The 549,597-nt window shown below is 40.3% G+C and overlaps 4 protein-coding genes, 1 long non-coding RNA gene and 1 pseudogene across 11 annotated transcripts; 2 read left to right on the forward strand and 4 right to left on the reverse strand.

Annotated features, from left to right (window-relative positions):
- Positions 1-3,900: 3,900 nt before the first annotated feature.
- On the reverse strand, positions 3,901-99,497 carry ASAH2 (N-acylsphingosine amidohydrolase 2). 3 transcript variants are annotated; one of them, XM_036026945.1, is made up of 21 exons: positions 99,344-99,497; positions 69,277-69,408; positions 65,941-66,164; positions 63,957-64,106; positions 59,333-59,509; positions 57,894-58,021; positions 56,666-56,743; positions 43,901-44,021; positions 41,856-41,981; positions 38,504-38,590; positions 36,710-36,814; positions 36,493-36,574; positions 25,205-25,320; positions 23,772-23,866; positions 22,104-22,143; positions 21,212-21,307; positions 18,538-18,633; positions 16,370-16,516; positions 10,785-10,844; positions 8,002-8,090; positions 3,901-6,026 (listed from the first exon to the last, which is right to left on the reverse strand). In XM_036026945.1, the coding sequence occupies exons 2-21, from the start codon at positions 69,401-69,403 to the stop codon at positions 5,837-5,839; spliced, it is 2,334 nt and encodes a 777-aa protein (XP_035882838.1). In that variant the 5' UTR covers positions 69,404-69,408; positions 99,344-99,497; the 3' UTR covers positions 3,901-5,836. The 3 variants fall into 3 exon arrangements, with proteins under 3 accessions (XP_035882838.1, XP_028368776.1, XP_035882839.1); XM_028512975.2 differs by lacking the exon at positions 99,344-99,497 and adding an exon at positions 72,451-72,710; XM_036026946.1 differs by lacking the exon at positions 99,344-99,497 and adding an exon at positions 70,293-70,314.
- Positions 99,498-115,983: 16,486 nt separating this feature from the next.
- Positions 115,984-401,983, reverse strand: SGMS1 (sphingomyelin synthase 1). Of its 2 annotated transcripts, XM_028511456.2 has the most exons (10): positions 401,734-401,983; positions 365,066-365,161; positions 303,104-303,194; positions 251,834-251,976; positions 224,883-224,963; positions 155,220-156,072; positions 138,622-138,739; positions 122,153-122,306; positions 118,375-118,541; positions 115,984-117,697 (listed from the first exon to the last, which is right to left on the reverse strand). In XM_028511456.2, the coding sequence occupies exons 6-10, from the start codon at positions 155,840-155,842 to the stop codon at positions 117,518-117,520; spliced, it is 1,242 nt and encodes a 413-aa protein (XP_028367257.1). In that variant the 5' UTR covers positions 155,843-156,072; positions 224,883-224,963; positions 251,834-251,976; positions 303,104-303,194; positions 365,066-365,161; positions 401,734-401,983; the 3' UTR covers positions 115,984-117,517. The 2 variants fall into 2 exon arrangements, with proteins under 2 accessions (XP_028367257.1, XP_035882840.1); XM_036026947.1 differs by lacking the exons at positions 224,883-224,963; positions 251,834-251,976; positions 303,104-303,194; positions 365,066-365,161; positions 401,734-401,983 and adding an exon at positions 211,187-211,525.
- On the forward strand, positions 313,511-316,630 carry LOC114497084 (annotated as a pseudogene).
- On the forward strand, positions 400,981-404,196 carry LOC118500846. The gene is made up of 2 exons (XM_036026948.1): positions 400,981-401,222; positions 402,534-404,196. The coding sequence occupies exons 1-2, from the start codon at positions 401,121-401,123 to the stop codon at positions 403,245-403,247; spliced, it is 816 nt and encodes a 271-aa protein (XP_035882841.1). The 5' UTR covers positions 400,981-401,120; the 3' UTR covers positions 403,248-404,196.
- Positions 404,197-456,813: 52,617 nt separating this feature from the next.
- LOC118500847 lies at positions 456,814-458,759 on the reverse strand. The gene is made up of 2 exons (XR_004903432.1): positions 457,663-458,759; positions 456,814-457,165 (listed from the first exon to the last, which is right to left on the reverse strand). It is a non-coding gene; the product is annotated as an uncharacterized LOC118500847 (long non-coding RNA).
- Positions 458,760-524,264: 65,505 nt separating this feature from the next.
- Positions 524,265-528,174, reverse strand: LOC118500848 (rho-associated protein kinase 1-like). 4 transcript variants are annotated; one of them, XM_036026951.1, is made up of 3 exons: positions 527,854-528,174; positions 527,415-527,484; positions 524,265-526,493 (listed from the first exon to the last, which is right to left on the reverse strand). In XM_036026951.1, the coding sequence occupies exons 1-3, from the start codon at positions 528,136-528,138 to the stop codon at positions 524,767-524,769; spliced, it is 2,082 nt and encodes a 693-aa protein (XP_035882844.1). In that variant the 5' UTR covers positions 528,139-528,174; the 3' UTR covers positions 524,265-524,766. The 4 variants fall into 4 exon arrangements, with proteins under 4 accessions (XP_035882844.1, XP_035882843.1, XP_035882845.1 ...); XM_036026950.1 differs by having other exon boundaries at positions 524,267-526,515; positions 527,437-528,174; XM_036026952.1 differs by having other exon boundaries at positions 524,267-525,938; positions 527,415-528,174.
- Between the last annotated feature and the right edge of the window lie 21,423 nt (positions 528,175-549,597).

Below are 549,597 nucleotides of genomic sequence, written 5' to 3' on the forward strand. Positions count from 1 at the left end.
GTTGGCATCAACTATACTAAGTTATTGAAATTCCACTTAAGGATATATGGGGTCTGTCCTTAAAGTATCCAGCCACGCACTATGAAAATTACAGACATTTATTGAAAAAGATACAAAATACAAAAAAAAACATTGTACATAGGACAATGAAATCTCAGTCCCCTTCTAAGTAGGCACCTTGAGACCTCATACAGTTTTCTCAGTTGCCATCAGCTACCCTATCATATTTTCCTGAATCTCATTAATAGTCTGAAAGTTCTTCCCTTTCAAAGGTGATTTTAGTTTTGGGAAAAGCCCAAAGTCACAGGGTGCCAAATCTGCCCTATGGAGGCACTGAGTCACCTGGGTGCTTTGATATTTTGCCAAAAAACTCTGCACGAGACAGGATACATGAGTGTGTGCATTGTTGTGATGAGGCTGCCAATCACCAGGTTCCCATAGCTGTGGCCTTCTGAATCATCTGAATAGTTTCCAAAGAGAAATGTTCAAGCTTAATGCAAAATTCAATGCAGATTCATTGCTCTACTCAGTCATTTTGAATGCTATGGTCACACAGTACACATGCTCACTCAATGGCATCTACTGCCCCCACTGACTACTACAGTGAAGTCATCACTGTTCACTCCAATCCACTCTCCTTGGCTGCCAGGTTACATCGAGGTAGCACAAACAGTTCTTTTTATATTAACAATGGTAGGACTTTTTCCAGACATACCTCATTTTTCTTTGCATTTTCATATGGGTTTTTTGGCCATTTAGGGGGTGGGGTGGGTCTCTGTTGGACTTTATGCCAAGCTTACAATTGCTCTTGGATTTTAAGTTACTGTGTTCATTTAACTTTGCCTGGTCTTATGTAAAAGGTGAATCTGTTGTATTGGATAGGAAAGTTATAATAAAACAGAGAATACAATCAACCCAATCTTTTCTAACACCTGAAGGGTGGTAGATCTGTTTTCCTCTGGTTGATGTTGAGCCAATAACCCAGGCTTCTATTTTGCTCATTATCCTAAGACACAGACAGAAAAAAATGAACAGAAGCTGAGTATCTGATAATTTGAAATTATACTTGCCAAGGTACTTTAAGTTTATGTGGGTGGGTCCATTTTTTAGTATTTATACATACTTATAACATACAAATGCCTGCCCTGTATTTATAGACTCCATCTAAAGGGATAGAATGGTCCTTATTGGCTGCATTTGCCAAATTAGTAAGCATAAAAAAAGAGAGAAATCAAGATTGGAAATATAAGATGGACAGAAGCAAAAGAAGTCTTTTCATAAAGCAAATTCCAAGAGACAGGGTTACCACCCATGAACACAGAACTGGCTGACACCCAGTTTGGTTCACTAGAAACCAAAACCAGTATCCTTGTTTATAAAAGTTGTGTTTCATTAGTATAGTAACAGGGAAATATATTCAAGCCCTCTATGTTATAAATGAATCTCAAGAGAGAAAATGTTAATACAAATGTAAAACCAAATTGCTATTTAGAAAGGCAAAGTTCAGTGCGACATCTCGGACCACTTTTCCCTCATACTCTCTATAGCCTTGATAAACTATTTGGTATCCATCTACCTAGAATAGTCTACTTGTCCTGCACACATGCATGTATATATACACACACACACTTACCTTTCTCCTAGCTGTCATATCCTTTAGACCCTAGTTTAAATGTTATTTCTTCCAGGAAATTTACCACACTATCACCATGATCATGTGAGGTGTTAGACCATCTCTAACACCCTAAATTACTGTCACAGTATGGGTCACCCCATACAGAATTGCCTGTTTACCTGTCTGCTTCTTCTATTAACTGCTAAGCTCCTTGATGGCAGCAATTTGCTATGCCTTCATCATTATTCTATCTTTGGGCCTTAGCATAATGCCTGCCACTCAGTATATTATCAGTATAGAGGTGCTCAATGTAAATTTCCTGAATGAATGCATACATTTTGCAATACAGAAAGTAAGTACTGTCATCATTAGGGTACTAAGATGTGGTCTTTTCTAAACTACATTTCCTAGAATAAAACTAGCTCCAATCATTTCAAAGAGCCATTAAGTTGGATAGTGATATGATGGTTTGCCTTTTGCGGTCACCATTAAGGCTGGTCACAAACAGACTGCTCTATCCTTTACCCATAAGATGTGAAAACTGATTTGTATCGCATCCAGGTGGAAGGTTTAAGAGCTGGTGCATGATTCCCCATGTTCACATCCCCCAATCCTGGAAGCATATATCCCTGTTCCTTAAATCAAAAAAGTAGGCTTTGAATGAGAGCCTCCATCAGCCTGAGTTCCTGCTGACAAGATGTAGAATAGCTGACCTTGATGACCATATAATGGGATTGAGAAGTAAATTTCTAAAGGTGCAGCACAACAAACATATTTGGGCTGACACACTCAGAGAACAGCTACTTCCACCATCTCTTCTTTCTTGTTGTGAGAATTCACCTCCCTGTCTAGAGGCTAAAAATACCATCATAACACAGTTCTGGATAAGAAAATATAAGGGAAATTCTACTTGTGATTCTACAGATATTTTCTTCCTTCCAATAAATTGGTTCTAAGAATTCTTCTCTTCCTTTTTGCTGCTTCATGCAATTGTATGAAGACACATGGTAGCCCCAGGCATCTTTCAACTGAGGGGATAAAACTAAGAGTTAAAGTTAATATATTAAGAGAAAAGGCCACAGACTCAAAGATATAAAGCAGGATGACAGCCAAAGGTGGGGAGGCTTGGGGTGAAAGGATCGAGCAAAAAAGAAAAAGGATTTATGGACATGGACAACCATGTGGTGATTGCAGGGGGGAGTGGTATATAAGGGGGTTAAATGGTAATGGAAAAAAATGTGATAAAAATTTTTAAGTCATAAAAATAAAAATAAAATTATAGCTCAATAACCTATTTTTTAAAAAGTAGAAGTTCAGCCAGAATAAAAAAAAGGAATGGTTATACTTACATATCTTTAGTTGATTAAAAAAAATAAGCCACTGACGACATTGAGTGGCTACCCCAAACCTGAAGTTGTCATCTATGCTGCAGGATATTGTAAATGATTTTAGTGTTTGGGTCCCTGTTGATCAGGAATAGTTTCTTAGTTATAGCTGAATGAATTCTAACCAATCCTGTGGTAAATATGCAAGTTTCCCTCTCTGGTTTTCCATACAACACAAATTCTCAAAAGCCACTATAAAAGGTCAGATCAGGATACCTGGGAACCAAAAACACTATTTGGAAGAACTAGAGACATGAAAAAAATCATGTAACGTTGAAATCTTCTGGCTAAAGATTACCCATATACAAATATTAGAAAAGGACGTGCACTTACTTATACTGGAGAAGAATTAAGAGAGTAAATGGGAAAGCCCTGGCTGGTGTAGCTCAGTGGATTGAGCATGGGCTGTGAACCAAAGCATCGCAGGTTTGATTCCCAGTCAGGGCAAATGCCTGGGTTGCAGGCCATGGCCCCCAGCAACCGCACATTGATGTTGCTCCCTGTCTCTCTTTCTCCCTCCCCTCCCTCTCTAAAAATAAATGAATAAAATCTTAAAAAAAAAAGAGAGCAAATGGGAAAAAGATATTCACAAGTACATTCATTCTTAGCCTCTTTGTTTAGAATTGGTTTATAAAACAAGTTTACAATTAACTGCCTGCCCAGGAAACTCTCAGTTGCCCTAGTTGTAAAAAGTGTCAACCATATGTATTTTGCCAGCAGTAACTCTTTGGAGGGCAGGAAGGAACTAATGAAGTGGTTCCCTGATGTCTGGGTGGGTTACTTACACCGGTCATTTCTATTGCTTTCCAACCTAATTTACAGGAGATCCATCACCATTTGTTCCACCTCTTAAAAAGAAAAAAAAAGTGTTAATTTTCTTCATCACCTTCCATTAGAAAATACTTTCCCAAGGGTAATTATTTTATTAAACATTCTGTTCAATATTGACAATTTATATAGTACTCATTGAAAAATATAGAGGGATCATACAGTACTTTTCAAAGAAGTCACAGCATCCTTAAAACTAGAGTGAATGGAGTACAACAAGTAAAACACAGACACTTTGACACCAGAATCAAAATCTCCAAAAGAATTCTTCCTCCTATCTAACCCCTCCCTCAGTTTCCACATTCTCCATCAGGTTCAGGGGATTTTTCCACATGGTTTGGCTCCAAAGAGCCACAGACACAGATTGAATCTGTGTTTTGACATTGACAGATCAGATCAGCCTCTTTATGGTGTCCTTTCATGCTCCAGCAAATCACTGTGGTACCTGTAATGCAGAGTGCTGACTCATCAAAAAGTGTTCTAGGTTCATATCATTGCGTGTTCAAATCTTACATACATGGATGTTAATATTATCATTACAATACCATTACTATTTCAAACTTTAAAGTTTGCTTTTGAAATAAAGGTTGATTCTTCCCTAAATTGCTGAATGTTTTACACACATTCAAAAGCACGACTTGGTTTTTGGAAGTTTATTTTACAGGCTGCGAGCTCCTAGTTAACTTGGATAACTTTAAATGCAATTAATACTGCCAGGCAATCAATATCATATTGTCATATCTCATTCTTTGGGACATTAGGTTGAGTATGTCTTAATGCCCCAAAATAACTTCAAAATAGCTTTTTCCAAATTGTCTGGAGTCTCTTCCTCCAAGATTAGAGTACCCAACACAGAAGATATATGAGAAGTGACTTGAAGATCACTGATTTTTAAATGCCTACCCAGAATTTGTGTATTGAATTGATTATTTTCTCCTTCAAAAAAACCAGTCACCTTTGACACTTACACATACATCCCAAATATGATCTCACTAACTGAGCTCACTATCACTGTACCATACATTTGTACAATGCTGAGTATGAGCATAAGCCTTAATATTTTATTACTGAATGGGTCCATGAGTGAGTGCGTGAGCGATTAAAGAACAAATAAAGTGAATTTAGAGCCTCCCCTTTGAGGACTCCCTTCCAAGTCAATATCACTTTTTTAAGATCTACACTAATAGCAACGATTTGTGGTAAATTTGATTAGTGAAAGTAGTCAAATTCACTGAGAAGAAGTCTTGGGACTAAGAGACACAATTTAGTGGGATAAGGGCACTTGGGGAAACACAAGACATGATCAAAATATCACATCTCACTTTCCGTCAGTGGGCTCGAAGGCAATTCCAGAAATGATCTGAGCATCAACAACAAACCTGGATTGGGCATATGAGCCACAGAGTGACTGCTTTGAGTGGCTATGCTCAATATAGAAAAACTGGCATGCTAATTTTCATGCTACTTTCTCTAACTGGGCTTATATATTTATCGTCATTGTTCATATGATATTTTTTAATGTGGCTGGGGGAAATGTCCAATAGCTTCATGCTAATCTTAAATTTATAAAATTTCATTTTCCCAACTGTAAAATGAAGGCCCAAACTAAATGATCTCTTTAAACTTTTCCAGTGCTAACATTCAATAATTCTATAAATAAATAGTCTAAAGTTTGTTCACACATCTTCAACCACTCTTACTAACATTTCCGAGGTTTTATGTTGGGGGAACTATTGCTTTAAACAGTCACAAGTTCCCAAGGGAAATCATGCTGTAGACCATGAGGTACAAAACTACTAGAGCAAGGTAAATGGAACACACACCCATCACACACATGCACACACCCACACACACATGCACACACCCACAACACACCTGTGTCCCATTAGCAGTAAACTTCAAACTGGGGAAACTATACAGTCATCATACTGGCTTACACTCATATGAAATCAGATATGTAATTTATACAGAGCAAATGCTATCCTTTAAATGCTGTGACAACTTTTCACTAAGTAGTTGCAACTTCAAAAGCAGAGGAAGTGCTTTCAAATGAAAGTATGACAGCGGGCTTGAGAAACTCCTGCTTCCGAATGTGTCCAAAGTATCTTATTCTGTAGATTCCAGGCTGGGCAGTGTCTGGAATATGCCATTGTATCGTTGCATTGCTATGACCCAGTAATCCCTTGTGCCAATAGAAACTGTTGGTAGGAAACAAAAAAAACAAACCAGATTTTACTCTTACAAAATGTGTGGTTAGAAAAAATATGATTACTCATTACATGAACATTCAAGGAGTACCTACCATAAGCAAGGCACTAGTCTAGATATTCAGAGTATAGCAATGAACAAACCAGACATAAATACTTAGTTTCTAGATTCTAGAACCTAGAAGAAGACTTTCAAGGAATAGCCATTTGTAGAAATACCTTTGTTTGATCCACCTTTCTAACTACCTAAACTCAGTCCATCCCAGGAAATCTTACCTGATGATATTCATAACACAGATGTCTCTTGCTTTAGAACTCCTATACCATCCTTTTAGCTCTTGTCATCTTGTGCTTCAACTGACACTTCTTTTCACATCTAGATTCATTTGTTAAAATATATATTTCATGAGCATATGTGCTAGCCTCTATTCTGAGGATACACTAATGAGCAAGATAAATATGGTCTTAAGTTTCGTGGAGCAAGACAGACATGGTCCACAGTTTCTGTGTTTCTCGGTGATAGAAGAAAGGCAATAAGCAAATAAACCACAAATGATTTTTAAAATGATATGTGACATGAAGAAAGTAGGGGCAGAAGTATTTCTAAGGAGATATCATTTAAACTGAACCCACAGATGTTTAGAGGAAGAACATTCTAAGCAGGGGAGACAGAGAGTGCAAAGTATCTGAAGTGGGAGTAAACTTGGTACAGCCAAGGAACAGGATGCAGGTCAGTGGAATTGGGGAATGGTAAACTGTGGGAGTATGGCTGAGATGATAGAAACAGATGGAGTCGGACACATTGGTCCTTATAGACCATGACACAGTGTTCAGATACTCTTCAGGATACAGGGAAATAGTGTGGGCCAACAGACTAATAGCCTCAGTTAAGTAGAGAGTAAATCCCCTGAGGTATGGATGTACTTGACATTCTGTGTTTCTCGGCAATGAGTCCTGTGCTCTCAACAAACAGTGATGGCAATGCTGCTGCTGAGCAAGGCAGAGAGGTATATGTAATCTCAGTGTTGACTGCTGTTCTGATTTGGGCTTTTGAAAATAAGTCACCCCTCTTTACTCTCTGTATAACCTTATGCTAACAATAAATATGTATTTATTACTTGTTTCTAAATCACCTAGACCCAGGAGTCTTTAAGATCAGAGGAGAAAGCATGCCCATACTTATGTATGTCTATCAAACGGGCCACAACTCAGTCAAATCTCTATTTTCGGTCAACCACGTGAGCCAAACCAACACACAAATAATCACTTTGTTTAAGGTTATCTGAATTAGAAACCAATTGCCTGATTTTTTCCCACTTCCATGCCAGTGTCCTGTGGCAAAATTTGTAAACTAAGGAACAGAAACATTTTCTTATTTTAGACACACTTTTAAATCTTCACAATATCTACTCAGCTCAGGCACTATATGTGGTTACAAAAGCTACGGCAGTAGGGCCCTGGGAAGAAACTCCATGAGCATATTTCCTTCTTGAGTCAGTAAGACTGCAACACTCAGGCTCTTGTGTTTTCATCATTTGAGTGAAGAATCATTGACCACATCCAAACACATGACACATGTTGGGTATAGACTCGTTATTTTTTCAGAAGGAATGTCAGGCTCTACAGAGATATCTCATTGCCTTCACCCAGCACCCATTTCAACCAATTTGCAAGAAGGCTAGACAGCTTTTAGGAGTAATGTCTTTGACCACGGGAAAAAATTAACAGATGTTTATAAGAATGGAAGCCATAACCTCCTTAGCACCTAATCTTACAAAAGCATACATCACAGTTTTATAGAAAAATAGAATTGAAGTCTAATAAATCAACCAAATATGGCCAGACAGCTGGGAACTTGACATCGTTAATATCATGTACTGAGCCAGTCTTCCCATTTGTCTTCCCTACATCACTAACAAGCTGTTTTCAAGGCTCAAAAGACAAAATATTCAATAGACATGCTCACCGAGTCTCCCAGGAGGCATCATTATGTACCACCTGCCATCCCATTGAAGAATTCTCATATTTCTCCACAGTGAGGAAAGTCTGATGGGTCTGAAATGCAATTAATACACCTGATCAGACACTTAATGGTCACAGAAGCAATGTGTCTGTCAAGACACCCCTTGCTGACTTCGTGTTAACCTTCCAGTACCTCGAGTAAAAATGTGTCAACATTTCATCCAAACTCTTAGGTGTTCCTCTTAATATTCTATGCAATATTTTCATGATGTTAGTCTATTCAGTGTATTAAAATCCATGACTTTTTTAAGAAAATTGAATAATGCATAATTTCAGAGCTGATAGCAAATTTTGGAAATTAGGGCAGAGAAGAGACAAAATAAACTTTGATGTTTAAAAAAGGCATAAGTCAAACCTTTTCACAGCATGTATATTGATCTATGTTCCAAGAGTTTCTGTAGTCACCTCACAGTTTAGGAGAGAAAATGGGAAAGCCTCCTCATCTTTCTATCTCCAGGTATATGCATTATTAGTAAATATACCTCCCCCAGTGAAAAAATTGAAAAGAATGTATAAATCCTCTTTGTCCTGGGGTGCTAAAAGAAATTCCTATATTTCATCATGCATTTCTAGAAAGCTCATCATAAGCAAGTTTTATTTTCCCATTGGAAAATTGCTATAATAAATTGTTTTAGACCAAGAATTTGGCTTCAAATAAAGCACATATTTGAATAATATAACAAATCAAAAGATATACAGCTATCAATCTCCTTTTTTTCCAAAAAAATCTTTATATTGTGGCCCTTAAGGGCATGGCTTATGTCTAATTCACACCTTTGTTCTTCGCAGCACATTATACCTGCCATTTACAGGTATTCAAATAAACTTTTATGAATGGATCACTTAATTGCATCTGTGACAAAAGATTGTTTCAAATATTTTTCTAGTTATTCAACTGATGTATTATATTCAATAAGGAAATTTTCATAACCACAGTGACTTGTAAAGAGAACTACTTCTGGCCATTTAGGGCAGAGGAATATTGGGGAGTGTTGGATGGGGTAGAAAACAGAGTGGGCCTTTGTTCCTGAGTCTGGAGTACAGACCAGAGACCAAGTCTAGGCCACTGCACCTCTGAATCATACGACTATCCTTCCCCCGCCTCCCAGCCTTAATCACCTCCAGATACGCAATTAGTTAATGCAAGTTACTTAACCTTTCCAGGCCTAAATAAAATTGGGATGATAAAATGTAACTCATTGGATGGTAGAAAACATTATATTCAACTCATGTGGTGATGTATATAAAGTACTTTAGAGTAATACCTGCGAATAGTGATCATTCGATAGTGGTGAGGATATGATAATTGTTATTAATAAAGGGTATGAGAAATTGTTTTGTGCCCAGTCCCAGAAGCTTCTTAGAGATTAATTTTACTCTCACTATAGCATTTTAAGAATTTTTTTCTTTTGCTTCTTTGTGGCAATAATGATGATAGTATTAATATTTCTTCACCCTAAGGAAATCAAATAGCAGCTAAACCTACAGTTTTACTACAACACTTGGCTATCCTCAGAAAAGTAATGTGATGAGCATGTAAATATTCTGGCACGGCTTGAACACCTAGAGAAGTTATTTCAAACAGGTGTTAATTATCCAAGCATCAGAACATTTTTCCCCAATGCCCTTTTGACAATGTCATATTGCTGCAATTGTTATCAACAGCAATAATAATATTTTAATGAACACAAATGGAAAGGTTCCTTTAGAAAAGAGCTATTTTGGGGTGTGACAATGGACCCAAGAAAGTATGGCTTATCAACAGAGTGAACATATCCTCAGCCACGGTAAAAACAAATCTGACCTTGAAATCACTTTCATATACCCTTCTTCCTCTATATTTCTTTATTCTTTGAATTTTTATGACTAGAATATGTCTGTTTACTGCTTGTGTACTTATAAGAACATTCTAAGAGAGCTGCAGAGGAGTAAAATCACTTCATTTTATTCATAGATATTATATATACAAAGATATATACATAGAATATCTATCTGTATATATACTTTATCATACATATGTAATTAAACAAAAATATAAAATGATACATAACAAACTATTAACAGTGATTACCTCTAAAAAGGTTTATGAATAGAGGGGCCTTTCACATTCTATCTTAAGCACTCCTATATTATCTGTTCTTATATTACACCTGTCATTTTTCAAAATTAATAAATAACTAGTATGGCCAGTAGCAAAGAACAGGGAAACTCAGAGTGCAAGACAAAGTAAAGCGCATGGGTCCGGGCTCCCAGCCTGGAGCACACCCCACGCAGGATTCCATGGTCACTCCACCAGAGTAGAGGCAGGGCTGGGCAGTGGAGCATGAGGAGAGGAACCAAAGAGGAAGTAAGGAGGAAGCAAAGGAACACTTCATTCTTCACCCTTGGATTATTTTTCTAAATTTAGTGGAATTTCTAAATTGGAATACATAAATGGGATTTTACTCAAATTTACATCTCAACAGACAAGGCAGTTCCCCATACATTGTGTTATATGTGGTCCTAAGTAAAGACAGTTAAAGGTTTCCTGTGTGCTTTTTACCAGGCTCAATTCCACATTAACTGTTCCCACTGAAAATTTTCTCACACCTACAAAATTTGATGAAAAAAGATGTAAAGCATGTTGGGACATTTTGTCTTCCTGTTGTTAATCTCTAAAGCAATATTCAAATGAATGAAAGGCTAAAAGGTGCATTTAAATTTGTAAAAAGAATCATTGATTCTTACCCGGTTTTCTGCTGAATTCTTTGGGTTAGCGCCTACAAATGTAACTTCAGCAACATCTCCCTGAAAACAAAAATTTATTTTATGAGTTCTAATAAAAGTGTTTTTGCTGTGCATAGCTTTGGGCCATTATTTATGAAATATTCTAGGATTTGGGGTACCTGTATATATTTTATTCTATTTAATCAAGTGATTATCTTCTGTGAATATTAGATATAATACCCTCCCAACAATGGATACAGGTATCTTTGGCCAGCAAATTGCTTCAAAATTTTTGCCAATGAATTTTCCCCTGGTGGACTCAGGTATCAATGAAGATGCAGAGCTACAGTTTATATTTATGACAGCACATTAAAGTGTCTTCTTCAGCCTTTGACATTTTCTTGTACCTCCCTCCCACACACATGTAGGAGGTGGACTAAATTAAATAAGAGCAGTCGAAACTTTCCATGGATGACTTACACATATAAGATACAAGATGGAGTGACAGGGTGTGCATTTACCTTACCTTATACATCCATAAAGGTATTTTTAACATAGCAAACAAATAAATGTGTTCCCATTGCTTACCATGGTACACAAGACTCTTTACAGATAAGTTTCCACCCACTCTTCCACCTTAACACATTGTTTGCGGGTAGTTTTTATCGCACACTCTACTACCAGTCAACAGAAAACGTATAAATATGTTTCCCGCATGCAATGTGTTAAGCTCTCTCCCATCTGTACACCCCAGAGCTGGTGAGTACTCCTACTCACCCTCTAAGACCTAGCTCACATTAAAAACACTTTTTAAATAAAAACTTTCCACAGATTCAGAATCAGTGTTGACCCTCTGAACAGAGACAATGTGCTGCTCAACCATGGACTTTGCTGTTGACTCTGGATTACTGTCATAAATTCATTTTATCTCCTTTGACTCATTCTCAACAGTGATATTACCAAATTAGCCAATTTTACCAACAGTTAGCAAAATGTGCCAACAACAATCAATTAGAATCTCCTGAAAAAATCCATGTATCATTTATAAGAGCAATTGGCTCTTCAGCCAGTATTATGGTTTATTTAAAAACTAAACATTATTTCTGGTACCTGGTTAGCCAGATTATCCTAATCCTAAAAGTATTCTTCTCCTGGATATTTTTTTACATTCACAATTCCCTGTTTACTCATTCACCTTAACTATGAAAAACAACCCCACTACAAATCCAAAATGCCAATTCAAAAGGAAGGGAGATAATGAGGGAAATAAGGGAAAGGGTCTTCAAGAAACATGTATAAAGAACCCATGGACAAAGCCAAAGGGGGGAAGGATGGAGGGTGGGAGGTGGGGGTGGGTGGGGCGGGGGAAGTGGTGGTGGGAAAATGGAGACAACTGTACTTGAACAACAGTAAAAAAAAGGAAGGGGTATAGGCATTTCTGCCATGACCGAATGGAGGTCAGTATGTCCTCTCCCCCAAAAAGCAACCACATATGTGGACAGAACCATCAAAACTAACCATCTTGGCACTTCTGATATCAACCAAAAACTGAAAAATACTTATTCCTTAAAACTACTAAACTTAAGGGAAAAAGAGCACAAGTCTTTGGTATTCTTAACAGGGTTGCCCCCATCCTCCTGGCACTATAATTCAACCAGAGTGGGGAAGGCCATGAAATCAGCAGCTTTCCTCTGCAGCCGAAAGGCACTCACTTGATTTGGAACAAACGCTGAGGGTTAATGGCCAAACTGGTGGACTAGTCAGGGATTTAAGAGTGTCTGGGGGAAGTAAAATAACCAGTGTTCTTGATAAGCTCTCCTCCTATCCTGGATTGATCGGAGGCTATTAGCATTCACACAAAAGACCAGACTGGGCCCAAAACCACCCACACATCCCTGTCCAACGGAGCCTTTGTGGAGATAACAGAGGAAACATAAGAGAGCCCAGTGGAAATTAAAAGCTGTGGAAAACTGGAAAATAGTCTGAAGTTTAAATATACACACCAGCTGACGTAAATCTATCAACAGAGATTGAAATTCTTATTCCCAGAGGTGTCTAAGCACAAACTCAAACCAACATCTGGCTGAACATTAAGTGATATAATCACAGGGTCAACTCCATGAGAGCCAGACTTAAAAATACAACAAAGAATAAAAAAAAAAGAACTGAGCAGATAATAGCAGTCACACATTGCAAGAGAGACAGACTTTACTAACTTAGTCAAGTTTTAAATGAGCAAGCAAAAAAAATAAATAATTCTGTAATTGAGAGGTAAAGCTAGAGTTGCCACAATGTATCAAAAAATGTCCAGTATTCAACAAAATGTTATGATATGTACACACAAGAAATTAGCAGCCACACTAAGCGAAAAAAAGCAGAAACTAAAACTGCCTCTCTGTGACCCACATCTTGTGTTAGCAGTCAAAGTCTTTAAAACAGCTGTTATAAAGTGTTCTAAGAACTAATATAAATCATGTTTAGAGAATTAAAGGAAAGTGGGATGATAATGACTTAACAAATAAAGAACCTCAATGAAGAGAAGTAATTAAAAAAAGCAATTGGAAATTTTGGAGTTGAAAATCACAACAATGAAATGAAAAATCACTACATGGGCTTAATATCAAATGTGAGATGACAGAGGAAAGGGCAGTTGAACTAGAATGCATCAATATAAAGTGTCCTATCTGAAGAATAGAGAGAAGATAAGATTAGAGAAAAATTAGCAGAGCCTCAGAAACATATGGAACAACATCAACAAAACCAAAATTCATGAAATAGAAGCCCTAGAAATACAGAAAAGAGATAAAAGGACAAAAATTTTTGAAGACATAATGACCGAAAACTTCCCAAATTTGACAAACATTACCTTACAGATCCAAGGAACTGTACAAATCCCAAGTAGGATACACACAAAGTATTTCACATTTAGATACATTGTAGCAAACTTGTGGCAGAAGGAAAAAGTATCTTGAAAGCAGCAAAAGAAAAATGATTCATTACCTACAGGGAGGAATACTATAAGATTAACAACTGACCTCTCATTAGAGAGTGATGGACAGAAAACAATAGGATAACATATTCAAAGTGATAAAAGAAAAAATATTCTCAACCAAGAAAGCAATCTAACTATTCGTCAAAGATAAAGAAAAAAATAAAGACATTCCAGATAAACAAAAGTTGAAAGAATTTCTTGCTGGCAAACTGTCATAAAAAATAATACTAAAGGAAGTCCTCCAGGCTGAAAGGTAATGATGCTACATATTAATTCAAATTCTTTTTTTAAAAAGATTTTATTTCTTTTTAGAGAGAGGAGAAAGGAAGGAGAAAGAGAGGAAGAGAAACATCAATGTGTGATTGTTTCTCGTGTGCCCCCTTGTGGGGACCTGGCTGCAACACAGGCATATGCCTTCACTGGGAATCGAACAAGTGATCCTTTGGTTCACAGGCTGGCACTCAATCCACTGAGACACACCAGCCAGGGTAATTCAAATTCTTAAAAGAAATAAACAGCACTAGAACTGGTCAATATGTGGGTAAATCAGTATTGTATGGAGGTAATTTTCCATAGGCATAGATTGTATAAAACAAAAATTAAAATGCTGTATTATTTCATTTTCATATAAATATAATACTGTGGGAGGCCGCTCTACGTGGCATGGGCCCAGCTCCCACTGGGAGATGTATAGGACCCACGCCCACGGATAGGCTTTCCCATGGGGAATCAGGCCTGCAGTGTACCTAGGCCGCTATGAGTCTTGCTTTTTGCTAAAACTCCCTCACCCTGAATTGAGGACATTTACTGCAAAGCAACTTCCTAAAATCCATGCTAAACCTTCCAAGGATGAGTGTAACAGGTCCAACTACTTTTGCCTTTTCATTTGCAAATATTCCTCTTCTGTGATGTGATTACCAACATCCTCTCCTTTGTTTTCTGTATCAAGTAACCACCTAAAGGGAGCCTGTGCATAGTTAATCAGGACCTTCTTGTAATGTGCCCAGTAAGACAATAAAAGCTCATTGGAGCAAGGGCCAAGGCTTTTGCTCCCCTTGAGAGAAAAGCCATGCTGTCCCTTTTCCTCTACCAGATTTGGTAATCCATGTGAATGTCTTATTTTCATCCATAATTACATGGACCCCACAAGCCAGGGTCCACATCATAATACATGTGATAATATCACAAAGATGGGAAAGGGAAAAGAGATATATTGGACAAATCTTTTTATGTTTTTTGGAATTAAATTGTTATATTGAAGTAGGTTGTAATTAGTTAAGATGCATATTATAGATCTGAGAAAATAAGATACTATATATATATATCTGGCCTCTGCACCCAAATTCTTAGAAAAAAACAGATATCTAAACACAACAGAAAATCTGAATAGGCCTAAACCAGCTAAAGGAAATGAATTAGTAATTTAAAATTTTGTCATATAGGGAAGCCCAGGTTCATATGGCTTTGGTGATAAATCTCATCAGATATTTAAAGAAGAAATTATACCAATCTTCTGCACACGTGTGCAGAAAATCAGGAGGGAACACTTCCTCACTCATTCCTTGAGACCAGAGTGACCCCGACAAAGACAACATATGAAAAGAGTCAGCAAGTATCCCTCATGGGGACGAGCACAAAAGTTTTAGCAAAACATTACCAAACCAAATTCAACAACACATAAAAATGATTATATACCATTCCTAATGAATGCTTATTTAATATCTGAAAGTCAACTAATGCAATATACCATATTAATGGAACGCAAAACAAAAAACCTCATGATCATCTCAGTAGTTAGAGAAAAGCATCCAAAAAAAAAAAAATCCAATACCCACTTCTCGCAAAAACTCTCAACAAATCAGCAAGAGAAGGAAATAGAAAGAATCCTAAAGAACAAAAGTCACACTTAATGACTGAGCACTTTTCCTCCAAGGATTAGAAACAAGACAAGGATGGCCAGTGTTACAGCTTCTATTCAACATTGTTTTTGAAAATTCTAGCCAGTGCAATAAGAGGGGAAAAACTAAAGGTATCCAAAAAAAGGAATCCAAAAAGCAATCACTAGACCTGTTTTTATTCACAGATAACACCATATTATATGTAGAAATGTTTAAGGACTCCAACTCCCCCCCCCAAAAATCTATTAAAGCTAATACATAATTTAGCACACTTGAAGGACATTGTATGTAGGTCAGAGGATAGTTAATATAAAATAATAGTGGTATAAATCGTGATTCATTTCTATGTGCCTTTCCTGTCCTTGATTTAAAAGACAACTTTTCTGAGTTCTAATGAATGATTCCATGACCATCCATTTAAGAAGCAAAGGAATAATTTGGATTTTAGACATTCAGTTTTACATCATTACCACCTGGAAAATAATTACTTCCCCATTATCACATTTGCAGAGCCTCTGCAGAGATAAGAATGATTACCAAAATTATTGTTGCTAACAGCTGATGATCTGTGGCATCATCAGAGGCAGATGCTGCCGTTGACAACATCTCTCCCCTCCTGCCCCCATTCCCAAACCCCCCACCCCACCCCTGCCTGCCTGTTCATCCACAAACACAGGCTTCTCTGAAATATTCCAAGATCTCTTTGTGAATCTTACCACTCTGTACTTTGGATTCAATGGCTGCAGAACATCCCCAAAATTCTTGCCTATTGGTGCTTTGTCCGCAATATTAGGAATTAATGGAATTATCAGTTGTTTGAAAAATGGAGGCTCTGGACCTCTGCTCAGATTGGCTACTGTGTCCTAAAACAGAGAACATTCACTTAAGGAGGGCACATTGTAGAGGCAAAGACACTTTTCCAAGATCCCAATTCCCAGAAAAACCTTCATTAAAGGAATCCATCCATCCCTCCTTCTCTGCCTCCAAGACCTATCTACTTTGACAAAATGTGAGGGGAGGTTTGCTAAAATGTGAGCCTACATGCGCATAATTTAAACTTTTGTCACTAGAAGAAAGTTTTGCTCATAGCAACACTTTCACTCCCCCAAGCAGTGTAGTTCAGTGATGGGAGTGTAAGCATGGAAGCAAGCTACACAGCTTCAGATTCTAGGCCAACCAATTTCTACCTGTGTGACTCTGAAAAGCCTTTGATAACATGATAAGCCTTTGTAACATGACACCATAATCATTCTTCTAATTTTTAAAAAAGTGTTGAGCCTCTTTTATCTAGAATCAGTACCAAGGTTTTTCCCTAAATTCTCCTCTGTGCTGATTAAATAATATAATAAATATCTTTTTAATTTAAAGGTTAAGGTCTGTCTGTATCCTGACTGTTATAATTTGTGTTTTCCACAAAATTTGCCACCTTCCATAATGTCATCAAAATGCTAAATCTAATGCAAAAACCTCAAATTTAAATAGCCCTTTATAGGTATTTAATGTACTTTCATAATTACTTTATATAGTTAATCTTTACAATAGGATGTAACCAGTTATCATTTCCATTTTACAAATGAGAATATAGGCTCAGAGATACTCAGTAGTTTTTTTAAGATCATGTAGCTAGTCTTAGATACATAACCATGAAATTCTGTGAAATGAGTTTCCACAAAATGACTCATACTTTTATTCTTAAATATCACTATAAAACTTGAGAAATCTATTTCTGTGGGAAGAGCTATAGACCTATGCCTACAAAGAAAGTTTATACTTTTCCTGTATAATTTGAATATTCTACAAGTAGTTACAGCTTCTATGAGGAAAAATAAAATAGTTCTTTGAAAAAAGTGTCAAACCTAAAATTAAAAACATTATGATGAAACAATTAAACTATATCCTAATACCTTGTATTGAAACTTCGAACACACAATAAGCACCTAATTAGGTAGAGGCATATGACATTGCCAGTCTTCAACTGTTTGACCTATAGAAACAGTAACGTCCTTTGTTTCTGTTTAACATCTCCAAGCTCTTTCTTTGAAAGGCATTTATTATCTTTGCTATGTTGTAACTGTTTCACAGCCTTGTTGGGGCTTGCCTGGTATTACACAATGGTCTGTTTATGATTTTAACTCTTTATCCTGCTTGTTGACTAATAATCTGACAACAGAGTACAGCCTCATAAATAACTGTTTTCAAAGGAAAGATTTCCACAAGTGGAGTTCCTTTAGGTCAAGTTGCTTAAGTGTGAGTATCTTAGGTAGATATAATATGGATGTGCATTCACACGTACTGTTGAACTTCATCAAATCTAAGATTCTATTGAACTATATTGAACTATAACAACTATTATTATTTTTGAACCACCAAGAAAGTAAAATCATGCCACCAGTTATAATTGTAAGACTCCTCTGATTGGAAGATGCATTTCTATTTCAGAGATGTAATAACAGGAAAAATGGGCATTTCAGAATTGATGACCCACTCAGCTCTTGAAGTGACTGGAGAGAAGCTAACCAGGATTAGAGAGTGCTTGTTCACCTCCTGTTTCTAATTACAATAAGCCCGATCACTTGTCATCTCTGAGCCTATTTGCTCATCTGAAAAATAGGGAAAAAGTGATGTCTTCCATACTTCACATGATTGTGAGGATAATATAATGCATATGAAAAAAGCTGTCACAACCAAAAGGCATTTACTGAATCTAAAATTACTGTTTCATTTCTTAGGAATGCCTCATAGCCATATATATATATATATATATATATCATTTTTTTAAATATAAAGGTTTTTTTAAAAACTGTATACTCACAGCTAAGGTTCTTCTTTGCTTCCCTCTGTATCCCCTACCCCTGAGACGCACATGCACACAGTTTTTGATTACCGTAGCAATGGCCTTAGCAAGGACTCTGAAGAGCTGGATGTAAGCAGACAGAGTGTGTGGTCCATAAATTGTGGATGCCGCCTCATACCGCTGAACCTGCAGGAAAGACAGGGTCATGTTGTACACCAGTCTGCATATCTCAATGCATTTACAGAGGTGTCCCACCTTAGGAGAGGAGTAGTGCTTGGATATCTCACATAGTTCAAACTGGCATAATTCAAGATTAATTATGACAAAGGGAAGGGGCATTTTCAATTCCCAGCTAAAGTGCATGGCTCCCATCAACTACTTATTAAAGTCAGTGGGTTCTCCTAGCTGATGCCATTTGGACTGTCAGCCCATTTAATCCGAAAGCAGTCCATTTAATCTACTAGCTTCTGAGTTTATGTCTGTGAGTTTTAAGTACTTGTAATGTAAACACTTCCCCCAAGGATACACTAGGAGAAAAAAGTGAAGAAAAATGATTCATAGTAACTCCTGAATAAATTGGGTGCTGAGAGTACAATCTAGAGGAAAAAACATTTCACCCATCAGAGAGCTATAAAATAGAACCCAACACATTCTGTTTACCCAAGCTCCAAGCCCTCAGCTGTTTCACAGGAACCTGAAATTCATCAAATCTAATATGGAACTCATTGCTCCAAATACACTAGCTTTCCCTGCAACATTCTTCATCTCAGTGAATGCCATCCTTCCAGTCTCCCACACCAGGGTCAGCTGGCAGTCATAAGGTTCCTCTCGCCCCCTCATCCTGTGTCCTATGAGTCTGCAAGTCAACATTCCTTAAAATCTCTTGAATCCTTTCATTTTGCTCTCTCTGCTGCTTTTACCTTGATCACACCCTTACCTCTCACCACAGTCATAACTACATCTTGTTAATCAGTTCCGTCTCCACGCTTGCCCTTCTAATTCATTTTCTGTACTGCCATCCTAGTGAGCTTTCTAAATCACAGATTTAATCAGAGAATTCCTTTCTTTGAATTCTGCGGGTTTCCCAAAACCTTCTTTATTGAGTCAAAGCTCTGTAGCACAGCGTAAAAATCTCCGACTAACCCCTGCCTTTCACTCTAGCCCATCTCATAACCTTCATTGTGCTTATTCCACGAAACTCAACTAATTATGAACTCTTACTTGTACTAAGTCTGCCCCTCTGGACCTTGGTGTATGTAGCTCCCTCAGTATGAAACACCTTCCCAAACATGTATTTGCCTAATTAGCCCTTACTCAATCTTAAGAACTCAGACAGATGTTACATCCTCCAAAGAATCTGCCAGTCCCCACGCTCAAACACTTAGTCTACACTGGTGCTCTTTTTCTTTTTTTCATACCACCTTGTGCATCCCTTTCACAACAGCATACGTTCCAGTGAATGGGGAGGCAGGTTCTTATTCACTGTCATGCCCAGATATTGGCTAGTACTGTACATCCCCAACACATATCTGTGGAATGGGTGAATGAGTAAATTAACTAATATTAATACTTGCAGGAGCATGTCCCTGAACCAGGAGATAAGGATGTAGGGGTTCCTAAACTTATTTGGGCCATGAACATCTCTGGTTATCTGTTGAGGCCTATGAACCCCTCTCAGATTAATATTTCTAAATACATAAAATATAATGCATGCATTGACAAAGAAGGCTGATCAAATTAAAATACATGAATCAAACAACAATAAACCAATTTTATGACAGAGTACTATTTGTACTTCTTTATTGAATAACAAGATCTAGTGGCAGGTTTAATAACTACTTGATTTTAAAATAGTGATGAGAGTAAAAGATATTTTCAGATCTTAAATAATTCTGCATGAAAAATATCTGTGGTTCCTATTAGTGATGAAGTCAGAGATCTACTAATATTGTCATTTGTTATCTACATCCATAACTGGAGGAAATGATAAATAATAAATAGCTACAGATAAATTAAAAATGAATAAATGAAAAATTATTCCCATCCAAGTCTACCTCAATTCAACAAAATCCTAGAAAGCAGAGAGACCTGTGACAAAGTCAACAGAGGGCACAGAGCAGGTTCCACTGCGGGGATCACTGGACATTTACCACGGGGTAGATTACATGCCTGGGTATAGATGCAGACACATTAGAAAGCATTAATTGTGTGACTCTGAACTCTCCCATGTTAACTACTATTGTTAAAAAGTAGTTGGTCTACTCTCTGTGCTATTTGTAAACAAAGAAACACTACTAGCCAGCAGCCTCCACTAAATCTCTGAGACTCTGTTTCTTAATCTATACCATGAATATAATAATAAATACCCTGCTCCAGGGTTTATTGTGAGGATTAATTAAGATCACATTTGCAAGGTGTTTAGCTAGTGCATTCAATAAGTAGCAGCTCTCAGTGGGAGTTTTCCCAGGTTCTGCAGAAACATCCTGGATAGAGTTAGGAATACTGTATGCCACAACCTAGTGCTCCTGACAAAAAAAATTATTTCAGGAAAAGTGAAAGTCAGTGAGACTAGATTTCTAATCTGAACTTGAAAATGGTAAACCTGGAACTACAAATACAACCTCTAGTTTATCCTTCTCTTATTCGTTCTAACACAAAATTATCTCTCAAAAATGTGATTAAGGCTAGAAAGAAAATTTGCATTTGATACAATAGTCTCAGCCAGGGTATATTTCACCTAAATGATAAAAAAGTTGTACTTTACCTGGTATTCTTCATAGGTGGTAATGTAATGTGTGTATACATTGCTTAGACCCGAAATAACCACAGTCATATTCTGCATCCCATAAGTTGCAAACTCCTGAGAGAGGGAGAGGCAGAGCCCAGTAAAATTACTCTTCATCTTCAAGTGTATTATCATCCCAGTTATACTTAACATACAATCACAGATATGCATCGTTAGTGTAAGATGTCTCACTTAACAATAGTCTCCCTAATGATCACAATGGCCTGGGAATGCAGACCGATCCAGGGCCCTGGATAAAAGGGACAGCCGTAACTCTGCACTACAGCTGGACAAGTCAATGGCTCTGTGAACATCTTAATGATTACATTGACAGATGTAGAATCTTCCTTTACTAAAATAAAGATATTTTATCAATTTCCTAAAAAGCATAATGGGAGGTTACTAACTGAAGACAATGGTTATTTCCAAGTCCAAGGTAATAAGATATGTGTTGATTATGTCATTTTAGAACCATTTATAATACTTCCTGAATATAAAGAAAATCATAATTATAGATAAAATGCATAATCCTCAGCATGTGTTAGATTTTATTTATATAAACCCATAATATACTAAGGTACAAAGGGATTATTTACTACTTAAATCATAAAACCATTATTAATTTTTTAATTATCAATATATAAATACCAATAAAATATTTTTAACCTGACTATAGTTCCCTTCTTTATATTTTTGAATTTGTTCTTATACCATCAATATTTCACATTTACCTCTAGCCATTGCTTTCAAGAAGTATAAAACTCTAGTCATTCTAGTACAGATTAATTTAAAAGGTAACATCATATGGACAGGAAATTCTTTTCTCTTCACCAAATATAAATGCATAGATGTTATTTGATTTTTAACTTACTGCTTTAATTGCCTCCCGAAATCTTCGCCCAGACATGGTCCTGAGTAAAGGGAACAGAATTATCTAAGTGTTTTCTTATTTCAAATGAATGCAAAGTACACAGAGTGGCTTGTAGTAGAAGCCTAAAAGTTACCCACACAACTGTGTACTTATCACACAATTGTAGAGTGTGTGGGAACTCAAAGGCAAAGCAAGCTAAAGTTGAGCTTTTTTTCCTGACTGTCATATCTTCAAAACAAATTCTAAAATGAAAACAGATAACTTGAAGGAGGGAAAAGGAATCAATGAGTATCACTGGCAAAGGATCATGATCATTTTCCATTCATTGATTCAACAAAATATATGTTACATTCTACGTCAATAAGAGCTAAGGCAAGTAGAGAGTGTACTCTCCCTGCCTTCAAAGAACTTACATTCATTAATTTAATCCTTCATAAAACTCTGAGCACCTACTGCATACCAGGCCCACTTCAGCAGTATGAAGCTAACATTCTAGGGAGGGAAGATGGCCAATAAGCAAATGAAACAGTGAGATGACAATAAGTCCTATGAGGAACATAAGGTAGGGTAAAGGATGAAAGGGAATGGTGGTGGTCGCTGTGGTGGTGGTGGTGGTGGAGGTGGTGCTGCTGACACTGACACTGTAGCGATGTGGTGGTGGTGGAAGCCAGGGTGGTGGTGGAAGCGGCCCTGTGTGAAGACGATGTCACATAGTATAAGCAGAACTGGCATCTCCATTAGAGATCTGAGTGGAGAACTGAAGGAATAAAAGAGTTGGCCAAGGGATTACTGGAGACTAAGTGTTTCAGGCAGAAGGAACCATTAAGACAGGAGCATGTTTGGTGAGTCTGGGGACTGCAGTGAAGCCCAAGTGGCTAAAGGAAGGAAGGGGAGAGGGAGAGTCATATGAAATCAGACCAGAGGGCCCTGTAGGATACTATAAGGGTTTGAGGATTTACTGGAGTGAGATGGGAAGCCAGTAGAGGGTTTTGAGCAGGACCCAGCTTAACTTGTGTTTTAAAGGGATTCCTCCAGCTATGGTATTGATAAAACACCATAGAGAAGTAAGGGAGGAAGCAAGAAGGTGAGATAGGGAGAAATAATGCTGGTTTAGACTAGAGGGGTATGGGGCATTGGGGAAGTAACAGAAAGTGTTAGGTAGAACACACAGGATTTGCTGAAGGATAGAAAGTGGTAGAAACTGAAAAAGAGAGAATTCAGGAATAACTCCAAGATTTAGGGCCTGAGCAACAGAAAAGCTATGAAATTGCTTTTTACTAAGATAGGAAAGACTGACCAAAGTCTTTAAACATTTGATTTTAAACATTCTTTCATGCTTCTAAAACCTAAACTGATTGTTTTCAAAATCTGTACTTAATATTATTTCAAGTCTTTCTACTGATATCATAATTCACCACATCATTTTAATTAGAAATGCTAAGCTTTCAAGTTTTTATGTTTGCTTCAAGTTACACACTAGTAACAAGCATAGAAAGGTGTATTCTTCAGGGGTCCCACAAAGAGGGTGGGAATATTTGTTAATGTTGGCAAATACAGTACAGTGAACTACAAAGGAGTCAGAATCATTTGCCCATGATAAGGGATTCCAACAGAAATACACACCCAATAATTACATTTTTAACTGCAAAATAAAAAATAAGAACTTACGTAAACTCCCCAGGGATGGCAGTTATGGCCAAGGACCCAAGAGTAATAATCTGAACATCAACAATATCTGGGTGCCAGGGGTGAGGTTTTGACAGCTAAGAACCCAAAACATGAACACTGCGTTAGGAATATTATGACTGCTGTGGTCAAGAGATCTGTGATGATCACAGAAGTTTCTTTAGTGAAGATAAAAATGTTTCCAGCTTTTTTTGGTGTCTTATCCTACTATCACAGATTCTGTTTCTAATTCATGATGTGACACTCAATATTCTATCTAATCAGAACATGTGAATGTTGAATGTCAATGCCCCATTAACCTGGACTCATTTTCTCATCGGTGAAGTTTTGGTGGATTTGTCACTGTGAAACCACAATGTGTGACATGACCAAGGATTCTCCCAGAGTACCGTGGTGACTGTCCTCACAATGGAATGACTCATTCCATTGTTTGAAATAGCTCAACTTGCTAATTTCTCTTTCTACTCTAATAGCACTTTAAGTTGTTAGTTACCTAGTCTCGCCTTACCTTCCAAGTTTTCTCCAAGAGAATCTATCCCTTTCCAAATTAGTGTAGAATCTCCCTCTCTATTCCTTTCCTTTCCTCTTTCTTCTTACTGAAGAATTTTTCATTGAATATTAGAGGAGAAAAAAAACCTCTTTAAAAATTATTTTCTACATCAGCAGTTCATATCATAAGCACTGGCATCACATTTTGATACTTGGGACATGAAAATCCATGTTCCAAAGGAGTACTGAAAGAATATTGCTTTAGTTAATAACATTGTTTGATCTGTGAGAAAGTTGAGATATGAACACATTCCTTTTTATATACACTGAAATGTTTTTCTCTGCAGAGAATTCTGTGTGAATTTCTGTCCTGGAGATAACATAAGTGAATTTTAAATAAAACAAACGTTATTTTTATTCTTCCTTTTTCAGTGTTCCAACTGTTTCAGTTTTTTATCAAAAATTCAAAGTTAATTGAATAAAAAATGTTAAAAAAATTTAAAAAGATTTAAGCCCTGGCTGGCGTAGCTCAGTGGATTGAGCGCGGGCTGTGAACCAAAGTGTCGCAGGTTCAATTCCCAGTCAGGGTACATGCCTGGGTTGCAGGCCATGACCCCCAGCAACTGCACATTGATGTTTCTCTCTCTCTCTTTCTCCCTCCCTTCCCACTCTAAAAATAAATAAAATAAAAATCTTTAAAAAAAGATTTAAAAAAGGAAGCACACAAACAAAAATTCCAAGTTAAAATATTTAATAATCATACCAGTTATTTTTAGACTCATAGCATCTATACTTTTGATAAATATTTTGATGTAGGAATATCTGAATAAGACCTCCCATGCCAATAGAGATCTGCCATTCACATCCAACAATTCATAAATTTAAAAAAGCAGCATACTAATTTCATGATGACAAAAATGGTTTACCTCTCCAGTGTGAACAAGGACTGGCTTTGGCTTGTGACACTCTTTAATTTCGTCAGATGGCTTCCCCAAGATCTGATCACGAATAGTTTCCCAGAACGGATCCGTTACCGTTGTCCCTATTAGGAATGTTTTAATAATTATGATTCCAGCCCTTTGAAAAGTGTCATCATTTTGACAAATATTGAACAATGCTCTTAGGAGTTTCAGAGATTCTATTAAGGCTGTTATTTAATGATCCTGAACAGTCTGAAAAATAGAAGAAGCAAAATTTCCTGTGCTTCCTAAAATAAGAGTTGTTACTTAATTAGACCTTCATGTGGTTGATAGAATGAAAGAATATATTTTGCTCAACATCCTTAGAGTTTTGTTTCTATTCCTCTCCTGCATTTCAAATAAAAATAATACGATGTAATTAGCTATAGATTTTACCATTTTGAAAACTAAAAATGACACCTCCAACTTCAAGTACCAGTTGTTTGGCTATAGTCCCTGAAAGAGCCTCTCTCAAATCCCCACTTAATTATCTGTACACACACACAATCAGTAAAAAACAAAAAGCTGGCCTAAAGTCCATAATATAGGGAAAAGTTATGTTGACTACAAAACCTATAAACTTAGATTCTATAATCCATTCAGGAAATATAACAAGTTATAAATACATGTGGACCTAATGAAAGAGCATCCAAAGTACATAAACCAAAACTGACAGAAAGGAAAGGAGGAAGAGAACCAATAATAACAGTTGGAACTTCAAGAATCCTGTCAGTAGCAGATGGAACAACTAGTCAGAAGATCAACAAGGGAGTAGAAAACGTGAGCACACCTAGCAGATTCCTACAGGTAACTGTATCAACAACATAATATACATTCTTCTAAGCGCAAATGAAACATTATCCAGGATAGACCATATGCTGTCCATAAACCAAAGGTCAGTAAGTTTTAAAGCAGATAAACAACACAAAGTATGTTTTCTAACTACAGTGTAATGAAATTACAGAAATAAATAACAGAAGAGTATTTGGGAAACTCACAAATATTTGGACATTAAACAACATAATCATAAATAGCTAATGATCAAGGAATAAATCAAAAGAAAATATAAAAAACACTTTCAGATGAATGCAGATGAAGACAATATACCAAACCTCATGGGATGCAATAAAATAGCACTGAGGGAAATTTATAGTTTTAAAAATCCAGACTAAGAAAGGAGAGTGACAACAGCAAATGTAAGAGTAGAAAATATTGGCCTTTGCCCTCCCCCCAACAAAAAGATAACAATTAGACAGCTATTCACAGATGAAAATAGCCCTGGGAGTGCTCAAGAGTCCAGTTAAGAACCTACAGCCATGCAGTGGAGCAAAACACCAGAATAACCACACAGAAAGTATCAATGGTGAGATTAGCATGGCCAAGACATATAAAGACAGCTAGGAACAAAGAGGAAGGGCCAGGGCTATCAGTATCAGCCACTCAGCAGGTGCCATCATGGAGTTCAGTGCCCTGCTCTGTGGAGGGCCCCAGCAATCCCTGCTGCTGAGAATCACAACAGTCTCCCAGCACTTTTCACAGCAGAGGACCCTGTTGTGTTCTTTGGCACAGACCCCAGCAGCCTGCTCCACAGAGGACACCAGCAGCTTCTATGATTGGAGTAACCAGAGGCCATCGCCATCATGGACCCTGAGGGAGAGAGATGCTCTGGTACCTCCCTCATAAGGAACTGCAACTGTACTGCCCTGGGACCAAGGCTGTTAGCCCCCATTCCAAACTCCACACATGCCCTTGACCCTAGAGCCCTGGCTGCTTCACACCCATCTTTGTTTCGGACCCCAACAGTGACCTCACTGTGTGTGCCTGTGCTCTAGACCCAAATCTGCAGCGACTCTACATGAACCTGCATCTCAGATGCTGCAGCTACCACCACACCACTACCGTACGCTATTCATTGTCCTGGACCACAGAGCCACTGTCCTCTGCAAGTGCATGTGTCCCAGTCCCCAGCTCTGTGGCTGTTCCACCTGTGCACACACCTAAGGCACAGAATTACTGATGGCAAGTCATTGCCCTAGACCCTGGAGCTGCTCTTGCTCCATAAGTACACATACTCCAGGTCTCAGGTCTGTCATTGTTCCATGGGTGCCCAAGCATCAGACAGCAGTGCCACCACCACCACGAGGGCAACTACAAGCCAAACCTAGCACCAACGGAGATACCCTTGGACAAGACATCCCTCACAGGAGAAAAAGAGATGAGGAGTTCTCAGCAGCACTCACGGCAGTGGCAGATGCCCATAAGCTTTGCCTGTGAAGACACATGCCATCTTTACCAATACTGACCTAAGCTGACAGAGCTACATGGAGATTATGTCATTTATATGGCATACCCTAGAGCTAGAACTGAAACAGCTCACCCAGCCACAGGTGAAGGCCTTTTCCCACCAGAACCAGCCTGTAAACTCTGGAAGAGGTAACTGCTCCAACAAATGCACAGACAAATCACAAGGCTACAAAAATAACAAAAGGAAACATGACATCTACAAAGGAACATCACAATTTCCCAACGGTCACCCCCAAAGAAGTGGAGAGCTACAAATTGCCAAGGAATTCAAGGTAATCATTTTAAAGAAGCTCAGCAAGCTACAAGAGAACACAGATAGACAACTTAAGAAAGTCAGGGAAAATAAAAATTTATGAACAAAATGAGAAATTTAATAGAAAGACAGAAATTATTTTTAAAAAAGAACTAAACAAAAATTCTGGAGCCAAAGCACACAATGAATGAAGTGAATAATACAATAAAGAGTATTAACAGCAGATTTGATCAAGCAGAATCTGTCAGCTCAAAGATAAGTCATTTAAAATTATCTAATCAGAGTAGAAAAAGGAATGAAAAGAGTTAAGAGAGCCTACATGAATTATTGGACATTAAAGGCTAAAGGAAGTTCTTCAACCTGAAATGCAAGAATGCTTTCAGTACATAAGAGATATAAAAGTATAAAACTCACTGGAAAGGGAAGTACACAGTTAAATTTAGAATAATATTGTAATGGTGATGTGTAAATCACTTAACTCTGGTATTAAACTCAAAAGGCAAAAGCATTAGAAATAACTAAGAGCACAGTAATTTATTAGTGCATACACAATATTGAAAAAATATGACATTAAAACATAAAAAAATGGGGAGAGAAGGTAAAAGGGTAGTTTTCTGTGCAATTGAAGTTAAACTATCAACCTAAAATATAAGATGTTTTCCATAAGCTTCATGATAACCAAAAACTAAATACCTGTAGTAAACAAAAGACAAAGAAATTATACCGCTACTAAAAATAATATCACAAAGGAAGACAAAAAGGGAGAAAGAAAGGAACAGGGAACTACAAAACTGACAGAAAATGACTAATAAGATGGCATTAGTAAGTCCTCACCTATAAATAATTACTTTGAATGGAAATAAATTCTCCATACAAATGATATAGAGTGACTGAATGGATAATAGACAAGACCCAACTAATGACAGTATGTCCTCCTGTCTAATCAGTATCCCCCTCCCCCAATTAAAAAAAAAGTCCCATGTAGAACAATTAGGCAAGAAAAAGATATAGAAGACACCCAAATTGGAAAGAAAGAAAGCAAAATTGTCAGACAGAGAAAGACAAATACTATATGTTCTCATTTATATGTGGTATCCATAAAACCAAAACTCATAGAGAGGAGAGTAAAATGGTGGTTGTCAGGGGGTGGGGTGTGAGGGGAAATTTTGGGCAAAGGGTACAAACTTCTAGCTATAAGATAAATGAGTTCTTGGAAAATAACATAAAGCATTATGACTATAATTATCAATACTACTTAAATATTTGAAAGTCATTAAGAGAATACAGCTTACATGTTATCACAACAATAATAAGGTAATGATGTGAGAGGATGGAGGTGTTTAACCTTATTGTGGTATCATTTTACAATATATATGTACTTATCATCACATTATATACCTTAAATATGCATATATGTCAAAAATATATCACTGAAGATAAAAAAGAAACCTCATAGTCAAACTGATGATAACCAAAAATTAAAAGAGAAACCTTGAAAGAAGCTGAATATTTAAATACCCATGGATTTCTAATCAGAAACCACCAGATGACAAAATACCATCTTTAAAGAAAGAAACTACCAACTAAGAATTCTATATTGAGAGAATATCATTCAGGAATGAGGCAAAATAAAAACATTCTTGAAGGACAATTGGGAGAATTGGTGACTAGCACACTTACTCTTAAAGAACTGACATTCTTCAGGCTAAAAGGAAATATTATTATATAAATAAATCTAAGATGAAAAAGAGTAATAAAAGTGGTAAATATGTGGTAAATGTAAAGGACCCTATTCTTGAAAACACATATTACTGTTGAAATGGGTATCAAATATCTGTTGCAGTTTTCAATGCATGTAAATATAATATACATGAAAATTATAAAGAGAAGAGAGGAAAACAAAAAGTGTTTCTGAGAGGACAAGACTAGTTTTTAGTTTGTACTAATTTTACATCAGTTAAACTGTAGCTGTAAGAAAAGTAACTAGGCTTGGGGTCAAGATGGAGGTATAGGTAAACACGCTTCGCCTCCTCACACAACTACAGAAAAAATTACAACTATACCTCAAAACAAATAACACCAGGCCACAGGGAAAACAGGAAGTCCTTCATTCACATGTGGTGGGTAAAAATAGGAAGGGATACCTCAGAAGCAAAGGATCCCAGCCCCAGGCCAGACCACACAGCCCAGGGTTCCAACACCAGGAAGATAAAGGCCCATAATTTCTGGCTGTAAAAAGCAGAGGAGGTCTGGGCGGCAGAAGAAATTGTCAGATTACCAGGAGACTCCTCTTAAAAGGCCCAAATGGACTTAGGACTTACACAGACTCACCCCACTCTGGGATTCAGCACCAGGGCAACAGCTGGAAGGGCAACAATAACATATACAGAGTAAGTGAAGTGACTGGAAATAAGATGAGTGCTCAGCAAACCTCCAGAAGCCAGGAAGTGGCACCATCCCCTCTCTGAGCCCTCCTCCTACACAGAGCCACAAAGCAGTGAAATGGGTCTCCCCACTCTGGCTATTACCTAAGGCTCCATGGCACACAAATTACAAGTGCCTTTTCTCTAACAATCATGCTACTAAGACAGGGAGTCAAAGTAGTTCTACCTAATACACAGAAACAAATACAGAAAGGCTGCCAAATTGAGGAGACAAAGAAACATGGCCCAAATGAAAGAACAGAACAAACCCCCAGAAAAAAAACTAAACAACACAGACATGACCAACCAAACAGGTGCAGAGTTCAAAACATTGGTTATCAGGATGCTCAAAGAACTCATTAAGTATGGCAACAGCATAAAAAAAGACCCAGGAAGAAATGAAGGTTACTTTAAGTGCAGTGAAGAAAAATCTGCAGGGGTGTCCAACCTGAGACCCATGAGCCACATGTAGCTCAGGATGGCTATGAATGTGATCCAACACAAAGTCATAAAGTTACTTAAGACATTATGAGACTTTGTTGTCATCACATTTCACAATGTATTTAATGTGTTGCCCCAGACAACTCTTCCTCTTCCAGTGTGGCCCAAAGATGCCAAAAGTTTGGACGTCTCTGTAGATTCTATAGGGAACCAGCAATGGAGGGGATGACACCAAGATTCAAAACAACAAACTGAAACATAAGAAAGAAACAAGCATTCAACCACCACGACAAGAAGAAAAAAGAATTAAAAAAAAAATGAGGATAGTATAAGGAGCCTCTGGGACATCTACAAACATACCTCCAAATCATAGGGATGCCAGAAGGAGAAAAGAAAGAGCAAGAAATTAAAAACTTACTTGAAAAAATGATAAAAGAAAACTTCTCTAATTTGGTGAGGAAAATAGACATCCAAGGCCAGGAAGCACAGAGTCCCAAACAAGTTGGACACAAAGAGGACCACCCAAGACACATCATAATTAAAATGACAAATGTTAAAGATAAAAAATCTTAAAAGCAGCAAGAATAAAGAAGAGAATTGCCTACAAAAGAGTACCCATAGACTGTCAGCTGATTTTTCAAAAGAAAATTTTCAGACAAGAAGGGACTGCCAAGACATATTCAAAGTGATGAAAAGGAAGGACCTACAACCAAGATTACTTTATCCCACAAAGCTATCATTTAGAATTAAAGGGCAGATAAAGTGTTTCCCAGACAAGATAAAGCTAAATGAGTTCATCATTACCAAGCCATTATTACATAAAATGTTAAGGACACTTACTTAAGAAAAAGATGAAAATCAAAATTATGAACAATTAAAATGACAACAAAGTCACAATTATCAACAACTGAATCTAAAAACCAAACTAAGCAAATAACCAGAACAGCAACAGAATCATAGATATAGAGCTCATTTGGAGGGTTATCAGTTGGGATAGGGAAGGGGGATGATGAGGGGAAAGATGCAGGGATTATGAAGCATAATTGGAGGTACAAAACAGACAGAGGGATGTTAAGAATAATATAGGAGATGGAGAAGTCAAAGAAGTCACGTGTATGACCCATGGACATGAACTAAGTGTGGGGGTATTGCTGGAGGGAATGGAGGTACACAGTAGAGGGTGCAAAGGGAGAAAAATTGGTACTACTATAATAGGATAATCAATAAAATATATTTTAAAAAAGAAAAATAACTAACCTATGGGAAAACTGCATCTTCATTACTTCAAATGTGTAATTTGAGTCTAAATGTTTCTGTGATTAAAAACAACTATACTCTTTCCAACAGATGATAGAACTGAATTAACAGGGAAATATTTAGTTAACAATGTTTAATTAAATTATTCATTGACAAAGAAAAGGTCAATAAAATGTATAAATTTTAGCTAGAGTAAACAAAATAAAAAGAGAAAAGACTCAAATTATAAGACTCAGAAATGAGAGAACACTTCACTTCTGGCCTTAGTGAAATAAAAAGGATCTGTATACTGTGAGTAAATTATATGCCAATAAATTAGAAAACTTTGGTAAAATGAACATATTTCTAGAAAGACACAAATTGTTAAAAACTGACTTAAGTATATATAGTCTCACTAGGTGGGTAAAAAGTAAAGAAGCTGAGTTAAAAATCACTCCAAAGAATTGCTCAGCTCAGATGATGTCACTGCTGAATTCAACAAACATCTAAAGAACAATAAATAGCAGCTCTTCAAAAACTCTTCCAAAAAAATAAAAGAAGAAACACTTCCCAACTCATGGTATGATGCCAGTATTACCTTGATACAAAAGTGAAGACATCATAACAAAATGAAATTATAAATCAATACAAATTACAAATATGTACACAAAAATCCACAACAAAATACTGGCAAAGTGAATCCAGAAATATATAAAAAATATTATATACCATGACTAACTGGGACTTATCCCAGAAATGCAAGATTGGTTTAACATCCAAAAATTTATGAATGTAATAAATCATTTTAATAAAAAACAAAAATCACATGATCATCCCAATAGATGCAGGAAAAGCATTTGACAAAAATCCAATTCCATTTCACGATAACACTCAACAAAATAGATATAGAAAGGGATGTCTTCAACTTGATAAAAAAAAAACCCCACAGCCTATGTCACAATGATGAATGACTGATTGTTCTCCTACTATCAGAAACAATACAAAGATGTTCACCCTTGCCACTCCTAGTCAACACTGTAGTGGAGATTGTAGCCAGGGAAATTAGGCAAGAAAAGGAAATTAAAAGCATCTAGATTTTAAAGGAACAATAAAAACTATTTCTATTTGCAGATTAAATGATCTTATATATAGAAAACCCTAAGTAATCCACTAAAAAATTATTAAAACTAATAATCCAGTTCAGCAAAGTCATAGGATATAAGATCAATATGCAAAATCAATTGCATTTCCATACACCTTCAGTGAACAATCCACAAATAAAATTAATAAACAATTTGATTTACATCAAAAAGAAAAAATACTTAGAGATAAAAAATAAAAGAAGTGTAAAATTTATACATTGAAAACTACACAATACTGTTAAAAAAGTAAAGATCTAAATAAATGAAAAACATTTATATTTAGGGATTATAAGACTTAAAATTGTTAAGGTTGCAATACCCCCAATTAAATCTACAGATTCAATGCAGTTTCTATCAGAATGTCAGCTTACTTCTTTTTAGAAATTGGGAAGTGGATTCCAAAATTCATATGGAATTGCAATTGCAGAGGACTCAGAATAGTCAAAACAATCTGAGAGGAAAAAAAAGTAGAACTCACATGTCCTGGTTTCAAAATTTGCTACAAAGCAACAGTAATCAAGAAAGGGTAGTACCACTACAGGATACAGACATACAAGTCAACAGAACAGAAATGGGAATCCAAAAATAAAACCATGTGTCTATGGTCAGTTGATTTTCAATGAGTGTACCAAGAATTATTACTTATTTATCAACAGGTAAATAAAACAGTCTTTCTAGGAATAATGCTGGGATAGATAGATAGCCACAAGCAAAAGAATGAGGTCTGACCCTCTGACCCTTACCTCAAATCATATGCAAAAGTTAACTCAAAATTGATCAAAATTTAAATGTAAGAGCTAAAACTATAAAACTCTTAGAAAGGAACAGGGGTATGTCTTCATGACATCAGATTTAGCAAAAGATTCTTAGATATGATACCAGCAGCATGAGTAACAAAAGAAAAAAATAGATCATTTGACCTCATCAATATTGAAAACTGTTGCACTTCAAAGGACACAATCAAGAAAGTGAAAACAAACTCATAGGATGGGAGAAAATACTTGTAAATCATATACTGACAAAGAATTTCCATACAGAATATGTAAAGGACTCTTACAACTCAATAATAAAAAGACAAATAGTCAATTTAAAAGTGAGGAAAATATATGAATAGACATTTTCCAAGAAATATATACAAACAGCCAATAAACACATGACAATACACTAAGCATAATTAATCATTAGGGAAATACGAATCACAACCATGAGGAGATACCAATCCATACTCAATAGGGTGAGTAGAATAAAAAAGTCATCAATAAATCAAACAGCAAGTATTGTGGAGAAAAGGGAACCCTTGTGCACTGTTGGTGGGAATGCTGGTTGGCGCAGCCACTGTGGAAAGCAGTATGGTATTATGTCAAAATATTAAAAATGGAACTGCCTTATGACTTAGTGATTCAACTTCTGGGAATATATCTGAAGAACCCTGAAACTCTAATTGAAAAGAATATAGGGACCCCCATATTCATTGCATTATTTCCAATAGGCAAGACTTGGAAGCAGCTCAAGTGTCCATCAGTAGATGAGTGGATTAAAAAGCTGTGGTACATGTCACAACAGAATACTAATCAGCTGTAAAAAAGAAGGAAATCTTACCTTTTGTGACAGCATGGATGGACCTGGAGAATACTATACTAAGTAAAATAAGCCAGTCAGAGAAAGAAAAGTACCATATGATTTCACTCATAGGTGGAATCTAATGAACAAAGTAAACTAACATACAAAATAGAAACAAGCTCACAGATACAGAGAACAGACTAACAGGTGTCAGAGGGGAGGGGGGTTGGGGAGCTGGGTGAAAAGGTGAAGAGATTTAAGTAAAAAAAAAGCCAGAGAATAACAGGTATTGATAAGGATGTAGAAAAATCAGAACCCCCAAAACATCGGCTGGAGCCCTGGCTGGTGTGGCTCAATGTATTTGAGTGCCAGCCTGCAAATCAAAGGGTCACTGATTCCATTCCCAGTCAGGGCACATGCCTGGGTTGTGGACCAGGTCCCCAGTAGGGGGTGCACAAGAAGCAACCACACATTGATGTTTGTCTCCCTTTTTCTCCCTCTCTTCCCCTCTCTAAAAATAAATAAAATATATATATCTTTTAATTGGCTGGAAATGATAAATAGCACAGCCACTTTGGAAATAGTCTCACATGATTAAACATAAAGTTACCATGTGATCTAGCAATTTCACCTTTAGGTATATATTCAAGAGGCAAAATGAAATCACATGCCCAGACAAAAACTTACACATGAACATTTGTAACAGCATAACTCACAAAAGCCAAAAAGTGAAACAACCCAAATGTCCATCAGCTAGGGAATGCATAAACAAAATCTGGTAAAACCATGCAGTGAAATATTCACTCATAAAAAAAGGAGTGAAGTAATGATGCATGGTACAACATAGAAGAACCTTGAAACCATGATGCTAAATGAAAAAGGGCAACACAAAATGCTACATAGTTTATGATCCCATTTATAGGAAATGTCCAAAATAAGAAAATATAGAGACAGAACGATTAATAGTTACTTAGGTTTGGGAGATTTGGGGACTAGGGAGTTGTAATAACTAAAGAGCATAGGGTTCCTTCCTGAGGTATTGAAAATGTTCTAAAATCAATTGTGGTGATAGTTGCACACATCTGTGAATATATTAAAAACTAGTGAACTGTAATATTTTCAATGGACAAATTGTATGGCATGTGAATTATACCTCAATAAAGCTATTAAAAATTATTGTTTTAGAAAATTAGACCAATGTGGATGAAATATTATGAGGAAAGATGGTGTCAAATATATCCAATTGGAACTATATTAATTAATGTTTTAATTAATGGTTCCAAAATATACATACATAAAAGATGAGAATGAAATAAGACATACTGTTTCCTATAGATGATATCCCTTCTTTTTTTTTTTACTTTCTGTACTTTACAATGACTATTATTACAATAATAATCAGGATAAAATTATAAAACCTAAAATAATCAGTTATAAATTTGTGGAAATACACACAGAGAGGACCTGGGACCACATGCATTAGGCTCCTAAAGGCCTTTGCCCTCTGCCCTGAGGAATTTTGGCTTCAATAAAGGAATAAGGAAAAGAGAGACACTAATTAACAAGTTGGAAGAGCTGACTTAAAGGTACAGGGACAAGTCCCCTTTGCACCCCCAACTCCACCCCTGCCCAAGGACAATTTAAAAGTATTCATTCATAGACTACAACACATACAGAATTTGTCTCTGATTCTATTTGAATCCGTGGAAAGCTGAGTTACAAAAGACACCTGTGCCTGGGAAATCTAGCTGTCATGCACAAACCTGGAATATCTGCACACCCCAGAATTTAGAAATAAAAATAGAAATTCTATTGGCCTCAAGTAAACTCTCTTAGGAGACACAACCTTGAAGATTCAGAACCTGGAACCACAGAGTTCATTAGACTGCACCTCACCCTGCGTAAAATTGAAGGTCCCAGCTCCATCAATGGTGCCAGCTGCGAAACTGTAGCCCAGTGCTGGTTTACATGTTTTTACCTAAAGGAAAGATTTGAAAAACAAAATGGAAACAAGGAAAGATCAAAAGAAACGGAAGTTAAACTTCCACTAATAATGAGATCAGCCCAGAGCTTTACTGTTGTGGCATAAACAATGTGACTCAGAGACACTTACAGCATGCGTGGAATTGAGCAAGACCGTAACATCCGTCATGTTCACCCACTGGTGAGCTGAAATCACTGGTCCAGTTAACTCCTGGGAGGCCAGGGTATACAGATCCTAGAAAACGCACAGTGGCTAACTGTTATGAGCAAAAAGCTAAAATGAGTACTACCCCTGTACCCAATAAGCCCCGGTTTGGAGAAGGATCTGCCAGCTGAGTTTGGTTTTGCTGGCTGCTTAGAAATAGCCACTGCCCATGTGGGTGTGGGACCTCTCTACCAACTGTTGCTTCCCTGACAATTGAAGGCCCTGGATGGCTGACTTGTGTCTATTCCCCGCCCCCCACCCCAGATGAAAGAGTAGTGATACAGGATGTGGCACAAAAGGCCCCAGCCTCGCTTGAAAGACAGTCAAAAAAAATTAAGATTAGAAGTAAGAGGGTCAAATTACTCTCTTTGCCAAAACAAGCACTTATCATTAGGCATTGTCAGAATCGTAGAGACCTCCGCAGGGCCGGGGCCTGAGGCTGGCTTGAAAGACTTCAGGCCCCACTTAATCTGCATAAACTCCCCTAACACCCCACCCACTCTTTGATGGTCCTTTTTTGTTCGATATGGTCAATTTATGTGAGTCAAAACATGTTTCAAAATATTTGTTTGTATTGATCTGTCATACAATATAGCTAAATCCTGCTTCAGCACAAGTCCCTTTGCCTGACACACAACTCATTTCCACGCAGCCTCCATCACTGTTTCAGCAGCCACCTGGGAGCTCTCAAGACAAGTGAGGCCAGCTGCAGCCTGCCTCCCCTGATAACAGGGACGTTTTGCCTTGCTGAGAAAAGAATGCAGAATGTGGGACAAACCTCTGTGGCTCCCAGGCCCTGAGAGGTAACAAAATTTCTGCGACCAAATTGTGTCACAGGTGCACTCCCTAAATAGAATCTGTTAATTGAGAGCAATCCACTGATAATACCACAGTAATTAAAAAGAAACCACAGCAATTAGGGCTGGCTAGTGTCTGATGTTATAAAAGGTGCTTTTGTTCTTCCTTAATTCCTCCTGAAACATTTTACAGCCCTTGGAACAAAATATTTACTTACACACAAACACTTAAGTGTGTGTACACAACGAAAGTATAGGTCAGCTATAAAAAGGAAGGGATTTAACTATCTTTATCAGAGATATCTCAGCTCTCCAGCTCACACTTTGTCTTTTCAATCAGAAATCTATCTCCATAAAAGCTGACACATAACATGGAACAAAATGGAAGATAAAATTTACGAGAGGGAGGAGGGTAGAGTAAATCAGCAATCTCACTGGACATGAGGTTCTAGAACGTATTTGAATCCAAATTGCAAGAGAGTGAGCTGTGCTACTCGGCTTTGCCACCTTGCTGAAGGAAAAGTTAAGAAGTGTCTAAGTGATTTGGCAGGCAAAGCCCTGGTGACTTCTGAGACTTTGGAAATCTGGTCATGTCTGACAGCACAGGAATTGAAAACCCTACAGTCTGTGTACCATCTCACTGTCCAAGGCAACCACTCTGGATGAAGTAAAATGTTTTCCTGATGACTTGGTTTTAATTGTACTTCCTGTGAGCAGTTGGACAGAGCAGTCAGAGAGATTCCTGTGTGGCTTGTGAAAGGAACCTTCCTAACTGCCACGTAACAGCATCCAGTCTTCCCGAGTCCTTGGTGCAGCTTGAGCTCTTGTCTTCCTTACAATTATTGACTTCCTAATGAACAACGTTGGTAGATTTTCAAGAACAGCTTAAATGAAGATGGAAGAAGCTGGGTGCCCAGCTTACCTTTGCTTTCTGGTACAGGGTCCGTCCTATGATCTGCGTGCTGTCAAGCATATCCTGCCCAGGCCCTGTAGCCATGCACATGGTAGGCTGGAACAAAATGAGACATGATATGTTCTTAGCAAAAAAAGGCAATTACTTTAAGAAACAGAAAATTACAAGTGAATTTAAGTAAATATATTTTAAGATACAGTCTAGTATTTCTTTTCAGATAGTCTCTCAATTTAAATATTAAGAAAAACAAAACTGTTCATTAAATTGGAGTAGCAAATATCTTTAGAAATCATCTATTACAGCACCTACTTTTAAAAATAAAAATATAAGGCTCAGGTGTGTTAGAGGATTTTCCAAAGACTATACAGGTAGCTGAGACCTAAAGCCATGTGTCTCCACTCACTGCACATGTCTGCTTGCTTGTTCTTGCTTGTGGTTCTTGCCCATGATCACCTTAAATTGAAATTCAATTAAAAGTATATTGGAAGAACTAACTGAGCCTTGGGGAAAAAACACAGTAAATAAATCTGACTCTATACCTTACTTCTTACATCAGAAATTTTTTAGATTAATTAGATATTTAAATATTATAAATGAAGCCAGAAGTATTAAAATTATGAGTGAATATATTTTAAAGTCTGAAGGGTATGGAAGACTCTTCTAAAATTATATAGAACAGGTTTAATAAATCTGACAACTTAAACACTCTAAACATTCATATGGAAAACCAAAACCTAAGTAAGGCTAAAGATAACTGGTAAATGTGGGAAAAAGGGATTGCACTATTTATGACAAACTAAGCCTTTAAAATATTAGGAACTTTAAAGTCAGCAAGAAAAAGTATCTTTATTAATACCTTCTGATTTATCCATACTGAGTTATCTCTTATTTGTAGTAAAAAAGTCCTATCTGTATATCAAAATCATCACATTGTAACCTTAAAATTAAACAATGCCATGTGTAAATTCTATCTCAATAAAGCTGGAAAAACATAAAAGTAAAAAATCATCATAATGGGTGCATGATGAAATACAGGGGAAAAAAGGTAATTCACAAAAAAGAAATGTAAATATCCATTCAACATAAAAATATGTTCAATCTCACAAATAATCAAATATAAATTTAAGCTGCAAAGAGAACTCTGCATATTGTGTTGGTAACAGTTGAAAGACTGACAGTCCCGGGGTTGGTGAGAGATCAGGACACTGCCGCTGGGTCTCTGTGGGTGGAAACGTGACTGAGGGAGCATTTGGGCAAGGCGTAGCCTGTGTTGGGGGCGGGGATGAAGGAAGAAAGTAGGCAGGAAAAGAAAATACATCCGCAGGGGACTGGTTAACTGTGGTACTTAAAACTGAAAATTACAGAGTGATTTTAAATGATGTTTTAAAGTATATTTGCTGGAAATAAGGAAGCAGGTTATAACTAAAAGTACATGATCCACTTATGTAAAATTTTACATGTATATATGTGATGGACGCATAAAAAGTTGTCTGGAAAGAAACTCATTAAAATTTCAACTGACTGTGGGGTAAGAGGGTACTCCTTTACATAGTTTTATTTTTTCTGAAATTTTACAAATTGTTTGAATTATAACAAGCATATATCTATTCCTAAAAAAATATTAAAAATTTTTTTTTAAAGAAACCACATTAAAGCAGACAACATGGCACCTTTCGCCACATTTCCCTCTTTCTCCTTCTTATGTGGACCCTGACTTCGTTCAGAAAGCCACCTCCCCTCGCAGCCAGTGGTCCCATTCCTAGTTCATGATTAGTCTAACATGATCACAGCCATGCCCTGCACCTCACTGAAGATTGGTCAGAACTCCAGACTAAGCCAGTCTGGAACATACCATTCCCCAGCACCTGTTTGGGTCCAGGGATGGGCATGTGACATAAACTGTCTCCACTCAGATAGGAGAGAATTTTTCCATCCGGCAAACACACTGGAAGTGAATTCAATGCATTGAGGGGAGCAGAGAAAAACAGAATTCTATTGAGGAAGGGGTATGATTTTATGGTAATTTTCCTATTATAAAGTAATCTATGCTCATTGTAGGAGAAAAACAAGATGTATACATAGAAAAATAATAAATAAAAATAACTAGAATAAAACCTACTTATAATAGTACCAAAAAGAGAAAACCATAGTCAATAATTCAATGTGTTTTACTTTGTCTTTTTACTATGATACATTGATTTTCAAAATTGCAACATAATGCATATTCAATATTAAATACTGATTTTTTTAGTCAACATTATGTGTTATGAGCTTTTCCCCACATTAAGTATTTCAACAGAAGACATTAAGATTAGTTGATGTATACTCTATTGCATATAAGTACAACTTTTGAACCATTTCTTCTGTGAATTTTGGAATTCAATAGGTAATCATCAAAGCTTGTGAATTAATAGTGTGTGAAAATTTTGCAATAAAGGGTAATGAAAGAACATTTTCTATATAAAAGTAGTAATATATACTAGAAGAGTATAATTGCTAAACCTATATTGCTCATGGGGTTGATTGGAATAGAATAAATAGCCCAGAAATAGTGTTTAATAAAAGTAGTATCACAGATGAAATGTTCTTTAAATACAAAGAGTAAGAACCCAGAAACGAGCATCTGTTCATTTAGATGAAAAATCTGAGTGGGCTTCAGGGAGGGGGAAGCTGTTACATAAATGATGGCACAGCCTTGTTTAGCTTTAAAACTTACCACACAGACCTACAGAGAGTCATAAAACAAAGATGAAGATAAATTGAGTGGAAAACTCAAATCCTGGACCAATAAAAAATCAATAAATGAGTTATAAAATGTTGTTTATGGCTACATATACAAATACATATGAAGATAGTACATCAGCAACTTCTGGAAAGGGTAGAGGGGGGAGTAGAGGGTGGTAAATAGGGACTTTCACTTTTTACCACTCTATGCTCTATCTTGTCTGAGTTTTTACAGCATGATTTTGTAATTTTCAAAGAAAAGAGGCTGATCTTATATTTTAAAAAAATCTATAGACTTCATAATCAGTGAGAAATGTGTCAGGCAGGGAGTTTTGGGTACTAGCCTGTGACTGCAGAAATACCAAGGCAAAACATAGCAGACTGTCCAAATTTGGGGAAGGATAGTTAATCTCTGACATTTACTAAATTGTCTCACCATTCAAAAAACTTCATAATCATATGGAAAATTATAACTTTAGCCAACTGAAATTTAGTGGGTGCTTTTGAGAAGAGCAGATAATAGAGATTAAGTAGGCCAGAGTATTCTTGAGGAAAACATACTTGTAAACTAATGATGACTATTTAAACATAAAATATAGATGAAATACAAAAACAGATTCATGTCATAATTACCTACCCCACCGATGGGACAAGTGCTGTTGACGTTTTCACAGGATTCTCCCGTGTTGACACAGTGTGGGCCAAGAATATTGGGGGACACGTCTCCTAGATTTGATGAAGCAAAAGCTGCTACGAACGGTCCCTGCCAAAAGAACAGCCAGTTGCCTTTTATTCTTTATTCCCATGACTTCAATTAAAAATGCAAACATTCAGTCTGCTTTGGTGAACTATTCAAAATCATTTGCACAAAATAAAAAGAAGAGTGTACAATATTCTGAGAAAATGTCTTACTCCTGAAAAGGCTCACATTACTGTGAGTGTACATATTATTATTACTCATGACATTCCAATTACCAATAGAGCTGTTTCAAGCAGGACAGTTTCAAATTTGTGCCTCAAACAGAAGCATTTTCACGAGGAACACAGGTACAGCAACAAATTACAAAATGCTGAAACGACAGTCTTGTCTCTGGTGGTGTACACAGAGCTCCAAGGAGCATTTGCCCTATAAAAATAAATATCCTATTGGCTTAAAAAGACAAGAGTGAATCCAGATTTTCCTGCCATAAAACTAAACCTAAATATAGCATCCACTATCCAGGCTTGAGCTTCTGCCTCTTTTCTCTCTCTCTTCAACCTGAAGTGACAATACATAACCTTTTAGAATGATGCAAGGCATTAACCTCAACTCACTGGTCTACCATTCCAGTTTTTCTTTGAGTGGGTAGGGGTCAAATTATTCCAAGTGACAATTTTTCCTTAAATTTTATTGAATTTATTGGGGTAACACTGGTTAATAAAATTATATAGGTTTCAAGTGTATAATTCTATAATACAGCACCTGTATATAGTGTGTGTACCATGCAAAGCCCAGTCTCCTTCCGTCATCATTTACCACCCCCTTTACCCTCTCCTACCTGCCCCCACCCCTCTTTCCCTCTGGTAACCCTACTGTTGTTGGTGTCTATGAGTTTTGTTTTGTTTTTTTTTTGCTTAATCCCTTTACCTTTTTCTCCCAGACCTTTAACCCTCTCCCCTCTGACAGCTGTCACTCTGTTCTCTGTACCTATGAGTCCATTTCTATTTTGTTTGTTTATACCATTCCTTCTTTAATGTCATAAATTTCCTTCAAAAAAGAGATAAGCAAGTATCAGAAATTATGATGCTAAAAAGAGTATTTATTTCAAAATACCTAGAACCCAGCCAGTGATCGTAAATAAGAACCTCTTTTCTTTTTTCCTAAAACACAGGCTAAAATGAAAAAATATACGTTTTGTCAAGAAAGGAGCTACAAGATCAGAGCAGATGCTCTCAGGGTCAATATCTTTATAACAGAGCATTATTCTAGTCGAGGGCCTGGGGCTCTCACCCTATCATATATTCTTCTGCATTCAGGGCTTAGATGCTGGTGTCAAGCGTAGCAGGGTCCCTCCTCTCATTTATCTCTCTGTGGTCTCTACTTTACAGACTTGAGCAGCTTCCTGGTGTGCAGGGCTGGATTCCTGGTTCCTATATCTGGTCCTGTCACTCACTGTGTTTCAAAGTTACAAACAAGTCTAATGGATGAGGGTTGTCTCTGATTTAAGCCTTATTACAGGAAAGTAGAACAAAGCTCCTGAAAGAAATTCACTATTAAGAGGAAAGCCTGGACCATGAAAAGGATGTGTCACCTGTCCTCATTCAGGTTCTTACACCATTAAGAAGATGTTTAATACTTTTGTAACTCTGAAAACAAAAGTAAGCATCAATACATTTATCATATTTCCAAATCTGATTAAAAAACTACTATATATATATTGCAAAAATCTGGAACTTGCCCTTTTTTATCCAACTAATTATGAAGCCATCAATATAAGTAGATTCTGACACAAAGTTTATTTGTCATTTTGAACTTTCTTTCCCTATTTAGGAAAGATAGAAAATTCTTTTTATTCAAGCATATCAGTATGTAATGTCCATAAGACACTTCACTCTGAAAATCTGAATCAGCTATTCTGAACAGTGCATGAATGATGATCCTCAATGGATTGAGATAAAGTTTTCATTAACATAAATTCTCACCTGTCCAGGTAGGTATCCTGTGTTCTTATCTTGCTCGAAAAGGTAAGATGCATAGCCCATATTGTCACTGTTCACGAGGTGGTTGGTGTTGTTCATGCTAACTGGGTGGATGGCAAACCAGCTGTAACAGAGCCAGAAGCCCCAAGTTAATGAAGAGAGTCAGATAACTGGGGCCGAAATGATGGCTGGGAACTCACATTTTCCCCAGAAGAAGAAAAAAAAAAACATTTAATGACAGGCATTCCACATGTAGGTTCTTTCATTGTTAATGAGCTCAAATTATTTATAGTATAGTCAAGAAGTCAATTTACTTAAAGATATGCAACTATTTTTATAAATATTTCATCATCATCATCTTCATCATTAGCTTTTAACAAAACCAAGGCTTGGTAGTTATCAGATGGAACTAAAGATTGTATAGGCATTGACTTTGTCCTTCAAGACAGGCACTCATATAATAATTATTCAAATCAATACAATCTATTTCAACTAGACATTTATTGGGAGTCTGCTGTATGCCACACACTGAATAAATTGATGTTTACTTTCAGAATCTTAAAGAGACAAAGATGTAAACAAATGGTGTTAATACAGTGTGACAAAGGTTATATAAAGTGTTTGGGGGACATGGACAACTAGCAAGTAATTCTTAAGGGCATTCCAGGAAGAAAGAACAGCAGAGTCACTGCATGGAGGTGTGAAAGAGGATGCTATGCATAATTCAACATAGCCTAATGCTTGCTAATACCTTAAGTGCAGAGCGACACAGTTTACACATTAATGTCACATCTGTTACTTTATCTGAACTTCACAACGACCCTGAGAGATGGGCTGCTAATACCTCCACTCTGCAAGTTGTCTCAGAGAAGCAAAACAGTGGCCCACTTGTCACAGAGGATCAAGATTCAAGTTTGGGTCTTGTGACACCCTGTCCAGTGGCCTTTATAGGATCAAACCTCCACACAGGTGAAAAAGATATTGCTATGATAAAATGCTGTAGAGTAGATTAATTGGAGTGATCAAGAAAAGAGACATGTCAAATCATAAAGTTTTAAGCTAATGAACAAGTCTTTTTTTAATCTTATTAATTCTTAGCTGAAAATTTTTAAACATTTCAGCTTACATTCTCACCTAAGTGATGCAGTACAGAAAACTGAACTTTCACCTAATGACTGGGCATGTTTTTGGACTTCAAGAGCATCACTCAGGATTCAGTTCTCATCGCCCAACAGATGAATGTGTAGGTCAGAGGTGGCCAGCACAAGGCCCATCGGGGCTGGGTCAGCAACACAAATGCCAGAAGCTGGTTCGTGTAGTAGGGACCGGAGAGGGCTGTGGGGATCTGGAGGCACTCACCCGGGCTGGGCTAACGGCCGCAGTCTCCACTGCGCTGCCGCCGAGTGCTGCCTTATGGGGGTGTACAGCAGGGCTGCCAGATCTTCCCATTTTTTCAAAAGAAACTACAAACCCATGTTTTTGTGAAATGTTGTCTATTTAAAAATTCTTACAGAAATAGCACGGAAACAAAGGAGGTTTCTTGGTTGTTTAGAACACAGCTAACTCCTCTCTATGTTTCTTGGGGTTTAACACAATGCCAACCACACACTTGGCTAATAAGGTCATGTCGATTGAATGGCACAAGCTCCATCTCTTAGTCCTTATGCATTCTGCTCTGGTCACCGTGACTATCCACTATCTGGACACACTGTGCTTTGTCCCATCGTCACACCTTTGCAATTGGAATGACTTTTCCCCAGTGGTCCCCCTGCCAGGTTCCTATTCATCTTTTAAGATCCAGTTCAAATATCACATCCTCTGTGAAGCATTTCTTAAGGGCAAGATGATGCTCATTCATCTCTATGTCCCCAGCAGCTGGCACAGAGTCAAAGCTAACAGAATGCATATTGAATGCATACAGAATGCATGCACCACTGTACAACTGTTACAAATCAAAAGACTTACAACATGTAGCCAACAAACAGATTTTGTGAACTGTGTTTAAATTCCGATTCAAACAAAATAACTGTAAAAGACTTTATTGATGCAATCTGGGAAAACAACACAGGTTGGGTTTTAAGAAATCAATTTTTTATCTGCTGGTTGTAATAATGGATTATAGTTTATTTTTATATTTATGAGTGAAATGATATAATATCTGTCATTTGTTTTTAAATACTTTAGTAAAACACAATGAAACAGAATGTCAGAATATTGCTAAATATTGAAGCTGAATAAGAGTTACGTGGAAATTTACTAATCACTGTAAATAGGTATAGATTTGAAAATTTTCATAACAGTTTTTTATTTCATCTTCACATCTACTTCAATTTTTTTTAAAACAGTGTAAGGCCAAATCACCAGCCTATAGGCTGAATTCAGTCTCCAAAGTGTGTATTTGCCATTGTGCAAACACATAGAAATTTAGGTCAAAAGTAGATCTAAGATCATCCCCTAGAACTTACTTACAAAGTTTCTAAATTTTCAAAAACCTTTATATTAGTTTATGTTTTGTGGTTTGTCTCTTTCCCCTAAAACTTAAGTTCCAGGAGAAGTTCTACTTACGTAGTGCTTTTCAGTTAGTTGGAGTCTGCTTTTTTGTAGTTTTACTCTCTTTAAAAATGGGGTGGTAGCCAGGACAACTCCATGGCTCCCCAACCAAAATATTTCCATCTAATACAATTGTACTGAGGCCAGGCAGACTGAGCCAAACCGCAGCCTCTCCAGTGCAATCAAAGTAAAACTGTACAACTGTATCAAAGCTGACTGTCATTTAGCACTCATGAGATGAAGGGGTTTCCAAACAGGATGCTGTTTTATTCTCACAAGAACCCATTGAGTCAGAAACTATCATTATCCTCATCTGACAGCTAAGGAAAAGAGGTCTCAGAGTGATGATGTAACCAGACCAAGGCCCCGGGGGTGTGAGTCAATAAGCAGGACTATGAACCCAGGTTCACCAGACCATAAAGCCCATGTTCTTATCTGTTACAGGATACTGGCTCCGTCCCTCTGTTCATTCACTTTCTCATTCAATATGCATTCTGTTAGCTTTGACTCTGTGCCAGCTGCTGGGGACATAGAGATGAACGAGCATCATCTTGCCCTTAAGAAATGCTTCACAGAGGATGTGATATTTGAACTGGATCTTAAAAGATGAATAGGAACCTGGCAAGGGGACCACTGGGGAAAAGTCATTCATTGCAAAGGTGTGACGATGGGACAAAGCACAGTGTGTCCAGATAGTGGATAGTCACGGTGGTCAGAGCAGAATGCATAAGGACTAAGAGATGGAGCTTGTGCCATTCAATCGACATGACCTTATTAGCCAAGCGTGTGGTTGGCATTGTGTTAAACCCCAAGAAACATAGAGAGGAGTTAGCTGTGTTCTAAACAACCAAGAAACCACAATCTATGAAGAAACCACAATCTATGAAGAAAGTAAATGCTAAGAACATTGGTATACTAATTAGACTACAAAATTGAATTCTTATTTATTTCATTGAGTTATTTTCACTTATTTTAGGCCTTAAAAATTAAACTTTTTCTCTACAAAAGTGAAAAAGCAAGTATTTAAGAAGTATTTAAATTTCAGAATAAGAAGCTGCTGTATTTGTCTTCCTCTGCCCTTTGAAATATATGCTATTAAAATATCAGGCTTGTCACAGCAACAAAAGGACTATGGTAATAGGTGTATATGTATGAAGATATAAAGAAAGGTGGTCATTTTAATTTAAGAAGGCTGCACTCACAACTTGTTTTATCTGGTCAGAAATGTATTCATCAAAGCCAAGTTCAAAAGAGAGGAAGAAAGGTTTAGGTAGTTTCATAAGAAATTAGAATATAGACATAAAAGAATGAATATGTCCCTGTCAGTGAACATTTTAAAATGATGATTATGTCACAGCTGGGATGCACAAGAGGAAGCAGGCTCGGCTTCAGTCAGCGTGATGTACTCAAGGTACCGAGGAAACACAAGAGTTGAGATTTTTATCCTAGTTTGTAGCAAAGTTAGTTAAAACTTCTGGTTCTCTGTTTCCTGAGACTGAAAAACAATACCTTTTCAACTATACTTTGTGAAACAACAAACAGCAAGTTAATATAAAATATTATAGTCATTTTCTACTCCTATGTAATTGAGGCATTTGGAGCAAAAGATTTCTAGGGCCTCTTTTAATTCAGACATTGTGTGCTTCCTGCTCTGAAACATTTTAAAAAAAAAGTCAAATGCAAAAATCAAGCTTCTTAAATATTCTAAAATAGTAGCAAACCCACCCTACGTTCCATTCGCTCAGACCTGAGCCACCATGTCCCACATGCAGAAAGGCGGCTAACAGAGCAGGTAAGTGGAAGCTGAAATCCAGCCCCTGCTCAGCTCACTGACCTAGGCACCTTGGTCGTCCAAGGGAAGGGAGTGCCTGTGTGTGATTTACACCAAGGTCCACTATGCTAGCTGTCACCCTCTCCAACCTAAATGTCCACTAATAGGGAAGGAGAATAATATAGATCTAGTCAAACGTAGTGCTGTTTATCAAGATGTATGATAACATGGGAGTTCTTTGGATAAATACATGTCTATCAGGACCTCAACATGTGATCTTATTTGCAAATACAGTTTTTAGAAATGTAATTAAGGTAAAGAGCAAGTGAGATCACATTGGCTTAGGTTGAGCCCTAAATCCAAGGTCTGGTTACCTAATAAGAAGAGAAAAGGAACAGAAAGACACGCAGAGACTTGGAGAAGTAGCTGATGTAAAGATGAAGGCAGAGACTGATTGACATGATGTGTCTGCAAGCCAAGGATTGCTAGAAACTGCCAGAAAGAGGCATGTGACAGGCTTTCCCTCAGAGTCTCCAGAAGAACCAACCCTGCCAACACCTGCATTTTGAACTTCTGGCCTCTTGACCTGTCAGAGTATTCATTTCTGTTGTTTTGAGCCAGCCAGTCTGTAGTAATTTGTTCTGTCAGCCCTAAGAAATGAATGCAGAGGTCATACATTTTAGTGGCTAAGAGTATATAGCTCTGGAGTCAGACACAAGTTGCTTAATTTGTTGGAACCTCAGTGTTTCAACCTATGTTATAAAGATAATAGCAGTATCTACATCACGGCATTTGACAATTAAAGAAACAAATACATCTAAATTGCTAAAGTCTAAAGACTGGTCCACACTAAGGGTGGAATAAGTCATCATTACAATGATGTTGATGATGCTGATACTGATACTTCCGCAGATGATGATGATGATGATGGAAAAAGAGATACGAAGCTCTAAATGTGTGTGCATATATATCTCTTAAGACTAATACAATGTTAAAATATATGGTATGTGAGTTTGTGTATATTCAACATATGTATATTCAACTTACATGATATAGGCATGAAATAATTACATGAGAAAACCCTGTCTCTGGGGGCAGAGACTTGAAGGCTTACAAAATACCCATGTGCCAGATCCTAGCCACTAGATGGGGAAAAGGATTGGGGTCCTGGGTGGAAAAGATGAAGGGATCAAGAAATTCAAATTGGTAGTCACAGCATGGTTACAGAAACGTAGATTACAGCACCGGGAATAATATCATGATAACTCCGAGTAGGGTTGGGTGGGTTGGGGGTGGGGGGGGGGGGGGAGGAACCTGTCCGTAAAGTACATAACTTACTTACCACTATGCTGTACATAAACTAATACAGAATAATACTGAATATAAACTGCAATTGAAAAATAAAAGTGAAAAATAAAAAAATAATTTGAAAATTATCCGTGGCTCCTCTGTTTCCCAGTCCTACCAGCAGGGCAGAGCATGGAGGTAGCTCTGGGGAACAACATGTGTACAAAAGGACCACCCAGTTTTCATCAGACTTTGTGTGAATGGGAAAGAAGTCTTCACTGTGTTAAGCCATGAGAATTTCACATTGTCTGTGGCGACACTTGCAATTAAGTACCCTGATTAACACACCTTTTTTTACCTCCCTCACAGTCAGTCCTCACCTGCCCTGCTACAAACTGTTTGGGGGAGAGGAAAGGGCATTTGAGGGGGAGGAAAGGGCATTTTGGGGGGAGGAAAGGGTGTTTGCGGGGGAAGAAAGGGTATTTGGTCCTACCACACTGGAAAGGTTATTGGGCCCAGAATTTTACCCATCAGGTGACCTGAGTTTTAAACAAGTCCAAGCAATGAATACATACCAGCTCTCTCAGATTAAAGAAAGACAACAAGGGGTTAGCCAGAGGAGCTAAGGTCCAGGAAAACTTAATGGCCAGAATCCTGGAGAATCTTTCTACCATCATTGCTCCAGAGCATAAACTAATATAAGTACACTCTCAACTATTTCTTATCTTCAAAAATCCTGGATGAAAACTCCCTACTTGATAAAGTTATTAGAAAGGTGTCTGGTTTGAGTGAATCCCATTAAGTTATTATAGTCAAAATTCTTGTATCCTAAGTGATAGGATTAAGCTATCAACAGAAGTAAAAGAAGAAATGGTCAATAAGAGTATTTTTTAATTTAGCTTAACTAGAAACTGAAGAAAGGAGAACAATAGCAATTTGGCTTTTTGGGTCTCTTTCTTAACAACAGTTGAAAAGTGTGATAACACCGAGACTGGCAGGAGCACGGGACACGACACTGCTCGTGTTCAGGCAGCAGGAATGTAAACCCGCAAACCTTTTCAGAGGGCCATTTGGCAGTTTATGAGAAAAGCCTTAATAATAAGCATTCCTCTTTGGCTCAGCAATCCCATTTCTAAGGACTTAGCTTAAGGAAACCATTGGCAGATACATACCTACTCAAGAATGCTTATTACGGTGTATTTTATAATGGAAAAAAACTATAAATATCAAATGATTGCTGGTTAGCTAAACTCATTATCATGCATATAATGAAATACAGCCATTGTTAAATGGTGATTTAAAAAACACTAAGCAGCATTGAAAAATATTCATAGGGCATCTCTAAATGAAAAAATGTTTCCAAACTGCATATACAATAAAGCATCACTTTTTAAAATTAAAAGATGTGAATATGATTAGGGAAAAGGTCTAAAAGGCTATGTAACAAAATGTTAATAGACATCATCAAGTTCCAGGATTACCACATCATTTTAAAAAAACACCGCTTGATACACCAGCAGAGAACTATTACTATAATGTAACTACGGACTCCAGGTGATGACGACATGTCATTGCGGGTTCATCACGTACAGCAAGTGCACTGCTCTGGTGTGAGCCGCTCACAGTGCTGACAGTCAGGGTCGGTGTGCATGTTGGGAGTCAAGGGGTATGTGGGACATCTTTGTACTTTCTGTGAACCTCAAACTGCTGTAAGAAATAAAATCTAAAAAAAAAAAAAAAAGATTCCAGTCCTGGCTCAGTGTCACTTCTTCTGTCTTCGTTCAACAAAGCAGTCCCAGGGCCAGGCAAGTTTCAAGGGCCAAAGAAATCATCTTTACCCCTCGATGAGTCATGTCATAGTCACTTTGTATAGAAAATATGAGATGAGAGTTCTTGTGGCCAGCTTTGGAAACTACAATCTGCCGTTTAAAGATTTTTTAAAAAATCTCTATAAACCCTAAAATGGTAAGCAGTGTGGGGAAAGAAGCATTAGAAGAGTGAGACAAAAGCACAAAGTAAAATGCAATAGAAAAAAAATCTAGATGTATAATAATCATTATATCTGACTCAACTCACTCATTAAAAGGAAAAGATCATCAAAGTAAAAACAGACTCTTATAACTATAAGAGTATACTTATATACTCTTGTATGGTTGTATATAACTATACAACATTCATAAGAGGTACCTCAAAAATGTAATAACAAAGAAAAGTTGAATAGAAAAACATATATGGCAAATTCTGACCTGCACAGAAATGAGTTAGTTATTTTGACATGAAAGTACATAGGCTTTGAGACAAAAAAAAATTATTAGACATAGTCACTACCAAAAAAAAAAAAACACTTGATAGTCTCAGTATATGGAGATAATATTGGTAATATTTTTTCACAGTATTTTTAAGTTTCTAGTGTCAGAAACCAAGCCAGCATGCACATTTATAGAATGACCTGAGTCGTGCGTATTTATTATATGCCCCATATAGAGAAATGGGTAGAAGAGAATGTACCTGAATATTAACTCTGATTGACTTGATGAAGTATAACTGAGTTAATTTTTCTTTTTTTCTACTTTCCTATATTTTTCTAGTTTTCTCTAGCGAGTACATAGTATTTTTATACTGGGGGAAAATTTGGAAAAAATAGCAACCTTCTAAATCTCTTTGGATTAAGAACTCTCCAGATACCCAACAATCAAGGAAGTCCAATGTCTTCTACCAGTCACGATAACTGAGTTTTATGGCTTTAGTTTCTACAAGTGCGACAAATTAAATTAACAAGCGTGACTCACCTCTGTTATCAATGAGCCCTTACTAAGCATCTTCACTTTGTGGGACGATAGATCAGACACAGGATGAAAGCTCACTGTACAACCCAGGCCCGTGCTCCCCTGGGGAGAACACAGAGAGCTGATAGGAATGGTGGAGCAGGAAGATAGCAACGAACTTCACAGCAACATACAAGGGGCAGAACAGGAAAGAGAAATTCAGGGACGGATAGGAATAGAGACCAGGGCTTCACAAACCGCCTAATGCTAAGGCAGAAGGTATAAAGACAAGGTGAGATGGAGAAAAGAGGAGAGGTTAAGAATAGCCAGCGAAAGGCAGCCACTGAGGTTTCCCCATTGGTTATCTGAGTGGGGTTAAGTAGAATGATGACAGTAGGATAGAGAGCCACAGGGAACAGACGGTGTGACATTATAACTCAAGAAGTCACAGTCTGGGATGGTAGAGATTTACACACACATGTGCACACCACGTGTAAGTTCCATAAGCCAATGTCATTCAAATAAATTAGTGTAACTTCATAAATTGAATTTTTCTAAGTGTACACAAATTATTCAAGTAGCTTAAACAAATCACTTGTCCCTCTTGTTTTTTTTTTTTAATCTGCCTTTAAAGGGCCACCTTCCATGAGCCTTTCTGTAAGAATGAAAGGATTTTCAGTGTATAAAACAGGAGGTGATGGAGCAATTATTCAAACACCTGCTCATACCTTTCTTACAGCTCTGACACACAGAAGCCGTGTCATACCAACTGCCAGCAGGCTGACAGAGTACCAAAAAAAGAAAAAAAACATAAGAGTCCATGCCTCTCCTGCAAACTCAAGGAAGAAAACTTTGCAGAAGCAAAGGAACAAACGAAGGAAAGACAAGTGAGACAAAGCCTAACCTGTTGCACAGTGCTTGAGGGAATGAGCCGCTGCCACAGCCGCCTGCACCACGGGGTTGGCTGCTTGAGCAGTGGCTCTCCACCAATCTGAGCTGCCATTCAGATTACCTGCCCTTATGACTTCCCCTTTGACGCAGACATCTGAAACCTCTTTGTTTTCTCATCATAGTCTCTTCATATACATGTCATTTTACTACATCAGCATCTCTTAAGTCTCTTCCACTGGATGACAAACTCATTCTATAAGGGTGCCTTCGAGAGGCTTTCAAAGGGGATTTTGTAAATGCCACACAGCTTACACCTTGACTCAGAATTCAAAACATTCCAAACATGTTCTCCACATCTGGAGAACATCCATTGACCATCTCTACATAAGGAAGTACCAGGAAAAAGGATAGGATTTCCATTAGATCAATTGGAGCAAATAGTGGCCTCACATTTGTAGAAGACTTACTGGTCTATGAGATAGCTTTGTGCACATATTCTGTTTCATTCCTCAAGGTGTTATCACTCTTCCTAGCCCTTAAAGAGTCCTCCACTCCCAACCCCAGCTGAAAACACTTTAATGATTTTCTGTTCCCTTTGAATATAAAGACCAGAATCCTTATCATAGTATCTAGTTTCTACCTCTGACTTCATCTCACAATGCCCTTTGCACTTCAGCCATGCAGAACTTTTATCAGTTCCTCAGATGGGCCTCAGGACTTTTTACACATCTCTGTTGAAAGTTCTCCACTTCGCATTCTGCCAGTTAATTCCTATGCAGCTCCGTGGCCAGTTCCTCAGAGAAGCCTTCCCAGTCTGCCTGACCAGGTCAAATCTCCTCAAGATGCCTTCCTTTCTTAGTACTTAATCCAATTATAATTATGCATGGATTTGTATGACTGTTTGAATACCCTTCATCTCTACCAGTAGACTGTGAGTTCTATAGAGGTAGCAACTACATCTATTTTTTGCTCAGTTCATGACACATGTATTCCACAATACTGAGTGAATGAATAAATGAATAATCTGTGTTGAGAAATGTTAAATTTGCATTTGATAAATTCAGAAACTGAGTCTCATAGAGTATAAAGTATTTGCTCAAGGAGTACAGAATACAGGTGTTTGATTCCAAGGTAATTCCAAGGTATTTGGTTTCTAATTTCAAGGCCAGGAAGTGTATCACTCCAAGGACTAGGAAGGGTTGCATGGCACATAGTATTGATAGGTGCCTGGTGCAGACTAGTTGAACGAAGAAATGGAAACAAAATAAAAGTAGAAAGGAATAAATTATGAACTTCTATATTGTTTTCTGTGTGAAGAAAATTCTCTTGGCTCTGATGTGGGACAGGTCACCTCACCTTTTTAGGCCTTCGCTAAAGTTTCAGCTAGATTATCTCTGTACTCTGCAAATCCAAGATTCTGTGTTTCCGAATTCCTCAGGCTTTGGATCCTAACAGCAGACTCCTACTTGTGGTGGCTGAGTTCCTTAGCAGCCTAAATTTGACTTTGTTTTGGCTCAGTTTTAATGTGTATAAAGAGCAATTTTCACTCTACAAGAGGCAACTGAAGGAACAATTACATCAAAGATAACATACAGTTATAGAAACAATAGAAGGCTATTTGAGCTTCCTGTCCCAATTACCCAACTATGAGACCCTTGAAGATAGGCCCATGACATATTTAACATAACAATCCTCCCCCACACAGCTGTGCACCTGACATTTAGAAAGTCTATTGAGTTAAATGTTAAGTAGCAACATTAGTAGATGAATTTATTGTGATAAAAGAATGAGTCCTATTATGTCAACCCATATAATAAAGTTTATTTTATCAGGGAGTTTTTAGTGTCCTCACTTTAAACCCAAAGAAGTAACGCCAATGCTATGAATTCAAGCACTCTGATGTGCCAATAATGGGGTTTTTAGAAGAGGTAGAATACTATTTCTTACCTCTTAGCTAAAATTATTAAACCTTTTTTTTCTGTCAGGCACAAAACAAGAGCTTTGCATGCATTATCTCATTTAATCTTCAAACAAATCCTATGAGTTATTATGCCTATTTTCAAGTAGAATGTTTGATTTATAAGTAAATAAGTTACTTTCCCAAGGCCACAGGGTTAATAAGTGGCAGGACTGGGATTTGACCAAGTCTTAAAATCTATACCTAAAACCTGACCTCCCTACCACTACGCTGTTCTCTCCCTAGTAACAGAGACAACCCTGGTATCTGAACTGCAAGTCATAGACTTTATTGTTTACCTTTACCCCTTATTACTTTTAATTTGTTGTGCATTTTACTCACATAGCAATTTTCACTTAAACATTTCATTATTCCACCTGGCAGAACCTCACCACCTTTACTAACACTTATTATCAACGATTTTAAGGATTCTCTATACCCCCCAATTTTAAAGATAAGAAAACTGAGACAGAGAGCTGTTACATACCTTGGCCCAAGTAACAGAGCCCAGGATGAGAGCCCAGAGTGGACCCAAGACATTTGACTCCAGCACCCGAGTGCTGACATACACCTTCTTAGGGCATTTCTGCATCACTTGGAAGTCTGACATCAAGGTGTCTCACACTGTTAGTCGCCCTTAGCCGGTCCAATGTCAGTGACCAAAATAAACTGTAAGTGTGAATGCCTCCTTTTTTCAAAGAAAATAATCCTCATGTTCTCTTGTTTATAAAAAGGTGCTAAAGTCAGTGCCAAGTTGTAATTTTATGTCATGTGCTTCCTTTAGGTGGTCTCAGTTCCGTTTTCGTCACTAATGAGCATTGTCCTGCATTAGACTTCACTTGCTCCTTTGAGGAAGACACGGGTGAATAATCTCGATTCCATATTCACTTGTCCCATTGGTCAGATTGCTTTTTGTTTTACTGAGAGATAATTATCTACCATCATGGAAGTTCCACATATAAAATCTTGATATAGTCATGAGCACTAACATTTACTAAGTCTTTTATATCACATGCCAGATGTTGTGAACTTCTTCACCCAGATGTCTTTTTATATAATCTTTTCATTAGCCCTGTTTTACAGTTTAACAGCTAAGCCCTGAGAGGCAGAGAGCCTTGCCATAGAGCCCATGGCTGGACCACAGATGTGTCTGATTCCTGGGTCTGGATTCTTCACCACTCAACTCAGCGATTTGCAACTGGTGTGCTACAAGAATTTTTAAAAACTTGCAATACCTGACTAGTCAGAGGCTTCTGAGTTCTTTTCCCTTAGATTAGCAAATAAAAAACTGACAATAGCCAACACAACCAGAGCCATCCAGTGTGAATGAATCAAAATTACACCTATTTTTTTGTCAGACCTGCAAAAACACATTTTTTGACCGCAGAATTTTCGTAGTTTATGCGTGCCATAAGATAAAAAATGTTGAAAATCATTGTCAACATGTTCTCATCCTCTACTGCCACCATTGTAACCTCTTCCCCACCCCCACCCTTGTAATTAAGTTATCCAGATAGAATTTTAAAAAATAAAAATAAACAGAGTACCTGATAAGGCCCAGATCATCTCCATTCAAATCTACCATTTTCAAGACTACCATTTCCTTGTCCGTATTTGAAGAATATCTAGTCACCAAAACAAAGGAATTTAGTCAGTTTTATGTTAGAGCCTGGGCACCATGTACGACAAACAGCAGAAACTGGCACAGAAACAAAAATTAACACTCGTGTCTGTAAGGTAAGCTCCCAGAGTCCCACGCTGCAGTCCTGTGCGCTGCACCCACGACCTCATTCCTCAGCTAAGGAAATGGTTTGCAACTGTGACCAGGGTTAGGGGTGTTAGATTGGCTAGCTGGCGGTGAAATACGCATTTTTATGTAATATACACAATATTATGCACATGAGTTTCTTACAAAAAGGACTTCTCTTTGAAATTTCTACTCATATCAAAGTTTAGTGGACTCTCTTAAAACCAGGAGGAAGTATGCAAAACCAAAGCATTCATTACGTGTGACTTAAATGTTCTTTCATGTCCTTTCAAGGGACAGCAAATTATATTTTCTTTTAAAAAATCAACTCTTTTGAAAGCTATTGAAAAATATGCAGACAAATGTAAAATGCCAAGTGGTCAGGTTGCACTGAGAAGTTCTTTTACACTACCGTGGTAGCCTCTTCTGTTGCAATCCTGGCTCCTCACTTTAAAAAAAGACAAAATAATCATCTTTCTTAGGTGTTCCATTCAAATATTCTCAATTATTCTAATTTTCTTTCTCATTCTTCCAGTTTTTTAATTCATTTATCTCCTCTCTCTTGCCACATTCTCTTGGGCTAAGATGAATTAATGTGAGTTACTCATTAACAAATACTTGTTATGCACATTTTTATTTCCATTTTACAGACAAAGAAATTGAGAGCCAATAAATTAACATAAATAAATCACTTATCATCACCACCATCTATATCCTAAAGATCACCCAGCTAGGAAGTGACAAAGCTCAGGTGAGACCACAGCTCTGTCAGACTCTGAAGCCTTTGAATCCCCACACTGACTCCCACAGCCCTCCACCTAGGGAGATACACATGTAGGTTGCTGTGTGTTTCTATGTTCACTTTTTATTTCTGCTTGTCTTAGATTATAAACATGTTTTTAAATTATTTCTCTTTAACACTCTTTTAGGATCCCACTATATACATCAAGTAACAACTCTGTTCTCAGATTTTGTTGCTGTTTCCTAAAGGAAACACAGGACGTCATTTTGATAATTACCCTGCTCACCTTGCTCGCTCTGATGGTGGGTTCTGAAGGTAAGAATGAGGGCTTCGGTTGATCTGTGTACCGTCCACGTTTCCTTTATTGATAAAGATTTTGCCTGGTTTCATATTTGTGTGTGCTATCTCAATGCTCTGTGGGTTAAAAAAAAAAAAAAAAAAGAGCTGTAATGTTGGAAATCCTGTTGGGGATAATGACTTAGTCAATACAAGCAGAAGAGACCTGTGGACAATTTCCGTGGCCTCCAACCTGTTCCCACCACAGGACAAAAGCTGGAGAACCACGCAGCTGGTGTCATTCTGGAGGTGTCACATGGCCTTCGGGTCTGAGACAGAAAAAGTGCCCTTTGCAGAGCAGCACAGAGCTGATCAGCCCCTGACGGCTGAGTCGGGCACAAGCTGCCATTCAGACGGCCCAAGTGGAAAACTCATCTCCGACAACCATGGGACAGGATTTGTTACCGTACAGGTATTTCCACCCTCCCTATTTTCTCTATCCCACACCCTTTAAGGCAGAGTTTTTCAAACTTTGAGACACACAGTTAGTTACACAGTTTCTGTCCAACCTTAATGCATATCAACATGCATAGCCTAAAATAAAGTTCAAAATGCGTTTTATGCACTATGATGCTTTCCAAATTTTTTTTTTGTTTTTTTATGCTTCTTGCAACCCATGAAATTGATCTCATAAAGCCATTTACAGATTATTGGCCACAGTTTGGAAACAGTACTGCAAAGAAATTTCGGCCTTTGCCAACTAGATTTCTGGATTTGGGGTGGGTGGGTGGTGGCAACTTTATAAGATAAAGTACAGAGAGACTAAACCTGAAAGGCAAAGGAATGAAGAAGAAAATATTAGCAAGGATCCTGTGCAAGGAAATATTAAACTGGAAGACCAGAGAGAGAGAAATAAAAATTAGGTACCAAAACCACAAACATGAAAAAAGTTTGGGGGTACTTATAGAAGCACCATGTCAGTCTAAAGCTGCTGTAGAGAACTTAAGAAATGAGGAATTGGTAAATTAGATCTTTTATATTCTTTAGAAAATACAAAGTAAGATTTGGAAATACAGGGAAAGATGGGGATTATTTGTAATTACTTTTGGTGCCTTGATGGGTTGGTGTCTTTTCATGTGACTTTGGGCAAGAACAGGCCATGTGGGGCCCTATAATCTGTAAGGGTCACATACAAAACATTCTGTCTCTTTAGACAATGGCATGAGGCTCACTGCCATAGAACCATGCTCCACAATCAACCAATGCCTCAGGCTTAACAGTCCACAACTCTGGACCAGAAGATACAAGGAGTCAGGAAGGGAGTAGGGCAGTAGGTGCTAAGACTGCATTCAGACCAAGATCCTAAAGGGACTGTCTCCATAGCACAGTCCTAAAGCACTGTGCACCCTGGGAAGGAATGGCTGCTGCTGTCTGTGGTTCTCTGCCTACCTTCATGATGCCAGTCACCATGTACTCAAAAGTTCGGTTGCTAAACCCTTCACTGGCGATCACAAACACGGTGTACTGGAAATACCCTGCTGGAGCCGAGTGTGTGTGAGTGCCACTCAGGATAACGTTGTCTCTTCTGTACAAGGAGCCATATTTCTGCTGCAGTCTGTTCAAGACCTTCAAGAAAGAAAGAGAAAAACTAAGAGGAGAAAGAAGAACATAGGAGCTTAGCATGAGAAAAGGCTCTAATGAGCCTCATCACTGATCCGTACCAATGACTTCCTTGTCAAGTGGCCCTTCGCTCTCTATCCCATCACAGTGTCTCTACGGTACATATACCATACTTTGCTGTGTATAACACGCACTTTTTTTGCCCAAATTTCTGAGGGAAAAAGAAGGATATGCATTATACATGGGTCATACTAATAATGCGTAAATATCGTAAATTTGTCACCAGTACATAAACTTTCTTGTACCTTGTATCTGTTCCTGTGTTTTGTAATTATTTGTTACATAAAATTTCTTGCACCATAATATGTTCAAAAATAAATTCTGAAATTCCTTTGTAATACAAAAAACGAGTATCTAAGTATAAAGAAATAAACAATTGAATTAAAAAATTAAAACTAAAGATTTTTTCCTGAAAGTTTGGGCCCAAAACATGGGAGTGCATTATACATGGCAAAAGATGGTAGCTTATATGGTATATATAACTTCAGTATATCATCATAGTAACAACAATTGCAATAGCTAACATTTTACAGAGTCTCGCTATGTGAAACACACAATGCTAGGTATTACATATATTATGTCATTTAAAAATCATTGCAATAAGTTCAAGAGGGTTGTATTTTTAACCTTGCCTTTTAGCTGGTAACATTGAAGCATACAGATGTTAACTCATTTTCCTACTGATGTAATAAATAGCACAGCCTGAATCCCAATCCAAGTCTCTCTAACTATAGTCTCTCTTACCCATTCATCTTTCCACACCAAACATTAATATCCAGGTACTGTTCTAACTAGGCATATATGAGGTTCCAACTCTGAAGAAGTTATTATTCGAATAAGAGAAAGATAATAAACAAAGAATAAAGAAGTAATATTATATAGTGATAAATGTTATAAAGCAAAATATTGCTGGGTAAGGGAAAAAAGGGTGTTTGATGTTAGTGAGGAAAGCTTTTTCCAAAGAGATTACCCTTCATCAGAGCCCTAAATGAAGAGAGCAATCTGGTCACACACTGCCTGGGGGGGAAAGCATTGTGGGAACAGTGAACAAATCGTGCAAAGTCCTCTTTACTGCCTCACTTCCCAAAATACACTCAGTCTTCCCTGACACAGATCATTACACTTACTGGTCTGGGGGAAGCCCACGCTGTGACCTAGTGACTCCCCAGCCATCCTGTGGAGAGGTCCCTGAGGAAAAGAACCTTTCTGTCAGCACTAACGTGCTGGCCATGTGGGTGAGCAACCTTAGAAGTAGACCCTTCAGCTACAGTCAAGCTTTCAGACAACTGCCATGAGTTCAACCTATGACACAGAGGTGTCATATAGTTGTTAGTTGTTAATTAATAAATGTGAACATATATATTGATTATATATATAGAACAGTGGCTGACTCATCATGGGAACTATGTTAAGTATTAGACTTTATGTCTATTAATTCCCAAATCTCATTAGCACATAATCTGACCTCTTGCCGTCAGGTCGTCTCACTGCCAGGACTTGCATGCCAGGCTCACACGACGTAGGGGAAATTCCCAAGCAGAGTCAAAACCCTTTCTGCAACTCCAGTTGCCCTGCATAGCTATTTCAGCCTTCCAACCCCTTGTCAAATCCCACTGTGTTAAATCCCCTCTGTTTGAAATGCCTAGTGTGATCACTGTTTTCCCAACAGGACCCTCACCAACAGGGCCTTGACATCCATGTGAACATTCGGCCATTTGTGTCCTCACCTCCAGTTCTAGCCTATTGCAATTCACCTCAAATATCACCCTCTGATTAATCACCCTCAGGCAAAATTCTGATTGCATCATTTTTCCATTCAAAAGTTTTCTAAGAATCCCCATCACCCACAGAATTTTTAAAAACCTGGCATCCCGGGACCTCTACAGTTATGACTAACACTGCTTCCAGGTCCATCTCCAATTACACGCCTGCATGTGTTCCAATGGAACTGACCTCTGTCCCTCCGGAGAAGAGTCTACGCTCCTCCCTTGCACCTCTCTGTGTTCGTGCCTTCCCTTCTATTTGACAGCTCTCCCTTCCCATGTTAACCATTTAAAATTCTGCCCATTCAAGTGTCACCTTCACTTTTAAATTTTCCCCTAATTTTTATTTCCTGAATCTCTGTGTGGTGGTTTTAAAATACTATGTGTCCACAAATTCTTTGATACTCCTGCCTTCAAGAGGTGAAAGTTAAGTTTGCTGCCCCCGAGAGTGAAGTGGATTGAGTGACTTGCTTCCAATGAGTCGGACAGGGTGAAGTGATGGTGTGCAGCTTCGGAGTCTGGGCTGTGAAGGGCACTGTGGCTTCTTCACTGCTCTTTCACTTGAATTAATTGCTGTCTCTGAGGAAAGTCAGTTGCTCTGTCATGAGGATAGGACGGGGGGGATGAGGCCTTCTCCCAGTAGCCACTTGGATGAATCTTCTTGAAAGTGAAACTTCCAGCCTCACTCAAGCCTTCAGGTGATTGTGTTCCTTGCCAACATCTTGATTTCAGATGCCCTAAGCAAGAAGCCCCTAGCTAGGCCACTCCCGAATCCCTGGTCCACAGAATGCGTAAGATAATAAATGCGGCTGTTTGAACCCACTATACTTTGGGGCTATTTGTTACTCAGTAGTATAACTAACACACCACTGAACTTTACTCCAGTGAATTCGTTATTTGCATATTTCTGTTATAGACCTTTCTTCTATTCCCCAGCTAGGTAGTGAGCTCATAAGTGGCATGGATTATGACTCACTTACCTGTGTGTCCCCCAAAATGACTGGCAAAGTGCCCTGCAAAAGGCAGGTTATCAATGCATTTTCCCTTCAACATAATAGAATAACATCACTTTTTAAAATGTAGGCTCTGGGCACCGGCCAATGTGGCTCAGTTGGCTGGAGCATCGTCCCATAACCAAAAGGTTTCAGGTTTGACTCCCAGTCAGGGCACACACCTGGGTTGTGGGTTCAATCCCTTCTCTGGGTGTGTACAAGATGCAACCAACTGATGCTTCTCTTTCACACTCATGTGTGTCTTTCTTCCTTCCTCTCTCTCGAAAAGCAATGAAAAAAATGTTCCTGGGTGAGGTTTTAAAAAATTAAATCAGAATATATGCTCTGGGATCAGGTATATATATGCTAAGAACCAAGCTTTACCATTTTCAACTGTGAATTTGGAAAAGTTAATTACTATCTTTAAGATTCTGTTTCCTTACCCACAAAACTGGGATAACAATAGACCCACATCAGTTTCGTTGTAAGTGTAGGGATGGGGAAAATACTGAATCCCCTCTCCCCATGTTTCCATAAATGGAAGAGGTTTCCATTCTACTCCCCAAGAGGGGGCGACACTGGAGAAATGCTTTTAGGCCCTCCTGTCACCCGTCTCACTAGATCCTTCACACAGTGGAAGGACAAGTGTTTAATAGGTGAAGTTGATAGAATATGACACTAAATATCAGATATTTAATGGTCACTGTTCTGGGTACTCCGGTCTCACCTCACCTCTTTCTTACTCATGAATATGCAAGCAGACATTAAAACATTCATTTTCCGTGACCTGATCTGAAGCAGAAAATACAAGTGGGTCAGGGCCTAGAAACTGGCTTAGAGACCGACCGGGAAGCCCATGTCCACTACTCTATTTCTCCTTCCCTTTCTCTCTCTGTATTCTCTCTGTCTCTCTGTTGCTCGCTCTCTCTCTCTCCCTCCCTCTCTCTGTCTTACAAGTCTCAGGTAGCCCAAGACACCTCTTCCATGCACCTTTCTGCTAAGCTCAATATTCCCCACAGGCAAGTAATAAAATCTAAATTTGGGGAAGAGCATAGAAGAGCCTGAAATATTCCACAATCCAGTTTAAAGATTATGAGAGCTGACTTATTCTCTTTAAATTTTATTATGGAAATTTTCAAACACACACAGAAATAATCAGAACAGTATAATGAAACCCCTGGGTCTGCCTATTGCCCAGCTTCAGCAGTTTATGGCCAACCTCATTTCAGAGTTGTATCCGTAATTCTCCTCTGGTTACTTATACCCATTGTCAGTTGTCTGAAAACTTGACGGAAGAGTTACTGATTAATTGACACTCTCAGATTTCTACAAGGAAGTTAAATGAGAGAATGTATGTGAAGCTCCCCTGGAACATAATAAGCTTTCGAAAAAACATTAGCGTTAATAATGATGACATGCCATCAGTGGAACTGAAAGCATACTTTGACCAGGATGATTTGGGATGGAAAAATGGGGATCACTCTCCTCACCTACCGCCTACTGGACTGACAAGAGCTTATAATGTTGTGGGTAGTAGGAATTTACTGGATGAAAAGTAGGAAGGATTAGCTACTCTCACAATTGCCCAGAGGCTTTTCTTTAAAATTGTGTCATTTCTTTTTCACATTAATCACTTACCTCCAGCCTCATGCGTTGGGACACCATGCCTATGTCGATGCTGACAAACACCATTCGATTTGACCCGTCAGGTTCCGCCATGACGAAAGCACGGCTGTACAACCTGGTGAGGAGGCCCCGTGCGTTCTGGCCACTCTTGCCGTAGCCCATCTGCAGAGGAAGAGAGAATCAGAGCCACTCCGCCTCACACAACCAGAAAGCAGGCTAGCCCATGGCGGAAAAGGCTGCCACTGCCGAAGAAGGACAAAGAGAAACAATCCACATAACACTGAAAGCTCTGAGTGAGATAATAACCTGTGTTTTCAAGAATAAAGGCAACATCATAAAAGAGGATTTACTCTTCTTTGTAGAAAAATATAAAGGCAAAGTAGTGATAAGCTTGACAGAGCTATTCACTGCTCCATGGGCGAAGGAGGGGCTGGCATGCCTCAGAATTTTGTTAACTGCACTGGAGACCTTTCAGGGCTTCTCTGGCGTTTGAAACAAAACCCTTTCTCTTGCCTGTCTAAGGTACTACACAAGGAAATAGCTCCCCTCCCACCATGCATGTGGCCCAGGAACATCCTGAAATTGAAGGCTCTCTCCCTTTGGTCACTTTGGTTGTTGGGGTGTGTGTGTGTGTGTGTGTGTGTGTGTGTGTGTGTGTGTTGGTCCATGATTTTAATTTTGTTTTATTTTTGTTTTTACTTTTTACCTAAAGAAAATGGTTTCTTTATGATTAAGTACTCTTTACTGGGTATACCTAACCCTGCATTCTCCCATGTTATCCCTCCCTAAGCCAAGTCAGTTCAAATACACCTGTCCTAGCCCCTTCTACCACCACATCATAAAACCCATCCTTAAAGTATACCCAGGCCTTCAGAATGCTCCCTCTGCTGCTTGCTTTACCCTCATATGAGTGTTTATTTAGGATTACATTCCAGAGTCAGTTTCCAGAACAGACAGCAGGGAATAGAGTTGACCCTTGAACAACATGGGTTTAAATGGTGCATGTCCACTTATGCATGAGTTTTTTCAATAAATACAGTCAGCCCTTCAGATCCACAGGTTTCACGTGCATGGACTCAACCAACTACCAAAAACAGTCTTTTTCCATTCCCAACCATGGGTCAAAAATACTGATTTTGATCTACAGTCTATTGAATCTGTCAATGCAAAGGGCCAATTATAGTTAAGTTTGGAGGGAGTTAAAAGCTACACATGAATGTTCAACTGCATGAGGGTTTGCACCCTAGCCCCCACATTGTTCAAGGGTCAACTATAATTCTTTGACTCTAAAGATCACTTGGTAGGAGGGAGACAATCCCATCAGATAACCTCCTGCTCTGATTTCCTAGGGAAGCACTGATATAAATTATATTACCGCCACTTAGTCAGGAAGATGCATGCTAGCAGCCAACAGGACACACCTAACACACTGAAGGGTTTCACTTGATGTCTCCAGTGTTGGGGGCCCAAGCTAGGTTTCCAGTTTCAACTAGCTAGAGTTGCCTACATTTTCCAAATGAGAGATTTAAATCCTTAAGTCTTCAGCCTAGAGGTTTTCTGGCTTCTCTTGAAAAAATTGTCAGATACAGCAACCCTGAGTCCACATTCTTACAGAGCAACAATAAGCTAGAGCCATGCACTTTCTAGTTGTACCATAATCCCCACAACTTCCTACTGTCCTCAGACTGAGGATCACTAGATATTTCTCATTTTCCACTGGCCTGCTTCAGTCATTTACAGTACCTGCTCATCCTCTGTAGTATTTGAGTTTCCCAGCCCTGCCAATTCATAAAAAATGGCCAACTGTCTTTACAAGGGAGCTGTAGTTAAATAAATGACTCCCTCTTCCTTATAGGACAATGTTCATAATGTTACATATCAGTGAAGTTAATAGAAAAGCAAGAAGATGATGCTATAATAATCAGTAGTAAATGTAGGGTTCAAAATAATAAAATCATCATTTCACAGTCTCTTTGAGGAGCCCTTGATTACCTACCATATTGATATCTGCTACTTGTCCTGTGCAGTCAGCTCGCCCAACACCAATATGGTAGCCACTGAAGTTCTGAAATAGAGGAGGCTCTGGGGTAGTAGGCACTGGGGACCCCTGGGTGGCTGTGGGAGTTGGTGTGAGTGTTGAGCCTTGAGGGACTGTGGAGTCCTGGATGGCTGGTGTGCTCCGGGTGGCCTGAGGGCTCTCAGTGGCTGGAAAACCGGAATCTAAAAACAGATTAAGACATTTGAGAAACAACCATTCAGCCCACTTATCTGTCAGCATCAGTTAGGACACTTAGGTTCACATTGCTAAGGAAAAGTCTTTGTATATTCTCTTAGATGTAAGGTACGTGGTAGAAAACATCTCAGAAATTTGCTTTATATCAATCCTAAGGATGATCTTTTTCAACTAATCAAGACACCCATCAAATGTCCTTCAGCTTCTCCTCACAAGCCATTCCTTGTCAAACTCATCATCCTTCTTCACTCACCATGCACTTCTGCACCAACCAAACAAATCAGGTGCCAGGTTTGTGGCATACAACCTACTAAACCCAGCCCCTGGGGATTCGCTTCTACCATTCTCTAAATCCAGAGCCCTTACTTCTTTCTGCTCCATGAACCAGTCTCCACTACCCCCATCAGAGTTGGTTCATTTCTATTACACCCACATCCAGCTCAACTCCTCATCTCTGAGATGCCACCCCAGCTGTCTGTACCCTGCTCTGATCTTCCTCAATCTTCTCAAGACTTTTATTCTTTTTCTTAAAGACTTATTCTCAATGCAACCTAGATCATTGTACACTTGTTGATATAGTTCTACCTTATATGTACATATATATACATATATGGTGACTCTCATATCACCATATATGTATATATACACACTATATTCTTTATATGTATGTGTGTATATCTAAAAATATATATGTATATAAATATACATATTATATATATATATTACATATGCACACAAATATGGTATATAGACTAAGTGGGCAGGTGCCAGAAACAAACATCCAGTTTTAAAACTGACTTTACATGCCCTGGCTGGTGTAGCTCATTGGATTGAGCCCGGGCTGCAAACCAAAGGGTTGCCGGTTCAATTCCGAGTCAGGGCACATGCCTGAGTTGCAGGCCAGATCCCTAGTGGGGGCCATGTGAGAGGCAACCACACATGATGTTTCTCTTCCTCTCTTTCTCCTTCCCTTCCCCTCTTTCTAAAAATAAAAAAATAAAGTAAAAATAAATTTAAAAAAATAAAAATAAAACTGACTTTACAGCCCTGGCTGGTATGGCTCATTGGATTGAGCACTGTCCTGTGAACCAAAGGGTCATTGGTTCAATTCCCAGTCAGGGCACGTGCCTGGGTTGTTATTCATGCCAGTGGGGGGCACATGAGAGGCAACCACACATTGAAAAATAAATAAAAAAATAGAAAACAAAAATAGAACTGACTTTACCAATTACTAACTGAACACGTTACTTAGGCTATTTCACCTCAGTTTTCTCATCTATAAAATAGAGAATAATAATACTCTGCTTTCTAGGGTTGTTTTGAACAATAAATATGTTAATGCATATTAAAAATGTAGAGCAATGTAGGCTGCCTTAAAGCTCTGGTTTTATTCATGTGTTTAGTCGTCTTACATATCCATCTTACTTGCTTTTTTGTTTTTGACCCAGGCAACAGCCAGAGGTGGCCAAGGCGGCAGATGTCAGTGCCTCAGGGCATTAGTGGTCAGGAAATACTGAGGCAAGAAATTAACAGCTACCTTATTATGGGATCCTAGAATTTTAGAGCTCAGAAACAATTTAGAAATCACTTCATCCAATCTCCTGTTTTACGTGCAAGAATACTAAACCCCAGAAAGTGGCTTAACAAAGATTCAAGGAGAGCCTATAATTAATCAGGTGCCCAAACCAGATCCTCCAGCTCAGAATCTGATGCGATTTCAGCCATATTCCAGATGGAGTTAGAAACTGTGTCTTCTCTTCCCCAAGCCCACATTCTCTACAAGACATTAGGTATTGCAAGAAAGGAAGCAGGAACCTTTGCTATTGCTTTATTGATGCCGATGTAGGAATGTGGTGCCAACCAAGGCAAAACATACACAGCCAAAGGCAAGGTCTTTGTGTTCTCAAAGTCCACCTCCCATCTCTGTAAAACAGTACTAAGATTAGCACCTACCTTTATGTGAGCTTTTGCCAAAAAAGTAACCTTTCAATAAACAGCAACTTCTACTGTGATGATAGTTACTGTAATTATTGATAACCAACCTGAGCCTTATTTTAAGAGCTAAAACTAAATAAGCCCTACAGATCCTTTCATTTCTAGCAGTCCAAGACCCTGCTCTGTCCACAGCTGGCACAGAGGATCTCTGGTCCTCTATGTTTACAGGGAATTCAAAGCACAGGACATGGTAGAAAATACACTTGAAAAGAGAGAAAACCACAGAAGAGAAAACTGAGGTGCAAACATGCCATCTTCTTCTCCGTTTGGTCTGAGTCCAGCCCTCCTTTTACTTTGGCCAAAGCACACAGTCCCCACTGTTTCTCTACTCATTTAACAGGTATAATATAGCCTAACATTGAAGTAGGGGCTTCATCAAAGACCTTTGACCCATTATTGCCTATAAATATAGCCTACATAGTTTTTAAAAGCTAAATTCATTTTTAACACTAAAAAAAAATCAAAAGATGTCTAAACATTCCAATGTCTAGCTTCTTGTGAAAACTCAGGAGAACTGAGTTCATGTTTATTATAACAGCAAACAGCTGGCACTCGGGGGGCATCTATGGACCCTCTGCACCCAAATCACAGCTGCCCCCATCCTACTTTACCTCCCCACTGGATCTCATTTATAGAGCTTAATTGGCCCTCCCAAGAATTTAGATTTAAGACCCTCTTCTTTAAGGCTTTTTAAAGAGTCACTGATAATCAATGGATCTTTTATTCACCTTTTGCCCCCAGGAAAAGTTGATACCAAAAAGAGGCAAAGGGTAGGAGAAGAGGATTGAGGCAAAATCTCACATCACTGGGCCTCGAAGAATTCTGATTTGTGCTTAGATCGGTGGAAAAATAGAAGATAAACAACTGCACACCAGATGCTGTCAACTGTGGGGGCAAAGGTAAACTTGATAAAAATTGCTATCAGTATAGAAAGAGCAATGTAATGTAAAGGTTAGGTGGCTACGCCAGGCATCATAAGTACACATTGAACTGTCCTGTCATCAGCATTATCAGCAGACACTATTTCTTGCCTCAGTGTCCCCAGTGATCAAGGAATTTGCTGCAGGCTGAGGTACAGCAGCCAAAAGAGCCCATGACACTTGCCTTTGTGATTTTCAATGGTCCCACTGGTGATAAACAGGAGGGTGAGAAGGGCCACTGTGATTGCGGTCATCATTACAAGGAGGAAAATCAGGAATGTCTCTAATACGGAGAAGGTACGTTTGGCCATTTTTCCTAAGAAAAAGCAGAGATAGAAGAGACAACAAAAGACAGAATCAAAAATTAAAATGCATTTTCTTCAAGCTGCCCAGGGTATCTTAGCTCTTTCATATGAATAGCCTATACCAGGCAAACACAAGAGCACACTCGCCACTAGTTCCATATCCCAAGCCCATTGCAGAGAAGACCAGTCAATTACAGAACTCTTTGATAAGTTCAGATGGGGTTTCCAAATCCTTATCAGCACAGTGCTCATCCTGGCATCCACTACTCATCATTTGGCATTGGCAACTAAGCAAAAATCTATTTGCATCCCTTGGCTACATCATTACTGCTTTCATTAATGGTGATGATGTTATTTATAGGTCTGTACATGGGTCTAGGTTGGAGCACTTCTGTCAATGGTAATGGCTGATCCACCCACACTGTTTGTACTTGTGAGAAGGTTTGCTAAGATGACAGCTTTACTCTGTCATTAAAGACAAGTAAAATTATCTTGTCCACATGGAAGTGAAATCCATACCTTTAGCATTTAAACTCCATGTTTCAACTTTAAATACTACCTGATAAGAAAATGGCATAAAAGGGGAGTGGGTTTTTGCATCACTGTCTCAAGAGAGGTGTTAATAAAATTTCCCTCTTCGGTGATAAGAAGGATCTCACACATTTTGCAAACCCTGTAGCAAAGGATGAAGATAAAAATAAAAATGCCCCTGTGCTCTACAAAAGAAGAAAATGTACTTGCAAATATTTAGGATATTTTCAAAGGAGAATTCATCATTACTCAGAGGGAGTATAGAAGGTAAGAAGTCATATAACAGGAAAAACTATATTGTGGTAGTTAAATATTAGATTCTGAAGTCTGACTCCAGAATTTAAATCTCATTTCTGCCACTTACTGCAGCTGAATTTGGGAAATCTCAATGAGCCTCAATTTCTCCATCCATAAATAGGAATGTGATGATGATAATTTTAGTACCTATCTTATAGAGTTCATATAAAAATAAGAGGAGATAATACAATAATAATTTGTTCCGTGGAATGTAATGTTTTCAAAATGTTGACATTCATCATTGGGCTCCAAAATGGCGAGGACTCTGTGCTCCTCACAGTCCTTAAAGGGAATTTATGTGACACGCTATTAAAGGGTTATTGGACTCACAGTGGAGACTTGAGAGCCCACTTTATTAACCCCTGCTTTAGGAAGCCTGAGCAATGAGATGGGATTGGAATCCCAAAACTTGTCCCCCACAAATGGTATTATGTGGCTAAGATGTTGCTACCCCCAAGAGTTGTAAATTGACAACAAACAGTTGTGTTTAGTATTGCCCAGACAATTTTTTTTGCTTCAGTTTGACTTAGTTGATAAAAGATAAATCTTATACTTTTTTATAGAGTGTACATTTACAAATCTGAAACTTCAAATTTTCTTTCAAAAATACTTCATAAAGTATGGCAACACTGAGCCAGCATTCCCATGTGCCAAGATTTTCAAAACTAAGTAGGTGCTGTTCCCTTTAGATGGGGAATGACTTCTCCAATCTGCCATAGTCCCTACCCAGTGGGTCTTGTCCATCTAAGTCAATGCCTATAGTCATTTTATTTTGCAACTCCTGCACTAGAGGTTAAAAATCAGTCTACCAGCAAATACTTCTGAGGTAGGGCTGAACTGGGGGCAGACAAAGAAACCAGGACATCTCCCCAAATTTCCTGGTTACTGGTAGGCTTTCCCCATCCATATCGCACCACCATCATTCCCTTCAATACCAGCAGCAGCAACAACTTAAAATTTAGGTTCTATACATAAAATTTAGATACAAATTAATCTGTATCTTGGTCCCAAGTTTTACTGACAGCTCCCAGAAGTCAGGAAGCACATCTAAGATATGCCTCTGAAACTTTGATGATCCAAGAGGTTTACTAGTCATTAGCTATTGTTTCAGTAGCAAAGTTCAAACCCAGTATATCTAGTTCATGCTCTAAGTTTTGGTTTCTATAAGCCTTTCTACTGGCCAAGACAGCTTCTGTACAAAAAAAAATGCAATTAAAAATGGATGACTGTCCTGGCTGGGTGGCTCCATTTGTTGGAGCATTGTCCTGTACACCAAGAGTTCAATACATCTGAACTTTTCAATACACCTGGTTGCAAGTTCAGTTCCTAGTCGGTGTACATGCCTGGGTTGTGGGTTCAATCATCATGTCAGGACAAGTATGGGAGGCAACCAATCAAAATCTCTGTCTCACATTGATGTTTCTCTCTCCTCCCTCCACCCCCCTCCCTTCCTCCCTCCCTTCCTCTCTCTAAAATCAATGAAAACATATCCTCAGTGTCAGTCATCAATTAAAAAAATATCAGTGACTGACAGCTGGACCTCCCAACCCCAGATAACCTACAGTCAGATTGTATATGTAAATGTGGCCATGTGGTAGGGATCTGTGTAACAAACAGACGTGATATAAAATCATGCTTTAAAAATATTTTTTAGTTTTTCTCTGTTGACTGATTACCACTACCAACCTTTCGCATAAGTCAACAGTAGGACCTGATTTAACAGTAGAGTTTCCACCTCTTACTTAGATTTCAGTGATGTACCTCAGGTGTTTCATCAGTCTTATTTTGTTGCCAGAATTATTGCCAACACATGACAATTCTTTTTGAACCCATTTTCACTGTCTATTTCTCATTAATGATTAAAATCTGAATTCAAAGTTTAAAGCAAATGCCTGTTCAGAAGGCAGATGAACCTTAGAGAGCTAAACCCAACAATTACATTTTAAAGGATTATACATCTTCTAATGGTTCCCAATTAATCTAGCAGAATCCTGAAAGGTCAATGATATGCCCCTAATGTGACAACAGAAAGCCACTTGTCACATGTTTCCCATGCTGAGGTCCCTATTTCTCAAGATTGTGAAAGTAAAAAGTAATAATTTGGCAAAGTAAGTTTCCAAAGCTAAGAAAAAGGTGTGAAGAGTTAGGGTTTCATCAAGATCTCTGAGGCAATAGATTACTCAGGATCCACCCTTCCCTTTCTAAGAAAATATAGGCATTCTTACCTTATTCAACCACTCAAAAGAATTTCTGCATTTAGTAAAGCAAGTGATGGTCCAGAATTGTGTTTCCTTTCCCTTGCACGTTGCTCAGCGAAGACTTCTCAGTGCTTTCTGACACATACGAAGAAAAGATTTTTCACAGTGATGTTCAAGAGAGTTAGAGTTCTCATTATCACAACTTTGTGGGCTTGGTACAAGGATAAGATTAAAGTGAATTGATAATAAGTGCTTATATGCAAACTCTCACCTGGGCTGACCTGATACTAAGGTGGAAGTTGCAGAGGGCCTACGGGACTGAAGGTCAGTTCTATGCAATGTCTACAAGCTGGATCACAAAAATCAAAGCAAAACAACCCAACAAACCACCTGCTTTATTCACTACTAGTCACTCAAACACATAGTAGACAGGACAGTGAGAACTAGGAGTTTCTGGGCAAGTGGAATGAAGGAACTGAAACAAAAAAAGTAAACAAAGCCATACAGTTTGAGCAACTTATAGCCAGCTGGTGAATCACAAGACCTTATCTTCCCTAACCGAGGACACGGGAGAGCAAATCGTTTATACCTCTCCACCCTAACCAAAGAATACATAGCTTAAAATCTCCCTGGTTTGGAAGAATTAAGAACAGAGACCCAATTAATGTCATTTATGCCAGCTAAACCCAAGGACAGATAAAGTCAGAGGAATAATAAAAACCCCGTTAAAAGTCAGACAGACCCAAGGTAAAAGCAAAACAGTATAACAGACCAAAAAATATTCCCAAGCTCACTCCCCACCCCTACGCTTGTTTTGACACATCAACATATTAAAAATGCATCTGGAAAGCTGATGAATATTCTGCTGAAACCCTCCCCTAAAACTCTCACCCACAGAGAGAAGATAAAAAGCCCTCAGAACAAAGATTCAGGGTGGTGCCCACACCCTTTCCAGACACGTTCTTCTTATTTCTTCCTCAGCTCTAAAGGCCCCCATGACACTTGCAGCCAAGGGAGCGGCGGGCAGTGGGCAGTGGGCAGCAGCAGCTCCTCCTGGGCTTACCCCCTGGTCCTGTCTCCAAGGCCCCTTTTTTCTGACTTCCCAGTGAGCAAACAGCAGCCCTGCCCTGGCTGCTCCTTTCCTGTCACATTTCTAGGGAGCCAAAGCAGGGCACCGCCTGTCTTTTTCCTGTTACTCTTTCTACCCTAAGTCCTTCCTTCATTTTACTGTCTTTTTTTATCAGTATAGAAGTCTTTGATTTTTTTCATACTTATGCCATGAATTCACAGGGAATGGGTACCAGAAGCTCAGACTCCTTTCCATTGGTTCTCACACGGTGCACTTCTCTGGACGGAGCAGGCTGACGCTTCAGCTGAACCCACGTGCCTTTCTCTTTAGCTTCCTTCTTTTTCTGACCATTCTCCTTCACATGTCTCAGGAAGCTCTCTCAACTCTCAGAGTGCTTAATATGCTCAATTCGTACATTAATTCTCTTGACTCTTAACTTGTTTGTTTACAACAATACCCACCACATGCTGGTGAGATTATTGAAGACAGTAAAACACTGGAAGTCTGTTGGAACTGCCATCTTCCAGTGTTTCATTGTCTTTAATAAACATTCTCTCAAAATCACCTGGACTTGTGTTGTGAAAACTTTCCTACACGATGTCAAGAACCCACACGCTACAGGCGGGCCTGAGGCAGGCTGGTCTCTGTCTGGCAACTATAGCCTGGGCTGTGGGCCCCCCTGGGCAATATTTATACCAATTTCAGAACAGAAAAGCATTTTCCATTTTTAGATTCTCACGTATAAATGAATGCAAAGTTTTAGATTATGAATGTGAATAACGAACATATAACAGAGTAAGAATGATGTACAATCATTAAAAATGGTATTGAAGAAAAAACTTAATGACATGAAAAATTACTAAGAATATTAGGTTATTTTAAGTTTATAAAAACATTTGATACCATTTGTGTAAAGTATACATTATTTATATAAGTGTGGTCAAACGGACTACAAGAAAAGTACACCAAAGCATTAAGAAGTAATTATCTGGTGTTAAGATTGTGGGTGGTTTTTGGTTTTTCTTTTTGTTTTTAATCTTTTGACTCATTATTTTCTATAATAGCCATGTAACACTTTTGTAATGGGAAAAATAAAATGTTTACCTTCTCTTGGAGAATATATACTACATAACAGCATGAAGTTAAACAATGGCCCAAAAGAGATGAAGAGAGGAAGAAATAGGCCAGACCCATCTGTTTTTCCAAGTAAACCCAAGCTGTCCAAGAAATAGTTTGAAGAAGACTGCACGGGCCACTTCATTCCTGGCAGAGTTTGTGGAGAAACCAGCCCTCAATGGTCCATCCCTCCCACCTTTCATTAGCATAATGATGAAAACAAATCTGAGGCAACACCCAATTCAAGAATATAATACAGATGGAATTGCTTCCTCCCCAGCCCTTATTCCCAGCCACCCCATTCCTGTTCCAGAGGCAATCACCACCCACCCATGTTTTGTAAATCTTTGCAAAATGATTGTATGCATATTTCTATGTCTTTTTGATACAACTAGCATAATTCTGCTTCCCTTCACTTAATGTACAGTAGAGAATACTGTAACTACATATAGAATGTATGTAGGCCTCATTCTTGTTAATGGCTGTGTAATATCTGGTTACATGATATATCTGTAAATTCCTAGAAGCTAAATTGCTGGGTCAAAGGGGAGCATTTAAAATTTTGCTTCAGACTTCCAGCCAAGATGGAGACATAGGTAGGCACACTGTGCCTCCTCACAACCAAAAGGACAACAACAAATTTAAAACCAAAAAAATCAACCAGAAATGCCAGAAAATCGAACTGTAGGGAAGTCTGACAACCAAGGAATTAAAGAAGAAACATTCATCCAGACTGGAAGGAGGGGCAGAGACGGGCAGCTGGGTGGAGAGGCCTTACGGTACGGTAGCGGCTGGCAGACCAGGCAAGCTGGTGGCGGGAGGACCGAGTGGCCCCACATTTGCTTGTGGATAAACCAGGAGGAACACTGGGGAATGAGACAGATCACACAACCCAGGATTCCAGCATGGGGAAATAAAAGCTCAAAACCTCTGGCTGAAAAAATCCATGGGGGTTGCAGTGCCAGGAGAAACTCTCAGCTTCACAGGAGAGTTTGTTGGAGACACCCACAGGGTCCTAGAATGTACACAAACCACCTACCTGGGAATCAGCACTAGAAGGGCCCAATTTGCTTGTGGGTAGTGGGGGAGGGGACTGGAAGCCACAGATTGCTGAGTGGGTCACATTTTTCCCTCTCAGACCCCTCCCCCACATACAGCACCACAACACAGTAACATCAGTTTCCCTGCCTGGTGAATACCTAAGGCTCTACCCCTTACTACATAACAGGTATGCCAAGACAAAAAAAAAAAATGGCCCAAATGAAAGAACAGATCAAGCTCCACAAAAACAACTAAGCAGTGAAAAGATAGCCAGCCTATCAGATGAAGAGTTCAAAACACTGATAATCAGGTTGCTCACAGAATTGGTTGAGTATGGTCACAAAATAGAGGAAAAAGTGAAGGCTATGAAGAGTGAAATAAAGGAAATGTACAAGAAACCAACAGTGATGGGAAGGAAACCAGGACTCAAATCAACAGTTTGGACCAGAAGGAAGAAATAAACATTCAACCAGAACAGAATGAAGAAACAAGGATTCAAAAAAATGAGGAGAGGCTTAAGGACCTACAGGACAACTTTAAATATTCCAACATCTGAATCATAGAGGTGCCAGAAGGAGAAGAGGAAGAGCAAAAATTTGGAAACTTATTTGAAAACATAATGAAGGAGAACTTCCCCAATCTGGCTAAGGAAATGGTCTTCCAGGAAATCTAGGAAGCTCAGAGAGTCCCAAAGAAGTTGGACCCAAAGAGGAACACACCAAGGTACATCATAATTACATTACCCAAGATTAAAGATAAGGAGAGAATCTAAAAAGCAGGCAGAGAAAAGGAGACAGTTACCTACAAAGGAGTTCCCATAAGGCTATCAGCTGATTTCTCAATAGAAACCTTGCAGGCAAGAAGGGACTGGAAAGAAGTATTTGAAGTCATGAAAGGCAAAGACCCACATCCAAAATTACTCTATTCAGCAAAGCTATCATTTAGAATGGAAAAGCAGATCAAGTGCTTCCCAGACAAGGTCAAATTGATGAGTTCACCATCACCAAGCCATTTTTATATGTTAAAGGGAATTATCTAAGAAGAAGATCAAAACTATGAATAGTAAAATGACAACAAACTCACAACTATCAAAAACCAAACCCAAGAAAAAATTAAAACAAAAACAACTAAGCAAACTAGACCAGGAACACAACCACAGAAATGGAGATCACATGGAGGGTTGTCAGTGGGGAAGGGCAGGTGGGGTGTGGGGGAAAAGGTACAGGGAATAAGTAACATAAATGGTAGGTAGAAAATAGACAGGGGAGGTTAAAAATAGTATAGAAAATGGAGAAGCCAAAGAACTTATATGTATGACCCATGGACATCCACTAAGATGAGGGGGAAATGCAGGTGGGAGAGGGTGTGCAGTGCAGGGGGGAATTAAGGGGAGAAAAAAGGGACAACTGTAATAGCATAATCAATAAAATATATTTAAATAAATAAATAAAATGTGCCAATATTTGCAAACAAACCTACATGAGGTCTGTGCCAGCATGTATCAAAATCTCTATTTTATACACCTCCACTAACAGGATAGCTCAGGCTCTCTGACCTTTGTCCTTTGACAGGTAAGAAAAAAGTGCTGTTTCCTCATGGTCTTCCTTTGCATTCTCTTCTGAATTAGGCCAAATGTAGTCATACATTTTTTAAAACAGAGATAACAGATATATATATGCCGCCTATATATACAGCACATAGTAATTAATGTATCTTAGCTACTTCTCTGCTATTGCAGAGGGGAATGGGTTAAACCAGCATTAAACAAGTTTTGTGTGGTGTTTATGTTAAAATTCTTGGTGTCAAGCAACAGGGACCAAACAGAGCTAACCTAAGGCAGAGGGAAAGCGAGAGAGAAGTAAATTCATTGGAAGGCAGGAAAAGAGATTTGAGATTCAGGCTCAGGAGGGCCAGAGACCCGGGCGGATCAGCGGGCCTAAGTGGTGGGAGCTATGGCACCATCTCTTTAGGGCGTCACCACTGAGAGGGATTCCCTCCAAGTACATGGTCTTTGTGCTATTCTACTCAGGATTTCATTCCCAAAACACAACATCTGACTGGTCTGATGTAGCTAGTACACTTGTCCCTTGCCTGAATGGACACATAAAAAGAAGTCCCAACAAGACCACCACACCGAAAGAGGAAAGAGTTGTTCTCCAAAATAAAATCAAGGCAGGTCATACAACAGATACCACAGGTGGCCTGCCATCAAATTTCCTTTTCCCTTGCAGTGGGACGGCCTCTGAATCGCCCTGTGGTCTCTCCCTGACCTCTCCCGACACCTCCCGTCCCCTGAAAAGGAGCCTTGCCATGCTCATTCACTGTGAGACCTGCTAGGTGACCCAAATATCTAGTCAGACAAGATCATTTGAAGCAGGGCTTTTGTAGACGACAATATCATAACATTCCATTTCCCCAGACAGCATTTGAAGGCCCATGCCTGAAAGCTAAGGGTGGGAATCAGGAAGACCCCGAGCACTGTGGCAAAGCCAGCAGGGGACGGTGGTGGGCCAGGGGGCTGCTGGTGCCCATCAGAACAGCCGACTGCTGTAGCCAGGAGTAAGGGTATCTTGAGGTGAAGGGAAGATACAATCACAGCAAACATTTTAACTTGTACGTATATTTTATTTCTGTCTGGATGGCCTTCAGATAAATCCTGTTGTAATAGGGAGGGTCTGGCCAGATCGCTGGGCAAAGTGGAAGGATCCCTGAGGTGGCAGGAAAGGCTGCGCACCCCAAACTGAGGGAGGAATTACAGGAAACCCCAAGGAGGCGAATTGAAGCCAGTCAGTGCATGACCATATCCCCGGGTGAGAGGAAACGAGACAGAACGTAAGCTCCACCCCCGGGCACCCTGTGTCCCCTGTGCAGGGCTAGGAAATACTCTTATGCACTTCCGGATGGTGGCAGCAGGGGAAGGGGCAGAGACACTGCACGGGCTGATGTGTGGTAGATGTTAGCCTGACTTGGCTGACAAGGTGGACACTCACACAGCACATAGGATTTTGGGGGAAATACTTTAAAATAAAGGGTATGCAGAAATTTTTTTGCCTTGCCCTCACTTGTACGGTCAGGAGCCAGCTCACAGAGGCCGAGCCTCACGCACGGGACACTTGCCTCACCAGTGCTGGGCCTGCAGGACCCTGAGGTCCTGTACCACATAGCACAGATCCTGGACCTCTCCCATTCTCTCGCTCTGAGAGAAGTGCACAGACTCATGGGCCAGAAATGTTTGCTGTCTCGGGGGTGGCAAGCAGCCTTGGGCACCAGGGCCCCTCGGACGGAGCCCCTAGCACAGCTGGTTGCAGTGATCTGGCAGTGTGCCCCAGCCCCAGGAGAGAGAGGAAGCTGGAGCAAGACAATAAAGACACTGGCTCCACAAGTGCACACTGCAGAGAGAGAGAGCCTGGAGCTGGAGAGACAGACACCCATCTGGTAGCAGCCTTGGGACCCAGGAGGATAGATAAGAATGAAGTGGAGTGTCTGGACGCTGATTCTGGTCCTGGGGCTGGTTGGCTTCTTTCTGTGTTTAGCAGAAGAAAACAGCTTGAAACCAGGGGATCCCTAGCTCCCCCAAATTGGACACCATTTTAATAAAAATCTTTTTCCTTCCCCAGCAATTATTGTGTTATGCTTGTGGACAGTGGTGGGAGGCCAAATCCGACTTTGTTCCGTAACACTGTTAGCTAGGATGATGGTGACTCTTTCTCTACCCTCCACCCCAAGACACTTGTTCATGAGCACACATTCTACCCATTTTCTGTGCCTGAGCCCACGAGAGCACAGGCACTGAAAAGGATGGTTAAAAATGAGCATGATCCAGCAATAGCTCCAGGATGCAAGCCAAAGTCTCCGGATTCCTAGACAAGACCTCTTGCCCTTCAGCAAACCCTTTTATCTACCGTGACTTGGACCCCGGCATGGCAGGCTCTGGGGGTGTGCAGGGCCAGGTGTTCACTCCTTATTAGCAAACGATAAAGCAAAGCTGTGTCTTCTGTCCCTTAACATCCTTTCAGAGGAAGGAACTACCCAGCACAAGGTAAAGGCAGCTGGGAAGAAACACAAACTGTATTCAAGTCAAAAGAATATTTCTTCGTAAACCCTAACTCCTTCATTGGCACCAAAAATTCTCTTAATATTTCACTTATGCCTGAAAGCTAAGGCCACATATGCTCCATGGCTGCATCCTCTCCCATTCTTTAATTCTTGGTGTAATTAAAGAGTAAGCCACTTTTTAAAAGTATGTAGTATTTCTCATATCACTCAGACTGTGTGGTCTCTACGTACTATTTCTTACTAAATGGAACAAGAGATCCTTGAAAAAATGGCTGGATCTGGGGCAGGAAATACATGAACTAAACCTACAATGCTTTTTAATTCCAGAAATCCAGGAAGTCATTGAGATGATCAGAATTGTGTCAAAAAGAACTAGAGCTTCGCACTAGCCAAAAGTAGGTCAATTTCAGCATCAAAATAACTAGGCCAAAATGGGTCAATTTGAGCCAAAAATAACTGCAATAGATTGAAGCAAATCAAATTTCCTAAATCCATGATGTCATAATGATACTTTTAAAAAATCCCTATTGATTAACTCAAAAGATGCTAGGGAATCCATTTGTTTTTTCTGAAAACTGGTAAGGAATAAAAGTGGGGGAAGAAGAAGTCAAGAATATACTCTGCTTTTCCTATATAAAAGTATCTTTGGAAAGCCAAATTGTTGATGAGGGATAGTTTCTCATAATCAAGGTACTTCAGCTAATAATAACAGAGGAATGATTGTCTTAGAATCTAAATGTTTTGCAAAGCCCTGTTGAACTGAGGGATCTAGGCAATGACCATCGATGGCTGGGTGCATATGTCACCATAAGAGAACCAGATATTGCAAGCCTCTGAATGCTTTACACAACATCACCTCTCAAGGGTTCTAATTAAACCAAATTGAATCAGACTCTGGATATAAGTACCTCTTTATAGGAAATACGAAAGACTATGGAATATGTTAGAGGACAATGTGGAGATACAGGAAGCAAAGTCCAGACCATGAGAGACTCTCTACAACAAATGACCTAGTTTCTTTAACAAAAAATTTGGAAGCAGAGAGGGGAAGAGCAGGAGGTGAAGGGGAACAAGGGGTGGGGAGTAGAGGGAAGGGAGGAGGAGAAGGAAAACAGTATGTGAAGGAAGACTGGAGAGGAGAGAGAAGGGCAAGGGAAGGAAAGGGCTCAAGACAGAGAGGAAAGCTGTAGGTTAAAAGAGGCTGAAGAGACATCAATCAACCATAAGACCAAACCATTGTTATTTGAAACTTGATTCAAACTGTTTTTTGACATTATGAGAGAATTGGGATAATTTGAGCACTGACTAAATATTTGATGATATTAAGGCATTATTGTTTTAAATGTTGTGGAATAACAATAAGGCATTATTGTTTAAATGTTAGTAGAACTTTTTTTAAAAAGTCCTTATTTTTTAATACATTCCAAAACTGGCAAAAAAAAATGCCAAAAGTGCAAAAATCTGACTGAGGGGTGGACGATGAACAGATGGAAGGACAGATGGATGGAAAATAAGCTTTGCTCTTGAATATGCCAGTGGACAGGAGAGGGGGGTTAAAAGCACTGTGGAAGATATTGTAGACTACTTCACTCAACACTCTTCTTAAACACATCTAGTGTACGGAGGCTGGACCATCATTTGCCTACCTTTCCAGATGTATTCAGTTGGCCAAGCAGTTCTTCTAGCTTTTTTTCATACAATGGCTCTAGCAGTGCTTAGTTGTCTTTAACTTTATTTGGAACAATTTTGTTAGATTGTATTATGACAGCTGTCCTATCAGCGTGCATTAAAAAAAACTTATCAAAATTGGTGAATTTTTGTGCAGCCATTTTAATATTAAAGATAAAAGAAAATATACATCATTTTCAGCATATTATGCTCGATTATTTCAAGAAAGGTTAAAATGCAACTGAAATGCAAAAAAAGATTTGTACAATATAAGGAGAAGGTGCTGTGACTAATTGAATGTGTCAAAAGTGGTTTGCAAACTTTCTTGGTACTATGGACATGTTGGCCAAATAATTCTTTCATATTTAGCAGCACCCCTGACCTCTACTCACTAGAAGCCAATAGAGGGAGATAGCTGACATACTCAAAATATCCAAATCAATAGTTACTGGTGAAAAATGAAAAATGTGTCTTTTATTTTACAGAAAAAACTAAGCGGATCTTTTAGTCAACCCAATACTTTAGGTTCCACCTTTCAGAAGTCCTAGTGTGAGACTTCACTTCAGAACTGAGTCATTTGGGAAGAGTGGCAGGGCCTGGGACATATTTTACTGGTTTGGGTTATGGCAGCATGGTGGCTGCTTCTAGATGCTGTAGCTGCTCCCGTATTCCATGACCATGACCAAGGCAGCCCATCCCTTAATGGCTCATTTCTGCAGTTTAAGTTGGGAAGTTGTTCCTTGAAGCTCAACCTCAATTCTTTGTCTTCAGCCTTCACAAAAATTCTGCAAGTTGTCTCTGTCCCTTAATATAATGGTCCCCAACATTTTTGGCTCCAGGTATCAGTTTCATAGAAGATAACTTTTCCACAGACATGGTGGGAGGGTGAGTAGGGGGATGGTTTCAGGATGATTCAAGTGCAATACATCAAGCTCACCTCCTGCTGTGCAACCCAAGTCCTAACAGGCCCGAACCAGTACCGGTCCACAGCCTGGAGGCTGGGAACTCCAGCCTTAATAAATCTCTTTCTTCTTAAGCTAGTTGGAACGGACTCTATTGTCTCCAACTGAGAACCTATCCACGCTAAACCTCACAAAAGTGAGCATTGGACCTCTCTTTGGAGAGTATATGCTTTCCGATCATTGGACACTGTGTATGCCTAGCTGCCTCTGGGAACATTTTAAAGTTAAAAGTGATGGGCAGCATGGCACAATAAATTTTCACTAGATCCAAAAAGAAATTAGTTTTAAGGCTAGCACAGGGCTGCCATCGTGGCACCTTACCACTTCACAAGTTTTGTAAAGGGATGAAAAACTCCTCTGAACCCCAAAGCAGTCTGATCATCAGTTGACTACTTATAGAATCATCTTTTCACTGGTCTCAGTTGAACCTTGACCTCAAATCACAAACAAGCAGTAAAAGAAAGAACAGAATCCCTTTTGTTCCAACCTGGAGAGATTGTTTCTTATCATACCCCTTCTGCACTCATCACATGTCAAGCCTGAAAATGTGCCCAGGTGATGTACTTCACTGCAGGTGGGAGCCCAAGTTCATTCTCTGAGGGAAGTCCCCACCCTACAGCGGCATGGGGTGGAGAGAGACAGTGCATCACAGAGGAGCACAGCGGAATCTTCTTCCGTCCTGGATTTACCGAGTCCGTGTTCTGGGTACTCCTGACAGCTCTGCCTTCCTCAGAGGACAGGATAGATGAACTATTCGAGAGCCACAGAGTGGGTCTCCCCAAATCTCTCCCAGCCCTACCTTCAACACAACAGGCAAAATGATAAAGTGAGACACCAAGGCTATGGGGAGTGCTGGAATGTGGAATCTGAAGATTGTGGCTTTTTTTTTTTTTTAGCTCAGTGACCTTCATTTTCCTTATTGCCCAAAGGCAGGCTAACAAAAACCTACCTTGCCATGAGAGTCACACAGACAACATTTTTTTTTAAAGTTCTTTGCCAGCATATGAATGAGTTATTGTATTAATTGGGCTGAATGTGGGTGCCCAAGAATGGTAACATTCATGCTCTTTAAATCTTACAGCATGGTTATTTTCTTGCTGTATTCTTCAGACTGGGTTCTAAAGTTCTCCCTATTAGCATTTGACAAACTCAGTCTTGGGGGAAAGAGTATCTTGTGGTTTTCAAAACACCCAAAGTGCTTAAAATTTAGAAATCGAATACCTCCCTTACTTCCCTACTGTTAGACAAACAGTGTGGGGCCACAGAACCTTTGCAGAGTATGTGGAAATTATTCTCTGATAATTTATCTTTTTCTAAACCCATAGATAAGAATTTATTGCATTTGGCAGTGACAAATTTGACCTGTTTGCCATACAAGATTATGAAAGCAGATTGGGGGAAAGTGGGCTGTAGCTGCATTTATCATTTTTTCAGGGACAGGGTGAGAGTATATTGTGATGTACTTCTTCCCCTCTACATAAATCTCAGGGGCTTAGCCTCTCCCACCTGCACCATGCACTATGGAAAAAGTACCACACTGTCCATTCACAAAACTTGGGAAAGAAAGGACCAAAAGAAGCATAAAGCAGCTTGCTTGTATCTAAGCCTGCCCAGCCTGACTCAATGTTCTCTCTGTCCAGTGGGGGAAAGGATGACCTGAGTGGAGCTGGGCATGAAAGCATATTGTCTTTCTTGTACTGGGCAGAACCAAGCCCAAGGAAGAATTGTGCTCAGTTAGAATTGTTCTCTTCCCTGCCTGGAGCAAATGTATGGCAGCCATTCACAGATGACCCTCCCCCACCACTAGATCAGCCAAAGAGCAAAAGGGACAGGGAAGCAGACCATCCCCATTCTGGAGAGTAAATGCATGCCATTGCTCACCTTCTCTGAGACAATATGCCTGACTCGTTCCCAAGGAATATCCATTGAACATGCAGGAGAAAGAGAAAAAAGTTCTTGCTCATATGCATCTACCTACCTAAAGACATAACACCTGCAGTAGGATTTAACATCCTGGGTCTGTCATTGATTTGGGATGATGCTAAGGGTTATGTGGCACCTGAAATACCCATGCTCAAAGGGTACAGCCAGTGAAACAAGAGGGGTTGTCTGCCTGATGCTCCCTCCACAGCGTGAAGGCCAGGACCAAGACTAGGTGTGAACCAAAAGCTGAGGCAGGGCTTGGGTCCTGAAGGGCAGAGGTTAGTATACAGAGTTCCTATCTAAGTTTATTGGGGTCCCCAGAATCAAAGGGGCCAGGTCAGGAGATAAAGCTAGAGCTCAGTGACAGGGGGAAACTACTCGGGAACCTCCAGCTTGCAGGAGCCAAAGACAGGATCCAACTGGAATATGGAGCTGAGACAGAGTCAGACAGGAATGAAGTCTAAGCTAAAGCAGATGAGGCAGATGAACAAAGGAGCTGGCGCTTGGGCAAAGACCCAAATCGCCCACAGGTACTGTTCATGACTCCATTTAATGGGTCAGTAGTTTAAAGAGACTCACATGGGTTGGGCTAGCTAATCAGGCCAGGGCATGAAAGATAACAACTTACTGAGCTATTACTGTGTAGACACATATCAAGCCAGAGCAAGAGGGATAGCCATCTTTTTAAAAATAAAAAATAAAATAAAATAAACTTATTGAACTCTTCGTTTGCTCTTACTTGTAATAACATCACATGAATTCACTCATTTAATACTTACAGTAATACCATAAGGATGGTACTATTCTTATCCCCATTTTACATTTGAGTTAAAAAGCAAACAAAAAAGGGGGGGGGATCCTAGAGAGGTAAAACAAATAGCCAAAGGTCCTACTACCAATAAGAGACCAAGCTGGGTTCAAACCCAAATCACGTGCCTTCAGATTCCTCTATCTTAACCATCAGCTGCACTATGCATCATAAGCAACTGCTTTTTACTAGTATTAATATACCTGATATTCTTAGAGTAACAACAAAATAATACCTAAAAGTAGTCAAAAACACAAAGCTCGTAAGAAGAGGAAATTGACTACTCATAGTCAGGGATTGTGAGAAGAGGTAGGGATTCTAAAGTCATCTAGTTCAACCCCTTTGTCATAGAGATAAAGATGTTACTTGCCCAAAGTCACTGCGGTGGAAACTTGCAGCCCTCATCCATAGCTGGTCCTCCTCTCCTCTGTGGGCATTCAGGAAGGACATTGGCTCCCTGGCAGTTACAGGTCAATGGGCTGTGTGTGGCAGTGAACAGGTGTCACTCTTGGGCTCAAGCATTTTAATGTGGAGGCATTTGAGAGGGGGTGTGAGTCCTTCCTGACCTCTCTTCCTCTGCTGTGGTGACCCTGATAGTTTCATGCCCCAGATGACATGTTACAAGATCTGTGAGTCACCACTGGGAGGAAATCTGGCTCAGGGAGTCATGAGGCCAGAAGCACACTTTGCATAAACAAGAAATAGGTGCTTATGCATTAAGCAACTAAGATTTAGAGGGGGTTTTTTGTTGTTCCTGAGCAAGCCCATTCCCCATACTCATTACATAGTCACCTAGTTATCACCAGCTAATGACCTGACTCCTTAGCTAAATTACAAATCTCCTTAAAATTTTTTTCAGTTCAATAAATTCCACAAATCGAATGGTTTTATTTCTGGATAACCACAGGCAGAATGATGAATTTGACCCTTATCTTTACCTCCCACAAAAACTAACTCAAAATGGATTAAAAACGGAACCATAATACCTGAAATTGTAAAACTCGTAAAAGAAAACATAGGGAAGAAGCTCCTTGACATTGGTCTTGGCAATGATTTTTTGGATATGACAAAGAGCACAAGCAACAAAAGCAGAAATTAATGTATGGGACTACATCTGATGAAAAGCATCTGCCCAGCAAAGAAAACAATGAAAATGCAAAGGCAATCTACAAAATGAAAGAAAATATGTGCAAACCACATGTCAGATAAGGGGTTAATATCCAAAATATATAAAGAACTCACACAACTCAATAACCAAATATAAATAACCTCATTAAAAAGTGGGCAGAGGAACTAAACAGACATTTTTTCCAAGGAAGACATTCAAATGGCGAACAGGTACATGAAAAGATGTTTAACACTGCATTTTGGAATATACTAAAATCTCTCTCTGATTCAGAGATCACATTTCATACAATCTCAACTCTAAGACATAGCTAAACATGAGAAATAAATATTTAGAAAACCCAGAAACTTATGAAATAAAGTCCAGGCATTTTACACTACACTAAGGGACTCTTAGGTTTATGTAGATCTTGGTGATTTTAATTTACATACAGTTCTAACCAACTGTTCTTTTTCTTCCAATCACAGGAAATTAGAATCCTTGAGGTTTCTAGAAGCAGACACACAGGTAGCAAAAGTTATAGCTGAAAGAAACTCACATGAAAAGGACTCAGCCCCTGACAGTAATCAGTGGTTGGAGTGACAACTTGTTCGTTTTTGTTTAACCATCCCTAAAACAGCAAAAGCATATGTAAAATATTGGGAAAAATTTCCTCCAAGATTTTTTATTCTTAAGTTCAGAGCTTAAAAGAAAGAACTCCAAGTTTTAAAGCTGCTGAAAATATAAAGAGGGAGACAGAGACACAGAGATAACTAGATTAATCCATTTCAAAATGCTACTGTGTTTTATTAAGGTGGGATTTGGGGAACTTTTATTTTCTGCATTTTACTTAATTATATTTAAAACTTTTCTGCAATAATTATGTATTACTTTTGTGGTAAAATCTAATTTTTTTAAATAATGAATGCAGGGCATGAAAAAGACATAGAGTAAATAATTCTTCAACTAAGTAAGCTAAAAAAGGATGTATGGAGTCTGCTGGTCCATTTTTATGCATCATCAAATGAAGAATAACTACTAAGTATATAGCTTATGTTCCTTTTCTCAGGTGTGTAAGATAGACCATGCTCACTTCAGACTCCATCTTGGCGGAGCACGTAAGTCAGTAGTACGATGCCATAGGACTTGTAGAAATAATGAGGCATTAACTTAGCCAGGATTAATAGAACAGAGCCAAGTTCCACCTGCTTATTCTCTTCACTAATGAGAAAACAGGCTGAGCTGCCTTTACATGTTTAGGGGAGCTGAACCTTGGATGCCCCATAAGAAATAAAGATTCTTGAGAACTGGACAGCTACGTGCAAAAAAATGAAACTCGAGCACCAACTTACACCATATACAAAAATAGATTCAAGGTGGATAAAAGACTTAAATATAAAACGTGACACCATTAAAGTCCTAGAAGAGAATGTAGGTAGGAAAATCTCAGATATTTCATGCAGAAACTTTTTTACTGACTTGTCTCCTAGAGCAAGGGACATAAAGGAAAGAATAAACAAATGGGACCTCATCAAAATAAAAAGCTTTTGCACAGCTAAAGAAAACAGTATCAAAATAAAAAGAGAACCAACTGTATGGGAAAACATATTTGCCATTGATACCTCAGACAAGGGTTTAATCTCCAAAATATATAAAGAACTTACACGACTCCACTCTAAGAAGACAAGTAACCCAGTTAAAAAATGGGCAAAGGACTTGAACAGACACTTCTCCAAGGAGGACATACAGAAAATCCAAAGACACATGAAACGATGCTCAATATTGCTAGCCATCAGAGAGATGCAGATTAAAACCACAATGAGATACCACTTCACACCAGTCAGAATGGCCATCATAAACAAAGCAACAAACAACAAGTGTTGGAAAGGCTGTGGAGAAAGGGGGTCCCTAGTGCATTGTTGGTGGGACTGCAGACTGGTACAACCACTACGGAAAGCAGTATGGAACTTCCTCAGAAAACTAAAAATGGATCTGCCTTTTGACCCGGCAATTCCACTGCTGGGACTATATCCTAAGAACACTGAAACACCAATACAAAAGAACCTTTGCACCCCGATGTTCATAGCAGCACAATTTACAATAGCTAGGTGCTGGAAGCAACCTAGATGCCCATCAGTTAATGAATGGATCAAAAAACTATGGTACATTTACACAATGGAATTCTATGCAGCAGAAAGAAGGAGCTCCTACCCTTTGCAACAGCATGGATAGAGCTGGAAAGCATTATGCTAAGCGAAACAAGCCAGGCAAGGGTTTAATCTCCAGGCAGTGAAAGACAAATACCACATGATATCACCTTTAACAGGAACCTAAACAACAAAACAAAAAAACAAGCAAAATATAACCAAAGACACTGAAATAGGGGATAGTCTTACAGTGACCATAGGGGAGAGAAGAGGGAATTTCAGAGGGGAATGGGTAGGGTTTACAGGAACAAATTTGGAGGACACATGGACAAAAACTAGGGGTGGGGGGTAATGGGGGGGAAGAGGGGAGGGTTGGGTGGGTGGGCTGGAATGGGAGTAGGTGAGAGAAAACTGTACTTGAACAATGATTAAAGTTTTAAAAAAAAGAAATAAAGATTCTTCTGAATTAGATCATTATATTGGTATTTACATAAGAGACTTGACACCACCAGGTAGCACAGAATGGTGACCGAGTTGTCACACCAGTTGCTCCATAAACTAGTCCAAAGGTAAAGATGTGATTGAAGACTACCATTTTTCCCATTCCAATGTGTCAATTTCAGGGTTGATACGTTCAAAAGATTTAACTACTGATTCAGCCGGGGCACTGACCAATTAGAACAGATGCCAGGGTAAATGACTGGTGTACCTATGCCAAGGCATTCCTGCTGAATGTCAACCCACCTTGGTGAGTTTCTTTTTAAAAGCTGGAATTATGAATTGGCTGGGGAGTTTCTTTATTCAAAGATCCAGTCATTGAGTTATAAGCCTCATAAGTAGAATAAGCTGTCATCAAAAAAAGAAAAAACCTCCAATCTCACCTCACCCTGCTAAAAAAATTACTTCAGTCCATCATGCAGGAGACAGGCTACCAACAGTAGATATTATGTAGACCCTTATAACACCATTAAAGGGGAAAATATCAGGAAACTGGCATGATGTTCCTGACAAGCCCTCCAGCATTGCTGAGTGAGGTTCCCTCCAGCCAAACCACAACTTCTGCCATAAGAAAACTGAATTATGATACAAAAGAAAATGTCTTACTCTAGTTTAGGCAGATTATGAGCCAAAACATCCTTTAAAAAAACCTTTGCAGGGAGAAAAGAAACACACCCAATTTGTAGAGGAGAAAAATGAGGCCATAAGCAATGCTTAAACTCTTACCCAGGAAGAGAGAGGTTGCCTACATCACGGTCATAGTGAGGGCGGAAATAAATGAGTGGAATACATGTATCAGCCACTCTCCCAAATGTTGAGTGCTTTACAGCAGGTAGGTAGCTAAGTGAAACTTGCAGATGTCTGCAACAGAACCACGCAGATGCACTGAGAGTGAGTGTTGAGGAGACAACAGGGACCAGTGAGGACCGTCACTGCCAGAGAGTGTGTGCCCATCTAAAGGGACAGCCACCTCTCACAGGTGCCATGAGGAATGAAAGCCCAGTGTTGATGGACCTTTCCATTTTTTAATGAAAAGCTGGTAAAATAGGTATTTGTCTTAAATTTCTTGATTTTCAATGTAAGCAAACAATTTTTAAAAGAGGTCAGCAACACTACGTGTGACAAACTGAATATACATCCAGGTCAAAAGTTTCAACTCCTGATTTAATCAACTGCTTCATTCAGAAATATTTGCTGAGTATCTATGGAATACCAGATACTATGTGAGACCTAAAGGATACACTTCATAAGGCGAAACTTCTGCCTTCAAAAATCTTATAATCACCCTGGCCAGTGTGGCTCAGTTGATTGGAGCATCATCCTATAACTGAAGGGTTGGGAGTTTGATCCCTGGTTTAGGTACACAGTTAGGTTGTGGGCTTGATCCCTAGTCAGGGCACACGAGGATTTAATCCTGATCTCCAGTCTGGGCACACACAGGAGGCATGCAGTTGATATTTCTCTCCCTTCCTCTTTCTCTAAAAGCAATGAAAAAAATGCCCCAGCATGTGTGACTCACTTGGCTGGAATATTTTCTACACACCAAAAGGGTGAAGGTTCGATTCCTGGTCAGGGCACATACCTAGGTTGTGGGTTTGATCCCCAGTGAGGACGTCTATGGGAGGCAACCAATAGATGTTTCTCTCTCTCTCTTCCATTTCCTCTCTAAAATCAATAAACCATTTAAAATTTTTTAAAAATAAATAAAAGCCATGGAAAAAAGTGTCCTCAGGTGAGGATTTTTAAAAATCTTGCAATCTAATGTATGACAGAGATGATTCCCAAATAATTATAGTACTGGACTGTTTGTGCCTTGTGGTGCATAACAGAGAATCCTAACCCAGACTTAAAGGGGGTCAAATGGCTTTGCCAAAGAGGTAATATTTAAGACCAGAAAGGTAGCTCTTAAACTAATATGTCAGTTAGCTCTGGCTGCATAACAAACTACTCCAAAACTTATTGCTTAAAATAAGAATTTGTTTAGCTCATGATTCTGTAGGCTAGCACTTCAGCTGGACCTAGCTGGGCAGTCAGCTGATCTGGATCTTCCTAATGCATCAGCAGGGAGCAGCTGGGTTGGTTGGGGGCTGGCCAGGAGCGGCTGGTATACGATGGCCTTTGCTGGGAAGCCCATCTCTGCTCCCCACAGGCTCTCATTTCCAGCAGGCAAGCCCAGGGTTGCACTCATGGCAGCTGGGCAACTTTCCAAGGGAACGAGTGGAAACACACAAGCCTTTCTGAGGACTGGGCTCAGAACTGGCACACAGTAACTTCCTCCGCACTGGACTGAAGCAAGTCCAAGTGCCACCATACTCAAGGGGAGGGAAAATGATCTCCACCTCTTGATAGGAAGTCACATTGCAGAAAGCATGGGTTCAGGGAAGGGTGGAGAAGTGTGGCCATTTTGACAACCTATCTCACTTGATAAGAAGGCACGGCAGGTGCAAAAGCCTGAAGGTAAGAGAGCAAATGGAGTTTGGGATGCTCCACGTTGTTTGGTCTGATAGAAGCAAAGAGGGCAAAGGAAGAACTGAGGAAAGACATGATGAGGATGATCAGAAGAAGCCAGTTCATGAAGGGCCTATCATGTATGCAGGCCAGTGAAACAGAGAGAATAATATAATTAATATAATATAATATAATATAATATAATATAATATAATACAAGGCTAAACATAGGCATCCTAAGGACAATGTTCTGGGGGCTCATAAGAAAGTAGATATATTTAGTTTGAAAAACTAGAGAAGCCTTCATGTAGGAGGTAGAAGTTAAGCTGAACTTCAAAGAATAAAAATTGTTTCCACGTAGAGATATAAAGGTGAAAGTTTCAGTATTAATTAGCTAAAGTACAGGGGAAGGAAAGCCCAAAATATCTACTGGTATAATAATAGTAAGCAGTGTGGTTTGGCAAAGTGGAGGGCAGCAGTTCTCAATTACTTTTGACCTTAACCTCCTGAAAGATGATGTTCGTGCATGAGACTCTCCCACATTCACATCCTGATTACGACGGTCAAGACAGAATGTGGTGTTACATAAGATCGCCAGGCTCCAGGTTATTACCTTGCCCTCTCTTGCCCACTGGTTCCTTATGACATTGAGTTTGAGAACCACAAATGTAAGCTTTCCTAGGGTAGCAATGAAAGATGTGGCTGAGAAGATATGTTAGGTTCTCAAACGCCAGGCTAATGAATGTTAACCTGGGGAAGGCAGTAATGAGCACTGAATGTTGTTGAGTGCAACAGAAACATAAACTGAGCAGCATTTTGCAAGCATGCACATAACCAAAGTGGATAAAATGGAGTAGACAGAAGCTGAAAGAGAATCTTTCTTTCCTATCTGCAGCTCATGGTAGGCAAGACTAATCAATAAGGGAAGCCCAGATAGGTCATCCAACTTCCTCCTAACTAGTGTTCTACTGGTACAGGAGGAGGTGGAGCTGAAAAACAAGTTGGAGCCAGACAGCTGCCCTGGGGCTAGAGATGGGCAAGCCTTGTAGAGGTGAGAGCCCTTCTGGGAGGGCAGCAGAGCCAGGTGGGGTGTGGAAATGAAAGCAGTGTGGGTGAAGTGTGTCCCTGGGGTTTGACACTTGCTCAGTTGCAAGGCGAAGGAGAGGGGAACACCAAACACCATTACAATTTTGTTAAGATTAGAGAGAACTGTGGTACCGTGAAGCAAAGAAAAGGAAACTTGGGAAAACAAACTATTTGTAAAGGTTAGAAGAAATGGATGAGGTTTGCGTGTTGAGTGTAAATACCAGTCCTGGAAGCATCAGAATGAGGGTCGAGGCTAAGGTTTGTAACTACAGCATTTCTTCCAAATTTCAGCAACATTGAAAGAATGTGTATAGGAGAGAAACAGACTCCTTCTTTCTCCTAAAAATATTGCGACATCATTCAAGGTTCTTGGCAAAACCCAGAATAGGAAGAAAGGTGAAAAAGTGGTTGGCAAAGAGATTTATTTTTCTTTTGCAAAGGAAACAAAGGAAAGAAATGATTCCTGTGTTGCATACTGGGCCTCAACCACACAAGTTGAAAGCTGGTTTCCTACTTCACCTTTCAACTTCTGCTCTGTCTGAAGTCCAGAGTTAATGAAACACATGGAAAACTGGATCAAATAACGATATCCATGCTCTGCTACCTTTAACTTGAGTTCATTTTTCACACAACAAATGTAGGGGCTCATGTTCATTGGAGAGGGGCTGAATTTCCATTGCAGGGAAATAATAAAGAGTTATGACTTAGAGTACAGGTTCTGGGTTAACATATCCTTGAGTTCAATCCCAACACTGCCCTCACCAGAAGAAGTCCCTCAACTTCTCTATGCATCTACTTCCTCATCTGTAAAATGGAGAGTATAATTGTATCCACATCTTAAGGTTGTTGCGAGGATTAATTGAGAAATACAGAGTGTTCAATTATTAAATATGATTCTTTCACAATTACCCTTACTCTTTTTTTGTATAGACACTCTTTCAAATGTTAATGAAGAGTTCCCCTTATACATTTATATCATCCATGGAGAGTTCTCACATTTTTTTAAAGGAAAATTTCCTTTAGTTTAGCATGAGTACATGAAGAGCTTCAAGAACCTGCTTATGAATGAATGACTCCTATGATAGGAACTTTTAGAGCCTTCCCCATTCCTTGAGGACATGATGCTAAGCAACAGAAAAAACATCAAGTCAATCTACTATTAGATGCCAGTCTTACCCAATCTCCCTGTATGTGAACTTCAAGAGACGGACTTCAACAAGTGACCTTCCACAGCTGGGTGTAACCCATTTCTTGTTTCTACTTCTACTACTCCCGAAAGGTAAGTAAGTGTTAGAACACTCTTTCGTTTCAGTGCCAAGGATTTACTTATAAATTCTTCCTCTTATTAATATAGTAACATAACTATGGGGTTATGGTTTAAATTAGCATCGATCAGGGATCTGACCATTTTGGAATGCGACAGTCTGCCCTGGACAGGTGACCTGGCCAGAGTACTCCTCCTCTGCAAACTTGGAGATTTGTTCTGTTAAGCAAACTAATCCTGGTTCTATCAAAATGTTCTACCACAAGACAAACTGATTTCTTTCTGAGGCTATTTTTTCTCCTAACGTTGTAAACCAGCACATGATTTCTTAACCAATTAACTTTCTGTGACACATATTGGCAGTGGTGTGCTGCTGAATGTCGAACAGCGGGATGTCCAGGAATAAAAAGCCCAGTGCATCATATTCGCCAATTCCTGTGGTGTAAATGCTCCTACCATGGCTGATTTCAGGCTACCATAGGAAGTCACTGAAAGTAAAGTTGGGGAGATCTGTGTACAATTGGTCTTGATGAGCCAATGTGAACTTCCTTCAACACACCATTGTCACTGCATAAAACCTCTCCTATGCCACCAAGTTTAGTCTCAAGGATAGTCTCATGTCAGTACTGTCCCTGGAGACAATGTGGAGCAGGAATTGAGACTGGATCCCCCAGGTGACTGGTAAAACCATATCCAGCTGGTACACATTGATTAGTTTTGCATCAGTAATACATTTCAAGCATTTTCTTTACATCAGTTGCTCTCCCCAGCCCAGAGTAGCCCACAAGAGCAATCAGGGAATGTGCATAGCAATAAAAACAATATTGAAAACAGTTCCAAGAGATTCTCTGAGGCCCACAGGGACATCATTTCTTGGCAGAATCCCAAGAAGCTCATGTTACCTCCTGGGCAGGCATTAAAGTTCTCCTTCAGTCACAGGTGCCGTTCTCTGCACTGCCCCCTTGTGGCTTTACTAGCTAACTAGCTGCCACATCTGGGGATGACTAACCCCTGACCACCTTCTTTCCTTCTCTTTCAGTATCGTACTGTCTCAGAAGCTCTTCTCAGCAAGGTATGAGGAAAAGCCTCATGAAGCTTATGCATGCATGTCATTGGACCCCACCTCTTTTGGAAAATGTGGGATACATTCCCTCATGCTGAATGAGAAGATAGCTATGTAGCACAACTTATTATAGTCATGGCCAAAGTGTCCCTTACTATAGGGAGACTGGGTGTCAGAGTTCTGTCTCTTGAGAGTGACCTCTAATTCAATTTCAGTGCTAGGGGGTGGTTCTTGTCCTCCCATTTTGGAGTCTTGATCCTGGGGATGGATAGCTGGCCATCTCAATGTTTCAATTACTGTGTTTTCCAAGGGAATGGACTCAACCCTAATGCTAGGAGAGCTTCTAGTGCCTGCCTCAGGAGATGGTCCAGATTAGTTTGCTTCCTTTCCTCCCTCTCAGCAGTGAATGTACGCTAGAGAATTTATACGTTCGCCGCTTTTCTCACCTACTGTTGACATGACCTTGTCTATAAGCAGATAAGCAGGCACTTCCTTCTCTGAGGGTGAAATGAAGAGCCTGGCGAAGTTCTCATTACAGAAAGGCTTTGGAAAGGTGCCAACTTGGAAGAACATTCAGAGTCAGCTCCTGGCATCTCTGCTTTAACCAATGAGGCAAGGTTTCTGGGTATCACTTGACAGCACAACTGTTTCCTTTGGCAAAGGTGATTGGAATGGGGACATGCCTGTCCTCGCCCTTCTGCATAAATCTACTTCACAGGACCGTGAAGGCAATACAGACATTGTGTGTGGCATTGCTGTGCAAACTGCAGAATGCTGAAAAGAAGTCAATGATCAGAACAGAGATCCCCCAGAGCTTATGGCTTAACCTATTTCTTTCTCTTAAACTTGACACACTCCTCTATCCTGGCACTCACTGTTTAATGAGTGTGTCTCGCTCTACTAGTCAGGTTGGTGTTTGAGTCCCATCCTACTCCTCTCTGTGCCACCAGCACCACCCCAGAAGTTTGCACACAGCTTCAAGGCAGCTCACAGTGCTAATGAGCTGCAGATGTAGGACTGGAATGCATATCTCTTGATCCCAACTGTAGTGATCACATCGTCTGGACACTTGATAGCTAATCAAAAAACGCCCAATGACAGAGGAAAAGAGACAGGGGCAGCCCTCGTACCTCAGCTGCCTGGAATTAGATCCTCACAGGGAGCCCCGCTCCCAGCTCCTCCCCTGCAGGGCAGACTTAGAAGACCACATTTCCCCCTGTGGTGCAGAGAGGCCAGTGCTGGGGAACTGATGGCATTGCTAGGGTTGAAGAGAGGTAGTCCCAGACCGGGGACAAATACTGGGTCCCAGCTAGAATGGGACGCCAGCCTGCTGTCCTCCTTGTTTCACAGAGGTCTCCAGAGGGCATGTGCACGGCACCTTTCTGCCTCACCTTCCAATTCTTCCCCCACAGGGATCCAGGAAAGCAACCCAGTGGCTCACCCTCCAGCCTTCCCTGACCTTTTCCCTTCTAAGCTTCCCTTAAGTTCTTCCTCTGCCTACACACCCTTTCCCTTCTTTCTTCTTAAGAGCACTTTCTCAGGCATCAGCATTTCAGCCCCAAAGCTGCCTCCTCTCTGCCCTCTGTGACCCTTTGATTCCTGCATCCACTGCCTCAAGCTGCAGCACTGATGGATCACGTTGAATGATGGCCCCCAGCGTCAGTGCCAGCCCTCCCACCAAACTGCACCCACACACACCTGGGGCCGAGATAATTTCTTCAGGATTTTGCCTAGCACAAGAAGAAATAGATCAGTCAGCAATTGTTGGATGAATAAAGCAATGAGTAATGTAGGAAAAATGCCTGCTGGGTACCTCTGTGAATAAACCCCCTCTTCTTCAACCCTCGCCTTACGAAAGCCTTGCTCTGCCACTGCACACCCAGTCTTCAGATCACTAGGCAACTAGGACATGCATCAAAGAAATCAACCAGCTGGCTCACAGAGGAGCAGGGCAGGGCTGAACGATGGGGCTGCAGGACGCTGAAATGCAGGGAAAGAGGAAGGATGCAGGAGGCACAGGACTAAGTGGAGAGTCTGGGCAGTCTGTGGGCAAAGGCCCCTGCTTCAGACAGGCTCATCTCACCAGTGATACACATCAGTGGTCTTCATGAGTTTCTGCTCACAAAAGCCCTAGAAGAATTTTTCTACTGTCTTTCACATTTGAAAACATGACATCTAAGGCTTTTTTATGCTTAAATACTTGCAAAATTTGTAGTATCGAATTTTTTGTATTGGGTTGGCCATACAGTCTGTTATGTTTTTTTCTGTGAAATAAAAGACACCCTTTTTCATTTTCACCAGTAACTTTATTGACTTGGATATTTTAAGTATGTCAGCTAACTTCCACTATCGGCTTCTAGTCGGTAGAGGCCAGGGTGCTGCTAAACATCTTCCCATGCATGAGACAGCCCCACAGCAAAGAATTATTTGGCCAAAACATCAATAGTACCAAGAAACTTTGCAAAACACTTTTGGCACATTGGATTAGTCACGGCATCTTCTGCATACACTGAACAAATTATTTTTCATTTCAGTTGCATTTTTACCTTTGTTGAGATAATCAAGCATAATATGCTGAAAATATTGTGTATTTTCTTCCACCTTCAATATTAAATGGCTGCACAAAAATTCACCAATCTTGGTGTGTTTTTTAAATGCACGCTGATGTGACAGCTGTCACAATACAATTGAACCAAGTTGTTTTGAATGAAGTAAAAGACAACTAAGAACTACTAGAGCCATCACACTCATGGAAAAAACATAACAAACTTTTTGGTCAAGCCAATATATTGTGCACATATTTTAAATATGTTTTAGGCAAAACCTTGCATGGCAAAATTGCACATTACATTCACAGACCCTGAAGAGCCAAACCAAACTCATTATCAAATCAGGCAGCAAAATCACAGTGACTGTTAGAAAATACCTACTTCATTTTTATTCCCAATACATGCATTCCTACACACCCCCCGCCCTCATGATAACCTTCTCGCTCCATTGCAATTCTAAGACGGAGAGAGAAGGCCCAAAGTCTTTGGCAGGAGTCGGAAACCTAGATGAAATCAGGCGTGTTCCGTTTCTGTTTGCTTAGCTCCTTCCTTCTGGGCGCTCCCTCTGTACCACCCGCACTGAAGCCCTGCCTTTGTGTTTTGCCCAGGAGATCCCTATATCCCTCGCAGCCACAAAGAGATCGTACGCCTATGGTGAGAGTCCAGCTCAGTGAGAAGTTTGCCTTTCTTTTCTGAAGCAGAACTCAGGTGAGTTCTCCTAACAAAAGAATTTTTGGAAACCAGTTCAAAGTGAAGTTGATGCTAATGATGCCGTGTGCCCTTCACCTGCACCCCAGTATACAATGCCCCCTATTGATAGATCTTGCTCTCACAGCCCAGCACCCCTATTCCCGGAGCTCAGTATTCTCAACCTGGCCCCCTTGGCCGCTACTGCAGCCCCCGCTCAGGTTCCCTCTGCTTGCCAGCCCCTGCCTCCAGAGCACAGTCTCCCAGTTCCTGGTTCTCACCACTTTCCCTTCATCCTAGAAAAACTGCACTGCTCAGGGAGAGTGATTTTAAAGAGGTATTTATATTATGGATGTATTAACGATCAATACCTGCCTAAGGTTTAAGGCAGTGTTTGCATTTTTTCAAAGAGAAACTAGTTTAGAAAACAGAGTTGGAAATTTGAGTGAGTATAAGAGAAGCTATGGTCCTGGGGGAGAAAATATTCTAGATGATCCCCAAACTTTAAGACCAGGTTTTATCACTGTGCTGGGAAGCAGTAACTTGGGATCTCAGCTTGACAAGTAGCGTTCCGGGTTTTAAATCTGCAGGAGTGCAAACCGGGGAAAGTCACCAGAGTCAGTCAGTTGGTGGGTGACGATGCAGTGACAGAGCAGAGAAGGAATGAGACCCAGACAAACTTTACTTCTTAAGTCCCAGTGCCCCTGGAAATGCCATCAAATCCAAGTCTTTGGGGATAGTTCCAATCTACTCTGAATCCCAGATACGTGTTAATCGGTAGAACAGGGAAAGACATCCAAGTGATGGAAAGGCCTGTGTGACCCAGTCAAGTAGACTCAAACAAAGAAAGGCTAGGATTCTAGAGGTTATTTCAGGTCGTGCTGCAGACACTTGAGACTAAAGCCATCAAGCTGTAAGAAAGAAAAAGACTATACCCAAGATGCTGCTGCTTTTACTCAAGCATATGGTAAATTTGGAGAAGTTTTCTCTTTAAGTCAAGGAAATGAATCTTGCTTTCCAAAATGGGGTAGGAAAATGGATCTCTGCCACTTGACTTCACCAAGTCAGCAAATAACTCTGCAAACCAAATCTGTATCTCTGAATGGAGATATGAAGATTTGCAGGAACAAAGCAGCCAAAAGATACCTTTTGAATTCCACTGTAACTGTGACATTCAAACGACCTGGCGATGCAGCACTGGAATTCAGAGAGAACGAAGAAAAGCTGCCGCTGCAAGCAGAAACATACATGAGTATGAAGAATCTGCTCCCCCCTCCGTCGTGATTACTCATTTTCATAATAAACAGCAGGCTAATAAACATCTCTTCCTTCTCAATGTCCAAAGGATCTTGTTTGCAAACATGAACAATGATTGCTTTGTTCTCTCGGGGGAAACCCCAAACACTATCAATCAAAGCAGAGCTACGTACCCAGACCTGCTGCAGCAGCTGCTTGTGCGAAAACCTCATGTCATTCCTCCAGCAAGCCGGAGCACTGGATGCTTTTAGATCCTCGGCCCCTGCTCCTCTGAGCAGTGCTGCAGGTTAACTCTTGGAGGCTGGATGCTCTAAGCAAGGAAGCCAAAGGCTCGCCAACTTAACTAATTGCGTGCTGACTCAGTCACGGGGCAGGACGCACTCCAGCTGAGCCTGCTCATGGGCAAACCCTTGCACCATCCTTGGAAGGTCACACCTGGAGTTCATCATTTTGCGCTGCACGTACACAGCTTGGGAAGGAGTTGTTCCTTTCCTCACACTGACCTGCTTCCCCTGTTTGATTTGGAGAATATTACTCCTCCACATCAGCTCCACATCACAGAGAGGAAGCTTTGCAGGACAGAGCAACACAGACATGTAAGTGAGGGCCATTTTGATTGAATGAATTCAGCCTGGGAGAGGGGGTGCCCCTGATGTTCTAGAAAGGTTGTAATTCGATGGAGGTAGTCGATCCATCAAGTTTGGGGAAGCAAATAAGACAGTGTTTACATTTTCCCTGGTATCCTTCTGGGGCAAAACTCAAACATCCATTTCCTGCAGTTTTGCAGTATTAAAAGGTATCATAGTGTTAAAACAAATCACATGATTACTTGGACCCCTGGGGGAAAAGGTCATACTTCTAACCCTTTGGGTCCCCAATTAGCTGGCAGCAAAGGCAGAGAAAAAATGCGAAGACTTTTAATATTCGATCAGCTCCTTGAATTCCACCAACATCACGTGCAGGAAGCACAGAAGTCCAGGATGCCTCATGCAAATGAGCACCGCTTTTCCAGTCATTGGTGAGTCACTTAGAATAGCAGATATAGAGGCAAAACTTTCCCCTTTTCCTAGGGCAAGTCTCTGTTTCTTCAGGCCATAAGAGAGCCCACTGTGGGACTTACAGGGAAAGAGAAGTCGGGTGTAAGGCAGGGAGGAGTGGAAATAGTGTCCAGTAGGAAATGCACTGTTGGAGGCAGGCAGGAAATGGACATGCAACCGTGTGGGAAACTGGGGTTGGGGGCTTACCACACACTCTTTTCTTCCCAGGGACTGGAGCTGCAAAGGTGCCGGCTGAGGTTTATTAGCTACTAATTGGTCTCCAAGGCTCTGGGGCCTCCTTTGCCTAAATGCCTTGGGGTCCTGCAAGCTCAGCAAAGAGAGTGCAAAGCCACCTGTGCCTAGAACACAGCCTGTAGACTGAATGTGTAATAATAAGAATGGTAATACTATAACAATAGCAGTACTGTATAACAATAGCAATACTGTAAGAGTACTGTAGCAATAGCTACTATGTTGAATGCTTTATGTTATGACGGCAAATGTGCCAAATGCCTTGCACAGTGGTTGGTCTGTAGCAAAGACTGCTAGATCTTCTACAAAATCTGTGTTCCTCTCTTCTTCCTCACTTCTGCTGCAGTCGGGAGTAGCCTTATAACTGAGGTCTGGCCAAAGGAAAGTGAGCAGAAGTGATACGCACCAGTTCCAGTCTTGGCTGATAAAACCTTCTACATGCGTGATCCTTGGGGCTCCAGATGCAGACTGGGAGGGAGATACCGACAGTGACCTTGTGATGTGTGCCCACCTGCCTGCAGTGAGCACGGAACGCTGCAGATGGTTCATCAAAACACGAGAAAGAACATACACAGAGACAACCAGGTCCTGTGGGGGAATAGGAACAGCAGGGCCACTCCTCACATGGGGAGCGCCTTGGCCACCCTCTCTCCTGGAGGGCGCCATGGCCACTCCTCACGTGGGGAGCACCTCGTGTCCATACCCAAGCAGATTTTTATTGAGAAAACGGAGTTAGTTTGTGGATTCACAGTCTGGCAGAAAAGATCAAAAGATGTAAACAACTTACAAAGGTGGGGGCAGGACTCCTGCTGAGAATCCGGGCAAGGTTTGGGGTTTTTAACATATTGCTTAAAGGGCTAGTTTTGGTTTCCTGTCTGTGCTTTTAAATTCCAAGATAATAACATCCTCCAGCAAACAGATCTCACAGGATCTTGCATATTCTATGACCCAGGCCTGATTACCCCGGGTGTCTGCCGTTTCTGGTCTGGGCTGTTTCGCCCCTGCAGGTCTCAGAAGACAAAGGCAGCCAGGAGACTTGGATTTCTCACATCCAAGAGCAAAGACTCAGGCTTTGACAAAGCCAAAGGGGGCAGGAGTTGATGTCTGACCACCCCTTCATTTCCACATGCCCATGAGTCTTATCCCTGTCATTCCTTCGTGAACACGTCTGTCTTAGATTCATTCTCTATCCAACAGAATTGTTACCCATCATTGGCTGACATTCAAGCCAGGGAAATAAGTTTTGTCTCCTTCGGTGGCTCCTGGTCCGGAGGTCTTTCACTCAGCCTAAGTCACGGGGGGTTACAGCTTCCTGAGACCAGGCAGGGTGGCCCCCAACAACCTTGGAGGTTTCAGAAAGAAGACAGTGCAAAGGCTCCATCAGCCTGAATGACCACATAGGGAGAGCTGCTGACCTTCTCAATTACTTCTAAATTATGGGAGGAAATTGGATGGCAACGTAAAAATGTGCTTTTCAAAATTCTTTTAGGGATAAGTAAGCATACAGTTTAAAGACCACTTGTCTCCAGAACAAAGACTAAACTCCTTACCAGGTATTCAAACTCGCCCCAGCCCAAGCCCTTTCCCTTATCTCTGTCTCTGATATTTCTCCTGGTCTCTTTATGGTTCCTAATTGCACCCGCCTTCCCCTACCCCTGCAACAACTGTTACCCTCCCCCAGACTCTCTCCCAACTTCTGCCCTCGCGGCCAAACCATACCTCACTGAGGCAGTGTGAAAACATGGCTGCAAATTCTTGACACTCCACTCATGAAAAAGTGCATGTCTCTGTCATCTCCCCTTGAATCTGGGCAGGCTGCTGACAGCTCGTGTCTGACAATTGAGACTGTGGAAGTGATGCCATGTGACTTCTGAGGCTGGGTCACAAAAGGCCGTGCAGCTTCTATGCTTCCGGGAACACTGACTAGCTCTTGGAACTGTTTAAAAAAAATAAACTGGTTACATTTTAAAGGCTTTATTCAGTGACTCATGAATCAGATAGCATCCAGTCTAGCAAACATGAGGGAGCTCCAAGGAGATGCCTCACATGAAGGACTTTTATAGGCAGAAGGAGGGAGGACAAGGGAGTTATGCTGGGCAAAACTCTGGTTGGTTATTGTAAAGTTGCTTTCCTATAGGGGATGTTAAGGGTGTATCAGGTGAATTACCTGACTCATGCTGACCGGGAAAGTCCCAACTGACTGACTAAAGATTCCATTTCTGGGAGAAACAAGACCGTAATAAAGTCTTGGTCTGATGACATGGATTTTAGTTAGCATAAGTGACTCCATGAACCCTAAGTCAGCTTGTAAGGAGTCTGGCAATACCAAAGCCACCAAACTGGAGAGACCACAAATAGGTGCTTCAGTCACAGTTCCAGCTGAACTCATCCTTCCAGCCATCCCCACGAAGTCACCAGATGAGCCAGTGAATCAGCCTTAGACTCCAAACCCTTCCAGCCACCAGCTGCATGCAAAGGAGTGAACTCCATCAGTGTACATGGAACAGAAGCATCACCCAGCCAAGCTCTGTCCAATTTCTGACCCAGAAGACCATCAGCCATAATGAAATTGTTGTCATTTTTAAGCCACTATGTTTGGAGGTGTTTGCTACATAGCAACTACACTGGTTTGCTACATAGCAACACCCTCCTTCAGGGCCCAAGACAGGGTCTATATTTTTTAAGGAACTTTCTCTGACCATTCTACTCACTTACATCTCTGAGTTGTCTGATCCTTTATGATTCTGGTCTTGAGGGTGTGTGTGTGTGTGTGTGTCTTTTAAAGGGAGTTGTCCTACTCTACCTAGAGTCCAAAACTCTTTTATTTCACTATATATATCTCTTTGTAGCACTTTACATAATAATGAGCAATTTTGTTGACTGATTAGGTTACTGCCCATGTAACTAAGCATATCTATAACTCTAAGGTGGAGGGGGGCGGCCCAGGAGTGTGGCACTTCCTGGGCACCAGAATCCTGACTCTAATGGTCAGGTAGTATTATCAAATCCAGCATGTATTCCTGCATTTATTACTTGCCTACTATTTGCCAGGCACTCTGTTAGGCCCTAATGATGGAGTACTGAACTGAACAAAACCCTTCTTTTCATGATGTTTCCATTCTAAGTGGAGAAAGACAAACAAAAAAAAATCAAATATAATTTATTGTCATGAGTGCAAAAAACAATGAAGCAAAATAAAAGGTGAGAGATGTTTGTGTTATGTAGTATAATCAGTGAGATCCCCTCTGATGGGGTGCATCTACCTGGACCCCTGAAGGAAGTGGGAAGAAAGTATAAGTCATGCTTATGCCTGGGTAAAAGCATTCTGGAAAAAAGGAGTAGCAAACATTAAGGTCCCCAGACAAAAGTGTACTTAGCAGGCTGAAGAAAGACAAACACCCAGGTTGACTTAACCAGGTTGAGAGCAGGGGAAGGAGCAGGTGCAAGCGCAGCCAAGGGTTGTGCACTGGCCGTGCAGGAGATGGAGGTCAGGGAAGCCTCACAGCTCAGGGTAAGGACTTTAGATCTTACTCCAAATGAGGCAGGAAGTCACTAGAGATTTGTGAGCAGAGCAGTGGCATGATCTGTTCTTTAGAAAGCTTATTGTACTATTTATCACCTGGATTCGATGAGGAACACACACTGCAGGGAGGCAAGTTTAAAAGCAGTGAGACCCATTTGGAGCATTTTGCAACATCCAAGCAAGAGACTGGGGCTAGAAGGCTAAACAGAAGCAGAGCTGATGTGAGGCGGACTAAGATGGGTGTGTTCTGAAGGCACGGCCAATAGGATTTCCTGGTGGTTTTAGAAGGATGAGAAAAAAATGAGTCCAGAATAATTTCAAAGCTTTCTAGACCAAAGAGCAGAGTTAACCTTGGCTAAGGTGGGGGAGAGAGTGAGAAAAGTAGGTTTGGTTGGAGAGAATCAAGCACTGGGCATCTCTGCAAAGGAATTCTGGGGGCATTCTTTAGCTCAAGACCTTTACAGAAATGACCTGTTGAGACTGGCTGGGAGGTAGCTAATATCTTCAAAAACAACAATAGAAAAAAGTGTACCCCAAAGGGTGACAGGTTTTCAGGTGGCACGGGGTAGACACTTTTTCTTCTGGTAATTATGTATTGACTTTTATGTGAATTAGAAATATAAATTACAGAGTGAGGCTAAACCAATTTTTTAAGGACTTTATTGGAAGAAAATGCTAATTAAATGCTAGTACAAGTGGGGAAAAATTATGTCAGCTATACACTAATGGGTGAACTTTGAATAACAACCAGTACCCAATTTAATATCCAACTAATGTATCTGTGAGGTCAGTCTCTGAGAAGAGAAGCCTTAGCCATTGAATCTGTTCTGATTCATCCAAGTGTGTATTCATTTACAGTTCCCTAATCATCTTCTAAGGTCCCTCACCACATTGATTTTTCACATGAGGTCTGCTCAGGGGTGGCGTGTCCTGTACCGAAGACCAAAACTAGCATTTGCACATTATTCTCACTCGGTGTTCATATACAATTGCTCAAAGGTTACTCAAATTGGAGATCCTGTAATTTGGTTCATTTCTAGAGAAGAACATGCCGGGTGCTGCCTTGCCCCCATCTCCTCACAGTTAAAGGTTGAGGCAGCTCTGCTCTCAAACTCCCGCAAGTGGCCCCATTTCAGGCTGCACGTGGCTCCCGGAACCCTGGGCATCCTCGGTGTCTGCCAGAGGAGGTTTGGGGAAGACAGAGAGGCCAGAAGAGAGAAGCTTGAGGAAGAGTGAGGGGTTTCTGATAGGAGAGTCTAATTTTGTTTTTGTAGAACATTCTTCCTTAAATGTTTGGCAGAATTCACCAGTGAACTCAACTGGGCCTCAAGTTTTGTCCTCTACTCTAGTGTTTGGATAATGTGTGACTCAGCTCCATTTCCTCAAGCCACCCTGACACAGGTGATGTTTCTTGATCTGCGGGCCAGTTACTCAGTTTGTGAAAACTAATCTGTATGTGCTCTTCTGTACGTGTGTGATACTTCAGTAAAGTTTATAAAAATATTCTTACTCTGTGAATTTATTTTAAAGTAGGTCTGATTCAAATGGACCGAAATAATGAAGATCATTACCAACTCACATAATGACTCCCAGGAGAGCAGCCGCAGGGCAGGTTTCAGGGTCCAGGGACATGGTTAAGGGCCAGTTTCTTCCCATGTGTCAGTCCTGTCCTCAGAGCTGCAGGGGTTCTGGATGTTAAATCTACACACAACTTGACCCCCAGGAAGGGGTATCTTCATCTGCGGGCCTCTTTTGAAGAGCAACACATTTCCTAGAAGCAGGTTTGTAATTTCCTAAAAATTAAACATTCATCTACCCTGTGACCCAGCAGTCCCACCCCTGGGTATTTGCCCATAAGAAATTAAAACATATAAATATACATACATGCAACACACACACACACACACACACACAAAGAACACATATACAGAAATATTCTCAGCTGCTTTATTCATAATATCCAGACCTTAGAAACAGTCTAGGTATCAATCTATAGAATAGTGAATAAATAAATTGTGGTACACTTATTCATTGAAATACTACTTATTAATAAAAAGGAGTAAGTTATCAATACAACCACATGTGGTAAATCTAAAAATGTTATGCAGAGTGAAATAAGTTACACACAAAAATATATGTATGTAGTACCTGGTGGGGAAAAAATCAATGGTGGAGAAAAAGGGTAGATGCTGTAGGTGTTTGTCTCTGGGAGTGGGAAAGTGAAGGGCTGGCGAGGTGACTGGGCAGGGGGCATAAAGGAGCTTTGTGGGAAGATGGTAATGTCCTATGTTATGACAGGTGTATTGTCAAATACATGCACCTGTGTGCATGCATTTGTCAGTACACAAACATAATATTATGCATTCCTTTGTCTATAAGCTTTCCCTAAAAAACTATGAGCAAATTTTGAATTTTAGTTAATGGTATGAATATCAAAGTATTTAGGGAGAAGTGAACTGATATCTCTAATTCAGTTTGAAATACATTCAAAATAAGAATATTGATACATGGACAAAACATAGACAAATGGATTGAGAGATGATAAACTGAGTTAATAAAATGATACATACTATATAGGTTCTTAATGTAAAATTCTGAAAAATGTAGTGAGCACTTAAAATTTTTTTCATAGTAAAATGTTAGGGGGGGAAGGGTGGTCACAAAAAGAGTTCAAGGTCAAATAAATTTTAAAAGTATTAGCTTAATGAAATAGGTTTTTTAAAGTAGGTTTCTTTGAGGGAAGATTTCTTAGAGCCTTAAATAGACTGGTATGAATGCTGAATGTATGCACGTGTGTGTGGGGCAGGGGGCGGAGAGAAAGGAGAACTGGGCGGCACAGAACGTCCTGTTGTCCGGGACCTAACGTCCACCTGCCCTCCAGGGGCTGCCACTCAAAGACCTCTCTCCCCTGGCCTTCAGCCCCGGTCCTACCAGCTCATTCCCCTTCAGTCCCGGGCATGGGAAACAAGCCGCTGTAAATCAAAACAGAACCCGGCAGGTCTTGACAGTGAGCTTGGCTGCCTCTCCTACTCTGACCTCCTTTAAACAGTAGGAAGAGTGCCATTAATTCCTCATCTTTTCTGTCGAATGAGAAAGACAAGGATTTGGGCCCTCTTCTTTCCCAAGAAAGAAAATGGATTTCCTAGAATTTGAGCAAATTCAACTGTTGTTACTGATTTTAATTGGTGATTAAGCCCTGAACATCTTGAGAAATTAAACCAGTTTTATAGCCCAAATCTCCAGGAAGCCAAATTGTCACAATTCTCCACACTCGCATGTGTTTAACTGACATTTCAGATACCTCCCTATCTATTTTGTGACTCTTTGTTCGAATTCCCTCTCGGTGAACGTTAACCGTTTGTGGGGGTAGTGTGTGCTGAGCACATGGACAATTCCTCTCCCGAAAGAACTGTGTTGCCACCGCCACCCCCCAGCTTCTGTGTGTGTTCTGTACAACTGGTGCAGAGAGTTTTGTAAGAACAAGGAACAACACCCTTCTGGCTACATTCCCTGTTTCAGTTCCTCTCCCTTGTCACAGTTGGAGCCCTGGGTGCTCCGGAACCAGGAACCTCAGGAGGAGAGGAAAAAAAAAAACCTCATTAGACAATCCCTTGGCTGGAGGATTCTGAGAAAGTTCTGTGAGTCATCTGGTGCCTGATGAAGAGCCCAGGCATGTGTTCCAGAATCCAGGGCCAGCAGTGCTTCCTGAGCGAACATGTGCCAGCAGCAATAACTGGACGTGATTCCTTTCAAGCCGTTTGCTTTACACGTTCATCCCCAGATCCCATGGAAAAACAGAGCTAGCAAACATGCTCAAGTTCTCCTGCCCACCTCTGCTATGAAGACTGCAAGGCTCATGGAGGCCTGTAAGGTCACCTGCTATGAGAAGGAAGTCTGTGCGGCAGATACACTGCACCCTCACTTCTTACCCCTGCCGGGGGCCACTGTGACAGTCTTACACCAGCCGAGGTCAAAAGTCATGCAGTGAATGCAATTTCCATAAACCTGGCAATGGTCTGACCGTGGCCTCTTTACCCTTAAAGCCAATGATTTCAGAGAAGCCTTCAAAATAAACATTTAGTTTAATAGATTGTGCTTTAAAAAATACACATACGTATGTTTTTTTCTGAAACCTTTTAAAATATCAGGGAGCACTGCTCACATCCCACATGGGAAACCCAGTGTGTGCCTTCCGTGGCCACAGGGTCTGTATTAGAAAAGGAATGCATGAAATCCCCTGCTGTGGCTGCAACCTGTCTTCCCGCCCCTCTCAGGCTGAGATAAATACCATTAGCAGGATGCAATTTGAGCGCTACCAGTCCTTCCACGTGACAGCACACAGCTGGCCAGGGTCACAGACTGCACCAATATATTGTGCTAGTCACACGTTTCTGTTTCATTACTACCCTGGCCTACCATGCAAGATGACAGTGTCACACTATTTCAGAGCCAGCCAACACTCAAGCAACCACTGTGTACATACGTCAGATATTCAGAACACTAGAGTGAGTATTTTACTGAAGGTAATAAGATGTCAATTGGTTCAGACTACTGGCAATGCAGGGTCCGGCAGAAGTAATGCCTGCTTGAGTGCTGGTAGGGTAATAATATGGGTGTACTAATTTATAGTTTTAATTTGAACATTTCACCTAAAATGTCATATGGTGTGCTCCAATGTGATATTGTTGTGTTACAGAATTACACGCTTACGATTTTGTAATAAAAGATTTTGTAATAAAAAGGGGGCGTTATTTGTCCAGGACCCTGTATATACTCAGAAGTTCAATCAAAGGCTGAGTCCAGGCTTGCTTTCTTACCCCATTTAGTTCTGTTTCTGGCTGGGGACACTCTTCTGATGGGGACTTCTTCCTTGGCTCCGCAGGAGCCTCATTTTCATCTCTCACGTTTCTCTTTAATGATGGTGTTTGTCTACTGAGCACTTGCACGCCTGCCTCGTCATTGCCCCACAGGACACAAGATGGGTAAAGTCATCCCTATTTTGTAAATGAGGAAAGCGGGGCCCAGAGGAAATTTGCCAAGGAGCAGTGCCTACAAGCAGCAGCTTGGATTCAAACCCACTTCTGAGTCCCCAGTCTGTGCACTAATGGGTATACCAAACTTCCTCTACTTTCTCCTGGGGTTTCTCCTGCCCCTAGGCAATTACTCATTCTTCCTGACACAATGGAGCTATTCATTCATTGCTCAGATCCTTTCAACGAAGAGCTTAGCCTATTTCCTCAGCAGGAGGTATTTCCTTTGAGCCCATCATTTCCCTCTTCACCCACTCCCCAAGTCTTTGGTTGTCACCAACAAGCACGTACTACACAATCCAGTCCAGTTTCTAGAGTTCATAGTTTCCATAGTCGCATGGTTTTTATTCTAAAGTGGCACAAAGGTACATTGTTACACTGATTTTAAGGGTTTCTACTTGAAAAAGTATGAATGAGGTTATTCCCAGAAATAGCATGGATTGGGATATTTAAGAGAATAATAACCCTTGCTACTTCCTACTGTAACCGGATGGAGCTGGGTTCAATTACTCATTCGTTGCCAGGCAAAAGACAACTCTGAGATGTTATGAGAAGGAATGTACTTTATTGCAAGCCAGCAGGCAAGGGCACAACGTTGGTAAGGGGGCATCAGTTTCCAAAGTGGTGTGTCCCCAAAGAATCTGATTCATCTTCACTCGGGGAAATCATGCATAAACAGTGAGGTGAGCTTTGTCATCACATGTATGGATGGGAACATGGCTGCCCATGCACAGTTAGTATGCCTGCACGTACACTGCATGTGAAAAATGGCAGAAAACCTCTGCCTCCAGGAAGGAGATATTAGTATTATTGATAATGAGGGTATAATGAGAATAGTTCATGAAGAGGTCAGTGCAGATTTCTTCAAGCTGCTTAGAGACTTAGATTTTTTCACGTGGTTTGACCCAGATCAGGGCTCTGGTCCTGCAAATCATCTGGGCTTATCCCCCAAAAAACAAGAAAAACAAACAACAAAACCCCAGTTCTGGCAATTGTCAATGTCAGGGATGGCATAGGTAGGGAAGAAAGTTTACCACTAATTAAGTCTAGCCCTTCTGTTAATCTCTTAGCAAATTACAGGATATGGTTACACTATCCTTGTAACATCCAGGGTGATCTAAGTGGGTTTACAGGTGATGAATTGTGAATAAAGGTTAGTGTATGGAAGGCTGCCTGCAAGGCTGTATACAAGGTCTGTCTAGAAAAAGTCCAACCATCCTTAACATAATGAGAATGGTTTGTATGACATCAATGTAACCTGGCAGCCAAGGAGAGTGGACTGGAATACACATGCCTGAACAATGACAACTCCGCTGTACTACTCAAGTGGGGGCAGTAGACGTCATGAGTGAACATGTGTACTGTGTGGCTGTCACATTCAAAATGTCTGAGTAGACCAATGAATCTGCACCAAATTTTGCATTAAGCTAGAAATTCCTGCACAGAAACTATATGATTCAGAAGGCCACAGCTATGGGCAACTGGTAACTGGCAACTTCATCATGATAACACACCCGTTCATGCATCATGTCTTGTGCAGAGTTTTTTGGTGAAACATCAAGTTGCCCAGGTGACTTGGCCCCCCTGCCCCCTGCCCAGATTGGCACCCTGCAACTTCTGGCTTTTCCCAAAACTAAAATCGCCTTTGAAAAGGAAGGGATTTCAGACCTTTGACAAGATTTAGGAAAATACAACAGGGCAGCTCATAGCAATTGTGGGGACTGTGTGGGGTCCTAAGGGGACTACCTTGAAGGGGACTGAGGTGTCATTGTCCTATGTACAATGTTTCTTGTATCTTCTTCAGTGTCTCTATTTTTTGTATTACATGGTTGCATACTTTCTAGACAGACCTCATCATATACGTTAGGTTATACCACTCACACTGAAAAATGCTTTGGGTCACCAAATTATTTAGAATTTATCCTAATCCAGCCTCCCCTCCCCCCAAAATGTTCATCAAAAGAATGAGAAGAAAGCAACTGACTAAATAGAAAATACTGTACAGCCAAATTTTGACATAAATATGCTAAGCATTCTGGATGAGTACCATCTGATATTTTCTTAGTGTCTTAAATTTTTTATAAGCAATCATATTTGTTACTAATTAATGTCCCTGGCAATTCTTTCCCAGGCACCAATGCGGATTATGCCACACTGCTCTCAAACTAGAGCAGTCAAGAGAAAGATATTCGGGAGCAGCTCTGAAGTTCGGGCTCTGCTTTAATGCTGGGCTGCATCCTAAGTCCTCTATAGAAGAGCACATTAAAAGCTCTGGCAAGTCTTACAGTCAAGAAACCTAGAAAATGGCCTGCAAGTTCCCAGTACAGTTCCCAGTACTAATTAGAAGACACTTGAATGTATCCCCTCCATTCTCCAACCCAATGTTAATTTTCCTCATGTCTGGACTGCTTGTGTGTTGAGAGTTTGACATCATTAAAGCAGACTCTAACAGCCACTTTTAGTTCTTCAATTGCTGTTAGAACACAAATGTATACATCCAGCCCTTAAAGACATTCTACAGATAACACCTTGTACATTGTCTCTCAAATTTACTTGACTATGAAAACTGGGTCACCAAGGCAGTTTCAACTTCAACATGTAAAGATCTTGAGAGTTATCATGCCCATCTTTACTAGAAAAAGTTGCCCTTGCCAGGTAGCTAGCTTTCTTGGTTGGAGCATCATCCTATACAACAAAAGGTTGCAGGTTCGATCCCCAGAGGCACCTACAAGGATGGGCATAGGTGGGGGACCATAAAACTGAATTGGTGAATGCCAAGTGTGGAGACACAAACCTACTAAAAGACAGGTTTAATCAGAAGACTATGGGGCACTGCCCTTGCCCTACATCTTACCATCACAGCAGTAGGACTCCACTATGAGAAACTGAAATACATCTAAAAGTTCTATGTGACAGACTCTCTTCAAGGATGGCCACTTAAGGAAGTCCAAAGTCAAGAGGGTGGAGGGGACAGAAGCAGGTACACTAGAGAAATCTGGAGCTTCTGGCACCAAATAGCTACAGTGAGCATTAAATACAGCCCAACTGCTAGACAGATTGACATAAATCTTTGCATTAAAGGCCTATTTACCTCAGTTCCTATTATCCAATACGACATGTTCATTGCTCAACAAAAATATACAAAGCATGGCCAAAGGTATGAAAAACCCAGTCTGAAGATAGAAAACAAGCATTAGAATAAGACTCAAATATGACACAGATGTTGAAATTACTAAAGAATTTAAAATAACTGATTAATATGTTAAGGGCTCTGATGGAAAAAGTTAACAACATGCAAGAAGAGATGGGTAATGTAAGTAAGGAAATGGAAATTTTAACAATCAAAAGAAAACGCTAGAAATTAAACACTGAAACAGAAATGAAGAATGCCTTTGATGGGCTCGTCAGACCGGACATGGCCAGGGAGAGAATCTGTGACCTTGAAGATACGTTCCTTGGCACCTTCCAAAGTAAAACAGAAGGAAAAAATTAAAAATGGAACATCCAAGAGCTGTGGTACAATTCCAAAAGGTGTAACATGCATAATGGGAACACTAGAAAGGCAAGAAAGAGAAAATGGAACAAGAAATATTTGAATTATTAATGGCTGAAAACTTTCCAAACTTAATGGCATACACCAAACGATAGATATAGGAAGATCAGAAAGCATAAAAAAGTAAATACAAAAAGAAAAAAACCCACACCCAAGCATGTCATTCAAATTGCAAAATACCAAAGATAAAGAAAACAAGTGAAAGAATCCAGAGAAAAAGAACATATTACCTATAAAGAAACAAGAATAAAATTACAGCTGACTTCTTTGGAGAAACAATGCAAACAAGAACGGACTAAAGTGAAATATTTCAAATGTCTAAAGAAAAAAAAAAACTAACCTAGAATTCTATATCAAGTAAAATCATCCTTCAAAAATGAAGTAGACCTTCTCAGACCATGGGAGAAAGGAATTCATCGCCAGCCAACCTGCCCTGCAAGGAACAGGAAGTTCTTCAGGCAGAAGGGAAATGACACAGGCTAGAAGCTTGGATCTACATAAAGAAAAGATCAGGGAAGAAAAAAATAAAGATAATTTTTTAAAATTATTCATAATAGATGTAAAAGATAACTGTTTAAAGTAGTAATAGTAACAATGTATTGGGTTATTACAGCATATGGATAAGTGAAATGACTAACAGCAAAGAGAAACTGGGACAGGAAAGAGAAACTGGGAACACTGTTACAAGATGCCTGCACCACACTTTTGGTGGTATGGTGTTACTTGAAGCAGGCTTAGATTGGGTAAAAATACATATTATGAACTCCGGGGCAACCATTAAAACTTTTTTTCAGCTGTGTTGAGGTATATATACTTTAAAATTCTTTTAAAGTATAATTGGCATGCTAAAAGATAAAATAGTATATAAAAAGAGATATAATGCTCAAAACTAGTGGAAGACAGAAAAAATGAAGGAAAATGATTGAAAAGAATTACAAATGTGGTAGATATTAATTCAAATGTATCAATTACAGTTTCAATGTGAAAGAAGTAAATATACTAATTAAGAGATTGTCAAATAGATTAAAAACAAGATGCAACTATATGCTTCCTATTCTTTCTATAAGAAATATACTTTCAAGACCCAGAGAGGTTAAAAATAAAGGGGTGGAGAAAGATATACCATGCTAACACTAATCAGAAGGAAGCTGGAGTATTTATCTCAACTTCAGACAGAGCAGACATCACCAGGAAGATCGTGGGAAACAAGGACAGAGATGATATAATGATATCGGGGCGGGCAGTTCCCCAATGTGTATTTCCTTAACAACAGGGATGGGAGGGGACTCTGGGCCAGCCCCCCTCTCCCACGTCAGAGACTTCCCTTATCTTCACCTGGAATGCATTCCTGCCCCCTGTAGCTACATGCATTGAGGTTGCATAGTCCTATAGATTCAACTCCCTTCTTTTTTTGCCTTGCTAAACTTAAAAAAAGACTCTGGACAATCTTATTGATGTCTGCCTTAAAATCTTCAGTAAACCTCTCCTAAGAATTCTCAAGACTTCTGAATATTTACAGTCACCAACCATGGTATGTTGATGGAATAATAGCTCCTACAAATAAGCGTTATTCCAATTGACTAAAATTACACATATTCTACCATGATTAACAAACCACAAATTCCTCTCAGAGTGTTTCTAAATTTGTAGCATGTATTTTCTCCATCATTAGATGCGAAACTATATCACCATAAGCACAGACTTCTCCCACTGCAGAGTCTTACTAAACAATTTAGGAAAACTCAGAGAACTGGAGGAGGAGGTGGGGCAGAAACCCCACTGAGGAGAGGGTAGAAACTTGGCCTTCAATCCTATTTTCACCACTTACCAGTTGCATGCCCTGGGAAACTTATTCAACACACCAGTCACCTCCTGTAAAATGGGGATGATAACTAACACTGAGGCTGTGGGAGGGGCAGCAGATAATACATGGAGAGTGTCCGAACTGTAAAGAGAGCAAAAGGAAGAGATACTGTCTAGGGCTTTGACTTACCAAAGGAAAGGACAAAAGAGCACATGTCCTCATCCGAGCAGGCATTATCAAGTCTATCACAGTTCTCCATAAGATTCTCCATTCTCCATGAGATCTCTCTTTGTCCCTCATGGGGCTTGCTGATTAGAGCGCCCGCCACAGAAATGTCAACTTACGAACCAGTGCAGTCAGGCATGAAGAGCAATCAGCAAGGGATCTCCTGGTACATACGTAGTAGGTAAACTTACAATAATAATTTTTTAAATCTATTTTGACTAAGAAAAAAGATCTTATTGTTAGCACTTGCCAATAATTCATTTTCATTACTCAGGTTCTGTTCACTTTTGGTACGCAACATAGAATAGTTGAAGTTAGTAAAAGGCTGTAACACTTAAATATAAACCTATACAAAAATTCTGCTCTATTTGCCTTAAGAGGCCACCACATCTTCTCTCCCTGAGACGTGTCTAAAGCTCCGCGCAGGAAACCTCCCATTTCTGGCTTCCTCAGACATTTGCTAACAAGGACAGGCCTCCTCTGTTAACGTTGTTCTGCCTTCACCACATCGGAGGAGCTTTTTTTCTTTTTGAAGTTATTTTGCTTTACCATTTATTGTCCAAGCACTAATGCATTTTCTCATTTCAGGTTTCCTTTTCCTTTCTCAACCAGAAAAGTGATACTACTGGGGAGTTACTAGGAAAAAAAAAGTGAAGTCAGTGACGTGATTGAGAATTAGAGAATTCAAAATCATTGGGGAACAGTGCTCTGTGGTTTGGATTTTACTTACCTGTGACGCTTTTTGTGTATAGTTAACCCTTGAACAACACGGGTTTGAACTGTGGGGGTCCACTTATAAGCAAATTAAAAAAAAGTCCTTGATTGCCTTGGATGCAAAGGGCTGTACAGTTATATATTTTCCATTGTGCAGGGGGTGGTGCTCCTACCTCCCGAATTGGTAAGGTTCAACTGTGTTTTTATTTTTTAATTTTTTAGAAGATTTTAATTATTTATTTTTAGAGACAAAGGGAGGAAAGAAGGAAGAGAGGGAGAGATACATCCGTATGTGAGAGAAACATTGATCAGCCTTTTCTCGCATGTCCCCATCTGGGACTTGGCTGGGGGCCTGGCCGGGAACCCAAGCATGTGCCCTGATGGCATTCGAACCAGAGACCACTCAGCTTGCAGGCCAGTGCTCAATCCACTGAGCCACACCCACCAGGGCTCAACTGTCTTTTTAAAAGTGCTCTCAACCTGCACAGGTTACTGAAGTTTGGTGCACATTTTTAGAAATCTCAAGGGAAAGAAAACATGCTTATTAAAGGCCCTATCTCGAAAAAACTCAATGAAGAAATTCTGAAACTTGAGTTTCTTACCTCGCTTTAATGACTTCACTTAGGACTTCTGTGAAGAACTTGAACACATTAGAAACAGCCATTTGTTTTTAAGTATCAGTTTTTATTAAAAAGTGCATTTTGATTAATTTACGATCTAGGTAGGCTGTTAAGATATCAGTATACTCTCTGGATAAACTTTACAAAGATTTAAAACAAACAAAATTTTAAAAGCCTTTTTATTTCCTTCACCATTATTGTTTTACAATACAAATATCACCTCGTGAACACACATACACACAAAAAAGCCCTACAGAAGAGAGTTCTGCCGCACACAACATACAGAATGGATATATATACTTCTTCATTCTTAAAAAACTATTTTGTTCTCCACATTGGCAAGTATAGAATACTTCCCCAAACATACGTATGTTAGGAGTAAAACTTAAAGAGTTACATGCAGTTTCTGCACATAGATATTTTAAAGAAATAGATCTCTTTTTTGTTGTTCACCAACAAAATTGTCGTGAGAGTATGGATAACTAATTCAAACCTTTCAAGTTTTAGTTAAGTGATCATTTTCAAAACTCGCTTTTTAAAAAAAGTATTCATGGCTGTTTTCATTGTATAGTTAAAACTGAACTACCAAGTAGAGAAAATAATTTAAGTGGCACAATGTCATTGCCACCTGCTCACAATATGGGAACAGGCTTGGACTTTCTAATTACACCCCCACCCCTTCTTTAATTCAAAGCAATTGAAAAACTGTAAGCAGCCTTCTGATTTAATTTAGCTATAAATGCAAAATTGAGTAGTGTATACATACATTTATATTTTCGTGGAATACTTTATATTAAATAAAAACATTTAAGATCGCCTACTGACCATACAATCAAGACAAGAAAGGCACTAGAAACATAGACAAATTTCTCTCCCAAGTAGCAGTTTTAAATTTTAACTCTCTTCTCTTTGACATGTAAAAATCTTTAAATTTGGTTTTCATAACATCATTTGAAAAATAAAGTTAGGAAATACTTAGAAAATCACTTTACAACAGAATCTTTTTTTTTGCACTTTTTGACACATTGTCTCTGCTGATTTTACAAAACCCAAAGTTACTAAACCTTTCTGTGTCTGTCATTTTTACTTGAATATTGGTGCAACAGGTAGAAAGATTTCAGAATCGAACCCCGTTCAGGTGCTTAGAAACCTTCATAGAGACATTTGCTAGAAAATGGCTTAGAGCCCAATCTTTGGGGCAAGAGATATGAAAAGTATGTTTTCCCAAGAAAATAATACACTTTATTTCCAGATGTGACTGGAAAGACCAGAACTTATGATATAAAAGCTCACATTTATGCTGTTGCATCATATACAAAGGAACGTGGTGGCTGCAGGTTATGTAAATCCCAAACTCATGAACAGGAAATGTGTCCAGTGCATGATAGGTGACATTTTCTTTATTGTTTCCAACGCAGGTCCTTTGGAGAGAAAAAAAGATCACAGTGCTGACCAGGTAACTCAATAGGTTAAGTCAAGGTAATTGTTGAAAGATAGTAGGATTAGGGAGGTGTTTATTTTATGGCATCTTCTCTCACGGAGTTCTTAGCACTTCGGACAGTTCCTCGTTCCCCCACTGTGTACAGCTGTTATGTGTCATTCGCCAACCGGCTATATTTCACTTGCCTCCTGAGGTGGACTACTGGCCAGGGGAAGGGCCAATGGTAAGATCGAGGTACAATTCCTTGGACATTCTTTTCAAAGTACTGAAACGGCCTGTACCACCACACCCTGGCCAAGAGGTTCATCTGGGAAGCTTCTTTTAGCACCTACATCAGTAAAGAAAGGAAAAACCGAGTCAGGAGGAACGATTAATTTCTTTCAGCCCCAAAAGGAATATACATATTTTTCTCATAATCCTTCACTTAAAGATCAAGTATTTTTTACATTATAGTTCACAAAGGGACGCAGACGGGCCCCACGCCCACCCACACACCCTGGTGGCACAGCCCTCACCTGTACCCTGGGAAAACACCCTCGCAGGAAAACAAGTAACTCCGATTCCAGGTGCGCAAGGGAAACTTGTGGCTTACTCAATCTCTTGTTTACAAATAAATACCTCGATTAGCCTTTCAGTTACTCACTCTTCTACAATTAAAATGCCCTAATTAAATGATTAAGTATTAAGCTGGTGAGGAGCCAAGGGTAGGAAGAGGGTAAGAATTCAAATCATGCAACAGGTGGGCACAGATTAGTAAATATTTTCAGAGACATTGAGAACATGATACTTGTTCTAAAAGGATGCATCTCCTATGTCATTATAACAGTTCTTGTTCATTTTTGATTCTCAAGTGGATCAGCATCACAAAAGAACATAATCTTATAGGTGACGATCCCTTAAGAGAAAACTAAGATATCTGTGCATTTTTTTGTATTTTTCGCTGCTGTGCTGGTTAACACCAACCCAGGAGCAACAGAAGCTAACAACACGAAGGGGGAAACTCACTTGCTGATTGGCCATAGTGTGGTACCACCAGAAGAGTCTCGTGGTGATGTAATACGCCACCACCACGTCCACAGTGTAGTGGTCATGCGCTAAGAGAATACAGAAGATTCCAACCACGCTGAGAAGCCAGCAAATCCAGTGGTACCACCAGAGTCGTCGAGGCGAATCTGAAAAAGAAGAGAAATTTGTAATAATCGTACTACTCAAATATCACCAAGGACACCCAACCACACCTCTGCAACTATTGTGAATGCAGTCACCTTGGGTCTTCCCTTCTGAAAACAAATCCCTTGGGCTATCATATCTAAGGGCATTAGCCTATCTGTAGCCAAGGTTAGGATGGAAGCATCTTATTTTATAAAGTGATTTTACTAGCTAATTCATATTTGGCTGTTACTTGACTCATATGTATGATGAAGTAAAAAAAATAAGGACAAATTAATGTATCATGATCCATTAAAAAAATTAAAAAGCTGCCAACAGATATTTAATTTACCTCTAAATAAGCTGGGGTTAATTCTTTATACATAAATCAATCCCTTGGTCTATAGATTTTTACACATGGACTAAGCAATTATCATTGATACAACTGCCTTACATGCTTTTCAAGCTCTGCAACAATACACTACCCTGAGAGTCTGTGAGATTTCCACTTCTGAAATACAAACAAGGGAGATTCCAAATGCCTGGGAATTCCAGTTCAAGTGCATTCCCAACGTCAGGGCCAGGGCCGTGCCAGATAAATACTTATCTGCACCTCCACTGGGAAAGACTGAGGAAGCGCCAAAATCTCAGTGTGGGCGTTTTGGCCTTATATTCTCCACAGATGGGCTTCAGAGGATCTGAAACTCTAGGCAGAAATATTGTTTGCATGTGGCCTACCCTCCCTCTCCGCCCCAGGGGATAACTTTCAGGATCTTATTGGATTCTCCAGCAGTCTAAGAATCAGTCATTCATTCAATCAATATCTATTGAGCAGGCACGACATGCCCGGGATAGGAACTGCTCTCGGTGATGAGATCAATGTACAAACCGGGCCAAGGGCCTGCCTTTGGGCAGAGGTCCCTTCCTAGTAGGGAACAGAAACAATAAACATAATCAGGACTAAAAAAGGAAGTTATACATGATGTTAGTGGTGCTGAATGGTATGGAAAAATAAAAAAAAGTTGAAAAGGATAAGCAAAATCAGAAGGGTGAAGGGTGGTTTGTAATTTTAAGTGAAGTAGTCAGGGTAGGGGTCTTGTTGTATGTACATGGCTCCATATTTCATTTCCAGAAAAATCTGTACTCAATACCTTAACAGTATAGCAACAAACAGTAGCTTCCATTCATTCTTTGTGTGAATATATTACAAGTGTGCATATATGACATCTATTTTAATCTTTACCACCTCTCCCTCACTGTGAAATAACTATCAGTATCTCATTTTAAAGATGTGGAAACCAAGACTTAGAAAGGTTAAATGTTTTCCCCAAGGTCACAGAGTAAGTGATAGCACTTGGGTTCAAAAATCAGAGTTTGTGACCCAATATGGGCATACTGCTTTATCTTCCAGAAGGATCTAATACCATGAAAAAATTTCAAGTACCAACCAGCAGGGGGCAGAAATCCCTCCCTCAGGGCTGCTGGCGTCAGGCCAATTCTTTTCCCATTTTCTAGGCCCAGTCATACCCTAGTACACGGGCTATACTGTGCCCTGACCATTCTGAATAGACATTGTTAGAATTCACCCTATTTGGTCACATGCTCAGTATATGACCCTTCTCTCTCTCTCAGTGCCCGGAAGCCCACCTTCTCTTCTGCCTGCCGTGTTCCCTTAGTTTTTTTTAAGACCAAAACTAGGCATTCACCCTTCAGTCTACCACCTGTCTCCTGAACACCCTCCAATCAATCCTGTTAACTGCTGACCCTTCTTTGCTAATCTCCCTCTGACCCCTCCGCTTCTCTCTGTCGCCCACGCCATCAGGGTGGTGCGTGCCACCACCAACTCCGTCCTGGGTGACAGCAGCAGACAGCCTCTTCACTTTGCTCTCCAGTCTGCACGCTCTCCAGTCTGCACGCTCTCCAGCCCATCTTGCAAGCTGCTGCGAGAGTGATTCCCCCCTCTAAAAACCGGGCAAGAGGGCACCGCCCCACGGGCACAGCCCTTCCATAGGCACCCATCTCAGTCAGACTCCTTCTGCTGGCTTAAGGTATGCTCGGTGATCTGGTTCCTCACCACCAGTTCATTCTCATTTCTCCTCATTCCCCCCCACTCTAAATTCCAGCCGTAGTAAACTTCCAATGTGCCACGCACTCCCCAGACACCTCCGGGCTGCAGTGAGGGTCCCTCCTCTGTGGTGTCGGCAACCTGGTTTACTGGCCACTCTTCACAGAACCTGCCTATGGGATGCTCACAGAGACTGCTGCTAACAGCAGAATACTGTACACAACTGAATTTTCTACAAGTAAATAAATGAACCATGTAATCTGCGGTTCATTTACAGCAGTGATTTTCAACCTTCTTCATCTCATGGCATATATAAACTAATTAGTAAAACCCTGTGGCCCACCAAAAAAAATATTTCTGTGGATTTGACAAAAAAATAGGTATAATTTTGATTTCTTTACACTGGTTGGCTATTGTTGTATTGGTTGTTGCTGTTTTTCTATTTGACAATCTAGGGGAAAAGAGGTCACTGCCCCTGACTGAATAGTCAGGTATTGCATGTTTTAAAAATTCTTGTGGCACACCACTTGAAAACTGCTAATTTGTAGTATTAACAATGCTACCAATTGCAATTAAAATGAACCAGAGTCTCATCTCAAAAACGTACTTGAGAGAAAAGTGGCAGAAGACTATATATATTGTGATACCATTTATGTAAATTTAAAAAACCAGAAAACGGTAACATACAGTACAGAAACATGCATGGAAGTGACAGAGGAAAACAGGAGGGGGAAGGGATGAAAAGCTTTAATCATATATTAACATTTGCTTTTGTATTTCATAATAAAATATTTTAAGTATGTTCTTTGCCTTTTTTATTTATTGATTTTTTTTGAGAGAGAGAGAAGGGAAGGGGGGGAGAGAAAGGGGGGAAGGAGGATAGAGGGAGAGGGAGAGGGAGAGGGAGAGAGAGAGGGAGAGGGAGAGAGAGAGGGAGAGAGAGAGGGGGGGCGAGAGCGAGAGGGAGAGAGAGAGAATCTATTTTGTTGTTCCACTTATGTATGTATTCATTGGTTTCTTCTTGTATGTGCCCTGACCAGGGATGCAACCTTGGTGTATCAGAACAATGCTCTAACCAACTGAGCTACCCAACCAGGGCCCATACATTTTTTAAAGGAACTTTCCCATTTAGTGTCTGCCTCACTTAGTGTTCCTGAGCCCACGGCTTCTATGAGGGTGCAGGCATCACCAACCCACCACTGTACTCTCAGTTGAGAGCACAGTGCCAGGTGCTTGAAAAAAATGGCTCCTGAGTGAACATATCATCTTCCATCACCCAAACAGGTCCAACACTAGGTTTTTGTGTCCTTGAGATTGCCTTCTGGCTCCTTCCAGCAGCTGTAAAGCACCCCAACGCTACAGCTGACACTTGAGGAAACAAGAGACTCCAGCCCAGAGGAGCAGTTCCTCCTTCCCACGCACATCTCCCCGGGGCCTGCAGAGCCCAGGCATCCTGGTGAGAGGGGGCACTGCCCTCCCTAGGCCCCGAGCCCTGCTTCAGCGGACCTTCCGTGGACCACAGGAAGTGGCAGGTGAGAAAATTCTAATGGAAGCCTGTTTTCGACTTACACTCTTTGATAAATAAGTAGGTGAGTGTGAGCATGACCGTGTGGCCGCTGTACAGATAGTCTCCACACATGTTATGAGAGCCAGTGATGGACAGGCCGCCACCAGCAATGAGCTTCATTATTCTCCGCAGCTGGGCTTCCCAGTCTCCAAAAAGCTGATGGGAAAAGAGAAAACAAGAATCATTACTAGCCCACATGAAAGTGTGCTATAATTACTATTTTTGTTTGGAACTGAACTTTGTGATATTGTGATTTATAATAAGAAATATATATTTGGTCTTTGTCCCTGTTCCTGGCACAGAGCTTCCAAACCCTTTGGAATTTCCTAAGTGATAAAAAAGATACAGGTGTCTTTTGTTATTCATAACAAGCCACTTTCGATCACACCTGAGTTTACCTTAATGAGCTGACTTTCAGACAGCCCCGGAGGGTGGTGCCAGAACCAACCAGGTGGTGAGAGGGTGAAAACTTGCTGTACACTTCCCTCCACGTCTGGGCTAATCGCCAGTGGCCAATGACTTAATTGATTAGCCTAATAAAGCCTCTGCAAATATCTCACAGGACCAGGTTTAGAGAGCTTCCGGGGCAGGGTGGGGGAGGTGAGCATGTGAGGAAACTGGGAGGGGGGACACCCCGGAGACAGCACAGCCCTTCCCGCTCACCCTGTCCTAGCACCCCTTCATCTGGCTTTTCCTGAGTCGTATCATTTCATAATAAACTTCCAATTCAGTCAGTAAATTGTATTCCTGAGTTCTGAGAGTCAACTCGAGCAAACTTTTTAAGCCAGAAGAAGAGGTCACGGGAACTTCTAATTTATAGCTAGTTGATGTGAAGCACAAGTGACCATCTGGACTCGTGATTGTCACCTGAAGAGGGAGGGCAGTCGGTGTCTTACTGAGCACTTAACCTGTGGGATCTGACCCAGGGTCCCAGTAGGTAGTGTCAGAATTGAGTTAGAGAGGGTTGCAGGATTGCTTCGTGTTGGGGAAAACGCCGGTCACACCAGGTCGTAGGAGAGTCCAGTGTGGTTATTGAGAGGGGAGCAGACACGCAGGAGTGCCTGCGTGTATTCAGACATAAACTCCCCCACCATGAAGTCTGTCCACTCAAGGTTTACTGCCAAGGTTCCTTGGGCAGCCCTTGGAAAGAAATCATTCTAGAGAAGAAGCATGCAGCTCACCCATTTATTTTTATTTTTATTACACTGATAGAGAAAGACCAACTGAGTTGCTCCTCTAACTGCCTTTGCAGGGGGCGGGAGGGGAGGAGTTAAAACTCTAGGGACAATGTAGAGCTATAGTTTCACATGCTTGGCCTAGGGGACTATTGCTATTGCTAGAGCAGCTGAAGGTTGGGGCATACAAATATACAGTTTCTCGCACGTGATTTTGGGGATCAAATTAAAACAAGGAACTGAGTAGGATGCACCTTCCATCTTCTGCAGTTATAAAGAATGAGCTGCATGTTTTTCCTTTTAATAAAAGTGAAACAAGCTTAAGAATAAATCTTCCCATCTCTGATACAAACCTAGGCTGGGTACTAGAGTAATAAGTGGCTTGACCAATTCCCTCACTGTGGCTTTCATTTGCTCCGTCAAATGAAAGGTCTGGCTGTCTATATTTTATGGTTGTCAGGACCCTTGTAAATTCTGGTTGGCCAATTTAATCACCACAATCCTGTTTCAACATTTAACTGATAATATTACAGCTTTGAAAAACATGTTTATATAAGTATAAATTCATTATAATTTTCCTTTAATTTTTTATGAAGACTTCTAGTTAAGGATGGCAGGCACAGAAGATGTGAACCTCCAAATTCAAAGGGATCACTGAATGCCCAGCTCAAGAGAAGAAAACAGACCTATATAGCAAGATTCAGCATCGTGGAATTTCAGCAACTGGGAGCAAAGAAGAAACCCTAAAGCTTCCACAGATTAAAAACAAGCTTCACGTGAAGGATACAGAGTCAGAAATGTTCAAAAGCAACACTGGAAAACAGTGAAGGCTTTGGGAAAATGCCTCCAAATTCTGAGGGAAAATGATTTCCAACTCAGAATTCTATACCCAGCCATATTATTAACTAAGCACAAACTAAGGATACAGTAAAGCCATTTTCATATACACAAGATTTCAAGTATGTACCACCTGTGTGTGTTCCTCAGGAAATTACAAAGGAAAGGAGTCAACGAAGGATTGGGACCCACTAGAACGCCCATAACAGGAGAGCTGAGAACTGCAGGTGGCCTAGAAAGTAAGCCTCCCAACTGGGCAAGCCGGAGTCTGGAGAGTTGTCTTGAAGGAGATGAGATTAACGGAACATTCAATGCCTCTGAAGGTACTGACAGGAGTCACAACGTGGGGGTGAGTACGTGCACAGAAAATGACTAACGTAAAAAGCACGGCAAAGCTAATTCTATAGGAAAGAAAATACTGTGCAGAAAAGGAAACTACATGACTTGGCGGGGAATAGCATTTACGAAACTGTAACTATGTAAACGCTGAGTATTGAGTCAGAGCAAGGACAAAAAGCTGCACTGGGAAGACAGAATAAGAAGCGTGAATGTGTGTGATTTATTGGTGGGGGGAGAGGGACAAGGGAAGGGTAAGGCACAGAGCACATGCAAGCGGGTGGGGGAGGGGCACGAAGACTCTAAATCCTGGCCTTCCACAGCAAGAAGAGAAACAGCCTATATTGGCAATCACAAAATATATTCCTGTGTCACTTAGAAACCTGAGAGTAAACACACACACACACACACACACACACACACACACACACTTTATAAAACAGAAATATGAATGTAAGTAAAATTGCAAGATTCTGTTAAGAGTTTCAAGAGTAGAAAAGTGGGTTGGAATAGGGTTAGGGGACTATTGTTTCTCATAACAGGTCCTGTATAACCATTTTATTTTTATTTTGCATGCATATATAAGCACACATATTTTTTAAAGTTTTAAATGGAAAGTTTGATCTAGCTCTGTGATAAGAATGGATGATACATAGAAGAAAATTACAGCAAAAAGCTAAGGTAATTCTTCATTTTATATTACTTCAAATTGTCCTTCCAAAACTCTGTGTTTTGAAAACTATAAATCATATTCTCAGGCAGCATCACCCCATAATTTGCCCTCCTATTTTAGCAGGAAAATGTTTGCGGGGAAACTGTATGTGTAGGGGAGGAGGGAGAAATTACGAGGTAAACTTGGCATTGAGGAAAAATAGCCAAAGATGAATGCCGCATTTCTTACAAGTGTTCTTAAAACTCCTAAGCTTGCTTTTAAAAATATCTTTCCATACTTGCCAAACCTCTGCAAGGGGGACCTCTCTTTAAGCTTAGCTAGGAATGGAAAAAAAAAAAGATTACAGCTATGTAAAAAATTTAATTATGTTTTGAAAAGCAAATAAAAGACAAATAACAAAACAATCAGAGCAGAAATAAGTTAACGTCTTCACTGTGCTCACAGCACACATAAATCAAGGGAAAAAACCACTCTAGGAAAACACAGTTTATCAAAGGACAAAGGATATGACCAGCTAAAGGCACAGACTCTGTCAAACAAATAGAAATGAAAATTAACATTAAGAGGAGTTCATTTTTCCCCATACCAAATTACCAAAGCCGATGGCAGGGCAGGTGCAATGCTCTCAGACAGCCCCTTTAAGAGGAGGGGCCATGGTAAATGCTGCAGCGGCAGAGCAAGAGGCGGAGGCAGTGGCCTCTACCAGCAGACAGGCTGGGCGAAAATCATGGCTCTTCTGCCCATCAGCGTGCGAGCCTAGGCAGCCCAACCCCTCTCAGCCTCAATTTCCTCATCTACAACTCAGGGGGTAGTACAGTTATTACAACTGGCAAAACCCTCTGCAAAAATAATCATTAATATTGATCAGCAATTGAAATAGCCATAACCTCTGACTCAGTTACATTGCCTCTAGGAGTTTGCCTCAAAGAAATGACCCCAAATATGAAGAAAAGCTTTATGTACAAATATCCCACTGCAACATTATTTATAAAAGCAACAAGCTGGCAACCACCTAAATGAGAGATGTTAAATGACTGTAGATGTTAAATGACTATTAGAAGCCAGGGCCAGAGCCAGTGGCATATGGGCAACATCAGGAGTCTGCTGTAAACACGCTCTCACCTGCTGAACCAACAGTCCAAACTGATTCAGATGCTCAGATTTCAAACTATAGTGATACAAAGGCACTAAACAAGGTTATAAATGCTTAATACATTATTAAAAATAAGTTTACAATGTTGCGTATTTTATATAACAAATATTTTCTTTCATTAAGGAGGAAAAACAAAACAATTGTTTGTTGTAACTATGTTTAAAAAACATGCACAGAAAAAGTCTAGAGTTGTGCACAGTGCATGTTAACAGGGTTTACATGGAAAACGCTAGGGTTTCTCCCAGGCTCTGTCCCGATGTGACTTCCGTTCCTGCTCCCTGGGTTAGAAACACAGGGATTCTCTAGGAGTTCTGCAGTTCTGGGGTTTAGCTGGCCTTTCAGTGTAGGCAGGAGATATGGAAAGAGGGAAAAAGAAGAAGAAGAAAAAAGGAAACTCATGGCTGGTTCTTTCATACTTCTCAGTTTGGATTCCTTTCCCAATTGGCCAGCTACCATTTTTCGGAGTCTTCAAAGAATGTTCCATCCATTCTGCTCAGTGTTATCTGGCTGCATTCAGTGGGAGTCAGGATGGAGTGTGCATACTCCATTGTGACTGGAACTGTAACCTCCCCATCGGCAGGCTTTCCGATGTTCATGTTTGATAGAGAGAGGTTCTGGGGGACATTGAGATCAACATTTTCTCAGTGGACAGACACTCAGAGTTGCAACAAGCGGGTCCAACAGCTACACTAGCATGTGAATTATAGTCTCCTAGGGTCATAGAAAAATCAGTTTTCAGTAAAAATAAAGCAAATTTCTTGGCTAAGAAATTAAGTAAAATGGCCACATCACTTAAGCAACAAACAGCACAGAAAGAAATTGAGAGCTGCAGCAGGTGGAAAAGGCTTCTGAATGGCACAAACCACTGTGTACAGTTCAAGTCGGTGAGTGAAAAAAACAGGTTTCTCAATGTATTTTTTCAATGCTGCCTAACAGAATCCTTTGATCGTAGTCTGCTTACCATCACTCCATGTGTGGAGAGCCTAGTACACTGACAAGCAGGGACATTCGCTGGGCTTTGCCCCCCACCAGCAGGACAGGGAGAACCAGAAAACAAAGCTCATTGATGCTGCATAAATCAATGGCTTCGGTCTAACTCTGACACAGGGTGGAAAGTATTAAAGAGTAGAAATGCCATCTAATTCAGTATCACCCTTGTACCTTCCCAATGCTTTATCTCACAGCAGCCCTGAAGAATCAGCAAGGCTTCCTGGGTCTCCTGGCTGTTCAGTGTCACAGCTGGGACGGTGACCCAAGTGCTCCGACCCCATGTATGTATGTACTGCTGCAAACTACATGCTGCCTGTGCACTGCCAGGCCCCTACAAGCCTGAATTAACCTGAAACGGGGTACTTATAAAGGACGGTACCTTACAGAGGTAATGTCCCACTATCACACACCATCCCAACAACCATGAACAGTCAGATGTCTCTCAAAGTAGTCATTCATTCATTCATTCATTCAATGAATCTGCCTACTATCACTAGGGCAAATAATTTTTTTTTTGTCTTATTCCTAAAGAACAATTTCCCTCCAAAACAGAAAACTCAAGACCATCCGTGACACACCAAGACAACTTAGGTGCTCTTACCGCCCAGACGAAGACCAGACCCGCTATGGGAATCAAGCATCAGGGAACAGGAGGATCAGTGGAACCCCTGACAACCCATATCCCCAGCAACTGAGAAACATCCGCCACACACTGTGGTTTCCCCTCAGCCTCAACTTCCCAAACAGCAAAGCTTCAAAACAGCAAATCTGTGCCACTTCCTCAATGTCCACTGCTCAGAACCTCCCACCCCCAAACCAATGATGGATACTTAAGAATGAACACGATTTAAGAAAACGTCCGTTAGCGTGACCTCGAAGCCCCCACGGGCAAGGCAGTGTGTTTATAAGTTTGCTTTCGATTCCCCAGCGGCAGTGAGAAGCTCAAAACTGCCGCTTATCTTTCCTCAAACCTTTTTACTGTTATTGGAACAGGCAGTAAAAAAGGAGGTGGTAGGGTGGTTTTATATTATCAAATGTTACCTTTGGTTTTTATACAAATCCCAACTTTCTAACAGGGTTTTCCTCTCCATGACCTCGCATACTCACAAGCTGCCAGGCGGTTAGCACGGATGTTATAACGTCCATTTTACAGACGAGCAAATGGACAGAGGCCACTTCTCTGTCTCACACAGTGACTCAGAGGAGCTCAGTCCCTCTCACCTAGAAAACCTTGCCTGGGGCCCTGCTGGGGCCACACAAACCCCTCCCCAGGCTGAACGACGAGCGCCTCTGGGCTCACTTTCTGTTGCTGTGCTAAGGGAGTCTAATCCACGTCACACGTCCTTTAAATCTAGATAGATACCTAAAGCAATATTTATTCATTATTCTCATTGTTTTCATGTTTTTCTCATCAATATTAGACTTCCCCGTCTCTATAAGAGTTATTTTCACGGAAATCTCTCATACACGAATCACCCGTTTTCTGCCTGCTTCTACAAAGTGCTTTCAGCTGGACGTGAACTTCCTCTGCCGCACACGGCGCTGGGCTGGACCCATTTCCAAAGTTCACCAGGTTGCCTTTCTCAGGAACAGCGGTGGTTGGAAACACAATCCCAGCCCCACTTTCGGGTGGCCCTGGACAAACCATTTTATTTATTTTAGTTTTAGTTCTCTTATCGGTGGTACCGCAGGAACACTTCCTCCTCCTCCGCCCTTGCTGACCAAAGCGAGACAATGTTTGTGAAAGTGACTGCTGAAAGTATGAAGTGCTCTACAAACTGAAGGCAGCATTATAATTACCAAGTGTTGGGGTCAATGTTTTTAGGGGTACAGTGTATGTGGGGGCAGGGGTGGGGGGCATTCCTGAAGTGAGAACTGAGGCCTAGCAGGCAACAAATGAAATTTGGATGGTTCTCCTTAAATACACAGTCCTCACAGATGTTCTTCTGTGATTAGGGGAGACATCTGAATTCTTCCTGCAGACTGTAATCACTTCACTTCTGGAAAGATTTAATTTTATCCACAAATATTATGTCCACCTCAGCTGATGCGAGGCAGAGAGATTCCAATGTGTACATCCTCTCAGAACTCATATATATGAGGGGGGATCCAAAAGAACCCAGAATTATCTTCTGGAGGGCAGATCCCTTGTAGTGCAGGCTTCCCCCATTAGGTGAGAGTTCACGGAACCCATCTGTATCAGTGAACCAGCTGGAGTAGTTGTGAGAGGCTGCATTCAGCTTCAGTGAATTTTCTTTTTGAAGACTCAATGTGTTTGCCCATTTCATGATGGGTGATTTACGAGCACACCTGCCCACACCACACTGAGTGCTCAGCAGTTTTTGACCAAAACAGCATGATCCCCCTGTTCATCCCATCTCAACCTGAGCACCATATTTTTTTTGTTTACCCAGATGAAAAAAGTCCTCAAAGGGAAACATTTTGTCGATGTGGAAGAGGCGAAAAAAAAAAAAGGCAGAAGCATTAAAAGGAATCAAAACTGAGAGTTCAAAAACTGTTTTGAACAGTGGAAAAAATGTCTCAATAGATGTATGACATCAAATGGAGAGTACTTCGAAGGTGACTGAAGTTTAAAACATGCAAGAATACACAATTTTTTATAAATAAATTCCATTTTGGGTGGTCCCCCTTGTATAATTTTGAAAAAACCTTTCCCTCCCACCAGTCTCTGAAAGATCGGGCTCTCTGTACCTCTCCATGATCAAATGTGCCCATCAATTCCCATAATCCCTATACTGGGCAGGCACTAGTCTTTTGGGTGGGGTCATCCCTAAGTAATCCCAACCAGCCTCCCTTCTCTCCAGTAAAAACTTTAAAATTTTCTCATGGCTTCTAGTAAAGAGACTTATCTCAGGCTTCATGAAATCTTGAATAAAGGTTATCTATGAATTTGCATTCACTCATATTCTTATTTGTCACATTAAAGAAATTCAGTATTTCAGTCAGGCAAGATTTGCCTTTAACAAAATTGTATTTGCTTTAGGTACTGACAGATTCTTTAGCTTACCTGATCATGAAGTGAAAGTTGAAAAAACAATTTCCCTCAGATTTCTGTATTGAAAATTTCTAAATCTAAAGAAGTGTACAATGAACGCCCATGGACCCTTCACCCGGACTCATCAATTACCAACACAATGCTCGTTTGCTTCTTTTCTGTCAACATTTTTCCTGGACCACCTGAGAATAAGTTGGATACACGATGACACATCACCCTTGTTTAAATGTAAAAACAAGGGCACTTTCCTCTATAATCAAATACATGAAATTTAACAATGATACAATACCATCACAGTTAATTGACAGCCTTATTCAGATTTCCAATAGTCTCAGCAATACCCTTTAGATGCAGGGGTGTCAACCTGCAGCCCCCCCGGCTGCATGCTGCTCGGGATGGCCATGAATGTAGCCAAACACAAAATCATAAACTGACTTAAAACATTCTGAGATTTGTTGTGATTATGTGCTGCAATGTATCTAATGTGTGGCCCAAGACAACTCTTCTTCCGGTGTGGCCCAGAGATGCCAAAAGGTTGGACACCCTTGCTAGAGCTTTCTCCCCGAGCCTGGAATCCAATCAGAGAATATGTGCTGAGGTTACTTATCAGACTCATTAATTTTTCTTAGTCTGCTACAGTTTCTTAGTCTTGTTTTCTTTTTTAGTGACTAACATTTTTGAAGAGTCCAGTCTGAGTCTGGTTTCTCTATAGAATGCTCCTCTGTTTTTTTCTGATTGTCTCCTTATGTTTAAATTCAGGTTGAATGTAATTGGCAGGAATATTACAGAAATGATGTGTCCTTATGTGCATCACATCCAGAAGCATCTGATATAGTTTCTCCTGCTACTGGTTCGATCCCTTGGCTAATGGGACAGTCTGTAAGATTACTCTCCTGAATATATACCTTTCCCCTTATGGTTAATAAACAATTTTGAAATCATGTAAACATATGGCTGCCAACCTTTCGCCTAAACTGTCAGCATTCATTGATAATTCTTGCTTGAATTATTACCACAGTAGTTGCAAAATGGTGACTTTCTATTTCTAATATTTCTTTTACATCTATTACCAGACTTTCTTTTCCCCCAATGCTGTTTTTTAAAAGATTTTATTTATTTACTTTTAGAGAGGGTAAGGGAGAAAGAAGAGGGAGGGAAACATCAGTGTGTGGTTGCCTCTCATGTGCCCCCTGCTGGGGACCTGACCTGTCCTCAACATAGTCAGCGTGTGCCCTGACTGGGAATCACACTGGCAACCCTTTGCTTCGCAGGCTGGTGCTCAATGCACTGAGCCACACCAGCCAGGGCCCACTACTAATGTTTAAAATGTGCTTAATTAACATATTGTGATGAATTACTGCCATTGTTTCATTGTAATGCTCAGCTTGTCTCAAACTTGGCCAGCGGGAGCCTCTCAAGCAAGACAGCGTGGTTTTTGCATGGACCCTGCCAGCCTTGGTGTCTGGGCGGTGCTGGAACCCCTCCTTCCTCAGGAGGAACGTCCCTTGCTCTGACACGTGGGTAATGCTTCCGGTGCAGCCATGCACTGTCACCTCTGGGGCTCTCTGGATTTCCTCAGTAAATGCTTTCCTTTTTAAATTCTTTTTATTTTAATCACCATTGACATTCAGTATTATATTAGTTTCACATGTGCAGCATGGTGTTTAGACATTTACATAACTTGTCTTCCAAACATAGCCCTCTCTACTTTGGTCTAGTCCTTCCTCACCTCTAATGCCGACAACCACATGCCTCAACTGTATCCTTCACGCAGAGTACCAAGAACCAAGATGCAGCCCACCTCTCTTCCTCTGCCACTCAGTACCACTAGGACCTGTGAGATGACAGGCAGAACTCTGAAGCAACTGCAAGTTCCTCTCACTGGCTGTTCTGAGGATTAAGCGCAAACACACACATTTAGAATCATACCTGGCACAAAACAGGTCCACAGGAACCTGGCACCACTCTAAAGTCTACCTCCTCCCTCCATCCCAAGCAGCTTCCTTTCTCTATCACCTCTCTGGAGAGGGGTCTAAAGACAGATGTGATCACATAACACTCCCTGCTGAACCCTTCCAGGCTTCCTACGGCCAACCTCCTTAGATAAAACCCAAACGCTCACCAAGCGTGACAAGACCCCTTACAATTGCCCACAGCTTGCCTCTCTGGCTTCATCTGCGGCCACTCCACCCATGTATAGGATCACATACAGGATCAGGCACATCTAACCCTACCTGCTCCCCAGGCTCTCTCACACCCTTCCAGTTGCTCCATCTGGCAAGCCCTTCCTCTCTTCAATCCCACTTGGCAAACTCCTACTCACCCGCGTTTGAGACTTGGCTCAGACGGCCCCGCCTTGGTGCAGCCAACACCCCCAGGGGAGTGTGCCACCTTCTTCCATGGCAACTGCCTAGGACAGGCAGGCCTGAGCGAGGCAGGGCAGCCTGGCAGTCACGTGTCTGGCATGGCTTTGGGATGCCCATTTGGGAGGGGTGGGGGTTCTTGTCTTATGTACTTATGTGCCCTCAATATTTACCCTGCACAGGACAGGTTCTCTAGAAATGTTTGTTCTGGAAACGAGCAACTTGCTTGTTTATCAAAAGAAGTCCCATCTACAAACTCCCTGCCTCACAGTCTGTGAGTGACAGCTTCCCTGGTGATTTCCCTTACATAAGAAAAGCATTTAGAAGTTTGGGTTTACAAAATTATGTCAAATGCATATATCAAATGTTAATTATACGAAAACATGAATAGGTATACATAAATCATAATCTGAAGCATGTAAAAAAATACAAATAAATAACTAATAAATCTACTAAAATATTAATTATAGATAGGACCTTGAGTGATTATAAGAATTTTCCTCTTTCTGTATTTTTTCAATAACTCTATAATAAATGTTTCTTTAAAATAGAAAAAGAACAATCTTTTTTAAGAGAAAGGAATAATTTGTGCATTTCTCTTTTTTTAAATCCCTAAAAAAGAAAGAAGACAGTAGAGAGAGAAATGGAAAGTCAAGAAGTGAACTGGAATGAGGAAGATTACTGGAAATTATATGTAACAAATAGTAAAAAATAAAAACGAACCAAAAGGAAAGTTATACTGGCAATAAGAAACTGGCAAACAGGAAATTAAGTAAAAATCAAACACTGACAATTTAAATTCCATTCCAATTTATAATTGACCAGGATGCCATGAAGCTACTTTGGTAATAGAATACAGGCTATATTCTGAAATACTGATAAGGCTGGCAGGAGTTAATCAGAATATTAAAATTTGTCAGCATGGAGGGCAACTTGAACAGTCAAGCTGCTACCTGAGAATGTAAGAAATAAAGAGCAATGAGTCTTTAGCCTTGTGAGACTGAACTCAGCCAGAAAGAGACCCTTCGGGCTGGTGACTGCCATATCGACGCTGAGCAGTGGATTAAAGGAGGTGCCTTCTTGATCTAATTTGTGTGATACAGGGAAACTGACAGTGACAGAAGAGAAAACGAAGGCCTTTCTGTTACTATGTTTGTATTTTATTTTCCACTGAACAACCTAGTTAACCTCAGATGCCACCCAAACATAAACCCTGTCCAACAGTGGGATATGTTCAAGTATGTTTGGGGAAATTAAAAACAAACAAACAAACAAACAAACAAGTCTTTTTCAAGTTCAAGAGAATCATTTCACTAAAAATACCATGCTGGATTAATGCATTAGCCAGCTAAGTACCCTGGCTGTAACATAACTCTTTTTGAAGGTTTTCAAATCTAAAGCTCACCATGGAGACCATAAAACAGAACCCAACATGCACCTCACTTTAATGCCTAGTCACTAGATTAATTCATATGATTACATATTATAATGGCAGTTGAAAAAGTAAACATTATTTCTTTTCTTGCATTAGCCTAATGGCTGTCAGTGTATCTGGTGCCTAGGTTTCCCGGCCCCCCTGCCTCTTCTGGAATTTGCTAAAACAAAAGAAAAAACACTTTGTACAGAAAACTTAGAACACCAAAGAATTCTCAAAGGTTTCTGCCTTGTTTTCTTTTGTTGTTTCTTAATGGAATTCTAAACAGTTGAACAAGATGACGAGAGGCTGTTTTCGAGTTTGCGCACATGACCCTGGGAGAAAAGCTGCGATGGGCTCATGGAGGTATGAGAGGAAGGCAGCATCCTGGGTCAGCCGGGCACTCCCGCACCCTGGGAAAGAAGACAAGAGCTTCCCAGCACTTCATAATCTAGGAACTGAACACACCTACTTCCCCTTCCCAGTGGTTATCTTCGTTGCAGTGGCATTTGATGGGAGGCTCACTTTTCTTCCTCACGTAATCATTTCACACAGCGATTATTTCTCCAAGCTATTAAATTTTGTAAAGTGAAGAGTACACCGCCATCAAATGAATGAGCAATAGGAACAATTTTCATAATTACTACTGTATACTCATTGTAACATTTTTCTTAGAAGCCATGCATCTTGAGTATTGGCATTGAGGGGAAAATTAAGTGTACTAATTATGGGGTTTAATATGATGGCAGAATCAAGTTTAAATTCACAAGACTGTGTTAAACAGAAAGTTGTATTCTAAAGCTCAATTCTCTTACCCTGTGGTTTAATGATAAACCACTGGGGTGGTTAGTCTGATGACCCACCAACTGATAGGCCTTAAGTGGTGTCTCTAATCTAGAAATAATACACAATTCTAGAAACATGGTACTAGTATGTCCTGTCTCTAGCCTTCCATCCATACCCACAGCTCTAACGGCCATGTAGATTACGATGAATCACAAAGAGTATTTAATTTCCAGCTCTAATTTTCCCCCCAGCTCCGGACCTCTGTTGCAAACTGTCCTGGACATCACCACTTAGATTACCTCACAAACCCCTCAAACTCTTTATGTGCTCAATCTGAAGTCATCAACTCCCTCTACCTCCTTCCCCCATAAGTATCACAGTAGTAAAACCCAATCGCCTTTGAAATCCTTCCTTTCTATCCTCATTACCTACATCAAATTTAGTACCAAATCGTATTGATTCAGTCACCTAAACATAGCTCAAATCTGTCTTCTCCTTTCTGCCCCTGGGACCCGTGGTTTAGCTTGAGGCCGTTATTACAGCATTTTACAAATGCTGGACGAATGAGTCTTGGCGTTGAAGCAACATGATGGCGCCAAGTTCTCTGATTCCAGTACAGCATTTTACATCGATAGAACCCCTGTGTATCGCTTTCTTTCACCTTCACATCCCTTCAGACACATAGAGTGTCATTAGCCCTGCTTTGCTAATAAAGGAACCAAGGACTAAGAAGCTAAATGCAGCTGCCACACAGCTAGTCAGTGACAGTACAAGATCATCCAAACTCTGACCTCAGTGTTCCTTCAACAACTGGGTAGGTTTGTATTTTTACAGGGTAGTAAGTTCCCACTCTAGGCAATGAGAGTGGGAACTTATTCAGAGAGAGGCTGATCAAGATCTGGTGGTGAGGATATTTGACAGACATCAAACAGAACACTGGACAGAATGACTTTCAGTGAGGTTCCTTTCAATTCTGAAACTCAGCCCTGGGTATGGCTCTCGAGTAGACAAAACACATGTCTGGGATCTCTCTCTAAGATAGTCTGTGCTACCCTCATGTCCCTTCTGACACTGTTCTCCAGTAGAGCCTCCTAGCTCTTGACTGATCACTGAATTTCTTAAGCGTGATCTGCCATTCCCTGGGGCAGCGCCAAGACTGAGAGGGCTTTTCTAACGCTCTGCCTAGCTTCAGAAACCAGTCTGCTTTACCTGTGAAGTGCTCTTGCCAAACAAGTTAAAATGGAATTGAATCAAGTCTCCAGAGCCAACTTCCTATTTAGAGGAAAGATGGAGGAAAGAGGAAGAAGTTAATTGACACTAGAAACAATAAGCAAACCCAGAATGTGGGATATTCTGCAGGACAAATGATCTGATCTCTGCAAGTTACTGACGGGGTAAAACAAGAAAGGAGGAGAAGACTGGTCTAGACTTAGAGACTTAGGAGACAGAAACAACTACATGTAAAGTAAAGGGGTCCTAATTTATACACACCGACTGGAAAAAAAGGCATTTAAGACAATCAAGGTACTCCAAGAACTTGTCATTGTGATACCAAAGAATTACTGTTAATCACATTGAATGTACCAACAGCATTAAAGTTATGCAATAAAATGTCCAAAAATTTTCAATGTACACAAAAGTATGTAGCATTAAGTGACACTGTCTTGGATTTAAAAATAAATACTTCAAGAGAAAAAAAAACAGAGGAAGCCAGGGTAAGCACACCTTGGTAATTGCAGAATCTGGGTGTTGGGTATATGGAAGTCCCTTATACCTTACATTAGTTTCTTTATTTGGAATTCATGCGAAAATTTTCAGAATAAAAACCTGTTTTCTGAATTCTTTTTCCAAGAATCCTGTTCTCCAAAAGAAATAACTAGATTTAATGAGTTTTAACTGATAATGTTTGCTAAGGGGTGTGCTAATATTTCACCCTCTCCTATATACTTTATTTAAAATTTCCAATTTCCAGAAGACCATCACAAAATGATGTTCCTACTCGGGATTTCTAGCAACACAATAATTAAATGACATGTTTGGGTTTCGTTTTGGCACGCACTTCCTGCTATTACATCTGCCTTTACCAAGAAAACCCACAAGCTATTTTTCAGTCATGGATCTTGGTTAGATATGCTGATGACTCACACTGACTCTCCGTGCCAGCGCTAACCGAGCCCGGGCTGGCCGGCAGCTGGGTGAAGCTGCAGAGGTCCTGAGAAGCAGCAAGGCTGGAGGGGGAGAGAGGCTACCCAGCATGATGCCGGGTCCACCTTCATCGTGGGCTTGGCCTGATCTCACATCTAGCTAAACTGGTGTGATGTGTTCAGTGATGGAGCAATCTCCCCATGCACGGACAGGCTTTTTTAAGGAGCTGAACTAAACTTAGACAAATATCCCAAGCAGTCAGCCTACTACCAAGAAAATATTACTTAACAAGCTAGCCTTCCAGCAAGAGTCTGTATCACTGGATCCTCAGTGATAACAAGGTATTTCCTGTAACCCAGGAGCTCCAAGGCAAGTGCTTGAGGGATTCCATTGAGAAGGAAGAAGATGTGAGGCTGGCTTCTCTGGGAGGCAAGGAAAGAGCAACGCGGGAGGCATGAGGAGCAGGACCGCTGACACAGACCCCGGCACCCAGGGAGCACTCATTCTTTCTGACGGCTTCTCCAGGGTCACGCAAACAGTTTGTAGAAAGACGGAAGGAGTAAAACAAGAAACCTGCTACCTCTCTGAGCACATACATGAGTACAAGAAAGAGGAACCACAGTGAGCCAAGAACTGAAAGGAATCCAAAGTTTCAAATGATAAAGACACCGTTTTAAAAATCCAAAGTCAATTTTTCAGGCCTTTTCCAGGGCTCTAGCAGAGAAAAAAAATACCTTTTCTGGAAGGAACAGAAGTCCACAGGGATGAACCAGAAAGGGCGCAGTGCAAAGAAATGCTTTCACACACACTGAAGTATTCCATATTTTTCCCCAATCAAATCAAGGAAACCAGTCCTTCTACTTCTTACTGCATTAAAGAGCTTCAGTGCAGGTAAACATTTGTAAAACCAAATCTTCTAATTATTTCATAAAGTTCCAATGATCTCAAGTTAAAATTAATCCAAGGCAAAGGTTACAGGCATGGAATGTTATGTGACCCTGATGGAAAGGTAGAGGCCGTAAGAGAGGACTGAAGTCTGTTTTAAAGAAAGGCTTCTGTCCTACTAGAGATGATCAGTGAGTCCCGCAAACTCTACCTCCAGAGAGTAGTGACCATGTTTGTGTGGGTGGAAAATGCAAGGAGACAGGAACGGTATCTCTTGGTCTGCTGTTACAGATCACCACCAATGGGATTAATAGAAAGAAGGAAAAAATACCATTTCAAACCAATTTTCCATCTAAGAGAGCGAAAGCCATCTAAAAACTTATGGATCTGTGTCAAGGGAACAAATGATATTTTAAAAATTTGGCAGTAAACCAAAGAGCTACACCCACACACAAAGCTTAACTGCTTCCAGCGCACTAACCAGACCACATATTTCCCCAGCTGGGAAGCGCTGGCAGGGTTCGGATATTCTGAGAAGGGTGGGGCCACCTAGCCATATTGCTCAGTACTGTTCCCAGATGAGGGTGGAGGGACTTGACTGTACTCTGAAGAAGTTTTCATCTTTGGCCTATGTCAAAGGACCCCTGAGCAAGACGAGAAACAAGCAAAACGGGAAATTACAGTGAGGAATGGTTTACCTTCGGAGAGCAGTTGAAATGCATACCAGGTACTGGGAGTGTAGTTACATACATTGTAATACACCGATACAGGTACAGCGTGCCAACTATGCAGAAAAATCTTCTGCTAATAATAGACCTAGAAAAAGGGAAAAACAGGGCAGACACTCAGTCACGAAATTCCGAAGGTTCATTCAAGTTTTCAATGACCCAATAAAACAAACAAACCCCCGAAACTACTTGAGAGCTTGAAATCAGAGTAACTACAGTTAATGGCAGGTTAAGGTGAGAATTTTGAGAAAGATGTGGTGGGTGTTTTTGAATGTTATCTTGCCAAAAGAGTTCCAGACACTCTACATTGCTACTCATTAGGCGTCGTGAGGCCTGAAACCTGAGTTGACGTTCAGCTGATGTATTAAGAGGGGCCTGTTCCGACCGACTGGTCAGAGCCCACTTGGCACCAGTGGATAAATATTCAAAGAGTATCTTTTCTGTCATTAGAGGGGAGATATTCACAAAACCAGAATGACATTTAAATGAGAATTCAAAACTTTTCTGAAATTTAATGAGCCAGTGCCACTGAACAATTTTATCTATACTCCTTGGACACTGATTCTCTTAGCCGATCTCTGAGGAAGCATGATGTCAGAAAAAAAAAAAGAGTATTCTGAATGACAGGATCCACCCCCACCACCCTGTCTGCTGTGTGGCCTTCCGATATGCTGCTGACATCTCTGAGTCTTAGTTCCCTAAGCTGTACATGGGATATAACAACATTAGAAAAACATATGAAAGATCCCTGTCACACACACACAATGGTAGCCATCAAAGGTACAGTTTATGTGGTAAATAACAAAATAAGCGAGATTTAGAAATAGAGTTCTTTTCCATTTCAAACTGATTGGTGGTTCTGATGAAATTATTTGACATGTATATGTTGAGTTTGGTAACTCCTCCTAATAACAAATTCCACATACCGAGGTTTACTCTGATTACACTGCCAACTTCAGTGTACGCTTCGACAAGAACATTTCTTTCCCCCCGTACGTCTACCCTGCGTCAGCACGGCAGGCCAGGATCACAGGCCTGTGGGTCTCCGCCTTCTCAGCTTGGGGAGTTCAAATTTTCCCTTGGCCTGGGGCGACTTGAGTTACATATACACAAACAATTTAGAAGCAGTGGACAGGCTTTCCTCTGAGGATATGAAGCATCTGATCCCACTCTACAACTGTATAGTGAGAGTAGTTCTACTTTTATGCTGGATAGATGTTCCTAGCGAAGTGTGGGAGCTCAAAGAGAATTTGTATCGTTTGTATTTTTTGTTTTAATAAGAGGAGGGAAGTGATATGTCACTCGTGCAATTAAAAATTTAAAAATAACCCATGCAATTATATTAGCATTTTATTCATGACTGTACAGTTCACGTAAGTCAATTACTTAGGGTGTATGGGTGCAGTCTGGGAGTTTTGTCTCCATTCCAGAAACAGGGTCAGACTGCTTACCATAGAGACCATCTTACTTCCTTTTAGAAAAGCTCTGTATTCCACCTCCAAGGAGGAGAATTTGTTCAGCACAAAGCTGCCTTATAAAGATATGTGCCTCCAATTTCAAGTATGACGAAAGCATGTTACAATTAAACAATATAAAGAAGGACAATACTAGAGAATAAGACTAGTCCATAAATGTCTTAACAAGAATACTTGAAATACAATTTAAATTGGAAGATGTAATTGTCATTTTTCTTAAAAAGAAAATGTCCTCTCCAGCCACGATCAAACAGAAATTACCTGCAATTTCACTTGAACTATACAAGAAACACCTCAGACAGAACATGCTAAGTTCAGGTCTATTCATCTCTTTAGAGGAAGAAACACAAGGAAATGACTGTTATCACTCAATTTTGGCCAAGAATACTATCTTAAAAACACTGCCTGTTTCACGATATACAAAGACACATACATACACACACGAATAACACACACCAATAACTATGTCCATATCTCAAACTTGAATCGCATGAGTAATAGTGAAAGGATTCAGAATTAATTGAGAATGAAGTATATTAAAAAATGACAAGGAATAAAAACCACACATCTTTTTACAAAAAAACTGGAAAGTAACACTGAAGAGTCAGTCACACTTACTACTGGATCTGAAGAAGTCAGGTGACTTCATCCCTGTGAATTTGTCAATGCTAACAACAAACATGGTGATAAGCTGGAAGTAGTTGTTTACAAAAATCTCCCGATCTTTGGCATTTACTCATTTCTTTTAAATTAAGCTTAGAATATCTTCAGTGTATAATGTTAAACAAGGATCACCAAGTGTAAATTTTAAAAAGCAGGATATACACGAGTTTCAAGAATTCTCTGCAATAAAGGTATTTATTTCACTAACCAAAGAATTTCCCACATTAGAATTCTTAATGGTTTAAAAAGTTCAAAATGTATTTTGTTTTGTTTTTTCAGTATTTAAAGTGATTAAAATGAGAGCTCCCAGGGAGGAACTGCCAGACTGCAGGCGACACCATGAAACCCCTATGATGACCGAAGAAGAGCCTCTTCCAGAGCCGCTGGAAGCTGGGGCCCCTGAAGGTTACCCTGACTGGAAGCTGCTGCCACCTGTCCCCAGGACAGCCCAGGGTGACACGGAAGGTGGCCCCCCACCTCCCTACACACACCTCAAGTGCATCTGCCCAAATGCCCTGACCGGAGAAGCCCACCTGCCTGTCCTGTTGCCGCCACAGGGACCCTTTCGACCAAACAGAGACCCTTTTGTTAAAAATAAATGCTACAATGCAACAACAGCAAAAAGCCATAGAAGAAATGTTAATGAGATATGACTAGAGATTAAACGAATGCCAAGAACAGGAGGCAGATTATAATTCTCAAAGACAATGGTGCTTTTCTCATATGGGACGCATCCCCTCTCATGTTAGAAAGAAGCCTGGTGCCCATCTGCTCACACTCTGCAAAGACTGTCACCCCACAGACCCTTGTATTCAGTCCCAGTTATCTGTTCTTCTTCCAGGCATTTGAGTGACAGGCTCATTAACACTTTTTCTGACAGAAGAGAAAAAGATACTTGTTAAATGTGATTAAAAAGAAGTATGAATAAAAGTGTCAGTACTTTATATGTAATTAGTAAGACTCGCCAGAACAGTACGTTATGTCCAATACAGGTGACTTTAATTTTATTATTTTTATTTTTTAAATACCCTTATTTAAAAAGGAAAAAGTACTCAGAACATGATTAAATACTACCAAAATTAGACTCAAAATAGTAGTACTACACTGTTTTTGGCATTTGGTACAATAGTCTCAAATTCCAAAACAAAAGAAAAGGAGTGAAAGAAATGAATATACTAAAAAGTAACATTAAGATACCAGGACATTATTTTGTTATCTGTTTCAACTGATCCACAGCCAGCACATAATGCAACACATTCGGTGCCCACAACTGGCCTGCAAGCTCTTTGTGGAAGAATATGGCCTTTAGAAACAAGCGGGTCCTGAAACACAGCAGTAGAATTCAGCAATGATTCCAACTGTAAGAGGGTTCAGAAGCAAGAGAGCACGCCTGACACAGAATCGGGGAGGTCCGAATCTCTGGAGCAATATTGAGGCCAGTGTGTTTCAGGCCAGTGTGTTTCAGGCCCCTGATTCAGGTCTATGCTTAGCTGTTCCAGTTTAAGCAACATGGACAAGGCATCCCTGAGCTTATCTTCATACACATGCTAGCTCCACCTTTAACAAAGACCTATTTGGTGACCCGGACCATCTCAATTAGTTACCTTGGAAATTAGTCTCCTCACCAGCAAAAGGAGGAAAAGGGTACCTTTTTCTTATGAATCAGAGAAATGCTATTGAGGTATTTCCCCAGGGTGTTATTGACAGCTACACTTTTGCCAAGTTTCTCCTACAGGCCAAGCTCTGCGCCGTTTCATTCTTATGACAACCTGCAATGCATGACTGTGATCCTTATATTATAGATGGGGAAACTGTGGTTTGGGGTTTAAGCTGAAATATAAATATATTACATAAGACAGAAAGATTCAGAAAATTGCTTCAAATTGTGTAAGAAACCCCAATTTTATTTTGACACTACACCACTGTATATCTATAGGCTAACAAACATTTATTGCATTTAAGTTACATTCCCAAATCTACTTAACTTGGACTTTTCACTGTGTTATATTTCATGTTGATGCAGAACTCTAAAAAGCATGCTTTCTGACAATAATTTAACTATAGTAGTTATTAAAGTACTGAAAAACCCTTCTAGACAGCCAACATTAAGTACACAGTGCTGTCCATCACTGTCCGCACAGTGGGCGCCCAGCTCGAGCCGCTCGCCACCTCCCGCGCCCGGGTGTAATCAGTCCTCTGAGCTGCCGCCTGCTTCTCAACGCCCTGCCTCACGTGAACTTCCACAACAACCTTCCGCCTGCTCTCCCTAAGTCCACTTCTGTCTGCTAAAATCCACTCCAGCCAGAATCATTTAGTTTGAAACGGTGAAACGGTGTATGCCCTTCCAAACTCTGCAGTGGCTGACAAGTGTATCCCGAATGAAATCCAAATCCTTCACCAAGCCCAGGAGGCCCTGGGTGCTCTGGCCGCCTCTCCTCAGTCTCACCTCCTGCTGCTCGCCCCATCACTCTAGAATCCCACTGCAGTCGGGGGCCTTTGGTGCTCTTTGAACACGCCACGCCAAGTCCCTCCTGCCTCAGGTAGGACCTTCGTGACAGCCATTCCCTCGGCCTGGACTCCTAGGACAATGCCTGTTGTCCAGGTCTCCGAGAGATCACCTACTTGGAAGAAGTTTCCTGGGGCTCGCTCTCTCACCTTCCTGTTTGAATTTCTTCATAGCCCTACTCTCCTGTCCAACCAACATTCTGTTGAAGTCAGAGTTTCTTACCTCTGCTTTCCTCCCTTTAATCCATAGGTGGCAAACGCAAGGCCCATGGGCCAAATCCGGCCCTCCACCTTGTTTTATCCAGCCCGGCACCTTGTTTCTACCTGAGAGCAGCGCCAAGCTCTCACTTAACTATTAAGGAACAGTTACATTTATACAGCCCTAAAATTACATTTGGCCCTTTGAAGGCAACTGTGAGGCTGATGTGGCCCTCCGTTAAAATGACTTTGACACCCCTGCTTTAATCCCTTGCCACTAAGCCCTTGGGTTCCCGGGGTCATGACAACTGCCCACCACTGTCTACTGAAGTTTCAAACTCCCAGGACTCCTGTCTACAGGACCCCAAGCTACCCCATTTGTCTCATCTTACAGACCTGACTCCCACTGCCTTGGGCAAAAGGAGCTATTCATTGTTCCCTAAAACACCATTTTTTTGCTTTTGCCCGCAAATACCTTTCCCTGGCCTCTACTGTTTCCCATCTGCTATCATGTATCCATATAGTCCACCTCCAATACTGCGTTGGCATGGAGGCTTCCAGATGTCCCTAAACAGAGCCACTTCATTCCCCAAATCATTTCCCAACTTTGTTTCTATGTTATGGCATTTTTAATGGTGAGACTGGCATCACCATTACAAACAGAGGGTCTCACTACTCCTGTTGGGGGCAGCTCTTCAGCAAAGACGTCCCCGGTCATCTTTTAGTCCTGGTGAGCCTCAGGATGGTACCCGTGATCCTGGCAATACCACACAGTTCTGTGCTGGAGAGCTTCGCTTCTTACTCCCTCTGATAATCCTTACCTTCTTTTTTCCATAAATGTTTGCCCTTCAAACGCTCCATACATCTCCCAGAATTAACCTGCCCTATCCTTCATGCTGCGTCTTTTTTGTATTTATATTTTAATTTACAACACTTGCTGAGATTGCAGTGTTCATTCATCAGGCTTGGACTGCACACTCCAGAGCCTGGACCTTGAGCTCTGCCGTCTTTCTCCTTTTCCCCCATCTCCACACTCCCCTTTCTACCCATCACAGGAGTCTCAACTGCTCCAGATGGTCAGTCATGAAAACCCAGGCTGAATTCGGTACTTCAGGAACGAAAATCCCAGGGCAAGGTTTGTAAAACAAGTGAAGGGAAAAGAATAAGTGCTGTAGAAGAAAGAGAAAAGGAAAAGTGTATGCTCTCCTAGGAGACCTGTAACTCATTTGCTGTTTCCTGTCTGCCCACACAGGGCAGACGGCACACACTGTGAGTCAGAGAATGAGACCTACCCGCGTACCCAGCCCAGAAATGCGCCTGTACCTGCCCAGAGCCTCTCTGCCTTTCAAAAATCCAACACAAAGGGATTTCACATCTCCGGTGATAATCATTTTAACCACGTTCCTATTTTATTATACCATTTCACAGAAGGAAAAACGGTGTAAAGAACTTGAATACTAAGGATGGGGCCAGAGTCAGTCAGTGAGAGAGTCACACAAAACCCAGGTCTCCAGACTTTCAATTAGCTACTCTTCACTAAATGGCCAAGTTTAAAAAAGGCAGTGGCTGCCCTGGCTGGTGTGGCTCAGTGGATCGGGTGCTGGCCTGCGAACCAGAGGGTCACCAGTTCAATTCCCAGTCAGGGAACATGCCTGGGTTGCGTGCCACATCCCCAGTAGGGGGCACTCAAGAGGCAACCACACAGTGATATTTCTCTCTCTTCTTCCCCTCTAAGAATAAAATAAATAAAATCTTTTTTAAAAGATTAAAAGGCAGTGGCTTAGATTCATTTTCTAAGCTCCACATAAAAGATTTGCAATACATTGCAATAGCTGATTACATTCCAGAAATTATCTATACTGGTCTAGGGAATTTGCAAAGTACAGATCACATTATAAAATTATCTCTGCTCAACTGACCTTTAAAAGAATATTATTTCCTGGGTTAAACATAGATTGTAACATGAGGTAAAGAAACAATGTTACTTTATAAGATCTGAAAGATAACATCAATATGATCTACCTGAGATAGTTATGAAAAATTAAAGTCAAGTATCATCCACAGACTGCTACATATGTATAGAACAAAAGGAGTTATATTTCTTGTTGGTATTTTAGGTTATGAACAAAAATAATATATATATGTATGTGTATATACATACACATGTTGTATATGGACATGTATGCATGTATATATGACACAAATATATACTATACAATGCAAATACATATATTTTTACCATGATCCTTCCTCATTCCTTCCCTTCATCAAAACTCACCCACTTTGAATCAGTCTTAGGGGCTTGTTCAATCACAGCTAGTGGAACTGAACAATAAACATTTGCTCTTGGGTTAAGGGATTAACCTTAATAGTAACACATTCTCATTTTTAATAGGTTTCTACAAACATAATAAGCATATATATCACCAGCAGTAGATAACATTTACTACATTCTAGGCACAATAACTAGCAATACTCAAAAATGTTAACTGCCACTATTTTTATTTATTTATTCAGATAACAAAACTATGTGTGTGGGCACTATTCTGGGCACTGGGAATACAGTAGTGAACAGAAGAGATAAAAAGCCTGCCTTGCAGTGCTTATGTTCTAGTGGAGAAGTCAGACAATAAACAAGATAAATAAAATACAGAGCAAGCTAGATACGAGCTGAAGGGTAAAACGAAGCGGGAGTGTCCTTTGGGCTAAGTTGGTCGGTCAGAGAAAGTATCCCTGTGTATGAGCGGTTAACCATGAGGATGTCTGTGGGAGAAGATTCCAAATTAGAGGCTGCACATGTGGTTTGCTGACCAGCTAGGGGGCCAAGGAGTGGAGGGCATGAGGACACGAGGCCTGAGAGGAAACAGGGCCGGGTCTTCTGGGATCTCCCTGGGCATGATGAGAAGTTGGGTCTTAAACCTGTATGAGGGGGGAGAAGACCAACCACTTACTCTAACAACAATACACTCTGTCTGCCAAGCTGACAAGTGACTTGAAGCAGGAACACAAACAGAGCAACGAGCAGGAGGTTCCTGCAAAAACCCACCTAAGAGATGACGGTGGTTAGACCTAGGGTAGCAACAGAAGTAGTGAGAAGTGGTGCGATTAACAGACAGACCGCATGTTAGGTGGAAACAAACAGCAAGAACAAAACCAAGGCGTTTGGCCCGAGAGCCAGGAAGAACAGAGACACTGCTCACTAAGATGGGGATGGGAGGGGGCAGGTCTGGGCACCAGGAGGATGCCAAGGACTCAGTCAAGTGCTCTGCACATATTCGCTCCCTCGATCCTCACAACAACGTTGAAACAGACACTACTTTATCATTCCCATCTTGTAGGTGAGGAAACAAGGCCACTACAGAAGTTAAGCAACTTAACCCAATTCTCTCAGTATCTTCAACTAGTAAGATTCACACTGGATGCTTAAGTGCTGACTAGCTGGCGGGGACAGATATGGTGACTTCTAAATCAAATCTCGAATAATTCAACAGACAGCCATGATGGCTTTGTTTTTGTTTTTTTTTTTTTAAGAGAGAGAGAGACGACCCCTGAGCATGCTACCAACTGGAAGGCAAACATGATACCATGTAAAAGTACACACATATATGAATCATGAATACATGAATATGCAGAAAAATATCAAAAGGGATATGAACCCAACTACTACCATTACCATTTATCCTTGGCAACATGTTAAGTAGTTTATTTTTTTCTTTTTGTTTACCTTTGTCTTCTAATCTGCCTACAAGCAAGAAGAATTAATTTTCTTTGGTGTTTTAAATAAAACTCAACTCACAAAAAACTAATTTATTGCAGCCATGCATTTTTTGGCTGCCTTCCTTATAATACTTATAGTAATTTAAAAGCCAAATTGCAGGAATTACTAAATTCAGGGTGAATCTATTTTGCCTACAATTCCTAGGGCTACACTACTATTTAGGTCTTGAGCCCTAAACTGGTAAAAAATTAGAAAAGGTGAAAGCAGGGAAGACCGATCAACAATGAGCTAATCTGAGGATACGAAGTGGACACAGTCTGGGACTAAGTCTGTCATCTATCCCATAGAGTGACTGTTCTTCCCCACTCCACATGATGCCACTGGTAAGGGAGGCGAGGCAGAGGCCTGCAAAGCCTCATGGGTCCAAACTGTGTGGGGACAGGACTGGGCAGGTTCCCAGGAACAGACAGAAGGCCAGATCTCAGCCCAAGCTCTACAGCGCAGATGGCTGCTGGGTCACAATTAATGGGAAATGAGAAAACGCATTAGAAACAGAGAGCACAAGCGTGAGGCTGGGCACTCCTGGTCAGTGGTCTTCAGCAGAAAATTGTGACTGGAGCTGGAAGCCAAGGAGATTTTCTAAATCGGTAGTGAGGAGGGCCCAGGCCACACCTAGGAAGTTACAGGAAGTTAAAGCAGTCAGTCAGGACAGAGCAAAGCCCGTTTCCCGCACACTAAGGTGGGACGCAAGATGTGACAGCTCTCGAGGTTGGCAGGTTCCACCTGTGCCCCGGAGGGTACATGACACAGAGACCTTATTGTGAAATGCTGAACTGATCTGCTTGTGCACGTTCTATCGGTCCTGTGTACATGGAATCTGTGCTCCTGTATCTGCTAAGAAAACGCTTTTCCAGAGGCACAGGTGCCTGTTAAACCAGGGCCCAGACAGGATCTATTTCGGCATTGGATTTATACCGAAGTGCCTTCAATCCCCAAGATATACCATGTAGAGCCTTGGGCAAGTCAACAGCTCCTCTGAGTCTCAGTCATCTTCACTGAGAGAGAGGGTAACTACTCATTTTGAGGGGCGACTGGATCAAATGCCACAAATGCATGTAAAAAAATTGTTACTCAAATATCAGCTGTGTGGAATCTGCCGTTTGAATGGAATGATAATGATTGTTGGTAACATGGATGAAAAGCAGCAGAAGAAAACAGACTTTGACTAAGCACATAACAGAAGCAGCTACATGTAGAGGGAGAAGGAGGGCAAGAGATGCTCCCTGACTCTCATCTGGCTTTATTGCTGGGGAGGAGTACGACAGCTTACCAACCAATTCAATAATGGGAAAGATGCACCCAAAAGCTGTGATAACATGTGGAATTTTTATCCTCATGAGTTTTATGCTTAGATAGAGTTTGAACAACACACACTTTCAAAAACTGAGATGTAGTCCTAGCCAGGTAGCTCGACTGGTTAGACGAGCATTGTTCCAATATGTCAAGATGGTGTGTTTGATCCCTGGTCAGGGCACATACAAGAAGCAACCAACGAATGCATCAATAACTGGAACAAAAATCAACATCTTTCTCTCTCTCAAATAAATTTTTAAAAAGACTGAGATGGCCCTGGCTGTGGTGGCTCAGTGGATTGAGTGCCAGCCTGCAAACCAAAGGGTTGCAGGTTCAATTCCCAGTCAGGGCACATGCCTGGGTTATGGGGCAGGTCCCTAGTTGGGGGTGCACAACAGGCAACCGCACACTGATGTTTCTCTCCCTGCCTTTCTCCCTCACTTCCCCTCTCTCTGAAAATAAATAAAATCTTTGAAATAAATTAAAAAACCTGAGAGATGTAACAATGAGAACAAATTCCTCAGAAGATAACCTTTACGCGGCTTTGCTTTTTTGCTCGCTTCTGAGTCCTTATCATGCAGTCTTCAGTAATTCTTGACAGATAATGTAAAGATGCCCTGAAGCTCCATTAGAGACTAGCCTTGTGGTCCACAGTATGAGGTCAATTTATAATAAAATGAACCTGCCTTAGAAAAAGGATCTTCTGGAACTTGCAAAACAAATTCTATTGAAGAGTAACCTGGAGAGACCTGTTTCTTATCAATGCTCTATACCAAGAGCTTTTAAGAACTTTACTTAATCACAACCATCAAAGACTTAAAAACAATTGGAAAAATGTTGACAATAACTGTGGTTATTAATTACCTAGGAGAGTAGAAGAGGAAAGAGATAAGTACATTGATCCAATCAGCTTAATGTGAAAAGAAGAGCTGATACAATTACAAGGGGGGTAAAATGGAAGATAGACGTTAGTAGAGAGTCTCCTCTGCTGAATAAAACAAAAACCAAAAATAATCAAATTATCAGCTAGAGCAGCAGTCACCAGTCAGCACAGGATTATGTCCTCGGAAATTGGATTCCATTCAGAGGGGAGAGCTAAATGCTGTACATAAACTTGCTTACGTTGGCAGATACCCACCTAACAAATGAGACCGCCATATCCAGAGCATTTACCAAAGGTTAAAATACAAAAACATCTTTTCCTAAGTGGTCTTCGGAGATACGATACGTGCTGCCGCCAAACATGTAAAAACCCGCCCCGGTCCTCTCGGAGTGTAGCCCCAGAAAAGCCACACTGGAAAACGGTATCTGTTGCTTCGAGTGGGACCGACGAAGCTCCTAGAACCGCTCCGAATACAGGTGTCCCGACACATCCTCAGCAGGGTCTGCCGACGCCATTTCCCTTCTCCAGGCCTCTCGCTTTCAGCATGGAAGCAATTTTCAAAGTACCTGCTCAGTGACTGTTCCACCGGTCTCTCTGTAACTCTACACGACTGTTCACGCCAGAATGTTTTACCTCATGCCCAATGCCTCAACCACTTAACTCTTTGCACCCCACCCCATATCCTAACTATCTGATCACTTTTTTCCTTTCTCTCCAAATCTTCTCACCACCAACGAGCCAATATATCCTGCAACATGAATTCATCCTACACAATCTGCCCCCTCGACTGACTTGCACTGCTTCTTCTGGGCAAATGTCTGATCCAAGAGAAAAGCCTTGGTATAAACACATACCAGCATATACACACGACACGGCTTTGCTCTGGAATAAAATATATTTGAGCAAAGTTGTGCAAGCTCCCAAATTAGTGAACTCTATATCCTCGTTAAATTCCATATAAAGCACAGGGATTCACAAAGAGACCCAAAAACCTCGCATGAGAGAGGTACTACCACAAAAGGCTATAAAAGATTAGCTGTAAATGCAACCGAAACTGTAACTTCTGCAGAGGTCATCCCTCCCCACCACCCCGGCACCCAATGTCTTCACCGGCCAAATGGTAACTGAGCCCAAGCTGCGGTCATTCGCACCTGGACGACAGCGACAGCGCCCTGACCAGGCCCCCGCTCCCACCCATGCTCCCCCTTCTCTACACAGCCATCAGAGTGATTTTGTAAAATTCAAATCTGCTCATATTCTTCTCTAAGGACTTATGTCACACTTGGAACAAAATCCAAACACTTCAGCCCTGGCTGACAAGGCCTGCCCGATCCATTGTCCACACCTTGTGACCTCCTGTGCCACACGTTGCCCCAGCTCCCTCTGCCACATGGTCCCTTAGCTGTTCTCAAGTCTCAGAGACTCCGGACTCTGCACTTGCTCTCTCTGTTTCCTGCCCAGACTGCTCTGGCCCCAAACACCTGTGTGGTCTCTGCCCTCATTTGTTTCAGGTGTCTGCTCAACTGCCACCTCATCAGAGGCCTCTTCAGACCCACTATCTAAAACACCACCCCTCCTCATTATCCCCCTCACTTCCTAACCTATTACAGGTCTTATTTTTCTTCATTTCCCTGATCACTACCAGGCACCGTATATCCATTTACTGTTGGCTTTAGCCTGGCTGGAAGGTAAGCTCCCCGAGGCATCAGAGCCTCTGCTCCCTATGGCACCACCAGGGTCTGGCGCACAGAAGGCTGCCCAGTAAGTACAAGTTGAATGGACAGATGAACTCTCCGTGCGCACTGTCTCTGTGTCAGGCTCTGCACGGGGCAGTGGGGCATAAAGATGAATGATGGATGGGATCCAGCCTTTTCTCCCGAGGAACTTACAGTCTGGCAGTGAAGGAGACATACACGAGGAGCAGAATGGAAGGTGATATGAGCTTTAAGTGGCTGAGGGAAACTGTGGAGTGAAGTAGCTGGCCTATGAGCTAGGCCAGATCAGGGCCAAACCGTGAAAACCCCGAGCTTCACGCTAAGGAACTGGGTCTCCACCTGGGGACCCATTATACATCACTAAGTAGGGATGGAAAGAGCTAATAAATCTGAAATTAGAATTGACTGAACTCGGTATTTGTATAAAAGGAACTGAGAAGTTCTAGGTTTCTAGGAAATGCCACTGCCTACACAGAAGAATAAGTTGGAAGGAAAAGATAACAAATCTGGTGTTAGGCCAAGTTGAGTTTTAGGGTCTACAAGCACCATCCTAAGTCATAATGGTTTCATTGGTGGTGAGAAAACCCTTGACTCGGAAGTTCTACAGTTCTGCTCCTTGGCCTTCCTCCTTGCCAGGTGTTTACAATGTCTTACTAGCCACACATGTATCACACGGAGGTGCCACGTGTTAGCCGCAATTTAACCATGCATGAGAAGTCCTCACCAAGTCTGCAAGTTTAACACAGTCTTTATCATGCTTTCTTAAAACAAGGGATACCTGTTTTGCAGTGAAGTCTGACACAAATGCAGAGATTTCCCAGGACTTTTTCCTAGTCAGTGGCTTGAAAGTCCAATTCTAAATGGGGAGACAACATTGTTTATAATTTTAAAAATCACAAAGTTCTCAAGGACAGGCATTATTGTTGCTTTCCACTTTGCAATGTCATGGAAATTCCACATGGATATATGTATATATGGACATATATACATACAGATATGGGGGAGTGATATGGAGGCAAAAAAAAAATTAAGTGCAAAAACAAAGCTTATGTTTACCAGTACAAGACAACTGCAGACAACGTAAGGACAGACCCGGATGTCACCACGTTACAAACTCCACACCGAGGTTTCCTAGCACCTCAAACATCTGGCCGAAGGTGCTGCTGTGGGGGGGACGGTGCCCAAATTCCAGAGATCTCATCTCTCAGTAAGTCATCCTCTACCATTTCTGATTCTACAGCCTCTGGGTCTTTGCTAAAAAGTAGAAAATACAGAAGCAAAAAGGAACAGGCTGCTTTTTAAAAGGGCTCCAAACAGGGATTACTGGCCAAACAGGTTTAACTGCGAGGAGTCGTGTGTGATGTGTGTCCTAAGTAGCGGACCTCCTGGTGGACACTGGGAAAAGCGTCAGGACTCGGAAGGGCCAAGAAGAAAAGGAGGGAGAGGTGACCTTTCTGTTCAACACAATATTTCATAACCAGAAGTCTCCATTTCGCCACCACGCTGGGTAAACAGAAATGTTGTGTTGCAACGAGGCATCTCTGACACGAGAGAACATTTCAGCCTTCTCTACAAGAGCTGGAAAAGGCAACCTGTCAATACCCAACACCTGTCCTCTTTCCTCTTACATGGCTGGGGTACCACACACACCGAAGAGGGGTTTCCAGGGGGCGAATGGGAAACAAGGGATATGCCCCAGTGGAAGGACAGGCGGTGGGATGCTCAGGGTTGTTGTGACAACACAAGGCTTCCACTTCCCATGGCCCTGTACCCATCAGCATGGAAGCCAGAGAGAGGCCTTTAAAGAATACCTAGTTACTTATGTGTCTTCAGGACAAAAAGACAAAAAAATTTTTAAAAATCGACCTGGCTGGCATAGCTCAGTGGATTGAGAGTGGGCTGCGAACCAAAGCATTGCAGGTTCAATTCCCAGTCAGGGCAGATGCCTGGGTTGCAGGCCATGGCCCCCAGCAACCACACATTGATGTTTCTCTCTCCCTCTCTTTCTCCCTCCCTTCCCTCTCTAAAAATAATAAAATCTTTAAAAAAATTTTTTTAAATCTCTGTAGGTGATATTTGGCCCATTCAATCTCATTAAAATAAAATAAAGCATAGTTGTACAGAACAATAGAAATCCTCTGCTCTAAGGTGCTCTTATTTCATCTGTGAGAAGAACCAGGTTCCTGAGGTTCAGTCACCCACGGCACCCAGCATGTTAGGGCCATGGCTGGGGTGGGAATCCAGGCTGCTGTGCCCCAGCCCTGGGTTAACTTTGTCCAAGGCAGAAAATCCACTGGTTCATTGCTTTTGAATAATGTAAATATACAAGTGACTAGAGTATTGGCAATAAGTACCAGTATAATACGAAATTATAAAGCTTAAAGCAAAACAGATATGAGGAAAAGTCCCTACTGAGAAAAATATAAACAGTAATATATTGTAAAGAAATTAGCCCTATTGTTAGGACACTTCTTCAGAACAAGAATAAATTATTTAAGTCACAGGGTTGTGAAAGATTTGGACTCATACGTGGTTTAACTTAACCAAAGTTATATTCTGGGTCAATAAATTATTTGCCTGCATGGAAAAATTATGCTGAAAAAAACAGAAGAGAAATTCCTGTAAACAAAACAACAAACATCAGGAAAAACTGAGAATATATAAGTTAGTTGACTTTGACTCTTTGGAGAAGAAAATACTGGCATTTTTTTCTAATGTGCTTTTAGAGAAAAAGAAGTTTAGAAGTTAAAAGTTTAAAAGTTAAAAACAGAAACTAAAGTTTGGCAGCCAAAAGAATGTAATTAATAAATTCGAAGCATCTCACATTCTAAAGCTTATTGCTATCTATTTAGCCTCATAAAACTAAAGCAAACCCAAAAGGTCTTCCAACAAATCAAATGCAGGCCAGATCATCATTTCTATTTCAAATTCAGTTAAAAGTCTAGGATTGCCAAGCCAGCCGGAAAGTAAACATTGGCCCCTTACACAACTTCCTTTACACAAATTAAGAGAGAGAGTTCTGGCAGAGTCAGGAATTGCTTTTATTTCCCTGTGCAGATATGTGATCGATAAGGTGAAAAAACAGTCCTTAGTGGAATACCAGGGAAATACCCATCATTTCTGTCCAAGTTCTGCATAAACTCTCTACATTTTCTTTTCCAGATTTGAGATGATTTCTGCAATAATGAACCATACTGTGGGTTAAGAAAAAGTCACTACAGAGAAGCTCAGTGCCTTAACAAACCAGTTTCCAACTCGCAAGCATGGAAGCTGTAAAGAAGTTCCAGCAACAGGAAAATCAGACAGTGATGATGAGGCACACCGGTGTGCGCTCGCTATGCAACGCAAGCAAACAGCTTGCCTGAGGGGATATATGTTGAGTTTAGAGCTAGGGATATGAAAGCCACTTTAGATTCACCGGAAGCTGAAAGAAGGCACCTACTAAAAACCCTGAAAAATGTGGATGGAGTAGCCACATACTGCTTTAGTGGCCACACATTCTAGATGGTGAAAAGCCACGAGGTTCATCTGCACTGCACCTGCCTAAACAAAGTCGCTCCCTGAGGGTACTGTTTTCCCAACAGCCTGAGCCACTCTGGAATAGCTGCTCTGAGCTCTATGCTTGAAACCTCCTGAAATGTGTGTTGCTAAGGTTCCAGATGTCTGACTCTGCTTGGGAAAACTATAGAGCCATTCAAGGTACTTAGGCCAACTGTCAAGGGTTTGTAGACGGGTTAACCCCACCAACAGTGGACAGTGGATCTGTGGTTCCACTCTCTGAAGGTGTCTGAGGGTTTCTCATGAAGTGAAAACAGAAGAACAGCATCTCTCACAATCCTGTTCACCATTCCGTACCAATCTTGTGTGAAACAGGCAATAAACATGGCATTTTCTTAAAGCTGCCAGAGCTTTAGTTGGTTATGTGGTTTTAAAAAAAGTGGGGGAGTAATATGCTTTGATTCCACTGCTTCGTAAACTGCATTTCCAAATAATGTGTGTTAAACATCTGCAGTGCAAACTCTGCAGTCATTGAATCTGAGAGCTTCTGCTTTACTTACTTGTATTTTAAGAGCAGCCACTGAATTAACCAGAGTCCTACGAGGATCATGCCATTAATTTCGCAAATAGAAAAGGCCCACTGCACCCGGTTAAAATGGTCAAAAAATGTGTCCGGGAGTGGAGGCTGCTTCTCCTTAGGAGGTACGCGTTCATGGACGACCGAAATCATCACTGTGGTGAGAACAAAACAGGAAAGTGCGTAAAGAAAGGCCAGAAAAGTCTTGCCCCACTCCATGGGGTACTGGGAGCGTTCTAGTTCTGGCATGGGGATCTTTATCATCTCCTTCCTATACCCGTTTGGCATCCCGTTGGGTTTGACCTTGATGCTGAAGCTGCCGTCAGGTGCGGGGGCGCCTGTGCCAATGCTCAGGTGCCCGTTGGCATGGCCGTTCTTGTGTTCTTCCATGTGGTGCTCCATTTTCAGGGTCTCTATCATGTCCAAGAGCCGCTGACCGTTGTCGGAGGACACTCGGCACAAGGGGGGTTTTGTGAAATCCTCCAGGGTTAGGGTGATCAAGTCCCGGCCTGTGAAGTGCTCCAGAGGCTCGCAGTATTCTGGCATGGCATTCTCCAGCAGCCAGTCTGCCACCTGCTTGGGTGACCAGTAAACCACCTCCTTCATTGTGCTGGCAGACAGCAAGCGGTCCCCAGCTTGCTCTCGGCGGGTCAGCAGTCACCGTGCCTACAGAGCAGGACTCGGGCCCTCCGCGGCGTGCTCATCCTGTCAGGCCTCATGACAGAGACTGGGGTGGCCAGAGGGTCGGGGCGGTTTTCAAACACCTCAGGCAGTTGTCTAGGGTTCTTGAGTGTCCGAGCCTTCATTTAGCTCATTTTTCAACAAGGTTCTTCCTTCTGTGGAGACAAGAGAAAAAGTCAAGATACTGGGACTTCCAGATCAATTCCCTCAAATGCAAAACCTTAATATGCGTAAGGAAAATGGAAAACCAGTTATTGATTAAGTCCAGTTTTCAAATATGTATTAGTTAGAGGAGCCACCGATTCCCCGGCTAGTCTTCCCTGAAAGAGCATTGCAGGGACCCGACGATGGATAAAGTTAGAGGGGAAATGTTTTCCAGCCTCCTCAATGGTGTATTTTCTAAGAAAAAAATTCAACACTGCTTTGGACACTGTGCAGCACAGGTCAGTGAATCTTTTGTGCTTCCTGGGACAACCTGAAAGGACACGGCAAGTGTGCATAATCTACCATCCTACCCAGTGAAGGACGTTTTAAAAGATACATAACACAGCAACTTAATAGATGCCATAGAAATGTTTAGCTTCAAGATAATTTCATCCAACAATTTTATATTCTTTCAAAGAAAAATAAAAAAAAGAATCCCTTTCCAAAATGTGCTTGCACCCCCAAATCTATAAAAAGAATTACAGATGCAGCTGCTTAGGCTAGAACGCAGGTAGAGTTTTCCCGTGGGCCAGGGTTTCCCCGGCTCTCCCACTGGACCCCTCTACCCCAGCTCACAGAGCATTTCGTGGAATCCCATGGTTCTAAAGTCAATGACCTGATTCAACTCCCTCATTTATAAATTTGGAAACTCAGTTCCAGGAAGGTCAAGGAACTTGCCCAGGGTCAAGAAGAAGCTGCACCGAAGAGCTGTAAGTTTTTATGTCCTAAAGTTCAATGTACTATTACGTGGCAATAACCAATTCACAGATGTGAATTAGGAGAGATTCAAAAAGGAGGACTGAAAATTTTATAAGTGTATGTAAGTGTAAATATACATTTAAATATAAATAATACATCTGCTCTTATTTAAACACAACGATGTTTAATGAACATAACACTGCATAAAACAACCAGCAAATACACACGTCACATATTGACCAAAATTAAACTTGATGACAGGCCTTGGGGTGTTGTCTGCTTTGCTCTCACCCATTTTTCTCTAATAAGCATGTCTTACTTTTGTAACAGTCGTTTAAAATTAAAAGCAAGTAAAGCAACTAAAGAATTTTTTTACCCTGAAGTTGCTTTTTTCCCCTCCAGTTATTGCTTTTAGGCTGTTTATTAAGAAACAAGACTTAGAATGAACCTTTGACCCTCTGCTCAAGAGATTCATACAGAGAAAGCTGCTTCGGGAATGAAGTCCTGGCAGGCTCACCTTCGTCTCACTTGAATTAAGTGTGATAATTAGAAAGGTTCCCGGGCTCTGTTAGCCCGGTGGCCCCTGTGTCCCATCGCTTCTGAGTTGCCCAGGACTCACCTGCCCTGTGTGTTACCCTCTTCCTCAAGGATTGGCACCCGTAACTCTCACTTCTGAAATCTAGGACACCTCGCCCACACTTTTCTCCTCTGTCCAAAATGTCTTATCTGCCTCATGTCGCCTGTCTTGGGAGTTTTTATGCCAATGTGAATTCCCCATGCACGTGTAGTAAAAACTTCATTTTCTCCTGTTAATGTGATCATTAGCCTTGCTTGGAAGAACTGAGAAGGTGAGAAGAAAAACCACTGTTTCCGGCCCCCACAGACAGAAAGTTAAAAATAATTACTTAGCGCTATCACAAAACTTGGTTGGGAATGTACCGTGGCCTCTAGCCAAAGACAGACCTCACTTTGACTCTCAGCATGTCCCACGCACACCCCTTAGGGGAGCTCTGGCTCATTCATCTGTAAAATGAGTAGAATCGAATGTCTCCTTGACATAGTTGTTGTTGGTGCATAAAAAACCAAATGTGGAAGTTGAGGATGCATAACTCAGCACTAACAGGGTTCTGTGGTGCCCACATCCCTTTTTCCCTTTCTTAAATTTTTTATCATCTGCGATGCTTACTGCCTGCTACGCCTCACTGTGAAAATGCCCTGCCCAACAGAGGGCTAACTTGTTTTTCCCCTCAGATGATGGATGTTGTATTAACGGCAAAAACACTTGCACAGATTTGCAGATTTAAGAGCTAGAAATTACTGATGGCAGAATTTCCCTAAATGTGTTTTGTGGAATAATAATCTGATAAAATGCTCCATGCTTTAAAAAAAAAATCCCAACCAGCCTGGGAGCCGCATGCTCAGATCTCCCTGATGACAGCAGTGCCCGTCAGCAGCTTCATGCTCCAGGAAATCATCCAGGAATGGAACTCTTTCCCCGGATTTCTCAAAATGACTTCAATAAGGCTCTCCGGGCCCCCGCACCCTTTTCTCCCCAGTACCTCCTATTAGCTCCCTATGTGGTACCTGAACTCAAGTCTCCTGATTTCAAAGTCCAAACTCGTCTCTACTGAACCCCCAAATCTGACTGTGGAGTAACGACGGACAGTGTGCTCGCTCCCAATCTCCCATTCCAAATGCCAACCAGTCAAATGGCAGTAAACTTAAAAGATATTCCAGACCTTGCCAAAGGGTGTGGCATTCTCTCTTCTGAGCGTCCACAGCGCTGTGCGCCTTTCCTGTGACACTCCCTTGTGGGCAAGTGGCTGTCTAGACACCTGCAGGTGCCTATGAGTGGCTGTGGAAGGGTTCAGTCTGGAGCATCCAAGTTTCATTCCCAGGGCTCAGAATGTGCTCAATCAGTATCAGCCCAATAACTCAAGAAATGTGCCCTGGGGTTTAATGGAAAATAAAGCTGCAGAAAACGCCCTGCTTTAAAACAATCTGCACAGTCGAGAAGAATCAGGTGGGCATTCTCTGGAGAGAAATATAGAGCCTACGAGAATCTCCGACCACTTCGGAACTGCTGCCGAGGAGCTGTGGTCATCACTAGCACTGCCCAGCATGCCGAGAAGACAGAAACACCAAAGGGGAGTCCCGGCATCTGACTCTAGGCTTCTCCCCACATACTCCTCAGTAGAGTTAGGGTAACAGCCAAAGGAACCCTCAACATCTTGAAGTGAAAAAACTCTCAAGAAAACTTCTTGGAATGTGAGGCCCAAGAAAATGAGCATGGGCTTTTCATGTAGGTTCTTCACTGTTCCCTTTGTCCAATGCAGGAAGTCTCCCGGGAGGGGAAACTCCCTCCAAACCACAACAACCAGACCAATGCCAAGGTGTTATTTCACTTCTCTCTGATGGGGAAACAGAGGAGAATAATCTCCTCTTAAGGCATAATAATCTTTAAAACAGAAAAGAAAATCAAGAGGCATGAAACAATCTAAGCCATCTTACACACGTGCACACACGCACACAAGCACACACACACACTCTCTCTCCCCCTTGTCCCCTGGCATTGCGGCCTCCATCCAAACGAAGGAACACTAATCTTGCAAAGGCAAGTCCATCAGGCAGTCTTTGATAGCCAGAGGAACTCTTAAAAGACAAGCAAGAGAAGTAAAAGGCTCCCAGTAATAACTAGGACAACAAAATTGTTTACTCCTGAAGAGAGTCCCGGTGCTTCCCCTCATGGTGGAATTCCCCATTTGCTCCCCTTCTTCAACCAGTCTGGGCTGTTCCTTAGTCTTTAAGGTCCTTCTCTGCAAAGCCTTTCCAGACCACCCCACTCCACCAGCCTCTCCCCTCCCTGGTTTCCCACATCACCACAATCTGCGACACACAGTATCATTCAACTGTCCCGTGTGCATGGTGTGGTAGAAAGAGCACCAGCCGTGTGAGTTATGGAGCCTGCAGTTGAGACCCAACTCAGCTACTCTGCTTCCTGACAAGGTCCTTGAACGTCTCCTAGTCTCAGTTCCTCTGGGAAATGGGATGACCAGCTACATACCTTGCCTCACGGGGACTGCTACTGCTATGGCACAGCAGTCATGGAAAAGGAATAAAAGATACTAATCACTCAAAGAAATATGTCTTGTTCTTTTCCTGATGTTCTGCTTCTTTTCTAACGCTCAACTGGGTCATAGTGACATGTCATAAATATTTGCTGAAAAATCCCATCCAAATGGCATTTTTAAAAGCCCAATCATTACGATACATGAGTAAAAACAGCCCTCCAAATTTCATGAGAAAACAATCCTTTATTTTTCAAGCAGGCTTTGGAGCTAGCAAATAAAGACATACATGCTGTTCTCCTGCAGCTGATGTTCTAATGGTACAAAAGGGAAAAAGCTCATTCTTACAGAAATAAACTGTTGGACAGCTTCACAGCACCTCAAAGGCCACTGCTAAAAGGTGCGGACTTAAGAGACCCCAGAGCCCAGCCGGAGATGGAGAGGTGAGAAAGTGACTCTCCCCTGGACTCACACACTCAATTCAGAATATACTTGGGCATTTATGAAAGAGGAAAGGCAAAGTGTTTCACATCCAGACCCAGAAGACTCTACATTAGGCTAGGCTCAGAAAACAGCTACTACTACCACCATCTGAAAAAGCCACCCAGAATCCATAACTGGGAAGATGTTAAGAAATCTCACACAACTCAAATCATTAGACATATTTCTCAGAATTGAGAGGAAATAATAAAAGTAGTAACTGTACATAAAATCTTTATCATAAAATATTACAGAATTTGAGAAACAGAAAAGGTGCCAGAGCTCTCGCTCATCTGGAACTTTTAGACCTAAGACAACTAAAGTCCAGCGAGACTGTGATTTGCCTAAAATCTCATACATAGCAAAAAGCTGGTCCTGGGGCTAGACAGAAACCCCAAATGCTCACCAGGGCTCTCCCACTGCAAATATCCAATAGCCTCGCAGATTTGGGCACAAACACAGGACAGTCTAACAAGTTTTAATTTTAAATAAAAGTATGGAGAGCAAGATGACAGCTGGTGAGGAAGCTAGTGGGTGGAGGGACTGAGCAAAAAGGAAAAAGGACTCATGGACATCAGTGTGGCAATTGCTGGGGGGAGAGGGTATAAGGAGTGTAAATGGTAATGGAGAAAATACAATAAAAATTAAATTTTAAAAAAGGGTAAGCAAGGGTTACCTGCTGTTCTATTAAAATTGTATTTCTTTGATTACAAAAAAAAAAAAAAAAAAACCCAACCATGTATGGCATTCAAAACGATAAAGGGCAGGAACACCAGCATATTCACTACAGATTCTAAGGCACCAGGGTTTTTCTATCAGGTCTAAACTAAGTAAAATATAAATTTGCCAAATATGATTTGGCTCCAACTCTTAAAATAGATTATTTCAGTTTTTAATGTTCTTAAAGCCATCAGATAATACGCCATGACACACTACATACTATTTAATTATCAAAGCCAGATCTCTAAAAACAGAAAAATAACTTAAAGCAATTATCCTTGTAATGAGAAAATAAACATTAACCAAGCAAAATCATTAAACAAATCATTAATATATATTCTTTCATCCTTATTCAAAAATAATCTAGTATATTATTTTGCTATCTAGCATTGTCTAGAAAGAAAACATGTGTAAACAAGAAACTAACATGAAATATATACTGAATACCAGTTTTCAAGAATTAGAATAGCATGAAATACACATTACAACCAGCCACGGGGTAATCGCTCAATAAACCTGCATTCTGAAGCCTGCTCTGTCATTAACTTAAACTCCAACCCCGGGGCCTCAGTTTCCTATTGTTGCAGAACAACAAGGGGACCAAGGGGGGCCGAGAGTGATATACTATTACCCGAAAGGAACCCCTCAGGTTCCTTATGTCTACCACCTTATAGGAAAGACATCTCTCAATGCCAGAGATTCGTGAAAAGGAAAGGAAATGTTTATTTAATGCTATACAAACTTAAAGTAGTGACCTAATGTCTTCATCAAAATCCCAAAGTCCCTTAAAACACCCACAAACACACACAGTCCTTCCTTTCCCCTTTGCCCAGTCTGGGATACCATGTCTCAGGAAAAGAAATAGAAGTCTGTGGCTCAGGCAGCCCCCAGTTCTTCCCAGTAATCCATCTCGGCTGGTAGGCCTCCCTCAGTTCCCAACACCATCAGCTGTGTCACCAGGATCTCTGCTAAAGCTGGGTGGTGGTTCCCCTTTCTAAAGTTGCGGGGATCCCCACTCTGACAAAGCTGAGTGGTTCTCCTTCCCAGGGCTCTGGGAGTCCCCACTTAGCCAAAACCGCATGGTTCTCTCTGCACAATGGCCGTGGGAGTCCCCACTCTGCTAAAGAATGAGTAGTTCTCTCATATGCCCACAGCTGCATGGTTCTCTCCAATGGTTGCCGCATCTGTGTTTAAATCCCCACGCCAATCTTCCTCTGCAGTCTCATTTCTGAGTCCTCCCACAATTGGCTACCCCTGCCAGCACTCTCAAATCCTTCCAGCTTTACTGGGCTGCCATCATGAGTCTGGGCAGGCGTGGCCCCATGCCATGGAGCCAATCTTCTCCAAGCTCCCACGCAGGCACTGTAACTCAGGGGACCTGCCCCCCAGTTACATCTTGGTGGGGAAGTTACTTCCATTCCCCCGGCTCAGAGCATGGCCACAGGTATTTAACATATCTTTGCAACCAGTTAAAGGTTAGAGATATGTTAAATGATTACACCAGAGGGTAGCTGCAAAGCTGTTGCTATGCAAAACAGCTCTCAATGGCCTTGCTCCATGTGTCCCTTCCCCCAACTCATACCTGTGGGGGTGGGGGTGAGGGTGAGGACATCCTAATATTTCCTGGACACCCTAAGTTCTAGGCCCCATTCCAAATCCCTATTTGGGGTCCCCCCTCTTGGCTGCACCCTGTTCCACTATGATGGAGTAATTTAGTCCTTCTGCTCATTCTAGTAGTAAGAGTTTATACAGACCTTATAGTGCTTTGGAAAACATGAAGAAATACATAAAAATGAAAGAAATTGTTAAATGATAATTTATTCTTCTTTGACAATTCGATGAACTGTTAACAGGGGTGCCATGAAATTAAGAATTGAATAAGAATTGAATTTTTACTATTTTTTTTTAAGGCATGATGGACCCAAGACGGAACAAACAAAACTGGCATGGCAGTTAAGAAACTACAGGGAAGTTCCGGATATTTCTAAATGCTGACAATGGCAAATGGAAGAAGGAAGTAGTGCACGCATAATGAACTTTATAAGCATAGAGTCAACTAAACCCTCTGCTTCAGGCATCAAATCTCTAAAAACAACAGCAAAAGTAACATGGGCATATACAGTATTTTACTCTACTACCTTACAAACTTAATCAAGATCAAAATCTGGCGAGCATGTAATATTTTGCTCAGACTTGTAATGGGAAACTACATGTGGGTACCTTGTTAAAGAACCATGCAAGTTAAGAGGTGATACTATTTTATTATGAAACAGATGAACTGCTTTTCTGTAAATGCTTCAAGTCCACAGAAAGGTCTTTATATCTACTAGAATTTGCACAAGAGTCAGAAATATATCCTAACACATCTTTTAGGGCAACGTAGCCCATTGAAATACTCATAAGGAAGGTTTTCAATTCTTCTCTAATTCAATTTAGATAGTTCCTGGATGCTTTTCTCCAAATTTAATCAGCTATAGATTTTTTGTTGTTATTTCACATTTAAAGAGGTACTTTAAATAGGCAGAATTCATAAAACTATATTTGCATGAAGAACAACAAGACAGCTAGAATAACAACCACACAGCCTCAGCTGAAGGACCTACTTATTTATTGCAGTCTCCAGTTGGGGAAATTTTAGATTACTTTCGATGCCTTAACCTTTAAATCACCTTTTATTTTTAAGTCGCTATCACGTGCAGCATTCACAATTCCACAGACTAAGCCTGGTTAGCAAATAAAATCAGCATTATGAAACAGATCCTTGAAGTAAGTATATGCTGACCTATTTTGCTTAGACACAAGAAAGAAGGGCATGCTGAAGTGTACATATTTGCCTTTCGGTACACTTTGGGCTGTTAGACTTTGGGCTGTTGAAAAGCCTCGTGTGACAACATCTTTCTATCTCCTCCACCCTTGTTTATTCAATGATATTTGATACTTAGATTTCACGCTATCTGAAATGTACTCCTTCTCAGCAGTTGCCCTGGACTTTCCTAATAGTCTCCCTCTCAAAATGACAAATTCCGATGTAGCACCCCTCGGTGCTCCAGAGAAAGAGATGATTTGATTGCTGACAAAATTAGTAGATACGACATATGGACAAGAAACCAGCCACATGAACTCTGTGCTATAACTCATCACCGTGGTTGTTCTCTGACAGCATGAAATGCAGAGCTGCTCCCTCTATTTCATGGAGAGTCCTACCATCAGCAAGACTAGCTAATTCTGTTTCCCATACTCCAAGCCTCCATTTGAGTCACTCTGTAATGGAATGTAAATATTTAGTAACCAGAAAATTCAAAGACTCATTTATTATGGCAAAAAATTAGGAACAGTCTAAAAGTTCTACTGTGGGAATTGATTAAATACATAATTACATAACTGGATATTAAGCCTCCACCAGCGACTGGGCAGAGATTGCAAAAGAGAATGATACTATTTTTGTAAACACACATGTATTATAAATATCCATAGGAAAAAAGCTAGAAGGTATGCATATCAATTTCTGTTACTTTGGTGATAAAATTATAAAATAATTTCATGGTTTATTTTTTCAGTATTTTCTATCAGTAATTCCTTGACACATGCGTGTTACTTGTGTTCAGTGAAGTGTTTTCTTTTAAGCAGATTCTGTGTTTTTAGACATGTAGGCTGCGATGTAAAATTAAAAGTAGATGCTTCTTATATTAGCTTTCTTTAAAAATATGAAATGGACTTGCAGATTTCTCTAAATAAGTGGAACCTTTGCCCTCTATGTATAATTAGGTTCCCAAATCCTCATACTCCCAAACATAAAAGTCCTGGGAGATGAGCCAAGTTGCCAACAAAAGTAAAGCTGAAACTTGAACCTAAGTGCATAAAGAAGTTCCAGTCTCAGATATTTCTTATCATTCAAGAAAACAACAACGAACCATCAGAATCACAACTGTTCTATCACCTACATTTTCTTCAATATCCATCTACTCACTCTACTGCCAAATGTAAAAGACCATTTGAAAACTCTGCCTTGTTGACATTACAATAAGGAAAAGTCTGGATAGCTCCAACGACAACTCTCAGTACAGCTTTCCCCTGGGGGGCTCAGTCTTAGACCCCAATTACCAAAACTCTGAAAATGAGCTATTCCCAACTCAATAGATTAAAGGCCTCACTTAACTCTGAAAACAGCAGGGCTGTTTTAATATTCATCTAGTTTATCTGTAGGCCTTGGACACAGACTCACTCGAGCAGCACTCAAGAATGTTAGGGCATAATCAGTTTCTAAAATCACAGGCTTTCAAGTCCAGCTGATGCGCACAGTGGTGATCTCATCTGCCTTCGGAGGCCTGGGAAAAGGATCTCTATCTCCCTGACATTCTATTCCGTTCTTTTCCTTCCTTCCCAGTCTGCTCTTTCAAAATAAGAACTAAAATCCTTTTGCTTTATGTTTGTTCAGCTGGAATAAAAAGACAGTGTGTACCTCTGAATCTATCTTACAAGTATATCCGGGACAATAAAAAAGTCAAATGGCTTAAAGAAGAAAATGAGGCCACACTTTGCTATCCTCCCTTGGTTTTTAAGAAACTTCAATGCAGTATTCTAAGGTATACTGGTAGCCTGGCTTACTTAAACTGACTTAGTTTACTCATCTGTAAAGTAAAACCACTTCTGCATTCCTGAGGGCTGTAATAAGGTTTAGAAATCTAAGATGGCATTGAGTACATGCATAATTACAGAAGCTGTTCTACGGGAGACAAAGTCCAGCTCATTCCTCTTTTCCTCTCTTTTTTGCAGAAATTTCAATAGTGGTCAGTTAAGAGACTGGAGAAGGGAGTGTGTGTGGAGGCTGGAGGCTGGGGAAGATGGTGGCAGGGCCAACATCAGAGGAAAGACATGCGGTCACCGCCCCACCATCCCTGGTTCCTGCCTCCTCCCCGTCTCTCCACATACCCCCAGGATAAGCAGGCGTGATAAAAACGGGTGTCTAGGGAAGTCACTTTACCAGGCTCTCAACTTCAGACGCCTTTAGGGAGCAGGCAAGTGAAGTCCAACTGGGTCACAAAGAACAGGGAATTGGGAGGATGAAGCAAACAGAACAAGGCAAGCCACACCCAGTGCAATTTAAATTTGAGTGTTTTAATGCAAAACAGACAAAAAACCATGCAAACTGAATCTGGCCCATGGGACTGCCATGTTGTGACTCTTTTGCTCCATCATCCACTATAGCTAATTGGCCACTAACTCCTGGAGATTCCTCCTTGAAAGCGCTCTCAAATCTCCTCCCCTTTTCCTGTCCCCATTTGCTTCTGCTTACGTTTCTGCCTCCTGTGTGGCTCAACTGCAATCTACCTCCATACCATTATCAGATGGGACGTTTTGTAAATAATATGATCTCCTCACTTGATGCGTAAGACCTGTGGTTGCTCCCAAAGCTCTCTGGACAATATTCAGACTCCCTGGCTTAGCACCAAGGCCTTCTACCATCCAGCCTATTTCATCACCTTTACCTTTCAGTCTTTGCCTACAAGTGATAGGGGACTCAAGACTTTGAAAACTTTAGCTTTGAGGCAGGAGATAGTCAGGAAGGAAGCTCCAGAGGCCCCCGCAGGGCTGAGGTAGAAAACCTCTATACATGACAAAGACCCCCTAAGACAGGTTGTTCCTGTTTACTGGGATAACTCTGAATCATAGAATGCGCCTGCGCGCTACCCGATTCATTATAATATCATTATAATGAAATAACATCGTGGGACTCCCTTCTCCAGTAGCCAATCAAGAAAATCATAGGAAACCACACATGCGCAGTAGCTTTGAAATCCAACTCCTTGTACCTGCGCAGGAAAAGCCCGCCAAAGATGAGCAAGGGGGCTTCTGCCCTATAAGAATAGAATCCCCCAGCCCACATGCCTCTTTTTCTCTGCTCAGAGCTGGCCCACTCCCGTGTCCTGTGGAGTGTACTATCACTTAATAAATCTTCCCCCTTTCTTTATGCTATAAACTTTGTGTGTTCGGTTCAATTCTTTGTCCTCGATCACTAAGAACCTGGTTACCTGTGCACACCTGTGACAGCTTCAGGTAAAAAGTTATGAGTCTAGCAAATAATGTGTATGTTAAAGCTTTTGTTTCAGAAACTACAGATAAGGCCCATCCTTGCTCCAGGGAAAAACAGCCGACCTCCTGAGGCACTGATAGAAGACTACCACCTGGGGACATCCGAACCTTTGTTCCAGGAGAGCAGACTGACCACCCCTCACCCTTGAGATCAGCTAACTGCCCAGGGCAGGAATGTTGCAGCTTCTAAATCTCAAAGCCCTCACCAGTCCTTGCTTGTCCTCCCCGACCCCCCTTATAAAAGATCTGGCCAGGAAAGAGAAGGGAAGATGGTTTGCTTGGGTATGAATCCGGCATCTTCTCGGATTACCGGCCATGTGAATAAAGCAACCCATAAAAGATTCAATCGCTGTCATTGCTTATTGGATTTGGTAGTGATAGGTGGTCCAAATGCCAGTGTCTTTTCCAGTTACACAAGCACTGGTACTGTGTTATACCCACACTCAACTGTGTAGTAGTTTCCTTCACCCCATTCATTCTACACCTTGCACGTCATTCTTTTCACCTACAATATCGTTCCAACCTTAAATTTTTGTCCTTCTTGGATTATCACCTTTAGAGAGCACAGTCTCACTGGTGTTGGAACCTAGAGAGCTTAACACAGTATACATTTAGTAAATGTCTATTGACCACGCGAATAAATGAATATGCAAAGGAGATGGCTTCGGGTTCTATAACATGGCCCCAGTGATGTATATCTTTTTTGTACACCAAGCATTTAAAAATCTATGTAAATATAACTGCTAAATTTTTAATACCATAATTCATTTCAAAATAAAGAGAGGGAACTTCCCATGCATAAAAAGAGAGGAATCTCAAAGCCAGAGTGGAAAGGATATAAGCTAACACTTGCAGCCCAGAGGGGTAACCAGCCTCGGACCTGGCGGCCAGGGGACAGGGTTTTAAGATCAAGCCTGGGCAGAAGACACAGCCTGAGGCCAGATCGAGGCAGGGAACTGGAACAAAGACCCTTGAATAAAGCAAGGATCCCTAAAGGACTAGAAACATTGAACCCATTTAGTTAGCACACAATAATGCAGATTCCAAATTGACACTACCTGCCAACACAAAAGGAAAGTAAATGCAAAATTGTCTCTCAGAGATCCTTCAACAAGCACGAGTTCACAGGACTCCCCGAGGGGGGCTGGGTAGGGGAAGTAACCTCTACTGAGGACAAATAAACAACTCAAAAGTATAAATCACGTGAGGAAATAATCCGCCCTGAGGTAGATTTGGCTGGTGTGACAAACAAGAAGTATACAAAATCATGAGCCTGAGAAAATACAGTAAGTATTTGAAGAGGCTGTGGATTGACTATTATTAAAGAGGTAAAAGAAAAAAAATCGAAACCATCATGAAAGAAAAAAAACATGATTATAAAACAAAAGGAAGAAGAGGACAGTTATGTTTAAATAAAATACAGAAAAATCCCAGGTTCCCCTCTTGGCCTGTAACCCACTGATACCTCAGGAGGAAAGGCGAGAAAGTGAAAGGTTAAAGGGAGGTCAAAAGGTAAAAGAAATCAAGCAAAAATCAAAAGTATATAAGTTTAAAGGCAATTAATGGGTTTTTTCAAACCTCAAAAACTCAAGCTCTCTAGCACCTACATATTCTTTTCAGTGGCAGTGGGTGGTGGTGGAAGAAAGGGGCAGAGGAAAAAAAACTGAATCCGGTCACTCAAAAGATGAATCAGATTTCAAAAAAGATGTCTAACTAAATACATGCATTAGTTTCCAATGCTTCTTAAAACTTCCCTGAAATGACAGTATAGGGATTAAAAATAAAAAAAGGTAAAGTGAATAAAGAAGAGGAGTTAGCAGCAACTGAATTTAGGAAATTGGGAAGCAGATGAACTAGTTAGCAATTTAGCAGACCCAAGAAAACTACCTAGAGCTAGCAGAGTGGAAAGGTGAGAAGTTATCTGATTTGCATAACACAAACCTTAAAAGGGTGAGGAATTGGTGGTACCAAGTACCTTACAAAATAGGGTGAAGGTGGAGCTAAAAATAGAACAATTGGTTGAAAGAAGTTACCTCCAGATTCTCACTTTGCACAGCTGAACAAGTGCCTCTCTCCCACTCACCAGCGAAGACTAGAAGCTTATTCTCTGGAAAAGGGAAATGGAGAGTCTAGACTAGGGCACCACACAGTTGAAAGCGGAAGAATTGTATTAAACACAAGAAATTAAATAAGAATTACAAAGAGATGCTTGCATGTCACCTTGGGTCTGCCCTTGCCCTTAACAGTTAATCGACATCCAAAATACTTGGAGCCAGAATGAAAACTTCCTGGTAGATGACAAGATACATTTCTACTGGAAACCCCAGACATTTTAAGAAAAAGTCCTAAGAACACTAATAGCAAAATCACACATACAACCTCCACTCATGCAATGTATGCTCAAGCATTGTTAGTGCTTCTTTAACATATGAATGCACAGCTAAAATTCAATGCTGAAATCCTAATAGGTAGGTCAGCCAGAGATCAAAACAAAAAGGAACTTGAAAAAACCAGAGTAAGAAAATGGTAATGTTAAAAAAGAAAAACTAACATTCTCAAAGACAATGTCCAGCAAGATCAAACTGGCACTAACACCCCCGCGCCCCCCAAAAAACACCCAGAGAATTCTAAAAACAGCTTTTGAAAATTCATCCTAAATATGAAAAACTCACCAGACACAACAGAAAATAAAGTTAAAAAATTAGAAATCAGAATATCAAGACAGAAAGATGGAAAATTGAGAGAAAAAGTAAGACATTAAAAGTAATCGAGGAAGTTCAGTATGTGAATAGTAGGAGCTCAAGAAAGAGCATGGGGAAAAAAAAAAAAAACAGAAAGAAGCCATAATCTAAAAAAGTAATTCAAGAAAGTTTCTCAAAACTCACAGGGACGTGAATTGCTGGAATGAGAGGGTTCATCAAGTGTCCAGGTGTTACCGGACAGGGCCTGCCCTGAGCAGGTCTGCCTCACGTCAGCTGTAGTGTGTGGGTTCTTGACCTCATGCAGGAAGGATTTCATAACACAAGTCCAGGTGACTATGAGGGTACGTTTATTAAAGCCGAGGACAGTGAAACAAGGAGGGCTTAGTACAGAGGAAGCAACAGGAGAGCCTAGGCTTGCTGCCTTAGCTCACTGGGAAGTCAGAAAAAAAAAGGGGCCTTAGGGACAGGTTCAGGGGATTAGCCCGGGACAAGCTGCCAGCTGCCCAGTGCCTTAGAGTTCAGGAGACTGCATGCCTGTGGGGAAAGGTGGGGGGGGGGGGGGGGGGCGGGGTAGGCAGTGGGGAGGGGAGAGTACAGTGGAGAAGGAAAAGGAAATGGTGCTGGCTACTCCCCAGATGGAGAGCTGGCATGCTGGGTCCTTTGTCTTAAGGCTTTAATTTCTTTCTTGAGGGTGGGAGTCTTAGGGGAGGTCTCAGGGGAGGCTTTCAGCAGAATATTCATCAATTCTCCAGGTGGGCCCTTTCACGGTCATGGTCTCCACTGATTGGTCAGTGACAGGGCAGGGGGTCTTTCATCACTGCAGTTGGTTCTGGCCTTGCCCACCTGGTTTTGCTACTTTTCTGGGCCTGGAGCTGAAATACAACTTAGGCCTAGATCAGGGGTGTCCAAACTTTTGGCATCTCTGGGCCACATTGGAAGAAGAGGAGTTGTCTTCGGCCATACATTAAATACATTGTGACATGTAATCACAAAAATATGTTTTAAGTATGTTTACGGTTTTGTGTTGGGCTGCATTCATAGCCATCCTGGGCATAATGCAGCCTGTGGGCTGCAGGTTGGACATCCCTGGCCTGGATGTTATCTCCAGGGAGGAAAGGCCAGGGGAGGCAAGTTTACCTGAGGGGTGAAGCCCTTGTTTTCCTGGTTTTGGCCCCTGCCAGGCACTCAGGTCTTGTGCCCTGGGGACTGTTTATACCTGGCTGTACATCGTTTGGCCACTGTGTTCAACTATCTGTCTCAGTTTTCCTGTTCCACTTGCCAATGAATTTTCCTAGCTTACTACTAACCTGAATCACAAGAACAATGGCTGAAAATACAAAATAATTTCTGTTATTATTATGCTGTATTATTTTAAAGGAAATGGGAAAAGAAATCTTAAAGAATGTTCCAGCTACCATCCTGCTTTTCACCACCTTGCATACGTTTTCCTCTGTCTTAAACCCCGACCACAGCATGTACTCTCCAGCCTTGGACTTCCTGATTAGTATTTCCGTCCCTGACCAGAAGAGCCAGTGGTGGCTTAAAAAAAAACTAGAGTGTCCTCTATTTGCCTAAAAGCAGGACATAAGTTTGTAAAAGTATTCCCCTTCTCCTCTGTAACAGGAAGGACAGCAGTTAATCACTGGAGACAGCATTAGACTCTTATCTGGCTAGAGGCTGGATCAGAGGAATCTAACAAACCTTGCTAAAAAAACTAGCATTTATCTACAATTAGTTTCCCTATATATTTGTCTTTACACATTTGCTGCCCCGGAAGCTTAAAGTCCTTTTCCTTTGTCTTGTCAGTTGCCTAAAACTTGTTTGTTTGTTTGTTAAGATTTTACATCAGCCCAAGTTCTTACCACACCTATGAGTTACTCACTGCTCCCATGTGTATGTTCCACAGGTATTAATAAACTTGTTTGCTTTTCTTTATTAATCCATTTTTTTTGCCTGATTCTGAAGGCGTGGCCAGAGAATCTAGGATGGGTAGAGGAAAAATATTTTTTTTTCTCTCTGAAGTATGCCAATGTATTGGATTGGCCAAAAAGTTCATTTGATTTTTTTTCTGTAAGATGGCTCTAGTAGCCCTTAGTTATCTTTAACTTCATCTGAAACAATTCAGTTAGATTATATTGTGACAGCTGTCATATCAGCATGTATAAAAAAACTTACCAAAATTAGTAAATATTTGTGCAGCCATTTTAATATTGAAGATGGAAGAAAATATTCAATATTTTGGGCATATTATGCTTTATTATCTCAAGAAAGGTAAAAACTCAACTGAAACACAAAAAAATGATTTGTACAGTTTATGACAACATTGCTGTGACTGGTTGAATGTGTCAAAAGTGATCTGTGAAATTTCGTACCAGAGATTTCTTGCTGGACAATGCTCCACAGTCAGGTAGGCCAGTTGAAGTTGACAGAAATCAAATTGAGACACTAATTGAGAACAATCAATGTTATACCACACAGAAGACTGCTGACATATCAAAATATCCACATCAATAAAGTTACTGGTGAAAATAAAAAAATGTGTCTTCTATGGAAAAAAGTCATATGGACTTTTTGGCCAACCCAACAGAATTTTTATTGTATTTTCAGTTACACTATTGTACTAGGCAATGCCTCTTTAATACTATGTAAATGATGAGAAGAACAGTGCCATACAATTTAGATACATTTTAAATAGAGTAACAATTTTTCCCAGATTTTCTAAGGCAGTTCAGATTTCAAATATGTTTTTGTCTTGTATGTCATTATAATGTCCTAGGAAATTTAATATTACAGTTTCTAGGCTACTTTTTTCCCAGAATGCTCCTGCTACTCAAAAGTAGTAAGAAATTATTACTTAGATCTATGCTCACTATTTTACTCAGAAGTGTGACCATTTTTAATAATGTATGAATTTTGGAAGATTTACTGGGGCCCCAATCATCACATAACAATGAAATGCAACTAATTATAGTATACCTTTGGTGTTTAAATTGGGACTGCCTAGTGTTACTAACAGGCTAAAAAAAAAATAAGAAAAAGAAACACGATTTACTGATTAGCATAAAATAAAAAATCTTATGTATAGTGAAGTATGTTTTTACAGTCCACTAAGGATTAGGAATACCCACTTAGCTGGGCAACTAAAGCTTTTCCATTTCAGCAAGAGAAAGTCTACCAAATTTCTTCTAAACTTACACTTAGAAAAATAAATTTAACTCACTGAGGTAAAGGAGAGCTAATTTAAGGAATGTGACCCTGGAGTCTAACACCATGTTTTAAAATTAGCAACAACTCACAGGTCCTGTAGAAGAAATCAAGTTCAAGTCTCTCTCCCCAAATAAAATACTAATACCTACTTTAATAGGTAGTGAGTTCAAACTATTTTCATACCAGGCACTTAGGTAGCATTCTGGGGGCTGAAGACACTGCCCACGTTCCCACCATGTCTGACCCTTCTCCCAGGAATGACTCCCTCTGTCTCCTTCCCTGGTCTTCCTCCTTCTGGGTTTTGAGGAAGCCAAGTGTAGATTTCCTGTATCTTTATCTCCATACTCAAAAAAGATCCATTAAGCACCATTTTTCTGACAACAATTATGCTGATTCTTAAAAATGAACACCTATCAACGCTTCAACTTCTCTCCAGGCACCACTGATCATGACTTCTTGGTTCTATCTGATCATTTCCCAAATTCCCAGGGCCCATCTCCACTGAGCTTCTTTATCACTTCGCTGCTGTTTAATAGCACCAAAGCTGAACTGCCTAGAAGGGAGGTTGGCCAGCGCTACAGCACAGGCTCAGGTCGTACAGGGACTACAGCGCTAGCTTTGGGCTAAGGTAGAATACCACAGGGGGGCAGCAGAAAGTCTATAAAACTACAGTTTCCCCGCAATGCCTCTCCTAAGCTGTAAAAGATTTTGGAGATATTTACCAAAAGATCCTAAGCCTAAGCAACACAACTAGGTCATGGAACTAAAAGAACTAGAGCCCTTAACCCATCAGCTAATGCTCCTTATATATGTACCTGCAACACAGCCATTACCCAAGTTTTTCAGGCAAACAGACTATGTGTCTGCGCCATCCTGAAATCCCATCTAAACAAGACCATGTCTAAGATGTAGGACCTCAGAGAAGTACAAAAGCCTACAGTTAAAGAGTGCATCATTTACCAGAAGGGCTAACCCTAAGACAATCACTGTAAATATTTATTCCTGCTCTCTATAAATCTTTAATAAGCTTTATTCTGACTTCTGTAACTAAGGCAACAAAATTAACCTTTGAAATTAATCAATGATGACAGTTGAACTATAAGGATGTTATATAAAATTACCAGAGTTGTAAAAAGAGTTAACAAAAGGTATATTAAAACAATTTTTTTAAAAAGTAAAAAATCTGAATAAACACAGCTACAGCTATTTTGCATTAGTTGAAATAAGTTCTTTACTCTTAAAAAACCCTGAATATGTATCACTGTGTTATATCATACTGAAATAAGTTCAAAATGAGTCATGAACAAAGTGTTCTCTGGAGTTCACACGCATTTATGAAGCCTATCACCTTAACAAACACGTGACAAGTGCACATAAACCACAGCTTTAAATGTAAAATACGGTCAAAATAAAACAGTCAAAATACTCAAGTGAAATTAAGACAAATTATAACACAGAACAAAATATTTTTTAACCTGTCACAGATCTCAAATATAAAGAGCTCTTAACATTCTGTTTAGAAAAAAACTTTAAACAAGGATTACAAATAGGTCATTCACACACACACACAAATACACAACAAATATGGAGCAAAAAAACCTCAATCTCATCAGTTAAAAAAATTTAAAACAATAGTAAGATGTCATTCTTCAGCTACTGAGTTGGTAGAGATGCAAAAGGACATAATTAAAAAGAACCAGTTTCACCAAGGGTTTGAGGCCTCCCAATTCCACCTCTGAAGCAATCATGAATCCGTTTACCTCTTTTCACTTCTCTGCAGCCCTGGTTCAGCCCAAACCACATTTCATCTGAAGCACTGCCACACCCTCCTCAACACCGTTCTGTGCTTACCATCACATCCAAACCCTGGCTGCCATCTCCACAGCACAGCAAAGAGAACTTCTTAAACTGTGATTTCCACGTCTGAAACCCTGCACTGCAGCTTCCCGCTACTCTTAGAATAAAATCCACACCCGTCACACAGCTTACGAGTCCCTTCCTGCCATTGTATAACAATGTACCGCACCGCACACCTCAACTACTCCAATCGAGTTTCAGTTCTAACTGCCTCAGGCCTTTGAGCACTTTACTACTGTTTTCCTCTGAACGCTTTCATCCTGTTCTTCACTGCTGGTTTCCACTCAGCTTTTAGGCCTCATTCCTATGTTATCTCCTCAGACAAGCCTTCCCTGAACATCTTATCTACCTCCTTTACTTTAGGACAGTCTTTCTGCCCTACCGGAAAGGAAGCTCCCGACAGAAGGCCCTTTGTTGGTCATTATCTTATCTCTAGGTGCATATTAATCAGTCAATGTAAATATTTGTTCCATGAATGAAAAAATAAATATTACAGAAGTAGTCAACTACATTGATTTTAAGAATATAGATCTTAATTCCAGGTCCTTTGCAGTATGAGATTAACCAGATTATCTTCTTTAAAAATCATTTCTCCCACCTATTAAAAAAGAATAATTCCATGAAGTATTTCATTTAAAAATAAGTGATTTTTTAACAAGAAATACAGTTTAAATCCTCAGATGGGAAAACATCTTTCCTTTAATCACACCATTTCTGTGGTTTGGACTTCGGTATAAACAGCTGTGAGCCCTCTTCGTCTCTGGAGGAACTAAATTTCTTAACCTGTAAAAGGAAGTGGCCATCCAACTGTTACACCTAAAGAGAAGATTCAGAGAAGTTCCTCAACTGACAGTCTTTGCTATGAGCAAGCTAAACAAAAAACATCTAGAATCAATGCTATATTATAAAACTCCAAAGTACTCAAATAAAACTGTATTTTCATATTTATATAATGATGAATTAAAATAAAAATATTTGAAGGGGTTTTTCCCCAAAACTGTATACAAAGCCATCTTCCACTTAAAATTCAACTCTTACACTTTTCAAAGTTACTAAAATCCTCTTCAGTACTATGTTAATCAGATTTTTAAGAGTATCCTAGTGGAAAATACAGCTCACATATGGAACCTTACAGGTATTTCCCAATAGCTTCTGAAGATGTAATAGCTTTTAGATACTTTATAGATGAGCTGTTCATTAACGTGCACTAGTAGCAGCTGAGACATTGGTTGGAATCAGAGAAGATTTCAGGCACATCTGAACAACAGAGTATCAAGACGGCATGTTCCCAATTATTCATTACCTAATAGGTTATGGTCACTGAAATAGAACTGCAGGTGTCACTGTCCTGAGTTATCTTTCTGATGCCCAGATCATGTCATGCTTATTTTCGCAAAATTCTGTATGTGATAACATCCAAACCATTTGCCAAAATGTCAGTTTCATATACGACAAGAACATCATGTTATCATAACCTGAAAAGGTGGCACGGCTCATTAAAATCGTCTCAAAATCTTGTCAAATGATCTAAAGGTGTAAACTGTGAGCTCAAACAAATTTGACTTTCAAATGTCAGTATAAAAGAGAAATAAGGAACCAGAGAAAAATACGGATTTAATTTGTAAAAGAACAAAACACTAGTCATGAAGATCAAAACTGGAAAAATGACTAAGAACAGCATTTATGTACTACATCTGGGGGAACAGAATCTCTCAATAACGGAGGGTAAAATTTAGCACAAAATGGCTTTTCAAATTATTTCTGAAAACATTCTTACCATTAAATAACAGAGTCAGTCTCCTAGTGTCTATTCCTCATCTTAATCATGTTCCATACCTACGCAAGAAGAATCAAGCTACACCCATAATAAAAGATCCTCATGACACACACGAAGTTCTGCCTGTATAGAGCTAAGCGTGTACAATAGTGAGGTCCTGTTCACTAAAGGAACTCCACGATCAACGTTCAAATAACAGATTATCAAAGCACTCTGGCAAAGAGGCACATCAATTTCACTAGAGACAGCTCAAATGTATCCTCCATTTATCATCCTAACAAGCTTTTCTCTTTGGTATAAACAGAGCCAGCACTGATGAGCTAAGGACTGAAAACTGTATATATTTATAAAAGCCAAATCATTAAATCAAAATAAAACCAAACGTGAAGCACCCACATCTCAGGCATTTTGAGAGTCACGAGGATTCATCCACCATGGTTCCTGCCTAACAAGGTTAAAATGCTCAAAACCCAAACTCCTGTTCTTCTCTAAACCTCCTCCTTCTGCATGCCTTCTTCGGCTTAGCAAACTGCAATTCCATCTTACCATTTGCTGTGGCAAAGACTCTTAGCTGGTGTTCCCTCCCTCCTTCTGACCAATCCATTAGGGCCAATTCTATCAGATGTAAGACCCACTCAAAGGAGGATTTGTGTATTAATCAGAAACTTTCAGTCAGAAGTACTCTACACTTGAGTAAAAACATATAGTCAGACCTAAAAATTTCAGTGCACTAGTACAGCACCTAGCACAGAATAGGCCCTAATAAATATTCGTTGAATGGATGAATGAATGAAATTAATCATTACTGGTATGGAAATCTGAGCCCTTAATCCTAATTAATACCTCAGTACACAGTCGATGGTTCTTTATCCATCATTAAGGAACATCAAATCAGTATCCAGAAGAACGGGAGAACAAATCCACAAGGATTAAACTTGGAGTTACTTTATTATTCCCAAATGATTAAGGAGGATTTTTGTTTCTAACACTCATTACCGTATTGAGTACCAAAACTTAAAGCACTATGTTTTACTGACAATGAACCATTTGTGATCCAGGTTGGGAGCAGAAAACACACTGAGGTAGAATATGTGGAAAAAGTGTCCAAGAGTGGAATAGGAGATAAATACAAATAATGGATGCTAAGATTGAATATAGGCAAAACAATAAAAATTAGTTAAGACTGTTATAACCTTCATGTAAGGCAATGTTTTACTTTTTATCCAAATCTATAACACATTCCTTGTGTCCCAGAAACTCCATTTCTAATAATATCACTTACAGAAACATTAACAAATGAGTCAAGATATATGTTCAAAAATGTTCACAGCAGTCCTATTTATACAGCAGAATTTTCCAAAGCACCTAAACATTCATCAGCGTGGTTTGGGTAAATGAACCTGATTCCTCCTCACAACAGAATGCCATGTGGTCATTGGAAACAAGAGGTGTCACTGTCCATACTGACATGTCTGTGATGCAGAAATCTACATGATTTTCATTCAAGTATATATTTTCCTATATACAGTGAGGGGCAAAAGTCAGCTTACAGTTGTGAGTACATGAAACAGTTTATTCTTGTATCATTACTTATTACTTATTCTATTATCTTCCATACAAACAGCTGTAAATCTACTCTTGCCCCACTCTGTGTACACGTATTTGTATGGATAAGCATTAGAAGTCTGGAAGTATACACAACACGGAGGCTAAGAGGGAACAGGAATGCAGAATTCGTGTGGGTAAGGAAATTGCACTCATTTATACATGATATATATGCAATAATTGTGTAGAATACAGTGCCTTTTTATAAAAAATCAAGGTTAGAGAGAGAGCAAAAGGAAAAGGATAAAGAGAACAAAATGGAAGAACGATTACCAAAGTATTCTCAAGTCCAGAGTTACATCTGTCCTTTTAAATATAAATGGCCATGTGGGGACAGCTGTCCAACCAGGCAGTCATGATATTCACCTTTGCCTGCAGCCCCATTTCCTAGGGTTTCCACTCCCCAGCCTCTTTGGAAACAAATGCCTCCTGGGTCCTGCCCCAACCTGGCTGGCAGTGGCAATTCTAAGAGCAAAAGAGAAGAAAACCGGAGGGAAGAAGAAGCAGGAGAGCAGCTCCCACCCCTCCTTTCCTAACCCTCTGCAGGCACAGCTATTCAGTCCGGGAGCTGAGTCCCTGCACTCAGCCCAAGCCCTGACTGGCTTAAGTGACAGAATTCCCTGCAGACTCACTGAGCCTTAGCAAGCCTAAGAAAGCCCCGCCAACAAAGACCTAGCACAGTCACCAAAATAAACCTTTCTCTTTCCATCCTGGCCTTGAATTTAAAAGGAGACGGTTTCTAGAATGCAGACTTTCTTAGCCTCTCTCCTTTCTGACGCTGCACGCAGTAAAAACATGACCAGCAGAAGAACACCATCACACGGCACGGGGCTAGCTAGGTCCGGGACGTGCCCCAGGGAACCCAGACTACAGAGAGATGTGGACTTCCTTGGATTCTCCAGGTTCCTGGGCTCTTGGCCAGCCTGTTCTCAGAATCAGTAGAGGAGTCTCCAAGCCACTGCTGCCCTGGCTCATCCTTCTGCCAGAGGCTGCAATAGAATGAGGTCTGATCTACTCAAGGGACCATTCAGAACCTCTTCCCCAAACATTATGTATTTGTACCCCAATCTGCCACCTCCCTAGACCACCTGTGCTATTATTTACTTAATAGAGCTCTCCAAACTGGTTCTCTGTTTTGTAAACCAATTCTTGTCCTAATCAACAATATTTATGAAAACAGATGTTTAATGTGCTGGCTACTTTTTTAAACCAGTGAACATTAAAACAAACATATAACTGAGGATTTTTAAAAGTGTTGTCTGATTCTCATGGTATGTGAAAGTTTGAAAAAGGTGTTTTGAAAAAACTATCCTTGGAAAATACACCAGGGTGCCAACAAGAATACTATGTATGATCTTCGGGAGCATTCGCTACCTCTGCAGAAGTGTGGTGCCGTCTATGACCACAAACTCTTGTCTCCAACAAGAAGTACTTGGGCCCTGAGTGGGTGGCTCAGTTGAATGAAATGTTGTCCAGTGCACCAAAAGGTTTCGGGTTCAATCCCGAGTCAGGGTACACACCTAGGTTGCAGGTTTGATCCCCAGTCAGGGTGTGTACAGGAAGTAACTGGTTGATGTTTGTCTCACATCGATATTTCTCTCTTCTCTCCCCCTCTAAAATCAATAAACATATCCTCGGGTGAGGATTTAAAGAAAAGGAATCAGAAAAGGAGAAAGAAGGGACAGCAGGAAAAAAAATCCTTTTGTGAGTTTCCTCTATCACTATTTTCAATGTACTTTATTTGGACCAAGTTCCTTTGGCCCACGGGGGAACCCATCTGTGTTTCAAATATGAATGTTTAAAAGACAACAATAAAGAGCTTCCGTTTGGGATGATGACTAAGTTCTGGAGAGTCATTACAGTGATGGTTGTACAACAATATCAGTATACTTAACACCACTGAACTGTGCAGTAAAACATGGTTAAAATGGCAACTGTCATGTTATGTATGAGCTGTGGACAGCCACGAGCAGCCTTCCCACTGCAGGCGTCGGCGAGTCTGTAGGTGGCTCGGGCAGCTCCATGCATCTGTCTTTATCCCTGGTCTTCTCAGCCTTTCACCTTTCTGGGGTCTACCTACAGCCCGGAAGGGGGTCTGGGGCAGTCCAGGAGAGAAGGAGGCAGTGACCGGTCAGCTCACTACACTTGGCATCCCCTCACTGCGACTTTGGTGAGCTGGCTCTCCAGCTATAAATCACAGGCCCTGCTTCCCTTCTTTTTCATTTTCTGATACTGCTGAGGATGAAACTATTGGATAAAATTAGATTGTTAGATTACATATGGCTACATACATATATGCCTTTTACATTAGATGCATTTTACATGGTAGTAACCTTGGAAACAAGAATTAGGATTAAATTTAATTCATTTTTGACCTATAGGTTTCAGCTGACACCAGCCAATCTCATGGGGAAGAAGAGTCAAAATACACGACAATAAGAAACTGATGAAATGAATCTATTCCTTTATAAGCAATTCCACACAATTACAAATTATTCTCTTGGAGAATATTAAATTAAGGATATGGAAAGATGCATGTGATACTCCTCTATATTGCCAATTTTAAGCCAGTTTTTGTTCAGTATATGTGTGGCATGGTCGCTGTTTTCTGTTATCTACATCATACAGAGAGATATGTACACACACAAAAATAAATATGGAGGCCTACATACCAAACTGATTAATGTTACCTCTGCTGACTTAACAATTTGCTTATCTTTTTATAGAGTTCAAAACTTACTATAAAAAAACAGATTATTTTTGCATCCAATCAAAGGCTGTAAGAATAAACAGGTGTTTAAAGGTAGATGCCCTTCCCCGGTACACAAATACATTCCACCTCCTCGCCCACCTCACCAACCACCACGCCCTAATCCTCTGTTATCAACAGACACAGAGAGGAGAGACCCTGGCAAGCTGCCAGCCTAAATTTAGCGACCGATCTAAGTTCCAGTTCCTCTCAAATCCTGTCCCTGAAATAGTACTGCTCTTGTGAAACTAAATTTTCCAGGCTCTTCACTCTGGGCTTCATTTTATAAGCTTCTAGTTTTATCACATGGCTACAGGAATCACATACTATTAAAAACAGCAGCCCAGTGTGCTAGTTGACGCATTATCCTGGCACACAGCAACTTGTTTTCTGTGGAACACTTACAAACCTAAGCAACAAAGGTCAAGCCTTTAGAAGCAGATTATTAACTTCAGGAGTCATAAAAAATTGTACAATAGATTCTTATTGAGAAAGAAACACTTCTGCATCTGAATACATGAAGAATTATAAAACTAATTATCATAACAAAGCCTTTGTGGAATTAGCCTCAGCTTTGGAAAGCCATGTCTTTAATTATAAACATGAAATAGTAAGATGTACTATACTGCAGGAAAGTTGGTATCTCATATAGCTTAAGTGCTAATTACAAAATCATAAGGGCATGATTATGTGTTGAAGTAATCAAAAAATCAGTATGTGATACAGCGTGCACACCTTGAGACCAGGAATCTGACAACCACCTAAATTTTTTCAATGCCAAGGTGGGAGCCTGTGTGCCACAGAGTTAAAATAAAACGCACGTGACGACCCTGATAGAGATGTGGCCAAGATGAGGAACGCTGGTCCGGTGACTGCTAAATGACTTTGAGGAACTCTGAACTTTCAGAGGGCAGTTGAAGCAGAGAACCAAACAGTATCAAGAATCCAAGGTCTTTTCTCAACACATTTCTGCTTGACATGTGAGGTGGAAGGTCTGTCACTTCCTTGCTTCTCGTTTTCCTGTTCCTCCTCTTTGCCAGGAGGAAGAGGAAAACAGCTGACGTTACTAAGTGTAAATCCCTACGGACAGACGGATGGGGGCACGGGCCACAGAAGTGCAGTCCCAGGCCCCAGAGGTGCAGTCAGGCCCGAAAAGTCAGGGGCTGGAGTGGAGCTCCACCAGCTGGGTTGAAAGCCTGTGTGTTCCACCACTGAGTGGACACTTCCAAATGGGGATGTCATCACTTCCCTTCAAACCATGGGATAAAGCTGATACAAGATTCTGTAATGTTTCCAGTTCTTAAAACGAAGTGCACTGTTTCCACAAGGACTGTTACCACTGACAACTTCTCCCTTCTTTCCCTGTGGTTTTAGCAGTTCACTTAGGAGTCTAAACATTCCCCCACTCCAGAGGCTCCTATCACAAGGCTCCACCCCCCCTCCTCCTACCCCCCAACACTGCTCTTAGCCGGGCTAACTGTCCACTGCCCCACCCGGACTCCATTAGCTGGGAGACAAGAGACAGTTTCCTGCAAAGCCTGAGCTGTGGACACAGCCTTCCTTCCTGGCTCTGAGTGCCCCTTGCACTCCAGGGCGGCTCCCACAGGTGCCACACGGACAAGTCTTGAGCACATCTTACCATCTGCAGCAGAGTTGAGTCACATCAGGGGGCAAATGGCCAGAGGAGGAAGTTCCACACACAGTTTCACTTTCCTCAACCACTTAGGCAAAGGTATAAAGACATTGCTGGGGAATTCTTTCAGAGAAAGAATGCTCCCATGCTCCGCCCTATCCAGGGCCAGAAGCCCATCCACATGGCCAGGCCCCAAGTCCCAAGCAGCTATTTGAAGGGCCAAATACTGGATTTGTGTGTGTGTGTCTGAACTTAATTACCTTACACTATCTTCTTCAAAAAGGATTTTCCCCCTTTTTATAAAAGGCATATATTGTCTTTGTAAACAGATTCAAACGATACAGAAGTACATTCAAGTTATTAGATGGAGGTGGGTAGGTAGGTAGGTAAGTAGGTAGAAGGGAAGGAGGGCAAGAGAGAGGATGGGCAGGCGAGTGAGCTTCCTCAACCCCGTCCCTCAGAGAGAACCAGTGCTGGCAGTCTGATGTACATCCTTCAGAACTTAAAAAAAAAAAAAGCAAGCAAATTTACTTGTTAATGAACAAAGTGAATGAGTGTATTTGCATGTATTCTATAACACCACCTGTGTAAGGAGAGTGAGGGAGGAGACTACACTTATTTGCTAACACATACAGAAGACAGCCCTTGAAGGCACCAAAAGAAACAGTTAATATCATCTGGCTCCCAGAAACGGACCTGAGGGACAAGGGTGAGAAGCACACTTGTTCCTCTGTGTCCTTTCTTACTATTTCAATGTGGGACCATGTGAATACATTATTTATTGAAAATAGTACCTATTTAACTTAAATATTAAAACCCGAGAAAAATGTACTTAAAACAATGCCTAGCATAGAGCAGGCACTCAATCAAAATGCAGAATGAATGAAACAAATGAGCCTACTATTTTACCGTAATAGAAATTACAACACTCACAAGGCCGATGCAGTTTTAAGTAGCCTACTACATACAACAGAAAAGCAAACAAAAACACGTGATTACTGACATGGAAAGGCATCTGTGACCGGTTCTCACAGAGGAACAGTACACACTAAGAGTGGAGGAGGACTTTAGGATGCAGCAACCTGCAAAGATGACAACGAAGATCCTGAACATTCTCTCCCGAGGCTCCTGTGGGCAGAGGGCACACACAGCCAGCCTCCCAAAGTCTGGGGGCACACGTCTGAGGGGCTCTGAATAAGAGGGACGATTTTTTATGTTTACAATTTACCCCAAAATGAAACAAATTTTGTCTTTTGCTCTATAATTAATCATGGCTATATTCACACAAAAACCAATGCCTTTGCCCATATTTCCAAGAAATATGCAATGCATACCTCTTGAATGACCATCCCGTATCTGGGGGGATTGAAGCACTCCAATTGAAAACCAAATTCCAGTTGAATCTCACACAACTGGTGATCATCAGGGCGAAGTGCTTTACCCACAGTCACGCAGCAACTATGGCGAAGCTGAGGCCTGGCTGTGAGAGTGGCTTCTCGGCGGGAGCATCGCATTAGACTGATAGTTTTTTGCGTGTCCCTTTCTTCCTTACCTCCACCCCACGCGCACACAGCCACTTCCGCCCCCCCAGACAGACAGAAACCCTCTGATGTCTCACCGGAGGCCAGGGGCCCATGTCCACTCACAGAATCACACTTCTGTAACCCCTTCACCAGAACCGGTGAGCTCATCTGCCTATGCCCACAAAACATAAAGTCTCTATCAAGATCTCTACTCTACCTCATTACACTTCATATGAAGCATTTTGTTTTAAGAAAATTGTTTCTAAGCACTTTAATAATCATTTCAGCTGTACCATCTGCATACTGGTTAATGTCCTAATTGCAGATCTGTTTCACTTATTTGTTAAAACCAGAACCTTGGTTTGACATTTGATTAACCAACCATTTTGACTAGTTTACATGTTTGAAAACAGCACTACCTACTGCTTACAATATTCCCTAATACACATCCCCCGACTGAGGGAATTGCTTTCTCCCATTTTTTCCAAAGCAGTTTCGTATTAGAAATGACTACCTATTTTACATAAAGAATTCCTTGAATAATAAACAATGGTTAAGATACTGAAATTATGTTCCATTCTCACTCAAAGTATTTAGTACCTTAAATAAAGCGTGATGCCTCCCAGTCAAATGCATAAATAATGTTTTATAAATTATTTCTGCAGTAGGCAAGATGCCTCAGCAGAAAGCCAATTTTAACTAATGAAAAAAAGAAAGTATGTTTGGAAGAAACAAAATATACAAATTTGTAGATTGTTACTAAAATAATTTCTCAAATAAAACATAAACCCTGAAGAATGAATGATTCTATTCCCTTGGTGAATTTAAACCAGTGCTCACGTCTAGATATTTTAAAGGGAATTGGGAAATTAGGTGCTTGCACCGAATTCCTATCACGGAGGAGGAATGTCCAAACAGCTTCTCTACTGGATCAAATATCTGTAGTCTCCAGGAAAAGTTTCAGACATTTCAGGCTCAAATAAATGCCACTGTCACGAAAGCAACCAGTGCACCAAGGTCAAGGCAGCATCGGTCATGGTCTGAGCTTGGGAGAGTGTGGGCAGAGGTAGCGCTGACAGGAATCCGACGGCCACACCATGGTACAGGGCTCCAGTGGGAGAACAGTTTTCCTGAGCAGCTCCAAGACTTTGTCCAAGGTGATGTGAACCTCCCGAACTTCCACACAACAATCAGGTATAAAGAAAGAAAAAAGCACGTTCCAGTGTCACGACACATTCTAAAGCAACTCAAAAAACATTCAACATGGAAAGACTTCTAAGCCAGGAGACGTACGACCTAATGTTGAGTGACATGTCACCCTCTCTCATCCTCAACTTCTCTTTTGACTTAACTGGGCAGAATGTAATCCTTTTCCTCAGACGATGCTGGTGTTCGACTTGAATGTAATAAACTACATAGGATCCTTTCAACAGTGCACAACGCTGCACAGATCAGTACAGTACTCAGAGGGCAGCAAGTTTAGAAATGATTAATTGTAATGTCAACAGTTTTCTGTTCAGGTAACTAGAAAAATAAAATTGGATCTAGCCATATTCCTTCCAAAGACTCTTACTATTTGAAGCTGTGGTCTCTGTGTAAGTTTAATTAATAATACAACTCATGACTCAGATTTGGGTCTATTTCCTCTAAACATAAGATCATATAATAAATGCCCAGGTCTCACCTAACTCTTACAAGCTAGGGAGGTAGCAGTCATACCCCTGTGTTCCACTAGCACCTGGACCATGCACTGCACACCAGTAAGCTTGTTCTCCTCTGGATCCCTGAAGATCAGCCACCAGGCACCATGCAAGGACAAGGCTTCCAGAAGAGCTCACCCTTATAACAACACCAGGGTCGCCACCCAAGAGTTAGTTTCAGTGATGAGGAAAAAGAGTCAACAGACAAAGAGCAAATAAGTGAATAACAAACATGAGAAAAAAATATTAGTGTAAAATGGTATAATGTCTGAGAAATGCTTTAAAATATGGCCTCCTGTCTGCCTCCCCTGCACCCGGAGCAAAGTAGGAGGTGGCAGGGATAGAACAAGAATCACGGTTAAGCTGATGGCTATTGGAAGGGTGAGAAGGATATGGAGTTCATTTGACTAGTTCCTCTACATTTTCAAAAATTGTTTCTAAAAACTCTCTTAACATTCTTTTAAACTGTAATTTAATCTGGTATGAACCAAATTTATTTTAAAATAATAGATGCACATACACAAAACATAAAGCTCCCAGGAAAAATAAATTAAGAAAATGTGTGAAGGGGGTCAAAGGCAAAAACTTCTGGTTGTAAGATAAAAAAAGGCATGCAGATGTAATGTACGGCGTGGGGACTATATTAATGACACTGTGTTCATATTTGAAAGTTGCTAAGAGAATGGATCTTAAAAGTTCTCATCACAAGGAAAAGAATCTGTAACTGTGGATGGTTGATGGGGGGCTCAAATGTTGGAAAAAACTTAGTTTCAGGTAGTAGCTAATAAGCTTAGTAATCAATGCACGTAAAAAGCTGTTGTTTCAGGAACTGAAGGTAACTTCCACCCTGGCTCCAGGAGACCATAAGCAGTCCCACCTCTGTGCCTCAGGAGGTCTCCAGCGACTCAAGAGAGAGTCTGAGCCACTGTCCTCCAGGGGGAAATGCCCACTGCCCAGGACACAGATAAGAACCACTGCCCAGGTCACACACAATTAACTTTTCCCCGAATTCCAATCCTCCTGCCTACACTCCTCTTCTCTTTATAAAAAGGGTCTGTTTAAAATGGAATTTAAGACAGTCTGTTAGGGAACAAACCCACCGTATTCTCAGATCACCGGCCATCTGAATAAAATGCCCATAAAGATTTAACCCAGCCACTGCTGATTGGGTCTGGTAGGTGACAGGGAGCATGAATGCCCCCAGCTTTTCTGGTTTCGTGGTGACAAATGTTACCTAGACTATTGTAGTCATTTTGTAATATGTACAAATATCAAATCATTATGCTGTACTCCTGAACCCAATACAATGTTCTATGTCAAAAAATAAACCTAAAAATATAAACAAGTACAGGAAAAAATTTCTATCGGGTGGTAGAATGAAATCAAAGTCAACCTGTTTCACATAACTACTAAGCAGAGAATCACCATTCACAGCAACAAGCTCTTCCCACCAAGCCTCCTGCTTTATCAATGCTTACTGGAGCTACCATCTCTTTTTTTTACTGTTTTCTATCTACTTTGTAAGGTTTATATTTGATGATTTCATATATGCATACATTGTGAAACCACCACCCATCCATACATCCCTGCACAAAGTCAGACCCAACTCTGATGAGACTTAACGCTTCCCATAGTCAGTGGGGCCTTTGTCTGCTGCCCCTTTCCTGAGAGAACGAAAACATATGTCCGGTTTCTCCGCCTCATGAGACCAGGTCAAGTCAACAACAGAAAAGACAGCAAAGCAATCAGACTCTGACACGCAAGAATGCCTCATATTAGATAGACAACAAAAACCAAAAGAAGCCCAAACCACTGCATGCCACTTATTGGGAAGATACCTATTCAGGCTTTACTCTGTATTTTCTTTTTGATTCCTCACTCTCCCCATTATTTCCTTTCCAGCTTCAGAGGCAGATAATAAAGTCAAGAAATGGCTGAGAAACTCCACAATGGCAGACAAGGAGGTAGGTTAGGATTTGAGACACTGTTCTAGAAGTTCCATCTGTTAAAGCTCTGAGACTCTGAGACTAAGGACAGCTGTAGACTGTGGGCCTCTTCTGCTACCTGTCTCTCAATGTGAAAAAAGATTCCCTGGGTGGAATGTTTCTATGCCAACAGGCTCAACTGAGACCCAGCTGACGGAAGTGTTGACTGAGCAGGACAGCTTTAAAAGATTTCGCAAGTCAGCCGATAAAGGTTCAGCTTCCAAAACAAGGTGATTCTTTGAATCTTACACGTCAGAGGGACACTGCTCAGTCTGTCTTCCTAGAACAAACGTTCACAGTTCTGACCTTTGCCACCTGAGTCATTTATCCAGTCATCCAGGGGAAAAACTGCCACATAAGGCAATCCTTTGGGTTGAAGGGAATATGATTGAGAAGAGGAATTCTCTTATCTTTCTTCTCTGAACTTTTTTTAAGAGAAGCTTGCTTTTCTTAAAACACTGGTCAGTTCCTATTGTATGCATAATGTGAATCATATGAGGTTTTCCATTTTGCTTTGGCCACCAGGAATCCCTGCACCAATGTGCACACCGTGTTGACACCTGATCTGAACCTAAAGATTCAGTGCTGATACCTAAGGAGTCGGCATGTTTTGTCTCTTGGATCCTGAAACAAAATGTTGATCCCCAGCCACACTGAATTCCTACTTCAGGAGAGAGAGTCAGGGTTGGTACTAGGGGTGAGGGTGTGATGCTTGTCTCTGTTGCTGCAGCTTCAGGTGAGTTCTGGACCACACTTTACAACACACGGCAGGGCAGACCTTGTGCAATTCTGGACACATCCGTGACTTAACTCCTTCTGCCATTCGGTTATCCGTAACTCTCAGTATTGTGGGGTTTTCTCACAGGGTGTGGTCTTCAAATAAGTCTATACAAATTCTGGTGCCGGGCACCATAAAATGGAGAATAAAATAAACCTGAGGTTATGTGAAATAAAAACACAATTGCAAAAGACATAAGTTTTTTTTTTATTTTAATCATTGTTCAAGTACATTTTTCTCCCCCCTACTCCCATTCCAGCCTGTTTTTTTATAGCTGCTTATGCATTTTGATTGAAGTCATATTTCACTTAATTTCAGAGGCAGGCAAGCAAGTCAAGTAGGGCTCTAATGTTCAGGCTGTTAGCCCCACTCGCACTGTGTTTTTCTAGGTCTTTGCTTCTCATTTAACTAACCAAACTGTTTAAGTAATAACTGACTTGAAACTTTTCTCCCTCTCTTAAAGGTTAAAATAATGAAGTTAATAACTGATTCTTAAAGTAAGTCAAGTTATGAAACAAATGAACAAATTACTACACTATATGAACTAATTACATTTAATGAACTAATTATCACATACAAAATAACGTAATCTACAATGGATTCCTTTTAGCTTTTACATAACAGGAAGAGCTCCGCGGAAGGTTTCTGGTGGTGCTTGAGTGAGCTGGGGGTTTTGTCTCACATCTAACCAATACGCTTATCCTTTTACCCAGAAACATCCAGAGCGATCAAACCGTGAGGTGATGGCAAAGCCCAGCTCTGTTCTCTGTAGCCACATAGCTTTTTCTATTAGATGCCCAAAGAAACACCTTCCTGGGTTACTGTTGTGATGAATATACTGAAGGTTTATAATTCCAGATGCAAGCCACATAAAAATCAAATTTAAAAAGTTGGCGAGGTCTTGGGATACCAGTAATAAATAACAGCTCCTTGAACCATTGAGGAGGAGGTGTAACTCCGCAGCATAGGCGAAGGGCTCTGAGCCGATCAGACTGGATTAATTCTTCCCTCACAGCACGCTGACGCGGGTGATGGCTAAGCAGCCTCTCCCTGTCTCCAGTGTTAGCTAATAGAAGCCTGACAGCTCTGTTCCCACTGGTCGATGTGCATACCAAGTGCTTACCAAGACTCAGTCATAGTTGCTTCCAAACATGTTTATGTAGGTTTGACTTGCTTCTGTTGTTACATCATGTAATTAAATATTAAGTAATCAATGAAATTTGAGTCTGAAAAAGTGAACTGTTGTTTCTATAAAACTAAACTGAATGCTTTAGAAACACCTGACACAGGTAAATAACTCATGTTATTATTAGCTATCAAGACAATGTTAATATTCTGAGGGAAAAATGTGACAAACTCTAGACAAATCCAGTGTTTGGCTGCTTTGAAAGCTTTGATGTTCTGGCACTATTTTAAAGAAACAAAGTCTGGCCCTGGACTAGTTGCTCAGTTGGCTAGAGCATCAAACTATGCACCAAAAGGCTGCAGGTTTGATTCCTGGTCAGAGTACATTAGCTAGGTTGTGGGTTCGATTCCCAGTTGGGGTGTGAATGGAAGGAAACAGGTTGATGTTTCTCTTTCTCAAAAAAACAAAATAAAACAAAACAAAACAAAACAAAAAACCCATATCCTCAAGTGAGGATTAAAAAAAAAAAGACTGGCTATTGTGCATGGTACATTATGAGTGTGGTTTGTGCAAGAAAGACAGCATGGAAAATATATCAGATGACCAGAAGGAACTCGTGACACTTAGACAGGATAGTAAGAAGCTAGGGAAGTTCCTTGGCGAGTGGAACAGGGAAACTGAGACAGACAATACCTGAGCAACTTGCAGCCAGGTGCAGATGGTCACCAGTAGCAAAACTGGGAAAACAAGGACCTTGCCCCAGGGTCAAACCTTTCCTCCCTGGAGATAACATCTAGGCCTCAGTTGTGTTTCAGCTCCAGGCTCAGAAAAGCAGCAAAACCAGGTGGGCGATGCCAGGACCAACTGCAATGATGAAAGACCCCTGTCCTGTCACTGACCAACCAGTAAAGACTACAACCCTAAAAGGGCACACCTGGAAATTGGACGAATATTTGCTGAAACCCTCCTTTGAGACCTCCTATAAGATTCCTGCCACTGCAAGAGACAAAAGCCTCAGGACAAGCCCCAGCTTACGCACCCTCTCCCTCTGGAGAGCAGCCCATGTCCCGCCTTCCCTGTCTCCTTCCCCCACTCCTTCCTTCACATGCTCCTGTGCCTCCTAAACTCTAAAGCACTGGGCAGCTGGCAGCCTGTCCCAGGCTAATCCCCTGAACCTGTCCCCAAAGTCCCCTTTTCTCTGACTTCCCTGTGAGCCTTAGCTCTGGGGCCCAGGCTCTCCTACTGCTTGCTCTTTATACTAAGCCCTTCCTTGTTTCACTGTCCCCAACTTTAATAAACGTACAGTCATAGTCACCTGGACTCGTGTTGTGAAATCTTTCCCACACTGAGTCAAGAACCTGCGCCTACAGCAGGCCCTGGGCAGACTGGCTCAGGGCCGGGCCCTAGTCAGGCAGCCACACTACCTAAAATACTGACCAATTCTGAACGTCGATACTTCTGCACTTAACGAGATGTTTTTGGTGGGTATGCATCATTTTTTTACTTCCACCATTAACTGATTAATCATCTAACTACAGGTCCCAATTATATTTGATAAGACCTTCTGGAAGGAACTAAGCCAAGGTCAGTATCGTTCCACATATTTTCATCTTTCCTTGATAAAGAGCGTCAGCAAAAAGGAATGGGGAAAGTTTGCCGTGAGGACATCTCACCCTCTTTCAGGGGGCATCTCGTCAAGAGTCTGCACCTCCCTAAGCTCCGTGGGGTGTGGCCCCCCGGTCCCACCCTCCTGCAGACAGGAGTGAACACTGCCTTTTCCCCCCTTCCCTTCACCTTTACAACCCCATTGTCTCAAGTCCACCTGTGCTCAGCCAGGAGTTGAACACAGCAAGGTAAAGGCGATTCACACTGTAAGGTACGTTTCTCTTCACTAAGATGCTGAGATGTTTGTATTTCAGGAGGTCTATGTTCACTTATTTATAAGTGGCAGTAGTTCAGGAGTATATAAAGAGGAAGTAAAAACAAAAATCACAGCTGTTGCAGCAGAGATATTTTGGAATCAGATAGGAAGGAGCAGGTTAGTCTTAATGACTTGCCAAGCAAAAAGGTACACTAGATTTAAGCCTCATCTGTGACTTTGGGATGAAGTCAGCTTCCTTGTGTATAAAAATAGGATACCACCACCTACTTCACAGGATTAAACAAGATAGTTACAAAGCAACTAGTGCAGTCCAGGCACAAGGCAGGTGCTCAATACTTCATGGCTGCTTTAGTCGTCTACCTTCTCCCATCCAATCCCACCCTACCCCCCCCACCCGCCCGCCAATGGCATTATTTTTTACAATATCTTTCCTCTCTTGATTTAAGAACAAAAAGATTCTCCCCCCAAGGACTCCCCAAAGCTGCAGCTTAGGGGCAGTCTTATGAAGAAAGCTGTAGAGGGCGAGGTCATGTTACTTTCAAGCTATGTCCTCCACACCTCAGTACACTCTCAGGAGCTCTGAAAGTATAGGGCACTCAAAATGTGGTATCAGTTGCTTGATTTATATTATTAAATTTACTCAAAATTAATGTAGAGTAAGAACAAAAGCAAAGAATAAAAAAGCAGCCAGCTGATTCTCTTTACATCAATACTCCCAACTAGCTTTCTTGCAGCGTGTCATCATCTAAGACACCTGATGTGGTGGCTAGATTTAGAGAGCCCAGCTGTACCCCCTGCAAAGAGCAGATGATTCCTGCTGAGGTAAAGGTTCACCGCACATCTAGGTGGGAGCTCCCTCAGGGCAGGGCAGTCTGCAGGTACCCGGCAGGGCACAGGGGCGTGGTCCGTGTCTACTTACATCATCGCTCCTCAGTTCGAGAGAAGGAGATGTTGAAGAGTACAAGAAAGATTAAATATAACTGACCTGGTCTAGTTCTTAAATGAAAGGAGAAAGGCGAGAAGAGGGAATACCGCTAGTTTATTTTTAACAACATTCCAACTGCACACACACCTAACCACAGTTCACTCCCCTTCCATGAAAGAAGAAAAAAAATTTTTTTAACTTCTGAAGAACAAAGTGTCTGGGTTTATTTAGATGTCTACATCTCTCCACCTCTGTGCAAATGAGCTATCTTTTTCTGGATAAGCATCAACTACTACACATTGCTTGGATTTTCCCCTTAGAAGACAAACAGGAGTTGAGAAAGCTGCCATTCCCATTTGCCAAAGATGATAACATGTGACAGCTTTTAACTTATGCAACTATTCAGGTTTCAGAGGTATTCCAGATAAAGCAGTTATTTCCTCTAAAGAAAAGCTTTTCTCTTCCTCAGGTGTTAATTACTGGCTCCAAAAGAAGCCCTTAAGAACAACAAATGACTTATGGGGCTCTGGAGGGCTGATGGTGGCAGGATCTGCTTGGGGAGGCAGAGCCGCCTGCGAGAACTATGATGCTAAATCATTTCACTTCTCTTCAGTCCATGACTCGGGAATACCTTCTGCTTACTACACACATTTCAAAACGCTAAACACAGAGGTAACTCCATCCCTGGACTTCGTGCTCTGGTGTGCTAATGAATGCTTTAGAATACAGTTAATATCATACTGCATATTTTTCTCATTAAAATATGAGAAAAGAGGCAGGATCATTCTTTTCGTACTCTCTCTGATCTCCTTAAAAAGCAGAAGTCTTTGAAAAATACTAATTATTCACTTTAAATGGCAATTAACAAGAAATACGTATGCACTTCAAATGGAAACCCCCCAAAGCAGATCATATGAAAAACCAGATTAACAGTTCTACAAAGGCAGGCAGTAGGCATCTAAAATACATGGAGGAACCATCAGATTTGGAAATATTAAACTGAAATTATGCTAAAATTTTAAATTACTAGCTTTTAATTCAAAATGGTTTATAAAAGCAATAAAATAGTAAACAAAAGTTAAAATACTTTAAAAGAACTTTTAATTATTTGAACACTACAGAGTTATTCAGGCCAAATAAACTGTACAACTGTTTGCAATATGAAGCTAACAGTGCCAGAACAGGTTTGGGATATCATTATTGTGGACTTTTTGGGATCGCTTCTCAAAGGCCAGCTTCCAGTCACTTCTTGCTGTGTTTGGTAACACATCTGTGAAAACAGCATATATTCGGTTCTCAATTAAACCAAGAATCCCAGGTACTACCAAGCTACTACACCTGAAGAAATGAACTAACCCTGCTGAAAACCACCTAACAGTTCACTTTTGATATGCCAAGCATTCCTGAGGAGGCCTCACAACCGCAAAGGCAGTCTGTCTTTGTGAGGGAAGGAAAATGTACGTGTTATTATTCAATGGCGCTGAGCCCCAGTATTTATAATGTACAGTTCTAGCTGAGAGTTTTATATGGGCCAAATTATTCAAAAGAATAAGAAATATTATTCATGGATAGTGAATTCTTAACAGTGACAGGTTATATGAAATGTCCAGAAAAGGCAAATCTATAGAGACAGAAAGTAGATTAGCAGCTGCCTCAGAATGGAGACAGGAATTAAAAGGGCAAGCCAGAACTTGTGAGAGTGATGGAAATACTGAGACTGGTTTGTGGTGATTTCATAACTTGGTGACTTTGCTAAATATCTCTGAATTGTATACTTAAAAGAAGTGAATTTTATGGCATGAGAAGTATACCTCAGTAAAGGTTGGTTGGTTTGTTTTTTAAGTGACATAGTGATCAGTTGGACTTAGCATTTTGATTGGAACTGGGAAGAAGTAACTGAGTAAGAGCATGTTCAAACCTTTAGTCTTGAGAATGTTCACCCCAGTTCCTTCTAGTAACCTGAATTTCAAAAGAGGGTTAATTAAATTATAGTACTTTCATACACTACAGTATATGCACCTATTATAAGCAATGCAGGGAAAATGTGACAGCAATCTAAATGTCCACTAATATAAGTACTACATCAAAAGAAATGATGGTACAGCCGCCCTCTGAAATTAGGGCAGTCCATACTACACAGTCAATTAAAAATATGTTAGATTATACACAACACATACAGAGATGTGTCCAGGATACACCGAGGGAAGAGGCATCTAGCAGAACAATGCATATAGAGGAACATATGGGAGACATGTGTGGATCATCTACGTATGTACATGTGTTTGCATGACTACTTGGAAAGATAAATCCAAATAGTTCATAATGCTTAGCCCTTGGAAGTACAAAGGGAGAGGAAGAGTATATTCAACCAAAGTTCAAGGAAAATAATTGGAAGTATGTGCATCCAAGGGCTGAGGACAGTTGTCACTGGGTAGGTGGGATTTACACATTTTTTTTAATCTTCTTTTAAACTGACTACTTTTGGAGAGGAAGGTTAGCATAGTGGTTAAGAGACTGTTTATCTGCTGTGAGATCTTGAGCAAACTGGTCAACCCCTCTGTGCTACAGCTTTTTGCCTCTGTAAACTGAGAATAAGAACACCCACTCCATAGCCTGTGAGGATAAACTAAGTATATTATGTACACAAGGCACTCAGAACAGAGTCTAGCACATACTACGTATTCCCTGTTAACGCTCAACAGCATGTATACCAGTACCTCATTAGTAAGAGGAAAACATGACCAGAGACTTTATTTTTGTGTGGGGGTGGGGGGTGGTATAAAAACACGGGCACTGACCGACCCCAGGAATGTTCAATACCAGTAAGTGAGCAGAATGTATTAGGCACAAATCAAAGTCTGGACAGTTGTCAGAGCCTGATTTATGACCAACGCTGAGGTAACCAACATCCCTGGGAGTCACACTGAGGCCAGAGAGCACCTGGGCGGGAAGCTCCCAGGTGCCTCGGCTCCATGTGTTGTAACAGACTCATAAAGTGAGAGATAATTAGCGTGTGTGACCAGACCAATGGGCAGAGGACACCTGAAACATGAATACTCCAATATAAACACATGCCTAATAATTGACCTCAATGGGACTTGTGGCCTCATCTTGGGACATAACAATATAAACTAGGGTCAATTATCTGACACTTGAACTAGCAATTGGAAAAATCATTCATTGCATTCTAATAACACAAAGCAAATCCGCCATTGTGAAAAACAATAAGTTCTGAAGCACCCCCATTTCCCACACCTTAGGGTGTCGGGGAACTTGAAACTGTAGTGGTCCTTAACATCTTTTCCAATGGCCACCCTCTCACTCTGCACAGTGAGAAACTCTTTCTTAAAGTAAGGACACTTATAGAGTGATTACTATGTACCAAATTCATTTATCGCTCTCAAAGCTCCTGGAGGTAGATATTTTAATCTCTATGTTTACAAATCTAGAAAACTGGGGCCCAGGGAGAGTACATTCCTGACTCAGGTCCGCCCCTGAGTAGCAGCACTGAGAATCAAATGCAGAATCATCCATTCCCAATCTCTGCTTTCCCAAGCACTATCAGTCCTGTGGGTTTCATTCTTAAAGTGCTCCCTACTTTTCATTTCAACTGCAAAATATATCCTTCAAAAGGCCTATACACCATCAAAATTTAGAACACCTAACCAAAAATATCCCGTCAAAGCTCCTGAAATTTTCTTAACGTATATTTTTTTACAGTGGATACAGTTGTTATTAGCATTTTATTTTTCATTTCTTTGTTCCCCCAAAGCCAACTGACTTTTAACACAGTACTGAGGTCTCACCCACAGACTCATCTCCATTGGGTAGAACAAACCACAGAAACTCCTACTTTCAGAAACCAATTTTTCAAAGTAGATTCTATTGCCTTATTCATTTATCCTTCCATATAGAACGACAAAGACAAATTCAGCCTTGTTTTGTCAATTGGATTTATAAGCCAAAGCTAATCAGGCAAGGTGGTCCAAAGTGGTACAAAACTATTGTGCTAAAATCATTTGTGAACTTTCCTTTTGCGGAGCTAAACATCTTTTAAACATCTTCATTTATCTTTCATTTTGATATACCATTTAGAAAACTGTCATTACCAAACTATAATAAATTGGTCTGGTCACAAGACAAATTAAGGACATCGGTTATCAATGATTTCATCAGTCTGGACTGAAATGGCTGCTCAGTAAGTGCCTTGACCATTCAAAACAATAATGGCTGGTTCTCTGATGTTCTGGTCTCCAATTATTTTTGCACTGAATGCCACTGAACAGTAACAGAAGTCAAAGTTTAGCATTATCTTTCTCAAAATTAAATCTAATTTTTCCTGCTGTAGTCTTTCCTTTCAGTAAATTCAAATTACTGAATCAATTGCCTTCATAAAACTATGAAGAGATTAAACAAACCATTAGACATCTGATCTCGCATCAAATAACATCAAAAAGAGGCCATAATCCTATGAGAAATTCAAATTTACAGAAATTTTCAGGGAACAACAGTATATGTCAAACCATATTGCCATGTGTCAATAAGACACACATATAAATATAAATTATTTGAATTGTCAGAGAATCTTAAAATCTTCTCTCAAGATATTTATTTAAATAAAGAACTAGCCAACTATTTTCCTGGATTTAGGTTGAGTCACAGTTTACACAGTATGTAACAAGCTATTTAGTCAATTTTTGTTAAACCAGAATCACTTTAAATGTTTAAAGCAGAAGTTTAGTCCGTGAAGAAATCTGAAGATAAATCCGTTCTTGATCTAGTCATTATTTTAAAATTAGATTTTAAAATAAAATTTTACACAGTTTTAATAACATTCAACTCACAGTGGATAGATGTAATTATCCCTCACTGACCTGTCGAGAGCAATAACGAAGTAAACACCAGGAAAGAAAAGAGTCGACGAATTAACACCTGGCACCAGTGTACTGTTTCCACATCCACTATCCTATAAAATTTATCGTGAGGCGTATACTATACTATTAGCTTAGAATTCACCCTGCTGTCCAGAAGCTAACTGAACAGGGGATTGTGAAGAGAAAAAGTGAAAATGCTCTGGACTCTGCGGGTGCATTTGTCAGGTATGTACACATGTAGTTGACTGAAGCATTTCAAAGTGAGTCTTTTCAGTCACATTTTTTATTTCCCATCATTCTCCCTCCAGCACTTCTTGCTCTTCCTCGGCTTCATCTATTCCTTCAACACACTGTATTTCACTCAGGTACAGTTCTAAGTGCTGGGGACACAGACGTGAGCATTCCTCGTAACTCAGTTACCTGGAATGATCTCACCAGGTAGCTAACTCCCAGTGCGTATAAACATGGCTGTTCATAAACTCACATGCTCTTAGAGGCCCATTAAAATGCTGAGGGCCTAGGTGAATGTAGAAGGGAAAGACATCAAGGTCTACTCCTCCTTCTGAGTAGAGTATTCTTGTTGCAGTAAGATGGGAAGGGGGTCTCCAGGGCTCTGAGACATACTGGGATCAGTGGGAATAAGTTTTTGTCTGAAATTATAACTACTTAATCTTAAAAACAGCAGAAAGTATGGCCAACTTTTCTCATACACCCTTTCTCTCATTTTTTTAAACACACACACATGTTTTATACCCCTTGCACCAAAACAAAAACAATGTTGTTAACGGACATCAAAAGACTGGGGACAACATGGAAAAACTTACACAACACATATGAAATAGGACTGATTTCCCTAATTTAAAATGAGGTATATAAGTCAATAAAATAAAGACAAGTACCATATGATGAAGAGCAAGAAAGAAGAGGAGGGGAAAGAGGAAGAAGAAAGTACAAAGCAAAACACAAGAAGAGGCAATTCGCAGAAAGAAATTCAAATGGCCAAAGAACCTGCAGGATCCCAAACCTGTAATTAAAGATAAGCAAGTGTAAACAGAGATAACATTTTTACTTATCAGATGGGCAAAAACACTACAGCTTGGTGATCTGTGGTACTGGTGGGGGTGTGGGAAAGACACCACCTGTTTTGTTTTGTTTCTTTTCATCAGTCTGCATAATCTTTCTAGAATATAACTGGATAATGTTTATCAGAGTTTAAGATGCTTTTATCCTCAAACCTAGCAATCTCACCATTAGGTCACCCACAGATATATATCAGCAAAATGTTTATACAAAACTATTTACAAATGGGGAGATTACTTTGGAAGCTATGTCTAACCACACCACTGTCTACCCGAAATTAATATAATGCTGAATGCCAACTGTAATTGAAAAATAAAAAGGAAATTTTTTGAAGAGGAAAAAAAGTAGTTACAAAAAGGCAGGCATCAATAATTCCAAAAGCTGAACAAAATTCCTCCTCCCAAATATCTGCCGATTACTAAAATATTCAGAAAGAAGGCAAAGGTCAAGTCAGTTATGTCCATCCGTATAATGAAATCTCACACACATTAAAGTGAATAAGGAATGATGGAGGAACTCAAGAATTGGAGAATTTTAGTTTTAAGTAATAGTTAACAAGCTTAGTAGTTAATGTATGTAAAAAGCTAGTGTTTCAGGAACTGAAGGTAGGACCCCGCCTGACTCGAGGAGACTGCAAGCAGTCACGATGGTACCTGAGCACTGCGTGCGTTCCGGGGAGAGACATCCCGCTGCTAAGGACACAGGTGAGGACAAGGATGCCCAGGACACAGATAAAGAAGGATGCTAGGGAAATTGCAGGACTGCAGCTTTTATTTGATGAACCTCTTTCCTGAATTCCAAATCCCTTATCTATACTTTTTTCCTTTTACAGTTTTGAAAGGAAACGTAAGCTGGTCTTTTAGGGTATATAAACCTTAGGGTACATAAGCCATTTGGATTTCTTTCTGCAAAAAGCCTCTTCTTATGTTTTGCTTTGTACTTTCCTCTTCCTCTTTCACCTCCTCTTCTTTCTTGTTCTTCATCATAGAGTTCTTGCCTTTACTATACTGACTTCTATGCCTCATTTTAAATTAGGGAAATTAGTCCTATTTCGTATATGTCGTAAACAAGTTTTTCCATGTTGTCCCCAGTCTTTTGATGTCCATCTTCTCAGATCAATGACCATCTGAATAAAGTGTCCATTATGATTTGATCCCTGCCTCTACTTACTGGTTCTGGTGGTAACGGGCACCACAAACAGTTTTAGGAAGATTGGTGTGTACTGACGCGAAAAATCTCTAAAAATAACAGGAACAGTACATATCAAAACAAAAGGCTCCCCAAAATGTAATCCCTTTATTAAGTAATACAAAAAGCAGAAGGCTAGACAGATGAAGATATGTATACCAAAGACACTGTTTTCCTGGAAGGAATCACAAGAAATGTTATAACAGTTACGGTACATTAATAATACGGAGGCTCTGACCTCTCTCTCTCTCTCTTTCTGTACCTTTGATACTGCTTGTATGTTACCCATGTACACGCAATTTTAGTTTCTTTTCAATGTCATCACTGGTTCCTGAATGTAAGACTAAGGGCACTTATCTTCTCTCTCTTTATAGCATTTTTCAACAAAATCTAATTTAAACATATTTAAAGAGCTGATGACACTTTAGGGGCGTTCTGAAGGAGAAAAACAAAACAGAATAAGAAATGGAGTAGACAGACAAAATATCAACTTGGCTTCAAGAACAAGGTGGAGTATTTTTCCCTTTTTTAATGTTTTAAACAAAAGGATAAATTATGTATTGTGTGGTAGCAGCAAGCAGGAGGTAACAAGGAAATCTTAGCAGTTCAAGGCTGTGGAATGTAGAAAACAACCTGGAGGAAAAATCTTTTAAAAACAATTCTGAAAGAACTATTCTTCCAAATTCACTAAAAAGCAGTTAAAAATTCAAAAAACTCACCAAAACCAAATAAAATCATAGCCCTACAATGCATTATGAAATACTTGGGCAAATACTTATAAAATCTAAAAGATAAAATGCCTAAATTTAATTACTTCACATGCAATTATAATTTTAGATTGTACTAAATATCTCCACAGGCATTAAACAAAAAGCCTGGAATGTCATCTTGCTGGATGTCATTTCATAAATAGGGTTCCAATTCCCGATTATCCAGGTATTTATCTTAAGTTTAAGAGACAAACAATAAAAACGAAAATTCAAGAAACTTAATCTTCAATAGTACCTTAGGGATGAGTCACCCTATGGATACAGGTAATCAAACCATTCAATCTTAAAAGTCTGCGGGAAATGACAAAGTCCCACTGAGGGGAAAAATGTTCAAATCACCTAAATATGCATGTGTCATGTACAACTGCCTGGTTGATGAAAGAGAAATAAAGGATCAGTGAAGAAGGTTGGGATTTTTCCTCCCTGTGCCAGTTATCGATTTACTGCCTCTCAGATGCAAATTCACCCTTGACTACCTGATCTGCAAAAATAGACCTGGCCCCTTAAATTATTTTTTTTCACTTGCAGTCTGGCATGAGGCTAAGTTTTGTCAGCAGAAGACACTGGGAAGACACAGCAGGAGGAAGGAGTTGTGGCTGCTGGTTTTCTGCGTTCCCCCCGGCCCCCCGCAGGATCCTGCAACAAGTACAACTTGTCCAGCTCCCTGTCTTGTTAGTGGTTTTGTAGTGGAGTGCCTCCAGTCAGAGAGCCCCCTTCAACGGCCTTCCCTGGCATCCCAAAGGGAGTGGCGGGTTTTCTGCAGCTTCTGGAGGGTGGATTTTTAGCAAGTTCCACGGGCCTGGCACTACAATTTCTCTGCCATACAGCGGGTCACAGGAAAGAAACATATTTCATACAAATGCTAAATGATGGATGAAAACTGCTTGATTCTGCGTACCCGAAGAGGGGGTGGCATTGGGAGTTTGCCTTATACACAAGGTGCTCAGCTAGAACGGTCCCAGCTGTGCCAGTCTTAAAAGCCTGTTGGCCCACAAATCGCCCCTTCTTGTCCCTAACTCTGCTCTGCATTATCACAGGGAACCAGCTTACTTGGAGGCTCTGGCAGAAGACTGGAGAGCACAAGAAACAGGGAAGCTGCTGGGAGCATCTCTCACCATCCCCTGGGCTGACATCTCAATCTCCTTGGTGGCTTCTGCTCCTATCTGCCCTGACCTCCAATAAGAGCCTCCTCCACTTGTCCCTCTAGCCAGAGGCTAGTAGTGACTCCCTGTTGTGGCTAATCTCTAAGTATTAATCATTGTGCCCCATGGGACTCCCTGCCACACCATGGGGAGGAAGTAACTTCATGAAATTCCCTTTTCTACTACTCAGGCCCTGACTAACCAGTCATAACCCAAAGGCGGCACACACACATGTGCTGATGACTACTGTGGCTATTCTAGCAATCTGTCATGCTCGAGTCTGAAGTTTAAATTTGAGGAAACCTAATATTTTCCAGTAATTTGCCTTCATTTGGCCTAAAAGTGCCAAAGTTAAACCCTCGAAATGTTCTGGTTTATATGGGAATTCCTGGAAAATGTATTCAATTGTCTTAACATCTATTATATTTTTAAAGCTAAATCATCTTCCCTAAATGAGATGATGGAAATGTTCTGTGTCTGCTCTGCCCAGCATGGCAGCCGCTGGGTACTTGTGGCTACAGAACACTTGAATGTGGTTAGTGTGACTAAGAAACAGAACCTTTAATCTTATTAAGAAGTGTAATTTAATTTAATTTAATTTTAATATCTGGCTGTGGCTAGTGACTACCGGGTTGGACAACAGAGGTGCAGCCTGTGATCACCCACTGTGGGAAGGCCTGCTGCCACGGGTGGTGTCTCCGTGTGCTGTGGTGGGGAACGGCGGGCGGTGGAGGGGAGCACAGCAGAAGCATTAGCCCTTCTACTTCTCCTATTCAGTTTAAAACTGTTAACAACCCCTAGCCTACCTGACCCCTGCCCACACAGACATACAATTTATGCAGATAAATTGGTTAACACATTCTCAGAAAATAAAAGGCCTTGGGACACAGTAGCTTGAGAATGAAGAGGTGTGGAGGAAATGATGGTGGCTGAGGAGAGGCAGAGACCCCGTAAGGGGCGAGGAACTCTCTGGGGAAAGAGGTAACGGTGGAATCCTCGCTTTGGCTCCTTCTTCTTCAACTGAGTAGAAACAGTCCCCTGCTTCTGCCCTAGGAGCTGTCGCAGCCCCCTCCTTACTTCTTCCCAAGAGGATTCACCTCAAGTCTGCCCGGGACTATGAGTGAGCGAGCACATGACTGACTCCCAGCCGTGTGGTGGGAGGCACTCACTGCTGAAACTGTGAAAGACCTTTGCTTTCATCGACACTGACGATGACTAGTTTCTGGGCTAGAAACATTTAATTTCACATCTCTGACCTTTACATGGACATAAAGAAAGTAAATTACATTAGGCACCCGATTCTCCTGAGAATTTTGTTCCTAGAAGTAAATGCTAAGGATTTAAAAAGGTGACTCACCCATCAGCTAGTTCACCCAAAGCTGGACTAACTGATAATTATCAAACAATTGCTCAGCCGGACAAAAACCACTAGCCACAGTAGATCAATGCAGAATATCGTTTCAGTACATCAGTGGGAATGTATGAATATTAACAGGACAGTCTTATATGAATACAGTTTAAAAGCACCATAGCTTCTGACCCCAAAGGACCCAAAGACTTGGGCATATTATTCTGAGAACTGAAGAAAAGTATACTTTATAAATCTACAATAATCTTAGCAATCAAAACCCCAGTGTAAAATACCACAATGAAATTTTGGCTATGGACTGCTTTGACTGGGAACTTTTGTAGTTGTTTGGTAATTTATGCATTTACATGAGAATTATAGGATTTGCTAACTAGCAAAGGAGGAATTAGTGAACCTTGTAATTGTAACTATAATAATGCGTTCTAGTTTGTTTTACTCATATTTACATGAATCACTCACAGAATAAAACACTACATTTCCAGCTTGATTAAGCACTCATTTTTCTTTTCAACACTTTCTCAATACAAAAAAAGATACTAGCATTATGGTCATCACACTCCTATGGTGCAGGTCGAATCGAAAAGACAGCGCTGGGAAAGCCAGCTGGGCCGTGCTGGTAGATAGATGTGCACAGTCCAAGACTGGCCCTTCATCTCAGATATTCACAAACATGAGGATCAGCAGAGGGTTCATGCTAACCGTGGAGACATTAAAGTAGAAATGCCGATGTACTATGCTGTTGTGAGAAAAATAACCCGCCAGGCAGACCGGACCCTGGTATCTGCTGACCATGTGTCTCCCACAGCATGATTACACAAGGAGCCCAAGTTACAACCAGAAGGGTGCGTGCTGGCTGGAAATACATGTTGTGGCTCCACACCATGCTGTGAGGTTCAGGTGAGCTCAGTGGTGCTCAGTGATGAGAGCAAAGCCATACTCTAACTCACGGTTTGGTTTCAAAGCCCACAGGGAGCCCCCCCCCACAGGGCTAAGATCCACATGGAGACTCGTTCACACTACACTAAGGGCTGGGCACCTTCTCCTGCAGGCAGGCTGGGCTGACCTCGCCAACGTGGTCTCCTGCCCCAGACTCCAAATTCCACTCTGTAAATTCCTCTTGAAACAAATTCCCTTTCAGTCTAACATGTTAGCACCTTTAACCAAGTTGTAATTCTACACCAGATACTATTTAATCTTTACTTATTTTGTCTATCTTTGCTGTGATCCATTCATCACACGTATTTTATAGTTTCTTTTGGAGTCTGACCTTTTTCCCAAGTCAGAAAGAGAAAGGGAACTACCTGTCAACCCTCACATACAGCACACACGCCACACTTGCGGTAGAGACCAGTAATTCCCCAGGGAAAGCGGGGGAACCTCTTAAAAAAAAACTACCCCCATAACCTGTATCTAAAGAAGTATATTAAAGGATTCATGAAATACTAAGCTGAAACTCTTTAAAACATACAAGCTAACAGACTTATGACATGAGTAATCAGGTATATTGTTCTACTCTACGTTGACATTTTAAATCTATTTCTTCTACGTCTAAGATGTGTGTGGGCCTTTTGGTGAGAAACCAGTTTCAAAACGCAAGGAAATCTATCTTTAGATTTGTTGATTCAGTACAAGTCTAGAATTTGAGAATTTTGGTCCAAAATACCACAGAATTTCACCAAGCTGATGCCCAGGAGCCTAGCAAATAATCAGCCTTCAAATACTTTGAACATTTTCAGAAGCTCACAGACTTTTCTAGTCTCACCCGCATCTGAGAAATCAGTGACGGGGATGCACCTCAAGTGGATCTCTCAGGTTTCAAGAATTGCGGTCATCGACACCATCTAAGATTGTAATTTGTCTATGACATCTCTTTTTGTTTATTATTAACCTGGCTTTGGCTTAGTTTGAATATAAAATTCTTGCCTTCTGACTCCATAGAGTATGTAATTTTGTGTATCCAGTTCAGGATTCTCATCAGAATCACTGAATTTTTGTCAACATTGCCTAGCCTGCAACCTGGGGGCAGCTTGAGACCGTGATTCTGGAACATCAGCTTCTATTTCTGTACAATTGGGAGAGCTCAGTGAGTCTGAAGGTTACAGTAACGATGGCCTCCGAGCACTAACAGGGATCAGTCTGTGTTATCAAGTTCTTAGAAGTATGATTTGATCCACAAATTATTAATATTTCCATTCAATGTGCTACCTAAGCTATGACAACTGCACTTCACCTTGGGGCTGCCACTGCCCTAGTGGTGTGAGAGAGCCATAAAGTCTCCCCACTGCTCCAAGAGGAAAGACTTTCAGATGCCCACAGAGGCAAGCTGCTGGGAGTAAGGGTATAACACCTGCTCCATCGAGGGATCAAGTTGCGTATTTACGTGTGATTTAAACAACTCAGTTCAAATGCCATATGGACCTAGAGAAAGAAAATTAAGAGTAACCGTCCTTTAAAAAATCACTAACTTCAATTCTCCCACCTGAGTTAAGAGTCTCTCCCTAATAAGCCAGGGAGCTTTCATGGCTGGGTCTCTTACTGCTACAGAAACAAAGCAGACAGCAGTGAGTTGTGCACACTCGCATATCTCTATCTAAGCCCTATAGCTAAAAAAAAATCACACTCTTAAGTTAAATACATTAACTTCCACCTGATGTGATGGATATGCTACATACTGCTATCAGCTACCAGAGCGGTAACAAAACACTGGGACTCGTGACTGGCCTCCAGACTCCTACTTCCACAGATATCTCATGCGTGGAGGTGACGGGAAGCATGACCACATGAAAGCTTTGCTGCATCTTTTAGAGGGAGGCTGAGAGGGTACCAGAAATTGGGGGTACTGCAAAGTTGACACATGTACATATGCTTTGGTTGGATGTGTTGCTTACTTACATCTTAAGATTGGAAAATATGTTAAGAAACCATAATATCAATATCAATCATAAAACAAAAAAAAAATAAAGCAAATTACAATGCTTAAAAACAAACATTTTAAGTTTTTGTAGTGGAGCAGTTCACAAACACAGGTTATATTCCCAGCTAGTTCGAGGCTAATATGAAGTAGATGACTCTTGTTCTCCATGCAGCTCACCTCTCCCTCCACAGCACCCCCACCCCACAACTTCCCACCCCCAGTAAGTGCTTCTTGCTTCAGTGTTTATTATGGTTCTTCCCTACAAGGCCAAAATGACACTCCCAAAGATATCTCCCTCTCCTAAATTCTGAAGACAAGAAGTCTTTCTGTTTTTCATCTTGTAACTACCAAAAATCTAATTTCTTTGCTCATCTTCTTTCCAAATCTTACATTTTAATAAGCACCACTCGATCCTTTAACCAAAAAAGGAAGGCTAATTTATTTTATTTTTATTTATTGGTTTTTTTAGGGAGAGAAGGAAGGAGGGAGGAAGAGGAGAAGGTGGATACAGGAGAGGGAAGGGAGGGTGGGAGGAGAAAGAGAGAAACATTGATTTGCTGCTTGATTTATTGATGCATTCATTCGTTGCTTCTCATATGGGTCCTGACCAGGGATCAAACCCACAACTTTGGTGTATCTGGAGGATGCGCTAATCAACCAAGTGATCCAGCCAGGGCAGGAAGTTAATTTGAAAAACAATGGCTTAACATTATGCCTAAAGACAATGCCGTAAGATTTACATACCTACCTTGTTTATTCCTGCAAACTCTATGACAGAGGTTGGGGTTTTCACAGGTAAAGAGACTTGCCCCAAATTTCACAGCAGGTTAAATCAATAGGGCTGAGACTCAATCACAGGCTTATCTGACTCAAACCACTGTAGCATGTTTCTCCATGGAGTGGAGTAAATATTATTCTACTGTGCTTCTGCTGCTGCTAAAATGTATATGCTGTATATATCTGCAGATTTAAAAATACATTAACTCTCAAAGATCCTTCCGCAAATATACCCTTAAAGCTACTTTATAGCATTGCCAAAGCAAAGATTAATATTCAAATTTCACACACAAAAAAAACACATATATTGAAGAGTTAAGCCAGGGGTTCTCAACCTCAGCACCACAGACACTTGGACAGGAGAATTCTTTGTGGTGGCTGCTGTCCTATGCACTGTGGGGTGTTAGCAGCATCTCTGGCCTCTACTCACCAAACATCAGCAGTGTACCTCCCTACCCCAGTCGTGTCGATCAAAAATTTGTCTGGACACTACCAAATGTCCTTTCAGGGCTAACATCACACCCTGTGGAGAACTGAGTTAAGCTAATTGCCAAGGATCACACAAATGGTTAAAGACTGTACTAATATCTGGAAGGAGATCTTCTAAATCCTAGCTGAGTGGAGATTTCTCTCACACCAAGCTATAGCTCCTTAAGAGAAAGAACTTGTTAGACTGGGTGAGATGTATGGAATTCAGAATGTGACCACTTCACTTTATAAGCATTGTCTCTCAACTTTTACACTAAGGTAGACATCCCTAGGGTCTTCAGCCACCATTCAAACAGTTTCTAGACCCTCTCTAAAACCTGATTGCCCCATTCTGGACACGTACTTAAACACAGACCCAGATAGATACACAGTATTGCCTCAGGTAGTAAAAGGAGCAGCAACAAAACACTAACACCCAACACACAATTCACTGTCAGGCTCTGTTTTTAAGCACTTCATGTGGATTATTTAATTTAGTCCTTCAACATTTTCAAACAGCCCACAAGGTTGGTATTATTATCTGCATTTTATGAATGAAGAGACTAAGGCACAGAACTCACAGCTTATCCAAGGTCAGGCTCCGACGTCCCTGTTCTTAACCACTTATCCAGAGTGCTTCAAAGAACTGTGAAATTATCAACTGCTGGCTCTAAATACTCCATCTCTATAATGTCTGAGTTTTTCCCCCAGCTGTATCAAGTGACCTTGTCAAGGCACCTTGCTCAAGTCTGACATCACTCTACTGTCATCTCTCTTTGAGCATGACAAGGTATAAACCCACTTATCCATTTTGCTGTCCACCCCACATTCGTCCACCTTGAGTAAAGAACACAAAGCACATTGTTAAATGTTTTGCAGAAGCAGACATGTCAGATCTATAGCAATGTTGATATACTTGTCCAGTAACTATCAAAAAAGAAATGAGGTTAATTGGAGATGAGGGATGCTAAATACTGATCATCAACATGCTTTCTAAGGGATCCCCATCTGTCTTTTCAAAAATATAATTTGCAATTCTGCTAGACACCAACATAAGCTATGAATCTGAAGTTCCTGGAATTTACCATCTCCCCTACTTTTGAAAATCAAGTTGTCCAGCACACTTCCTCCCTCCCATGATTTTCACGAGATTAATCCCAAGTGGTTTTATCATCATACTGGCATGTTCTTTCAACACCCTCAAGAACTCGAGGCACTTAAAGCAGCTCGGATTGAGAGAGGCTTAAGGAGGAGGCCAAGGCACCCTTGCTGTGCTTGGGAAGGTGGGTGGGTGTTCTGTGTGAAAAAGGTGGTGAGAATGACGAGGTGGGGGTGTGAGCAATACCCAGTCCTGGAACACACGGTCTTCCGAGAAGGGGGCATTGTTCACGGTGACATCGCAACAGATGACCCGGCAGATGGACTCTCTCTGAACTGGCCGTGCCTGGTGAGGCACACTGAGACTTTCCCACTTCCATTTACCAAGACAAGCTTTAGTGCTCATGGAGTGCGTCTTTGATGACCTCACCATTCTAAACAAACAGATCCAATGCTAACCAACATGCTAACAGAAATTTTACACATTTCACATAGCACGTAAAAAACTGCAGGTACGCATTCACACACAGAGAACTCAACCACTGGAAGCTCACGGACCCAGTGGCGTGGTTTTACGAGCAAAGAATGCCTGACGTGCACTTTTCGAGGAGCAGGAAGAACATGCACATCCAGAGCTAAAAGGGCTTCTGGAAAAAAAGGAGGAGAAAGTCACTCCAAATCAGCAGCTATGAGGCAGCCGCATGTATTAACAAGGTTCAATCAAGAACAGGGCTGGCTTAGTTAATATTTGAACACCGCCGGCTTCCAGAGTAAATGCCTTATTCCTTGAACTTTGACATTCTGGTACTGGGGCAATGAGGAACTTTTAAGATCACTTCAAAATCTGAATTGAACCAAAAACCTTCTCTGGATTATTTCACACAGAAAAGTTGACACTATTTTGTTAGGAGCAATTGGAGCCACATGGGGAAAATTACAAACCTTAAATGCTAACTTCTAGTGTAAACTAAATTAACTAGCTGTGAAATCTGGAGCAGATTATGTAACCTCTCCGAGTCTGTCTCTTGAACTGTAAGACAGAGATAATAATAAAATACCCCTACCTCTCAGCATTATTGTGAAAGTTAAATGAGGCAGTGGATGCAAAGCATCTCAGTGCCTGATAAAAGCAGGCTCTTTAAATGTTTGTTTGTTACAATCCATTAGGGCTAAACTTGATTTTAGTCATCTTAGAGCGCAGGTGGCAAATACAAGGCCTGCAGGCCAAATCCGGCCCTCCACCTTGTTTTGTCCAGCCCAGCACCTTGCTTCCACCCGGCAGCAGCACCGGGCTCTCTCTTAACTGTTAAGGAGTAGTTACATTTATATAGTCCTAAAATTACATTCGGCCCTTTGAAGGCAACCTCCAGGCTGATGTGCCCCCCGCCCTGCCGTGAAAATGAGTTTGACACCCCTGAATCTCTTAAATGAGTTAAGAGATTCAGTAAAATATTTCCCCATTCTTACCACCTGAGGGGGCTTTCGAACTACCCCAGTGGAAATAAGGCCATTTCTCTCAACATCACAAGCTGTTTCTCAAAAGAAATGTGATCTCAAGTTGTTACCTCTCACACATAGAGGTACTTAATTAGTTAAACTCAAAGCAACTGAATTTAACAATTAGCCTATGAACTTGGAAAGTGCTGTTAATTCAACATGTAAATAATTAAAAATTCTAACACATTATTTTAATTATTCCATTTAGAAGTGATCAATTTCTACAGAAGTTCCTTTCACAGACCCAAAAAAAGCCAGTTGCAAACAACATTTTCTTTCTGTTACATTGCCTGTTATATTCGTAATTTCATGAGTCAGTTTACAATTTTCCTGTCATTCTTTATGCTACTGCGACGTCTTCCACCTGCCTTCCCAAGACAGACAGTGCTCCTGACGGTGACGTACGTCTGCTGCACTGTGTATGTCTTCAGAACCAGAATAATCACAGGATTCTGCTTCTCCTGTCCCCTACCTCCTCATCCTCTTGCAAGAAAATAATTTAGTTGTAGCATACAAATCTCTATGCACTGCTGACTAATTTCTTACATAAAAAGCAGATTTTTTAAAAGACACTCACTGACTTTATTTCTACATAAATTTAAAAGTGATATAATTCAACAGGCTTAAGAGTGGAATGGGAATAAGCCTTAAAATCTGTCCATGCCCATTGTGGTACAACTTGAGTAACAACTCCAGATAGCAAACACAAATACGAAAAATAAAAATAAAAAAGCAAATGTCATGCACCCTGAGTTCTCAGTGTATTTATTTCCACAAATTCCACAGGAGCAATTACCTGGCCACAATAAATAGAAAGCGTAGCTGTAGAGTAAACATGTTCATTCCACAACACGGAGCACGTGCGTCCTTCTGGCACTGAGTACAGATCTCTCAGCAGGAATTGGCTGAAGGACCTTATATTTTATTTAGTACTGAGACTGGAGTTTGAGAAAGTGAACATTTCCCCAAAACTTAGTAACAAACTGTAAATACAATCCCACTCCCTCAAAAACCTCCACTAGCAAAGCCTGGTAACTCCAAACTGAAACCACCGCCTGATCTTTGGCTCCCAAAAGCACCCCAGAAAATCTGAAGCACTGAGGCAGCCTACCTATACGTTGACCCACTGTTACAGCAACTACACTGTGAATGCTCTCAGTTGTCAATAGCTATCGCCAATTTCATCTGAGATCCAGTACAAACTGAATCCTTTTACTTCGCCATAGCACAAGGAATGGCAACAACTGCGTTAGTGGGCGTTGTCTGCAAGGCAAGAAGGTCTGCCTCCCTCTACTTTTAATCAGGTCCCACCGTCTGCCAATGCTACACCGCCTGCCCCACACAGTAATGAACCACAGCATCAGAGACGAAGCTACACTTACGGTCTCTCCTCGGTGGAGGCAAAGTTTCGGGAAAGTTCGTGGTACACTAAGTTTGCGCGGCTCGGACGTGCGATGGGTGCACGATGCCTGCCTGCCGGCGCGCAGGAAGAGAGGCGAAGGCGATGAGTGGTGCGCCAGCCAGGGACCCAGCTCCTGGAACGCGCCCGGCCCGCGCCTCCGCCAGCCCGGCCACGGCCTGCCGGGCGGGCTCGCAACAAACGCCGGAGTTGGAGAGCCCTGCCTCTGGCGGGCGGGTCCTCTCTGAGGGATAGCTGTGATCAGAGACACGGAGTCCAACCCCTGAGGCTCCAGCTGAGAGGTCACGGGTGTAGCAGGACAGCAGAGGTTTTTGGAATGCTGGGCGTGGCCCTCTAACAGCAAAAAAGAAATGAGTCAGCCCGTGCACTCCTAACCAATAAGCGAGTTCAGTTGGTTAAGGCGGAACTTTCCATTCTTGATTTATATCGGGCTTAGACATCTTTTTATCCAGCCTTTTTTTTTTCTTTTAAATTTCAGCCACTAGCAACTTCAAGAAACTGTATATGGTCTTTTTAAACTCTTATAAAACAAGGGTTAAGGTGGTTATGATAGACACCTGAACAAGGGAGGTACGTTAATTTCTGTTCCTTAGTAAAGTTCTTGAGTTAGGCAGCATCCAGGATGTAATGAAGCTGGTAGCATCAGGGCTCCAAGCAGATTTGGATCTGACCTCTGACACTGCATGGCCTGGGGCAGGATAATTACGTGCAATGAGTAGGATAAAATGCTCACCTAACAGCGTTTGACGTACAGATGATAGATGATAGGCAGTGGTGCATCCATGCAAAGAATTTGGCACAGGGCTTGGCATAAAGTAGGCACTTAAACAATACTGTCTTGTCCCTCTGAGTTCTGTATCAGAATACCCAAATTTGTGGACAAACTGCCCCATAATTTTTCTATTACTCTTTTCAATGTTAAAATATCCAAGGAATTTTAGAGCTGAAATAGTTCTTTGGTGTTGCATGGTCTGAATCCCTTATTTAAGTGGTGAAAAACTGAAGAACCTTTTCACCAAAAGGTTTAGGATTCTTGGATTTGGTGTTCTTATTATATAATAGAAATTTGATTAGCAATAAAACAAAGGGCTTAAAATTGGAATGATTTTATTTATGCCACAAGTAAAACAACTTTTAAAAAAAGTAAGAGTGATTTTGGAAATCACTCTTTTTCTCCAGGTCATTGTGCCCTAAATGTTATTTTGGAATAAAAATATTTAAAAGAAACTTTACGTAGTTGGGAATTGGCAAATTTTAGGAAACTATAGAACTGCTAAGTCCTGAGGACCAATTAAGAAATAAGTTGATTACAACTGAAGGTAGGGAGTTTTTACGGAGGAATAATTTTTTTTTAAGTTACAAATTAAACCTTCTTGGCTTTGGGGAAGATCTCCTGTGTTTAACTTTCTCACATTTATTTAGAACCAGTCATGCTATAGGCCAAGATTTCTTTAAAATACTCAGCCAAATATAGGATTTACAGTGAGATCAAGGGATCTAAAATGCTATTTTTTCTGATGTATCAGCAAATACGATCTTCCATTCAATGGGTTATCTTTTTATTTTGTTGATGGTTTTCTTTGCTGTGCAAACACTTTTCAATGTGACATAGTCCTATTTGTTTATTTCTTTTGTTTACCTTGCCTGAGGAGATATGTCAGAAAAAATATTGCTATGAGCAATGTCCAAGATTTTTACTGCCTATGTTTTCTTTTAGGCTTTTTATGGATTTGAGTCTAACATTTAAGTTTTTATAATCCATTTTGAATTTATTCTCGTGTGTGGAGTCAGAAGGTGGTTTAGCTTCATTTTTCTGCACAAATCTAATTTTCCCAGAACCATTTATTGAAAAAACTATCTTTACCCCATTCATTGTACGTGCTTGCTTCCTATGTCAAATATTAATTGTTATAAAGTTGTAGGTTTATTTCTGGGCTCTCTATTCTGTTCCATTATCTATCTGTCTGTTTTTATTTTGTTTTTATTTTTTTATTTTTTTTAATATATTTTATTGATTATGCTATTACAGTTGTCCCATTTCCCCCTTCACTCCCCTCCACCCTGTGCCCCCTCTCCCACCCACGTTCCCCCCCTTTAGTCCATGTCCATGTGTCATACTTATGAGTTCTTTAGCTTCTACATTTCCCGTACTATTCTTGCCCTCCCCCTATCTATTTTCAACCTACATTCTATGCTACTTATTCTCTATACCTTTTCCCCCTCTCTCCTCCTCCCACCCCTATTGCTAGCCCCCCCATGTGCCCTCCATTTCTGTGGTTCTGTTCCTATTCTAGTTGTTTACTTAGTTTCTTTTGGTTTTGCTTTAGGTGTGGTTGTTAATAATTGTGAGTTTGCTGTCCTTTTACTATACATGTCTTTTCTTTATCTTCTTTTCTTAGATAAGTCCCTTTAGTATTTCATAAAGTAAGGGCTTGGTGATGATGAACTCCTTTAATTTGACCTTATCTGAAAAGCACTTTATCTTCTCTTCCATTCTAAATGAGAGCTTTGCTGGATAGAGCAATCTGGGATGTAGGTCCTTGTCTTTCATGACTTGGAATATTTCTTTCCAGCCCCTTCTTGCCTGCAAGGTCTCTTTTGAGAAATCAGCTGCCAGTCTGATGGGAACTCCTTTGTAGGTTACTGTCCCCTTATCTCTTGCTGCTTCTAGGATTCTCTCCTTCGTTTTTACCTTGGCTAATGTAATTATGATGTGCCTTGGTGTGTTTCTTCTTGGGTCCAACTTCTTTGGGGCTCTCTGCGCTCCTTGGATTTCTTGGAAGACTGTTCCCTTTGCCAGTTTGGGGAAGTTCTCCTTTATTATTTGTTCAAATAACTTTTCCACTTGTTGGTCCTCCCCTTCTGGTACCCCTATAATTCGGATGTTGGAACGTTTAAAGGTGTGTCCTCGATGGTCTTAAGCTTTTCTTCGATTTTTTGAATTCTTATTTCATCATGCTTTCCTGCTTGGTTGATTCTATCTTCCTTCTGGTCCACTGTGTTGTTTTGAGACTCAGATTCCTTCCTTTCACAATTGGCTCTCCTCCGTATGTCTTCCTGCATCCCTTTTATGGTAACCTGCATTTTTTCATGTAATTTGCATCCAAAATCAACCAGTTCCGTGAGCTTCCTGATCACCAGTGTTTTGAACTGTGCATCTGATAGATTGGCTATTTCTTGGTCACTCAAAAGGATGAGTCCTGGAGGACTGATCTGTTCTGCTGGAAACATATCTTCTGTCTTTCCCTGTCTCTCCTATTATTTTATTTATTTATTTATTTTTTCTCGGTCTGGTCGCTCTTGTTACGGTGGGGGGCGGAGCCTTAGGTGTTCACCGGGGCTGGGCGCCCCAGTCGCTAGATTGTGACCTTATATATGGGGGCAGGGGTGGGAGCGGGGGCAGCAGGGATCAATGGCGACCCTTCCGTTCTCCTGGAGTCAGACACTTCCCTGGGCTTCTGGGCCGTGAGCTCTGCCCTGGTCCACAGTCGCTGCCCCACTGATTCCCCCAGCCGCTGCTTGCGTACTCAGGGATCACCGCTGCACCACCGCGCTCCCGCACCCCGGATGGCTGTCGCGCTGATTCTGCGCCAAATTTCCCCCGACCTACGCGCACCTGCGACCTGCGCCAGCCCCACACCCGCTCGCTCGGCTCGTCGTCCCCTACCAGTCTGGATGTACGAGTCTACTTCAACTTCTTGGCTGTCCGACTTCCATTTAGATAAATCCTCTGACAGTTCTGATATTATGACTGCAAATCGTTGTTGTAAATTATTGTGGTTCTGTTCTTGGTTGTGCGAGGAGCTACGGTGCATCCACCTATTCCTCCATCTTGCCGGAAGTCCCTTATCTGTCTGTTTTTATATCTGATAAGGGATTAATACCCAAAATTTATAAAGTACTTATAAAATTGAACCCCCCCCAAAAACAAACAATCCAATTTAAAATGGGCAAAAGACCTAAATAGGCTATACTCCAAAGAGGACACACAGATGGCCAACAGACATATGAAAAGATGCTCAATGTCACTAATGATCAGAGAAATGCAAACTAAAACCACAATGAGATATCATCTCACACCTGTCAGAATGGCTATCATCAACAAATCAACAAACAACAAGTGCTGGCGAGGATGTGGAGAAAAGGGAATCCTCATGCACTGTTTTGTAGGAATGCGGATTGGTGCAGCCACTGTAGAAAGCAGTATGGAGTTGCCTCAAAAAATTAAAATGGATCTGCCTTATGACTGAGATTCCTTTCTGGGAGTTTATCCAAAGAAACCCAAAACACTAATTTGAAAGACTATAAGCACCCCTATGTTCATAATAGTATTACTTACAATTGCCAAGATATAGAAGCAGCTCAAGTGTCCACCAGAAGATGTGTGGACAAAACAGCTATGGTACATTTATACAGTGGGAGACTACTTGGCTGTAAAAAAGAAGAAAATTTTATCCTTTGCAACAGCATGGATGGACCTGGAGAACATTCTGCTAAGTGAAATAGGTCAGTCAGAGAAAGTCAGATACCATAGGACTTCACTCATATGTGGAATCTAATGAACAAACAACTAACAAGTAAAATAGAGACAGACTCATAGATAGAGAGCAGGCTGACAGCTCTGAGAGGGGAGAGGCTAGGAGGTAGAGGGATGGAACAAAAAAGATAAAGGACTAATGAACACGGACAACTGTGTGGTGATGGTGGGGACGAGGGGGTGGGTGGAGCTGGGAGAAGGTATGAGGGGGTAAATGATAATGGAAATAAAATAGAATTTTTAAAAAGATAAATAAATAAATAAATAAATAAATAAATAAAATGCTATTTTTCCCTCCAACGCAGCATGGGAGACTAGGAAGAACTGCAGCTGGAGCCGAGAGCTCCTGGCCGGATCCCAGCTCTGCCAGTGGGTGGCCAGGTATGCAGCCCTAGGCAAGTTGCTTCATCTCTCTCTGAAGACCCCTAAGAGTTCTTCTACTTGGAAAGCCAAATTATGGTCAAAAAGGGCCAGCTCTAAGGTATAGGTCAGGAAATATAGTCAATATTATCATAATAACTATATATGGTTCCAGGTGGGTGCTAGACTTACCAGACTGATCACTTCATTTGGTATATAAATGTCTAATCACTATGTTGTACACCTGAAACTAATATGATATTGTATGTCAAATGTAACTAAAAGATATCGAGTTAGAGAAAATACTCTACAAAAAGATTTTTAAAATAAATTTTAAAAAGGGTAGGCACAAGATAAACCTATAACTTAACATTACCCTTAGCAACAGACATTGAGTTGGTCCTATATCTTAGACAATACAAAGCTGATAAATCTCTCTTGACTCTCATACTCCTCATGAAGGTAATCTTATTGTTTTGGACAGTGTAAGGTAAGTTCTGGAATCATCTGAGCTCCTTCCCTCTCTCTTGACAATTCACTATCAACAGGTATGACGGCGGCTTCCTAGTGTGTTTCACCTCTGGGCCATTTTTTCTGTTCCTGGTTCAGGCACTCATCCCCTCACACCAGGGTCCCAACAGTGCGTGCCTGCTAACTGTTGTCCTAGCTGCCGGGTCCCTCACTCTGTGCTCCTGGCACAGCGTCACCATCACATGAGACATGTCAAAGTCCAGCATGCCATCATGTCATGAACCTTTCCTCTCTCTATCAGTTATACAAGCTAGTTTCACTGTAGAGATCAAAACGAAAGCATTTGCTTTACAGGCAGCTTTCCTCAAACATTCCTGTAAGTAAATGTGTATTTTTAAGCACATCAATAATCTGCTTACAAAACTATTACAATTGATTATATTGTACTAGCCAAACTGATTGCACAAAAAACAGCAGCTCTCTTATATGAGAAGACTATATATATAAAACCTATGTGTATATGAACAACTCAATAAATTTCATAACACTACCTTCTGAAAAATGCAATTGTATGTGTGTATGCAGCCATAGATACACTGGGATAGATGAAAGAGAAAGAAATCTAGCACCTATAGGAAAGAGAGAAAACCTCATTGGTGTCTATTTTCTGGAATCCAGTCAAGGCTTAACACTCACAGACTGGGTGCTCCATTAAGGAAGAAGGATGGCTTTGTAAATATGTTCACTAACCAATCATAACTCAAAGCACTTAAAAGATGTTTACAATAATTCTTATCCCTTGAATGTAAGGGTGCAATTAACAACATTTTAGAACATCCTCACAATAGAAAAAGGATAACAGTTTTTAGGATCTCTTTGTTGCCTGAAGTTAAAATGCAAAGTAAAATACAAAGACTGTCATTTTACAATTTTAAAGAAGTGACAGTTAGTTCACAGGCTCAATGATGCTTAGTGATTCAAAAGTTGAACTTCACCTTTCCAAAACCCACCTTTTACTTAAAAAACCTTCTGCAAAATAAGCCACCCAGTCCACTTGTTGTTTCCCTAAAGCAGCGGGCACATTACCCTCCCCCCCACCTGAGCCCACACAGTGCTCTCTGTGGGATGACCTTCCCTCACTCCCCTTACTGGTTGTCACCTTCCAGAACCCTCAGACCCTTACTTTTCCTGAAACCCTTCTCACTGGCTCACGCCCTGGGGGACTCTCTGCTTCTCCAAATGCCTACAGGCCTTTTCTTTGTACCTCCACCTCAAAACTGACTTATAGAGCCTTAGGACCTTACTTCTTTTTGAGATTGCTGAACTTTCTTTCTCACCAGATGACAAAAATCCATCTGAGGCCTTGTATCTCCCCAGGATCTAGTAGATTCTGAATAAATAGTCATTGTTGATATAATAGTATTTAAGTTATATAACAATCACAAAAGAGGAAGTAAAACTTTCCTTTTGACTGTGACACATGAAGAATAAACAAATATTATAGCAGTTCAAACCAGCCGGCAAGCAGAATGCAAATGGCAGATGCGTTTCTTTGCTCTTGATGACATGTTCCGACAATACAGAATGCTACTACCAAAAATGCAAATCTGATACTTCCTAAAGGGAAGTAAAGTTTACAAGCATGTTGTCACATAAAATCTCAGCTCCCTAAACACTAACCTAGTGAAGAAAAGAGAAGCATTAAGTCATTCTATCTTCCTTTTCATGTAAGGAACACAAATGTACATATTTGATAGTCTTGACAAAGATGTTTCTATTCCTCCTTAAACAGAAACATCTCTTTCAATTGTACATGGTATAGCCACGGACACCCACTTGATTACTTACAAGTGCTCCCAACCATAAATGGTAGCAAAGGGCACTTCTTTAAGGCCACTCATAACTACTAGAAACATCTTAAGTATCCATTGTTTACATGGTTTAAAATCAAAAGTTATATGATATTTGCCTTAGAGCAAGCCTCTGTCAAAAGACTTAAACATACACATAGTCACTAGCATCCTGTGATTAGTGCTAATACATGCTTTATGTATACTTTATGAGATGGGAGTAAATGCTACCACTGTTCTCAAAAAGCTCTGCCATAAATCAACTATCCTACTGTGCAATTATATATATTATAATTGCCCATGACAAAGACACTGACTTCTTAAATATTCCCAGTATAAATACCAAATGAATTAGTCAGCATTATTCTTTAGCTTGCAGGTTAACAGATATGGCACTTGAAGCAACACCAGTGAAAGCCAGGTGGGACCATTGGACTCTAAATAACCCAGCAACAGGGAAGCCCCCGCTGGGTTCTAGGGTTGGCTGAAAGTGAACTCCATCAGGACAAGACGGCATCTTTGCTTCTACAGTTGGGCTTCGTTCTTCCTTCCTGAACTCTGCCTTCTTACATTTAACTCCTTGCCATGCCACAAAGAGGGACTATTTGACAGTTATAATCTTCAAAATTCTCAACGAAAAAAAAATCACACTCTTCTGGCTTGGGGTCAGGCACCCACCCCAGTGGCCACGATCCCACGTTGGGCCGCTGTGCACTAGAACTAATAGCTGGACTGGCAGGAAAAACAGTACGTTCTCCAGAGGGCGAGTCGGTGTCCCAGAAGTGGGAAGGAGGGCTTGTTCGCCTGCCCATAAATACCGCCACTAATCAGGAAACCCATCTGATATCTACCATGAAAGCTTATCTAAGCAGTCTTAAACCTGGCAATAAATTGCATTCTAAAAGTTCACTTTTTAGAGTCTTAAGTGAATGATCTCTTGTGTGGCACTTAAAATGCACTTCGTGAGAGAAATGAGGAGACGGGTTTCTCTGGCCACTCTTTAAAGGCCTACTAAACTCATGACTTATCTGAAGTATAACGTTAATAATATTTCTAATGTTATACTCAAACCCCATTCATAACATTGTTCCAATAGGAAAATGTATTTGAAATCCCACCCACCTAGAACAGAAAAAAAGATGCTCAATGTGATCCATTTACTCTGTATCTAGTGGTGACAGTGGCTTGCATGGTGCACACATTAGTTTACATTTAATTTGTACACAACACAGCAAGACAGGTGTTAAAAACTGCACTCTACCCATTAGGAAACTGGGAGTCAACAAGGTTTTGGTGCCTGAAAGCAACTGTCAAGATCAGTCAAAGCCAGATTCAAAGCCATGTATGTTTGACCCCAAGGCTGTAACTATTATGCCCACTATGGCAGCCAGGTAGGAGCGGAGTTACACTTGAGGGGGCAGAGAGCTCGTGTTTCAGCCTCTGCGAATGTCGAGACTGCTGTGCAGAGAAGAACTGGTGGGCAGTCACAGTCTCCAGTCAGGTACTCACTTTCTGTATCTTCTTGAGAAGGGACTTCTCTGTGGCAGAACAAAAGAATGTATTTCTCAGCAAGCCCTAAACTCTACTGATGCTTCTCGTAGCATACATGAAGATCATTTGAAAAATCAAGGGTCTATAAATAGCATCTTCAGTAAAAGTTTCTTTTGCCCTATTGAATAAAGAAGGCACTACCTATGAAAATACCTTTCTAAGGTGTTACAAAGAAAATCACTAACGTGAAAATAACTGACTCGCGTGACTCCGTTCTGCTAGCATAAATGTAGTCGATGCATTTAACCTCATTCACTACGTTTTACAGTTAAAAACATTTTTGCTTATGCGGTATTTAATACACATGAGAAAATATATTCAACATATCTGTCAGGAAAAATAACTTTAAATTCAACAGTTATGAACTCACCACCCAACCTGAAAAGCAACCTGAAAAGTCACGGTAGCTCTGAGTGCTCTTCCTGACTGAGGCTGCAACCATTTCTTCCTGTGTGTGCTGGACAAAAAAGTCTGAAAGTCCTTGGTTCAAGATGGGACTTTATAATAAATGAATCCTGTGCCTTTTGAAACGAAAGTGAATATGTAGTCAGAAGTAACAAGATAGAAAACAGCTGAATTCATAAAGGAAGGGAGCAGTTTCGTTATTGTCTTAACCTAGAAACTGCTCATCAGACCTCGAGGAGCTCTGGTTTCACTCGTGGTCCGAAGCCAGCACCAGCCACTAGGAATATCAAGTTGGGTTAAATCTCCTTAACACCTGTCAGATTATGAGGCACATGACCTGGCATATGACAGCTGAACTCCAACTTGTTCCAAATTGAGGTAAGGCATTACTAAGCCAAGATAAACTGGTTTTCCCACACATAGCCTAAACACGTCAGACACCATTAAAAAAAAAAAGGAAAGGAAAGGAGAACTCTAACAATAAACGCCAATTCATGTATCATGAAGAAAAGAACCAATAACATCAGGGGGGAAAATCAAATAAAACAGTCAGTAATTTACTAAGAGTTTAATTTTGTTATAATAGTGTGTTAAGCAATTTATATTATGGGGGAACAGTTAAGATATGTCATCTGTAAAGTCGAAGAATTTATAATATATGCCAAAAGACAGGCCACATAGCCTTAACTACCGAGTGAACCAGTATAAGTTGTTTCACTAAAAATACAAACTGAGAATAAGGAAATCTAACACATGTTACAAATTAAATGGTATAGTAAATACATGCTGCCCTGGCTGGCGTAGCTCCACAGGGCATAGTCCTGCAAAGCAAAAGGTCAAGGTTTGATTCCCGGTCGGGGCACATGCCTGGGTTGAAGGTTTGGTCCTGGATCTTGTGTTTACAAGAGGCAACTGACCAGTTTTTTCTCTCACATTGATGTTTCTTTCCCTCTCTTTCTCCTTCCCTTCCCCCCTCTCCAAAAATAAATACCTAAAATCTTTACAAATACATGCTCAGGAGGAAAAGGAAAAGGGAAGGAAAGCTTAACTAACGTAAAGCAATAACACAAAGAACGTCTTAAGGATGGCACAGGACAAAGTGAGGACACCTGCACGAGCACAGCTCACGGATTATCAAAGTGGCCCTTTTCTGGGGCACTGAGCGCCTGCCTTGTCCTGTAGTTAGTTACTGGGACACACAGCATCCTACTTTAAGACTCCTGAAGGCCAGGTCTGGGACTTGGATTATTTTAAACCTCCAGATGTCCAGACCTTAACATTGCACATGTTCTACAAAGGTTTGGAAATTTGAAAAAAAATGAAGGGTCAACACTGTCAAACTTAAATACCTTATGAAAATGCCTTATTTGAAGTGATAATCTCTGATGAAGGTTTGCCTCTTCCATGCAAAAAATATATATTACAACAATTGTAATATATCAGTTCAGGCTAAATTATGCTGCAGTAACAAACAGCATCAATATTTTGGAGGCCAATGACCTTGGGGAAAGGTTTGTTTCTGGCTCCTGTTTGTTTCCTGGTAGGTGAGCTGTGGCTGGCCCCCATGTCCTCTTCACTCTGCCACCAAGGCAGAAGCAGCTACCCTCACTGAGACACGCTGGTCTCATGGCAAAGAGAACAGAGAGATGGCACAACCAGGCCTTGTCTATCAAAGCTTCTCAGAAATGGCATGTGTCATTGTTGTTCACATTTCACGGGCCACACTGAGTCCTCGGGCCACGGCGTGGGGACCAACCCTGGACAGGGTGGGAAAGCATAATCCTCACACAGGGGTGGAAGATGGGCAGGAAGGAAGAGCAAATGTTTGACAAGAATATAATCACCACAAAGGCAACAGGAAATAGCTAAAGAAATATGTTCTTCCCTTCATTAATGATAAAAGAGGTGTCCAATTATAAAAGGCAGTCCCCCCCCACCCCACCTCCTGGCTTCTACAGTACTTTACGCTGTCTTTGTAACCTTTCAGAGATTGTGCTAGTGTGTCCTCACGCCATCCCAGCAGGACCTGCCCAGGGCCCAGCAGCGCACAAACTACAGAACTCCTGGGGTGGTGCTCTCTCCCCAGAGCCAGCCTTCCAGGCCTCCGTTTCACTGCGAAACAGAGATAATCCTAGACTCTTGCTGAGAAGGTTTTTGAGAGATGAAGTAAAACAAGGTACACACAAACACACGAAAGCACCCAGTAAATATGAGACCACATTATTATTTTAATATGTGTTCCCTAATCTTCACATTTTAATCATAAAGTGTAGAAAATACATTTACTAATGACGTATCCTTCACTTTTCAAGACCATAAGCTCCTCTCCTCTTACAGTTTTCTCTATGGAAATAGGCACTTTTCCTGGCTTCTATCACCTGTTCACTCCCTGATGGGTTGATTTTTAAGACTCAAAATGTTTTGGAAAGCAGAATTATTAATAATTTTTATTTCTCCCCCAAAATAAGGGAAATTAAGAAAAAATGAAGGTATTCAGAATCTTTATTTGAAGGACGATACAGATTACAATATGGCTCCCAACTGAGAATGAATAAAGGGCTGAGCATCGAAGACCCTCTGTCTTCTGCCTCCTGCCCTAACTGACGCTACTCCCCGTGTCCCTCTGCGGTCCACTAGATACAAGTCCAGCCTTCCCCCGGAATGGGGTATTCCCTTCCCACTTCTGCCCCTTTGCTCAAGCTGTTTCTTCTGCCCACAGTGTTCCTTCCCTAAAGCACCATCGCAATTCTATTCAAATATCCTGCACAAATAATTCGGTAAGTGCACCACACTCAGTCCATGAACAAAGATGTTCATGATAGTGAAAAGTTGAGAACAACTAAAATGCCCACTACCAGGGAACTAGTTAAATACATTATAAACTACGTATTCATATAACGCTATATAACAATAACAAAGAATGATGTGGATGTATATCTATTGATGTGGCATGGTCTTGACATACCATCAATTAAATCAGGCTTCAAAATAATATTCATAATGCTCCATTTTAGGGAGGAAAAAACTGTGTGTCTAATCTAGGCATAGAGAGAGTATGTCAGAATAAAGAAAACCCTAAGATTAATAATGGTACCTCTGGGTAGTGATAATATTGATGAGTTTTCTACTCTTAATAATTTTCACATTTTTAAAGTTCTTCCCAATCAGCATTGTTTGTTTTTATAATTTTTAAAAAGTTATTTTAGATAAAAGGCATTAATCATTAAATACCCAGTTCCAATGCCACCTGCCCCTGAAACCCTCCTGATCTAGCCCACTCTGGCCACACAGGTAGTTTCTCTCTCCAGAATGTTCCTTGAGTATTTAATACAGGGTGGGGTAAAAGTAAGTTTACAGTTGTTTATATAGAAAATAATACAATAATTATAGTACAAGAATAAACTGTGTTTCACATGCTCACAAGTGTAAACCTAATTTTGCTCCACCTGGTATAGCTCCTATAACCTCAACCACATTTGTTTTGAAATTATAACTTTCTATGTTCAGGCTTGATTGTCAACTCCCAAGATGGAGTAAGCCTGCCTTATTTATACTGGAATTCATCTTCATAGCCCACGACTCCCAAGTCTCCAGCAAACTACTGAGTGTGTTGATTTAAACCCAATGTGAAGCTGTACAATTTACATATCTGAAGACTAGACCCAGAGGCTCCCTGGCTACAATTTCATCTATACTGGAGGTGTTCACTAGATAGCATAAGGTCACTCTCATGAGAGAAACTACAAATCAAAACATTTTACCTGGGTGAAATGTCTCTGTTAATTATTACTTCCATGTTTGTTTTCAAAGTGACCAAAGATACCCTTATTCAACTTGACTAAGACAGAGGTCAATATTTCCTAATCCAGAGGCAAGTCTTTCAGATTTCTACCCACAAGTTCCTGCTTGAAATGAATAAGAATAACTTTTGCAATAATCCAAGTCCATCCCCGACTCAGTAGAAACTATAAATGCCTATGGTATTAAGAAGAAATAAGGAAAATATTTTTTTTAAGATTACATAAGGGAACTGACGTAAACGAATGTTTTGAAATATCCAAGACATTTTTTAAAGGTTCAATAAAAAAATGTGCTTTGAAAACTAGGTGGGTGAGATTTAAAATAAAAACAACCACCACAATCTTAGCTGTTACTTAGCAATTTCAGGCTTCAATTGTTCCCTTCTAAAGGGCAAGTTAGAAAAATTAAGAAACTGCTTCTTAGAAGAAACACTGAAATATCTCATCCAGGTTCCTGTCTTCTCTCCATTTTATTCCACAAGATTTTATACAAGCCCCTAAGAACTTTAAACTGCCCAGATTTTGTTCTGTTTTGTCTCTCTCTCTCTCTGGAGACAATTCACTTTCATTAAAACTTAATTTCTGAATTAAAAAGCAAAGCTTCATGCCATATTAAGAAATTCCTTATAGAAAATTCACCTAGTAGTCAGAAGAATTCTGGAGAGCTAACAAAATTTTACTTACTGATTATTTAAAAAAATTCTTGTCATCTTGGCTTCCTATAAGTTACTGGCTTTTCCCATTGTTCCAGTACATTTCTGTCACCTGTTATGAGGAGAAGGAATATGGTTAGTTATATGTCACATAAAAACCATTTCTTGGTTTCTACATTAGTCTTTTTCCTTCCTTTATACTCAAAACACAGAGAAAAAACATATTTGTCTCTTCTTTTCCCTATAATCAAAAAGGAAGAAGAGAATAACATAAAAGATCACCTCAAGAAAAAAAAATTAAAGAGCAGTATTTCTACTGTTGGCTTTTGGGATGGAGATCACCAGTAATACCCACCCTTTTGTTTTTCGGAGGAGATCTTTGGTCTGTTTCCTAGGAGAGAAACAGTATTAAGTAACTCACTTTCTCTTTCCTCCCCAACTCCTTCCTTCCTTCTTCTCAAACCTGAGTGACTAATTTGCCTAGGAGGACTAGAAAAAGCACTGGCTTAGTGCTTGGCCACTGCACTGGGCTAGGCCAAAGGGGCCACCTGGAGCCCATTCATTTCCACACAGCAAACAGGACGATAGGTTGCCTGCTCCTGAGAGGCCAGCCAGCTCTGTTGGCCCCAGCTTCTCTCCAGCTGTCGCTGGGTGACTAGGTCAGGGTTGCTAGGATCCAATGCATGTTTTAGAGAAGGAAGTAACTGACACTTCTGTGTTCTCTAATTCTGCTTTATCAGTAATTACACTACTATATTGACTCCCATTTGAATGCTTCCTCTATTTCTCAAATTGTTGAAAACTTACAGGATAGGAAAGATGAGTAATTGGGCAAACCAAACCACCAAAAGACAATGCGTAGATATACAACCTCAGTTCAAAGTCCTACCACTTTAGACACAGACAGTAGTGTGGTGATGATGGCTGGAGGGAAAGGGGGGTGAAGGTGGGGTGGAGGTGGGCAAAAGGGGGGAAATGGGCACAATTGCAATAGTGTAAACGATAAAAAATAAAGTTAAAAAAGAAGTCCTACCACTTACTAGCCATGTGACCTTGGGAAAATCATTTTATCTTTTCCCAGTCTCAATTTCTTCATTTCTGAAAAAGTATCAAATGCCTCCTAGTGCACTGTGTGGTTGTAAGTATCAAATACAATGAAAAATATAATCTGCCAAAGTCAAGCGTGCTGTGATCTGACAGGGACATTATTTCAGCAGCAGGAATACCCAATACTCAATGATCAGACTTGCCACTTTGTCCATATGTCCAACCCAAACACTAGAGATTTGTATAATTCATGAAATAATGGAATATGCCCAGGAAAGTGCCTCCCTTTTTCCAAGATAATGTCAGTCAGAGTATTTTACTTTTTGTCTTTTAATTTCATAATATTATAGGTTCTACAACCCAGGGATAGGAAGTTCTGCTTTATTTCCCCTCACAGAAGGGGACCAAATGAAAACACTCAACTTCTACCTGTCAGAATGCAACTATCACTCATTTTACATGAAGAACATTTGGCTCCAAGTAGACAATGCATAAAATAAGGATCTACCAACTGTATTCGTCTGAAGCCTCAGTGTTAACTCATTTGGAGAGATTGATAATAATTATAAAATGACTTCATACACTGATGTGCCATGAGAGACAGTGTCGCTTCAGTTACAGAACAGACAGAAACCTCAGGTTATCCAAACCCCTCAGTGGTTGAGTATGTTTATGTGGGTGACACACAGAAGGGAGAGAATGAAGCAAACACCACATAAATCCAGAGGGTTTCCTAGTAACAAAGAAAGAACTTGCCAACATCAGTAAGAACAGCAGGGAAGGACTAGGGCGTCAAGGAACATGCTCACGGGCCAGCTATAGCTTTAGATGCCTGGTCACTTGGCATCGTTTAGATGCCTTTTAAAATGATGGGAAATGCGGAAGACTTTGTTACAGGTTTAAAATAAATAAACTTGAACTCTACCTCTGCTATGTAACTGCAGCGTGGTCTTTGCTAGGCAATTTAATCCTTCTGAGCCTCAGTTTCCAAGTCTATGAAATACCTTGGAGAGTAGTTATTTAGATTAGAGATGATGCATTATAGTGCCCATTGTAGACTATGTCCCCCAAATTTAATTTCAGCTACTATGTTTACAGTCCAAGTATGACAGTCTATTAAATTCCCGGTAACCATTGCAATTATGGTACACAGTCCATCAAATTCACAGCCTTCCCCCATGTGAACATCTTGAGAGATGTTCAAATCATACTTTTGACAACAATATAAACTTTTTCTATTTTGCTCTGGAGTGTTAAATAAAAATTCCCATTTTAGTTGGTAGCCTTTACTACTGTGCAAACAGAAAGCTCTAGCAATGTATCTGCTAGCATTCTTCATATCAGTACTGAGGTTTTTAATGATAAATTCTTAAAAGAAGTCATGAATTATTTCCATCAGTGCTAATTCTTCTGGTGTGAACTGTAACGCCAAGTACTCAGTGGACATCTGTGGGAAATAAAAGTCACACAAAGAATGGCAGGCACCCCACTACCCAGGCTAGCTTCACATTACATACAGTCTTATCACTAGTATGATTTGTGAGCTGTTTTCAAGGAAAAAAGAACACACAGGTGAGGCAATACCAACATTTATGCAGAATTTTCTATCTAAAAAAAGTCTTCCTTGACCCCTTCTAATGCATCCTCCTTAGGACTCACCCCAGTGCCACTGCCTGCTCAGAGTCAGTTGAGCACTCTTCCCTTCAAAACCAGTGTACAGTTACTGCCCACAAGACAATCTGTCTCATCACAGTTTAGTCACCCCTGATTTCTGAACAAAAACCACTTTATTTTCTAGAGTAGAAAATATTTTAATAGATTCAAGGAATCCAATTCATCCTCAAAGAGGTAATTTGCCACCACTATGGTTACTTAAAAGAATTCCAAGTGACTTCAACAACCGACTTCAATGAACTAACCATTTGGCAGGAGTCACTGTGTTAAAGTACCGGCGGTGGGGAAAGGGGTATAAGGTGGTTGAGATGAAGTTCATTTAAAAGAACACAGCATGAAGGCAATATTACCAGAATGTAAGCAATTAAGTTAGCTGATGCACTTAGAGAGAATGTTGTGAATATACAATGTAAGTCCTAGATGGGTTTATCAAAAGCTCAGTATTTCTTAATCATACTTCATATATAATGTTGAGATTCCACAACAGTCACACAAATACATGGCCAAAAAGAACACACTCCTTTTGGAATGGATGGTCTCTCCTCCACAGTAGGGCCCAGCCTATGCCCCCAAGGTGGAGGGAGTCTGGCGGGCACCAAAAGCAAGGGCACCCAGAGCTAAGAGGCTAGGGGATGGCATTTGCACTGAGGCTGCAAAAGTGGATAAAAGCTTCTACACCCATACGACATAATTGTTTTAGATTCTTAGGCTCTTTCCTCCTAAGGAGTTAGCTCACTAAGAGGTCCAGGCTGCCTCTATGGGAGACGGTGCCCTGTGGTCATTAAGAGCATGTGTTTTGCAATCACACAAAACCTCACTCCCCAGTCTGCTCTGAAGTCCTTGAGCATGTTGTTTAATTTCTCTAAGCCTCAGTTTCTTCCTCTATAAAACGGAAGTAATAGCAGTGCTACAACTTAATATTGCTACATGGGTTAAAAGACAGGATGCCTGCAAACAATTTAAGAAGGGTCATGGCAAACAGTAAGTGCTCTTTAAATGTTGTTGCTACTGTAAGAATTCTGTCCTCATCCTTAGGAGGCAAAGCAAGTACCAGGTGACAATCACATTCACAAAAGAAGAGCTATCCTCCTAGGCTTAAATATGTTCCAGCTCACTTCACCAAGACACCAGCAAATGGATTGGGGTCAAGTTTCATTTAGGAAGAAAGCGCAAATTGCTCCTATATCTTGGGAGAAATGAGAGTGGCAGCAGCTTTTGGCCAGTGGAAAAATAAAAAATGTTACTACCAGCCATATAGACACAAAACTGAATCTCTTGCTCAAGATGCCCCAGCTAATAAAGAGCAGAGCTGCGATTCAAACCCAGGCAGCCTGACTCTAGTCCTCATTCTTAACCACTAAATGACACCGCCTCCTCAGCAAGGAGAAAGAGCAGTAATTGAAGACTGATGGAGACCAGGGAAGGCCATAGCAAGGCAAGGCATACCCAAGAATAATTGAAGAGAAGAGGGAAATTATACAAAGGGGAAGTTAATGGGGTCACAGAGTAAAAGAACCAAAACCGCTACTGACTCTAAAATCAGTCATAGCGAGAGATCCTAAAAGGATGTGCCGTGAAAGTGAACTAGATTCGGAATTCAGCACTTGCTTAAAGACAACAGTGACCAGAAGACACAAAAGCTGAAAAGATGCCACTTAGGTCCTTTATACAACATAAGCCACATCATGACTTAGAAACACCTTCTAGAGAAAGTGTTACACACTCAAAGTTCTAGCTGTCAAGGGAGGGCCCGATAGCATGAGAGTTGCTTACCAAGAGTTTCTGCCACCTTTTTCTTGCATTTCTACAGCCAAAGAGAGAAGGAAAAGCCACCTGGGTTTGTTGAATTCTCTACAGGTGAGAAGGAGGAAAGAAGACAGAAGGGATGGAAAACATGCTCCTAGTTAAGTAGGAGGATGCACAGAGGGGAGGGTAAAAATAAAGGGAAGCCATGTTCCTGGCCAGCCTCAAGTGCGGCTGACTGTAGAATGCCTACCAGGATCCTGGTCCCTCGTTATCCGTGACTGTGTAATCCCCTCCCCTGGAGGGGTGGGGGGGAGGACCTGATATTGGCTTGTAACCAACAGAACAAGGTAGAAATGATGGAATCCACGTGGTTACATCACATAATATTGTACTGTCCATGCTACTATAAAATCCTGTCCCCTGCTAGCTTTGAAGAAGCCAGGTGCCACGTGGCGAGCTGCCTATTGTATGAGTCATGGGAGGGCCGCCTCCAGGAGACAGTCAATAAGAAACTGAGGCACTCAGCCTGAGAGCCCATAAGAAGTTGCCAACAATCACATGAGCTCAGGAGCAAATCCTTTCCAAGTGGAGCCTCAGAGAAGAGAGCAAGCAGCCTAGTTAACATTTGACTTCAGCCTTACCAAGTACCTAGCTAAATCACGACTAAACTCTTGAGCCACAGAAACTGAAATAGATCATACGCTGATTAAGCTACAAAGTTTGTAGTGATGTTGTTTTGTAACTACAGATGACTAATGCAGAAGGGAAGTGAGGGAGGAGTCCCTGATGCAGGCACATGTCCTTCTGAGAGAGGAGGGGAGAAGAGAGGAAGGCCAGAGACTGGGAGAGTGATCCAGGAATACAATGTCTCCAATTTCTAGGCTTATCCTTTGATCTTTCCTTCGCTTTGAAAAATGCAGTGTTTCAGGTTGTAAAAATGCATTTAAAAGTACTCTTATTTAGCAATATTGATTTCATGCTACAGATATACTTTAATGCAGATAACTTAAGTTTCATGCTTTCTTATTTATTCAAACTGTATTAGTAACAATAGTTTCCTTAGTGTTACCTGAGCAAAAATTTCAAAAAACAAAAACAAAAAACAAAACCCCCCCACACATTTATTTCACAATAAATTTAAAAGTAAAATTAACTTTTTCACCAATACATGTAAGTGAAGGGAGTCAGCCACCTGGCACCATCAGGTTTACGGACAAGAATAAAGTATAGCCCTGGCTGGTGTGGCTCAGTGGGTTAGACATCCTTCTACAAATCGAAAGGTTGTGGGTTCGGTTCCTAATCAGGGTACATGCAAGAGACAACCGACTACTGTTTCTCTTTCACATTGATATTTCTCTCCCTCTTTCTCTTGCTCCCTTCCCCTCTCTCTGGAATCATTTAAAAAAAGAAGAACAAATGACAGATATACTGGCATTTACATGCCTTGGTCCTTACAACAATCCTAATAAAGGTAAGGCAGCTGTAGCATTATCCTCATTTTTAGAAAAAGATCCTGAGGTTCAGAGAGGGACAGTGACATACCTAAGCTTACTTTCTAAGCTTGACTTTAAACGCAGTTCTCCTAGTGGAGCCAGACTTTGTGCTTTTCCTCCCCCAGGCCACTAAGAAGTGAGCGTGATGGGAAAAGCCTCCAAGAATCTGCAGTGAGCAAAACTGAAGAGGAGAGGAACTGCAAACACTGACAGTCACACAGTGTGATGTGACATCATGTGATGGGCCAGCCCCACTCATTTACCAGCACAGCCTGGGATAACTGGTTGAAAAAGGCGAGAGAGAAGAAAGAAAAATCAGGCAACAGAGATGACAAACAGATGGCTGTGGAAAAGATGAGAAGAAACACCAAGCAAAACAAAGAAATTATGGGAGGCATTTGGTTATGGACTATGCCTAAACCAGTGGTTAGCAAACATCTTCTGTAAAGGACCAAACACTATTTTAGGCTGTGCAGGGCACATGGTATCTTTTGCAACTACTCAACTCTGCCATTATCGTGCAAAAGCAGCCACGGGTAATACACAAATAAATGGACATGACCACATGCCAATAAAACTGTGTTTACAAAAACAGGTCTCAGGCCAGATTTGGCCTTCCAGCTGTAGTGTGCTAACCCCTGGCCGAGACCATCACCTGGCTTCCACAGGACACCTGTGAAATACTAAAGAGACAAAGAGAAAGATGCTACAGCCACCATAAAAATATCTAGGGACAACATAACCATTCAGCTGGCAGCAAGTACCCAGGGGGTACCACTTCCACAAGCCCCTAGTCTATGGGGTGGGGGGATGGCGTGAGCACGGCCCTTTGATTAAGAGACGAAGTGATGCATTCATTCGATCTTAGTCTGTCCAAAGTTACTAACATTCAAAGAAACAATATGTGTTGACGATGACTCACAGAACTGTTACATGGATGATTGCAGGAAGAATCACCCCAGTGTTCTGAAAGTAAGAAAACCGTCACGAACAGAGGCAAGTGAATGAATCCAGGCTTCCATTGCTGGCAGTCCTTCCCCCTGGGAAACTCCCCTTATTCTTCCTGTCTAATTTCCTACCTAAATCTTACTCCTCATTTAGGTGTCAGTTTAAACATCTTTTCTCCAAGAAACTTTTCTCAAACACCCCAGACGAGGTCAAGAATCCTGCCACAAACTCCTGTGACATGAACTTCTTCATTATTCCCAGGATACCCATAATTCCTTCCTAGCTCGACATCTGCGTCCTGGCTAGACTACAAACTTTGGAAAGCCGCCTTGCTCAGTGCCAGGGTACAAGGACGGTAATGAGAAGTCGGTTAAATGGTATTTCAAATGACACTCTTCAGAGAGTGACTAAATATATAGTTGGTGATGATAGCAAAGCATGATTTTGCAGAGCAACTTTAGGGCTTTTCCAGCCTATACCGTGTATGATGTGATAAACCTGCAGAGAGAAGATTATGTCCAGATGCCAGCAAGCAAATTGCCCTACATGCAAACGGAGTAAGAGCACACCACCCATTCCTGAATTTGTTAAAGGAGAAGCTACAAAGAAGTTTCTTTCGCACTCCTCAGTTTAAAAAAAAAAAAAGCAAATGTGGTTTCAGTTAATGATAAAGTTTTCATTACCTTAGGCCCCAGCATATTCAGCGATATGTAGCAGGATATATTTAAAACAAGTATCTGCACAATTTCCTTCTGTTTGGATAAATACATGCAGCATACATAAAAGTACAAACACTCACACACATATAGAACTGCTGGAACTAAGTGAGGAAAAAAGCATATTATAAAATACTATATAGTATGATCCATTTTTATACATGAAAATAAAAAAATAACTAAAAGAATATATGCCTCCCAAAGTAGATGTGCCTGTTAGAAGGACCTGGGTTAACTTCATCTTTTCTCTTTTTAATTGTTAGTATATTCTTCTTTTTATACCATGACCACATATTTTTGTAAAGAGATTTTTTTTAAATTTATTTCAAACAAAAACCTCTTGCTGACCAGGCAATGCTTCAAAGCTGTTGAAAAGAAACATTACATACAGGGGAAGTGTGGGGCAGGACAGTGCTGTTATGATTTAACATAGCTGTGTTGACAGAGTACAAAAAAATGTTTCTGACCTCCTGAAATGTTCACCCCTTCCCACCAACGTCATAACAATGACACGTTTTACCACAGTGAGCATCAGCAGACAGACGCTGAACAGTACCAATGCTGAGGGTGTTGATTTTTGCTTCTAGCTACATTTGTACTTTTCCTGGAGCATGATATATTTTAAGTTGGCCTAATTTTCCTCTGGTCTTGGACGCTGAGAACTGCATAACTTACCTGGCCAATTTTAATGACCAAAGTGCATTAGGGGCAGATAGGAAACTTCTAAAGTGAGATCTCTTCTCTTCAAGGTTATTTATATAGGTCAGAAATTGGTAGCCAGACATTAGGAATGCTGAAGTGGTTACTTGAAATCTATTTCCAATTTACACTGGAGTCTTTAAATACATGCAACTAAGTGTGTTAAACTTCAATTCATGTGGTTATCTAACATCAGTCTACGCCTAAATCAGAGAGATTATCAAATGCCCCAGCTTGAAGTGTGCTTTAAGGTATCACATTTCTTTTCACAAATACTAAGTATTTCATGAGTACTGTCTTGTTGTCAATAATGCCCAATTGGTCGGTAACAATCATTTCATCTATTGTACATGACTTAAAGGTATTTTAAAATTCCAAATGAAAATAGGAGTTGGCACCTCTTTGTGAGATCTGAAATCAGCCACCAAAAGCACATTCTTTCAGAGACTGTGTTTATGATGGCGGCATTGCCTTCCATGCAATAACAATTATAAACTGTGGACAAATATAAAATAAACTTTGAAGGCACTAGAAAACAACGAAAAGTAGGCAGAAAGTGGACGACCTCTGGCCCCTGAAAGAAGGGAACCATACTGGATGATAAGTTACATTTATATAGCCTATCTCTGAGAGCACAGCCAAGCCTGTGCCACGGCAGATGGAACTCATGCAGCAAACTACAGTCTTACTGGTCAGAAAAACGCTTCTGCCGGGGTGGCTGAAAAACGAGGAAGACAATCCCCAAAATGAGGAAGTCATGGAGGGTGAAGTCCCAAATTCGCAAATAAATTCTGCATGTGTTGGCAAAACCCCAAACAACAAGATTTCAAGGATCTGGAGAGGGGGAAGGAACAACAGTCGAAGAGTTTTTAGAAAGCTGCCAGATTTCAACAGCTGCCCATCACAGAGGAGTTTAAAGCTCAACATGTGCCAGCTGGGTTTTAGGGGTCCAGTAAAGGCCTCAGATTTGCCCTTTTTTTCTTTTTAACTTAATTTTTATTATATCTTTTTCCATTACCATTTAGTCCACTTATACCCCTTTTCCCCCAGCAATCACTACACTGTTGTCCATGCCCATGAGTCCCTTTTCTTTTTTGCTCAGTCCCTCTACCGCCAACCTCCCCTCCCCCCATTAGCTGTCATCTGTTCTCCATCTATGAGTCTGTCTCTGATTTGCTTGTTCAATTTTTTCAGACTTGCCTTTGAATCCACATAAAAACTATGGCTTAATAAATAAAGATCATTTATCCTGACTAGAAATATTTCCTGGGAAATATAGACAACATGGAAATAGCAAATCATAAAAACGAGCCTATAAAATATTCAAGCTGATTTGCCGTTATTTTTACAGTTTGTTTCAACATAACAGAATCCCAAGTCTTTATGGTGTAGTATCCACAATATACAGCACATAATTAAAACTTCAGAGAGAGCCCTGGCCAGTGTGGTGCTGTTGGCTGGAGCAGTGTCCCGTGGACTGAAAGGCTGTGGTCTTGATCCCAGGTCGGGGCACATACCCAGGCTGCAAATTTGATCCCCTCGGATGCAACCATCAGTGTCTCTCTCTCTCACCAATGTTTCTCTCTCTGTCGCTCTCTGTCTCCCCTTTCCTCTCTCTCTAAAAGCAATGAAGAAATGTTCTCCAGTGAGGATAAAAAAGAAATCTGAGCTATGTGAGACAAATGGAAAATGTAACTCCATAGTCCAAGATAAATCAATCCACAGAAAAACCTACAAACAACCCAGAAAATGGAAGTAGACGGCCAGAACATTAAAATATAAATGCTAAGTACATTAATGAAGCTACAGAGAAGTCTAGATATAACGGGTAAAAAAATAGTAAATTTCAGGAGAATTATAGAAACTGTGAAAACAAACAAATAGAACTTCTAGAACTGAAAACTACAATATAAAATTTTAAAAAACAGATCATAGTAATATTGGATTACACATAAAAGTGAAAAGGGACTGGTGAACTTTAAGACATGTCAATATAAAGAATCCAGGTTGAAGCACAGAGAGAAAAACAGCGTTTTAAAAAGAGCTTCACCGACTTCTGGGAAGTATCAAGTGATCTAATTTACAAATTAAAGGAGAGTAGAGAGAATGGAGTGGAAAAATGTATGTAAAGAAACACAGGCCAGAAATGTTCAAAACTGAGCAAAAGCAGCAATACATGAAAGCAGGAAACTGTTAACCACAGAAAACTCACCCTCACCATGACAACCAAAGATAAGATAATAACAAAAATAATCTTAGAAGTAGCCACAGGAGAAAAGGTATATTACACATATAAGAACGATAAGAATAATGGCAGATAAAGGATCAAAAACAGAAGGCCAGGAGACAATAAACAACATCTTTAAAGAGCCAAAAGGAAAAAAATATATATTAATGTAGAACTCTATACATGACAAAAATATCTTTCAAAAATAAAGCATCTTCATATGAATTAAAACTGAATCTGTTGCCAATAGACCTACATTGCAATGAATGTTTTTAAAGAAAGCTCTCCAAGCTGAAGAGAAGTAATAACAGCATGTGCACATTTGGATCTACAGCAAGGAATGAAGAATGTTGGAAATAATAAATGTGTACGTAAACAGGAAACATTATTTCTTTTAATTCCTTTAAGATGTACTTATTAAATGTGCAGTATTAAGTATTGTGTGTATATACACACATACTTTATATATACTGGATGCATGCTACATTAAAAGTCTAGTCCTATGCTGTGGAGTCTGTGATGTAGTACGAATATAAAACACATGAGGACAACAGCGCAATGGCTGGCCAGTGGCAATTGAAACCACATTGCAGGTTTCATATTTTTATACACTGCAATAAAATATTAATTCAAACAAAGTTTTCTAGTAAGGATGAATACTGCAGAGAAATTGCAAAAACAATAATGCAGAGAGGTCAAAGAGGTATAGTTGAAAACTTAAGAGAGAAATTAGAATGTAATACTAAAATATATTCGATTAAACAAAAAGAAGGGAGAAAAGAAAGTACAGGGTTGGAAGGTGTCTAAAGACTGGAACATTTCAAAAACAATAAAATGGTAGATCTAAAACTAACCATATCAATAATTATAGTAAACAAATTGATTGCACATTGCAGTTAAAAGGCAGAGACTCAGATGCATAAAAAAGCAATACCCAACCATACACTACCTACAACAGATGCATTTTAAATGCAAAGACACAGGTAAATAAACAGGTGGAACAAGATACACCAACACGAACTCAGCACAAAAACCAGACAAAGAGAACACTGCAGACCTATATCACTTAGAACACTTATATGCAAAAATCCTCCATAAAAGACAGTACTGGTTATAAGGGCACATGAAAAGAACAACAAAGCCGAACAGAAGGCAGAAACAGACATATGCATACACGGTCAACTGATGTCTCCTGACTAAGTTGCCAGAATAATTCAGTATCTATAAGGATAGTCTTTACAGTAAATTGGGCAGGAACAAACAAATATCCACACGGAAAGAAGGATAAATCCTAACCTCACAAAGAACTAGCCGTCAGAGCTACAGCTACACAGCAGGTAAACACAAGAAAATGTCTGTGACCATGAAGTAGGCAAAGCACACAAATAAAAGAAAACAATGATAAATTGGACTTCATCAAAAATGAGAACTTTTGCTTTTTACAGACAGTTAAAAAAACAAAAAGGCAAGCACCAACTGCAAAATATTCACAATATACACTCATATATCTCACAAAGGACTTCTATCTAGAATACATAAGGAACTACTATAGTTCAAGAATTAAAAAGCATACAAAGAATAAAAAGTCACACAACCCAATTTTTAAACCAGCAAAAGACTTGACTAAATACTTATAAAAGAAAACACATGAAGAGCCAATAAGTACACACATGAAAAAAAATTGTCAACATCGTTATCACCAAGGAAATCACAGGAAGCCACAGATGCCACATTACACCCACTAGAACACGGACACTGAAAAGACCGATGGCTGCAGGTGCTGGCAAAGACCTGGGGCGTACCGGAGTGCGTCACACACTGCCGACGGGCATGTACATAGCCCCTTCAGGAAAATGTGTGACAATTTTTTATGAAACTAAACATACACTTATCCAGTGATACAAAGAGACCTGTACAGTAATGTTCACAGTAGTCACACTTATAATAAAAATCGCAACCCACCCAAATGTGCATCAGTAGGTAAATAGATAAATCCATACAATGGAATAGTACCCAGCAACATAAAGAAACAACTTATCAATACATGTTAACAAGTATAAATCTCAAAAGCACAATTAAGGGAAACAAAGCCAGACATACAAATATACTCTGTATAATCATATATAAAGTTCTAGAAGACCCAAGGCTAAGCTCTGTCAACAGAAATCATATTCCTGTTTACCCTGGGGTGGGACAGCTGACTAGAAAGAACACCAGATAATCTTGGGGATAATGGAAATGTTCTATATCTTCTGGGAGATGTTGATTCACTAAACTGTTCAATTAAATTTGTACATTGCATAGTATATGAATTATGCCAAAATTAAAAGGGTTCATAAAAATTTATTTGAATTAGTTACAAAGAAAATATAGTCTCCCACAGTTCAACACTATTTCTCTTCTCATGACCTTAGAAAACAAAGTTCTGAAGCAAAAACAGAAGGTGTGTGTGTTTAGTACAGTCATGCCATTTGTTAAATATATACCCAATAAAAGCAAAGGAAAAGTACTCCCTGCTTCCTATGAGTATACTCTTGGGATATTGTTCTAACCAAGAGGAATTTAAAACAATCTGTTCTCTAGGTTTTACCTAAGTTTATTTGTCCCATTAATAATATAAAGGTTACTTTTAACAACACAATGGGAAAAGGACTGAAAAATAAATTATAAAACATAAATCCAAATACTCTAATACCTTACTCTAAAACATATATTAAATTCCCACTGTATCCCATGTAAAATGATAGTCAGCAGGGAAATGAGAATGAAAACCTTATACCATATTGTTGAAGCGTTCTAGTCTGGTAGAAGAGATATCCATAAATAGTTACCTTAATTTTAAATAAATGTTCTTGAATATAGACTGGTAAAAACCTCACTTGGGGAAAACATACTACTTATCCCTCCTACCCCTCTAAAAGCATAACATTTAATACTGATGAATAATATGCAAAAAGTAAATACAATAAACTCAGTTATTCCTTTTGGAGGGCATAATAAATTTAGGAAAGAAAAACTTAGTAACAAACTCCATATAACCATGTTTCTTAGCTCAAGGAAAAACAGCACATATATCTTCTTAAAGAAAATTATACCACCCATGGCAAAAAGGGTAAGGCAACTATGTCTTGAACTGGCCCACACCTTCCATTCCAACCTCACGGCTGGTCTAAGTGTCCTATGCAAGGTAAATCTGACAGTCCTACTCAAGCTATGCCTCAAAATGAAGAGATGAGAGGGGGAAATTCTCACTCTCAGGAATCTAGTCATAATACAAATCCCTCCAGCCCCTTCTGTTCTCTCCTGAGCCTAATTATCATCATCATCATCATCATCATCATTATTGATTTTTAGCGAGAGAGGAAGGTACAGAAAAAGAGAGAGAGAGAAACACTGATTTGTTTATCCATGTATTTATGCATTCATTGGTTGATTCTTGCATGTGCCCTGATTGGGGACTGAACCTGTAACTTTGGCATACCAGCACAATACTCTGACCAACTTAGCTACCTGGCAGGGGCTCCTGAGCCTACCTTTACCCCCTATTCCACTGAAAATATCCATTTCAAAATCACCGGTGACCTTCAATGTTTGCTAAAGCCAATGGTCAGTTCTCGGTTTTCTTTTAATATGGCCTATCAGCAGCACGTGACACTGTGTACCTCCGGCTTCCACTTGCAGCGCTTCCTTTACACGGCCCCCAGAGCACCACTCTCCCGACTGTCCTTCCTTGGCCCCTCTCACTCTCCTGAGTGGGCTCTTCCTTCCCCATCTCTGCAAGGGTCCAGAGGTTCCATTCAATTCTCAGCTCTCTTTCCTCTTACATCATTCACTCTCTAGGTATGGTTTTCAAATGCTTTGGTCTCAGGACCCACTGGCACTTTTAAAAACTCTTGTTTATGAGGATTGTATCTATAGATAGTCCCACTTAGATATCTAACAGGTATTATTTTAACTAAGAAAGACTTGACTCTCCATCACCCCTATGACTTCCTCTTCCTGCACTTTGCCCCCATTGTGGTAAAAGATAACTCTTATTTATCAGCAGCTCAGGTCAGAATCTTTGAAGAAATCTGGAACATCTCTCTTTCCTCAGATCAGCATCTCACCCACACCCAGATTCTGTCGGCTTGTCTTTAGAAATATACCCAGACTCCCACCACTTCTCTTCCCTCCACTGCTCCTGCCCTCCCAGCCCACGTGTGTGCACCTTGGCCTAGGCCTTGGCCACAGCCTCCTAACTGGTCTCTGTGCTTCCTTTTGTGTTCCCCTGTGGTATATTTTTCACACAACCACCAGGAGGATTTACAGCCTAAGTCAGATCACATCACTTCTCCGCTTGAGATCTCAGGTGTCTTCTCATTCCACTCAGAGCAAAACCTGGAATCTCATATCCTGTAGAGACACTATGTGATCTGGCCCCTGACTACCATTCTGAGCCCGCATCTTTCCACCCCCCACGGTTCGCTCCAATCTAGCCACACTGGCCCCTTTGTTATTGCTCATACAATCTCACCTCTGGGTTTTTGCAACTGCAGTTTCTTATGTCTGAAACATGCTTCCCTCAGAGACCCTTACACTGAGGCTTCTTCCCTCAGTCAACACTCAAACACCACATCGAAGGTGCCATTCTCACCATCAGTTCGTACCTTGTCTCTGCTCTACTTTTCTTCCTAAAACTCACCATTATCCAACATGTTTGCCTGTGCTTTGTCTGTTCTCCCCCAGCCAATACATGAGAAGAGGAGCTCTGCCTGGTTCAATGCTGGATCCCAGTGCCTAGAACAATGCCTGCTATGTATCATAGTAGGTGCTCCTTGTGTATTGTTTGAGTGGATGAACAGGTGCCAGTCCCGGTGGCACAGGGAGTTGGAGGTGAATGTGATGAGGTAGAGAGGCCAGGACAGCCCGTGCAAAGCAGCAGTTTGAAGAAGCAGAAACTAGAAACAGAAAAAGTCACACTACGAAAATAAAAGCTATGAACGAAAGGAGATGAGAACTGCTTTCGGGCATCACTACTGCAGAGGCCGAACAACTAAATGATTACCAAACGCTTCTTTATTTCAAATAATAGGGTTTAAAATTCACTCAAAATATGCAAACATCTTAGAAAAAAACAGGATCTCCCTTGAATGTCACCTGAATCAATTCAGTATAATCTTGCACTCTTTATATACTTAAATATATTTAACTCTTTCTTATACAAAAAAAAATGAATGAATGGCCTGTGCAAAGGAAAGTTTTCAGTCATTCTCACAACTGGCTCCAGGATGGAGAAAACACTACAGCAGTCATATTAAACTAGGTTCTCGCTGACACCGAAATTCAGTGAGTCTGAGTAGAGAAACCACACAGCAAATCACTTCGGTCAGAAATATAAGAATATGTCAGGGCTACTTAACAGCAGTTAATATCAAAGTCCCCACTACCATAAACAGCACATTGGTTGACAAATATTTTATCCAAAAAGAATTTTAAAAAATTGTTTCTCTGTTCTGACCGAGGAAGAAAAGCACCTATGGACTCAAATCATGGCAGGAACCCCAAAACTCATTAGCCCTCTGTCCGGGAGGGAGTGTGAGAGGAATGGGAAAGTGCTGCGGTGCTCTCAGTACCAGGCAGGTCCCTACATGCAAAGCTTTGGGCTCATAGTCCCCGTGGGCCCTTCACTCCATCCGCTACCAATTTAATGTTTCATCATTCAGACTTAACAATGACACTGTCCATCATCTTCCTAGTGAGCCACCTTGTCCCAGGCTCCACACAACAACAGCAAAGGCAGTATATCTCTCAACAGAATAGAGAAAAAAGTGTCTCATCTGGCGCTGCCACACTGTCCCTTCCAAGCCACCACTTGTGTCAGTTTCTGCACAGTTAGGAGTGTATTCTTTTGAAATCTCACAAATAAAACACAGAGGGATTCTTCAAAGCAAAATAATAAAAATGAAAGAACTTCAAGAGAAAAACCCAGAAGGGGTAGTTCCCTATAAGTTATTTCTTAACCCTCTTAAGAGACTTGAGAAAGGAGGTTATAATTGTGAGGTTGCACTAGCTGAGCAGAGAAAACTAATCCATCTACCTATTTATTTATTACTTTGCTTGAGAGCAGACACGGTTAAATCATCTGTGCTCGCCATGTGTAACATACTCTGCTAGGAGCTGGAAAGCTTCCTAAGATGAACAACAATTTCCTTTTAGAATTTCCCAGGGTGGTGGAGTGAGCAGAGGCTTTGACTGACAGGCCTGCGTATGACTTACAAACCATGTCGCCTCGGGTAAGGATGTTGGATTTGCATCTGGGCCTCGGTGCTCACTGTCGTCTTGCCTGGAATGTTCTTCCCAGACATAGCGAGCTCACTCCCTCCTTTCTTTCATGTCCTTACTTGAATGTTACCTTTCTCATTGAGGCCTTCTCTGACCTCCCTACTTTGTATTACAGAGAACACATCACACACACACCACACTCATACTCACACTCCCACCCACTTCTCCACTTTATTTTTTAGCCAGAACTCTGATCATCATACCGCATACATGCACTTTACTTATCCATCGAGTCGACCCTCTTACTTCCGTTAGGCTATAAGCGCTAAGGCACGGGTTTGAGATTGTTTTTCTTATTCAGTACCCAAAGTCTCTAAAGGAGGACCAAAAGCATAAGGGTAACACCAAAATCTTGTTGAACAAAGGAAGCTCACAGAGGCCCCTGCAAGGCTCCAGGGTTTCCGTCAGAGACCATGCAAAGAATGAAATGCCTCCGGACGTAAAAGGCACTCAGGAAATAGATCTCATTACTTTCAGAGAAGAGATTATGTGAAACCGTACATAAAATATATATTTTTTTAAATAATGAGAACAGTAATGTCAGATATGACACAGGACAGCTGATTCAGTAGAAGAAGAATAAAAAAAGGGGAGAATTTGGAGGGCGGGGAGGACTGGGCAAGAAGAAAGAGAACTCGTGTACATGGACGGCACACAGTGCAGTGACCGCGGTGCGGGGTGAAGGTGGAAGGGGGTGCAGGGGGAATAAATGATAATGGGGAAATATAGTAAAAATGAACTATAAGAAATGTAAGAAAGAAGAAAAAACTGCTATACGTCCATGGGCATGAAATCATTCTGGGTTACTGTAATGACAAGAATAAGACATCTATATACATTTCTTTCCAGGAAACAAAGTTTAAGACAGAAATGAGTTTGGCAACAGATTCTGGATTATCTGTGTGTTCTTCACCCCCTGACCACTAACGCCAAAGAAGGCTCAATCACTGGGAAAGATAACTAAGTCAGTTTTATTTTATTTTATTAATTTTGACAGGACAGAAAAGCAGTAGAATGTGAAAATATCAGGACAATAATGATGACTTCAAATATTTTCTTATTGATTTGCTGACTGTGCGGGAGTTTATAAGTGGATATATTAATAATGAACATTTTTCCACCAAACATTTTGAGAGGAAAAGATTCTATAAATGAACTATTATTTATATTTGTATAATCTCTGTGTTCTATTAGTTTCTTTTCCAAATTCATACAGAAATAAGTACATACAGTCAATGCAAAACCACCAAACACATCTTTGAATGTGATATTTAAAAATTATCAAACAAGTGCCCAAAATTAAAAAACCCTGAATAAAAAGGAGAGAAAGACTTATCAACATCAAGGAAGCTTTCCTTGTTTTACTAACAGATTTCTTAAGAATTCCTTTAAACTAGTAAACTGTCCTCATCAGCTTAAATATATTCAATTTATCAAAAACATCACAGATATGTTTCAGAAATGTGCTCACTGTGTGGAAAATGGAACTGCAATGATGAAAACAAAACACCAGGAACAGTGTGTTCTCGAATTCTGAGCAACAAATGATAAATGGCGAATGCTTTCAATTAAATAACTTAAAAGCCTGAAAATATTTTTAACACGAGATGCAAACCATTTTCCTTAGAAACTATTTCCACCCATTCAATGTAAACAGTAAAGATTTTAAAAACAGCCTTTTTCATGACTAAATGTATAGCTATGTTATGCTAACACAGTTGACAAAATTAATACTTCCAAATATAGCTATTCAAAAAAACCCAAATAAATAAACTTCTCCTAGCCCCTCAAATATTCACTTTAAAATTTCTAATCATAATATGGTCTTACGTAAGTGTGCAGCTGACTAATCATGCTATTAATTAATACAGCTGGCCCACTTACCAGACTATGTATCTGGCTCCTTTCATGACAAATATTTAAAATACACTATTAATTTTCAAAATCTCAAATATATAACTGAACCAGGCAATCATTATTCCTGCTCTAATCACCATAACTTGAGCTTTCTACCAATCTAAATTGACATTTATTCCATTTGTTTTGCATCATAATATACATAATAAAAAATTACTCATTAGTTTAAGTCCTGCCAAATATATTGGTCCTTCCAGGAAACTGTGTTCTAATGTAGCAATGTGGACTGAAGGGTGGACCCGGAAGGGCTCTGTGGAATAAATCAGGAACACAGATGGGAGGTGCTCATTTGCACAAGTAATCTAATATGGGATTCTCAAGGGGGAAAAATTTTACAACAGTATGTGATTCATTTAGGTTAATGAGTGACAGAGGTACATGTTACATGTTTCTTCTTTTTAAAACAATTGTATTTATTTATTTTTAGAGAGGGGGAGGGAGGGAGAAAGAGAGGGATACAAAGATCAATGTGTGGTTGCCTCTCACGTGCCCCATACTGAGGACATAGCCTGCAACCCAGGAATGTGCCTTGACTGGGAATCAAACCGGTGACCCTTTGGTTTGCAGGCTGGCACTCAATCCACTGAGCCGTAGCAGCCAGGGCATATGGGTGTGCCCTGAGACTGATTGAGACTTCTTGAAACTGATTCCTTTTTGTATTACTGGCATATTCTACTAATTGCAACTCTTTTTGCTATATTTCACTAATTCAGAATTAAATGAATAACACTGAATTAAATCACCGAAGTACATCAGAATCTCTCAGGCTATCATCATATGGATCCATAGCCAATATCATGTCACAAAAAAAATTTAGTAAATAACCCCGCAAAATGAGGGAGTTATTTAGAAATAAAACCTTACTTAGAAGGTTAAAATTATATGACATGGTAAAATATCAGGCAAGTAATTAATCAAGTCAATGAAGAAAAAGCAATCCCTTTTTAATAAGTTAATATCTCAAAGACATCATGGTCTCCACCAACTCAGAAAGCATATTATCAGCAATTATTCTCCACCTCATTCTTGATGTAATCCAACTGTTTACAGCAAACATTCAAACTAAATGGGGAGTCTGAGCTTGTACCTAACCTTTAAATATTTTACTTCTGCCCTAAATGTCTTCCCACCTCATCTATTAGAAGTCCCTACTAAAAACAAAGCAATAAAAATAGGTCTTAGCATTTCTGCAGAATTACATGCTAGATACCTTAAATTGCTACCCCAACAAAAATGACTACAGAAGAACAAATGACTTCTTTCCAATGCACCTGTGAGGTGACAATGAAGTAAGAGACGGTAAAAGTGAGAGAGACAGACAGGAAGCAGGAAGCACCTAAACCAGAACCCTGGTCGCCTTACACTTCCAATTTCTTTATCTTCAATCCTCACGAGTGATAGATCTCATTTTTCCCTGAAATGGATTTAAAATTTCTTTTTATGTGCTACATGGTAGCAATTAATTGTTATTTTTCAATTCAATTTTCACGAACTACTTAAGAAAAAACAAGTTATCTCAGTTTCCACCACTGAGAAACATCTTAATTCCTTAGTTCCTACAAAATACACAATTTGGACAGGAATCTCACCTTTTCTCGTGAAGAAAGCTAGTGAATTTAACAATATTGGTAGTACAAGAAGTAAACAGTCAGCAAGACATAGGTTATATATTTTAGATCAAATTTAAAATAGTCTTTCCTACCCCCAGACACACTGTCACCCTATTTTATTATCTTCATATCATTTATCCAAGTCTGAAATGTCCTTGTTTATCTACCTTTGTCACTTGTCCCCCTGAACCACCCTGCCCCAGTCACTACCATTTGCTGACCCCAACACAAAAAGGTTACTTTCTACCACAGATTCTTGTGAGGCTATCATGCCATCTCTCCTAACCTTAGCACTTCTGGCACAGCTCTGTGGAAGCCCCCTTGCTGGGAACAGGTCTGTCTGTAGGTTCCATCTAGAGGGCCCAGAAGGACTGTGTGTGTCCCTGCAGGAGAATCACGGCGTAATGGAACTGGAGGCAATACTGTAGAATGGCTAACTTCCCTTTGTTTTTCATCTGCCCATAAGTTCGACAGACCACAACGTGTCCCAGTCTTTACTTCCCTGAAAAGCAGCGGTGCTTTTTTATATGCAAAATTTTGTGGAAGTTCAACACATAAACATAAAAGCAGAGCTGCTGGTTGATAAAACGATAAGGCAGTCTAAGGCTCTGTCCTTCCCCATCCCAAACTACCCCCCACCAAACCACCCCCGGGCATGTTGGAATCCCAAGGGCAATAAGATACCTGGGAAAGAAAACCTATGGCCCACTGAGGATGACAATAATGATGATTTAATTTAATAATGATAGTTTATAAGAATGATGAGGAATAATAGATAATAGCCCCAGCTCCGTATCTGCCTAAGTACAACGCTTCTATGAAATGGTCGCCTGTGTCAGTGGCAATCGCCTCAGTGTGAGCACTGTGATCCCCAGGAGCACGGACCTCGTCAGTGCAGGAGAAGCCACTCAGGACTGCTTTGTGAGGCTCTCTCCAAGAAATCGCAAAAACAGCGTCACTCGTCACGTGCAGCTGCAGCTTTGGTCCATGTGACATATTTAGACAAAAAAAAAGAGAGGTGGGGGATTCGTCATTAACTTGGACATTAAGCATTAATCACATTTAAGCAGGTAGCAGGCCCAAAACACCTGCAACTCAGGATTTGAAAAGTTATATCTAAGTATGGAAAAACTGAAGTTACTTGTCATAGGTGAGTCACTTCCATGAAAGAACAAAGAGTTTTCAAACTTTCCAGGTCAAAAGAGAACTTCTAGTGTTTCCTTCCTGCACAGCGCTTGTACTGGGAAATTTGGATGTCAGGGTCATTGTATGGTGTGGTCTAGGAAGTGGTCTGGGTTTTCTCATCGTATTCTTAACCATCATTAGTTACTTTATAAGATGTATGAAAACTGGTGGCAATTATAGAGTTCTTGTTCATGTTAATACTTCTGTCCTATCACAGTGCCCTAATTTGAAGAGGTACTAACTGAAATGAATGAGGATTATGTCTACTGAATAATAGGGTGGAATAACCTATACTATTAACCATATGGAATACTTTGTAGCCACCTTTTAGCATGTTGTAAAAGTATATTATAAAACAGGGAGACTGAAGTTATGCTAAGAATGAATCTAGAACTCTGTAATTCTAATTTTGTACCTTTATAAAAAAGATTTTTTTATTTATTTTCAGAGAGGGAAGGGAGGGACATAGAGAGAGAGAGAAACATCAATGTGCGGTTGCTGGGGGTCATGGCCTGCAACCCAGGAATGTACCCTGACTAGGAATCGAACCTGTGACACTTTGGTTCACAGCCCGCGCTCAATCCACTGAGCTACGCCAGCCAGGGAGAATTTTGTTCTTTTTTTTTTTTTTAAATATATTTTATTGATTATGCAATTACAGTTGTCCCATTTCCCCCCTTCTCTCCCCTCCACCCTGTACCCCCCTCCCACCCACATTTCCCCCTTTAGTTCATGTCCATGTGTCATACTTATGAGTTCTTTAGTTTCTACATTTCCCGTACTATTCTTGCCCTCCCCCTATCTATTTTCAACCTACATTCTATGCTACTTATTCTCTATACCTTTTTCCCCTCTCTCCTCCTCCCACCCCCCTGCTGCTAACCCTCCATGTGCCCTCCATTTCTGTGGTTCTGTTCCTATTCTAGTTGTTTACTTAGTTTCTTTTGGTTTTGCTTTAGGTGGTTGTTGATATTTGTGAGTTTGCTGTCTTTTTACTATACATGTCTTTTCTTTATCTTCTTTTCTTAGATAAGTCCCTTTAGCATTTCATAAAATAAGGGCTTGGTGATGATGAACTCCTTTAACTTGACCTTATCTGAGAAGCACTTTATCTGCCCTTCCATTCTAAATGAGAGCTTTGCTGGATAGAGCAATCTGGGATGTAGGTCCTTGTCTTTCATGACTTGGAATATTTCTTTCCAGCCCCTTCTTGCCTGTAAGGTCTCTTTGGAGAAATCAGCTGACAGTCTGATGGGAACTCCTTTGTAGGTTACTGTCCCCTTGTCTCTTGCTGCTTCTAGGATTCTCTCCTTCATTTTTACCTTGGCTAATGTAATTATGATGTGCCTTGGTGTGTTTCTTCTTGGGTCCAACTTCTTTGGGGCTCTCTGAGCTTCTTGGATTTCTTGGAAGACTGTTCCCTTTGCCAGATTGGGGAAGTTCTCCTTTATTATTTGTTCAAATACGTGCTCAATCTGTTGCTTTTCCCCTTCTGATTCTGGTACCCCTATAATTCAGATATTGGAACGTTTAAAGGTGTCTTGGATGCCCTTAATCTTTTCCTCAATTTTTTGAATTCTTATTTCATCATGCTTTCCTGCTTGGTTGATACTATTTTCCTTCTGGTCCACTGTATTGTTTTGAAACTCATATTCCTTCCTTTCACTATTGGCTCTCCTCCGCGTGTCTTCCTGCATCTGTTTTATGGTAATCTGCATTCTTTCATCTAGATTTCGTCCAAAATCCACCAGTTCCGTGAGCTTTCTGATCACCAGTGTTTTGAACTGCGCATCTGATAGATTGGCTAATTCTTGGTCGCTCAAAAGGATGAGTCCTGGGGGACTGATCTGCTCTGTTGAAAACATGGTGTTTTTTTTTTTTTCCCCCGTCTCTCCTTTTTTTTTTTTCCCGGTCTGGTTGCTCTTGTTATGGTGGGGGGCAGAGCCTTAGGTGCTCACCTGGGCTGGGCACCCCGGTCGCTAGATTGTGACGTTATATGTGGGGGCAGGGCGGGAGCAAACAATGGCGGTAGTTCCGTTCCCCTGGACTCAGACCCTTGTCTGGGCTTCCGGGCCCAGAGTTCTGCCCTGGTCCACAATCGCTACCCCTCTGGGTCTGCCAGCCACAGCTTGCGTACTCAGGGATCACCGCTGCCTTCTTACGTGCCGGATGGCTTTTGCGCTGATTTCGCGCCAAACCTTCCCCCGACCTCCGCGCGCCGCCGACCGGAGCCAGCCCCGCGCCCGCCGGCTCGTCTTCTCCTACCAGTCCGGATGAACGCGTCTACTTCAACTTCTTGGCTGCCCGACTTCCATTCAGATAAATCCTCTGCCGGATCTGGGTGTTATTCTGATAGTAAATTATTGTTGTAAATTATTGGTTTTCTAATCTTGGTTGTACGAGGAGGTACGGTGCGTCCACCTATTCCTCCATCTTGCCGGAAGTCCGAGAATTTTGTTCTTTTTAAGAGGTAAACACATTCATAGGGATAAAATCTGGAAGCATCTACATCAAAATATTATCAGTGGCTACTCTTGAGTGGTTTTTTGTATTTTCTTGTTTTCAATGCTTACCAAATTTTCTATTTAGAATCAGGAATAAAACATTTAAAAACAAAAAGAAATTTTGCTTACAGTAAAATTGATACAGTATACCTGGAATTTTGAGATTTGTACCTTCTGTAAATTTTGAGATTCATATATTGAATATAAATGCCTGGGCTGTCCTTAACTGTGGGACGGTTTGGCCAAACTCCAGTCCCAATTGCTTTGAAAGGAATAACTTATTCACGCAGCTGCTAAGGTGAGTTGAGCCCAATTGTTCCTGGCAACATAGTAAGGGCATTGTGGGAAATGACAAACGTTGGGAGTAGACACACCTCCTAGTTCTCAAGAATGGCTCAGTCCCATCAAAAACCAGAATTGTCATGATTTGGATGCAGCCTCATCAGTGACTACACCAGGCCTTCAGTAGAAGCAATCATTTCTGTGAGAATGAGGCCTCTTCACTTATGTAAGACTGCCTTTGTATTGATGCAAAGCCTAACAAAATTCTTAGACATGTTTGCAATGTAATTGTCATCGTTGCATGTAATCAGCAAGGAAGAGTGATTGTTAAAAAGCACAGTCCCTGAAACCAAACAACTCTAGGCTCAGGGTCTGGCTCCACCATTCTCTAAATGCATGAGCTTGGGCAAGTTTTATTATGTTACAAGTCTCAGCTCATCTATCTGTCAAAGAAGGTTGACCATACCTATCTCCCAAGAATTTAGTGCAAATTTAAAGTGTTTATCAGTATATATCCCTGACTGGTGTGGCTTAGTGGGTTGGGTGTCCTCCCACAAGCCAAAAGGTCTCCATTTCAATTCCTAGTCAGGGCACATACCAGCATTCTGGGCCAGGTCCCTGGCTGGGCATGTGTGAGAGGCAACTGATCAATGTTTCTCTCTCTTCAATGCTTCTCTCCCCCTCTTTCTCTCCCTTCCCCTAGCTCTAAAAATAAAGAAAATCTCTTAAAAAACAAAAATAAAATACAGGATCTGGCAGAAGTTAAGGCTTGCTTGAGTGTGGCTGGTAGGGTAATGACTGGAATAATTTATAGTTTTAATTTGAACATTTCACTTAAAATGGCATATGGTGTGCTTAAGTGTGATATTATTATGTTACAGAATTGCACACTTATGATTTTGTAATAAAATGGCGTTATTTGTGCCAGACCCTGTATTTATCAGTATGTACACCATGTGGTAATTCAATAAAAATATTTTAGAAGCCTAGATACACAGACTTTCAAATCATGTAGCCCACTATTGAAAAACTAAAGTGCATACTATTTATTTTTAAACTCAAATTTAAAACACACATCCTTCAGGTCGAACTTAGAGAGCTATATACACTGAAAGTGGTCCCTGAGCCCTCCTCACAAAGCACTTTAATAGCTGTTCCACATTTTGAAGGAGTCAGGCTCTGAAACCACATTGTGAACTACATAAGATTTTGGGCAAAGTCTCATCATTCTTCTCCTATATCATCTTCACTGACTCTATACTAAAGGGATGTGAGTAATGGTGCAAATGATGTCACAGACACTATCGCATTGTGTTAGGAGTATAAACGTTCACTCCTATCTCCCACACTGGCCTCATAATCACCTCAGAATGTATGAATAAAGACAACAGAGTATATGTTAGGAAAAGGGCATATTTTAATAATGTCTCAGACCAATGATATACTCTCAGTAACATGAAACAGTAATTGTTGAAAATATTTCATTTTGCTATGCTAATTAAATGTTGTAAGTAGAATTACAAACCAAATAAGATGTCATGAAATGGGAGAAAGTAGAAAATAACAGTAAAAAAAGGTAAAGAAGAAGATTAAAAATTCTACAAACATTAGGATATTTTTCAAACCCTGCTTCAAAAAGGGGAGACAGCATGGTATACTGTTTCTATAGCACAAAATGAGACACACAGACCTAGTGCTCAGTCCAGATTTCCGTCACTGACTCTTCTGGGAAACAGTAGGTCAGTCATTTAACCACTTAGAACCTCAGTATCCTCATCCAGAAAATTAAACTCGTTTAAACTTTTTATGATGGTATGATGATCAGAAATGTAAAATACCTGGTGTGGGATATGTCTATGGTGTTCTGTATTGGTACATGGAAAAAAAAAACCTTAAAAGATCAAGGTACTATATAACATGACACAAGCTAGGCCATAAAAAAAGAGCCAGTGCATCAAAAGCCAGACGCCCACCCAAGGTCACAGGATATTAAATAATAAGTGACCGTGACCTTGACATAAAAGTTATTCAGGAGATAAGAATTAAAAGCTATAAAGCAAGAAAATGAAGTAACCAAGTAACACTGTAACTCGGGGTTGGGGGTCAAAAAGACAAACAGGTCAAAGTTAATGACTAACCGGGAACAGTCAATCTGATACAGTCACCAACCAATCAGATACCACCTTGGTGACTTTCAAGGTGAGCGTAAAGCCAACAAATAACAGCTGATTCCAAGGACTCATGTTCACAAGCTTTGATACTGACTGTCCCGTTCCCAGAAGAGAAGGCAGTGAGGCCTCTGGCTGGAACTCTGTTATCACTTTCATCTCTCCAGAGTCTAACACTGCCGCTGCCACCTCTATTGTTCTTCAGAAATTAGAAAGGACTCTAGAGGGCCTGAGTCAGAGCTGTCTCAAGGAAGACACAAGAGTGACATCCCACCACACAGTCAAGTTTGGAGAACAATGGCCACTAGCATATTTGAGAAGACAGGATGAAGTCCTGCCCTAAGAACAGCCTCTGTTCCCAGACAATGGCTCAACTTGACTTAGGATAGCAGAGTGGGTCACGCTACATTCACGCCAAGCTCAAGGCTATTGCCGTACATACCTCCAACAGCCACTGTTGCGCATTTATCGACAGGTTCCTTGAAAGTTATTCTCATGTACACTTCCTGAGGCAGGTCTTGTCTTCTATTTCATATGTTTCCCAACCAGACACGTTTGTCAATCCCAGAGGACTCAATGGTGTACCTAAAAGAGAATAGCAGTTTAAGTTTAACCACTTTGGAAACGAAATCATAAAATTTTAAAGCTGAAAGAGAGTTTATAAATCCAGTAGACCTCACTATAAATAAAAGCATTAAATTATTAGATTGTAAACAAAAAATTCCCAATTGACCTTTCTCACCACCTACCCAATCTTTGAACAATCTCCCTCCCTCCCTCTCTCCCTCCCTTCCTTCCTTCCTTCTTTGTTATTGTTGTAAAATATACATAACATAAAACTTACCCCATCTTTTCTTAATTGAAAACTAAAGTCTGTGGCCTTCTATCACATAGAGGTATGTCTTTTATATATTTACTGATTATCACTGTCAACAAATAACTGATTTTCACAAATGAAGTACAGCAGCATCGATATGAAAGCAAAGGGTAACTGATAACCTCCTCACAAGTTGACTGATAAAAAAGACAGTCATTTCTCTAAAACCCAAACATCACCCTCACAAATAATACCTTTTATAGTTACATATGTGAAAATGGGTGTTGCGTAACTGGGGAGCTAGATACAATGTTTTGCATCTGACAGAGAAATAGGACGTTAGTTGTTCAGTTAGTTCCTCATTTATAGTGATTTTTACTTACATGTGAAAGAATGTAGAATCTAATGGTAGCTGGCAAGGTAGCATTTTATCATGTTTAATTTAATCACTGACATTCTATTTTTTCCCTAGAAAAATCTATTAGAAATGGGTTCTCAACCGTTTTCAGGATCATATAAGCCCCACATCACTGAGCACCTGACGAAAGCTAAGCCTATTCTACTACCACTCAAATTCACAAGGATCTTTGAAGCCCATCCCTGGCACTTCCACGTACCAAACTGAGTAGCTAATATCTTCAGCCAACCTACAGGCCTAGCTCTGTGAGGAAACAATTTTTGGAACAACAACAACAACAACAACAAAAACCCACTCTCAAAAGTGCCTGAGGACCTTGTCGTACCAGGCAATCCTTCATTTAATCATTCTTCATCCTGTCAGAAATAGTGCTACACCTATAAATAAAAAATACAGTAGAAAGCCACTGACACAGCTAACTAAAAATAACACAGGACTCTCTTGCCATTACATTAGCTAATAAGTATTCAATGAAAGGTTCAGAGTAAAAAAATATTCACGTAAAGGAACATCATCTGATACTATAAACATTATACACAACTTAGGATCAAGGGGAATCAGAGGGTTCCCCTAAAATATCTCAGGAAATAGGGTGTCGCCTTATATTCGAGGCCTTGCTAAGTCTCATACTAAAAACAAAAATCTCAGTTTATTTTGAATAATAAAATAATTAATACAAATTAGTGCTAGCTTTGGATATTTATATGTCACTTGACACAGAAACTGGTTAACAAAAGGAAGCAAAGGAATAAACTGAACAATTATTTTTGGAGGTAAGAACTGATGATAGAAAATAGGAGATACTGTTTTTAAAAAGCCTTTTAAATATCATTTTAAAAAGCAATACATAGGGTTGTTTATCTCTGCTTCTTTCTAAATCCTGATCAAAATTATAGTAAAGAGAGAGAAAGATATAAATTCATAAAGAAAAAAGAGCAGAAAAGTATATTCGAGCAGATAACAGACAATAATGGCATTTTGGAAGCTGGAAGCTGAAAGCAGAGATGACTGCTGAACTGAGCAGAGGAGGCCAGAACCTCATGGCCTGAGGAGCCAACGAAAAGCCAGCTGTCTGCTGCAGCATAAGGCTTAGGAAATGGAGCTGCTGGTTCCTGGGGAAGGAGTGCAAAAGAGGGGACTGGCTGAAAGGCTTGTGTAAAAAGCAGTGAGGCCCTTACCTTACACCATATATAAAAATTAATGCAAAATCGATTCAACACCTAAATACAAGCCCTGAAACTATAAAATTTCTCCAAAAAAAAACCACACAGGGGCAAATTCTTACGACTAGATTTGGCAATGATTTCTAGGATATGACAACAAAAGCAGACACAGACAAACAGGACTACATCAAACTGCAAAACTGCAGCACTGCAAAGGAAATAATCAGAATGAAAAGGCAACCTGAAAAATGGGAGAAAATATATGCAGATGATATATATAATAGGAGTTAATATTTAGAATATATAAAGAATTCCTACAATTCAATAGCAAAAACAAATAACCCAACTGAAAAAATGGGCAAAGAACTTGAATAGATATTTCTCCCAAAAAGATATACAAATGATCAAGAAGCATATGAAAAGATGCTAAACACCACTAATCATTAGGGAAATGAAAGTCAAAACAAAATGACATGTCATCAACTCACACCTGTAAATACTGCCACTATTAAAAAACAAACAAACAAGTATTGGCAAGAAGTGGAAAAAAGGAAACCCTGGTGCACACTGGTAGAAATGCAAAACTGGTGCAGCCACGATGGAAAACAGTATTAACGTTCCTCAAAAATTTAAAAACACTACTACCCTATGATCTAGCAATTCACTTCTGGATAAAGAAAATGTGGTATATTTCTTTTTTTCTTTTCCAGAAACAAAACTTTTTTTTCCCCCCAGAGCAAGTTTTGTTTATTTCACAAAGAACAGGTGGGGTATCATTCAAAAGTCAAAGTAATCTACCATATTAACAATAAAGAAGGAAAGATATAAGATTATTATAATAGTTGATGAAACATCATTTGATAAAAAAATTATCATCCATGTATAACATTATTTTAAAAATAAATCTTAGAAAATTACAAATAGATGATAACTTCCTTAACCTAATAAAATACAGATACCAAATAAAAACTATGGCAAACATATACTTAAGGTGGAAATCTGAAAATCTGAAATCAGGAATGAAGTAAGGTTGCCAGTTACCACTATTTCTGTACAACATTGTTCCTGATCTGTGTGATGAAGCAAACAATAAATTAAAAGTAATATTATTTATTCTTAAACAGCAGGATATCCTATCCTATGCTACCGCAGGGAGAACAAGAAAGACATTAGGCTAAGTAAAATAAGCTAATCATTAAAGGACAAATACCATAAGATTCCACTTACATACAGCATCTGAAGCAGTCAAACTCTTAGAGAAAGAAAGTAGAATGGTGGTTGGCAGATTCTGGGGGCAGGGAGAAAAGAAGAGTTGTCCAGTGGGTATAGAGATTCAGTTTTTCGAGATGAAAAAGTTGTAGAGATCTGTTGCACAACAATGTGAATATAGTTAATACTGTTGTACTATACACTTAAAATGGTTACGATGGTAAATTTTATATGGTTTGTGTTTTTACTCAATAAAAGAAAGAGAGAAATTATCGTGGATTATGTAGGTGGGTCCCCTGTAATCACAGGGTCCTTAAAAGTGAAAAAGGGAGACAGAAAATGAGGTCAGAGGAATGCTGACCTACTATTGCTCCTTTAAAACGAGGGACGGGGACTGAGAGCCCAAGGGGCAGCCAGCCTCCAGATGCTGGAAAAGCAGGGGAAGGGTTTCTCCTCTAGAGTCTGCAGCCCTGCTGGCACGTCCAGGTTAGCCCAGAGAGACCCATGTCAGACCTCTGCCCTACAGAATGGCAAATGGCAAGATAATAAATGTGTATTGTTTTAAGCAAATATATACATATATAAATTTATATATATGTAAATGTGTGTGTGTGTGTGTGTGTGTGTGTATAAAAGAGGGGCAATTAGGACCCAAGATCTTTTCCCCACCTGGCAGAGCCAGACAAGCCACCCCTCGTCCCTTAACAGGAGGCAGTTTATTCTCTGGAGAAAGGAATACAGCAAGGCTCAAAGGCATCAAATAAGGTTAAAAGAAAAGCATTAAAATCTAGCATTTACAGGCTTGGACAGTGAGACCTCTGGCTCCTTTCCCCCCACATTGTTCCTTCAAATCCTCACAGGCAGGCTTTTAGCCTTTTGGTGAAACTGAAAGATAATTAAAAAAAAAAAGCCTGCAGATTCTGAGGTCTACAGGAGTCACCAACTCAAATGGCCAGGTCCCTGCCCAAAGCCCAGGAGGCCACAAGCTCTACTCCACTTTTCATTGCCTCACTCCTAAATGTAAACAGAAAACGAAAGCCTCCCCATTCCTCTGAGAAAAGCTTCTAACATTAAAGTCAGGGACGAAAACAAGTGCATAGAAAGAGGGAACACAGGGAAAGGAAAAGTGTAAAAAGTGCAAGAAAACAGCAAAATAATACAATTCATATTCTCAAAGGAAAAGAGGAAATATTGCATCCATGAAACAAAAAGAGGATCCTATTTAAAGAAATTACTCAATTTAAAAATTAAATTGAAATTACAGATACACTAGCAGAAAGTAAAAGTTCAATAAATCTAAGAAAACCTCTGCTCAGAAAGCAGAGCAAAAACACTAAGAGATAGAAAAGAGCTAAAAAAAAAAGACATAAGAAAATTAGAGAATCAAACCAGTACGTCCAAATATCCAACAGACAGACTTGCAGAAAACAGAATAAGACAGAAAGGAAATTATCAAGGCAATAGTACGGGAAAGCTTGCCAGCTTTCAAGGATATGAGTTTCTGAATTGAAAGGACTGTGAATATCAAAAAACCATTAAGACCTCTGTCCCAATATGAAATTTCAGAATTCTGGGGATAAAGAAAAGAGCCAAACATTTTCCAGATAAATAAAAGAGCTCATACACAACCAACTGTGAAGCACAATGGCCGGAGACGTTTCAACGTGGGTATCATAAAGTTCAACCATGAACAAAATATAGTCATAATAAAGTAAACGTTGAATATTGATTTAACCACAGACCGTAACATGCTGCACCCAGAGAATGGAGAAACAGTGAGAGGAAGTGTGTACTGAGAGTAAAGGGTTGTACATGAGAGGCAAATTCTCAGCAGGGAATCAATGTATCAGCCTAAAATTTAAACAGAAACCAATAAATGGTGCTTAAAGCCCACACTGTGTTGTTTAGGAATAGGCAGGTGAACACCAGAAAATACAGCTAAGAGTGAAAAAGGGCTACCATTGGCTAAAGGAGTAATAGAAATAGAAAATGAACAGGGAATGACTATTATACAGAGTGGGACAAAAGTAGGTTTACAGTTGTTCATATGGAAAATAATACAATAATTAACAAACAATACAAGAATAGACTGTTTTATGTACCCACAACTGTAAACCTACTTTGCTCCACGATGTAGCACTATTTGAATTTGAAACCATGTGCATGTAATTACCCCCAGATAAATAAAACAAACTAATGAACACATGAAGGCAGAGAGAGGAGGGAGGGAGGGATGGAGGGAGGAAAGACAACCTGACAAAACAGATCCACAACCTGTTACACCATGGAGATCTCTGGCGTTCACATGCACAGAAATAATGGAAATGGCAACTGTCCTGACATTATGCAAATGGTCACTTGTGACTTAGAATAAAATTTACAATTACAGCACCATACGTGAATTTCAGAAGTGCTGTATCGCAAACTAAAATGATAACTGATGTGGAAAATGGTATTGGAGGCTTCAAAAATGTGACTCTAATAATGAAGACACTGATATCAAATATGTACATTGAGTTGGAAGAAAAATATTCTGAGATAGAAAAAAGGATTATTGTTTTATATAAATATGTGATTAAATATACATATACAACTAAATTGATTAAATGGATAAATGTTCATTGTTACATCTATATACCCAAACCATTCCATACATATTCAAGTTAGCCACAGAAATTGTTTAGTTCTTTTCGGTGGGAAAACATGGGAAAATATAAACCAAGCATTAAAAAGTCCATAAAGAAATTACAAATCCATTTATTTGATTCATGTTATTTTTCTTCATCAGCCTTCTTTCCAATCTAGGAGAAAACAGGTAAATTAAAGTTCATTCTTCAGGTAATAAGCTACTTTTAAGAAAAACCCTAAAATCCAAGGTCACTATTATTCACTCTATGCAGAGTAAAATCGGTCTTTCCCACTTCCCAGGTAATTCCTGCCTCAGTCGGTGTTCAGAGGAAGCTGTCCAAGGCAAACCCAGACAGAAGCAAGCATGTGCATACAATGCCAATACATAATTGCACACCAAGTACATATAATGGTATGTACCATGAGTTTTAAAATCATACATTTATGAATTATCTTTTGTCCATTCAGGTACATTACTGCTAATGAACAATATACAGAAAGATAAAGAAGCAAGAAAGCATATTTTCAAACTATAAGAATTATACCTGTGGGTGAAAGGGGTAGCAACATGTTTAAATTTTCAGTTTTACTAAAACAAAATCAATACCAAGTGGAACTAGAGTCCATATGCATATTTGCAGGATCAAAGAGCTTAGAGAGTTTAACCCACAGCATCTTAAAGGCTTAGACATGCTTCCTCATTTAATTTCATGAAAGACATTCTCAACTAAAAATGAAATACAAGCCTTTGAAAACATATGTGAATGCAGAGTTACACGCCACTTAACAACAGGAGTATGTTCGAAGAAATGTGCCATCCTGTGAACATCACAGAATGCACTTACACAAACCTGATGATACAGCCTGCTACTGCAACTGTATGTGCTGTACTCTTACAGGACTGGTAGCACAGTGGGTATGTTTACACCAGCATCACCCCAAACAAGAGTAACTGTGGTAGAACCCCTGACAGTTGGCTTTTCTTTCTTGAATGCTTAAGCTTTGATTGTCCGGCCCAGGCCTCCACTTCAAAGAGGCATCCCTTCAAGGAAGGCTATCTGGAATAAACACATTGCAGCCACAAGACCAGGAAGAGCCAGGCCACCCCACACGCCCATCCCCCACCACGAACTAAGGCACCTTTGTTTCAGAGATCTTGGTTGATTTAGATAACTGACCATTTGAACTACTTGTTTCCTTCTCTTCCTGAGCTTTAAATTCCTTACCTTATGTTTTAAATTGACCAGCAAAGAGTGAGCCTGGTGACTAAATCCTAAGCCCCCACCCTGGACCCCAATAAAGCAGAATCTCAGGCCCATGCTCTCCCTCTCTCTCTCTCTCTCTCTCTCTCTCTCTCTCTCTCTAACCTCTGCCTGGCTGTGTGCCCCCTGGACTGCCGTGTAGTTCCAGGGCCTGTAAATAAACATTTTTTCCCCTCAAAGTTTCATAACGGTTACTGCTGAAGGGTGTTGTGCAAAGCAATAACCCATGAGGGTCAGTCCAGTTAAATGGGATGGGGTGCCTGTGGGAAACTCACCGGACTGGGCCGAGCAGCCCATCACTAACGACAGAGATGGCACAAGCAGAATCTACCACGGCACTAGGCAACAGGAATTTTTCACCTCCAGTACAATCTTATGAGACCACCCTCCTCTATGGGGTCCACCTGAAATGCATTATGCAGCATGTGACAATGATTGTAAGTACATACGTGCATTATGATACCTGAAGAAAGGGGTAGTTTCTTTAAAATTAATAAACGTTTGGAACAATGTTTGTATTACATACAGACAGAAAAGCACAGAAATCTTGACTGGCTTGCTTAACTTTCCATAAGGGAACACACGTGTGTGGCCACCACTCTTCCCCAAAGTCACCACTGCCCTGACTTTGAATGCCACACATTAGTTTAGCCTGATGGAAAAGGTATTTTCCAGGGACCTGTCCGAGAGTCTAAGACTCGCAATATCTAGACTAAAACAAAATGCTTTAGGAAGAGAGAAGCAAGTACTGTAGTCGCTGACTGCAAGGGGATATTATTTCAGAAAGCGTAGATGAGCCTGAGGAAGGTGTTTGGACAGGTTGGGTGGTTGTGTGAGGCCAGCTTGCAAGTTCTCCAGAGACTCTGGGACAGACAAGCTGTTTTATGATACAAACAGAAAGGAAAGGGCCTTTATCATCCAGGACGAATGTACTGCTGAGGGTGAGATGGGAAAGAGGGAGCAGAGGGAAGAGCAGCGGGGGCACAGGGAGTCTGGACCTCCTTTCTATAGGCACAAAAACATCTATAAAGATAATAGACAAACCAGTATGTGCCAGCAGCTAGACTATTACTGTGGCATCATCATCTCATTTGATCTTCTAATTGCTATGAAGCCTACAGACAGATAAGAAGATTGACTCAAAGCAGGTAAGAATGGTGCCCAAAGTTCAACACTTAGCAGAGGAGGCCAAGCTGCTCCCCTTTTCTGCTTCTATGCAGGCCTAGAGACACCAAAAACAGAAAGGAGAAAGTTCACAGAAAAAGAGGTCATTATAATTAGATACTGAATATATTGTATTGTCCCCACCCATGAATCATTTAAAGGAAAACAACCAAGTAATTCAGGGTCCACAGTCGTCTGAATTACCAAAAAAAATTGAAGATTCTGTCACTTGCAAAGTAGGCCTGCTTATCTTTCTGTCTCAAAGAAGACATCTCAAAGGAATTCCTAGCACTTCACAAGGTCTGATTTTCTGACATGTTAACTTGTTTTATCTCTCTGTATGCTTTCCCACTGCAGTGGGAATATCAAAAGAACATGATGTCCCTCAGAGAAAGTCACAGATGCAGACAGGCAAATTAAACAGAAAATCATTGAGGAACCTATACTCCACGTTCAAATGGCATGACAACCTGCAGGAATATTTCATTCTATCTTAAGTACTTTCAAAAAGAAGGGGTCAAAATGGGAACACAGTTCCAAAAGGGAACTTTCTAATTCTGCTACTTGAGAGGGAGAAGAAATAAAATATCTAAATAAGTTGACATAAGACTATATCTGATGTACCTACTAAAAGGCATGTGGCTAAAAAGGCCTTCCTGCATCCTCATTGATACATCCAAAATAATATGTCAATGACAATAACTATGATGGTCAGACAGCATGAAATTCTTTGCATTCAATCCTACCAGAACCCTGCAAAGGATTAGAAGCTGGGTTAGGATCCCCAGCTTCTCAGATGCAGACATTGAGCTCAGAGAAGCTACGTAACTTATCCTAAGTTGAAAAATTGTCCAAGGTCAAAAACGTATCTGAGTTCACACTGCAAGGAAATAGAAAAGGGTTCCAAATCATGTCTGTTGGGAACAGTTCTGGTTTAATGATGAAAACAACCAAATCTACTTTTCCATTCCAAATCATATAACAGTTCTTTCACTATCTTCTGGTTTCCAATTGCTTTTGATATGTCCTGAGTAAAGGACACTGAGTAAAGGATACTCCTTCCTCCTGTGAGACAGGGAAAGTGTCTTGATAGCAAGCAGCTTGAGGACAGGACACCAAAACAGGTCTGGATGAACTCTCCTTACAGACAGATAGCTGCTAGCATAGCTGAGAGCTCTTTGACGCGGCAGGCTTGGTTTTACAGTGGATGCATGCTGCGAGGACACAAGGTGAGAAGTGCTTTCCAAGACTAGCGTGTAAGCAACATAACTATGCTCACCTTGCAAGTAAAGCACCTAGAGGGAAAAACACCCAAACGACACTTGTAAGGCTCTAAACATTCAATTAAATCTGAGTACAGTAAGGCAAGAATCTTTGTAGACATTAACCCAATGACATCCAGAAGAATACTGGGGGAAGGTGGGACAGAATAAGGTCCTTTCCCTTACTCTGTCAAAGCTGAAGTCAAAAGCCGCTGTCCACCACACACACACACACACACACGACACAAAGCGCGGCAGGCACGCTTCATTTTGGCAGCCCTGCCTCAAACTCTAATTTTAATGTGGTTGTTTCTCCTCAGGAGAAAGATGGTGTGTAATTAGACATCAATAATTTATAGAGACCAGTAACAGCACAATATAGATTTAATTCTATTTTTCTGTTTTTATTTTACTTCTCTGTTAAAATCGTACTTTATTAAAAGAGTAAAAAGAACTGAAAACTTTCTCATTATCACTCATAAGTAGCCTGATTCTCACTCATAAAAGAATACAAAATCCAAAGTACAAAGTTAGTGTTTTCTTCCTTTAATGTCTAACTCTCAAATCAACACAATTTAGTTGAACCTCTTCTTCCTTTCCTCGCCTTGGAAAACCTTTACAATCTCTCAGGATGGAGGGATTCAACCACAGTTGAAAAGTCCCAGGCACCTCCTACCAAAAGCTAACGCTGAAGACCTGAGTATGACCTCAGGGCAAACAACCAGTCCTCTCCATTTCCACAAAGAGGAAAGAAACCTAGTGTCTCCCTCGGCCTGAAGGAAAGAGAAGGTAGTCTATGCCTTGATTCAGCAGTTATTGATTGAGATACATAGAGCGTGGTTTCCCTGAGGCAGTCTCAGTTTGGCTAGGGGAAGAACAGGAAACCAGTACTTACCTTTCTGCGCAGCACCTAATACTGTGGAGGTAAACATCAATGTCAACACGCAGGAGCACTTCCCAGGTGGGGGCCAGGCACAGGTCCTGGGCACTCTGCGTGCCTTGCTTTAATCCCTGAAACCAGCCTGCGAGATGTCAAATGCCTTCCTTTTACTGATGGGAAATAGCGTGTATGGGACGCAAAAATGTGTTTTCCAAATAAGAAGAGTATTTCTTATTTCATAATTAAATTTTTGGACATTCCACCCTACCTTCAAATATAAATCTTAATCCCTATTTTACCTTTTGCAAGCAGCCCAAGAATAGTCTCTGGTTCCCAGAACTTATACTAAGAAATCCACAAGGTGAAGAAATAATTTTCTAACAGGTCCTGTTATCATGGGCCCACTGATGTGCTAATAAAATCTTCCTCATATATTATTCAATCACAGCTCCCTGAGGGCAAGAACCATACTTTATCTGTGCTTATTATGTCTTTATTACCTAGGACAGAAATTGGAAAGCAGCTAACAAAACCTCATCAATGTTCATTACCAATTATATCAAATCAAGTTTCTTAGATCAGCCCAGTCAAGCCATCTGGTTCACCCGCCTTTACTTTCCACACTTACTCATTATTTTCAAAACAGGATTACTGCCTGCTCTCAAAAGATTTATTCATCACTAAATGTGTGCTCCTGCAGTCCCTACGATGAATGTCCTTCCCCTGACCCTGTTCCTTACCCTGTTAATCCATGTACACCACCTGGTTTAGAAAGAACAATGGAAACATGCTTGCAATGATGGAGAAATTGTCCACTTGCCCTTTTTTGACTCAATAAAAACATTTATTTTCTCAAAATATCATATGAGTCTCCAGTAAATTCTGGATTGGTAATTGCCTCCACATAAGATTATAATTTACCTTCCACTAAAACAATCTTTACACAGTCTTATAACACTATCAAAAAATTTTAACTAAGATCAAAAATTGTTAATCCTTTCAAACAATTCTCTAAACTAGATCTAACCTCTCGTCGTCCAAGCAGCCTCCCTTTGAAACAGTCACACTATCTCTCGATGAGTCAGGAGGCCTCATAAGCATGGATTATGTCAGATCCCAAACATATGGTTTGTGCCGGTCGGCAGTTTAATAAATACTTTAAAAACTAATCTAAATTCCTTGCCTTTTGAACCTAGATTCTTTTTAGATATTGGGAAGAATAAATATTTCATGAAAATTAATGAAACTCAAAACAATAAGAACTTTCTAATTTCCCTTTTAAATACTTTGAAGTAATTTATGGCTTCAAAAGAAAACTGAGCATGAATTGTAAAACAAGCTACCAAAATAAACTTTGCAAGTCACGAAAGCTGCCTTTTGTGTTCCTAAATGAGGTGAAATTTACCTGGCTAATAAGAATATAAGATGGACTGTAAGGGAATCCCAAATTTACTCCAATATAGAAACAAATTAAAATATTAAATTGAGTTCCAGAGCAGATTCTGAGAAATGTTTTTAACCATGAATCAACTCACTTACTGAAATCAGCCTTGTAATAGACATATATCAGGGTTTCTGTTCACTACCCCTATCTGGAGGGGATTCTGCCACCCCTCAGGCTCAGTTGCCATCTTCTGTACCTTCCGATACAACCCCCCACACACGGTCCAGGCTGACTGGACCTGGAAGAACACCTGACCGATGGGCAGCCATTCATAGGCTGGCCAGGAGCCTATGATCTGTGTTGAAAAAATTGGGGTCAGCTGGTCAGATTTTTCTGCCTCAAGAACTGGAATCAAGAAACCCAAAGGGAGTTGCCACTTTCCTCTTCGGGCTTTGTCTGTGGTAGAAAGTGAGAGCTGAACCCAAGCCAGTTCCTAGTATGTGATTCTCACATCTGCCTCCTGATCACCGCCCTAATCCCCCTGCCATTCCCTGGTGACACTGACCTGGTTTTGGCAACCCAAAGGAAACAAAGACAGAGAATATCACAGCGACTTAAGTTAAATTTTTATGTAAAGACCTCTCCTATTACCATAATTAGAAGAAAGTCACCTTCTTCTTTGAGACTAAATGGAGGAAACAGCTCCTATCATTTTAGTACGAAATCTGAGGTCAAATTTCAAAAGAAATGCAGTTTGGTTATTTTCATCGTCCTCTCTATTCTGGACTTTAGGTTTCTCACCTGTGAAATGAGGTATGCGTCAGGTATGAGAAGGTCTCTTAATTGCCTTCCATGGTTTTTCATCTTAGTACAGGGAGTCTCTGGTATAGCAACGCGTCCCTTGCAGACCCAGAAGGGCTCTATTTTTGGACAGTTTTTGGGCAGCGGTAGAAAACACCGTCTATTACCCGGGCTGTCGCATGGTAAATACCCTATCAAATTCATAATTGGAACTAACATTTTCTCATAAAAATTCTTAAAATAAGTTGCTTCCCAAGGTTCCCCTATTACAGCTAAATAGACATAGACTATTAGACATTTTCACACTATTTTCTACTACTCTGTCTTTCATGTAAAATGTACAATGACACGAAAATGCCCTGCCTTTCCCTTAGTTTAAAGAAACTAAAAAGCAGAGCACCTAAAGAACTGCCCCAATATCATTCATCCATTCACTCTCTGCCCTGATGTCTTACACGGGCATCATTAAAGCAGTGATAACCATGGGCTCCAAAGCATCTCCCCCTTTAGGAGGCCCCCAAATCTTCAAATGGCTCGGTTATCAAACAAAATAATGGAGACTTAACTATCCAGACAAAAGAAAAATTACTTTCTGGGATGAATTTTTTTCTCTCTTCCAGATACTAAGAATCTTTGTAAAATGTACTACAATTTTTTTCTTACTTTCCCCATTTGCAAAAGTAACAGATGTTCTCTGAATGGTCTTAGTAAATAAGAATACACATAAACAAGAAAAAATTACCAACATCTTAGCTCTCAGTCGGGTCACTTACCACTTAGAGATGCTTCTCCCTAGTTCCTTTTTTAGGGCCCTACGATCACAGGAATTTTTATCTGACTCACTGATGTGTGTGTGTGCACATATATGGTGTTAAATATGTTTTTACTTTCTGTAAATTTTTTGTATATTTTTTCACACTTTATATTTTTTTACATTTAATGTATACTTTTTGTATACCTTTTGCTTTATAAATTATTTTATAAGTTTAGAACTATACATACTATTTCATAATCATTTCTCATGTCACAATATATGGCCACATTTCTAGGCTATTACACTATTAAATATTCTTCTTTTTAAAACATGTCTGCCCCTCTTCTTTTTTGAGAGATGGCCGATTCACTGCTTTCTCAAGAATTAGGGTTTTCCCCTCCCACTTCTAAGAACATTTATCTTATTACATGAGTTACCTTGGTTCACTATAAAGTTTTGGAAAACATAGTAGAGTTTCACCAAAATTGAGAACATATATACACACTATTTTATAAATGATTCTCATTCACATTGCATCTTGAACACTTTCCTATCTCCTTAAAGGTGCTTCTGGGGTTATTTCCTGATTTTTTTCAAACAAAAATCCCCAGAACCCAATTTCATATGATGGTCATGAGTCAAGGTCATCATTAGGAACACTGATAATTGCAATACCTTATATAACTATGCATGCAAGTGGTAGGTATACAAGTTGGGATGAAAAACCCCAAGAGAAGCCCTATATCGGTTCTGTGTTACTAATTTTATTTTTTAAAGAGTACTCCAATTTCAAGCTTTTTAATCAGTGGTCTCTCCCTCATAAAAGAGATATAACATAGCTCTCAATGAATTTAATGTCTGCAAAGTGAGTTATTAACTCAAACAGACTTTTCCCAAATAACATTCCCATTCTCTACACAATAAGAATACAAAGGAGGAGAAAAAAAGAGAAGGGAAAAAAAGGAGAATTATTTTCCTGTTACTATGAAACAGACGATTTCCAAACCACCTCTATTTTTGAGTCACTAATGAAAATGTATGTCAACAGTTTAAACGGAATTTTCTTTCCCACAGTCAGTAAGAAATGTGTGTCCTTCAACACACCCAAATTTGGATAAGGGTATTTGGAGAAGGTGTGTTCCAACACCTGCAAATTCTCTCCCATCACTCATCAGAAGACATTTCTGCACTGGTCATAGCTTCCTCAAGCTCTGTGGCTTATCTGATTAACCACAGTGCAAATGTGAAGCCCAAGCAATTCTGTGAAATTAAAGATAATTTTTAGACGACATAATCATCTAATGATCTTCCCTCCATCATGAGCCAACTTCATTAAATCTGTTCTGTAAAGCATATTTCATATTCTACACCACACAAAGAAGCAATTGAGGCCGATGCTGTCAGGGAAAGAAAAAGCATGTTTACCAGATCTAACCTTCTAACTGTTTCTGTCAAGTGGGCATTACCTTGTCTGGTTCCCTAAGTGGCTGTAGGCCTTTTAAAGTTATCTTATGTTCAAGATACAGAAAAGGAACAGAAACAATCAGCACCAGACAACAGACAAAAATCTATATCCAATTCATTCACAGAACTTAAAACTGTATCTGCCACTCAACAGCATTGAACAAAGTTTCTGAACATGTTAATGTTCTCAAACAATAACATTTTTCATTCACCAAAAATTCTTTACCTCTATGAGAACCATCAGAATTAGTATACATGGATTATTCAACCTGTCTCTTATTCATTTAAATTTGGGGAGAGCCTGTACAAACACTTGCTAGGGTAAGACTGACGAGTCTTTCTGTAAGTGTCTGGTTTTGTCAGCATTATAAAATGTTCAAAATACCTCTTCCAAAATAGCCACAAACTTGTCCTGCAGTTCCATGGTGTGCTGTTTCAATTCAATTACATTAACCCTCCAAGTGTCTTCCTTTGAAAGGTCAAAATCACTCATTAGAAAATAAACACAGCTCAGTCAAATACATTTGCCTGAAGCAAACTGGTAATGCAAAGAAATGGCCCCCACCTGGATAGAGGTTGCGTCCAGTCCTGCCAATTTATTTTTTGACTTTCAGAAAGTCTTTTCCCCAACCTGTGTGTCTCTGGGTGGGTACAGGGGTGTACGTGTATGTGTGTGTGTGTGTGTGTAATCCATAAAACAGGGATCTAGATGAGATGCTCTCTGTCATCTGTGATTCTGTATTCGAATGATTTGCATTTACAATTATTCTAATTATTCTACCTATTCCAAATTATGAGCAAGAGCCAAGTATGATTACTGTTGATTAAAAAATTGCCGTGGGAGGCAATGAAATATAATGGTAAGAGATAAGTGAGAAATTAAGACATGTAAATATGACACCTACTAGAAGACATTAGAAACATGTGAGACATTTCGGATGGCACAGTCATTGGGGTCTCAATTGACATTTAGTGAGTGAGTTCCAGGGAAGCAAAATGTATTAAAATGTGTAGAACAGGCCCACACATGAGGTTCTGCCTCACTAACAGCTGTGAGCAACACTGAAGAATCTGGATTTCAGACCACGTGACTTCTCATTAGCAGTGTGACCTTTAATGACCTACATGGTTAAGTCATTTAATTCTGAGCCTTGAGCTCCTCAAAGGAGCTTGGAGCAAGTCCTGGCTCTACGCTTACAAACTGTGGGTCCTTGCCTATTCAGCAATGGATCCTCTTCAGTTTCCTTGTCCATAAAAAACGTACAAAAAAAAAGTTGCAGGGTTTTGATGAGTGGTGGCTCAGCGCAAGTTATTGCGGATGCAGAAGTAGTTCTTATCGGGTGCTCAGGGCTGCTGCCACTCCAGGGCCACTCCGGAGCACGTTACAGAAGCTGGACAGACACTTTCAAAACCTCAGTAACTACGCCCATCTCAGATCACCACTGACAAGAGCTATTAGTAAAAAGGAGGAGGGCCTAGTCATTGGTTATGTTAATTGATATTTTAGCACATTGTCTTCCAAACCAATCTGTAAGCCAGTATTACGACGTTTTGGGGTTTTTTTACTTAAAACAGGACATATTCATTGACTGACTAATGAGGCACCGCATACTCAGGTTTCCAGGCGTGCCCCAAAATTTAACTGTAGTAATTATAACATAATGAACAGTCTAGAGAATTAAATGGCAAAGCCCAGGTTCCAAACACCAGGTTAAATACCGAAACATCTACAGAAAAACAAAAACTCACTCCCAGTTTCTTTATGCATCCTCACATCCTCCTAATAAGACTTAATTTTAGAAACACAATGAAAAACAAACCAGAATTGCAGAAATATATCAATATTAACAAGAACTGTAAGTGCCCACATACCAGGTAGGTTAACATGCATGAAGCTGGCACAAAATGTCCCACGAGTTGATGGCTCACAAGTGCAGACAGAAAATAAAGCAGCAACACAGCCCTTCGGCTCCAGTAAGTGCAGATGTCTCAGAAGCTTAGCAGGTCCCACTAGCAGACCCGGGCACAACCCCACATTCAAGTGTCACGAAGTTCCTCATCCGGGGAGTGGACAGCCCCATGTTCATTGGGTTTAACGTGCAGTCCGTGGATTTCAATGGGGTGTCGAGAGCTCAGAATCAGGGCTGTTCCGTAGCTATCGAGAGAGGGGCTTACTTAATGATTAAATTGTACCTGCCTGAAACAACATGTGGTTGAAATACCTTACATGTAGGAGAAAATGGATAAGTAGATGTGATATATTTAATCAGCACCTTTTCACAATTGCTGGCAGGATGGAAACTGCATTCACAAGGCTAAATTCTAAAAGGTGACTGGTTTTTCACTGAGTACATGCTCAAATCCTAGCTTCACAAAGCCTAAGAGTAAGCCTCCCAAGATCTTCCACGTACACGTACTTCAAAGAGAAGTTCATCACAAGGGATATACCAAAAGGATGTACATCTCAGAATTGTTTAAAAACATGTTCAAGTCTAAATGAGGGCTGGTTAAATTCTGGTTATCCCATATATTGGAATCGTGTAGCTATTTTTTAAAAAATGGGTTACACTGATATGTACTGACAGGTAATCATCTCCAAGAAGTACTATACAATGAACAGAGCAAAGCAGGGAGCAGTGTGCGTGTGTACACAGGATGTTTGTATTGGCACAGAACATGTTGGAAGAAAAGACAAGAAAACTGAAACTAACTCTGGGGAAGGCAAGGGGGGGATGGGATGAAAAGAAGACTTTTCACTTTCTCTATCTCTCTCCGTTGCTCAGGGAATTTTAAAAACCCTGTGCCTATATTTTTTAATTTAGAAAAGAAATCACTTAATCTTTTTTAAAAGAGTAAAAGAGCAGATGCTCCCTAGCTGTCAGTTTTCCTTTCATACTGAGTCCAACACATTAAGTGAGAAGCATGACCCATGCAGGTAGCTTGTTGTAAACAAAGTGGAAAATCATAGTTCCTTGCTTCTCTACAAAACTGCTAACCACCTTCCCTAAATTTTAGAAGATGAGGTACATACTTTCCATGGTCACCTGCAGGAAACAGGCCTCAAAAACATTTGAAAAGTCTGTTTTTGTATTATCATATAAATAATTCTTCAGTGGCTGTAAATTTCTCTCCGCCTTCATTGTCACACAGGCTGTGCCAAGCGCACAGTTTGTATAAAGTAAACATCACAGAAAGCACTCTGCTGGTTGTCCGCCGTTCTTTATTCCTCAGCCAAATGCCTAGGGAACTGGCGGAACCTGCTCACGTCAATAAATACCAACGTACAGCATACTTACTAAACAGAATCACACTGTGTACTTTGCCACCACATCCACATTATGCGCAGCACCCCCACCACTACCAGCATCCAGAAAGCAAGCAGGCTCCTTCCTGGGTACACACAATACAAGCAAATGCCCCCAACTGGTCCATACCTCCACAAAACTCAGGCCAGCTCGGCTGATAGGGTACAACAGCTGTCATCTAACCCAAGAAGGAACAGATGTGGCCAGAGCTACCCCATGGCTCCTGAACCTCAGTTTGAACTCAATCAACCACCCCAGATCTCCCTATACTGCATTTCTGATGATCACATGGCTTCAGAAGAATAAAAAAGCTCCTCTCTGCAAGCCCTTAGGCCTGCTTACCAGTATAAGCTGTGAGGTTGAGCAGACTGCTTAACCTCTCTGCTTCTAACTTTCTTCGTCTGAAAAACGGTACTGGAATGCCACCCACCTACAGCTCACAGAGCTGAGTGAGGATACGGCATGTAAAGCTTTTGGAACATAAGTAGGCCTCCATGCGTGTCAACTAATACCAATGCTATCACCTCTGGGCACCACCCCGCAGCAGTCTCCTACTTGGTCTTGCTAATTCCACTCTAGCTTCTACCCACTAATAAAAGTGACCTTAAAAGTGGGGAGGGAGGAAATCATCCAGGTTACTTCCACCTTCCTCTCCCCACTGAAAAGTGACCACAGCCCCCCACTGTCTGCATTAGAATGAAGTCCAGAAGCGTTGACACACTTTAGCCATCATTAACTAGGGGAACTGTGGCTTCACCCACAACTTCCTGCCCCTCACTTAGCGTAAAGACCTCTCTGCCAATTGCTCCCAATACTCCTCTGTTGGACTTTTCACACAAAGAGAAAGATGCCTAATAAGGACTGTTCTGCTCTAGACTGTGGGGCCCATTCACCTCTACACTGCTAGCTCCTGCATGGTGGCAGAGATGATGACTCAAGTAGCTGTCCACCAGCTGGGAAGGTCGGACCCATCTCTTCAAGTATTTCAATCTTTACAGCCCACAGAGTGTTAAAGCTGGAAGACAGGACAACCTGGCTTCATTATTGTATCCCATTGAACTTTTCCGAACTGAATAACGAATGAGATTGTGTAAGATAAACCAAAAGGTTACTGGGTATTAAATTCCACACCCTTCAGCTGACCAGTTCAAACCAGGTGATTCATCCACATACCATCTAACACTGGGCTTAGCTGAAAGGCATGGCTCTCCATTATAGATTTCATTTTAGAAACATCTTGTTTCCCCCTTTGAATGTGAGCCCCAAGATAGTTCTGAGCTTTGCATTTTCTCTCAGGCTCAGCAAGCTGCAGTTAAAACCCTCAGTGAAAGTATGCTGATGTCACCCTCCAGAGAATTCAATCTCTAAGAAAAGCCCATTTCATTTGCATAGGACAAGACCAGAATGAAGACTTCAAGCCAGGTGGGGGACAGGGAAATAAAACACATGGTCTCAATGAATCCCCACCACCCTCGATTTTCCAAAGATTGCTGTTTGGGTGGGTTGGAATAATTTACCTTGCAAAATATGTGACTGGGATAAAAATCCCTTTTATCCTTCAGAGGAAGGAGTTCACAGCCCACCATGTCAATCCTTATTTTTTTCGTTTTCTTAATTATTATTTTAATTGTGGTAAAACACACTTAAAATTTACTACTGTAACCCCTTTCAGGTATATAATCCAGTGGCATGGAGGCTGTTGACACTGTCGTGCAACCACCACCACCATCCACCTCCAGCACTTTTTCACTCGCCCCAAGTGCACCTAACTCTGCACCTCCTAAACAGTGACTCTCCATCCCCTAACCCAGCCCCTGGACTCCACTATTCTGCCCTCTGTCTCTGCGACTTTGACTACTCTAAATACTTTATGTAAGTGGAACCATACAATATTTGTACTTTTGTGACTGCTTTATTTAACTTAGCATAATGTCAAGTTCATCCATGTTGCCACATTCATCTGAATTTCCTTTCTTTTCAAGGCTGGATAACAGCCCATTGTTTGCACACACCACATCTCTTCTATCCATTCACCCATCAGTGGACACTTGGGTTGCTCCCACCTCCTAGGTACTGTGACTAACGCTGCTATGAAAGTGGATAGGCAAATATCTCTTCAAGATCCTGTTTTCAATTCTACTGGATACTCACAAGGAGAATTGATGGATCATATGGTAATTATACTTTTAATGTTTTGAGGACCCCCCACACTGTTTTCCATAGCAACTGTAATATTTTACATTCCTACCAGTGCATAAAGTTCCAGTTTATCCTCATCCTTGACAGCACTGGTCATTTCCTGGGAGGTTTTCACAGTAGCCATTCTTATGGCAATCCTTCATCTGTTTTAACTTTTTTTAACTTTAAAACTGGTTAATTGAATTTTGTCCCTACCAAGGAGTTTGGCTAAGAACATTAGTGAATCTGAGTCTCCTAAGCATGCTGAATAATCATCTTCTGAGAGGTCATTTTAACAAGGAAGTTAAGCTAAAAAAACAAAAACAAATGAAAAAACCTTTGGACACAAAACCATCTTGTATTCAAATCTGCAACCGCCACTTCGGAGGTAAAGTACCCCTTCTCTAAACTTCAGTATTTTCCTTTGTGAAACGGACTTGTGAATACCCATTTCTTAAAGTCGTGGGAAAACTACACTGCCAAACTGGAAAAGGCACTTGGTGTGGGCCTGGCATCTAACAAGCACCGAAAGAATATCAGATGATAAGGAGGAGAAAGGTTTCATTATTACTAGAATAAAGTAAAAGTAAGTCACAAAAAAAGATCTCATACATTTATTCAGATCATCTTAATTTGATACAATTTATACACATACTCCTCAAACCTCAAAGTTGTCACTGTAGCCATGACAGCATTTCCTTATCTATAAATATATAAACATAAATATTCTCTAGAGTAGGTAGGCTGTCAGAAATTAAGCAGTGGTAACAGTAAAAAATTGTACCTTTTTCACAATTTGAAAGAGGGTAACATGAATTTGTCATATATTTTATACTTAATCCAGTTATAGCAAAAGCTAATAGAACACATCATGAGACAAAATAGTTTTTCTATGTTCTCTTGGTTAATTAATTAAAGAGTTAATGATAAGGAGCTACTATTTTTTTTCAGCCCTCACCTGAGGACATGTTTACTGGTTTTAGAGAGCAGAGAAGAGAGGGTCAGGAAAAGAAACACTAACCCAATTAACCAATTCTGTATGCCCCAGTCAGGGAACCCGCAACCTAGGAAACCAAACCTACAACCTAGTCATGTGCCCTGACCAGGAATCAAACCTGCAACCTTTAAGTGCACAGGACGACGCTCCAACAAACTGAGCCATACCGGCCAGGGGAAAAAAGGGTTATCTTTGAAAGCATGGCTTAGGCTACATTCACGTACTGTATTAAAAAAAAAAAAAAAAGCTTAATCTGTTGAAGCTTTTCTAGGGTATATTTTACTTGGCATATTTATCTGACTTCTCATTTAAATTCACAGAACCTGAGGGAAAAATTTAGAAATCATTTAAATCAAATTCCTACCAAATAACTGCTAGTTTGTTCTCTTTCTACAAAGTTACTAACAAATTAGATGTAAGAGGGTGTATGCATACTTCACATTTTAAGTAAATGAAAACGGATTTGAAAATAAGAATTAAATCAGAAGGGCGCTAATTCATCATCGAAATCCTTAAAGACCCTGGATGCATGTGTGCGCACCAGGCATTTTTCTAAGCACTCCACATTTATTAACACTTTCCATCTCTATATGATGATTCTGATTCAGGTTCCATTACTACTACAGTGCATTTTAAATTGCTCGTTAAAATTCTGACACATTATTAATATAATTCACCAAGAAACTGCCATGTGAAATAACACTCTAAAACCTTAATTACGTTACTTGCTCCAGGTTTCTAGACAGTCTTCTCCTCTCTGTCCTGGCTTATACAAACTATATTAACTTTTCTCTTCCCACCCACCCAAGGAAGTAGTTTAAAACATGGGGATGCCCTGACAATGGCATTTGTTTCGATTTACTAGTTCAGGTTTAACCAGGAAACTGTTTCAGCCATTGTTATGTTAAAATGCTTTAAAATTACTTTCTAATTTCAATGATTATGGTATATGGACATAAAATGTTTAAATCTTCTTTTGGTGATTTGAGACTTAATGAGGGAAACAGCTGATTTGTCAAAGAACTCTTTAACCGGTCCCAGGAAGGCTCCCGGTCACATTAGGAGTATCTACCACCACTGGGTCTCAGGGATCCCTGGGGCCAGGCAGAAGGAACTGGGCTGAAATGGAACTGATAGGAAAATATGCCCTCTAAAAATAAATTCCTGAAATCAGTATCCCCGCTCTGGAAGAGAGAAAGGCCATACCTTCTCCGCAAAACTGTGTGTTTTGAGTACCTGACACTTACTTCTACCCCGGCTTCCCACCATGATTGCGCCGTAATTTGACCATCAAGAAGAAACCAACACAGGAGGATGTCACTGCTAACAAACAGGAAACCCTGTAGTCACTGTCCTTACCTTTTCCTCCTTCACTGGCTTTTGAAATCTGAATCCTACCTGTAGAGGCAACAAGAGCAAATCCTATGTTCACATCCTTAGAACTAGGTCTGCTGTTCAGCTTCAATGTTATATAACTGCCAGAGTCTCTGACCTCAGAACTCCAACCTCTGAGAAAGAACCATGGCTGCCGCTCGACTTCAGGAACAGAGCCTGGACCAGAAGCCAGGTCTCTGGATTCCAATTCTAGGGATCTTACCTCTGCCAATCTTTCACCTCCTGCAACACGGTTCAAGTCATCCAGACATGTGGTTTGTGAATCCCGACAACATATCCAGAGAGCCAAACTATATATAAGCATTCTCGCTTGGCTGTGATGTTTCCCTGGCCCCCTCTGCATATTTTAATTTCATCAGTCATCTTTATGACCTTTACAGCAGTTTCCTCTTTCTTGGGATCCAGTACAGTATCACACTGTTTTTAACTCTTACGTCTCCTTGGTGTTGTTTAAACTGAAACAGTTCTTCAGCTTTTGTCTTTCATGCCATTGATATTTTTGAAGAATACACGCCAGTTATTCTAGAGAATCTCCTTCAATTTGGGTTTCTCTTGTTTCTTCATGATTAGATTCAGAGGTCCCATCTTGACTGGGTATGATGTCCAGAGGGACATGACGCCACTGTCGCTTACTGTAATGTTAATTTTGATCCCCGGTTTAAGGTATTGTCCAGGTTCTCCAGTGGTTACTATTTTCCCCCTTTGTCATCAATTATTAAATTTGGGAAAATAACAGTGACATACTTTGATTTCAGAAACTGACTCATGCATTTGATTAGTTAATATCGAGGTCTGTCCAAAAAGTATCCAGTCATGTAATATGAAAAATAGAGGCATTTATTGGAGAAGATACAAGAAACATTGTATGAGATCTGTCCAGAAAAAGCCCAGCCATTGTTAACATGATGAGAACAGTTTGCACAACATTGATGTAACCTGGCAGCCAAGGAGAGTGGACTGGGATGCACACACGTGAACAATGACGACTTCACTGTACTAGTCAGTGGGGGTGGTCGATGCCGTTGAGTGAACATGCGTACTGTGTGGTCATCGAATTCAAAATGACTGAGAGAGCAGAGCAACAAACTGCATCAAATTTTGCATTAAGCATGGGCATTCCTCCACAGAAACTATTGGGATGATTCCAAACACTTTCAGGAATGATGCAATACAATGAGTGCAGCACAAATAAAAGTTTATTGGCATAAACAGTTCAAAGGTGGTCACAAGTCTGTTGAAAGTGATCCATGTTCTGTAAGGCCTGCAACAAGCAGAACACCTGAGAATGTTGAACGTGTATGTGCTGCATCAACAAAGATCAGAGACTCACAATGCAAGAACTAGTAGCAGATCTGGGAATTCCAAAATTCATGGTGCCCAAGATTTTGATGCAGGATCTTGGCATGAAATGTGTAGTGGCAAAATTCATTCCACAACTTCCCAGAGCAGAAGGAACATCATGCCACAGTTGCTAATGACTTGATTCAAACAGCTACCAATGAACCAGAATTCCTCCTGAAGGTAATAACCAAAGATGATTCATGGGTCTACGGCTATGATCCAGAAACAAAGGCCCAGTTGTCCCAGTGGAAGTCACCTGGCTCTCCCTGCCCGAAGGAGGCACAGCAAAGTCGCAGCAAGATCAAGACAATGTTACCTGTGTTTTTGATTGGGAAGGTGTTATCCATCAGGAGTATACCCCTCCAGGCCAAATAACAAGGTGTACAATCTCAGTGTTTTTTATCAGTTGAGAGATGCAATGTGAAGAAAACGACCACAACTCTGGGCAACAGGTGATCGGCAGCTTCATCACAACAACGCGCCTGCTCATGCGTCATGTCTTGTGCAGAGTTTTTTGGCAAAATATCAAATCACCCAGGTGCCTACAGACCAGATTTGGCATCCTGCAACTTCTAGATTTTCCCAAAACTAAAATCACCTTTGAAAGGGAAGAAATAGAGCCCTGGCTGGTGTAGCTCAGTGGATTGAGCGCGGGCTGGGAACCAAAGTGTCCCAGGTTCGATTCCCAGCCAGGGTACATTCCTGGGTTGCAGGCCAGACCCCCAGCAACCGCACATTGATGTTTCTCTCTCTCTCTCTCTCTATCTCTATCTCTATCTCTATCTCCCTCCCTTCCCTCTCTAAAAACAAATAAATAAAATATTAAAAAAAAAAAAAAAAAGAAAGGGAAGAAATTTCAGAGTATTGATGAGATTCAGGAAAATACAACAGGATAGCTGATGGAAATTCCAACTAAGGATTTTGCAGTGTTTTGAACAGTGGAAGAGATGCTGTGAGACCTGTGTGAGGTCCCAAGATGCCTACTTTGAAGAGGACTGAGGTGTCATTGTCCTATGTACAATGTTTCTTATATCTTGTATCTTCTTCAATAAATGTCTCCATTTTTCATAGTGCATGGCTGGATACTTTCTGGACAGACCTCGTATCCTTGCTGAGCACCTGTTACTTGCTGGGCATTTGGTGGCACTGGAGATACCACAGAGGGATACAGACATACCCTTGCCTTCAGGGAGTTTACATTTTGGTTAGGAAAGCAGACAGTGAACAAGAACATAAATAAAGCAAATACTGTGTGATCTGGTGACGAGTGATTCTAGGAAAATAAAGCAGAGAAAGGCACATTGAGGGCTGAGGAGGAGCAATCAGATAGACAAATGCTGTTGTGGCCTTCAGTCCATTCCCAAAACAGTGCAGAAAAGATATTCCTAGAGCAGAAATGGTATCTTGTCACTTCCTGCTTAAAACCCAAAAGTAAGAACTTCTCTGCATGGAGTGTTCTGGCCTCGTCACATTCATCTTTTGTCATTCTCTCTTGCAATTTATGCTCCAGCAATAAAACCTGTGCTTCCTGCGATGGGCCCTGTTGTGGCCCCCCATTCAAAAGCCCAGTGGGATGCCCTCCACTGCCCTGTCCAATCACAGCACCTCCCTCGGGACTCTCCCTCAATGCTGAGAACTGGCCAGAGGGAAGGGATCCAGTCCCCAGATTCTATCATTCTAACACACGTGAAAACAGAGTTCTAAATTATTTGAAAATTGCAACAGCAACTATTTACAATTACTTATTTTATACATAATTTTATACAAAATATTATATCACATACAAGAGTACTTTGTTATATCTTTATTTATCCTAGGCAGGGCATTTAATGAAACATGTTTGATTTTTTCCCTTTTTGCTGCATAAGAAAACTAATTTGCAGAGATAATTCCACATGATTCACACAGAGACTAAGAAAAATTAGCAAGAGTTTCTTGAGCTAAAACAGCTTGTAAATAAACATCATGAATACATGAACACCCACAGGCAAGCAGTGCAGAATTCCACCTACATAAGTGGACTGAGTCACGCTTCAACTCAACTCAACAAGTTGTTTTGAAATCCTTATAAGGTGCTTTGTCCTATGTTTGGTGTAACAGGAGTTCAGAAAAAAGTATAAGGTAACAACTCCACTTTTTTAAAGTTACACAACATGGTGTGATATTAAAATACATGGTATCATTAAATCCCTAATAAAAAATCTTAGGACTACTTTTTAGATAATGAGACATAATTACATAAACAACTACAATTTTAAGTATGGGTATTTAACAAAATTAAAATCGCGCATGTTGCTTACTGTCTGTTTTTATTGTATGTACACTGGCTGGAAGGTGAAGAAGGGGCTGGGGCTTTTAGTTCCTTTGGACAGAGGCCTTCCTCTGTAGGCAGAGACTGTGCCCTCACCATGTACTGTATTTGCAACTTAGAAATGCCTGGCATGGGCCTCGCCTCCTCCTTGTCAACAGGACCCTAGTGCCCAGGTCCCTGGCTGTTCTTCCACAAACTCCCTCTGCCCCCCGAGGCCACTCCCCTGACAAGATAGTTATCTGTGCCTGTGACGTGTAAGTGGATCAGAACCACGTACCTGGGTAATCATCTCTACTACCTGTAAAAAGATGACTCTTGAATTTCCACCTCCAGCTTCTCCCCACACAAAGATGATTTACAAATGAGGAAAGCAAAAAAAAAAAAAAAAAGCCAGAATAGCAGAATAGTTGGGAAAGGAAGCAGCCATGCAGGCCTAGGCTCATCCCATAACTGAACCTCCCTCAGGGGAGGGAGGTAAAGGTTCAGTCCACCACTGAGGGCTGAATTCTTTCTATTTTTCCACCTGACACAAAAGCAAACTCACCTGCACACCAACCCCACCTCTGGCCTTTCCTGTCTGGAAGGTTTAGTCCCTTAGGTGACCCAACAGAGGAACAATTATCTGCCCATATCTCACAACATTTTTCTAGTCAGTTGTTTTTAAATTCACTAAAATATTAGGGTTCTGCCATTTAATGCTGTGCAGACACAAAGTTTTGTCACATGAAAATATTACAATGAGGGAAAAAAAGGAATAAGAAATACCTTCCTATTTAATCTCTAGATTCTTAACTTTTTTCTTTATTTTAATTATACTTTATTGATTATGCTATTACAGTTGTCCTGATTTTTCCCCCTTTGCCCTCCTGCACCCAGCAAACCCCTCTCCCTCAGGCAATGTCCACAGCACTCTTCATGTCCATAGGTCATGTGTGTAAGTTCTTTGGCTACTCTGTTTCCTATACTGTACTTTACATCCTCATGGCTATTCTGTAACTACCTACTTGTACTTCCTAATCCCCTCACCTCTTCACCTATATATATTTATTGCCATTTTATTGCTCATAGTTTTTATTTTCTTTTTCTTAAATAAGTCCCTTTAACATTTCATGTAATAATGGCTTGGTGATGATGAACTCCTTTGTTTTTTTCTTGTCTGGGAAGCTCTTTATTTGTCCTTTAGTTCTAAAGAGTAGCTTTGCTGGATGGAGCCATCTCAGCTGTAGATAGGCCCCTGCTTTTCATGACTTAAAATACTTTTTACCAATCACTTCTAGGCTGCAAAGCTTCTTTTGAGAAAACAGCTGTCACTCTTATGGGAACTCCCCTGTAGGTAACTAACTTCTTTTCTCTTGCTGATTTTAAGATTCTCTCTTTATCTCTAACCTTTAGCATTTTAATTATGATGTGTCTTAGAGTGGGCCTCTTTGCATGCATCTTGTTTGGGACTCTGTGTGCTTTCTGGACTTGCCTATTTCCTTCACCAAATTAGGGAGTTTTCTTTCATCACTTTCCAAATATATTTCCAATTTCTTGCTCTTTCTCTTCTCCTTCTGGCACCCCTATTATGTGAATGTTGGAATGCTTAAAGTTGTTGCAGAGGCTATTTACATTATCCTCACTTTGGGGGGGATTCTTTTTTCTTCTTGTTGCTCTGATTAATTTTTTTTTGTTTCCTATGTTCCAAATCATTGATCTGATACTCATCTTCATCCACTCTAAAGGCACCAGTGGCATATAGGGAGGAAATGAAGTATCTGGCATCAAGGCAGAAGCTGGGGGACAGCTTTCTCCCAGACAGAAAGGCAGGTAGAAGCCATTGTCCCTTTTCTGAACCCTCCCACTACAGAGCCACAGAGCTGGCACGCTGCTGCCATATCTGAGACTCCATCAACCTGGCTAACACTGTCTGTCCCTCCCTAGATATCCCCTGAGACTCCACTCCACCCAACTTACAGGACCACCCAAACTGTTAACCATGACTTTTCCACATGAATGGCTGGTCTTGGCTCGTGCTTCACAACTTTCTAAATCCCTTCAAACAAGCCACAGCTGGCCTGAGCAAGCCCCCTAGCCCTCAGCCCTCAGTCCCCAGCCCCCAGCCCCCATACCTCTTGTTAAGTGGCCCCCGGTCTGGAGCTAGAAGCAAACAGCCTAGATTACAGCTTGGCTTCACTTGGGAATCTTCAAGCCCAGCGCAAGTAGCAGCCACCTCAGATTGCTTTATAGCTCATGCACGGTGGCCCCGGCAGAACACAGGTGGGGGCTGACCCTGGCCTATACCGCCCTGAAAAACCCAGAGCTCACATACCCAGTGGATAGCTATAGACCACATCTGAGCACCGCCACTCTGCCTCTGCACAGCTGATCCCCCACAGAAAGCAGAAGCTGGTGGTCAGTGGTCACAGCCAGTCCTTGCTGCTGGCTGGCCTGGGTAAATCCCTCCCATTGACCTGCCAACAGCAACCAAGGCTCAACTACAAGAGGAGGTATACTCAGCCCATACGAAAAGCACGCCTCAAGTATCCAACTTGGGTGATAGCGGAGGTTGTGCCATTGGACCCTATAGGACACCTACTATATTAGCCTCTGCAACCAAGACAGGGAGTCATGGCACAGATACATAGAAACAAACACACAGCATCCAATACATAGAAACAAACACAGGGAGGCTGCCAAAATGAGGGAACAAGAAACACGGCCCAAATGAAAGAACAGATCAAAACTCCAGAAAAAGAATTAAACGAAATGGAGATAAGCAATCTATCAGATGCAAAGTTCAAAACAACGGTTGTAAGGAGGCTCAAGGAACTTAGCGAGGACCTCAATAGCATAAAATATCCAGTCAGAAACTGTGGATTCTTAACTTTAAATGTATTTAGGTCGATGCCCTCAAGACCTCAGAGGCTTTTTCTAAAGAGGTAAAATTATGTGAATTTATAAACACACATCAACTTTTCCATTTTTTTAAAAGTTGCTAAAAGTGGATTGATTTGGCATGTGTCGGAAAATGAACAACATCCAAATAAGGTTGTTAGCACAAATCCATTTCTCCCATGAAACAGTAAAGGCTAACCTGAAATAAAATAAGTAAAATATCAAAACAAAACCATAACAAATATAAAAAAAAACCGGCTGCTAGAGAAAATTCTTTAAATATCCATAGAATCGTGTGAGAGAACCACCACCAGCAGCCACGCCCGGCGTGCGGGGAGTACCACTGCCTTATTGAAAAGGAGAATCCTATATTCCTCCTGGAGTGTGAACTCCATATGGAACGTCTGCAGGAAGCTCACCCTCAAAGGAAAGCTCTAGATGCTCATGTCTCTGTCACTGATAGGAAAATGATTAGTTACTGCCTGGGCCAGTGAGGGGAAATGAACTAGCAGGCTCGTGTGGAAACAACAGAACGCTGTTTTTCCAGAACAGCTGATTAAGAACGCGATGTCCTAAGTGCAGTCAAGTGAAACGTTCCTTCCTGGTTCCCAGCTCTCAGAGGAGGAAGGAACAACTCTGCAGGCTCCGCCTCCCGTGAGTGAACCTGGGGGCCACTCACAGGCGCAGGCCCTGCTTCCTCGGTCACCGTGGGCTGACAGCCTGGACTGACTGGGGCCTTGGACACTCGGAGGATGGGGGTTGTCAAGATATGCTGACCTTGTCACTGCATGTGTTCCACAGAGCAGGTTATAAAGGTTGTAAATGTTTTGTAAAGAGAAAGAAAGAAGGCCAAGACAGCTGAGTAACTTAAGCTGACGCTTTGCTGTTCTGTAGCTACACATCATCTCCTGTTCCTGGGAACCCAGAAGCAAGTTATATGGGCTCTGATTAGAGAGAAGATTCTGAATCAGGTGGCCTATATAAAGTGACCATATTTCCCATCTGAAAACTGGGATGTAATCTGACAAGTATGAACACACATCTGGAATCCACTGGGCAGAATATCTGAAACCAAGGACAGGCTCACAAAATCTAAGGTGTGTCATCGTCACCCTACCTACCCGACCGAGATTCCCACGACCCGCCTATGGAAATCCGACTCAGCAAATCTGGGTGGTGCCTGAGAATCTACCTTTTCACAAGCACCCCAGGGATAGTCTTATGCTCAGGCAAGTTTGGGGAATGTTGAATTGGATCAATTACACTCTCCAACACGCTGTTCTCTTTACGATACCTCTAAATCCCACTTAGTAATAGCATCAATTAGGTTAGCTCTTAAACGTTAACAATCGTGCATATCTGTTTTCTCCTAACCCCTCAAATAATAATACAATTTTGGTAACGCCCATTTAAAGAAAGAGGTTAAGTAACTTGTGCAAGGTCACACAACTAGTAAGTGCTGGTGATTGAAACAGAGGTGACTCCAACAACTGTGTTTGTAGTCATTATACAGACAGCTTCCTTTTGCACAATCAGAGATCCTGTTCATTTCTTTCCCAACTGATGGCAATAGATTTATTCTCAACAGTTAGTAGGTTTAGGAACACATCTGAATTATTAGTCCTTTCAAATCACTGTCTATGCAGAGACCCAAAGGTCTAACAATATCTCTAACACAAGGCTTGTATCCAGTGCTGCCCTTGAATTTCTGCTTTGAGGTAGTTATGACCGTAGGCTCCAGACCTTTCCCCAGAAAGTAAAAAAGAGGGCATCGGAAAGTCAATGGCTCCTTCCAGAAAAACATGCAGCTTAGAGGAATTACAGTGTGCTATGATTTAGCCCCCAAACCTGAACAATATAACAGGTAGATATCTACGTTTTTATACTGATTTATTAAAAAATGTGATATTCAAACATTCTCTTAGCTGCTCTCCTCCACCTTGTCTAACACTGGATTTGAAAAAAATAAAAGGAAAAGAAAAACTTTTCCATTCATCCTGCCTACATTTCTTTAAAAAGACTTGATATATCAAACGAACAATACCCCTACGCCCCACCTCTTCTAGCCTCACCTTAAAAGTCAATCACGTTAGAGAAGCATACAAAAAAAGAACCGAAATCAAACTCATGATTCATTCAAAGAGTATTTATTGAGGGCCTACATACCAGGCACTCTCTTAGGTGCGGCCAAGACAATAGGAAATAAAACAGATAAAAACCCTTGCCCTCAAGGAGCTCACATTCTCTTAAAAGGACACACACGCTAAACCAGTAAGAAAATAAGCAGTTTGTCAGATGGTGGTTGGTGCCGTAAAGTAAAACAAAGAGGAGGGGGCAGGACTGACGTAACTGAGGTGGACCCAAAGGTCTCCCTAGGAAGTGGCCATCTGAGCAAAGACCTGAAGGAGACAGGGAGTAAGCCACACAATGGGTAGCGGGGGCACATCCCCAAAGACGAAGGAGAGTGCCCAGCAGACACTCCCCCATTCCACCCAAACCACAATCCCCCCCAAATTACCTAGCAGCCCAGATGGTGCCATCCTTCTCCCCGCAGCTCAGGACTGGAACTGAGAAATCTCTCCTGCAGCCTGTACCTCCTAAGTATCCATCTCCACCCCCGACCTGGACAGCACAAGGCCTTGCCATCACAAACCTGGATGATCACAGAAGCCTCCGAACTGCTCTCCCCACATCCTTTATGCTCCCCCTCTGCAAAGCTATTCTCCACTAAGAAGCTAGAGTGACCTTTTAAAATCACATGTATAATCATATCATGGCCCTTCCCTAAATAGCTCAATACTTCCCTCTGCTCTTTGGAATAAGATTTGTATCCTAGATGCACAGGCCACCAGCCCTTTCCCACCTCTCTGGATCTTTCGGGCCCCTCCATCCCCAAAGCTCACTAGCCTCAAAGCTACCTTGGCCTTCTTTCATCTTATCTGATGGGCCCAGCTCCTTTCTGCCAGGGCCTTCTGCCTGGAGAAACACCTTCTCCATCCGCCCTGGCAGCTCTCCCTCTCCTCCGTCACACCTCAAGCTAAATGTCACCCCAGGGTGACTGTCCTGACCTCCCCATCACATGCGATCCCACACCACACACTTATTACACACTGTACTTCTCCAAGCGCTGTCACAGCTATAAAGAAATCATCACTTCTGCAGCTGGATGTCTGCCCTGCCTGCCTTTTCACATTTCCCTGTCTTCTCTCTCCAGGAGGAAATATAGCTGTGTTTTTCCACTGCATTGTATATGCCTCACAAATTTCTTTTGTAATAACAAAAGTTAGGAACTATGAAAAAGTTATGTGGAAGTAATTAAGTCTCAAACTGAGAAATTCCAAGTTGAAACATTTAGACCATGGGTGCTGCTGGTTTCATTCACTGTAATAGAATCATCTTCCTCTTCTACAGGACAGAAGGCAGAGCTGCCCACTCCTGAGAACCCATAGGTCAGCCACTGACACTCCTCTGGAAGCAAACTCATGTGATGTGAAGGGACAGAAAGCAGGGGAGGAAAAGATGTCCTGCTGGCCCACAGTTGGCAGAATTTTTTTTTTTTAAATTAAAGCTAATGAGAGCCACTCACTCTGTGGCAGGAAGTAAAAGGACAGTGCTAGACCCTCACATACCATGCAGTTTACATGTTCACTGGGTCCCCCACGAGCTATACACTTCCCAGGTAAGTGCTTCACTCACACATCGCCTCACTTAACTGAACTGAATCTTCGCAACCACAGTGTGATCCAAGTGACCTGATCCCCATCTGATCAAGGAGGTGAAGCGGAAGTAACTTGCTTATGCTCACAGAGCTAGTAAGTGCTATGACCCAGGAATCAGCACTGCCAAGCTCCCAAACTTCCGGAAAGTATATCAGTTAAGAACCTCTGTTCTAGCACCAAAAGTACCAGTACCCAGAGTGCTGGTACTGTATGCAAATCATTCAGCTGCTCTGGTCCAAGCTCCCGGGATTAAAGGCCCGGAGAGGGAAAGTAACTGGAACAAGAGCACACAACCTGCTGGTAGCTAGGCCCAGCCAACAGGCCCATCCTTGTCAGACTGTGCTTCTGACAGATAGCACCTCCCCTCACAGAAAGTCCCCCAGACCCACAGAATAAATGCCCCATGTCAAGCTTTCCTAAGGAACACGGCAATGTTATGAAAATCCTAAAGTACCCTTTAGAGTTGAGCAAAAGCAAAACAGAAGGACTTTATCACACTCCTTTCTTGCAGCTGCCACTGGTCTGAATTCACACAAGCAGCTCCTTGTCTCTGCACTTCCATGTAGCTCTTCTCTAAGTGACAGAAGGCCAGGAACATCGAGGCCCTGGGTCCCGGCCAACTGGAGCCGAGCTAAACAGGCTAGAAAGCAGGAAGCTGTGACACTCCTTTATCAAATACTGCTACTCTGAAGTAGCAATAAACACAATTTTACACGCATAATCACACTTGTTTCTGTACAAGAGTGAGCAGAATGAGGCCTGAGGTTTGGATGCACCCCAACACCCTAATGTTTATGACCCCTGTGGCAAACCCTATCACCTGCAAGCAGGTCAGTTTACTGTGGAATCCAACCACCTTTCCCCCTCCCAAATTAGCTAACTAACATACCACTTATGGCCACCACCAGGCCTGCCAGGCGATATATGCTTGGTGCTTAGAAGCTCTTTCAGAGAAGTAGCCCTAAATGGCCTCATGCCATCCTCAGGAGCTTCAAACCCCAATACACTAACACCCCAGAGTGGCAACTCCAGGAGAATTTCTGTTCTAATCTAGGCTCCCCTGGTTACAGTAAGCCCCAGCTCAGCCTGGGAAAGGAGAAGTCCCACTTCATCTTCCACAGAAGATCCCACGAGGGACGACTCACAGAAAGGGTGTACTCACCCCAACTGACATTAGCCTCAGCCACTCAGCCAGAGCCACCGGTCACCTCAGACTTCAGGCAACTCGTGGGTTCCCTAAGGGTGCTATGCAACAGCAATGCTCTATTTAAAATGTAGTCACTCATTCTGTGAGTTTTTTAAAGTAAAAAAAAACAAAGAAGAATGCACATAAGAGCATCACAAACATTTAAATAGCTAAACAATCTAAGAATATTAACGATGAACTATTTTGCTGATCACACTTGAGGTCTGAGAGGCAGAGGATATACCGTTAAGGGGGCCCCACTGTCCTTGAGATAGGCAGCAGGATGTAGCGGAATCCTAGAGCCCTGACCTGGTGCATGACTCAAGCTCCTACTGCTCACTTTCCTTGCCAATACACTGGGATTAACAACTTCTCTCTTGGTATCAAAGTAAAATATCCAATGAGAAAAAGTACGTCATCCTCTAACATAATGACTCGTACATATTAAGCCATAAATTAATGCTCACTTCCATTTTCAATGCTTTTAAATAATTTCCTTTCATTAGTACCAAGCATTTCTTTTCTCTTCTCTTTTATTAATTTCTCAAATTCTTTTGTCAACATGAACATCTCACATATATTCATATTCCAGCAATTCAGTATATTTTCCATAAGGACATATGTGGAAAAGACAGCAACACATACATCCAATGGTGGTCACTACAGCATTGCTTGTGACCTTCACCAAATGTAACACCTGCTAACTACAATTGTACCATTACAGTACTGAAAAGGAAAGAGGTAGTTTACTAGGTGCTAATACAAGGAAAGAGCTTTAAGATATAACTTTACATAGTATGACCAAGCATGCATATAAATTTAAATTTTTAAGTATAAATTTATAAAATTATATATATATAAAACATATAAGATATAAAAGCTTTGGTACCCTGGCTGGCATAGCTCAGCGGATTGAGTGTGGGCTGCGAACCAAAGTGTCGCAGGTTCGATTCCCAGTTCAGGGGTACATGTCTGGGTTGCAGGCCATGACCCCCAGCAACTGTACACTGATGTTTCTCTCTCTCTCTCTATCTCCCTCCCTTCCCTCTCTAAAAATAAATAAATAAAATCTTTAAAAAAAAAAGCTTTGGTGCCCAAATAGTTTATCAGTGGGGAGAAAGAAAGGAATAATAACGGTAGGAGGTGGTAGGCAAAATAATAGCCCCATGTCCATACCCTAACCCCCAGAGCCTGTGAATATATTATCTTCAAAGGGGCTTTGAAGAGGTGATTAAATTCAGGTGAAGATATGAGATACACACACACACACACACACACGAATATTACTCAGGATAAAAAGAATAAAATCTTGGCAATTGCGACAATGCGGGGGGATCTATGGGGTATTACGCTAGTGAAATAAGTCAGGCAGAGAAAGACAGATACCATATGGTTTCACTTACATGTGGAATCTAAAAAAACAAAGCAAACAAACAAATTAAAACAGAAACAGACTAATAGAAACAGAGACTAAAGCAAGGGGATGGTTACGGGGGGGGGTAGTAGGCAGAGGAAGAAAAGGAGAAGAGGAATACAGTGCTGTTGTGATAAGTTCACACAGTGCCAGGTAATTACTAGAATTAGTGGGGTGGTCGCATTGTAATAAATGTCAAATCACTATATTGTACACCAGAAATTTATATAACCAATATAAGATTGTATACCAAGTACACTTAAATTTGGCCTCTGGAAGCCAGAACTGGCCAAAAGCCTCAGACTCAATGATTTTTTTTTTTAGAGAAAGGAAAGAGGAGAGAAAGAAATATTGATTGGTTGTTGTTCCACTTATTTACGCATTCATTGGTTGACTCTTGTATGTGCACTGACCAGAGATTGTACCTGCAACCTTGGCATATCGGGACCATGCTCTAACCAACTGAGCTGCCCAGCCAGGGCTCAGACTCACTGATTTTTAATCCAGGGTGACCTGTGTTGGGTTCTGATCTACAGAAGCATAAGCTAAATGTTTGTTGTTTTACAACACTAACATCGTGGTAATTAACTATAGCAGCAATGGAAACTAATACAGAAGTGGAAACAGGGTAAATTGCTTATAATTGTATATCTTTCCAGAGAGTCTGAATATCTATATGTATATTGCTTTTATTTTAACTCTTATTTAGTTGGGGAGGAAGGAAGAAACTCTTTGCCCAGTTTCTATGTCATGACTCCCGACTGCAAAAGCTTTCACACAGCACTCGGCTCCTTCTGCCTGAAAAGCCCAGGCTTCCTCTCTTCCGCAGAAAACAAACTCCTACTCACACACAGAGGTCCAATTCAAGTGTCATCTCCTCAGGATGGCCTTCCTCCTGAGGGGTCTCCCTGTAGCTGAACTTAGGGGAGCTGCGCATAGCTGGGTCCACCTGCTGTATGGTGAGCTCCTTCAAAACAGGGCTTGAGGCTCATTTGCCTGGGCAAACCCAACACCTCATAATAGGCATGACATGTGGTTAATAACTGGTAAGTGTTTGCTCAACTGAAGTGACTACTGGATAGCATTAAGTCCAAACCAGCCTAGTAAATCCCAGTTTTAAATAAACCAGTCTTGACAGGAATCTTCTGCTGGGAAAACACTGTGATCTTATATGCATTATCCAGATATCTTTTCCACAAAGGTAGAAGTTATAACCTTCAACCCCACAAATCACAGCCAAGAGTTCAGAGTTTAAAACTCCTTTCAAAATCAAATTTTGACTTTATTAAGAATGTTCACTATCAAGAAACAATGACTTCTTGAGAACTCGAGGACTTTCCATTTCCAGTATGAATCTTCCAATTCCTGCTATAAACATTTGTTAGTTGTCTTTAAATTATACTACTTGCTGTAGTACTGAAATTACCCCTCCCTCCTCCTATCAAATCAAACATGCTGGTTTCCCAGTAAGACACTGTATAAAGCATGGCGCAGGGTACAGTTGTTATGGCTGAGATTTAAAACAATCCAAAAACCCAAGTCAGTTCTATTAGTGATTCATTTAATGGCAAAGGAGCAAAAGTGGTATTATAGAGTGATATTTGATTAAATGTTCATATGCTAAAGACTATATCCATAAAGCTAGACCCAGAAGCTCTTGTTTTATTCTCCCAGCAGAATTCTGTTTAACAAACGTTTGAGCACCCAGCTCTATGGTAATAGTTACTTCCCTTGCTCATTTAGAGGCCAAAGAACCAAAGAGGCTACACTCAGGTCTAAAGGAGACATCCTGTGTAACTAATGACCTCGCAAATCCTTACCCAATCATAGACAAGTGGCAGACACTGAATTCTTCATGGGTGTTTAAGACAAAGTCTACTGTTTTGTTTTTATTTTTTGTGATGGTGGTGGTATTGTTTTCATGTTAAAGTCAGATTTATTGGGGTATAATTTATGTGCAGTAACCCATTCTTTTTAATGTACAGTTCTATGAGTTTTGACCAAAACATAGTCATGTAATCAACTATGCCATAAACATATAGAATATTTTGTTCAACCCAAAAGTTCCTTATGCCATTGTAAGCTGATCCTCTCCGCCACCCCCAGCCAACCACTAATCTGTTTCCTGGCCCTGTACTTCAGCCTTTTCCAGAATGTCACATAAATGAAATTACGTATAGCAACTAAATACCCTTTTGAGTCACACAGGATATATTTTTTTGAATTTGGCTTCTTTCACATAACATAATGCATTTGGGATTCATCCAAATAGCTGTGTTTGTCCTTTATTATTGCTGAGTAATATTTCATTGATAGATATATTTGTTTATTCATTCACTTGCTGAAGGACATTTGAGCTTTTTCCAGTTATGGGTGGTTATGGCTTAAGCCATTAGTAATATATTAGCCTAGAGATTTTTGTGTGAACAGAGGTTTTCATATCTCTTGGGTAATTAAACGCCTAGCTACAAAACTACTGTCTTGCATGGTAAGTACATGTTTAACTTTGTAGGAAACTTCCTGTTTTCAAAAGTGTGTGTACCCTTTTACTTTCCTACTAGCAGTGCAAGAGAGTTCTAGTTGTTCTACAGCTTTGCCAGGACTTGGTATTATCCATTTTTGTTTCATTTGCCTGTGTTTTAGTTATCTAATAGGTATGTAGCAGTATCTCATTGTGTTTCTCTTTTAACCTTTGATTTTAAAATAATTTTAGACTCACAGAGAAGTTATGAAAATAGTAGAAAGCTCCTGTGCATTCTTTCCCCAGCTTCCCCCTTTGTCTTACACAACAATGCAACTACCAAAAGCAGGGACTTCACATTGTACAATACTATTAACGAGACAACAGACCTTGTTCAGATTTCAGTAGTTTTTACATGTACTCTTATCTTTTAACATATACTTCTATAAAATGTTGTCATACACATAGATTTACACAAACACTACCACAATCAAGATATAGATCTCTTTGGTAAAAGCATATTAAATTTTGAAAAGACCTTTCTGGTTTTGTAAATCTTTTCAGCTGTTAGGTATCTGGTAAATGATGACTATCTCCTTCCTTTATCCCTTGACCAAATTAGAAGTCAGTTATCTCTTCTCACGCTACTATAGGCAAACCACTGTTGACAGAGAAGTTCACTTTTCAGGATGAGTGTCTGTCCTACTCATTCTTTCTGTATTATATGCCAAGCCCAACTGTGGTATAGATGAAATAGCCACCATGGGACTTCCTGCCTTTACAATAATTTAGCTGGAGAGACATTCACATATACACACAACTACAACTTGTGACAAGTACTACTCATAAATGAAAAGTCAAAGGGGCAATGACAGATTAAACACTACCGTTGTAGACTGGGAGGCCCTTGAAACGAAGCCTCATCCTCAGACTCAGTATTTGGGGCCTTCCCACAGGAACAAGGTATTTCAGTATTTCAGACGTTGAGCATTTGGCAAAAACGGAACTGGACGAGACCAGGGGTTCAAAAAAGTAAGCTTTTGCAACACCTGCTGAGGGAGTCAGCTAAGAAATCAGTAAAAAAAATGAGAGAGAGAAAAAAAAACTTCCAGAAAACAGCTAGTTTGTCATACATGTTTCTGCCTCTTCCCAGGGAGACCCTAATCTTCCCTAAACTGTAATGTAAACTTCCCAAACACTCTGGCATGGAGCAATGACCTATGTGAAGGCCAGTGAGGACTGGCCACAGCCCTGAAAGGCCTCCTGAGCTAGCTCCTAGGGAAGCCTCCCAGGCTGGCTGATGAAGAAAAAAAAAAAAAAGAAAAGAAAGAAGAAGATGCCACTCTTAAAAGGGAAAAGGACTTGTGGACATGGTCAACAGTGTGGTGATTGTGGGGGGTGAGTATAAAGGGATAAATGGTAATGGAACAAATACAATAATAAATTAAAAAAAAAAAAACAGTAAAAACCAAAAATAAAAAAATAAAAATTCATCTTATTCTCAAAAATAAAAAAAGATGCTGCCCTTGGCCCTGCACTAGTTGAGCCTCTCACATGTAGAACTTGTTTACATTTAGTGACTAGTAAACACAGAAACTCCAAAATTAAAACACTGTTTTGTAATCTTAAAACAATTGCTTCACAATTAAAGTATCAGAAAATTATTCCTCCCATATTTCCAAAGCCACTAGCTGTTGCAATAAATTACCACATGGCTTTTCACCAAGACCTTCTCTTAACCAGCACTGTGCCCTTTGCCACCCTGCAGCAGAGCAGGGTGATAACTGACATAAAAGTAAAGTCTCTAAAAAAGAAGAGAGGATACCACAGCCAGCCACCAAACACGGTATCCACCCTACTGCAACAGCCAGCAAATTTCAGGGCCAGCCAGCTTGAGGAGCCGTCAGGCGATGATCTGAAATACGTTAAAATGCTAATAGGGACAATCTTTCATGAGTTTCACTTATAAATTTTTCTATTATGCCCATATACAGCTAATATATGTTGCTATTTTAATACTAAGTTGCTAAAAACACAGAAGCAACGTGCTAAGTAAGGTCAGTTTCCCAGTCCCACAAGTTTGTTACATAAATTACTTCCACTCTTTGGGTAAATTTACTCCTAGGTATTTTTTTTTCTGTTTGATGCAATTGTAAATGGGATTGTTTTCTTAATTTGTCTTTTTGGTAGTTCATTATTAATGTACAGAAATGCAACAGATTTCTATATATTAATTTGGTATCCAGTAACTTACTGAATTCATTTATTAGTTCTTATGATGTTTTGGTGGAATCTTTATCAATTTCTATATATAGTATGTCATCTGCAACAAGTGACAGTTTTACTTCTTCCTTTCCAATTTGGATGCCTTTTATTTCTTTTTCTTGTCTGATTACTAGGACTAGGACTTCCAGTTCTATATAGAACAAGAGTGGTAGGAGTGGTAAGAGTGGGTATTTTTGTCTTCTTCCTGATCTTAGAAGAAAAGATTTTGGCTTTTCAGCATGGAGTATTATGTCAGTTCTGGATTTGTCATATATGGCTTTTATTATGTTAAATATGTTCCCTCTTTACTCACTTTCTTGAGTTTTTATCATAAAAGGATGTTGAATTTTGTTAAATGCTTTTTCTACATCTATTGAGATGATCGTGTAATTTTTACCCTTCATTCCATTAATGGGGTTTATCACATTGATTTGTGGATATTGAACCATTCTTACATCCTTAAAATAAATGCCACATGATCATAGCGTATGATCCTTTTAATGTATTGTTGAATTCAGTTTGCTAACACTTCATTGAGAATTTTGCATCTATGTTCATCAGGGGCACTGGCCTGTAGTTTTCTTTCTTCATAGTGTCTTCGGTTTTTGTTGTTAGGATAATGCAGGCCTCACACACTGAGTTTGAAAGCATTTCTTCCTCTCCAATATTTTTAAGAATAGGTATTAATTCTTTTTTAAATGTTTGGTAAAATTCACCTACAAAGCCAACTAGTCCTGTATTTTTGTTTGCTAGAAGTTTATTTGATTACTGATTCAATTTCTCATTACTAGTAATCAGTCTGTTCAAATTTCCTGTTTCTTCCTGGTTCAGTCTTGAAAGGTTGTATATTTCAAGAAATTTATCCATTTCTTCTTGGTTTTTCAATTTGTTGGTGCTCCATGTGCACTTGAAAAGAATGTGCATCCTGCACTTTTTGGATGAATGTTTCATATATATATATAGATAGATAGATATCTATTTAACTTCAGCTGACATAAGTGCCATTCAAGGCCAATGTTTACTTATTGATTTTCTGTCTGGATGATATATCTATTGATGTAAGTGGGATATTAAAGTATCCCACTATTACTAATAGTAAAGCAAAAGTAAAAGTAAAGTAAAAGTAATAGTAAAGTAAAAGTAAAAGTAAAGTAATAGTAAAGTATTACTATTATTGTATAACTGTCCATTTCTCCCTTTATGTCTATTAATATTTTCTTTACACATTTAGATACTCCTATATTGAGAGCATAAATACTTATGAATGTACATCCTCTTCTTGGATTGACCCCTTTATCTTTCTTATATCCAATACTTATGAATGTAATTGCTTTCTTCGTCTCTTTTTACATTCCTTGTTTTAAACTCTATTTTGTCTGATATTAGTATTATTATGCCTGCTTTCCCTTCATTTCTATTTGTATGAAATATATTTTCCCATCCAGTCACCTTCAGTCTGTGTGCGTCTTTCAATCTGAAGTGAGTCTTGTACGCAGCATGTAGATGGGTCTTGTACGTTTTTATCCATTCAGCCACTCTATATATTTTGATTGAAGCATTAATTCAATTTACATTTTAAGTAATTATTGATAGATATGACATTGCTATTTTGGTTTTTTCTTTTTTGGTTGTTTTAGGAGTTCTTCTTTGTTCCTCTATTCTTCTCTTGGTTTCATCCATTGTGATTTCTTGGTTGTCTTAGGTGAAATGTTTGGATTCCTTTCTCATTGTTTTATATCTATTATAGGTTTTTGGTTTGTGGTTACCACGAGGTTCATATATATATATATATATTTTTTTTAATTGACAGGTGTCTAAGTTGAAAGGCATTCTAGAAGTGCTACATTTTTACCCTGCCCCAGAGTAAAACATGTTTTATGTTTTTAACATTATATTTTTAAATTTTTTGTATATACCCCCTAACTACTTATTGCAGTTATAATTGATTTTGCTACTTTTGTCCTTTAATGTTCATACTAGCTTTTTAGGTATCTGATCCACTGCCTTTACTATGTATGTGCCTTTATCAGTGAGATTTTTACTTTGATATGTTTCCTTGTTACTAATTAGTTCCTTTTCTTTTCACTTTAAAGAAGTCCACTTCACATTTCTTATAAAGCTGAGTTTAGTGGTGATAAACTCCTTTAGTTTTTGCCTGTCAAGGAAACTATGTCCTTTTCAATTCTGAATGATAACCTTGCTGGGTAGAATATTGTAATATGAGCTTTAAAGAAGCTTTTTTGAAGAAGCTTTCAGTGTTATAAATACTTGTGCCACTCCCTTTTGGCCTGCAGAGTTTCTGCTGAGGAAGCTGATATACAGTGTCCTTGTATGTGACTCACTGTTTCTCTTTTACTGACTTCCAGATTCTTTTTAAAATTTTTACAGTTTTAATCATATGTCTTGGTATGGATTTCTTCAGGTTTATCTTGTTTGGTGCTGTCTATGATACCAATACCTGAATATCGGCTTCCTTTGCCAGGTTAGCACAGTTTTCAGCCACTATTTCTTTAAATGAGTTTTCTGCCCCTTACTCTCTCTCTTCTCCTCCTAGGACACCTAAAATGTGAATTTTAGTATTCTTTACGTTATCTGACATGTCTCTTAAACTATCCTCATTTTTTATCATTCATTTTTCATTTTGCTCTTTTGATTGGGTGAGCTCCAAAGATCAGTTTTCTGGGTCACTAATCCATTATTCTGTATTATCTAATCTGCTATTGATTATCCTAGTAAACTTTTTTTCCAGTTATTACATTCTTTATCTCCGATTAGTTCTTTTTTATGGCTTCTGACTCTTTGGTGCAGTGCTCACTGTGTTCCTCTATTCTTCTCCCAAGTTCAGTGAGCATCTTTATGAGCATTAGTTTGAATTCTTTATCAGGCAAATTACCTATCTCCATTTCATTAGGGTTTTTCCCTGTTTTTTTCTTCCTTATTTTTTTAATTGGGAACATATTCCTCTATATTGTCATTTTGCTTGACATTCTGTGTTTGTTTCTAGGAATTAATGATACAACTGTCCCTCTCAATCATGAAGGAGTGGCTTTGTGTAGGAGCAACATCTGTACAAACTGTGTGTTCTGGGTGGCTTTGGCAGGCTGGAGCTGAAGAAGGCACACACAGTACCAGGGGAGCCCTGGTAGGCCAACTGGCTAAAGCTGGGGCAGGGGCAGGCCTAGATATCCCACAGTGGGTAGCTCTGGGAGCACTGTGATAAGACAGATGGTCAAGGTGGGAGCGGGTAAAGGCCAAGGACTTCCTGGCTAGCTAGCTGGTTGGGACTGTAGTAGGCATGACCCAAGCTGGCCTGGAGCACACTGTGGCTGCCTTGCAAACAAGCTGGAATGTTTGCACTAAGCTCCTGCCTGTGCTGCCTAGATGGAAGAGAAGTGTAAACAATGACACTCACCAATGTCTCTGATCCTAGAGAGATCCCACAGATACCAGAAAGTTCTGGCATTTTACTACCTGTCTGTCAGGTGCCTTGCAGTTAGGAAATAGATTTTTTCACAGTCTAGGTATCCTTTAAATCCCTGTGTTATCATTGTGCCCCAGGGCAAATGAGTCAGTGTGTGGGCCACTCAGTTATATCCCTCCCCACGATAGGTTGCTGCATCGGGGTGGAATTCCCATGATTGCCACATCTCCATCTCTCCTACCCTTCTCTACATGGTGCCTGTCTTGTTTCTTGTGCAGAAACTGTTCAGTCCATCCTCAGTTCTTCTCCAGGAGGAATTGCTCTATCTGTAGGTCTGTATTTTTCGTATCTGTAGAAGACGATGAGTTCAGGATATTCCCACACCACCATCTTTGACCCAATCCACTCTCTCTACCTCAACCAAGTTTTCAACCAGGAAGGACCCTGCTTCCTGATAACACAGTACATTACAAAGTAAAACAGAAACTGGCATCCACAAGATGGTGTTCAGTGGCCTCTAAGAAAAAAGGACAAAGTAAGTAGAACTCCCTTTTTCACCCCAGTTCATAGAGGTCACCAGACACTGGCACAACCGTCTGGCTCCCAAAGCACCCACGCAGTGTGACTCCCAAACAAGTGTATTTCCCCCTGAAGGTACTCATGCCTCTCAAACCATCTTCTTTGTTTCTTCTCCACCCTCCATCCCAAATCAAGACTCCCCTACCCAATCAGATCAGTCAGTAAATAGACAATCTAAGTTGGGAAAGACAAAGAAGTCACTCACCCAGAAGTATTATAATAATTGATTTAAAGATAAGGATAGCACTAAAAATACTTTAAACACATAGCCATAAATTAATGAGATCAGTATTAAGCTTTATACGAACCTCAAAATTAAGCCACTTAAGCCCAAACTGTTTTTACTGCATTTATATACATTTTTTAAAAATATAAGAAATTTAGCACAAATTCCTAACTGCAATTTCACATCAGAAACTGGAACGGTGTTTTTCTTCAGTGACAGAATGCTGCCAGGGAGCAGTAGGAACCATTTACAAAATGACCCGGAGGAAATGTCACGCCCCTTGTATTTTCAAACCCGTGAAAAATAACTGTGAATCAAAGCTGAGTCTGAAATCTCATTTCTATTCCAACTGTCCTCCTACCCAGGAAAAGGAAGCATATGTTAAGTTCAAAAGACCCAAACCAGAAATCAAAAAAAGCTTCTTATGAGCACCAAACAAAAGATACTTCAAATAATTTAACTACAAACGCAAAATTGCAACTCATGCTTCTGCAATTATGCTTCTGCCTACAGGCCACTGTGCTCTGTCACAGGTATTTATCTCTAAACAGTGCAATCTGAGTGACACGCCTATTTTTCCTCGCTAAAATGGGGACAAGGATAAGAGAAATCAACAGTTTAGTGATTATCATACTTACCACTGGTATCAAACTTTGAGATAAGTATTTGAGATTGCTAAATGTACCATATATCCATTCTTTCTTTCTTCCTTAATAACACAACCCCCACTTTTTAAACAGACACCCAGAATAAGAACTGCAATTCTCAGACTCTTTTGCAGTTGGGTGTGGCCACATGGCTATATTCAAGCCCCAAAGTTCTCAAAGCGGGGTCTGGGGATTTCTGGGAATCCCCGCCATGCTTTTAGGTGGTCAATGAAGCCAAAACTATTTCCATAATAGTAATAAGATGGTATCTGCCTTTTAATGTTCTTTCTCACATGAGTATACAGGGGAATTTTTCAGAGGCTACGTGATACATAATGCCACAAAAGATTGAATGTAGAAGATAATTTGAGACTTCCCCTATTTTCTATTAAGCCAGACATTAAAGAGCTTTACAAAACGTATAGCAGCGGTAGTCCTCTCACTGATAGCTGGGGAATAGTTAATCCCCTGACACACACACAAAAGTAATTTATGCTAAGTAGTGTTTCATTATCTTTTTAAGATAAGTTAATATTTTTAAATGTCTTTTAATTTCTAATGCAGAAAATATTTGCACTACTTTCCTATTCCTTCAAACATGTTGGCTTAAAATAACATGAGTTATCTTATAGTTCCAGAGGTCAGAAGTCTAAAAATGGGTCTTACGGGGCAAAAATGAAGTTGCTGGCAGGACTGTGCTCCCCCAGGAGCCAGGAGAGAACACGCACTTTGTCTCCGCCAGCTTCCATAGGCTGCCTGTGTTCCTCGGCTCGAGGTCTTCCTTCATCAACGGCATTACTTCAGCCTCTGCTTCCATCCTCATAATTCCTTCTCTGATTCTAACCCCCCTGCCTCCCCCTTATTAGGACCCTTTTGATTACACTGAGTGCATCTGGATAATCCAGGCTAACCTCCCATCCCAGATCCTCAGTTTAGTCACATGCAGTCTCTTTTACCAGGGGAAGTAACATATTCACAAGTTCTGGGAATCTGGGGACCATTTTTTCTGCTTACCACAAAATACTAGACATAACCCATATAAGCAAAGGTCTTTGGGGTTCTCAATGATTTTTCAGAGAACCACTATTCTGCCATATGAACGTAGTTTTTAGGGTGGAAAAGTACGAAAAGCTAAGTCATTATCCAAAGTCATACAAAGTATAAATAGAACTTCAACTTAAAGCCAGGGCATTTCGCTACTGATGAACCTAATAAGGCTCCACCTATGCTTTGCCACCAGCCCCCAAATACCCTAATTAAAGCCAAGCCAGAAAAAATGATTCTGTGGGCATTTTGCAGGCATCAAACAAAGAGTACGACAACAAGCATGCAGAGGTAAACTGGGTGAGCAGGAGGGAAGACAAGTTGGAGAAGAAAGTATTTAAAGTAATATTATTTTTCAAAACCTTATTTAGAAATATACAATTCATTACCTCATGTGAGGAAAGAGGAAAACGTTATGAATGGCCAGGTGTCCCAGTGCCAAGTCACAGAGCAATGAGTGACCGTCCTCGGTCTAGAGAAGCGTGATTAGGACTAAAGCCCAGGAGACACAGGGAGCGTGTGCAGCTACGCACTGCTCTGAGTCACACAGCGGGGCCTGGTGACCAAACTCTGATTTATGTCACTCGCCTTGACACTGACTGTCAAGCCCCAGTTTTTACCACACTAAATGAAAAGGACATCCGAAAGACTGCGTTCTTGGGCTGTCTCTCTGCATCATTTTGATATGACCAGAGTCACAATTTTGTAGCAGAAAAGCAACTGCACTCAGGTTCTTTTTCTCAGGTGAACTGTGTTAAAATGATGCAGAATTTTCAAAGAAACACATATTTACAGTAAAAGAGGTGCAACAGAGGCTCTAATGGCCAGTTACTGCTCCACCAGATGAACCGCCCGGCCCAGGGCAACCAAACTGGGGGCAGTTGCAGTTGAGGTGCCTCTCCCTACACCCAAGCGGTGTGCACTTGTGAAGGCGGCTCCCCAGCCCAGAAGGCTGCGCAGGGGTTCCTCGGAAGCACTGGCCTTCCCTGGTAAGCTTCTCCAAAGCTGCTCCACCTCCTTTCCAGGTGGAGTGCTCAGCAAGCCAAACCAAAATAGCAGCAGCACTGCCTGACCTGACAGCCAACCATAACTCAGGAGATGAGAACACAGAGTTAGTAACCACTGCTTAGAATTTGCTATCCAAGGGGGAAAAGCCACAAAATTGCGTGATACTTACATTTTCCAAGTGAAAGTACAGGGTCAATAGCAGGCAGCCCCTCAGAGGATATCTAACCACAGAGCTCAGCATTTCCTGGGAATGTGTTCAGTGCCTGCCTTTTCTATGATTACACTAATATTATAAGAATGCTACCTGTAACCTACAAAGAATAAAGATTTTGCAGATTGGAAACATTCCTAACATATCATCTTCACAAAATCCTAATCCACATATACTCACTCGCCTGCCATGTCTGTGCAGCCTCTGAAAAGGTATGGCATTCTCCTGAAGAATGAATAAACTAGGAAATCAGCAACCTCACTGACACCCGTTTTGAAGTAACAAATTTTTTCATGTGCCAAAGTCAAAGTCAATTTAACATTTTATAGACCAAGAACTTTATGCTGTTTTCTACACCTCTTAAGGGGATGTAGAATGTAAGGACATGGAGTTTACAGACAAGATGCCTCTAATTCACAACAGCAAACATCAATTTCTGCACTCCACGGAGAAAGAGAAGCATCCACAGGCATAGAGCCATGACTGAATCTTTTATATCCAGTGTTCAGGATAGAAAGAGAAATGACATTTTAAAAGAAAACAGATTGGAAAGCATAACAAAGGGGTGCTGAGTAAGAACTCTGTTCTTGCAAGTTATTCCAAAAGTAGGGGTTCCAACTTCCAAGGAAGTAAACTCTCAATAGATTAACTAAAACAAGAAAGAAAGAAAAAACAAGCAAAAGTATAAGGCTATAGTATGAGATATGAGTACAGATGTGGTTTAGCTGGCTTTCAAATAAATCACTACTTCACTATTTTCCTAGCCCTAGATGAAATAAATTACCCCTAGGTAATTTATCATATAAAATTTAAAAGGTTCAAGAAAATTCATAAAGGATATGTGCAGGGAAAAAACCTGATTTTAAAATATTGTTTGGGTACTAATAATTTAGGAATTGTGGTCAACTATATATTTGCAGGGCCCTTCTGCTATATTATAATTAGATTCTGAATAAATTATTTTAAAACAATACTTCTTAATGCATTGGTTAAGCTCCAGGTAGAGAAACAAACCCCAGGAGGACACGGCAGGAACAGTGCCCTGAAACCTGAGCGCAGGGGAAAACAGCAGTTGCCCAGGAGGCAGCTACAAACACGGACAATGGGACAGGCGCCGAGACCATCAGCTTCAGGCAGTGTGGGGAAAGCCCAACCTGACACCAGGATTCCCGGAGAGAGCAAAAGTGGTCCTGGGTCTGTAGCATCCTCCTGCCTCCTAGTACAAACACACACCAATTTCAAAAAGATCTCAAGATTCCAAGATAGGGCTAGCTCACAAATATTAGCACATCATCAAAACCACACTCTGGGAAACAAGCCGTTAGCACTGATTCAGACCACCTAGGATTTCAGATACCAGCATTATCAAATACAGAATATAAAGTAACTCTCTTTGGTGTTGTTTAAAGATATGGAAAATGAAGTAAATAAAATGAATGAGCAAAAAGAGACCATCAAAAATACTCAAGCAGATATGATGCGGAAATAGAGCTTTTAGAAATGAAGAAATATAATAATTGAAATTTAAAAACTCAAGGGATGAGTGAAATAAAAGATTCCCCACAGCTAAAGAGAAAATTACTGAATTAGAAGCTAAATCTTAAGAAGGAAATTACCCAGAATGAAACAAAGAAAGGCAAGGAAGAAAATATCAAATACAAATTAAAAGAGAATAAAAAGTGAAGTTCTAACATCTATTTAATCAACACTAGGAGACAACAGAGACAATGGAAGAGAGGTAATATTCAAAGTATTATTGGTGAGAAATTGTCAGAGCTGATGAATTACATGAATCCACACATCCATGAAACACAGCAGACATAAACAGGATAAACAAACAGAAATTTGCATATCAACACTGGAGTGAAACTGCAGAACCCAATGACAAATAAAAGACCTCAAAATAAGCCATCACCTAACAAAAGACAGCAAGTGAAAGACTGCCTTCAGATTTCCTAAGAGCAAAATGAAAGCCGTGGGACAGCGCAACAGTGTTCACAGTACTGGGCGGAAACCACTGTCGACTGGGCACTCTGGGAGTGAAATAAAGATGTTTCCACACAGATCAAACTTGAGAGATGTCACCACCAAAGGGAAAAAATAATCGAAGAAGGCAAGTCTTGCCAGAGGAAAGGTACAAGATGCAAGAAGGGAAGAGAAGCAAGATATCGTAAACATACAAATAAAGTTAAATAGACACCATCTGTAAACAATAACGGAAACAGAGCAGAACTGCAACACTGAGAACAACACATGAGCCCAGAAGCAGACCGTCTCCACTGGGTGTCCTATGGATTTTGCATTATCCTCGAAAGGGGTTAAAATACTTTAACTGATTGACTTTAAAACTGCTGTGTGGATACTTTCAGGACAACCATTAGAAGAACAGAAATAAAGCACATAACTTCCAAAGCAGCAGAAAAAAAGAAATAAACAAAACCTGTCTGAGAACACACATCAACAAAAACTTCACTCCAAATGAAAAAAAATGGATCAAACACAGAGTTAAAAGAGCTATGTTAGAGTATATTTCCAAAAACAAAATAAAAAAAATTAAAACAGAAACATCACTGTACTAGCCATATAAGAAAACATGGAAAAAAATTCTCTACGTTAAAGTCATGAACTCTTGTGTTCCAAAGATAATAAATAGAGAGATACTCCATGCCAGTATTCATCATGAAAATGCAAATTAAGACCACAATAATATGCTATTTTATATCTGCTAGACCTGCAGCAGAATACTAAAAGTTGGAAGGAAATGGGGCAACCGATAAGCTGTAATAGATTTTCACAACAGAATTTTCTTTAACATTAAAAATTAATTTACTACCACTGCATGCAACAAGTGAATTTTAAAAACATAACTGAGTGAAAAATGCAAGTTGCAGAATACTTCACACAACATGCCATTCTTATCAAGCTTAAAAACAAACAAAACTAATTGACATGCTGTTTAGATACATACTTAAAATAGTAATTATGTGCCAGTATCCACTAGAAATATTGTTTATTCAGCTGATTTTTACTTAAAAAAAATCCCCATCTAAGCATATGCTCATTGATTTTAGGGAGCAAGGAATAGAGAAAGACAAACAGACAGAGACATGCCACCTATATGCGCCCTGACTGAGGATCGAACCTGCAACCTTCTGGTGCAAGGGACGATGCTCCAACAACTGAGCCACCTGGTCAGGGCTTATTTTTACTTTTGGCACAAGACTTTCTCAGTAAAGGAAGCAGTTTACTGGTCTATGTTCTAGAGCGTGCCCTTCATCTTATCTCAGACTGACACTGCGCAGCACTGGCCAAGACTACTCCACTCCAGAAAAGAGCATTTGGGACTGTAATCTTCCAGAATAAAGAGTCTTAATCAAAAGCAATTCCAGATTAAAAGGAAAGGCCTGGCCTCCAAATGATTCTCCAAGGCCTCCTTATAACCTTTCCTAATAATTTTTCCATAAAATTAAAGTATTACTAACAGTTTTGTTTAAGTATGAAAAATGGCTTACAGTAAGGCCATTTTCCTTAATGCAGGTGGCCTTCCTCCTTTCATATGCAAGTTTAAATGTTAAACTTTTAAATATCCTGGCTTATGTGACTTCAGGTCCAGCAGTACCCTTTTGTGTCATTTATGTGACTCAGGACGACATTATTTCCTGTGCCCTTTGTTTTATGAATTTCTACCACCCTGGCCCCAGGTTGTCTTCCTCCTCCTAAATATCCTAGGAAGGTGGCTTCTTCTGTCCTTCTTCCCTCCAAAACATTGCCTGATTTTTGACCTGGGGCACCTCAAAGGCTTGGAAGATCCCTCCAGCCATCAGAGCCTCACAAAAGTCTCAGAGCAAAGCAGGAGCTATTCTGAGGAACTTCAGATCCTTGGGATGTGTGAGAATGGATGAAACCATGAGTTTGACTTACATGTTGTCTTTCTTACGCCGTCCTTCACTTCCTACTTCACTGTTCTTGAAATTCAGGAAATCCACAGCTCTCTCAGTCACTGAAGCTTTGCCTGGAACAATAACGGCAGGAAATGAGAAAGAAGAAAGACAAACGGGAAGGAACAAAGGCTCTAATGGGGAAAGAATCCCTCTTCTAGAATTAATCTTGACATTCAAAAGAAAGGGCCCCTGGAGTTAAGGAAAATCTCTACCTTAGTCTAAGCCATTGTTCATCTTTAACCACAACTATTCACAGTAATTTAATGTTTGTGCAGGAAACCATTATTATTTACAAAGAACTTTCACATGCATTTTCTCCTTTGAGTAGTAAGATGTTGAGAATAGCTAAATATTATCTTAAAATGCAGCAGCCGAACTTCCCAAAGGTTAAAGAACTTTCCCACAACCATTCAGCCAGCAAATATCAAAGGAGGGATTAGAACCTCTAGGACTCCTTGTTCTAAATCCTTCCATGGCACAAAATGATATAATGGTTTCAACTTGAAACGCAGTCTTATTATTTCTTCTTGCACTAGATTTACGTTCTTTGCCAATAGATATAGAAATGCCTTTGCCTACTGAATGACAGAGACACCGTGATAGGATTAAATGTTTATTTACCAGAGGCAACCCAAAGGGTAGAAAAACCACACTGAGACAGTTAAGAAACACATGCACCTTTTTCACCCTCCTTTTCTCTTTAAGTCACCCATTATTGCTCGGCTTTTATTTAAAGTTCGGAAATAACTTCAAGCTTATTGAAAAATTGTATAATAATAACAGTACTGAGAATACCATATACCTCTTACCCAAACTCACCTACGATTCACAGTTGACCAATGCACTTAGTCATTCACACCCCTTCTCCAGACACACACGTTCACTCAACACTTTTTTCTGCGCCATGTGAAGAGAAGCTCCGTACATCACAGCTCTTCACATCTAAACACTTCTGAATGTGTTTCTTGAGAACACGCGTATTCTTAAATAGCCATACTGTTGTTATCAAGCTTAGATTTAATACTGATAGAATATTTTAATCTACCAGCATTTTTCAATTAACCTAATGCACATCAGAGCATTTCTTTTCCTCCAACTCTGAATCCAGTTCAGGGTCAGGTATTGCACTTAACGGCCAGCAATCTGAAACACACAGCTTTCCTTTGTCTTTTATTACATTGACACTTTAGGAAAATACAGTCCTCCCCACCTTTGTGTATGAATAAAACATTTCCTTTTGACTTGTCTAACATTTCTTCATGACTCAATTCAGGTCATGTATTATCAGCCAAAAAACATCACAGAAAGTGATGTTTTCCTCTCCAGGTATCACATCTGAAAGCATACACAGTTCACCTGACCCTCCTTGGCAATGTTCATTTTGATCACCCAGCCAAGGTTTTGTCTCATTTCTCCTATGGAAAATTATTACTTTTTCCCTTGCAACTACTAAGTAATCGATGGGGAGATACGTTAAGACCATGAAAATATCTTGTCCCTCAGCAAAATTTCCCCCTAGCGTTAGCATCCATCGGTGATCCCTGCCTGACCCAAACTTGACTGCGACAGGCACCATAGGCTGACTGTCCAACTGCAGCATTCCTTCCACACTGTCGGACCTTGCTTAGCATTGGCCATTATTTGTCTGTTTATCTGCTTATGACCAATATGGATACACAGAAACCCTTCTTTTTCAATAGTTTATCATTTATCACCGGACTTAATTATTTTGGTGCTTAAGCTGCCTCAGATTTAGCCAGTGGCCCCTCTTTAAGCTGGCTCCTTTATCTTTGTAACACACCCCATCGTGTTTCTCTTATTTTTATTTCCTTACTTTTTGACATTAAAAAGAAAGTTCTGGGCTCACCCTGTACCTACGCAATCTCTTCTCTGGATGCAGTCATTTCCCCGGAAAGCCCTGGTTCCTTTCACTGGAGAATGTTGCTAGAGACCAAGATCTAGGACAACACAGCTTCAAAGGAATGGTGTGTGTGTGTGTTGATTACTTTTCATTTTACATATGAGTCACATTTTCCTGCTTCTTTGCAAGCTTCTTTTCTATTATAAAGTGGACAATTAGAAGGTATTCAGTTTGATTCCGATGGCAGGTAAATTACTGGCAAATACTCTTAATCCTGTCAGGCTTGGTTTTATATTTGATAAAGACAGGTTAATTTCAGTTTTGTCTGTAGTTCTAGCATATGGCCCTACTCTAAGGTATGACTCTTACTCCTAAGATGTGGTCTTTCTGGTGTCTCAGCAGAATGGCTAACATGCTCCACAAAATTGAAGTCTCTCCAGAACTCTCCATTTCTCTCAGTACTAGAACACCTCTGGTATGGCCATTCTCTTCCAAACCTGGTAGCAGCTGCTCTCTGCTGGGTCTTACCTTATATATACACACATTCCAGCTTCTGGGTTCCCCTAGGATAGGTTGCTCCTCCTCAGTACTCTGCCATACCAATTCCAGCCCACTGGGTAGCACTGAATATGAGATCCCCATGCTACCTCGGGCTCCCCCCAGGAGGAAGGTGGGAAAAGTACTCGTGCCGAACACCAGGGCAAATATGGGTCTCACCTCACATGATTCTCCTCTCTCTAGGGTCATACTTCTGGCTGCCTGTTGTCCAATGACAAGTAACAACCGCCTCATGTGGTGCCCTGTTTTCCGCTTTACTACAGGCAGACAGTCCAGCACCAGCTTCCTCTTTTCCTCTCCGCCTTCAACATCAGTGACGCCTAAAGAAACTTGGGGCTGCTCTATTGAAGGGGTTAAGAATCAAACACTTTGAGCATATAGTAAAAGTTCTTTATTTGAACATTTCAAAGAAACCCTCTAACAATCTGTTTCTTGGAAATGTATGTGTTTACTTATATTGCAGCACTGTGGCAAGAGAAATGTTCTCTAGTTGTCAGGCAATTCCAAACAAAATAACAGGAAAACAATTCTATTCCTTCCACAAAGCTGAGACTCACCTCAGACAGCCAGCTGGCTATCACTCCAACACATTTCATTTATTTCTATTACTCTTCCTCCAAATGGCATAACAAAACACTAGAGCCTATTCAAATAAATGAAAGTTAGTTGCCAGTTTTCATTTTTCTCATTTATGTACATGGACTTAACATAGGGGTGGAAAGAAAACTCCTTTTTATATAAATCATTTTCTGATGTATTTCGATTTCTACCTCTAACCACTGGTGAGAAAATAATTAGAAAAAAAAGTCAAAAAGAAAACTTGCAACCCCGAACACAAAGTTAATCAAGAGGAAATTGGCTAACGAGAACATACTGTAAGTGAAGATGTAATTTTGTAATCACAAGAAAGTGGAGAATAGTGGAGCTTTCCCTGCAAAGCCAGCAGATCTGTGCTCGCAGCGCACACACACAACCGGCTTCAAACAGTGTGCCAGGCGGAAATGTGGGACGACCTCCTTCCACTTCTTGAGCAGATTTTCTCCACATTAGAAATGCACATGGCAGTCCATCTAATTCATTTTCTCAGAGGGAATCAATGGGTGTTGAGTTCTTCCCTTCTTTGGTTTTACTTCAAGTTTCCTAGAACTTAAAAGGCCAGCATGTGATGGAAACACAGGGTCTGTTTGACCCTTGGCCCTCGTCACTGTCCAGGCACTCCCTGTCCTCACATGTCGCAGTGTCTCCTGGTGGACCCTGCTGCATTCTGTTTCCTCACACCAGCATGATTTACAAATTCTTCTGCAGCTCCCCGTTCCCCAGGAATGCAGTCAGAGCCCCTGGACCTGATAAAACAAGCCCTCCATGATCTGCCCCCTGCTGACCTTTCCATTTCATCCCCCTGCTGTTTTCTGCCCCATCACTAGTGAAAACCTTAACGCCATTTGCCTTTGGGGAACACCCTTTCCTCCCTTTCTTCCCTTCAGAAGAAAGATTCACTAAGGCTGATTCACTGAGGCTGGACAACCCCCGGAGAATATTTCATGATCACCATTCAAAGCTGGGTTAGTGTCCCAACCCGCATATTCTCACAGCACCTGTGCTCACCTTTATGCTAATCATTTGCTGGGCACTTAGATGTGCTAAGCACTGTGGGCGCGTAACATGCATTACCTCACTGCATGCTCACATGAACTCTGTACAGGTGCTGCCGTTACAGCCTACTGTACCGATGAGAAAACTGGCAGAGAGGCTCAGCAGCTCCCTGGTGTCACACAGCTGGGCAGTGAAGGGACCAAAGAGCTTACGGTCTTTCCATCAACAGTACCAAACACAGTTAATGGACGAATTAACAGTATAACTGGTGTTTCTAGGTAAAGGCCCAGAGTGGCAACAAATGGTGACTTCATGACAACACTAAGGGGGTAGAATTATATAATAAAATGTGGAAAATTCAGCAGAATTCTTCAGAAGAGGATATCATAAAGATACTCATAAACCAGTATCAACTATAAAACTCATAATAAAGACCAAAATACTTCACCCAGACAGGATGACCAGTGAAAATCCAAGAACATCCACATAGCTCAAGCAAAAATTGTTTGTTTAAAAGTAGTGGGAGAAATGGAGAAGAATATTCCTACTAGGGGCAAAAATAATAATAGTAATAATGAAAGATGTACTATGTCAAAGATTAAAAGAACCTCTCAGAGGGAAGAACTTGAAATATTTACATAATTAAATCAATCTAGAATTCCATTGTCCAAAAGTCCATATATTGTACAGTAAACAGGATCAATCCTCTATTTGGGGTGACAGGTTACTTCCTACACCAATTGAGCAAGTGAAGATTAGTGAACAGGCAAAAATCCTATTGTACTCCCTCTGGGCCCTGTATGTCATTGACCTAATATGCTCATTTCGGGCTCCAGATTGTGGAGTTGGGGGGTGGAAGAAGGAGACATGAAGAGGAATGTCAGTGACCGGCTGCCTCACAAATGCCACAGATATCTCATGAAGAGTAAGTCAGCAAGGATGACTAATCAGTACAGTGAAGGAGGACATACAACCTCATGTCATAATAAATATCACCCAGGGTCAAGGTGATCAATCCTGGGCCCTACACTTCTGGGGAAATTTAAGGAAAAGGATCCAAAGTAGATATGTAAAGATCCCTGAAACCTCATGCAAGGTATGAAACTCACATGAAAGGCTTAACTTAGGGAACAAAAAACAAGGAAGACTACTATTTCACATCATTTTAAACATGACTCTGCAAAGAAGAATGGGCAATGTTTTTCCACTTCCACCAAAAAAAAAGCACAGAGAAAATAGTTTTAACTAAAAATATGAGCATTTTAGCTTCAATATGAAGACTTCCAAAAGCAAAAAATCTTACCTAAGGAATATGTATATACCCCTGACGTGATTGCTATGATAATTACCAATGTGTGGAGCTCCCGCACTGATATTCAGGTAGTATTGGTATTCATGACTCTGCCTCATGGAAGTTCCAAAATAGTAGATAACAGACGGAAGACCAGCTCTGCTAGTGCTGTGGGATTCATACTCAGTCTCCTCTGTTTTAAAGTCTAATCTCTCAACTACATGAAACTTACTGCCTGCCTCATGGGGCTCTTGGAAGGATTCAGTAAGTTAATCATAAAATATTTAACCTGTGCCCGCCACATAGTAAGCACTTGATAAATGTCAGCTATTATTATCCTATGTAACTTTGCCTGGGTCGACTTCCTCCAGTTATTTAGTTTCTGACTCTATCAAAGCCAAGACAGAGAGGTTTTGTCAATGAGGCAAATACAACTTCAAGATGGAAAAGAACTGGTCATGTGTCTGACCATACAGGCCATCCATACCCATCCACTCCCTCAGTAGACTTTTATGGAGCATCCACCATGTATGGAGCACTGAGGCAGGCCCTGTGTGGAATACGAAAGATGAAATGACATAGCTGTGCTCAAAGAACATCGTCATCTTATCACTAACCCCACTACGTGCCAGGCACTGTTCTAAGCAGCCTGAGTACCCTGTGCACGTGCGTGGGTCTGTGTGTATATGTGCTCCTTTAACCCTCACAACAGCCCTTTAAAGTAAGCACTATTTACCATCCCCAGGGAGAAAGCCAAGGCACAGAGGGGACAAGTAACTTGCTCTCTGTTACTCAGCTTATAATTGCAGAGCTAAGACTCAACTCTAGGCTGTCTGACTCAGTCTGGGGCTCTTCCCCACCTGATATATACTGCCTCCCCGAAGACCTGACCACGAGGAACCAGAGCAAACACAGGCCGTGATAAGGGTGCAAACAGAACGTAACCACCGTGCAGTGCTCATGCATGGTGCATGCTATCTCTACACCTCACAGAGGCCACGAGCCCTTTCACCACAGAACAACAACACAACCGGTGTTGTGTCGCACTGGTGTTACAGTGTGTATAAGCACACCGTAACAACCCAGACCTGAAGCCATCCTCAAAACACCTGTGTTGCCACTCTGACGGGCCATCTCCTCAGTAATTTAGCACACACTGAGGGAAAGAGGCAGGCTAAGCATGTGGGCTTAGAAGTCAGACACCTGGGATTCCATGACAGGTCCTCCAGTGCGGCCTTTCTCTGTGCTTCGGTGCCCTGGTTATACAGATTAAATGACATAATTTATGTAAAGAGCTTAGTTCCAGTGCCTGGCACTAAGAACTATATAAATAAAATAATAAATAAATAATCAAAGTAATTGCTCTTCTAGTTAGTCCTAAGCTGTGTGTGGGAAAACACCAACAAGCAGACAATATCTGTCTACACACCCAGAAGAACACTGTCTACAGAATTCGAAATACACTGTGGATTCACTAAAATATCAATAGACATGAACTACTCCAACCCAAAAAGTATTATAAACTTGTGTTTCAAAAGGCTTAGGATTTTTTTTTAAAAATCATCAACTTTAAGTGGTAAGAACAGCTGTTAGGTATGTGCTGAGGGCCTACCCTGTTCGTGGCCCTATAACAGGCACTTCACAGACGTTATTCAATCTTCAAAACCACTCAGAGGTTCACGAAAAATGATCCCAGTTTTGCAGATGAGGATTCTGAGCCTCAGGGTTAAGTGATTGGCTCCATGGTACATGACAATTAAGTAGCAGAGACTGACTTTAAAAGGAAAGACTCACCACTGAGGCCAGCAGGGACAGAATCTCAGGGTCACACAGACGCTCCACAAAGCCTTTCCTTGGCACTGGTCAGAATTTCACGGAGTAACATTCAGTGAAATCCATCTCTCATCCCCAAGATGTGCTTTAACGGTCATGGTATGTCTACCCACCAAAGTGACATGCTAGTACAGATTTCCTTCTATCATCCAGTTTCGTCTTAACGTCCCTTGGGAACACAGTCAGAGGGGAGTAATTTACAAATTGCTATGGTTTTTCAAAAGTGACTAGATTTCCACAACAAATTGGGTTCTAGAGCTGGGGCAATGGTGAAAATGAAGTAACATCAATGTGTCATGAAGTAACAAAATATGTGTTTGGGTGAGAGTGGACAGACAAGGAACATGGAAACCAGAATATCCTTTTCTAATTTTGCTTAGAGCAAAGCATTCTTATCATGAATAGCAAATCTGTGACTCTCACACTTTCTTATTCACGGTTTTCTATTATGTCACCTGCCCTCAAGAAAAAAAGAAGGCAGAATAAATGTTCACTGTGTAACTCCTAAGACGTGAGTCTGCTCCTAATACTTGAATATAAACTCCACCCTGAAGGAAGAGTCCATGATTTTGGTCACTACTGTATCACAGCCGCGTGTCTAGGCCTTCAGTAAAAAAGGCTGGATGCTCCTACCCAGCACAATACAGAAATACAGAAGAAAAAAGGTGTAAAGAGCCGCCAGTGGAAGGATTAGTTGTCACATCCCAGCAGGCCTCAGCACCAAACTGCTCTTTGGAACCTAATAGCTACAAAAATGTGAGATTATAGGAGAATTTTTTTGAATGAACACATAATATGCTTTGGGGGCAAAAATGCCTCCCAACCCCTTTTGACTATTCACAATATTTGCCAATATTTTGAAATACTGGTCTAAAATATGCCTCCTAATCAGCTACCTCAGACATCTGAATCACATATGCAAAAAAGTCACTGTTAGCACTGTGCTAAATAAGGCCAACACAAAGAAGCCCAAAGCTGGACCAACTCTAATTTAATAGAGACACAGACAGACTGTAAACAAGTAATTACGATGCCATGCAATGAGAGTTTTCAGCAAAGTAGAGCCAAGAGCTGGGTGTGCAGAGAAGGGGGTAACCAACCCTGCTGCACATTTCCATCCCACGCTGCGGGCAAGAGCCTTTCTTTCCCCACCATCCTTTGCAATTTCCTGCCAGATCCTCATTATTTTCTTTAAAGTGATAAAGCAGCACAGTCCATCTATATTCTAAATACTCAGCCACCATGCTCCTCAATTATCATCCCACCCTGACAAAAAGTTGCACATTGCTTTAATGTATGCTAGTTACATGGGAAGTTCTTAAATTAATAGTCAGCCACACTGTAATACTGGCTGCTAAAACACACACATACTGGAGGGTTTAAGCTGTATGAGAGGTTTTGGGCCCTACTATGTCCTCCAGAATCCATCGCCATCTTATAGCCGACTGAAATTATATATTGGAACATTCTTTCCAAACTCTTAAAGATACATGCTAAGTGAATGGTTTATCTAAAATCAGGACACCATCAGGAGCAGTTTGTTTATTAAACTATTTAAGTGCTATCCATCTCCAAGAGAGATTTAAGGTGACATACAATAAAAGACATATTTTCACATATTTGTAACTGGAAGGAACAGTCACAGGTGTAAAGCCATGAAATTAAAAAAAAAGAAGAAGTTGATTTTCCAAATACCAGATAATGCTATTGGTGTGCTTGAACAAGAAAATCAAAAGTCCTGAGAGCCAAAGCATAAAAGGAAAATGGGGCAGGCCACACAATTCCGGTCAAAGGAATATTATAAAGGGTTTCCACCCTAAGTACTGAGAGAAAGACGCATCTTTTTTCACAATGGCTTGTACAACACACGCAGAAGTGCTGTCACGTGGTCTCTTACATTTTTACTACATAAAATCTGTGAGCATAATATTAAAGTGTAGCTAGGGGAAGGTCCTCAGGGAGGCACTGGTAATGCAGAAATAAATACTTTTGGTTTATACCAAGTTTAAAAGTACTAAGCAAGATGAATAAAAATGTATTGGGTGGGAAGCTATCACAGAGAAGTTGGTCCCCAAAAGGCAGCCTTCAAGGAAAGACCATTCGGATGTGGATTTTCAGAAATAACTGAAGTAAAAGCTTTTCAGAATGCCAATCACTAGTTCACTACCCAGAAAGCGATCATCTTATCCGGCTGGAGCAGGCGAGGCTTACACGTCAGCCCCCTTGCTTGCAGATTGCTCTGTCACTTATCACTGAAGATCCCATTATCACCCACCCAACCAGAAAGGGAGGAGCAATCCTAAAGTGTACTCAAGGCTTTATATCATATTTTAAAAGCAACATACTCAGGCCACCTGTTTGTGCCTTAGTCTCTTTTATCAGCTTCTACTTTTTTTTTTACATTTTTTTAAAGGTTTTATTTTTTTTTTTTTTATTTTTAGAGAGGGAAGGAAGGGAGAAAGAGAGAGAGAGAGAAACATCAATGTGTGGTTGCTGGGGGCCGTGGCCTGCAACCCAGGCATGTGCCCTAACTGGGAATTGAACCTGAGATGCTTTGGTTTGCAGCCCATGCTCAATCCACTGAGCTACGCCAGCCAGGGCTAGCTTCTACTTTTCTTAACAGTAACAAGTTCTTCTCTTTGGGTAAAGTGCCACACTTCAAATATCTGGTCGCCATGATAAATTCCTTTATCTCTGTAATCCAAGTGGATCCTAGTCATTACAAAGAAACTTCTGGAGCCTTAATATACTGAATGAGAGATGTGAAAGGGGGCAGAGACTGGTGGACATGCTGACCTATCTCCTTGCACAAACCTGTTGCCCTGCCCGCTTTTCGTTTTCCCCCATGAAGCCCTCTCATGAGACTAGGCCCCCGCTGTGCTTACGGCAGTTCAGGAGAATGAGCACAGGGCTGCCGGGCATGAAGCGTGACAGAACAGACCCGACCACCTGAAACTGCTGCCTCAAGTTCAGATCAGGCCAAGAACAAACCTCAGAACAACCAACAGGACCAGAGAAGAGTACACTTAAGTTGAAAACACAGCACTTGATCTGAAACAAGAAGTTTGTGCCCACTCAACAACTTGAAAGAGTGCTTCTTTTCCCCAATGCCAGTAACAGTCTTTGCTTTCTTCAGCACCGTACTCTATGAATGCCCACTGCAGCAGCTGCTAAATTCTTTACTAGCTTGATACACCATTTTGTAGTGCCCTTTTTTTTAATAATAGCAACTTCCATCCTTAAACACAAGGACACAATGGCTACCCCTATGACGCTTCAGGGGCACTGTATGAAACTGGGGTTATTGAAAAACTGGTAACCTCTTATGGGTTTATTCAGTCTTCAGAATGTCAAGCTAGATTTTCCTTCCACCCTTCACAGTATAATACCAACCTGCAGGACTTAAAAGTCGGAGGTGACATTGAATTTGAAGTATCATCCAACCAACGGATGGGGAAACACATTGCTGTTAAACTGGTGAAAACAAAAGCAGAAACCTTGCCCGAAGAATGAATGAACAGACGAGTTGGGTGCGCTGTCCTCACAACCAGAATGTGAATCTCCAGCCGCCCTAGGTCGGAGCCCAACAGGGAGTGTACGCAACCAACGGGAAGTGTTTTATCTGACTCACCCCCGAAGATGTGGAAAGGAACGTTCATCTGGAAACCAGAGATAAAACAAACAACTAGTGTTGTAATTGCTCAAAACATCATGCTATTGGCAAAGAAACAAGCCCGCTGTCAGGGAGTCGTCTGTGCCACAAAGAAGATGTCTGTCTGGCTCTACTGAAAGAGGTGATGTTTAAAAGAGATATTCTGTCACTGCAGTGAATTTAAGTATGACTTTCAAGCCTTACAGCCTGGAGATGATGTGCAATTCACAACCAAGGACAGAACTGGTAAAGAGGTTGCAACAGATGTCAGGCTATTGCCTCAAGGAACAGTCACTTTTGAAGATATCAGCACTGAACATTTTGAAGGAACTGTAACCAAAGTTATTACAAAAGTGTCCAGTAAAAACCAGAATGACCCATTGCCAGGACACATTAAAGTTCACTTTGTGATTCTTAAAGAACTTCCTTTTGGAGACAATGATACAAAATCCAAGGTGACCCCATTAGAAGGCGATCATGTTAGGTTTAATATTTCAACGGACCAATGTGATAAATTAGAACAAACATCCAACACAGAAGTTCTATCAAATATATTTCAGCTTGCTAACAAAGCCAGAGAAATGGGTATAATTGCAGCCATGAGTGATGGTTTTGGTTTCATCAAGTGTGTGGGTCATGATAATCATTCTCCTACTATAGTGAAATCCCAGGTGGAAACCAGTTGCGTATTGCAAATGAAGGGAGTTTTCTGTGGTTCCTGACATTCTCACTGCCCACACAAATCATGCTTTGGGATTATAAAACTTCGCAAAGGCAGTTTTGTTCCATACCCGTTCAGATCATGGTTTGCTAGGCACTATAGAAAAAGAAGCCACTTTTCCAGTCCTAAAACCACTAGCCCAATAAAGGCAAAGTAAAGAAGACTGAGGATCATCGCTTAGGATACTGAGTGAAACTGACTATTCCTTTCCAAGCCAAGGATGTGGATGGATCTACTTCTCCTCAAAGAGGGGATAAAGTTGAATTTAGCATTAGTGAAAAAAAGTCCTGGACAGCAGATTGCAATCTTTGTGTGACTTTTAGATCACAATTATAACTCCAAGAAGCTCCTGGATTATTTGTGGCAACTCTGAAGGATAACTTTGGACTTATTGAAATGGCCAATCGTAATAAGGAAATCTTTTTCCATTACTGTGAGTTCTCTGCTGATGTCAAGAACCTGGAATTGGAGGACTTGGTCAAGTACAGCTTGTCCAAAGGCAAAGGAAACAAAGTCAGTGCTGAAAAGTCAACAAAACACAGCTGGTGAACTTATTGAAGAGGCTGATCCTATCATCTACTCTGGTGACACCCCTGAGGAGTGTTGATTCAACACAGGCTGAGCACCGAGGAATGACTGAGATCGTGGAGGAAGGAAATATGAAAGGCGAGATCTATCCATCTGACAGAGTCGGAATAGCCAACAAAGGGGGTTGCCTGCAGAAAGTGAAGAGTGTCAAGTTCTAGTTGTGTGTCCTGGGCCAAAATGCACACACTATGGCCTACAACATCACACCCCTGCGTAGGGTCACTGTGGAATGTGTGAAAGATCAGTTTGGCTTCATTAACCATGAAATAGGAGATAGCAAGATTCTCTTTTTCCATGTGAACTTAGTTCAGGATGGCATGGAGCTACAGGCTGGAGAGGAGGTGGAATTCCCAGTGATTCTTAATCAGCGCACTGGCAAGTGCAGCGCTTGCAAGGCTTGGCGAGGCTGTGAGGGCCCCAAGGCTATTGCAGCTGCATGTCCTAACAGGCTGGTCAATCACTTGAAGGACATTACCCCAGATGAGGCCAGTGCTCCTTGACTAATGGCTCTTCATCAGCCAAGGGGGCCAGAAAACTCAATACGATTTGGTGCAGAAAGAAAGAGTCTATAGGCTGGTGTCACTGACTGGCCACGTCTACAAAGCACATCATTAACCCACTAGGATCAAGTTGGTGGATTCTGGTGAAGGGTTCTGAATATCTCCTTCTTTATCCCTCCTAAAATCTAGAAGAGTTATTCTATTGAGCTGTGACACCAGTTTTAACACCTTCTTCACGTTATGTTTAAAAAATAAATGGATTTTAGAAAACCACTTTAAAATTAGGCATAATTTTAGGAGCCACTTCATGGCAGCCTTGAAGTGACACCATATTAGTATCAATTTTAGGAGCTTTATTTGGTGCATGTAACACAACTGGTAATTGCAAAATCCACTTCACTCCGTGTAAGTGAAAAGTATAGACTGCTACCCTGTTGGCCCTACGAAATTCTGCACTTGATATTTAGTATACATTCTACTTTCATTACTTCTATCCAGATATTCTGTCTTAGCACTCAGTTGTGCTTTTTTTTCTTTTTCTTCTTCTCTTCTTTTCTTTTCCTGATCATTGTGCAATTCTGCGGACCAAACGAGGGTAGACGATATTAAAAATTCCAAAAATATGTAGAGGCAAATCTTGTCACAGTCTGCTTAATTGAAGTTTGGTTTTATTTCAATGAAAATTATCTTCCAGAGTAGCCCCCACCCCATCCCCAGGATGGGGGTAGGGCAGTAAATTTACTACAATTAGTATGTGTGCTGCAGAGTTTCATGCAAATGAGGTGGGCTAGACTTGTGATAATTTAAATGTATTTGAACAAATTAAAAAAAAGACAAATGCACATATTTGTTACTGTTTAGATCACTAGAGCTTCTAGGACCCAGTTTCTTTTACTGATTTAAAACAAAAGTAATTTTAAAGTTGTGTCTGAAATGAATCTTGTTTTTTTCTATAAGTAGCCACCTGGTTCCTGTGTCCTGTAAAATACATGCACTTGGCCCCTTGGGCAGCTTCTGTTCAACTTTACATCACAGAAACAGATCGGCCTGGTTTCTTGGCTCTCATCTTGAACTTGCTACATATAGAGCCCTGGCCAGTGGACCAAAGGCCTTGACTAAGATGACAGGAGGTATAAGGAATGGTGCTTTTATCTTCCCCACTGTCATTTGAGGTCTTGATCTTCTCTGGGTAAAGAGGCCATTTATCTTTGCAAAACGCAAAACAGTTTTGCTTTCTCCATTTTCTGCTAATGGTGAAAGAAAGGAAGCAAGTCAAGTTTTAGTTATTTTTAAGACACACCACACACACAAGAATAATGCCCCATTGAGTATATTCTGAGAAATGCTGCTACAGAGTATTTTCTTAAAACAATATCTAAATTCTTAATGGGCTGACTCATTGATACTGCTTTGTGGCTCGCTCACATTGGAGAATTAGAAAACCTCCAGGACTAAGCCTTCAGCTGGAAACCTGACTCTCCTGCAAGCCAGCTCTAGCACCGGAGATGCACTCGCATCCCTGACTCTGCCGCTCTGGAGCAAGGGAACCACGCCTAGGCTTAGTGGGTGTTCCTTAGGCATTCAAGAGACCTAAGTATGTGGTGTTAAAGTAGGAAATTTCTGAGGCAGAATTTCTAACTAGGCAAATGTAGTTTGTGGTAATGTATTAGACATAGTTTTTATACATTTATCTATGTTGATATCCTTTCTTTTTTTCCACCATTTAATTGACTCAATTCCTTCCCCTGTCCACATTCATACCTTATAATCAGAAACTTCATTTCCTCTCTGCTAATGACCAACTAATTCAGAATATGGTGTAGCAGGGGTGTCACACTCATTTTCACCAGGGGCCACATCAGTCTCGTGGTTGCCTTTGAAGGGCCAAATGTAATTTCAGGACTGTATAAATGTAACTCCTCCTTAACTAGGGGCAAGGAGCTCAGCACTGTTGCCAGGTAGAAACAAGGTGAAGGGCCGGATAAAACAAGGTGGAGGGCCGGATTTGGCCTGTGGGCCTTGTGTTTGCCACCTGTGGTATAAAGGACTAACAGGTCCTTGGAACTACCAGGAATATTTGAGTTTAAAAATGATTAAATATTGAAATATTTGGATAAAAGTTTGGCAAAGCACCTTTTAATATATTAGATCATGTTTTTACTTAGTTATTAAACTATTTGTTTTCATTACAAAAATAATTACACATTTATATTAAACATTGCAAGTGTTAACACCCTTAGAAAGAATCCAGGTTCTTCGAATTCTACCACTTAAAGATAACTGAAGGGAATATTTTGATTAATACTTTTCCAGGTTTTCCCATGTTACATAGTTTCATTATTGAAATGTTAACCTTAGGAATTCTATTATAGCCTATTTTCATATGTTTTTGTCCCAAGTCAGTATATTTCTTTGTCACAGTTACACAATATTCCATTGTACAGATGAATAAAAATGTGTCCATCCATCCCCCTTTGGAAGGCCATCTGGGTTGCTTCCAGTGCTTAGTTTCAAACAATGCTCACTAAGCATCCTCAGAGCTAAATCTCTGAACACAGCTCTTATCATTTACTTAGAAATTACTCCCAGAAATAGGCTCAGAGTCAAAGGATCGACACATTGTTTTCATTTAGTCACAGGAGGCCTTGTAGGCAAAACAGCCCTCTGAATTTTCCCACTCTGTTCCTGTTGCATTTACTGTTCCTCTAATTATTATCTGGTTTTCAAGATATTCAAATCCCATAGTCTACTGGACAACTTCGGTTCAATAAGCTATCTGGCTTGGCATAACATCTGAGTCCTTTAAAACAAGACCTGAAGTCATCCTGTCTGTTTACCCTTTTGTGTTTTTAAATTTTTATCCATCTGTCATTTCTCTGGTACCTCTAACTGAATGACTGACATGAATCACCAAATATTCCAGGGCCTGCACTGACCGCATCTAATCTTTAGTTCAAACCTGCTTCGCTCCCCACTTCCGGCAACTTTCTAACCCACAAGCAGAGTAACCCCAGAAGGTCTGGAAGCTCAGAGCAAGTATCCCCTAATCTCAAACCCTCCTCCTACTGCAAAGGATGTCGATGCAGCGGCATTTCTCAGGACATATTCTGTGGGACACTATTCTTCTGAGAAAGCTCACCTGGAGCAGCGTCCGTGATAAAACATTGAGTTCTCTGCCCCCGCCCCTCTTATAAGGCGACACTTAATCTACTGAGTACCTCCCTGTTTATCTTTGCAGCTCCAAGGTGTCAGTGAAACAACAGGCAGCAGCGTTTGTTAAAATCAGAGTCTTTCCTGAGTGCAACAGTAGTGCAGCTCAGGATCACTGTCTGCACCATAACTCTCATCCACGTGGTCCCATCAGGACAGGCAAGGCTGCAAAGCTGAAATTGAGAAGAGCAGTAGCTTTGCTGTCGGAGCACAGCTGCCATCCAGGAAGGTGGCTGGGACCGCCGATGTTCTCGGCACATAATTAAGCTCATACTGCATCTATGAAGTCACTCGTATTCAGTGCATATTAATTGCTTGGACCAGTGTTAGGTAAGCACTGGACACGATGCAGACAAACCCGAAGAGCTTTGGTGTTTCTCATGGGGGTGCCATTAGCATTCTAGACAGGACAATCCTTCACTGGGTGGGACTGTCCCAAGAAGAGAGGGTCATTTAGTAACCCATACCCTCAAGACATTAAATGCTAAGGTACACATCCCCTCACCATCATCATGACAACCATAAATGTCCCCACAGGTTTCTATATGCCAGTGCATATAGGAGGGATCACCACCCCGCATTGAGAACTTCTGATTCTACTTGTTGAGATGGAATTCACACTCAGGAAATGATAGAAAATAATATTAATCCAGCTATGATTATGCAGTGCAGCTGTAAGAACCATGACGGATCAAAAGAGATCAAGGAAGCTGACAGCACAGTACAAGCTTTGATGTGAATGGGAAACGGAGACCTGTAGCTTCTCTCAGGAGCCCAGCCCACGGTTGAAATGTGCTGTGAAATGCTTTCTCTTAGGACATCCTGGATTTCCTTGCTTTAAGCTGATTATGTGAACTAATACCAGTAAAGCACATCCTACGCACTTGGCAATGCCAGCTTTTAAAAATGCTGTTATTGTTTCTGCCTTCCTGTTCAGGACAAATTTTCTCCTTGCATCCTGGGTCTCCAGGGAGGGCAGGAAAGCAGTGAGAGTCTTGGTGAAGGTGAAGGACACGGCCAGCCTGGCCTGCTGGGCTGCTTCAGAGAGCTGAATCGGAAGCACCACCCATTCACTGCAGGACTGACCCTCACTCGACCCTGAGGAGACCAGAACCTGGTTCCTTTCTGCCCTGTCAGCTGTGGTCAAAGGGCCATTGTTTCTAGAGAACCAGTGTGTTTAAGCCTCTGGGAACAATGGCCCTTGTTGATCTACTGCGTTCCCAATGAATAAGGTCACTGACTGTTTTCAACCTTAGCCACAATCAGTATCTGTGCCCTTCACTGTGCAGCGTTGGGTGGGGGGGGTGGTCATGTCCTCTGATGCCATTGTTACACTCAGGTGAGGCTGAAAAGGCCAGTGAGTGAACACCTTTTATAGATCCTGTTCACAGCTCACGGTATGTGAGCTACTATATGGGCATGATTCGCAAACTTCTGGGGCTTACTTAAAATGCAAAGAGCTTCTTTGAAATGCAGATTTCCGGGCCTCGAAGAAAAGTCTGACTCACTAAACTGTGGGGGCAGAAACCTGTCTGTGACTTAATCAACTGCAGAGTTTCTGGTACAGGTGATCCACAGGCCCAGTTTTGAAAGACTGCCACAGAGTAAAAGTAAACTAAACAAAAAACTAGCATCTTCTTGATATTTTTTATCCTACCTCCTTGAAATGTGTTCTTCCCTAGGAACATAAAAACTAAACATCGAGCAAATACAGAAACAAGAGAACAACTTAATTCTGGAACAAAAGCAGAGTCCTGTTGTAAGGCTCACATACAGATATGGTAAGCCTGCAAGTAAAATGTATATGTACGTGTACATACAAAGAATTCACATTTCAGTTGCCATGTAAGAGTGGCTGATGACAAGAAGAGTATTCATTACATCAAAGCACATTAAACATAACTACACAACCTTACATTTGGATAAGCTTCACTAATTTTTCAACATTTCTTACTTAATCCTCATGAAAGAATATCTTACCATCTGACCACTCGTAGCGGACTGGTGTTCAAACCAAGGCATTAAGACGTGCACACAACATGTCTGAAAGGTCAAGACGAGAGCCTAAACATCTGGAACGCTATGCTTTTTCTGCTAGATTAGAAATGGCAAATAGGTTTCATGCCGCATGCCAACTCAGATAGACCGGGAAACCAGAAAGAACTGTCTGCGGCACAACGCTGGGAGAGCCGGCCCGGGGAAGCGAATGGGGGCAGAACAGCAGTGTCTGCCACGAGCACAGGTGAGAAGAGTGGTAGCATCTGTGCATATGCATATGGGACACGCCGCCTCTCAGAGTATTCGGAAGCACTTAAAATATTAATAGATACCACTACTTTCATTTCTTCACTCAACAAACACAATTCAGTGTCTACGATATGCCAGGCCCTATGCTAGGTGAGAGGGGTGCAGCCACCCATGGAGCGGAAATACCACCAACGGGATGGACGCCACACAATAAGGCGGCCTCTCACCCAAGGCTTTACCTGGCAAAACGATGTTTAAGGGGAGAACTGAAAAAAAGAACAGACATCAACAAAATTTTAAAAAGGAAGGAGGAAAGTGATGCTGTTTCTATGAAACTGAAATGAAACCACCACAGCTGGGTCACAGAGGGGGACAGGCAGGGTGGGGAGGACTGGGGATGGGCAGGCAACGGCCAGGCCCTGAGGGACTTCAAGGTTGTGAGATTATGATTTCAATTTAAGATCAGGGGAAGTTAGGGAAAAGCTGGGTGATGTAAGTCCATTTGTTTTCATTTTGGCTTTTTTAGCCGAGAGGGTGTGAATGGCCAGATTTGAGTTTCATAAAGAGAATGGACGAGTCATGGCGAGCATGGAAAGCAACTGCAGTCCCCCAGGTGACCAGCACAACAGGGTAGCAGGGAGACAGGGATCACTGGTGGGTGTGAGGTAGCCTCAGAAGCAGAATCTACAGTGACTTGGTTTGGCAAAGCATACAGACGGTGACAGAAACACAGGAGACCAAGATGCAGCTCAGATGAAAGTGCTTAGGACACACTCAAGTGGCAACCCTGCACAGCAGCAGGGCCAACCAGGCCTAGAGACTCCAAGAAAAGGTCAAGATTTGGAGATCTGGGGATCGCAGGAATGGAAGATTATAGGACCAAAAACACTATTCCTATATTCTCTGCTTTCCAATCGGCTTAAATTTTATAATAGTTAAACTGTCACATTTGTGAAGGCTTGTTCCAGCAGAGACGTTATCATCTAAGTCTCTGATTTTCTAAATTACAGCACTTACTGCAATTTTTACCTCTCATAACAACTTAATTCAAGCAACTAAAAAACTCCTATTGAAAATTTGTTGATTTAGTACTTTACTGCCTTGTTAAGTGTGGCACATCAACCTAACTTCATCTTTCTTTAGAAATTTAATATCTTGCATTAATTCTACCACCAGAACTCTGCATATTTGACGATCTTGAGGCGCTCCCTGAAGGCCCCTGGCTGCATGAGTGCAGAATACCTGGCTTGGCTTGCTATGTCAGCTGGCGTTACTCCAAGTGCCCAGGGCTGTCGTACGTTGCCCTACTTGGAGACAAGACCAGAAGATGGGGCCAAGATCGTTGAAACTAGAATAAAGATGCTGGCCCCTGGCTGAGCCAAACCACTTTGGGAGGTTTGGGGTGGGGGGAAGGCTTGTTTCAAGCACAATTAAAAGAAGTGGAGTGGAGTGTCCAAAAGTCATGATGGGAACCGAACCATGGAACTCATCCATCTCAAAAAGGGACTTTGATTCCTGGAGCCGACATTTTCTTTTCTGCTCCCTTGCACATCTCCTCAGATGAAGGCGCTAAAATTGGCAGTTATTTCACTTCAAGAGAGTTTCTGATTCTTTCCTGACAACAGGTTTTAATATGAAAACCTCAAGATGCTGTTATCCACCTTTGCCTAAAATCACCCTGGCAGAAACTATCAGTTTTCTCCTTAAAATCTCTCACAGCCAACACGACTAAACACCAGATTTTCAAGGCTCAGCTTTGAAGCCAAGCAGCCACACTAGACCTTGTGGGAAAGAAAACCCGAGGCAACCCTATGACTTCCACTTTTCTTTTTCAAAGACCTGTATAGCACACAAGCGGAGTGTGTAAACAAAATCTCCCAGGTTCTACGTGTTCGAAAATAGCTGGAAGTACATTTATTATGCTCCTTAAAAATATTTTTAAAAATTCAAAAAGATCTGACGTGCGCATGTGTTTATTCACAAATCACTGTTTTGAAGTGCTGCCATTCATTTAGTTCTTAGACATCTGTTTAAGAACAGATTATGAGATACCTAAAGATTAAAATAAAGAAAACAAACTAGAATTTCCACAATCCCACCAACCCGGGCTTAGAGCAGAAAATATGCATGCTTGTTCACTAAACAAAAAAGAGGTCAGGAGAGTGAGGAGTTATGAATAACACAAGTCAAAGCAAAAGCAAATGCCATAAAGAAAAGCTTGGGAGAAAACAGAGAGTCTATATATATGCAATATATGAAATGTATAAAGGTATCTATTATATACTGCTATAATATGTATATTATATGTATGTTACATATATAAAATATAAAAAGCTATATATTAGCTTTAAATTGTGTTTATCCCAGTGATATACAAGGTCTGTCTGGATAAAGTGCAGCCATTGTTAATATAATGAGAACGATTTGTGTAATATCGATGTAACCTGGCAGCCAAGGAGAGTGCACTGGAATGCACATGTGTGAACAGTCAGTGGGGGTGGTAGACACTGATGAGTGAGTGTGTGTACGGTGTGGCCTTCACAATCAAAATGACTGAGTGAGTAGAACAACGAATCTGCATCAAAGTTTGCATTAAGCTTGAACATTCCTCCATAGAAACTAGTCAGTTGATTCAGAAGGATGCATCTTTGGACAACTGGTGATTGTCAGCTTCATCACAACAACCCACCACTTCACACATCACATCTCATGCAGAATGTTTTGGTGAAACATCAAATCACCCAGGTAACTCAGCCCCCCTACAGCCAATTTGGTGCCCTGTGACTTCTGGCTTTTCCCAAAACTAAAATCACCTTTGAAAGGGAAGAGATTTCAGACCATTGATGAGATTCAGGAAAATACAACAGGGCAGCTGATGGCGACTAAGAGAACTGTGTGAGGTCCCAAGGTGCCTACTTTGAAGGGGACTAAGGTATCACTGTCCTATTACAATGTTTCTTGTATCTTGTATCCTCTTAACTAAATGTCTCTATTTTTCATATTACATGGCTGGATACCTTCTGGACAGACTTTGTATATTATTCATAAAGTCCAAATATTTCTTTGTAAATTGGTTTTTATTTTTTAGCAACCATTCATGCAGGTTTTTTGGTTATTATAATGTAATGACAATTGCAGAGAAAAAGAAAAGTGCTTTCTAATCTCCCAGTTTTCATTGTTTTTAACATGCAACTTGCCTACTCTTCAGCCCAAAGGCAGGAAGACATCGCTGTTTAGACTTGGACTACTTCCCTCACACACTGTATCTGCATGATCACCATCAGGACAACTGTAAGCCCGTGACATTAGGCACCCACATCTGATCTGCCACAACCCAGACAGCACTGCAGTAACGTCAGCACCCAGACTGTCTTAGAGACCAAGTGTTGACTTTCTGCAGAGCAGTGAACATTTCAAGACAAACTTAGATTTTTCCATTACCTTATGCTCAGCTGGAAAAACTGACTCTTATAGCAAGACAGGCAACTTGACTCAGGAGTGACTCTGAAGTCTGGGGCTGATTTTCACATCACTTGGAACCGTGGGAGGAGAGGAGGACAGCAGGGGCGGGGCAGTGCACTTCAGCACATCCCTCCACACAGCCCCTCGATCGAGTTATTTTAAAAAGCCAGGGTGAGTAGATAAACATCTAGTTGTCAAAAATTATCAACCATTAGAACAAAAGGGTTGGGGGTAAAAAAAAAATAAGTCTGCAAGTAAGGCAGAAAATATTCCCACTGATTGTAGGGAAAAGGAGTTTCTGTAGGGGCTGTGATCTAAGTTCAAGCGAACCCCTGAAACAAAGTGTAACTAATGTTCCACTTACAGAGGAGGCGGGGTTAACAATGGGGTTTTGAGAGGAAAACAACCAGGCATGGAGCAGTGGCTTTGGCAGGAAGCGGATATGAACTATCAACTCCCCAAGTCCAAGGCCCAAAATAACCTGCATGTTGAAAGCCAAAATTGGGCTTAGTTTGACCTGATGACCATGTTTGAGGGTAAACTTTACAGGTAGTTTTTAAACCAAAACATTTCTTCACTTGACTTAATTCCAAATATCTTTTAGCTTGAGGGAGGGAGGGAGGAAAACAAAGAAAGGAGGGAGGGAGGGAGGAAAGGAAAGAAAGAATTCAAACCTCATTCACTGGAGTGACAGAAAATGGGCCCCTAAAGGAGCCATTTGAAGAATGTAGTCACACAGCCTTCAAAGGTAATCCCAGAGGAGGCATCCTCAAAACATCCTCTGTGGGCAGCTCCACTAAAATCAGTATTTCCCCATAGACCATTCTGAGGAACAAAATACTCTTTTGGATGCATACATTCTGATACATTTGCTTCTCAAATGTCTGCTATACTCACTCATGCTCACGGAACTTGTAGGGACTTAGTAACAACAACAGTATCAAGTAACAGTTTTTGAATGTGAGGAGTGTCTGAAGTGCTTTACCATTAATCTTCAAAACAACTCTGAAGATAGTCACTTATTGTCCCCATTTCACAGGTGAGGAAACCGAAGCCCTGAAAGGTCACACAGGGAGGCAGGGGAGGAGATGAACCAGAGCCTGCTCTGGCCAAGACCATCACAAACACAGGAAGCCAGGGCTCTAAACAAACCAACTCTGTACCTGTACATCTAAGTGGGCTATTAACCGTGATAACAATCTTGCTTCTGTGAAGGAAAGTAGGTTTAAAGGCTTTCTTCACTTCATGGGCCCTCTTCCCCTCTCAAAGACAGATTTTTCAGCCCCAACTAAGTTTCCTTTCTGCTCACATTCAGTTTTGCCTTAATAGAAAATTGAAATCAAAAGCTTTTGCTTAAAAGCTCAGAGGGACAATGTATCAGGTCTAACTTCAAAGTCCAAGGAACAGGAAACAGATCCTTTGTACAACAATCAACTAGAACACCATCTTGCAGTTTCAGAAGGCGAAACGCTTTGAAGATGTGAAAGAAACACGGAAAAACAGAAGACAGACTCAGGGTCCAGGCTGGTGCCAGGAGTGCTCACAGCGCACAACATCTTGTTCTACAAAAGCCCGGCCGTACGTGCCATGAACCCCAGGCAACCAGACATGCTACACCTTCTCAGAAGCTTTGTGAAATGTGTGCCATTTATTTCACTGATGTGTTCAATCTGTTCAAACTACCTTCATCTTTGATTTGAACATGGTAAATAATTTGGTTAAGTTATTCATAGTTTCTGCCCGAAAGACAGGAAAAAGAGCAGCGAAATGAAGGCAGCATGTGTGCACTATCAGTAAGATCAAGAAAAGCGGACATGACTAGCTTTGAGGACAAGGCAGCTATTTCACTGAAGCATGTGTAGAACATCAGCCAGCTACCTCCATAGGAGAAGCTTTGTGATATTAAAGGAAATCACAGCTCCCACCCCACCCCTGCCCCTGGCACACTTGAAATATCTAGCATTAGAGAAGAGAAAATAGCCATCCTCAACAGTGCTTTTAAAAACGTCTTCTTGCCCTGGCTGGTATAGCTCAGTGGACTGAGCGCAGGCTGTGTGATCCAAAGGGTCGGTCACCATCTCAATTCCCAGTCAGGGCACATCCCTGGGTTGTGGGCCAGGTCCCCAGTAGGGGGCGTGTGAGAGGCAACCGCACATTTATGTTTGTCTCTCTCTTTCTCCTTCCCTTCCCCTCTACAAATAAATAAATAAAACCTTAAAAAATGTCTTCTCATTGGTTTCTATAGGCAGTGCAGAAAGAGGTATTGGTGTGTCCCCTGTTGGTGATTCAGTTGGTTGGGTGACATGGGAGGAGCCCATACAATTTCCTTTCTCTTGATTCTGCTTCAGAAAAGGTTTGCTTGGGAAAAAAAAACAAAACACTGTAGCAACAAGCAGAAGGCACAGCCACTGCAGTGAAACCTACGGAGACCGAGGTTTTTATAAGCAGATTCTGACAAGAGCCTCTGCTTAGAACACATGGCACTTGCTTTGCATCCCTTACGCCACCTAAGAACCTCATATGGTAGATATTTTTATCCTCACTTTACAGATTTAAAAATAACTTGAATTTCTCTTTAATGAAATGTCGTTTCCAGCCCAAAGTGGGTATCACTGTTCAGAGGAACTTGCCAGTGGACACACAGCTGAGGACCCTCTAGTTTGCTAAATCAGTTCACTCTCCCTGCAAGGAGACTCATGGGAAAACAAGGCGTGGGAGGGCTGTGTGCTGTGTCCACTGCACCAAACACACAGAGAAATCACAACGTTTGACACCGGCTGAGCTCAGCGTGGGAACAGGACTCAGCTTCAGCATCTGTGATATACGTTCCAAATCATTTCAGGTATAAGAGGGAAAGTCTTCAAAAGCTCAGGTTATACCACTAATCAGGTGAGTATGCTTCTTCTTTTTTTTTATAAAACACGGAGATTAAAGTATAGTAGCATGTATCTCCTAGTTATATGCAAAAGAAATAACAAGTTCAAAATGCCAGCAATGAAGGAAAAACAAGGAAGTGTTCCCAGGATTATTCTTTCCACACAAACTTGGCTCAATGAGGGTCTATGAGAGCCATCAATTATCTTAGAAATACCACAACTTTTCAAATGAAACCACCACCAACAAAGGATAAAGCAGGAAGTTCAACAGGAAGTAATTTTGAAGTTGATTAGAGACAGCCTGTGAGAACCAAGTCAAAAATTCATTCCATTAACTTGGATTGTGTGACATTCCAGCTAGGTGGAGCTCAAGTTCACCTTCGACTCTTCCCCAAGAAAAGAAAACCACACACATTAGTAATTATACACTAAGGCAGAGTATATATTTGACCTGTATTTTTTATTGTTTGTAAGCAAACAGATTCCTTAATCACTAATTCCTCTCTATTTTCCCCATTATGAAAAAACTTAGCATGTGCAAACATCTTTGATGAGCTAATAATGGTCCCTTGAGGGTCCCGCCTTTCTTTGCTATTTCTCCAGGCACACACTATCTAATCTGTGCGAAGCTGACAAACTAATTATCCTAGAGCACTGGTTTTTTCAGCTTTTATACACCCATCCTGCCAAACACAGAGTCAGAAAGACTTGGCCTGGTTTTCAAGTCCAACACATCTGGCCCTTATCTGATTTCCTACCCCCTTCCTTTCCCAACCCTCCACTCCTGCCAGACTCGTGTACTGCTTAACTCCAAACACTGTTCTCCTCAACTAACAAAAGCACAATGACCACTCTCCCACCTGAAATGCTCATCACCTTGGGCAGCCATAATACTGTACCACTCAGGTTGGCCACCTGCTTCTCTAACCCCTCCTCCTCAGCCTCCTTAGACAACTTTTACCCCTGCCCAACCCATAAAGGGACACCCTTTTCCCAGGATCCAGCCCCTGTTCCCTTCTTCAATCAAGGGCTAGGAATTTTTGAGGGACAGAAGGAGGCGGCCCTGTCTAAACCAGACATTTCAAAGTTATCTTTGGCCATGGATCCTTGGAAAATTGGCTGATTCTATGTCTGAGGCAGGAAATATACAAGACGAGCCTGAACTATCCTGTAGAATCACAAAGAGTCACAGAATGTGCACACATGCACACACACACCAACAACAGCAGGAGTGTGTCAAAGGGCACAGGGGCTGGCTGAAAGAGCTCCCAATGCGAGCAACAAACTAAATAATGCAGTATAAGATTATAAGTGAAACCATAAATTAAACAGCCATGAATCCATGCTGATATAATTGAATGAATGAAGGAATGAAGGAATGAAGGAATGAGGGAGAATATACAAATCTGTGCAGAAGAATTCAAAATAATTTATGTAGATATTCCACTCTCAAGAAGGTACTCCCTTTGTGGGCTGTATAGTGACTTCCTTCCAAAGAGTAGAGTATGGAAAAGGAGGGTAAAAAATACATTTACAACAGAGAAACTTGACAATGATCAAGGTCAGTATCAACAATGATAAGTCATGTTCATGTTATATATTGCAGATGTGATGAAAATGATGCTTCATTTCTGAGGCCTTCCCCCAAGAAACCCGTAACCCCAATCTAATCATGAAAACACCACCAGCCAATTCCCAACTGAGGGACATTCTACCAAAGCCCTGACTCCTCAAAACTATCAAGGTCATCAAAGATAAGTAATGTCTGAGAAACAGCCATAGTCTAAGAGTCAAACAGTCTAAGGAGACATGATGTAATATGGTATCTGGATGGGATGCTGAAACAGAAAGGGGATGTTAGGTAAACACCAAGGACATATGTGGTTTTTATGAACCATACATGGGTCAACATTGGGTCATTAGTTATGATAAATGTACCACACGAATGTCAGATGTTAACAGTAGGGACAACTGGGAATATGGGAAGTCTCTGTACTACCTTCGTAATTTTTCTCTAAATCTAAAATTATTCTAAAATTAAATGCTTATTTTAAAAAATTATCCGTGGCTCTTCTATCTCCCTTACGCCACACCCAGGCTATAGTCCAAAATATCTCTGCTCCCTGCTCTCCCATTTCCGGGGCCACTGCCCGCCCCCTGGTCTTTCTATTCTCCAATCCGTCCTCCACACAATTGCCACAGGAAGCTTTCTAACACACAAATCCAAGGATACAACCTTCCTGGTCAAAACCCTTCAACAGCTTCTCCTTGGATCAGAGTTGCCAAACTTTTTATATAGAGACTCAAATAGCATATATATTTAAGCCTACTCTGCCATTAAAGCACCAAAACTGCCATGTATAATCCACAAATAAATACATAAATACATACATAAATGTGGTTATGTTCAACTAAAACTTTATTTATAAAAACAGGCAGAGGACTGGATTTGGCCCACAGGCCACATATAGTATACCAGCTCCTGGCCTAGAAAATCAAGTCCAGACTCCTTAGACTGACTCTCAAGGCCTGATCTACAGGACCCCTGGACCCTCTTTCCAGCTGAGCCCTCCCTCCTCTGGCTAAGTTATCTGCTCCGACACACATGTGCTTCCTGCCCCCTCACTTAGAGGAGTTAGGGCCCTGCCTCTGTGCAGTGTTTTCAGATCATTTTGTGTCAGAGTAACTCTCCCTCATCATAACTCAGAGCATATCTGGACCTCTGCAAATTCATCTGACACAACACCAGCTAAAATGTTAAAAAGCAATAGATATTATCATTTAATTTTCTATATTTGTCTTTGTTTTGTTCTTTCCAGTCAATTCCAAGTATGTTCAGTTATTAAGTAATACAAAGTGAGTTAGGACATATATTTCATGCCTTCAAAAGACAAGCAGGTAATAAGGAACTGAGCTAGTACGTCCTAAAGCATGCTCTGAGAACTTCAAGACATGTTCATAGGTACAGCCTTCAAAATGAAGTGCTTTATAATCAACTAAATCTGAGGAATTCTGGGTTCAACTTCAACAAAGTAAGGCAGATTTCTTTGTCACAAGAATTTTCAAAGCCTTCATTGTACATTGTGAACTTCCTTAAAGAGGAATACATTATCCAATAACTCTCAAATATGTTTGGGCATGGAATTTTTTTCACATTTTTAGCATCTGTGTCCTGCAGAACAGTTAGGGAATTGTTGAAATTAAGCATCAGTTAAGAAATTGTTGAAATTAAGCATACTCCTACAAGGCGTACCAAAAGTTCTAGTTCTTTCTATTTTTCATTATGGTAGGCTGAATAATAGTCCCCCAAAAGATATCCATGTCCTAAACCCTGGAATCTGTGAGTATTACCTTATATGGAAAAAAAAGAGAGGATTTTTCAAGTATGAAAAATACTTGAGTTTAGGATCCTGAGATGAGATAGAAAAATTATCAGGATGGGCTCTAACTGCAATCAAGGGCATCCTTTTTTTTTAAGATTTTATTTATTTATTTTATTTTTAGGGAGGGAAGGAAGGGAGATAGAGATAGAGATAGAGATAGAGATAGAGAGAGAGAGAGAGAGAGAGAGAGAGAGAGAGAGAAACATCAATGTGCGGTTGCTGGGGGTTATGGCCTGCAACCCAGGAATGTACCCTAGCTGGGAATGGAACCTGGGACAATTTGGTTCCCAGCCGGCGCTCAATCCACTGAGCTACGCCAGCCAGGTAAGGGCATCCTTATAAAAGGGAGGCAGAGGGTGATCTGATAAAAGACAAAAGAAAAAACAATGTGACCTTGGCGGCAGAGGCTGTAACAATGCAGCCACAAGCCAAGGCACGCTGGCAGCCAACTAGCAGAGGCAAGGACCTGCTCTCCCAGAACCGCCAGCAGAAGCACAGCCCTAACTACACCTGATTTCAGCCCAGGGAAACTGATTTTGGAGTTCTGGCCTCCAGAACTGAAAGAAAATACATTTATGTTGTTTAAGTCACCAAGTTTACAGTACTTTGTTACAGCAGCCATAGAAAACTCATACAGCCACAATACCAATCACAGTGCAGTATTTTTTGCTGGTATTAAATATTCTGAAACGAAGTCAAATTAGCCTTTTCCACAGTTAGGCCACAATTAACCTGGACTAGTGAGGTTTTATCATTTACTTAAGGGAAAGAGTGTAAGTCCATGGTTAGGACTCTGGAGCTAGGTTAACCCACCTGACTTCAAAGGCAGCTTCAACATTTACTAGTTAATTGCATGACCTTGGTCAAGGTGTTTATCTTCTTTGTGACTTAGTTGCCTCATCTGTAAAATTGGGTTGTATCCATAGAGTTGCTTTGTAGATTAGATAAAATCATGTATAAAAAGCATTTAGTTCCTGATATACAATAGGCACTCAGTAAATGTAAATTACTTTACATGATAGCATTATTGCTATCCAGAGGGGGAAAATATCCACTTTCACCCCAAGCTAAATCTCATTTTCTTTTATTCTCAGTTTCACAAACTATACATCTTTACCCAATTTCTAGCTCAGGATGTTCAAATGACCTCAGCAAGATAAGGCAGGTAGAGAAGCTCATGCTTGCCTCTGTGAGTCACAGCTTTTCGGTATGTGACTTGATTAATAATGACAGCTAACAGCTCTAAGACAGGTGTTTAATGTCATGTATTAATTCACGTTGCTCAAAAAAGGTCTAAAGCTACTCTTCTTGTATGGGTTTTCTGTATTAGGTCAAAGTGCCAGGAAAGACTTATTTTCTTAATTATTAAGCAGCTGATGCTCCATTTGTTAGTCTTTATCTTAATATTTGGTTATGCTCAGAGCAACATATGAAATTATTCTGATAGGTCCCAATACAGGAATGGCACAGGCACCGGAAATCAGCAAAGGAGACAAAGGGTCTTCATATAACATACCAGACACGTCTGCCATCACTTGGTCTCTCCCCATCCACCACTATTCTGCACGAGCAACCTTAGTGCCACTTGCTGCCACCCCCTACAGCGTAGCCAGCCTACATGGGTGATTAACACAGTACCATACAACATAACCAATCATAAATATTGGGTCACCATTGGCCACAAGGTGTTAGAAACCCAGGGCTTTGATTCCTGAAGCCTTTAAGAGCCTTCTACTAAAATGGAGGTATCCTTAGGAAAATTAGCATTTTAAATTTTATTAGAACTCAGTAATGTAAAAGAGTCAATGGTGAGGCTGACATAAGAAACTAGAAAGATTCTGAAAAAGGATATGGGAAAAAGCATACCACTTTCACTATTTTTGGGGGGTTTCACAATCCAGAATTCTGAAGAAAACTGTGGCTCAAGTAACCTAATCTACAGATTGTCTAGAATCCTGGTGAAGTAGGATGTGCCATAGTGGCATTTGCATGAGATTCCAGAAGATACCACAAGGAAAATGATCAAGATCTCCTCAGGATACTGGAACTAGGAACCTCCAACAAAACGTTTTGAAAAAAGGCCACCTCGACTTCTGGGGGCTGGCCCAAGGAGACAGCGTATCCACCAACAGGGCATGAGAGGCAGATGCCGGATGGACAGAGACCTCCCTCATTGCAGCAAGAGTCCAACCACAAGTGTTGCCAAGTCATTTAAGGCAAAGATGAAAAAAGAGTGCCACCAACACAACCAAGTTTCCCACCCCACTTGACCCCAAAATGCCAGTCCAAGTCAATCCACCTTGTGAGGAGTGGCCAAGAAGCGGCAGCTAAGGCCAGGAGGCAGCTGGGCAGAGATCAGCTCTAAGGGACTAGGACTGAAAGAACTTGAAAGGTCTTGAACCATCCTTGGAGCATGCAGAAAAAAGCAGGAACCTGGCAAGGAGCACACATAGTAGGGGTCTCAGAGCACCTACTGGCTGCTCTAAGAGCACCCCTGCTCTAGCTGGTGGGAGCTCAGAATCTCTATTTACACTGATTACTATACCGTGGGCCATACAACCACAAGCAACTGAGAGCTTTAGAGGCACAAGTCACACTAACAAGTTATGGTAGAAACTACCCCAATCAAGGGGCTATGGAAGAAAACAAAAATAAGTCACACCTCTGGCAACAATCAAGACATGGACAGACAACACCACTCCCTGGGCAGTTGCAAATGGATGTACAATCACGCTGCACCTGTGTCATAAACACACTCGGCCAAGCTCTTCTGGTCTGTCGGTCAGAGAAAGACCATGCTGGGGCCCACCAAAACCTCACTAAGTCCTGCTACTTCAGAAAAGGAAGCTGAAACTTATGAGAAGTGTAGATGTTGGGGATTTTAAGAACCTCCTTTGTTTTTCAGTTTTGAAACCGAGGTTGAAAACCCAAATGCCAGTGGAGCAAGGCACAGAGGGCAAATGGTTCAGAAGCCTGCTTGTAGGAAAAAGCAGAAGATGCACAACTCATCCAAAGGGACAGCACCTCTCAGCCCAAGCCAATGTGTCACCATGGGGAGGGTGGGCCAGCAGCCGGCTGCAGCCGGCCCTGCGCAGACCCCCACAGGAGATGGTTCCGGGGCTGCGCCCAGCAGAACCCATTTAGAGGATCACAAAGCCATTGACTCTCTGGTTACTTTTTTCTTTTAAGGTGAAAGTCAAATGAGTGAATAAAATTTAGTTCCAAGGAAAATAAATTAAGAAGTTAAAGTACTTCCCTGCTACTCCCCCAACTGTTAACACATTAGATCACTGTGTATCCTTCCTTTTCTAGACACACAAGATGTTCTACAAATTGCTTTTTTCACTCAACAATATGTCATGGACACTCTTCCACGTCAGTACATTCAGATCTACTGCATTCTTTTTACCAAACCCAGAGTTAGAATGCTGAATTTCAATACTGGGAAACGACCAAAGAGCCTCCAGGCCAATCCCTTCTACTTCACAGTTGGGGTCCCCATGGTCCCCAGAGGTCCTGGACACCTCTAATCCCACAGAAAAGAAGCCAGCATCCCACCCCCAATATGGGGCCACGCCAGCAAGTGTCACCAACATCTTTGCTTTCCAAAAAAAGTCAAACAAAAAGGCAAAGCTTCCCACATGGTAGGCGAGAAGCAAGAAGGGAGATAAAATTATCTTAGAGTAATGATTGTGATCAGTTGAAGAACCTCACATCCATCAACTTTAGTTTTTTAATTAGCAAATATCTAGAATCATTCAAAATGCATCCAAGTTACAAAATCAGAATTCACTTAGCAGTCATAGTCTATTTCCAAAACATACTGAACTGAGATTTTCATGAAGTTCACATCCTCCTGACTCGAAGCCTTAAAGAAACAGGGCAGGATCTGGCTCACAGGCAAACTGTGCATCCCTGCCAGCTGGTAGTTGCCCATGCCTGTGCCCAGGCCTCCCAGGTCTGGCCAGGGCTGCGCTGGTGGGATAAAGGACGTGGTCCAGTCCATGGCTCCAAAGACCATCCTTATGTGAGGGAACATTTATTAAAGGAAGAAGTATGAACTTCATATTCAAAATATTAATTCTGTTAGTGACGCAAGGTACTGAAAAGCTAATTAAGTATTCAGACCTTGAGAAACTCCAGTCCAGCTCCCAGATATAGAAAGACCTCTCTATCTAAAGATATAAATTCCCTGGAGGCCAGAGCCTCCCTGTGTGACTAGCTTTCAAAACATTTTAGGAAACTTGACCTCAAATTAAAATGAGCGTTTCAGCAGGGGTTACTCAGAGCCTTTGAGAAACTCTAGCTCCGATAAACACAAACTGCAGAAATAAGTTATCCTCACATCCTGTTAACACAATTTCCTTTGTAAAAGAAATGCTTAGGGGCCTTTTTCTGGTATTCTTTACCTTAACTGAATGGAAAGATCATCTACCTATTGCCTCACTAGATGCCGGGAACATTCCGGACTGCTCTCCTTTACCCTCTCTTCCATTCCCACATGAGGTCCGCCAGGAGTGCGCCTGAGCCACCCGGTCTCTGGACTCCCTTCTCCTCTCCAACTCCTTGATTTAGGTTCTTTTTCACCAAATCTCAGGGGGACCCTGGTTAATAGTCTCCTAATTCATCCTCTGTCACCAATCTTTCACCTCTCCCATTTGTACCCTACAAAGTCATCTTGAAAATTCACTCATTCAACAAATATTTACAGAACCTTGCCATTCAGCAGGCACTGTACCAGGCACTGAGGATAGAGCAGGATGCATTAAGTCTTTGCCCACAGAACCTCCTCAAGATGGTGTCAGATAAGTGACCAGTGCTATGGAGAAAAAGAAAGCAGATAGGGGGACAGAGAGTGCTTGGAGGACAGGTTATTTTAGCTAAGTGGTCAGCAAAGGTTTCATTCCCAAGGGGACATGTGAGCGTGTCCTAAAGGAAAGGGAAGGGACAAATGCGTCAGTGGAAGAGTATTCCAGGTAGAGAGGGTAGCAAGTGCATCACAGGAGCACATGCCTGGGGCATCTGTGGACAACAAGGAGGCCCGAGTGGCTGAGCAGAATGAACAGAGGGAGGGCCCTCAGAGGGCAGTCGGAGAGGGCAGACACATGGGGTGGTGCGGCAAACAAAGACAACTGGGAGATCATTTGGAGTAAAATGGGAACTCCTTACCAGAAGTTCTTGGGAAATTTATAGTTCTTTATAATACTGGGGAGAAAAAGAAGTCAAGAGATAGGAGGAAGCCCTGGCCAGGTAGCTTAGTTGGTTAAAGTATCATCCAGATAAGCCAACGTTGTGGGTTCGATCCCAGGTTAGGGCACATACAAGAATCAACCAATGAGTGCTTGAGTAGGTTGTGGAACAACAAATTGATGTTTCTCTCTCTCCCTCTATTCTCTATCTTTTTCTGTCCCTCCTTCACGTACCCTCCCTCCCTTTTCCTCTCTCACTCTCAAATCAATAACTTAAAAAAAAACAACCAGAAATAGGAGGAAAGTATTATAATTCTCTTGCTTGCTTAGCAATCAACACAGAATCAACTGACATCAAGTCTAAAGCAAGAGCAGGAAATGCTGAAATACAGGAGTGATGGTTGAGGCCAACATTTTTGAGACTTGAGCAGAAGCATGTAGAAGCGAAGTTGCCTCAATCCACTCAGTCTGCTTATAGCTCCTACCATGTTCTAAGTGTGTGTTTATGGTCCTGTCTGCTGCCAATGCTGAGTCAATCTTGCAAATAAAGTTAATATAAGTAAGCCATGCATGGTATGTTTTATACATATCCTGATTCTATGCAGTGCTGTCAATCTTGCTAAAAGATCCAAATCTTTATGTTATTCAAACACCAGCAGAAAACAGTCAGAAGCATTTTCCAGTGTTTGAATATGCAGGAGAGGGTACTAAACTTAGTATTTATTTATTCAACAATTTGTTAGATATCCATAATAATGAGTGAACAGTAATAAGAATGCTGAAAATATTTTAAGAAAGATAAAGTAAATCAATTAGCTTTTTACTAGATATGTTTTAAATGTTGTAAAATGTTTAATATAAAGGAAAATATACTTTAATAGAATGAATGCAAAGAAAAGATGTAAATGTTGAAGAAATCAGAAGTTGATCTAAAACATGAACTAGCAAAAAAAACAATTTTGACTGTAAAACCAAATCAAGACAACCAAAAAAATAATTTCATTGTTATAAAAGAAAATGAGTTTATATGAACTTAGGGAACCCAAATGTTTTATAACAAGCAGTAAGCATTCCTGCCCTTTGTTCCAGAAACACTCTACATCTAAGGCTTATTCACTGTACAAACAAGGGAAATCAGTGCCTTTACTCACAAGAGAAACCCATGGGGAATTGCTTCCCAGCTGCAGGTAGGTTAGCCACAGAGAAAGAGACAGAGGGAGAGAGTAGAACTTGGTAAACATTAGGGTTATAGAGGTAACTAACATAGACTTACAACTGCCAGACAGTATTACAGCCAACTAGCTTATAATTAATCGTATAATTCTCAATAGTACCAAAGAGACAAGTACCATTACTACCTCCTCCCATCTTAAAAATGAAGAAACAGGCATAGAGAAATTAAGCTACTTGTCACACAGCTACTAAGCAATGGAGCCTGATTTAAACCTGGATCCTGGATCCTGGCTCTAGGTCTATGCTAGTAACCACTACACTTTCCTGCCTCTATGCTTCTTCAACAGGACCCTCCTGTAATTGTAACTGCAGTGTGGTTGGCAACTTCATGTGCTGAATGGTTCAGTGTACTCTCACTAACCTCCTCCTCCTCCTCATTATTATGATTACTCTTTATCTGCTGATTTTTTAAATTATAAGGACATTTAAAGGCATACACAAGCTTTTAGCTCCACATGCTGAATCTAATTTCCAGACTGGAAACTTCCTGCCATAAAAAATATGTTACTTTTGGCTGTTTAAATTGCATGCCTGAAATATCCCAGTCAAGCAACTTGGAATGAGCTAAACACCACCATGAAAAATGGCATTTGGCATCTCTCCTGATTAATTGAGAACTGGATTCTGTCAGTGTTTAAGGACATGAAATTTCAAAGGCCTTGGACCTAACATTAACCACATTAGTGTAAGTCCACGTTGGTCTGGAAGCTGTTGAGGACTGCCTTGCAACAATCCATTCAGACAACCTGGAAAAGAGAATTCTGACTGTAAACAGGCCATGATGCTAAGGGAAATTGGTTAACATGGGCCCTGGCTGGTGTGGCTCAGTGGGTGGGTGCCAGCCTGCAAACCCAAGAGGCAATGGTTTGATTTCCAATCAGTGCACATGCCTGGGTTGCGGGCCAGGTCCCCAGTAAGGGGCACATGAGAGGCAACCACACATTGATGTCTCTCTCCTTCTCTTTCTTCTTCCCTTCCTCTCTCTCTAAAATAAATAAATAAATAAATAAAATCTTAAAAAAAAAAAAAAAGGAACTGGTTAATATGCAATCAAATATCAAAGACCTGTTACTAAAACTACACAGGTTGGACAAGGAAGACCCCTAAATGCTGTTTTACTGGCCAAAATCTTTTATTTTAACTTGTTTTGCTTCTTGAAGCAATAATATCAGTTTCCAAACCACCAACCGTACAGCCCTGCAGGTCACCCTCATCCAGCTGCCTCAGGTCAACCAGAACTGTCATTCCCAGTCATCTGTAATCACTCACCTTCTGCATTGCTGCCACATCTGCTGTCCTGCCCACAAAGGCAGTCACGTGCAAGAGATACCCCGCCTGATTCTGGAGTGAAGGGGGAAAAGGGAAAGCATCAAATATAGCTATGTTGGCCAAATCTGTGAATAAGGAAGACCCATCAGATGTATTAGAATTCAACCCCCTTTACTGGCAAGGAAACTGAACCCTAAAGAAGTAACTTGTCCTAGGTCACATGGGTCCGTCCGTCTGCATGCAAACTAATGCCCAGTGTTCACTGTTTACTATCGATAGAGTTTCAGTGTGTTTTCTCAACCGTCCTGCGCCTGCCCAAAGGCCGAGGAAGTATTTTCACCAGCAGAGGAAAATGAAGCTTCTCATCTAGTGAGCTGTGGGTAAATACCCGCATGACGAAGTGGGTGTTTATTAGTCCTGCAGGACACAAGGATATCTTCAGTGATGTCCCATCACTTAGAAGTTTCTAAGAACAAAATCCATTCTCTCTTATGTAAATCTATAAGGAATTTTAAGTCAACTATGTAAACAGGAGGAAGCATCTGACACCTCTTCCTTAAACACAGGAAAGATGGCAGAAAGGAAAAAAGCAGGTATAAATAGCTCAGTAAGAATGTGGCTTCTTAGCGGGAATTTTTACAGTTTTTCATTCAGTTGGTACATATACACACATTCACACATATACATTTGTACAGATGTGTGCCTGTGTGTTAACGTATTTTCTTACTGATTCTAGCAACACAACTGCCAGGTCTCAATGCCAGGCACTGAAAAAGAGAGGAAAGAATGTTATCAATGACAAGTGTAAGTTGAACCAGTGGAGTGAGAGGTCCTCCCCACACAGTCCTGGCGGCCTGACCCCAACCCTTAGACACACGATCATTTTAGTGAATTTCCTTCCACTTTTCATATCATGTTTTCACACAGTGGTGTACATGGTCCACATATATTTTCTGTGTCCTGATACACAGTCTTCCTAACAGCCATTTTTAAAGGCTGCATTGCTTGCCAGGAAACCACAGTCCCGCTGCGTCTGTTAATCCTTTTATGTTATAATCACACCTTTTTACTCAAGAATAGTCTCTGCACACTGAGGCTAAGCAGGGCTTCATACATTTTAGTGATTATACTAGGTAGATATAAACTTGTAAATCCTTAGTTCAAGAACCAGTTAACTGGTACAGTGAGTAAGAATAAAATAAGACCAGGAGTTAAAAGGCTTGGTTGCTGAGCCTTGAACTACTGATTATGACCTCAGGCAAATCAAAATTTCTCTGCGTCTGTTTTTTCACCTCTGATATGGCATGTGAGTGTTTCCTACATGCTGGATACTAGTCAAGCATGTGACATATCGTTAGGATCCCATAACAACCCTATGAAGTAGGTATCACTACCCTCATTTGACAGTGGAAGAAACTAAGGCACAAGGTTACAGAGCTAGCTCGCTAGCATCAACCAGCAGAGCAAGAGCAGAACACAGGCCGTCAGAGTCTGGAACTCACTGATGGATTTGAGGGTTTCTGGGTTTTCTCCCGGCCCACGCCCTCTGTGGCTGACATTTTAGGCATGAGCTGTGCTTAGTTAGTCACATGTATGTCAGTTTTCTGTAGTTATTCAGTACCCTTCATAAGTAACAAATTCTTTATCTTCAAACACTGAAAAATTTAAAGCAGTTATCAAACACTTTGACTTTAGACAGTGACTTGAATGAAAGGTCACCCTAAAAAGAACAAAGAAATCTATATGGTGCTTCAAATGCTTCTTGACAATTCCACTCTCTGTTGATGTAGGAAGAACTAAGTTATTAGCTAAATTAAAAGGCTGAAGGATGCAAAATGAAAAACCTTTTTGCTTTTGGAATAAATGAGACTGGAAATATAACTACAACCCATTTCAAGGCTCACTAGCTTGTCTCTCTGCTCACTAATATTCCCGATGGGCCTCTCCCCACTGAGGTCTCAAAGTCTACCTGCTTGCTACTCCATAACCAGAGAAAACAAGGAGGGAGAGACTGCAGTGACATCCCCAGGCCACCAGGGAGCACGTCTCATCTGGGTTCAGAACATTTCACAAAAGAGGTGACTTAAAATTTGAGACTCTTACAATGACAGTGTGAACCGCTGCCCACTCCACCCCGCAACCGGTTTACTCGTATTTCTTTGTTTTTTTTCAGATCAAAAAATAAGTCCGAGGCCCTGCTCTTCCCTTCTTTCTTCTTTCTGGTCCCAGTCTCTCCCTAATTCAACTAACCCTCACCAAAACGAATGAATGAAACTACCACTTTCTGTTCTGCTTGTTTGCTTAGTTTATTTTTTAGATTCAATTGTTGATAGTTGTGAATTTATTGCCATTTTAATATTCATAGTTTTGATCTTCTTCTTCTTCTTAGATAAATCCCTTTAACATTTTATGTAATAATGGCTGCTGCTGATGAACTCCTTAGCTTTACCTTGTCTGGGAAGCACATTATCTGCCCTTCAATTCTAAATGAGAGCTTTGCTGGATAGAGTAATCTTGGATATAAGTCCTTGCTTTTCATCACTCTTAATACTTCTTGCCAGTCCCTTCTAGCCTGCAAAGTTTTGTTTTGAGAAATCAGCTGACAGTCTTATGGGAACTCCTTTGTAAGTAACTTTCTGCTTTTCAGAAACAGAATCAATAATATAGAGATCATTTGGAGGGTTATCAGTTGGGAGGGGAAAACGGGAGAATGGGAGAGAAGATGCAGAGATTAAGAAGTACAAACTGGGCCCTGGCTGATGTGGCTCAGTGGACTGAGTGCCAGTCTGCAAACCTAAGGGTTGCTGGTTCGATTCCCAGTCAGGGCACATGCCTGGGTTGAGGGCCATGTCCCCAGTTGGGGGTACATGAGAGGCAACCACACATTGATGTTTCTTTCCCTCTCTTTCTCCCTCCCTTCCCCTCTCTCTAAAAATAAATAAATATTTTTTTAAAAAATACAACTTGGTAGGTACAGAATAGACAGGGGGATGTTAAGAACAGTATAGGAAATGGAGTGGCCAAAGAATTTATACCCATGACCCATGGACATGAACTAAGGGGGTAGGATTGCCAGATGGAATGGAGGGCAGTGGGTGGAGGAGGGCAAAGGGGAAAAAATTGGGAAAACTGTAATAAGCATAATCAATAAAACATGTATTTTTTAAATAAGAAACTATCACTTTGCAAATCAGAGATTCTAGGACTCTGCTCTGCACAGAAGTCAAGGTGCCTGATTAAAATGAAGATTCCGGCCTCTACACCCATAGGTTATGGTTCAGTGGGTCTCATACGGAGCTCAGGAATCTACATTTCTGACTAACGCTCTGTCCATATACACCTGCCTATGCACACACCTGCGTGTATGCACACTCACACACCACCATTTAAACAGGTAGATCATGCTCTGAAAAACAATGCTGCAGAAGCTACAAGAGCAAAGTTACATCTCTTTAAAATCACAGCCAAAACACTGTCTCCATACTGTCCAGGAACAGGATGGGGTTTCCTCTACATGTCCCCTTTCCCTGCACATCTGCCCATGATTCCCAATGCTCCACCTTCAAAACAGACTTGGATCTGGTCACTGCTGTGGCCTTCACCAGGTGGACTCTAGTAAGCCCTGGCAAAACAAAACCTCAGTGGCAAAGTTCCTGGCAACTTCAGCAACTCATTCATTCACAACATCAACTGTCTGCCTTAAGAGCATCAGAACAATTTCACTTATGAACTGTAAGCAGCTCAGCAGGTGCTAGCTGCCCATTAGGCACTCTGGGGCATCTAAAAGCATGTGGTAGGCCATGCTGGGCCACCTGGGCCTTGTGATCAGCCCCTGATTTTTACAGCTTTTGAACCCATCATCCTCTGGACAGATGGGACACTGGCCTTGCTCCCAGGCTGTGCCTACAGGAAGGGCATTCTGTACACGCAGGCCAGCAGTCTTGTGGCTGCTAAATGAAACAATGCTGACAGGCTGCTAACTCACTTAAAAGAATGTATTACACCACAGTTAAAAAGAATGTCTCTAAAATGCCATGATTCTGAAAACCATGTTAAATACCCTTGCATAAGAGACTCTTCTTAAGGAGCTCATTTCCTATGCAATCAGTCCCATAGTGACTGGGGCTTAAGTTACAAGGATCCACAGGTATATGGTTTCTAATTACACTTGTGTATGCTTCCGAACCAAGGAACTGACAACCTGCCTCCAAGTGCCAAAGGCAGCACAGATGACAGTTCCCAGGGCTTTCAGGCCAGCCCTCACGCCACACCTCGCCAAGGAAAGTACTACAGAAGGCTGTAGGAGGTCGGCCTGAAAGAGAAGCAGGCACCGCCCAGGGTCATGAGATACCAGGCCTCAGGCCAAGCACAATAACTTATCTTTCAACCCGACGTTAAAACGCAAGAGCAACACCCTTGCACCTAAACATGTTCCTATTCCAGTCTCATAAGCAAGAACCTGAACCATTTACAACTTGGGGGACAGCAAGTTACAGCACTGGCTGTCCTGAACCCCCTGAACAGGACACCGAGTCATATACAGGTAGAGAGGATTTGACAAAACGTGAAACAGAAAACATGTGCTAAAGGAAGTGACGAGTCTAAGCCAGGACTGTGGTTACCTTTGTGGGGAAGCGAGTGAGTCAGGCCTGGGGAGGACATGTGGCACTTCTAAAGTGCTAGAAAATGTCTACTTTCTGGCCTGGATGGTGGTAACTTGTGTTCACGCTGTGATCATGAATTTGACTTTATTGCAAGACTATAGCTCTAAGTCTTAGGATCACACATCCCCAACAGCCACTGGTCTTATCAGACCACAAGCACGGGAGACAATCAGAACTTAGTAAATGTTCCCACTTGAGCCCATACACTTAGCAGCAGACTCACTCATCTATAGAGCTGTCAAAATTCTACAACTCGAATGCAGTGCCAGCCAATATGGCACTTTATGAGCAAGAGAGTACACGTGAGAATGTACCCACAGTTAATGGATTACAATAAAATAGGGTCTGACCCACTGCAAAAATGTCATAGAGCACAAGAACAAGACAAGGGCAGATAAGCAGATTATTTTAAAAGGCCACTTCATGTAGGAGGTGCCCTGAGCCGTGTGCCTTTCTTCTGCTCTCGGCTGGCTGCAGCCTTTGCCTGTTTCCTGGGACCCACTCTCCCCAGCCCTGTGTTATAAGTATTTAATAAGAGTGCTAGGGGAAGAGTTGGCATCAGTTATTTTCTTCTTTTCCTAAATGGACTTACAAGATTTCTTTACTCTAAACTTTCCCTTTGTCAGCTTCTTATTAAATAAGCAAGGTGTTTATATATTGGTACCTACCCTTTTCTTCTAACATGTGTGTAAGGGGCAGAAATGGTCTCACTCAATCCAACTCTGTAACCCTGGGCTTAGTACAGTGCCTGAAACCCCTTATATACAAGAGATATTTGTAGAACGCAATAAAATCAATCATTTTCTAAAAATCATGCTGTCAAAAAATTCTCATACAAAACTCCACATGTCCACACCCATCCACTCTGACACCGAGGAGCTTCCTGCTGCTGCAAAGCAGATCACACTGCACTCCGCACCAGGGCAGCGCTGACTTCCCCGTCTGCTCGGGACACAAAGGATCAGCACACTTCAGGCTGAAGACTGGGAAAGGGTTTTTAAATGCTGACATTTACCTAACATGAAAGGTACATTCGGATAAGAAGTAATACAGGGCATGAGTTTGAGAATCAGGTACAAATGGATTAAAATCCCCTCTACCATTAAATGGCTCTGGCAAGTGACTTAGCCTCTCTGAACCCTCCATTCAGCTGCAAGATGCCAGGCTCTGGGATTGACCTGGCATCTGACTCCTTTGCCTCTAGTCAACTCCCCTGCTTCCAATCTCCTTCCTCTGGGAGTGATTTAAAAGTTAATGCAGAGTGGTGCCCAGCACCTGTGTCTCCTATGTGAGGGTAGCATCCTCAGGGGACGAGCTCTGGTGAGAGGGGAGCCCACTCACGGTTTCCTACAGCACTGCCACCCACTGTGTGCACACGTCACCAAGGCTCAGACAATCGGAGGCCCCACCCAGGACACAAGTAACACAAGGAGGCAGGGACAGAGGAGAATGCAGCTGAGTGGCATGGAGATATCCACATCCAGGGCCTGGCTGGAGCCAGCAGGCCCATCGTCACTGGTATGTCCACAGCATGGTGCTGGCTCACTGGCCCTGTGGTATGGCTTTTGCTGTGGTTCTAACAACCTAGCTTCCTTTGGCAACTGCTGGGTATTCTTTCAATACGCGTTTTTTCTGCTTAAGTTCTTATTGGAAAACAAGAACACATGGACAGAGTGGGAAAATTCTGACAACCTTTGGCTTTCAGAAGCGCAAGGGAATGACAAAAATAAAACATCAAAAGAAGCCAAACCCGAGAAGCAGTAGCTTAGAAAATGAGCCTGAGCAAAGATACACACTGAAAAATGGTATTCAGTGAGTACGCCCTCCTCTTTTTTTTTATCTGAACCTCTATGTAGCTCCTTCATTTTTGAAAACAGATGCTTTCTCTATTGCTTGACACAGTAAAGGACACCACAACCAGAAAACATATTGATTTTCTTTGTTTTATCCTGTTGACACTATCTCCTGTTCTCAAATTTCTCTCGGATTCTTGTAAACTGGGAGGTTATGGGTTATTAAACTCCTTAGCATTCAGTTCAGTTTAACCCATCTTTATTAAAGGCCTACTGTGCTAGGCATGTATAACTAAAACCATAGCAAATGGAGACATTTCAGTTCAAATTCAACTGGAAATTTTGTAATTAATGCTTGAAATTTTTATTTGTTAAAAGTGAAACGCCAAGATCATTATCGTTGTGTGGGCACTCTGGGTTATACACAATATCCTCTAGTGGAGCAAAACCGAAAGGTTTCACGGTGGTTATCTACAAGTCAAGTGCAAACCACAGGCAGCTTTGGTCTGACCCACATGGCACTGGTGTCCTTTCAGGTTTTCAGTTACATAAACTGTAAATCTCTATGAAAACTGGAAGATCTGCCCCTCTACCCCCAACTTGGGCCACCATCTGGCAACGTGGAGCGAGTTCCAGCAGCATCTGCTCCTGCTGTAAGCAGCACACAGCCCATCAGTGTGTTACAGGGCCCAGCCTCTGCTGTTATTTACTGTCCAACTCGCTTCACCACTTTGTTACCTGCCTGGCCCCAAGAGCCACTCCAGTTTGGGATGCTTGATTATACACAATATAAAGTAGGCTTTTGAAAAATAGGAGCACACACTCAAATGCTTCAAAATTTCCTTTTTCCATGAGGAAAAAAGGGGAGAAAATATTCTTTCCCACTACAACCAACCAAACATTCCCTGGTTTTTAGACTTTCCAGAAATATTAAATTTATAAACTACTCTATCTCTTATTTCGTCACTATATTTTGTATTTAGATTTCTGTCTTTAGGAAATGACAAAATGGTGCACTCCCCATTTTACTCACATCACCGCCTTTCAGGTGTGGGGGGAGGGGTGTGAAAACATTTGTCTGAAGCAGATAGAATAAGAACCTCACAATTTTTTAAATACCTTTGCCTTGACCATTCCTAAAATATATCAAATATCCTATTTTTATGAGCAAAAAGCATCTGGTACTATAAGAACAGTATCTTTAAACAGCTACATATACGTATTTCTATTTCTTTCAAATTTCCTTTTCCTCCCATTAAAAGGAGGCAGAGGAAATATACCACACTCTTTTTTCTTACACAGCACTGAAAAGAGCTTGAAAAAACAGACACCCAATAATGCTTGGTAAATGCTTGACTACTTGAGTGAAGAAAGGAATGAACAAAGGAACGAATATACGAAAGGAGAGAATAACATCATTTTTGAGTCACGGGGAGCCATGAAGATCCCTAGCTGTCCGCTCTCCAGTGCATCCAGCTGTCTGGCTTCCCTTACTTTACTATCTCCAAGCCCACACCATCAGAACTCGCATCACTTCCAGCAACTCATAATTCCTGGCCTCATCTTCTTAAACCTTTATCAAATGTAAAGGTTGGTCTTAAAAAAAGCACACACAAATTTATATTTACCTTACTTGACCACTTTTCCTCTATGTAAATAAGAAAAGACAATTTCCTTATTACATCGTGCCCAAAAACAATTTATAGTGCACTGAAGTGGTATTTATTTTTTTTATTTATTTAGAGGGGAGGGGAGGGAGAAAGATAGGGAGAGAAACACTGATATGACAGAGAAGTCTTTATTGGTCGTCCCTTGTGCCCAGAATGGGCACCAAAGATGCAACCCAGGTATGTGCCCTGACCGGGAATCAAACCAGTGGCATTTCACTCTGCAGGATAATGCCCAAAAAACTGAGCCACACCAGCCAGGGATGAAGTGGTATTTCTTTATTTCTTTGTTGTGGAGAGAAGGACCAATAAAATAGCATGGGTCCAGTCAAGACAGGATAAAGTATATAAAACAAATTGGTGTCATTCATATCAACCAAGATGGCTGCCAGTCAGCCATGACACTTTGGTTCAGGAAGGAAACTACCTAAGTCAGAACAGACACATCACCTAAGATATCTGCACATCTTACCAGAACAGGTGTGTCTGCAGAACAGGACCACCCACAGATAAGCTCCTGGGGAAATTTACTCCTTGCTATCAGGAGTCCCATGACACTTATCCAGAGACCCAGAGGGGTGGAATACATGACCCCCAAGGGTGCAACTGAAGAAGCCTTCAGACCACTGCTGAGACAGCTGAACTCCACACACCAGAGTGCTGCTCCGTGCCACGCTGATGTCTCTTGGCATCAGCCGACAGAGGCTCTACTCCGCTGGATCAAGACCATACCTCTCCAACCCACGGGACAGCTCTCCATGCTGTGCAAGGCAGAATCTCACCCCTAGACTCACCATGCCACAAGGTTCTTCCTTACAAGATGCTGACAGCTGCCTTGCCTATTCCATGTTGTCTGCTGGACCCACTGGCTGAGACTCTGGGACTCGAGTTATGTCCCTTCTAGATTGTTACAGTGGGGGCAGGATATTAATCTATGAAGCTAGAATACCCTGAGTGAACTTGCATTCAAGAAAAGCTAAGTGAATATCATAGTTACTGTGCGTGACTCTTATCTATTCCTTGGTGCTGGTCGCTCTGTAGGCAGCCTGTGGTGCAGTTGCCTGGCTGACTTACAGGAGAGACTGTAATGCAACCCCTTCTCATGGAACTGTTTAGGGAATGGTCTCCAGGGGTCTCATGACATTTGTCCAAAAGAAGTGAGGGCTATAAGTTCTGGGCCTATAGAGGTACTAAATGGTGAGAATTGGAAGTTTAGTTTCTTTGGAAGGGATTAACAGTAATGGTGAGGGCAACCTGACAGCAGAAAAAACACAAATTTTGGACTTGGTGGGTTTTTTCTAGCTGGGAGGCAACAGACGTGGTCATTAAAGTGTATACTTTGAAGTCAAATGGACCCGGCATCAATGCTAGCTGACCCGCCACTGTTATGAGATCTGGACAGGCAGCAGAACCTCCCAGAGTCTTCACCTCCCTTCCGAAAAAGCTGGAGGGATCCTCATCGTAGGAGGCTAGTGGGAAAGCCTGTGACAAGGCCCCAAGGTGGTGACCACACTAAGTGTGCCACAACAGCAGCAAAGACAGCAAATTTTCTCCATAGTTCTTTTTCAAAGTCTTCTACTGACCTAGGAATTGATGGTCACTGGTGACTCCTCTTCAGACAAATTTACCCTGGCAAAACACTACAAACGGTAGACAACCCTCACCACCAGGGGAAAGGTGCCATAAAAATGGATGGAAAACTTTTCTACACCTCCTGGCTTCTCGTTGCCAGAATGAAGTCTGGGAACAAAGGAAGGTACTGCTTTGGTAGTTTTTATTATTTGAACCAGTCTTGCAGAAAAAGTCACACAACAAACACCTCACAGTCAGTCCCTCGATAGCAAAAGTAGTAAATACTAGAGCTCGATTGTAGCAAATTATTGAGTTTAACAGAAACCCTCTTCTAGTTAATCTGTTACTAAGCCTCAGGTTAATCCTTAAAGTGTTGATTCAAAGGAAATGGGCATTCCTTGCAGACTTCGACTATTCTGAACATATATTTTTTTAATACTCCTGAAAAAAATCAGGATAATGTGGATCCAAGGGCCATTGCATCACACATGAAATTCTTTTAAGAAGTGTGAGTGAAGACCAATGAGGGCAAAGAGAGGTGTACGCCAGGTCTGTGTGCTGCTGCTCTGTATCTATAGTTCGCAGTTAGGGCCCTAACAACAACATTGCACCGTGGGCCCTGAGATTCTCTGCTACTTCAAAAGAGGGTAAAAGAAAGAGCTTCTGCCCCATCCTTGTGAACAAGCTAACTGCCAAAACAGCCTTTGCCTCTATCAAGAATTTCATCAAATCCAACTGCAAACACCAGTTATCTCTTGTTGACCAAAGCTCTGATCAAATTACTGACGAACACAAGAAGAAAACTAATGGCTGCCTAATAAATTCAGTTTGTTTTATGAGCAAATCCTTTCTCCCTTAATATCCAGGGAGGAACAAGCAAACCTAAAAAGGTAAAAGGATTAAGAAACACATCTTTACGAGGCCCCTTTGCCAGCACCCAGGCAGCCTCCATTCCCTGCCCCAGAGAAAGGTCATGTCCCTTTTAATAGTTTAGACGTTAAGAGAACATGGTGAACCTTAAGAAAAGACAAAGGCTTAGGAGTTAGAAGGATAAGAATTAAGAAAAGCAAACTAGAACCTGGATGCCATTCAACAAAGCCTAGCATCTTTTTCCGTTTCCCCACAGCAAGCGCCACCGCACATGCAAGGGGGGCATACAGAGGCACCATTCGGGGCCCGGAGCATCGAACTCCCAGTGTAAGTATGGCATAATCACATGTAAGAGTATGAAAATGACACCTTCTGTGTATTGAGCCCTTACTATGTGCCAGGTACTGTCCTAAGCACAATACATATATGGTGCATATGAACATGTGTGTACATATGTATAACACAGATGTAAATATCTACATGTAAACACAGATTAAATATTTACATGTATATATACCCGCTGTATATTAAATCTCATTTAATCCTTAAAATAACCCTGAACCAAAGAATATCCCCCATTTTACATATGAGAAAACTAAGGTTTAGAAAATTAAGTTACTTTCCTGTGGTCATAGCCACGAAGCTAGAATTTACACCCATATCTATTTTGTCTGATTCAAAAGTTGGGTGTGTACATATCATATCACCGAAGGTTCTAACAACAGCCACACAGGAAAATGAGAGAGAATCCACCACCACACATTCTGGCCAAAGGGCCAGCCAGCCACCTCTGTCACCAGGAAAGAGCTGCGAGGGGCATTTCCTGGCCAGACGACCAACTAAATCCAGGTCCACTGGTGAAGGCCACCTCTTCCAAGACTCACATGCCTTCTGCCAGGCAAAAAATCAACACTTAAAACTACCACTGTGGCTCATAGCAATATTTTTTCTGAAATATCGCCTTAGGTAAGGTAAAGAAAAGAAAAAAATAAAAAATGGGACTACATTAAACTAAAAATTTTTTGCACAGCAAAGGAAACCATCATCAACAAAATAAAAGGCAACCCACTAAAAGGGGAACATAGTCAATAATGATACATCAGATAAGGGGTTGATATCCAAAATTTATGAAGAACTCATACAACTCAACACCAAAAAGAGACACAATCCAATTAAAAAATGGGCAAAGGACCTGAATACACAATTCACCAAAGAGGACATACAGGTGGCCAATAGACATATGAAAGGATGCTCAAAGTCACTAATCATCAGAGAAATGCAAATTAAAACCACAATGTGGCCCTGGCTGGTGTGGCTCAGTGGATTGAGTGCCAGCCTGTGAACCAAAGGGTCGCCGGTTCAATTCCCAGTCAGGGCACATGCCTGGGTTGCAGGCCAAGTCCCCAGTAGGGGGTGCGTGAAAGGTAACCACACATTGATGTTTCTCTCCCTCTCTTTCTCTCTCCCTTCCCCTCTCTCTAAAAATAAATTAATAAGATTTTTTTTTAAAACCTGTCTTTAAAAAAATGCCTTTAAAAAAAGCACAATGCAATATCATCTCACACCTCTCAGAACGGCTATCATCAGCAAATCTGCAAACAACAAGTGTTGGAGAGGATGTGGAGAAAAGGGAACCCTCTGTACTGTTGGTGGGAATGCAGACTGGTGCAGCTACTGTGGAAAACAATGTGGAGTTAACTCAGAAAATTGAAAATGGAACTGCCATATGACCCAACAATTCCACTTCTGAGAATATACCTAAAGAAACCCGAAACACTGATTTGAAAAAAATACGTTCACCCCTTTAAGTCACTGCAGTGTTATTTACAATCTCCGAGATTTAGAAGCAGTCTGAGTGCCTATGAGTCTATGAATGGATAAAACAGCTGCGGTACATTTACAGAATGGAATACTACAATACTCAGCCGTTAAAAAAGAAGAAAATCTTACCTTTTGAGACAGCATGGATGGGCCTACAGAGAGTTATGCTAAGTAAAATAAGCCAGTCAGAGAAAGGCAAGTACCATATGATTTCATCCATATGTGCAATCTAATCAACAAAATTAACAAACAAAATGGAAGCAGACTCATAGAGAACAAACTGACAGCTGTCAGACGAGAGGGGTTTTGAGGGGCTAGGTGCAAAAGGTGAGAGGATCAAGCACAAAATAAAACCACAGACACAGGCAACAGTATGGTGGTTACCAATGGGAAGGGGGGGGGGGCGCGGTAAGAGAGGGAATGGGAGTTAAATGGTGATGGAAAGAGACTTGACTTGGGGTGGTGAACACATAATACAATATACAGGCACTGTATTATGGAACTGTACGCCTGAAACCTACATAATTATATTAAACAATGTCATCCCAATAAATTCAAGTTAAAAAATAAAATAAATATTTTACAAACCACCACCATGGGATTAGACGTGTAACCAAGTATACTAGAGTACTGCATTATACAGGGTGTCCCAAATAACTGGAAAAATCAAAGTCTGTGCAGCTTCCTTTTGTGGGCGGGGGAGTGAAAGGGCAGTGAAGAGGTGAGACCCACCCACCCCTCATACCATAACATTCTCATTTGCTGAAACAAAGAGAACAAAATCACAACCCCTTGCCCAGAAAATGATTCACATGTTTCAAGTGTGATTTGTGACATTCTAAAGGTCTCTTCCCATGTGGGTCGGGGAGGGAGGGGAGAAAGGGGGTACAGGAGGGACCAGCCACCAGGGCCGTATTATAGTCATGCTCCTCATACCGGGTTTTCACAAAATAAAAAAAGTATTTGAAGAACAGCTTCCATTGCTAAAATTACAAGTCTTTGACTTTGCAAAAATTAATAAGAAACAGTGTACCCCAAAGATACCTAGTTTATTAATCTTTTAAACTAAATATGAATAAATTATGAAAGTTAGATCCTTTTTGTTTTCCTCTTAACTTCTCCACTTTCTCTGTAATCTCTGGTCCTCTACACTCCTCATTCTCCTTTCCTCTTTAATATAGATAGTACTGAAATAAACGATAGGACTCACCTTCGGTATTAAAACAGAACACAAATCAGAATTTTTAACCCTAAGAGAATCCTCCAGAAGACCTAGCACCCTGACTAGCTTTCTTGAGATCTCCCTCCCCCATCAGCACTGTTGCTGGCAGCACCGTGCTGGAGGGCTCTAGGGCATGTACTTGACCTTGAAAGTTGGGGCCCAAGCAAACATTTCCAATACCTTCTAAAAGGCTATTCTAAGTTCTACAGGAAATCACAAGAAAAATACATGAAGGAAAGAAGTGTAGCCATTCATCCAAAAAACACATGGTTCTGGCCCTCCCAGAACTGTTGTGGTCCCAGGGCCCCAGCTCAGTTCCACATCCTGCTGCATGAGCTGTCTCTGATAGAGCACCAGCCATCGGGTGTGGTCTCCTCCTTTCCTTCTGCCTCACACTTCCCATGTCAGAGAGAGTGGGAACCCCCCACCAGATGCTTCCCTAACCAAAGCCAAGTGCTACACGATAAACGTCCTCAACCACCAGTCTTACTCAGGCCCAGTCTGTAATCCACGACATGCCCCACACGAAGGGGGATGACAGGCACGCTAAAGCAGTCAGCCCTGCAGCTGACTTCCTTAAACAGAAACACAGTCAGTTCGTCCTTTTAGGGACCAAAGAGTAAGCCTCTAGAACAGTGTTATAACTATGGCCTCCACAAAAGGCATCAGACACTGGGAGCTCAAGTGAAAAAAAGCCAACAACCTTTGAAAACCCTCACCAAGTACTTGACGCTGATCTCAGAGCCTCTTAAGACTCACCCTTGCCCCCACTATGCTCCCAGCAGATACCACAGCTGCAGCTAGAGGAACACACCCCTTTCCACGGAATAGCCAAATTCCATAAATGCCATCCTTTCTTCTCATTGCCCTCCAAGAGCAGAGAGAGTCCCACAATGGATAGAATATTTCATTCACACTCTGTCTAAAGAGCAATTTTTCCATGGAGAAACTGGGTCGTTAAAATTCTCAACCAGATGAGGGGCCTATTCATGACAATCTCAAGTCACAAATGATAAAGCTGTAGTCTGTATCATACATTTTTTGAATTGCAAAGTCATCTACCTCATAAACTTAACCCTTCATTTCCTGAGAGCATTTTTTATACCATCACCCATTACACTATAATATCTGTATGTGCTAAATTCCTGCCAATAGAAGTTTGTTAAAGAATACAAATTATAATTACCACAAACTAATGCCAACATCATGTTGGCAACAGAATGGAATTTTAAATAATAATTGCCCTGCAGGCATATCATTTAAATCACTTGGAGCTCTAAGTACCTGGTTTTTCCTTGATTCTTTCTCTAGTAATCTTAAATACTGCAGAGCTGGAACTGTAGACCCTGGGAGCGAGGCAGCTCTAGCAAGATCAGAAACTGGTAGTTTCTGCAAAGAACAGTTCTAGTTCTCCTTTTAATTAAAAAAAAAAGTTTATTTTCCTTTGCCAACTCACAGAATCTAAAAGTCTTTCAAAACACTCAGGCTACTGCACTTAAGCCGAGGGTAACTAAGGAACTATTTTGCTCACGACTGGACTAGAGCTTTAACAGCGCAAGTGTAGCCCTAGCAGCAACACTCACAGTCAATGAGGATGAAAAAACTCAGGAAGCTCAGCCTGCGCCCTGGTCAGCCAATCTGTCATCATTTGCAGGGTTTCCTCTTAGCCCAAAAAACTCTGTCTGTGCCCACTAAGTAACAGACACAGCCCCAAGAGCTCACTTCACTATCACATATATCGAGACAGACTTGGAAGGCACAGGAAAGAGAGAAAAATATAGAGAAAGAGAGGAGATGCTAATTTAGCAAAAAGGGACCTTTTCTGAACTATGAGAATTCATAATTTATTTATAGTTAGTGTTTCTTTTTCAACTAAACAACCAGACATCTCCACAGTGCTGTGCTTCCTATTAATTTTAATTCAACCTCAAGACAATAACTAAAATTACCCCTAGACTGTCAGTGGCTTTAATAAGTGACTTTCTAAACTTAGAAAAGCTATGAATGTGATTTCCTCAAAGGTTTATAGAGTAATAATAGGCCAGTGCTTTTAAGTGGAAAGCAATTTCTTGGTTTTGCACACAGCTCTGCACGAATGGATGTATCTTGGGCAAGCTTCCACAGCAATCAGCATGGAAGCAGAGAGGTTTTCCTTTCCTTTCTCAGTGGTGAAGTTACAGCCATGGAAGAGCTGTTACTGCACAGAGCTGCAAACCTGAAGAGAACTCCTGGTATCTAATCACCACCAGGGCCAGGTGAAGACCACGGCAATCCTCCGAGACGCTGTGCTCCAGGAAGCGAGAAGGAAGCCTGAATATTTGACAGAGGACATGTCCAACATTCAGAGAGGACAGAAAGCAACTGAATTTGTCACCACAAGCAGCATATCATGAAACAACCCAAGGTCAGTTGCCCTATATTAAAAGAACCACACTGCTCTCCTAAAAACTGCTTATTTTTGCAGAGCCCTGCTATCAGAATTAAGGTCAGTTTTTTACAACAGTTTTTTACCTACTTACTGACAATTTGAGCTTGAATGCCTTGCTGAAGCATTTACTAGGGATCAAAATCACAAATACAGCCTCACTCTCTAGGCCATATTTATGTCCAATCTTTCTGGCCTGTGGAGTGCCCTTTGTGGATGGTAAAGGACAAATGGCATTAAAGCCTATTATTCGGCTTTTCATGTAGAAAGGCTTAATGTGTCAGCTGCACTTTAATCTAAGGATTATACGCTTACGTTCAGAAAAATTCCTTTTAAAACATTAATAGGGACATTTTTCAAGGATTCTTATTTTTTATCGCAAAGCCCAATTATTCATAAATTTATTGGTATTTTATATCTGCCATGAAAGTGTTCAATGAAGAGAAAGAGGCAGCTGCTGCAGAGTCAACAAGAAAGCCAAGATCTCTGCTGAAACAATCTAAATATATATCATGCCTTAAAAATAAACACATGCCAGCTAACACTCACCACTGCAGGTGAGTGTCTGACCACAAACCCTGCCCTGGATTTAATCTTTAAGACTTCTACACTGACTTCCAGGTAGAGGCAGTGCACAAACACACATATTTAGTTCTCCCTCCTAAAAGCCCAATATAACAACCATGATTGCTTTTTAATGGCATAAATCCACAAGGACAAAGACAACAGGAGAGATTAAAGATTTAAACTTTTTGAAGCTGGACATCACATAGCTAGATCATGGCAACAGACTTACCAGCCCCAGAGAAGCTACATCATCCAATCTGTGAAGTCACATTCTTAAACATGCACAGACATTCAAGGATCACCAGACACATAAAGTATCTAATAGGAAAGAGAAGAACAGATAGTATTTTAAAAAGCAACTTAAAAACTATGTAGAAAAATAAAGTTTAAAAAACAAAAAAAGTATCATTATTCTCCTCAGAGAGCCAACAGAAAATACTGTCATGAAATAAGATTCTATAAAATGGAAACATTCAAAGAACAACCAAAAAAACATGAGAAAGTAAAAACATGACAACATGAAAAATTTAACAGAAGGATTACAAAGTAAAGAAAATATTCTAACAGCTTAAACACAGAGGTGGAGAACAGGAGAAAAGATAAGACAGTCATAAAACAAGTAAGTCAACATCTAACTGGAGTATCAGAAGGTACGAACAGAGAAAACAAAGGGGGGAATCAGTAATGATACACTAAAAAAATTTCTAAAAATGAAGGACATGAGTTTCTGGCCTGAAAGTGCCCATTTGGATCTCAGCACAATGAATGGAAACAGAGTCCCCACCCAGGAATAAGTGTGACATTTCAGAACACTGAAAATAAAGAGAAGAACTAAGTTCAAGAGAAAAGAATTAAAGGACTGGGAACCAGAAGGTCTTAGCTTCTCATCACCCATGCTAGAAGCCAGAACACAAAGAGCAAAGCCTTCACTATTCTGAGATTCGGAGATTTCCAATCTGGAATTCTACACATAGCCAGACTATAAATTAAATATGAATGTGACATTCTCAGATATAAAACCACTCAAAAGTCATACGTCCGTGTATTTTGTTAGGAAGGTTCCAGACGATGCAGTCTGCTAAAATAAGGGAGTAAGCCAAGAAAGAAGACAATATGGAACGAGGGAAACAGGGATGCCAAGACAGGAGCGAGATGAAATGAATCCCCAGAATGTGCCGAGGAGTCCCTCTCGAGATCTGCTGCACAGCGAGCCTGGAGAGGAAGTAGTCTAGACTGGGGCAGGGCATTTTGTCAAGAAGATAAAATTGATAAAATATCTAAATGTCTTAAGATATTGGGAAGAGATTCACATGGAATACTCTCTGTGGCTAAATTAGTGGCTAGTGCATAATTTTTTTAAAAAAAAAAACAAAACAATTAGTAAATCCAAGAAAAACAAAATGTGTTTGCAAGAAGGTTAATCAAACTATACTATATATGGCACCTGTGAATCCTATTTACAGTTTAAGATAAACACCAAATAAGAAATTGGGGAGGGGGAGGAACAATGACATGAAGGGAACGAGAGGCCTTGTGGAACTATACGAGATTATGTGACCTCAATAAAATCAAAAGCTAAATTTTAAAAAGAGATGAGTGTGACATCTACACTTAGTATTTCATTACTCTATCACCTGACAACTTACAAAATATTTCACATGGGTCTAATCATTGAACTTGTATTAAATGATTACCTGCTTAGTCAGTTTACCTGCTTTGATAGGTTACCTGCTTTGTACAGGTGAAGAAACCGCTTCAGGGAAATTAAGGAGCTTGAGTGAAGTGACAGAGAACAGCAAAGTGCCCTGTGGCAGAGGCCGGACTGGACAGCACAGCAGGCACAGGTGTGTCTACGATGCTCAATACAGTTGATATTGATGATGGGTTGGGAGTCTAGAGAGGGAGGAGCCAAGTCAAAGTTTGAAGTTCAGTGGTTTCAAACTTGAGTGTGCATAAGAATCACCTGGAATCCCACTTATATGAAGTATCTAAAGTATTCAAAGACATGGAAGCAGAAAATCAACTGGTGGACACCAGGGGCTGGGGGTGAGGGGAAGGGAGAGCTGTGGCTGAAGGGGTGGAGGGTCAGATCTGCAAGACGAAAAGTTCTGGGGATCTGTTTCACAGCAATGTGAGTCCACTTAACATCACTGAACTGGAAACTCAAGAACGGTGAAGATGGTAAATGCAATGTTAGGTGTTTTTTACCAGTCAAGAGAAGACTCACTGGAGGCTTATTAAAACCCTGCCTGCTAGACCTCACCCGCAGGGCTTCAGTCCAGTAGGTCTGGGTGGGACCCAAGAATTTCTACTTCTAACGAGTTACTAAGTAACGCTGCTGCTGCTGCTCTGAGTTCTCAGTCCTACCCAAGTCCCTAAACCAAGTGAACACAAACACAAAGGAAGGAGGGCAGGGGGCAACCATGGACCCACACCTGGAATGCTTCCAAAGCCCCCCAGATGACTCCAAGACGCAGACAGTGTGAGAGGGCCTGGCCAGGACACTGGCTTACACCAGCGGGTGTCTGTGAATGCTACAGGCAGCCACATCCTGGCTGGACCTCGATTTCATCCTCTATAAATAATGCTCACAGAGATGTTAAGAATATTAAATAGGATAATCAACAAAGGAATTCAGGGTGGTACTCCTCACACAGTTAAGGTAATGTTATTATTGCTTTTGTTGCTGACATTACAGAAAATAAGGTTGATCTGTTTTTCTAGCTATAAAATGGGGTCAGGTTAAAGACGATGAAGAAACTATTAATATTCAATCCGAAACGACTCAGCAAGGCCAAAAGCTCTCCCGGAGCTAAGAATAAAGTAAGTGGGATTAAATCTAACAACCTATTATGATTCTCACAAGCATTTCACAAATCAAGGGTCGTTTCTACAGAATTAGTAGCTAATCCCTTTACTCTGTGAATAGGTGTTGTTATTGAGAATATAAATATCATTGTAAAACCAGGTGTTGGAATCAACTCTGAAAACATCATCACCTTCATCTAAAGAAACAATATAATATGATGTGTTCAGATACAGAAGATAATGTAAGACTTGAGCAAAAATTCCTGAAGACATCTACATGGTAAGTAACTGCTTGTCAAAAAAAAATTGAAAATGGAGACAAAGGCACAGTTCAGATAGGCCTGTTCATTCAGGAAATATCTGAGTGCCTCCCCCACGCCAGGCCCAGTGGCAGCGGGGGAGGGCGAGCCACTGCAGGGCAGAGTGTTTCATGCAGTGAAGCCAGTGGGCTTGGCGATGAAGCAAGTTTGAGGAATACTGAATAGCACCGTTTTTCCTCAAAATCACTGCAGGGACAGCCAAAACTGTGGTTTCTGCTAAGTTTTTCCTCTTGTGTACAGCTGCGTATTTGGGGGGAGGGGGTGATGTATCATGGATTACCCACAGTGATACTTTCAGTTTCCAGTGTCTTGAGTCCACAGTAGTTACAAAGAAATCATTGTCTTTGTCTTCAGAAAGCAACATGATCCTCCTTAGATGTCTGGGTCATATCAAAGTCTGACTCTCCAGGGCAAGCCTTCTCCATTAAGTCATTTGAATAACTTCCCCACAAAACATTCTTAACATTGTGGGAAAATATTCGTAATGAGGAAAATGGTATCTACTTCTAGATAGAACTGGCTAAAGGCCTTGGAAGCAGCATTCTGAGGTGGTCCAAGCCTCGTTCCATCACAAGCTACACCCTCACGCTACACTAATAGTTCCTCACCACCTCCCGACCACAAAAGTCTTAAGAGTCCTCTAAAGCTCAGAATACTGGATCCGATCAAACAATCAGCAAACATGTCCCGAGGGAATGCCCACCCTAGACACGGCCGACTGTTGCAGGCACGTGCCCACCAGGGTGGAACAATGCCAGTGTGCATTTCCTCACAGTAGCGTTGCCTCAGTATACCAGGAGGCATTCTGTATGCGGTAAGACAAAGATCCATTTGCAAGTAGGAAATGTAAGTAATGCTGCCCTCTGTACACTTGGGTACTTCCAAACAGCAGGCTGTCTTGTAGGAGTGTTTTTCTCTCTGCTTCTTCAATTCATTATGAATCCAAACAGCCCACAATCATTCCACAAAAGCAAGTGTGGGGACAAGAAGTCAGGAGACCCAACTGCTATTGGCTCCACATTTACGGGCCACATGAGTCTGGACTTCAGCGTCCATGCCTGTGAATCGAAGAGGACGCTTGCTGGCAGGGCTGTTTTAAAGATTAACGACAACAACAAGGGACAGAGAGACCAGCATGCATCAGGCACTAAGTGAGTGCCCTACAAATATCCACGGATTTAACCCTTCCAGAACCCTGTAAGGCAGAGAGAGACCTTTATCCCCATTGCACAGGTGAGGGAACTGGGGCACAGAGATGTTAAATAAATTGTCAGAATCTTATGTGGCTACTGATTGAACCCATGTAGCCTGGCCGCAGGATCCATGCTCTTAATCACTTCTTTATCCTGACTAACCTGATGCTTCTTTCAGGTCAAACAAGACTAACCCCCAAAATGCTTTGCACACCGTGAAAATACTTCTTCTTCTTCTTCTTCTTCTTCTTCTGATGATGATGATGATGATGATTTTGCCTCCCAGCACCCACGAACCCTCCTGGTAAATGCCCCGATTTACCTCCGGAGGGACTCCTTCCCCACTGTCATCATCAGAGCTTCATCATCAGCTGGAGATGTGCCACCTTCGGGCTGCAGGGGTGAGACACGTGGCCGGGGCACTGCAGTCAGGACAGGCCTATGTCTCTGGCCCCAGAGACTGGTCCAATGCCAGGCACAGGGCCAGGAATGTTATCTGTACAGTATCTTGCATGATCCCTCTAATGACGTTAGCCTGAAGCTTCTGGAAGTCTCAATTTGTAGCCCAAGAACATGCAGCCAAGATGAGACTTTGTGACATCATTGGGATCCCAACTCAAGCCCTTCCTGAAGTCAGATTCCTCTCGACTTTCAATTACCCAAGCCGATACATTTATTTCACTTAAGATTGTTCAAAACTGGGTTTTCTGTCACTTGAAGCCAAAAGAATCACCCTAATATAAAAATCTTTCTAACATGTTTTATTCCATCAAGCTATGTTCGTCTGCCTTTTCTGTACTTCAGAACACTCCCCTCTCTGAAATAAAACCCTCCTGATGCTGGAGTTCTTGCCACAAGAACTCCATTTTATATAGAACAGAAGATCCAGTTTTCTTAATGCCACAAACCAAGTGATCTGACTTATATTTGTTTCAAAAACTTTATTTTTAACCAAAGCAGTTAAGTCTGTTGTTTCCAGCTTTGCAAGGAAAACAACTGTGATGTTTACTTTCTCTTGGTCTTCTCCATTCTCGTTGTTCATTTAACCCTAAATCCAAACCACTATAAAAAATTATTAAAATGAAGAACAAAACTGAATGTCTAAAAACATTTTAAACACAAGCAGTAAATATCATTTCTTCCTCACAAAAAGGAATTAAGCCTTAACTTTTTAATTAATCTTGGCAAGCCATTATGCAGTTTTAGCCACATTCACTGGACTGTTCACTGCACAGACGACATCGCTTCTCTGCAGCTCCTTCAGACCGGCCCTCACCACCATGTGGCCATGCAGACCCTGCCTCCAGAGGCGGCGAGTAGAATTCCGTTTGATGTCAGGTGGCTCCCAATGCAATATGTAAACACTTCACACATCTTCACATGTTCAAATTCTTAGACGCAGCTAAATAACCTTAACTACAACATCCAAACAAACTTCCAATCTCACTTCCTGCAAGACTCTCGGGCTGGAAGAAGGGAATGCAGCCGTTTTGGCTTATGACGGTTTACTGAGCTAGGCCAACTGCGTTTTCTTTTTATCTGTCCACAGACAGTCTGGGGACGGTGAAGGGGCAAGCACCTGAGTGTCCGCCCATAGAACATATACGAGCGTACATGAAAATAGTGAGTTAAAATGACACTTAAAACCAGCTCTATGTTCATTATAACCCCTCCATGGGCTCCTTTCAGGAACAAACAGCCTTGGCCATGAGGCTCACTCAGTCTGTTGGAGCACCCTTCTGTACACCACAATGTTGTGGGTTTGATCCCTCGTTAGGGCACGCACAGGAGGCAACCCACTGATGCGTCTGTCTTCTGTGTCTTCTCTCTCTCCCCCCACCTCCTTCCTCCCTCTCAAAAAATCAGTGAACATGTCCTCAAGCAGGATCCTCAAGTGAGGATTTAAAAAAAAGGAAACAAATTTTTATGACCTCAAGTAAGTGAACAGATAAGCATATCAACAAAGAGTCATTTGTTAGGCTACATTCAATACTTTATTACTTTGTGTGCTATTCTTTCTGTTGAGGTTTATGATTTATCATTAAATTAGCCTAAGGCCGCCTTTCCGTCTCAGGAGCTCACCCCAAGCCTTTCCCTCCCTCCTCCTCTTCCCCGCCCTCCAGGGGACTTTCCTTGGCCTTCCTTCTGCTGAGCCCCAAAGGCCCTTCTTCTGCTTCTGTAACTTGTTTCCTGGGCCTACACAGCCCAGCTGGCTCACTTCTATGGCTTCTGTAACTGGCTAAATAAACTTTCTCTCATAATTTGAAGACATAAATAAGTAAGTAAATAAATAAACAAACAAAAACATAGCCTAAGATTGGGAGTCTGTTGACTTGCTTTGGTAAGCACCTCAAAGCTCACAGCCCTATCCAAACATGCTAGCTCCCAGTCTGGTGTTACCACATGTAAACAATTAGGACTTTTAATTACAGTCATTTCTATGTATCCATAGTACCTACACCTTATAACTGAGATAACCACTAGCTTATATAGATAAGTATTAATCATATTTCTAAAATTAATAAATACAGCCAAAATGTTAGTTTAAAATTGAGAGTTTGGTAATTCAATTTCCATATTACACTTTTGATTCATAGAAAGCACAATTTCAGAATGGAACTTTGAGTTCATAGGAGCCTCTTATAAATTCTTCAAGGGCAAGAATCATATCTACCTTTCACTGTTTTATGCCTTACATACAATAGGCACTCTGTAAATATTTGTTGAATAAATAAAGGTATTAACACTAAAATGAGTAGGTTCAGACTATGTTATAACTACAGGGGTACCTATTACTATGTCCTTGCTTTTACGAAGTAAAGCAGGAGTTGGCAGGCTTTTTTGTGAAGGAACAGATGGTAAATATTTTAGGTATTATGGGTCATGTGGTTACTCACTACTCAACCCTGGTCTCTCTCTCTCACAACTAAACAGCTCAGCTGTTAGAGCACCAAAGTGGACACAGATAATACATAAACAAATGAGCATGACTGTGTTTGAATAAGACTTTATTTATAAAATCATCCATAATACACAAAAACATTCAAACCCCAAGGAAACCACTTTCTTACAATGAACACTCTATTCCCTAGAAGTCAGAAATTGGTGAACTTGCTAAATTCAGCCAGACATGTTTTGTTGAGTCAAAAACTGGGCAAAGCGTATATTCTCATTTTCCCCAGTGCCCATCACTCCTTCCTAACCCAGCAAATTTCTGTCACGTTACAGTCTTGGCCCCTGCGAGCCTCTGAACTTACTTCCTGAATTCGGCACTACAGGTGGTTTCCAGGGATGGGGCCCGTATCCCTGTGAATACATAACCGCAGCACAGGCTCCTTAAAAGCAAGCCCATGAGTTTTAATTTTCTGCCTTTCATCTAACACCTAATTTCAACACCTAATGAACTTTAAATATTCATCAGTTGCCTATTAGGTGATGTGTTCTTCATGGTCTCCACAAAGGGGCCATACAAGAGTGATAAGAGCAGAAAAGAGGAAGGGCCAGCAGGGACGTGGTCAGTCACAGGGGCAGCAGCGGGAGCCACCACCGGACTGAAAAACCACACATTGCCCAACTGTGTCTCAATCTTCTCTCTGCAGCCTGGATTCCTCCTTCATCTCACAGCAGAAGTGGGCAAAGGTAGGACCACCTGGGACCACCTGGGACCACCTCCACAGTAGCCATAATGAGGATAAAACCTTGTTTAATCTTCATTTCTGCCAGAGGGTACTCTGGGTGGGTAAACACAAAAAAATTACCTGCATCTAATAGAATGAACAAGCTGTTGTATTCCCATGTGATGGAATGCTCAATAGCAATAAAAATGAATAATCTATAACTACATGCAACAATATGGCAGAATCTCTCTAATACATTGTTAAATGAGAAAAGCCAGACACAAAAAGTACAATCTGCGTTACGTATTAGAGAGAGAGAGAGAGAAACAGCAAAAGGAATGTATGCTACTAGAATTCAAGAGAGCAGCTACCCAGGGAGTGGGGCAGTGTCTAGCGTCTAGGAGGCGGCATGAGGCTGTGGTGGTAATGTTTTGTTTCTTGATCTGGGTGCCAGTTACATGAATGAGTGCAGTTTGTGGAATTATGTTAAGCTGTACACTTATAATATGTGTATTTTTTGTATGTATGTTCTATTTCAATAGAAAATGAAACAATATATCATTACCCCATAACTCAGTGGTCCCGGGCCAGAGAGCCAGTTGAAGACCTCACATGCAGGGCCCCACTTGCCTTCCCTTCGACTGTCCTTCAGGCCACCGGCCCCATATGGAGGCCCATTCAGCTCCGCCTCCTCTTTTCAAAGTATGACCAGATGGAGGCCAGGGAGCAAAACAGCAAACCAGACCACTCTGTGCTGCCTGCGGGAAGCTCTGTCACTGCTCCTTCCGAACGCCAGTGTCTTTGGAAGAAACTTCCCTGCTGTCACTGACTCTTTGTTCCACATGAGAAACAAGAACACAAGAAGCCTCTGCTGCCCGAAATGGCTCCCTTCAAAGGACTTCTTTAAAATAATGCTCTAAAGGGGCAAGCCTCGTTTATAAACATCTGTGAAGAAATGCTTAGATACTCAGGGACCACTTGAGGAAGACACCATAAATAAAATGCAACTAAGATTAGAATGTAGAACAGCTGACAGCCATTCTGCAAGACCCACAGAGTTCTAATAACTGATTATGTAATAGGCCATAATGTATAATAGTATACAATTACAATCACAGCTGAACACATCTTTAAGATTTTATGTAAAGTTTCAATTCAGGTAGTCAAATTATGGGCTGAGAATCATTTTGAATCACTTTAATGTGGATTTTAATATAGTAACCTCAACTTGACATTACCACTCATATTCTTTACACATTCTTCTAATAATTTCAGGTTAAAAAATCAAGTAAGACCTTTGAGCACACAGCTCCCAATGACTGGTCTGCTTGTGCATGCTGACCGGGAAGACGCAGGAGTGATAACCAGACCCAATGACCTAACGGCAAACGCTGGTCACAGTGAGGGAGCAGGCAGGTTACGAGGACAGAAGAAAGTGTGGTGTCCCCTCCTACACAGGCACCGTGTATCACACAAATTCCAATCGTTGACACTCAGATGTTTCTCAGAGCAAATTAATACTGCCCATCTGTCCATTAAATGAACCACCGCTTAAACATTTCATTAAATTTGACTTTATTTACACCAGCTAATAAGGAGCATAAATTCAAAATTCTATCTTTTAATAGGAAATTATAACTATGTTTGAGTATTATGGGTCGCATAGTTTATGAATGTTCTAAAATGGCTCTCAAAGAAGAACATCATTTTTAGGAGCTGCATCCCCAAGAATTTAGGATAAAATGTCATGATATCTGTAACTTGAATGTTTCGGCAGGAAAATATACAAATCTGTACACACACACAAACACAATGTGGCAAAATGCCAATTGTTAAATGTAGGTAGTGGATACACAGGAATTCCTGAACATTCCTTTAACTCTTTAGTGTGTCTGAAAATTTTTATAATAAAAAGTTGCATCGAAATGTTTACTCACCTTTCGAGTGGATGGCTGTCTTCTTTCTCCTAATCAAAAACTAACGGCGAAATGTGCCCAAAGGCACACTCAGGGGTCATTCATGCTGCCCTCACCCTGAAAGAAAAAGCAAAACAACATGTTATCACCAAAGATTTGTATTAAGTTAACGCTGCTTCACTTGAAAAAATGTTCTCAACATAAGACAAGTCTCTAGATTAAAACACTGCTACAACTATTTCTTTTTTAAGGAAGGAAAAAAGAGAAAAGAATGATCCCATCACTGAATGTGAGGATCACCCCCCTGGGAACGAACTTCTGGAACAAAGGAATTCCTGTTTCTTTTAATTCACATCAATTTCAGCCAGTGACTAGCCCAAACTTCCACTCAAACAAAAACTGGAGCTTCAAGAACCAGAGCTCCGCTCTGACTTTGGATTTCTGAGACCACACCGAGAAGGCATCCACGGACACACACAGAACCACACCAGAACTGCTGATCCTCTGGAGCCCTTTCAGGGAGAGGTATTTGGACCCTATCTACTACCACACTCAACAACAGCACATGCTATGGGGCACAGTGGTGCCACGGTCTGCTAGTCATATTTGCTGCTGCCTCCACCACACCTCACATTTGGGCATTATCTATGATAATAATAGATCCTCCCCCGATTACCCTGTGAGGTGAGCAGAGTTTACTGATTCCATTTCCCAGAGGAGGCGGCTGGCTAAGCGTCAGAGATGATGTACGACAAGAGCATTCGAACAGAAAACACCTGAGATGAAACTCCAGCTTAGGTCTCCCGACCCTAAGTTCAGGGCTTGTCTCACCACGGAGGTTATTCCCACCCCTTCTCTCTGCCCCACCCCCCAACACGATACTCTCCTAAAGTCCGACCTCAAAGCAAAACGGCCAAACAACACATTCACCTGCCACTGGGAGATGGAGGGTGCTGCAGTTTGTATGTGTATATACGTATATATGCATATATACACAAACATATGCACACACATATGTACATATACACATATATATATGTCCATTTTCCCCCTTCTTCCTCAAGAAAGCACACTGTTGGCCAATGGAAGTAAAACCAGCATCACATGGCACCCTTGTCTTTGCCTTGTCTTTGAGATTTTTACTTTTGCCACAACAAAATGCAATAATTTGCTGTTGAGGACTTCCCATTTGTTTTTGTACAATGCAAAATACAATATGATATAATGGCACAGACACTGCTCCACAATAAAGATGGAGGCAGCATTAAAAAAAAACTACAGGTGGGGAGAATCTAGTGTCCCTATATAATGGTCTAAAGTGGTCTTTCATCTGCTTGCTGGTCACAGAAATTCTGCAAGCACCGAGGCTTAGAGGTATCAGTGTTCTAACCTGAACCTGGGAAGGTACTGGCGAACAAAAGCCTGGGGAAAGGTAACCAGGAACCCTTGCACCTGGCTTTCAGCTCTGTCTCCTCTATCGTTACCTTGAGTAAAAACCCAGAGAACCTCTCCAAGCTGCCTCCTCACCTGTAGCCTGGGACACCTCTTTACAAAGACAACACAACCCACAAAGGAGATAGGACGTGACTCACAAGCTGAGCACTTAGACCCCAGTGGCACTCGCCAAGACATCATGCCAGGAGCTACACAAAACCAGGGAAAAACATGATGTACCTTTGGAAACATCAATTTTACTCCAAGTTTTAGTGAGGATAAGGAAATGAATCAGTAATTTAAAAGTTGTTAATATTAAAACAAATATGCATTATGGAGTAGAATGCCATCATTTCATGAATTTTTAAGCTCAAACTCTAATTCTTACTTTCCTAGTTCATTTCCAGCTGTACCATTACATGTCGGGGGAGGGGATGAGGGATGGACTCTCCTTTTTCATTAAACATGGTCTAGGGGGAACATGTGAAGTTGGTAGGAATTTTATATCACGGCAAGCCCAGAAAGCTACCAATGGCCCTTGGTCTGCAGAATTCTCTTCAAAATCAGGAATCAAAGACTTCTGTCAGATCTAGGTCAGGTAAACTGAAGGGTAGGCCCACATAATCCCATCTCTACACCGCACCCCCTCCTGTAAGTGTGACTGAATCTCCTCCCTCTACCACGTTTCCTGCCTGCTTCATCGGCCCAAGCACACTCCTATCGGGCAGGCTCCTGCCACTCAGTTACCTAGCTTACATCAGTGACTTTTCTTCAACCCCCTCCCGACCGGTAAAACATTCAGCACTTCCTGTAATTTTCATTTATGTGGATGGCTGCATCATTACTAAAAAAAAGTAAGGTCACCAATTTAGTTTGTCTCTAAAAATTTTTTGTTATGCTCTGGCTGGTGTGGCTCAGTTGATTGGAGCAGTAATCTGTAACCCAAAGGTTGTGGTTTGATTCCTACTCAGGGCACATACCTAGGTTGCGGGTTCGATCCCCTATCTGGCACATACAGGGGGCAGCCAATCAATGTTTCTCTCATCCACGTTTCTCTCTCTCCCTTTCTCTCTAAGAGCAATGAAAAAAAAAGTCCTCAGGTGAGAATAAAATGTAAACATTTTATTGTAAAATATATTACATTAAAAAGTGCATAACCATGGCAGCCCGCCTCCAAGATGGACTCAACGATCCTGCCTCCAGTATTCATGTTCCTCTCCCACAACGAACAGGGCTGGTGTGCATAACCAATACGATGCCAGGGAAATGATGGAGTGTGACTCCAAAGGCTAGAGAGAGTGAGCAGCCTCCTCTCACTCTCTCAGGAGGAAAGCTGGCTCCCATGCCAGGCACTCAGGTGCTCTAAAGACAAGCCCACATGCTGAAGAACTGAAACCTCCTCAAAGAGCCAAGCGAGTTAGTTAGCCCTCTGAAGAGCCGCAGATCCTCCAGCCCAGTCAAGCCTCAGGTCGTGGCTGCTTCAGCTGCTATCTTGACTGCAATGCCATGCAAGACGCCAAGTTAGAGCCACCGAGCTAAGCTGTTCCTGACTTCCTGACCTACGCAGAAGCTGTGAAGCCACAGATGTTTATCACCGTTTTCAGCTGCTAGGTTTTGAGGTAATGTTATATAGTGATAACCACATGTCAGATTAAAGAATGACAAAATAAAGCCCATGTACTGAATACCCAGTCGATGGTGCCGGGGCTTGGGTTTGGTTTGGTTTGGTTTGTTTGTTTGTTTGTTTGCAAGACCCAAGTGCCCCTCCCTCTCTCGCCTTCTACTCCCCCTCACCGTAGGCTGCCTTCCCGCACAGATAAACACCAGCCTGAATTCTGAGTTAATTATTCCTTTGCTCCTCTTTATGGTTTTACCACATAGGTATTCTCAACACATTGATGTATGTTGCCTGGTTGTAAGTCTCATATAAACGAAACAAACTGTATGTGTTCTTTTAAGACTTGCCTCTTAAGATTTTTAGATTCATCCCTGTTGACTCATGGCTGGAGTAGATTTTCCCCCACTATATATATTTCTCATTGTATGAACATATACACAATTTACTGCTCTCTTCTACTGTTGAGGATCATCTGGGGAGTTTTCCGCTTTTTGCTGTATGAATAATGCTGCCATTTACAGCCTAGTGCTCCTCACCCAGAGAACCCAGCCAGTTTCTCCAAGGCACATACCTAGCAGAGGGGAGCTGGACTTGGGATTGCAAAGTTCAACTCTCCTAAGGAATGTCAAACTATTTTTGAAAGTGGTTGTGTACAACCAACTCTTAAGCCACATTTCTTGTCTGTCTCCCAATAAAAGCCATGCCTGTTTTGCAAAAGCTTTCAACCAACAAAAGAGAAAGTTTTTCCTATTTGCAGCATCACTACTGCAAATAAATAGTACTCCAAAGTGGTGACCAGGACAGCTGCAGTGTATTAGTCACAGGACATCGGCGCAGACTTCAGAGTGATGATACAGACCTGGCCAGCACCACACACGGCCCACGGGGATAAGTCAGATTGGATTTATAGACCCACGTTAAATTCACAGCTTTCCTCCTGGTGGACTCACACACATGGTCCCATCTTATTGCTGTCATCTCAGAGGAGGATAAATTTAGTTCATATGCAAACCAGCCCAATTCTAGATTGAAGCAGGATAGCCAAATCATTTCAATAAAATCACAGGGTTTTGTTTTGTTTTGTTTTTTATAGAAAGATGGTTGTGTTTTTTTACATATTCTCCTATAACATGAGATTTTTATTTACGATACCTAATTTTATGTGTAGTAATTCTACAAAAAATACTTGTGTATTCTCTGTACACACACAAAAAAAGTTCTTTTAGAGTAGTTAATTCAATTTCTTAAATGGCAACAGTAATTTTTATGATAATTTATCTGTATTTCGAGTAGAAACAATATCAACATTTGTGTTGGCATTAAATACAAAAAATGAGGAATTCTTAACTGGAGCAGAAAGAGGAGAAGATTACTGTCAATTTCAAAGGAGGTTCATTTCATGTCACTGAAAACAATAATGGCACTAGACCACCAATATGAGGTCATTTCAACTCACTCTCTTGATAGTTCTTATTTGTCTCTTTACAATCATTTATCCTCATGAGTCAGGGACTATTACTGCACCCTTTTCACCGATGGCAAAAACTGGAGCACAGAAAGTAATTAAGTTGTGCGTACACACACAGCTGATCCGTGGTAGAACAAGAATGTGAACCCAGGAGGTTTACTCCAGAATCCATAATCTTAGCTTTTCCAGCCCCCAAGACCAGCCAGAAGGCCCTTCAATAGTGACAATTATTTAATAGCTACCAGTTACTAAGCATCCACAATGTGCCAAACACTTATTAAGTGCTCTGTTGCATTATTTCTAATCTTCCCCTCGTCTCTCCCTACCTGTGTTAATCCCATTTCATAGTTGAAGAAACTTAGGCTCTGGAAGTTTAAGTATTTGACCAAAATCATATAGGCAATAACATAAAAAGGTAGAAATACCACTTGAACCTTGTCTCTGACTTCAAATCTCATGCTGTTTCTACCGTGGGCCTCCTAGACAAAATAAAATTACCTAATCCCAGGCTTTGTGGTAGTGAATTTGACCTTAGGTCCCAGAAAAGCCCCCCTGAAGGAAACAGATGCCATATCAGGAGAAGGTGTGCTGGGCAGCATCCTGGATGAGCAGTGGGTGGCAGCTGCCACACCTTCGTGACAAGCAGAGATGGAGTGGGTGTCAATAAGACCGGCTGGCACAGTTGGAAAACCAGGGCTCAACACCACCTCCTTATGGGGTTACACTGGGCAGGTCAAATGGCCTCTCCACATGTTCTCATCTGTAAAACGGGGCTGTCTTTTAAAAAAAATTATTGGACTTATTGAGGTGATACTGGTTAATAAAATTATACAGGTTTCAGGGATACGATTCTATAATACTCATACATCATCTGTATATTATATTGTGTGTTCAGCATCCCAAGTCAAGTCTCCTTCTATCACCATGTAAAATGGGCTTTCCTTCATTTCAAAGGGTTGTTGTGAGGATTTAATAGACTAACACATAAAAGGGACCTGGCGCAAAGTAGGAAAGTATATAAAGTTCCTAGTTCCATGCCTTGACCTCTAGATACACTGTGGTACATGGGCAACAATGTGGATATACAAAGCTAGGTACAATAACCACCTGGAACAGGGTTATTATAATGACAATGGGTATAGCAAGCATCATAATGAATAGAAGATATACAAATATACATAACAGGCAGAAGAATGGCAACAAGGAATTGAAAAGATGATCAACATTATTAATCATTAAGGAAATGCAAATTAAAATCACAAAGAGATACTACTATTTCACACCTACCAGAATGGCTAAATTTTAAAAATTGGCAGTATAATTTATGGCAAAGATGCAGGGTAACCAGGACACTCACACACTGCTGGTGGGAATGCGATGATGAATGGACAAACGAACTGTAGTACATCCATACAGTGGACTATTATTTAGTAATAAAAAGGGACAAATTACAGACACACACAACATGGATGAATCCAAGTACGTTATGCAAAATGAAAGAAGCTATCTCAAAAGGGTACAGTCTCAATAATCCTACTTACATGATATTCTGGGAAAAGTAGGCCCATAGTGACAGAGAGAAGATCAGTGTTGCCAGGAGTTCAAGGTGGGGGAGGGTTTCGCTACCAAGAGGCAGCACTGGGGAATTTGAAGGGTGACTGTTGCATATGCTGTTTATAGTGGTGATTATATGCATCAATGCACGGGGTAAAACTCACAGAACTATATGCTCAAAAAATTGAAATTTTTTATTGGTAAATTTTTTAAATCATCAAAGAATAAAATTTTAAAATCATGGAAAAAATTGGTAGGTCTTGGTGAATGGAAGTTGACATTTGTACAAAGGAAGGAGGTGACATGTGAGGGTCCAGTAGCTCTGAAGTTCCTTGCTGAGGAAACAACGATGTTACGGGAGACCAAGAAGAGTCATTGTGTGGAGCACACAGAGGCTCTGAGAGGTGCAGAGGGTCAGGAAACTTGATTTGCAGCCTGATTTCACCAAATGATGACTGCATGAAATTACACAAGCTACATCATTCCCCCCTCCCGAGCACTAGTTTAGCTAATTCTAAAATGAGGCAGTGAAGCAAATGATCTGGAATGTTCTTTCTACTACAAACATTCTGAAGACAATTTGCTTTTAAGCTATTGAGTATAGGAAGACAGCAGAACAAACAAGTAGAAATACCCTGATGTGGAAAAATAGCTATGCATCCTCACAAATGCCATCAGCAAACAAAATAAAGTGAAAATCCTTGACATGTGTGGATAGTAGAGTGATGGTGGCTGAAGCAGCCAATAGCAGGAAAAAGACAGGAGAAGACTCAGATCATCACCTTCTTGCATAACAGAAACCAAGAAAATATCAGTTTCATTGGGGCAGGGGGTGAAGGGTTAGAAAAATTCGAGCATCAAATGCTGAAAAAGTCAAGACAAATGAACAAGACTAGCATTATGACAGAATTCCACTTCTGGGCATTTATCTGAAGAAACTCAAAACACTAATTTAAAAGACATACGTACCCCTATGTTCATTGCAGCATTATTTACAATAGCCAAGATATGGAAGCAGCCCAAGTGTCCATTAGTAGAGGAATGAATAAAGAAGATGTGGTACATCTATACAATGAAATATTACTTGGTCATAAAAAAAAAAAATAAAATCTTGTCATTTGTGGTAACATGGATGGACCTGAAGGGTATTATACTGAGTGAAATAAGTCAGACAGAAAAAGACAAATACCATATGATTTCACTTATATGTGGAATCTCAAAAACAAAATAAAGAAACAAAACTGAAACAAACTAATAGATACAGAGAACAAACTGATAGTTGCCAGATGAGATGGACTTTAGAGGGATGGGTGAGAAAGGGGAAGGGATTAAAAAGCACAAATCGGCAGTTATGAAACAGCCACAGGGATGTAGAGTACAGCACAGGGAATAGAGTCAGTACTACTGTGATAACTCTGTGCGGTGTCGGTGGGCACTGGGCTGATTGGGGTGATCACCTCATATGTTATATAAATGTCTCGTCACCATGCTGTACACCTGAAACTGATATATTTTATGTCAACTGTAATTTTTTTAATATTAAAACAAACGAGTGTACAGATGTTTCAGAGATCAAGAGAGTGAGTGACTGCCCACAAAAGTAATAGAAAACCTACCATCAATCTTTGCATGCTGTCTGAATATATCTTGTGTCCTAATTGTTTTGCCCTTGTATTTTCAATCTCACTCTGCTTTCATCTTTGCTGTTAGAAGCCTAGAATTTAATAAAACATGTAAGTGTGGTTTTCCTGCAATAGCCTACATCGGAGGCTGCAATTTTCAAAATTTAGAATTTACTGGAAATTAAGAATATGACTGTTAAGTGCCAGTGAGCCATTTATGCAAAGACTCCAGAATTCTAGAATGGAAACAGACATTTTATATTTAAAAGATTTAATAGAATATAAAGAATACAACTTAAGGATTAAGATTTTATCGTCATCTTATTAGTGTGTGAGGCAGAAAAATAGCTTGAAGTCAATAATATTCCCAAACTGACGAATCAAAATGTGACACATCCTTCACCTCTGTACAGAGCATGCCCCAGAACACCACTTAATGAGCTTCAACACTTTCAGCTAAAGGAACCCAGTGAGACACACCACTCTGAGCATTTAACCAGAGCTGAAGGAACATTAGGGAAATTAACAGTTCTAAAGTGCACTTCTGTGGACTCTGAGAAAGATGATACCTACCAAGAAAGACTCCGGGTGGCTAACTGTGCTCAAATTTAAAAAAAGATCCTCGTAGCCATTTCTAAACCTGGGTCTCTCATGCAAATCACACTTCAGGGAGAAACCTGTCCTTTGTTTCTGCCATCTGAGCCAACCCTTACAAAGGAATTCCCGGAATCCCATTTCAACCAATAGGATTGAGGTTCCCCATCCAATCAAAACTTCGCAGTTATAGCCCCATGGGTGCCTTCACTGGCCAGTGACGGTAACTGCATTCCGACAAATCTGGACAGTGCCTTTTGGACCAATCAACTTGCAACAATCTAGAGTCCTCATTTGCATGAGGATGGACTGACCAATCAGGGACCATGGACGGGGACTTCTGCCTATGTAAGTCAGCTCCTCTCTGGTTCTGAGTGTGCCCTTTCCTTTTCCACCAAAGACAGAAGATTGCATTTTTCTGATCCTGGAGTCAGAGCTAAACACCAAAGATAAAACACCCAAAACATCTTGCCAGGCCAGAGAAGAGCACCTGGAGCAGAGCGGAGCAGGCAGAGCAGAGCGTCACAAAGCAGAGCAGAACTGAACTGAACTGTCTAGCCAGGGAGGGCCTCACCCCAGGGCTGCCTCACAACCATGCTGCTCCATAGCCATGCTGTTGTACAGCCAGGCTGTACCTCAATTAAGCTGTTTGCACTAAATAAAGCTTCCTTCAACACACCCCAACTGGGGAATTCTTGTTGGCATTGAATTGGCACCTATGACCATCGGTGCCAATTTGATACCTGCAATTAAAGTTAATAGAAAATTTTTCCAACACCACTTCTGCCAGTTTCCTTTTTTGATGATTAAATGTAAAAACATCAACATGATATAACCTGGTTATAAAAGAGGAGAAAGAGCAGACAACTTCAGCTCAACCCTTGCTCACTTTACCATTAACAACTCACTCACTCTGGGCAAATTTCCTCACTCCTTATCTCCAATTCTGCATCTGTAAAATGGAGATAATCATGCTCCCATCTAGCACTCAGGCCCCCAGTGCCCTGTGCCAGATGAGACAACGTCTATGGAGGCATTTAAGGAGAATACAAATGAAAAGACAAACACAAGATGTCATGATTGCTATTCTGTATGGGGTGAGTGGGGGGACAGTATATTTCAAATACATACAGTCATATACAACTGCTTCTTTCAAGTCAGCCATGTGTTTCTCTTCAACCACAGCTGGGCTGTTGAGCAGATGCTAGAATGGATACAGACAGAAATGTGGTGAGAGAGAAATGTGTCTGCCCTTCTGATTTCAGAAGATAAAAAAAGTGTTTTCTCATCCATTTATTTTCTGCTAATCTTTTCTGAGAGCATCCTATGTGTCAGACACCATGCTAGGCACCAAAAAGAATGAGATTAAAAAAAATAGAAGAAGCCTCTTAAGCGTGTTCAGTCTGGAGACAGCTAAGTAGCCAGTCACAACCCTGCGTGCTGGGAATTATCCAGGCAGGCACAGGGGAAACACCTGCCAGACGGCTGGGTGGGTTAGGACAATGATGCTCCTTTCACAGAGGAGGTGATGCTCTAGTCGAGTCTTAAAAGATGAGAATAAATTAGATGAATGAGGCAAGGACAAAGCATTCTAAGCAAGTAAAAGTCATGGAAGCAAAAACCAACATGGGAGGGGAAGGGTGGGTGAGAGGGATGACAAGAAACAAATGATGGAGATTCAGCTCAGGCACTCTGGCTTTCCATTAGGGGCAATGGAAACCACGGACTTTTTCAACAGGGCTAACATGACCACCCTTGCAGTTCAGGAAAAGGACTGTGTCAACAGCTAGGAGAATGGAACGAACACAGGCCAGAATTGGACAGCTATATAGAAATCCAGGCAGGAAGTGATAAGAGCTTAAGAATGGAGATAAATGCAAGAGACAATAAAGAAAATGACTTTACTTTGATGACTGGAAGGATACAGGAAGAGAGGACAAGGAGCTGTGGATGAGTCCCTGGTTCTCTCTGTCACAATGACTGAGAAGAGGATGGTCTTTTACAAGATACTAGAAAAAGTGCACATTGGACACACAAGATGAATTCATGCTGTACTGTGTCACTTTGTACATGACTTCATTATAGCAAGTTACACTGTACATTTGTGACCAACTAAAATACCACATTCCTCATCATTTAGCTGACTATTCTGAACTCCCACAGGCAAGAGGACCTCTTAGAATGGAATGTCTAAACAAGAACTCACTTCTATGCTCTTAACTTCTCAGTAGCCAAAGTGAGAATGGCCTTCACATGCAACAGGGTAAGTGGCTTACTCCAGGCCAACACAGCCAGACAAAAAGAGAACTAAACTCTAATCCAGGATGGTATGCTTCTAGAAGATCAGATTTTCATCTAGTATGCTATATTGCTCCATTAAGGGCCTAGTGCTATTTGTAATATGTATTGGGTTGGCCAAAGATTTCCTTTAGTTTTTTCTGTCAAATAAAAGATACATTTTTCATTTTCACCAATAACTTTATTGATTGGGTTATTTTGAGTATATTGGCTATCTCTCATGAGGTAAAACATGTATTGTTCTCAATTACTGTCTCGATTTGATTGCTATCAACTTCTATAGGTCTACCCAACCGTGGAGCATCAATCATCATCCAGCGAGAAACCTCCAACATGAAACTTTGCAAACCACTTTCACATATTCAGTCAGTCACAGCACCTTCTCCATACACTGCACAAATCTTTATTTGTGTTTTAGTTGTGTTTTTACCTTTCTTGAAGTAATAAAGCATAATACACTGAAAATATTGCATATATTCTTTCATCTTCAGTATTAAAATAACTACACAAAAATTCACCAATTTTTCTTTACTTTTACTTTTTATTTTTAATTATATTTTATTGATTATTCTATTATAGTTATCCCAATATTTCCCCCATTGCTTCCCTCCACCCAGTACACCCCACTCCCTCAAATGCTCTTCATATCATTGATTCTGTCTCTGTTCTTGTTTACTTAGTTTGCTTTTTAGATTCAATTGTTAATAGATATGTATATATTGCCATTTTATTGTTCATAATTTTGATCTTATTTTTTTTAAGTAAGACCCTTTAACATTTCATATAATAATGGTTTGGTGATGATGAACTCCTTTGTTTTTTTCTTGTCTGAGAAGCTCTTTATCTGCCCTTCAATTCTAAATGATAGCTTTGCTGGGTAGAGTGATCTCCGCTATAGGTCCCTGTTTTTCATGATTTTCAGTATTTCTTGCCAATCACGTATAGGAACTCTGCTGTAGGTAACTAACTGTTTTTCTCTTGCTGCTTTTAAGATTCTCTCCTTATCTTTAACTTTTGGCATTTTAATTAAGATATGTCTTGGAGTGGGCCTCTTTGCATCCATCTTGTTTGGGACTCTATGCTTCCTGGACTTGCATATCTATTTCCTTCACCAAATTATGGAAGTTTTCTTCCATATTTTTTCAAATAGATTTCCAATTTCTTGCTCTTTCTCTTCTCCTTCTGGCACCCGTATGATGCAAATGTTGGAACACTTGAAGTTGTCCCAAAGGCTGCTTACACTATCCTCATTTTTTTCTTTTTTCTTCTTGCTGTTCTGATTGTTTGGTTTTGGTTCCTTATGTTCCAAGTCATTGATTTGATTCTTGGCTTCATCAACTCTACCATTGTTTCCCTTTAAATTGTTCTTTATTTCAATTAGTGTATACTTCATTTTGGTCTGGATCTTTTTATGTTGTCGAGGTGCTCATTAAGTTCCTCTGAGTATCCTTATAACCAGTGTTCTGAACTCTGCACCTGATAGATTGCTTATCTCCATTTTGTTTACTTCTTTTTCTGGAGTTTTGATCTGTTCTTTCATTTGGGCCATATTTCTAATCTCTTCATTTTGGCAGCCTCCCCATGTTTGTTTCTATGTATTAGGTAGAAATGCTGTGACTCCCCTGTCTTGGTAGCATGGCCTAATATAATAGGCCCTGTAGGGTCCAGTGACACTGCCTCTCCTATCATCCAAGCTGGGTACTCAAGGTACGCCCTTCGTGTGAGCTGAATACACCCTCCTCTTGTACTTGAGCCTTGATTGCTGTTGGCAGGTCAATGGGAGGGGTTTACCCAGGTCAGCCAGCTATAAGGATTGGTTGGAACTACTGACCAGCAACCTCTGCCCTCCATAGAGGATCAGCTGTGCATGGGCAGGGTGGTGGTGTTCTGACATGGTCTGTAGCTATCCCCTGGGTACACAGTCTCTGGAGTTTCCTGGGCAGTGCAGAGACCAAGGTCAGCCTCAACCTGTGTTCTGCCTAGGGTCACACTGCATGAACTATAAAGCAATCAGAGATGGATACTACTTGTGCTGGCTTAGGGAATACCAGAAAAACCAAGCTGTGGATATAGGCTGTGTTGCTGGTGCCTCACCTGGGCCACTTACCAAGAGGTATGGGGGCTAGGGGCTTACTGCAGCTGGCTGTTGCTTGTTTGAGAGGATTTAGGAAGTTTGAGGCATGAGCCAGACAAGCCATTCATACAGAAAAGTCACAGTTAACAACTTGAGTGGGCTCATAAGTTGGGTGGGACAGAGTCTCAGGGGATCTCCAGGGCAGGGCAAACAATGTTAGCCAGGTTGATGGAGTCTCAGTTATGGCCCCCACATGCTGGTTCTGTAGCTCTGTTGCAGGAAGGCTCAGAAAAAGGGACAATGGCCTCTGCCCACCTTTCTGTCTGGGAGAAAGCTGTCCCCTAGCTCCCACCTTGGTGCCTGACATTTCGGTTCCTCCCCATATGTCAATTGTGCCTTTCATGCTGCTACCCCACTGCTGGAGCTCAGAGGAAATGAGTCTGAACAAATCTGTGTGTGGGTTTTTCAGAGGAACTTCTTGGGACTCTAGAAGTTTCTTCCACCAACTCAATCCCTGCTGGGTTTTGCAGCCAAAAGTTATTGGGATTTATCTTCCTGGCACTGGAACTCTTAGCTGGGGGATCTGGTTTGGGGCTGGGACTCCTGGCTCCCAAGATATCCCTCCAGAATTTTTATCCACCACAAATGGATGTGAGACCAGCCCACTCCATGTTTCTGCCCCTCCTACCAGTCTGGATGAATGTAGTTTCTTTAATTCTGTAGTTGTCAGACTTCTATTCAATTTGGTTTCTGACAGTTCTGAGTGATGGTTATTCTATATTTTAGTTGTAATTCTGATGTTGTACAAGGAAGCGAGCTGTGTTTATCTATGCCACCATCTTTACCGGCAGTCTCTCTGATTTTAATGTTTTTTTTTTTAATGCACACTGATATGTCAGCTGTCACAATACAATCTAGCAAAATTGTTTCAAATGAAGTTAAAAGACAACTAAGTGCTACTAGAGCCATCTTATAGAAAAAAACAAAATGAACTTTTTGGCCAACCCAGTAATAATAGCTCAATAGTCTTGTTCTCTGGCCAATGTACTCTTCTTTTATGACTTCCTTCTGAGAACAGAGTCCGGCCACCCTGAACTACCTAGTTTCAGTCCCTTGAAACAGGATTTCCACTGCTAAGGTTTGGATCAGCTGTCTTGGTACCCTACAAAACCCTTTTCCATCTCTGCTTCTTCAAGTTCAATCCATCAGCAACTTCTGATAACCAGCCACTGTGGCTCGGCAAATGCAGAGAAAATATTGTGGTTTTTATAGGAGCTACTTCTGAATTCATTAACTTACCTTATATCATGTTATTAAAAGTTCCTTGAGGGCAGCCCTTACTTAATTCATATTTGTATCATTGGATGAACTTAGTATAATACTTCTGCCACCTCAATGGCTTGCTTCCCATGATAGTTTAGTTCTGGGAAGAAGGGAGGAGAAGGCCACTGGAGAAGGATACAAGCACTGTCCAAGGCATGACAGAGCAGTGAACCAGACGGCAAGATCCCTGAACTCAGAGTCCAGTGGAGACAGGATATTTAAAATACACACACACACACACACACACATACATCCCTCAAACACACAAAATATTTGATAAAACCAGACGCTGGGTATATATGTTCATTATAATATTTTCTATATTTTTCTAATTAAAATATTTTCATAATAAAATGAGAACAAACAAAGGTAAAGCCTTACTCCTTGGGGATACAATTCACTAGTCAAACTGATTCAGTTGCAAAGGTTGTAGAGAGAGAAAATCTTATTTTAGTCTGTTATGTTTTTAACATCATGCTCTACAGCTAGCTGAAAAAGCAATCAAGAGAAATGCACTAATTGTGTGTGTGGCGGAAATGCACTAATTTGGGCCATATAAATTCAACCAAACAGTAAAATGAGATGCTTGGTCAGTCTAGACTTTCCTCATCTGCCTCTCATCTCCAGATCCTCTGCAATGGCAAACAATAAAATGAAAACTACAGGAAAACATAGCCACTTTCTATGATAGTTCAGCCTTAGGAAAGGAAGCCCTAGTAATGACCACTACTGTCTATTCTCTACTTACAGTGTGCTGGGGATTTACAGATGTGATCCCATAACAAATCTGAAAGATGAGCACTATTAACCCCATTTTACAAATGAGGAAATTCAGATTCAAACAACTCGAGTAATTTGATCAGCATCCCATTCCCAGAGACTGGCAGAGCAGGACACCCAAACCCGACTCTGCCAAGAGTCAAAAGCCTTGTTTGCATTTTCAGTACACTGTAACGTATGCCTGCCGATACCTGATAGTCCATCTCTCATTCTTTAGACACTTCTGGGCTCCACAAATAAGTGAATCTGATAAAGAAAACATCCAGCAGACAGTTAAATAAATTGGAAAAAAAGGAAAACAAGAAATCACAGTCTTGAGATATAGAATAGCAGAAATACTACCTCCAAATGTTAACTCAAGGCAATAAAGAAAACTGAGTGGTAAAGAAAACTAAACTGTACAATTCCCTACAGTCAGAAAAGAAATCTCACATTAACTATTTTAAACTGAACAGGCATAACTTTTGAAAGGACCTTAAAGATGCAGTTCGCAACAAATCTGTGAGAAATGAATTCTTACAGTCAATTTCTAATACTACTTACCTTTAAACATTTGTCACTGCAAGGGTAATTTGTCTTCTACATGCAGAGTGAGCAATGGGAAAACAAGAGTGTATGTGGGCAGGTTGAGATTTTATTATTTACTGAATTTTCAAAAATTAAGAAAAGCCTAACCCTTGAAATAAATGTCATTATTTGTTCTAATGGGATCCATGTTAACTATTCTAGAAATGAAGTATAGATAAGAAAATGAAGTACAGATGAGAAAAGTCAGATTTAATCTATACATCAATATTTCTGACCCCTAGAGTTTATTCCTAAAATACAGGGCTCTGGGCACAGAAGCTTCCTGCACTTTCTCCATCACTTTCCCCTCACGGTCTATGTCTAAGGGGCCAACACGTCTCTGACCATACCTCTTAGACAGCAGGAACTTTTTGAGTCAAACCAAACAACATAATCACAGCACTCTACCAGCTGGACCCCCATTCCTCCACCACCCTGCCTCAGAGAAAGGGGACTGCTCCCCCTGCCTGAGCCTGCACCTGCCCAGCTGCACATGCCTGGCTGAGAGCTGAACCTCATACATTCACATGTATGAATCACACAGAACTGCCAGGGACGGGGTCAAAGAAGAAATCACTGAGAAGGTAAAAGGACCAGAGGTGCAGAAAGCCTCAAAGATTCAAAGAGGTCCCTGGCTGGTGTAGCTCAGTGGACGGAGCACCAGCCTATGAACCAAAGGGTCACTGATTTGATTTCCAGCCAGGGCACATGCCTGGGTTGCAGGCCAGGTTCCCAGTAGGGGACCCTCGAAATGCAACCATGCATTGATGTTTCTCTCCCTCTCTTTATCCTTTCCTTCCCCTCTTTCTAAAAATAAATAAATAAAATCATTTAAGAAAAAAACTTTAAAAAAAGATTCAAAGAGGGAAAAGGAAAATAAAAGAGGGGTGTTTCAGGACAGTAAAGGAGGAGGTGGAGGAGGAAGAAGCATTCAATGCCGTAGGGTCAGAAGTAAAGTCGTTTTAGCAATCTCAGCAGAGAGGTCAGGGCAGAATCCAATAAGAAGAAGATGGAAGATACAAACACTGATTATAAATGGTCTGGAGACTTTGCTCATGTTCCTCTTTTGATCAAAATCTCCTCCAGAGTGAGACTTACCTTGCCCTAACACACCCAGCAGCAGTAAAGACACAGCACCGGGTGCCACTGGTCCGTCAGGGGGCACCCAGGCAGGACCCTGCATCGCTACCAGGCTCTCAACACCACCTCCTACAACGCAAGCAGAACCAGAGGGCTACAACGCAGCAGGTGCTGCGCCTTCAAAATCACACTTCCAGTCAACCACCAGACACTTATCTTAAAACAGACTTGAGCCGTAAGCCTGAAGTCGTTTGCCAAGAAAGCTGATGCAGTGCCAGGTTAGTGAGCTACACTCTAAATTTTAATAGTACAAAAATATCCCAATTATCTTTTTTCCAGAGATGCATCTCTGATTATATCTTGCATGTTAAACCAAAAAATTTATTCAGGCAGTATTACAATTATTCTTTGAAACAGAATATTTGACTGATTGCCAGAAAGTGATTAACTAAATATGTAAATTATATGACTAAGTATCAAACACGTACATTATTTTGTTCTAGAGGTCACCTATTTAAATCAGAACTCTACATATACACACATACACACACATGCATACACACACCTATCAGTAAAAAGACCAAGACAAATGCCAGAAGATGATTAAACAAAACAGATCACACAGCAAGAAAACAGACTTTTAATATAAAAGTGAATTCACAATGCTGTCTGTCAGTAAACCCACAGAAGGCCTCGCTCTTCAGATACGTTACATGCTTTTAGAAAACATGGGTGGTATAAACAGACCTCACCGGCATTGTTGAAGCCATGGTTAATCATACCTAATTCTTATCCAGGCTATAAAAGTACAAAACATTTTGCTTCTCTTACCACAAGACAGGAGGCTAACTTCAATTTCCCACATCACCGCAAAAACTACCTAAATCATGACACTGCAGGTGACTGTGTACACAGCCAGTGGACCACCAAGAGGAGTCTGTGGAGAATGTGTTGTTCTATATTCTCCATCAGGCCTCTTCCAGCACAGAGGTTTGGAGGAAGAGACAAGTTTAAATCAAGAGTGCTTGCTGCGTGCACACAGCGTGCAGCCCAGAGCCTCAGCTCCCCTTCCAAACAGAAATTTCTTCACTGCCTCAGTGAGACAAGGTCAGTCAGTCATATCTGCATGTCCAGAAAGAATTCTGATGAGAATTTCACCAGCTAAGACTGACACTATTGCCAAATTTTCCCTCTTGAAGTACTGACAGGCAAGAGATATGAAAGCAAAAGCTATAAAAACACCAGGCTGTTTTCCAAGAACCCTGACAGGCCTCACTCAAGGCTGCTGCCAAGTTCACTGGTGACACTGCTCTGATGTACTGCGAAACTGCTTTCTTGACCTCAGGCAAATACTAACGCTTTCAGCTGAATGCCGTTGGAAGTGCTTGGATGTTTTCATGTCAGTAAGGATGCATTTCCTTGACCAAAGTTGGATATGATGGCCCTCTAATAAAACTGATCACAAGACATATTTGTTATTATTTTAAAAGCCTGTTTAAAGATGTCTGACTTGAACAGACTTATAGCAGTGTTATTCACAATAGCCAAAAGGCAGAAGCAACCCAAGTGTCCACCAATGAATGAGTGAATAAAATGTGGTATATACATGCAATGGAAGATCATTAAGCCTTAAAAAAGAAAGGATACATGCTACAAGATGGATGAACCTGGAAAGCAGTATGCTAAGTGAAATATGCCGGACACAAAAGGGCAAATACTCTATGATTCCACTTACATAAGGCCTAGAATTGTCAAATTCATAGACAAAGTAGAATGGTTGGTTGCCAGGACTAGGGAAAGGGGAAATGAAAAGTTATTTAATGGGTATAAAGTTTCAGCTTGAGATGATGAAAGAATTCGGAAGATGGATGAAGGTCGTGGCTGCACAACGATGTGAATGTACTCAATGCCACTGAATTGTACTCTTAAAACTGATTAAAATGATAAGTTTTATGTTATATATAGTTTACTAATTAAAAGAAATAAAAATTTATTTTTTAAAAGATTAGGTTTAAGACATTTTCAGTAATATCTTAGAAATATTATATTTTAAATTTATATAAATAAAATGCATATTTCTAGGTATATTTGAGAATCCACCAAAACTGTCTTCAGTTTCAAAACTTGACCAAAATGTGATCATTGGTTTCAATCCAAAAGACCAAAGAACATGCCTTCTTGAAACGTCATTTCTGGCATCCTCGAATTGGTGCATGATCAATGACCGCGCTGTATCCACATAATGTCAGCAATCACACAAGGCACATTCCTCAAATATTTACTGGTAATAGCTGAAGATTCATTTCCAAAAACTGGTGAGCATTCCAGATGTATCACTGAATAAAAATCTTCTCCCCACAAAGACTCCCATGGGTAACAGCCCTATGTGACACCCCAGGGGTTTTGTCATGTACCTAATATAAGATGTTCAGAGGTGGGATGGATGGCTGGTTATTACATATTTGAAAAGGTGGCCTCAATAAAAGAAAACTCTAATACTGTACTTTGCAGATAACGGCATGACATAGCACACTTACTCACACTGTCAAAAGAACATGCTAACAACCAACGGTTACTTGGGGAAAGTGGCTGATTATTAGAAGCCAAGATGCCTTGAGAGAGCAGGCATTTCTCACATATCACATCCCTCAAGTTCCTTCCGTCATTCTTCTCCAGGGCATGTGCTGAAACTGGTGAGCAGGCACTGAAAGCCGAGATGCAGATGGAGATTTGGAACATGGCTTTGTTATCTTGAAAACCAATTACGCTGCTCCACTGCCACACTTCAGAGCCAAGGCTTAAGGACTCGTTTTTCTCTCAACTGGCTGTGTGAAGCAGCAATCGCATGCAAAAGTTCCAGGAAAAAAATGTGTATACTGGCCACGACCTCACTTCTCTTTCTCAGATTATTCAGATGTATCCTCATTCAAGCACTGCACAAAGCTGGGGTGAGGGGCAACTTTAATGAAACGGCACCGTCATCACCAAGGAAATCTTTAGTTCCAGGAGTTAAAGAGAGAAGCCAGTAGCTATTTGACAAAAGCTTAACAAGCTGGAGACAAACTACCACGTACAGTGCTTCATATTGATAGCTAGCCAAAATAATAATTCCAAAACTAAAAGAAATAAATAAGAGCCTTGCTCCTTCCTCCTCCACCGCAGCTGAAGGTCAGTATCTACCCAGGGTCACCAATGTTCACTGCACTGATCGTCCAAGCCAAAAAATTAAGCTCCTGTACTACAATTCCAAACACTGACTATTATGATGTTAATCATAACACTACAGTAATTTTTGTAACATTTCAGATTTACACTTGAATCCCAGAAATCGATTCTAGGACAGGAAGATTTAGCTTTGGCTATCCTATTCCTTTTCACATTCCCTCTTTCAGCATTTGGTCAAAATGTTTATTTGGTACACTTCCACTATTTACACAAAAAAAAACTGGAGGGATATGTACCAAAATAATCATGGTTTCCTATGGACATTAAGATTATGAATGGTATTATTTTTGCCTGTATATTTTCTAAACAGAGGAAGAGTAGTTGGGGAGAAAGGCAGGGGGGAAAGAGTAAGAGAGGAAGTGGGTAAAAGTTTTTCTAAAAGAAAAACCAAACTGAAGTTAAAAGGCAAGCGCAGAACAGCTTTGAACGGTCAGTCCACTGCCAACTCCAAGAACAGCCATTCGCAGATGCTGGTGTCAGTGGTGCCCCAGACCATCCTCTCCCTTGTCAATGTCCAGCTCAAACCTGTCTCGCCAGCAAATGCCTCCATGAACATTTCAGCCAAAATTCCTTGAGTCCCAGTCACTAGTACGGACGGCATTCAAACACACTGGTCCATCTCTCCTCTGGCCTTTCTGGAGTGTAGTTCTTGGGAGCAGAGCCCCACAACCCCTTCCTCTTCGGACCCTGAGGTCTTGGCACAGCCTGGCACACAGCAGAGGCTCACCGACAATAGCAGAGTACATGACACTTTCACAAACTTGCCAAACGGTGTCAACAGCATTTCTACTTATCTCAATACCGTAACAAGCAGCCACACTACCAAAGAGAGTCGTCAATTTCTCCTACCTCAAGAAATCTGCTTTGCCTTTGAAGGAATTAACCTTTATTGCAACTTTGGGAGGTCACCTATTTGAAATGCCTACTAGTTTCTAAGGCAGATCTGCCTGGAAGAGCCATGCCTATGGTGACTGGGAGAGGCCACGGCTGTTGCCTAGTGGAAAAGATGCCCATAGAAGATCAGAACACACAGATTCCAGTGCAGGCCTTGCCAGGCTCCAAAAAGGGATTTAAACCAGGTGACTTCTAAGAATAAAGCACCACTCCACATGGCTGCGAACACCGCAGACAAAGTAAGTTAGAGGCCCAAGATTCAGAACAACGTGAGGCCCGAGAGAGGTGACAGTGAACAACAAGAGGCAAGTCTAGGGGAGCAGGTGACAAGGCTGTGACAACCACCTCACAAAGACCAGAAGCCAGAACGCAGGCAGGAATATCCCCACTCCTAAAACAACTGTACCCCACCACCAGCCCTTCCCACCCACAGTCTTGCACTGTGCTGGGAGAAGGTTCAGGGAGGCTGCAGGGAGACGGCTCAACAGCGGGGCATTATCAGTAAGACACCTTGGTGACTGACTCCAGGCTTCTGAACATCAGTACTTCCAGGTCAGGGATGTAGCTTACCAGCAGGTATGCAGAGAGACCTGCGTGGGCTTCACAGAAGGTTGAACTGCCTGTTAAGCAGTTGTTCTTCTTGGAGTCCTCCTATGAGTATCTGTCAAACTTTTTATGAGGGAGTCAGTATGGCCTGACTGCCTCCCTCACAGACTCTAAGCTTGTTGAGAGCAGGAACCATGCCTGCCTAGTGCATCGCTATGTCCCCGGCGAGGTGCCTGGCTCATAGTAGCCACTCAACCAGTATGTCCTGAATAGTTTTGTTTTTTTAATAACAAAAGCATTACATATCTTTTGCACATGATATTTTTAGAAGAATTTTCTATACAAGTACTCTTCTAGATATTATTTTTAAGTGTTGCCTGGTATTCCACTGTGCAGACATACATCATTTAATTAATCCCTTATTGCTGGATTTACATTTCCAACTTTTCACTATGATAAACAGCTCTGGGATAAATAATGGTTTTCATTATTGCTTAAAATAAACTCCCAGAAGCAGAACTGCTGGATCGAATAGTGTGTAAGTATCTGTGCCATCCCTCTGAAAAGTGACCCTCCATACCCTTGCCATGAAGGACAACTGACACGAATGTTAGTATTTAGGTAAACTACTGTGGACTTCTCAAGCAGAAGAATCTCCTAGAACAGGTGCCTCTGGCATCAACAACCAAAGTCCTAAACTGTCCTCTCCAGACCTATTTCTGGCGCCCATCAGACCCAGAAACCTGAGAAGCAGCATCTGCTCCAGTGGTCTTCTGCTCTCCTCCCAAAGCTCAGCCTCCTTTTCTGGCTTTAATAAAGGACAAAACCACAGGGCAGCATCACAATCACCTGCCTCTCCGTCCTTTCTCCTACTAAGTTAGCTGGTCTTCCATGCTGCCAACTCAGTCGTTCTGCTTCTCGTATTTCCTGCATAGCCTGCTCCAGCCATGTGTCACAGAAACATCAAGTCCCCTGTAGCTGCAATAAGGCTCCGTGTGTGTCTGCCTCTTGCCATTAGGCAGACGCTTCTCATTAGTTCCCCTGAAAAGGGGAAAGGCAGCAATAGAGACCCTCAATGGCACAATTTTAACTTTTTATCCACTTTCAGATATCTTCCAAGTGAATTAAATGAAAGCTTTAAACACTCTCTCCCCCCCAAAATGCACCCACCTATAATGACAAATTTGATTTCAGTGGCTTCATGAAACCCTTCCAAGAACCCTGATAAGAACTCCTGGGCCTCTGATAACACCTTTGAACAAATGGGCACGGGGAGGCTTGAGAAACTCCTAAGTGTTCTCACTGCCCTGTCTCTGTCTCTAAAATCAAAGAGGGAGAAAGCCCGCCATGTTCAGGGCCGTGTGGAAACTTGGAACACTGCCCAGCACAACTGCTGGTAACTTTGTAGAGCATTCCTAAGTAACTCAGGTGTCACTGCTCTAATGCCAGCAGTGAAGCAAATGCCAAATTGCTGACCTTGTGAATGGGTTGAAGGGGTGGCAGAGCCCTTGGGAAGCACAGGTGAAGGCTCTGCCTCCTGACCACCCGGCATGCTACACACTCATTGACTTGATTATTGTGTCTGATGCATTACCAGGAAAACACCATGCAGGCGAAGCCTTTGATTGGTTCACACCTGTACCAATTGGTTCTCAGTCTCGTCCAAGCCAAAGCTGCTGGTCCCAAAGGTTTGAAAGGTTTAGGCAACAGACTGAGGCCATCTCAAAGAGATTTCCACAAGAGCCAAGGCACACACGAGATGTTCCATGCACCTGGGATCTGATGGTGAGGAGCGTGAAGTACCAGCCAGGGGAGACAGGGACAAGCTCTGGGATCAGGTAGAAACACAAGAGAAAGAACTAGGTGAAAATTTCAACAACCCATGGACACAAAGTTGGGTACAGATGGACAGTTCCAGTGCACTAACTCCAAGGCTCACTCTTGGTGCATCTAGTCAAGGAACAGTCAGCACCTTTCTGAGTGACCAGAGAGGGAACAAGCACTCCCTCGTCCCCAGACAGAGACTCTCCGGGTCACCCTCCACCGCCACTGCCCAAGGTCATCTCAACAGCTGTGGAACACTGCCCTGCACTACCATGGGCACATGCCCAGGGCTCTCACTTGACAACACCGAGAGTGTACTTATCACTCCCACTTCACATGAAAAAAGCCAGTCCCCCCAAAAGAGTCTCACTTGCTCCCTCTCAGGTTACCAGGGCAGCGTGGCTGGGGCTGAAGGCATGAATTCTCCCACGCAGGGTGTTTCTTTTCCAAAACCCTTTCGGTACCATGGCTGGTCCTCCAGATGCAGGCCCGGCAGCTCCCCTCTCCTGAGGACCTCCACCAGCCACCAGCCTGCCTTTGTCTTTGGGCCTCAGGAACATCCGCACCCCCAGCCCCTTTTCAGATGAGGAGGATAAGGTGTTTCCGGCATCCCATCAGCTGCTCTTTATCTCCCCTACCTATCTTCCCTGGTTCCTGCTACCACTAAGACAGGTGTCCCCTTCCGCACTCCCCACCTGATCCTAGATGGAGGGTGGGAGAGGGGTGAGAGGAAGAGAAACATCAATGTGAGAGAGAAACTTTGACCATTTGCCTCTCCCCGGAGGCCCAGGGACCAAACCCACAAACCAGCCACATAGGAATTGAGCCCCCGAACTTTCAGTTTACAGACAATGCTCCAACCAAATGAGCCACACCAGCCAGGGCAGGGATGGTGTTCTTGAGGTCTGTTTTCTACACCGTGCCTCCAGGACCTCTTTCTGCTCTCTTCGACCTTCACTAAGTCTGTGACTCTTGGACGTTCCATTCCTAACTTGAACATCATCCACCCACCCTGCTTAGCTGTAGAGCTCCCACCCGACCCCATAACCTCAGATTAATCATCACATCTCTTATAATTTGTCCTTATATAACATCAGTTATAACATCCTTTGTGGATTCACATAGTATGCCTGAATGAAGCTTTTAAAAGACTGAATATCCCACATTTTGCAACGTTAACAGAGCTTGCCTGTGAGAAGGAGCATCAGTCACCACACGGAAAACACCAACAGTGAAGAATCAACCACTCATTGCTATTGTTATTTCTATAAAGTGGTTTGGACATACAACTAAATAGGACTGGGGAAGGAAGTTCTGAAATAAGATACTTAAAAAAAGATTTTATTTATTATTTTTAGAGCAAGGAGAAAAGAAGGAAAAGAGAGAAACATCCATGTACAAAAGACACATCAGCCCCCAGCCAGGGACCTGGCCCACCTCCCAAGCACGTGCCCTGACTGGAAATTGAAAGCGACCTTTCAATTTGCAGACAACTCCCAACCCACTGAGTCACACCAGTCAGGGCAGAAACATGGATCCGCTGCCTCTCACACATGCCCCAGCGGGGGAATCTCCCACAACCCAGGTATGTGTCCTGACCAGGAATCGAACCAGCAACCTTTCACTTTGAAGAATGACACTCAAACAACTGAGCCACACTGGTCAGAGCAATACTTTTTTATTAACATTATAATAAATGACTGACGATGTGGAGTTCATGAGACACTCTTGCCAGGTGTCCCACAATCACAGAACGCGTGGAGTCCGGGGGCTGGACAGCTAGGAGTCAACTAATCCAAACTCTCCATTGACAGATAAGGAAACAGAGCCTCAAGTTAGCGTGGCACATATACCTTAGCTTGCACATCATTTGTAAGGAAGGGTATTAAGGAAGGAAAGTGGGAAAGGGACAGGGGGAAGAAAAGGAGAAAAGGGGGAAGAAGCGGGAAGAGGAGGAAAAGAAAGGACAAAGTCAATGAGAAAAGCAAACCACTAAAAACAAAATTGAAAGTGAAATTTAACCCTTTGCCAGAAGTTGAGGGGTAATAAAATAAAACCTTCTTTTTAATAAAAATCATTCTTAAAAAAACTGACTACCTTAAAGATAGGAAGTTATTAGTCTCCAGGATTTACATTCCTAGGAAGTAGCTAAAATTTAGCCACATTTCTTAGACAAAGAAAGTAAGCTGTCAAGTGCTCCCTACAACTTCCTAAGTGGTTTTGCAATGCAGCCCCAGTTCCCAATTCCCCTTTGATGGCTAACCACGTACAGCACGCATCTTCCTGGACTCCTTTCTGTTGTGGGGGTTATCTCACTAAAAATGGGAACCCCATGCCCTGACCAATGTGGCTCAGTTGGTCGGGCACCACTCCGCAAAGTGAAAGGTTGCTGTTTCAATTCCCCATCAGGCCACAGGCGGGGGCCCCGGTCGGGGAGTCCATGCAAGGCAACCAGTCGATGTTTCTCTCTCACATGGATGTTTCTCTCACTCTCTTTCTCCCTTCTTTCCCCCTCTCTAAAAATAAACAAACAAAATCTTTTTAAAAAATGGAAACCCCAAAAACAAAAGAAAAAAAAAATGAAATGTAACTTCCAGTTTCAGCTACACTAACCTGTGGTATCATCAACCTCTCACGTGTACTGTCGCATAGGGAACCTGAAGCAGGTCACCTTCTCCTCCTCGGTCCAGCCCACCTCTGCCCCCAGGAGCCTTGGTGTGTAGCTGCCATACTGCACTCACTCCATGGTGATGGCATTTATCTGTGGACATGCCCCTCTCCCCCGCTGAGCCCTCAAAGACGCAGACCCCATCTCACTCATTTCTATCTCTCAAGGCTTAACAGGGAGTCTGGCCAGGCCAGAGCAGACCCTTAGCACATGTTTATGCCCTTCTAACCACCCCCGCCCCCGGTACAAAAAGACCAGACTTGACGACACCTGGCAAATGTGAACAGGCCTCTCTTGTCTCCCCAGTCTTTCCTTAGCAATCTTGGTCCCGTCTGCCCAGCCACATCTCCTCGCCAAGCAGATGAGGTCTTCCTGGATGCCAGTGTCACGAGAGACACCGAAGTTTCTTCCCCAATATAATGTACTTGTATGTTCTCCTCTGAGTGAATTCTAAGTCCCGATTTCCTACAAACCTTTCAATTCTACCGTTTTCTCATTTAACAGTTTTATGCATAACAGTGTTCAGAAGGGGAAAATGCAGCCTCAACTGCAAAACAGAAAACTTGTGGTATAATAACAGAAATTCATATTTCTTGAGGGCTTCCTGTATAGGCACTGTACTAAACTTGAGCTTACAGGTAGCTAGTTTACCTCGCAAGAGCTGGAGATGGGTACTCAGCCCTTTTCTTTTTCCTTTTCTTTTTCCTTTTCCTTTTCCTTTTCCTTTTCTCTCTTCTCTTCTCTTCTCTTCTCAGTGCCTTCCTTCAGACAATTAGCCCAGTCAAACAAGATTATCTTCTGCCTCTCCACAGTCAGGCTACACATATTTCACACTTTTCATTTCTCTGTGCCTAAATTTTTCCAAAAGCATAACTGGTGGACACAAAGCTTTTTTGTGCCTATAGCAGGAAGCAGGAAGGGTTAAACAAATAAATAAATAAATAAAAACAGATCAGGGCATCTTCCTAAGGCAAGATGCATTCGATGGCACCACATGCTTCTAAGGAGTTTCAGCTTGCATTCCCTAAATGTTGTCTCCACCCTGGATTATCATCCATCTTAGCCATGTCAGAAACACGGGTAGGGCTGGAAAGCAAATTTCTACTCTGCACCGGCTCAGACATTCCTCTGTTGGCCTAGATAAACAGGATCATGTGAGTTCATTTATTTCAGGAGGAGAAAAGCATTTGAAATTTCCAAATCTGGAATCATCTCACCTGACTGTAACTAGACATAGGAGCAGCTGGTCCCTCACTAGTGTGAGTATTGCTTACGGCCATGGTTCCTGAAGAACAGTCTCCAGACCACCAGCATCGGCAGCATCCGGGAACCTATCAGAGGAGTCGACTACTGGGCCCACCCCAAGATACTGGCCTCCAAAACTCTGGTGAGGGTGGGCCCAGCACCAGGTGTCTTTAACAAGCCTCGAGGTATTTGGGATACATGCTGAAATTTGAGAACCATTAGCTTAGGCTGATAAACCTCCAGGGTCATGGGAATGCCCTGCTGGGCTACCCAGTCTTTCACAACTCGGTATGTAAAGTGTTTCTCCACCAATAGCACCTACTCTGGTCATCTTTGCCAACTGACAAAGTCCTCAAACACTAAATTCTATCAGAACACTCCTGCTTTGTTGGGCAAACGACTTAGGCCCCACTCTTCTCAGCTCTAAAACAGGTTAATATTAATATCCATCTCATAGGGTCGTTACAAGGGTCAAAGGCTTCGTGCCTGGCATGTGGTTAGCTCTCAACAAATGTGAATCCCTATGATTACACCTTTGTCTACTCAGACTGAGGAAAAGCACAGAACAAAATTTGCTTCCTGCGTGCTAACCACCCGACCTCTTCTATCCAGTCCTTCCAGAGCCCTCACTGAGGATATCCAGGACCCACAGAGACTGCACGTGGCCCACTATCTACCAAGCATTTACTTGTTTAGTCTACAACCTGAGCACACACCACGTGCCAGGTAATGTGCAGAGAAAGCCCACACTACAGGACTGTGCCTCCTCCAGGTCTCTCTGGACAAAAGCCATCCAACTCTGGGGTATAAGACCTCACACACTACCCCAATAAAATACAAGAGAAACACAATGAATGAAAGAACAGCTAACATCTAAATGTAATTACCTTGTGCCAGGAGCTAAGTGACTGACAAATATTAATTTATGTAGTTCTCACAACACCCAGTAAGGTACCTGCTGTTACTGCACCCCACCCTCAAAGGTTACAAAACTGATGTACAAAGGGTTTACCTAACTGCCTAAGCTCCCACAGCTCCTAAATGGTAATGCCCAGACCTGAACCCAGGCACGCTAGCTCCAGAGTCAGGGCTCTTAACCACTGTACTACAAGACCTGTTGTATCTGTACTATAAGATAACAGTAGCCACTAGTTATCTAGGCATCTATTAGCCATTTGTTATCAATGATACCAAAGCAATGACTTAGAAGACACTTAAATTTAGGGACAAAATCCACTATCACAAGGTTCAATACTAGACTCTCAAAGCCCTGGCAGAAACGCTCATTATACTTGGTTTCACCAGTCCCTGCTCTCCCACTAATGTAATTCTACCTAAATCAAGTCAAAATTCTCACAGAGCAGCATTTCTCTCTCGTAACTCCCCTGACATCACACCACCTCACCCCTAATATATACCATCTGTCATAGTCCTGTTTCTCGTTTACAAGGTTTGTCCAGAAAGTATCCAGCCGCACACTATGAAAAACAGAGACATTTATTGAAGAAGATACAAGAAACATTGTATGTAGGACAACGACACCTCAGTCTGCTTCAAAGTAGGCACCTTGGGACCTCACATAGTTCTCCCAATTGCTATCAGCTGCCCAGTCGTATTTTCCTAAATTTCATTCAGAGTCTGAAATCTCTCCCCTTTCAAAGCCAATTTTAGTTTTGGGAAAAGCCAGAAGTCACAGGGGCACCAAATTTGGACTGTAGGGGGGCTGAATCACCTGGGTGATTTGATGTTTCACCAAAAACCTGTGTATGAGACATGATGCATGAGTGGGCGTGTTGATGTGATGAGGCTGCCAATCACCAGTTGTCCATAGCTTCAGCCTTCTGAATCATCCGAATAGTTTCCGCAGAGGACTGTTCAGGCTTAACTCAAATTTGATGTAGATCCATAACTGTACTCCCTCAGTCATTTTCAATGTGATGGCCCCACAGTACATATGCTCGCTCAACAGTGCCTACTGCCCCCACTGACTAGTACAGTGAAGTCATCATTGTTCAGTGAAGTTGTCACTGTTCACACATGTGCATTCCAGTCCACTCTCCTTGGCTGCCAGGTTAAATCAAAGTCACACAAACCATTATCATTAAATTAACAATGGCTGCACTTTTTCTGGACAGACCTCGTATGTCTTTTCCTTCCCCTGGACTGTAAAATTCTTTGGAATTACCCATACTTTCTGTGAAGCCCCACAAAAGTAGATGGGAGCACAGGCCTCATTGGTAAATTTAGAATGTTACACGGTTAATTGATTGGCTTATTCACTCTGCTTTTCTGACACTTCTTTGTTACCAATTCCTAAGAAGCAGAATAAAAATAGGAAGTTTATGCCATTCAAAGCCAGCATTGAGGAAGGTATTACAAGCCAACATTCACCGAGTGGCAACTGTTTCAAGATTTGTACTCCCTGCCTCTCCTACATGATCTGATTTACACCCCTCGGCAGCCTCCTGGGGGAGGCTGTTGGGATTCAGTCTGAGTGAGGAGGGACCTGTGGCTATAAAAGGTGAGTAACTTACCCAATGTCACTCAAGGCTGGTGAATGGAAAAATAAGATTGAAACAAGATCTGTCACAAAAGCCCCTACCCTGCTTTCCTCTAACATTCAGACTAAAAAGCCCAGACTCAAAATCTCCTCAAAGCAATGTACTACTTTGTAAAAAATGCTATCATAAGAAAGAAAATGTTAAACTGTTAAAAATTTTGTAATTTCATTTATTGATTTGAGAGAGAAAGAGAGAGAGATTTGTTGTTCCTCTTATTTACGCATTCATTGCTTGCTTCTTGTATGTGCCCTGACTGGAGATGAACCCGCAACCTTGGCATATTGGGATTATGCTCTAACCAACTGAGCTTCCCAGCCAGGGCTAAAAAGTCATTTTTAAAAGATGGGATGATGACCATGTTCATGGAAAGAATTCCAATAGTAGCACAGAAAAGGTGTCAATTCTCCCTTTGTAGATTATACGTTCAAGTCAATGCCATTCATACTTCCAGGACTTTGTTGAGAACTTGACAAGCGTTATAAAATGTGTACGGAAGAACAAATATCCACAAATAATCAAGTCCTGAAAAACAAGAGCAAATGAGGAGTTCACCCTGCCATATAAGATACACTGAAAAGCTACAAATAATAAAAAATAACTTGGAGCCCTGGCTGGTGTAGCTCAGTGGATTGAGTCCCAGCTGCGAAACAAAGTGTCACAGGTTCCATTCCCAGCCAGGGTAACATGCCTGGGTTGCAGGCCATAACCCCCAGCAACTGCACATTGATGTTTCTATCTCCCTCCCTTCCCTCCCTAAAAATAAATAAATAGAATCTTAAAAAAAATAACTTGGCATATAAACAGATGTGACTGGAACAGAAGAGAGAACTCAAAAACAGACCCTCATGAAAATCTCAAAATCAGCGTGTCCAGTTTAATGTGAACAGAGTTTCAATTCGGGCTGAGAGTAAAGTTCTGGAGGCTGAGGGTTGTGATGGTTGCACAACAATGTGAATGTATTTAATTCCACTGAATTGTACCTTTTTAGAAATGTGTGTATTTTGCCATAATTTTTTTAAAAAGATTTTAAAAATCTGTACGTTCAGTGAAAGGAATCAGACATAAAAATGTACCATAGGGGATAGTTCCACTTATATAAAATTCTAGAAAATGCAAATGAATCTATAGTGGCAGAAAACAAAGCAGTGGTCACCTGAGAAGAATGGAAGGCAAAGAAGGACCGCAGGAAAGACTGAAGTGATGAAAACACTTCTATCTTGGTTAGGTGGTTTCACATGTATGTTAGTTACAGCTGTCAAAAGTCATCAAATTATACACTTTAAATGGATGTAGTTTGCCATGCATAAAGTAAAAAACCAGACCTATTGTGTGCACGTGGGAACCTGATATATGATAAAGGATATTCCACACAAAAAAAAATTATAAAAAGAATACACTGTTTAATAAATGATATGGGGAAAACTGGCTCACAAAATAGAAAGGAAAAAAAATTAAGCTGGATTTCTTCTTTACTCCATAAATGAAGATAAATCTCAAAGAGGTAAAACCTCTCATGGTGAAAGGGAGCAAGGAAAGTGATGGAACGAAATATAGAGCATCTTTGTAATCTTGGAGTAAGGAAAAACATCTTGAGACTCCTACAGTGCAACATAAGGTGAAAATTAATGGTTTGGGTTATATCAAAACCAAAAGTTTCTGACAAAGTTAACAGGCAGATGGCAGAATGGGATTTATATCTAGAATACGCAAGAAACACCTGCAAATCAATACATTAGAAAAACTGACTAAAGCTGGTCAAAGATACTGTAATAGCTAAAAATATATTAAAAGATGTTCAAATTCACTAATAAACTCACATTAAAATGAGATGCCACTTTACAGCCATCAAATATTAGTAAAATTGGAAAGATAATAACAACCAAGAGTGAGAATGTGGGGAATCAGAAACCCTCAAGCACTAATGTGGCAACCCAAGAATAATCTGGCAGTGTTTAGTAATGCTTGTACTCTTTTACATAACCATCCCACGCCTGTGTGCGCACCTGTAGAGGTTCTCAAACTTTCCCATGCATCAGCACCTCCCGGCTGACCATATTAAAATACAGATTGAGGGAGTCCGCCCCCAGGGTTTCTGATTTAGGAGATCCAGGTTGGGGCCTGAGAGTGAGCATTTCTAACAATTCCCCAGTAATGCTGTTGCTGATGCTGCTGAGTGTGAACCACTTTCAGAAACACTATCCTAGACACAGTCTCACAAGCATCATTAAGAGACTGTTAGAGGATGTTGATTACAGCTGTGCTCCCAGTAGCAGGAATGGAGGCAAGCTGAGTATCCGTCACTAGAGAAACATGTAAGAAAAACCACTGGCACACAGCAGACCAACCACACAACACAGCGGTCACAGCAATGCACTGGTCAGGTGTCCGAGCCATGACCCGCAGGCCATGGGCAGCCCAGAACAGCTGTGAATGTAGCCCAACACAAAATTGTAAATTTACTTAAAACATTATAAGATTTTTTTGTGATTACGTGTCGCAATGTATTTAATGTATGCCCAAGAAAACTTCTTCCAGTGTGGCCCAGAGACACCAAAAGTTTGGACACTCTGATAAACCTACACTATCACAGATCTCACAAATAAAATGTAGAATAAAAGTCTTCTGACTTTTATGAATGTCTGAAAATTTCCATAATAAGAAGTGTCGATGTTAAATTAAAAAGAAATCTATAGTATAGTACCATTTATGAAAATTGAAAACACCCACAAAATAATGTGACATCTTGAACAAAAATATAGATATACCCAAGAACATATCCAGCACAGGATTGGAGGCTCCTCTGGGGAGAGGGGAATAGCAGTGGGGGAAAAGGAGAAAAATAAAATAGAACAAGCAAGGAACATTGCACAGGGAGAGACTCTTATGCCAAAAACTGAGGAAAGTTAACCAACCCTCAGCACCAGAAGGTAAAGAGAGATAAGAACCACCAAAGCTAGCACAGAGGAAAGGCCTTCTGAAGACACGGCAAGAAGGTCTGCAAGCCAATGAGAGAGGTCTCAAGAGAAACCAACTCTACTGGCGCCTTGATCTTGGGAATCCAGATTCTGGAATTGTGGGAAAATTCATTTCTGTTGTTGGGGGGGTGGTGGACAAAACACCACACCAAAGCTTTCTCTAAATGTGTTTTGCAGGGAAGTGGGCAGATCAGCTTGCATGAGAAGGGAAGGCGGGATCTTTCTGAAATACAAGCTTGGGGTAATTTCGAGCCCCCAGAATCCAACGTGCTACTGAGCCCTGGACTTCTCCTCTTTGACATATTAGTATTTGTAAAGAAGCAGGGGTTCTTGGCTTTAGGCAAAAGGGATGTGTGTCTAACTCCGTGTCTGGGTCTCTTTTTCGGTGTGTCTGTAGATTTGTGTGTGTATGTGTGTGGCATGTTTATTTGTGGAGAGAAAGAGGACCTGGGAGGAGAGCAGAGCACTCCAGGGGAGGATGAGCCACGCTTGATCAGTCATTCGATTCCATTGTACTGACACCATAGGTCAGAGTCACAAAACTAAGCCAACTTCCTGTCCCCACTAGCCCTTCCCCTTTCCTTACCATCCCCTCACCCATATCCAACACTGCTTCCCAACTCCCACACCCAAAAGGGCTGATCCAAAATATGGTCCTCTGGTAATTACTTAGCTTATTAAAGTAACTAACTTCACAGCCCCAAGTCTTGGAATGTGATAGGAGATGATAAATGACGACCTATATTCCTGACCAAGAGCCTTGATCAGAAACTCCAAAATCCTTAAGACCAGGAATACCATACAGGTCTTCCAGAAGAGATTGCTAACTATAGCTACTATTCAAAAAAAGGCAGAGAAAAAGCCATCTTTACTGTCATGTCCCCATGAGGGCACATTGGTCAGAGGTTTTCTCAAGGGCCATCAAAGAGCGTACCATATAAAATGGTGAGAAAGTGTATGGGACACTCAGAAAACAAAAATCCCCACTGGTTGAATTTATGTGCGAAAACACAATGGATTCTGGCAGCAGCCTTAAGTAAGCAAGGCCATGCCAGGAAAGTATTAATATGTCTTTAGGGGAAGAAGAAATAGCTACACAACTAGAGGAAGGAGCACCGTACCTAAAGTGAAATAAAGGAAGAAAGAGCGGACCAAACACTTGCACTTCCCCAAAGGCTGGGGCGAGCACACCCTGTGCAAACAATCCTGAATTTTTATTCCCCAAACACTGAATTGTCTTTTCTACAGCAGCACTTGCCACTGGATGGCAAAGGTTTGGAAATTCCAGGGTTTTCCTGAAATGCTCTGTATAAAGTAAAGTTTTGTTAATAAAGTACATTTGATAGGCAGCTGGTATACTTTTTAGTTTAAAAAAACGCGTGACACCTATATTTAAGAATCCTTTGGATTTTCATGAGATACGTTAGCAAACCATGCCTATGTTTTTCCAGCTGAGGTGCAGGATCTATCACAATTTGAAAATTAGGGGGAAAATGTATAAAAGCGTTGAGTTTTCAAGCTAAAATTGAATGTTATGGTCAATCCTGGCAATTCTGATTTAAGAAAACATACAAGGTTATTTAAATGTCAAAACTGACAAGCTTCTGTTATGAAAACATCTTTAAATTACAGCGTAATAAGCATATATTGAGTATCTTCAAGTTAGGCACTGTGGAAGATGATGGGGTCCTCCAATGAAGACGACACTTGTGATAACTATGTCCCTCTAATGTTAGTTTAATACATCCCTTAGATTTTTTAAATGCCTCTGATATTTGAAATAACTGACAACCATCATGGAAGAGCTGCAGAAATACATCTCGCTATTTTACTAAAAATGTAAATTTCTAGTCTCTAAAGCAGAAAAAGAAGGAAAAGACAGTATCTCTGCTTTACATATTGCTATCATTTTCTGCAGAAAAACTAATGACTTCAACTGTGTATGGTGGCAGCTGCCGCCTCCCGGTCTCCAGCAAGTCACAGAACTGGAGAGCATCAAAAGCATGCTGTTGGGTTGGCCAAAAGTCCTTTTAGTTTTTTCCATAAAATAAAAGAACACATTTTTCATTTTCACCAAGTTTATTGATTTGGATATTTTGAGCATGTCGGCTATCTCCCACTATTGGTTTCCAGTGGGTAGAGGCCAGGGATGCTGCTAAACATCTTCCAAAGCATAAGACAACCCCACAGCAAACAATTATTTGGTCAAAATGTCAATAGTGCTGAGAAACTTCACAAACCACTTTTGACACATTTGATCAGTCACAGCACCTTCTCCATACACTGCACAAATCTTCTTTTGCATTTCAGTTATGTTTTTACCTTTCTTGAAATAATAAAGTATAATATGCCAAAAATGTTGTATATTTTATTCAATCTTTAATATTAAAATGGCTACACAAAAATTCACCAGTTTTGATAAGTTTTTTTAATGCACACTGATATGACAGCTGTCACAATAAGACCTAACAAAATTGTTCTGAATGAAGTTAAAGACAACTAAGAGCTACTAGAGCCGTCTTAAGAAAAAAAAAATGAATTTTTTTGTCCAACTCAATACATAGTTGAAGAGAAGCAGTAAAGAAACCCAAAAGACCAGGGCTTCCAGACCTAAACAGAAAGCAAGATACAGAAAGTGAGCTGCGATAGGCAGAAGGCAGCTAGCTTTTGGAGGTTCCCCTAAAGCTGGCGCCTCCAACAGCGGGCACAAGCTGCTGCCACAGGCTTGCTAGCTTGCTTGGACAAGGCATGGCTTCAGAGCTGGAAGGCTGCCACCTGCTGAATCACCAAACATCCCTGGGCTTCCCTTGGAGCACTGACCAGGCAGGGCCCCATCCCCCGCCTAGCTTCTCCTGTGGACATCTTACACCCCAACCAATGAAACGCCCTTCTGTACAAGCCAAAACAGCCGCCAACCCCATTAAGTCTGTGCTGCCCTAGGCAACTCCCATCTCATTGCTACGTCACCAGCCCACTCCTCTCTTTCTGCCCACTCAGTCCCCCCAGAATGTTCAAGCCCCAGAGCCAGGAAGCGTGGGGAGTTCACAGCACATCATGACAGGCACTTAACACTTCCATATCCAGGCAGCCAACCAGAAACACCCCCAAGTCTGAAAACAAAATAACCTGTGCAAACAGCTTTAAAGGTCCAGAAAGGTAAATGTCAAGAGAACTAAAATAGTAGGCAGGCCCCATAACAGAAAATAAACTTCCCTTTCAGAGCGCAGCCTTCACTCTTGGTTTCATAAGCGTGTACAGCTTAAGTCTGTACTGCTTGAAGGTTAAAAGAAACATCTGAGAAGCACCTGCGTGGATGCTCTTCACTCCCTCCAGCATGTCAACCCTTGTCCCGATTTCTACTCGCGACTCCCAAGAGAGAAACAAGCGTTAACCAGAACGCGCCAGGCTGAATCCGTTAGCTGGACCAGGACACCTAGTCCGCCCACCAGAAGCTGCAAACCCTAACCTGGGTTAAGACGGTGGGAGACACAGCCGCTGCTGTAGCTGCGCTGCCCCTGACAAGCGCCTCAGAATCACGGAGACCCCCTCACTCAAGGGGACAGCCACATCCCGGAGAGACTGTCAAGTTTCAGGGTGGGCCCATGCTCCTCCAGGCCTTACCCCTAAACACCCTCCTCCAGCAGGGGCAGCCCAGCGGTATTTCAGAGCCTCCTCCTACCTAGAGGCTGTTTTTCGTTCTGCCGAGGGGAGCTTGCTCCTAAGCGAATGAGGTCCAAGCTGCTATGTTGTAGGGGGCCACGGAGGCGGGGAGTGATTGGAAGGATCCCGACACCCTGGGCGCCTGCCCGGCTGCGATCTGGCCCAAAGGTACCAACTGTCACGCCGCCGCCCGGGGTGTGGGGGTGGGGCCGTGATTTAGGGTCGGTCCCTGTGGGTCTCAGGACCCTGGCTGGGCCACTGCCCGAAGGAGACCAGTCTCCCATTTCTTTGGCCCCACCACCGTCCGCTCGCCAGGATCGGACATTTGGCAGTCTTCCTGCTCGCACGCATCACCTCTGTAAAGGTGCCCACTGACGCCCCCACCTTCCTCCCCGCCCCAACTTGGTCCGGGAGCCCCTCAGGCGGCCCACCCCCTCCAATCCCCCGAGCTCGGCAGACCGACAGCCCCCAGAGCCTGTCTTCTGCGCCTACCCCCTGGAGCGGCGGCGCGGGGGGAGAACCCGCCAGGTACGCGCGCGGCGCGGCGCTGCACGGGTTATGCTCACGCCCCCTATCCCCCCCCCCCCGCACTCCCCTCCGAGGAGTCAAGCCAGGCCCGTAAGGCGGGTGTCCGATCGGCCCTCCGAGATCGGCTTTCTCCCCACGCCCCACGACTCACTAGCACCGGAGTCGCGGCAGCCGCCGGAATTCCGCTGGCCAAGCCCCCCGCCGCGGGATGAAAGCCGGAGCAGGGCACTGTCGGGGTTCTGCACCCTGATCCCGCTCTCTGGCCGGTTCGCCGGGAGCAAGCGGAAAGCAGCCTTCCCTGGCCCTTCCCGCTCCCGTCCGTGCCCGCTGTCGCCGCCGCCCCTGCCTCTGCCTCCCCGGCGCGAACGCTTCCGACTTTGCCACCCTGAGCCTCCCGGGCCGCGGAGCATGCCCAGTCCGCTACCGGAGGCTGCCCGGGTTCCCGCGAGACACAAATCCGCAACTCCGGGTGTTCACGACGGCCGGGAGGGCGGGGCGAGCGGGCGGGGCCGGGGGACGGGGTATTCATCTCCGGACCGAGGGAAACCCGGGCCAGGCTGCGTCTGGGGGAGCAGCTGGGGCTTGGCTCCTTTGTTTTACTTTTAATTAGAAGCTCGGAGAGCGAGCGTTTTTCCCAACGACGAGAAAGTCACCGCTTGCACAATTGTGGGGGGCCGTTTATTGAAGCCAGGAGGAAGCCCATTTTATGGTCACAAGAGGTATACCACTTGAGGCAGAGCCAGAGCTTAACAGCTAGAGCTGGTCAGAACAGCTAACGCAAACTCGACCTTCTGGAGTCTGGACTCTGGGGCACAAGTTTGCGAGCTATCCGAGGAGTCTCTCCACCCAGCCTAAGAACTGCGACACTTGTTATTAACTCCTCATTGAATGTGTATTAAAAAGGGGGCGGGCCTAGAACGCTACAGACCATTTTCAAATTTCTATTAACAGACGCGCTTTCCAAAAGCTATAAAACCGCCTCCCGGGTCAACCCCGCAAAACCACTCAAGTCTGAGACGGCAGGACCAACAACCCTCTGCGAAGGCGATTCTGGGCGCCTCCGGGCCGCCCCGCCCCGTCCTGGCCCCACCTCCCACCAGCCCCTCAGAGTTGCGGAGAAAACCTGGAGAGCGATTAGCTTGGACTGAAACACTGCGCATGCCCAATAGCAGGATCTGGTGGAGGTTGCCTAAAGGAAGGTTTTCTTCGAAGGACCCCCGTGCCCAGGTTGGGGACAAACAACGGAGACAGGTGGCGTTGCGCCGTGGCGCCCTTTCTCCTGGTCCGCCTGCGCGACACCCCTTTAGCGGAAAGACTGAGGGGGCTGCGCCTCGCGCGGTGTCAAAGACTCAACTAGCGGGGCTGGGGGAGGGGGTGCGCACGGCGGTATCGCCGCGACACGTGACTGTCCGCGGTGCTTCGGGCAGCCATCTTCCGTCCGGCCAGCGGGCAGCGGGCGAGCGGAGCGGACGCCGGAGCCCACGGGTTTGGGGCAGGGCGCCCTTCTCCCCGGCACGCCTTCCTGCAGGGTTCAAGGCTCCCAGTTGCGGCACCTGCCTCGTCTGCCCAAGGCGGCGGAATCGTTGCCTTGGCCCTAGGTTTTCCTGCAGGGCGGAGGAGCAAACTAATGACTATGAAATGCATAGGATAGACTTCGAGGGCTGATGATCTCTGCTTTCCCCAGAGGTTAAAGTTGGAGAAAGGGCCTCCTTTCCCTAAGGTAGTGACACCCTTGCTCCAACTAACTTCTTGTTCTAACCCATTCCCTGCAGAGGAGATGTGATGTGTTGGCAGAAACATCTGGACAGATTCTGTTGCTCTTCCGTGCATGCAGTATCCCACAGTCCCTTCTGGGGGACAACTTGGATGATGATAGTTAGAGTGAATATTTATGGAGCTCCTGCCACATAGCACTTGGGGTTCCTGTGATCTTAGGCCCAGCCTTGTCACCATCATAAAAGAATTTGTCAGAATTGCAAAATTCTAGACCTAAGGGTCGGATCCTGCAGTCCAATGAACAAGCCCTCCAGGTGGTTCTCTTAGACATTTTATTTCTCGATTCCAACTGAATCTCAGGTCAACCTACTTTACAAATGCAGCATTGAAATTTTACATAGCTGACCCTGCAACAGGGGTGTTGAACTCGTTTTAACATGGGGCCACATCAGCCTCCTGGATGCCTTCAAAGGGCGAATGTAATTTTAGGACTGTATAAACGCAACTATTCAACTGTTAAGGGAGAGTTCCGAGCTGCCACCAGGTAGAAGCCAGGTAGAAACAAGGGGCAGGGCAGATAAAACAATGTGGAGGGCAGGATTCATCCCACTGGCCTTGTGTTTCCACCTGTAATCTAACCTAATTGCACTTGTAGCCTCTCCCAGGAATGTAACTTTTAACCACTTAATCTGGAATCACCTGATCCACACAAGTGAGGTAATCTGATTGATAGACCCCAATTCTTCCCCCAAAGAAAAGTGACCTTGCCTGAAAGAATATACTTCTTGTTAGAAATTTGCTTCTCTTGCCCCACTTCTGCCTTTAAAAGCCTTCCATTTTTAATTTAATCTTTATTGTATTTCTTCCATGACCATTTTGTCCTCTTCTATGTCCTTTTCCCCAGCAATCACCACTCTGTTGCCGTTGTCCATGAGTCCTTTTTTCTTTTTCCTCAATCCCTCCACCCCCTAGCTTCCCCCCCAACACTGACTACCTGTCATCTGCTCTCCATCTATGAATCTATTCCCATTTTCCTTGTTTAGTCTGTTCATTAGATTTCACATATGAGTGAAATCATACGGTATTTGTCTTTCTCTGACTAGCTTTTTTCACTTAGCATAGTGTTCTTCAGGTCCATTCGTGCTATCGCAAAGGGTGAGATTTTTTTTTTATGGCTGAGCACTATTCCATTGTGTAAATGTCCCATAGTTGTTCTATCCACTTATCTACTGATGGACACTTTGTACAGCTCCTCAGAAATCTTTTCTGTTTGATAGGTGGGATGCTGCCCAATTCATGAATCTTTGAATAAAGCCAATTTGACCTTTAAATTCACTCAGTAGAATTTTGTTTTTTAACAGATTTAGTGGCAGTGGTGGGATCCAAAGCAAATTTCTGACAGCATTTGGGGACAAGAAACACAGCCATAGCACCAGCAAACCCCTTTTGAGTTACCTGTGTTTTCATATCCAAGGGCCATGGATAAATTCCTCTTTGTTCCAAGCTCTGTTGTCTTTGCATGAGCTTGCAATCTAATTGGCTTTTCAATACAAGGCAAGTCAGCTTGAGCTGACAGATGGTTCTGCTGTTTCTGCCCAGAGCCCAAACTTTATTTCAGACCACAATTCTCATTTATTTGGTGGAAAATTCCAGCCATTGATTTTGTCCCAGTGGTACCACACGGGGACTGTTATTGGCAGTTTTCAGTTCCTTATTTATTTGGAGCCCCTAGTCTGTAGTCCCCACTTGTTAAGATTGGGTGGTTCAATTTTTTTTCCCCGGTGCAGGAATCCACATTATGAATATCTGATACTCACAGAAGCATCTCTTGACCAGGACATGGTAACATCTCTTGGTTACTGCTGTTATGTTAAGGTGCAGGTATTTGTCTTATTTTGTCTGGGTAAGGCTATTATTGCTAATGGAAATCTCAAAAGCAGTTGCAAAATTGGTAGACACAGGTCAAGCATTCAGGAGCTGTTACAGTACTTGTCTCCAAACTCAAAGACTCCTATGTTAGGATAAGTTGGTCATGGAACAGATTAGAATGCCACTAGGTCACCTGCCAACCTGAGGGAAATGTCCATGTAATGAGGTGTACTATAAAACACCACACAGTATCCAACTCAAAGGCACATCCCCCATAGTTACTAGTTTGGCTCCAAAAAACCCAAAGCCTAAATAAACAAAAAAATAAATAAAATTGGATCTTTAAAATCCAAGGAGTTAAGCACACCATCTTCTGACACACCTGCTTCTTTTATGTCTAAAAAGACATAAAAGTCCTGGAAGCTATAAATAGCTACAAAAATGGCAAAATCTACAATTATGATAGCCATTACAAGGAACATTCTAATTACATAAGATGATTTAAGAAGTACTCTTAAAACAAGGGCTTGCAAATTAAACAGAATGGCATACCTATTTTAATTGATATGTGAAGGCTTCAAAATTCCAAAGTAACTTCATTGACAAATGTTTTGTAAAAGGCTAATGAAAAATTAATATATGAGATAACCTAAAGCAAAAAGACTATAAGACTGACATAACTCCAATTGCTCCCCTCTGTCCTTCTAGTAATTCTCTGTATGAATTTCCTTTTCACTCCGAAAAGATTATCGGTCAGTTACTTTTTAAAATTAGAACTGAGACTACAGGCGATCAACCCTCTTTAGGTATCTCACACCTTGGTCAAAAGATGAACTAAGGACCATAGTTAAACGTTTTTTCCAAACTCAGGGAGTATCCTCAAACATTTTTGTAAATGGGTTATTTCCTGAGATTAATGGATTGCTAAAAAGGAAGGATACAGGATGAAGTCACCATTCTGACTGAACTCAGACCATAGCTGAGCACTTTGAAAAGACTTTGTTTAAGAGTAAACTAAAGTCTCAAGACTTGAGAACAAAGTCTTTTCAAAGTCTACCTGTAACCACACACAGGTCCGGCTGCCTGCCCCAACAAAAGCGAAACTTGTGAGAGAGGTGCTGGTGAGAAGGAAATTGGTTTATTCAGATGCCAGCAATCTGAGAAGGTGGAAGACTCTTGTCTTAACACCCGTCGCAATGGCTCAGTGCAGGCAGAGGTTTTTATGAGTAGGGAGAGGGAAAGCAGAACAAAGAGTTCAAGGGAAGAGGGCTGAAAAGTTCTCTATGTGCAGACTAGCACAGTCCATTCTGATAAGGACCTTGAAACTGATCAAGCAGATCAGCTGGTGTTTATCATCCTTGTTTTTGTCATCCTGGTTGAAGGTCAGCAAATCTTCCAGAGCTGGGATAACTGAAGGTCAGAGTCTATATCTTTTGGAGTTAATTTCTAGGATTCTTATACAAACATGCTGTTTATCTATAAGCTCCCTATTAGTCAAAGTCAGCATTTACAAAAACAATGTCAAAAGAATGCCAGGGAGGGTTACAATTCCCCACTGTTAACATACCAAGTTAATTGCCTTACAGAGAACCCCCATATCTACCCACAAAGGAGGGCCCTCATATTGGCAGAGTTGAGGAGATTCTGAGGGATTTTCTGGTAAACTACATTATTCTCTGAAACGCTAAGGGGAAACTAAAACTAAAATTTATGAAAAGCCCTGCCAAATTCTGGGAGCTACAGGAGCTATACACCCTCTACTTTTGACCCCACTCAGAGCCTGCAGATGAGATCCTAGGAAAAGTGGCAAAAGCCAACTAAATGTGAGAATTCTTACCAGAGTAATCTCTCCCAAATGTCTGTAGTACCCAATAAAGAGAGGGGGAAATAAAATGTCTTTTGCATCCTCTTTGAGATATACCTTTTGAATACAAGAGGTTGTTCAATGCCACCTCAAATACTGCTTGTTCTGGCTGAAACCTAACAATATTTTAAAAGATTTAGTAACTTGATGATCAGAAATTTGCCCAAATTGGAAGCTGATATTCAGAGCCTAATGGGAAATTTTTTAGGCCTCCTCTCCTACGCTAAATGTATTTAGGAGGGAAGAAAAACCTTCTAAACCCCATGTACAAGGATTTATGAGTGGATGAACCTATGATGTCACTTAGGTTGCAACTCAACTATTGGAGGAATAAAAAAATTGCCCCTATCTTACAAATCTTTACAAAACCAAAAATGTGGCTCTGGACACAAAGTCCACCTATTCCTTTTGCCAATCCCCAAACTGCCCCATTTACCTCAAAAGGCTTGCAAGTACTGTAAAATTTCCAAACTTAGGAAACCAAAACCCTTCTTGAAGTAAGTTGTATTCTTTCCCCCTGTGCCTTTCAGATTTGGGTGTTCTGCAAACTTCAGGGAAGTAATTCTTATTAGAAGAAGAAAAAAGTGGGAGAGGTCATTTGAAATCTGGATGGATAAAGGATCATGTGTCTTCTGCAAAAATATTAGTACAATGCTTTAGCCATAAAAACAAGTAAAATTAATTTAGGTAGGTTTACAATTTAGCTAGGTTTTCACGTAGGACTACGTGAAACATAGGTTTTTCCCTTATATTATCATTTATTAATACTGTATTATTTATTTGTATTACAACCGTTAATCTACTTTTGCCCACCCCTGTATTCCAACTGCTGAAACAAAATTTGGATCCAACTGTTCCTTTATAAATTAGTGAGTTTTACATTATTAGACAAATTTTAGAATGAAAGCAATAAGATTTCTGTTTGCTTTCTGTTCATCTGTTCATCTTTTTTTTTGCATATATGTATGTTGTAAATGTATACTATTTTTCTACCTCCAGACAGTATTGCCAAAATTAACATGTAAAAGAGCTTATTCAATTAGATTAACAATTTTAAAATTAAGTGCTTACATAAATTAAACTCTCAGAACTATAATAGAAACTAAGTCAATGTTTTTCAAGTTCACATGACCTAAAATATCTTTAGGAAATAAAAGCTAGTTTAAGTTTGTTGGTTTAAATAAAACAGGTATGTCTTCAGAGTTATTGGCATTAAAAATAATGCATATGTACAAAATATTCATTCTACCTGGGTTTATGAAAAGTCCAGTAAGTTTATATTATCTCTGTTGTAAAGTCTGTCAGTAAGAAAAATAGCTTGAGATGATGGCTGACCTTGTCTACTATCTCATGAAGTTTTTGTGGCTAGTCGAAACATAATTGTTAGGAACAAGTAAATTAAATAGATGTAAGTGGGACAAGAGGTTTTTAGGTGTTTTCATGTAATTTCCCTAAATCTTTTGGTTAACCGGACATTCACTGAATATCTAGATTTTTTTTAAGATTTTATTTATTTTTTCCTAGAGAGGGAAGAGTGGGAGAGAGAGAGAGAGAAACATCAATGAGCGGTTGCTGGGGGCCATGGCCTGCAACCAGGGCATGTACCCTGGCTGGGAATCGAACCTGTGACACTTTGGTTTTCAGCCCACGCTCAATCCACTGAACTATGCCAGCCAGGGTGAATATCTAGATTATTTTTAAGTAAGATAAAATACTGAAACATTAACTACTGAATAGGTTTATCTAATTTTAGACTCTTATTGCTTTTGAGAAGAGAAAGGGGGGGGAGAAAGAGAGAAATGTTCATTTGTTTTTCCACTTATGTATGCATTCATTGGTTGATCCTTTTATCTGTCCTGAGGGACCAAACCCGCAACCTTAGCATATTACACTTTTGACTTTGTATTGCCAAGAAATTTAAGATATTCAGGTTTGTTAGTAAACACATTTTGTGCCACATTGAAACATTTACTGTGAAAAAGTCGTATGTCTCTAAAAAACATATGTTTTAAAATTTGTCTATTAAGTGAATGAGTTTTAATATCAAAAGTAAGTTGGTACAAATTTGGAATTTGGTTTTCTCCCTGTTAAAAGGACAGAGTTTTCTCAGACTGTTGGTCTGCTCTTGATTAAAAGTTGTAAAACATTTCTATTTACCTTTGAAAGTAATCTGTCAAAAAAAATGAAGATTCTGTGTTTTGTCACAATAATTTGTGGTGTTTATCAGGTCTTTAATTATTTAAGAAAGATGGAATCTTCTCTGTAAAAAATTAAGGTTTCTTTAACAATTACTTAACTTTTTGTATTTGTCTGCAAGGTCTTTGTCATTGTGGTTAAATATATAACTAAGTACTATTTCACAGTGACCTATGATCCTATATGACCAAGTATTTTTAAACCTTTTGACATGTTCAACAAACTTCCCAAAATCAAATTATAAATAAAGTTTTTATGACCTCAAACTAACTTTGAGATGTTCCAGGAGTGCTCTGGAACATCTCAAAAGATTTTTTTTCTCCTTATAAAAAGAGAGATGTTAAGCTAATTAGGCTTATTTGATATGTTGAATTACATTGGAAACATTGTCATATAAGAAGTAATACTAAGCCTTCCTTATGTTGTATTTATATAGATATATGTTATAAGTGTTCCAGAAATTGTATGAAATTCCTAAAGTCTGATATGTCCTGGTATAAGGTTGTCATCATAATTCTAGTTCTTATTTTTAAATGTTTTGTGTTACAGAAATAACCAAATTTTCTTGTCAATTCCATTATAATGAATTCTCATGTCTTGAGCAATGAGCATCTTTAAGTCTTTTTGAGGCAATTATTGTTTTACTCTGATGCTTTTATAAAAGTGTTCCTGCAAAAGTGCTTCATATTCAAGGGGATTCATTGGGATAATTTTGATAAGTAAAGGTTTCTGATAACTTTCAGATCATAACATTTAACTGGATAAGAATTTTTGGGAACTAGTGGAAAAACTGGATTTAAGCAGAAAAAGAATCAATAAGATGGAACTAAATTAACTGAAAATGATTATAATTTTTAGGACTCTATGTTTGGAACATTGCTGGTTCTTGAATGGGGTTTTTTTCCTATTTGAGGAAACATTTTCTCTTAAACTACACCTGCCTTACAACAATTTGAAAAAAGTTTACCTTTGTAAACACAGACAAAACATTTACCTTTGCTCCCTACCTGATCCCTCCAGAATTTAGAAACTCTTAAGTATTCTGTTCATGGTGATATAGTTATTTGCATAAGTTTAACAAGAATCTGTTCTTGTTGTAACAGGATACAATTCAAAATATTTGCTTTATTACAGAGGTTTTGACTGGACTGTCATATTTGAGAGAGATCTGTGTAAACTCAGGTACGACTAGGCAGTTTGAAGGAACTAAGGTGATTTCATGGAGTCAATAAAGCCCCTTGAAAAAATCAGCCTGGTATCTTGTTTACAGGTTATAGCAAAACCATCTTTAAAAAGCTTATGTAGTCACTCTTGCTGCACTTATGTAAATAATCAGACCAAGTTTAATGAAAACCAATTACCATCTTTTCCCGTGTATAATGCACACCCACGTTTTTGGCCCAAACTTTCAGGAAACAAATCTTTCATTTTAACTTTTTAATTCAATTATTTATTTATATTTAGATTATTGTTTTTTATTATAAAGAAATTTTAGAATTTATTTTTGTACAGAGTATGGTACAAGAAATTTTATGTAACAAATAATTACAAAACACAAGAACGGATACAAGGTACTTCAGGTACTACCCATGTAAAATATGCATCCTTATTTTCCCCTCAAAAATTTGGGCAAAAAGTGCACATTATACATGGCAAAATACGGTATTTTTCTGTAATTACCTTTGAAAAAATGAAGGTAGTCATAGAGAGAAATACTATCTTTACACCTTTGTAGGTTTTAGATTCTGCTTCTATTAATTGTCTTTGAGGTTTTGTTATATACCTATAAAATGGCCTGTATCCTGAATTACTCTAGTTTCCTCAAATATCTGCCTACAAATCTCTAATTAATATATCTAATTTTCTCCCAGCCTTCTGGTTTGGAAGCATGAAGAACAAAGACTGTGCTTGAATCTCCTTGGAAGAGACAGGATGACACCAGATCCTTCTCATTACCTAAATGGCAGCCAGATTTCAGGGACTTCAACCTCACATATACATCTCAGTTGGAGAAGGCTCCCCCTGATGTCTGGTCTGTTACAAACACCAGAGACTTCCAAATCTAATTGACTAAGGAGAGAAATAACTGACATAAAGACAGACTGCTTCCTCCCAAGACACCAGATCAAGACTCCCTACTTTAACTAAACATTAAACCCTTTCTTCTTCCCTTTCTTTCTTACTTTGACATTGGCTTGGAAAGATAATGCCATCATTCACATCTCCCACATCATTGCTAAGGGGCGTCACTTTTCGAACTTATAGATTTGTCATCAACAATTCTGATCTGTCCATTAACAGTGCCACCTAAGCAGGAGTGGTTTGTGCACCAACAAGATTTATCTGTCTGTGGTGGTTATTATTCTCATTGGGCCTACAAATGCTTAGATAGCCGGTGCGTAACCAGTCAATACCTCTTAGGGTATCTAACTGTGCTCCTCACTATCCACAGACAGAGATACCTCATTGCTCAATGCACCCAAATTTACCTTGTTGGGTTAGAAAGTTACTACCAGGAGGCATTTATGATTCAGGATTCACTTCCTGTTGGCAAAGCCCTACTAAATATAAGTGTAAATGAAGCTATGATTGGGAACCTCTCCTTAACTCTTGAAAGTATTACAGAATTCACTGCTAAGGCAGTACTTGCTTCAGAAAAATTCTTAAACTCTGGCTATCGTTGATCTTGATTATCTAGAATAGTCCTTGATTATCTTTTAGCTGAGCAAGAAGTTGTGCTGTGGCCAACACTACCTGCTACACCTGGATTAACATATCTGGGGAAGTTGAAACTCAATTATATAAAACCACTGAGCAAACCACTTGCCTTTAAAAGGTGGCTCTGTGCCCTGACTGGTGTAGCTCAGTGGATGAGGTATTGTTCCACAAACTGAAAGGTTGCCAGTTCAATTCCTGGTCAGGGCACATGCCTGGGTTGTGGGCCAGGTGCCCAGTGGGGGTTGTGCAAAAGACAACTGATTGATGTTTCCTTCCCTCTCTTTCTTCCCCTTCCCCCAACTCAAAAATAAATAAATAAAATCTTTTTTAAACGGTAGCTCTGCAACAGGATCTTTCTTTGACTTACTTGATTTTGATTAGTTTGGGTCTCAGAGACCATCGCTCCAAAGTGAACTTGAGAAATTAGAAATTTTCCTACTTATAGTAATCATAGTAATCTCTCTAGAACACTATATTCTCTCAAAAGCTTTAAAGGTTTGTTCAGAGCCACTACACACCAAGCAAATGATCTTCCTAAAACTGAAATGTCAGAAATGAAATGAAGAGAATGACCAAACTAAAATTGCAAATCTGAAGTCGTGGTTTGTGAATACCAAGGAGATTAAGACCACACAAAGGATCAATAAAAGCTTTAAAAACAACAGAGCTGTAGCTAAGTGTGGCAGTAATGCCTTAAAATTTGATAGCATGTCTCAGTTAAGAGCCGGAACAAAAGGGAGAAATTGTTAAAGAAAATAAACAACAGGCCCCAAATGGAGTCACGTGTGCTAAGGCCCATATCAGCAAACCAAGGCTTGGTATCTAACCTAGTTGCAATTTCCCTTTCCCAGTAATGTAACCTTTTTAAAAAGATTTTATTTATTTATTTTTAGAGAGGGGAAAGAAGGGAGAAAGAGAAGGAGAGACATTGATCAGTTGCCTCTCCTCTGGGGACTGAACCCACAACCCAGACATGTGCCCTGACTGGGAATTGAACTGGCAGCTAGTAATGTAACCTTTAACCAGTCAATTTGCAATTACCTGATTAGTACTAGTGAGGTAATTTGTATGATAGACCCTTTTCCCTCCCCCAAAGGAAACAATCCACTTTTTGTTAGAAGCTTTCTTTTCTCACCAGTTTTTTCCTATAAAAGCCTTACATTTTGTACATTGCCTCATAGTTCCTTTATGTTTGCTAGATGATATACCGCCACAATCGTGAATTGTTGAATAAAGCCAATTTGATCTTTAAATGTTTTCCGTTGAATTTTGTTTTTTAACAACAGAAACAGAAAAAAAATCTAAAAATAAATTGCAAAGGTAGTAAAAGTAAATTCTGGGTGAAGTCAACTCGAGTCTTGACCCTCCCTGAAATTGAATTTAGTAATGGTCCTTAAGTCACTATTGTTTGTGACCCCCAAAGTGTTTTAATAAAAATAATTCTTCCTCCCATTCACCTAACCCTGCAGAATTTTACCAGTACATTTGGATCAAAATTTTAATAAGTATCACATTGCTTGATTATAAAATTTCATAATTCTCAAGTATAGAATATCATAAATTACATTGTTGTCAAGACAACTATGAAATAGAAATGAATCACCTCCAAGTCACAATCTGTCATTAAAATACATTAAAAATAATACTAAGAACAAATACTGGGGCAAACAGTTCTCTTACCAAAAGAGCTATTCTCAAGTAGATGGTTAACTCCAGATGAATGACTCCTCTATCTTCGGAAGATAACCTAATTTTAAAAAATTATATCCAGTTGACCTTTAAGCAACAGCCATCACTCATCAATTGTAACAGAGAGGTCTGGCCAGACCGCGGGGCAGAAGGGAGGGACGGCCAAGAGGGACTGGGAAGTGCGGAAGGCAGGGGATTAAAATTGGTACAGAAACTGCATGACATGTTTCCATGCCCTGGGGAAAGTGTAAACAAGTAACACAGCCCATGACACAACTTACACAGCATCTGTGCAGGATGAACAGGTCACAACACCTGTGTACCATGAGGGTGAACACGGTGATGCTCCACCCAAAGCAGAGATGCTGTGCCTCTGAACGAAGCTGGAAACCCTCTTAACCGCTGTGGATCATGGCAGCAGGAAAGAGTGGCAGAGATGCTGCATGGGCTGATGCATGTGGTGGACATTAGCCTGAATTGGCTGACAAGTTGGACACTCCCACAATGCATAGGATTTTCATGCAACGACTTTAAAATAGAAGGCACGTGGAAACTTGTCCCTCTTTTTTGCATTCCCCGTACTTGCATGATCAGGAGCCAACTTGCAGAGGCTGAGTTCCACATGCTGGACATGCACCTTGACAGCAGCAGGACCACGGGACACTTCAGCCCACACATAGCATGGATCTGAGACCTCGCCCATTCTCTCGCTCTGAGAGCAGCACAGAGATGCACAGAATGGGAACATTCACTAGTCCCATGGATGAAGCCCCTCACAGGACCTGCTGCAGTGATTTCACAGCGGCCCCAGCCCTGGGAAGGGAGGAAGCTGTAGCCAGGCAATAGAGAAAACTTCCTAACAAGTGCACACTTCAGAGAGTGAGAGAGCCTGAAGCTGGAGAGACGATCTGTTCAAGTAACAGCCCTCGGCCCCGGGAAGACAGCTAAGAATGGAGCCAGGTGTCTGGACACTGAGCAGGGTGTCTGGACACTGATTCTGGTCCCAGGGGTGGCTGACTTCTTTCTGTATTTTGCAGAAGAAAATGACTTGGAGCCAGGGGCTTTACACTCACCCAAACTGCGTAACCATTTAATAAAGACCTTTCTCCTTCCCCACCAATTATTGTGTTATGCTTGTGTATGGCAGCAGGCAGCCAAATCACACTTTGTTCAGTAATATAATCAGTAGTCAAAGTCAGTGTGCAATAAGCAATGAGGTTTCTGTATCTGGCAATCTGTTTCAATGGAAGAATATGTAACCACATAGCCTGAGTAGCAGAAATAAGGCCTCATGAGCCCTCTTAGCCCTTTCATCTGGCCAGCCCACAAACCTGTTCCAAACCAGTGTTGACCAGAAAAGCCACATGCCGGTAACAGGGCTGTTTCCAAGAACTTGCCCCAGGGCTTAGATCGGATGATACTCAACCCTCTGCATTCATTCCTGTGCCCCAAGCTAGGATTCCTGGCTTCAGTAATGGCTTGGTTTATCCTATAGGTCAATGAAACATTGGAATTCATTTGAAGACAGCGGGGTAGATCAGGGAAACACTGAGGTTCAAGCAGAGATTGGAACCAGAAACTGGAGTATTGTTAAGAACCCAGAAATTCTGCCTCCTCAGCAATTCTGTTTATTCGCTCCCCTTACTGTCTTCAACTCACGTAGCCTGAGATGACCACTGGACACCTCCCAAGTTCCTCTTATAGACCATAGCAAGAGTGACCCCACCCACATTCATTAACCTCTTTGTCTAGCTGAATCCTATTTCCAAATTCCTCCTGCCTGCTTGAACCAGTCCTACTATTATTTCCAGGCCCATGTCCAATTCCACTTTTTTCATAAAGACTTCTTTGCCTTCAAGGACACAGAAGCCTCCTATATACACATTTTGGTATGGTTATGTTATGTTGTATATTTTACAGTTCCCTGTATGTTTCTTGCAGGTAAGTCTTGAGTTTCCAACTTACATATTAAATGACATACTAAGGATATATATTTTTCTTTCATCTTCCATAATACTTCCACCAAGTAGCCCTAGCCCATAGTAGATACTGAACTGCAATTTATACTTTTCTTTTATTTTATCCATTTTACTTTTCTGTTGCTGTGCTTTTGTTTAAAAAGGGTAAACCTTTAGGGATGAAATGTCCTTGCTGTGTTATCCTTCTCTAATTAGCAACCACCTTTCACAATCTGCTGCATACATTTAAAAGGATTTTGAAATCAGACATTTATAATGGGTGCTAAACAGAATCTGATAAATCAATGCCACCAGCAGAATGCTATGCTGACTGACAGACACAGCACCATTGTCAAGACTTGCAAATTACTCTTGGCTCTTCAAATAGTCAATGCGTAACTCCAGGCAAAGCTTAATTATCACCTCTTAATATAAGAATAATATGCTTCTGGTGAAGATGGATGTGTAGGTAGACTTGCTTCATTCACTCCCTCACACAATCACAAAAAGGAATAACAACTAAATCTCAAAACAAATAACACCCAGAACTGTCAGAAAATCAATTGCATAGAAGTCCAACAACCAAGGATTTAAAGAAGCCACATTTATCCTGACTTGGATTTCTGCCCATCCAGAGGGGCAGAAATATGGAGATGGGGTGGAGAAGCAGGGAGACGCAGTATGGTGTGGAGAGGCAATGGCAGAACAGCATTGGAGGTCCCACATTCACATGTGGTGGATAAAATTGGGAGGGATACCTTGGGAGCAAGCAACCACAGCCTCTGGCCAGACCACACAGCCCAGGGTTCCAGTGCTGGGGCAATAAATCCCTATAACTTCCATATGTAAAAACCAGTGGGGTTTGGGGCAGATGAAGAAACTACTGGATTTTTAGGAAACTTCACTTAAAGGGCCCGCACAGACTTAAAACATGCAAACCCACCCACTCTGGGATTCAACACCAGGGCAACAACTGGAAGGGTGCCTGTCACACACTGGGAGTGGGTGAAATGACTGGAAATGGGGCTAGTGCCAGACAACCGCCAGAAGCCAGGCAGCAGTGCAGTCCCCTCTCTGAGCCCTCCTCCCACACAGAACTACAAAGTGGTGAAACGGGTTGCCCCCATCACAGCAACTACCTAAGTCTCTGCCCCACACAGTTTACTGGTGCCTTTTACAAGGAGTAAAAACAGCTCTATCTAATACACAGAAACAAACAGAGGAAGGCTGCCAAATTGAGGAGACAAAGAAATATGGCCCAACTGAAAGAGGAGAACAAAACTCCAGAAAAAGAACTAAATGCAACAGAGATATCCAACCTATCAAATGCAGAGTTCAAAACACTGGTGATAAGGATGCTCAGAGAACTCATTGAGTATAGCAAAAGCATAAAGGAAGAAATGAAGGCTACATTAAGTGAAATAAAGAAAAATCCGCAGGGAACCAACAGTGAAGAGAAGGCAGCTGGGGTTCAAATCAATGATTTGGAACATAAGGAAGAAATAAACATTCAACCAGAACAGAAAGAAGAACCAAGAAATCAAAAAAATGAAAATAGTATAAGACTCTGGGACATCTCCAAATGTGCCAACATCTGAATCACAGGGATGGCAGAAGGGGAAGAGGAAGAGCAAGAAAATGAAAACTTATTTGAAAAAAAAATGAAAGAAAACTTGCCTAATTTGGTGAAGGAAATAGTCTCTTCAGTTAACTGAAATCTCTTCCTGGACTCCTATGAGTCCCAAACAAGTTGGACCCAAAGAGGACCACACCAAGACACATCATAATTAAAATAACAAAGCTTAAAAATAAAGAGAAAATCTTAAAAGCAGCAAAAAAAAAAAAAAAGAAGTTAGTTACCTACAGGAGCATTCCCATAAGATTTTCAGCTGATTTCTCAAAAGAAACTTTGCAGGCTAGAAGGGACTAGCAAAAAGTATTCAAAGTGATGAAAAGCAAGGATCTACAACCTAGATTACTCTCACCAGCAAAGCTATCATTTAGAATTGAAAGGCAGATAAAATGCTTCTCAGACAAGGTCAAGCTAAAGGAGTTCGTCATCACCAAGCCATTATTACATGAAATGTTAAAGGGACTTATTTTAGAAAAAGAAGATCAAAACTATAAAGGTTAAAAAGGCAACAAAATTCACAACTATCAACCACTGAATCTAAAAAAACAACAACAATGATCACAACAACAACAACAACAACAACAACAAACTAAGCAAATAACCAGAACAGACACAGAATCATGGGTACAGAGGTCATTGGGAGGTTTATCAGCTGGGAGGGGGAGAGGGGAGAATGGGGGCAAAGGTACTGGGATTAAAAAGCATAATTGGTAGGTACAAAATTGACAGGGGGACATGAAGAATAGCACAGGAAATAGAGAAGCCAAAGAACTTATATGCATGACCAATGGGCATGAACTAAGGGGGGGATTGCTGGGGAAAAGGGGCACTCGGCAGAGGGGGGCAAAGTGGTAAAAGTGGAAGAACTGTAATAGGATAATCAATAAAATATACTATAAACAAATAAGAATAATATAACCCAACTCCTCTTTGCTTCTCATTAATTAGGTCTTTAATAAGAATATACATCTATGAAATGTTTTATAGTCCAATAAAGGTAAATATAATGAAAACATGAGACACTGTGAAGTTCTGAATGTTTATTGTTGTATCTAGCAATCAGCTTCTTTCTAAATATAAGGATTATAGCAATGACTGTAGTACACAAAATAGTGAATACATTTTGGGTGTCTTCTAACTAACTACATTTGAAAACACATCCAGGATGCCAGAACTAATTAGAGGGTTGAGACAAAATTTATGTCTCCCAGACATTTTCTTCCCTGAATTAATACCTGAAAGAATAAAATACCAACACGTTCCAGGAGATGGCTGGGATAACTTGACAAAAGACATGTTAAATCCTGTGCACTATAATCCGACTACAGTTTCTCAGCCTCAGCTCTTTGAACATTTTGGGCCAGACAATTCTGTATTGTCGGGGGCTGTCCAGTGCATTGTAAGATGTTAACAGCATCCCTGTTCTCAACCAACTGGATGCTAAGCAGCGCTGCCCCTCCCAGTTGTGACAGAAGAAAACATCTCCTAGGTGGGGAAAACTGCTCTCAGTGGAGAACAACCACCTTAGATAATGACTAAAGTGGGGTGATGAATCAAAACAAACTGTGATCTTGAGTTGTCAATCCTCCTTCTTTAAAGTCATTCTACAATTGCATGCACTGTATTTATATATTAGGTACATGTTGCATCAATTCAGCCAATAATTGTTGAGTAATTACTGGACAAGCCTCAAGATCAAGTACTTCTGTGTATCCATAAACAGAAATAAATGGGCTATGTTATATTACTCCAGAGCAAGTACATATCTCATTCCCATCCTAATATTTTCCTCCTCATCAGGATTTTCAAATATTGTATGGGACTTTTTATATTAAAAATTACTCATCATTGTCATATTAAAAAGTATTCATAATTTATCTGAGTTCCTGGTTTGTTTTTGTTTTAATATATCTGGCAGCTCTACCTGAATAAACCCAAAGATTTATCTCTATCTTTTGAGTTCTGGCTCCATAAACTTTGTAACTTGACTTCATTAACAATGATAAAAAGCAGTTATTGCAAAGACTTAAAAAAAAAAAAGAAATGCTGTCCTGCCTAGTGTGGCTCAGTAGATTGAGTGCCAGCCTGAAAACCTAAAGGTCGCCGGTTCGATTCCCAGTCAGGTGACATGCCAGAGTTGCAGGCCAGGTTTCCAGGTAGGGGCATACGAGAGGCAACCGATGGATGTTTCTCTCATACATTAATGTTTCTCTCCATCTTCCTCCCTTCCCTTCTCACTAAAAATAAATAAATAAATAAAATTTTTTAAAAAGAAATGCTAATAAGAATGGCACAACTAACTTTGAGAATGGTAAATTTTCTTTGAAAAATATTTATTTTTCTACTGAAAATTGTGGTAAGCTCCTTAGACTCAATTTGAAGCTTAATGGGATTCATTGCCTGATTTATCTCAAAATACTTCTGATGTTCTCAGCTATTTAGCATTTACACAGCAAATGACGTTTAGCTAGTATCCTTGGGTGAGTCATCAAGATATGAGAAGTCATGGAATAGACTAAAACACAAAACCCTCGTAATCTCATAGACAGGAGGAAGAGGAATTGAAGCTCAGGCCAGCTTTACATTTGCTCCTCTCACCTTCCCTCCCAGTCACATGGGAACTTATTAGAAATGCATTTCTAATATAACTCCCACTTGGACCTACTAAATCATAAATTCCAGGAGGTGGATCCTAGCAATCAGCATTTTAACAAGACTTCCAGGTGACGGTGGGGCATGTCACTCACCTGAGTGACACTGAAATGATTGTTCTGCCGCTTTAGAGCCCTGGTTTTCGACTGTGGCCACAGAGGAGAAACACCTAGGGGGCCTTTAAAAATACCGATATCTGGGTCCCACCCCTCAGAGATTGTGATTTAAGTGGCATGGTGTGCCACTCAGGCATGAAGATTTTTAAAAGCTCCCCAGTGCGCACCAATGCTGTACAGAATCTATGGTCAATTGCCAAAGGGAATAAAAACTCCCAATATTGCAAATACAGTGCTTTCTGCTCCTAGCCCAGGTCAAACTACACAAAGGCACAAGGGACAGGGACTGCATGTTTTAATTTGAACAATACTAAAAGGCCAAGCCATCCAGTTATGTATATGGTCTCTTCCTCAAATCCTTAAATCCACTCTTGAAGGGCCTTCTAGTGTCAATATGCTATAATAGTAAGAGAGAAAAGTTATTTCCTTGTCCTAAGGCCTTGCCCAAATGTTCATTAACCTCTTGGGGACCACATTTTTTTCATGTCTACACTAGGGATGATATTACCTTTCTGCAGGGTATTGGGAATAATTGAAAAAGAACATGTAGGAAAAGAAGGCAGGAGATCATAATCAGTAATTGCATCTGTACCTAAGGAGGCTTCATGGGAGGGGAAATTTAAAAGGACAAAACTCAATAAATTCCCAAATTTCAAAGTATCTTTCTATTATAACTATTTTAATCATTTCCTTTTTATTTATAATCCTTCATTTTGTGTATGTGTGCCCTGCCCCATGATTTCTCCTGTTTTTAGCATGGCAACTTTGGTGATCCATCTCTGTTTTTGGCTAAGCTACCTGAGTGACACTGAAAATGATTGTTCTAAAGAGCACAGTAGTAGTCCCACACTGCAATTATTCCAGGGGCTATCACACAGTTAATGGGACAATTTGTTTTAAAAGTGCTTGCCTAGTTGGCAAGCCAATCATTTGAAGGTTCTTGTTTATCTCAAGATGGATGTAATGGACTTCCCTGTAAGCTAGAAACCCTCACTGTTATGGGGCTGCCTGTTCTATCATTAAATGAGGCCATTCTTCATATGGCTTCTTAATATAGAAGTCTGTGGTATATACACATACTCGAGCTACTCGTTACAACATGGACTGATGGTCCCCTCCCAGGGTACTGCTGAGATCCAAGGGTTGAAATACTCAAGTGACTTTGGAGGACTAGGCATAGTGGGCACCTGGGAGTGGTAAAGGGCATCAGAGAACTTTCCATAGAAACCTGGCTGGCAGAAAAAAAAGGGGTCCAGATGAGCCATTGGTATGAACTCTAGCTAGTGTCTACAGGTTAGGCCTCGGGGGCAACTGCAAGATTGAGGCAGAAATTCATTCTGGGAAGTACATGATGAACTAGAAGCCAGAAGCTGGAGCAAGGCTGGAGGCAATGGGCTTTGGAATCAGGAGCTGGGTTCGAGTTCCAGACCTACCACTTACTAGCAGTGTGACATTGGTCAAATGTAAACCTCATGGAGACACAGTTTCCTCACCTGTAAAATGTGGATAATAATTTATTTCTGGCTTGTGTGGATTACTTGATAATCCATACAAAGCACTTAATATAGCACCTAGCACATTGTGTAAGCACATAATATATGTTAGCTATTACTTCAAAATAATGTTTTGAGATAATGTATTATTTTTCATCACTGTATGTCCCATTTTTCTTCTTTTTTTATTTCCCTCACCCCAACTTCCATTTGAGCACATGGTCATCCTACACTCACAGCCTCTGATGAGGAAAGGGCTTGTTAGCCTTCCTGACCTTGTTTCCAAAAGTTCGAAAGTGGGTAGACTGAGACCAAGTGTCTTAGCCAGAAAAGGGGGATTAGGGTGGGTAGGGAGCTAATGGATGGGGCTTCTTTTCACCTCAAACTACAAAGAGAGTTAGTTTGGATGGAGGGGGGAGAGAAGGAAAGAAAAGGGTGCTGCATCAACTTTCCAGCACACCTGTCAGGGAGAAAGCAGGACCATGGAGGGAAGGGCTATGGAGCCATCTGGGCAGATGTGAATATAAGCATCCTCATAGAGATTTCCAAGACTAAGGCATGGGCTCACACAGTGGTGCTGCCAAGAATAAAAGGACTTGCTTGCCTTCACCTCAGTGAAAGGCGGACTCAAAGGCCAATACACCCCATCCCATAGGGGTTGGCCACCCTAAACCTTGACAATTCCAGGGAGCACTTGAAAACCACTCCCTCCACCAAAAATAAAAAAGTAAGTTCCCCACCAGATAGGTAGAATGGGCAGTGGTGGTGGTGGCCATAGTGGCACAGGTGGAAATTAAAGGGAGTTACTGAAAATGAACTTGTGCTTCTCACACACAGGTGTTTGCAGATTTGCAGACTGAGATGAGTATAAAATTGCAGAGCTTGCAATATCTCAAGTTAATTGTTTAAAACATTAATTACTGTGCTCAACTACAAATATTGATATAGATGCTAAAGGGCAGTAGAACAGAATAGGTACATCCCCAAGATGACCTTGGAATTTGCTGAATCCAGTGACTGATGGCATCATTTTACTCGCTCATTAAGATGAAGTGAGCCACTCTGGCCTGATGAGCAGCGCACAAGAAAGGCTTTCTGTAAATGTGATTACTAGGTCAAAGGCTGGGGACCTTCTCCCTCTCTAAAATCTTTTTTCCTTCTCTAAAATCTTTTTTCATTTCTTTGTCATGCCTTTAATTTTCTTAGCCGTATTTAAAATGTTTTCTATTAGTAAGAGTATGTGTCATTTCAGCCTCCTTGTCAGCTTCTGTTTCACTCTCATTAAATCTGTTGATTGAGTGTGGAGACAGAGGCGCTGTCATCACGGTCATATTTTCTTTTCTTTTTTTTTTAAGGATTTATGTACTTATTTTTAGAGAGGGGGGAAGGGAGGGAGAAAGAGAGGAAGAGAACCATTAATGTGTGATTGCCTCTCATGTGTCCCCTACTAGGGACCTGACGTGCAACCCAGGTATGTGCCCTGACTGGGAACCTCACCAGAAACCCTTTGGTTTGCAGGCCTGCGCTCAGTCCACTGAGCCACACCACCCAGGGCGCCGTCGGATTGTCTGCTCTGAGTTAGATCTGTCTTGGAGCAATGCTGTGATCCCTGCTCAAATTTCATAAAGATGCTCTGGAACCAGGGAAGTCATCTTATTCCTTCTCTACTTTCATAGACTCAGGGAGGCAGCAAGAGTGAGGAAGAGGGTACATCTATTTCTCATTCATCCATTCATTCATTCACTTTACATGTACTTACTGAGAACCTCCTAGGTGGCAGACACTGGTTTAGGAACTAGAGATACAATGGCAAGTAAAAATATGCCTGGTTCCTGCCATCATGGAGCCTATGGTCTGATGGTAAGACAGAGTTTAATCAAATAAAACACAAAGTAATACCTAGTTACCCCAGAGATCCTAATCTAATTGAGCTAGGTAGGGCTCAGGCACCAGCATTTTTTATAAGCTCCAACAGTAATGCTGACAGACTTCCATGCTGGGAGTCACTGAGCTAGACCACACAAGTTCCAGTAAGCATCATGAAGAATTTTGATTTTATCTTACAACAATTGTGAAGTTACTGAAGAGAGATGATATGGTAAGATTAGGGGGATTTTATTATTGTTATTAAATTTTGAAATTTTGAAATAACTGCAGATTCATATGAAGTTGTAAAAATAATTCAGAGAGATCCCATGGACCCTTTACCCAGTTTTCCCCAAATGGTAAATCTTCTGAAACTCTTATGCAATATCATAACCAGAACATCGACACTGATACGGTCAAGACACAGGATATTTTCAACACCATAAGGATCCCTCAGGTTGCCCTCTTATAGCCATGTAAAGTTCCTCCTACCCCACAACCCCCCAAAACTCCTGGTGACTACTAATATATTCTTAATTTCTATAATCTTGTCATTTCAACAACATTACATAAATGGAATCATATAGTATTTAGCCTTTTGGGATTGCCTTTTTCTCTCAGCGTAATTGTCTGAATATGCATACACATTGTTGCATGTATCCATAGTTTACTTCCTTTTCTGCTGAGCAGCAGTGTTCCATGATATGGATTTACCACAATTTGTTTAACCATTCATAGACTGAAGGACACCTGGCTTGTTTCTAGTGTTTGGAGATTATAAATAGAGCTGCTATAAACATTTGTGTACAGGTCCTCATGTGAACATATGTCTTCCTTTCCCTGGGATAAATGCCCAAGGTTGTAATTGTTGGGTTAATAGGGTAGCAACTTGTAGAAACTGTCAAACATAAAACAAACAAACAAAAATCTATCAAAGTGTTTTCAGAGTAGCTGCACCTTTTTACATTCCTCACAGTAATATATGAATGAGTAATCCAGTTTCTCCTCATTTTCATTGGCTTTAGTGTTGTTATTTTTTATTTAAGCTATTTTGACAGGTATGTAATAATATCTTATTATGGCTTTAATTTGTATTTCCCTGTTGGCTAATGATGCCAGACAACTTTTGTGTCTTTACTTGCCATTTGTATATTTTCTTTGGTTAAGGGCTTATTTGTGTCTTTGCCTTTATTCTAATTAAATTTTAATGTTGAGTTTTGAGAGTTCATTTTTATTTCAGATGCTAGCCCTTTTTGTTGGATGTGTGATTTGCAAACGTATTTCCCCACTGTCAAATCTGTTTTTCCATCCATTGAACAGTGTCTTTTGCAGAACCGAAGTTCTTATTTGTGATGAAGTACAATTTATCCATTTTTCCTTTTATGAATCATACTTTTGGTATCAAGTCTAGGAAGTCTTTGCCTATTCCTGGATCATGAAGATTTTCTCCTATGTGTGTTGCCAAAACTTTTATACTTATATGTTTTAAATTCATGGTTTTAAATCTATGAATCATTTTGAGTTACATTTTTTAATAAAGTGTGAGTCTTAGGTCAAGGTTCACTTTTTTGCTTATGGATTGTTCAACACCACTTGTTTCAAAGACTATCTTTTCTCCATTGATTTTCTTTTGCACCTAGGTCAAAACATTCATTGTGAGCATTTGTGTGAGCCAAACTCTGGGTTTCTTATTTTGCCTAGTCCTCTGTTAATACCATACAATCTTGACTACAGTAATAATGGTATTTTACATAGCTTGATTTTCAAGTACTGAAGCAGACTTGTATCCTTGGAATAAACCCCATTTGGTCATGGTATATAATTATATACATTGCTGAGTTCTATTTGTCTCTTTTCTGGTCTTTTGGTTAAAGAGAATAGGGTTTTGTTGAAGGTTGTTTTTTTTTTGTCTGTGCTCATTAGCGTTTTTGGGTTGCCAGACTCCTCATCTTCAAGTCTGGGATAAATAGGACAAAAAGATAAGCCAGGAGATCCACCACTGAGGTTCCTACTGGTCTTCCTTCTTTCCACATTTTGAAGTCTTATGTTTATTTTAAACATAATGTTCAGATGCTTTAGTTGTACTAAAACTAGGGGCAGGAATGAGGAAAATTAAGTCTTCTTCATCTTCCCCAAAACAGAAGTTCAAATGTATATTTTTAAAATGTCTTGAAAAATAACAAGTGTTGGCAAATATGTGGAGAAAAGGGAACCCTCCTGCACTCTGGATGGGATTGTAAATTAGTGCAGAAACTACAGAAAACAGAATGGAAGCTCCTCAAAAAAATTAAAAATAAAACCACCATATGGCATAGAAATTCTACTTTGGGGTGTTTATCTGAAAAAAAAATACTAATTGAAAAAGATATGTGCACCTCCTTGTTCATTGCAGCATTATTATCAATAGCTAAGATATGAAGCAACCTATGTGTCCATTGTTAAAATGAATGGATAAAGAATAGATAGATAGATAGATAGATAGATAGATAGATGGCACACAATGGAATATTATTTGGCCATAAAAAGAATAAAATCTTGCTATTTGCAGTAACATGGATGGACCTAGAGGGTATTGTGCTAAGTGAAATAAGTCATACAGAAAGACAAATTCTGTATGATTTCACTTATTTGTGGAATCTAAAAAAATAAAACAAACAAACAAATAATACAAAACAGACACAGACTCACGGGTACAGAGATCAAACTAATAGTTGCCAGAGTGGAAGGGGGTTGGGAGATGGGTGATAAAGGTGAAGGGAAATAAAATGTATAAACCTCTAGTTTTTAAAAAAGTAAGTCATGTGGGTGTAATATACAGCATAGAGAAAATAGTCAACACTATTTAATAAATGTATGGCATCAGATGTTTATCAGTCGTATTACGATAATCACGCCATAAGGAATATAAATGTGGACTTACTATGCTGTATACTTGAAGCTAATAATATCATATGTCAACTATAATTTAACAAAAAAGTAAAAAATAATTTTTAAAAGGCATTGGAGGCAGCCAGAGGGAAAGGAGAGACCATGTAATGGCTATTGCTGTGGCCCAGATGAGGGGAGATAACCTACCAGGAGGCTGTCTCATCCTGTGATTCTCCTCACATTCCTCTGCCCCATTTGCATGGAGCTGGGGATCTACCACGTCCATGGGGCAGCAAGAGAGAGGAAAAGGCAATCTCCCGAGCTTGATGCTGTGATGAAGAGGCATCAATGCCCTGCAGATAATAGCTGTTTCTTTCTAGAGTTTTAAGGGTTCTTCTTCAGCAGAAAAAAAATGAGTCACCAGTATTCAATAAAGCATCTTACCAATATTCATTTACCCCAGATTCCCTTAACACTTCACATTTAATGTGACCTCAGGGTCAAGAAACATTAAACAAGTCATATCTTATGTTACAACTTGAGGGAAAGTTGAATCATAGCTCAATTTGCTCATTCACTTTCATTTAATAAAATATTTCCTATTTATAATTCCATTTTGGCTAGTTATACAAATTAAGATAAAACACTGACAGACTGAACAATGGCAATAGTAATTCTGAACAGAATCATTTTGTTATCTACAGATAGCTCTAGGTTCCTAAAATAATATTTACCATAAAGTAAAATATGATAGACAAAAATTAATAAAAGTCATAATTTCTATGTAGCAAAGATTTTATTTTTTGAGGGGCCTATATTTGAGCAGTCAATATGTCTTTATTCTGTTCAAATTCAAGATCTGTTGGCCTCCTTTACGTAGTGTTGCCAAAAGCAGGAAGGATTCACAGTATAGACTTTGTTTGCTTATTATGTTTGCAAAATCATCCAGTGACCTTGTGACCAGTACTTTTCTTTTCTTGAATATAACAATCCTTCTAATGCTTTAACTTTGAGATTGCCATTTTTTTTTTAGAAAACAGCTGGGATTCACATCATTGAATTTTACTTGCCTTTAAAAATTGTACTAGGTTTTAGAATAAACAGAGGGCCCCGGATGGGACCCTTTGCTCATGTCTCTGAAAACACCTATGAATGCAGCTGTTCTTAATGTTTCACAGTGCCTCTGCAACATGACATTGGGAAGGTGCACCTAGGCACCCGCACAAGAACAGATCAGGAGGTCTTTCTGAGCCTTCATATATTCCAAACTGGAGGTGGCCATTTTTCACCATTTCCTCCCCTTGCTTTGTCATTTATCATTCACTCATTCAAAGACATCCATTAGACATAATCCAAACATGAGCCCTGTAGCCAAGTGACACTGTGTCTTACTCACTTTTGACTCCTAACACCTAGATCTGCTGCACATTGCAGCAAGTTGTTTTAAAATGTCTGATGAAGGAAAGATAAAAAGAATATTGAACAACAAGGTAATATAATGTAGAATAATGTATGTAGATGTTTTATGAGCTGGCAGAAAACTATTGGCCTTAAATATTTGCTTTTGGATTCATCAAAAGCAAATACAATGTATACATATTGTATACAAGGTACTTTGCCCCAAACTGCTGCCAATATAAAAAAAAAAGTCCATATTCTTAGCAATGAGTGGCCCTTTGAGCACTCAGTGTTTCCCAAATCATGGTTTACAAATTATCGATATTCTTATTTAGGAATGGGTTACTTAGTCAGAAATTCCTAAATAAAGAACAATTGTTTTAACCAAGGGCAGGCTACGAATGAAACTGAGCCACAAATCAAATGGGTGTTAGTGAAAGAGAAGTCGGGGCACAGACCGGTAGGACCATGAAGACTCTCGGGCTGCTGCCCCACCGCAGGAAGACATGTGGAACTGAAGGGACAGAAAAGCGGCGAGGCATGGCCTCACCTGAGGGCCAACAGAAACTTTTACAGTAGGGAGCCAACAGGCAGGCACTTCTTAGTGTTAACAAAGGTTGGATTTTAACAAGGGAATAACACGCCTTCAGATGAGCAACCTGAAGTAACCCACAGTGAACAGTAGATACCCTGCGGCCATCCAAAAAAAATTCTGGTGTTATCAGCTGGGTGACAGGTTTTCAATGTTAAGATCAGAAAAGTTAAATTAAAATGTATTCATAATGCTACTTTGCCCAGGGACTAGGATTTGCATCCCAGGTAGTATAAATTAGACCAAGAATCCTACTCTAACCTCACCTATTTTATGTGTAATATAAACAATAATTAAGTTGTTATTAAACAAAATTCTATTTTTAAATAAAATGCTCTAATAAACAATCATGTGTGGCTTCTTCTGTCATGTACATTGAAAGACAGTCTCATGGCTGGTTCTAGACAACTGCAAAGCAGGATTTGGCAACCCTGGCTGCAAAAGACCCACTTGGGGACCTACAAGTGTTCACACCAGGATCCCACTCTCAGAAATTCTTACCCCAGGAGTCCAAGGAAGGCTCAAATGTGGGTATTTACTTTCTAGAGAGACATCACCATTTAAATGGAATCATTAGGCTTAAGAGCCAAGTATCTGCTGCTGTGGGGTCGCCGCCAAGACTGGTAAAGCTGTGTAAACCTTTGAAGTTCACAACCTTGGCTGCTTCTTTCAAACACTTAGGACCTTGTAAAAATCCTGACGTCCAGGCTGTGTCCCAGACCAATTAAACCAAAACCTTTGGAGGAGGAATTTAGGCAACAGCTTTAAATTATGTATAGCCAAAGTCCAGAAGCAGGCCTTAAATCACTTTACTATTAGAAGTCCCACAAGATTTAGAGCAGCAGGTGTTTAGATCTTCATTTCTTATGGAAAATGATTGATCGAAACATTTCTCTAAACTTCTCCTGAGCTTCATTGCTTCAGTTCTATTAGTTGCCATTCTTCACCAAGGGTTTGTGACAGGGCACTGTTTTCCTAAAGGTATTATTGATTGAGCCCTGGCCAGTGTGGCTCAGTTGGTTGGAGTGTTGTCACGTAACTGCAATTTGTGGGTTTGATGCCCCACTGGGGCACATACTGAAGTTTCAGATTTGATCACCAGTCTGAGTGCATACGGTCCAGGGTCTGGGTTCATATGGGAGGCAACTAATTGCTACTTCTACCTCGCATCAGTGTTTCTCTCCCTACCTTCCTGTCTCTCTGAAAGCAATGAGAAAAAAAATGTCCTCTGGTGAGGATAAAAAAAAAAAAAAAACCCCACAAATCTAAAGGTACTGGTCATTTCAATACCTATTATCTGAATATCATCTGAGAATGTATCCCATATGTAAGGAATCTCTGACAAATAAAACATCGGGATCCTGCTGTGGCTAAGTTGTAAAGCACTATTATTTCAGGACTGACCTAAATTAGGCCCCTTGTAGGGGAATTCAAGACTATAAATTACTGCAATTAAAGGACAGAACTGTCTATCTTATGACACAGGCAGTAATGAATGGAAGAAGTCTCATTTTAAGTAGATATTACTATATACATGACCCTGATTAATGAATTTGCTAACAGTCCACTATTTTTAGGAACAACTAGTTATGCATAGCTAGCACTAAATCTATGATAGAGTTTCCATTTTTTAAAAGAAACATTTCTTTGTATTTCTTTGTAAACAAGTGATTTTTTTTTAATAATACAAAGCAATTTTCCACAGGCATTGTTCAGAATCGCTTTTGTTCTTTTCAAAGCAGCCAACACATTTTATAATATCCCTGAAAATCATTTTAAACTCAATTTATTCCAATTTGCTGGCAGATCATAAATATAGCTTTGTCTGTATACAACAGTGAAAATAAAAGAGCATCCCATTTAGTGAAGACAGTTGCTAACTTAGATTTCAGATTTAGAGAAAGGAAAACAGACATAGAAATGCACTTAATTTTAATGTTCGCCTTTAACATGGGTGGCCCTAAACAAAACCAGGAAATAAACCTAGCTTGGTTTAAGGTTTCGCCCCTGGTCTGGCAGCCCACTCCAGTGCTGTAAGCCTCTCTTTCTTCTTCTACTCTCCTGTCCACAGCTGATGTCCTCTCCTCTCAAATCTTGCCTTTACAAAGGAATTAATTAGGTATTGTTTATTTGCTTTTTAATAAGAATGTTAATTTTTAAATGAATCCCCTCCCGACAATATTTGTGTATTAAGACTTATCTTTATTATTCTTATAATAATAATAATAGTAGTAGTAGCTGTTATTGCTATAAAGGAACAGTCATACCCTCAAGAAAATGAGTTAGAGTAATGATGAATGTACCATACCAAAAGTGAATTTGTTTGAACTCCCAGCTAGAATTGCCCAGAAAAAAACCGAAACAAAACAAAACTCATTACATATACTTCCATCTTAAAGAGAAATAAAGACCTATTATACAAATGCCTTGTTGTGCAAAAAGGAAGAAAAGTGAATTTAGGATATTTTTGAAAGGACTGGTATATATTCTACTAAAATAGAGAAACACGCTGGTATGAACGACTCAGAAATAAGAGATGCAGGAGCTCTGAGAGACAGCAGTTATGAATTCACACGAGTGGAGATGATCCTATGGAGATGGCAAGACACAATTTAGACATTGATGGGATGGAAATTTCATCTCTCAATTCAGTCCATCTGCACATTTGCTTTAGCACAGATTGAACATCCAGATGATTGACTTACTAAACCTATGACAAAATGGATTCTACATTATTGCTGGTTTTACTTCGAGAAGATGCTATCTTGGAAAGAACTGAGGAAATATTTCCGCAAAGGTGGAGACCTCTTGATGTGAGGAGATAATAAAGCAGCTAATTTTGAGCAGCGTCAATTATACACAAGACAATTCTATTAGCCTAAGCATTTCACAAATCGCACTTCTTGCTGCCTTCTCCCTTCATACATGCATTGCCTCCTGTAGCACCTACAGCTTCATGCCCTCCTACAGACTTCGCTTCCTGCTAAACAGGACTCCAGGAGTAAAGACCTACCCTTTTCTCGGCTTTCTATACTGACAGTCACTGCCTCTGCTTCTACATTACCTTCTGGCTGCTGCTACCACCATCCGATTATTGCTCTTTGTAAGAGAATGTTGAAGGCCACCCCCACAGAAATGTGAGCCGAAACTAGAGAATTAAAATATATTATCAAGATACATAATACAGTGGGGCAGGGTGGGGTAGGAGAAGAAAAAGACAGCTCTGGTGGATGATGAAGATTCCCCAAGAGGAGGAACCAGCAAAACACACATGGTCAGACAATCAATCATGAGGCAGCAGTTGACTGAAGGACTGTCCTCTTACAGCAGCCAATGAGGGGGAAAATGTAAAGAAGTTCTCCTTTCTGGCCCTGGCTGGTGTAGGTCAGTGGATTGAGCGCCGGCCTGAGAACCAAAGGGTTGCTCATTCGATTCCCAGTCAGGACATATACCTGGTGTGTTGCGACCCTTCAAGGCCAGGCAGGTCCATGGTATTCAGGAGGACAGAATAATATTCACGGAGCTGTTGGGATGTCAGGCATGCCCTTGTTCATGGGTGGGCGAGCCATGCACACTGCAAGCTGCATGTCTATCTGCTTGTCTCATGTCATGGCCCTTGCTCCCCAGGGTGGCACCCATCATGGCACCTGTCCCTTTGCATGTCTCCCATCATCATTGCCCCCAGCAGGGAGTCCCTACCTCCTGTTTAAGTACTAGAGGGGAACAAAGCCAGCAAGATGCCAGAAATTATATAACATAACATAATTCTGCACATGTGAGACCACTTCATGTTATGGGAACAGTTTATCAGACCCAGTCTCAAAGCTATGAGAACACTAGGTATCAGGCCCCTCCAAGGCTATGGGAACCCTGCTCCCCTTAGCTACCCAGACACCTGGGTGAGGATGCCAGACTGCCTCCACTTCCCTATACCTGGGTTGTGGGCTGGGTCCCTAGTTGGGGGAGTGAGGGTGGCAACTGCATGTTGATGTTTCTGTCCCTCTTTTTTCCCTCCCATTCTCTAAAAAAATAAATAAAATCTTAAAAAAGAATGAACGGAACAATATTTTTAAAAAGAAAAGAAGTCCTCCTTTCTGTCCCCGTAAGCTCAGAACCTACTCACTGCTTTCCCTACTCCCAGAATTTCCCAGTGTCAGTGTCACTGGAGGTTCACACCGAGCACCATGCCTGGGGTCCTAGCAGTCATCATTTTATACTCTGATCCTGTCCTACTCTTCTGATTTTGCCTCTCTTCCCCCACCCCCGGACTTTCTGACTGAAAAAACAACCCTTCTGTGCTCCAAACATGTGCCATATTTTCCCATCTTTAGGTCTCTGCTCACTACTGATTCCATCCGTAATGTCCAGCTCAATCCATGAAAATCCTACCCACCCTTCAAGCCCAGCTCAACTCTTTAATGGGCTGATGAGTAACTGAATGAATAACTGAATGAAGCCCCAGGACAGCACTGACCACGGTCCCATAGCTGGGGTTCTCAGTATGGCCTGAACTCTGCCAGCAGCGCTGCCCTTTTGCACATCAGCACTGCAGTTTGTTTTTTTAATTATAAGAGAAAGTTTACTTAGAAAGTTACAAAGGCACTTACTACAAGTGAGCCAGCTGAGCTGGTTAGGCTCAGGAACAAGTTACAAAAGCAAAAGAAGGGTCCTTGGAGCTTAGAAGAAAGAAAGGCAGAGGTAAAGAGCCCTGAGGAGGAAGGAGGAGGAGGGAAAGCCAGGGGCATGGTCCGGAGAGGGAGAGCGCACCCAGCACTGCACATTTTTAATTAACGCCCACAGAAATTCCCATGTTCTGGCTTATCAAAAGTCAAAAGGAAAATATGTGCCCAAAGCTCCCATACATAAATCATAAATTCCTTTGAACATATAGCAATTATCAAAAAGTGCCTAGGACTTTCCTCCTGAGCTACAGAATCAGTGTCCTGCCTGCCCTTCTGCCCTTAGTTCTGTATTTTCAATTCTCTCCTCTCTTTCTCTCCCCTTCCCCTCCCCCCTCACTTTATTGATTTCAGTACCTTTCCTGCCACTGGTTTATGTGACATAATCCTGTAGGGAAATCAAGTAGATGCTTTCAATTAGTTCATCACAAGTTCCCTTAAGAAGCGATTAGAAAGGAAAAATCCCAGGTGGCTGATTCCCTTAGTAATCCCAGCAGTGTTTTTGGTGTGCATGCCAACACCACGGCAGGTTTTAAATGCCACACTTACTAACCTATCACTGAGGAATCTTTGGAAGCTTGCAAAGCTGTGGGTGCAACAAAGTATAAAGCTGTACTTTACTGAATGCCTTTGCATAACAATAATGAGAAAACCAGAAAGAAAGAAGAAAGCTTCATCAAAAGGTAGTTCAGGATGGTGGTTAATTAGTGTACTGCTCATCAGCTGTAAGCATTTGGGCAAATTACTTAATTTCCCTTAGCCTCAGTTTTCTCATCTGTAAAATGAGGGTGCTGCTAGGGCTTTTGGAAGAATCAAATGAAGTCAACACAATATTTGCCACATAGTGTTCAATTGAATGACAGCTATTACCATTACAATGGACACTGACATTCCAGTGAATCTTGAACTGCCTTCGGGTTCCAAAACCATGACCTTGAGGTTGCTAAGCTGTTTGGGAGCTCTTCAGGCTATAAGGAAGATGGAAAGAAAGGAAAGGAAGATAGAACAGGAAGAGATTTTCCTACTCTCAGTGGGCTCCAGGCTGCCAAGCTAAAGCATGATAGAGATAATATTTTGAAAATAATTTTCTTTCCCTTCTTTTATAAATCTGGCTCCTTGCAGCCATTTAGCTAGTATAGCCCATGGGAATCCTTAATCAGGATAGGAGAAAATATGATATAAAGTCCTTCCTTCTGGCCTGGTGGTTTGTGGGAAAAATTACAGAAGGCAAAAGGAGAAGCAAGTGGCCTGTCCAGGTCATAATCTGGAAGAGGGTAGACAGAGAGATCACATGGAAATGAAAGGAGAGCCAGACACAGAGACAGAAGGGGCTTGTGCCCCGGTCCTCATTCAGAACTCTGAGAGGAGATGTAGAATGGCCTGCACCCTCCTGGGACTCTCACAGCACAAGGGAGATGGCAGGGAGGCACGGTTCAGTAGAGGGAGGGCCTGTGTGACCCCTCTCAAGCCTACCTTGGCTCTAAAGGGGTATGGAAGGGCTCCAGAAGTTCCCCCCAACCCACCGTGGGAGATGAAGTAGGTAACAGAATTGGCAGCCTCAGAACCTGCTGTGGTAGGGCCTCTGTGGTTAAGTGAGGTAACTCACATGAAGGCTGGTGAGCAGGTGCCTGTGCCAAGGGTCAAAGAGAGAACCTGGCTAGACTGGGGAAGGTCTGCAGGTCCTCGGGGATGGAAGGTGGGGGTCTAACCTAACCTAGGAACAGTACTGTACTTGGGGAAGCACCATGGACAGGCTCCAGGAACCTGACTGGATGAGCCGCCCTACAGCAGAGGCAAGGGGCAGGACGGGACCTGCCCTCCAATCAAGTCTCATCTCCTGCCACAGTGGGGCCCACACGCCCAGACACCATGCTGGCAGGGAAGTGCAGGCAGAGAAGTGGAAAATAGACAGGGAGGAAACTTGAAAGGTGGCTCATCTACTCTATGTGGAACAGAATTAATTCTGCCCATTGAGAAGTCTGGCCTTTGCCCTGAGGGGTAATGTTTAAACACCTGAAATGTCCTGTTTACCTGGGAGCCTGAGGGCATACCACACAGTCCAAGAGAACAACGTGATTTACGGTGAGAGCTTTGGGCCACCTTTCAATACAACTTCAGGAGGGGCTGGAAGCTAAGATCCTGCAGGTGGTCTACCATGTGACCACGCCCCAGTAAAAACTCGAGGTGTCCTGCCTGGCAGGCAATACTCTGTGTGTGTCATCACTATCCATGCTGCAGGGTGGGGCAGGGGGCAGTCAGTGCTGTCACAGACTCTGCTGGGGAAGGACCGCTGCACGCTCTAAAACCCTCCTGGACCCTGCCCCAGGCATCCCTTTTCTTGGCCAATTTTAACCTGTAACTTTTGCTGTAATAAAACACAATCACGAGTATAATAGCATTCAGTGAGTTCTGTAAATCTCCTAGTGAATTATTGAAACTGAGGATGGTCTTGGAGATTCCCAACCTCTGCCCACCCCAAAGAGACTGACTTGCCTAGAATAATAGCCAGTGGGGAAAAACACATCCATTAGAGAAGAGAAGCCTCTTTCTCTTACCAGTGTTCAGTGACATTTTCTAACTATGAGAACCTACTACCCAAGCAAATAAGGACTCCTTGCCGCTCCAAACACGGCATGGATGCCGGCATCAGGGGTGGTGAGTCTCTCCTCCCTCTGACTGAGGGAGAGGACATGAGCACCACCTTCAAACATTTCAGAGCTGTCGGGGGGGAAAGGAACTAGAGCTAGTTTGTCTGAGAGAAATTATGGAGGGCCAGATTTCAATTCATTCTAAGAACAAACTTTGTGACAACCAACAGACTCTAAAAACAGAAGTTGGCTCAAAAAGAATTGAGTTCCCCATCACCAGAGATCTGGAAGGAAAGGCTGCATGACCCCTTGGACTGGGTTTGTGTATGTCCTTTTTATTCTTTTTATGATTTTATTTATTTAATTTATTTAGAGAGAGGGGAAAGGAGAGAAAAGGAGAGGGAGGGAAACACTGATGTGTGAGAGAAACATCAACTGGTTGCCGCTCACACAGCCCCCAGTCAGGGACCAGCCCACAACCCAGGCATGGAAATCATTCCCAGCCCTGACTGGGAATCAGACTGGCAGCCTTTCAGTTCATGGGAGGATGTTGAACCAGCTGAGCCACGCTGGTCAGGGCTATGTCACATCCTTTAAGTTACATTCCAAGTTGAACGTAACTTATGAACGTTATGAATGGAATATAAGAGAATGTGGCAAAATGGCGAGCCTATATATGGGTATATTATTCTTTCAACTTTCTGTGGGTTTACAATTTTTTAAAAGATTTTATTTTTTAATTTTAGAGAGAGGGGAAGGGAGGGAGAAAGAGAGAGGGAGAAGTATTGATGTGAGAGAGAAACATCGATCAGTTGCCTCTCATGTGTACCCCATCTGGGGACCAAACCGCAACCCAGGCATATGCCCTGGCTGGGAATTGAACCAACGACATTTCATTTTGCAGAATCAGGCCCAACCAACTGAGCCACATGGGGCAGAGGTACAATTATTTTTAAGTTAAAAAAACAAAAAGTGAAAAAAAATTTTAGAGAGTACTTGGTGGCTAAAAATCTTCAGTCATTCTCGAAATAAACAGAAGTTGTTGCATTTTTAAAAATATACTATCATTAGACTCAGGAATAATGTATATTTCATCTGGTAAAAATATGTGATAGTGTTTGCATTTTGCAATTACTAACACATCGAGGTATTTAGTCCTTTTATATTTAGTGATTGCTATGGAATAAATTGTATCTTCCCAAAATTTATATGTTGAAGCCCAAGGCATATTTATATTTGAAGACAGGGCCTTCAGGAGGCCATACAGGTGGAATCCTAATTCGATAGGATTGCTAATTTATGAGAAGAGGGCACTGTGAGAAGGCAGCTGTCTACAAGCCAGGAAGAGAGCTCTCACCAGGAACAGAACCCTGCTGGACCTTGATCTTGTTCTTTCCAGCCTCCGGAACTATAAGAAAATTAGAGTCTGTTGTTAAAGCTATCCAGCCTGTGGTATTTTGTTATGGCAGCCTTAGTAGATACACTAAGACAGCGATCTTTTAGTGATTTATTGACTTATTTCCTGCCTGTGTAGTATTATTCATATTACTATGGCTTTTACATATAATAAAGTATATAAGTATACCTTAGTATAGTCATAGAGGCAGACAAGCATTAACAGAGGCATTTCTGGAGACAGACCCAGGTAGGTGATCATTGATGAAACCAAGATTAGGATTTGCTGTAAATGCTAGCTTCTGTACACACATTAACCTCTGAGGACATAGGGTTGGGATTTTATTATGGCAAAAACAGTATCATTTCAAAACTGTAAACAGGATAGATGGCACCCGAGGAAACACTGATTTTTCTGCTCTTTTTCACAGCAGCGCCACCTGCTGTGCTTTCTCAAAATGCAGATTCCCCATCCCAGAAGGAACTGAGCAGTCAGTCACTGGGCCCTCCTAGCAGTTCCTTTTCTGGATCCTAACACACCTCTTCTTGTTTCCTGTCATTGACTGATACTTCCTTCCTGTGCTCATAACTATAGATTTTCTATTTATATTTTGTGTTTCCATTGGGTTTCCTGGAGATTTGTTTCCCGTATATAATGTATGTTGTGGAGAATGAATGCAAGGAATCTATCAGGGAATTTTTAATATGAAAGTTAGTCTTTAATTTGGCAGAGTAAGACTTGGGAAGGCTTGGGAAAAGGAGCTATTTCAAATGTATTGTGCTCCTTAGGTTCAGTTCTTTTCCTAAAAGCAGTGTGTGTGTGTGTGTGTGTGTGTGTGTGTGTGTGACACTTGCTTCTTTTTCTGTCTTTATATCCAACCCACTGACCAGACTTCTACACTCAAAACCTTCTTCCTCCTGCTACCTCACCCTTATCCTTTTCTGTCTCCCCCAGCAGAGGATGTTTAAAAAGTTCCACACTCAATACTAAATGTATTGCCATTTCAACCCTCACCTTTAACCCAATTCTAGTACATGGACTTCTGCTTTAGGGCTGAGACCACTTCCCAGAGCTCAATCTCAGTTCCCATACTAAACTTTACATTTTTCCCCGTACGCCTACATTTCTTTCTTGATTATCTGCCCAGCTTGTCCATTTTCTGAAAATTGTTGGGAGTAAGATCTGAACAGAGAACATGACAGACTCGCTGAGAGATAGTTGGAAAGTAAAATCAGGCAGGATGTACTCAGTGCAGATGTGATGACAACCAAGAAATGGAGAAGAAAGACCCCTTAAAAACGCAGGAAAAGGAAACTCCACAAATTGCAAGGCCTATTAGACCAATTTCTCTTGAGTGCCAGAGAGCCTTCTCTAGGATGTAGGCGGTGTGTGTGTGTAAAAATGTTTTATTGTAGTAAAATAAACAAGACATAGAACTTGCCGTTTTTAAACATACAGTTCAGTGAGTGTACATAAAGTACATCCATAATGCTGTGTACATTATGTTGTGTACATACAGCACATTCATAATGTTGTGTAATTATCACTGCTGTTTGTTTCAAAAACTCTTTGATCATTCCAAATGGAAATGTGGTATCCATAAAACCATAGCTCCCCATAGTCCCTTGACTCAGAGCTCCTTGTACCCACTGTTCCACTCTCTATCTCTATGAATTGCCTATTCTAGGTAAATACCTTATACATTTGTGCCTCATGTAGGAGAAATCACATAGTATATTTGTCCTTTTGTGTCTGGCTTATTGTACTTACCATAGAGGGCAGCGTTTTAAAGGGACTTGGGATGTTGAATACACCTCCCCTCATTTTACAGATGAGGACAATGAGGTCCAGTAAGAGAAAAGACTTAACAAAATTGCTAGCATGAGTAGGAGGCCGACCTAGGCCCCAACAAGAGATTCTAGCAAGTCGTAGCCTTATAGCTTTCAAACCTTTTGGACTGAGACCCACTCTAAAGAACGTGACACTAGATATACACAAAACAACACTGGAGTTGCACAAAACAACTTACATTACTATGTGTGATACAAACGGGCTCCTCTTTCCTGTTTCATTTTTTAAATGCTCATTTAAACCTTCTACATTGACTATATGGACAAGAGATTTAAAAAACACTACAGTAGTAGGTGCTTTAGAAAAGGATACCTTCGACTGAGCAAAGCGTACAGATTTTGACATGAGCATGACTAGTGCCTCAGGGATGATGATAAACCCACTATGTGGACTACAAGGTATGTGGTCCAGAAATGCAGCTTCTCATAATCTTCTTTAATGCAAGTACTCACATGGAGCTCACTCTAAATGTAGACTAGTTGAACTTCCAGCACATGATCATTTGGGTTTGTTTACAATGGTGTCTTTTAAAAGTTACATTGATAGAGGGAGGACTGAACTGGCAGTGTAATTGTTTTTTTGGAATTTTTTGTTGTTCCCAGATGAATTCTTGTTTTAAAATTTTTTATTGATTTTACTGGGGTGACATTGGTTAATAAAACTACACAGGTTTCAGGTGTACAGTTCTATAATATATCATCTGTATATTGTATTGTGTATTCACCACCCCAAGTCAAGTCTCTTTACATCACCATTTATCTCCCCTTTACCTTCTTTATCTCCCCCAACCCCCTTTTTTCCTCTAGTAATCACCATACTGTTGTCTGCATCTATGAGGGGTTTTTTTGTTGGTTTTTGTTTTTCTTAGTCGTCTCACTGTTTTCACCCAGACCCCAAAATCCCCTCCCCTCTAATAGTTGTTAGTCTGTTCTCTGTACCTATTAAGTCTGTTTCTATTTTGTTAGTTACTTTTGTTCAATAGAGTCACATAAAAGTAAAATCATATGGTACTTGTCTTTCTCTGACTGGCTTATTTCATTTAACATAATACTCTATAGGTCCATCTATGCTCTTGAAAAAGCAAGATTTCCATCTCCTTTTTTGATAGCTGAGTGTAGGAGACCATTCTGCGTGGTGTGGGCCCAGCTCCCACTTGGCGATGCACAGGACCCACGCCCACAGATAGGTTCTCCCGTGGGAAATCAGGCCTGCCATGTACCTAGGCCACTTTGAGACTTGATTTGCTAAAACTCCCTCACTCTGAATTGAGACAGCAAGTGCTTACTGTAACTTCCTAAAATTCATGCTAAAACTCCCCAGTATGGAGTGTAACCAGTTCAACCACTTTTCCCTTTTCATTTGCAAATATCCTTCTTCTGTGATGTGATTAGTGGCATCAGCTCCTTTGTTTTCTGTAAAAGGTAACCACCTAAAGCCAACCTGAACATAGAAAATGAGGACCATCATGTAACGTGCTAAGAAACCCAATAAAGGCCAGCCATGGCAAGGGCCAAGGCTTTTTGTTCTCCTTGAGAGAAAAAACCATACTGTCCCTTTTCCTCCACAGGACTCGGTAGTCTGTGAATGTCTCTCCCCTGTCCACAATGTTACAGACCCCATGAGCTGAGGTCCGCATCAGCTGAGAAATATTCTGTTGCATAAATGTACCCCAGCTTTTTTATGCACTCATCTACTGATGGACACTTGGGCTACTTCCAAATCTTGGGGATTGTAAATAGTGCTGCAGTGAACACAATGATGTATATATTCTTTCAAATTAATGTTTCAGGTTTCTTTGTTTATATTCCCAGAAGTGGAATCACTGGGTGATAAGGCAGTTCCATTTTTTTTTTTTTTTGAGGAAACTCCATACCGTTTTCCACAGTGGCTGCACCAGTCTGCATTCCCACCAACAATGCACAAGGGTACCATTTTCTCATATCCTTGCCAATGTTTTTTAGGAATATGCTCCTATTTATAAGGTGTGTTATCAAATCAAATAATAAAATTAAATCCAAATATGTTTATTGGCTTATTTGTTCTTCATTTACTTTTTTAAATTCTCCATTGATTTTTAGAGAGAGAGAGACTGATCTGCTGTTCCACCCATCCATGCAATCATTGGCCAACTCTTGCATGCCCTCTGACCAGAACCAAACCTGCAGCCTTGGAACATTGGGATGGTGCTTCACCCAGCAGAACCACTGGCCAGGGCTGTTCATCCCTCTTACTGGTGGGAGAGGGAGTTTCACTTCTTACTGAGGAGAGGGGAATGGAGAGTATAAGGGAAATATCTTTGATTTCCCCTCTATAACAATGGTATAATTCTGAGTCTAATAGGCCATCACACAATTCTATTGGATGATATTATTATATCAATTCTGCCCTGCCAGGAGACAAAATAAATAACTTTTTGAAAGTTTGTTTTTAAGTCCCGGGAGTTTTTACCAATAAAATGACATATGTGGAGACAAATTATGCACTTAAAAATCTGTCACTAACATACGCATTAAAAAGTACTTAGCAATTGTCACAGTGGCATTTGTTTGCTGGTAGTGGATATAATAATATGTGAATAGCCATGCCAATTTAGAGGTAATTTTCAAGTGTCATGACTATATATAAAAGCAAAGAATAGTTCAATAGGCAATGTTTGCTGGGGGGGAGTTGTTGGTGGACTTGTTGATTTATTATATCTTGACAGATGAATGACTGAGATGAATTAAATATTAGACCATTTAATATTTTATATGCTATATGTCATCACAGTAACAAAGACCGTAGATCACATTATTGACTGCCTTTGGATTTTAAAAATAAAGGTTGTTGTTCAGGTGAATACCATTTCTTTATTGCTTGCCTTGCCCTGTCAAATTAAAAATATAATAGCTATCTTTAGTCCCACCTTAAGGTATAGCAATCACCAAAATGTTGACATCTATAGCAGTTATTAAAAATAAATAGTTTCTGTAGGTAGGGTATAGAATACAAAATGAGGGCTTGCAAAGAGGAAAATACTGTCATGGAGATTGCAGAGCCTTATTTGACACAACTCAGCACTGATGCTTAACCATTCCCAACTCCATATTTGTTGGTGCTCCTCACCCCAAACTTCTGCAGATTTCAAGAATTTGGGAAAGGGGTGTCAAAAGTATCTCTTTGTTCCCAATAAGGTATTTTTTAGCTTGGAAGCAGTAGAAACCTACTTAAACTAGCTTACATGAGAAGAAAATTATTATAAAGATACAGGGGTGCTAAAAAGAAAGCTTGAAAGCCATAAAAAGACACAGAGGAAACTTAAATGCACATTACTAAGTGAGAGAAGGCAGTATGAAAAGGCTATATACAGTATAAGTTCAACTATGACATTCTGGAAAAAGGCAAAACTCTGGTGACAGTAAAAAGATCAGGGGTTGGTTGGGGGGATAAATATGTGAAACACAGAGGATTTTTAGGGCAGTAGAAATACTCTGTATGAAACTGTAATGATGGATACATGTCATTACACACACATCCAGAGCCCCAGAATGTACAGCATCAAGAATGAACCACAATGTACACTGGGAGCTTTAGGTGATTGTGATTTGCCCATGTAGGTTCATCAGTTGTAACAAATGGACCACTCTGGGGAATGATGTTGATAATAGGTGAGGCTACACATGTGTGGTGGAAGGGGATATATGGAGCCTTTCAGTACCTTCCTCTCAATATTTCTGTGAACCTAAGACTACTCGAAAAAATTCATTCCTTGAAAAAATACAGGGGTGTTTCTTAGACACCAAGAACTTGAGGTGTAGTTCGGCCTCCATGGGAAGTTAAGAGCTGGAGCTCTCAAGCAAACTCAGTCAGCTGCATCTCAGTCTCTGTGTCTTTCTCTTTGGGATCACAGACTTTTCCATGTCTGGCTTTCTTTGTGAAAGGGAATGATTCTTGCTCTGGAAAAGAGTTTTATTTTTGCCTGGAGCAGAAGATAACCTTGCTCTGTTCCAGCAGGCATCAGAACCTGGCCAGCACTTCTGTATGTTAGGCCCTCTTCTCACTCAACATTGTTTCTAACCTGGGGTCTATGTGGGAGTCCGTGAATTTGGATGGATAAAAAAAAAATCACATGTTCGTTTCCACTAACCTCCAACTGAACTTCATTATTTTCTTCAGTTATGAATGTGCAGAGCAAAGCACAGTAGAACTTCGTCACTGGTGGATGTTAAGATGTGCCGTTCAGGCACTCATTCAGGAATGAGGATCTCCCCAACTGCTGGGAGAGCTGTTGGCCGAGTGCCATCACTGTCGGTTTCTTTAGGGATGGCCTCAGCTGCAGAGTTGCCTCACTCTGAGTCATCAAGTTTCTGAGCTGCTCACATCTGACAATTGGTCAACACTGGGATATGCTTACCGAGCCTTCTCTGATCCAGGACTGCTCTGAACTTCCTCTTCCTTTTCTTTTCTTTCCTTCCCTTCTGTTCCTTTCCCTCCCCTTCCCCTTCCCAGGTGCACATCCAAGTAACACTCCCCCTCCCGCTCCAAGGTCAGTCTCCAGTTTAGATTCTGTTTTTAGGGAACCCAGTCTATGGCAGTCACCAAGAGAAGCACTTATTGTGATACCACAGCTATTGCAGATGTCTTGAAATAGTACATATGTTTATCTCAATTTCAACATTATAGTAGGTATTTGCCCCTGACTCTTGTTATTTAATACAGTAATAAAAATACATTTTACTATATTAAAATTTGTTTTTAAAACTTTGATAACTGCCCTGGCTGGTGTGGTTCAGTGGATTGAGTACCAGCCTGCAAACCAAAGGGTTGCCAGTTCAATTCCCAGTCAGGGCACATGCCTGGGTTGCCAGCCAGGTAACCAGTAGGGGGCACACGAGAGGTAACCACACATTAATGTCTCTGTTCCTCTCTTTCTCTCTCCCTTCTCCCCTGTCTAAAAATAAATAAATAAAATCTTTAAAAATTTTTTGATAACGGTATTTCAATATAGTTGGCTCTGTCATCCTATAAAATTTATTTTGTGTATGTGAAGACGGTAGAACATGCCACCCCAAAATGTGCCACTTTAGTATAAGGATTATTTTAAGTTAAAAGCACCCGAAAAACAGCAGGTGCAAGAATTCTCTGACTTCTTTGTTCTTCCTGATAGCAGGAGGTAACACCTTCATATGGAAAATGTCCTCACTTTTCCAGGGGAAATAGAACATTTTTATCTTCAGAAACAGGGAGTCGTGGTGGAGAGAAATCTATGCAAACAAATGACATAAACTAACCTTACCTCTCTCCTTCTCCACTGTTAAATACCATAGACCAACCCCTTTGTCTTGTCATGTTTCCACAGTTTACTACTCTTTGTCCAACTGAGTATGTAAGTGTTCAACTCTAACAGCTTCTCCAGGTCTTCATTTCCTTATGAGAGCTGTTGTATCACATGAAATTCATATCAAATAAATCTGTATATTTTTTATCGTATCAATCTGTCTTATGTCAGTTTAATTCTCAGGTCCAGCAGAAAATCCTAAGACAACAGAGATAAAATTTTCCTCCCCTGCACATGGATAAGATTTTGAGAAGGAGTCCATAGGCTCCATAGAACTGCCAAAGGAGTCTGTGGCAAAAAAAAAAAAAAAAAGCAGTGCGGGTGGGGGTCGGTTGGGAAGATCAAAACACCGAGAATTCTCACAGGAGGTCCCGTTCTTTCACAAGGTTGTAAGCACCACCCACAGGCCAATGGCTCCCTGGTTTTCATCTGCAGCCCAGACTTCACCCTTCTATTGCTCCATTGCCGCTCCTCTGAACAGCAAGAGCCCATAACTGATCTTTTCCCATCACCATTCTTCTCTCCTATCCATTCTCTACACAGACACCAGGATGAATTTTTAAAAACAATATAACGGTACAGTATTTCCAGACCAAATACTAAAATCACAGTTTATATTCATCAAGTGTTGATGGTAAACCAAACTCTCTCCTATTGTTGCACTTAATTTTTTAAACAAGCCTATGGAGTAGGTACTATCATCATTAACACTATTCCACACATATGGAAACGAAGGATTGTAGAAGAAAAGCAACTTCCAAAGTCACACAGCTAATAATAAGTAGCAGGACTAGATTACAATTTCAGAGCCAAAGCTTCCTCTTTATATTTTCTGAAAAGAACATTTTGTCATGAAAATTTTAAAACATACCCCACAATACAGAGAAACATAAAAAACTTCCATGTGCCTATCACTCAGATGCAACAAATTTCAATGTTTTGACAATTGTCACGATCCCCTTGTCACCCCCAATTGTTGGAGGCCATCCAACAACCGACCCTTGACACAGTTGGGATGGATGAGACGCATCTGCACAGCAGAAGCAGCTGTGGCTGGGTCTCCTGTCTATCTCTTCCTGTATGCCTGTCCCTATTAGCATCAGGTGGTGAGATTTTTGGACACCTGTGCTTTATAACAAAAAACCTTGCATGATGCCTCTGATTCTGCATGAAATGACTTGCTGACCACTAACTAGAAGCTCCTAATAACCCTAATGCTGCCCACTCCCCCCACCTGGAAAGTTAAAGATATAATTAAACTATGGGCAGACTAGCTGCCAGAATGCTGGAGGAGGCCATTGCTAGGAATGCTTAAGGAGTCACCATTCAAAAGCTCAAGATTTATTAGAACCACTGCCTTTCCCATACCCTGGGCAGGAGCAGTTATTGATGGGACCAGGTAAATAGAGGAGGAAGGAGTTTTAATTTGAATATAATAATCTTAGTACATAGAAACATAATATGCGCCCCCCCCCCAGATATGTAGTTAATAGATCTAGGCAAAAAATCATTCATCTAATTTAGACAATCTAATTTCTATAAACAATAACTAATTTTTAAATCACTCCTATACCCCTTTGATTTAGACCAATCTATAGAAACTTAGTAGATATTTAATTATAATCAGCATTTGAAAGTTTGTGCTCGTATAGCTTCATTGGCCATCTGATTAATGACCCTCTTGGTCAAAATATGTTTAATATGGTTGATCTGTGGGACTTCCTGTACTTTTTGGTTATTTCTTTGTTTAATATGATTGATTTGTAAAACCTTCTGTGCTTTTAGAAATTATTTCTGTGGTAACCATTTCTGTTTCAATAATCACACTATGTATTGAATGTTGTATAACTTCCCCGATAAAAATAAGGATTGATTTTTCTCAGTGAGTCAGTCAGGTCTAGAGAGCCTGGCTGTCCCCCAGCATCACATTTGGTGTCTGTCGCATTCGCCTGAGCCATTCCTCCTTCGGGGACCCTGAGACCCACCGAGGCTGGACCCCCGGCGCCCAATTATTTTCCCTTTTCTTTAAATCTGTAATAGTTTAAAGCATACCCCAGACATCATGGAATTTTACCCCGTGGAATGGTCAAACCAGTAGAACCCAGTGGGACACTTTAGTAGGATGAGGTTTTAAAAATGCTAATCTAGTCCTATCTGTTTAAAAGATTCTAGCAGATTCCTATTCTACTTTGAATAAATACTTAACATGATGGTACACTCCTGAGTCATGTGGCCGAGGCCTCCCAGACCAACACAACTCTCTATACCTTATTCAAGAACATTCCAGGCAGACTCACCTTTCCCAGTATCTCTAGCTCTTTTTCGTTGGGTCATGGCCTTACCATATCTTCTCTTAATCCTGAAGATTTTCCTTCTGCCCATCTTCTTGTTTAAATGTCCCTTCCTTGGAAAAACCATCTTGTGCTAATTGAGATGGCAAGCTTTTCCCAGTGTAATTTATTCTCAGCCTAATTCTTACAGGACCCAGTTCTTTGCTTTTATCCTACTTCTCGTAACGGATAATTTTATACTTATTTGCATGTTTGTCTGTCTTGGAGACCGGGCTGTGCAAGACTTCTCCGTCTTGTTCACTAATCTCTACCTAGTATCAACCGAGTGCCTGGCACACAGTAACCATTCACTAAAATGTATATATAATGTATAATTTACAGAGTTAAAGGTGTAAAATAAAAGAAGCAGTTGTATTAAATTTTGAAAAAAAATGACTTATTTTACTTAAATTTTTAATTATCATTGTTGCTAACTATATTAACAGATATGACTGTTCATCAACATTGATGAAAATTGATAAATTCTTTCAGATCATTTACTAAAAAAAGACACCCTTTTTCTAGCATGTAAAATTTTCCACATTATTCTCAAGAACTAGAGGTTTATAATATACTTCTCTTTTGGCCCTTTGGAGATACTTAAGATTGTCAATAAGAAATTCAGGTGGTTTTCTTGTAAATGTTACGAATTAGGTCCTAGACGCCTGGCTCTAAGGCAGGCAGTGTTATGTAGTTGTTTCCTATTGCTAATGAGGCACAGACAGTCTGGCCTCTGTTTCATCTGAACCAGCCCCTGCTTCAGACTGCTATCTTGAAATATCATTTTGGGCTGAATTTCTAGTGCAGCAGGTATAAAATGAAATTACAGTTCATTGCTACATTTGCTGCAGTTACTGACATGATGGATTACAGTACTCAACCAAAGTGCATTTAGCATTATGATTTAGTGAAGTGGCTAAAAGGGAGACATTTGTTCTCTTCTTGTTTTACAATAATGTTTTTATTATAAAAGTAATATATGTACATTGGTTATAGTTGGAAAGTGCTGGAAAGTACAGAAGAATAAAAATTGCTGATGATTCCACCACCAAGAAATAATCATCATTAATATTTTATATTTTGCTTTTGCATCTGCTGATATTTGATTTTTTTGATCTACAAAAATTTTAAATTTATATACTTTACCCTAATTTATCTAAATAATGTCATATACATATTATTTTACACACTTAAGATCATACTAAACAGATTGTTTTGTAACTTGCTTTTCTCATTTAACATTAAAATTTAAGTATTTGCTCATAATATAAAACATTTTTGAAAATGTTATAATGAATGACTATTATATTCCAACGTACGGCTGTACCACAATTTAACAAATGACTCCCCCACTACTGGACATATCCGTTGTTTCCATTTGCCACCATTACAAATAGTGCTCTGATAAACATCTCTATGTTTAATTGTACATCTCTATGTAAAATTACTTGTATCTGTTTCAGATTACTTTTATTTTAAAAAATATAGTTGTTTACAGGTTATAAATATTTTAAAGTCTATTTATTGATCCATATTGCCAGGAATTTGATTTTAAAAAGAAATATATGTTCTATGAAGACAAGGGCCATGTTTGTTTGCTCACTATTGTCTCCCAGTGGCTACACCTGTCACACTGAAGGTACTCAATAAAACATTTGTTCAGTGGGTTAACGCTGACACCAGCCACTGAAAATAAAGGAAATTAGAAAATAGACTTTATACAACAGCAATCTTAAGAAAGAAGAACAAAGTTGGAGGATTCATGCTACCAAAATCAAACTATATATAAGGCCATAGTAACCAAAACAGCATGTTACTGGCATATAAAAACAGACACTTGGATCAATGGAACAGGATAGAAAGCTTGGAAATAAACCTCCACATTTATAGTCAATTAATATTTAACAGAGGAAGCAAGCACATACAATGGGCTAAAGATAGTTCCTTTAATAAATGGTGTTGCAAAAATTGAACAGATACATGCAGAAAAATGTAACTAGACCACCTTCTTATGCTATATACAAGAATGAATTAAAAATGGATTAAGGAAAAAATGGATTAAAGACTTAAATGTTAGACTCAAATACATAAAAAGCCTAGAAGAAAACATAGGCAGTAAAATCTCAGACATTGCTCTTAGCAATATTTTTTCTGATACATCTCTTCAGGCAAGGGATACAAAAAAATAAACAAATGGGACTACATCAAACTAAAAAGTTTTTGCACAGCAAAGGAAACCACCAACAAAATGAAAAGACAACCCAATGAATGGGAGATCATATTCTCCAATAATACATCTGATAAGGGGTTAAAATCCAAAATGTACAAAGAACTTATAACACTCAACAACAAAAAAACACAAACAAACAATCTAATTAAAAGCTGGGCAAAGAACCCAAGTAGGCACTTCTCCAAAGAGGACATATAGATGGCCAACGGATATATGAAAAGATGCTCAACATCACTAATCACCAGAGAAATACAAGTAAAAACCACAGTGAGATACCATCTCACACCTGTCAGAATGGCTATTATCAATAAGTTGGCGAACAATAACTACTAGCAAGGATGTGGAGAAAGGGGAAGGAAACCTTTTGCACTGTTGGTGAGAATGTAGACTGGGGCAGCCCCTGTGGAAAACTGTATAGAGTTACCTCAAAAAATTAAAAATGGAACTGACTTATGACTCAGCAATTCTGCTTCTGGGAATTTATCCAAGGAAACCTGAAACTCTAATTTGAAAGATTATATGTACCCCTATGTTCACTGCAGCATTATTTAAAATAGTCAAGATTTGGAAGCAACCCAAGTGTCCATCATTAGATGAATGGATAAAACATTTATGGTACATTTACACAATGGAATGCTACTTGGCCATAAAAAAGAAGACAATTTTACCTTTTGCGATGGCATGGGTGGACCTAGAGAACATATGCTATGTGAAATGAACCCATCAGAGAAAGACAAGTACCATATGATTTCACTCATATGTGGGAATCAACCAAACTAACAAGCAAAACAGAGACAGACTCATAAATAGACAGCAGGCTGCCAGCTCACCGGGGAAGGGAGAGGGGATAGGTGGTAGTGGGATCAAGCACAAAAGAAAAAGAACTCATGAACCAGGAGAAGAGCATGGTGATTGCTGGGGGTAGAGGGTAGGTGAAAGTGGAAGAGGGTATAAGGGGGATAAATGGTAATGGAAAAAATAAAATAGAAATAAAGTATTTTTAAAAATTCACCAGTAAAGGTAAAAAAAGAGAAAGAAATACATATGAAAAAACACAACTGTGAACATTTTATAAGATTTCATTACACTTTAAATTCCTCAATCATGTTTTTATTATCCCAGGTCTATTTCCCTCTGATGGTTGGCAGAAAAATCTTCACAGGAAAAAGAGCTCCTCATCCAGGGAGCATAGCAGGTGTAGCTGGGGAGAACGGCGTCCCGCCCTAAAGCCAGTCTTCCTGCTGGAAGGGCTGCTGACCGTAAGAGAGGAGGACGTTTGCAGTGACATGGACAAGAGTAAGGACGCAGGAAGCAGTCATAGGCTGAGAAAGGACTTTGATACTTGAAGAGCTTCAAACCTGGACAAGTTGCTAACATTGTGCTCCTGGGTTGGGTCATGGGCAGCAGTGGTGGTGTATGCATCCTGAGTGAGGATGGAGCAGACACCGGGGTCAAGGCCAGGCACTATCCAGGCACACTGAAGACTACTGGCAGCCGGTCAGCAGCACTGGGAGAGAACAGGCCCTGGGTGGGTGTGCTAGTGTTGAGAGCAGGGTCTATATCAAGCTTTAGTTTTCTCATATGTGCTATGTTCAATCATTTAATCTGCAACTGTTATTGCAAGCTCATTACATGCCAGACACTGTTGTAGGCCTAGGGAATCAGTAGTGAACAAGAACAAACAAACTAAAAATGGCAAATACTCTACCATTTGTGGAACTCTATTCTAGTGGGAGGATATAGACAATAAGCAATAAATATGATACATATGTACATGATTATGTATTTGAAAATCATAAATGCTTTGGGAAAAAGAACTGGATAATGAGGAAGGCAAGTATGGATGGTGAAGTTAGCAATATTAAATGGGGTTAACAAGGGTAGGATTTTTCCAAAAGTGACATTGGGGCCAAGGCTTAAAGGAGGTAAGGAAGTAAGCTGTGCAGATACAGAAGAGAGTGTTCTAGGGAGAGGACCAACAAAGGCGAAGTCCCCAAGGTAAAGTGTGTCTGTCTTTGAGTAAAACAGGGAGGCCAGAGTGGCTGGAACATAGTGCACCAGGGAGACAATGGTAGGGAACAAGGGCAAGGAGATGAGGGAAACCAGTTAGTGCAGAGCCCAGAGAGCCATTATAATGTTGGGTAGTCCTGTATCAGAATGTCTCAGTTATGATCTGTAAATGATTCATGTTCTGCAAGAGAGGTTTCCTTGGCTCATGCCCAGGCTGCTCAAATAGACTGTAGGTACAAAGAATATGCTACCAAATTCTGCCATTCAATCACTCTCCAAAGTCCTTTATCCTTGTGATGGGCAGAGAAACTTATAAGCAGCCCTGGGGAAAAAAGTAGGAGATAAAAGTGATGACGCCTGGATAGGTCCTCCCTGGGTATTTGTTGTGGGGAATTTGGGGTACGATGTAAGGTTCTGGCTGCTGGATCCAGCACTCATGCTCCTGAACCTCCCACCTTTTCAAGGGTATAATTGGGGACCCCACAACTCTCAGGAGAATATGACTCTCACTGTAGACCCCAATACAGAAAGAGCCTCAGGAAGTAGGCAGGTCTCATTCCCCAAAAGGAAACCAAAGCTGTGGCAGTCTCTCTACTAAGAGAATCCTTTTAATGATTAACAAAAGTAGGCATGATCATGGACTATGATTATTTAGGATCTCTAGGAGTAAATGTATCACTTCAAAATTCTTCAAAATACCCCAAATTCTCCAGCTTTGTAGTCAAAGACTAAAGCATTTCTTTACATTATAAACCTTTGGGGACTGAAAATATGCTTCTAAGAGTTGTTTACCATCTTGGACTTCTTATTTTTAAACATGTGTGCCCACTATATGGAAACCCAAGGTTTCCTTTACTTAAATTTCAGGGATGTTGAAACATTAAAATAAATATTTAGAATCCAGGTTATGTATGTGCTCCAATTTATATGACTACATATAAAATATAACTCCATAGTTTAAATCAGGGCTCATGCCTGGGTTGCCGGACAGGTCCCTGGCTGGGGGCAAGAGAGAGGTGGCCAATCGATGGTTTTCTTACACATCAATGTTTCTCTCCCTCCCTTTTGCCCTCCCTTCCCCCTCTCTAAAAATAAATAAATAAAATCTTTAAAAATACTCTGCCAAGAAGTGGTGGTAGAGGGTCAATTGAGTTAGCATTAAGCCACTTTAAGGAGCTACTCTTTCTAGATGCTTATGTATCAATCACCTTAATAGATATTTCTTTGTTGGAGTAACAGGTTGCTGACCTACGATCTTATATCCACTCCTGGATTTTCCCTTCTAGATAAAACTTAATCAGTTTTAATTGGGTCAGCTTATCAAGCACAGTAGTTGCCAGTCAGACCACACCCTTCCAACCAGCAGCTGCAGAGAGATAAGGTACCGAAGAAAGGCTTGGCTAGTAGGCCCACGTGTTCAACACCAACTTTCCCCCTGAAACATGCTCTCCTCAGTCTTCTCATCTCAGCAAATGCAACTGCCATCCTATCAGTTATTCAAACTAAAGGGCTAGGAGTAGTCCCTCGATTCATAGACCCCTGCCACTGTGTACATCTAATAAATCAACGAATCCCAACAACTCCATCTCCAAACAATATATAGTGACTCTGTCCCCTTCCTTCTGTCTCTACTGCTTCAATCCTGGTCCATACCTTCATCACTTCTGGCCTCACTTTCAGTGATAGCTGCCTAAATATTCTCCATGCTCCCAAGCTTGCCTCCCTAATGGTAGTCAGAGTGGTTTTATATCAGATCATTTCACTCCTCTGCGTGAAACCCTCCACATCCCTCATTGCATTAAAACAATTTCAAATTTCTTGCCTTGGCCTATAAGGCTGTTGCTTGACCAGACTCTTCACCTGCCTTTCTGACTTCATCTTCATCCTTCACCATTGTATGCCAGCTACTCTTGCCTACTTTTGTTTCCTGAGCCCATTCAGTTTGTTCCAGCCTTTGTATTAGGTGTTTCTTTTCCCCTGGAACTCTCCCTTCACTCCCTTATCTTCTCAAGGACACCTCATCATCACTTCGATCTCAGCCTAAATCCCGCATCGCCAAAGAGGCCTTCACTGACTACCTAATACAAAGCAACCCTCCACAAGGCAGTCTCTATATTATTTTAATTTTCAAGAGGACACTTTTCTTCTTTATTTTTTTGTAGCTATCTCCTTTTGTAGCTACCCATGCTCAGAATGTGAACTCTGTAAGAGCAGAAATTTTTTCTGTGCAGTTTTCCATTGTATTACTAGCACTTGGAATAGTCAGTGCTTGAAAAGTAGAGAGCTCTCCATAAACATTGGTGAATGAATAGTTTTCTCCTCGAGCGGTTGGTTTCTACCCAAAAATCCGGCATAAGTTGGCTATATTTATTTCTAACTCATAACTCTGGCCAGCCTGTTTTCCCTGGCCACACCTCGAATAACCCTGCATGCCCCCTTCATCAGTAGGAGGCTGGTCACAGGGAGGGCATGGGGGATCTAGCCCTAGTGAAATAGCCCAACTCAAAACTTATGCCCTTTTGTGTATAAACGGTAGCATTATCTTTTCACTTATTAGAAAATGTTATGTCTATGTAGATGTTCTTCTAAGAACTAAGGCTAATATCCCCGCATTTAGTTCTCTGCTGTGTTTGTACAATAGAGAAGGAAGAAGTATCACTCTGTTTCCCCTGAGGGTAGTATACTACTAAAAGGATTTTAGAAGATCTAATGCTATTTTAAATACAGAAAATTACAATCAAGAGCCACATAATCTAGCTACCCAACTAAATAATGCATAATATTTAGCTCTGAATCATGAGAAAAATTAACAGAGAAAGTAATGGTTGAGAAAGTAGACTGTAAACAGAGGCTATTTTTACATTTTAGGCAATGCCCTCTATAAGTGAGTATTTTGTTTAGTGTTTAAATAATTCCCTGCTTTCCTTAGAGTATTACTAATGTACTGTTTTTTTCTGATTATAAAAGTTATGAGTACTCACTGAATATTTACAAAATACTGGTGCATTGAAAATTTGGCTGGTTTTGAGCTGAGAATGAGTTCAACGTACATATGGCGTGAGACAACATTGCCCCCTAGAGGTCTGTGGTGTCCTACCTGAGAATGCCAGGCAGCTTCTTTAAGGCCTTAGAGGCTTGTAGATACAGAATGAAGCAGGTCTGCAGATTTCAACAGGGGTTCAAGAGACCTGTGGAGGGGGATTTATCTTGGTCCACAGTGGGCTTCTCTCACAAAACACCTGCCTAATAGTCTTAGACTACTTCAGAGCACCCTAGGAGGCTGAAATGGAGGCCGAGTCATTATGTCCTGAGAGAAGACATTATTGAATGAGGCTTAAGTCTGTAGTGTCAGCAAAACAGTGGTCAGAGGGAACAGTGTTAGACTGTTCCCCTCCCACGCCTGCCTCACCTCAGCATGTCCATGAACGATGGAAGGAAAAGTGTCACCGGGAACCACCAGACAAGCAGCAGGAGCTCTCCTGGTGGTCAAGCTGAAAGAACACCAAGGGTCAGTGGTTCTGAAGAAGCTTTCAGAAGAGCAGCCTTCATGTAGGGAGTAGGATAACACAGTGGGAAACAGAGGGGCAGAGAGTAGAGCCCTCAGATATTACGGTAGGGAAGTTTCAGAGATACGCAGACCTGTTCTGACTTTGTGGCTTTGCTTAAACCAGAAAAAAAACAAGGAGCAGCTTCTCTGGACGAGACTAGATATTAACAGAGGGAGTGGGATCTCTGAGCACTAGCATTGTGTAATCAATGTAAATTTGGTGAATGTCAGGTTTCACTTGTTGCTTGGTGATGTCAGAAGCCAGAGAGTTTACACAGAAAAGAAGGAAAGCCTACCTATAATCTAATCACAACAAGACCACCGCTTTATTGTTTTGATATATTTCCTTCCAGTCTTCTTCCTATGCCTATTTTATACTGCATGTACAATTTATTTCCTACTTCAGCATTTATAACATAAATGTCTTCCTTATTATTAAAAACGCTTTCAACTCTCGAAACCACTTTGGCAATTTCTTATGAAGTTAATACCATGATGACCCAGCAGACCCACTCCTACATGTTTCCCCTAAAGAAAGGGAAACTAATGTTTCTACAAAATCCCGTACATGGATGTATATAGCAGCTGTATTTACCACCAAACGCTGGGAAAAAAAACATCTTCCAATGGGTAAATGGATGAACTGTGGTACCTCAGTGCAATGGAATGCTACTCAGCAATAAAAAAGAACTATCGATACACATAACTATGCTGATGAACAGAAGCCAGTCTCAAAGGATGGAGGTGCATACTGATGATTTGATTTATATGACATTCCTAAAATGACAAAACTGTAAGTACAGGAAACAATCTTGATTGTCAAGACTGGAGTGGGTGGGGGCCAAGGTATGATTACAAAGAAATAGCACAGGGGATTTTTTGGGATGATAAACTGTTTTGCATTTTGATTTTGGTGGTGGTCACACAAATCCATACAGATGCTAATATTCATAGAATTGTGCACTCAAAAAAAGTCAAGCCAATTATATTGTGTGTTAAGTTAAAGAATAAAATAGGTTGAAATGCCTTTAAAACATAATTTAAAATAAATTTTTAATAAACACTCCAGCAAGGAGCTTGTGTCACAATTTATTCACCTTTTGCTCTATTGCTCCTGTCTCTGTATAAATAAAACTATACTGAAAACTTTAGGAACACACATCTTTGTTCAGATTTAGAATCTTTTCATTTGAGTGCCAGAAACGGAATTACTGCGATTACAGCAATGGCTGCTTTTAGAATGCTTGGTATCCACTGGCCAGTTGTTTTCCACTCAGAGTTATGTCAATTGACCCTCCCACCAGCAATGTGTGAGATTAAGTGGTTTGGACGTTCTTAAGTATGTGAAATTAGAAGATTTATCCAGGGTTGTTTGACGAATCATTGCAGGGAAGAAAGAGAAATAAGAGAAGCAGAATTCTGTGAGTATGTAGACCAGGAGAGAATCTTGACCTTCAGACCTGAGGACTATCCGCTTCCTATTCTTATGCTTTTCTACTAAGGGCAATTTTGCTCATTGCTTTTCTTTGCCCCATAGCTTTCAGGATTCATTTGTATTTTCTTATTTCTTCTTTCCCCTCTCTTTTAACCCAAATGCAAGAGCAATGTTAGGCTACCCAAGTAGCCAGGTTATTTTACATAATCGACTAGGCAACCATGGGAAAAGCACGATGCTAGCCATTGTGAGAGGTGGCAAAGGGCAGTAAGAATGGTCTCTGCCATCACAGAACTTACAGTTCAACAGGGAGAGTTCAAGATAATATCACTTCCCTGTCAAATACCAACTTTCTCCTACATTGCTAATGATGTGGATAGAAATAATAATACTAACAGATACTACGTAGCTGTTTGAAAAAAAAGCTGTCACTCTGAGATGGATTCCTCAGTTTCATAAAAGATATGAATTAAACCGTGCTTTGCAAGATGGGTGCACCCAATTAAATGTATTCCAGGTGACAGGTGCAGAGAGGTGAGAGAATGGAACTGTGACTGTTTCCCCTTGATGTCCTTGCATGAAAACAAACAAACAGCATTTGAAAACCTCCTCTCCTGAGGTGAATACAAGTTGACTCAACAGTCCACTTCCCTGTATCAGCTTGCTGGGAGAAATGGAAAGGCCTATTCCCCAAAGCAATGTTCTTCTAACACAGATAGAAATATCGTGTATTATAAATTGTGAAAACTTGCTAAATGAAACATGTGTTCTGCATGCTTAAGCACTAAGGCACTCTCAAGATATGAATTCCCACTCCATGTTCTGGATATTGTGATGATGAGCTGAGAATGAGTTTGGAAGGTTCATCTCTTTCCAATAAAAAAGGTTCATTGTCTCTTTCCAACTTTTATAATAATTATTTCAGAATAGTTTAGATAAGAAATGGAAAGAAACAGGAGGAAAGGAATGATGACAGAACTGAAGAAGAATTGATGAAAGAGTAATAAAGCTAAGAAACACTGAGAAATGAATTTTAATGAATGAAGTCAACAATGCCTCCAGCTAAGTTAACCAAATCAGCAAAGCCATTATATTGTACATATGGTGTTTACTTTGCTACAAATCTACATAGACTGAAAGGGTCTAGATGGGGCAGTTTCCCCTGTGCACTATACTCTTAGGGCCACAGACAGGAAAAGGCTCCTTTTTGCCAGAAAAGGAGTGAAAAGAAATGGGAGGGCAGAAAAGGGTAAATAGAGGATTTTATTTAATGCATAGGGGAAGGGGCCAGTGGGTTTTCTCCTATTCCATAGCCTCTGTATATAAGGGAAGGGAGGAGAGGAGAAAGAGTTCCAGGTTGCACTCAACGGAGCTTATAGACTAAGAGGAGGAGTCTAAAGCAGGTAAAGGAAAGGATTTCTCCTCTTGTTTCTGTGATGCCAACTCATCTCGCCATATTCCCCATTTCACTGAGCACTCTTCCTTTGCCTCCTTACCTGGCATCTTTTCCCCTGTCCTACCTTAAACCACAGGTAACCTCCCAAGGCTCAAGTCAACCAAAACCAATGCTTCCTCAAGACTTGAAAATTTTAGCTTAAGGTAAAAAGCTGTAAGTCTAGCAAGTAATGTGTATGTTAAGCTTTTGTTTCAGAAACTACAGATAAAGCCCATTCTGGCTCCTGAGAAAAGCAGCCGACTTCCTGGGGCACTGGCTAGAGATTACTGCCTAGGGACATGTTGGAGGCATCTGGGCCTTTTGTGTGACCACCCCTCTCCCTTGGGAACAGCTAACTGCTGAGAACAGGAAGGCTGCAGCTTCACTCACCTAATCCTCCCTGAATTTCAAAGCTCTCGCTGCACCTTGCTTGTCCTCCCCCACCTGCCTTATAAAAGATCTGGCCAGGAAAGAGAAGGCAAGATGGTTTGTTAGGGTATGAGCCATCTTCTCGGATCGCTGGCCATCTGAATACATCTGAATAAAGTGCCCATAAAAGATTCAATCACTGTCATTGTTTATTGGATTTGGTAGTGACAGACAGCCCAAATGCCGGTGTCTTTTCCAGTTACACTTTTATGCTGATAATTTCCAAATCTAACTGTGAACTCGCCTGTGTTCCAGGCCCAACAAGATTTAATGGCTATTCACTATTTGGTGAACATCTTCCTAAATTTTTTAATGCCAAATGTCTTAAACTTGTCTCATCACCTTCACCTAATACCAGCTCCTTGTCTTGCTTTCTTGGCTTGGATACCCTCTTTCTGATCCCTGAGGTGAGAAACACTAAAGACCTATTTGGTACTCTTATGTCCATTTACAGAACCAGACTGTTAACGAGTTTGCCATTCACTCTTTTGGAGTCTGTTTGGAGTTCATCTCGCTTCTCTATTCTCACTGTCAGCATCGTCATGAGGACTAATAAAACCATCCTGAGCATCTCTCATCTAGACGTGATGTCCCGCACACCACCTCACTGGATTCTTACAGCCAGCATATGAGCAAGTTAGTATTATCTTGTTTCACAAATGGTCCAGCTCTAGTTGCTGCTGTACAAGTTCTTTCTCCTAGAATATCATACCTCCACATTCTTATGGAATCTTCTCCTTCCTCCAAAGTACTCAGGGGGCCCTAGATTGCTTCGTGAAGCCTCCTCCAGTGTCACCATCTCATACTCATCTCTCTTCACTAAATGTTCATTGTATTGTGCATCAGTGTCCCAAAGTTAGAAAAGAATTGCTCTTTGGCTGCCACAGATAAAATAAATCATTAATTCTCTCACTATAGGAGAGATACATGTTCATAATAGGACATTTAAAAGGTAGAAAAAATTATCACTATCTAGACCGTTTTCCATTTAGTTGTTATGCATAGCTTTTTTCCGCTTGTTTTTACCTTGTGTTTGTAATGCACTATTATCAAAATGTATCTGCATGTTCATCAACATCATTTAAAATTCCTGAATAATATACCATCAAGAGAACAACTAATTTTCTGTATGTTGAGATTAAAGGAGATAAAGGATGTGAAGTGAAATGAATTATCTGACACATAACAGGCAATAAAAAGATTATCACATACTATATCAATTACTTTATATCTTATCAAAAGCTCCAAAAGGGGAGGGAGTCTGTTTATTTTATTCCCCAGATTATTTGTGCAGCACTTTGCTCATACAAAGTACTCAATAACTTGGGGGGAAGAAACAGAGTTTTTTTTTTTCCTTTTCATTATGAAGTAAGGTATGCTCATTGCAAAAAAAAAAAAAATCAGAAACTAAAGAGGAACATACTGAAGAAAAGAATACTCACCTATAATTCCAGGCCTCAGAATTAAATGCTTTAAACATTGCTAACGAGTTGTCTTTGAATCTAGATAATTTCCTACTTTCTACACACTTACAGACACACACATACAAAACTGAATATGTGAAACAAACTTCAGACACAATCCCTGCCCCCCCACACATTATGTAATCTTGCACAATAGCTCCCTCTACAGTGAAAATGTTTTATCTTGTAAAATAAAAGGGGGGTGCATAATATGGAATAGAGTCAGGCTCTCCAACTTTGTAAACTTGTCTCAATGTCACAAAATAAAAATGAAAGACCTTCTGTCCTAGAAACTTTAGGCCCAAATGAAACTATATGCACAATAATTTTAACAACTTTATTCTAGAGCTAGAGGGTCAGAAAGTTCAAGGTTGAGGAATAGGTTGGGGACATCGGCTCTTAAATTTTTTTAAATTTTAAAGCAAATGGCTTCTAGGCTCCAAGTGAAGTAAAACAGAATCTCTAGGGGCATGTGCGGTATGAAAAATTCCAAACCATGTAGCTTGGAGCTAAAATGGGAGTGTGAAAGCATGAGGGAAAACCAGGTGAGTTCAGTCTTTCACCTCACACTGACCATGAGTGACACTCCTATTTGCTTTCTCTAAAACAGACAACTGCTATTAATAACTGACATTGCTTTTAATTTCATATATCACATTAATTATTTTCACATAGATTTCTAAGAAGTAACAGACAAAAGCACATTCATTTCCTAATACTTAACACTAACTAGAGAAACCTAGTTATTTTCTCATATGTTTATCTTATTCAGGTGTTATGCTTTCCCAAAATAGATGTATTATCAAAAGAAGAGTTCATAGGCAAATGTCACACTTTTCACTGTTCAGCTAATTAAATTTCTGCTTTTGCTTAGGATAAGATTAATTTTTCTATTCTGCTAATAAACCATGTGATAGCAAAATACATTTAGTATTTTTATGCTAGGAAAAGATGCCTTAATGTTTTAAAGGACTGGGAAGCTATTTTAGATAAGTCATCATGTTCATAAAGATTAATTTATTCATATGAAATGTTTGGTAACTAGAAAATATTGATTTAAATAAAATCATTTCATAATTAAGTTATTTTTTGACTATGGACATTTTTTTTCTTTTTTTTTTAAGATTTTATTTATTTATTTTTAGAGAAGGAAGGGCGGGAGATAGAGAGAGAGAGAGAAACATCAATGTGCGGTTGCTGGGGGCCATGGTCTGCAACCCAGGCATGTATGCTGGCTGGGAATCAAAGCTGGGACACTTTGGTTCCCAGCCCGCGCTCAATCCACTGAGCTATGCCAGCCAGGGCTGACATTTTTTCTTTTAAGAAATAAAGTACCTGTCTATATGAAGAAAAAATTAAAATAATGGTAAACAAATATTGATTGGGTCTAGTCAAGTAAGCAGCATCTTTGGTTTCACAGATATTGGTACCTTGTTGTTAATTGTATTTAACTCTTTATAATAAAACCTTACAATGGAAATAATAACTTTGTTCCTCAGTCTCATAATATTTTCCAATTCCTTTATCCTAAATTCCCTGCCTGATCACAACCCTTTTCAAGGAAGAAAAGGGCATAATACATGATAAATCTATACTGAAACTACTTTTAACCTGAAAAGTTCCCACACCATCTACTTCTAGTAAATCTGGAAAGTGTAAAGAAAACTGGAGGCCTAAAACCGTTTAATAAAGTGATCAACAGCAATATGTTTAGGATGTTGTTATATGTTATAAAGACTTTTTTCCATATCACTATGTCCTTTCTAATTCTTTTCTGACTTCCTACAACTGAGCAAATTAGTTATGGGATTATTTCACATCAACATTCCCAGTTAGACCATGAGCCTCCTGAGAGCAGGGGCAGATTTTCTCCCTAGCGTTCATCACACAACCTGCCCTAGGTAAATATATACTTCCAACGTGCAGCACTACTACTTGGAATAAGGAGCCTCTTAAATTTACTGCTTCATTTTATTTATTCAAAAAATTTTTCAAACCTGTAAGGAATGCCCCTTCATCTTATTATTCCAGAATTTGGTTAGCAGAATGTATGCCTTCTTGTCTACCACCTTTCAAGACTTTCTAAGTTTAGATCACACCCTCACATCTCTACTTTTCCTGTCAGTGAGGCCCAATGTCAGGCTGCCCGCCAAAGCAAGTTCCTACTGCTCTCATCAGTTCGTGTGGTTGAAGGATGGTAGCCACTACGTCCTTCTCAGAGTGCTTGGGGATATAATTGAGTAAAGATGGTGATAATAATTCCCTAATTATAGTCACTTATGCTGCTTCTGTCCCTTAAGTAACTTTCTACCTACTAGAATAGAGAGGGTAGTGGTAACTTAAATGGTACAGGGCTTGGTGGGATGTTGGCTTGGAGTTCCTCCTCCAAACTTCCAGAACATAATCTTTTCTCTTTCACCTATCTTTGTAATCTTCTTCCATCGAAGATGCCTTTAGTGGCAGAAGGAAAGCTATTTTGAGTGTAAAATTATTGCCCCACAGTTGTCTTAGTGGAATCACTCAGTGAGCTCTTACTATGGGCATCTGTCTGGCTGTCAGCACTAGTAGCATCCTGAAGCTCTGTGCTCTTAACTCCAGTGCTCATTACTTACTGCAAATCTCAGCACATAACCAAGGATCCTCAAACTTTAAGACCTCCCATATCCTCTTTTTAAATGAATGTACTGAAGTGATATTGGTTAATAAAATTATATAGGTTCCAGGTATACAATTCTGCATTGTCTGTATATTGTATTGTGTGTTTACAAAACCAGTCATCTCCTTCCATCACTATTTATCCCCCTTTTACCCTCTTCTACTTCCCCCACCCCTCCCCTCTGACAATCACCATACTGTTGTCTGTGTCTAAAAATCTTTATTTTTTTAAGGTTTTATTTATTTATTCTTAGAGAGGGGAAGGAAGGGAGAAAGAGAGGAAGAGAAACATTAATATATGGTTGTCTCTTAGGTCCCCCCAACTGGGAACCTGACCAGCAACCCAGGCACATGCCCTAGACTAGGAATTGAACCAGCATCTCTTTGGTTCACAGGCCAGCACTCAATCTGCTGAGCCACACCAGCCAGGGGAAATCTTTATTTTTTAAATCTGGCTTAATCCCTTCACCATTCTCACCCATCCCCAAGCCCCCTCCCCTCTAACAGCTGTCAATCTGTTCTCAATATCCATAAGTCTGTCTCCACCTTGTTAGTTTTTTTATTCATTAGATTCCACAAATAAGTGAAATCATGTGATACTTGCCCATACTACCTAAAGTAATCTACAAGTTCAACACAATTCCTATCAAGATACCAATGGCCTACTTCACAGCACTAGAACAAATATTCCACAAATTTATATGGAAAGACAAAAGACCCCAAATAGCCACAGCAATCTTGAGAAAGAAGAATAAAGTTGGAGGAATCATACTACCAGATATCAAACTATACTACAAGGCCACAGTAATCAAAACAACAGGGTACTGGAACAGAATAGAAAGGCCAGTAATAAACCCACACTTTTATAATCAATTAACATTTGACAAAGGAGACAAAAACATTCAATTGAGATTGGATAGTCTATTCAATCCATGATGTTCCAGAAATAGGACAGGTACGTGCAAAAAAAATGCACATCCCTCTTTCTCCAATCTTCCCTTCTTCCCAATGTTGTTAGTCTCATAGCCTCAAGGGCCCAGCTCAGAAGCAATAACATACCATACTCTATACATACAAATATAATGCTGATAATTACAAACAATATCTCATTTTACACTTTAACTTGGTGAAGACTATTTATTTATGGGTAGACTCTCAGTTTTAATTTGTCTATCTGATTCATCATTATTTGTACATTTATTCTAATTCTAGAGCTATTTCTCCCAGTTCCTTTGAAATAAAGAACATTAGATCCCAAATCATCCACTTTGTCCCATGATTAAATGATTCTAGAACTAGCTTCCTTATTCTAGATTGAGTAGCTTTCTTGTCTGGGTGGAGATATTTTTTTGTCTTGGTCATTGGTCATATTGAAAGCAAAGTACTTTATTCATGTCTGTCCTCGTCTTCTGTTTGAGATGTTTCCTATGTTTTCAAGACATGGTATCTCTAAAACAATTCATGTTTCTTTTCATTATTAAACTCCCTTTTTTAGAGTTATCCAGCCTATAATCTTCCTAATGTCTTCAAATTCCTGTAGGAGGTGCTAGATGCCAAGTACATGTCCTCCTTCATCACTTCTCATTGCCAAATTTAAAATAACAGCATATTTTATTTTTTACTTTATAGTCTTTTATTCTTTCAACAGCAGGCATTCTAAGGTAGTCATATGTATCTAGAACTACTTATAGTGTTCCTATTAAGTGCACATAATAAATAGATTAAGACACTGTTTTGCTATTGATTTTTATAATCCTGACAATGCTGGTCCAATTTTTAAAAAATACTGATTTCATTTTAAAAACCTAATTAATAATACAAGAGTAATACAGTCATTCTAGATTATTTAGAAAACATAGCAAATCTCACCACTCAGAAAGAATTTATCTTTTTTTCAAACTTTCCTATACTCATATTTAAACTTATCTATTAAAATGTAATAATAAACCCTGGCTGGTGTGGCTCAGTGGATTGAGCACCATCCTGCGAACTCAAAGGTCACTGGCTTGATTCCCAGTCAAGGCACATGCCTCAGTTGCAGGCCAGGTGCCTAGTTGGGGGCCTGTGAGAGACAACTGAATCTCACATACATTGATGTTTCTCTCCTTCTCCTTATCCCTCTCTTCCCCTCTCTCTAAAAGTAAATAAATAAAATCTTTTAAAAATATGATAAATATACATATAAAATTGAAATGATCAAATATTTCTACAAACTTATAAGTAAACATTGAAATTAGGTACTATTTTTAATTTTTAGTTGTTTATTCTGGCGTGTCTTTTCCTTATCTTTAAATACTTGTTTGGTTTTCTAGATTTGTCAGAAAAAAACTTATTTAAACTTAACAGTTACTGAAATGTTCTCCATCTTAAAAAAATGGTAAACTGTAATATCATAATTTCAGTGATAAAAATACTGAAAAGTAATAAAATAGAATAAAAATATTTATCTTGAATTTTGGAAATTGAAATAAAGCATATTTGATGTTCAACTGAATAAATGTCAAGAGATAGTTGGAAAATTCTACAGATGTCTGGTGCTTTTATGGATATTTTTGAACGGTGGCATTGGCTATTAGGTTTATTTCACTCCAGAATTCCTTTTGCTCAATGGACTCATATCATTAGCGCTATTAAGTATTGGTTGATATATTGAATATTGACATGTTGGATGATGTATTGAATACTTAATATATGTAATTCCCAAGTCATGAATATCCAGCTGGAAAAGACACATAGATGTGAATAGCTCATTACACGTTCATTTCCTTCTCATTGTGTTACTGCTCCGAAGAGCAACCTTGCTATCTGTGAAAATAGCACTGCCTGCTGACTTGTACCCGGGGTTCATGCCAAATGATTTTCTTACCACCTTTCCTTTTTCTCAGGGTCATCATGGCCTTTGATTGCTGATGTCCTTCTCATCTTTCACGGGTGGGAATCAGTTTATTTGACTGTCACACATATTCCCACATTCTTTTCTTCTTAAACCTCTTTTCCAAGGCTTTTATAGTTAGATCTTTCTTTCACTTTCTTTAATAATCATGTGTCCACTTGCTCCCTCAACTGTTGTTTCCTGTTTTCTAAGAGATTGATCACCTTTTTTTTTTTACTTTAATACTGATTTGGAAGTAAATTTGGCTCCCATCCTTTCAGTAACTGCCATTAAAAAGTGGGGGTTTTTAATTATTGAATTTATTGGGGTGACATTGGTTAATAAAATTATATAGGTTTCAGGTATACAATTCTATAATACATCATCTGTATATTGTATTGTGTGTTCACCACCAAAGTCAAGTCTCCTTCCATTACTATTTATCATCTCTTTATCCCCTTCTACCTCTTCCCATTCTATTTCCCTGTGGTAATCACCACACTATTATCTGTGTATGAGAGGTTTTTCTGTTTCTTTAATCCTTTCGTCTTTTTCACCCAGCCTACATCTTCCTTCCTTCTACAGTTGTCTATCTGTTTTCTGTATCTATGAGTCTATTTCTATTTTGCTTGTTTGTTCATTAGATTCTGCATATAAGTAAAATCATGAGGTATTTGTCTTTCTCTGACTAGATTATTTCACTTAACATAATACTCATCAGGTCTACTCATCCTGTTACAAAAGGTAAAATTCCCTTTTTCTTTTTTATAGCTGAGTATTATTTCATTGTGTAAATGTCCCACAGCTCTTTTATCCACTCATACCACTTGGGGGTGCTTCCAAATCTTTGCTATTATAAATAATGCTACAATGAACACAGTGGTGCATATGTTCTTTCAAATTAGTGTTTTGGGTTTCTATGGATAAATTCCCAGAAGTGGGATCACTGGGTCATAAGGCAGTTCCATTTTTAACTTTTTAAGGTAACTGTTTTCCACAGTGGCTGCACCAACCTGCATTCCCACTGAAAGGGAATGAGGGTTACTGTTGGCTGTACATCTTCACCAACACTTGTTGTTTGTAGATTTAATGATGATAACCATTCTGGCAGGTGTGAGGTGATATCTCATTGTAGTTTTTATTTGCATTTCTCCAATGATTAGTTACATTGAGCATCTTTTCATATGTCTATTGGCCATCTGTATGTCCTCTTTTGAGAAGTGTCTATTCAGGCCCTTTCATTTTTTAATTGGATTGTTTATTTTTTTGGTGTTGAGTTTTATAAGTTCTTTGTACATTTTGGATATTAATCCCTTATCAGATGTATTATTGGAAAATATGTTCTCCCATTCAGTTTGTTGTCTGTTCACTTTGTTGATGGTTTCCTTTCCTGTGCAAAAACTTTTTAGTTTGACCTAGTTCCATTTATTTATATTTCTTTTGTTTCCCTTTCCCAAAGATATATATCAGAAAAAAATACTGTTATGAAAAATCTCTGAGATTTTACTGTCTATTTTTCTTCTAGGATTTTTATGTTTTCAAGCCTTACATTTAAGTCTTTAATCCATTTTGCATTTATTCTTATGTATGGTATAAGAAAATGGTTTAGTTTCATTTTTAAATATATTTTATTGATTATTGTATTATGGTTGTACCATTTACCCTTCCTTTATTCCTCTCCACCCTGCAGCCCCCTCCCACCAGCATTTCCCCCCTTAGTTCATGTCCATGGGTTGTATATACAAATTTTTTGGCTTCTACATTTTCTATACTATTCTTAACCTCCCCGTCTATTTTGTGCCTACCGTGTATGCTTCTTATTCCCTATACCTTTTCCCTCATTCTCCCCACTACACCCGTCCACTGATAACCCTCCATGTGATGTTGATTTCTCTGATTCTGTTCCTGTTACGGATCTTACAAAACAGTGCTTACCCCGCTTAGAATTTGCTCCACTTCTCTCCTGTCCACTAGCCAGTTCTGGGATCAAATTTTAGTATGACCCAACTTAGCAGGGTCTGCTAAGGGAAGAGGGAAATATATGACAAAGTTACTGCAGAATCTGGTAGACATATATTAGCTGGAACCCAAAGACTAAGCCTGGAAGTGGATCCCAAGGGTGCTTGATGAAGAGGGTAGAATATGAAGTTGGGAAAAAGAGTTTATTGGTATGGTGGTAACACTGCTCAGTGACACAGGATTTTACATACTGGCAAGGGCCCTGAAGTTGCTCTTGGAAGTTTGGCTTTTCTGTCACTTCTGTGGCACTGGTCACAGTTTAAACTCAGCTTCCTCTTCTGTAAAATGAAGGACTTAAACAATGTTTATAGCCAATCATTTCAACAAATAATTACTGGCTGTTTGATATGTACTGGGCAGTTGTTCTTCGGTGTTCCACAGGACAGACATGGCCTCTGGCCTTGTGGAAAGACTAATAATAAACAAGTAAACAAAAAAAGTCATTCAGGTTGCAACAACCTCTCTGAAAGAAATAAATAAGGTGCTGCACTGCTGACTAGTGGAGGGCAGGACCTACTTTGTCTGAGATGACCAGGAAGGGCCTCACTTAGTAGGTGGCATGAAGCTAACAGTTAAAAAATAAGAAGTCAGCCGTGTGAACAGCCTGAGTAAGAGCTTTACAGGCCAAAGGGAACGGAAATACAAAGACCCTGAGGTGAGAAGGAGATTGGGTATTGTCCAGAACCTGATAAAACATCAGAGCTGCATTAACATGTTCCCTTACTATTGTTTTGCCGCTTAGGTTTTAGAACTCAATATTAGAAGCTCTGTGTTTATGGTCAAAACTGCTTATGATATATGATATAAATAAATATTTTACAGTTATTACTATGAACTACACATTGTTATTTTTGGACATGAGCAATAACTTCAGTTTCCATTTAGTAATCTGCTAAATTCAATGCATTTTACAAATATTCCTTATCCCATTAACTCTCCTAACAATCTTGCAAGAGACTTAATATTAATTATCCCATTTTGCAGATGAGAAAACCATGGTTTACAAAGGTTAAATAACTTGCCCAGGGTCATTTGGTACCAGCAAGAGGATTTTCCCATCACCTATCTCCCAAAACCTACTCCAGCAGACTTATCTGTATACTTTCAAATGCAAAACTCCAAGGGCTTTATTTTATTTTACATGAAAGCTTTGGCCCTGAAATGTAGCATATTACTTTATGATAGAAAAGAAATAGAAAAGAGCTTTCCTTGATGGATACAATGAACACCAAGTTTGTTTTCCTAGTCTGCATCTCACAATTCTCTTCCTAAACCAAGCAAAGTAGCCCAGGTTTCAACAAAGTAGCCCAGGTTTGTTTTGGATGGCGGGGCTTAAAAAACAAACAAAACAAAAAAATCCAACTTAGTTTCAAAATTCAGTGCAGTAAATTAAAGAAGCAAGAACTACCCAACAACAACATAGGAAAATAACCAATAGCATACTAAACTTTTAATGATTGTATCTGAAGAAGCTCCTCAGTTTTTTATATTTCAAAGGGATGCTGCCAGTGACTTATCAGGAAGCTTTGGAGAGCACTAGAAGAAAATTTACAAACTAAACCTTTTTTAAGGCCCAATCCAAAGCCTACAAATACAGTAATTAAAATTCCACTATTATAAAGACATAAACAAGCAAATTTTGTACTGTTTACTGACAGACCCAGGCAGGCCTAGAAGGAATGGAAAATCACCAGGCCAGAAACTGCACCAGTGGGGAATTGCCTACCGATCCCACCCAGGACCAACAGCCAGGACCAACAGACACCTGGCCAAGATAACAGGATGCCTGCCAGAAGCAACGGTCAGCAGAAGTGGCAACCAGCTCCCACAAAGAGCAATGGTCAGAAGAAGTGCCAACCAGTTCCAGCCAATCATACTTGGACACCCCATTTACTTTTCACAGGTTTTTGCACTTAAAAACCCTGCCCTAAGAACAAGTGGGCGAGTCTTACCCTCCCTTGGTTGGCTTCACTTTCCCCTCTTTTTCCCGCTAATAAACCCTTGCTGCTAAGCTCGCTGCATCCATCTGGTTTCTTGAACAATTCCAACCTAATATTTACTGGCTTCAATTTCTTATCTAAATAGAAAGTCAGAGTTGGAAGATGGCAGTGAGGTAGGTGGGAGCGGAGCCTGAGGAACAGTGAACAGCCAATGGAGTCCCAGCATACATGAAGGTTGGAGGCCAAAATTGTAGAGGACATTGAAAAACAGAAGGTAAGGAGATTGCTTTGGGATGGTAAGGTCCCTGGGACCAGTGCGGGGACCAGGGCTGCTACAGCTCCCCTGCCCCACACCTTCTGGAACCTGCCACTGTATCCTTGGATGAGAGCCAAATCAATAGCTCCCTTCCCTGCCAAATAGGGAGGATAGAACAGCATCAGGATGGGCCTGGATGCTTGAAGTCACTGGGGGGAATAAAAATGAAGTGGGAGACACACAGGATCGGTGTTCACCCGCTGGCACTGTGGATGCCAGCTGGATCATTACCAGAGAAACTGGGAAGCCAGGTGACACCTGGAGAAGGGAGAAGAGTTGGGCTGGGATGGACTCTGACCTGGATAGTCTCCAGTCTGGTTGGAAAGTTGGGCTGTGTGAGGACAGGCACTTGTTAGGAGTGGCAGACTTGAACAGTAGGATTTTGTCCAAAAAAAGTCTCTCAGTCACTGTTTAGAGAACTCTCCCCTAGCGGCAGCCTCAGCTGCACCCCTACTGGTGACTCCACTCCTGCAACCACAGAGGCCCTGCCCCTGCCCCTGCTGTCTCAGTGGGGGAGGCAACACTCCTACTCTAGCACTGGGGGGATTGACTTGCTAAAAGGAAGGAGGAGGTGCCCCCCACAGAGGAAAGCCGCAGGGCTCAGGGAGTTAGCAGTCTCCAGAAAGACTTAACTCAGTAGGGGAGCTGAGCTACCCTGAAGAGACTTTGAGAGTGCCTAGCACCTAGGACAGCAAAGAGTGAGAAGGTGGTGTGTGTCTGCTAATTAGTGTACCTCAAGAATGGCACAACTGGTGGATTGAAGGTACCAGCCTGGTGCAGATGGACAGTAAGGGCCCAGCAGCCAATGGAGGAACTGGGCTGTTGTGAAGAGAGTGGCCCAGACCTGGCCCCCTCCTTGCAAAACCATAGGAAGGGAAAAAAGCAAAGCCCAACCCCCCTTAGCCTATGGCATCCAGGAAGACCAGCAGAACTTGCTTAGTCAGTTTAAAGTCAGCAGGAGGACTTCTTTTTTATTCTTCCCCCCCACCCCCAAGTGAGACAATAAAACCTGGAGCTGTGAAAGGTCCAGAGACAGACCCAAAGAGGGATCACAAGGCTAATCCCAACAACTGAGAAACTGAGGCAAATTTCACTTTGCTAGTCCAGAGAACTTGCATGTTATTGTTTATTTGTATTATTATTATTTCATTATTTTTACTTTCCTTTTATTAGTATTTTTTGTTTCCCTTCTTTCTATTTAGTTTTCTTCACTTTATTTGTTTCTTTCATTGCGTTGTTGACTGGTTTTTCTTGTTGTCTCTTTCATAGTGTACTGTATTTTTTGGACTATAAGACACACTTTTCCCCACCAAATTTGGGAGGAATAATGGTTGTTAATGCTGCTGTTGAGTTATGTTTACATTTACATTGTTGAAATATTATGTTATTTATGTTATTAAATATTTTACCACATTTCTTGCTTCAAAAATTTTTTTTCCTATTTTCCTCCTCTAAAACCTAGGTGCATCTTATGGTCTGAAAAATATGGTATTTTAATTTTCCTTCTTTCACTTCACTTGTGTTCCAAAAGCACACTACTCTAGGTTGTGCACTTCCTATTCTTGTTATTCAGGTCATAGAGTTTCTATCACATGATTGTTGTTCCAGTATTATTATAAATAATTGTTGTTCTATACAATTATAAATACTACACAGCACCTCTTCTGGATCTTAGCCCATTTCACTGTCTTCCAGATTTCTATTACTGTTCTGGTTAACTCTATTCTGTCACATACTACACCTATTTTCTATTGCTTACTCTCACTACATCTCATAATCTGATTTCCCACAAGCTCTCTGTATTTTGGATTCAACTCACAATCCTTCCCCCCTCTCACAAGAGTTTTATCTTTTTTCCACCCTTTCTAAAAAGTGTCTAGTTGGGTGAAATATCACAGTTAACACTATACTTATCCAAAGGATCACCTATCTCTTCTCTACAGGTTGGTACTTTAAATCCATAGAATACACTCCTGCTGTCTTAATCCATTTTGCCTTCCCCCTCCAACTAATCACATAAAAGAGTAGGTGGGAGCTGTGAACACCACTATACCTGCTAGAAGAGAGAACCCACCAACAGAAGAACCACCCACAGATAATAAAGGAAGATGGTGGAGGAGTGAGTGGAAACCATACTAACCTTCACCCAGGACAAATCTGGAATTACAGCTAAATGGTGGAGAAATTATTCAGAGCAAACAATGGAACAATAGAGAGAGGAAAGCCTCATAACCATGACAGACAGAAAAAACAGCTTCAACACAACCTGTCCACACCTGCACAACAGCATACAAGATGTGGTAGACAGAGTGACCCTCAGGTAACCAGCTGGAGGGAAGGACCCAACAAAGAAAGACCCAACAACAATCAAAACTCAAATATATCCAGAGAGCCAACATAAATGACATCCCAAGAGCAACAAGTTCAGGAGATCAAGAAGACTGCACTACTGAATCTCATAGGTCTCCTACCATAGAATTTCACACCACAAACCAACAGAGTCAGAACAGAACAATTTAAGAAGCAGAGGCTAACAAGAAGAGCCTCACAAATAATGGAAGACAAAGAAACAAACCCCAAATGAAAGGAAAGGAGGAAGCCTCAGAAAGAATGTTAAATGAAACAGAGGCAATTCAACTATTAGATATTGAGTTCAAAGCAATGGTTATAAGGATACTCAAAGAGCTCACTGAGAATTACCAAAAACTACAGGGAAACAATGATGAACTCACTACAAACTATATCAACATGAAAAAGGAATTAGAAACTACCAAAAGGGCCAAGAGGAAATGAAGAATACAATTTCCAAACTGAAGAACACAGTAGAAGGAATCAAAAGCAGGGTAGATAAAGCAGAGGATCGAATCAGGAAGCTAGAGGACTAGGTAGAAAAAAACTCCCAGAAAGAGCAAGAAAAGGAAAAACAACTCAGAAAGAATGAAGAGATGTTAAAGAAACTGCAGGACAACATGAAACATAAGAATATCCATATAATAGGGATACCAGAAGGAGAAGAAGAGCAAAACATAGACAACCTGTTTGAAAAAGTAATGATGGAAAACTTCCATAATTTGATGAGAAAAAAAAGTCACACAAATCCAGGAAACACAGACGGTCCCAACCAAGAGGAGCCCAAAGAGGCCCGCTTCAAGACACATCATAATTACAATGGCAACATTTCAAGACAAAGAGAGAATCTTAAAGGCAGCAAGGGAGAAACAGGAAGTAACACACAAGGGAGCCCCAATAAGACTAGGAGCTGACTTCTCAATGGAAACGCTACAAGCCAGAAGAGACTGGCAAGAAATATTCCAAGTAATGAAAAAAAGGCCTGCAACTGAGACTACTCTATCCAGCAAGGCTCTCAATTAAAATGGAAGGCCAAATAAGGAATTTCCTTGAAAAAGAAGGCTCAAAGAATACACGTCCACCAAACCAGCACTGCAAGAAATGTTAAAGAGACTGCTTGAAGAAAAGGAAAAAAAAAAGTGAGAGAGACAGGAACATGGGTTCAAATGAAGTAAAATGACAATGAATAAGTACCTATCAATAAATAACCTTAAATGTAAATGGATTAAATGCTCTAATCAAAAGACATAGAATATCTGAATGGATAAAAAATCATGACCCACACATATGCAGCCCACAAGAAACTCACCTCAAAACAAAAGACCTACACAGACTGAAAGTGAAGAGCCGGAAACAAATATTCCAAGCAAATGGACAGGGGAAAAAAGCCAGGGTAGCAATACTCATATCAGACAAAATAGATGTCAAAACAAGGGCCATAAAAAGAGACCCAGAAGGTCACTTCATAATACTCAAGGGAAGACTCCATCAAGAAGACATAAACATTGTAAATATAAATGCACCCAACATAGGAGCACCCAAATTTATAAGGAAAATCTTGGAGGACTTTCAGAAAGATATTGACAGCAACACAATTATAGAAGGGCGTTTTAACACCTCACTGTCAAAAAAGGATAGATCTTTCAAATAAAATATCAACAAAAAGATATTGCAGCATTGAACAACATCCTAGATCAAATGGACTTAAGTGATATACATATAGAAACTTTCACCCCAAAGAAGCATAAATACACATTCTTTTCAAATGCATGTGGGACATTTTCAAAAATAGATCACATGACAGGACACAAAAAAGCCTCAACAAATTCAAGTAAATTGAAATTATATCAAGCATTTCCTCTGACTACAAGGTACTGAAACTAGAAACCAACCTCAAGAAAAAAACTCAACAACACTCAAACTCATGGAGATTGAATAGCATTCTATTCAACAATCAACAGATTAAGAATAAGATCAAGGAGGAAATCAGAAAGTTTCTGGAAACAAATGAAAATGAACTCACAATAATCCAAAACTTATGAGACACAGCGAAGGTAGTCCTAAGAGGGAAGTTCATAATGATATAGGCTTACCTAAAAATGATACAAACATTTCAAATAAACAACTTAACCCTACACCTATGAGAACTGGAGGAAAAACAACAAAGAGCCTAGAGCAAATGGAAGGAAGGAAATAACCAGGATCAGAGCAGAATTAAATGACATAGAGAATAAAAGTACAGTTCTAAGGATCAATAAATCCAGGAGCTGGTTCTTTGAAAGATAAACAACATTGACAAGCCTTTAGGCAGGCTCATCAAGAAAAAAAGAGAGAAGACCCAAATAAACACAATCATAAATGAAAGAGAAGAAATTACAATCAATATCACAGAAATTCAAAGAATTGTAAGAAAGTACTATGAAGAACTGTATGCCAAGAAATTTGAAAACCTAGGTGAAATGGACAAATTTCTAGAAACACATAATCTTCCAAAACTCAATGAAGAAGCAGGAAGCCTGAATAGACCAATAACAGATGATGAAATTGAAGAAGTAATCAAAAAACTCCCAATACACAAAAGCCCTGGACCAGATGGTTTCACAGGAGAATTTTACAGAGCACTTAAGGAAGAGCTAACCCCTATCATTCACAGACTACTACAAAAAATCCAGAATGATGGAAGACTCCCACACTCTTTTTATGAAGTGGGCATCATCCTAATTCCAAAACTAGATAAAGACACAACAAAGAAAGAAAACTACAGGCTGATATCACTCATGAACATAGACGCTAAAATCCTCAATAAAATATTGGCAAACCCTATCCAGCAATATGTTAAAAAGATCATACACCATGATGAAGTAGGATTCAGCCCACAGATACAAGGGTGGTACAATATTCACAAATCAATAAATGTAATACATGACATAAACAAAAGGAAAGACAAAAATCACACGATCATATCAATAGATGTGGAAAAAGCATTTGATAAGGTACAGCACCCACTTATGATAAAAACACTCAGGAGAGTTGGAATAGAGGGAGCATTCCTCAACATAATAAAGGCCATAAACAAGAGACCTACAGCCAACATCATACTCAATGGGCAAAAACTAAAAGCCTTCCCACTAAGATCAGGAACAAGACAAAGATGCCCCGTTTCACCACTCCTATTCAAAACAGTATTGGAAGTCCTACCCATGGCAATCAGACAAGAAAAAGAAATAAAAGGCAGCCAAATTGGGAACAAGGAAGTGAAACTCTCATTGTTTGCAGATGACATGATAGTGTACATAGACAATCCTATAGATTCCACCAAAAAAACCACTTGACCTAATAAATGAATTTGGCAAAACGGCAGGATACAAAGTCAATATTAAGAAATCAAAGGCATTTTTGTACATCAACAATGAAATACCAGAAACAGAAATCAGGAAAAAAAATCTTATTTGATATTGCAACAAGAAAAATAAAGTACCTAGGAACAAAACCTAACCAAGGAGGTAAAAGACCTGTACTCAGAAAACTATACAACACTGAAGAAAGAAATCAAGGAAGACACAAACAAATGGAAACATATACAGTGTTCATGGATCGGAAGAATTAACATCATCAAAATGTCTATACTACCCAAAGCAACTTATAGACTCAACACAATCCCTATTAAAGTATCAATGATATATTTCACAGATATAGAAATTTCAAAAATTTATATGGAATTGTAAACAACCCCAAATAGCTGCAGCAATTTTGAAAAAGAAGAACAATGTAGGAAGGATCATAATACCCGATAAAAAACTGTATTACAAGGCCCTGTAATCAAAACAGCCTGGTACTGCTATAGGATTAGACACATACACCAATGGAACAGAGAGCCCAGAAATAAACCCAAGTCTCTGTGGTCAATTAACATTTGACAAACAGGACAGAAGTATAAAATGGAATAAAAACAGCCTCTTCAACAAACGGTGTTGGGAGATCTGGATAGCAACAGCCAAAAAAAAAAAAAAGAAAGAAAGAAAGAAACTCAATCATCAACTTACACAATACACAAAAATTCAAGGTGGATAAAAGACTTAAATATAAGTTATGACACTATAAATGTCCTAGAGGAAAACATAGGCAGGAAAATCTCAGATATTCCATGTAGCAATATTTTCAATGATATGTCCCCCAGAACAAGGGGCATAAAGGAAAGAATAAAAAAATGGGATCTCATCAAAATAAAAAGCTTCTGCATGGTTAAAGAAAACAGCATTAAAAATAAAAGAGAACCAAATGTATGGGAAAACATATTTGCTAATGGTACCTTGGACAAGGATTTGATCACCAAAATATATAAAGAACTCACATGAGTCCAGTCCAGGATGACAAAGAACAACAATTTAAAAAATGGGCAAAAGGCCTGAACAGACACTTCTCCAAGGAGGACATACAGAGGGCCCAGAGACATATGAAAAAGATGCTCAGCATCACTAGCCATCAGAGAGATGCAAAGTAAAACCCACAGTGAGATACCACTTCACACCATTGAGAATGGCCATCATAAACAAATCAACAAACAACAAGTGTTGGAGAGGATGTGGAGAAAAGGAAACCCTAGTACATTGTTGGTGGGAATGCAGATAGATGTAGCCACTGTGGAAAACAGTATGGAATTTCCTCAGAAACTAAAAATGGATCTGCCTTTTGACCTGGCAATTCCACTGCTGGGATTATATCCTAAGAACCCTGGAACACCAATCTAAAAGAACCTATGCACCCCAATGTTCATAGCAGCACAATTTACAATAGCCAAGTGCTGGAAGCAACTTAGGTGCCCATCAGTAAATGAATGGATCAAAAAACTATGGTGTATTTACACGATGGACTACAACACAGCAGAAAGAAAGGAGCTCCTACCCTTTGCGACGGCATGGATGGAACTGGAGAGCATTATGCTAAGTGAAATAATCCAGGAGGTGAAAGACAAATATCATATGATCTCACCTATAAGTGGAACCTAATCAACAAAACAAACATGCAAGCAAAATATAACCAGAGACATTGAAATTAAGAACAATCTGACAGTAACCAGAGGGGAGGTGGGAGGGGATAATGGGAGGAAGGGGAGATGGGTTCTCAGGAACAACTATAAAAGACACATGCACAAAACCAAGGTCGGCATAGGATCAGGGGAAGGAGGTGGGGATGGCTGGGGTAGGGGGCAAGCGGTGGAGGGAAAATATGAAGTGTACTTGAACAACAATAAAATCTTTTAAATAATTAAAAAAATATAAAGTCAATGTTACCTTTTCAAAATCCCTGGGGCAATTACAAAGGACTAAATAAAGGCACATTTTCTTGGCCCAGAAATGTGCTTTTCAAGTTAGTACAGGATCAAATTCAAAGGCTATTACCTATGTTTAGTGTGATACTCCATTACAAGGCAAGGGTAATAAAGGGATACTAAAGTAGTGGAAGAGACAGTGGCTGCTTCAGCATAATAATGAAAAGAAAAAATATTAACGGGTGTTCTTTCTAGTCCATCTTATCAAAATGAAAAAACTGATAATTTTTTATACTACTTCTGTCTAAATTTCCAATGATTCTCACTTCACCCAAAGTGGAACCCAATGGAACTGAGAGACTGGCAAGACTAACTAGATAAAGAAGTGGGACCCTGAATGACAAGAACAGAGGAGGACAGTGTTTCTTAACCCAGACTTTGCATTACCCTCAGGGAATTCCACAGAACACAGAAATGCCTATGGGAACTTCCAGCCAAGATGGAGGCATAGGTAGACACAATGTGCCTCCTTGCACAACCAAATTAAGGATAACAAAAATTTAGAAACAAAAAAAAGCAACCAGAACTGACAGAAAATTGAACTGTATGAAAATCAGACAACCAAGGAGTTAGACACATTCATCCAGTCCAGTAGGAGAGGCGGAGTTGGGCAGCCCGGCAGAGTCGGGCACTGGGCCAAAAGGGGTTGCAGCAGAAAAAAAGCAGTGGCTTGCGGACCCTGGCGCACAAGGCAGTGGCTGACAGACCAGGAGTGCAGGTGGCAGCTGGAAGATCCAGTGAGATGCACAGGGCGGCTGTCTGATCAAGCGGTCCCACATTCGTACGCAGACAAACCAGGTGAAACTGGGGAGCAAGACATACCTCATAACCCCAGGTCCCAGTGCCAGGAAATAAAGCCTCAAAACACTGATTGAAAACACCTCTGGGGGTTGAGGCAGCGGGAGAGACTCCCAGTCTCACAGGAGAATTCGTTGGAGAGACCCAGAGGGTCCCAGAATGTACACAAGCCCACCCACATGGGAATCAGCAACAGATGGGCCCAATTTGCTTGTGGGAAGTGATGGAAAGGACTGAAATCCAACAGAGAGCAGAGCAAGCACCATTGTTCCCTCTTGGACCCCTCCCCCACAGACAACATCACAACCCAGCGACTAGGCTGATCAGCCCTGGTGAACACCTAAGGCTCTGCCCCTCATATGTAACAGGTGCAGCACGACCAAAAAAAAAAAAAAAAAAAGGCCCAAATGGGAGGATAGATCAAAGCTCCAGAGTCAATACTTTTAAGTGACTAAGAGATAGCCAATCTATCAAATGCACAGTTCAAAGCACTGATGATCAGGATGCTCATAGAATGGGTTGATTTTGGTCACAAATTAGATGAAAAAATGAAGGCTACACTAAGTGAAATGAAGGAAAACACACAGGGAACCAATAGTGATGGGAAAAAAACTGGGACTCAAATCAATGGAGTGGACCAGAAGAAAGAAAGAAACAATCAAACAGAAAAGAATGAAGAAATAAGAATTCAAAAAAATGAGGAGAGGCTTAGGAACCTCCAGGACATCTTTAAACATTCCAGCATCCTAATTATAGGGGTACCAGAAGGGGAAGAGGAAGAGCAACAAGTGGAAAAGTTATCTGAACAAATAATAAAGGAGAACTTCCCCGATCTGGTAAAGGAAACAGACATCCAGGAGGCTCAGAGAGTCCCAAAGAAGTTGGATCCAAGGAGGAACACACCAAGGCACATCATAATTACATTACCCGAGATTAAAATGAAGGAGAGAGTCCTAGAAGCAGTAAGAGATAAGGGGACAGTCACCTACAAAGGAGTTCCCATCAGACTGTCAGCTGATTGATTTCTCAAAAGAGACCTTACAGGCAAGAAGGGGCTGGAAAGAAGTATTCCAAGTTATGAAAGGCAAGGACCTATATCCCAGACTGCTCTATCCAGCAAAGCTTTCATTTAGAATGGAAGGGCAGATAAAGTGCTTCTCAGATAAGGTCAGGTTAAAGGAGTACATCATCACCAAGCCCTTATTTTATGAAATGTTAAAGGGACTTATCTAAGAAAAAGAAGATAAAAAACAGGTATAGTAAAATGACAGCAAACTCACAATTATTAACAACCACACCTAAAGCAAAAACAAACTAAGCAAACAACTAGAATCAGAGCAGAACCACAGAAATGGAGATCACATGGAGGGTTAGCAACAGGGGAGTGGTAGGAGGAGAGAGGGGTAAAAGGTATGGAGAGTAAGTAGCATAGATGGTAGGTAGAAAATAGACACAGGGAGGGCAAGAATATTATGGGAAATGTAAAAGCTAAAGAACTTATGAACCATGGACATGAACTAAAGTGGGGAAATGTGGGTGGGAGGGGTTGTGAGGGTGGAGGGGAATGAAGAGGGGAGGGAAATGGGACAACTGTAATAACGTAATCAATAAAATAAAATTTAAAAAAAATGCCTAAGGCCTCACCCCAAACCAACTAATCAGACCCTCTGGGATTTGGGTCTAAATGTTAGTATAATTGAGAAACTCCTTAGGAAATTTTAATGCACAGTATGGATTGAAAATCTCTGGGTTAGGAATTGAGGGGCCCTGAAACAGAAGGGAGGGAAGAGAGAAAGGGTACAAAGGGAGTGGGTGCCTGGAGAGACTAAAGGAGCCACGCCCCTTGAAGGGCTGAGGGACCATTGAAGAGAATGAAAGAGCCACTCCCCAGCCCCTCACTCCCTGTAGACTTTGTGTGGTTTGAAAGATATGATTAAAGCCTCAGTTAAAGAACCATGGCTGCTTCTGGACTATTCACGTGTGACTGACTGAGATAACAAAGTTCAACTAAACCATCCCCCCTCTTATACTTTTAGGTGCATAATACTGAAGTTTCATTATTTTTCCAAGGTTGATCTTAAAATGGAAGTAGGAAAGTTCCAAATGGATCCACTTTCTCTGTCATCCAACATGCATTGGTTGTCACCTATAAATTATTTCAGTTTGGGTTGGTGTTTGAGTACTGACTGGGTTTTGGTTGCTAAGTATCTGTGCTAACCAGGCCCTTCACAGGCTTCCATTGGAGTATTTACATTGGAAAGTTTATGTATCAGCTACTATCTGTGGTTGATGGGAATAGATTACAGAGACTCCATCATTGCTACTAGTGCTCACAAAAATAAATTCTGAGGAAACAAAGGATTTTTCATGCTTTAGTTGATGAAAGTTTCAGGCAAATTCAAACTAAAGACTAGACTAGGAAGATGAGATTTTACGGCTCTGTCCCACCCCAATGTAAAATGTTTCTACTCATTCTGATACGTCCCAAATTAATCATTGAATGAACCTCAGTGCAAGTGCAAATGTTACCACAAATAACTAGCATTAGCTCAATTTACCCCATTAGCTAGTCAGCTGGCAGAACCCCAAGAGAGCTGGAAAAATCAGTAAGATCTAACGAATTAAAAGAAAGATCTGAGGTTTGGGATGCTACCCTGGACTGGTAAGACTAAAGTGGGAGACTCTAGACTCAATCAAGTCCCCTGAACTCAGTGGAGTATCTGTGGGTGTCATAGAAAGGGAGCACTGGAAGAGGAATAAAGAAATTTGAATATATGTGCTGGCTACTTTATAGCTGTTAAAAATTCAACTGAATACATTTTCAATACATTATAGTCTGTATTTAGCAATTCATGAATGGGGCAGCACCCAATCTAGTAGACAGAAATGAATTCTGAGGAGCTACACAAAATGAAGCCCTTTTTACCCAGGGTCACCCTGATCATTCAAGAAAAAGGAAAAATAAAATGAAGCACTTTTACAGGCAGAAGGGATGAAGAACAAGAGACTTATACTAGGAACAAACGCAGGTTGGTTATTGCCAGATTCCTTTCCCTACAGGGTATAGCAGAGGCTTATCAGGCAAATTACCTAACTAATGCTGATCAGGTATTTCCTGATTGGCTGGTTTGATTTCATGTATGGGAGAGTGGAAACTGTCATTAAGTCTCTGTGTGGTGATGTGGGGCTTAGCATAAACACCTCTAAACTGGGCCTATTATCTGGTCTTGAGTATACTCCTTAACTGGGAGACTGAACGTGATGAAACTTGCTCAACTAAGAGGAAAATACAGGGTTAAGAGGAAGCCTCTTGAGCTCTTTTCCCTGAGGTTCATTGTAAATATGAGCTCATGCCAAGAAGTGTGCTATATACTCACTTTGGATCAGTCCTTGAACTGCTCTTTGTGAATCACATATTGCACTGAAGACTTGACTAATGGATAGCTAGAATTTATACTTTCCCCTTTGACAAACAAGGATATATTTTGGTTACACCTCTCAAAACATTCAAATACTCAAGCTAACTCTTTATGCTAGGGATGGAATTTACAAGTTTACACAATATTAAGGACCAATCTGTAAGTTATTTAAGGACCATATTAAGTTATAACGGGGGAATAAACTCTGATGTGGAAGCAAAATATTATGTGCCTGATATTCTATTTGTTAGACATCTATTTTGTCTTTTACTTTGCCATACTGTAAGTTTTAAGATTCTCAAGCCTGTTCTATACTCTAACAAATGAAATAGCTTTGAGAATACATCTCATAATAAGAGTCTCAGAAAGAGTAGAAAATAATCATATTTCCTTAGAGCTGCTGAAGAGCAGGCATTATCCCATATGGTACAGCCAGTTCTGATAAAGTAGAGAACTTAGGACATTCACCAAGTATCTATCACACTCTCTTGTCCATTGGGAAGGCATGTAAAATCTGTAATCTTGTTCTAACTTTCTTGTTTAACAGAAAATTCTTTTAAGACACCTGGACTTTTGAGTACATTGCTATATATTCTCTGTCAAGAACCTTATAATTGCTAGAAGTCTATCATTCTGATTGGTAAACTTATGTAATAATTTCTTGCTCAAGTAATAACCTGTCTTTTCTTAAAGGTATAAATGTTTACAGGATCTCTTCACTAAGCATGAAGAGTATCATAATGTTCTTCTTTTCCCTTTATATATAAAACTGTAATAAACCCAGGATTCCGTTGTATTCTTTAGTTAAACCAAGAGTTTGACAGTCTTCATCTCATTGAAATTCACACTGCTAAGTGCTATGATAGAGGTTAAACTAAGAGTCATTGCTGTCAACAGAAAATACCAGTTCTGTTTGAGGATGGGGACTTGAGAAAACTTCACATAGGAGGTGACATTTACTATGTTGTGTTGCAGCTGTAAAATTTCTGCAAGCAAAGCAGAGGGGAAGGGTTGAGGAGAGAGCCTTTACAGCGGAATGAGTTGTATAGCCTCGAAAATATAAAGTACCTTTCGTTTAAACACTATTGCCTGTTTCAGTGTGGTAAGGGGTGGAAGTTGGTTTCTGAATTAAGCTGAAAGAGTTGATTGGGTTGACTAATTAAATGCTTAAGTAAGGGTTTAAAGTATTATATTTACTTGCCTAGATTACCTATATTTCACTTTTAAGAAATTTTCTCCTAAAGTGCTTAGTTTCAACTTCCTTTTTTCTTTCCCAGCTTGCTACATATTTTCTTATGTATTTATGATTTGGGTTCAGGAAAGAAAACTTGTACTTTGTACCCTGTTGTCCTCTAACTCTGAGATTGTCTCACCTTAAGATTATGAGCACTAATGGATTCTTGGTTTTAAAATTAAAAATTGGAGTTCCTGTGGCTTTCAGAGTGGTGCTATATAGCCACATAACTAACAGCCAGGAGTGTTGAAGATGCAAAGTCTGCATTAGGAGGGAAATTAGATGATCTGGGGCCCCTTTCCAACTCTGAAGCTTATGATTATATTGAATAACTTATTATTAACAATACTAACAATCTTTCTTTTTAAAGTATTGAGAATATCTTTATTAAACAAAGTAAAACTGCAAAAACAATTATGTGCCTTTTTCCTAAAGGACACTAGTTCAAAGTGCTGTCATGCTGACTCAAGAATCTTCTATTTCACTCTTGACAGTCATTGAGAACAACTTCAGCACAGTTGTCAGGTGACAGTAGCAGAAGAGTAGATGTTGGCAAAACATTTACTAGCATTTAAGGAAGATGCCCAGAGCCACCAGCTGCAGGTCTGGGTGGGTTAAAAACAGACAGAGCTGCGGAACTGGGACTCATATTTAATTTTTAGGGTGTGGATCCCTGGGTACATTGAAAAATTAATGGATCACTTTTAGCTATTTTAGATTTTCCTGGTGAATCCAGGTGCTTCATATTACAAGTAGAGTGTTTCCACTGAAAAAGATGACATTCTGTTCCTAAAAACAAAAAGAGTTCTGAAAAAATTTCTTATACATGGCATGCTGCATTGATCTCAGAATACGCTGGAGATACTTTGGACCAAATCCACCGGGTCATTCTGTTCTTTAGGTTCTGGTAAGTGGAAGAAGCATGATGGTTGATGCTTTTCAGTTCGAGTTGATGTTCATATTCAGAAGCATTGGGGTCGATATTATCACCCAGGGAAATCAAAGCAGGCATAGCTGGTATGAGGTCAGCTGCCACATTTATAGATTGATTAGCATTATGTAGTTTGAGCAACTTATGTTTCATTGCTTCATGTCTTTCTTTCAGAATCTTCATTTCAAGGGTTTTCTGTTCGAGTTCATGTTTATGTTCAGAAGCATTGAGGTGAATGTTTTCACCCAGTGATGCTAACGCTGTTGCTGGTAGGAGGCCAACTGCCGCACTTAGACAAAGAATGGCTTTCTGTAGCTTGAGCAACTTATGCTTCATTGCTAACATTTCTTCCCCTCAGAATTTTCATTTCAAGGTTTTGTTGTTTGAGTTGATTTTTATATTCAGGAGCACTGTGGTCAATATTATCACCCAGCGAAGTTGAAAGAGGCATAGCTGGTTCCAGACTAGCTGCAGCATTTAGACATTGAGTGGCTTTCTGTAGCTTGAGCAGCTTATGCCTCATTGCTACATTTCTTCCTCTCAGAATCTTCACTTCCAGGTTTTTCTGCTCAAGTGCATGTTCATATTGAAGAGCATTGGGGTCGATGTTTTTACCCAGTGATGCTGATGACATTGCTGGTAGGAGATCAAATGCTGCATTCAGACATTGAGTGGCTTTCTGTAGCTTGAGCAATTTATTCTTCATTGCTACATTTCTTCCTCTCAGAATCTTCACTTCAAGGTTTTCCTGCTCAAGTTTGCGTTCATATTCAGCAGCATTGGGGACAATGCTTTCACCCAGTGATGCTGATGACATTGCTGGTAGGAGGCCAGCTGCCGCATTCAGACATTGAGTGGCTTTCTGTAGCTTAAGCAACTTGTCCTTCATTGCTACATTTCTTCCCTTCAGAATCCTCATTTCGAGGTTTTGCTGCTCCAGTTGATTTTTATATTCAGAAGCATTGTGGTCAATATTATCACCCAGGGAATTTGAAGCAGGCATAGTTGGTATGAGACCAGCTGCTGCATTTAGACATTGAGTGGCTTTCCGTAGTTTGAACAACTTAAGCTTCAATGCTACATTTCTTCCTTTCAGAATCTTCACTTCCAGGTTTTTCTGTTCAAGTTCATGTTCATATTGAGAAGTGTTGGGATCGATGTTTTCACCCAGTGATGCTGATGACGTTGCTGGTATGAGGCCAGCTGTCACATTCAGACATTCAGTGGCTTTCCATAACTTGAGCAACTTATACTTCATTGCTATATTTCTTCCTCTCAGAATCTTCACTTCCATGATTTTCTGCTGAAGTTCACATTCATATTCAGAAGCATTGGGGTCGATGTTTTCACCCAGTGATGCTGATGACATTGCTGGTAAGAGACCTGCTACCACATTCAGACATTCAGTGGCTTTCTGTAGCTTAAGCAACTTGTGTTTCATTGCTACATTTCTTCCTCTCTGAATCTTCATTTCCAGGTTTTTCTGCTGAAGTTCATGTTCATATTCGGAAGCATTGGGGTCAATGTTTTCACCCTGTGACACTGATGACATTGCTGGTAGGAGACCTGCTGCCGCATTCAGACATTCAGTGGCTTTCTGTAGCTTGAGTAACTTTTGCTTCATTGCTACATTTCTTCTCCTCAGAGTCTTCATTTCAAAGTTTTGCTGTTCCAGTTGATTTTTATATTCAGGAGCATTGTGGTTAATATTATCACTCAGCAAAATCAAAAGAGGCATAGCTGGTTCCAGACCAGCTGCAGCATTTAGACATTGAGTGGCTTTCCGTAGCTTGAGCAACTTATGCTTCATTGCTACATTTCTTCCTCTCAGAATCTTTACTTCAAGGTTTTTCTGTTCGAGTTCATGTTCATATTGAGAAGTATTGGGGTCGACGTTTTCACCCAGTGATGCTGATGACGTTGCTGGGCAGAGGCCAGCTGCCACATTCAGACATTGAGTGGCTTTCTGTAGCTTGAGCAACTTATGCTTCATTGCTACATTTCTTCCTCTCAGAATCTTCATTTCAAGGTTTTGCTGTTCCAGTTGATGTTCATATTCAGAAGCCTTGGGGTCCATATTATCACCCAGAGAAATCGAAGCGGGCATAGCTGGTATGAGGCCAGCTGCCCCATTTATAGGTTCAGTGGCCTTCTGTAGCTTGAGCAACTTACGCTTCATTGCTTCATGTCTTTCTCTCAGAATCTTTACTTCGAGGTTTTTCTGTTCGAGTTCATGTTTATATTCAGAAGACTTGGGGTCGATGTTTTCACTCCATGATGTTGAAGACACTACTGGTATGAAACCTGCTGCCACATTTACAGATTGAATATCTTCCTGAAGGTTCAGTAATTTTTGTGTTACAAGTGTCTCTTTTCCTATGAACAGTTTGATGTCTAAGTCCCTTTTTATTATTAGATCATTGTAAGCTGCAGTTTCCTGCTTATTTTCAAGATCATTATCACTATAAAATGTCATAAATCTTCCAACCTTTGGTCTCATAGTTTCTTTAGTGGTTTCCACCTCCTTCCTCCTTAATTCATTTGACTCCTCTGTTTTGGATTCCACCATCCACACATCTTTAGTGCACCTAGAGATGTGTCTAGTGAAGGACACCACACTGTGGCTCATTGGCCCCAGGTAACAGCCTAAGCTAGAGCTAAGGCCACCCAACCAGGAGGCCATCACTGCGGGTTTTAGGACTGACCTGGTCTGCTCTGCCAAAAGCGTCCACTGCCATTGAACAGCTCTGCCAACTGTCTCAGAATTGCCTCTCTGCCAGACCAAGAACTAAATCACAATGACCTGTTGCTAGGCAACTCCTGATAGCTGGGCATTCCGTGTGGTGGCAGTTGGGAAATGGAGACTTGCCTTGGGCCTGACAACAGGCCCGTCTCCAGTGACATTTGCCCCAAGGACCTCCTCTGTTTCCTGTCTTGGTGAATACACATTGCCTGATATTGTTGTCACACAGCTCATGTTGTCTTGCAGCTTGTGCTTTCCATGCCACCATTTTTTTCACATTTGAGATAGAATTGACATAGTGACACTCATCCATCTTAAGAGCACAGTTGGGCTCATTTGACAAATGTCCATGCCTGTGCATCAGCACCTATGCTGGCAATCTTTCAGTTGCCGTTCATAATGCCCATACTCCAGAGATGTCATTAGAGTTGTCTCAGAGTCACTCCACATGATGGCCTTGTGAGCCTTGCTTCGATCACTGATGTAGGAATTGACAAAGTAAGGAGAACATTTGCTGTGTTTGTATGTGACACCAGACTGGAAGATGTGGTAGTTAGAATTGGGAAAAATTAAAGTGAATATCTTAAAAGATATATAGAACACACAGTGATAGGTAAGTTAGAGGTACATTTACATTTTTAACTAATGAAATCTAAGGTCAAAATAGTATTATTTCTGAGAAGAGGACTCAAGAAAACACTTCATACAATGATGAAGGACTTAATTATCATAAATCACAGTGGAAAATTGTCTACTGTACTATAGTTAATATTATAACATTACAAATGTTTTCACTTAGATAGCTGCTCTGCAGCATCAAGACTTACTTTTCTCATTGGAAGTTTAGTGATGTTGTTTAAGATCCCACTTTCTAGAGTCATACTTTCTAGATTTAAAGCTGGGTCCTGCTACAAATTACTATAATGTGGATAGGTTATGCTACTGTTTCCTGGTCTATAAAAGGAGTAAAAGAGAGCCTGGTGTATGCAGTGTTCTGCAGATTAAGGTATAAAGTGTTTAGTTTAGGAATTGGTTTATAGTAAGTTTTCAAATGCTATTATTATTCATTTTAAAATTAGAGTTCTGCCCTGGCTGGCGTAGCTCAGTGGATTGAGCGCAGGCTGGGAACCAAAGTATCCCAGGTTCAATTCCCAGCCAGGGTACATACCTGGGTTGCAGGCCATAACCCCCAGCAACTGCACATTGATGTTTCTCTCTCTCTCTCTATCTCCCTCCCTTCCCTCTCTAAAAATAAATAAATAAAATATTTTAAAATTAGAGTTCTGTATTATGGGTATCAGAATATTTATTATCTTTAAAGTAGGAAGTTTTAAAAGTTAAAAATTCCAACTTATCACTTAATTAGCTTTTGAGATCTTTATCTGTTTGATGGCAGAGTTTTCCGTCGCATCACTGACCTGACTGTAAGTATCATTAGGGAAAGTTGAATAACTGTAAATGGAAATTTTGTTTAACAGTATTATCTTTATTCTAACTTGCAAATGTTCATGCTATCCTTCTTTATTCTAGCCCTTAATTATACAGTCAGTAGGAGGCAGAACACAGAGCATGGAGATAACAAAGACAGACACTGAAGGCAAAATTAAAGGTAAGATTTTGAACAAAATTTTCATAGTAGGAGTGAAACGTACTCAAATATATTATTTTATTTGTTGAAGACATCTATCAACAATGTACGACTTAATAGAGTATTACACCCTGATACTAGAAGCACCATGAAGGCAAGGATCTTAATACGCTTTTTCTCTGATGCTACCCCACACACACACATACACATGGTCAGAACAGTGCCTAGAGCATAGTACACACTTAGTACTAGTTGAACGATTAATGAAATTGCTACTTAATTCAACATACAGTATTGGCCAGAATTATTAAATTATTTTAATAGCTCCTAGTATACATTTCTTTGCACAAAATAGACTTAAGTATTTGTTGAATTGATTTACATAAGGTACATTATTTGCCTTCCTTATTTTAGCTAAGGAAGATTAAAGGATGTTATTTGCCTACAAACTCTTAATGAAGATGAACTTACTATTAAAGAGAGAGAAATAATCCATTTGATAAGCAAGGTATTTCTCAGTTTTTCACTGAATCATGTAATTTATTCATAGAAAGATTTCTCAGTATTCTAACATTTTCCCTGGAATGTAAGCTCTATAAGAACTGAGATTTTGTCTTGTTTGTTTCTGCGCCCTGAGAACCTGGCACGTAGTGGGTGCTCAGAAAGTTCTTATTGTTTTCTTTTTTGAGAAAACTTTTATTGTCTATCTCCATTATGATTGATACATTGAAAATTATTTTTACCATCATGCAGTGTTTGTTCTTATACCCTAACTCCTCTCCAGGTTTCTGACCTCACTTCTTCCACCTCATTCCTTTTTTCCCATCTAATGTTTCTTGTATTGTTTGAATATAAAAGGACAAAGAAAAAATAAACAATTTAAATGTCCCTCAACATGTAAATCGTTATGAACCTTCATACTATAGAAAATGGTGCAGCAATTTAAAAGAATGAGGTAGTTTTATAACCCGAAATGAATGAAGGCAAACAAAAAACAAACAAAAAAAACCCAGTAGTATTGGGATACGGGCAGAATCCTATAATTACTATTTTCAATAGAAGAAAATTATTAATATTTTATTTCTGGTGTAATCCTATAAAATGGTTTTTGAAATTTCTTCCCATTGTTTTAAATTAATGATCAGATGAATCAATGTATGTATTTTTTTTAATATGCACATAGTTTGGACTAATTTCTCACAGAGGATGGCATTTGGAAGGAGTTGAAGAACATCCTGTTAATTTCTAAAATAAATGAATAATGTGATTAAATTTTAGTATATAATGTGTTGAGAAAATTGTTACTTAAGGCACAGTCTGGAAATGTGTATTCTCTGTGCATCCTCCTCTCCCATTCCCTTTCCTTTTCCCTTCTCCTCTCTGAACTTTTCATTCTTGTAAATGAAATTTCAAAATGATTTGATTTACTTAAAATGATTAAACCCAATTTATAACTACCACTAGAAGCAATATGTGAGGAATATTTTCTATTAGGAGGACCTCATGATTTATTTAGGTCTTATTTTTATTCTTATATACATAATGAAATACAATAGTTTCCTAGTTTGTAATGTTTTTCCTTATTTAAAAATAATCCTTATTGCCTTAATTATTCTTCATTGTACATTTTAGGAGACTAGAAAAGCTGGGTGGTGGGAGGGTAAGACACAGTCTTTACCTTCTTATAGAATTTAATATATCTACATCTCTCCCACAGTGAATAAAGTGAGGCTGAGTCATTCATCAGTGATCTTTTGCTTCCACAACTTGATCCCTTTTATCCCCCATGGAGGAATGGATCTAATTTAGTTTTTAAATATGGAGAGAGAGAGAGAGAGCGCTAGAGAGCAGACACACAGAGCAAGAGCGTCTATCATGTTTGATTAAAGCCAATGCAGGAATCTCTAACCTTTTCAGTCTTTCATTTAGTTAGGTAAGTTACTAGAGGTTTCTCTGTGGAGGCTTACACTGTCCGAGGACCTTCCTTTGCTAAATTTCATTCACTATTGATTCATCATTCAGTGTGATTTATGTTTATGCTTTTCTTTTTAAAAAATATATTTTATTGACATGCTATTACAGTTGTCACATTTTTCTCCCTTTGCCCCCTTCCACCTGGTACCCTCCATTCCTCCAGCAATACACCCCACTTTGTTCATGCCCATGGGTCACACATATAAGTTCTTTAGCTTCTCCATTTCCTATACTTTTCTTAACATCCTTCTGTCTATTTTGTACCTACCAATTAGTACTTTTTATTCCCTGAAACTTTTCCCCCATTCCCCTTCTTCCCTGTCCAAACTGGTAACCCTCCAAATGATCTCCATATCTGTGATTCTGTTTCTGTTCTGCTTGTTTGCCTAGTTTGTTTTTTAGATTCATTTGCTGATAGTCATGAATATATTGCCATTTTAATGTTCATAGTTTTGATATTCTTCTTTTCCTTAAGTAAGTCTCTTTAACATATTATATAACAATGGCTTGTTGATGATGAACTCCTTTAGCTTTACTTTGTCTGAGAAGCACTTTATCTGTCCTTCCGTTCTAAATGACAGCTTTGCGGGATAAAGTACTCTAGGTTGTAGGCCCTTGCTTTTTATCACTTTGAATACATCTTGCCAGTCCCTTCTTGCCTGAAAATTTTCTTTTGAGAAATCAGCTGACTGTCTTATGGGAACTCTCCTATAGGTAACTAACTTCTTTTCTCCTGCTGCTTTTAAGATTCTCTCTTTATCTTTAATCTTTGGCATTTTAATTATGATATGTCTTGGTGTGGTCCTCTATGTGTCTGTCTTGTTTGGGATTCTCTGTGCTTCCTAGACTTGTATGTCTATTTCTTTCACTAAATTAGGGAAGTTATCTTTCACTATTTTTTTCTTTTTCTTTTTTTTTGGGGGGGGGGGGGGGTTAATAGCATTTAATGCTAGATTTAAATAATCTTTTTCACTGAAATTTTTAATAAAATAATCTGTTAATCTCATATATGCACCTTTCATGGGGTTTCAGTCAACATAAACTGCTCTGATGATTTATAACTTCTACAGATATTTTCCAACTAACAAAATTTGTCTCTTTCATCCTATTATATGGAGATACTATGGTTGGATCAATGGATAAAATACTCTTTTATAATATAGTGTACCTCTATCCCAGAATGTTGACTGGATTCACCCTGTTACCCGTATTCTTCCTGATTTTCTTTTTTTTTTTTTTTAATTTTATTTTAATCATTGTTCAAATACAGTTTTCTCCTTTTTACTCCCTATCTAGCCCCCCCTCCCACCCCTCCCCACATCCCATTACCACCCTCCCCTTAGTTTATGACCATGTGTCCTTTAAGTTTGTTCCCGTGAACCCTTACAACTGTCCCCTGAAATTCCCTCTACTCTCTTCTGGGGGCACTGTCAGCCTGACCTCTATTTCAGTGTCTTTGGTTATATTTTGCTTGTTTCTTTGTTTTGTTGTTTAGGTTCGTGTTAAAGGTGAGATCATATGGTATTTGTCTTTCACTGCCTGGCTTGTTTCACTTAGCATAATGCTTTCCAGCTCCATCCAAGCTGTTGCAAAGGGTAGGAGCTCCTTCTTTCTTTCTGCTGCATAGAATTCCATTGTGTAAATGTACCATAGTTTTTTGATTCATTCATTTACTGATGGGCATCTTGGTTGCTTCTAGCATCTAGCTATTGTAAATTGTGCTGCTATGAACATTGGGATGCATAGGTTCTTCTGAATTGGTGTTTTAGTATTCTTAGGATAGAGTCCCAGCAGTGGAATTGCCGGGTCAAAAGGCAGATCCATTTTTAGTTTTCTGAGGAAGTTCCATACTGCTTTCCATAGTGGTTGTACCAGTCTGCAGTCCCACCAGCAGTGCACTAGGGATCCCTTTTCTCCACAACCTCTCCAACACTTGTTGTTTGTTGCTTTGTTTATGATGGCCATTCTGACTGGTGTGAAGTGGTATCTCATTGTGGTTTTAATTTGCATCTCTCTGATAGCTAGCGATATTGAACATCGTTTCATGTGTCTTTGGATTTTCTGTATGTCCTCCTTGGAGAAGTGTCTGTTCAAGTCCTTTGCCCACTTTTTAATTGGATTCCTTGTCTTCTTAGAGTGCAGTCCTGTAAGTTCTTTATATATTTTGGAGATTAAACCCTTGTCTGAGGTATCATTAGCAAATATGTTTTCCCATACAGTTGGTTGTCTTTTAATTTTGATACTGTTTTCTTTATCTGTGCAGAAGCTTTTAATTTTGATGAAATCCCATTTGTTTATTCTTTCCTTTATGTTTCTTGCTCTAGGGGACAAGTCAGTAAAAAAGTTTCTTCGTGAAATATCTGAGATTTTCCTACCTACGTTCTCCTCTAGGACTTTAATAGTGTCACGTTTTATATTTAAGTGTTTTATCCACCTTGAATTTATTTTTGTATATGGTGTAAGTTGGTGCTCAAGTTTCATTTTTTTTGCACGTGGCTGTCCAAGTTCTCCCAACACCATTTGTTGAAGAGGCTATTTTTACTCCATTTTATGTGGCTGCCTCCTTTGTCAAATATTAATTGACCATAGAGATTTGGGCTCTCTGGGCTCTCTGTTCTGCTCCATTGGTCTATGTGCCTGTTTTTATGCCAGTACCAGGCTGTTTTGATTACAGTGGCCTTGTAGTATAGTTTAGTGTCAGGTATTGTGATCCCTCCTACTTTACTCTTCTTTCTCAAAATTGCAGCAGCTATTCGGGGTCGCTTATAATTCCATATAAATTTTTGAAGTGCTTATTCTATGTCTGTGAAATATGCCATTGGTACTTTAATAGGAATTGCATTGAATGTGTAAATTGCTTGTGTAAATTGCTTTGCTAGTATGGACATTTTGATGATATTAATTCTTCCAATCCATGAACACGGTATATGTTTCCATTTGTTTGTGTCTTCCTTGATTTCTTTCCTGAGTGTTATACAGTTTTCTGAATACAGGTCTTTTACCTCTTTGGTTAGGTTTATTCCTAGATATTTGATTTTCCTTTTTGCTATTTCAAATGGGATTTTTTCCTTGATCTCTGCTTCTGCTGTTTCATTGTTGGTGTACAAAAATGCCTTTGATTTCTGGATATTGACTTTGTATCCTGCTGTTTTGCCAAATTCATTTATTAGGTCAAGCAGTTTTTTGGTAGAGTCTATAGGATTTTCTATGTATACTATCATGTCATCTGCAAACAGTGACAGTTTTGTTTCCTCCTTTCCGATTTGGATGCATTTTATTTCTTTTTCTTGTCTGATTGCTGTGGCTAAAACTTCCAGTACTATATTGAATAGAAGTGGTGAAAGTGCACAGCCTTGCCTTGTTCCTGATCTTAGTGGAAAAGATTTTAATTTTTGCCCATTGAGTATGATGTTGGCTGTAGGTCTCTTGTTTATGGCCTTTATTATGTTGAGGAATGCTCCCTCTATTCCCACTTTGCTGAGTGTTTTTATCATGAATGGGTGCTGTACCTTATCAAACACTTTTTCTGCATCAATTGATATAATCATGTGGCTTTTGTCTTTGCTTTTGTTTATGTGATGTATTACATTTACTGATTTGTGAATGTTGAACCATCCTTGCATCCCTGGAATGAATCCCACTTGGTCATGGTGTATGATCTTTTTAATGTATTGTTGGATGCGGTTTGCCAGTATTTTGTTGAGGATTTTAGCGTCAATGTTCATCAGTGATATTGCCCTGAAATTTTCTTTCTTTGTTGTGTCTTTATCTGGTTTTGGAATTAGGATGATGTTGGCCTCATAAAAACAGTTTGGGAGACTCCCATCTTTTTTTATTTTTTTGGAATAGTCTGTGAAGGATAGGGGTTAGCTCTTCCTTAAATGCTTTGTAGAATTCTCCTGTGAAACCATCTGGCCCAGGGCTTTTGTGTGTTGGGAGTGTTTTGATTACTGCTTCAATTTCTTTTGTTGTTATTGGTCTGTTCAGGCTTTCTGCTTCTTTTTATTGAGTTTTGGAAGATTATATTTTTCTAGAAATTTGTCCATTTCACCTAGGTTTTCAAATTTCTTGGTATACAGTTCTTCATAGTAATTTCTTACAACGTTTGTATTTCTGTGGTATCTGTTGTAATCTCTCCTCTTTCATTTCTGATTGTGTTTATTTGGGTTTTCTCTCTTCTTTTCTTGATGAGTCTGCTTAAAGGCTTGTCAATTTTGTTTATCTTTTCAAAGAACCAGCTCTTGGATTCATTGATCCTTAGAATTGTGCTTTTAGTCTCTATGTCATTTAATTCTGTTCTGATCTTGGTTATTTCCTTCCTTCTGCTTGCTCTGGGCTGTCTTTGTTGTTGTTCCTGGAGTTCTTATAGACGTAGGGTTAGGTTGTTTGTTTGGAATGTTTCTAACCTTTTTAGGTGGGCCTGTATGGCTATGAACTTCCTTCTCAGGACTGCCTTGGCTGTGTCCCATAAGTTTTGGGTTGTTGTGACTTCGTTTTCATTTGTTTCCAGAAACCTTTTGATTTCTTCCCTAATATCATTCTTGATCCATTCATTGTTTAATAGCATGCTATTTCATCTCCATGATTTTGAGTGTTTTTGGTTTTTTTCCTTGGGGTTGGTTTCTAGCTTCAGTCCCTTGTGATCTGAGAAAATGCTTGGTATGATTTCAATTTTCTTGAAATTCTTGAGGCTTGTTTTGTGTCCTATCATGTAGTCTATCTTTGAGAATGTTCCGTGTACATTTGAAAAGAATGTATATTTAGCTTCTTTTGGATGGAGGGTTCTGTATATATCAGTAAAGCCCATTTCATCAAGGGTATTGTTCAATGCCACAATATCTTTGTTGATATTTTGTTTAGAAGATCTGTCCATTTTTGATAGTGGGGTGTTAAAATCTCCCACTATAATTGTGTTGCTGTTCATATCTTTCTTGAAGTCCTCTAAGATTTTCTTTATGTTTTTGGGTGCTCCTATGTTGGGTGCATATACATTTACAATATTTATGTCTTCTTGGTGGATTCTTCCCTTGAGTATTATGAAGTGATCTTCTGGGTCTCTCTTTATGGACCTTTTTTGGAAGTCTATTTTGTCTGATATGAGTATTGCTACCCCGGCTTTTTTTTCCTGTCCATTTGCTTGGAAGATTTGTTTCCAGCCCTTCACTTTCAGCCTGTGTAGGTCTTTTATCCTGAGGTGGGTCTCTTGTAGACAGCAGATATGTGGGTCATTTTTTCTTATCCATTCAGCTATTCTATGTCTTTTGATTGGAGCATTTAATCCATTTACTTTTAAGGTTATTATTGATAGGTACTTATTCATTGTCTTTTATGTACGTGTGTTCCTCCCTCTCTCCCTCTCTCTCTCTCTCTCTCTCTCTCTCTCTCTTCCTTCCCTTCCTTAAAGCAGTCCCTTTAGGATCTCTTGCAGAGCTGGTTTGGTCGAGGTGTATTCTTTTAGACTGCTTTTGTCTGGGAAGCTTCTTATTTGGCCTTCTATCTTAATTGAGAGCCTTGCTGGATATAGTAGCCTTGGTTGCAGACCTCTGGTTCTCACTACCTGGAGTATTTCTTGCCATTCTCTTCTGGCTTGAAGTGTTTCCATTGAGAAGTCAGCTGTCAGCCTTATTGGGGCTCCCTTGTATGTTACTTCCTTTTTCTCCCTTGCTGCCTTTAAGATTCTCTCTTTGTCTTGAAATTTTGCCATTTTAATTATGATGTGTCTTGAGGTGGGCCTCTTTGGGTTCCTCTTGATTGGGACTCTCTGTGTTTCCTGGATTTGTGTGACTTTTTCTCTCATCAAATTAGGGAAGTTCTCCTTCATTACTTTTTCAACTAGGTTTTTTGATCCCTTGCTCTTCTTCTTCTCCTTTTGGTATCCCTATTATACGGATATTATTATGTTTCATATTGTGTTGCATTTCTCTTATTCCCTGTTCATTCTTTCTGAGCCTCTTTTCCTTTTCTTGCTCTTTCTGGATGTTGTTTTCTACTTTGTCCTCCAGCTCGCTGATCCGATCTTCTGCTTCATCGATCCTGCTTTTCATTCCTTCTATTGTGTTCTTCAGTTCAGAAATTGTATTCTTCATTTCCTCTTGACCTTTGTTGAGAGTTTCTATTTCCTTTTTCATGTTTATATAGTTTGCAGTGAGATTGATGTAGTTTCCCTCTAATTTCTGATAGCTCATTGTGAGTTCATTGAACTTCCTAATAATCATTGTTTTGAACTCACTATCTGATAGTTGAGTTGCCTCTATTTCATTTAGCATTTTTCCTGAGGCTTCCTCATTTCCCTTCAATTGGGGGTTGTTTCTTTGTTTTTTCATTGTTCGTGGGTTTCTTCTTTTTTCTTCTTATTTCTTAAATTGATGTGTTCTGATTCCCTGAAATTATGGTGTGAACTTCTGTGGTAGAATATTTGTGAGATTCAGTGGTGCAATCTCCTTCATGTATCCTGGTGTTCACAGCTTCCCCCTACTCTTTTTTTGTGATCAGTTGGAGGAGTAAGGCAAAATGGTTTAAGACAGCAAGACAATCTACTATGATATTTACATTAGCAGCCAGTAGAGAAGAGATGGGTTATCCTTTGGCTCCTTATAGTGTTAACCGTGATCCTCCACCCCACTATCCATGTTTTAGAAAGGATGGAAAGAGGGTAAGACTCTTATTGGGGATGAGAGGATTGTTAGTTGGATCTAGAAAGCTGTGAGGCTTTGGGAGGTCAGATTCTGAGGTAGGATTGGATTAAAGATTAGTATATAGGAGTACTGCATAAAAGAATAGAAACAACCCTCACAATAGCATAGTTCAGAAAATTGCAAGGTGGGCTGAGATCAGGTAGGGGTATTGAGTAGTATTTACAATTGTATGGACTAGGGCTTATTAACAGTAATAGTAAAGTGACAGTCTCATGGCAGAATTGATGAAATCTAGATAACAAGAATAAAGAGTATAGAACCTTGAGAGGTGTATTAATGAAACACAGATGAAGGATAGTAAATTATCATCACATTGTGACTGAGATACCAGGGGGAACCTATCAAGTGACAGTATAACCAGCCAAGCAAAGAAGATCATACAGAAAGAAAAAGAATACCAAAATACTATTAAAATAAAAAATGTTGGAAAAGTGAGAAAAAGATAATACAAATTTACGGTAACTTGCAAGATTGAAAAAAAAGGAAAGAAAAGCAGAAGATGGAGTGCAGGAGAGATCAATTTGGAGTGGAAAGAATAATATTAGGATGAATGGAAGAGAAACATAAGGGATTCTCTCTCTTCCCAGCCAGATCTCAGCAAGACTGTCAGGTACCCTGGGCGCTCCCGAGCACACTCTCTCTCTAGAGCTTACTGCCGTGTTCTTCCAGACTCCGGGGTCCTGCAGGGTTCCAGCTCTATGATTTTAGGAGGCACCCTCAACGTTTTGGGATTCACTGCGCCGTCCCTGGGAATCGTAAAAGGGTGCGCCCCTCCCCCAAACTTTTGAGATTTGGGCTCTAGGATCTCCCCAAGCGCCTTGCCGTGACCCTTCCAGGTTCACAGCAAGCGCGCGTCAGGCTTCCCGATGGGGCATGAGCAGAGCCCTTCCCAGCTCTTTGTTTTCCACCCTCCGCACCCCGACTGGGCTAGGGGTGTTGGCCCCTTTCCCCGACCAGGGGTGGTCGTGTTGGCTGGGGGCCCTCACTTCTCCCAGGTCTCTGGGCGGGTGTTCATAGTCCCTGGGCGATTTTTTCCCAGACCAACTGGCCAATCTGTTCCTTCAAGCAACACGTTCTCCCCTGGAGTTGCTCACCCCCCGTATTTGGGGGAGGGAGCAGCGACTCCCCTCTCCCGGAAGCCCTGGGGCAGACCCGGGAGCACCGGGCCTGGGGACTGAACACCCCTAGACCTCGCGCTGATCCCTGGGTCCCTTTTGTCCTGAAGCAGTCTCCTTACCGTCTGGTTTTCCAGTGATCGCAATAATTTTTGATGTCCTGCTTTCAAAAGTGATTCGGTAACCTAGTCCACTTGCTCTGTTTCTCTACCGATCCGTGAGTTTCCCTCCTCTTCACAGAAGCCGAGAAAAACACTGCCTAGAGTAAAGCTGCCATCTTCCTTAGACTTATTATTTTTTTCAAATAAGTTCTTAATTTCCTGCTCTTTTACTGTCTCTGACACCCCTATGGTTAGAACGTTGCTATGTTCCAGGTTGTCCCAAGGCTCTTTAGGCTATCCTTTTTTTTAATTCTTTTTTCTTCTTGCTGTTCTGATTGCATATTTTTTTTCTTATATTCCAAATCATTGATTTGATTCTTGGCTTCATCCACTCCACTGCTGATCCCTGTAAATTTTTCTTTACTTCACTTAATGCAACATTCATTTCTGCCTGGGTCTTTTTTATGCTGTTGAAGTACCTAGTGAGTTCCTTGAGCATCCTAATATCCAGTGTTTTGAACTGTACATCTGATAGATTCCTTATCTTCATTTTGTTTAGTTCTTTTTCTGGAATTTTGTTCTGTTCTTTCATTTGAGCCATATTTCTAATCTCTTTATTTAGGCAGCCTCCCTGTATTTGTTTCTATGCATTAGGCAGAGCTGCTTTGACTCCCTGTCTTAGTAGCATGACCTGTTGTAGAAAAGCACACTGGTAGGTTGGATGCAGTGGAGCCTTAGGTAATCACCAGGGCAAGGGCAACCTGTGTGAACCAGGTTGATGGAGTATCTGATATGGTGTTGATGCTCTGTGGCTCTGTGTGGGGAGGGCTTGAAAGGGGACAAAGCTGCTGCATACCCTCTGGAATTTTTTCTGGGAGGAAGCTATCCCCTGGCACCTACCCTGATGCCAGATGCTTCCATTTTTTCCCATATGCCACTGTTGCCCTTCCAACTGCTATCCCAAAGATGGAGCTCAGAGAGAGTCTGTATAAGGACTAAGTCTGTTGTGGACCCTTTAAGAGGAGAGACCAGAGAATTCTGTGGTTTCTTCTGCTGCCCAAATTCCCACTGGTTTTACAGCCAGAAACTGACAATAATCAGAGGGAAGGAATCAGAGGGAGAGAATTTTGCAATTACGGAGACTTACCTTGCTGGGACTGGAACCCTTGGCTGGGTGGTCTTATGTGGGTCTGGGATCCCTCACTCCCGAGGTATGCTATCAATTTTTATCCACCACACGTGGGTGTGGGACTGCCCAATCCACATCTCTGTGCCTCTCTGCCTCTCCGTGCATTTCTGCCTCTCCTCTCCTCCTACCCATCTGGATGAATGTGACTTCTTCAATTCCTTGGTTGTTGGACTTCCATACAGCTCAATTTTCTGATGATTCTGGGTGATAGCTGTTTTGTAGTCCAATTGTAATTTTTGCTGTGGTTGTGCAAGGAGGTGAGCCATGTTTACCTAAGCCTCTATCCCGACCGTTACTTTCCTTAGTAAACACATTCTCTTTTGCCTTTTATTAGATGTTTTTATAGCATTAATTATCAGTTATTTTTAATTTGGAAAACCCAAACTCACATACTTAGACATGTGCCTCAAGTTTTTTAAGGCATTAAGTGAAGTTTTAAAAATAAGTGGCAGCTTTTACATCTAGGAGAATTTGAATAAATTGAGGAAAAGCAGATCTTTGTCTTTAATCTTCGCTATGAGAGTTCTGAAGTCAAGAATGAAAACTAGATGTATTTATTAGCTACTCTATTGTTTTTCTTTTAAAAACAAAGTCTCTTTTTCTCCCTTTCCCTGCCACACCTCTTTCTCCACAAATTCAGCCATTAAAAAATAGGGAAATGGGGCATAGGAATCCTAAACTATGGCTACCAAGCAGAACATTTCTCCTTAATATTAAGAATTTGTAAGAATAAGCAAATGGGACTTCATCAAAATAAAAAGCTTCTGCACAACTAAAGAAAACAGCAGCAAAATGAAAAGAGAACCAACCATGTGGAAAAATATATTTGCAAGTGATACCTTGGACAAGGGTTTGATTTCCAAAATATATAAAAAACTCACATGACTCTACTCCAGGAAGACAAACAATCCTATTAAAACAATGGGCATGAATAAAGGACTCATGGACAAAGCCAAGGGGGATAGGATTGAGGGTGGGAGGTGGAGATGGCTGGGGTGGGGAGTGGTGATGGGGAGGAAATGGAGACAACTGTACTTGAATGACAAAAAATAATTAAAAAATGCAAAAAATAATGCTCCTTTGGATTTAAAATAATAAAGATAAAATGATTTACTTCTCTGTTTTCTGTAAAAGTTTTACATATTTAAATCTTATATTTAAGTCTATGATACATTTTAACTAATTTTGTGGTGTATGCTTTGTGAGGTAGGGTTCTAACAGTAGATTTAGAATTTTCTAACATCTCCAAATCAGTGGCTTGCCATTCCATCATATCTTAAAGTCAATATCTGCAACATTAAAATCAACAAATCTATATTGCCCTCCAATTGTATTTTCTTCTATTGTCCATTTCTTTTTGTTAAGTATATCACCACTCTCATTCTGTCTGATTACATAATGGAATGGTGATTATCTCTTTTCTCATTATCTAATTTTTTTAATTACCAAACTATTTGAAATATATTTGCAAAATATCATAGGGATATTTGTTTTCTTTGAATTCATGCTATTTTTTCCAACTCAGAACTGTAACAGTTCTTCCATGAACCACTGCAAGAATTCTGTTTTTGCTAAATTAATTTATGTCTTTCACTGGTAACAACTATTACAATTCTCACATTAAAATCTTTCAATGTTCTGTCAGTACTGTACTGTTTTTTCTCTCTTTTTAAAATACTTTATTTTTATTGATTATGAGAGAGAGAGGGAGAGAGAGAGAGAGAGAGAGAGAGAGAGAGAGAGAGAATGAGAATGAATTTGTGTTTCACTTAGTTATGTTTTCACTGGTTGATTCTTGTATGTGCCCTGATCAGGGATGGAACATGCAACCCTGGTGTATCGGGACAACACTCTAACCAACTGAGCTGATTGCCCAGGGCCTTGTACTCTTCTTTTTCTAATTTCAACTTACTTATCCATCTTTTTCTTTCTCCCATGCTGTAACTAAGTTGAATATCTCCCCACTTTTCAGATAGTTTTAACTTATCTACCACTACAACTTGGATTTTTCATTACACAGATTACTTTATATTATGATTCACAACCCATTTCATTATAGTACACTTTCCTATAATCTCCAGCACAGGTGGCACTTCACTTTATCTCTGAAAAATGTTCAAGATTGATTGCACTGGAATGTCTCTGTCTACATATGTACGTACATCTATCTATCTGTCTATTTCATCAGTTCCTCTGTTCTTTATTATTTGGACTTTTCTTGTGTCATCAGTTTATGCCTTGCCATATAAAAACTCCTTCTATATGTTTTATGGTAGCTACTACACCACAAAGTTTTTATGAGTAAAATGTATATACAGGCTATCATTTCTATATCATAATTCCAAAGGTAGTATTTTAAAATAATAACATGCTACTAATTGCACGCTATGCATTAAGCAAAGAATAATTCAGTGCTCAGAAACTGAGTTCCCCTACAGAGCTGAAGGACCAAAGAAAAACCCTCACTATTTCAGTGATGTTAGGAAAACCATGTAGCAGGAAGTTTGGCCCTTTCAAAATCATTGCTGTTCAGAGAATGAAAGTAGCCTCCCATCACTTGTTTACTCTCATCACATTTATCAATGTTACAGCAAGTGGGGTGGAGACATCTTTGAGCTAATACTGATTTTTCAAATATGAAAAGTGCAGAGACTCAGCTAGATATCAAGGAGGAGACTTATGCATACTTCTATGTTACAAGCCAGTTACTGGAGCCACTTTCTCTTAGACTGAAATCCCAAATCTCAGCTTTAATCCACAGTACTGCACAGGGTCTCTCCCTACCTATTCCTCTAATCTCATTTTCTCCCCTATGTATTTTGTTCTTTCTCATGTAATGCCAGTCACATCAGCCTCCATACTAATTTTTAACTATGTGCTGATATTTGTGATAGTTGGTAGTTCTTCCTTTAGATTTCTTCATGGCTTACTTTCTCAGCTCTTCCATATCTCTACTTAAATATTCGTGTCCATGTTATCTAAGTAGGACTCTCCATTCATTATTTTCTCTGTTGTATTCTCTTTATAATGCTTATATTTAACTGGTTTTATATCATATTTATTCATCATTTGTTTTTGAGGTGTAATTAACATATTATGTCAGTTTCAACAACATAATGATTCAAAGTTTGTATATGTTGCAAAATGATCACCACAGTAAGACTTGTCAGTATTCATTGCCATACATAATTACAATTTTTTTCTTTTTGTTGTTATTAAGACTCTCAAGATCCACCCTGTGAACAACTTTTAAATATGCAGTATACTACTATTAACCATAATCATCATGCTGTATATTATATCCCCATGACTTATTTATTTTAGAACTGAAAGTCTGTATCCTTTGACCCCTTCACCTATTTTGCCTACCCCCTACTCCCCACGTCCAAGAATCACCAATGTGTTCTCTGTATCTATGTCCTTGGGTTTTTCTTTTATTCATCATCTTCTCCATTTCTTCTCCGTTCTTATACTTATCTAGCATTATATTGAGTATTATTATTTGTAAATTATCAGTCTCCCTTTCTCTCTCTTTCCCCCACACAAAGTCCATGAGGAAAATGATGCTTCCCACACCTTGAACAGTATCTGCCACTTGGCCATGTTCAGTATATATTTTTTAATAAATAAAGGGGCTAATGACCTTCCTAAAAATTCCTGTCCATGTATGCTAGAGTGATTTTAATTCATGCCAATCCAACAGAACATCAGTTTAGAAAGTCAATAATAACTAAAACTTATGTAAAATTTTCTCACAGTACTTCCCAAGTAACAAGATATTAATATGAAAAATAATCTTCTAGGCACAAGGTCCCTGGAAGGAACTAAATGCTAAAACCTTTCAAAAATAGTAAAGTCTCCAAAAACCTTACAAGTTAAATTGAATGTGTGCTATAGCTCTTGTTATTAGAAGTTAAACAAAAATCAGTGTAAACGTATTTCTTCTCACCTGTGTCTTCAGAAGAAAATTTAACAGGAACAACTTAAGTAAAATTGCCAGAGGTATCAGAAATCAGAGAACAGCAGCAACATGAAGAGAAAATATTAAAAAAAAAAAGGTTGGGTGCACCTCACTGAATAATTTCCATACCTATTAGATTCTTCACATAGCTTGGGGTAATTTATTTTGTGTTTTTTTTTTTTAAAGTCCAGTCTTGCCTGGCTGGCATAGCTCAGTGGATTGAGTGTGGGCTGTGAACCAAAGCATCACAGGTTTGATTCCCAGTCAGGGCACATGACTGGGTTGCAGACCACGGCCCCCAGCAACCACACATTGATGTTTCTTGCTCTCCCTCTTTCTCCCTCCCTTCCGTCTCTAAAAATAAATAAATAAAATCTTAAAAAAAAGTTCAGTCTTATTTCCTAAAATGTATTGTTTAAGTTTTACATTTTTATCTAAGTCAGTGACATAGTCAATGGTATTCAAAAGAAGAGGTAGATCTGAGGCTTCGAGTCAAACAAACCCTGACTATCCTCCAGGTCATCCCTAAATTATTAGGATAGACCCTCTGTCTCCTGAGTCCATGGTTTAGGTCTAATAAAGAAGGTGTGGGACTCACTCGAGTATGAGTGGCCATTGTGGTGCTGGGCTGAGGGAGAATGAGCAGGCTGAACCAAATGTTAAATAGCAGATTGGGGAACAAAGTCAATGAAAAAATATGAACATTGGGTGTAAGCAAGGGATAATTAGGATGCAATTGGCAGTGGAGACCTTGTCCATTAGCCAACACTCTGGACAAGTCACAGTGCAGATTGCATGGCTAAGAGCCCAAGTATAATGACTATTTTACACTTCTTATGATTAGCTCTAATCAACCACTTAGAATAAAAGATAAACACTAGATCATGTGCTAATGTTGCTATTTGAGCACAAAGTGAGATAAAATGCAGTTGGTAAAACTCCATGGTTATATAGTGGAGATGCAATCTCTGGGTCAGTGGCTATATTTTCCATATGTGCAGACCCCTTTCCAAATAGTCTACTAATTGGATGTGCCAACTTTCTGCTTGCATTGTATATAAGAATGCATGGCAGTAGAAGATTATAAATTAATAATGCAACTTTTCTGTACAGTCTCAAGGACCTTATTATTTTTTTAAGAAATTAATATTTAAATAATATTTGGGAAGAGTCACTTAGAATTTTTTGGAAATTTACAGAGAAAAAAAATAACTATACCTCTTTGCTTCAGTACAAAAACACTGGTAAAACAGATGTCTCAAATAATAAAAACATTTTTAGTTAATTTTAAGGGCTTTGTGAATTTCTAAAAAATGTAAAATAATAAAGTAAATTTGATGTTTGTCTCTCTTTAGCTTTCAAGTTTATCTTTTTGTCTTACTCTGTGAAGTTGACAACAATTTTGTCCTTATACTAACTTTTTCACTGGTTAAGTGGGGTGGTTAAAATATAAATGTAAATATAAATATATTTAATATATAAATTAAAAGTATAAGTAATAAACAAAATGTTAAAATAAACTAGAGAGTCCTGGCCAGTGTGGCTTAATCAGTTGGAACATCATCCCATAACCAAAGAGTTGCGGGTTTGATTCTGAGCCAGGATGCATACCTGGTTTCAGGTTTGATCCTGGCTCAGGTGAATGTGATCCGTGGTCTGGGCGTGTACAGGAGGCAACCAGTTTCTCCCTTGCATCAATGTTTCTCTCTCTCCCCCCTCCCTCTCTAAAAGCAATGGAAAAAATGTCCTCAGGTGAGAATAAAAATTCAGAAAATAAATAAATAAAATAAATATATTAGAGATAATCTCTCTGGATAAAATGGATTAACCAGGCTGGCAACTAATCAATATAAGACCTGAAATATAACAGCTAGTATAAGGAACATCAGCCTGAAATAACATTGCCATCTAAACAAATTAGTTTTATATGATGGTCACTAATTTTTTTTAAGTAGGTCTCAGAAAAGAACATGAGATTTGCTAAAATGACATATAACACTAAAATATAATTTTTTAAAAGAATAGAATATAATGGGATGAATTTGGAGATTAACCCAAGGGGATTTTCTGGTGGACTTTATGTGGCTTATGGGAGAAAGAGAAATTTAGGAAGGACCTTCTAGGTTTGAGGCCAGAGGAACTTAAAGAATTATGATAACCATTTGCTGAAATAGTAAAGGCTGAGAGAATGGAGTTTTACAAGAAGGGAAGGGCATCAGTTTTTCAGCTTTAGACATGTGAGTTTGGACATTAATATTAGACATCAAGATACAATCCTGTGTTTGCAGTTGGCATTAAAGTTAGAAATTTAGGGGTAAGAATTTCACTGGAGATGTTATTTCACACTGGTTTACTGGTTCAGGTTTGACTGTTCTTTTTTTGTTGTTTGTTTTACTTTGCTATATTTCCTCTCTGGTGACCTCTATTATTTGGAGCTGCTTCCTGAAAAAAAAAAAAAAAGAAAGAAAAGCTATTGAAGAGAATATAGTTTTACTCAATTATATTAAAATAGAAGAAAGGGAAAATCAGGGATCACACATCTAAATTTCAAAAAGACTTATAAAGGAGACTAAATTTTAACTTTTAAAGAGCAATTGTCATATTTAGCAATAACACATAGTAATAACTATGTTCCAACATATGAAAAAGTGAAGTTACTCATTTGAGAAGGTTGAGAAATAAAGGGTAATAAAGTATCAGGTAATAGAGTAAATAAAGGGTAACAGTATAGTCATCTAGACCATGAGAATAAACTGAAAAAACTGATATTAAATATCTAAATAATATTTTCTCTTTGTCCAATTTTTTTCATGGGATTCAGCAGTATTTGGAATGGTAGTTTTTCTACTAACCTATGCATTTTAGGTCAATTGAGGGCTTGCTGCTGATCATCACCTTGAAATCTCAGTGCTGGATTTGACTTAGAGTGAGGCATGAATAGAGCAGGGGATGAGCCCTATCTGATGCTAGTGGTGTCTGCCTCATGTTTTCTTGGTCTAACTTTTGATTCCAGCCTCATACCCCACACATATTTGTGCCTGGGCTTTTACTCACTTGTATTGTAAACATTTTATTTTATTTTTAAAATTTTTTTAAAGATTTTATTTATTTATTTTTAGAGAGGGAAGGGAGAGAGAAAGAGAGAGAGAGAGAAACATTAATGTGCGGTTGCTGGGGGCCGTGGCCTGCAACCCAGGTATGTGGCCTGACTGGGAATTGAACCTGCGATGCTTTGGTTCACAGCCCATGCTCAATCCACTGAGCTACACCAGCCAGGGCTAACATTTTATACAAGTACCTTTCTTACACCTTTCATCTTTTGCCCTGGGATTTCTCCAATACAATGAGTACCAGCAGAGAATCTTAGGAGGTGGAAGTGAGTTAATGCTCTGGGGAAAACCCTCAACCAGTGGGGGAAGAGCCAAGTGAGACAGCCCTTATGTGGATAATGCTCACAGGCATTCCATATGCTCTTCAGAACATCCGTTGTGGTTTTGACACTAGATGCACTCATATTGGCTTTTTCTCCTTTACTGTTTCACTCTTCTCTGTTCTTTACCTCTATGAGTTCAATGATCAACTTCCAAAGAAATCTCCTACATAAAAGTCTGTGAGCAAAGCTCTGGCATAGGAAAGCCACTAACACCCCTCTCTCCTCTCTCTCTCTCTCTCTCTCTCTCTCTCTCTCTCTCTCTCTCCCTCTCTCTCTCTCTCTCACACACACACACACACACACACACACACACACATCCATACTCCTAAAAGAAACATTCATTAAATGATTCTTTCCCTTACTATTTATGTTGCTCCCTGATATTTTCTATTTTTTCTATTAATTCTTTCTCTTTTTAGAGATCTATTTTAAAGCTGTTGAAACAGCAAATTTACTTATTTTACTACATGCTATTGATTCAAGATAAGAAAACAACCCATCAGCTCATTTAATTGTATCAAAATAATCCTTTGTTTCCATGACAAAGATGAGAGACTATTTTATTTTTTAAAGGCCAAAGACTCTGTCTTTTTCTTTATGTTACCAATGCTTAGCACTGAGCAAATAGTTCATGAGTACTTACTCTGTTCTAAGTGCTTTATATATAATACAGTTTCTAAAATTCCCCCAGTTTTTTTACATTCATTCTACCTGCATTCTTTTTGTTCTCATTGTACAGATGAGCCACAAAGAGGAAAGACTCTAGTCCATAGCTAGATAACTTGTGACTATGTATTGAATAAATTGGCTATTATTATCTAATTTTATTATCTAATTTCATTATTTAATGTGTCATTTGACATACTATTTTGAGAAAACATTTTGTACAATTAGACTACACAGTAAGCAATTAAGAATAACTGAGTACTAGGCTTAATTTTTCTATCATTAACCAGCTTAAACTGGGAAAAATATTGCTAGAACCCCCTAATCTTTGTGGTTCCAGATTGGAACTGGCCAAACAGAAACCTTTGGATAATATTTGGATGGTAGATTTTAAAGAGAAGTCACTGTGTTCTGAAAGTTGCCATGGTTGGATTCCAAGACTGACAGAAGCAGAAATGTCAGTGAGTTCCAGATTGCTCTTGTTCATTAAGCCTCTCTATATTCAGCACTTTTACCCAACAGCTAGCTGGTCTTGCTCACAAACAGTAGCCCAAAACCCATCCTCAGATGCTTGATGTAGCCTTAAAGTTTCCCAGTCACAGCTCCACTTTGGTGGCTAGATGTGTTTGCCTTCTCAGTTGCGTGGTTGCTAGGCCTCTTATAATTCAACTCCTTTTAGATTTTGACTTCTCCATTTCTTCCCATAATTGAAAAAGGTCTCATGCTTATATTAATTCTTCTGTTTTATTATTCATAGTAGTTCTGCTTCCCTGATTTTACTCTGAGTGATATACATGTCAACATATATTTATCCAGGCAAAAGTAATGGTCTTAATTTTGTCCTCAAACAAAATATTTTTCATCTTAAGAATATAATATTTATTAAGTGAATAAATCATTTTGAAAAATCCAAATGCAAAACATACATCCATATATGTGATGGCTATCATTTGGGGGTTTATCACTAGCTTATTATGTTCTACAAATATTACTGCACAAGCGCTTTTAAGAACTCATATTGCTCTGTGATAAAGAAAAATGTCATGGTGAATAAGAGAAATGACTCTCTACTACTATCACTCAAAAGCTCAAAAACAGTAGTCACCAGGAAGCTTAAAATTCAACAGGACTATTGTAGGGCAGTTATGAAATCACACTCAACTTTTCTTTTTTTTTTTTTTTTAATATATTTTATTGATTAAGCTATTACATTTGTCCCATTTCCCCCCTTCTCTCCCCTCCACCCTGTACCCCCCTCCCACCCACATTTCCCCCTTTAGTTCATGTCCATGTGTCATACTTATGAGTTCTTTAGTTTCTACATTTCCCGTACTATTCTTGCCCTCCCCCTATCTATTTTCAACCTACATTCTATGCTACTTATTCTCTATACCTTTTCCCCCTCTCTCCTCCTCCCACCCCCCTGCTGCTAACCCTCCATGTGCCCTCCATTTCTGTGGTTCTGTTCCTGTTCTAATTGTTTACTTAGTTTCTTTTGGTTTTGCTTTAGGTGTGGTTGTTAATATTTGTGAGTTTGCTGTCCTTTTACTATACATGTCTTTTGTTTACCTTCTTTTCTTAGATAAGTCCCTTTAGCATTTCATAAAATAAGGGCTTGGTGATGATGAACTCCTTTAACTTGACCTTATCTGAGAAGCACTTTATCTGCCCTTCCATTCTAAATGAGAGCTTTGCTGGATAGAGCAATCTAGGATGTAGGTCCTTGTCTTTCATGACTTGGAATATTTCTTTCCAGCCCCTTCTTGCCTGTAAGGTCTCTTTGGAGAAATCAGCTGACAGTCTGATGGGAACTCCTTTGTAGGTGACTGTCCCCTTATCTCTTGCTGCTTCTAGGATTCTCTCCTTCGTTTTTACCTTGGCTAATGTAATTATGATGTGCCTTGGTGTGTTTCTTCTTGGGTCCAACTTCTTTGGGGCTCTCTGAGCTTCTTGGATTTCTTGGAAGACTGTTCCCTTTGCCAGCTTGGGGAAGTTCTCCTTTATTATTTGTTCAAATACGTGCTCAATCTGTTGCTTTTCCCCTTCCCATTCTGGTACCCCTATAATTCGGATATTGGAACGTTTAAAGGTGTCTTGGATGCTCTTAATCTTTTCCTCAATTTTTTGAATTCTTATTTCATCATGCTTTCCTGCTTGGTTGATTCTATCTTCCTTCTGGTCCACTGTATTGTTTTGAGACTCATATTCCTTCCTTTCACTATTGGCTCTCCTCCGCGTGTCTTCCTGCATCTGTTTTATGGTAATCTGCATTCTTTCATCTAAATTTCGACCAAAATCAACCAGTTCCGTGAGCTTTCTGATCACCAGTGTTTTGAACTGCGCATCTGATAGATTGGCTAATTCTTGGTCGCTCAGAAGGATGAGTCCTGGGGGACTGATCTGCTCTGTTGAAAACATGGTTTTTTTTCCTCCTTGTCTCTCCTTTTTTTTTCCGGTCTGGTTGCTCTAGTTACGGTGGGGGGCGGAGCCTTAGGTGCTCACCGGGGCTGGGCACCCCAGTCGCTAGATTGTGACGTTATATGTGGGGGCGGGGCGGGGCGGGAGAAAACAATGGCGGTAGTTCCGTTCCTCTGGGCTCAGACCCTTGTCTGGGCTTCTGGGCTGCGAGCTCTGCCCTGGTCCACAGTCGCTACCCCTCTGGGTCTGCCAGCCGCAGCTTGCGTACTCAGGGATCACCGCTGCCTTCTTGCGCGCCGGATGGCTTTTGCGCCGATTTCGCGCCAAACCTTCCCCTGACCTCCGCGCGCCGCCGACCCGAGCCAGCCCCGCGCCTGCCAGGCTCGTCTTTTCCTACCAGTCCAGATGAACGCGTCTACTTCAACTTCTTGGCTGCCCGACTTCCATTCAGATAAATCCTCTGCCGGCTCTGGGTGTTATTCTGATAGTAAATTATTGTTGTAAATTATTGGTTTTCTAATCTTGGTTGTGCGAGGAGTTACGGTGCATCCACCTATTCCTCCATCTTGCCGGGCACACTCAACTTTTCTAAGAAAAAGTCATTTTATTAAACACATATGTGCATCATCATTCAGGTTTATATATTTACTACAGACAGGACTTTGTTAAGAGCTATTGTACAATGTTATTTATAGCAACAGAGTACTTTGTTTGAAATGACGTACATTAAAAATAATAAAACCAAATAAATCATTGGTGGTACTTTAAGTTACTTCCCTACAGTTGTAAAATAATATAAATTAGGATCACAATAGTAACTAATTAATAACTATAATAATTATGGTAATTGTAAACAGATATATGCCAATACTATATATGTATGTGTTTGTTTATATATTTATAAATTAATATTTAGATATATTATTTTAAATATCTTCATCTTATGTTATTGGATATAGGAGCAAGATTATATATATGAATATATCATATATATTCAAACACATGAACAAAAATATGTCAATTATATAGTTGATTTCATTGTGTCAACAGTTCTCAAATTGTATTCTATGAATATGGGAAATGTTAACAGATTGTGAAAACAGAGGTGTAGTTACATACACTTGGAAAAACTGCATGAAGCCAAGCTGAACAAATGTCTTTACAAATACAAGGCTAACGTGCATGTGGACTTCCAAGGTTGAAGAAATAAGGCTGTAGCATTTCCCAAGATATCTGATCATAACTTTTCTTTCATAGTTGTGTTCTACTAAACATGATTTAGTTCAGCTTAGGATAGAAAGAAGAGGTAAATGATTTGTCATCTGCTACTACTTCTCTTAGTCACCAACCCAAAGATATTTTTTATCTTCTCTGAATAACTAAATTAATTTATGTATTCTTACTTTTTTCAATTGTAAAAATTAGCTTCGATTGTGCAGTTCACTTTTTAAATCTAAAAGTGATGGTATGGCACAAGGGATAAATACGGCATTTATTTACATAAATGTTTGGATAATTAAAATTAAGCATTTAGATTGAGAGCATGGAGATCTTTCAAGTCAACAAAAGTCTCAACCTCGATTTGCTTCTGTAAAATGTGAATGCAAGACATGGTCCCTTCCCACTCTATCATTCTATACACTTGCAGAACATACACCATAGTACTCTGTCCATCTAGGTCCTATGCAATATGCTCTAGGTTTATAGTTTTCACTTAACAGTGCATAACAACCAGCAGAGAAAATTAAGCACAGACTGGCGTTGAAACTCTGCTCCTAAGTTAGTATTTTCCATCTAGAACTTAAAATTGCTGACCAAAGTTTTCTTGTTATGAGGATGAAATTCAGATTATACACAGGAGAACTATTCTAGTGACATAGTGCTATTATTTCCAAACACAAATAGTCCTTGCTTAACAGAATATGAATCAACTCTTCTGAAAGCACTGTTTTGTATAACTTTTCTAAACCAAAACCAGCTATGCTTGAATCTAGCAGAGAATGCCCCAGCACCAAGCTGGTTAGTTTTTAATGGAAAAAAAATTGCAGGTAGATCACAGTTTGCAGTATTAATTCTTTCCTACTTCTCTGCACCTTGATATATCTGTCCTTATTTTTAACATATAAAGTCTTCCTTATATGACATGATATTGGAACATATCTGTATCCTGTAAAAGAACTAAATTTACATTCCTCACTTTTGGTCTGTCTTATAAAAAAGACAGCAAATAATATTTTCATAAAATAATTCTGTAAGTAATAATCAAGCAAAGTATTTTCCTGTACTTTTTATAGCACATTTGCAAATTAACAAAATGGGCATGTGCATCTTGTAACAAATAAAAGGATCTGTCTTTTACTTGCATATTGCTTTGTCTCTTCTCTCTGATTTTATGTTTAGTTACAACTCTATTGAATCTTTCATTTTTTTGAAAGGAGGCAAATTAGATTCCATAAATCTTAATCAAATTAAAATTGTCCTAAAAAGTAATTAAAGCCATCTGAAAATAGCTGCTTCTAAAAGCCATCCTCGTATAATGGGAGTAGTAGTAAGTGGTCTATTCTGTGGACTCAACACTCCCAAAAGATAAATTACAGTATATTGTGAAAGCCATCCTTTAATTACAGGGCCACCATTAATCACCTAACAAACAATAATTACTGACAACTTACTAAAAATGTCTAATAGAAATTATTAAATCACTTGTATGATCCTTTTAATGTTAACCGTGCTAGTTTCACAAGACAGGTCAATGTCCATAAAGAAACTTAATATATTAAAATTTTTAAGTCTACTAATTATGAATCTCTTATCAGTGGCCTGTGCATATTAACAGGGTTAGTGTTCCTTTTCCAGAATCTCAAACATCTGGGTTTTTTCAGCATCCTCCACCAAAAATTGTTTCTCTAGTAATGTTGCATACACATTTTTTTTTACTTCTGGAAATCTTGCCAACCTATTCATAAGCACACAAAACTATAATAAAGGACTTCCTGTAGAGTGGTTATCATGTAACCATCTACTCTGAAAATTGATGATTATATGTTTTCATTTCTGTTTCCCCAAGTAAAATTTGAGCTGACTGAATACTTACTTTATTTATCTTTATATTTGTTTAATGTGAGAGAGTGGAGGTTAGGAGGACAGGCTATATTATTAAAGGGCTCAAGACTAAGTCAGATCTATCACATAAGCAGTCAACCATACTTTTTCGATGGAGCCTCTATAAAAACTCTAGACACAAAGGCTCAGGTAAGCCTCTCTGGTTAGTCATACTCCATGTGTATTATCACACACGATACCAGGTAGAATAATACTGACTTCACAGTGTAAGGACAACAGGACTGGTCTCTGACCCTTTTGAGATATACCCTATGGGTCTCTTGACTAATTTTAATCTATGGTGAACCATGACTGTGAGTATAATAGCTTTCAGTGAGTTCTTCTAATGAATTGAACCTGAGGGTTGTTTTAGCAAGACTCCAAATTTGCGATCAGTGTCATAAAGGCAGGTAGCCTTGTGTGGACTGTTCCCTCTAGTTTTACTTTTGGCTAGTCCTTTTAATAATCAATTTTACATTTAAATTTGTTGTATTGCCTCTCTTTAAAATAGTATCTGTTAATAATTCTTAACTCACTACTTATTTGTTGTTTTTCTGACCTATGATAAATACTGATTAATAAGACCTACTTGAAGGATCAACATACATACATATCCCGTTAGGGAATTGTGTGAAAAGTATGGTGCCTGCTGAGGTTTGAATTTGGGCAGAGACAAAAGAAGATGATTAGTTGTTTTTCCCAAACTGGGCTAGAACAAAAAAAAAAAGAATTCAGTGAATGCATAATACTAAAGCTGAAATTGCTTGAAAAGAAATGTTTTCTTTAGCACCCAGAGAAAAGAAATAAATTGTTTGAGTTTAAAACATTCCATTTGGAAAGCATGTGCTCCCAGGAAGAGCTGTTCCAGGGGGATTTAGACAAAGCACAAAACAATGTATTCCAGGTTTCAGAAAGATGAAATCTTAGTTCATTGGCCAGTAAATAGTTTCTAAAAGGAAAAGATATATCTATCATATATCTTTTGATATGTATATATAGAAAATCAACAAGAAGGATAAGAGAGGTAAGAAATTATTTTGATATTTATTTAAAAAGAAATAACAAAGGTAAAATCAGTACTGGAAAATGATGAAAAGCCTCTCTGGGAAAAAAAAGTAATATAAGTCTTTAAATATAAAACGGAGATACCCCAAGTAGTCTCCCTTATTTAATTGACTTTATGGGATACCTTTGTCAATGATTAACTAACATTTCCATACACACACACACACACATGGTCTCAGAGTGTGTAAAATAGCCTGAATGCTTTGGAAGTTGTAAAGAAATCCATAATATCTCATTGTATAGCCTACGTTGTCTGACTGCTGACAAGCCATAATTTCATGGGCATCTGTTCTTCCCCAAATAAAATGGAGAGCCATGTGTTTCTTGGATGTGGTAGTTTCATTCCATAGTGAAGGCTTGTTCTCCAACTTCAGATGGATTTTAACTAGACCCATACTCAGTCTCTAAGTGCCTACTCTTCCTCCTAGGGAATATAACTAAACTTGAAAAGAAATGAGCTCATTATGCTATTCCCTCTGAAATAGAAAGAACAGCAATATCACTCAGGCAGAAGCTGATTTTATAGCTTAAGGCATTTTCAGCCTCTCTCTATATCCTCTGGAGTCCTACCGTATGAAGTTGCCCAAATCCTTCAGTCTAAGTCAGATCCCTGTTAAACTTTAAACAGACTCCAATTACACCTGTAAAAATTGTTCCAGAAGCAAAGATTATCTGACATCCTGACTAGTTTCTGTTGTGAGACTTACTCTTAGTTTCTGTTGCTCATCAGCTTCACTACTAAGAGCTCCTGAAGAGGCTAGTCTTGTCAAACTAACTGTAACTGCACCCTTGAAAAAGAATTATTTTCTTACTTTATTTTGTGTAATTAGGAAAGGAAATATAGTACAAACTTAGCTAATATTTCTCTATTAAACCATATTCCCATTGCGTCTAAGCACATAATTTTTGATTTGATATATTATACATTGTGAAAACACTCCTTCCCCCATTCAAGTTAAGTAACTCCTCTTTTTGAAAATGCATTATAGGGTGTATAGGAATCAAAGTATGAGGATTAGGGTCAGATGATAAGGATTTTAAATAATATCAAGGCATTTGATACTGGGATTCAAGAAATTGTAATCATTTTAAGGCCCAAAATACTAGAGGTATTGATTTACCAAATATTAAAAACCATAATGTAATCATTTTATTGTCAAGGGGTAAAAAATCAATACTTCTAGAACTGATGATTTCCTAATATCAGAAAATTAATATTACTTGATAAATACTTAGTAAATATCTATTGGTAGAAGTAATGTAAAATGTATAAATTATGTGAGATATTGAATCTGCTCTTAAGGAAAATACTAATTATTGAGATTAGATCTAAAAACAATACCTAAAACAAGATTTTAGAAAAAGGTAAATAATGAAGATGATGATGATGGCAACTCTGTTCCATAGTACTTACTATGCATCAGAGTTACATTATTTAATTGATTATCACAAGTGTAGGTGATATTATGTATTATCCATAGTTTAGAGATGAGTCACCTGAAATTGAAAGAGGTTGACTTTCTCAAGGTTGAACAGCTGGGAGATAGCAGGCTGAGATTCAAACTCCAGCAGTCTAGCTAAGGACTCTGTTTTTCTGAAAATTACAAGACAGTGAAGTAATTGATAATGGGGAAACAAAACAAAATTTAAAAAGAACATGATTTTATTGCTAAGTAAACTTAAGTCTGAATGTTGCCTTCACTGTTTTTAACTGTGTGCTTTAAACTCATTGTACCCTAGTTCCATCTTTCATAAAATTTAATACCTAACATTTTCCTAAACAATTATTGGTGTTATGGCTCTAAGAACTTTATATGCATTATCTCATCTCATACTTTTAATAAGATTATGCTATAAAAATTATTATTTGTTTTCTGTTTTACAGAGGAGGAAACTGGAGATCTGGAAGTTTAAATAATTTGTGTCATGCCATATAACTAGTTGTGTTTTCTTTCCTCAGAAGACTGTCTTCTAATCACTTTATTATTAAGCCCTAGTACAATTTACATACTTTAAACAATGAGGGCTATTTTTCTTATTGAGCAAATCACCTTCTCCCTTCAATTATGGAGAAAACACTAAGTATAGGTAAAATTCACTGAGTCTTCAATTTCCTTGTAGAAAAAAAGGTAATTTGTATATTTTAGAAGAAAGCTAAGAGGAATATAGGAGGTTAGGTTATTCTAGCTATCTCAATAATAATGTTGCACCTGGACCCTGGATACTAAATCTGTTAAAATAAACTTCAGTTTTTTCATAAGCTTCAGCAAATGTTTTAACCTACTAGATCTTTCTTTCTCGCATTTTTATTTTATTTTTTAAAGATTTTATGTATTTATTTGTAAGAGAGAGGGGAAGAAAGGGAGAAGGAGAAAGATCAGTGTGTGGTTGCCTCTCGCACCCCCTCCTGGGGACCTGGCCTGCAACCCAGGCGCATACCCTGACTGGGAAGCAAATCAGCGACCCTTTGCTTCACAGCCCAGCGCTCAATCCACTGAGCCACATCAACCAGGGCCTCTCATTTTTAAATATAGCTTTTATTCTATTTTCTTTTCATTTTGCATTCTTGAAGAAGGGATGAATGAATTGGCTTGATGGGGGACAATATGTCAGTGTGTGTAACAAGAGAAGATACCTTAAACATTTATTTTTTGTGTTCAGATACTATTAATAGGGCTGAGCTATAGTTATATAAGCAGCTGCTTGAAGTATAGTGTACAGTCTAAAATTTTCCTTAATAAGAGTAGTTTCTTTATGATTAGCTCTTTAAAAAACATGCCAGAGAAGAAAGTTTTAATTAGGAAAAGTCATCAATTTGTGAGTCAAGGGAAATGGTCCAAATAGAAACAAGGCTAAAGAACATATTGGATAAGAGAGAAATAGTTTGGGATATAGGAAAGCCCTTATGGGACCCTGGAAGGTAGAAGATGGCAAAATGCAAGCAGGTCTGAAGATGTTTCCATGACTGTTGAATCTTCTTCAAAATATTTTATAAAGAGGTCAAAAAACTTTTCTCCCTTGGAAGTGAATTCTTTAAAGGGGTGAAAAGACTTGGGCAGATAACATCTCAGGGCCACCTTAACCTGCTACCATAATTGACACAGTAACCTCCCTGGCAAGGAGGACTAACCAATGGGGGAGGCTGTGGGCCTTGCAGCAGGCTTTTAGTTTCAGTTTACTTCCTGAAAGACAACTGCCTGCCCTAAAAATAATGACAGAAATACCATATATTGCCATGTATAACATGCTCCTGTGCGTAGTGCACACTCACGTTTTTGGCCCAAACTTTCTGGGAAAAAAATCTTTCCTTTTAATTTTTAGTTCAATTTTTATTTATTTATATTAATATACTTGTTCCTCTTGTGCTATAGAGGTATTTTAGCATTTATTTCTTAACATATTATGGTACAAGAAATAGTATGTAACAAGTGATTACAAAGCACAAAACCAGATATGAGATATTTCAGATACTACCCATGTATAATGTGTATCTTTATTTTTCCCTCAAAAATGTTGGATAAAATCTGCTCATTATACATGGCAAAACACAGTACTTTTGGGAGAGGAAGACTTCCTTATTGGAATTCAGTATGGACATACCTATTTGGAAAGCCATTTTCCTCCAATATTTTGCAAATTTTTGCAATTGTCTGAGTGCTATCACAGCTCAATAAAATAGTCCCAAGTATTTAAACAATTATGTTTCTATTCTAACTAAATGCATCCTTAGAAACCATACACATATTTTTTAGAAAGTTATGGTACAGGAATTGTATTATATCAAAGTACTATACTTATTTAGAAATCCTGATATTCTGTTCAGGGCCAAATTCTGTATGGATGAGTGTCTAGAAAAAACTCAGTAAGCATTATAATAATGATGATGCTTCTGATGAAGTTATTAATCACTATACATACTTATACAGTATGTGGATGCCAGACACTCTATGTATGTTATCCAATGTAATCTGTCAAATATCTCAATGAAAATGTGACATTATTTTAATCTTACAAATAAAAACAAAACAGAAGTAACACATTAACTTTGGAAACTGTAATTTTGGTAAAGGATGTAATGGTCTTAATAAAGATCCATGACCATATAACTATAATCAAATACCTAAAGAAATAGAATTGCCTAAAATTCTATTGTCAAACTATTATTAAGGAACACTGAGCACAGAAATTTTCATTACAGGCTTGTAAATATCTTATACATGGAAACTTTCAAAGTATATCTTATTCCATATCAATAAACATACCATATATCAAAACATATCAATTTGAATTAATATATACTGTAGTATGATGCCAAAGTATTTAAGAAGGGATGGAAGACTCCTCCTTTTTTTAATTTTTACCTGTGACCAGTTCAAAATTCAGAGCTTACTTTAGGCATGAGAATTAATATGGCACAGTGATATAGAATTCATATGTTCCCTTTATAAAATGACCTGAACATGTAATTTACTCTTGATCACAAACAATAGTTTATAAATATCAAAGTGCAATATCAATCATACACCTGAATAGCAAAGGCCTATTATTGAATTTGAGTTTAATAGCTGTTATGGATTTAGTAGTATTCAGAGCAGTAGTTGTTACAGTACTATTTCCTGTTCTGAAAATTATTTCTAAGATTAATTCATATTTTAAAATTCTTATAATACTATTTTGAATGAGTTACTTTAAGGCAATGGTGGAATAGTTAGATTTCAAGATAACTTTGATGAGCATATGCACAATTGTTTTTTTTAAAGGTGAGAGTTCCTTCTTTTTCTTTCTTTTTTTTTAAGATTATATTTATTTATTTTTAGAGAGGAAATGGAGGGAGATAGAGAGAGAAACATCAATGTGTGGTTGCTGGGGGTCATGGCCTGCAACCCAGTCATGTACCCTGACTGGGAATCAAACCTGGGACACTTTGGTTCGCAGCCCACGCTCAATCTACTGAGCTACGCCAGCCAGGGCTGCACAATTGTTTTAAAACTAATTATTTTGGATATAAAATTATTTTAAGCTGAAAAAAAATTAAGAAATACTTTAAATTCATGATTAGGATATTAGCTTGTGGAAAACAGGGCCACTGTTGGCCTTTATGCTGCCTTTCTGGAAATTAGTAAAATGTGTGAGCTGGAACTTCTCTAAGCAGTAGCCTTGACCCCATATCCACTCCCAGCTGGGCTCCATGGTACAATGAACAGAAGACTACTTAAGAGAATCCAACAATCCTGATGATACTGTTTCAGAAACTTAATCTGTGATTAAATTTATATTTCATAGTAAGAAGTAAAATAGTCATCTTTTTTAAAGTTCTTCCCAACAGCCAGATATGATGTGATATACTCACAAAACTATAGGGCACTGAACAAAAAAAATGAGGAAGACACAAATAAGTGGAGGCATATGTCCCGTTCATGGATTGGAAGAATTAACATCATTAAAATGTCTGTACTACCCAAAGGAATCTATAGATTCAATGCAAGCCTTATTAAAATACCAATGATATATTTCACATATCTAGAGCAAATATTCCAAAAATTAATATGAAACCAAAAAAGACCCTAAATAGCCTCAGCAATCTTGAGAAAGAAGAACAAAGTTGGAGGTATCACAATACCTGCTATCAAGCTATACTGTAAGGCCACTGTAATTACAACAAACTGGTACTGGCATAAGAACAGACACAAAGATCAATGGAACAGAAAACAGAGCCCCAAAATCAACTCACATCTTTGTGGTCAATTAATATTTGACAAAGGAGACAAGAGCATCTAATGGAGTAAAGACAATTTCTTCAATAAAAGGTGTAGGGAAAATTGGATAGGTATATGCAAAAAAGAAAAAGAAATTAGACCACCAAGTTATATCATACACAAGAATAAACTCAAAATGCATAAAAGACCTAAATGTAAATTTTAAAACCATAAAAATGCTAGGAGAAAATATAGACAAAAAAATTCAGACATCTCTCATAGCAATATTTGTGCTATCAAACATTTATTTCATCTACATGATTAAAGATGATATAGACTCTCTCTCTCTCTTTCTCTCTCCCTTACCTCTCTAAAAATAAATAAAATATTAAAAAAAAGATGACATAGAGATACTGCACTTTTTTATCTGACTAGAACATACATCTTTTTACATTTACTGAGGGAGATCAAGAGCTGGTCCTCACATGTGGGTAATTCCTCTGCTTTACTAGCCTGAAAACAAATCATTCCGGGAAGGAAGGCCTTCCATGGGACTGGAAAGACTTGGAGTTAAAGTCATAGAGCCAGAGCTCAAACACAGAAAACAAAGCAGTGTTGCAGGCAATAGATACTTCATTGACTTGATGTGCTAGAATACCCAGGAATATGACAGCTAGGCTGGCAATTGCATTTCTTGGCTAGAAAACTAAAAGACCCTGCCATTTTAGATCTGCACTTATCAACATTGACCAAGTGGCCATATTAGAGATGTGACTTCCCAGGCAATTTAAATGATGACAGTGCAAGTGAAACAGTTCTAAATACAGGGGCATTTAATTGTCTCCAAAGTTACAGGCTCAGTACACTCTTATGAGACAGTCTGCTGGGTGCTATGGAACAAAGGTAATTTGCCAACAATAGCCCTTCCCTGGAAGAAGATTGAGATAGGGAATGGAGTCTTTTATGCATGGCACTGTAACTAGTTCAGAGTGATCACACAACACTGTAGTGATCAGGGTCTGGTGGCTGCTTGAACTGACTAAACTAAAATGGAATAGTAAATGAAGTGATATTTGATACGGTCTTCTGGATGGCTTTCACCCATTTTTTGCCTGCTTTGTGTCCAGTTGCACCATACTGCTAATCTGTTAGTATTCAGAAGGTGAGCAGTTTTTGCTCACATGAAAGGTCATCTTTTTGCTCACAAGAGGTAGGATTAAGTAGAGAGAAAAGGTGTCCTTAGTTAAACTGAATAATTTTTGACTGCAGCATACATTTAACTCAAACAGACCTAACAAAGGCTGGGAAGCGGTCTGTTACTATGGGTGAGCCTCTGACATGAAGGGTTTTTCATCTAGCTATAAGTGATAGTAGAGTAATTCTATTCAGTTATTTAAACATGTCTGAGTGAGTCAAATTGAGGCAATTCAAACTTTGGAAACTTGAATTGGTCATTTTCTCCTTTTGTAAAAATTTCATAATTGAGAATGGAAGTGTGAAATATGGAATAGATGATGATTAATCCTGTTTAATTAAATGCATTTATCAAAAACTGTGTTCCTGAATTTGGTAAATTAATGTTTAAAGAATTACCCACTGCATTTGTCCAAAACATAACAGTGATATAAAATACATGAGCAGAGAAAATTAAGCAGATAGATACGAACAACAAAGGGCATCTATCACAAGGATGAGAATTAGCAACAGGCTTTATTGTACTTTGAATCCAAAAGGCAAATAGAGGGTCCTGTTTAAATAAAATGGTTCATCTGAGGCAGCAAACATAAAGCCAAGCTTATTTTTTGAAATAAGGTTCAGATTCACCACGGAAAATGCTAATCTCTACAAAGCCTCCTACCTGAGACAGCATGAGAAGGCTGACATAGATTAGCAGCCTGGATTTGGACCAAAATGATTGTGAACTCAACTCTGTATCTAACTTTGACCTGGGATCGCATTGAGGCAGGCTTACTAATCCAGAGTGGAAGAAACTGCAAAGCTTGTACTGACCAGGGAAGGACAATTCTAGACATCAAAAGGGAAAAACATACAAAATGCATGAGGAAATGAATAATAAACGTATAAAATAATATTCTGATAATTGAATCTGTGAAAATAATGGAATTTGAAAATTAACTTAGTATTTATAGTCTCTAAAATAAGGTAAAGCAATGTGAAAATAAATAAAATATAAAAATTAAGGTTGAAAGAAATGAAGCAACTAAATGCACATCTTGAAATAAAATGTATAATCATTACAATAAAAGCTGTCAATTTCCAGTGAATATAAAGGAAAACATGAAAAATTTACCCAGAGTCACAAGGAAATGAAACCATAGCATAGCATCATGAATATTATCACAGTGATGAAGTTACTAAAATAATTTGATTAATAGTAGACTTCTCATCAGCAATGTCAGGCTCCAGGAAAAGCTCATTAATTCAAAGAGCAAATGATAGAAGCCTATATCCTAGAAAGATAACGAACTAGAATAAAAGCAAAAGTAAAATAATGTTACCACAGATAAACAGCATTAGTTCAATTTACCCCATTAGCTAGTCAGCTGGCAGAACCCTGGGAGAACTGGGAAAATCAGTAAGTTCTAACGAATTAAAAGAAAGATCTGAGGTTTGGGATGCTACCCTGGACTGGTAAGACTAAAGTGGGAGACTCTAGACTCAATCAAGTCCCCTGAACTCAGTGGAGTATCTGTGGGTGTCATAGAAAGGGAGCACTGGAAGAGGAATAAAGAAATCTGAATAATGTGCTGGCTACTTTACAGTTGTTAAAAATTCAACTGAATACATTCTCAATACATTATAGTCTTTATTCAGCAATTTATGAATGGAGCAGCACCCAATCTAGCAGTAGAAATGAATTCTGAGGAGCTACACAAAATGAAGCATTTTTTAACCAGGGTCACCCCAATCATTCAATAAAAAGAAAAAAAATAAAATGAAGCACTTTTATAGGCAGAAGGGATCAAGAACAAGGGAGTTATACTAGGAACAAAAGCAGGTTGATTATTGCCAGTTTCCTTTCCCTATAGGGGATAGCAAAAGCTTATCAGGCAAATGACCTAACCAATGCTGATCAGGTATTTCCTGATTGGCTGGTTTGATTTCATGTATGGGAGAGTGGAAACTGTCATTAAGTCTCTGTGTGGTGATGTGGGACTTAGTATAAACACCACTATACTGGGCCTATTATCTGGTCTTGAGTATACTCCTTAACCAGGAGACTGAACATGACGAAACCGGCTCCACTAAGAGGAAAATATAAGGTTAAGAGGAAGTTTCCTGAGCTCTTTTCCCTGAGATTCATTGTAAATATGAGCTCATGCCAAGAAATGCACTATATACTCACTTTGGATCAGTCTTTGAACTGGTCTTTGTGAATCACGTATTGCACTGAAGACTTGACTAATGGATAGCTAGAAGTTTATACTTTCCCCTTTGACAAACAAGGATATATTTTGGTTACACCTCTTAAGACATTCAAATATTCAAACAAACTCTTAATGCCATGGATGGTAGTTACCATCAGTAAGTTACAAGTTTAGACAATATTAAGGACCAATCTTTAAGTTATTTAAGGAGTATTAAGTTATAACAGGGGGAATAGACCCTGGTGTGGAAGCAAAATATTATATGCCTAATATTCCATTTGTTAGATATCTATCTTGCCTTCTAATCAAATAGCTTTGAGAATGCATCTCATAATAAGAACCTCAGAAATAGTAGAAAATAGTCATATTTCTTTAAAACTGCAGAAGGGCAGACATTATCCCATATGGTACAGCCAGCTCTGATAGAGAACTTAGGACCTTTACCAAAGTATCAATCACACTCTCTTATCCAATGTGAAGGCATGTGTTGGCAGCCATCTCATCTGGTTTCGGGGACTGTAGCCTTTTGTCCCATGACTAGAGCTGAGTGAAAAGGTTTTGGGACATGAGCCACTAAGGAGACAGAACATTACCTTCTGGCAGGAGAGTAGCCCCTGCCTCCCTCACTTCCCCCTGCTTGGCGCAGGTGGATAACAGGTTAGCCAATGATGGGTAGATCCCTCAAAGGAGGAGGGACAACTTAAAACAGGCACTGTTGTGATGGGCCATCAGAGAAGGACTTAGGGGTCTTCAGAGAAGGGACAGAAAGACCCTCACCCCTTGGCTTTGTTATAACCTGAGTCCTCAGTCTTTCTGCAAAAGTCTCCTAGTCTCTTGGCTGCTTTGCTCTCTCTGCCTGACTCAGCCTGGGAACTATGCCAAAGACCTTGTACTGGATCAGAAGGCTCCCAGGGATGAATCTGGCCAAAGAAAGAATATACATTGTTTCCACTGAGACTTGCTCTGCCCTGTTGCTATGAAACAGACACTTGAGCTAAAGGCAACCCTGACCTGAGACTATTTCCTGTTTCTTCAACTATTATCTGTAAATGCTGTCAGTAGCATTCTGAGCACTGGTTGATGAGCTTTATGTGCATACTATGAATCTCTAAGCTGAACCCAATAAAAACACAGGGAAGAAGGTACTCAGCACCTTTCTCCTTTGAGGGACTGGTCACCTTTCCTCACCAAGCAAATCACACGTTGGGCATTTTTATTTCTCATCTGTGACAACTGGGGAGTTCTGCTGGTAGAGCCCCCCATCAGGCATGTAAAAACTGTAATCTTATTCTAAGTTTCTTCTGTTTGACAAATCTTTTAAGACACCTGGACTTTTGAGTATGTTGCTATATCTCCTCTGTAAAGAACCTTATAATTGCTAGAAGTCTATAATTCTGATTGGTAAACTTACGTAATCATTTTTTGCTCAGGTAATAACCTGTCTTTTCTTAAAGGTATAAATGGTGACAGGATTTCTTCACTAAGCATGAAGAGTATCATAATGTTCTTCTTTTCCCTTTATATATAAAACTGTAATAAACCCAGGATTCTGTTGTATTCCTTAGTCAAACCAAGAGTTTGGCAGTCTTCATCTCATTTAAATTCGCACTGCTAAGTGCTATGATAGAGGTTAAACTAAGAGTTATAGCTGTCAACAGAAAATACCAGTTCTGTTTGAGGATGGGGACTTGAGAAAGCTTCACATAGGAGGTGACATTTACTATGCTGTGTTGGAACTGTAAAATTTCCGCAAGCAAAGCAGGGGGGAAGGGTTGAGGAGAGAGCCTTTCTGGTGAAATTAGTTGTAAAGCCTTGAAAACAAAGTACCTTTTGTTTAAACACTATTGCCTGTTTCAGTGTGGCAAAGGGTGGAAGTTGGTTCCTGAATTAGGCTGAAAGAGTTGATTGGGTTGACTAATTAAACTCTTAATTAAGAGTTTAAAGTATTACAGTATTTACTTGCCTAGATTACCTATATTTCACTTTTAAGAAATTTTCTCCTAAAGGTCTTAGTTTCAGCTCCTTTTTTTTTTTTCTTTCTCATCTTGCCACATATTTCCTTATGTATTTATGATTTGGGTTCAGGAAAGAAAACTTGTACTTTGTACCCTATTGTCTTCTAACTCTGAGATTGTCTCACCTTAAGATTATGGGGACTAATGGATTCTTGGTTTTATAATGAAAAATTGGAGTTCTTGTGGCTTTCAGAGTGGTGCTATATAGACACTTAACAGCTAGGACAGTTGAAGACGCAAAGTCTGCATTAGGAGGAAAATTAGATGATCTGGGGCCCCTTTCCAATTCTGAAGCTTATGATTATATTGAATAACATTGATTAATAACAACACTAACAATCTTTCTTTTTTTAAAGTATTAAGAATATCTTTATTAAACAAAGTAAAGCTGCAAAAACAATTATGTGCCTTTTTCCTAAAGGACGCTACTTCAAAGTGCTGTCATGCTGACTCAAGAATCTTCTATTTCACTCTTGACAGTCATTGAGAACAACTTCAGCACAGTTGTCAGGTGACAGTAGCAGAAGAGTAGATGTGGGCAAAACATTAATAGCATTTAAGGAAGATGCCCAGAGACACCAGCTGCAGGTCTGGGTGGGTGAAAAACAGACAAGAGCTGTGGAACTGGGATTCATATCTAATTTTGAGGATGTGGATCCCTGGATACCTTGAAGATTTGATGGATCATTTTTAGCTACTTTAGACTTTCCTGGTGAATCGAGGTGCTTAATATCACATGTAGAGTGTTTCCAGCTGAAAGGGTGACATTCTGTTCCTAAAAACTTAAAAAGAGTTCTGAAAAAAAATTCTTGTGCATGATATGCTACACTGATCTCAGAATATGTTGAAAATACTTTTGAGCAAATCCACCAGGTCATTAGGTTCTGGGAGATGCTGATAAATGGAAGAAGCATGATGACTGATGTTTTTCAGTTCAAGTTGATGGTGATCAAAAGCATTGGGGTCAACATTATCACCCAGAGAAATTGAAGCAGGCATAGGTGGTACCAGGTCAGCTGCTGCGTCTTTAGATTCAGTGGCTTTCTGTAGCTTGAACAACTTATACTTCATCACAGTATGTCTCTCTCTCAGAACCTTCATTTCAAGGTTTTTCTCTATTAGTTGATATTTATATTCAGAAACATTGGGGTCCATGTTTTCACCCAGTGATGTTGATGATGTTGCTGTTAGAAGACCTGCTGCCACATTTAGACATTGAGTGGCTTTCAGAAGCTTCAGCAACTTGTGCTTCATTGCTATATTTCTGCCACTCAGAATCCTCATTTCGAGGTCTTGCTGTTTAAGTTGAGTTTTATATTCAGAAGTTTTGTGGTTGATATTTTCAGCCAGGGAAGTTGAAGCAGGTGTAGCTGGTATGAGGCCAGCTGCCTCATTTAGACATTGAGTGGCTTTCTGTAGGTTCAGCAACTTATGCTTCATTGCTACATTTCTACCTCTCAGAATCTTCACTTCGAGGTTTTTCTGTTCAAGTTCATGTTTATATTCAGAAGCAATGGGGTCCATGTTTTCATCCAGTGCTGCTGATGTCATTACTGGTAGGAGGCCAGCTGCCTCATTTACACATTCAGTGGCTTTCTGTAGCTTGAGCAACTTATGCTTCATTGCTACATTTCTTTCTCTCAGAATCTTCATTTTGAGGTTTTGCTGTTCGAGTTGCTGTTCGTATTCAGAAGCATTGTGGTTGATATTATCACCCAGGGAAGACAAAGGTGATGTAGCTGGTATGAGGCCAGCTGCCGTGTTTATAGATTCAGTGGCCTTCTGTAGCTTGAGCAACTTACGCTTCATTGCTCCAGGTCCTTCTCTCAGAATCTTCACTTCGAGGTTTTTCTGTTTGAGTTCATGTTTACATTCAGAAGCAATGGGGTCCATGTTTTCACCCAGTGATGCTGATGACATTGCTGGTACGAGGCCAGCTGCTGCATTTAGACACTGAGTGGCTTTCTGTAGCTTCAGCAACTTGTGCTTCATTGCTACATTTCTGCCACTCAGAATCTTCATTTCAAGGTCTTGCTGTTGAAGTTGATGTTTATATTCAGAAGCTTTGTGGTCAATATATTCAGCCAGGGAAGTTGAAGCAGGTGTAGCTGGTATGAGGCCAGCTGCCACATTTAGACATTGAGTGGCTTTCTGTAGGTTCAGCAACTTATGCTTCATTGCTACATTTCTACCTCTCAGAATCTTCACTTCAAGGTTTTTCTGTTCAAGTTCATGTTTATATTCAGAAGCAATGGGGTCCATGTTTTCATCCAGTGCTGCTGATGTCATTATTGGTAGGAGGCCAGCTGCCGCATTTACACGTTCAGTGGCTTTCTGTAGCTTGAGCAACTTATACTTCATTGCTACATTTCTTCCTCTCAGAATCTTCATTTTGAGGTTTTGCTGTTCAAGTTGTTGTTCATATTCAGAGGCATTGTGGTCGATATTATTATTCAGGGAAATCAAAGCAGGCATAGCTGGTATGAGGCCAGCTGCCGTGTTTATAAATTCAGTGGCCTTCTGTAGCTTGAGCAACTTACGCTTCATTGCTCCATGTTTTTCTCTCAGAATCTTCACTTCGAGGTTTTTCTCTCTGAGTTCATGTTCATATTCAGAAGCACTGGGGTTGATGCTTTCACCCAGTAATGCTGATGACGTTGCTGGTATGAGGACAAATGCCACATTTAGACATTCAGTGGCTTTCTGTAGCTTGAGTGCCTTATGCTTCATTGATACATTTTTTCCTCTGAGAATTTTCATTTCGAGGTTTTGCTGTTCAAGTTGATATTCATATTCAGAAGCATTGTGGTCGATATTGTCACCCAGGGAAGTTGAAGGAGATGTGGCTAGTATGAGACCAGCTGCCAGGTTTATAGATTCAGCAGCACTCTCTACCTTGAGAATCTTATGCTTCATTGCCCCATGTCTTTCCCTCAGAATCTTTATTTCCAGATTGTCCTGTTCAACATGATGTTTACATTCAAAAGCATTGAGGTTGATGTTTTCACCCAGTGATGTTGCTGATGTTGCTGGTAACAGGCCAGCTGCCGCATTTATAGATTCAGTAGCTTTCTGTAGCTTGAACAATTTATGCTTCATTGCTCTGTGTCTTTCTCTCAGAATCTTCATTTCGAGGTTTTTCCTTGTGAGTTCATGTTTATATTCAGAAGCATTGGGGTCAATGTTTTCACCCAGTGATGTAGTTGACGTTGCTGGTAGAAGACCTGCTGCCACATTTAGACATTGAGTGGCTTTCAGAAGCTTCAGCAACTTGTGCTTCATTGCTACATTTCTGCCACTCAGAATCTTCATTTCAAGGTTTTCTTGTTTGAGTTGGTTTTCATATTCAGAAGCACTGTGGTAGATATTTTCAGCCAGGGAAGTCGAAACAGGCATAGTTGGTACAAGGCCAGCTTCCGCATTTAGACATTGAGTGGCTTTCTGTAGCTTGAGCAACTTATGCTTCATTGCTACATTTCTACCTCTCAGAATCTTCACTTCGAGGTTTTTCTGTTCAAGTTCATGTTTATATTCAGAAGCAATGGGGTCCATGTTTTCATCCAGTGCTGCTGATGTCATTACTGGTAGGAGGCCAGCTGCCTCATTTACACATTCAGTGGCTTTCTGTAGCTTGAGCAACTTATGCTTCATTGCTACATTTCTTTCTCTCAGAATCTTCATTTTGAGGTTTTGCTGTTCGAGTTGCTGTTCGTATTCAGAAGCATTGTGGTTGATATTATCACCCAGGGAAGACAAAGGTGATGTAGCTGGTATGAGGCCAGCTGCCGTGTTTATAGATTCAGTGGCCTTCTGTAGCTTGAGCAACTTACGCTTCATTGCTCCAGGTCCTTCTCTCAGAATCTTCACTTCGAGGTTTTTCTGTTTGAGTTCATGTTTACATTCAGAAGCACTGGGGTCAATGTTTTCACCCAGTGATGCTGATGACGTTGCTGGTACGAGGCCAGCTGCCGCATTTAGACACTGAGTGGCTTTCCGCAGCTTCAGCAACTTGTGCTTCATTGCTACATTTCTGCCACTCAGAATCTTCATTTCGAGGTCTTGCTGTTGAAGTTGATGTTTATATTCAGAAGCTTTGTGGTCGATATTTTCAGCCAGGGAAGTTGAAGCAGGTGTAGCTGGTATGAGGCCAGCTGCCACATTTAGACATTGAGTGGCTTTCTGTAGGTTCAGCAACTTATGCTTCATTGCTACATTTCTACCTCTCAGAATCTTCACTTCGAGGTTTTTCTGCCTGAGTTCATGTTTATATTCAGAAGCAATGGGGTCCATGTTTTCATCCAGTGCTGCTGATGTCATTATTGGTAGGAGGTCAGCTGCCGCATTTACACATGCAGTGGCTTTCTGTAGCTTGAGCAACTTACGCTTCATTGCTACATTTCTTCCTCTCAGAATCTTCATTTTGAGGTTTTGCTGTTTGAGTTGCTGTTCATATTCAGAAGCATTGTGGTTGATATTATCACTCAGGGAAATCAAAGCAGGTGTATGTGATACAAGGCTAGTTGTTGAGTTTATAGATATAGTGGCTTTCTGTAGCTTGAGAAACTTACGGTTCATTGCTTTGTATCTTTCTCTCAGAATCGTCATTTCAAGGTTTTTCTGTTCAAGTTCATGTTTATATTCAGAAGCCTTGGGGTCAACATTTTCACCAACTGATGTTGAAAACATTGCTGGTATGAAGCCTGCTGCTGCGTTTACTGATTGAGTATCTTCCTTCAGGTTCTGTAATTTTTGTTTTTCAAGTATCTCTTTTCCTATGAACATTTTGATGTCTAAGTCCTCTTTTATTAATAGATTGCTGTAAGCTGCAGTTTCCTGCTTATATTCAAGATCTAGATCATTATAAAATGTCGTAAGTCTTTCACCCTTTGGTCTTATAGATTCTTGAGTGGTCTCCACCTCCTTCCTTCTTAATTTATTTGACTCCTCTGTTTCATATTCCATCATCCACACATCTTTAGTGCACCTAGAGATGTGTCTAGTGAAGGACACCACCCCGTGGCTCATCTGCCCCACATAAGAGCCTAAGCTAGAGCTAAGGCCACCCAACCAGGAGGCCATCACTGCGGGTTTTAGGACTGACCTGGTCTGCTCTGCCAAAAACATCCAGTGCCATTGAACAACTCTGCCAACTGTCCCAGAGGCAACTGTGCCTCTCTGACATAGCTAAGAATTAAATCACAATGACCTGTTGCTAGGCAACTCCTGATTGCTGGGCATTCCATGTGGTGGCAGTTGGGAAGAGGAGACTTGCCTTGGGCCTGACAACAGGCCCTTCTCCGGTGACATTTGCCCCAAGGGCCTCCTCTGTTTCCTGTCTTGGTAAATATAGATTGCCTGATATTGTTGTCACATAGCTCATGTTGTCTTGCAGCTTGTGATTTCCATGCCACCATTTTTTTTTCACATTTGAGGTAGAATTGACACAGTGACATTCATCCATCTTAAGAGCACATTTGGGCTCATTTGGCAAATGTCCATGCCTGTGCATCAGCACCTATGCTGGCAATCTTTCAGTTGCCATTCATAATGCCCATACTCCAGAGCTGTCATTAGAGTTGTCTCAGAGTCACTCCACATGATGGCCTTGTGAGCCTTGCTTCGATCACTGATGTAGGAATTGACAAAGTAAGGAGAACATTTGCTGTGATTGTATGTGATACCAGATTGGAAGATGTGGTGGTTACAATTGGGAAAAATTAAAGTGAATATCGTAAAAGATAAACACAATACACAGTGATAGGTAAGTTAGAGGTGCATTTACATTTTTAACTAATGAAATGTAAGGTCAAAATACTGTGATTTTTGAGGAGAGGACTCAAGAAAATACTAGTATACAATGGTGAAGGACTAACTATTGTAAATCACAGTGGAAAATTGTCTACTGTACTATAGTTATAAGGGTTAATATAACATTGCAAATGTTTTCACTTAGATAGCTGCTATGTAGCATCAAGACTTTTCTCATTGGAAGTTTAGTGATGTTGTTTAAGACACCACTTTCTAGAGTCATACTTTCTAGACTTAAAACAGGGTCCTGCTACAAATGACTGTAATGTGGGCAGGTTATGCTACTGATTCCTGGTCTATAAAAGGTGTAAAAGATAGAGCCTGGTTTATGCAGTGTTCTGCAGATTAAATCATAATATAAAGTGTTTAGCTCAGTAATTCATTTATAGTAAGTTTTCAAATACTATTATTAATTTTTAAATTAGAGTTCTGTATTATTGGTATCTGAATATTTATTATCCTTAAACTAGGAAGTTTTAAAAGTTAGAAATTCTGACCTATTGCTTAAGTAGCTTTTGAGATCTTTATCTTTTTGATAGTAGAGTTTTCAGTCACATTACTGACCTGGCTATAAGTATCATTAGGAAAAGCTGAATAACTATAAATGGAAATTTTGTTTAACAGTATTATCTTTATTCTAACTTGAAATAGTTCATGCTGAACTATATAGGAGGCAGAACACAGAGCATGGAGATAACAAAGACAGGCAGTGAAGGCAAAATTAAAGGTAAGATTTTGAACAAAATTTTCATAGTAGGAGTGAAACGTGCTCAAATATATTATTATATTTGTTGAAGACATCTGTCAACAATGTACAACTTAATAGAGTATTACATCCTGCTACTAGAAGCACCATGAAGGCAAGGATCTTAATATGCTTGTTCTCTGACATTACCCCCCAACACACACATACACATGGTCAGAACTGTGCCTAGAACAGAGTACACACTTAGTAGCTATTTGAATGCTTAATGAAATTGTTACTTAATTCAACATACAGTATTGGCCAAAATTATTAAATTCATTTTAATAGCTACTAGTGTACATTGCTTTGCACAAAATAGACATAAGTATTTGTTGAATCAATTTATATGAACTACATTATTTGCATCCCTTATTTTAGCTAAGGGAGATTAAAGGATGTTATTTGTCTACAAACTCCTAATGAAGATGAACTTAAATTTTAAAGAGGAAGAAATAATCCATTTGATAAGGTATTTCTCAGTTTTTCACTGAATCATGTAATTTATTCATAGAAAGATTTCTCAATATTCTAACATTTTCCCTAGAATGTAAGATCTATAAGAACTAAGACTTTCTCTTGTTTCTGCTCCCTGAGAACCTGGCACATAGAGGGTGCTCAGAAAGTTCTTTTTTGAGAAAACTTTTATTGTCTATCTTTGTTATGATTGATACATTGGGAATTGTTTTTACCGTCATGCAGTGTTTTTTCTCTAACTCTAACCCCACCTCCAGGTTTCTGGCCTCACTTCTTCCACCTCATTCCTTTTTTCTCACCTGTTTCTTCTTTGTTTGTAATATAAAAGGACAAAGAAAAAATAAACAATTTAAATGTCCCTCAACATGTAAATGGTTATGAAAATTCATACTGTAGAAAATTGTTAGGAGCTACCCTGCCTGGTTTCAGGAGCTGTAACCCACCCCCCACCCCTTGGCTAAGGCTGAGTGAGTGACCTTCAGACCAGAAGCCACTGAGGAGACAAAGCTTACCTCCATGGCAGGAACACCGCTTCTGCTCCTTTTTCCATAACTGGCCCCCAATGTTTGATCAGTTAGCCAATGACAGGTAGGATTCCCAAGGGGGGAAAGACTTAAGATAGGCATGATCACATGGAGGCCCCAAGGAAGGACTTGGGGGGCTACAGTAAAAGGGGTGATGGACCCTCACCCCTCAGCTTTGACAAAGTCTGAGTCCTCATTCTGTCTTCGAGAAGTCTCCTAATTTCTTGGCTATCTTGCCTCCTCTGCCTAACTTAATCCTGAAACAATGACAGAGGGCGGTACAGCCCTGTGCTGGAAAGGGCAGGTTCCCCAGGTAATCAGGCCTGAGAAAGAACACATAAACTCCTGGGAAACCTGCTTTGTTAAGAATGCTCTTAATTAAATGATAAAGGTCCGAGCAGGAAATGAGTTTGTTTCAAAAGTTTTGTAGCCTTTTAGCTAACAGACCCTGACTCAGAATAAGCCATAGTAGTTCTTTGTATGCTACCCAATGTTTGATCCTTACTGCCTGACAATGATTAATGAGCTTTACCTGTATTCCTGTGCAAATGAACCCAGTAAAAACCTATCAAGGGAAGGATCAGGGAGCTCTCCCCTAGAGAGAATGGCCAGGCTGCTCTGAGGCACTCTCCCCTTGAGAGGGTAGCTGTGTTGTCCCTTTTCCTCCACAGGACTCAGTAGTCCATATGAATGTATCTCATGTCTCATCCATAACGCCACGGACACTTCCAGCTGGTGTCTGCATCAGAAAATGGTGCTGCAATTTAAAAGAGTGAGGTAGTTTTATAACTTGAAATGAATTAAGGCAAAAGAAAAAGAAAACCCAGTAGTGTTGGGATATGGGCAGAATCCTATAATTACTATTTGCAATACAGCAAAATTATTAATATTTTGTTTCTGGTGTAATCCTGTCAAATACTTTTTCAAATTTCTTCCCATTGTTTTAAATTAATAATCAGATGAATCAATGTATGTAATTTTTAATATGCACATAGTTTGGACTAATTTGTCACAGGTGATGGCACTTGGAAGGAACTGAAGAAGATTCTGTTAATTTCTAAAACAAATGAATAGTGTGATTAATTTTTAGTATATAATGTGTGGAGAAAAATGTTACTTAAGACACAATTTGGAAATTTGTATTCTCTCTGCATCTTCCTCTCCCATTTTCTTTCCTTTTCCCTTCTCCTCTCTGAACTTTTATCCTTGTAAGTTAAATTTCAAAATCCATTTCATTTATTTAAAATGAATTAAACCCAATTTATAACTACTGCTAGAAGCAGTATGTGAGGAATATTTTCTGTTAGGATGACCTCATGATTTGTTTAGGCCTTATTTTTTTCTTGTAAAAATAATGAAATACAATAGTTTCATATTTTGTAATATTTTTCCTTATTTAAAAATAACCCCTATTATCTTAATTATTCTTCACTGTGCATTTTAGGAGACTAGAAAAGCTGGGTGGTGGGAGGGTAAGACACAGTCTTTGCCTTCTTATAGAATTTAATATATCTACATCACTCCCACAGTAAATAAAGTGAGGCTGAGTCATTCATCAGTGATCTTTCGCTTTTCCACAACTTGATCCCTTTTATTCCCCATGGAGGAATGGATGTAATTTAGTTTTTAAAATATGGTGAGAGAAAGAGAGTTAGAAAGAAGACACACAGAGCAAGACAGTCTACCATATGTGAGTAAAGCCAATGCAGAGATCTCTAATCTTTCAGTCTTTCATTTAGTTAGGTAAATTACTAGAGGTTACTCTGTGGAGGCTTACACTGTCCAAGGACCTTCCTTTGCTAAATTTCATTCACTATTGATTCAGCATTCAGTGTCATTTATGTTTTTATACTTTCCTTTTCTTTTTTCTTTTTTAATATATTTTATTGATTCTGCTATTACAGTGTCCCATTTTTCCCTCTTGGCCCCCTTCCACCTGGTACCCTCCATTCCCCCAGCAATACATGCCCCTTCGTTCATGTCCATGGGTCCCACATATAAGTGCTTTGGCCTCTCCATTTCCTATACCTTTCTTAATATCCTCCTGTCTATTTTGTACCTACCAATCTGTACTTCTTATTCCCTGCACCTTTTCCCCTATCCTCCCTCTTCCCCATCCAAATTGATAACCCTCCAAATGACCTCCATATCCAGCATTCTGTTCCTGTTGTTCTTGTTTGCCTAGTTTGTTTTTTAGATTCAATTGCTGAAGTTGTGAATTTATTGCCATTTTAATGTTTATAGTTTTGATCTCCTTCTTTTTCTTAAGTAAGTCTCTTCAATATTTCATATAATAATGGCTTGCTGATGATGAACTCCTTTAGCTTTACTCTGTTTGAGAAGCACTTTATCTGCCCTTCCATTCTAAATAATAGCTTTGCTGGATAAAGTAATCTTGGTTGTAGGTTCTTGCTTTTCATCATTTTTAATACATCTTGCAAATACCTTCTTGCCTGAAAATTTTCTTCTGAGAAATCAGCTGATAGTCTAATGGAACTTTCTTGTAGGCAACTAACTTCTTTTCTTTTGCTGCTTTTAAGATTCTCTCTTTATCTTTAACCTTTGGCATTTTAATTATGATATGTCTTGGTATGGTCTTCTTTGTGTCCATCTTGTTTGGGACTCTCTGTGCTTCCTAGACTTGCATGTCTATTTTCTTTACCAAATTAGGGAAGTTTTCTTTCACTATTTTTTCAAAAAGTTTTCAATTTCCTGCTCTTTCACTTTTTCTTCTGTCACCCATGTGGTTAGAATGTTGGTATGTTCGAAGTTGTCCCAGAGGCTGTTTATACTATCCTTGTTTTAGTTTTTTTTATTCTTTTTTTCTTCTTGTTGTTCAGATTAATGTCTCCCCCCCCCCTTATATTCCAAATCATTGATTTGATTCTCAGCTTCATCCACTCCACTGTTGATTCCCTGCAAATTTTTCTTTGTTTCACTTAATGTAACATTCATTTCTGCCTGGGTCTTTTTTTATGTTGTTGAAGTACCCACTGAGTTCCTTGAGCATCCTAATATCCAGTGTTTTGAACTGTGCATCTGATAGATTGCTTATCTCAATTTTGTTTAGTTCTTTTTCTGGAGTTTTGTTCTATTCTTTGATTTGAGCCATATTTCTAATCTCTTCATTTTGGCAGCCTCCCTATGTTTGTTTCTATGTATTAGGCAGAGCTGCTTTGACTCCCTGTCTTAGTAGCATGACCTGTTGTAGAAAAGCACACTGGTAGGCTGGATGCAGTGGAGCCTTAGGTAATCACCAGAGCAGGGCAACCTGTGTAAACCAGGTTGATGGAGTCTCTGATAAGCTGTAGATGCTTTGTGGATCTGTATGGGGAAGGCTCTGGCCAAAAGGGTACAAAGCCACTGTGTGGCTTCTGGAGTTTTTTCCAGGAGGAAGCTGCCCCCTGGCACTCACCCTAATGCCAGATGCTTCCATTTTTTCCTGTATGCCACTGGTGCCCTTCCAACTGCTGCCCCAGTGCTGGAGCCCAGAGAGAGTCTTTGTAAGTCCTAAGTCTGTTGCAGACTCTTGAAGAAGAGAGTCCTGAGAATTCTGTAGTTTCTTCTGCTGCCCAAATCCCCACTGGTTTTACAGCCAGAAGTTATGGAGACTTATCTTCCTGGGACTGGAACCCTTGGCTGGGTGGTCTGGTGTGGGCCTGGGATCCCTCACTCCTGAGGTATCCTATCAATTTTTATCCACCACACATCAGTATGGGACAGCCTATTCCACATGTCTATACCTCTCTTCCTCTCCACGCATTTCTGCCTCTTCTCTCCTCCTACCCATCTGGATGAATATGACTTCTTTAATTCTTTGGTTGTTGGACTTCCATACAGCTCAATTTTCTGATGATTCTGGGTGATAGTTGTTTTGTAGTCCAATCGTAATTTTTGCTGTGGTTGTGCAAGGAGGTGAGCCATGTTTACCTAAGCTTTCATCCCGACCCTTACTTTTTTTAGTAAACACATTCTCTTTTGCCTTTTTTTAGATGTTTTTATAGCATTATCAGTTATTTTTAATTTGGGAAACCCAAATTCACATACTTAGGAATTTGTCTCAAGTTTTTAAGGCATTAAATGAAGTCTTAAGAATAAGTGACTGCTTTCACATCCAAGAGAATTTTAATAAATTGAGGAAAAACAGATCTTTGTCTTTAATCTTCTCTTTGAGAGTTCTGGAGCCAAGAATGAAAGCTAGATATATTTATTAGCTACTCTATTGTTTTTCTTTTAAAAACAAAGTCTCTTGCTCTCCCTTTCCTGCCATGCCCCTTTCCCCATCAAATTCAGCTGCTAAAAAATAGGAAAATGGGGCACAGGAATCTGAAACTAGGGGTGCAGAGCAGAACATTTCTGCTCAATATTAAGAATTTGTAAGAATAAACAAATGGGACTTCATCAAAATAAAAAGCTTCTGCATGGCTAAAGAAAAAAAGCAGTAAAATGTAAAGGGAACCAACCATGGGAAAATATATTTGCAAGTGATAACTTGGACAAGGGTTTGATCTCCAAAATATATACAGAACTCACATGACTCTGCCCCAGAAAGACAAACAACCCAATTAAAAAATGGGCAAAGAACCTGAACAGACACTTCTCCAAGGGGGACATACAGAGGATCCAGGGACATATGAAAAGATGCTCAGCATCACTAGTCATCAGAGTGATGCAAAGTAAAACCCACAATGCGATACCACTTCACAATGGTCAGAATGGCCATCATAAACAAATCAACAAACAACAAGTGCTGTCAAGGTTGTGGAGAAAAGGGAACCCTAGTACATTGTTGGTGGGAATGCAGACAGATGTAGCCACTATGGAAAACAGTATGGAATTTCCTCAGAAAACTAAAAATGGAACTGCCTTTTGACCCACCAATTCCACTGCTAGGATTATACCCTAAGAAACCTGAAACACCAATCCAAAAGCACCTATCTGTACCAATGTTCATAGCAGCACAATTTACAACAGCCAAGCAACCTAAGTGCCCATGAGTAAATGAGTGGATCAAAAAACTATGGTGCATTTACACAATGGAATACTACACAGTAGAAAGAAGGAGCTCCTACCCTTCATGGCAGCATGGATCTGGAGAGTATTATGCTAAGTGAAATAAGCCAAGAGGTGATAGACAAATACCATATGATGTTACCTATAAGAGGAACCTAATCAACAAAACAAACAAGCAAGCAAACTATAACCAGAGATGCTGAAATAAAGAACAATCTGATAGTAACCAGAGGGGAGGTGGCAGGGGATAATGGTGGGAAAGCCAGTAGGGTCATCAAGGAACATGTATAAAGAACACATGGACAAAGCCAAAGGGAGGTGGGATGGAGGGTGGGAGGTGGGGATGGCTGGAGTGGGTGCGAATGGTAGGGGGGAAATAGAGACAACTGTACTTAAACAACAATAAAAAAAGAGAGAGATAATATAGAATTTGTAGGCTTATCTAACACTGATAATTTTTGAAATATATGAACTTTGATCAAGGAGGTATTTGTTCTAACAGAATAAACTTTTGTAGGTGAACTTTTGTGGAGTTGTGAGAATATTGTTTTGTAATTTGTTAACAGGGATAAGATGAGGAGATATGTTCATAGAATTTTGATTATTAATTATCGGAATCTATTTTAACTATATTTAACATGTAAGTATTCAATTGTTTCCAGCATTGTTATTTTAGCAACACAGATTAAATTGTACATTGCACTGTCAACTCAGGAAATGATTATTTATGTTCTTGTTATTAACATTAAAATGTGGCATGTTATAACTTGAACAGACCAATAACAGCAGATGAAATTGAAGTGGTAATCAAAAAACTCCTGACACACAAAAGCCCTGGGCCAGATGGTTTCACAGGAGAATTCTACAAAGCATTTAAGGAAGAGCTAACCCCTATCCTTCAGAGACTATTCCAAAAAATCCAGAATGATGGAAGACTCACAAATTCTTTTTATGAAGCCAGCATCATCCTAATCCCAAAACCAGATAAAGACACAAGAAAGAAAGAAAACAACAGGCTGATATCACTGATGAACATAGATGCTAAAATCCTCAACAAAATATTGGTAAACCACATCCAACAATACATTAAAAAGATCATACACCATCACCAAGTGGAATTCATCCCAGGGATGAAAGGATGGTACAATATTCACAAATCAGTAAATGTAATACATCACATAAACAAAAGCAAAGACAAAAATCACATGATCATATCAATAGATGCTGAAAAAGCATTTGATAAGGTACAACACCCATTTATGATAAAAACACTCTGCAAAGTGGGAATGGAGGGAGCATTCCTCAACATAATAAAGTCCATATATGAGAGACCTACAGCCAACATCATACTCAATGGGCAAAAACTAAAATCTTTTCCACCAAGATCAGGAACAAGAAAAGGCTGTCCACTTTCACCACTTCTATTCAATATAGTACTGGAAGTTTTAGCCACAGCAATCAGACAAAGAAAATAAAAGGCATCCAAATCGGAAAGGAGGAAACAAAACTGTCATTGTTTGCAGATGCCATGATAGTGTACATAGAAAATCCTATAGATTCCACCAAAAAACCACTCGACCTAATAAGTGAATTTGGCAAAACAGTGGGATACAAAGTCAATATCCAGAAATCAAAGGCATTTTTGTACACCAACAATGAAACAGCAGAAGCAGAAATCAAGAAAAAAATCCCATTCGATATAGCAAAAAGAAAAATAAAATACCTAGGAATAAATCTAACCAAGGAGGTAAAAGACCTGTATGCAGAAAACTACACAACACTGAAGAAAGAAATCAAGGAAGATACAAACAAATGGAAACATATACAGTGTTCATGGATCAGAAGAATTAACATCATCAAAATGTCCATACTACCCAAAGCAATTTACAGATTCAATGCAATATCTATTAAAGTACCAATGGCATATTTCACAGACATAGAATAAGCACTTCAAAAATTTATATGGAATTATAAGCGACCCCGAATAGCTGCTGCAATTTTGACAAAGAAGAGCAAAGTAGGAGAGATCACAATACCTGATACCAAACTGTATTACAAGGCCACTGTAATCAATACAGCCTGGCACTGGCATAAAAACAGGCACATGGGCCGATGGAACAGAACAGAGAGCCCAGAAATAAGCCCAAGTCTCTACAGTCAATTAATATTTGACAAAGGAGGCAGCAACATAAAATGGAGTAGCAATAGCCTCTTCAACAAATGGTGTTGGGAAAACTGGACAGTATGTGCAAAAAAATGAAACTTGAGCACCAACTTACACCATACATAAAAATAAATTCAAGGTGGATAAAAGATTTAAATATAAGCCATGACACCATTAAAGTCCTAGAGGAGAACATAGGCAGGAAAATCTAAGATATTTCATGCAGCAACATTTTTACTGATATGTCCCCCAGAGCAAGGGACATGAAGGAAAGAATAAACAAATGGGATTTCATCAAAATAAAAAGCTCCTGCACAGCTAAAGAAAACAGTACTGAAATAAAAAGAGAACCAACTGTATAAAACATATTTGCCAATGATACCTGAGACAAGGGTTTAATATCCAAAATATATAAAGAACTTACAGGACTCCACTCTAAGAAGACAAGCAACCCAATTAAAAAATGGGCAAAGGACTTGAACAGACACTTCTCCAAGGAGGACATACAGAGGATTCAGAGACACATGAAAAGATGCTCAATATCGCTAGCTATCAGAGAGATGCAAATTAAAACCACAATGAGATACCACTTCACAATGGTCAGAATGGCCATCATAAACAAATCAACAAACAACAAGTGTTGGAGAGGATGTGGAGAAAAGGGAACTCTAGTGCACTGTTGGTGGGATTGTAGACTGGTACAACCACTATGGAAAACAGTATGGAATTTTCTCAGAAAACTAAAATGAATCTGCCTTTTGACTCACCAATTCCACTGCTAGGATTATATCCTAAGAACCCTGGAACACCAATCCAAAAGAAGCTATGCAGCCCAATGTTCATAGCAGCACAATTTACAATAGCCAAGTGCTGGAAGCAACCTAGGTGTCCATCAGTAAATGAATGAATCAAAAAACTATGGTACATTTACACAATGGAATTATGAACCAGAGAGAAAGAAGGAGCTCCTACCCTTTGTGACAGCATGGATGGAGCTGGAAAGCATTATGCTAAGCAAAATAAGCCAGGCAGTGAAAAACAAATACCATATGATCTCACCTTTAACACGAACCTAAACAACAAAACAAAGAAACAAGCAAAATATAACCAAAGACACTGAAATAGAGAACAGGCTGACAGTGTACAGAGGGGAGAGGGGAGGGAATTTCAGGGGAATCTCAGGGGAAAAGGGGAAGGGTTTACAGGAACAAGTGTAAAGGACACATGGACAAAAACTGGGGGGGTGGAAATGGGAGGGAGGTGGGGAGGGCTAGGTGGGTGGGCTGGGATGGGAGTAAAACATAGAAAATTGTACTTGAACAACAATTACAATAAAATTAAATATATACATATAAATTGATATTCATATGCATTAATACCTGTCAACATTTTTTAAAGTACAAGCTATATAAAATAGATTTCTATGTCATTTAGACTTAAGAAAATCAACTAATTTTACATCTACTGAGAAAACTTAAAATATTGATCTGACAAATTATTCTACCTTTTCAGATAAATCCATTTGTTACTGTCTCAAAAAAAATACTGATTACTTATATACTCTTCCTTGAGAAAGTGTGTAGGGATTAAACAAACTAGAATTTATATTTTAAAACAGTTGATTTAAACAAACCTAGAAGAGTTTTCCAGAGTGGTTTTAAAATCTAGCTTTTGTGTATTTCTATGAGTTCCAGCCTCCAATTCTAATTTTTACAAATGCAGTACAGTTATTTGAAAGGTTTGCTGTTTTTTAGAAAAATGGAAGTCTTTTCCTCCTCCATGGTTTCAGCTTTGTATTTGCTGACCTAATCCCAGAGCAACAAAAGCATAAGTTAAAGATAATTTTTATAGAAGATAATGTTGAAGGTTTTTTAGACACTAGTTAAATGTGGTTTTTAGGGACTCCTGGTCAAGATGGCAGCATAGGCATAATGGCTTGCCTCTTCACACAACCACATCAAAATTATGACTAAAATACAGAACAACCATCACTCAGAATTGTCAGAAATCGAGTTGAATGGAGGTCTGACAACTATGGAATTAAAGAAACCACATCCATCCAGACTGGTAGGAGGGATGCAGATGTGGAATGGGCTGGTTCCTCACCCACATGTGGTAGATAAAAATTCAGGAGGGATATGTTGAGAGCAAGGAGTCCCAGCCCCACACCAGGCCCACAGTACAAGATTCCAGTGCCAAGAAGATAAGTCCCCACTTCTGGCTGCAAAAACCAGTGAGGATTGAGGGAGTGGCAGAACCTTCTGAAGCCCCAAGCAGTTCCTCTTAAAGAAGCCACATATAGACTTACCTACTTACACTCAATCCCTTAAACTCCAAGCACCGGGGTAGCAGTTTGAACGATACCAGTGGCAGCCAGGGAGAAACTTCAATGTCTGGCATCAAGGTGAGCTAAGGCTATTGTCCCTTTTCTAAACCCACTACCCACAGAGCTAGCAAGCTGGTCCATATCTGAGACTCCATCAACCTGGTTAACAGTGTTTGACCCAGCTTGGAGATCCCCAGACACTTCCCCACCCAAATTACAGACCCATCCAAGCTGCTTTTCTATATGAATGGCTGGACTTGGCTCATGCTTCACAACTTCCTAAATTCTATCAAACAAGCAGCACCCAGTCTCGGTGAGCCCCAGGTGGGCACTAGCAGCAGCCAGTCTAGATTCACAGCTTGGCTTCGCCTGGGAATCTCTAAGCCCAGCAAAAGCAGCACACATTTCAAATTGCTATATAGGTCAAGCAGGGTGGCCCCAGGCAAAACACAGGTGGGGGCTGACCTTGGCCTGAACCATCTGAAAAATCCCAGGGCCTGCATAACCAGTGGATAGCCACAGGCCATGTTGGAGCACCACCACCCTGCCCCTGCACAGCTGATCCTCCACAGAGGGAGGAGGTTGGTAGTAAGTGGTCACAGACAATCCTTGCAGCTGACTGGCCTGGTTAAATCCCTCCCATTGACCTTCCAAAGCAATCAAGGCTCAACTAGAAGAGGAGGCCCACACCAAGAGTGCGCCCCAAGTACCCAGCTCGGATGATAGGTGGGGCTGTGCCACTGGATCCTGCAGGACACCTACTACATTAGGCCACGCTATCAAGACACAGAGTCAAAGCAGCTCTACCTAATAAATAGAAAAAAACACAGGGAGGCTTCCAAAATGAGGAGACAAAGAAACATGGTACAAATGAAAGCACAGATCAAGACTCCAGAAAAAGGGCTACACAAAATGGATATAAGCAATCTATCAGACTCACACTTCAAAACACTCATCATAAGATTGCTCAAGGAACTTAATAAGGACCTCAACAGCATAAAAAAAGATCCAGTCAGAAAAAAAGGATACAATAATTGAAATAAAGAACTATTTACAGGGAAACAACAGTAGAGTGGATGAAGCTGAGAAGAAAATCAATGATTTGGGACATAAGGAAGCAAAAAACAACCAATCAGAACAACAAGAAGAAAAAAGAACCCAAGGAAATAAGGATAGTATAAACAGCCTCTGGGACAACTTCGGAAGGTCCAATATTCACATGGTAAGCATGCCAAAAGGAGAAGAGAAAGAGCAAGAAATGAAAATCTACAGAAGAGAACATTCTTTTTTTTTTCCAGAAATTTAAAAAAAATGGATTCTTCTTTCAAGAACAGCTCCCCTTTGTGACAGCACGGATGGAACTGGAGAGTATTACACTAAGTTAAATAAGCCAGGCAGTGAAAGACAAATACCATATGCTCACATTTAAGTGGAACCTAATCAACAAAACTAACAAGCATGCAAAATATAACCAGAGACATTGAAATTAAGAACAATCTGACAGTAACCAGAGGGAAGGTGGGAGGAGATAATGGTGGAAAAGGGAAAGGGTTTTCAGGGACAACTATAAAGGACACATGGATGAAACCAAGGAGTGGTGGAAGCAGGGGAGGGAAGTGGGGATGGCTGGGGTTGGAGAGGACATGGGGGTGGGAGAGAATTCAGACAACTTTACTCGAAAAGCAATAAAATAGTTTTAAAAAAAAGAAAAGAAAATAATAAATTCTCTTGTTTAAGGGAAAAAAAATCTAAGGTTTATAAATGTTTAATTTCCAAATACCCAACACAAATTGGGTTTTATAGTCAATATGCAATTGCCTATTGCTTTCCTAAATGCCTGTCTAAACTACAGCCTTGATATTCTGAATAAGCAATTCTACAATCCTGAAAAAAGGAAATGGTCTAACCCAACATCTCTTTCTACCTTCTTTGTTTTCTCTCAGACTTTCATTTTCTTACTGATAATCTAAAGGTAAGATAATCTATCTTACCTTTAATCTATCACAGGAATATAAAAATAACTCCTAACTTTTCCACTCTCTTTCAGCACATGCACATTGATACCACCACTACATGACCTTAAATATAAGATTGAACCTCAAACAATCTGTTTGCTCATTTATAAAAGGGGATAATGGTAACCACCTAAAAAGGTTCGAAAGCTTTTTGCAATTAAGTATGTACAGGTTTTAGCATAATCCTTTCTATTTGGCAAATGCATTATAAATGGTAGTACTATCTACATTATTATCTTCATCAATGTCCCCTCATTAATTTCTGATTTTAATAATTTGAGTATACTCTTTTTCCTTTAGTTAATCCAGCTAAAGATTTGTCAATTCAGTGATCTTTTCAAAGAACCAATTTTTGGTTTCAGATTCTATTTTATTCTATTTTCTATTTCATTTTTTCTGCTCACATCCTTATTATTTCCTTCATCTTTATGGCTTCAAACTGCATCGAATACAGTATATTCAGGAATTAATTTTTCCTCAAATCATTAAAATGTAAGAATAAATAAGTACTTTGGGGTCATGAGGCAAAGAGCAGCCTATTTGTTAGATTTACTGTTTAAATCCCTATGAACAGCTTTCATATAATTCATAGAATATTACTACATCTTGATGAAGTTGTTTAGAAAAGCAAGAGGTCATGGGGGAGAATTACTCTACACTAAACGGGAAGGCTATCTTCTATTTTGTGAGACATGTGACAGACTGAAAGACTACAATACCATGAGCCCTGTGGGTATTTGCAGGAAAAGGTGAAATCAAGCCACTCATTTCTAGACCATTAAGTCATCATGAGAACTTGGTCCATTTCTGAATAAAACAAGCATGATAAGAACCATCTGTTATCTCATGAACATTGATTTTCCCCCTTGAGAAAAGAACATGGATCTAAATGACACCATTATTATAAAATGGGTACCACAACTCTCCCCAAAGATGTGGCTCATATGTTACTAAGACTGACTTTGTAAAGGTCTGCTCAGAAGAGTTGCCTTCTCTCTGATTTTCATTTGCAGCTCTTGCTTAGTTTTCACACTTCACCTTACCTGATCCAGATAATTTCTATCACCAAATATCTCATTCTATCCATCTACCCAGTGTTTCCTATGCTTCATAAATCATGATTATCCTGAGTTAGAGGCCCAAGATCACATCTATGGAGATAGGATTTTCTGTTATTCTCACCAGATAACTTCAGCAAGATCAGAAAAGCTTGAGAAAACATCCTACAAGTGAGGTTAGTGAGTACACACCTAAGTTAGGAGGCTTTCCGCAGAAAATAAGAAAACACTGACTTAAACAAAAAAGACATGTATTACCTTTGATGAAAGGAAGCCCATCGTAGGTATACTCCAGGTTTAATTGATCAGTTCAATAGCATCACCAAGGAGTCACATTTTCCACTTTGCCATCTTATTGTGTTGCCTTTGTTTTTGAGCTGTCTCCTCTGTGGTTACAAGATGGTTACAGCAGGTCTTGTCATTACATTTGGACATGTTAATGTCCAAGTGTAATGAGTGAATCATTAAATCAACAATTTGGAACCCAGAGAAGGAAAAAGCATGCAATCAGAACAGTAGGAAGAAAAAAGAATTAAAAAAAATGAGGATAGGCTTAGTGAACCTCTGGGACATCTTTAAATGTACCAACATCCAAATCATAGAGTGCCAGAAGAAGAAGAGAAAGAGCAAGAAACTGAAACCTTACTTGAAAAAATAATGAAAGAAAACTTCCCTAACTTGGTGAAAGAAATAGATGTACAAGTCTAGGAAGCACAGAGTCCCAAACAAGATGGACACAAAGAGGACCACACCAAGACACATCATAAATAAAATGCCAAAGGTTAAAGATAAAGAGAATCTTAAAAGCAGCAAGAGAAAAGCAGAGAGTTACCTACAAAACAGTTCCCTTAAGAATATCAGCTGATTCTCAAAAGAAATTTTGCAGGCTAGAAGGGACTGGCAAGACATATTCAAAGTGATGAAAAGCAAGGACCTACAACCTAGATTACTCTATCTAGCAAAGCTATCATTTAGAATTGAAGGGCAGATAAAGTGTTTCCCAGACAAGATAAAACTAAAGGAGTTCATCATCACCAAGCCAGTATTATATGAAATGTTAAATGGAATTATATAAGAAAAAATATCAGAACTATAAATATTAAAATGTCAACAAATTCACAAATATCAGTAATTGAATCCAAATAAACTAAGCAAACAAGTAGAACAATAACAGAATCATAGATATGGAGATCATTTGGAGTGTTATGAGTTGGGAGGGGGAAGGGGAAGAATGGGAGGAAAGGTACAGGGATTAAGTAGCACACATTGGTAGGTACAGAATAGATGGGGGATGTTAAGAACAGTATAGGAAATGGAGTAGCCAAAGAACTTATATGCATGACTCATGGACATGAACTAAGAGAGAGGACTGTTAGAGAGAATGGGGGTACCAGTGTAGGGGGGACAAAGGGGAAAAATTGGGGCAACTATAATAGCATAATCAATAATAAAAAAAGATAAAGGGGGTAGTGAGGGGTGTTGTTTGCAGAACCATAATGCTTACCTCAATTGGAATATGAAGTGTCCTGTTTATAAAAGTGTCTGCAGCCAAGTGTGTATGTCTACAGGTGTCTACATTGCTTTTCTTTTTTTTCTTTTTTTTAAGATTTTATTTATTTATTTTTAGAGAGGGAAGGGAGGGAGATAGAGAGAGAGAGAGAAACATCAATGTGTGGTTGCTAGGGGTTACAGCCTGCAACCTAGGCATGTACCCTGGCTGGGAATCGAACCTGCGACACTTTGGTTCGCAGCCCAAGCTCAATCCACTGAGCTATGCCAGCCAGGGCTTACATTGCTTTTCTAGGTTAGGTATTGTTGGGTTTTAATATTTACTGATATGTAATAGTAAATATTAAATATACAAACCAACAATATGGATTTATGCTATAATATTATAGTTAACAGCCCTGACCAGTGTCTCTTAGTTGGTTGGGCATTGTCCTGAAATGAAAAGTTGCCAGTTTGGTTCCTGGTCACAGCACATGCCTGGGTTGCAGGTTTAATCCCCAGTGAGGGCATTTATGAGAGGCAACAAATCAATATTTCTCTCTCACATCGATGTTTCTCTCCCTTTCTCCTTGCCTTTCCCTCTCTCTAAAAATAAATAAAATATTTTCTAAAAATTGTGAACAAAACTGAAAGAATATTGGTTCATGCAGGGACTAGTGAAACAATGTGAAATTGACATTAATGGACTAAGGGAAAAAAACAACTTTTCTAATGAAAAACTAATAAAGAAAGAACTTTCATTCTCAAGGTTCTTCATTCTTTCAAATGATAAGGAAACACTGATGACCAACTCAGCTGACCAATTGTGGTAAAGATCCAATAGTTCAAAGAGATTTTTCAATTTTGGAATACTCACATTTCTGAAAAAAAGGTGTAAAAAAAGGTGTTTAAACACAATCGCTTTTTTCTATGCTTCTTCTGAAAAAATACAGGGGCGGGGAGAAGAATTTTTACCAGGATTTGGAACCCATTATTTACCTTTGTGATGGAATATAAAAAAAAAACACATATTTTGAATAAAGGGGACTTCTGGAGGAAATTGTTTTTAAGCAGCAATGCTGGTTTGTGTAGGAAAATCTTTATAGAACAGGGTTAGAAGCTGAATAGTTACAGTTTATCCCTATTAAATGGGAATAGCAAAGCATAGAAAAAATATTGGTAATTTAAACTTACCATAATTTTGTATCTGGTTTCTCAAGCAGTTCTGTTGATTTAGAACCAACATTTGACAGGAAGGAAGAGTTCCCAAAATCGAAACACTAGGATGTGTCAGACCACTAGAAGAGAAGTTTTGTTACTACAAAATAACTCCCTTAGTAGGGTATAATGGAGAAGGTAAAACAGCAGGTCACCCCATCACTGTTGTGTGTTCAGTGAAGTTCTATTCACAAACTAAAACATGAATTAAGCTCAGTTTAGCTTTGATATGCTGGGAAACAATGTAGTGGTGAGCTGTCAGTGAGGGTGTGGTTCCTTTTGAACAATGCTATCCCGTGTAGTCTGTGGAGCTTGTGATCTACGCAGCCTCCACAATTAAGCAAGGTTGAAGGGACTGCTGTTGAAATATGGATCACTCCAGCCCTGTCTATGCACATAGGCAACTCTTCTGTTGGTTTCTTCTACTGCGATAATAAAAAATACTAAATCAATAACCAGCAAAGGAAAGATGAAACATTAGGGCAGTACTAGAGTTAAAACTGTCTTGGCACAAACTTAGTTGCTTAATGTAGTTGTGAGATAATACATATCTATGAAAAACTGGATGTCGGTTTTCTTGACTAAAGGAGAAGTGATAATAAGAAATACTCTAATGCTGCTTAAAAGTAACTGATATTTATTTGGAGCCAGGAACCATACAGTGTTTATGTAAAATATCTAATTAATCCTCTCAATAGTCCCATGACATTGGCATTATCCTCACTCTACAGAAGAAAATGAATTGAGGCAAAAGAGTTTCACTTGCTGAAGATCTCACAGACAGTACATGATGGGCATGGAATTCAGATACTAGAAAGTCTAACTTCAGAAACCAAGGTCTTAATATTTTCTGTGTTTACACAGACAGCCTACCCACTTCCCCACAGAATTTAGCTTTTTCCTGTATTGTTTTTTTGTCAGAAAACCATCTTTTTAAATAACCTCTTAAAAAGTAGAGTAGATTGTTATAACTTAAAATACTATATATGACATCATGCAATCTTAAAACAGAATGCCTACTTTAGAAGTCCTATGAATAATTTGGCAAAAATAATCTACCCAATTTTTTAAATGTAGTAGATTGAATAAAAAAGAAATTCTACTTAAGACAAATTAAAATAATGTAGAACCAAGTTCAACTTTTTTTCTTTTCCATTCTGATAGACACAACAGAATCAAGAACGCCAATCTCAGATCCTTAGTGTTGACCATCCAACTTTTAACTTGTTTCCTATTCTTCTCAAATCTTTTCCCATTACTTTCCCATTTCTCTCCATTGAAAATCTAAGCCATTCCCAAATTCTGTAAGATTTAGCTCTCATTCCCTTCATTTCCCCATCTCTTCAGACAATTTTTGCATAATGTGTCACTGTGGAAATAGGCTACAAAGGCTAAAGGAAATAGGCTTTTCCTAACAGGAGAAATCCATGAATTCTCTCCTGTTAGACTAACAAATTTACCCACATATGAATCCATCTTTCCAGTCTCTTCTCAGAAGATGAGGTCTCTTCCTCTTCTGGTTCAAATCAAATTCTCTCACTGCTCTTGGTTCCATCCCCTCCAACTCTTTAAGGAATTTGAACTATTAATTTTCTAGCGTATCTTTCATGTTGTTTTGCCAAATACATTGCTACCATGCCCACAGGTTCTTATGAAGTAAGGTAATCCACCCATAGTCTTTGTAAAGGAGCAGCTGTGTTTTATACCATGTAAATCCCTGTGTATTAACTGATAGCACCTGTTGCAAAAGGCAGCCAATTTAAAGGCTGGACAAACAATTAAGACATGTCCATGGCATGAAAAGATGAGCAGGGCTGGTCACCTTCTTAAAACTTTTCAAAAGTGCTCACTGTTTTAAGAATGAGACCCACCTAAGTGAAATGAGTAAATTTTTACTTAAAAAGTTTGAAATGGTCTTTTATGCATGTCTTACCTGTGAACATCATTGACTTTAATATGAAAGTAAGTTTATACTGTATAGTTTCTAGAGAGCTAAGCATGTTAATTATTGGAATAGTGTTGAACATTATTAGTGGCAAAAATATCACTGACAGCAGCATATTATATGGATTTTAAATAAATCCATATGTAAATATAAAATATTAACCTGTGTAGACTCCAATATTCCTAATTTTCAGATAAAGAAACTAAAACTAGAAGGACTTGGTAACTTTCTAAGGTCACTCACTTAATGTGTGGCTGAGCTTGAAGTCTGGATCGAAAGCTTGTGTACTCTTTGTCCTCTTTACACTATATCTAGCTTTTCCCCAGCAAAAAACATCAATGCATTGCTTAATTTTATTTCATTTAATCATTTTGAAGTCATCCGTGGCTTGACTTCGAAATGATTGGAGTTGGTTTACATTAGCATATAAACAACATAAATTAACAGTTGAGTGATTAAAAGAATAAAATCAAGCTAGGAGCAAATTTACTATATAAGAATGCATGCCATATGATTTATAAGTAGTTAGGGTCTATAAAGACTGCTTTGCTAAGGAGGAATGATGCCCTTAGGAAGACTTGGTAGCTCCAAAACTTGGTAGCTTCTTCACCGGTTAACATTTAGAGGTACAACTCTCTGGATGAGAGAAGCACTTAAGGAGAAAACCAGTAAAGATGGAGATAACTTACCAAGAGCAATTTAATAGTGTCTTTAATATGACTTAATAGGAAAGGCACACTTACAAAAACAGGATCCAAATTTCCTTAAATTTGTCACTCTGTGACTTCTTTAATACTTACATTGTTTTTCCAAATGGCCTATAACTTGGGTTCAAGTGGAGAAACCAAGATACTGTTCAGAGTTATGATTTGGGGGAAGTGTCAAAG

This window comes from Phyllostomus discolor, chromosome 5, assembly GCF_004126475.2.
Source record: "Phyllostomus discolor isolate MPI-MPIP mPhyDis1 chromosome 5, mPhyDis1.pri.v3, whole genome shotgun sequence".
NCBI lineage: Eukaryota > Metazoa > Chordata > Mammalia > Chiroptera > Phyllostomidae > Phyllostomus > Phyllostomus discolor.

Bases quoted from the DNA above. Each gene is read 5' to 3' on its own strand.
- ASAH2 (XM_036026945.1), bottom strand. From the start codon at position 69,403: ATGGCCAAACGTACCTTCTCCGTATTAGAGACATTCCTGATTTTCCTC. The intron at 23,867-25,204 runs GTAAACCATTTT...TTGGGTTCTTAG, and splicing joins TCCTTGTTCACACTGGAGAG to CTGTCAAAACCTCACCCCTG. The intron at 8,091-10,784 runs GTAAGAATCAAT...ATTGCATTTCAG, and splicing joins AGAATTCAGCAGAAAACCGG to ACCCATCAGACTTTCCTCAC.
- LOC118500846 (XM_036026948.1), top strand. From the start codon at position 401,121: ATGAGGTCCAAGCTGCTATGTTGTAGGGGGCCACGGAGGCGGGGAGTG. The intron at 401,223-402,533 runs GTACCAACTGTC...TTCTATTAACAG, and splicing joins GGCTGCGATCTGGCCCAAAG to ACGCGCTTTCCAAAAGCTAT.
- SGMS1 (XM_028511456.2), bottom strand. From the start codon at position 155,842: ATGAAGGAGGTGGTTTACTGGTCACCCAAGCAGGTGGCAGACTGGCTG. The intron at 118,542-122,152 runs GTAAGTCGAAAA...CTTCTTTTTCAG, and splicing joins CTACTTATTTATCAAAGAGT to ATTCGCCTCGACGACTCTGG. The intron at 117,698-118,374 runs GTGAGTTTCCCC...TTACTGATGTAG, and splicing joins ACACTATGGCCAATCAGCAA to GTGCTAAAAGAAGCTTCCCA.
- LOC118500848 (XM_036026950.1), bottom strand. From the start codon at position 528,138: ATGAAGCATAAGTTGCTGAACCTACAGAAAGCCACTCAATGTCTAAAT. The intron at 526,516-527,436 runs CTCGAAGTGAAG...AGAGAGAAAAAC, and splicing joins ATGAACTTGAACAGAAAAAC to CTCGAAGTGAAGATTCTGAG.